The sequence below is a fragment of the Anomaloglossus baeobatrachus genome, chromosome 1 (assembly GCF_048569485.1).
Source record: "Anomaloglossus baeobatrachus isolate aAnoBae1 chromosome 1, aAnoBae1.hap1, whole genome shotgun sequence".
Lineage (NCBI taxonomy): Eukaryota > Metazoa > Chordata > Amphibia > Anura > Aromobatidae > Anomaloglossus > Anomaloglossus baeobatrachus.
Genome location: NC_134353.1, coordinates 776,788,601 through 777,365,316, shown reverse-complemented (window position 1 = coordinate 777,365,316; position 576,716 = coordinate 776,788,601). Strand labels below are relative to the sequence as shown.

Genomic DNA, 576,716 nt, shown 5'->3' with positions numbered 1-576,716 from the left:
CTGTTGTAGAGATTTCATTTCAAATCCAATGTGGTGACATGCAGAGCCCAACTCGCGAAAATTGTGTCACTGTCCAAATATTTCTGGACCTAACTGTATATATGCCATCCATTATAAACCGTTAAATATTAACTTTTAGACCTAACAGCAAAATATTGTATAGATTCTTTAATAGATTTTTATACCGGCCAAACTGATCTGACTAATAAAGTCATAGACTATGTTACGCTAGCGAGTGTGGACCCACTGTGCCACAGATTGTGCTTACCCTGGAGGGATGGGACTAAGGGGCACTTTGCACACTACAACATCGCAAGCCGATGCTTGCGATGCCGAGAGCGATAGTCCCCGCCCCCGTCAGCAGATATCATGGTGATAGCTGGTGTAGCGAATTTTATCGCTACGCCAGCTTCACATGCACTCACCTGCCCTGCGACGTTGCTCTGGCCGGCGACCCGCCTCCTTATTAAGGGGGCGGGTCGTGCGGCATCATAGCGATGTCACACGGCAGGCGACCAATAGAAGCGGAGGGGCGGAGATGAGCGGGACGTAAACACCCGCCCACCTCATTCCTTCCGCATAGCTGGTGTGAGCCGCAGGACGCATGTAGGATATGTTCCTCGCTCCAGCGGCTTCACACACAGCGATGTGTAATTCCGCTGGAACGAGGAACAACATTGTAACATCGGTCATTTCCAAAATATGGAAATGACCGACGCCACACCGATGATACGATTACGACGATTTTGCGCTCGTTAATCGTATCAAAAAGGCTTTACACTACGATATCGCCTGCGATGCCGGATGTGCGTCACTTTCAATTTGACCCCACCGACATCGCACCTGCGATGTCGAAGTGTGCAAAGTGCCCCTAAGTGCCTACTAGATTTTTACTGGTGCCTCTTGTGGTATGTATGGGCTGGGCTGCCAGTGGACACCAGGTACCACTCCAAGGCAGTGCTTAGTACTGCATCAGCTGACCCAAAGGCCTGGGATGCAGGCACGGAGGGCAGGCAGGACAGAGCGATCAGTGGAGGCTGACTGAGCAGAGTACATTAAGGAGATAGGTTGGATGGCCAGGTACAGGATGCAGGCAGGACGGGTATCAGTCCTGGAAACAAACTGGTCAAGTTTACGTACTTAGACATGCAGGACAGGTTCAGGAACTGGAAATAGGCAGGAGAGAATTGGGCAGACAACAGACTGGTGTGGTGTACTGACAAGATCAAGCTCACCAAGACCCTAATTGTTCAGGCAATACCCTACAGGTTTAGGTGCCTTAAATACCCTGTGCCTCCCAGTCATAGGGTGGGGAACACTTCAGAGTAGATAAGAAAATGTGCTTCTGAAACAGTAATTGGATTATCACAAAGTGTGAATGTTTCAAAACGTGAGGACATGATTATATTTGAATAAATGTTGATCTTTTTTTTTGTTCAAGAATAAATGTGGATTGTCATTCATGGAAAGATGCAAGACATCCCCTCCCTGAAAATAATCTCTTTCTTTTGGAGCAAAAAAATATAAGGCCCTGTCTTATTTTCAGTGAAACATGGGTACTTCCTAGTTGATGTGTGTGTACTGCCCCCGTGCCAGCGGCTGAACCGCTCGGATCCGGAGCCAAGGTGGTTCGAGGGGTCTCCGGATCTGGGGGTCCGCGCGGACACTCGAATTAAAAGAGAGGGGGGGAAAGTATGTACAGGCGATTTGGAAAGTTTGTGACGCCACCCACGGTGTGTGGTAAGATGGTGTACCACCGTTGCTGTTGGTGGGGGAGCCCGGTGGTGGTGGTATAGCAGCAAGGTGTTTAACCGCTCCGTGGGTAGGGGGTTTATGCCCCAGGGCCCATTGGGATGTTGGTGATGGGGGTGCCATTGGGTAGAGGAAGAGGGGCTTTTCAGTGTACTAACTTAGTCCAGGAATAATATCACCGACAGCTTGTGTGACCCCCTTGCAAAACCAGGTAGTCACACAATAGGCCCCCACATAACACCTTCCCTCACCTAGGTTACATACAGCCGACCTAAAACCCTAGTCACCCCCCTCAGGGCAAGACAGGCACACCACTGTGCGGGACCAGGCGATTAGGGAACGCCCACCTAGGGGTCTAGACAGCCCGGGGCGGGAAAGCAAACAAATTCAGTTGTAGTTCATGTTGAACGGTGCCAGGGTCGGAGCCCTGGTACCTTGGCTACGTGGCAGACGTTAGTCTTGGTCAGCAGGAGATGGGAAGACGGCTCGGCAGATCCAAGGAGGACCAAGACAGGGTTGGAGCCCGCCGGTACCGACACCGGAGATCAGAACGGAAACCGTGCACAGAGGGGTTACTTGGACCCTGAAGCCAGGACCGAAACCAACGGCCTAGCTAATCAACCGATTGAGGGCAGGATTATAGGTCCTGTCCCAACCAAAGTCCCAAAAGCAGACAACCACCCACAGAGAGGGATAGGGCGACTGCCAGGGCCCATAGATCCCACGGGTCAGCGGGCACGGCTCCTCAGGCACACAAAAAGCCGGGAGCTGACTCCCGTGTTCCATACTGGGAAGTCCAAACACACAACCACAACTAGTGCAGAGGAAGAGGCGGCGACCACCAGCCCGGGTGGGGGACCAGAGTACAACCGGCCATGGTGGCCGGCCATCAGCACCTTGGTTTACCAAAAGACTTGTGTGATTCTTCTATTTGTGAGTAACCAAACATCCCCTGGTCCATCCGGTTGTGCAAGCTCCTGCCATCACCATACCCTCCACAGAGACACTGGGCCCCGGGGCAACCATCCCTACCCACAGAGGGGTTAACATCCGGCTGCCATTACATCTCCTCCGGGTGTCCCACAACAGCAGCGGTGGTGTCCCACTTCACCACACACCGCGGGTGGCGTCATGAACCGAATACGGTCAAGGCCGTAAGACTACGTCCCCCTTTTCATTCGGCGTGTCCGAGTGACCCCCGGGTCCGGAGGATCCCTCAAGCCACGCAGCGGGTCCGGATCTGAGCAGCGCCGGCTGCTGGCATGGGGGCAGCACACTTTTAAACCAGAATTCTGAGCACCACTGCAGCTTTGAGGGATCCTTGCTCTTGGTGTTGCTGTTAGCCTGTGGCCTTTTCCGTGGTACCTTCTCACTAGTTGGACCCTCAAGCTTGAAACTTTTTGGGTCCCGCTCACCCGTATGGCTAACAGAGTGAGGTTGCTCTCAGGGTTCACGTGTAGGATTTCTTTGGACTGTATTTGGGAAAGTCCTATCCCATCGGTGCGCTAGTACCCTGATTTTGGAGCAGGTTGGGGTTGAATCTTGAAGTCTTCACCCGCGTCGGGTAAATTACCAGGACGCGTGAAGCTACTTTCCGGCCTAGGGTCCACGTACCCCATCGTGCCCTGGCCCCATCCCGGTGATGGCTCAAGGCCACCAGCTGCGTTCCTCGGCAGTCCGTGCCCCTTGACACGATTCCCTGCGATCGGGGTTCCAGCTCCTAACAGGCCCAGACCAACGTCTGCCACCTAGTAGTCTCCAGGAGCCCTGCTCCGGACCAGTGACCTCTCTGTCCCAGAGAGTCACTTTTCACCTCCTTCTCCTTCAACTCCTGTTTCACTTCTCTCACTTTCCCCTACAAACCCCCCATCAGGGCGGCCCTATTCCCTTCAGGTCCCCCAATGGTGTGCCTGGTGGGTTCGGTGTAAAGTGTTTCTAGGATTTTGATTGGCTAAGCTGTTAGCAACACCAAAGGACCAGGATCCGTAACCAAGGAGGAGTGGATACTGTGCAGAAGGGCAATTTGCACAATACCCTGTGAAGACCTGATAGGCCAGGGCGTCACATGTGCATAACCTATTTTCTAATAGTACAGCCTACATGCTACAATAAATTGGTCTGCTGGCAAAAGGGAAAACAAATTTCACACCTAAGATGAACACAGATAAGAAATGCCACAACCACGAACATCACCACACTGTTGAGCCTCCTACACAACAGCAGTTTTACCATGATTTGCTCCAGAACTAACTAACCAAGACAAGCTTATTTGCCACTGAGGATGTTTTAGCTACACATTGCCTGCACTGTGTATCACAGAGACCAATAACCTCCCCCTCTGATGACATCACCTCCTCAGCACCCCTTTCCAGTTCCCAGCTTTTTGCTACCACAGAACTATCATCACTATTGTGATTCCGGCTTGTACAGTTGTCTCTGAGCAGGAAATGTCCTGAACTCGATGCCCCCTATCAGATCCACATATTGAGATTTGCCCTAGCTCATAGTGCTACTACCACTGCCAGTGCCTTTAACACCATAACTCACAGAGTGAGTAACATACAACAGCATTAAAATAGGACTTTCCATCTCCTCCGACCCCATGTCTTCTGACTACAAAGTCTGACTGTTCATCATTTCTAATAAATCAATGTTAAAAAGCTTTTTAGGTGTAGAATAAATTTTAGTCCCCATTGTGCTGTGGTTTAAATAATTAGGGGAATGGAAATCCTACTATTTACAATACCAAGTTTTATGGCAGGTGTAGGAGGTGGACTTGTGACGTCCCAAGTAGTCACACACAACACCACACCCCCTCCCGATTAGGTGACATCAGTCAAACTAAAAACCTTGTCACCACCCTCCAGGTTTGATGTCCACACCAGGGGGGCGGAGCCAGGCAGTTGGCTCCGCCCACCGAGGAGTTCACAGGCCTGGAGGCGGGGAAAACCAAAACACAAGTTCAAGTTGTAAGAGAGTAGTTTGGACAGTGAAAGAGTGAGGTTGAGTCCAAGGGCAGACCTGCGCCCAGGCCTGCCATAGACTACTCCGGTGGCTGGGTCGGAGCCCAGTCACCTTTGGCAAGGAGGCAGACGGTGGTGGCCGCCTGCAGGAGCTGGGATTACAGCTGGTGGAACCGTAGGGACCGGGGTCGGGCGGTGGCCCACCGGTACCGAACCGGGGAATCGATTGAAAACCGGAGCACCAGGAGGGGTACACAGACCCAGACGAAGCCCCGAATCGACAGGGCCGAGTCAAATCAACTGATTGCAGACTGGACTTTAGGACCTATCCCACACAAGTCCCGTTAGAAGACAACAGTCCAACCATACAGGGTAAAGCCACCGCCAAGGCATAGAGATCCAAAGGACCAGCGTCTGCGGGCAAACGGGCTCCTACGGCATATACAAGTTGGGGAGCGGACTACCGGTGTCTAGGCATAGGAGTCAAACATTTACACACAGAGGTGCAGGAGAAAGGCGGAAACCACCAACCTATACCGGGAGAAGCTGCAGCCGGCTGCGGGCCCCGTTCATCACTCCGTTTAGTTTACCAGAGACTCCAGTGTCTTGTGTCAGAGTGAGTATACCAGTGCCTTCGGGCCGCGCACCGCGCCGCACTGCACCAGCGTCCAGCACGCATCACCCGCTCCCCTGCCTCAGCACCTCCCTCAGGCCCCCGGGACCATCGCTCCCCCACCCACAGAGGGGTCAACACCAAGCTGCGCAACACCATACCCGGGAGGCCTAGTTAACGGCAGCGGTGGTGTCCATCCATTCACCACAACCCATTGGTGGCGTCACGAACTTACAATCCAAACCAAACAACTGCGGCCCCAGCCGTGGAACTCCTCACCCCAAGTCCCCGCGTGTAACGCCAACTCCCTTGCAGAGCGACGTGAGCCCCAGGTCCGTGAGAGGCTCGAGCCACCACCCGCAGTACGAGCACGGATCTGAGCGGCTCGGCGGTCGCAGCCGAGCACGCGGGGTGGTACACATTGACTCTTCTGGCGTCACAAACAGGATAGAACCGTTCACTTACCTGTGGAAGTGCGCCTTGAAATTATTACCAGCAGCGTCCCGCTGAAAAATTGGAGAATCCGCCATCTTGGGCGTGACAAGTTCCCGCCCGAGTCGTCTTCTCTGAACAGAAAGGGCTCAAAAGCAAAGCCCCGCCCCCGAGAGCGGACCGGAGCAAAAAGAAAAGAGAGTGCTCGGAAAAAGACCAAGGGGGTACGGAAAGAAGAAGTCCGTGCCTACCGGAGACGGCGAAGGGGCGTCAGCCGCAGGAGTGGCGGCGCCCGAATACAGAAATGCGATAGCCCCCGCTCCGGTCGCACGAGTGGAGGAGGCCGACGGTCCAGCGGTCGCCCAGGTAATGCCGATCTCTCTGCCCTACGTGCCCGGCACTGCCTGGTTACCCCAGTACGGTGGGAAGCCTGATACGTTACAGGCATTCCGAAAAAAGATATGCTTGGTTCTCGATCTGTATGCCATGACCGGCAGACAGCATGCGGTGGTAGTGCTGGGGCAGCTGACCGGTGCGGCCGAGCAGGAGATGGAGACCTGGGCCGACGCTGACCGGGCCTCAGTAACCACCATCTTTGAAAAGCTCCAGACCGCCTTTGAGACCCGCACCGAAGCCGAGCTACGGATGCAGTTCTACCACTGTCGGCAGCGACCCGCAGACAGTATCAGAGACTATGCCCTGGCCTGCAGACAGCCCTCCGAGCCCTGAAGCGGATGGATACCATCAACGAGGCCGACAGCAATAAGATGTTAGTGGAACAGATTCTGCGGGGACTGGGGTCCGCTGAAGATCGCAAGCAGCAGCGGTTGTGGGCCCCAGGGCACCCCAAGCTGGACTTTGCGGTACTGAAAGAACGGGCCATAAAGGCCGTGCAACCCCTTGACATTGGTGTCCCTGACACGGCCCCTTGGCCGGCCAAATCGGCTTCCGTCTCGGTGGCGCCCACGCTCCTGGCCCTGCCGGCCCCTTCAGCACCCGCCGGGGCAAGAGATGAGCTGGCCGAAAAAGTACAGCACATGAACGAGGACCTCACCCGGGTGATCGCCGCACTCAATCTCCTGCCGAGAGTCAAGCCTCCGAAAATGATCCAGCTCGCCGACAGCCCAGAGGACGTCCCTTGGATGCAGCGAAGGAAGAACACCGATTTGCGGTACGGGCCGCCTGTGTGCTACAGGTGCAACAAGCCTGGCCATTACTCTAGGCAATACCCATTAAACAAGCGACCCCTGAGGCTAAGGACCAATCCTCAGGAGTAGACCCTCGTGGCCCAGCTGATTGGTGAGACCGGTTTGTTGGAGGCCACCCCATCATCTCCCTGGCAGTGGATGGAGTCCCAACTATGACCCTGTTGGACACCGGATCGCAGTTAACCACTATGCCTTATTCATTGTACCAGCGATATTGGGCCGATAGTGAACTCGCCCCTCCCGATGATAGTATGACCGTTATTGTAGCCAATGGGCTTCCTATGACCCAAGTGGGACTCAGGGAGGTGACCCTGACCGTGGGATGGACCCAGCTGAAATGCCAAGGGATGATTGTGGTGCTGAATGAGTCCAGTGACCGTAATCCGAAAGTGGTCCTAAGGACCAATGTGATTGAGCACTGTATATACAAATCAGAGTGAAGAGGGGGTTAATGCCGCGCATCAGCCAAAATGAAGATGTAGCACGTTGATGTTATAAACGTATTCTTTTATTCCATCGGTTTATGCATTTCGAGGATATACCTCTTCTTCAGGACCAGTGCATCAACATAGTAACCCCCTCTTCACTCTGATTTGTATGCACATCCACGTGCGGCTGCAGCAGACGCCATCATCCTATGCTTTATCAGTGGTTGTGACTATCACAACCTTTTCAGGTGAGTGTATTTTTCCTGATCTACCTCACTGATCTGTTGGTATTACACTATCAGCGCTCCTTATTTCTCAGTTTATTGAGCACTGTATGGGAGAGGTTTTGAGCTTGTTGCAGCAACTGTCTGCCACTGCAGGAGGAGGTCGGCAGAGGGCCCTACAGCGTGAAATCCAGGCCCTCCTGCACCGGCAAAAAGTGAACCTGGCGGGGGGAGAGATTGGTGGAGTGTGGGTTATGGACGCGGCCCCTTTGGTGGTCCTGCCAAGGAGCAAAATGAAATGATGATTTGGTGTAGGGCAGCAGTAGGCCCCCAGGGACGGGATTACCCGGCGTTGGTGGAACCCTTGCCTTCGGAGCACTGGCCCACAGTAATGGTAGCCAGAGGGGTGATTGACGTCGAGAAGGGGAGAGCGCCTGTGAGAGTGTTGAACTGCGGGGAGGAAGAGGTTGGGCTACCCCGCTACGCCACCATAGCTAAGCTGTTTACCATAGACCCCCACGCCATTCATGAGACCACCCCCACTAACCCTACACACAATTTGAGCAGTGACACCCCATCTACGCCACTAGAGGAGTTGTGTCGGGAGTTACATGTCGGCACTGAGTCTACCCCGATACACCCCAAAGACGGGGTATACAGGGTAGTACAGGTATATGAGCAGGTTTTCAGCAAGCACCCGCTAGACTTCGGGAGGATTAAGGGGGTTCAACATCATATTCCCACAGGCACACATTCACCCATTAAAGAAAGGTATAGGCCGATACCACCAGCACATTATCAATGCGCCAAAGACCTGTTGAGAAACATGAAGGAGGCACGGGTCATCTGGGATAGTTGTAGTCCCTGGGCAGCTCCATTGGTGCTGGTGAAGAAGAAAGATGGTACCATGAGAACGTGTGTGGATTAACGGAAGATTAATCAGATAACGCACAAAGATGCCTACCCTCTCCCCCGCATTGAAGAGTCGCTGGCTGCACAAAAAACTGCTAATTATTTCTCTACCCTTGACCTTACCAGTGGATACTGGCAGGTGGCAGTTGCACCAGAAGACTGCGAGAAGACTGCATTTGCTACCCCCATGGGACTCTGCGAGTTCAACAGTATGCCGTTCGGACTGTGCAATGCCCCGGGGACCTTCCAACGGCTCATGGAGTGTTCCTTGGGGCATCTCAACTTCGAGACTGTGCTATTGTATCTGGATGATGTGATTGTGTATTCCAAGACGTATGAGGCCCACCTGGAGCACCTGGTGTTTGCAGCCCTCTCCAAGTACGGGATGAAACTGATGCCCTCTAAGTGCCATCTGCTGAAACCCAAAGTGCAATACCTCGGACATGTGGTGAGTGCAGAAGGTGTAGCCCCGGATCCGGAGAAGATTGTTGCCATCCAGAGCCGGCCATGACCGGCCACAGTGAGGGAGGTGAGGCAGTTCCTGGGCCTGGTGGGCTACTACCGCCATTTCATCAAGGGGTACATGAAAATGGCCGCGCCCATGCAAGATCTCCCCGTGGGACAGACCAAGAATGGGAGGACCCCCGGCCCCCCATTTGTTTGGGGCAAGAAACATGAGGAATCTTTCCACCAGTTGAAGTCAGCCCTGATGGGAGAAGAAATCCTAGCCTATCCAGACTACGGCGTTCCGTTTGTCCTCTACACCGACGCCAGCAATGTGGGCCTGGGTGCGGTCCTGGCCTAGGCACAGGATGGGAAGGAAAAGGTGATCGCCTACGCTAGCAGAAAACTCCAGCCGACGGAAAGGAACCCCGAAAATTACAGCTCCTTCCAGCTTGAGTTTTTAGCCCTTGTGTGGGCAATAACCAAAAGGTTCAAGCATTACCTCGCGCCGGCGAAGTTTACTGCCTACACGGACAACAATCCATTGAAACACCTAGATACAGCCAAGCTGGGCACCCTGGAGCAGTGGTGGATGGCTCGACTGTCCAACTACAATTTCACTATCAAGTACAGGGCCGGCCGCAAGAACACCAATGCGGATGCACTGTCTCGGATGCTGCACCTATCCGATGAAGGGGTGGAGGACGACGACCTTGAAGAAATTGAGCTACCCACATTCCATCGGCCAGGAGATGAGAAGCCCTGCGTTAACCAACAGCAGGTGAACCTTGACCCGCTGCCGGGCCAGGGGTGGCAGGAAGCTCAGGATCAGGAACCTGTGGTCCAGCTGGTCAAAGCCATGATTGCACAGGGCTCCTCCAGGATAAATCCCGCGGCCCCCTCAGAAGCTCAACGGCTGTGGAAGGAGAGAAACCGGCTGTACTTACATCAGGGGAAGCTGTATAGGGAGATGATCAATCCGAAGACTCACGAGAAGGTCCGCCAGGTAGTGGTCCCTCAAGCCAGTGTGCCCAGGGTCCTGAAGGCCTACCATGATGGTGCAGGGCACTTTGGTTGGAAAAAGCTGGAGATGTTGCTGAGAGAGCGGTTTTACTGGAGTGGGATGCTGTGGAGGCCTGCACACTGAGAAGGCAGGATGAAGCCAGCCAGAAGGCCCCCCTGCAGCCGATTGTCACTCACCAGCCATTGGAGTATGTTGCCCTGGACAACGTCAAGCTCACGCCCAGCCGAAGCGGGTATACCTATGCCCTTACCATTTTAGACCACTACTCCAGGTTCATGGTGGTTGTCCCTGTTAAAGATTTGACGGGCCGTACTGCAGCTCGAGCCTTCCAGGCCTACTTCTCCCGACCACACGGCTACCCGGAGAGGGTGCTCACAGACCAGGGCTCGGCCTTTGAAGCGGAGGTGTTCCAAGAGTTCTGCCACTTGTAAGAAGTGTAAGAAGATTCGGACTACGCCATACCATGCCCAGACTAACGGGATGTGTGAGAAAATGAATCACCTAGTCCTGAACCTCCTCAAGACACTGCCGTTGGAGGAAAGGAACTTGTGGCCGTAGAAGTTGCCTGACCTAGTGGACATGTACAATAACATCCCCTGCAGTTCCACCAAGTGCACGCCCACATATCTAATAAGGGCCCAACTGGGGCGGCTGCCCGTGGACCTAGAAATGGATATAGAAGCACCCAAAGTCCTCCCCTCCACTAACAACTGGGAAACCAAGCGGCAGATGCAGTACCGACAGATCCAGGAGTATGTGGAAAGAAATCTGCGCCAGAGCCGAGAAAAGCAAGAGTAGCACTTCAACAAGCGGGCTCCGGCTGCCCCCTTTGAACCTGGGGATGTGGTACTGAAGCGCAAGAGGAGGACGCATAAGCTCGATGATCAATGGCAAAGGACCCCATATGTCATACAGCCCACTGGATGGGAGAACGAGAAGACCTATCTGATCAGTCGCAACCAGGGGAAAACCACGGCTACTGTTTCGAGGGAGCACCTGGTGGATGAGGCTCCGGTCCTTGTGCCGAGCAGGGAAAAGAAGAAAGAGGTGATTCATACCGTAATGGGCGACTTCCCAGCGGACTGGCCTATGCAGAATGGCGCGGTAATTGTTCCCGTGATAATGTTCTCAAAACCCATGGAAGAGAGAGACAGAAACGCCCACCAGTGAGCCACCTGACCAAGCGCCCAGGGATGCACCTATACTGCGCCCCCGTAGGTCTTTATACCTGCCGTACCTGACACACGGGAAGAGGGACTGGTTGTCCCCTCTGTCCCATTGCCTCACACTGACAACATTGGGCCCAGAAAGTCCACACGCCCTAACCTAGGTAGGCCCCCGCTTAGGTACAGGGAGACTGCCATTTAGGGGTGCCATATGTTGATTGTGTAAATAGCTGAATGAATGAGCACTCATCACCTGAGGCTTTCATCTGATTTACCAAAAAGTTAAAGGCAGCGGAACCCGGCTGCCAAAGTGACACAGTCCCCGTTGGGACCCTACTGCCCGTCCCCGTTGGGACATTGTTTTGCCCCGTTTTACTTAAAGACAAGGCCAAGAACTGGCAGGCCATTAAAAAACTATTGGGCATGTAAATAACCCTTCCCTTTACCGGCCGTTCGGTTTCGCCGTCTCCAGAGAGGCAGACTGGAGGATGGGCCTGCGGGAAGCTGTTGGCCGAGCACTGCCACCACAACAACCGGTGGCCATCCTCTGAGTCAGGGGTCCACTGGACGTGGGGCCTATGAAAGGACTGTGAAACCTGCACCCGTCCCGTTAAACACACCTGGGCCGTTCCTGGACTGGGAAAAAGGGGTGCTGCCCACTTCTTAGGGGCAGCATCAAGGCTAGGTTGTTTGGGTGGGTGACTGGAGGACCCGGTTCTTGTATTAATAAAAAAATGTTTGACGGTCGTAACGTTCAAGTGTGTGCCTCCCGTAAGGGAAGATCCAAAAAAGTAAAAGTGTTGAAAAGTTTGTACAAATGTTTGTATACTTGTATTATGTTCCCTTTTTTCTAATTTTCAGAAACAAAAAAAAAAATAATGAACCGGTGATGGACGGGCAGCCCGCGGATGGTCTGCATTAAACCAAGGGGAAAAAAAAACAACAAAAAGCAGCACCAAATGTGCACTACAGCACTAAACATTCCAAACTGTACTTATTTTAAAAATTTTGAGATTTTTGGCAAAAAATTGCAATTTCTTGAGCTGCTTCGCCACGTCACGGCAAATCTCATTTGAAGCAGTCCTACACTAAAATATTTTTATAAAATGTGCCATACGGCCTCACATATGAATAGTAGAACTGCTCTTAGCAGCACTCACCTGGTCTATTTCAATCCCGTACCCATGACTGAGTCATGGCTGTGGGCGGGACAGGTCCAAGCAAATGCTGCATGAAGTAAATAGCCTGTGGACAAAGCCTGATGACTTAATGTGAACAGTCACCAACCGCCAAAATCTAGACAGATGGAATACATCCCAAATTGGGGTGCAAAGCAAGGTGGAGGTCAACCACCGACCAATTCAATGAAGAAAAAACAAAAAGCAGCACCAAATGTGCACTACAGCACTAAACATTCCAAACTGTACTTATTTTAAAAATTTTGAGATTTTTGGCAAAAAATTGCAATTTCTTGAGCTGCTTCGCCACGTCACGGCAAATCTCATTTGAAGCAGTCCTACACTAAAATATTTTTATAAAATGTGCCATACGGCCTCACATATGAATAGTAGAACTGCTCTTAGCAGCACTCACCTGGTCTATTTCAATCCCGTACCCATGACTGAGTCATGGCTGTGGGAGGGACAGGTCCAAGCAAATGCTGCATGAAGTAAATAGCCTGTGGACAAAGCCTGATGACTTAATGTGAACAGTCACCAACCGCCAAAATCTAGACAGATGGAATACATCCCAAATTGGGGTGCAAAGCAAGGTGGAGGTCAACCACCGACCAATTCAATGAAGAAAAAACAAAAAGCAGCACCAAATGTGCACTACAGCACTAAACATTCCAAACTGTACTTATTTTAAAAAATTTTGAGATTTTTGGCAAAAAATTGCAATTTCTTGAGCTGCTTCGCCACGTCACGGCAAATCTCATTTGAAGCAGTCCTACACTAAAATATTTTTATAAAATGTGCCATACGGCCTCACATATGAATAGTAGAACTGCTCTTAGCAGCACTCACCTGGTCTATTTCAATCCCGTACCCATGACTGAGTCATGGCTGTGGGCGGGACAGGTCCAAGCAAATGCTGCATGAAGTAAATAGCCTGTGGACAAAGCCTGATGACTTAATGTGAACAGTCACCAACCGCCAAAATCTAGACAGAATGAATACATCCCAAATTGGGGTGCAAAGCAAGGTGGAGGTCAACCACCGACCAATTCAATGAAGAAAAAACAAAAAGCAGCACCAAATGTGCACTACAGCACTAAACATTCCAAACTGTACTTATTGTAAAAAAATTTTGAGATTTTTGGCAAAAAATTGCAATTTCTTGAGTTGCTTCGCCACGTCTCGGCAAATCTCATTTGAAGCAGTCCTACACTAAAATATTTTTATAAAATGTGCCATACGGCCTCACATATGAATAGTAGAACTGCTCTTAGCAGCACTCACCTGGTCTATTTCAATCCCGTACCCATGACTGAGTCATGGCTGTGGGCGGGACAGGTCCAAGCAAATGCTGCATGAAGTAAATAGCCTGTGGACAAAGCCTGATGACTTAATGTGAACAGTCACCAACCGCCAAAATCTAGACAGATGGAATACATCCCAAATTGGGGTGCAAAGCAAGGTGGAGGTCAACCACCGACCAATTCAATGAAGAAAAAACAAAAAGCAGCACCAAATGTGCACTACAGCACTAAACATTCCAAACTGTACTTATTTTAAAAATTTTGAGATTTTTGGCAAAAAATTGCAATTTCTTGAGCTGCTTCGCCACGCCATGGCACATTTTATAAAAATATTTTAGTGTAGGACTGCTTCAAATGAGATTTGCCGTGACGTGGCGAAGCAGCTCAAGAAATTGCAATTTTTTGCCAAAAATCTCAAAAATTTTTAAAATAAGTACAGTTTGGAATGTTTAGTGCTGTAGTGCACATTTGGTGCTGCTTTTTGTTTTTTCTTCATTGAATTGGTCGGTGGTTGACCTCCACCTTGCTTTGCACCCCAATTTGGGATGTATTCCATCTGTCTAGATTTTGGCGGTTGGTGACTGTTCACATTAAGTCATCAGGCTTTGTCCACAGGCTATTTACTTCATGCAGCATTTGCTTGGACCTGTCCCGCCCACAGCCATGACTCAGTCATGGGTACGGGATTGAAATAGACCAGGTGAGTGCTGCTAAGAGCAGTTCTACTATTCATATGTGAGGCTGTATGGCACATTTTATAAAAATATTTTAGTGTAGGACTGCTTCAAATGAGATTTGCCGTGACGTGGCGAAGCAGCTCAAGAAATTGCAATTTTTTGCCAAAAATCTCAAAAATTTTTAAAATAAGTACAGTTTGGAATGTTTAGTGCTGTAGTGCACATTTGGTGCTGCTTTTTGTTTTTTCTTCATTGAATTGGTCGGTGGTTGACCTCCACCTTGCTTTGCACCCCAATTTGGGATGTATTCCATCTGTCTAGATTTTGGCGGTTGGTGACTGTTCACATTAAGTCATCAGGCTTTGTCCACAGGCTATTTACTTCATGCAGCATTTGCTTGGACCTGTCCCGCCCACAGCCATGACTCAGTCATGGGTACGGGATTGAAATAGACCAGGTGAGTGCTGCTAAGAGCAGTTCTACTTATTCATATGTGAGGCCGTATGGCACATTTTCTAAAAATATTTTAGTGTAGGACTGCTTCAAATGAGATTTGCCGTGACGTGGCGAAGCAGCTCAAGAAATTGCAATTTTTTGCCAAAAATCTCAAAAATTTTTAAAATAAGTACAGTTTGGAATGTTTAGTGCTGTAGTGCACATTTGGTGCTGCTTTTTGTTTTTTCTTCATTGAATTGGTCGGTGGTTGACCTCCACCTTGCTTTGCACCCCAATTTGGGATGTATTCCATCTGTCTAGATTTTGGCGGTTGGTGACTGTTCACATTAAGTCATCAGGCTTTGTCCACAGGCTATTTAGTTCATGCAGCATTTGCTTGGACCTGTCCCGCCCACAGCCATGACTCAGTCATGGGTACGGGATTGAAATAGACCAGGTGAGTGCTGCTAAGAGCAGTTCTACTATTCATATGTGAGGCCGTATGGCACATTTTATAAAAATATTTTAGTGTAGGACTGCTTCAAATGAGATTTGCCGTGATGTGGCGAAGCAGCTCAAGAAATTGCAATTTTTTGCCAAAAATCTCAAAATTTTTTTAAAATAAGTACAGTTTGGAATGTTTAGTGCTGTAGTGCACATTTGGTGCTGCTTTTTGTTTTTTCTTCATTGAATTGGTCGGTGGTTGACCTCCACCTTGCTTTGCACCCCAATTTGGGATGTATTCCATCTGTCTAGATTTTGGCGGTTGGTGACTGTTCACATTAAGTCATCAGGCTTTGTCCACAGGCTATTTACTTCATGCAGCATTTGCTTGGACCTGTCCCGCCCACAGCCATGACTCAGTCATGGGTACGGGATTGAAATAGACCAGGTGAGTGCTGCTAAGAGCAGTTCTACTATTCATATGTGAGGCCGTATGGCACATTTTATAAAAATATTTTAGTGTAGGACTGCTTCAAATGAGATTTGCCGTGACGTGGCGAAGCAGCTCAAGAAATTGCAATTTTTTGCCAAAAATCTCAAAAATTTTTAAAATAAGTACAGTTTGGAATGTTTAGTGCTGTAGTGCACATTTGGTGCTGCTTTTTGTTTTTTCTTCATTGAATTGGTCGGTGGTTGACCTCCACCTTGCTTTGCACCCCAATTTGGGATGTATTCCATCTGTCTAGATTTTGGCGGTTGGTGACTGTTCACATTAAGTCATCAGGCTTTGTCCACAGGCTATTTACTTCATGCAGCATTTGCTTGGACCTGTCCCGCCCACAGCCATGACTCAGTCATGGGTACGGGATTGAAATAGACCAGGTGAGTGCTGCTAAGAGCAGTTCTACTATTCATATGTGAGGCCGTATGGCACATTTTATAAAAATATTTTAGTGTATGACTGCTTCAAATGAGATTTGCCGTGACGTGGCGAAGCAGCTCAAGAAATTGCAATTTTTTGCCAAAAATCTCAAAAATTTTTAAAATAAGTACAGTTTGGAATGTTTAGTGCTGTAGTGCACATTTGGTGCTGCTTTTTGTTTTTTCTTCATTGAATTGGTCGGTGGTTGACCTCCACCTTGCTTTGCACCCCAATTTGGGATGTATTCCATCTGTCTAGATTTTGGCGGTTGGTGACTGTTCACATTAAGTCATCAGGCTTTGTCCACAGGCTATTTACTTCATGCAGCATTTGCTTGGACCTGTCCCGCCCACAGCCATGACTCAGTCATGGGTACGGGATTGAAATAGACCAGGTGAGTGCTGCTAAGAGCAGTTCTACTATTCATATGTGAGGCCGTATGGCACATTTTATAAAAATATTTTAGTGTAGGACTGCTTCAAATGAGATTTGCCGTGACGTGGCGAAGCAGCTCAAGAAATTGCAATTTTTTGCCAAAAATCTCAAAAATTTTTAAAATAAGTACAGTTTGGAATGTTTAGTGCTGTAGTGCACATTTGGTGCTGCTTTTTGTTTTTTCTTCATTGAATTGGTCGGTGGTTGACCTCCACCTTGCTTTGCACCCCAATTTGGGATGTATTCCATCTGTCTAGATTTTGGCGGTTGGTGACTGTTCACATTAAGTCATCAGGCTTTGTCCACAGGCTATTTACTTCATGCAGCATTTGCTTGGACCTGTCCCGCCCACAGCCATGACTCAGTCATGGGTACGGGATTGAAATAGACCAGGTGAGTGCTGCTAAGAGCAGTTCTACTATTCATATGTGAGGCCGTATGGCACATTTTATAAAAATATTTTAGTGTAGGACTGCTTCAAATGAGATTTGCCGTGACGTGGCGAAGCAGCTCAAGAAATTGCAATTTTTTGCCAAAAATCTCAAAAATTTTTAAAATAAGTACAGTTTGGAATGTTTAGTGCTGTAGTGCACATTTGGTGCTGCTTTTTGTTTTTTCTTCATTGAATTGGTCGGTGGTTGACCTACACCTTGCTTTGCACCCCAATTTGGGATGTATTCCATCTGTCTAGATTTTGGCGGTTGGTGACTGTTCACATTAAGTCATCAGGCTTTGTCCACAGGCTATTTACTTCATGCAGCATTTGCTTGGACCTGTCCCGCCCACAGCCATGACTCAGTCATGGATACGGGATTGAAATAAACCAGGTGAGTGCTGCTAAGAGCAGTTCTACTATTCATATGTGAGGCCGTATGGCACATTTTATAAAAATATTTTAGTGTAGGACTGCTTCAAATGAGATTTGCCGTGACGTGGCGAAGCAGCTCAAGAAATTGCAATTTTTTGCCAAAAATCTCAAAAATTTTTTAAAATAAGTACAGTTTGGAATATTTAGTGCTTTAGTGCACATTTGGTGCTGCTTTTTGTTTTTTCTTCATTAAACCAAGGGGGAATGTGATGCCCTGGACTAGTCAGGTCGTCCCAGGGAGTCACACACAACACCACACCCCCTCCCGATTAGGTGACATCAGTCAAACTAAAAACCTTGTCAGCACCCTCCAGGTTTGATGTCCACACCAGGGGGGCGGAGCCAGGCAGGTGGCTCCGCCCACCGAGGAGTTCACAGGTCTGGAGGCGGGGAAAACCAAGACACAAGTTCAAGTTGTAAGAGAGTAGTTTGGACAGTGAAAGAGGGAGGTTGAGTCCAAGGGCAGACCTGCGCCCAGGCCTGCCATAGGCTACTCCGGTGGCTGGGTCGGAGCCCAGTCACCTTTGGCAAGGAGGCAGACGGTGGTGGCCGCCTGCAGGAGCTGGGATTACAGCCGGTGGAACCGTAGGGACCGGGTCGGGCAGTGGCCTGCCGGTACCGAACCGGGGAATCGATTGAAAACCGGAGCACCAGGAGGGGTACACAGACCCAGACGAAGCCCCGAACCGACAGGGACAAGTCAAATCAACTGATTGCGGACTGGACTTTAGGACCTATCCCACACAAGTCTCGTTAGAAGACAACAGCCCAACCATACAGGGTAAAGCCACCGCCAAGGCATAGAAACCCAAAGGGCCAGCGTCTGCGGGCAAACGGGCTCCTACGGCATATACAAGTCAGGGAGCGGACTACCGGTGTCTAGGCATAGGAGTCAAACATTTACACACAGAGGTGCAGGAGAAAGGCGGAAACCACCAACCTATACCGGGAGAAGTTGCAGCCAGCTGCAGGCCCCGTTCATTACCCTCGTTTGGTTTACCAGAGACTCCAGTGTCTTGTGTCAGAGTGAGTACACCAGTGCCTTCGGGCCGCGCACCGCGCCCCACTGCACCAGCGTCCAGCACGCATCACCCACTCCCCCGCCTCAGCATCTCCCTCAGGCCCCCGGGACCATCGCTCCCCTACCCACGGAGGAGTCAACACCAAGCTGCACAACACCGTACCCGGGAGGCCTAGTTAACAGCAGCAGTGGTGTCCATCCATTCACCACAACCCGTGGGTGGCGTCACGAACTTACAATCCAAACCAAACAGCCGCGGCCCCAGCCGTGGAACTCCTCACCCCAAGTCCCTGCGTGTAACGCCAACTCCCTTGCAAAGCGACGTGACCCCCGGGTCCGTGAGAGGCTCGAGCCACCACCCGCAGTACGAGCACGGATCCGAGCAGCTCGGCGGTCGCAGCCAAGCCCACGGGGTGGTACAGACTTAGCTGAACAGTAATCAAGCTGATGATGGCTCTCTCAGAGGTTACATTATCCTTTTGTGACTGAGAGAAATGATATAACATATATTCTCTTATACCCTCTCCTTCCTCCCCACTAATAAGCATGCTAGAGGAGAGAAGGGCAAAGTGTCACTAAGACCCGCAACACACATCCGTGTAATTTGTACGTGTGTGGTACGTATTTGCACGTACCGGAGACACGTACACACGGAGACCCATGTTAATCAATGGTAGATGGCACACACACGTAAAATCGCACGGAACGTGTGTCCGTGAGGTAAGTACATGTGTGCGCTTTTCTACACGGACAACATGTCCGTTTTTGGCCGGCACCACGCAGGCACGGACCCGCTTTAGTCTATGGGTCCATGCCTGCACGTACCGCACACGGAGAATGTCCGTGTTCAGCACGTTTCGTGCGTGTGCGTTTTTACACTAGCGATCTTATTTTTTTTTTTAATTAAAGTCAGTATACATACCTTTTTTTCTGCTGTTTTCAGTCATACTTACATTGGCGCTCGGTTTTTTTCTTCCCCCGGCTCATACCGCTCCCCGATCACCAGCGCGGCGAGGAACAGCTGTGCACAGAATGCGTGGCAACAATTACTTTGAATATGCCGGCCGCTCATTAATCAATCTCGTATTCCCTGCTTTCCCCACCCACAGACGCCTGTGATTGGCTGCAGTCAGACATGCCCCCCACGCTGAGTGACAGCTGTCTCACTGCACCCAATCACAGCAGCCGGTGGGCGGGTCTATACTGTGCAGTAAAATAAATAAATAAATAATTAAAAAAAAACGGCGTGCGGTCCCCCCCCATTTTAATACCAGCCAGATAAAGCCATACGGCTGAAGGCTGGTATTCTCAGGTTGGGGAGCCCCACGTTATGGGGAGCCCCCCAGCCTAACAATATCAGTCAGCAGCCGCCCAGAATTGCCGCATACATTATATGCGACAGTTCTGGGACTGTACCCGGCTCTTCCCGATTTGCCCTGCTGCATTGGCAAATCGGGGTAATAAGGAGTTATTGGCAGCCCATAGCTGCCAATAAGTCCTAGATTAATCATGCCAGGCATCTCCCCGAGATACCTTCCATGATTAATCTGTAAATTACAGTAAATAAACACACACACCCGAACAATCCTTTATTAGAAATAAAAAACACAAACATATACCCTGGTTCACCACTTTAATAAGCCCGAAAAAGCCCTCCATGTCCGGCGTAATTCAGGATACTCCAGCGTCGCTTCCAGCTCTGCTGCATGGAGGTGACCGGAGCTGCAGAAGACACCGCCGCTCCTGTCACCTCCACGCAGCTAATGAAGGGAATAGCACGATTAGCTGTATTCAGCGTTGGCCGCGAGTAACCTCAGTGACAGCTCAGCTGATCGCGCTATTGCCTTCATTAGCTGCGTGGAGCTGACAGGAGCGGCGGCGTCTTCTCCAGCTCCGGTCACCTCCATGCTGCAGAGCTGGAAGTGACGCTGGACCATACTGGAGTACGCCGGACATGGAGGGCTTTTTGGGGCTTATTAAAGTGGTGAACCAGGGTATATGTTTGTGTTTTTTATTTCTAATAAAGGATTTTTTCGGGTGTGTGTGTTTATTTCCTGTAATTTACAGATTAATCATGGACGGTATCTCGGGGAGACGCCTGACATGATTAATCCAGGACTTATTGGCAGCTATGGGCTGCCAATAACTCCTTATTACCCCGATTTGCCAACGCACCAGGGCAAATCGGGAAGAGCCGGGTACAGTCCCAGAACTGTCGCATCTAATGTATGCGGCAATTCTGGGTGGCTGCTGACTGATATTGTTAGGCTGGGGGGCTCCCCATAACGTGGGGCTCCCCATCCTGAGAATACCAGCCTTCACCCATATGGCTTTATCTGGCTGGTATTAAAATGGGGGGGGGGCCGCACGCCGGTTTTTTTAATTATTTATTTATTTATTTTACTGCACAGTATAGACACGCCCACCGGCTGCTGTCATTGGGTGCAGTGACACAGCTGTCACTCAGCGTGGGGGGCGTGTCTGACTGCAACCAATCATAGGCGTCTGTGGGTGGGGAAAGCAGGGAATACGAGATTGATTAATGAGCGGCCGGCATATTCAAAGTAATTGTTGCCGCGTATTCTGTGCACAGCTGTTCCTCGCCACGCTGGTGATCGGGGAGTGGTAAGTATGAGAGAGGGCTACTTACTTCTGTCACTCGGGGGATTAGCGGTCACTGGTGAATCCTTCACAGGTGACCGCTAATCAGTACGCGGCACACAGACAGAGCCGCGGCATGACAATGAAGTCGGGGGAAGTTCACCCGAGTTCATTCTCATCGCGCAACTCTGTCTGCTGTCAGCCGACGTGTATCAACGACATTGTGCAACACACAAACGGACATTCCACACGGACATTCCACGTACACATACATGGGCATTTTACACACAAACACGGACATTTTACACGTACACACGGCTCGCATACGCCATCACACGGATGCCATACGTACCGGAGAAACGCCCAAAAAAAACGGAACCCGGACCCGAAAAACGGACCGTGTCACACGGACTTTTTTTTGCGGAAGTGTGTTTTAGGCCTCAGGTTTAGTATTACTACTGCCGGGATGGTTGCTGCAAGCAATGTGAGCAAACGTCTCTCACCTTTTTCCCATGGTAGAGCTTTTTTTCTCTCTCATATTTCCAGGTCCATTCCCAATGCAACATTTTGATTTAACATATATTATACAAATGTAATGTTTATATCATTAACAAAAAAAATATAGTACACTGATCCAACCCTGGAAAAACATACAACTAACCAGAAATGTTAGGCAATGCTTGCATAATATTGCTGTGGAGTATATGTGTCTCCAATCGGACAATCTAAACAGGTGTGCCAAAACAGACCTGCACAGTTTAATATCTAAATTTAGTGTAATCATTTGTTTGCAGATTTTTGGTTAAAGCAGACTAATTCCCCAAGCCAAAAAAGGACAACATAAAAACAAATGACAAAAGGTAAAAGTACAGCCCAAAAATTCTGCAACATTCCAAAGTATAGTTGTGTTTATATAGCTGCCAAACTGAAATAAAAAATAGGTTTGCAAAAGGTAATCATTTGTGTGTAATGTCATAAATGAAAAAAAAAACTTGAACCAAGAATGTTGGTTGGTAGATATATACAGTACAAGGAAAGGAGCCTTCAGCAACAGATAGAAATATTTATATGGCGCACATACTGATTAAATTGAGCTAGTAAAGCACATAAAAAAACTGAAACTTTTTTATATGTGTTATAGACAGTATATATACACTGTATATATATATATATATATATATATATATATCACTATTACGATGTATACGAGCCACTTCCACTGCCGTGTTTGTCGCGCCAGAACTGATAGACCTTGTGATGAGATGACTTGTTGACTCCGATATTTTGCCTGGATGTCAACCTCTTGTATTGTTCCAACTGTCATGGTACTCCCATGATGTTGTTTAGCAATTTTCTTGGCCAAGAGAGCGCTATAGATATATAGCGGCGCTATATATATATGTTTAAAATCTCCCCCTTAACAAAAAATTCTGCAACTCCCAAAACTAGCTGTGTTGCGAAGTAGTTGAATGCGTGGAAAGGAAGTTTCGGCAACAGCTGGATATGTTGTAGTATGTACGCGTGTTTAACTGAACTTTAATTACACCTTTTTCTTGTATTTTTTCATATATATTTTTCAATTAAATTCCCCAGATTCCAAGCACTATTTTAACAATATTTTTTTAAGCCAAGTCATTTGTAGTTATTTAGAGAAACAGCCAGCACTGGAGTATTACTGTGAAGCATATGATTGTTAAATTTGACTAGTTTTAAACAGTTCCAAAACCTTATCCTTATTCTGTACTTCTTTTTTTACTTATCCTCCAATTGACCAAAATTTCAATTTTGAAATGCTATGTTGCTAGGTTCACAACCATAAACGAACACATCGTAAAAGGATTGTTGTGGGTTGTATGGATGTTGAATTGAACTATTCAGAAAGGTATTCCAGAATTAAATTGAAAAATTAACATGTGAGAAGAAAAGCTAAGTAGGTTATTGTCCCAAAAGCAAGCATCTGCAGGAGTCCACTGTTTGGAGGATTGTACAGGTCTTATATTGGACTACACTGAGGTGCAAAAAGGTAACAATGTTTTTAACTTTTGACTTTCAGGTTCCATATCTCCTCTACAGCTTCGAACCTGAGACTAACTTCATTTTATAGAAAATTGCCTTGGCTATCTCATACATAAATTTGGCTTACAACTATTTTGCATATAACAAGTTATGCAAATTCTTGTTATGTCCCTGCATTGCTACTATTTTGCTCTTAAATATCTAAATTTTAATTTAATTATTTGGTTAGTATTTTGTAAATCCACCTTTAGCTTTCAACACTGCCTGAATTCTTCTGGGCATGCTCTCAATCAGATTTAAGCATGTCTCGAGTGAAATGTAACCTGAGGTCTCTTCTACACATTCCAATGTTGGTGCATACAGGTCGACTCACTTGGGTGTGCATACAGCTTTTTCTTCAAATCTAACAACAAATGTTCAATTGGGTTGAGGTCTGGAGACTGTAGAGGCAAATCAGCACATCTACTTCAATGTCATGTAATCATTTGTTCGCAAATGTCGACGTAGCCTTCAGATTGTTGTCAAACACTATGTCATCCTTTTCATATTCATAGTATTTGAGTGTATGTGTGGTGCCCCTGAGGCTTCAGGCGCAAGAAGGTACTGCACCTCTGTTAGGGTGTAGTACTTCAGATACAGAGCAGAGCGGATGTGCCGCGAGCAGCTCTGTGGGCCAGGGCGTTCAACACAATTGCTAGGGAGAAGCAGGCGACTGCTTCCACAGGAGTGGCACTGTCGGAATACAGAATCCTAGGGCAGATATACTTCACGTTATCTTCCAACTCTGCAAGGGTTGCGGGGAATGGCTAGAACAGTCACCGGACCCGTTCCAACGAGTCTGCAGCCAAATAGCATATAGAATCCGGGGTTGAAGACCGGCCCCACAACGGAACCATGCTATCAGCATACAGAATGGGACACTTTACTGACACCGGGATCCCCAAGTGATTCACGCCACGGGGGTCCAATGCCTATTGCATCAAAGGAGGAAAGGGCTTACAGGCTGACACACACACTGGACTTGACCTGTCATGGATCCAGTACTGGCTGGAGCCCATCGTCGCATAGATCGTTACTCTGGGGCAGCGCTTCAACTACCAGTGAGTAAAAAGACCTAGAACTGCAGCCCCTGTCTCTGCCTCTCCTTTACAGTTGCCCCGCTAATACCACCCCCGCCATCCTCAAGGGCCCCGCTGTGCCTGTGGGGAGCGATACCATCCTGGCTGCACCCGACATCCTACCCGGTGAGCGGTGAGCAGCGGCGGCCCATTCCTGGCTGCATACCACAGGTGGTGTCACGATCTTAAAAAGACTTTTCTAACCTCTATCTACCACCTTTATCCTCCCAACCTCTCTCCAACCGTCCTTTTCCTGTATGCCTCGGGGTAACGGAACCGGGCCAGGCCACCCCGTGACAACGCAGAGGATCTTTACCCCCGGCCCGGCAACAAGTAGGTAAAAACAGCTGCCCCGTGGGGCGCTACATTTTTCATCACAAACAAGATAATTGTGCCCGCAACAACCGGGTACTGTGCGCCTTATGAAAATGAGACTGGTTATTTAACATTTGTACTTAGCTGTTATTGCAGAATACAAGTTGGCAGGAAAATTCCCGCTCTTTAGGGGCTGGCGGGCAGGAGTGGCGCATGTGTTAAGCTCAGCCGCGGATGTCAACAGACTACAGAAACAAAACTAGAGATGACCAAAAGAGAGAGTCTACCCTGGTGTTCCAAGGAGGTGGTTGCACCCTGACTTCATGCGCTGAGGTGTTTTCAGGATAGCAGAACCCGGTCGCCAAGGGCGCAAACCAGTTCACCTATGCATGTGGACACTGGAGGACCTGGAGGAGGAGGTGCTGCACCTGACCCAACAGATGAGGCAGCAGCAGCTGGACGCCATCAAGGATTGGGAAGCTTCCATGATGGGCTCGATGGCGGTGATGTGTGTCCATGCTCGACCAAGACCACTACATCTGGAGTATGAGCAATGCGGAGAGGTGAAAACTGACCTGGTTGTCCCTGCCGAGCGCGACACCATCCAGGAACCACCGACCTGTCTGCCTGCTCCAGCCCTTGATCGGGAGGTCTGGGACCCGACCCTGGAACCAGCCACCGATGACCAGGCAGCTGAATACCCGGCCGCTGACACCCTGGTAGCCAAAGACCCTGCTGCTTCCAACCCAGCAGCCAACGTCCAGGCCGATGCCGAAAAGGTAGCAGAGGACCCAGTGGCCGATATCCCGGTAACCAAAAACCCCACTGCTTCCAACCCGGCAGCCAATGCCCAGGCAGACGACGACCAGAGTGGGGAATACCAAATTGCTGACCCTGACCAGGATCCAGCTGCCGCTCACCAGGTAGCCACAGAACAGGCTGCCGTCAACCAGATCGCCTGCAATGTTTCTCTAGCACCGGTAGCAAGATAACTTGTTGCCTCTGAATGGGGAGCTTGTGGAGAACTGTGAGCTGAGGCTAACACCAGACAACCAGAGGACACCCACCCGAGACTGGTGCGGGAGAAGTCCTACAACACCTCCTTTTCAAATGCAATGGGAGAGTCCATGTTTGTGGACCCTGACACGGAGGATTACTGTTGGGCCACCCTTGTCCAGCTAGCCGCTGAAAAAAGTAAGCGACGGGCTTGGCTGGCAGAGGTTGAATGGAGGAATCTGGCCAACAAGGAGCCCCTCTGATGGGCCTGTCCATCGTTCTGGGGAGAGATCTGTGATGCCCTGTCCTATCAGGTCGTCACAGGGTATTATGCAATCTGCCCTTCTCCACAGTATTTACTCCTCCTTGGTTACGGGTCCTAGTCCTTTGGTGTTGCTAACAGCTTAGCCAATCAAAATCCTAGGAACACTTTACACTGTCCCGACCAGACACACCATTGGGAGGCCTGAAGGGAATAGGGCCGCCCATATGGGGGGTTGGAAAGGGAAAAGTGGAAAAGTGACAGTAGAGCAGTAGAGCAGAGGAAGGAGAAGGAGGCAGAGGTGACTCTCAGAGAGAGAGAGGACACCGGCCTGGAGCAGGACTCCTGTAGTTACTAGGGGCAGACGTTGGTCTGGGCCTGGTAGGAGCTGGAACCCCGGTCGCAGGAGATTGTGTCAAGGGGCACGGACTGCCGAGGAGGGCAGCCGGTGGCATTGAGCTATCACTGGGCAGGGGCCAGGGCACGACAGGGTACGTGGACCCTAGGCCGGAAAATAGCTTCACACGTTCCGGTAATTTACCCGACGGGGGTGAAGACAACAAGATTTATGCCCAACCCGCTCCAAAATCGGGGTACTTGCGCACCGATGGGATAGGACTTTCCCAATACAGTCCAAAGAAATCCTACGCGTGAACCCTGAGAGCAATCTTGCTCCGTTAGCCATACGGGTGAGCGGGACCCAAAGAGTTTTATACCTGAGGGTCCAAATAGAGACAAAGGTGCCAAGGAAAGGGCCACAGGCTAACAGCAACACCAAGGGCACGGACCCAATCGTGCTCCCTACAAGCTGCAGTGGTGCTTAGAACTCTGGTGTACAAGCTGTCGGTGTTGTTATTCCTGGACTGAGTGAGTACACTGGAAACCCCCTTTCCTATCCCCCATGGCACCCCAAGCACCAACCATCCAACGGGTCCGGGACACAAACCCCCTGCCCATGGAGGGGTTAAACATCCGGCTGCAGCATCATTGTCACCGGGCTCCCCAACAGTAGCGGTGGTCCCTCACATTACCACGCACCGTGGGTGGCGTCACAAACTTTCTAACTCCCTTGTACATATCCTCCTCTTCTTTTAATTCGAGTGTCCGCGTGGACTCCCCCGGATCCGGAGACCCCTCGAGCCACCGTGGCTCTGGATCCGAGTCACTGGCACAGGGGCGGTACAGATCCATAAAGGTACTGTTGCAAAGTTTGACCTGAATAAGGGGTGAGGATTCATCACTGAACTGGGACTGGGCAGTGAGGTGTTTGTCTCCCGGCAGGATGTAGAAGCCCATCTCCCCAGAGGTCATCCTGGCAGAGACCTGTACCCCGAAGATGGAGTCATTTACACTCATCAAAAAGGAGAGCGGCGCTGGTATACCCTGGATGTGGGGCTGTGCTATCCGGAGGCGGCAGCTGCAGTAACAATACCCATCCCAATTGCAAAACCAGTACCTGTTGTCCCCCAAGAGCCTTGCAAAGAGGGGTATTGTCACAAATCCATCCAAACCCCAAGGGAGAATTACTTGAAACCGGCCGGTCAGGAATTCCCATACTCCCTGTAGATAATGTTTGAAGTGTTCCCTGTTTAAAATGATGGACAACCGGGCCACTGGACATTGTGCGGTCGAAACTGAACCTGTAAATAATTGCACCTGTTGTGCACCCTTCCAGAATTATTGCAACATTTTTGGTCCTTCAGGACATCTGCTAAAAGTGGTGCACCAACCGGTGGCACACTGGACTCCAGCGTCATGCGTTAATGACCGGCTTTTCCTTAATGAGGGTGTGATAATGCTCTGTTGAAAAATGTAAATAATGCCGAACCCGTGTACAAAATGTAAATAACGTGTAATAATGCTCTGCTAACTAATGTAAATACCGTAATGTTGATACCATGTACAGAATGTTTCTACCATGTGTGAATAGTCAGCCCTTTTGCTGTGCTCTAATTGTGGGGAGATAAAAGGGAATGTGCGGGCGCAGATCTCTGTGTAGATGTTAAGGTGCAATAGCAAAAAAGTATTTTAAGTATTGCTCACCTTTCTCAGGTCTTTAAGAAACTAAATAGAAACCTCAGGGGTTCTTGTGTAGATCTGGTCTGCAGCTTTGCTTTGGCGTATCAGACATTACACAGGGTGGGTCTGTCAAAGGTAATCAATCCCATGAAGAGAAATCCCAATTTGTTAGCCTGGCGCTCCCAGAATTATTTCAGAATCCATATTCTTTCAGAGTTTTATTAAATGTAAAAAGGTAAAAAACCTTATACATCTGTAGGTTCACATAAAAACTGCTTTTATGTGGACCTACAACTGTATAAGGTTTTTTACCTTTTTAAATTTAATAAAACTCTGAAAGAATAAGGATTCTACCATGTGTGAATGTGATAATGATACTAGCTAGAAACCGTACGGCGTTAACTGTTTTCAACGTTCAAGATGCTGTGCCTCCCATAAAGGGAAGAAATAATGTTTTGGTTTAAATGCATAACAAAAATGCGGTGATCACTGTAAAATGTTGCAACCCCGGAGTGCTGCCATTTGCCACCGGGAAATGTGGGCCCCGGAGGCTTCAGGCGCCACATGGTACTGCACCTCCATTAGGGTGTAGTACTTATCCTGGGTCCAAGAAAGGTCAGTACCTGTTTCCACTTACACTACATGCAGTAACATTGGGTTGCCCTCCCCAATGGGGACTGGGCCAGGGTCGGATCACAGTAGGAAGTCACTACAGCGGTGGATTTACAGGACGCCACCGCACCAGGGGCTCCCCAATTCACTGGAACCGGGGACTCAGGGTCAGGTAGAAGCAACAACCAGGGGGAGTCAGGAGCACACAGTGGAAAGAGCAGGTTTACCTAGTGAGAGTAGTGAACCAGCTGGTGGCAGCAGCTGGGGGCAACAGCTCAGAACATATGCAGTAATTCACATATTGCTAGGATACTCACAATATTCACGCTCATTATTAAGACCATCATTGATCCTGGTCAATTATCCAATACCTTTAGCTGTGAAACAACTCCATAACATCAGACGTCTTACACCAAACTAGACAGTTCCTTGAATTTCACCATCCATTAGCCACTTTTCCCTTGTTTCCTCCATGCCCATTTGCACCCATCAGAGCCTAGTCAATTGACTTTTTTCATATTGCTCTATATTACCCATTTTTAATGTATTGTTCACTTTTTGTATGTTTGGCAAACTCAAGCCAACATTTTTTATGATGAGATTGAAGTCATGGTGCCCTTTTTTCGCACAACCAATCCAGACTTGTGTAACATGGTGCTGGCATGGACATCTATGATCTCACTAATACAATGCATACGAGCCACCTCCACTGCCGTGTTTGTCGCGCCAGAATAGATTGACCTTGTGATGAGATGACTTGTTGACTCCGATATTTTGTCTGGACGTCCACCTCTTGTCTTTTGAATAGATAGACAAACTAAATTTTGTATTGTTCCAACTGTCATGGTACTCCCATGATGTTGTTTGGCAATTTTCTTGGTCAAGAGAGCGCTATAGATGATATGGATGCAGCTGTTTTTCTTTTCTTGGGAAATCTTCTTCATTGCTGCTCCTCGAATTCAACCAGTTACCTTTTAGTTGGAATCAACCTAATAACACACTGAGCTATTAAGGAATCTAAAAACATATTGGGTTGGAATTTGTAGTATACAGGAAGAAAATGTTTTTTCAAACACCAGGAGCAAAACAGTAACAGTGAAGTGGTATAACAACAACATAACTAATCATATGCTAAATAGTTGAACTCAAACATATGTATGAGATAGCCAATATTATTGTCTTATAAAATTATGGTAGGATCACATTCAAAGCTGTAGTGGATGGCAAGATATGGAGCCTGAAAGTAAAAAGTTCAAGATATTTTTACTCTTTTGCTCGTCAGTGTATATACAATTCAAGGATTAGCACTTTAATTGTAAGATATTAATATAGCACAAGAAGTAACAGAAGTAAAACAGATTATTTCACAGTGAGAAATCAGTGACACATAAATACATAAATACACATTACAGTCACAGTATTACTGACATGTTATTATTCTTATCACTAATTAAGGATCCGTCGGCGCTACCGTAGTTTTGAGTTTCCTCTGGAAGGGAAATGTCAGTTGTACTCTATTCATTACTGTCATCTACTTTTCTTAATAATACTAAACTGTGCACAGGCCCTAGCAGGATCTGAGACTCTGCTTGCTAGGCTACAAGTCCAAAGAAGTCAGGGCTCTGGACCTTGACCGGCATAGTCTGTGGCTTAACCATGAATTCAGAGCTCCCGTCCTTGGCTGGCATATTCTGGCCTTCTTCAGCTACTTGTATTGACACAGATCATTGTCTTCCATTAGCTTTGATTACGGGCTTCTACTGGCACTGACCACAGGTTTCTACTAGCATTGATCACAGGTTTCTACTGGTGCTGATCAGGATCTTCTACTTAGCTTAGGTCACCAATTTTCCTCTCAGCTTGGGTCATGGATCTTTCTCTCACTTTAGGTTATTGATCTACCTCTCAGCTTAGGTCACAGGTCTTCCTCTTAGCTCAGGCTTTCTCTGGGATCTTATCACTCTAGGAACCTTTTTTGGCAATGGGACTATAAGCCCGCTTTACTGCCACATGACCTTCCTGGATCCACTCTCCTCTTGACCCGGCCAGGCCTTCTATAATTAATTACGCCACAGCTGCCACATTACCCAGTGTTCCTTCTCTTACCTTCCCCAGGAGAACACGCACGTTGCTCTTTGGTTCCACTTTCTCATAATCCTGGCAATTGTTTTAGTTTTACCGTTTTTAGCCGGCAGATAGCGACATTTACTTGCAGACATTTCTGCATCCCCTTACATGTTCAAAATGATTTTTTCAGGATTCCATCTTGAATATGCATGGACACGCATCACAAAAACGACCAAAAAATGAAGCCAATGAACATCAATGTAATAACTAAAATTGCTGTGTAAATGGTCATTCTTTGATTTGCTTCAGGGTTTTCATACCATGAATCAGTTAAAAAAAAAAAGTAGCATATTCATTTTTCTAGCAGCTTCCCGATGTTGTATTTAAAAGATGCCAGTGGCAGAGCCACCATAAAAATTAGGGCAAAATCACCAGTGAAGCCACTTCAGGAAAAAGACCACCAGCTGTTTGACGGATGCTCCAGTGCCTTTGTGTGCACATACTTACTGAAGTATGGAGTTTTCTGAAGATTCTTTTGAAATGGATCTGATCCAAAACATGCCTGAAAAAAATCAATAAAAAAATTACTTGCAATTTATATTTTCAGTCTTTTCAGCATTTTTTCTGTGCTTCAATTGGAAAAAAAAAAAAATTGCCAATTCTTTGAAGCTCCAAATGCAACATGGTCAGATAATACAAATGAAAAAAAATACTTCTGGAAAAGAACTCAAAAAACACAAAAAAAAACATTTAAAAAGTTTTTCAAAACCAGATTAGGAAATTTATATCTCCACCAAAAACAAAAAAGGAGCATTTGGAAACACTTTTTCCACTAAAAAAATCATAATTGTTGACCCCCTCAAAAAAATATGTGCCCCTACCCTTTTCATTTCATGTGTTAGTTGTTTATATAGTATTGCTGATTGGAGTAGACTGCATCTACTGTATACATTACAGTGAAAATCTTGACTAAATGTTAATCAAGGCTCTCCACAGATAACCATTGCAAGTACATCTAAGGCTGATGTCATGACAGTCCTTATATTCTGTATGCATGTGGATTAAAATAATTGAATTGATTTGATTCAGATATGGTGAAAATGAGGAAAAAATTTGCTAATAATAATTGCCTTGCTTTCCAATAACACCTTTAGGCAGACACTGAGCACGTACAGTTATTTGCTAGAATTAATATGTGCCTTACACTCCATTACGGTTGTGCAGATAATGAACATTAATTTTCTTTCCTGGAAAGAAGTGGGCAAATCCAGGATGTCATGCAGAAACTGAGAATGTAATGACAACACAATTGGCATTTAAGTAAGACGCATGTTGTAATTATTTTAATGATGGCAATAATTACATATACACATACGTATTGATTTTAGCTATTGATTTATATATCATACACTGAAGGTGCTGAAACAATTTGCACGATTATTGCTGATTTTTATTCTATGTTTAACTTTAATAGAAGATATACTCAATTTAAGTAACAAATAGTTTTTGTAAAAGCTAGAGTAATTATTCTTTGTAACAAGTCTGCATTAGTTAGTATTATGCTGCTATAGTATTAGATATAAATAAAAAAAGACTCGGCACTCAAATCGCGATGTTGCGGTGAACAAATCTATTTAATGGTTGCTCAACAAATGAGTGTAAAACGTAACGTTTTTCAACCATACACTTAATGCTGGAACCCGGGAGCAAAGAGGACGGACGCTGGTGATATGGCAACGTATTGCAGTGAGGAAGTGCGCCCTTGGCTTGAAAAAGGTCCTGTGGACCAAAACGTTACGTTTTACACTCATCTGTTGATCCACCATTAAATAGATTTGTTCACCGCAACATCGCGATTTGAGTGCCGGGTCTTTTTTTATTTGCATAAAAGGATTGGGACCCTACCTGATCACCACCTAATAAATAAAAAGGAGTGCCGTATTTCCCTTGCTAATAGTATTAGATATATTTATGAATGTAGACAGAATGATACTAATAGAAATTTTGTGTAAAGCCTGCTTTACATGTTACAATTCTGCATACGATATAGTAAGCGATCGTAACCGCCCCCATCGTATGTACGGCACATTGAATTTTGTTGAATGTGCCGCACAAACGATTAACCCCCGTCACACGTACTTACCCGTCCATACGACCTCGATGTGGGCGGCGAACGTCCACTTCCTGGAGTGGGAGGGATGTTCGGCGTCACATCGACGTCACGCGGCAGCCGGCCAATAGAAGCGGAGGGGCGGAGATGAGCGGGACGTAAACATCCCGCCCACCTCCTTCCTTCCGCATTGCTGGCCGGGAGCCGCAGGACGCAGGTAAGATCTGTTCATCGTTCCCGGGGTGTCACACACTGCGATGTGTGCTACCCCGGGTACGATGAACAACCTGACGTTCAATTTATGAGGAATGAACGACGTGCGTGCGATGAACGTTTTACCGTTCAATCGCACGTAGCTATTACACACTACAATGTACCTTACGATGCCGGATGTGCGTCACTTACGACTTGACCCCGCCGACACATCGTAATATATATTGTAGTGTGTAAAGCGGGCTTAAGTCCATGAATTCACTTATTTACTACATAGAAACTAATGTTTTGGATTTATGTTATTAAACAGGTTGTCCACAGTATAGGTGAACAGAGGCGGACATACTATTGGGGCAACCTGTGCACAGGGGTGCCACCTCTACCTGCAAAGCAAGCTTTTGGACTGCAAAGGGCCCATATATTGTTCTTGCACAGGGACCCTCTTCTGTGTGTGTCCACTCATGCTATGCATGTCATGGGTATGTCACGGGTGACAGACAGTCATATGGTTTCTGGTCTGAGAAGGTCACAGCGTCTGGCTGCACAAAATGCGCCCTGACTTCCCATTGTTTATGTTCTCAGTATTCACTAGCATAGGTAGCTTTTCTGCTGGATTCATCCCTTCCCCTTTTGGACCCAGCAGCACCTCGCCTTCCAAAAAGCTGCTGTACATCACTCAGCATTCACTCTGTGCTTATATACTCCTTCCCTCCTTTGGATTGATGCTGGTTATATTCTTCAGTTTATCCAAACCCTGGGTGCAGGCAGATTGCTTGTACTTCTCTGTGGTAATGTGGCACAAAGCTTTGCTGAACTTCACCGGTGTCATCTGTGCATAAGTAGTTCATGCATTTTCCCTCCGTGTGTCCTCCCTGTATCATCTATAGTGTTTAGTGGGGTTGACGAAGAGCTCATCCCATCCATTCCATTCCCTATTTAGGGCCCAGCACTAGAGATACCTAAGGTGAGGAATCCAGATCAGCACATAGGTGTGAAACCTATCTAGGGTGGTGAGGGATCCCAGGGACCTGCAGTAGGTTTGGTCAGGCGTCACCAACTTCCCTTTCCCTAGACACAGAGTTTCCCTTCCCTTTCGACGTGTCATTGGAACTTCCCTACTACCTAGTGTACAGCATCCTCTATGTTCACTTCACTTCATGTTGGGGTTGCTGAAGAAGGGGCCTCATTATGGGTGGTGGTCTTGGAAAGTGTCTAATATTTCCCCAACATCCCCCAACAGCAGCCCACAGTCTAGCTAAGTGGGCAGGGAAGATCCAGTGGCAGCATGCCTTTTGGCCTTGTCACTTCGACATTGACTGCACTTCCAATTATGTTTTTTTATGAAATGCCACAATATTACCAAAATGAAGGAGCTGGTCCCTAAATCATGCTGTCTGTACTGCAAGTGGTCTCTAATTCATACTGCCGTGGTTTGAGTAGCATGACCCAATTGACAATTTTTGTTTCCCTTTAACCCCTTCATGACCAATAATGTTCATATATGTCATTGGTCGTGTATGGCCCTTTAATGCTGGCTCGAAGCGCATCGTTACCTGCACATGTTTGCTGATCTTATCAGTACACATATGCAGCTAACAAGTGTGGTTGGATTGGAGATCCCCCAGAGCCTGTTAACTCCTTAGGTTGCACTGTTAAACTTTGATAGCACGATCTAACACTCTCTGGCAGGAATCGTGCTCTTTCCCTCTGCCAACGGCAGCCTCGTGAAGCAATCAAGGGATGCCAATGGGTTGTCTTGACAGTGTGGGGTCAGCTGATGTCCCTTGTCGTGGTCATAACTCCCTTCTGCCAGCATTCACCGGAGATCAGCATTTCTGCTGATCAAAGGGATGCTGAAGCATCGCTCTGGTCAACAGTAGCAATCGACAAAACAACCTAGGACGGCACCACTATTACATAATGAGGGTAACGAAAGCCTGCTCCAACCCAAAAGTAACAAGGAGAAAAAACTGGAATGTGGAATTTATGGGCACAGCTAAAGTAATTATACACTGGAAATCCAAGCTAGTAAAGAGGACACGAACAACCTCAGGATTGTATGCAAAAGTGAAACAATCTGTTTTAATGATCATGCAGAAGATTATTAAAAACACATAAAAAATGGGAAGGAAAAGATCCCCATGTACAAGAATAGCACACACCACTGGAACCTCAGACGTAAAATGAATATGCAGAGCAGGCTCTGCATATTCATAAATAAACAATGAGGAGTCATATAAAAAAGTTACATAGCAAAGCCACACATAATGAAACCAACAGTTAATGGTACAGAGCAAGTAAACCCTGAATACAATATCAAAGTATATGATCAGTAGCAGCGGTTATGTGGGTGCACCTGCCCCACGCGTTATGCCACCATGTGTGGCTTCATCAGGGGAGTATATCAAACAGTAGCAATCGGACAGTACAGGCACAAAGTGTCCTAAGGGGACTAGTAAAATCAATTAAAAGTGTAATAAAAAGGGTTTTAAAAAAATGAAAGAAAAAAAATAAAAAAACTGAAAGTCAAATCACTTCCTTTTTTCTGATTGAAAATAAAACATTAAAATAAAAAATTATGCATATTTATATACACAGATATATATATATATATATACATATATATATATATATATATATATATATACTGTATATATATTTGGTATCGCCACATTCAGAAATTCCCAAGCTATCAAAAAAATCTATTAATCTGATCAATAAAGGGGTAGCAAGAAAAAAATCACAACGCCAAAAGTAATTTTTTTTTGGTTGCCGCAAAATTACATTAAAGTGCAATAACAGGCAATCAAAACATTGTAGGTACCAAAATATAGTATAATTAAAAATGTCAGTTCAAGATCAAGACACAACAAAAAGCACTCACACAGCCCCAGATCCCGAAAAATTAGAACGCTATGGGTCTCGCAAAAAGGCAAAAAAAGCATAATTCTTTTTTTTTTTTTATTACAAAAGTCTGAATTTTTTTCACCCCTTAGATAAAGTAAAATTATATATGTTTTTTATCTATGGACTGGTACTAACCTGGGGAATCATAATGCCAGGTCAGTTTTTCCATATAGTAAACATGGTAACTAAAACAAACAAAAAACGATCATGGAATTGCACTTTTTTTGCCACATCACCGCACTTGGAATTTATTTCCAATCTTCCAGAACAATATGGGACAGAATGATTGCTGTCACTCAAAAGTACAACTTGTCCTGCAAAACATAAGTTTTCATATAGCTATATGGATGGAAAAATAAAAAAGTTGTGGCTCTTGGAAGAAGGGGCGTAAAAAACAAAAATAGAAAATTGCCCAGGCGTGGGGTTAAAGGGAGCCAAGCATTAGGATTTTCGTATATAAGGTAAAGCCAGTGCAGTACTGGCACTACCAGGCACTGTCTATACATACCATTAGTGGGCAGCTCGATGTTTAGGCTTTGAAATCCAAGTTTGTGAAGTTTAAAAATTCATCATCTTTTGACTTGGGGCGGCTTTGCACACTACGACATCGCAGGTGCGATGTCGGTGGGGTCAAATCGAAAGTGACGCACATCCGGCGTCACTTGCGATGTCGTAGTGTGTAAATCCTAGATGATACGATGAACGAGCGCAAAAGCGTCGTTATCGTATCATCGCTGCAGCCTCCGACATTTCCATAATGCCGGTGCAGCGACAGGTGCGATGTTGTTCCTCGCTCCTGTGGCAGCGCACATCGCTGTGTATGAAGCCGCAGGAGCGAGGAACTTCACCTTACCTGCCGCCGGCTGCAATGAGAAGGACGGAGGTGGGCGGGATGTTTACATCCTGCTAATCTCCGCCCCTCCACTTCAATTGGCCGCCTGCCGTGTGACGTCGCTGTGACGCCGCACGACCCGCCCCCTTAGGAAGGAGGCGGGTCGCCGGCCACAGGGACGTCGCACGGCAGGTAAGTGCATGTGAAACTGCCGTAGCAATAATAATCGCTACGCCAGCTTTCACTAGATATTGCACGTGCGACGGGGGCGGGACTATCACTGCAGCATCGGTAACACCGATGTAATTGTTACCGATGTCGCAGCGTGAAAAGCCCGCCTTACAGTTGCACCTCTGCAGATAATATCCGGGCGGGTTATGCACATGGATTCCCGCCCCCCTCGCCGCCTGTTTCTCTCTCTCTCTGGCTCTATGCAAATTTTTCTATTCAGTAACATGGCGTCGAAGTTGGCACCTGCGCATAGCGCTTATCTCCAGCGTCATGTTTCTGAAACCCACATTACCTAGTCTTGTGCCTGAGAGGGCGGTGCATGCGGCCTCGCTTCTTCAGATCTCGCTGTGACCGCGACAGCGTGCGCGGTCACAACAGGACTGGAGAACAGATGATCTTACCGATTAGCTGCAGCAGACGATTTCGTAGCAGATGTCTGCTGCAGCTAATCGGCGGGCTTCAGAAACATGGCGCCGGAGATAAACTCCGACGCCACGTTACTGAATAGAAAAATTTGCATAGAGCCAGAGAGAGGGAGGAACAGGCGGCGGGGAGGCGGGAGTATCTGTGTAAAACCACCCGGATATTATCAGCAGAGGTCCAACTGTCAGTCAAAAAGATGATGAAGTTTTAAACTTCACAAACTTGGATTTCAAAGCCTAAACACCCGAGCTGCCCACTAATGGTATGTACAGCCTGTGCCTGATAGTGCCAGTACTGCACTGGCTTTACCTTATATACGAAAATCCTGATGTTTGGTTCCCTTTAATCTGTCAGCAGTTTTTAGCATGGAAGTTATAGCTCTTGGAAGAAGGGGAGGAAAAAAGAAAAACGGAAAAGGGGGGTAAAAGGGTTAAAGAATTGATCATTTATATTGAAGAATCCACAATAAATGTATTTATTTATATTTCATTATTGTTATTACTACATGTTTTTATTGATTAAGGCTTCTTTTGTTAATTGCTGTCATCACTTACCATAGTGTATATGTGTACCTATAAATTTGCCTGTGCGTCTGTGTATCTGTGTCTGTGTTTATGCTGGGATTTCTCCCTAGACTGATAAAGCGGTTTCTGTATGTCTCATTAAGTAATGCCCTGAAGACTACTACAGTATAGACATTGTATTGCTTTTCACACATCTGAAAGTCACCAGTTCATATATAAAACAGAGTGGTGCAGATTTTTCTTCTTTTATTGGTTATTAAATCTAAATGATGTATCTAAAGTCAGTAGTGCTGAATGGATATTTTCTTTTTATGATGGCTATAAAACCTCAAGGAAGGCATCTAAGAGCCAGTACCACTGAATGAATTTGCAGTCACTGTGAATCGATATGAAGAACCTTAGCCTTTGATCTACAATATTTTTTTTTCGTCTGGGAAGAATCTTGCTCGAATTTGTTTCTTGCCGAGGCATAGCGGATGAAAACCTCGTATTAATTAGAAGCATTTATTTTGCTTGCATGAACTATTCATGTCAGTGAGAGCCCATCGCCGTGCTGTCATTATTTTTAAAAGGGCTAGACATTAGTACAGAAAGCATTCCTCTTGTCATACCGGTGACTACAAGCCGCGCTTCTCGACGCTAAAGAGAACTGGTGCCACCAAGCATACAGCTCAATAAGTGAATAATGGATATACCCAATCTTGTACATTACAGTGCAAAAGATAAAAGCTGCCTTTGTTCAGCTACAAATCATCATTAGAACAATGGAAGAAGATGCCGTCCTGAACAGCAGCAGCTTGACTGCCTCCTAATAAAACAAGTGGAAAGCTGAGATTTGATGCACCAAATATGTAACTGATTAGATTTCAATTACAAAAGCTCTTCTAAAGCAGGGAATATGTAATTGGCAATGTTCCTGCCAACTAGAAGTGCTTATGTCAAATACAGCTGTAACTTGGCTTGTCTTGTTAGGTAAACAAAATGTGTCTTGACTGTCATTGCCATAAAATATTAATGCACTGGAAGTCTCTAAACCTTACTAAGCATAAGGCCTATTATCACACTTAAGAGCAACGCAATCTAATAAATCGCTAGCAGTATAAAAACTAAGTCAGCTGGCAGAGACAGTAATCTCCCTGAGGGATAGTAAGTGCCTAATCTTCAGATACAGCAGCTGCAGCGACAGAAATAATGTTTCTGCTGCTCCGTGCAAATACATTTTTACTAAATTCAGTCATTTAAGCGCTAATGGAATGATTAAGAAAATCTATATTATGTCAGATATTTAAAGCGAGTTGTAAAATTCCCGTGAACATACACAACCATGTTTCTAGTGGAATATATACGTTTCCAAAGTGGCAAGATGTGTAGTATGACGTGGATGCTGTATTCAGTCATCAGAGAAGATTTACCATGAATAAAAATCTGTTAATAGATACATACAGTATATCACAGAAATGAGTACACCCCTACCATTTTTGTAAATTGTTTATTATATCTTTTCATGGGACAGCACGGAAGATATGACACTTTGATACAATGTAAAGGAGTCAGTGTTTAGCTTGTATAACCGTGTAAATTTGGTGTGCCCTCTAAATAACTCAACACACAGCCATTAATGTCTAAACTGCTGGAGAAAAAGTGAGCAGACCCCTAAGGCAAAATTACCAAATTGTGCCCAAAGTGTCATATACAGTACAGATGAAAAGTTTGGACTCGCCTTCTCATCTCTAGAACAACTGTTAAGAGGAGACTTTGTGCAGCAGGCCTTCATGGTAAAATAGCTACTAGGAAACCACTGCTAAGTACAGCCAACAAGCAGAAGAGACTTGTTTGGACTAAAGAACACAAGGAATGGACATTGGTCCAGTGGAAATCTGTGCTTTGGTCTGATGAGTCCAAATTTGAGATCTTTGGATCCCTCTACCGTGTCTTTGTAGAAAAGGTGAACGGATGGACTCTACATGGCTGGTTCCCACCGTGAAGCATGGAGGAGAAGGTGTAATGGTGTGGGGTTGCTTTGCTCGTGACACTGTTGGGGATTTATTCAAAATTGAAGGCATACAGAACCAGCATGCCTACCACAGCATCTTGCACTGGTGTGCTATTCCATCCGGTTTGCGTTTAGTTGGACCATCATTTATTTTCCAACAGGACAATGACCCCAAACACACCTCCAGGCTGTGTAAGAGCTATTTGACTAAGAAAGAGAGTGATGGGGTGCTACGCCAGATGATCTGGTCTCCACAGTCACCAGATCTGAACCCAATCGAGATGGTTTGGGGTGAGCTGGACCGCAGAGTGAAGGCAAAAGGGCCAACAAGTGCTAAACATCTCTGGGAACTCCTTCAAGACTGTTGGAAAACCATTTACGGTGACTACCTCTTGAAGCTGATCAAGAGAATGCCAAGAGTGTGCAAAATAGTAATGAAGGCAAAAGGTGGCTACTTCGAAGAACCTAAAATATGGAATTTAAAGGAGGATGCTCTTCCACTCCTCCATGAAGACATCCCCACAGCTGGTGGATGTTAGAGACCTTGTGCTCCTCCACCTTCCATTTGAGGAGGCCCCATAGATACTCAATAGGGTTTAGGTTTGGAGACATGCTTGGCCAGTCCAGCACCTTTAGCATCAGTTTCTTTAGCAAGTCAGTGGTTGTCTCGGACGTTGTTTGGGGTTGTTATCATGTTGCAATACTGCCCTGCAGCCCTGTTTCTGAAGGGAAGGGATCAAAATCTGCTTCAGTATGTCATATGTAATTTAACACACCTGCTCCCCATTCATCTGAAATCTTGTATCCCTAATGAGTCACATGACACCGGGGAGGGTAAATGACCAATTGGGCACAATTTGGAAATTTTCCATTAGGGGTGTACTCACTTTAATTAACCAATGGTTTTGACATTAATCGCTGTGTGTAGCATTAGGGCACACAAAATTTACATTCTTATACAAACTGTACACTGACTACTTTACATTGTATAAAAAGTGTCATATCTTCAGTGTTGAAAATATATAACAAAATATTTACAAAAATGTGAGGAATGTATCCAATATACACACTGCTGCTGTGTAAGGCCTGGGTGTTCACACAGGACATTTTTGCGGCATTTTTTTTCTGACCCAAAACTAGACCAAAACCTGATCTTGTAGCAAGATGTCTCCTGGAAATCATCTTCAGTTTTGGTGCAGTTTTTGTGGCGTTTTTACAGTGTTTTTCTGTGATGTCAAGACCAGTAGGGCTTCAAAAGTACCCAAGTGCCGTAATTGACCTGGATCAGGCACTCCCGTAGTAAATAAAAAGGTAGAAAGAAGAAAAAAAAAGTAAAGCAAGTGCGCTATACTTACCAGTCTCCAGTAGATGCTAGAGTGTATGGGCTCCTTCCAGGTATGACATCATTCAACAGGCCCCTATCACACAGGGGGGCGAAGCATGATTGTAGTGGAAGGGAGAAAACATAACCAAGCTCACTAACCAAGCCGTTCACGCCGACTAACCCAGCTGGTCACGCCCACTAACCTGGAAGGAGCCCATACATTCTAGGCTCAACCGTACCTGCTCCCGTGGCCCCTCCTGCTTTTGATGCCATTTATTAGCCTCATGCATATTCACTGCTTGCCCCCCCACTGGAGTTTGTGATTGGTTGCACTCAGATGCACCCCCAGCCTGAGTGACAGCATCTGACTGCAACAAATCACAGACCTGGTTTGTGGGTCTATCATACAGCAAAAAATAAATTAATCAAATGAAAATTACATAGGGTCCCCCCATGTTTTGATACCCAGCACAGATAAAGCATACAGCTAGAGACTGCAGCCCCCAGCTGTGTGCTTATCTTGACTGTGTATTAAAATAAGAGGGACCCCATGCTGTTTTTTAATTATTTGTGTGTATGCATGTGTGTGGTCCCGCCAATTTTGGTAGCCAGCCAAGATATAGCCGACAGCTGGGTGCTTGTATTCTCAGGCTAGAGTGACACAACCTAAAAATATCAGCCTGCAGCTGCCCAGGATTGTTGCATCCATTAGATGTGAAAATCCCAGCACTTTACCCGGCTCTTCCTGAATTGCCCTGGTGCGGTGCTAATCGGAGTAACATCAGGGGTTAATCGCAGCTCACAGCTGCTACTAAGCCCTAGATTTGTAATGTCAGGCGTCTATGAGACATCGCCCCATTACCAATCTATAATAAGTAAAAAGAAATAAACACAAATACCGAAAAATCCTTTAATTGAAATAAAATACAAAAATCACGAAATAAAATACAAAAAACACTCTCTTTCACCACTTTATTAACTCCACAATCACTCTCCTGCAGGTCCAACATAATCCACATGAGGTCCCACAGCAAATCATCTCTGCTACATCTGATGATCACAGAGAGTGCCATAGAACAGGACTGCTCGCTGTGAGCTCTAGGGAGATAATGAATGAATCGCACGATCAGCGGTCACTTCCCACAGGTGATTTCCAGTCACAGCTGGCTATACCTATGACCATAAATAGCATGAGGTCACTGTTGAATGAGTATTTCATTCATTCTCTCCTCACTAGACCCGCAGACCAGATCTGTGATTGGTTGCAGTCAGATGCTGGGGGTGCGTCTGACTGCAACCAATTACAGATGAAAGCAGTGAATATGTAATGAGCGGGGAAGTGCAGGATCCGCGGGAGTGTACAGCCGTGCCGGTGATTCGATAAATATAGCGTGCCTGCTCCAATCCCTCTATCTGTACCACCATTTTTAAGTGCCTGCCTGATACCCTGGATCAATTTTTTTTTTTATTAACCAGGTTAGACCCACTGATCCAAGGTATCTGCAAGTCCATTTGTTACTAGGTTGAAAAACTGTGGCAAAAGTTCTGAAAAGAATTGACATGTTCATTCTTTTCATAACGCAGCAAAACCGGAGGTGGTTCATAAAACCGTTAGAAAAATCATCGTGTTTTGTGTGTGTGCATGAGAAATCTCAAAGACTTTGCTGGGACTGTAAAAAGCAGCGTTTTATTAGTATGGATTTGCATAAAACCAAGGCAAATCTGTAGCTACAAAAACGCCCAGTGTGAACATAGCCTGTAGTTGTCTTTGCTAGTGCTGCTTCTGAAGATGAGCAATATGGAGATAACAGAGCAAAAATCCCTTGTGTCAGAAACAACTGAAAGTAAAGATGGAGCCTGTATAGAGGAAAATTGGTGAAAAATGCAGGATGCAGGACATATAATAGGATAGTGTTATTCCTAATATATGCACGGAACAATTTATTCTGACTAGTCAACTAACACATTTACAGCTTATCTGTGGGTGTTCATTGGCTGAGGGTCTTACACAATATTTTTCTGTACGTTCTTTTAATTGGAGATATTTGAGAGGATGAATGTGCTAATCATGGAGGCAGGAATTTCTGGAATTCTTTTCAGCAGTCCGTTCAAGAACACTAGAGTCAGCCTCGCCCAAGCCCAAGATAGATGTTTACAGCAGAATTGATGTTTGCAGAATGTGATTGAATTTAGCTGTACAGTAAATAGAGATAAGTATACGCTGGCCTAAGGGTACCTTCACACTTAGCGATGCAGCAGCGATCCGACCAGCGATCTGACCTGGTCAGGATCGCTGCTGCATCGCTACATGGTCGCTGGTGAGCTGTCAAACAGGCAGATCTCACCAGCGACCAGTGAACAGCCCCCAGCCAGCAGCGACGTTCAAGCGACGCTGCGCTTGCACGGAGCTGCCGTCTGGCAGCTGCGGAGACTGGTAACTAAGGTAAACATCGGGTATGGTTACCCGATGTTTACATTAGTTACCAGTGTGAGCAGGGAGCAGGGAGCCGTGCACACTGAGCGCTGGCTCCTTGCTCTCCTAGCTGCTGTACACATCGGGTTAATTAACCCGATGTGTACAGCAGCTACATGTGCAGAGAGCCGGAGCCGGCAGCACAGGCAGCGTGAGAGCTGCAGAGGCTGGTAACTAAGGTAAATATCGGGTAACCACCTTGGTTACCCGATGTTTATCTTGGATACAGCTTACCTCAGCTGTCAGACGCCGGCTCCTGCTCCCTGCTCGCTTCATTTGTCGCTCTCTTGCTGTCACACACAGCGATCTGTGTGTCACAGCAGGAGAGCGGCTTTGAAGAAAACGAACCAGGGCTGTGTGTAACGAGCAGCGATCTCGCAGCAGGGGCCAGATCGCTGCTCAGTGTCACACACAGCGAGATCGCTAATGAGGTCATTGCTGCGTCACAAAAAGCGTGACTCAGCAGCGATCTCGGCAGCGAGCTCGCTGTGTGTGAAGCACCCCTTACCATGGTATGAAGCAAATATGGTGAGGGATAGCAGGATCTATTAGATATACCAGATAATACATTTCTTATAATTGTCTTGAAGCAATGTCCATTTTATTTTTATATACTGTGTGTTGAACAATTATTTTTTGCAACCATAAATAGGACTAAGTGAAAACCCAATTAGCCTATTCACACTGACTTTCAGGTACTTGACCTTTATCAGCTATTCAATCCAACTCTATAAAATTGACCTGGAAAGTGTGACTTTTCCTCTGTCATCTTACATTGTTATTTCTGTACCACAGTATAGATTTATTGCTAAATTTAGGGTTATTAAAAGTTCCAGATGATTTGAAAAAAACAGAAGGGAAATAATAGTATTAGTATTAGAATCTAATACATGAAGTGGAAGTAAACAATACCTATGTCAAAACTGTTCCATATGTCTGTATCATTTTCAGAATTAGTTTTTTGTTTCCCTTTCTTAAAGGGGTTTTCGCAGACTTTTATATTGCTTGCACCCAGATGGAACGATCCTTTGAATTTCATGACTTCTCTAATTCTACCACATATAAAACCCTACATTACATCAACTGTCGATCTACAGGAATAGTCTATTGGGCATAGTGCCTGTCATAGTTCCACCTTCCCGTCCAGATGGCTAGGGGGCGGAGCCTTCTCTCGGGCCTCACTTCTGGAGCTTGGATGCTTTAAATTATGTCATCTCTGGTGAACCAGAGCCTGGTACAAACTTAGCTCTGCTTTGCCTGTGATTGTTGGTCCCTGTAAGTGTTTCCTGATCTGTCCTTCCCCTGTGCTCTGTCTGTGTTTCATCCCACCTCCTTCCTTCCCACAATAGCCCCAGTTGTTCCCCCTTCTCCTACATCCCCACTCGGTTGCTTCCTCTGGTACTGACCACGGCCTGACCTCAACCCCGCTTTTGCTCGTTCCTCCAGTCTTCTTTCTCACCGTACTGTGTATGTATACCGCCCCGTGCTCGGCAGCCAAGCCGCTCGGATCCGGACCTTCAGTGGGTGGCTCGAGGCTCTCCGGATCCGGGGGTCTCGCGGTCACTTCAACTGAAAAGGGGTTGTGGTTTGGGGACGTGGTGTACGACCGGAGCCGTGTTAAGTTCATGACGCCACCCACAGGATGTGGTGAAGGAGGACACCACCGCTGCAGTTTCGGGGCACCCAGGGGAGATGTTTGGCAGCAAGTTGTTAACCCCTCTGTAGGCAGGGATGGTGGCCCCGGGACCCGTTGGGGAAGAGATGTTTGGCGGTGCAGGGAGATGGGCGACCGGAGGGTGCTGTTGTACTCACTATAGTAAACACACGAGTCTCTGGTAAACCAAGGTGATGGTGGTCGGTTCCCGCAGCCGGCCGCAGTCTGGTCCCCCACCCGGCTGGTGGTCTCTGTCTTTCTCCTGCACCTGTGTTGGATGGTGGACTGCCTGTGCTTGCAACTCTAGGAGTCCGCTCCCGGCTTGTAGTTGCCTAAGGAGCCCTTTGCCCGCAGACGCTGGCCCGTGGGATATCTGAGCCGTGGCAGTGGCTGCTTATCCCCCTCGTTGGGCTGTTGCCTTCAGTTGGGACTTTGGGTGGGACAGGACCTCTAGTCCTGGCCGCAATCAGTTAATTAGCTAGCCCCCAGTAGCTTCTGGACCTAGCTTCAGGGTCTGAGTACCCCCTTTGTGCTCCGGTTTCCGAGTAGGTTACCCGGGTAAGTACCGGTGGGCCTCTACCCTGTCCCGGTCCACCTCGGTTTCACTGAGCCGTCTTCCCGGCTCCTGCAGACGGAGACTGCCATCTGCCTCCTAGCCAAAGGTACCAGGGATCCTACCCTGGCACCTGCTCAAATTTTTTCTCCTCTGCCGGAGCTGCACACAGTTCCAGCCCACACACATCTCCAACTTGAACTCTGAAACTGTTCTGTTTACTTTCCCACCTCAGCAGTAGCGTAGCTGGCGGGGGGGCAGAGGGTGCGGCTGCCCCGGGCCCAGTGCTCAGAGGGGGCCCACCTGGAGCTGCGATACCATTAACTATATCAGCGTGCACAGCGCGCTCCGATATAGTTAACCTCTGCGGCAGTGCGGAGGGGACACAATCTCCCTGCACTGCTGCTAATAACGCTCACGCAGGACACAGAGTCCCAACATGGTGACGTCATCACTCAGCGCCGGGAAGGGGCTGCTATTGTAGACGGCCGGCCACCTGCTGCATAATGTCATTATAACACACATGGCCGCGCACAGTGAATTGCGCGCGTCCGCATGATACAGGAGACACGGCCGCTCGCAGTGAGTGCACAGTGCGCGGCCATGTGTGTTATAATGACATCATGCAGCGCGCGCTGCCTCCATCCAGCCGAGGAGTATCAGAAAAGGGTTGCGTCTACATCCCAGTGCCCAGGAGCTGCCTGGGTAGCGGGCGTGACCGAATCTGTTAGTGGGCGTGGCCATGTTTCCTCCTTCTCCTTCTCTTTATGTGTATACGGCTGTACGCAGGTGTGTGTATGTGTATACGGCTGTACGCAGGGGTCTGTATGTGTATAAGGCTGTACGCAGGTGTGTGTATGTGTAAACGGCTGTATGCAGGGGTCTGTATGTGTATACAGCTGTACGCAGGTGTGTGTATGTGTATACGGCTGTACGCAGGTGTGTGTATGTGTATACGGCTGTACGCAGGGGTCTGTATGTGTATACGGCTGTACGCAGGGGTCTGTATGTGTATACGGCTGTACGCAGGTGTGTGTATGTGTATACGGCTGTACGCAGGTGTGTGTATGTGTATACGGCTGTACACAGGTGTGTGTATGTGTATACGGCTGTACGCAGGTGTCTGTATGTGTATACGGCTGTACGCAGGGGTGTGTATGTGTATACGGCTGTACGCAGGTGTGTATATGTGTATACGGCTGTACGCAGGTGTGTGTATGTGTATACGGCTGTACGCAGGTGTGTGTATGTGTATACCGCTGTACGCAGGTGTGTGTATGTGTATACGGCTGTACGCAGGTGTGTGTATGTGTATACAGCTGTACGCAGGGTTCTGTATGTGTATACGGCTGTACGCAGGGGTCTGTATGTGTATACGGCTGTACGCAAGTTTGTGTATGTGTAAACGGCTGTATGCAGGGGTCTGTATGTGTATACGGCTGTACGCAGGTGTGTGTATGTGTATACGGCTGTACGCAGGTGTGTGTATGTGTATACGGCTGTACGCAGGGGTCTGTATGTGTATACGGCTGTACGCAGGTGTCTGTATGTGTATACGGCTGTACGCAGGTGTGTGTATGTGTATACGGCTGTACACAGGTGTGTGTGTATGTGTATATGGCTGTACGCAGGGGTGTGTATGTGTATACGGCTGTACACAGGTGTGTGTATGTGTATACGGCTGTACGCAGGTTTGTGTATGTGTATACGGCTGTACGCAGGTGTCTGTATGTGTATACGGCTGTACGCAGGTGTCTGTATGTGTATACGGCTGTACGCAGGGGTGTGTATGTGTATACTGCTATACGCAAGTGTGTGTATGTGTATACGGCTGTACGCAGGAGTGTGTATGTGTATACGGCTGTACGCAGGTGTGTGTATGTGTATACGGCTGTACGCAGGTGTGTGTATGTGTATACAGCTGTACGCAGGTGTGTGTATGTGTATACGGCTGTACGCAGGTGTGTGTATGTGTATACAGCTGTACGCAGGGTTCTGTATGTGTATACGGCTGTACGCAGGTGTGTGTATGTGTATACCGCTGTACGCAGGTGTGTGTATGTGTATACGGCTGTACGCAGGTGTGTGTATGTGTATACAGCTGTACGCAGGGTTCTGTATGTGTATACGGCTGTACGCAGGGGTCTGTATGTGTATACGGCTGTACGCAGGTTTGTGTATGTGTAAACGGCTGTATGCAGGGGTCTGTATGTGTATACGGCTGTACGCAGGTGTGTGTATGTGTATACGGCTGTACGCAGGTGTGTGTATGTGTATACGGCTGTACGCAGGGGTCTGTATGTGTATACGGCTGTACGCAGGAGTGTGTATGTGTATACGGCTGTACGCAGGTGTGTGTATGTGTATACGGCTGTACGCAGGTGTGTGTATGTGTATACGGCTGTACGCAGGAGTGTGTATGTGTATACGGCTGTACACAGGTGTGTGTATGTGTATACGGCTGTACGCAGGTGTGTGTATGTGTATACGGCTTTACGCAGGTGTGTGTATGTGTATACGGCTGTACGCAGGTGTGTGTATGTGTATACAGCTGTACGCAGGGTTCTGTATGTGTATACGGCTGTACGCAGGGGTCTGTATGTGTATACGGCTGTACGCATGGGTCTGTATGTGTATACGGCTGTACGCAGGTGTGTGTATGTGTATATGGCTGTACGCAGGTGTGTGTATGTGTATACGGCTGTACGCAGGTGTGTGTATTTGTATACGGCTGTACGCAGGGGTCTGTATGTGTATACGGCTGTACGCAGGGGTCTATGTGTATACGGCTGTACGCAGGTGTGTGTATGTGTATACGGCTGTACGTAGATGTGTGTATGTGTATACGGCTGTACGCAGGGGTCTGTATGTATACGGCTGTACGCAGGGGTCTGTAAGTGTATACAGCTGTACGCAGGTGTGTGTATGTGTATATGGCTGTACGCAGGTGTGTGTATGTGAATACGGCTGTACGCAGGTGTCTGTGTATACGGCTGTATGCAGGTGTGTGCATGTGTATACGGCTGTACGCAGGTGTGTGTATGTGTATACGGCTGTATGCAGGTGTGTATGTGTATACGGCTGTACACAGGTGTGTGTATGTTTATACGGCTGTTCGCAGGGGTCTGTATGTGTGTACGGCTGTATGCAGGTGTGTGTATGTTTATACGGCTATATGCAGGTGTGTGTATGTGTATACGGCTGTACGCAGGTGTCTGTATGTGTATACGGCTGTACGCAGGGGTCTGTATGTGTATACGGCTGTACGCAGGTGTGTGTCTGTGTACAGCTGTACACAGGTGTGTGTATGTGTATATGGCTGTACGCAGGTGTGTGTATCTGTATACGGCTGTACACAGGTGTGTGTATGTGTATACGGCTGTACGCAGGGGTCTGTATGTGTATATGGCTGTACGCAGGGGTCTGTATGTGTATACGGCTGTACGCAGGTGTGTGTATGTGTATACGGCTGTACACAGGTGTGTATGTGTATACGGCTGTACGCAGGTGTGTGTATGTGTATACGGCTGTACGCAGGGGTCTGTATGTGTATACGGCTGTACGCAGGTGTGTGTATGTGTATACGGCTGTACACAGGTGTGTGTATGTGTATACGGCTGTACGCAGGGGTCTGTATGTGTATATGGCTGTACGCAGGGGTCTGTATGTGTATACGGCTGTACGCAGGGGTCTGTATGTGTATACGGCTGTACGCAGGTATCTGTATGTGTATACGGCTGTACGCAGGTGTGTGTATGTGTATACAGCTGTATGCAGGGGTGTGTATGTGTATATGGCTGTACGCAGGTGTGTGTATGTGTATACGGCTGTACGCAGGGGTGTGTATGTCTATACGGCCGTACGCAGGTGTCTGTAAGGAGCTATAGGCCTATCATACTGTGTATAGGGGAGGTATAAGGGCTTCATACTGTGTGTAGAGGAGCTGTACATGGGAGGGACTGTAGCGCCTGGTCCCACCAGACCCCGTGGGGGGCGCGCTCCCTTACATGTTCCCAGTCCCAGCATGGCTCCCACTAGCACTCCCAGTCATAGCCCTAGGCAGCGACGGCCTTCCTCTTACCGGTCCCATGGCTCTGTAGGCGCTGCTCCTGCTCCGGGTCCTGATGGACGTCCTGCTCCCAGGCATGCTGCAGCCTCTTCCTGTCTCCCTTCCTTACACAGAGCTGCAGTAAGTGACTCTAGGCTGCATGCGAGGCCACGCCTGCTTTCTTAAAGCGGTATGCCCCGTTTTCTGGAAGTGACCTCAGAGGTCACCTGGTACCTAATGGGTATTTAGGTTCACCTCCCCAAGCAGCAGGTGCCCGAGCAACGCTTCCATTAGAGCCTTGCCAGTGTCCAGACCCCTTGTGCTGGTATCTGTTTTCTGTGCATTGATACCTGGTTCTAATCCCTTGTCTCACCATAGTGCCATCCGTACCATTCCGGCTGTGGACGTCACCGCTCATACCGACAGTGGACGTTACCGTGCCCTACCTACCGTGGACATTATCTGTGCCGTACCTGCTGTGGACGTCACCGCTCATACCGACAGTGGACGTCACCATGCCCTACCTGCCGTGGACATTATCCGTGCCGTACCTGCTGCGGACGTCACCTGCTGTGAACATCTCCGGTGCAGTTTCCGTGTCCTGCCGGCTGTGGACGTCACAACCTTGCTACACCTGGCCCTACAGAGACTCCTACTACCGGTTCCTGGCTGCCGAGCATTTAGGCCTTCTGGGGAGGTGCCGCACAGTCCCTGTATAGGGGTTCGCTGCTGGTCGCCTTCTCAGGGGAGTCCGGTGCACGGTCCAGTGGGTCCACCTCCGGACGCTCGCCGCTCCTCGGTGAGCGTAACAGCGACATTATTAAATGTTAAGTGGACACTTAGGAACCATTATTGTTATAGGGGCACTCATGGTATTGTGACTGTGAAAGGCACATTGGGGGCTCTATTAATTTCTAGGAACAATATGTGGGCACTTTTCTAGGGCACTTACACAGATCATTAATATTTTCTAGGGGGAAATGTTACAATTTAGAGGGCACAAATTAAGCATTTTACCATGTAAAGGGCACCATGGTGGCATTAATATGTGGGAGGCACAGTGGTGGCATTAATATGTCGAGGCACAATGATGGCATTAATATGTGGGGGGCACAGTGGTGGCATTAATATGTGGGGGGCACAGTGGTGGCGTTAATATGTGGGGGGCACAGTGGTGGCATTAATATGTGGAGGCATAGTGGTGGCATTAATATGTGGGGGGCACAGTGGTGGCATTAATATGTGGGGGGCACAGTGGTGGCATTATTATGTGGAGGCACAGTGGTGGCATTATTATGTGGAAGCACAGTGGTGGCATTACCATGTAAAGGGCACAGTGGTGGCATTATTATGTGGAGGCACAGTGGTGACATTATTATGTGAGGGCACAGTGGTGGCATTACTATGTGGGAGGTACAGTGGTGGCATTACTATGTGGGGGGCACAGTGGTGGCATTATTATGTAAGGGTCACAGTGGTGGCATTAATATGTGGAGGCACAGTGGTGGCATTATGTGAGGGCACAGTGGTGGCATTATTATGTGGAGGCACAGTGGTGGCATTATTACCATGTGGGGGCAGAGTGGGGGCACTATTATGAGGGGACACAGTGGTGGCATTATTATGTGGAGGCACAGTGGTGGCATTATTATGAGGGGACACAGTGGTGGCATTATGTGGGGTCACAGTGGGGGCACTATTATGAGGGGACACAGTGGTGGCATTATGTGAGGGCACAGTGGTGGCATTATTATGTGGAGGCACAGTGGTGGCATTATTATGAGGGGACACAGTGGTGGCATTATGTGGGGTCACAGTGGGGGCACTATTATGAGGGGACACAGTGGTGGCATTATGTGAGGGCACAGTGGTGGCATTATTATGTGGAGGCACAGTGGTGGCATTATTACCATGTGGAGGCACAGTGGTGGCATTATGTGGAGGCACAGAGGTGGCATTATTACCATGTGGGGGCACAGTGGTGGCATTACTATGTGGGGGCACAGTGGTGGCATTATTATGTGGAGGCACAGTGGTGACATTATTATGTGGGAGCACAGTGGTGGCATTATTATGTGGGAGCACAGTGGTGGCATTATTATGTGGGGGCACAGTGGTGGCATTACTAAGTGGGGGGCACAGTGGTGGTATTATTATGTGGAGGCACAGTGGTGGCATTATGTGGGGTAACAGTGGGGACATTATCATGTGGGGGCACAGTGGTGGCATTATGTGAGGGCACAGTGGTGGCATTACTATGTGAGGGCACAGTGGTGGCATTACTATGTGAGGGTACAGTGGTGGCATTATTATGTGGGAGGCACAGTGGTGGCATTATTATTTGGGAGGCACAGTGGTGTCATTATTACCATGTGGGGGCACAGTGGGGGCATTATTATGTGGGGGCACAGTAGGGGCATTATGTGGAGGCACAGTGGTGGCATTATGTGGAGGCACAGAGGTGGCATTATTACCATGTGGGGGCACAGTGGTGGCATTATTATGTGGAGGCACAGTGGTGACATTATTATGTGGGAGCACAGTGGTGGCATTATTATGTGGGGGCACAGTGGTGGCATTACTAAGTGGGGGCACAGTGGTGGTATTATTATGTGGAGGCATAGTGGTGGCATTATGTGGGGTCACAGTGGGGACATTATTATGTGGGGGCACAGTGGTGGCGTTATGTGAGGGCACAGTGGTGGCATTACTATGTGAGGGCACAGTGGTGGCATTACTATGTAAGGGCACAGTGGTGGCATTATTATGTGGGAGGCACAGTGGTGGCATTATTATGTGGGAGGCACAGTTTTGGCATTATTACCATGTGGGGGCACAGTGGGGGCATTATGTGGGGGGCACAGTGGTGGCATTAATATGTGGGGGGCACAGTGGTGGCATTATTATGTGGAGGCACAGTGGTGGCATTATTATGTGGAAGCACAGTGGTGGCATTACCATGTAAAGGGCACAGTGGTGGCATTATTATGTGGAGGCACAGTGGTGACATTATTATGTGAGGGCACAGTGGTGGCATTACTATGTGGGAGGTACAGTGGTGGCATTACTATGTGGGGGGCACAGTGGTGGCATTATTATGTAAGGGTCACAGTGGTGGCATTAATATGTGGAGGCACAGTGGTGGCATTATGTGAGGGCACAGTGGTGGCATTATTATGTGGAGGCACAGTGGTGGCATTATTACCATGTGGGGGCAGAGTGGGGGCACTATTATGAGGGGACACAGTGGTGGCATTATTATGTGGAGGCACAGTGGTGGCATTATTATGAGGGGACACAGTGGTGGCATTATGTGGGGTCACAGTGGGGGCACTATTATGAGGGGACACAGTGGTGGCATTATGTGAGGGCACAGTGGTGGCATTATTATGTGGAGGCACAGTGGTGGCATTATTACCATGTGGAGGCACAGTGGTGGCATTATGTGGAGGCACAGAGGTGGCATTATTACCATGTGGGGGCACAGTGGTGGCATTACTATGTGGGGGCACAGTGGTGGCATTATTATGTGGAGGCACAGTGGTGACATTATTATGTGGGAGCACAGTGGTGGCATTATTATGTGGGAGCACAGTGGTGGCATTATTATGTGGGGGCACAGTGGTGGCATTACTAAGTGGGGGGCACAGTGGTGGTATTATTATGTGGAGGCACAGTGGTGGCATTATGTGGGGTAACAGTGGGGACATTATCATGTGGGGGCACAGTGGTGGCATTATGTGAGGGCACAGTGGTGGCATTACTATGTGAGGGCACAGTGGTGGCATTACTATGTGAGGGTACAGTGGTGGCATTATTATGTGGGAGGCACAGTGGTGGCATTATTATTTGGGAGGCACAGTGGTGTCATTATTACCATGTGGGGGCACAGTGGGGGCATTATTATGTGGGGGCACAGTAGGGGCATTATGTGGAGGCACAGTGGTGGCATTATGTGGAGGCACAGAGGTGGCATTATTACCATGTGGGGGCACAGTGGTGGCATTATTATGTGGAGGCACAGTGGTGACATTATTATGTGGGAGCACAGTGGTGGCATTATTATGTGGGGGCACAGTGGTGGCATTACTAAGTGGGGGCACAGTGGTGGTATTATTATGTGGAGGCATAGTGGTGGCATTATGTGGGGTCACAGTGGGGACATTATTATGTGGGGGCACAGTGGTGGCATTATGTGAGGGCACAGTGGTGGCATTACTATGTGAGGGCACAGTGGTGGCATTACTATGTAAGGGCACAGTGGTGGCATTATTATGTGGGAGGCACAGTGGTGGCATTATTATGTGGGAGGCACAGTTTTGGCATTATTACCATGTGGGGGCACAGTGGGGGCATTATGTGGGGGCACTGGGGGCATTATTATGTGGGGGCACAATGGTGGCATTACTATGTGGGGGGCACAGTGGTGGCATTATGTGGAGGCACAGTGGTGGCATTACTATGTGAGGGCACAGTGGTGGCATTATTATGTGGGAGGCACAGTGGTGGCATTATTATTTGGGAGGCACAGTGGTGGCATTATTACCATGTGGGGGCACAGTGAGGGCATTATTATGTGGGGGCACAGTAGGGGCATTATTATGTGGGGGCACAATGGTGGCATTACTATGTGGGGGCACAGTGGTGGCATTATGTGGAGGCACAGTGGTGGCATTATCATGTCGAAGCACAGTGGTGGCATTACTATGTGTGGCAGTAAGAGGAGCAGTAGGTGCCGTAATAGGGACACATACAACAGCAGTGGCTCAGTATTGGGTGACGGCAGGATGAGGAGTTTGTGCAGGCTGGGATTAGATGGGTTACGGTGCCGGAAGTGTGAGGAGTCAAATGTGTCTTTGTTGTAATTTCTGTAGATGACTTGTGGCTGGAAGAAGTCGTCATGTTGGTCTGGACCAGATGGAAAAGACGGAAAAGGTGATCAACTCCATCCGAAAGAACGTCAGCTGTAAGTCACCATCTATAACTGCACTGTGATCTCTTGTATGTGCTGCAGCACTGATATCTATCTCTATATAGTTACTATACAGTGGTAATATCAGTGTCATCTGCCGAGGTTCCACTATACCCATGATTAGTCTGCGCCACCGTAGTTATCATGGTTACCTGGTAAGGGGCCCACTCAGATGTTTTGCCCCCCCTGATCTGAAACCCTAGCTACGCCACTGCGCCTCAGGCTGTCTGAACTCCTCGGTGGGCATCTTCCGACTGCCTGGTTCCGCCCCCTGGTGTGTCCATCAAGCCCTGAGGGGGGTGACTAGGGCTTAAGTGTTTGGCGGTATGTTACCTATGAGGGACAGGTGTAATGCAGGGCCCTATCTATGACTACCTGTTCTGGCCAGGGCGTCACATATGACCTGGCCTGCCTGACCATCTCCCACACGCCCCGTGGCCTCTGTATTCTGACTGACTCTGCAGGGCAGTGCTCCAGCACACACTGTGTGTCCACCTCCATGCTGATTCAGCTCTGCTTAGTGTCTTTTCCTGCAGGGCTCCAGCTCCCCCTGGTGGTAGCCTGACAGTGCCCATGTGGCTTTTTATACGTGGGGTTAACACCGCAGGAATTTAGAATTAGAATTATAGAACATGTTCGAAACATAAAAAATGCTGCTAAGGTGAAATAAATTACAGATATTGCAATACTAAAAAACATTCCAAAACACTTTAAAGATGTACACAATTGTAATTGGAGATTGCTGAAATTCAGAGGCATAGATAAGGTCCATTTGGGTGCAAGAGGGGGTGATCTAAAGAACATTTTGCCTCAGAAAGAGGTTCGTTGGATAACAATTTTGGACACAACAAAACCTAAGGGGTTGAATGATATAATCAGTTTTAAACCATTTCTAAAATACAGATAGTTCACAACATGGGGGATGACACATATTCTGTATATATTGCTACTGTTTTAAATTTGTGGTCTTAACAATATATGTATTTATCACAGGACCTTGAAGCTGACTTCCTTTATCCTCTTTTGTCACAAATTTGATAATGGTTCGCAATCTAATTACTGGGCTCCATTCAAAAAGCTCAAGAATGTGTAATGAACAAACCATTGATGGAGAAAATTTGAGGAATTATCATTATCTTAAATTGTTTTATATGTATTCTGTGCAATTTACTATCTAAGTTTTATGTGTGTGGGATTTGTGTAAGGCATGAATTCATAATATAATAGTTTCCCTTATGTTTTCCTTTATTAAGTATAGTGGACTAGGCTGCACTGTACGTGCGCACGCCTGCCAGTCTGCTTCCTCCTTCTCTGCTGTGCTCGGCGTCCAATGGAAGATCAATATCATGCACATGTGCGGTGGAGATTTCCGGGACACCGGCCGCGACGGCAAACGCGGCAGTGGGTGGCGGATGTGCACCGAGAGGTATAGCAGCTATATAGACAGCGCAGGACTTATACAAACATATTCTGTATATGATATAACTGGCTAAGCAGCAGTGGATCAATATATGATATTAATCCTAGCCACCTGAACATATACTATTTGGTTGAATAATATGTGGGGGACAGTCTATAATTATCTATGTGCAATAATAAGAGAGTGCGCAATATAATTGTGTTATATATCTAAACTAATGTTTTTAGCACTATAACAAAGCACTTTATGTGATATGTAACTATATATTCATAGACAGTTTATCCCTATATATATTTTTATTGATCTTTTGACTGTTATGAGATGTATGATGTATGAATTACAATCCAATTTGTATGAATCAGCTCACCGTATAAAAGCTCAATCCCGATTCCGTCCTGGAGCACGGACAGGCACTGCCACAGCCCAATGAAATACAGAAAAAAGAGGATGTCCAGCTCTTCAGGCAAAGAATCACGTCTTTATTTCATCATGCAGACACAGAGAATGACATGACCAGCACAACGATTTCCTAAACATTTGATTGTTTTTAAAAAATACGCAATCAGCACTGTGCTTTCCCCAAATTTTTTTTCTATGAATAAAGCATTTATTCTTAGTAACTAATTGGATCCACTTGGATATTATTTGACTCTTTATATGAGAAGCTATAGGTCATCTGTATGTAAATATTGTTGATTGTGACTATAGTATATATTATAATTGAGTATTATGGATCTGGTGATTCTAATCCCAAGAATTTTATATTGATGGCGAGGATAGGATAGGTCATCATATCTGATTGGTGATGGTACAACACACCACAAATATAGAAGGATCATAAAACATAGCTAACAGAAATTCCCTTCTAAAAACTTTACTTTTATTAATCACATTTAAAATATATTTCATGTGTAACACAAACATTTTATCAGACAGATTGAACAAATATGTACAAAAAATTGAACTTTCTAAATCATAGATAAAGGGAGAAATAATTGCTTACACACTATGATTATTCCTCCCTCCTGTGTACCACCTGGCAGCGGAGGTCAGCATCCTAAGTTTTTGACATGGCGCTGCCGCTCACTGTTTACTCTCCCTAGCCTCCCCTGACTCACCCTACAAGATATAGTGTAAGAAAAGTGCTCATGCCTAAACTAAAGTGCATACAGTGCTCAACAAAAAAGGGCAGACATCATTTAGATGCTTGATATACAGAAACCATGGCTCAACACGTTTCCCCTTCCGTTCATCAGGAGGCCAATACAGTCTTTGTATCAATCAGATGACATGATGATAGGATAGTTATAATGGCATGGTGACTGTACCACACCCAGCATCTCCATTGATCAGCTGTTTCTGGTGCCAGCAATGGTCATATGTGCTCAATTGTAAAGAACTGCACAGTTCCATTGACTGCAGAGAATCTGAGGCGGGAGACTAGACATACATGCCCTATTGATTTGGATATTTGATAAAACTGTGCTGTGCAACTCCATAACTGAGAAAATCTTGCTACCATTGACTGTAGGAACAGCTCAACAGTGGGAGGTGATGGGTATTGCACCTCCCAATCACTCAGTTTTGATCAGAAATAAATCAGTCCTGCGAAGACTCATTAAATACCATAATCTCTAAGGCGGGCTTTGCATACTACGACATCGCAGGTTCGATGTCGGTGGGGTCCAATCGAAAGTGACGCACATCCGGCGTCGCAGTCGATATCGTAGTGTGAAAATCCTTTCTAATATGATTAATGAGAGCAAAAGCGTCGTTATCGTATCATCAGTGTAGGGTCCGACATTTCCATAATGCCGGTGCAGAGACAGGTACGATGTTGTTGCTCGTTCCTGCAGCAGCACACATCGCTGTGTGTGAAGCCGCAAGAGCGAGGAACATCTCCTACCTGTGTCCCGGCTGTAATGAGGAAGGACGGAGGTGGGCGGGATGTTTACATCCTGCTCATCTCCGCCCCTCCGCTGCTATTGGCCGCCTACCGTGTGACGTCGCTATGACACTGCACGACCCGCCCCCTTAGGAAGGAGGCGGGTTGCCGGCCACAGCAACGTCGCAGGGCAGGTGAGTGCATGTGAAGCTGCCGTAGCGATAATATTCGCTACGGCAGCAATCACTGGATATCACACCTGCGACGGGGGCGGGTACTATCGCGCTCGGCATCGCAAGCATCGGCTTGCAATGTCGCAGCGTGCAAAGTACCCCTAAGACTAGCTTGCCTTCGATTCTCTACTCAAGTTCCACTAGAGATAATCGATGCCCTCCATAAAGTCTACAATGTGGGAATGTTTCCTTGTATCATGAAGTATGGCCTCTTACTGTTTTGATATGAAGTTACAATATAGATACAATAGCAAGATAAAAAAAATAGAGACATTGCAGAGCACATTACGCAAAATACACAACTAAGTGGTTCAACGTTTGTACACTCCCTGACAAAAGTTCTGTCGCTTATCTATGTTATGTAAATACAAGCTAATAGCCTGACTTTAAATTCATCCATTTTTTTATAAATTATTCTTTTGAAAGCTGAAAACCTCCCAAATTTGGTTTAGGTTATGAAAATAAAGTTGCTGCAAAGCTGATATATTGATCATTTAATAAACACAGAAAGGTCAGATTTTGGCAAGACAAAAGTTTTGTCACCTTATCATATAATGCACCCAATCCTAGTTTACTTCCTCACCTGTGCTCACTAAATGATCGCTTAATTAGTGGGTGTGTATAAAAAGAAACCCAGCCCCCCAGACCTTCACTTGAACTGCAACCTGACCTCTGACAACATGCCAAAAATCCACCCTGCGACCAAAGCCTTGATTATCAAGAGGCTGAAGACCAGATCCACTGCAGAAGTGGCTGGCACCTTTAATGAGTCTCATCATCAAGTACAAAAAATTATAAAAAAGATTTGAAGAGACTGGAGATGTTTTTGACAAGCCCAGGTCCGGAAGACCCCGCAAGACAACTGCTCAGGAGGAACGTTTGTTGGTTAGAAAATCCAAAGCCAGCCCCTCTTCCACTGCAGCAGAGCTCCAACAAGCCTGGTCACCTCAAGTCCCTGTGTCAACTAGAACAGTTTGTAGGATTCTGTCTCGAAATGGTCTTCATGGTCAAATCAGTGCCCAGAAGGCAGCACTAAACAAAAGGCAATTAAAAAACCGTGTGGCATTTGCCAAGTCCCACAGCCTGCTAAACAGATGGATGCTGGAAAAGTGACAGAAGGTGGATTTCTCTGATGAATCTTCAGTTGCATTACACCACAGCCACTGCAAATACTGCAGGAGACATACTGGAGCCCGTATCGATCCAAAAAACAGTTAAGTTTGGTGATGGAAAGATCATGGTCTGGGGTTACATTCAGCATGGGGGTGTGCAAAACATTTACAAGGTGGAAGGCAATATCAATAGCCTAAAATATCAAGAAGTATTAGCTACTTCTTACATTCCCAATCATAAAAGGGGTCAAATTCTGCAGCAGGATGGTGCTCCAACTCATACATCCATCTCTAAGTTCCTCCTGGCAAAGAAGATCAAGGTGCTCAAGCACTGGCCAGCATAGTCACCAGACATGAACATCATTGAGCATGTTTGAGGTAGGATGAAAGAAGAAGCTTGGAAGACAAAACCAAAGAATCAAGATGAACTCTGGGAGGCATGTAAGACTGCATTCTTTGCTATTCCTGATGACTTCATCAATAAATTGTATGAATCATTGTTGAACCGCATGGATGCAGTCCTTTAAGCTTATGGAAGTCACACAAAATATTAAATATGGCTCTAATAGCACCACAACTTCATTCACCAATGTTATGCAACATATCTTTGTATTAGAAGTTAATTATTTGTTTGAATTTCACATTACTTTCTGTGGGCGACAAAACCTTTGTCTTGCCAAAATCTGTGTTCATTAAATGATCAATATTTCAGCTTTGCAGCAACTTTATTTTCATAACCTAAACCAAATTTGGGAGGGTTTCAGCTTTCCCAAGAGTAATTTATCAAACCAATGAATGAATTTAAAGTCAGGTTATAATCTTTTATTTACATAACATGGATAAGCGATTGAACTTCTGTCAGGGAGTGTATTCTTGGCAACCAGCTGATTCACCTCATGGGCATTTTGATACCAGACTCTTTGAGTGGTTGGCAGGGATACTAACCACAATACAAAGTAAAGAGAATCAAAAGAGTGCATGTCCAAGAGGTGCAGCTTGGTAAAATATACGAGTCCTTTAAATTAAAATTGTCAGGTCTTCCAAAACCCAAAAAAGAATAATAGTGATCAGTTTGCTTTTCAAAACACTTTTTACAGTGAGAGATGTAAGCCAAATTCCTTAACATTCATGGAACAATGGTAAAATTGAAAGCAGATGTTCCGTCAATTAGCTTTCGTGCAGTGCGAAATTGTGAAGTACAGTATTATTTGGTTACATCATAGAGGTCAAATGATATCCAACACCACATTACAAACTAAGCAAAAATAAAAGGATATGTTTTATTAGAGTGATGATATATGGAACAGGCATAAGAGGAAACATAGACTATGATTTTGTAAGCGTTATTTAATTTTACCACTGTTGATTAAAAACAGGTTCATTTCCATAGAGAATCGTTTCTATGCATAATCCTGTCATGCGTGTTATCAGTAATAGTACTTTCTCAGTTGGCAGTAATTATTTATGGAACATTGTGCAGCAATGTAACTGTGCTCAGGGTAGAAAGTGATAAAATCATTTTACTGTTGCCTAAATTATTGCAGCAGCAAAATTATTTTAGCTTCTCCAACTTCTCGAGGATCCATGGTTGTCCATTTTGAGACAGACCTATCAAAGCTGCTAATGGAGGGAAACCATGAGAAGCATTAAGATAATATAGCAAGAAGAGTTTTCATAGTGGAAACAGCAAACCTTTTTTTAGGGCTCATTCAGATACGATTTTTCTTGTACAAGAAAAGAAAACTGGATTGATTTTCATCAGTGTAATGGGTCAGATTTTCATCAGTATTTGGTCAGTGTGTTGGATTTTACTATCACAGTTTTGACACTTATTTCCATAGGGGAAGTCTTCTCAAGCATCTCCTATCAAACATGAACCAACAGCACACGGATGACACGCTGATAATATCCCTGTGCTGTCCAATATTTTCACGGACCTATAGACATGTATTGGCAAGTTTAATCCATAACTCAGCTCAAAATGGGAAATGTCCACATGTTTTAGTGAAGACAGCTTGGTTTGTAAAAATACACAGTCATGTGAATAGCCCCATAGATTATAGAAGTTCTATCATGAGAATTATAGATAGAACTTGTAGATGAAAAATCGACGCCTGAATGAGTTCTTAAAGTGTTAAAGAGGTACTCTAAAGCGGGCTTTACACACAACGACAATGCTAACGAGATGTCGTTGGGGGCACGGAATTCGTGACACAAATCCGGCCTCGTTAGCAACGTTGTTGCGTGTGAAACGCAGACACAACCTGTTAATGATCAAAATTACTTACCAAATTGTTGATCATTGTCCAGTCGTTCCTATCCCGATTATCATTGCTGCTGCAGGACGCAGGTTGTTCGTCGTTCCTGCGGCAGCACACATCGCTATGTGTGACACCGCAGGAACGAGGAACATCACCGTCCCTGCGGCCGCCCGCAATGAGGAAGGAAAGAGGTGGGCGGGATGTTCAGCCCGCTCATCTCCGCCCCTCCGATTCTAGTGGGCGGCCACTTAGTGACTTCGCTGTGACGCCGAACGAACTGCCCCCTTAGAAAGGAGGCGGTTCGCCGGCCACAGTGACGTTGCTAGGTAGGTAAGTATGTGTGACTGTTCCTAGCGATGTTGTGCTCCACGGGCAGTGATTTGTCCGTGACGCACAACCGACGGGGCGGGTGGTTTCACCAGCGACATCGCTAGCAATGTCGCTGTGTGTAAAGCCCGCTTTACTCTGAGTGGACAGCACTAAAAAGAGTATCTCTAGTTCTGGAGTGTCTAGTGTCTATACTTTACATGGATATTGATTGACTAATAATAAAGTTACCAATACCATTACTGTCAGTTTCCTGAACAGACCAGAAAATTAATGCTGATGGAGCCAAGTGTGGGAAATCCTGTATTCCGCCTTCTAAAGAGCTTGTGTTAAATCTAAGAAATCTAATTTTAATAATTAATATTTTGAGTCTGTATTGGGGGGTTGAACACACTCATTTCAGAATCTTTACAGAAGACACATGCAGGCTGAAAGAGAAGCAAGACACCCAATGGAGCACATGTATTAGGCCTTCACTATGGCTTAATTCATTCAGGAACCAAGCAAAGATGGATTATGAAACAAACAAACTTTACTGATTTATTAAGAAAAATGGCCTATTATTTACTATAACCCTCAAACAAGCCATCACGTAAGATAAAGGAAAATACTTTTTCTTTTCTGTAACTAACCACCATACAATGAACTCTTTTATTTTTGTCAATCAATTTTATTCTATATAACACACATCTGTTTATTTTTAAGTTTTGAAGTCTATCTTTCTTGCACCTCATCACGTACTTACTTAAAAATATAAGTAAGACATTTTTTTTTAACAGCTTGTGCCCAATTGACCATGCTTTTAGTGTCAGTTTATTGATTTGGATAGTCAACTAATACAACATATTTCTGTTTCTCCGAAAGGTAGTGTGCTTTGTTGAAGAGGTCTTCCCATCTCATTAATTGATGGAGTTTTCTTGGATATGACTTGCTTTTATAATCAGTGGAGTTCACCCCTTATCCTGAGAATCAATTGTCCATAGCATGAGCAGACACAGACTGAAAAAGGGCTAATGTGCAAGAACAATATATGGGCCCTTTTCAGCCCAAGAGCTCATAAAAATGCACAATTTTACCTGCTCTTGATTTATAAATGGGCCATGTTAACTCTTGGGCCCCTGTGCTGCACAGATTCCACCAATGATATGTCTACCCGTGGTCCATAGCTCCTGTGTAGTGCTGTATCCCTTTTAGTATATTTCAAAAGAAAAAGATAAAAGAACTTATCAGCCAATCAATGTTCAAATACTGGTAGGGAGGAGAAAGATTGCACAGAAATGTGCTCCAGCTGGTGAACTGAGGAAGACAAAAGGGCATCCAGCAATCCAAAGAAATAAAAAAAACTATTATTTTCACATATAAAAACCATTATGAACAAGAAAACTTTTTTTGTGATAAAAAAACATATCAGATATCTCATATTTCAGTGTGTATCTTGTACAACAGTCTTACTGGGTATGTGGCGGCAAGGTGGCTCAGAAGTTAGAACTGCAGCAGTAAGGTCCTTGGTTCAAATTCCATTGGGGACAACATCTGCAAGAAGTTTGTATATTCTCACAGTGCTTGCGTGGGTTTCCTTCTGGTTCTCCGGTTTCCTCCCACACTCCAAAAAACATACTGATAGGGAATTTAGACTGTGAGCCCAATGGAGACAGTATTGCCAATGTATGTAAAGTGCTGTGGAATTAATAGTGCTATATTAGTGAATAAATATTATTATTATGACAATGTGCAGGGCAGTTCAATTGGCCCTGATTTTTGTGTATGCATTCTTGTGTTTTTCCCAGAACAGTTAGTTGTATGTTTGTGGACCACTATAGAGATGAGTGACTTGTTTGAAATTCTGACCTATGACTAACATCCTCTATGATCCAAACTGCCTACTCCTGTCTCCAAGACTTCTCTCATTCTGTGCCAGTTTTCTGAAATGCACTACCTTGGACAATGTGGTTAATTCCCTGTATCCACAGTTGTAAGCCCTTAAAACACATCTCTTTAGACTGGCTTATAACCTGAATTCAATTTAACTATTTCCTTTCATCCCTTCCCAAGTTTTTCTTACAATCTAGTCCCTCCATTTGTTTCCTCACCATCCATGCACTTAGTAGCACTTTGTATTTGTACAGATACTGACTAGTGACTGGTTCATACAGTGTTATTTATTTTATTGATGACTTGACCATAAATGACAAGCAGTTTTTTACATTTTATGTCACCCCTATTTCCATCATATAAATTTATTGGGAATCATAATGCTTGAAATATTCTACTTACTCATAAAACACATGTATATAATTCTTAGCATTTATAAGGGGGGAGAAAGAGAAAGAGAAGGAGAGGGAAAGAGTAAAGGGTGCTTTACACGCTGCGATATCGGTAACACTATATCGTCGGGGTCACATCGGTAGTGACGCACATCCGGCACCGTTACCGACATCGCAGCGTGTAACACAAATGAGCGATAATCAACAAGCACAAAAACGTGAAAAATCGTTGCTCGTTGACAAGGCGCTCATTTCCTTAATATCGTTGCTTTTGTCGGTATGATGTTGTTCGTCGTTCCTGCGGCAGCACACATCGCTATGTGTGACACCGCAGGAACGACAAACATCTCCTTACCTGCCTCCACTGGCAATGCGGAACGTAGGAGGTGGGCGGGATGTTACGTCTCGCTCATCTCCACCCTTCCACTTCTATTGGCCGGCTGCTTGGTAACGTTGCGGTGATGTCGCTGTGATGCTGAACGCACCTCCCCCTTGAGGGAGGGATTGTTTGGCGGTCACAGCGACGTCACTGCACAGGTATGTGCATGTGACGCTGCCGTACCAATAATGTTCGCTACAGCAGCGATCACCGCATATTGTTACAACGACGGGGACGGGTGCAATCGCATACAACATCGCTAGCAATCGCTAATGATGTCGCAGTGTGTAAAGCACCCTTATAAGAGAGAGATGGAGAAAGAGTAAGACCATTAGCTCGCTATATGATGCTTCAGCAATATGGGAAAAGGTGACTAGCATACAGTATTTGTTGTACAATCCTCACATGAAACCATGACACTCAGGAAAATTTGACTCTAAAGGCCCTGTCACACACAGAGATAAATCTGCGGCAGATCTGTGGTTGAAGTGAAATTGTGGACAATCAGTGCCAGGGTTGTGGCTGTGTACAAATAGAACAATATGTGCATGATTTCACTGCAACCACAGATCTGCCAAAGATTTATCTGTGTGTGTGACAGGGCCTTAAGCCGATTCTGCGTAAATCAATCATCTCATCTCTATCTCTAGTCCGCTAGCCTGGAGAGAAACAATGAGGAAGACCACTGTTCTCTCTAAGCTGTGTGGTCTAGAAATGATAGAGTTAATAAATATCATACTCTGCAGACAGGTACAGTACTGTGCAAAAGTTTTAGGCAGATGTGGAATTAATGCTGAAAAGTAAGATTGCTTTAAAAAATAGGAGTGTTAATAGTTTACGTTTATCCATGAAACTGAAAACTGAATGAACAAAAGAGAAATATAAATCAAATTAATATTTGGTGTGATAATTATCCTTTGCATTAAAAACAGCATCAATTCTACTAGGCACACTTGCACACACTTTTTGAAGGCACGCGCAAGGAAGGTTGTTCCAAATATCTTGGAGAACTAACCCCATATCTTACTTGAATGTAGGCTTGTGCAAATCTTTGTGTCTCTTCATGTAATACCAGTCAGACTCAATGATTTTCAGATTAGGCTGTGATGAGGCCATATTGTCACGCTAGATACGGGGCAGTAGGAAGCAAATGGCCAAAGGGAAGAGAAGGGAAAGCCTGCATTTAGGGAAGAGGGAGATGGTGACCCTTGATCAAACCTACCGCTGGCCCCTGTGGTCCCTCACCACCCTAAATAGGTTGTGCACCTATGCACCTAGCCAGATACCTGACCCCAGGATGATCCTAGAGCTGAGCCCTAGATAGGGAATGAATGGGATAAGCTCTTTGTCAACCTCACTAAACACTAAAAAAGACACAGAGAACACACTCATGGGAAAGCGGATGAACAACTTATCTCCAGATGCCTCAGGAAGAAGTTCAGCAAAGAGCAGCAACAATCCTACAGATGAGTGCAAGCTGCCTTCTTGCATCCAGAGCTTGGGAAAGACCTGAATATCAGCAGCACAAGTCCAAGGAAAATGAGAGTATTTATCCCAGAGAGAAATACAGATGATTAGCAGCTGAAGGGCAGAGGAGATTCGTAGGGTCCTAGAGGGAAAGAAATGAAAACGCAGCAGAGGAGATACCTAGTACACTGAATACTAACAGCAGGAATCATAGAAAGTCTGGGAGCATTTTGTGCAGGCAACCGCTGTGACCTTCTATTGCTGGACACCACAGGACCCTCTGTCACCTGTGACACACCCATGACACATATCATCACTTCCAGGACCTCTTTTTAACGCTAAAGTTAGTTCTTAAAAGGAATCTGTCACAAGGTTTTGCTATCCCATCTGATACCAGTATAACGTAAATACAGAGACCCTGATTCCAGTGATTTATTACTTGCTGAGCTGCTTGCTGCAGTTTTGAGAAAAATCACTGTTTAATCTGCTTCAGAGCTAGCAGTTCTCTGAATAGTGAGATCTATAAAACCCCACTATATCACTTATTGGCCATTTTCTGCCAATGTACAGTGTACATGGAAAGCTCATGAATATGCATGACTACCTGCCAGCAGGTTTACTAGTCCTCTAATGATAATCTCCTGCTGTTGAAATGGTGATTTTATCAAAACTACAGCAAGCAGCCCAGTAAGTGACACATCAATTACTTCAATGCTACTCTCAGATTAGGTGGCAAAAAATTGGTGACAGATTCCATATAGTAATAATGACTTTATGTTTCGGGTTGTTTTTCTGCTGCAGAATAAAACCTTTTAATAGTTTTCTATTTTGGTGTTTATTTTGTCTTGGCAATTTTTTTTACATTTTTAAGTACCAAAACTGCATATAACCATTGTGTATGATTTAGTTCTTTTACTATATGATGTAGTTAAATGGTAGTATTAAAAAAAATGTAAACCATCAATCCATCTTGCAATTTAATTTTGTAATGAACATATTTTCTTTCTTCTTTCCTTCTCTCTCTACTTTGAGCCAATTACCATTTGTCAGATTTAATAAAGAACTAATGCAACCACTGCAAATTAACATAAGATAAACTGATACATTAATTTACATTTCATTTTCTTCTACATGCCCTCAATATTCTGAACTTTTCATCTTCACCTGCTCATCTACTCCTTTACCTTTTCACCTTTAACATGTTGCTTCTAGCATTTTCTTTTCATAGTTGTACTACAGTATCGGTCCTTAACTTTATCAACACTAACTGAAGGTCCATATTATGATAGCCATGGCCTTAACATAAATAAAACGAATGCCCCAATTGAAAAGCACCTGATTCAGTAAGTGGCAAGTGCTTCTTAAAAAACAGCTCTCATCAAAATTTGTATCCTCTTAATATATTGCAAGTATCATATTATATAGCACTATGTACTTATAATTGCTCATTTTGCCCTTTAACTCAGTTAATTCTTCTCTTTTTCATTAAGTCAATTACATCACATGATTAAAAGCAGACCAGCTGAATTCTTCTAAGCTCTATCTACAAACAGGAAGTCTCTTTTCCATGCATAAGTCATGAGTCATCAAAGAAGGAGGAGTAAAGCAGCTGTGTCAGGAGTTTAAGAGGGCATGAGTAAAAAAAGTAAAAAAAGTGAAGAAAGTGAAAAAAGTGACTTCTTGTTTATACATGAAGCTTAGAAAGATTCAGTTTGTCTGTTTTTAATAACATGATGTAACAGACCTAATGGAAAAGAGTAGAATTAACTGGATAGAAGGGCAAAATAAGCAATTGTTAGTATATGGTTTAAATTGAAGGCTTTAATTAATTAGATGCATCTGAAAAGTGGCATATGCCTCCATGCACCTTACCACATATCTTATTTGAAAAAGATTTCCAGCATAAGGCATGTCACAACTCGACTTAAATTAGACAAGCTGTTGTGTAATGTTACCGTTCCACCCCAACTCCGCCCATTTTTGGCATGAAAAATTGTATAACTTATCAAAGTGTTTTATGACAAATTTCTGGCTAAAGAACTTTGATGAGTAATAGTGAAATTCTTTTTTGTTTTTTAACCTCTTCACCCATTTTGTGATTTCGGAATTTTCGTTTTTGTTTTTTCCTCTCCTTCTTCCAAGAGCCCAAACTGTTTATTTTTTCAGATGTATAGCTGTATTAGGGTTAGTTTTTTTTGCAGGACAAGTTGTACTTTGAAATGATACTATTAATTTAGCCACTTAGTGTACTGGAAAATGGGAAAAAAATAAGTGCTCCGAAATTGCAAAAAGAATGCTAATTTTTTTTATTTTTTTATTTACTATGTTCAATAAATGGTAAAAGTGACCAGGCAATATGATTTCTCATGTACAAGTAAGCAAATACCAAACAGGTCTAGTTTTTTTTTCCATAACTTTTGACGCCACTTTCCAAAACCCGTAACATTCTCATTTTTCGGGATCTGAAGCTGTGTGAGAGTTTATTATTTGTGCACTAAGCTGACATTTTTTCTGATGCCATTTTGAGGTACATGAAGTTTTTATCCCCTTTTATTGCATTTTATTGCAGCATTACGGTGACCAAAAGATTTTTTTTTTCTCGTTACGCTGTTAACCAATCAGAATAATTCATTTTAGATTTTGAGAGATCGGACATTTCTGAATGCATTGATACAAAATACATGTACCCTACAGTTCAAAAGTTTAGGTTCACTTAGATATTTCCTTATTTTTTAAAGAAAAGCAAATTTTTTTCAATGAAGCTAACATTAAATTAAACAGAAATACACTCTACACAGTGTTAATGTGGTAAATGACTATTCTAGCTGCAAACGTCTGGTTTTGAAGGCAGTATCTACGTCGGTGTATAGAGGCCCAGTTTCAACAACCTCCACTCCAGTGTTCTAAGGATACATTATGTTTGCTAACTGTGGTAGAAGGCTAATGGATGTTTAGAAATCCCTGGAAAACCCTTGTGCAAGTATGTTAGCACAGCTGTAAACAGTTTTGCTGATTAGAGAACCTATAAAACTAACCTTCCTTTGAGCTTTTTGAGAATCTGAAGCATTACATTTGTTGGTGCCATTAATCTAACAAAATGGCTAGAAAAAGAGAACTTTCATGTGAAACTCGACAATCTATTCTTGTTATTAGAAATGAAGGATATTCCATGCAAGAAAGTGCCAAGAAACTGAAGATTTCCTACAACGATGTGTACTACTCCCTTCAGAGGAGAGCACAAACAGGCTCTAACCAGAGTAGAAAGAGAAGTGGGAGGCCCCAAAGCACAACTGAGCAATAAGACAAGTACATTAGAGTATTTATATATCAATTGTCCTTGTTAAACAACACACACTTCAAGCTATGCAGATACCAACAAACCCAACCACTTAAAATTTGGTTAGATATGAAGTGAAAGCGTATACAATTATTTAAAAAATAGAAAACTTTATTGATAACATTAATTTTCAATAATCAATTAAAAACAGGGAAAAACCCACCGAGCAGAACACATGATCCCAGGGTAACATCCAATACGATTAATTCTCAATCAGAAATATTCATAGAGAAATATTATAGTATAAGATTAACCCATAAGGCAATTTTTGAAAAAATCAGATTAACCCCCATTCATTGAAAACACAATATCGCAATCAATAGCCAATACGACTTCCTGTTACACTATTGATGTCAAAACCACCATAAATTACTTATTAGGTCTCTATATAGCAGGTAAGGTCAATTCATTCATCACTGGTTTCAACATCAACAGGGCAACAATGTTAGCCACTAATTTGAATTGAATGATATTTACCGTATGGAAAATCTCGGATCACCTGGCCATGTGTTCCACCACCCCTGATGCTGTTTCGCCTCCCTTCTTCAAAAGGTTGTAATCCATACGGTAAATATCATTCAATTCAAATGACTCTCATTTGGTCGCAAATTAAGCTGCAGTGCTGGGTGAGCTACTTGTCCCTGCAGGTAATCTTATTATATATTATAAATGAATGAGTAATCAATCAGCTATTAGCAGGGGTGCCCTGGATGGGATATGAGCTCAACTTCTGCTGCGGGTTTTACATGATTCAAACTAAATGTGTGGCTAACATTGTTGCCCTGTTGATGTTGAAACCAGTGATGTCTGAATTGACCTTACCTGCTATATAGAGACCTAATAAGTACTTTATGGTGTTTTTGACATCAATAGTGTAACAGGAAGTCATATTGGCTATTGATTGGAATATTGTGTTTTCAATGAATGGGGGTTAATCTGATTTTTTCAAAAATTGCCTTATGGGTTAATCTTATACTATAATATTTCTCTATGAATATTTCTGATTGAGAATTAATCATATTGGATGTTACCCTGGGATCATGTGTTCTGATTGGTGGGTTTTTCCCTGTTTTTAATTGATTATTGGAAATTAATGTTATCAATAAAGTTTTCTATTTTTTAAATAATTGTATACACTTTCACTTCGTATCTAACCAAATTTTAAGTGGTTGGTTTTGTTGGTAAGTACATTAGAGTCTCTAGTTGAGAAATCGATGTCTCACAGGTCCTTAACAGGCAGCTTCATTAAATAATACCCGCAAAACACCAGTTTCAGCTTCTACAGTAAAGAGGTGACTCTGGGATGCTGGCTTTCAGGGCAGAGTGGCAAAGAAAAAGCCATATCTGAGACTGGCTAATAAAAGGAAAAGATTAATATGGGCAAAAGAACACAGACATTGGACAGAGGAAGATTGGAAAAAAGTGTTATGGACAGACAAATCGAAGTTTGAGGTGTTTGGATCACACATACGAACATTTGTGAGGAGCAGAACAGTTAAAAAGATGCTGGAAGAGTGCCTAACGCCATCTGTCAAGCATGATGGAGGTAATGTGATGGTCTGGAGTTACTTTGGTGCTGGTAAAGTGGGAGATTTGTACAAGGCAAAAGTGATTTTGAATAAGGAAGACTATCACTCCATTTTGGAACGCCATGCCATACCCAGTGGACAGCGCTTGATTGAAGCCAATTTCATCCTACAACAGGACAATGACCCAAAGCACACCTCTAAATTATGCATGAACTATTTAGGGAAGAAGATGGCAGCTGGTATTCTATCTGTAATTGAGTGGCCAGCCCAGTCACCAGCTCTCAACCCTATTGAGCTGTTGTGGAAGCAGCTTGACCGTATGGTACACAAAAAGTGACCATCAAGCCAATCCAACTTGTGGGAGGGGCTTCTGGAAGCATGTGGTGAAATAACTCCAGATTACCTCAGCAAATTACCAGCTAGAATGCCAAAGGACTGCAAAGCTGTAATTGCTGCAACTTTTGAACTGTAGTGTATGGGTATTTTTTTGTTTTATTTTTAATAAGGTAAAGGTGGGTGATTGTGTTGAGGTTTTTTATATTTGTAAAAACTTCTTTTTTTACTTTTTATTGTATTTGATAGTTTCATTAGGAGATTTCAAGCTGTGATTCGCCAATTGCTTGTGCTATAGAGGGCAGTGCTTTAGATCTCAAATATGGCACTTCTTAACTTTGCACTGTGCCTCAAAAGTAGTTTTTGACATTATATGGTCTAATGGCGTACTCTGGAGAAATTGCAAAACAAATTGTATGGCCCACTATGTTCTGTAACTGTTGTGAAAATGAAAGTTTTGGTGTTAAAACAACATTTTATGGTAAAAAATGTATTTTTTTCATTTTCATGGCCTAACATTAAAAAAATCCTTGAAGCACCTAAGGGTTCAAGGTGCTCACCAACTATCTAGATTAAAATACCATAGCAATCCATTAGGCACAAAACATAATCTCAAATAGAGAGTCTTTGAGGGGTCCAGTGTCCAAAATGGGGTCACTTATGGGGTAGCATCACTATTTAGGTGGCACAACAGGTGCTCTCCAAATGTTACATTGTGTCCGCTAATGATTACAGCCAATTTTGCAGTCAAATGGTGCTCCTTTACTTCCTAGCCCTGTGATATACAGAGCAGTGCTTCAGATCTCAAATATTGAGCTTCTTCACTTTGCACTGTGCCCAAATAGTTGATTTCCACCATATATGAGGTATTAGCATACTCAGGAGAAATTGCACAATAAATTGTATTGTGCATTTTTTCCTGTTACCCATGTGAAAAAAGCTATGTGGTTGAAGTAACAAGTTTCTGGTAATTTTCATGGCTCAATGTTATAAAATTCTGTCATCACCTGGGGGTTCAAGGTTTCAAGATGCTCACTAAACATCTAGATAAATTCCTTGAGGGGTCTAATTTCCAAAATGGGGTCCTTTGTGAAAGAGCTTCATTGTTTAAGCACCTCAGGGGCTCGCCAAACAGGACCCGATAATGAATTTTTGCATTAAAAAAATTCAAATGGCCCTCCTTCCCTTCTGCGCCCTGCTGTGCACCCAAACACTAGATTTCCATCACATATAAGGTATCAGCGTACTCAGGAGAAATTGCACAATACATTGTATGGTGCACTTTTTCCTGTTACCCATGAGGAAAAAAAAAGCTATGTGGCTGAAATAATAACTTTGTGGTAAAAGTGTATTTGTTTATTTTCATGGCTCACGTTATAAAAATCTGTAAAGCACTTGGGAGTTCAAGCCATTTTGTACAAAAAGGAAATGAAGGCAAGAAAACAAACTGGTTGTCAAAATTGCAGGAGGGCTCTAACCCCTGTGGCACTTGTTCTTTTTGTGGCTACCTAATTAGATTGAGAGAATTTACTAATCCTTTGGACAATCGAAGATATGTTATAAGAGATAAAATCAATTGTAAATCAAAAGGGGTCATTTATGCAGCAATGTGCCCGTGCCAAAAATTGTATGTGGGTAAGTCAATTCAAGAACTCCGAAGGAGGATCTCCAAACATATCAGTACTATCAATACCAAAGCTGACACACCACTCTCGAGACACATGAGATGCCATCATAGTGAGAATCCCCTAAATGTGAAATTTTGGGGTATAAGACAGGTACGCTTAGATGCGAGGAAAGGAAATCTGGACAAGTTGCTATTGAAAGAAGAGGCAAGGTGAATCTTTAGACTGGACTGTATGAGCCCTAATGGTCTAAATGAAGGCTTCACATATACAGCATTTATCTAATTTACTGTGGAGTAGTTTTTTCTGCTCATTGATAATTAGGTTATCTCCTTGCAATATAGTATAACATAAAAATAATGAGTTTTTTGGACGGATTGTCTTGAAAAGGACCTAATAAATACACACATTGAATTAATACTTAACCCCTTCAGGCCCCGGGCACTTTCCGTTTTTGCGTTTTTGTTTTTTGCTCCCCTTCTTCCGAGAGGCGTAACTTTTTTATTTTTCCAACAATCTTGCCATATGAGGGCTTGTTTTTTGCGGGACAAGTTGTACTTTTAAATGAAACCATAAGTTTTACCATATAGTGTACTGGAAAACGGCAAAAAAATTCCAAGTGCGGAAAAATTGCAAAAAAAGTGTGATCATACAATAGTTTTTGGGATATTTTATTCACTGTGTTCACTATATGGTAAAACTGAGGTATCTATGTGATGCCTCAGGTTGGTGCGAGTTTGTAGACACCAAACATGTGTAGGTTTACTTGTATCTAAGGGGTTAAAAAAAATTCACAAGCTTGTCCAAAAAACGTGGCGCATGTTTTGCGCCATTTTCCAAAACCCGTAGCGTTCTCATTTTTCATTATCTGAGGCTCAGTGATGGCTTATTTTTTGCATCTCGACCTGACGTTTTTAACGGTATCATTTTTGCGCAGATGCTACGTTTTGATCGCCTGTTATTGCATTTTGCGCAAAATTTGCGGCGACCAAAAAACGTAATTTTGGCGTTTGGAATTTTTTTGCCACTACGCCGTTTACTGATCAGATTCATTGATTTTATATTTTGATAAAGCGGGCATTTCTGAACATGGCGATACCAAATATGTGTGTATTTTTTATTTTTTTTAACCCTTTAATTTTCAATGGGGTGAAAGGGGGGTGATTTGAACTTTTAGGTTTTTTTATTTTTTTTTTATTTTTTTAAAACTTTTTTTTTTACTTTCTTTTTTTTATTTTACTAGTCTCCCTAGGGGACTATAGCGATCAGCAATCCGATCGCTTTGCATTATCTGCAGATCTCAGCTACAGAGCTGAGAACTGCAGATTTGCTGCTTCACTTTCAATGCCGGCTGTATTCCGGCACTGAGAGGAAGTGAGTCATGTTAGCTACAGGCGTCATCACATGACCCTGTGCTACCATGGCAACCGCCGAAAGTCACGTGATCATGGGTCGTTAAGGGGTTAAAGAAGTTGTCCGACATAAACGCCAAAAAAAAAATAAGTTAATCTGTGCTGTATTGTCATATAAAACACCCCTACATTATTTTTTTTGTTTTCTAACTTTTGTTTCTCTTGATTTTTCACTTTATTCTCTGCAGCTCTTTGTTTACATTCAGCACAACCTAACATGACATGTTTGACTGCCAAACCCACAGTCACAGCTGGCACCGCCCGGCCTCAGTGTCCAGCCACACCCTCTGCACACATATTCCCTGTCAGTATTCTCTGCCCCAGCACCTGATAGATAAATGAGTACTATGTAATGAAAATTATATATAGCCCCTAATGTGAGTCTATAGGACACACACACACACACACACACACACACCTAGTTATATAATATATTATACATAATCCCCCCTCATGCACTCTCTTCTCTCCCACTGCACTGTCTCCTCTGCCCCCCAGCACTCGCCTGTCTCTCACCCCCATGAAGTCTCGTCTCTGTCCCCCTGCTGTGTCACCCATGAACTCTCTTCTCTGCCCCCCCACTCTGTTAGCCGTGCATGCTCTTCTCTGCCCCCTCCCCCCCTCTCGCTCTCTCTTCTCACCCATGCAGCATGCTGTCTCTTCTCCGTGCTGTGATGATTGCAGTGTCCTATACAGAGCTCAGAGCTGTTGTTCGCTGGTGTCAGGTGACATCCCTGCTTCTGACTGTATTCAGAAACGAGGAGCATGGGAGGCTGCATTCATCACAGAGACAGCGCAAGGGGGAGGGGGGTCACAGTTGCCCGGGCACCATACAACATAATGAACTGAGGACACTGTTGGGCAAACAGCGCTCATGGTGTCCTAGACAGAGAGGGTAACCCTGTGTTTGTCCAGCACATACAGTGCAGAGATAGCAGCGCACAGGAAGGGGGGTGGGGACTCACGCACTGTACAGCCCAGCAGGGCGGCAACATGCAGTGGCAGATTTGCATGTCAACATGGTCCTGCCCATGTTGACATGAAATGACCGGAAGTAGCAAAATCACAGCAGGAACAGTCACATGACCCCTCTGAGCCGGGGGAGAGGGGCTGAAAGCAGGGCAGGTAAGTGCTCACTATGTACTTACCTGCCCCAATGTAGCCCAATAGTGTAAATAATAAAAAAAGCAAAATAAGCCGGATAACCCCTTTAATAATTCATTGAGGTATCCCATAATGTAAAATGGATGTTGATAATGAACTGATCCAATACTATGATAGTAGTGAACCTTAGAAGTTCCTAATCTACATTTTATCTAAAGGATATGTTTACAATATTCTATATGAGTGTTTTGACTTCTTTTATGTGATTACATCTTTTATTGAGAACGGGGCTATTGTATTGTTTTATTAACACCCATTTAAGTCACAAGAAACTGAATAAAAAGGGGAACATAATATTGCAATAAGTTTGCTCATATGTGGGAAGTGCTTCAGAGTAGAGTTGAGTGCGGTTCGCGGTTCGTGGTTCTCCAGTTCGCGGCTCGAGTGATTTTGGGGGCTGTTCTAGATCGAACTAGAACTCAAGCTTTTTTGCAAAAGCTCGATAGTTCTAGATACGTTCGAGAACGGTTCTAGCAGCAAAAAAAACAGCTAATTCCTAGCTGGCTTTCCGCTGTAATAGTGTAAGTCACTCTGTGACTCACACTATTATGACATTTCAGTGTATAGTGTGCGGGAACAGCGCATTCAGATCACTACTGTTTGGATAATCGCCATTTTTTTTTTTTTTTCCTTGTCTTCCTTCCCTAAGCGCGCGCGTGTAGTGGGGAGGGCCAGCATGTCAGCCAATCCCAGACACACACACAGCTAAGTGGACTTTTAGCCAGAGAAGCAACGGCATGTGTGATAGGATATCCATGTCACGTGTCCCTGCATTATAAAAACGAGTATCTGCCCGTCCGGATGCCATTATCTCTTCTGCATCCTTGGTGTCAGACATCACTGGCGCAGCTCCTATCGCCGATACAGCTGTATACGCTCCATACACAGCGCTGGACAGCATAGGGATAGCACTTTCTATCAGTCCTTTTAAGGGCTCATACCGGCAGGGTCAGAGCCATAGGTGACAGGTCCTGAAAACAGAGTTTAACAGCTACAAAAGATGACAGCGTCTGTGTAGCTAAGGTCAGGGATTTCCTCGCTGCATTTCCCCATTAGGAGGGATAGAAAGGCAGGCTTCCATTCCTCTACCCAGAGACCCACAACCCTGCCACTGTACCCTCCTGCCCTTTGCACACTCTAACTCATTGTTACTAAGCCATTATACTAGCAAACACTGAGTGAACTTGATGGCATCCTAAACGTGGCTATTGGACTTCTGTATAGTCCCAGTAGTGCACAGATATTTGCAGCACGTCTGCCTGCATTGCACACTCAAACTCATTGTAGCTAAGCCATTATACTAGCAAACACTGAGTGAACTTAGTGGCATCCTAAACCTGGCTATTGGACTTCTGTATAGTCCCAGTAGTGCAAAGATATTTGCAGCACGTCTGCCTGCATTGCACACTCAAACTCATTATAACTAAGCCATTATACTAGCAAACACTGAGTGAACTTAGTGGCATCCTAAACGTGGCTATTGGACTTCTGTATAGTCCCAGTAGTGCACAGATATTTGCAGCATGTCTGCCTGCATTGCACACTCAAACTCATTATAACTAAGCCATTATACTAGCAAACACTGAGTGAACTTAGTGGCATCCTAAACGTGGCTGTTGGACTTCTGTATAGTCCCACTAGTGCAAAGATATTTGCAGCACCTCTGCCTGCATTGCACACTCAAACTCATTGTTACTTACTAAGACATTATAAAACCAAAAATTGAGTAAACTTAGTGGCATACAAGAAGTGGCTGTTGTACTCCATTAGTACCCCACTGGTGCAAATCTATGTGCAGCACCTGTGCAGGACACCCTCCTGCTCTGTTTTTAATAAGCTATAATGATAGCAAAAAATACTGCCATTTAGTGGCATCATAGAACTGGATGTTGTATTCCATTATTGTCCCACTGGTGCCAGGCTATTTCTAGCACCTGTGCTGGACACCCTCCTGCTCTGTTTTTAATAAGCTATAATGATAGCAAAAAATACTGCCATTTAGTGGCATCATAGAACTGGATGTTGTATTCCATTATTGTCCCACTGGTGCCAAGCTATTTCTAGCACCTGTGCAGGACACCCTCCTGCTCTGTTTTTAATAAGCTATAATGATAGCAAAAAATACTGCTATTTAGTGGCATCATAGAACTGGATGTTGTATTCCATTATTGTCCCACTGGTGCCAAGCTATTTTTAGCACCTGTGCAGGACACCCTCCTGCTCTGTTTTTAATAAGCTATAATGATAGCAAAAAATACTGCCATTTAGTGGCATCATAGAACTGGATGTTGTATTCCATTATTGTCCCACTGGTGCCAAGCTATTTCTAGCACCTGTGCAGGACACCCTCCTGCTCTGTTTTTAATAAGCTATAATGATAGCAAAAAATACTGCTATTTAGTGGCATCATAGAACTGGATGTTGTATTCCATTATTGTCCCACTGGTGCCAAGCTATTTTTAGCACCTGTGCAGGACACCCTCCTGCTCTGTTTTTAATAAGCTATAATGATAGCAAAAAATACTGCCATTTAGTGGCATCATAGAACTGGATGTTGTATTCCATTATTGTCCCACTGGTGCTAAGCTATTTCTAGCACCTGTGCAGGACACCCTCCTGCTCTGTTTTTAATAAGCTATAATGATAGCAAAAAATACTGCTATTTAGTGGCATCATAGAACTGGATGTTGTATTCCATTATTGTCCCACTGGTGCCAAGCTATTTCTAGCACCTGTGCTGGACACCCTCCTGCTCTGTTTTTAATAAGCTATAATGATAGCAAAAAATAATGCCATTTAGTGGCATCATAGAACTGGATGCTGTATTCCATTATTGTCCCACTGGTGCCAAGCTATTTCTAGCACCTGTGCAGGACACCCTCCTGCTCTGTTTTTAATAAGCTATAATGATAGCAAAAAATACTGCCATTTAGTGGCATCATAGAACTGGATGTTGTATTCCATTATTGTCCCACTGGTGCCAAGCTATTTCTAGCACCTGTGCAGGACACCCTCCTGCTCTGTTTTTAATAAGCTATAATGATAGCAAAAAATACTGCCATTTAGTGGCATCATAGAACTGGATGTTGTATTCCATTATTGTCCCACTGGTGCCAGGCTATTTCTAGCACCTGTGCTGGACACCCTCCTGCTCTGTTTTTAATAAGCTATAATGATAGCAAAAAATACTGCCATTTAGTGGCATCATAGAACTGGATGTTGTATTCCATTATTGTCCCACTGGTGCCAAGCTATTTCTAGCACCTGTGCAGGACACCCTCCTGCTCTGTTTTTAATAAGCTATAATGATAGCAAAAAATACTGCTATTTAGTGGCATCATAGAACTGGATGTTGTATTCCATTATTGTCCCACTGGTGCCAAGCTATTTTTAGCACCTGTGCAGGACACCCTCCTGCTCTGTTTTTAATAAGCTATAATGATAGCAAAAAATACTGCCATTTAGTGGCATCATAGAACTGGATGTTGTATTCCATTATTGTCCCACTGGTGCCAAGCTATTTCTAGCACCTGTGCAGGACACCCTCCTGCTCTGTTTTTAATAAGCTATAATGATAGCAAAAAATACTGCTATTTAGTGGCATCATAGAACTGGATGTTGTATTCCATTATTGTCCCACTGGTGCCAAGCTATTTTTAGCACCTGTGCAGGACACCCTCCTGCTCTGTTTTTAATAAGCTATAATGATAGCAAAAAATACTGCCATTTAGTGGCATCATAGAACTGGATGTTGTATTCCATTATTGTCCCACTGGTGCCAAGCTATTTCTAGCACCTGTGGAGGACACCCTCCTGCTCTGTTTTTAATAAGCTATAATGATAGCAAAAAATACTGCTATTTAGTGGCATCATAGAACTGGATGTTGTATTCCATTATTGTCCCAGTGGTGCCAAGCTATTTCTAGCACCTGTGCTGGACACCCTCCTGCTCTGTTTTTAATAAGCTATAATGATAGCAAAAAATAATGCCATTTAGTGGCATCATAGAACTGGATGTTGTATTCCATTATTGTCCCACTGGTGCCAAGCTATTTCTAGCACCTGTGCAGGACACCCTCCTGCTCTGTTTTTAATAAGCTATAATGATAGCAAAAAATACTGCCATTTAGTGGCATCATAGAACTGGATGTTGTATTCCATTATTGTCCCACTGGTGCCAAGCTATTTCTAGCACCTGTGCAGGACACCCTCCTGCTCTGTTTTTAATAAGCTATAATGATAGCAAAAAATACTGCCATTTAGTGGCATCATAGAACTGGATGTTGTATTCCATTATTGTCCCACTGGTGCCAAGCTATTTCTAGCACCTGTGCAGGACACCCTCCTGCTCTGTTTTTAATAAGCTATAATGATAGCAAAAAATACTGCCATTTAGTGGCATCATAGAACTGGATGTTGTATTTCATTATTGTCCCAATGGTGCCAAGCTATTTCTAGCACCTGTGCAGGACACCCTCATGCACATTTTGCTACGCTAATGTTATAGCAAACTCAGGGAATTCATTGCTGCATTTGATAATTCGGAGGGATAGAAAGTCTTCCTTTAGCTTTTCCTTCTGTTCATAGACAGCATCTCCAAGTCCACACCCGAAGAGCAATTTCTCCTCCACGTGTAAGTGTGGTGAGGCAGCTAGTGCGCATGCGTGTGCCGATTTACCCCAGCTGCAGCCTAACTACAGTGTTTCGTCTAGTGAGTATGCTCAGCCTGACTGTGCCATTCCTGACGCCAAGTCTTCATTTCGGGATACAGCGCATGCTCCCACACTTAGTGTGAAAAGCCTCTTTGCACAGGTACTTGCATTCCGTGCCGGGTTTAAGTCATGTTTTGTGCCGAGACACCATGCTAAAGCTGATAGTCTTTTTTCAGAGACTCTATTTCATGCAACTGACCATGCTCAGGCACTTACTGCATCAGAAACTAGGTCCGGTAATGAACTCTTTGGCCCTGCCCCTGATGTGGGGGGGCCCATATAGACCACAGGGCATCAGGTGTCCTGACGATGTGGCCAGGCCACTCCCAAATGCCTTGCAGAGGCCCGCCCCTATGACTTGTCACCTCATTATTGATGGTCAGACGATGACTGGTGTGGTGTTTGTGTCGTGGCAGCCATGAGGTCATTATTGAAGTTGCGGTTCCAAATAGGACGCTAGTTATGCCACTCATGACGTGTCACTCTGCTTTTGTCTCCAGGAGGTGCATTGTGGTCCACCCTGGTTTGGGGCGGACCCAGGTTATAAAATGGGCTGGAGCCAACAAGGAGGTGCGCAGTCTTCTATTATGCTCCGAAAGAGCACACTGTGAAGATGTAATTTACCCTCTCACTGTATATGCTGTACAGATTCCTATTTCAAGCTGGGTTCATTGTCTTATTTGAACTACTTCTGTGTACATTTCTATTGTTGTAGGTAATCACCCCCCTAAAATGCAAGGTTATATCCTCTTGAGGCACTTCCATCCCTGGGAGTAGGGGGAGGTGGGCCTAGAGTCCAACTAGTGTAAACTCTGCTTACCTGGGAGATTCAGGCAGAGTGAGCTGAAACTTGAAGGGAGCAGGAGCTCCAGCCTGTGTGGCTGTGGACACGGACGGAGCTAGGCCTGTGTGGCGGCCCGTGGGATTGTGTGGAACTCTTTGGACTACTGTAAGGACGATTGCTTTGTAATCCGGTCCGAGGATTGTCGGGAAGGGCCCCCGAATCTGTTTTACGTGGACTTATCGTGTGCTGTTCTTGCATTCCTGTTAATAAACCTGTTGGATCGTCCCTCGGCCTCGTCGATCCTTTGCTCTGTTGTACACCCCCGTCACAAACTGGTTGGCAGCGGCGGGATCAGAGCAGAAGAAATGGAGGACAATGTCATGATGTATTTTACCTTCTCACTGTATTTGCTGTAATACTATGTCTTGGGATGTAAGTAACCATACCTTCCCCCCCATCTCCTGTGTCTCTGGGCCCATAATGCAATTATCTCTTGTCCACAGAGCCAGGGGAACTTCTCATTGTTTCGTAAGCAGTGGATAACGCCAACTACACAAACCTGTAGACATCTCGGAGCCAACCTTCTAGAATCTTCTAGTGGGCCCAACCATTGCATAGACCCCTACCCTTGAGGGGCGGGCCCACAAGCTTAGACAATTCACTCCTGTTTCTAAATGCAGTTGGGAGTTGAGTTTTTGAAGAGGAAGGGAGCGAGATCTGAATCTGCGGACAGACCTCGCCGTCCAGTGGATTGTGTGGGATTTCTGGGACTCTGAAAAGGACTATTACGTTGTGATCTGGCGCTTTGGATTATCGGGAGGTGCCCCCGAATCTGTTTTATTTGGACTTGTCGTGTGCTGTTCCTGTATTCCTGTTAGTAAACCTGTTGGATCATCCTCGGCCTGTTGTCTCTCTTTGCTCTGATGTACACCCCGTCACAAACTGGTGGCAGCGGCGGGATCAGAGCAGAAGAAATGGAGGACAACAGCCAATCGACGTCTGAAACCAGAACCTCAGGATACAGGAACTGGACTGTGGCGAGTCTACAAACAAAGGCCCGTGAATTAGGTGTCGGCTACAAAGGACTCTCTAAGGAGCAACTAATTGAGGCATTGGAACACGCTTGCCTGCAAGATGGCACCGAGGAACAATTTCCACAGCAAGGGGAGCAAAGACGGGAGCCGGAGGTGAATACCCAAAAAAGTCAATGGGTTGTGTGGTACAAGGAAAAGATGGCACTGCTTGGAGATGAGGCCACCATAGAAGATAAGAGGGAGGCCATGCGTGGAGCTGAAGAGAAGGAGCGCAGGATGGAGGAGATGGCATTGCTGGATAAGCAGCTCGCTGTGGAAGCCGCGAGAGGTTCCAGACAGACTGTAACCCCAGCACCCATCATGAGGGAACTTCCCAGAGTGTCCCGCAAAGACTTCAAGCAGTTTAATGAGGCTGCTGGTGACATTGAGGGCTTCTTCCAGGACTTTGAGCATCAGTGTCGATTAATGGAAGTCCCAGAAAGGGAGCGCGTCCGGCATCTGGTTGGGCTCTTAGAGGGTGGAGCTGCTGCAGCCTATAGAGCTATGGATCCTCGGTGGAACTGTGAGTATGCGGATATTAAACAGACTATTCTAGAACATTATGCTGTAACGCCAGACACTTACAGGACTCAGTTCCGTACTCTAGCATGTGATGAGGAAGTGTCCTTCAAGATGTATGCCCACAAACTCAAACATCTGTGGCATCGTTGGTTGGAGGCAGAGGAGGCCTTAACCTTGGAGACCGTCCTCCAGGTCCTCCTAAAAGAGCAGTTTTACTTCAAGTGCCCCGCTGAGATCCGGGAATGGGTGCGTGAAAGGAGACCAGCCACTGTGGAGGAAGCTGCAGCTCTAGCTGATGAGGCTCTCACCATCAAGCCTCAGTGGAAAAAACTACTACCCAGTGAGAAAAAAAACACCAACCCCCCAACGCTGGTGGCCCCTGGTCCTTCTGGCCCCAATGTTCACCATCACCCTAGACCGTCAACTCATGGGGACCTTCGTGTGACTGTGCCTCGCATTACTCTTGCTCCACCTTTGGGAATACGACGCGGAGGAAGAATCCCAGAGCGCAGATGTTATGGATGTGGGCAGCCTGGGCACATGCAATTCCAATGCCCAGGTGTTCGTAGACAGAACAGCTACAGACCGCCTTTGCCTGTTCATTACCTACAGACACCTTCACCAGGAGAAGAGCTGGATTCTGTGCCTGATGACTTGCCAAGTGACTCAGATATCCTGGCTCCCCTACTCGGAGTCTATGGGGTGCGAGCTCCAGCCACCTGTTCTTCTGATCTTCAGGACAAACATCTACAGGAGGTCGTGCTGGATGGCCAAAAAGTTGTTGGCTTCCGTGACACTGGGGCTTTCCTCACCATAGCCGATCCCCGAGTAATTCAACCACAAGCAATTCAAAAGGGACCAGGAATTGCCATTGAACTGGCAGGAGGTACCCAGAGATATATTCCAAGAGCGAGTGTGACCCTGGATTATGGCTTTGGGGCAAAACAATGTGTGGTCGGTGTGATGAGCGGCCTCCCTGCAGACGTTCTTCTAGGAAATGATGTGGGGAATCTTCATTGCCACTTTGTCGGTGCGGTAACCAGAAGTCAAGCCAAGAGAGCAGCCCATGTGGACGTGTACAACCCATCCATGGAAATGAGGCCACCAGAACTGCCATTACAGCCGTACTGTGGCCAAGTCTCTTACCGACCTGACCAAGAAAACAATGCCCCGGCTGGTGATCTGGACTCCAGCCTGTGATGAGGCTTTTAACCGGCTGAAGGACGCTCTGGTCTGCGATCCTGTCCTGGCTCCTCCAGACTACAAGCGGAGATTTATTGTGCAAACGGACGCCTCTGCTTATGGACTGGGAGCTGTCCTCAGCCAGGTGAATGCAGCTGGGGACGAACACCCCATTGCCTACCTCAGCAGGAAACTGCTGGACCGAGAAGTGGCCTATGCAACTGTTGAAAAAGAATGTCTGGCTGTAGTGTGGGCCCTTAAGAAACTACGGCCGTATCTGTATGGACGGGAATTCACTGTGGTTACTGATCACAATCCCCTCACCTGGCTGAACAGAGTCTCTGGGGACAATGGACGATTACTGCGATGGAGCCTGGCTCTGCAGCCCTATAACTTTACCATACAATATAGAAGGGGCAGCCAACACCAAAATGCAGATGGACTGTCCAGGCAAGAGGAGCCTTGAGTCCTGTCAGCCATGCCTGCGTGTACTTAACCAGCGACTTGTAGAGGTCCCTAGTACGTACACAAGTTGGGAGGGGAAGGAATTGTCATGATGTATTTTACCTTCTCACTGTATTTGCTGTAATACTATGTCTTGGGATGTAAGTAACCATACCTTCCCCCCCATCTCCTGTGTCTCTGGGCCCATAATGCAATTATCTCTTGTCCACAGAGCCAGGGGAACTTCTCATTGTTTCGTAAGCAGTGGATAACGCCAACTACACAAACCTGTAGACATCTCGGAGCCAACCTTCTAGAATCTTCTAGTGGGCCCAACCATTGCATAGACCCCTACCCTTGAGGGGCGGGCCCACAAGCTTAGACAATTCACTCCTGTTTCTAAATGCAGTTGGGAGTTGAGTTTTTGAAGAGGAAGGGAGCGAGATCTGAATCTGCGGACAGACCTCGCCGTCCAGTGGATTGTGTGGGATTTCTGGGACTCTGAAAAGGACTATTACGTTGTGATCTGGCACTTTGGATTATCGGGAGGTGCCCCCGAATCTGTTTTATTTGGACTTGTCGTGTGCTGTTCCTGTATTCCTGTTAGTAAACCTGTTGGATCATCCTCGGCCTGTTGTCTCTCTTTGCTCTGATGTACACCCCGTCACAGACAACAGCCAATCGACGTCTGAAACCAGAACCTCAGGATACAGGAACTGGACTGTGGCGAGTCTACAAACAAAGGCCCGTGAATTAGGTGTCGGCTACAAAGGACTCTCTAAGGAGCAACTAATTGAGGCATTGGAACACGCTTGCCTGCAAGATGGCACCGAGGAACAATTTCCACAGCAAGGGGAGCAAAGACGGGAGCCGGAGGTGAATACCCAAAAAAGTCAATGGGTTGTGTGGTACAAGGAAAAGATGGCACTGCTTGGAGATGAGGCCACCATAGAAGATAAGAGGGAGGCCATGCGTGGAGCTGAAGAGAAGGAGCGCAGGATGGAGGAGATGGCATTGCTGGATAAGCAGCTCGCTGTGGAAGCCGCGAGAGGTTCCAGAAAGACTGTAACCCCAGCACCCATCATGAGGGAACTTCCCAGAGTGTCCCGCAAAGACTTCAAGCAGTTTAATGAGGCTGCTGGTGACATTGAGGGCTTCTTCCAGGACTTTGAGCATCAGTGTCGATTAATGGAAGTCCCAGAAAGGGAGCGCGTCCGGCATCTGGTTGGGCTCTTAGAGGGTGGAGCTGCTGCAGCCTATAGAGCTATGGACCATCGGTGGAACTGTGAGTATGCGGATATTAAACAGACTATTCTAGAACATTATGCTGTAACGCCAGACACTTACAGGACTCAGTTCCGTACTCTAGCATGTGATGAGGAAGTGTCCTTCAAGATGTATGCCCACAAACTCAAACATCTGTGGCATCGTTGGTTGGAGGCAGAGGAGGCCTTAACCTTGGAGACCGTCCTCCAGGTCCTCCTAAAAGAGCAGTTTTACTTCAAGTGCCCCGCTGAGATCCGGGAATGGGTGCGTGAGAGAAAACCAGCGACAGTGGAGGAAGCTGCTGCTCTAGCTGATGAGGTGCTCACCATCAAGCCTCAGTGGAGGGTTCTGTTGGAGGATGGAGAGACGCCTAACAGCTCCACAACACCGGATGCCCCCAGTTATTCTGTCCCCATTGTTCCCCGTTCCTCTAAGCCACCACATGTTGATACCCGTGTTAATGTGCCTCCAGTTGCTTCTACTGCACTTTCTGGAATACGCCGGGGAGAGGAAGTAACAGAGCGCAGGTGTTATGTTTGTAGGCATCCCGGGCATTTGCAGGCCTCATGCCCAGCCAGGCCATGGAGGAATCATCCTCAAACCCCTACAGCACCTTCAGGTGGGAGCCGGCCTCCAAGTTCCCCTACCCCTTACCCAAGAGGACGCCTTGGATGGAGGGAGACCCAGCTCAGATGCTATCAATGTGGACAGCCAGGGCATCGGCAAGTCTCCTGCCCAGCTGTTCAAATGAGGACTGATCCTGCGCCCAATCGGATTGTTAATTATTTACAGCCCAGCGCCATGGAGGAAGATGTGGCACCGCTATGTGAGGACTGGCCTAGTGACTCAGCCCATGTTGCACCACCAGGAGTTTACGGGGTGCGACCTGCAGTTATGACGACTTCTGCTCATCGAGGTAAGCACTTGCAGGAGGTTGTGCTGGATGGACAGAGACTTGTTGGATTTTGTGACTCGGGTGCTTTCCTCACACTGGCTGATCCCCGAGTGGTTCGGCCTGAGGCAATCCATAGAGGACCTGGGATTGTCATTGAACTGGCTGGTGGACAATGGAGGACTATTCCCATAGCCACTGTGGATCTGAGCTTTGGTTTTGGGGTCAGGCGATGTGTGGTTGGGGTGATGGGTGGTCTGCCTGCAGCTGTTCTCCTGGGCAATGATGTGGGAGAGCTACGATGCCAATTCGTGGCTGCATGAAGCCACATGTAAGTAACGCTCTGCCTGTGTGTACTTAACCAGTGACCTGTAGAGGTCCCTAGTACGTACACAAGTTGGGAGGGGGAGGGATTGTGAAGATGTAATTTACCCTCTCACTGTATATGCTGTACAGATTCCTATTTCAAGCTGGGTTCATTGTCTTATTTGAACTACTTCTGTGTACATTTCTATTGTTGTAGGTAATCACCCCCCTAAAATGCAAGGTTATATCCTCTTGAGGCACTTCCATCCCTGGGAGTAGGGGGAGGTGGGCCTAGAGTCCAACTAGTGTAAACTCTGCTTACCTGGGAGATTCAGGCAGAGTGAGCTGAAACTTGAAGGGAGCAGGAGCTCCAGCCTGTGTGGCTGTGGACACGGACGGAGCTAGGCCTGTGTGGCGGCCCGTGGGATTGTGTGGAACTCTTTGGACTACTGTAAGGACGATTGCTTTGTAATCCGGTCCGAGGATTGTCGGGAAGGGCCCCCGAATCTGTTTTACGTGGACTTATCGTGTGCTGTTCTTGCATTCCTGTTAATAAACCTGTTGGATCGTCCCTCGGCCTCGTCCATCCTTTGCTCTGTTGTACACCCCCGTCACACACACCTCCATGTGTTGAACCCATTGCGGCTTTAGGCCAGAGGTAGGCAGGGATAGGGCGTCGATGCAGGCCGCCACCACAGTTGGTAACACAGAACGGTTAAGACCAGCTCCTGTACTACAAGTCCTGCTTGTGCAGCCCAGTGGCATTAACAGGCCTGCTGCTGCTGATGCGCCTGCTATCTACAGGTGTGGCCCCAATGCACACGGTCAGCGTACTGAATGGCCCCTGTGATGTTAACAGGGACTTCCTGGGCTGGGTGGGCATGTGGACCCTGTGACGCTAACAGGGCTCCCAGTCTCCAGATCCAAGTGGCGTCTAACTCGGTTCAGGCAACTATTAGTTTCATAGCCATGCAGATCTGTATCCTCCACCTAACCTTCCATTTGCCGACCTCTCCTTTTCCATCTGTAAGCACGGTGACTATTGACTGCTGATGGGGATATATACCTTTCTCTTTCTTTTCTTATTAATTTTCGTTATATAGCGGTAACATATTATATACCACCTTATCCAAATCTGCCAGTCCCACCGTAACAGATGGTGTTTCTTCATCAAATGTTACTTTTGCTTAACCACCAAACCCACGGACAAAAACTTTTTTCCCCTTTCCAACACACCTGTTCCCCTTTCCAGCATTTGCCCTTTTTCAACTCATTTGGTATATGACCAAATGTGCAACTCTGCAGGGACACCGTACTCAATGCCATCACAGCCCAGCAGCCAGCCCTCGGTCCCTCAGATGTGGACAAGTAAAAGCCCATTTCCTCCTATCCATGACAAAGCATTGAGATTCACTCTGTGCAGCACTGGTGTTTACTGGAAAAGCAGATCTAAGAATCCGTACCACCTTCTGCAGATACTCCTGTATACGTGCGTCCCTTTCTATGGCTGGAATTATTTCGCCAAATTTTGTCTTATACCGGGGATCTAACAGTGTGGCAACCCAGTAGTTAGCATTACTTCGAATTTGTACAATCCGAGGGTCATGTTGTAGGTAGTGCAGCAAGAAGGCGCTCATGTGTCTTGTGCATCCAGGAGGACCAAGTCCTTGGTTTGTTGGTGGCAGAGAGGTGAGAATCGTGCCTCCTTCCTCTGCCCTCTCTCCCCAACCTCGCACAACCGAAATGTGAGCAAGCTCTCACTCATCTGCTGAGTCTTCCATGCCTATCGCAAGTTCGTCCTCCATTTCTTCATGGGCTCCTGCACCTTCCTCAACAATTTTTGCTGATACTATGCGCCCTTGTTAATCCCTATCCCCCACCATGACTGCCGCCTAGGTGCCGCTCAACGTATGGACCTTGTACATCTTATTATCCCTTCTGCATATGACTCCTCCTGTACTTCCTCCCCTTCCTCTTGGACCAACACCTGACTCCGAATAATGCTTACAGTGTGCTCCATCTTGTAGATGACCAGAATTGTCACGCTGAGAATGGCATCGCTAGTGCTAAACATCTTCGTCGACATTTGTAAACTGTATAGAAGGGTGCATAGGTCCTTGATCTGACACCACTCCAGCAGCATGATCTGCACCACCTCTGGGTCAAGTTAGCCCAGGGTATACATCATACCGTATTTCAGCAGGGCTCTGCGGTGCTGCCACAGACGCTGCAACATGTGCAGATTCCAATTCCTGCGTGTCGGCACATCGCATTTCCGGCGTTTAACCACCAGACCCTAAGACTTCAGGAGCGATGAAAGTTGTTGAGCTGCTGGGTGCGAAGGATGAAAGTGAGCACATAGCAGCGTGCCCGCTGCACAAGGCCATGAAGGCCGGGATGGTATTTTAAAAATTGCTGGAGAATCAGATTCAACACGTGAGCCATACAAGGCACGTGTATCACATTGCACTGACGAAGGGCCGCAGACAGGTTTGCATCATTGCCGCACACGGCTGTTAAGTCACCAACGTAGTCCACTCAATCAATTTGTACTCCGGTCGCCAGGTGACAACGTGTTCCTTTCGTGCATAGTGCTGATGATGGGAAAGGAGTCGATGCCTGCGGCGCAGGTGGACGCAGGTTATGCTCACCAACTGGGTTGCGTTACCTTGACAGATACAGAACCACAGGCTGAATGTAGGTGGTGGGTATCTCACAGATGAAGTACCATCATTCAGCTACAACCAATGGGAAGACACCACACCCTTTTTTAGGCCCCTCCTGTCTGCAGACCACTGCCAGACAAAGCTATGAACCTCTTGTTACTGTTACCACCAGTTCAGTTTTAGGAGTTTGTGTGCTTGTTACCTGACTACTTTTCCTGCTTGCTGTTTATGTACCTCGTTGGCCGATCCACATTTCACCTCTGCTTGTTTTCTGATTAAGTCCTGGCCATCCCATTCTGTTCCTCTTCCTCAATTAATGTTTTTGACCCTGCATGACTACTATTCTCTGGAACTGCAGCCTTTCACAGGTATTGATCAACTTGGGCCCTGTGTAATTCCAAATCACTGTATAGGGGTTAAAGGGTTTCAGGGTTCTGGGTGTCCAGCTTGGTGAGTGGCTTGCCTCTAGCCTATCCTTTACAGCCCATCTGAGTGTGTCGATCCAGGCAGGCGTTACATCGTGCCCTCTGCAGAAGGCCATGTAGGCCGGGATAGAGTTTTAAAAATTGCTGGACAACCAGGTTCAACACGTGAGCCATACAAGGCACGTGTGCCACATTGCCCTGAAGAAGGGTCGCAGACTGGTTTGCATCATTGTCGCACCCGACCTTCCCTGGCTGCTGGTTGAGTGGAGACAACCATTGATGAAACTCGGTCTCACTCTCCAGAGCTAACCGTCCACAATTCCTCAGCGGTGTCTCACATTTCCCCTACATTTCAAAGTAAACATTTGACCGCCTGATGGCCTTGAGCTCTGCTGCCAGCATAGTAAGGAGGTGTGTGGGATTCCTTGGGCGCAGTTACAGCGCGTGTGGCCTGACCACACAGGGTTTGGGCCGAGGTGGAGGAACCACACGAGGTTGAGGAGGCAGAAGCAGTGGAGGAACTTGTACATACAGATGAAGGATTGACACACAAGTCGTGTGGACGGCAAGACTTGTACAGCAAACCCTTCTCCATCTCTCACCATAGTTACCCAGTGCCCAGTCAGCAACATGTAACTCTCCTGTCCATGCTTACTGGTCCAAGTATCTGTGGTGAAATGCACCCTGTCACACACAGAGCTTCTCAAGGAATCGGTGAGGTTGTGTGCGACCTGCTGTGGTAGCGCGGGCACGCCTTTCTTGGAGAAGGAGTGACGACTGGCCATCAGCTCTTGGGGCACTGCAATGGGCATAAGGTCTCGAAAATCCTCGATCTCAAAAGAGTGTAAAGGCAGCCTTTCTGTTGCCAACAAGTTGCAGATGATGAAACTCAACCTCTTAGGCATGTCATGCCCTTCGAAAATCATGTAAAACACAGCGAGGGGACTCCAACCACAGTCTCCCTCGTTGCCACTAATGGGCCACACACACCCCACTTGACTGGCATCAGTTGACCCCCCTTTTGAAAAAGAAAAAGATGCTTTGCATGAAGCACTCTCAAAAATACGCGTGCCTTTCCCATCCCCTGGCTGACCCAGGGGAAGAAAAGTCCTCTGAGAGCCATGACTTGTTCATCTTGGTTCTTTTAGAAACACAGCGAGGGGACTCCAACCAGAGCCTCCCTCATTGCCACTAATTGGGCCACACACACCCCACTTGACTGGCATCAGTTGACCCCCCTTTTGAAAAAGAAAAAGATGCTTTGCATGAAGCACTCTCAAAAATACGCGTGCCTTTCCCGTCCCCTGGCTGACCCAGGGGAAGAAAAGTCCTCTGAGAGCCATGACTTGTTCATTTGGTTCTTTTAGAAACACAGCGAAGGGACTCCAACCACAGTCTCCCTCGTTGCCACTAATTGGGCCACACACACCCCACTTGACTGGCATCAGTTGACCCCCCTTTTGAAAAAGAAAAAGATGCTTTGCATGAAGCACTCTCAAAAATACGCGTGCCTTTCGCCTCTCCTGGCTGACCCAGGGGAAGAAAAGTCCTCTGAGAGCCATGACTTGTTCATCTTGGTTCTTTTAGAAACACAGCGAGGGGACTCCAACCACAGTCTCCCTCATTGCCACTAATTGGGCCACACACACCCCACTTGACTGGCATCAGTTGACCCCCCTTTTGAAAAAGAAAAAGATGCTTTGCATGAAGCACTCTCAAAAATACGCGTGCCTTTCCCGTCCCCTGGCTGACCCAGGGGAAGAAAAGTCCTCTGAGAGCCATGACTTGTTCATCTTGGTTCTTTTAGAAACACAGCGAGGGGACTCCAACCACAGTCTTCCTTGTTGCCACTAATTGGGCCACACACATCCCACTTGACTGGCATCACTTGACCCCCCTATTCAAAATGAAAAAGATGCTTTGCATGAAGCACTCTCAAAAATACGCGTGCCTTTCGCCTCCCCTGGCTGACCCAGGGGAAGAAAAGTCCTCTGAGAGCCATGTCCACATTGTCAGTGGACAGACACGTGTGCTTATCTGCCAGCAGACCCCCAGCAGCACTGAAGACAGGTTCCGAGAGAACGCTGGCTGCAGGACACGACAAGATCCCCAAGGCGTACGTGGCGAGCTCAGGCAATTTATCCAGATTGGAAGCCTAAAATGAGCAGGGCTCAAGTTTCACAGTAATGGCATCGATGTTTCCTTGCATATACTCATATATCTGTGTCTCCTCCTCTTTTTCCTTGTCCAGCTGTTTTGTTTTCGCATGAGTATATGTCCTTGTCACTTTCCCATGTGTTTGTGTTGTGTTGTGAGTTGTTTATCACCTTTTGGACACCTTTGAGGGTGTTTTCTAGGTGTTTTTATGTGTTTGTGATTGCCTGCCATGCAGTTCGAGTTCGACGAACCGAACTCGAACGGGAGCTCCGTTCGGCGAACCGACCTCGAGCCGAAACGCGACCGGTTCGCTCATCTCTACTTCAGAGGCATCTATTTAAATGCATATATGATAAGTAAGATAGTGGCCAATTTGTCTAAATCTATAGTTATACGCTACATAATGTGAGGATCTGGATGAAAACTAAGTACTAACGCATGCGCATTATCCAAGTACCCTTTTCACTCTAAGTGCTGGGGCAGGCGCAGAAGGATTGATGTGGACGCAGGCGTGTTTGGAGAAAACGTTGCTCTTATCTCTTCTAAGTCCCTGAGCATGCGCTATAGGAAGATTTATCTAGGTGAGATGTTTCCCCTCTGACGCATGCGCAATGTAGGTGATGACTCATATACTTTTTTTCTTCTAAGTACGGGAGCAAGCACAGAACAAGTGACCCTACGCAAAATGTGATGACATCAAAGAATATGACCTGGATGTAATTCACAGTACGACAATAGGAAGAGCCTCACTGGTCAGATGTAATGGATCCAGATTGGATCACGGATTCTGAGAGGGAAATGTGGAGAAGTGAGTCTGCCCAATAAATAGAGAGATACGAGAAGGATGGATATAAGAATGAATGGTAGATTTAGGAGGAGGAGGGTTTTATATACTCCCCCCATAATGATTGGTTACATTTGTTTGGGAACGCTTCTGTGAAGTATGTATTGAGAACTTCGAGTGGTCAATAGAAATATGAGGTCACAACCTAGACTTTAAAAGGTCTGTTCATACATAGTAATTCAGTATTAGCCTCAGCCCCCTGATGACACCAGTGTGGTGAAACATGTTGGGGAGGCTACTGACTGTTTTTTAAATAGCGAACACTGTGATCATCTACTATAAGTACAATATATAAGTTAACCATAAAATAAGGATTGGTGAGTCCAATAGAACATACTTTAGTGTTCAGATGACTGCTCACACAAAGTAAGGTAGATCACAGTGCTTAGCGTTTTTAACGTTGTCTGTCCCTTTATCTTAATAATTTAATTAAAAGTTATATATTATTTGATTAGTCTTTAGTTTAGGGATCTAATTGCCTTATGGCAAATTGTAAATATACATCTGTTAATCCCTATGCTGACTGATAGAACAAGCTTTCAGTAGTTAGTTTCCAAAATGGGGTCACTTGTGGAGGAGCTCCACTGTTTAGGTACAACAGGGAAACTCCAAACGCGACATGGTGTCCGCTAATGATTCCATCCAATTTTGCAGTTAAATGGCGCTCTTTCCCTTCCGAGCCCTACCATGCTCCCAAACAGGTGATTTCAACATATGAGATATTAGTGTACTCAGGAGAAATTGCACAAAAAATTGTGTGGTGCTTTTTTTCCTTTTTTTCCTTTTATCCTTGTGAAAAAAAAGCTATCTTATATTTATATATATATATATATATATATATATATATATATATATTTTTTAATTTATTTTCATGGCTCAATGTTATAAAATTCTGTGAAGCACCTGGAGGTTCAAGGTGCTCACCAACCATCTAGATAAATGCGTTAAAGGGTCTAGTTTCCAATATGAGGTCAATTGTGGGGCAGTTTCACTGTTTAGGGACATCAAACTACGACATGGCGTCCGTAATGATTCCAGCTAATATTGTGTTCAAATTCAAATGGTGCTCCTTCCCTTCCAAGCCCTGCCGTGCACACAAGCTAAAGATTTACCCCACATGTAAGTATCAGTGTACTCAGGAGAAATTGTACAATAAACTGTACCATGCATTTTCTTTTATTACTCTTGTAAAAATGCAAAATTTTACGCTAAAGTAACATTTTTGTGGGAAAAAGTAAAAACTTCATTTTTTCCTTCTCCATTGCTTTAATTCCTGTGCAGTATCTAAAGGGTTGATACATTTCTTGGATGTGGTATTGAGCAGTGTCACATTTTTAGAACAGTGTCACGTTTGGGTATTTTCTGTCACCTAGGCCTCTCAATGTCACTTCAAATGTGATGTGGTCCCAAAAAATGGTTTTGTTGGAAAAATGAGAAATTGCTGATGAACTTTGAATGCTTTTATTATTATTATTATTATTATTATTATTATTTCAATTATTCAAATTATTTAAATTCCCAGCAAAAAAATTATGTTTAAAAAATTGTGCTGTTGTGCTAATGTAAAGTAGACATGTGGGAAATTTTATTTAGTAACTATATTGTATAACATAACTCTCGGACTTAAGAGCATAGAAATTCAAAGTTTGAAAATTGCAAAATTTTCACCAAATTTACGATTTAATAGCAAATAAACGCAAAAAATATCGTCCTAAGTTTACCACTAACATGAAATACAATATGTCACGAATAAACAGTCTCAGAATCACTGGGATCCTTTTAAGAATTCCAGAGTTAAAACCTCATAAAGTGACACTCGTCAGAATGGAACAAAAAATGGCCTGGTCATTAAGGTGTTTTCAGGCTGTGGGGTGAATGGGTTAAAGATATTCCAGTACAAAAATTATATTTATGATTGGAAGGACAGAAGTATATAAAGTATATTAGAGATAATTTGGTATTGTGTTTTTGTTTTTTTGTTTTTCCTTTTTTATTTTTATAAGAAGTCCACAAAGAAAATTGGAATAAGTAATTTTTTTTTTATTTTTCGTAACTTAATATTCCAATATTTCATGCAAATTCATAGAGAATTGCATTAATATTCCAGAATCCGCAAGACATGTATTAGCATTTACTAAATATTGTTCAGTTTAATAAAAAATACTTTTTAGATGATTACAGTAATTAAATTGAAAGCTGTTCCTATAATTATTCACTGGTCTGCTTTTGTAACAAACATATTGTTCAGACTATACAGAGCACAACCAGGGAGCGCTGTGATTCATATGTGAACACAATGGAAACTGCAGAGATATTTAATCTTACAACACCACTGGGAAGGAAACATATTGAAAAATGTGTAGGCATACATATTGTTAGTCTGCTCACAGGAACATAAATCTCAAAAAGCAAAAAGCAGGCAATTTTAAGCTGTGCATAATACTTTTAAAAATAGCAGAATGCATCGCATCATCAACGTTTAAAGCTTAGAGGTTAATTATTCATAACATATGAGGTACATCATTAATACACAATTAGCACAATTTTATTTCATTAAAAAGCTAACTAGATGTGTCTATTTATTATGGAACGGACTGCAGTTTCCTTCCTATTCTCACAGTAGCACATAATATGGATTTTTCACCTCCTGCAGGCAAAAAAATGGGAATGTAATTCAAGAAATTCTCCAATCTGCCCATCGATCATTTTCTTTAGTGAACCCTTGTAAGGTAATTATTAAGACTGGGCTTGAAATTGTAGAATCGAGATATAGAAATTCCTAATATTGAAAATATTTTAGCTAGGTTACAATATACGGTATATAATTTAATTTTTCTGAATCCTTGCTTACTTTAGGTGAAATTTAGTGTGGATTGCATTTTCTCACACAGGGACCCCCAGCCTCAGAATAAGGGGATGTCATTCTATGCAGGTACTGATCATTGGTTTGGATATGCTTGTTGTTATGAGGTTTTTTTTCTTTTTCCTTAAAAAGCAAGGAAGTTGATAAGTTATTGACTGTACAGTAAAAAGGTAGAGAGAGGGGAGCCAGCACGATATGAGAGTGGCATGCATCATATAAAAAGTGCAAATTCACAGATTTATTCCAACTATACTATAATACAAAATGAGACTTTTAGCAAATAATTGATCAATTCTTTGAGCCACTCCTGCCACGTCATGGCAATTCTCAATAGGGGGGTCCTACTCTATATCATAAATTTCATGTGCCATGCGGCCTCCTAGATAAATTAAAAGCAGAACCATATTGGAGCACACATACCTGTAACCCATATATAACCGCTTCCATGTTGCAAAAAGAGGCAACTGCGGATAAAAGGCAGCCCAAGTCCCAGCATATGCAGCAGACGCCACATATACTACGACAATGTCAGAACTGACCTTCACAGTGCCAGACCAGCAACTATAAACAAAGACGGACCAGATCCAAGTATGGTGCTTAATTAGCAATGCCTGTTGAAAAGTGTGAGGCGGCTGAATGTGAACAGACACCCACAGGAGGAATATATTGCAAACCACGGTCAGGCATGCATAGCATGGTGGTAGTCAGCAACCAGACCAATGTAGCATAACTACAACCAAACAGAGAAAGGGGAACCAGCATGATCTGAAAGTGGCATGCATCATATAAAAAGTGCAAATTCACAGATTTATGTCAACTGTACTATAATACAAAATTAGATTTTTAGCAAATAATTGATCAATTTTTTGAGCCACCCCTGCCATGTCAGGCAAATCTCAATAGGGGGGTCCTACTCTATATTATGAATTTCATGTGCCATGCGGCCTCCTAGATAAATTAAAAGCAGAACCATATTGAAGCACACATACCTGTAACCTATATATAACTGCTTCCATGTTGCAAAAAGAGGCAACTGCGCATAAAAGGCATCCCAGGTCCCAGCATATGCAGCAGACGCCACACATACTAGGACAAAGTTAGAACTGACCTTCACAGTGCCAGACCAGCAACTATAAATAAGGTATGTGTGCTCCAATATGGTTCTGCTTTTAATTTATTTAGGAGCCGCATGACACATGAAATACATAATATAGAGTAGGACCCCCTATTGAGATTTAATGTGACGTGGCAGGGGTGGCTCAAAAAAATTGATCAATTTTTTGCTAAAAATCTCATTTTGTATTATAGTACAGTTGGAATAAATCTGTGAATTTTCACTTTTTATATGATGCATGCCACTTTCAAATCATGCTGGCTCCCCTTTCACAGTAAAAATGTAGTAGTATTTATACAATGTAAACACTTTTTACCTTTTCTGCCATCATTATTGCCATAAAAGTAGTAAGCTCTTGTAAGCAGGACCCTCACTCCTCTTGTTTGAGTATATGAACTATGTGTTAGGCTCCCTTCACACGGGTATAAATATGTACGCGTAGAACCGGTACCAGTGTCATCAATGTTTTCTGTCAGGGTGCCATGATTGTGTCATCCATGTTTCTCTGTATGGCTAAAGAAAAATATATTACAAAGCTTCTATGCTTTGATTGTTAAACATGGATGTCACATGGATTGAACATGAACGCCATCCATTTGCTGTACGTACTTTTCTTGGACCCATAAACTTGTATTGGCTCTTGTCATCCACGCTGCCAGAAAAAAAGGACGTGTCTCCATGTGGTTCCCAAGTATACACAGTCTGTGTGAAAACACACGGATATGTGAGTAGCCCCATAGGTTATGATGGGTACATGTGGTATACATGAAAACACAAGGATGTCACACGTACTGGAATCATGGACATGTAAAGGGGGCCTTACTGTAAAATGCCTGATGTTGTTTGTTCTCAGTTCTTTCTGAATTGTGAAGTGCAGTGGAATATGTTGGAACTATTTAAAAAAATATATATTATTACAATCTTATAATAGGCTTGAGAATCATTATTTTTTTAATTTGTTTTTTATCAGTTGTATTGTTAGCCCATGAAGAATTTTTTTTTATAAATCTGTGTATATTAACCCTTTCCCGACCTTGGGAGTACTGGTATGTCCTATTTGGCAGCGACTTCTCGACCTTGAACATAATAGTATATCCTGGAGAGTGTGAGTGCACAGGAGCTGTCTGATCGGTGCCCCCACAACATCATCGCAAAGACCTGATCATTACCATGGCAACCTGGGGTCGTCATCACCCCCTCTGGGTCAGCCAGCTAAGGCAAGCCTTTTAGATCATGCCAGGAACTGTAGTACATTACTGCCAAATTAATAAATGAAAAACTTTCTCAGGGTATTCTGTCATTTTCCTAGAATAAGGAATTTTATTTGTAACTGTTTACAAAGCTCAATAGATTACTTTGTATCCTAAAGTAACACAGACGATGAATCTATCTATTAACATGGTAATAAAATATGATGGAAGGTTTTTTCCACATATGAGATTTTTAGGTGAAGCATATAGTGTATATATGAATTAATTTGCTCATCAATCTTGTGAAATGTAAACACTGCAACTCCCCTCGAGATTCATTACCATACAGTGAATGCCTCAAATAGTGTCATTTATGGCTATATTATTTTATCGTTTTGTCAAAGGAAGCATATCCTCCTACTCTTTAATTTACTTTGTATAAAGAAATAAAGCTATATTTACTGAGTATGTGTACTTTTTTATCTGGCATGCAGTTACGTTTCCTGCAGACAAGCAGATGTCCAGCATGTACCTACAATGTGAGAATTCTCGTCTTATGTTGAGCGCCTATTAATTCTACTCAATACAAGACAGCAGTCTACAAAGATATCTGTAGGTAAGAACCATCTGCTGCCAAAAAAAGGGCAACGCGCATAACAGATGTGTAGAAATAGAAGATCAGTAGTTTTTAGATGACTTCCCTTTAAAAGGAAGCTGTTTTCTAAAAAACGCTACTAACCTGTAGATATGGGGTTAATCTGCAGGTTAATAGCTTTCTAACACCATGCAGCTGCTGCACCAAGAGCCCCACTACCAAGAGGAAATTAACTTTGTTCCTCCCGACAGCCTCAGGTCTTCAGTTATAGAGGTGCAGCTGGCATGATTTCAGTCACTGCTTGGTACGCTGCAACCATGCCCTTGCACTGACTGACAGCCGGCTCAGCATTATATCAGCACAGAGCTGTTTTAAGTCACTGCCAAGGGCATTGTTGCAGCTGCCGCTTACTATGCGTGGCGAATGAAACCGCACTGACCACGCCCCTATGACTGAAAGACTGAGGCTGCTGGAAGGGATAAAGTTAATTTCCCCCCAGCCTGTTAGTATAGCAGCCACACAGTGTCAGCATGATAATAAATTTCAGATTAACTCTATAGCTGCAGGTTAATATCAGGTTAATAGCGTATTTTACATGATAGTTTCCCCCTTATAAACGAAGTTATAAAAAACATATAATATATATTATATATATACATATATATATATATTTATATATATATATATATATATATATATATATATATATATATATATATATATATGCTTTCTAGGTAGTTAGGTAGCTAAAAAAAAAAGGTGTAAAGCATATGCATTACATTTCTAGCTGCTAACAAGCAGCTCTCAATCTAGCAAACTCAGAAAATGTGATATTCTAGCTCTCAAAGCGTCACATGAAAAAGATTCTCACAATGAAGCTTCTAAATTTACTTTCATTATAATGTAGCCATTTTCCTTCTTCATTAGATGGTAAAAATGTAAATTTACCTCTAGTATGTGTTGTTTTTTTTAATTATTCCATTCACTGTTTATCCAAAAAAAGAAAAACACATGGAACCTCTCACCATTGAAGGGTTGCCCGGATAACCTCCTTCTGAGGATCCAAGAACTAAGCAGGGACTCATGGTAGCCAATGCACGTAGAATAGCAGAAAATGGGAGAGAGTCCAACTGAAGATCCTCCAGATAGGGTGAAAACTAAAATTTATTAAACCATTAAAAATTGGCAATATAAATAGGCAATCTTCTATCCAATGGCATTAGTCTCATATATATATTTGTTTTTTTTTTTTAAAGTTGCCAATGTGGCACCCCTGACCTGGTCAGGCACCACTGAGTACTGCACCCATGCTGGGTGAGTGCAAACAGGTAATCCCAAAGGCTGAGTAGGGTGTGTACACACAGACACATAGTGACCAGGTCTCACACACACCTTAGAGGGGACCCCTGGACAGACCCAGGAGGGGGCGTGCCTCCACATTTCAGTTTGGAATGTAGGGGAGGAGCTGGAAGCTAGGTTGCAGTGGCAGTCAGGAGGAGGAGCAAGCCAGTCTGAGGGCAGAGTGTACAGAAGTTGCTGAAAGAAGCAGACATACAGCCACGCTAGTCAGACCCTGCAAGTGTAGTGGCTGTTGGTGGGGGAGAACGGCCACCAGACGTTAGACAGAAAGCCTCTGAGGAAGCCAGTTGGTCTGGAGGACACTGAGGGAATCAGCTGGTCGTCTACGGAGACTTCTGGAGGGCTAGGCACGAACAGGGAACAAGTCCCTAGAGCCAGCCATCCATTTAGGTGTCTGCTAAATCCTGCAGGTGGTGGGACTAGAGGTTCCACACCAACCAACACAGAGCCCAAGCATCAGCAGCAACGAGAGGGCCCATAAGGAGGATTGAGCCTGAAGCTATCCACCTTGGTCCACGCTGCCAGCAAATGGGCCAGAAAGGGAAGAAAAGGCAGCTGCGACTTCCCTGGATGAATCCCATGGTACTTTAAGTCAGGGGTTGTCCGAAACAAGAAGTGCTAGGAAGGCGAGTCAACAGTCACCCCTAAACCAGCCTGAAGGATACCTGGTTCTCTCTGGTCTATCTCAGTATCGCCCGGGTTACCTCACAAAGCCAGCTGAGCGTGAGTAAACAAGTTGAAAGACATTTCTGGACTGAGACTGAGTTCTTCTGTGACCTGTTGTTCCACACACACACATACACCCAAGCCCCTGCGGCCGGCCTCACATTCAGGAGGCCATACCACCAGACTGCAGACACTATCAGCCTCAGACGCTCGTTAAACTGCAGTGGCGGTCCCCCATCACCCTGACCGCAAAACCGAGAGTGGCGTCAAGACTCCTATGAAAGTGAACCTGACATACCTGTTGCCAGAAGGATCCCTACAGAGAAGTCCCCGCAGTGTCCCACTGCAGTGCTGTGGTGGGTGACTCACCATATCTCAAAATTCCATAATCAGTAAGTTACTCTAAAGTTTGACAATTGTGAATGTTTGAGTATTGCATATTGGTCACTCTTCTGCCTTTAACTAAAAGCAATTTGTGCACCTTTCACATTTCCCATGATGACAAAGATAAAACAATGAGGAAGGCACACCCTGGTGTGATATTGTATCTGCAGTATGGGTATAATACTATGGCTATTTTCAAACGTTCAGTATGTGGTCAGTATTTGTAACCTAAAACCAGGAGTGAGTGATAAATAGATAAGTGGTGCCCGTGTTTCTGTTATATTTTTCCTCTTTTTGTCCCACTCCTGGTTTTGGCTACAAATACTGAGATAAAATAGTGATCAAACACTGAACGTCTGCACGGAGCCTATAGGTGTATGCAGTGTGTTGTGCTGTGAGAAACACTAAGGAAAGACTGACGAAGGCACCTCTCTGCCAATACGCGCGTTGAGGAGACACGCTGTCGGACCCAGGCTGATCAAATACAGTAAGTCCCTTATCACTTTAATACTTTAGCTTACTTTTACACTGTGTGAGGGCAATAGGTGTATAAGCAAACAGCATTTTGTACACATAATTCCCCATTTACCACATGCCATGCAGGATGTGCACAGGTCACGCATTCTCCTGGATAGGTGTTGAGGCACAATGTTTATGGTTGTATATACACTGTAATCACATATGTTAATACAATAAACAGTGCGTCTCACCATCCAGTGATAATAATTTATTTGAATTGTCTATATACTATCTGTATGCTATTTTCTTTACACATAGATACAGTGCCTTGCAAAAGTATTCGGCCCCCTTGAATTTTTCAAACTTTTCCAACATTTCAGGCTTCAAACATAAAGATAAAAAATTTATTGTTATGGTGAAGAATCAACAACAAGTGGGACACAATTCTGAAGTTGAATGAAATTTATTGCTTATTTTAAACTTTTTTAAAAAATAAATAACTGAAAATTGGGGCGTGCAATATTATTTGTCCCCTTTACTTTCAGTGCAGCAAACTCACTCCAGAAGTTCATTGAGGATCTCTGAATGATCCAAAGTTGTCCTAAATGACTGATGATGATAAATATAATCCACCTGTGTGTAATGAAGTCTCCGTATAAATGCACCTGCTTTATGATAGTCTCAGTATTCTGTTTAAAGCGCAGATAGCATCATGAGGACCAAGGAACACAACAGGCAGGTCTGTGAAACTTTTGTGGAGACATTTAAAGCCGGATTTGGTTACAAAACGATTTCCAAAACTTTAAACATCCCAAGGAGCACTGTGCAAGCGATCATATTGAAATGGAAGTAGTATCATACCACTGCAAATCTACCAAGACCCAGCCGTCCATCCAAACTTACATCTCAAACAAGGAGAAGATTGATCAGAGATGAGGCCCATGATCACTCTGGATGAACTGCAGAGATATACAGCTGAGGTGGGAGAGTCTGTCCATAGGACAATAATCAGTCGTACACTGCACAAATCTGGCCTTTATGGAAGAGTGGTAAGGAGAAAGCCATTTCTCAAAGATATCCATAAAAACTGTTGTTTAAAGTCTTCCACAAGCCACCTGGAGACACACTAAAAGTGCAAGAAGGTGCTCTAGTCAGATTAAACCAAACTAACTATATGGGCACAATGCAAACGATATGTTAGGCGTAAAAGCAACATAGCTCACCACCCTGAACACACCATCCCCACTGTCAAATATGGTGGTGGCAGCATCATGGTTTGGGCCTGCTTTTCTTCAGCAGGAACAGGGAAGATGGTTAAAATTGATGGGAAGATGGATGGAGCTAAATACAGGACCATTCTTGAAGAAAACCTGTTGGAGTCTGCAAAATACCTGAGACTGGGACGGAGATTTATCTTCCAACAAGACAATGATCCCAAACATAAAGCAAAATCTACAATGGAATGATTCACAAATAAACGTATCCAGGTGTTAGAATGGCAAAGACAAAGTCCAGACCTGAATACAATCGAGAATCTGTGGAAAGAGCTGAAAACTGCTGTTCACAAATGCCCTCCATCTAACCTTACTCAGCTCCAGCTGTTTGCAAAGGAAGAATGCGCAAGAATTTCAGTCTCTCGATGTGCAAAACTGATAGAGACATACCCCAAGCGACTTGCAGCTGTAATCGCAGCGAAAGATGGAACTACAAAGTATTAACTTAAAGGGGTCGAATAATATTGCACGCCCCAATTTTCAGTTATTTATTTTTTAAAAAAGTTTAAAATAAGCAATACATTTTGTTCAACTTCACAATCGTGTCCCACTTATTCTTGATTGTTGATTGTTCTTGTATCACCATAACATTAAAATTTTTATCTTTATGTTTGTAGCCTGAAATGTGGGAAAAGGTTGAAAAATTCAAGGGGCCGAATACTTTCGCAAGGCACTGTATTGTAGCTGTAACTTACTAGAATAACCTGTGTGCCGCCCCCGTGTCAGCAGCCGGGCTGCTCGGATCCGGATCAGTGGTGGCTCGAGGGACGTCCGGACCCGGAGGGGGCCGCGCGGCCACTCGAATTGAAGGGGGCTATGTACAGGGGATGGTTTGTAAAGTTCGTGACGCAACACGTGCTGTGTGGTATGGGTAGAGTATCACCGCTGCGGCTGGGAGTACCTGGTGGCGATGGTGTGGGGAGCCACGTGTTTAACCCCTCCACGGGTAGGGGGGATGCCCCGGGGCTCGGTGATGGTGTCGGGGAGATGCTGTCGGGCCGGAAAGGGTTAATTGTGTACTCACTCTGTCCAATAACGCTGATGCTGACAACCGTGGTAAACCAAATTTCTTGATGCCACTGCAGCAGGGAGGGAGCACGCCTGGATCCTGTGCCCGTTGGTGTTGCTTGTTAGCCTGTGACCTTGACCTTGGCACCTCTTTCTACAGTTGGTCCCTTTCAGCTTGAAACTAAAATGGGTCCCGCTCACCCGTATGGCTAACGGAGTGAGCTTGCTCTCAGGTTTCATGCTTGGGATTTTCCGGACTAGACAGTGGCAAAGTTCTATCCCCCTCGTTGCGCTAGTACCCCGATTTTGGAGCGGGTGGAGAATGGATCTTGAAGGCTCCGTCCTCGTCGGGCCACCGGTTGTCCTCCTCTACAGTCCGTGCCCCTTGTCACAATCCCCTGCGATCGGGGTCCAGCTCCTACCATGCCCAGACCAACTCTGCCACCTAGTATATGAGGAGCCCAGCTCCTGACCTCTCCACTTGAGAGTCACTGTACAACTGACTTGTGACCTCTCCTCTTGAGAGTCACTCCTTAACTAACTGTCTCCTAACACTCCTGATCTCCCCTTAACCAACCCCCCCAAGTGGCCATCCATATTCCCTTCAGGCTGTCTACTGGCGTGTCTGGTGAGTGTGGTGCAGAGTGTTCCTAGAGTTTTGATTAGCTTGTTCTTAGCAACACCAAAGGTCAGGGACCCATAACCAAAGAGGAGGTGGATATCATGCAGAAGGGCAGATTGCACAATACCCTGTGACGACCTGATAGGCCAGAGCGTCACATTCCCCCTTGGTTAAACGTAGATAGTCCCTGAGCTACAGGACAACAGGGGTTTATTATTTTTTTCAAAACTGTAGGAAAAGGTAGAAAAAGGGTTAACATTTTTATTAACATTTTCATCCCACGCAGGGGAGGCACTTTTCTGAAAGGTTGCTAAACCTTTTAAAGAGTTCATCTCCTCAACGATGGGAAGCCACCAGTTTCAATGGTATGGGGAGATAAGGTATGCACACCAGTGACTATGTAAGGGGAATACATGAAATAGCAGAAACTGCTGTGTGAATACTGACTTGAAAAATCCAATAGCTATATGTAAGAGTGAAAATGTGAAAAATGGAATCTGCATTACTGCCATGAACATATGAATCAAGAGAAATTTAGCTACTGAATTGATCAATGCAATAGAGCCCCAACACTACGCCAAAGTATTTCTCTACGTTGGGGTCCCTAGCTTGTGTGTGTCCTCTCATGCAGTTAAAAAACTTACCGTGTATGGGAAGCTGAGACCCAGGCTATTTATGCGTATGATATGGATTGGCAATAGGTGTGGTTGGGGAGGGTTCACAAACGAAAAACTACTAACAATAAGGAATAAGGAATAAGGAATAAGGAACTGCATGAGAGGACACACACAAGCTAGGGACCCCAACGTAGAGAAATACTTTGGCGTAGTGTTGGGGCTCTATTGCATTGATCAATTCAGTAGCTAAATTTCTCTTGATTCATATGTTCATGGCAGTAATGCAGATTCCATTTTTCACATTTTCACTCTTACATATAGCTATTGGATTTTTCAAGTCAGTATTCACACAGCAGTTTCTGCTATTTCATGTATTCCCCTTACATAGTCACTGGTGTGCATACCTTATCTCCCCAGAGTGATGTTTTTTTTAGGTTTTTGCACCCAGTTCAGACTTAGAATGGTGTTCCAAACGTTATTCCTTATTACCAGTTTCAATGGTGGCAGAGACTCAACCTGCTCCGTTGCAGCCTTTACCCATGACAATCCAGTCCCAATGTCCCGGATCCCGTTAACCCGCCACCCAAACAACCTGAACCCCCTGTAATCCTATGGTGAGTCCGTGACCAGGTTAAGGTCCCGGGTGTTGTTTTAGAAGACTCTGGTAGACACAGGAGATGCAACTATATACAATACATGAGTTTGTGTTGGTCCCGCCAGTCCTGTGACCGTGGTCCATATTTACTTATATAAAATGCAAAGGAGTCCATGTAGCGGGTGTACACATTTTGGCAATTTTCTAGCAAATCTGGTTACTTCACTCTGTTCATTAAAAACTGGTTAATTAAGCACTTATTTACTAACATTTCTATATGGAAAATAACAAACAACGTCTGCCACCTAGTATATGAGCTCCTGACCTCTCCTCTTGAGAGTCACTCTACAACTGACTTGTGACCTCTCGTCTTGAGAGTCACTCCTCAACTGTCTCCTAACACTCCTGACCTCCACTTAACCAACCCCCCAAGTGGCCAGCCCTATTCCCATCAGGCTGTCTACTAGCGTGTCTGGTGGGTGTGGTGCAGAGTGTTCCAAGGGTTCGGATTAGCTTGTTCTTAGCAACACCAAAGGTCAGGGACCCGTAACCAAGGAGGAGGTGGATATCATTCAGAAGGGCAGATTGCACAATACCCTGTTACGACCTGATAGGCCAGGGCGTCACACCTGTATGCCCCCATGCACTTTCTGTGGTCCGACAATTGGGCGTGTTGTTTTTGTGTGTTTTCACTTCAAATATCTGATGCTATATTTTTGAATTAATAAAAAATCTTCTAGTTCTGAAACTCTGGGCTGTTTTCTCGTTTTTTTGTCTTTTTGGGTTTCCATTTTTGTTCATGAATAGCTCCTAGACAGTAAAAGTGATAAAGGGCACCAGATGAAAATCTCATCCATCTCACCATTATAGACATTTTTAAAAGAAAATCAAATTGTAGGGAAATTATTATACAATCATAAAGGTGAAAGAGTGTTGATCAATGTTTTTTTTTTTATGAATCCATGTCGCACATAATGCACTGACTTACAAATCACACAGAAACACCAAACAAACGCCATTTAACATTTCATAGATTATCTAGATTTTGCTGATGTGTAAGTGCTCAGTCGTTGTGTTGCTTGTTACATGCCCTAGCATGTAGAGCAAATGAGACTGAATGTATGCAGTTTAACAGGATTGATATTTGTCTGGGGGTTTTTATAAATTCTAAAAAGATAACTATTATTTAACATTAAAATGTTCAAAAATCCACAAATTACTATGTAGAGCAAGCTAGTTATATGTAATTGCAGAAATTGAAAAACATGACAGACTGAGCACAGGTTAGAATTCTGTTTTAGATTATTTCTTTCAGCAAATACTGCTGTGATTCTCCCTGGATTTATGAATTATTCATCTATGTTAATGGAGTGAGCTTTGCAAAGCTGAATATGTTCAATGGCTTATGCTATAAAAACATTAATTAGTTCAATTTTCATTTTGTCTCCTTTATGTATAGTAAGTGTTGCCATCTCATCTGTATCAGCCTGGAATTTTTAATGCATTAATTTAGTGAGACTAGTGTATGCATATTCTGCATTATAAATTATATTCTCCAGACAATGTTATTCCTTACATTTGATGCATAGAATAAAAACCTTTATCTATGTATTAATCATTTCTGAATTTTCTTATGTTGACAATACACAGTGGGCCCTGCTAGTTAGCATTTGTTCAAAAGAAATAGGAATAATGTATAGTAGTATCATTAACATAGTTTAACATTTAACTTGCACACTAAAGTAACATTTTCAAGCAGATGCATTCCCACTAATGAGAATTCTTCTTCCCATGGGACCCATGCCTAGCAAAAGCTGTGCCCAAGTGGTTCCTGAATACATCCGATATATTACAAATCATAGTGTTCTAGGCTTTAAATGCTTGGACAAGTAAAAGTATATCATTATAAGACTGTACACTTGTTGTAAAATGCTAAACAGTGTTAAAAAATGCAAAATGATCATAGTGACTGATACATTGGGTAAATTGTATACGGTCCAGTTTGTCTTTTTTATTTTGCTTGGTTATGCCAGAATTTAGACACATTGGCCCCAATTCAAAGAGATTATATCATAATTCTGGTGTAAAGTACTTTGAAAAGTCAAACAATTTATGGACAAAATTTTATGCCTTTTGGTATTTTACTATACCAATTTTTACCAGCTATGACAAAATGAGCATGGGGGGCGCGACAGGGAATTACAATACCTGTTCATCTAATTAATAAATTGAGTAAGAATTGTGGTGAAGCTAACAGGATGCACGCCACATTTCAGAGATACCTGATTCATTAACAACAGCTATAGGTGAATCAATTTGCTAACCCAGGTAATTGGTCCAGGTAACTGATCATAGGCAGAGGACAGGAGCTGCATGAATTTCTTTACTCTCTGGGATTGCAGAGTAAGCTTATGATTTTTTGAAGTGGCGAATCATTACCTGTGCGTCTCATGCCACACAGATGGCCTCATGCCAGGCCGGGAAATTAAACACCATGACGAGGAACACAGAAAGTTCACAATATTCAATATTCCCGATATTCGTGCAGCTTCTGTCCACAGCCAGAGAGCACTGACTTGGAGTGGGAGCCAGGGTTGAATCAAGCAATCCACTCATCTCTACTGTTAATGAATCGGGCACCTCTTACTCCAGCACGTCCTTACATCAAGACTGGTATGAACACCTGACTTGATGAATCAGGGTCAATGAGAAACATGCCTCCTTTCCCATGAAGCCATGACAATTTCCCACAATGCTATGCCTCTTTGGAGAGCAAGTTGGAAAAGTGTCCGAAGCACATTCTAAAAGCATGTAAAGCCATGTAAGGTTTTCCCTCAAATATATATACACACACATATATATATATATATGAACAACAACAAGGCAGAGTCCAGCAATAACGTGAGCAATCCAGGATGCTGTTTTTTTTCCTTCTTTTTATTCATAAATTCATTAAAATATAATGGTCCAAGCAATTCAGAACAGCATTATCGCAGCAAAATAGCGCAGATAGGACTACGCGTTTCAGCGGTAAAATCCGCCTTCTTCACGGTCCAGAATCTGATCTGCTTTCCAAACATAGAACCTTATATACATCTCACTCCCATCAGGGTAATTACAAACATGTGTGAGAGATTTAAAAACATAAGCTAGAAAAGCAAATCAAACATGTAAGCGATCCGCATATTAATCAATATACAGCATGCATAAGAGTTAAGTTAAGCCATGTAAGGTTTTCCCTCAAATATATATACACATATATATATATATATATATATATATATATATATATATATATATATATAGTCAATCTCCCTAGTGTTCTAGAAATTATAAGGCAAATACAGAATATTATAGAATAATAAAATTACACTTGATGTTAACCAATGTACAGTTAAATTACACTTCTAATAAATAGCTATTATCCAAGATGGATGGTTTGAATCTGGATACTGTGTATGATGCAATATTTGATTATACCATTAAAACAAGTGTAAATCTTGTACATATTGCAGAAAAAAAACAATTTATCATAATTCTTCATTCAATCTCCTCAGTTTTATTAATCCTATATTGCCTGATATTACAATTAAGACAGTGAAATATATAAAGAAATCCTCTCTATGTCTCAGGAGATCAGACATGTCCCCCATGTCCTCCTAACTATCTTTCTGCGAGACAACTGTCTGCAACAGATGCTTTTCTGCTGTGCTCGAAAGTATTGCAGTATACATTCCCTGACAGAAGTTCTTATAACTTGACTTTAAATTCATCCATTGATTTTATAAATTACTCTTTTGAAAGCTGAAACCCTCCCAAATTTGGTTTAGGGAGGGTTTCAGTCTCTTCATCTCCAGCCTCTTCAAATCTTTTTTTAATTCTTTGTACTTGACGCTGAGACACATTAAAGGTGTCAGCCACCTCTGCAGTGGATCTGGTCTTCATCCTCTTGTTAATAAAGTCTTTGGTCGCAGGGTGGATTTTTGGCATGTTGTCAGAGGTCAAGTTGCAGTTGAACTGAAGGTCTGGGGTGCTGGGTTTCTTTTTATACACCCACTAATTAAGCGATCATTTAGTGAGCACAGGTGAGGATGTAAACTAGGATTGAGTGCATTATATGATAAGGCGACAAAACTTGTCTTGCTAAAATCTGACCTTTCTGTGTTCATTAAATGATCAATATTTCAGCTTTGCAGCAACTTTATTTTTATAACCTAAACCAAATTTGGGAGGGTGGAGGGTTCAGCATTCAAAAGAGTAATTTATAAAACCAATGGATGAATTTAAAGTCAGGTTATAAGTTTTTATTTACATAACATGGATAAGCGACAGAACTTCTGTCATGGAGTGTATAGTCCTAATATTGGTCTCCCAGCCACAGACCACTCTTAACAGAAGTACTGTACCAACATTGCCCTTATGGGAGCCAACAGAAAGTCCCCTTAAAGCCATGTCAATCTGCAATCTTGTTGAAGTGTTTGGGCAGGATATTGGGGCTTTAATTCCTCAGTCAGTGTTTGACAGTGGCATTTAACAGGTTAAAATCAGTGAGCAGGGCTAACTACTGTCAATGCTGTTGGACGTAGACACTGCCTGTATAACACAATCACCATCTACCTGGTGTAGAGTGGATTCAGCACACGCACCTGCTCTATGATATAATGGTAGTCATGAAGTTTAAGAGGGATACTGCCATCCTAAATCCTTATGGCATAAATTGTCTGGGTCTCATCTTTGCAACCTCTTGAAGGTGAGGTAGCACTGATGATAACCATGCACATGCTGCTCCCTCTACATTCACAGTTACTATGATCCACGTTCAGTGCACCCCAGCTTTTGATTGAAGTGCGATTCACTAAGGGGAAACCTGCATTTATCAAATGTTTCACATCCTGTGAATTTCTCATAACTTTACTTTTCTACTTTCCTGATATTAACAACTCTGAAAACAGCTCAGATTACACCAAATTCATCAAAATAGTGAAAGAAAGCAACCTGCTTCACAATCTTATTTATTATAACACAATATTAGCTGTTAGAGCAGGATCTCGTCTTCTGTGCCATATTTTTTGCTATTAAAAAAAGTCCGTGGAGCCTCTGTTAGGAGTCTCAATACAGAAACCAGCCAGATATCCCTCCGGGAATGACCCAGCCAAGGGGTGGCTCTTTTAAGGAGACCACCATATTAAGTGGCCCTTTTAGTCAATTTCCCACTTTTTGACAAGTTTAAAGATATGACAAGGGAAATACCAAGGCCAGGTATCCATCCACAGACAGCTGTTTCAGGGTATTGCCCCTCATCAGTGTGGAATAGGATTCTGGCCAGGTGGGAGCAATGCCTAGTAGACCAACTAGACAAAACTATCACTGATCTCGGGGAGACCAGCCAGAGAAAACACTGCCTGCAGCCAGCGAGGGCACTCAAGACAGTGAAATCCTAGGTACATTTCCCCCTGGGAAATATGCAAATAAAAAAAGTCTGTGGAGCCTCTGTTAGGAGTCTCAACACAGAAATCAGCCAGATATCCCTCCGGGAAGGACCCAGCCAAGGGGTGGCTCTTTTTAGGAGACCACCATAACCACCATATTAAGTGGCCCTTTTAGTCAATATCCCACTTTTTGACAAGTTTAAAGCTATGACAAGGGAAATACCAAGGTCAGGTATCCATCCACAGACAGCTGTTTTGGGGTATTGCCCCTCATCAGTGTGGAGTAGGATTCTGGCCAGGTGGGAGCAATGCCTAGTAGACCAACAAGACAAAACAATCACTGATCTCGGGGAGACCAGCCATAGAAAACACTGCCTGCAGCCAGCGAGGGCGCTCAAGACAGTGAAATCCTAGGTACATTGCTATGTAAGAATCTCATCATTCAGCTTCTTCTTTCAAAGATAGATTGTAAGATTCTCACTCTCAAAGTATATTATTCCATTTCTCTCCTTTTATATTTTAATAGATTACATGCTCCTCTGTTCAGTGCTTGAATTTTACCCTCCTCTAGTATTTTATTTGCTTGTAATATTTGTCTCCTATAAGATTTTTGGAGTTTTGTATGTTCTCCCTGTGTTTGTATGGGTTTTCTATGGGTACTTCGGTTTCCTTCCACACTTAAAAGACATTCTAGGTGACACTGCTGATCACGTTTGTAAAGTGCTGTGGAATTAATAGCTCTGTATAAATGAGGGAAATAATAAAATAAAAATAAATCAGAATAGACTTCAAGTTTTCCAGCGTACAACTCTTGCTTACTTCTGTTTGATGGCAATATGTTACAGAACTGTAAGATATTTATTTTGCTGCATTTTTTTGCCAGAAGATGCCAATTTGGAGCATAAATATGATGTATAAATTTCAGCACCAAATCTGCTTCTCTTTGCAAAACAAAACTTTGGTTTTCTGCCAGGAGATGCAGGTCTGCAAACTCAGTTAACCTGAGGTGAGGTCACTGACCTCAATCAGGTCACCTGAGGTCAGAGGTGGGGTACCTTGGGAACCTCCAGGTGTGATTACAGATAAACTGAGTTACATCACAGCTCACAACTGCAGCTCAGTCACTCTGCCTGAAGCCACAGCATGTGGACATGTTCTGGTCCTGCATGCTGGGACTTCAGTATGTAGCAAAGTTGGAATAGTCGTGGCACCTCATGTAGATTACATTGGAACTGAGTTTGTGATTAATAAATTGGAGAAGGTGATGTTTTTTTGTATTTTATTTCAAACAAAGGATTTTTTTTGGTGTTTGCATTTATTTCTTGTTTATTTCTTTTCATTTACAGATTAGTAATTGGGTGGGTCTCATATCCGCCTCCCATTACTAATCTAAGGCTTGGTGGCAGCTGTGAGCTGTTATTATCCCCTTATATTACCCCAGTTGCCATCGTACCAGAGCAATCGGGGTGAGCTGAATAAAGTGTCAGGATAGTCGCATTTAATGGATGTGACAATTCTGGGCAGCTGCTGGATGCTATTTTTAGGCTGGGGGGCCCAATAAGCTTTTGTCTCCCCAGACTGAGAATACCAGCCTCCAGCTGTTGGCTTTATCATGGCTGGTATCAAATTTGGGAGGGACCGCATGCTGTTTTTAAAAATTATTTATTTAAATATTTTGAAAAAAAATCCTGCATTAGTCTTTCTTATTTTGATACACAGCCAAGAAAAGCACACGACTGTGAGCTGCAGCATGTAGCTGTATACTTTATCTGTGCATGGTATCACAATATGCGGGACCCTACGCCAAATGTTTTATATATTTATTTATTTTTACACCACTATAAAGATGCAGATAGCATGTGTGATTCCAAGCAGTCCCACACGCTGTCACACAGAGTGGGGGCATGGTCTGACAATACCCGATCAGGGATGCCGTGGACTGCTGGTGGGTGGAAGAAGCAGTAAATAGGATAATGAGCGACCCCAGAAGTAATATTACAGTTGCACAGGAGACTCGGTAAGTATAACTTTCATGATGGTAACATAGTAACTGGGAATAGGGGCTCATAAACTGGCCCTAAGACTAGGGAGCCCTAACTGTCCCTTATCTCAGAGGTACTTCTAAAGGTGAAAAGGTCTGGGCTGTCAGTATAACCATGACTCCTGAAGAGCCCTAGATCTAATACTCAACCCCAAACCAGGAGAGGGCCGGGTCTGGAGTGGTAAATCCCACACAGAAAGATCGACTAGGGGAAAGCAAAACTCAAACTCCCAGCAATCACTCACAGAGGTAAAGACAAAACATGCTCAGGAGCAAATAAGAAAAGGGGAGGAAAAAAATCAACCAACAAGAGTATTTCCACAACACACCAGAGTAGGATACAGCAGTTCACCAGAAGCTGGATCACCATGCACATAGACTGGAATCGCATAAACCTATTATCGGCATGGAGGAGCAGATTCCACCATCTTTTAAAGGGTGGAGGAGGCCTTGATAGGTCTCCAGAAACCCATGACCCTAGCAGCAATTCACAGGTCAAGAGAAATTAACTCCTGCTAAACTGCTAGACTGGTCACTAGTAAGCACACCTCAGGTCGACGCACAGCTCTAACTTAGCAACTCTAATGCACCAGATGGCATGTCAAATTCTGCAGTGTGAACAAGGTCAGAAGGTGCTGTTGTCGCGGGCGGAGGAGGGGACGCTGCGCTCTCCCACTGCTCGGGTCCGGCTGCCGCTGCTGCTGCGGCCTGCTGCTGCTCGGTGGCTCGAGCGATGAGCCGGATCCCGGGGACTCGAGTGGCGCTCCTCGCCCGTGAGTGAAAAGGGGATTGGTTTTTGGGATTGTTTATTGTCCGTGACGCCACCCACGGTTGTGGTGATGGTGTGGACACCACCGCTGCTCTGTATGGGGATCCCGGGAGCGGTGACAGGGAGCAGCTGAGTTGTTAGTTCTCCCCTCCGTGGGTAGGGGTTGGTTGTCCCGGGGCCCAGTGATGGGGTGGAGGATGAGGGATGGCAGGCCAATGCATGGCCTGGTGGGGTGCAGGGACGCGGGGGCAGCGCTGTGCCTCACGGCACTGTGGTACTCACTCAGCCTGAGATGGGGACACAGTTCTCGGTAAAACACACGGCTGGAAAGACGGTTCCCATGGACGGCTGCTGTTGCTTTTCCCCGGTAGTTGACGGTGACGGTCCCTTTTCCTGCACCTAAGTCTATGTTGGTAGCGATGGGTTCCCACCGGTAACCCGCTCCCCGGCTTGGATATGGGCCGGAGGAGCCCCTCTTTGCCCGCAGGCGCTGACCCTGAGAAACTGGTGCCTTGGCGGTGGCGGTGTCTTTCTCTAACGGTTGGACTGTTGCCTTCAATCGGGACTTGGTTGTTGGGAGACCCAGAGGTCCCCTTCACTGACGGATTTGGCAAATTCACGGCGACTCCTAGCCTTGCCAGGATCCGAAAGGCCCCTGCCAATGGTGCTGGCTTCTCTTCGTATACCGCTCCGGTACCGCCGGGCCACCACCCGTCCATGGTCCTTTCGGCAACCTCCGATCAGCCTCCCCTGCAGACAGTCACCGCCGTCTGCCAACCTTGCTGTTCTCAGTCCGGGGCACACACCCGGACCAACTTCAGGCCCTCAACTGTCACTTTCTCTTCCACTCTTACTCCTCTCACCTGCTCCTTTACCACTTCACTTCAACTTCACTAACTTAACTCTTCACTCCTTCACTTCCCTAGCTTAACTCATCTCTCACTACAACTCAACTGCCTGGTTTTCCCGCTTCCATGGCTGTGAACTCCTCGGTGGGCGGAGCCAACCGCCTGGCCCACCCCCTGGTGTGGACATCAGCCCCTGGAGGAAGGCAACAAGGATTTCTGTGTAGCTTTGGTGTACCTATCCGGGGTGTAGGGTGTGGTGGTGTCATGACCTGTGACCCCTGGCTTGCCCAGGGCGTCACATTCCCCCTTAGCAAAATGCAGACTGTCCGCGGGCTGCCCGTCAAACACCGGTTTTATTTTTCTGCAAAAAGATAAAAACATAAACAAGTATAATAACTTCATCCCACAGCGGGAGGCACTTTTCTTAAACGTTACGGTAACATTTTAACGGTTGCTGCTGCCGCTCTCTCCCACCCAAGTAACCTGGCCCTGTTGCTGCCTCTAAGAAACAGGCAGCACCCCTTGACGCCAGTCCTGAACCAGATACCCGAGCGGGATCTGTCCTTCCCCTCCAGAGGGTAGCCACCGGTTCCTGTGGTGGCTGGGCCCCAGCCTGCTCCACTGCGGGCCCTCCCTCCAACCTGCCTCTCCGGAGGCGGTAACGGTAGCTGCAACAAACATATTTTATTTACATGCCACTAATGTTTGTGGTTGCCCTGCAAGTTCTCGGGCCTGTTCATAGAGAGTTCCCTATGCAACTTTTTGAAGGATCCCCACGGGAACAACAATGCCGGCAACGGCCGGTTCCAAATCACGGTAATCAGGTAAATCTTCGGTTTAATCACTTATCATCTTTGGCAAAACTTTTCAAACTTTCAAACACACACAGTTGTGGTCCCAACAGGGACGGTGCAACGGTGCTCCACTGCCATCACTCTGATTCTTCAGCTGAGGCGGATCCATCCTCCGCCACCAGCATATTAAAAATGAACTGACATGCCTGCTGTGACATGGGCGCCCGGTATCCATTCCCACCATTACTCGCGGTGTAATAAACTACCGGTTCCCCCACATAGCGGAGACGCTCACTTGCCTCCTCACCTGCAGGGGTTAGTTCAGCACCAGAGCCGGAGTCGCTGGAGTCACCATCACTTGCATCTGCGTCAGGCAAGTTGCCACCAGCTGCCGCAGCCTCCTGGCCTCCAGCATCCAGTATATCAGATCCTTCTGCAGTAGCACGGGGCAGCAGGTCAGGTGAGTTTACACTGAGGCGCTCCATAAGTAACGGCAAGGTTGATGCATAGGTCGAGACTAGGCCGGGCCCCTCAGCCGCAGCGGCCGGTCCGGGAAGGACATAGGGACTAGAGATGAGCGGCTCGAGGTCGGTTCGCCGAACGGAGCTCCCGTTCGAGTTCGGTTCGTCGAACATTCGACGAACCGAACTCGAACTGCATAGGAAACAATGGCAGGCAATCACAAACACATAAAAACACCTAGAAAACACCCTCAAAGGTGTCCAAAAGGTGACAAACAACTCTCAACACAACACAAACACATGGGAAAGTGACAAGGACAAATTATCATGCGAAAACAAAACAGCGTTACGAGGAAAAAGAGAACGAGACACAGATATAGGCATGGCATGCCCTTCTAAAATCATGTAAAACACCGCAAGGTGACTCAATGCGGAGTCTCCGTTTTTTCCAAAAATTGGACCACACAGACACCCCTTCAGTGGCAGCACTTGTGCCCCAGTTGTACACTTTACAGCTAGATTTGCATCAAGCACATTCAAAAATACGCCATACTTAACCGTCCCCAGGATGACACCGGGGTAGGTAGCAAACTCTTTCCTGATCCCAGCTCTGTTCATCTTGGATCATTTTTAAAAAACACAGCAAGCAAGGGTTACTCCAAGCGGAGTCTCCCTTTTTTTCCAAAAATTGTGCCCCACACACACCCACCCATTCAGTGGCAGCACTTCTGCCCTAGTTGTACACTTCACAGCTAGATTTGCATCAAGCACATTCAAAAATACGCCATACTTAACCGTCCCCAGGATGACACCGGGGTAGGTAGCAAACTCTTTCCTGATCCCAGCTCTGTTCATCTTGGATCATTTTTAAAAAACACAGCAAGCAAGGGTTACTCCAAGCGGAGTCTCCCTTTTTTTCCAAAAATTGTGCCCCACACACACCCACCCATTCAGTGGAAGCACTTGTGCCCTAGTTGTACACTTCACAGCTAAATTTGCATTAAGCACATTCAAAAATACGCCATACTTAACTGTCCCCAGGATGACACCGGGGTAGGTAGCAAACTCTTTCCTGATCCCAGCTCTGTTCATCTTGGATCATTTTTAAAAAACACAGCAAGCAAGGGTTACTCCAAGCAGAGTCTCCCTTTTTTTCCAAAAATTGTGCCCCACACACACCCACCCATTCAGTGGCAGCACTTGTGCCCTAGTTGTACACTTCACAGCTAGATTTGCATCAAGCACATTCAAAAATACGCCATACTTAACCGTCCCCAGGATGACACCGGGGTAGGTAGCAAACTCTTTCCTGATCCCAGCTCTGTTCATCTTGGATCATTTTTAAAAAACACAGCAAGCAAGGGTTACTCCAAGCGGAGTCTCCCTTTTTTTCCAAAAATTGTGCCCCACACACACCCACCCATTCAGTGGCAGCACTTGTGCCCTAGTTGTACACTTCACAGCTAGATTTGCATCAAGCACATTCAAAAATACGCCATACTTAACCGTCCCCAGGATGACACCGGGGTAGGTAGCAAAGTCTTTCCTTACCCCAGCTCTGTTCATCTTGGATCATTTTTAAAAAACACAGCAAGCAAGGGTTACTCCAAGCGGAGTCTCCCTTTTTTTCCAAAAATTGTGCCCCACACACACCCACCCATTCAATGGCAGCACTTGTGCCCTAGTTGTACACTTCACAGGTAGATTTGCATCAAGCACATTCAAAAATACGCCATACTTAACCGTCCCCAGGATGACACCGGGGTAGGTAGCAAAGTCTTTCCTTACCCCAGCTCTGTTCATCTTGTATCATTTTTAAAAAACACAGCAAGCAAGGGTTACTCCAAACGGAGTCTCCCTTTTTTTCCAAAAATTGTGCCCCACACACACCCACCCATTCAGTGGCAGCACTTGTGCCCTAGTTGTACACTTCACAGCTAGATCTGCATCAAGCACATTCAAAAATACGCCATACTTAACCGTCCCCAGGATGACACCGGGGTAGGTAGCAAAGTCTTTCCTTATCCCAGCTCTGTTCATCTTGGATCATTTTTAAAAAACACAGCAAGCAAGGGTTACTCCAAGCGGAGTCTCCCTTTTTTTCCAAAAATTGTGCCCCACACACACCCACCCATTCAGTGGAAGCACTTGTGCCCTAGTTGTACACTTCACAGCTAGATTTGCATCAAGCACATTCAAAAATACGCCATACTTAACCGTTCCCAGGATGACACCGGGGTAGGTAGCAAACTCTTTCCTGATCCCAGCTCTGTTCATCTTGGATCATTTTTAAAAAACACAGCAAGCAAGGGTTACTCCAAGCGGAGTCTCCCATTTTTTCCAAAAATTGTGCCCCACACACACCCACCCATTCAGTGGCAGCACTTGTGCCCTAGTTGTACACTTCACAGCTAGATTTGCATCAAGCACATTCAAAAATACGCCATACTTAACCGTCCCCAGGATGACACCGGGGTAGGTAGCAAAGTCTTTCCTTATCCCAGCTCTGTTCATCTTGGATCATTTTTAAAAAACACAGCAAGCAAGGGTTACTCCAAGCGGAGTCTCCCTTTTTTTCCAAAAATTGTGCCCCACACACACCCACCCATTCAGTGGCAGCACTTGTGCCCTAGTTGTACACTTCACAGCTAGATTTGCATCAAGCACATTCAAAAATACGCCATACTTAACCGTCCCCAGGATGACACCGGGGTAGGTAGCAAACTCTTTCCTGATCCCAGCTCTGTTCATCTTGGATCATTTTTAAAAAACACAGCAAGCAAGGGTTACTCCAAGCGGAGTCTCCCTTTTTTTCCAAAAATTGTGCCCCACACACACCCACCCATTCAGTGGCAGCACTTGTGCCCTAGTTGTACACTTCACAGCTAGATTTGCATCAAGCACATTCAAAAATACGCCATACTTAACCGTCCCCAGGATGACACCGTGGTAGGTAGCAAAGTCTTTCCTTACCCCAGCTCTGTTCATCTTGGATCATTTTTAAAAAACACAGCAAGCAAGGGTTACTCCAAGCGGAGTCTCCCATTTTTTCCAAAAATTGTGCCCCACACACACCCACCCATTCAGTGGCAGCACTTGTGCCCTAGTTGTACACTTCACAGCTAGATTTGCATCAAGCACATTCAAAAATACGCCATACTTAACCGTCCCCAGGATGACACCGGGGTATGTAGCAAAGTCTTTCCTTATCCCAGCTCTGTTCATCTTGGATCATTTTTAAAAAACACAGCAAGCAAGGGTTACTCCAAGCGGAGTCTCCCTTTTTTTCCAAAAATTGTGCCCCACACACACCCACCCATTCAGTGGCAGCACTTGTGCCCTAGTTGTACACTTCACAGCTAGATTTGCATCAAGCACATTCAAAAATACGCCATACTTAACCGTCCCCAGGATGACACCGGGGTAGGTAGCAAACTCTTTCCTGATCCCAGCTCTGTTCATCTTGGATCATTTTTAAAAAACACAGCAAGCAAGGGTTACTCCAAGCGGAGTATCCCTTTTTTTCCAAAAATTGTGCCCCACACACACCCACCCATTCAGTGGCAGCACTTGTGCCCTAGTTGTACACTTCACAGCTAGATTTGCATCAAGCACATTCAAAAATACGCCATACTTAACCGTCCCCAGGATGACACCGGGGTAGGTAGCAAAGTCTTTCCCTACCCCAGCTCTGTTCATCTTGGATCATTTTTAAAAAACACAGCAAGCAAGGGTTACTCCAAGCGGAGTCTCCCTTTTTTTCCAAAAATTGTGCCCCACACACACTTACCCATTCAGTGGCAGCACTTGTGCCCTAGTTGTACACTTCACAGGTAGATTTGCATCAAGCACATTCAAAAATACACCATACTTAACCGTCCCCAGGATGACACCGGGGTAGGTAGCAAACTCTTTCCTGATCCCAGCTCTGTTCATCTTGGATCATTTTTAAAAAACACAGCAAGCAAGGGTTACTCCAAGCGGAGTCTCCCTTTTTTTCCAAAAATTGTGCCCCACACACACCCACCCATTCAGTGGCAGCACTTGTGCCCTAGTTGTACACTTCACAGCTAGATTTGCATCAAGCACATTCAAAAATACGCCATACTTAACCATCCCCAGGATGACACCGGGGTAGGTAGCAAACTCTTTCCTGATCCCAGCTCTGTTCATCTTGGATCATTTTTAAAAAACACAGCAAGCAAGGGTTATTCCAAACGGAGTCTCCCTTTTTTTCCAAAAATTGTGCCCCACACACACCCACCCATTCAGTGGCAGCACTTGTGCCCTAGTTGTACACTTCACAGCTAGATTTGCATCAAGCACATTCAAAAATACGCCATACTTAACCATCCCCAGGATGACACCGGGGTAGGTAGCAAACTCTTTCCTGATCCCAGCTCTGTTCATCTTGGATCATTTTTAAAAAACACAGCAAGCAAGGGTTACTCCAAGCGGAGTCTCCCTTTTTTTTCCAAATATTGTGCCCCACACACACCCACCCATTCAGTGGCAGCACTTGTGCCCTAGTTGTACACTTCACAGCTAGATTTGCATCAAGCACATTCAAAAATACGCCATACTTAACCGTCCCCAGGATGACACCGGGGTAGGTAGCAAAGTCTTTCCTCACCCCAGCTCTGTTCATTTTGGATCATTTTTAAAAAACACAGCAAGCAAGGGTTACTCCAAGTGGAGTCTCCCTTTTTTTCCAAAAATTGTGCCCCACACACACCCACCCATTCAGTGGCAGCACTTGTGCCCTAGTTGTACACTTCACAGCTAGATTTGCATCAAGCACATTCCAAATCCACAAGCATTTACTCTCCCCAAGATGACACAGGGGTAGTAAATTCCTGGTGGATCCATGACTTGTTAATTTTGATGAACGTTATTCTGTCCACATTGTCACTGGACAGACGCGTGCGCTTATCTGTCAGCACACACCAAGCAGCACTGAAGACACGTTCAGAGACAACGCTGGCAGCTGGACACGACAAAATCTCCAAGGCGTAACTGGAGAGCTCTGGCCATTTTTCTAGATTTGAAGCCCAAAATGAGCAAGGCTCCATTTGCAAAGTCATGGCATCGATGTTCATTTGGAGATACTCCTGTATCATCCTCTCCAGCCGTTGACTATGTGTCAGACTTGTTGTCTCTGGTGGCCTTGCAAAGGAGGGTCTAAAAAAATTATGAAAAGATTCCATAAAATTGCTGTTACCAGCACCAGATACAGTCCTACTGGTACGGGTAGACTGTTGAAGATGACGAGACCGTCCCATGTTTGTCAAGTTACAACTGGGATATTCACTCCCTGCACCTGCACGGTTGTTTGGTGGAAAAGCTGAGCTAAGATCGAGTAACAGCTTCTGCTGATACTCCGGCATACGTGCGTCCCTTTCTATGGCTGGAATTATGTCACAAAATTTGAACTTGTACCGGGGATCTAATAGTGTGGCAAGCCAGTAGTCATCATCACTTCTAATTTTGACAATACGAGGGTCATGTTGGAGGTAGTGCAACAAGAAGGCACTCATGTGTCTTGCGCAGCCATGCGGACCAAGTCCACGCTGTGTTTGTGGCATAGAGGTGCTACCCGTTCTTTCTTCCTCTGACATCTCCCCCCAAACTCTTTCAACTGAAATTTGACTAAGGTCTCCCTCATCCGCTGAGTCTTCCATGTCCATGGACAGTTCGTCCTCCATTTCTTCATGTTCTCCTGCACCTTCCTCAACATTTCGCCTGCTACTAAGCGACCTTGTTGATCCCTGTCCCCCATGGTCCCATGCCTGCCGCGTTGGTGATGAGGAACGTCTGAACCTTGGGGATGTTGTTGTCCCTTGCGCATATGAATCCTCCTGTAGTTCCTCCCCTTCCTGTTGTCCCACCCCCTGACTCCGAATAGTGTTTAGCGCATTGTCAGCGCTAAACATATTCGTCGCCATGTCGAAACTGTGCAGAAGGGTGCATAGGTCCTTGATCTGAGACCACTCCATCAGGGTGATCTGCCCCACCTCTGCATCTCGTTGGCCCAGGCAATACTTCATGGCGTATTGCACTAGGGCTCGGCGGTGCTGCCACAGTCGCTGTAACATGTGGAGAGTTGAATTCCAGCGTGTCGCCACATCGCATTTCAGGCAATGAACCGGCAGGCCGAAAGACTTCTGGAGCGATGCAAGTCGCTCTGCTGCGGCGCTTGAACGGCGGAAGTGAGCAGACAGTTTTCGTGCCCTGTTCAGAAGGCCATCTAGGCCGGGATAGTGTGTTAAAAATTGCTGGACGACAAGGTTCAACACGTGAGCCATACAAGGTACGTGGGTCACCTTGCCCAGGCGAAGGGCCGCACCCAGGTTTGCAGCATTGTCGCACACGGCCTTACCAGGCTGCAGGTTGAGTGGAGACAACCATTTATTAAACTCGGACCGCAGAGCTGACCACAACTCCTCATCTGTGTGACTCCTATTACCAAGACATGTCAAGCTAAAGACCGCCTGATGCCGTTGCGCTCTGCTGCCAGCATAGTAATGAGGGGTGCGTGATTCCTTCTGCGCAGTGAGAACGCTGGTGGCCTGACCAGGCAGGCTTGGGGCGGAGGTGGAGGACACAGATGAGGTGGAGGAGGCAGAAGCAGTGGCGGAACTTGGACAGACAGAGGATTGACACACAAGTCGTGGGGACGGCAAGACTTGTGCAGCAGACCCTTCACCATCTATCACCATAGTTACCCAGTGCCCAGTCAGCGACATGTAACGTCCCTGTCCATGCTCACTGGTCCAAGTATCGGTGGTGAAATGCACCCATTCACACACAGAGTTTCTCAAGGAAGCGGTGATGTTGTGTGCGACATGCTGGTGTAGCGCCGGCACACCTTTCTTAGAGAAGTAGTGGCGACTAGGCATCTGGTACTGGGGCACAGCGACAGACATAAGGTCTCTAAAATCCTGTGTGTCCACTAGGCGGAAAGGCAGCATTTCGGTAGCCAAGAGCTTACAGAGGGATAGAGTCAACCTCTTAGTTTTGTCATGGGTCGCAGGAAATGGCCTTTTATTTGACCACATCTGAGGGACAGAGCTCTGGCAGCTGTGTGTAGACGGTGTTGAGTAGGGTGTCCCTGGAAAAATGCAGGTTTGTGAGGAAAGTGCAGGCGGAGACATGATGTTGCCTTCATCCAACGTTGGTGCTATCGATGTCTGAGAGAGCTGTACACACTCACTTGTTTCCCCTTCCAAACCAACTGACGACCTACCAAGCAAACTGCCTGTTGCGGTTAAAGTGGTGGAAGTTGTGCGTGGAAAACCAGGTGTGACAGCTGTCCCCACAGTCCTAAAAGATGAAGAGCGCGCGGATGCACTGGAAGGGGCAGGCCGTGGATGGTTCGCTCCGCTAGTCCGCATTTCAGCACGGTGAACTTCCCACTGGGACCTATGATATTTATTCATGTGACGATTCATGGAAGAAGTTGTCAAACTGCTGAGGTTTTGACCTCTACTAACAGAATCACGACAAATTTTACACATCACATAATTTGGGCGATCTTTTTCTATGTCAAAAAAGGACCAGGCTAGGCAAGGCTTAGAGGGCATGCGACCTGCTGAGCCCCCCCGACTAGTGCTCAGAGGCAGAGTGGTGGCTGATGATGCAGTTGTAGACGTGCTACCAGTGCTCCGACTCTGTCCAGGAAGGAGCAAGGTAACTTCGTCGTCAGTTGCATCCTCCTCCACCGCCTCTGTTGACCTCCTCGAGTGCCTGACAGGGGGTTGACAGTAGGTGGGATCTAGAACTTTATCATCAATTGTTGTGTTTACACTCCCCTCCCCCTCAGACCGAGCCTCCTCTTGCCCTGACCGAATATTTAAGTTGTCATCCCAATCTGGTATCTGCGTCTCATCATCATCAGTATGTTCCTCATTGTCTATAACCACAGGTGTTACAGTTTGTGACAAAGGGTCAACATTATGCTCAGAAACTTGGTCCTCACGGCCTGAATCAGAGTCACAAAGGTTCTGGGCATTACTGCAGACCATTTCCTGGTCTGTACTCACTGTAGCTTGGGAGCAGACCTCTGATTCCCAGGCTATAGTGTGACTGAACAGCTCTGCAGACTCAGCCATCTCAGTTCCACCATACTGTGCAGGGCTGATGGAGACTTCAGAGCTGGGAGAAAGCAAGTTTGATTGGGATGACAACTCAGAGGACTGGTGTTTTTTGGATGCGGTACTTGAGGTGGCTGAGAGGGCACTTGTTGGACCACTTGAGATCCATTTAAGCATTTTCCTTTTTTGGCTATCATCTACCTTTGTTCCTGTTGTTTGTGTCCGTAAAAAAGGGAGCACATCGGATTGTCCACGGTAAGTAGTAGACATCTTACTTTTGCTGGTAGATGGTCTATCTTCAGCAGATGATAATGGAGCTTTGCCACCTTCCCCACGGACAAACCCTTTTTTTTCCTTTTCCACCACGCCTCTTCCCCTTTCCACCAGCATCTGTCATTTTGCCACTCATGTTGATTGCGACAAGATTGTGCACTGAAAATGTGGTAGTAAAAATTGAGAGGTGGTGTATATTGCAGCGGTGGTCTAGCTTTATTAACAGCAGAATAATAAAGAATAAATATCCCTGACAATGCAACTACGGCCCTTAAACTGGCAGCATAAATTGCTAGTATAATGGCTTAGTTATAATGAGTTTGAGTGAGCAATGCAGGTAGACGTGCTGCAAATATCTTTGCACTACTGGGACTATACAGAAGTCCAATAGCCACGTTTAGGATGCCACTAAGTTCACTGAGTGTTTGCAAGTATAATGGCTTAGTTATAATAAGTTTGAGTGTGCAATGCAGCCAGACGTGCTGCAAATATCTTTGCACTACTGGGACTATACAGAAGTCCAATAGCCACGTTTAGGATGCCACTAAGTTCACTGAGTGTTTGCTAGTATAATGGCTTAGTTATAATGAGTTTGAGTGTGCAATGCAGGCAGACGTGCTGCAAATATCTTTGCACTACTGGGACTATACAGAAGTCCAATAGCCACGTTTAGGATGCCACTAAGTTCACTGAGTGTTTGCTAGTATAATGGCTTAGTTATAATGAGTTTGAGTGTGCAATGCAGCCAGACGGGCTGCAAATATCTTTGCACTACTGGGACTATACAGAAGTCCAATAGCCACGTTTAGGATGCCACTAAGTTCACTGAGTGTTTGCTAGTATAATGGCTTAGTTATAATGAGTTTGAGTGTGCAATGCATCCAGACGTGCTGCAAATATCTTTGCACTACTGGGACTATACAGAAGTCCAATAGCCACGTTTAGGATGCCACTAAGTTCACTGAGTGTTTGCTAGTATAATGGCTTAGTTATAATGAGTTTGAGTGTGCAATGCAGGCAGACGTGCTGCAAATATCTTTGCACTACTGGGACTATACAGAAGTCCAATAGCCACATTTAGGATGCCACTAAGTTCAATGAGTGTTTGCTAGTATAATGGCTTAGTTATAGTGAGTTTGAGTGTGCGATGCAGCCAGACGTGCTGCAAATATCTTTGCACTACTGTGACTATACAGAAGTCCAATAGCCACGTTTAGGATGCCACTAAGTTCACTCAGTGTTTGCTAGTATAATGGCTTAGATATAATGAGTTTGAGTGTGCAATGCAGGCAGACGAGCTGCAAATATCTTTGCACTACTGGGACTATATAGAACTCCATTAGCCACGTTTAGAATGCCACTAAGTTCACTCAGTGTTTGCTAGTATAATGGCTTAGTTATAATGAGTTTGAGTGTGCAATGCAGGCAGACGAGCTGCAAATATCTTTGCACTACTGGGACTATACAGAAGTCCAATAGCCATGTTTAGGATGCCACTAAGTTCACTGGGTGTTTGCTAGTATAATGGCTTAGTTATAATGAGTTTGAGTGTGCAATGCAGCCAGACGTGCTGCAAATATCTTTGCACTACTGGGACTATACAGAAGTCCAATAGCCACGTTTAGGATGCCACTAAGTTCACTGAGTGTTTGCTAGTATAATGGCTTAGTTATAATGAGTTTGAGTGTGCAATGCAGCCAGACGTGCTGCAAATATCTTTGCACTACTGGGACTATACAGAAGTCCAATAGCCACGTTTTGGATGCCACTAAGTTCACTGAGTGTTTGCTAGTATAATGGCTTAGTAACAATGAGTTGGATTGTGCAAAGGGCAGGAGGGTACAGTGGCAGGGTTGTGGGTCTCTGGGTAGAGGAAAGGAAGCCTGCCTTTCTATCCCTCCTAATGGGGAAATGCAGCGAGGAAATCCCTGACCTTAGCTACACAGACGCTGTCATCTTGTGTAGCTGTTAAACTCTGTTTTCAGGACCTGTCACCTATGGCTCTGACCCTGCCGGTATGAGCCCTTAAAAGGACTGATAGAAAGTGCTATCCCTATGCTGTCCAGCGCTGTGTATGGAGCGTATACAGCTGTATCGGCGATAGGAGCTGCGCCAGTGATGTCTGACACCAAGGACGCAGAAGAGATAATGGCGTCCGGACGGGCAGATACTCGTTTTTATAATGCAGGGACATGTGACATGGACATCCTAAAAACAATCCGACATCCGAAAAAAAAAAAATGGCGATCGCCATTATCCAAACAGCCGTGATCTGAATGCGCTGTTCCCGCACACTATATACTGAAATGTCATAATAGTGTGAGTCACAGAGTGACTTACACTATTACAGCGGAAAGCCAGCTAGGAATTAGCTGGGTTTTTTGCTGCTAGAAACATTCTCGAACGTATCTAGAACTATCGAGCTTTTGCAAAAAAGCTCGAGTTCTAGTTCGATCTAGAACAGCCCCCAAAATTACTCGAGCCGCGAACTGGAGAACCACGAACCGCGAACCGCGCTCAACTCTAATAGGGACGTGGGTCACCAGTCGACTCTGTTACATCTGTTCCCCTCCCGTACATCGGGGTAGTTGCAATCAGCATCTCCACCTCGTTGGTCCACTGCTCCATCATCCGGAAGATCTGATCCTGCTGACGTTGGTGGAACGCAATCACCCGGGCCTTCATCCATGCTACAGTCCCGGGCTCGGGGTCTGGCGCAATCACCGCCGGGACTTCTGGCACATTTCTATTAAGGGACCGCGGTCCTAGCGGTTCCCCCGGGAACGATTCGGGGACGTCCTGAGTGTCTGCAGCCGGTTGGTCTGCCGGGGCGGATTGGCAGGGTATCGCTACCGGTTGGGCAGGTAGCGGGCCTAGTGGCGGAGCGGCAGCAGCAAACACAGATAGCGGGGCGAGAGGCAGGGTGAGCGGAGGCAGGCCGGGCTCCTCAGCTTCACTGGCCGATCCCTCGGGAACACAAGAGCGTGGGTCTCTTACCCGTTCCTCCAAATCCCCTTCCACCTCGCGTCTCTGCATAGCAGCCACCACATCCGCCATGTCGGTCTCCCACTCCTCCAGGAGGAGTTGCATATGGGCCTGCAGACGGCTGCTTAGCTGGACGGTCCGGACTTCCACCCACGCTGCGGGGCCAGGCGCGGGGACCACGGTGTTGTTGGTTGGACTCAGCATCTTTAGAAGCGGCCTCTTCCAGGTACCAGTCAATGGCCGCAGGGTCCTAGCGTCCCTGCTTCTATAGCCGCGGCTACATGCGACCAGTCGCCATTTCGTCCCACTTAGCCTCTTTCCGGCCCCTCCTCTATCGGGGCGGGGTTTTGGCCTTCACGCCTCCGCTACTCGAGAAGACGCTCGAGCGGGAACTCTTCGCGCCAAAGATGGCGGCTTCTGAAATTTTCTGGCCGGACACCTCCGGCGGTAACAAGGCGCACCTCTACCCAACGGCAGAGCGGTAAGATCCTGTTCGTGACGCCAAGTTGTCGCGGGCGGAGGAGGGGACGCTGCGCTCTCCCACTGCTCGGGTCCGGCTGCCGCTGCTGCTGCGGCCTGCTGCTGCTCGGTGGCTCGAGCGATGAGCCGGATCCCAGGGACTCGAGCCGCGCTCCTCGCCCGTGAGTGAAAAGGGGATTGGTTTTTGGGATTGTTTATTGTCCGTGACGCCACCCACGGTTGTGGTGATGGTGTGGACACCACCGCTGCTCTGTATGGGGATCCCGGGAGCGGTGACAGGGAGCAGCTGAGTTGTTAGTTCTCCCCTCCGTGGGTAGGGGTTGGTTGTCCCGGGGCCCAGTGATGGGGTGGAGGATGAGGGATTGCGGGCCGGTGCAGGGCCTGGTGGGGTGCAGGGACGTGGGGGCAGTGCTGTGCCTCACGGCACTGTGGTACTCACTCAGCCTGAGATGGGGACACAGTTCTCGGTAAAACACACGGCTGGAAAGACGGTTCCCACGGACGGCTGCTGTTGCTTTTCCCCGGTAGTTGACGGTGATGGTCCCTTTTCCTGCACCTAAGTCTATGTTGGTAGCGATGGGTTCCCACCGGTAACCCGCTCCCCGGCTTGGATATGGGCCGGAGGAGCCCCTCTTTGCCCGCAGGCGCTGGCCCTGAGAAACTGGTGCCTTGGCGGTGGCGGTGTCTCTCTCTAACGGTTGGACTGTTGCCTTCAATCGGGACTTGGTTGTTGGGAGACCCAGAGGTCCCCTTCACTGACGGATTTGGCAAATTCACGGCGACTCCTAGCCTTGCCGGGATCCGAAAGGCCCCTGCCAATGGTGCTGGCTTCTCTTCGTATACCGCTCCGGTACCGCCGGGCCACCACCCGTCCACGGTCCTTTCGGCAACCTCCGATCAGCCTCCCCTGCAGACAGTCACCGCCGTCTGCCAACCTTGCTGTTCTCAGTCCGGGGCACACACCCGGACCAACTTCAGGCCCTCAACTGTCACTTTCTCTTCCACTCTTACTCCTCTCACCTGCTCCTTTACCACTTCACTTCAACTTCACTAACTTAACTCTTCACTCCTTCACTTCCCTAGCTTAACTCATCTCTCACTACAACTCAACTGCCTGGTTTTCCCGCCTCCAGGGCTGTGAACTCCTCGGTGGGCGGAGCCAACTGCCTGGCCCACCCCCTGGTGTGGACATCAGCCCCTGGAGGAAGGCAACAAGGATTTCTGTGTAGCTTTGGTGTACCTATCCGGGGTGTAGGGTGTGGTGGTGTCATGACCTGTGACCCCTGGCTTGCCCAGGGCGTCACACTGTGACACCTGGTAAGTTTAGAGCTGAACGCCATGTGACAATAATACTCCTGCCGTATCCCTTATTTCCTTTCTTTTTTCTTTATTATCCGGGTGGCCAAATTCGGATATTTACACGGAGTTCCCTGAGAACTCCATATTTGGGGTCGGTGCATGGATACTAGGTATCCGGTATGGATCTCGAATTTTACAGTCTGGGTTTGCCCATTACTGTTCTCATATCATATCTGACAACTTTAATTTGTATTTTACTACCGTAGTCTAACAAATAAAAATGATACTAAACTTAATAAATGTATATCTTTTACAAGATGACCATTCTGTATATATTAGCTAAAATCTTGTACTGCAGCAGTAAAGCTTCTGAATAAGGTAATTCAGCTTCTGACTATTACAGATTGAGCCTGAGGCTATAAATGAGTGGTTTCATAAAAGTAGCTCTGACAGGTGTATACAGAAAAACCTTGAGGTAAGCATGCAGTACACAGATTATTTAGTGTCCTCTCATTTTAATACTTGCTATTCCCGCTGATTCAATTCATTTTCCTATTACATAAATATTACATGAAAAAAAACATGGATAATAAATAATTCCTCTTCATCTTTTCAGTGGTCTTAATGTTTGGTGTTAAACAGAGTTTGACATTTAATATTATTCAGTGCCCAGTTCCTAATGATACCTAAAATTATTATCCTACTGTAGTTTCTTCAACAACAATCATTTCACATCATAACTCACTAGTTCCTCTGACATGTAATGAATGAAACACAAGGACTGTTCCAGAACAATACAGATGACATATGCAACAACATATATTCTGCCTACAATGTAAACAACACCTGATGTCAGAAAATAAAGTGTCTAACAAGTCAACCAAAGGAAACTGATGTTTCTCCATCATCTCAGCAAATTAACAGATTTCTGTTATTAAAAAACAGGAATAATCTATAAAAATTGATGTTGACCATCCTAGCAAAATTAGTGATTATCATGTCCCAATATAAACACCTTAGGATTAGAGTTGAGCGCGGTTCGTGGTTCGTGGTTCTCCAGTTCGCGGCTCGAGTGATTTTGGGGCATGTTCTAGATCGAACTAGAACTCGAGCTTTTTGCAAAAGCTCGGTAGTTCTAGAAACGTTCGAGAACGGTTCTAGCAGCCAAAAAACAGCTAAATCATAGCTTGGTTTCTGCTGTAATAGTGTAAGTCACTCTGTGAATCAAACTATTATCACATTTCAGTGTATAGTGTGCGTGAACAGCGCCTTCAGATCACTGCTGTTTCTATAATGGCGATCGCCATTTTTTTTTTTTTTTTTTCTTGTCTTCCTTCCCTAAGCGCGCGCGTCTTGTGGGGCGGGCCAGCATGTCAGCCAATCCCAGACACACACACAGCTAAGTGGACTTTGAGCCAGAGAAGCAACGGCATGTGTGATAGGATCTGCATGTCACATGTCCCTGCATTATAAAACCGGACATTTTCTTCACGGACGCCATTATCTGCCTTCTGCGTCTTTGGTGTCAGACATCACTGTCGCAGCTCCGTCTTCCTGAGTCCTATAGCCGATACAGCTGTATGCGCTGCATACACAGCGTTAGACAGCTTAGGGAGAGCACTTTATAGCAGTCCTTTTAAGGGCTCCAACCGGCAGGGTCAGAGAGCCATAGGTGACAGGTCCTGCAAACAGCAACAGCGTCTGTGTAGCCCAGGTCAGGGATTTCCTACCTGCATTTCACCATTAGGAGGGAATAGAAAGGCAGGCTTCCATTCCTCTACCCAGAGCACCACAATCCTGCCACTGTACCCTCTTGTCCTCTGCACACTCCAACTGATAACTAAGCCATTATACTAGCAAACACTCAGTGTACCTAGTGGCATCCTATACGTGGCTATTGGACTTTGCTATAGTCCCACTAGTGCAAAGACATTTGCAGAGCGCGTCTGCCTGCATTGCACACTACAACTCATTCTAACCAAGCCATTATACTAGCAAACACTCAGTGTACCTAGTGGCATCCTATACGTGGCTATTGGACTTTGCTATAGTCCCACTAGTGCAAAGACATTTGCAGAGCGCGTCTGCCTGCATTGCACACTACAACTCATTCTAACCAAGCCATTATACTAGCAAACACTCAGTGTACCTAGTGGCATCCTATACGTGGCTATTGGACTTTGCTATAGTCCCACTAGTGCAAAGACATTTGCAGAGCGCGTCTGCCTGCATTGCACACTCCAACTCATTAAAACCAAGCCATTATACTAGCAAACACTCAGTGTACCTAGTGGCATCCTATACGTGGCTATTGGACTTTGCTATAGTCCCACTAGTGCAAAGACATTTGCATAGCGCGTCTGCCGGCATTGCACACTCAAACTCATTTTAACTAAGCCATTATACTAGCAAACACTCAGTGTACCTAGTGGCATCCTATACGTGGCTATTGGACTTTGCTATAGTCCCACTAGTGCAAAGACATTAGCAGAGCACATCTGCCTGCATTGCACACTACAACTCATTCTAACCAAGCCATTATACTAGCAAACACTCAGTGTACCTAGTGGCATCCTATACGTGGCTATTGGACTTTGCTATAGTCCCACTAGTGCAAAGACATTTGCATAGCGCGTCTGCCTGCATTGCACACTCAAACTCATTTTAACTAAGCCATTATACTAGCAAACACTCAGTGTACCTAGTGGCATCCTATACGTGGCTATTGGACTTTGCTATAGTCCCACTAGTGCAAAGACATTAGCAGAGCACATCTGCCTGCATTGCACACTACAACTCATTCTAACCAAGCCATTATACTAGCAAACACTCAGTGTACCTAGTGGCATCCTATACGTGGCTATTGGACTTTGCTATAGTCCCACTAGTGCAAAGACATTTGCAGAGCGCGTCTGCCTGCATTGCACACTCCAACTCATTAAAACCAAGCCATTATATTAGCAAACACTCAGTGTACCTAGTGGCATCCTATACGTGGCTATTGGACTTTGCTATAGTCCCACTAGTGCAAAGACATTTGCATAGCGCGTCTGCCTGCATTGCACACTCAAACTCATTTTAACTAAGCCATTATACTAGCAAACACTCAGTGTACCTAGTGGCATCCTATACGTGGCTATTGGACTTTGCTATAGTCCCACTAGTGCAAAGATATTAGCAGAGCACATCTGCCTGCATTGCACACTCCAACTTTTTTAAACTAAGCAATTTTACTAGCAAACACTCAGTGTACCTAGTGGCATCCTAAGCGTGGCTATTGGACTTTGCTATAGTCCCACTAGTGCAAAGACATTTGCAGAGCACGTCTGCCTGCATTGCACACTACAACTCATTGTTACTAAGCCATTATACTAGCAAACACTCAGTGTACCTAGTTGTATCCTAAACGTGGCTATTGTACTTTTGTCAATTCACAGTATTGGAACGTTATTTGCAGCACGTCTGCCTGCATTGCACACTCAAACTTTTTTAAACTCAGCCATTTATAGTAGCAAACACTCAGTGTACCTAGTTGTATCCTAAACGTGGCTATTGTACTTTTGTCTATTCACAGTATTGGAACGTTATTTGCAGCACGTCTGCCTGCATTGCACACTCTAACTTTTTTAAACTCAGCCATTATACTAGCAAACACTCACTGTACCTAGTTGTATCCTAAACGTGGCTATTGTACTTTTGTCAATTCACAGTATTGGAACGTTATTTGCAGCACGTCTGCCTGCATTGCACACTCAAACTTTTTTAAACTCAGCCATTATACTAGCAAACACTCACTGTACCTAGTTGTATCCTAAACGTGGCTATTGTACTTTTGTCAATTCACAGTATTGGAACGTTATTTGCAGCACGTCTGCCTGCATTGCACACTCAAACTTTTTTAAACTCAGCCATTATACTAGCAAACACTCACTGTACCTAGTTGTATCCTAAACGTGGCTATTGTACTTTTGTCAATTCACAGTATTGGAACGTTATTTGCAGCACGTCTGCCTGCATTGCACACTCAAACTTTTTTAAACTCAGCCATTATACTAGCAAACACTCACTGTACCTAGTTGTATCCTAAACGTGGCTATTGTACTTTTGTCAATTCACAGTATTGGAACGTTATTTGCAGCACGTCTGCCTGCATTGCACAGTCAAACTTTTTTAAACTCAGCCATTATACTAGCAAACACTCACTGTACCTAGTTGTATCCTAAACGTGGCTATTGTACTTTTGTCTATTCACACTACTGCAAATCTATGTGCAGCACCTCTGCATGACAACCTCGTGCTCTGTTTTTAATAAGCTATAATGATAGCACAAAATACTGCCATTTTGTGGCATCATAGAACTGGCTGTTGTATTCCATTAGTGCCCCACTGGTGACAAGCTATTTCTAGCACCTCTACATCACACCCTCATGCACATTTAGCTACGCTAATGTTATAGCAAACTCATGGAATTCATTGCTGCATTTCATAATTCGGAGGGATAGAAAGTCAGGCTTCCTTTAGCTTTTCCTTCTGTTCATAGACAGCATCTCCAAGACAAATTTCCCCTCCACGTCTAAGTGTGGAGAGGCAGCTAGTGCGCATGCGTGTGCCGATGTACCCCAGCTGCAGCATAATTACAGTGTTTCGCCTAGTGAGTATGCTCAGCCTGACTGTGCCATTCCTGACGCTAAGTCTTCATTTCGGGATACAGCGCATGCTCCCACACTAAGTGTGAAAAGCCTCTTTGCACAGGTGCTTGCATTCTGTGCCGGGTCTAAGTCCTGTTTTGTGCCTAGACACCATGCTAAAGCTGATAGTCTTTTTTCAGAGACTGTATTTCATGCTACTGAGCATGCTCAGGCACTTCCTGCATCAGAGACTAGGTCCGGTAATGAACTCTTTGGCCCTGGCCCTGATGTGGGGGTCCCATATAGACCACAGGGCATCAGGTGTCCTCCCAAATGGCTTGCAGAGGCCCACACCTATGACTTGTCACCGCATTATTGATGGTCAGACGATGACTGGTGAGGTGTTTGGGTCATGGCAGCCATGAGGTCATCATTGAAGTTGCGTTTCCAAATAGGACGCTAGTTATGCCACTCATGACGTGTCACTCTGCTTTTGTCTCCAGGAGGTGCATTGTGGTTCACCCTGGTTTGGGGCGGACCCAGGTTATAAAAGGGGCTGGAGCCAACAAGGAGGTGCGCAGTCTTCTATTATGCTCCGAAAGAGCACACCTCCATGTGTTGAACCCATTGCGGCTTTAGGCCAGAGGTAGGCAGGGATAGGGTGGTGGATGCAGGCCACCACCACAGTTGGTAACGCAGAACGGTTAAGACCAGCTCCTGTCCTAACAGTCCTGCTTGTGCAGCCCAGTGGCATTAACAGGCCTGCTGCTGCTGATGCGCCTGCTGTCCACAGGTGTGGCCCCTACGCACACGGTCAGCGTACTCAATGGCCCCTGTGTTGTTAACAGGGAGTTCCTGGGCTGGGTGGGCATGTGGACCCTGTGACGCTAACAGGGCTCACAGTCTCCAGATCCGAATGGCGTCTAACTCGGTTCAGGCTACTATTAGTTTCATAGCCACACAGCTCTGTATCCTCCACCAAACCTTCAAGTTGCCAACCTCTCCTTTTCCAACTGGGAGCACGGTGGACACTGACTGCTGAAGGTGATATATACCTTTCTCTTTCTTTTCTTATTAATTTTTGTTATATAGCGGTCACAGATTATATACCACTTTATCCAAATCTGCCAGTCCCACTGTAACAGATGTTGTTTCTTCAGCAAATGTTACAGTTGTTTAACCACCAAATTCACGGACCAAAATTTTTTTCCCCTTTCCAACACACCTGTTCCCCTTTCCAACAGCATCTGTCCTTTTTCAACTCATTTTGGGATATGACCAAAAGTGCAACTGTGCAGGGACACCGTACTCAACGCCATCTCAGCACAGCAGCCATCCCTCGGTCCCTCCGATGTGGACAAGTAAAAGACCATTTCCTCCTATCCATGACAAAGTGTTGAGATTCACTCTGTGCAGCACTGGTGTTTAGTGGAAAAGTAGATCTAAGATTGCGTACCACATTCTGCAGATACTCCTGTATACGTGCGTCTATTTCTATGGCAGGAATTAGTTCGCCAAATTTTGTCTTGTACCGGGGATCTAACAGTGTGGCAACCCAGTATTCAGGATTACTTCAAATTCATACAATCCGAGGGTCATGTAGGTAGTGCAGCAAGAAGGCGCTCATGTGTCTTGTGCATCCAGGAGGACCAAGTCCTTGGTGTGTTGGTGGCAGAGAGGTGAGAATCGTGCATCCTTCCTCTGCCCTCTACCCAAAACCTCGCACAACCGAAATGTGAGCAAGCTCTCACTCATCTGCTGAGTCTTCCATGCCCATCGCCAGTTCGTCCTCCATTTCTTCATGGGCTCCTGCACTTTCATCAACACTTTTTGCTGATACTATGCGCCCTTGTTAATCCCTCTCCCTCACCATGACTGCCGCATAGGTGCCGCTGACCATCTGGACCTCGTAGATCTTGTTATCCCTTCCGCATATGACTCCTCCTGTACTTCCTCCCCTTCCTCTTGTCCCAACACCTGACTCCGAATAATAATTACAGTGTGCTCCATCATGTAGATGACCAGAATTGTCACGCTGAGAATGACATTGCCAGTGCTAAACATCTTCGTCGACATTTCAAAACTGTGTAGCAGGGTGCATAGGTCCTTGATCTGACACCACTCCAGCAGCGTGATCTGCACCACCTCTGGATCAACTTATCCCAGGCTATATGTCTTACCGTATTTCAGCAGGGCTCTGCGGTGCTGCCACACACGCTGCAACATGTGCAGATTCCAATTCCTGCGTGTCGGAACATCGCATTTCCGGCGTTTAACTGCCAGACCCTAAGACTTCCGGAGTGATGAAAGTTGTTGAGCTGCTGTGTGCGCACGATGGAAGTGAGCACATAGCGAGCGTGCCCGCTGCACAAGGCCATGTAGGCCGTGATGGTGTTTTAAAAATTGCTGGAGAATTCGGATCAACACGTGAGCCATAAAAGGCACGTGTGTCACATTGCCCTGAGGATGGCCCGCAGCCAGGTTTGCATCATTGCCGCACACGGCTGTTAAGTCACCAACGGAGTCCGCTCCGTCAATTTGTACTCCGGTCGCCAGGTGACAACGTGTTCCTTTCATGAATAGTGCTGATGATGGGAGAGTAGTCGATGCCAGCGGCGCAGGTGGACGCAGGTTATGCTCACCCACTGGGCTGCATTACCTTGACAGATGCAGAATCTCTGGCTGAATGTAGCTGGTGGGTATCTCACAGATGAAATACCATCATTCAGCTACAACCAATGGGAAGACACCACACCCTTTTTTATGCCCATCCTGTCTGCAGACCACTGCCAGACATAGCTATGAACCTCTGGTTAATTTTACCCCCAGTTCAGTTTTATGATTTTGTGTGCTTGTTACCTGACTACTTTTCCTGCTTGCTGTTTATGTACCTTGTTGGCCGATACGCATTTCACCTCTGCTTGTTTTCTGATTAAGTCCTGGCCGTCCCATTCTGTTCCTGTTCCTCAATTAATGTTTTGACCCTGCCTGACTACTATTCTCTGTAATAGCGGTGTGACTCACATTTCCCATACATTTCAAAGTAAAACTTTGACCGCCTGATGGCATTGAGCTCTGCTGCCAGCATAGTAAGGAGGTGTGTGGTAGTCCTTGTGCGCAGTTGCAAGGAAGGGTGGCCTGACCACACAGGGTTTGCGCAAAGGTAGAGGACCCACACGAGGTTGAAGAGGCAGAAGCAGTGTATTAACTTCTACATACAGAACAAGGATTGAAACAACTCGTGGGGACGGCAAGACTTGTACAGCAGACCCTTCTCCATCTCTCACCATAGTTTGCCAGTGCCCAGTCAGTGACATGTAATGACCCTGTCTATGCTTACTGGTCCAAGTATCTGTGTTGAAATGCACCCTGTCGCACACAGATTTTCTCAAGGAAGTGGTGATGTTGTGTGCGACATGCCGGTGTAGCGCGGGCATGCTTTTCTTGGAGAAGCAGTGGTGATTGGGCATCTGGTACTGGGGCACAGCGACAGACATAAGGTCTGTAAAATCCTGTGTGTCCACTACGCGTAAAGGCAGCATTTCGGTAGCCAACAGCTTACAGAGGGATAGAGTCAACCACTTAGCTTTGTCATGGGTCGCAGTAAGTGGCCTTTTATTTGACCACATCTGAGGGACAGAGATCTGGCTGCTGTCTGTAGACGGTGTTGAGTAGGGTGTCCCTGGAAAAATGCAGGTTTGTGAGAAAAGTGCAGGCGGAGACATGATGTTGGCTTCATCTTGCCTTCAGATCTGTTCATCTTGTACCATTTTTAAAAAACACAGCAAGCAAGGGTTACTCCAAGCGGAGTCTCCCTTTTTTTCCAAAAATTGGGCCCCACACAGACACCTTATCAGTGGCAGCACTTGTGCCCTAGTTGCAAACAGGATGTTTTGATTTGCATCAAGCACATTCCAAATCCACAAGCATTTACTCTCCCCAGGATGACACAGGGGTAGTAAATTCCTTCTGGATCCATGACTTGTTCATTTTGATGAACGTCAGTCTGTCCACATTGTCACTGGACAGACGCGTGCGCTTATCTGTCAGCACACACCCAGCAGCACTGAAGACACGTTCAGAGACAACGCTGGCAGCTGGACACGACAAAATCTTCGAGGCGTAACTGGAGAGCTCTTGACATTTTTCTAGATTTGAAGCACAAAAGGAGCAAGGCTCCATTTGCAAAGTCATTGCATCGATGTTCATTTGGAGATACTCCTGTATCATCCTCTCCATCCGTTGACTATGTGTCAGACTTGTTGTCTCTGGTGGCCTTGCAAAGGAGGGTCTAAAAAAATTATGAAAAGATTCCATAAAATTGCTGTTACCAGCACCAGATACGGTCCTACTGGTACGGGTAGACTGTTGAAGATGACGAGGCCGTCCCATGTTTGTCAAGTTACAACTGGGAGAATCACTCCCTTCACCTGCACGGTTGTTTGGTGGAAAAGCCGAGCTAAGATCGAGTAACAGCTTCTGCTGATACTCCTGCATACGTGCGTCCCTTTCTATGGGTGGAATTATGTCACAAAATTTGGACTTGTCCCGGGGATCTAATAGTGTGGCAAGCCAGTAGTCATCATCACTTCTAATTTTGACAATACGAGGGTCATGTTGGAGGTAGTGCAACAAGAAGGCACTCATGTGTCTTGCGCAGCCATGCGCACCAAGTCCACGCTGTGTTTGTGGCATAGAGGTGCTAACCGTTCTTTCTTCCTCTGTCATCTCCCCCCAACCTCTTTCAACTGAAATTTGACCAAGGTCCCCCTCATCTGCTGAGTCTTCCATGTCCATGGACAGTTCGTCCTCCATATCTTCATGTCCTCCTGCACCTTCCTCAACATCTCACCTGCTACCATGCGCCCTTGTTGATCCCTGTCCCCCATGGTCCCATGCCTGCCGCGTTGGTGATGATGAACGTCTGGACCTTGGTGATGTTGTTGTGTCTTGCGCATATGAATCCTCCTGTAGTTCCTCCCCTTCCTGTTGTCCCACCCCCTGACTACGAATAGTGTTTAGCGTGTGCTCCAGCATGTAAATGACTGTAATCGTCATGCTGATAATGGCATTGTCAGCGCTAAACATATTCGTCGCCATGTCGAAACTGTGCAGAAGGGTGCATAGGTCCTTGATCTGAGATCACTCCATCAGGGTGATCTGCCCCACTTCTGCATCTCGTTGGCCCAGGCTATACATCATGACGTATTGCACCAGGGCTCGCCGGTGCTGCCACAGTCGCTGTAACATGTGGAGAGTTGAATTCCAGCGTGTCGCCACATCGCATTTCAGGCGATGAACCGGCAGGCCGAAAGACTTCTGGAGCGATGCAAGTCGCTCAGGTGCGGCGGTTGAACGGCGGAAGTGAGCACTGCAGACAGTTTCCGTGCCCTGGTCAGAAGGCCATCTAGGCCGGGATAGTGTGTTAAAAATTGCTGGACAACAAGGTTAAACACGTGAGCCATACAAGGCACGTGTGTCACCTTGCCCAGGCGAAGGGCCGCACCCAGGTTTGCAGCATTGTCGCACACGGCCTTACCAGGCTGCAGGTTGAGTGGAGACAACCATTTATCAAAATCAGTCTCCAGAGCTGCCCACAACTCAGTCGCTGTGTGACTCCTATTTCAAAGACATGTCAAGCTAAAGACCGCCTGATGCCGTTGCGCTCTGCTACCAGCATAGTAATGAGGGGTGCGTGATTCCTTCTGCGCAGTGAGAACGCTGGTGGCCTGACCAGGCAGGCTTGGGGCGGAGGTGGAGGACCCAGATGAGGTGGAGGATGCAGAAGCAGTGGCGGAACTTGGACAGACAGAGGATTGACACACAAGTCGTGGGGACGGCAAGACTTGTGCAGCAGACCCTTCACCATCTATCACCATAGTTACCCAGTGGCCAGTCAGCGACATGTAACGTCCCTGTCCATGCTTACTGGTCCAAGTATCGGTGGTGAAATGCACCCGTTCACACACAGAGTTTCTCAAGGAAGCGGTGATGTTGTGTGCGACATGCTGGTGTAGCGCGGGCACACCTTTCTTAGAGAAGTAGTGGCGACTAGGCATCTGGTACTGGGGCACAGCGACAGACATAAGGTCTCTAAAATCCTGTGTGTCCACTAGGCGGAAAGGCAGCATTTCTGTAGTCAACAGCTTACAGAGGGATAGAGTCAACCTCTTCGCTTTGTCATGGGTCGCAGGAAGTGGCCTTTTATTTGACCACATCTGAGGGACAGAGATCTGGCTGCTGTGTGTAGACGGTGTTGAGTCGGGTGTCCCTGGAAAAATGCAGCTTTGTGAGGAAAGTGCAGGCGGAGACATGATGTTGCCTTCATCCAAAGTTGGTGCTATCGATGTCTGAGAGAGCTGTACACACTCACTTGTTTCCCCTTCCAAACCAACTGACGACCTACCAAGCAAACTGCCTGTTGCGGTTACAGTGGTGGAAGTTGTGGGTGGAAAAACAGGTGTGACAGCTGTCCCCACAGTCCTAGAAGATGACGAGCGCGCGGATGCACTGGAAGGGGCAGGCGGTGGATGGTTCGCTCCGCTAGGCCGCATTGCAGCACGGTGAGCTTCCCATCGGGCCATATGATATTTATTCATGTGACGATTCATGGAAGAAGTTGTCAAACTGCTGAGGTTTTGACCTCTACTAAGAGAACCATGACAAATTTTACAGATCACATAATTTGGGCGATCTTTTTCTATGTCAAAAAAGGACCTGGCTAGGCAAGGCTTAGAGGCCATGCGACCTGTTGATCCACCCCGAATAATGCTCAGAGGCAGAGTGGTGGCTGAGGATGCAGTTGTAGACGTGCTACCAGTGCTCCGACTGTGTCCAGGAAGGCGCCAGGTTACTTCGACGTCGGTTGCATCCTCCTCCACCGCCTCTGTTGACCTCCTCGAGTGTCTGACTGTGGGTTGACAGTAGGTGTGATCTAGAACTTAATCATCAATTGTTGTGTTTGCACTCCCCTACCCCTCAGACCGAGTTTCTTCTTGCCCTGACCGAATATTTAAGTTGTCATCCCAATCGGGTATCTGCGTCTCATCTTCATCAGTATGTTCCTCATTGCCTATAACCACAGTTGTTGGAAAGGCAGCATTTTGGTAGCCAACAGTTTGCATATGATGAAAGTCAACCTCCAAGCCATTTCATGCCCTTCTAAAAGCATGTAAAACACAGCGAGGGGACTCCAACCACAGTCTCCCTCGTTGCCACTAACTGGGCCACACACACCCCACTTGACTGGCATCGGTTGAGCCCCCTTTTGAAAAAGAAAAAGATGCTTTGCATGAAGCACTCTCAAAAATACGCGTGCCTTTCCCGTCCCCTGGCTGACCCAGGGGAAGAAAAGTCCTCTGAGAGCCATGACTTGTTCATCTTGGTTCTTTTAGAGACACAGCGAGGGGACTCCAACCACAGTCTCCCTCGTTGCCACTAACTGGGCCACACACACCCCACTTGACTGGCATCGGTTGAGCCCCCTTTTGAAAAAGAAAAAGATGCTTTGCATGAAGCACTCTCAAAAATACGCGTGCCTTTCCCGTCCCCTGGCTGACCCAGGGGAAGAAAAGTCCTCTGAGAGCCATGACTTGTTCATCTTGGTTCTTTTAGAGACACAGCGAGGGGACTCCAACCACAGTCTCCCTCGTTGCCACTAACTGGGCCACACACACCCCACTTGACTGGCATCGGTTGACCCCCCCTTTTGACAAAGAAAAAGATGCTTTGCATGAAGCACTCTCAAAAATACGCGTGCCTTTCCCGTCCCCTGGCTGACCCAGGGGAAGAAAAGTCCTCTGAGAGCCATGACTTGTTCATCTTGGTTCTTTTAGAGACACAGCGAGGGGACTCCAACCACAGTCTCCCTCGTTGCCACTAACTGGGCCACACACACCCCACTTGACTGGCATCGGTTGACCCCCCCTTTTGACAAAGAAAAAGATGCTTTGCATGAAGCACTCTCAAAAATACGCGTGCCTTTCCCGTCCCCTGGCTGACCCAGGGGAAGAAAAGTCCTCTGAGAGCCATGACTTGTTCATCTTGGTTCTTTTAGAGACACAGCGAGGGGACTCCAACCACAGTCTCCCTCGTTGCCACTAACTGGGCCACACACACCCCACTTGACTGGCATCGGTTGAGCCCCCTTTTGAAAAAGAAAAAGATGCTTTGCATGAAGCACTCTCAAAAATACGCGTGCCTTTCCCGTCCCCTGGCTGACCCAGGGGAAGAAAAGTCCTCTGAGAGCCATGACTTGTTCATCTTGGTTCTTTTAGAGACACAGCGAGGGGACTCCAACCACAGTCTCCCTCGTTGCCACTAACTGGGCCACACACACCCCACTTGACTGGCATCGGTTGAGCCCCCTTTTGAAAAAGAAAAAGATGCTTTGCATGAAGCACTCTCAAAAATACGCGTGCCTTTCCCGTCCCCTGGCTGACCCAGGGGAAGAAAAGTCCTCTGAGAGCCATGACTTGTTCATCTTGGTTCTTTTAGAGACACAGCGAGGGGACTCCAACCACAGTCTCCCTCGTTGCCACTAACTGGGCCACACACACCCCACTTGACTGGCATCGGTTGAGCCCCCCTTTTGACAAAGAAAAAGATGCTTTGCATGAAGCACTCTCAAAAATACGCGTGCCTTTCGCCTCCCCTGGCTGACCCAGGGGAAGAAAAGTCCTCTGAGAGCCAGGTCCACATTGTCAGTGGACAGACACGTGTGCTTATCTGCCAGCAGACCCCCAGCAGCACTGAAGACAGGTTCCGAGAGAACGCTGGCTGCAGGACACGACAAGATCCTCAAGGCGTACGTGGCGAGCTCAGGCAATTTATCCAGATTGGAAGCCTAAAATGAGCAGGGCTCAAGTTGCACAATAATGGAATCGATGTTTCTTTGCATATACTCATATATCTGTGTGTCTCCCTCTTTTTCCTTGTCCAGCTGTTTTGTTTTCACATGAGTATATGTCCTTGTCACTTTCCCATGTGTTTGTGTTATGTTGTGAGTTGTTTGTCACCTTTTGGACACCTTTCAGGGTGTTTTCTAGGTGTTTTACTGTGTTTGTGATTGCCTGCCATTGTTTCCTATGGGCTCGAGTTCGGTTCGTCGAACGTTCGACGAGCCGAACTCGAGCCAGACCCCCCGTTCGGCGAACCGCCTCGAGCCGAACCGGGACCGGTTCGCTCATCTCTACTTAGGATCCTTAAGATAGGTCATCAGTAAAGATGGGCAAACCCACAGATGTTCGGGTCCAGGACTAGACTTGAACTTGAACCCAGACCCCAAACGTTTTATAAGTCTAACACACCCAAACTTAAATATTATAAAATGGTGTTATTAAGGGCTGGAGGCTGCAAAAGGAAGAAGGACAATTATATTTACTGAGTGTCCCACACTAGTGACACACTGACCCAGACAGCTACTATGAGGACAAGCAATCACAGATGCTGGATTGCTGGCAGCCTGACTGCAACCAATCACAGATGCTGCCAAAGAGGGTGGGTGGAGGAAGCAGTGCATATTCATAAGGTTTCATGAGTGAACCCAGAAGCAGTGTGACAACTGCACAGAGAATCGCTAAGTATAATTGTCCTGCTTTAGTCGCCAATTTTACTTTTTTCATTTTCACCTGAGAGCCAAACTCAAACAGTAACATGGATTTTCCTGAGAAGTCCGTTTTCGACGGCTGTGCATGAACACTAGATGTCTGGTGCGAACCCTGAACTTTACAGTTCGGTTTTGCCATTCAATAGTCATCAATGTTAGTGATGATTCTGAGAGTTGGCAAGCCACCGATCTGGTTGATTAAAAGAAGTGGAGCACACCATAAGTGGCAAGGATACATACATTATATTGTAGCAGTAAACAGTACACATAGTCAGTGTGTTTTCAATCAACTGGACCCTCCAATTTGATATTTTTGACCTACAGTAGGGAAATAGAAAATCTATTGGGAGTCCCCCAGGTAGCATAGAAAAACAAATCTTCCTCCTCATCCTCCTCATCATCACTCAATGTTGCCTAAGAATATTGGCTGAGCTGGGTAGTATCACCCTTTGGGAAATCTGACTCCCTAGCCATATGCTGGGCACTCAAAGCTTACTCTTTGAGATTATGCAGTGATTGTTTCAACAGACACAGCAGCGGAATGGTTAAGCTGATAATAGCTTGATCACCACTCACGAGCTTGGTGCAGTACTCAAAGTTCTCAAGAACCTCACAAATGTTAATGATCCACACCCACTCAACAGTTGTTATGTGTGGTGGCTGACTCTCAGTTTGACAGGCATTTTGAAGCTGATATTCAGTTACTGCTCTCTGCTGCTCAGTAATCCTTGCTGACATATAGAATGTAGAGTTCCACCGCATGGGCAGGTCACACATGATGAGTCGGTGACTTGGCAAATTAAAGCACTTTCACAGGGCTGTAAGACCTGCAAAAGTGGTAAAGGAATGGTGGAAATGGGCACTAATACGGCGCACTTTCTTAAGTAGGTATGGCAAGTCAGGGTATATTTTCATAAATTTCTGAACACCTAGGTTCAGTACGGGAGCCATGCATGGCACATGTACCAGCTTGCTGACTTTTAAAGCCGCCACCAGGTTACGCCCATGGTCGCAAACGACAAGGTCGGGTTGCAGGTGCAGCGGGCAGAGCCACTGATCGATCTGCTCCTTTATACCTTGCCACTGCTCTGCTGAAGTGTGTATTTTGTGACCTAAACAGATCAGCTTCAGCAGAGCGCCTTGCCGCTTTGCTGATGCGCTGATGCACAGCTCCCAGCTTGGCAATGATGGGGAGAGTAATTCAGCAGAGGATGAGGAGCAAGAGGAGGAGGGAAGAAAGGAAGTGGCATTTGATGAGGCGGAAACACCGGTAGAAGTTGGTCATTCTTGGCGAGGGTAGGATGTGTGATATTACAGTTTGAGAGTTTTCCCCAGCCTTCATAAGGTTTACCCAGTGTGTCATGATGGATATATATCATCCCAGTCCACAACAGCTCGTCCACATGTCTGTTGTTAGGTGGATCTTCCCGATTATGGCATTGGTCAGAGCACGGTTGAGATTGTTTAACATGTGCTCGTGTAACGCGGGGATGGCACAAATGGACAAAATAGTCATGGCTAGGAACACTGTATTGTGGGGAAGCCACAGTCAAGAGATCACAGAAACATTGTGTTCTCACATGCGTAAATGTCAACATTTCCACGGCTAGCAATTTGGCAATGTGCAAGTTTAGGTTTTGTGCCTGTGGGTGTGTGGCTGGGTATTTACTCTTCCTTTCCAAGAGCTCAGGCACGGACAATTGGACACTTCCCTGGGATAAGGAAGTGGATGTGGTTGATGTTTGCTGTGTTTGTGCAATTGCACCTTGTGGGCAGGATGCATGAATGCCTTCTTCCTGGACAGCAGATTGTGAAGGACGTAGCACAGGTAACATGACAGTAGTTTGACCTGCAAATACAAATTTGGTACCCTGGTGTTCTGCCCACCTACTGAGGTGCTTGGCTGCCATGTGGTTCTGCATACTGGTGGTGCTCAGGTTACCTTTGCCCTGGTATGGTATGGCAAATGCAACAGATAACAATGTTTTTCTCTGAAGGACTTTCAGAAAAAAAAATTCCAGAACAGTTGACCCAGTTCTCACTCTGGGCAAACCACTATCCCTTGGTGCCTGTGTTGGTGCTATATATCCATCTTCATCTGTGTTGCTGTGCTGTCTATGCATGTCAACCGTCCAGGTCGTATCAGTGGACTCATCATGGACCACCTCATCTTCTATCTCATCCCCCTTCACAGTTGAGATTGTAGGTTGACCTGGCGGCAACTGTGTCTCATCATCATCAGCCTCTACCTCAGGAGACAGTAAATTATGTTCCTCAAAGTGGCTTTCTTCTGGCCATAGGTCCTCAAATACTTGCGCATCAACGCACGCCACCTTCTCACATCTCTCTTCAATGCTGCATGGCGAGAGGCCAGAACAAACCAAAGGATATGTATAAAACAGATCTTCAGAGTGGCCAAGCTAGGGGTCATATGTCTCCTGTGACTGATGATGGGGGGAGGAAGGAGGTCCAGGTTGAGGACTAGATGGGCTAGCCTTCTGTGTACCCACAGTAGAATGTGTGGTCATGGAAGACTGATTGCTGCTTGACAAATGCGAAGAGGCCTTGTCTGCCATCCAAGACAGAATCTGCTCTTGCTCTTCTGGCTTCCACACATGTTTACATTCCAGAACAGGAAATTTGGCATGCAACATAGTGGATGCATCAAGCTTCTTCTGACCTGACACAAACTCAGTGCCTTGTTGCCCACCACTTACAACACCACACACATGTCCACGTCCCTGTCCCTTAAGAACTGCCTTTTTTTGTCATTTTGGGATTTGCTGACATATTTTCAGATATTGACAGCCCAAGCCAAGCAAATTTTGACCCCAAATAAATTGTGGAGAAAGTACAAGTGAGTACTTTGTACCAGGCAGCACTGATTGCTAGAGTACTGCTTTGTAATTATTTGCAAAAGTCACTAGCAAAGTATGAATGTGGCTGATGTGGACGGACGGCACAAGTGAGGCTGTGAACCCCTAACTATTGTGGAAACAGGAACGGTGCTTTACTGTATCAGGCAGCAGTAAATGGTATAGTCCTGCTTTGTATTTGCAAAAGCCACTAGCAGTGTATGAATGTGGCTTCCTGTGGATGGACGGCTCCAGTCAGGCTGTGAAACCCTAACTATTGTGGAAACAGGAATGGTGCTTTACTGTATCAGGCAGCACTGATTGCTAGAGTCCTGCTTTGTAATTATTCGCAAAAGCCACTAGCAGCATATGAATGTGGGTGATCTGGATGTCACAAGTCAGGCTATGAACCCCTAAATATTGTGAAAACAGGTCCCGATTCCCTACCTAATCCACAATCTATTCCCTCCCTGCTGTGACTTTGTTCAGTGTTATTAGCTCTTAAAAGAGCTATTGTATTCTGGTTTCTGGGTGGTAAGATGGAGGTAGTGACACACAACTTACTTTAAACACTCTCCCTACTCGGAAATCTGTCCCTCTGAACACTACAATGACCTACTCTGCAGGCAGCCCTGAAAAGGGCTTTTTGTGTTATTAAGAGGCCTACACTCTCCCTAGCAGCTTCTCGCTCTATCCCTACACTGATACAAAGCAGGCTCTAGACGCAGTGTGCGCCAAATGGTAGCAGAAGGTCCTTTTATAGACCCTATGATGCTGAGCTGCCAGCCAATCACAGTAACGCCACAACCAAGATGGCTGCAGCATTACTGTGATTGGTTAAGAAGACCAGCATGTTTATTGGCTGCAGATCAGGCGCCAAAACGGTTGGGCAGGACATTCGAATATAGCGAGGCGAATACACCATTACTCGCTATATAATGAATATCCCGAGTATCATCCTATTCTACGAATAGTAAATAGCAATGAATACATTCGCTCATCACTGTCAGCAATGTAAAAATAAATTAGATTGTTCTAGCTTCAAATTCAAGTTACTACCAATAATTCCTAAAAATTCCCCACTGCACAATGAACCACCTTTGAATATGACTATCTTGAACGAAAATGTCAGAAGATTATTGATAAATTCCTTTCTTCATTGGAAAAAAAAACAGGTAATTTAATAATGATCATCCAGGAAAAGAAATGTATATTACTAACCTCCAAATCTTAAAGCCATGTTGACTAGTCAAGCTGTTATGCTTCTGTTTGACTATTTCTATTGCCGGGTTATATACACTATGTGCAGTGGGGATTAACCCTATACACTGCACCTGGTCCCCTATTACTTCCTTATGGATTCGGTTTGCTCCTTCATCGCACTAGTACAGGTTTTGTCATTGGAGGTTGATGAAATTAGGGACCATCAACAGCATGCACGTTCAACCATTACTAGTGATCAAGGCCATAAGTGTATTCTGTTGGAACCTATGGTAAAGACGTTGGATTACTTCGAAGTGAGATCTCTGTTTATTCTGCTTCAATTAAGTTATACTTCCAGTTACATACGATATCCATTGGATCCAGGAGTCAGCAAGTAGTATTATTTTGTCTTTGCCTCATGATGATCCACAGGCTTGGGCTTTTTCCTTGCCTGAGGATTCTACAAAGTTGGCCTCTGTAGAGACATCTCTCGTTACTCTAGGTCTCATTTATAAAGATCTTTCTCCTTCACTAGTGAAGACAGTTTAACCTATGCAAATTGGTGCTTGTAGGGATCCCAGAGAAAGTATGGATAGTGGAGCACCAACTTGTTTTTGTTATATTGTGATCGTTGGGGTCTCATTAAGGCTCAATGAATTCCAAGAAATTTCAAAAAAAAGGAGAAAAAACACTTCTGAAGAAACGCGCACAACTGGACAGCGACATATTTTTCTTATCCAAATGCAAAAAGGAGAAAAAACACTTCTGAAGAAATTTCAAGGAAAATTAAAAAAAGCCTTAGGTATGTGAATGCTGATTCCAAGAGTTGGTGATTATCTCTGGTACAAACATTAGTTTCTTTTCAGGTGTCCTTAGAGACTAAAACATGTGTTTTTTTTTACTCCTGCATTTGTGGATTCAGGTTCTGATCTGAATCTTATTGATCATTACTTTACTATTAACTGTGGTTACAATGTGTTTTCCCTTGCTCATATCGTTCAAGTTTCAGTGATTGATAAATCTCCTCTCTCCAGAAGCTGCATGATGGTCAAGAATATATTTAAAAAGATTTTTCTAGTTGTTTATCCAGACCCTTGGCTTTTGTAAGGTCTCACCTTCCAGATTTCATTCAGGATATTGACTAAGTATTTTTTGAGGAAGGAAGACACTGGTTGGAGGGAGCTAGAGATAAGGTCACAGTCTTTATCTAAAAAACTACTATATATTGTAGCTGCTAAATGTCTAAACACTAAACAGGTCCAGTGAGCTCTTTTCTTTGCTTGGTTTGATTTACCAGCAACCTATCACCCCGGACCAAAGAATTTTAAAGCTGACACTTTGTCTCTCAGTTTTGTTCCAGAGTTGAGGGATGAAAACTTCTAAACATTTTTAGTAAGAGGGTGGTGGTGGGTGCTCTGGGGATTGATATCAGACAGCGCATTTAGGATGCACAGGATAGTGTGCCAGACGGTTTGCATGTAAATAACATGTATGCTCCACCATATTTACACACAGATCTTCTCCAGCAGGTGCAGGATTCCATTTTGGCTAAGGATTAAAATTCTTCTGCCACTTGGAGAACTTCCGAGGTCTTTTTGGTGGCAAAATGCTTGTAAAGATGTGGATGAATATGTTTGGAAATGCAGGGCCTGTGCTAGGGCTAAAGCTTCTCTTCAGGCCCCAGCGATGACTCTGGGCTCTATATTGCTACTGTGCTCCAGGATCTGGTGGTGGCCAGAGGGACATAAAATCCCCCTGTCTGGAAGATTCTGGTGGCGCACCTTGAAATATACACCACCTTAGGGCTCTGCAACCTGAACTGTGCCGGTCCCGAGGGAGCTACTAAGCTCTCCCCTCAGTGACTGTATTTACTCCTCTGTCCCACAGCTTCCACCGCTAAGCTCCTGCTTCTTCCACTTGGGCCGGTCCTAACAGAGGAAGCTCTAAAGCACTCTCCTCAGTGACCGTGTTCTTCTGTGTCCCAGACTATTCTGAGGTAAAAGTCCATGTGTTTTCTAACTTCCCTCATGCTGCCCCCACCTTCCTGATGACTCACTAGTGCTGTGGAAGTCCCGTTGCTATGGTGACCACCTCCAGCTCAGTTCCAATGGGTGGCTACTAAGCTGTGTGTTGTGTAAGTGATGAACACCAATGATTAACCTCTTCCTTACCCTGGATGAGTACTGCACCTTAAGTGAGATGCAATACCCTGTAGCGACTGAAGCCTCAGTGGTGCTACAGTAACAGGGACATTTAATGGAGAATTTCTGGTATTTCTAAATATGTCAGCTGGGATGAGGTTTTCATGTGTAAATAAATAATGTAGAGAATAAAATGTTTTCTCAATAGTTTTTTCCCTCATACTTTTCTACCTAAATTATTTTTGAAGAGACAAATGCTACCATTTTTGATTCTCTAATTGTTTTCATAATTGAAAAATATTTTGGGATTATTTTTACACTTTTTGGCAGTGTCTCAATTTCTCAGTCTCAATCTTGGCTGCCCTTGCTTTTTACACACTGTATTTATCTCTATATAATTGTAAATGCCTTATCACTATCCAATCATCTTGTTTTAGTTTTCTTTTTTCCACTATATGAGTAATAGTTTTGCCATCACAGTAAAGGAAAGCAGCAAAGTAGATCTACTGAGCTGCTACAAGGAAAGGATATTGATGCCGCACAACAGAGTTGTGCCAACACTATAGGCAGTAAGTAGTTTATGTGAAAGGTATTTTAGTGGTTAGCTACCTAAAGTGGATGCTCTGGATGGTCAGACTTATATGGTTGGTCATAGCGTCAAGACACCATCTAATAAAGCTCTAAAGCAGAGAGAAAAGAAAAGAATTCCCCTATTCCTAAAAAAAATAAACGGGAGTGAATGCTTGGCAAAATGTACAAAAAACAAGAGTGAACTAATTTGGAGATCTCTAATATTATATATATATATATCTAATTTTATACATAAACAGACATAAAATATATATCAACAGTTGAAAGCTAGCCATTTTTCCATTTAAAAAAAATTACTGATTTAGAAATTGATGGCAACAACAAATCTCAAAAAAAGTTAATGGCAGAAAGACATTTCAAAAAAGTTTAGATGATATTAACAAAAGCCTACAAAAGTAAAAAGCTTGAGGGTCAATTTTAACTAAGTCATATGACTGTAGAAAAAGTATAAAAAGAGGCAGAGTCTCTCAGAAGCAAAGATGGTGAGAGGTTCATCTGTGAAAAAACTACTTATAAAAATTATAAAACAATTTTAAAATAAAAATTGGAAAGACTTTGAACACTCCACCATGTACAATACATAATAGTACAAAATAATTCAGAGATTATGGAGAAATCTGTGTGCACAAGGGAGAAGGCCAAAAGTCAATATTGGATGGTTGTGATCTAATGTAAATCACTGCATGGGCTCATGAATACTTTCAGAAATCAATGACTATTCACTATGTAATCCGCAAATGCAAGTTAAAGCTCTACAGTATCATGCAAAGAATTCATAAATGGTAAAATGGGCATCCTGGCTAGGTGTGTGCTTTAGTAATTACCTGGGCAATACGCCTCTGCAGACTACATGGTGCAATTGGACTGGGCAGGTCAGGACCAGATGGTACAAAGATGAACGAGGACGACCAAAGCCCAAAAATACATTTTTCTTCACTAAACATTTCTTCGGTATAAACTATATACATCAGAATAGGTACGATGCTTCACATGTGTTTCACGTGTGTTAAGCAGACATGGGCACTTCTCAGTTACATGTAATGATGCTTCATTTTCCTTGCACGTCACACTCTAGCACCTCACAACAATCAAGACAACAATTATGGGAGACCTTGTATTCCCCTGTGAGGGCCACACGGATTGAGGTGCATCGATACAGCCACTCACAGTTAATTTCAGTTGTCAAATGACTAATGAGGTTTTGGGGTACATCGACAGGACTCCTACCTACAACCTTAGAAGTCAACTGCTCTCAATAGGAGAATGTACAGTATGTCCCAATATGACGACCATAATTTCTTTTCAATATGGGCATTTGAGCTTTATTTCACCTTAAACAAGTGTTATTAATGTCCTGCTGATAGAATTCCTTCTCGCTCAATGCCCCTTTACATGGGCCCTCTACTTCCCCATGGGTTTAGTTCTATACTGTTTAATCAGCATTCCTGGCCTGTGTTCTGGTCTATTGAATATTCCAACCTATTGAATATCAAATATCTCATTACAGTTCCTTGATCTTTAGAATGTATTTTCTGATGTGTTGCTCTCCCTCTTCTTTGCACAACACTCTTTTACATGTAGGGCTGCAAACCATTAGACCTTAAGTCTATCTCTTCTGAATGCTCAGGTCTGTCTGCCTAGTTACCAGGAAGTTAATTCCTGTATACCGATGTAGCTCATTACATCCTAAACTAATCTCAACCCTGTGTGTGCATGACCATGTACAAGTAATTTACCAAGCACATAAAACCACATTTCAAACAGTGTTCATTACATAACTTCACATTTTCTTCAAGGGGGTGAGGGCAGCACATCCACTTTCCTACAGGTTGATATTGACTTTTAGATGCCAAAAGGAGAGGGGGAAAAGGAACTATACCAGTAACTGATGATGGACAATGAAGTGCCAGCAACGCGCGGACAACATGTGAAAGCTTCACGAATGTGGTGGTGCATCCTTCTATTGATGTAAATATCCCAGTATGATCCAAATAGAGAAGGTAAGAAGGGCATTCACCAGACTGTGGGTGATGTTTCTTCTTTATTGGATACAACATATAACTTGCGATAAGGGTGTGTGGGGAGGTGTGGGCATAAAGCGGCCGTTGGCCATTTTGCACCTTGTTGCGCTTCAATTGGTGCTAGCAGCAGCCCTGAACTTAACGTTTGCAGGTTATTCCAGCTTTCAACCCTAAAGAATGTCAAAACAAATTTTCTGATTCAAAAGGGTTCTTTATTACATGAGAGTCCAAAAACAAAGAAAGTCCAAACAGAAACGTTTCGACCAATAAGGTCTTCATCAAAGGACTATCTGTGAGCAGCAGGAACTGGAGAGATAAAGATCAAAGGTGCAACGCAGTGAATCCCAAAGGGACTCGTATCCACAATATGTTATAATATTCAATAGGACCTGAATCAGGTGTGTCACCGTGTGTAGTCCTATATGAGGACTTATGGATCTTATGGATCTTCTGAATGAACAAGCTCCCTTTGAGGTAGGCAGAGATTTCATATGACTAACAGATCCAGTTTGCCCCTCTTTGTTTTTGGTTCTGGCAGTTAAGATCTTTTTTGAACTAGCCAAGAAGGATTTCATATCCCTCTGCTTTCATCCCATTGGGTTCCCCAATTTGATGTTGGCAGAAAAGAGAGCCATCAACACCCTTAAGAGTAACACCTCGTTCGTCATAAAAGAAGCAGATAAGGGGGGAAATGTGGTCTTATGGTCTACAGAGATGTATGTGGAGGAGGCCCATAGACAATTGGATAACATCAGATTTTATAATAAGCTACCATCAGATCCAGGGCATCTGTTCTCGAAGAAACTTAAGAATCTGCTGCACTCGGCATTTAACTTGGGGATTATAACAGCTAAAGAGAGGCAATTTATTTTGGGTAGAGCACCAGGTGGTTCCAACCCTTTATATTTTACCTAAGATATACAGGATTTGCGGAAACACCCATTGTTGGTAATATTGGCAGTCTCTGCAAAAAGGCATGTACATATTCTGACTTTTTCTTATAGCCGTTGGTCATCAAAATACCTTCATATGTACGAGATTCGGCACATTTTATACAAATATGCCAATACATTGATGTGACATCACAAGATCTGCTGGTTATATGCGATGTGGAGTCGCTCTACTCGAACATTGGGCATCTAGATGGTATGCATGCCCCAACCTTTTTTGTGGACAATCAGATATCTTCTGACTGTATATGCACGATTCCTTTTTGGTGGATCTCCTTGATTTTGTTCTCAAACACAATTATTTTTTGTTTGACGGGTCCTTTTTTCGCCAAGTTTCAGGAGTGGCCATGGGGGCGAAATGCGTACTGGCTTTTACAAATCGATTTTTGGGATGGTGGGAGGCCACCATTGTCTTTCCATCTCCAGGGTTCAAAAAATCTGTGAAGAAATGGCATTGATATATCGATGACATCTTTTTTCTATGGTCAGGTACGGCATTGGAATGTCGAGAATTTATTGAACAACTAAATGTGAATGAGATCAATATTTTTCTCACATATGACCTTTCTTCCACCAGAGTCACCTTTTTAGACTTGGAAATCAACAGAGATGGATTAAGATTAAGCACCAATCTATCGTAAACCAACTGCAACCAATTCTCTCCTGTCATTCCAAAGTTTCCATCCACTACATACTCATAAAGGAGTGCCCACGAGTCAATTTCTCAGGATTAGACGAAATTGTACGACAGATGACCATTTTAGGATACAGGCAGGCGCCCTAACCAAAAAATTGAAGGAACGTGGATACCCCAAGCGGATGATCTCCCATGCCTACCAACATGCTAGATGTTGCCCCCTTAGAATCTTTATTGGTTCCAGTTTCACGTGTTCAGGATAACTAATTGAGATTTATCACAGATTTCAATGACCAATGGAAACAGGTGAGAGGGGTCTTGCAGATACACTGGGGGATTTTGACCTCGGATAGTCATACCACACAACAGATTGACAGGTGCCCCTCTATAACAGCTAGAAGGGCTCCAAACCTGGGTGATTTACTCACAAGGAGTCATTTCAGAAGACCCACCTGCAAATTAAAACGAGGCATTACATTACATGGTTCATTTCCATGCGGAGACTGTAACATTTGTCCCCATATGATCCCCATGGACTTCTTTATTAATCCTCTTGATTCCCCTAAGCACCAGTTAAGAATGATCCTATATTAACTGCAAAACCCAGAATGTCATCTATCTTTATCTGTCCTTGCAATAAGGCATATATTGGGCAGACATCACAAGAATTGCGCAAAAGGATGCGGAAGCATTTTTCCACCATTAATCTAGCATCCTCTGACTTACAAAAGGGTAAGACCCTTATTCTGTTAGCATCACATTTCTTGACAACCAATAATATCCAAATCTGTGGACTTCAGAGGATTATGGGATCAGAGAGAAACAATTTTCATCAAAAGTCACTTTTGCAGCATGAATCACGTTGGATTTTTACATTACAGTCTGCCGCCCCATTAGGGCTAAATGAAGAGCTCAATTTCATCGTTTTTTTGGGTTGATGCAATGTAGGTTACAGTTTGGGTATCCCCTTCTATATGCATGATACCTGATTATTCTTGTTCTTATCTCCCCAGGGGTTCCACTTGAGAAGACAACAACAAAAACACCCCCCCCCCTTTCTTTGAAATTTCCCAGTGAATACAATCCAGCATATGCGAGAAGGATATTCGGCATCACAAGTCTATATTGGAGTCCTTCTATACTTCTTCATGGCCTACTTGTACTTATCCACTTTAGAAAAATCTGGCTGGCATCTTTTAGACCTTTGTCCCTCCCAATACATTGCTGGATTGTTTGTTGTTTTCTGCAAAAAGATTTTTCTTGCTTGATTGAAATATCACTGTTACTGTTTTTCTATGTTACTCTTAACATTTTTGTGGACTATAAATGTCTAGATCACTGATGATCCCATATGGACGTTTTGGGATGGACATATATGTATTTATGTATTCTATGTGGATAGGATGGGATGGCTTGGACATTTACTTACATATATATATATATATATATATATATATATATATAAAACTATATATACAGTTAGGTCCAGAAATATTTGGACAGTGACACAAGTTTTGTTATTTTAGCTGCTTACAAAAACATGTTCAGAAAAACAATTATATATATAATATGGGCTGAAAGTGCACACTCCCAGCTGCAATATGAGAGTTTTCACATCCAAATCGGAGAAAGGGTTTAGGAATCATAGCTCTGTAATGCATAGCCTCCTCTTTTTCAAGGGACCAAAAGTAATTGACAAGGGACTCTAAGGGCTGCAATTAACTCTGAAGGCGTCCACCTCGTTAACCTGTAATCAATGAAGTAGTTAAAAGGTCTGGGGTTGATTACAGGTGTGTGGTTTTGCATTTGGAAGCTGTTGCTGTGACCAGACAACATGCGGTCTAAGGAACTCTCAATTGAGGTGAAGCAGAACATCCTGAGGCTGAAAAAAAAGAAAAAATCCATCAGAGAGATAGCAGACATGCTTGGAGTAGCAAAATCAACAGTCGGGTACATTCTGAGAAAAAAGGAATTGACTGGTGAGCTTGGGAACTCAAAAAGGCCTGGGCGTCCACGGATAACAACAGTGGTGGATGATCTCCGCATACTTTCTTTGGTGAAGAAGAACCCGTTCACAACATCAACTGAAGTCCAGAACACTCTCAGTGAAGTAGGTGTATCTGTCTCTAAGTCAACAGTAAAGAGAAGACTCCATGAAAGTAAATACAAAGGGTTCACATCTAGATGCAAACCATTCATCAATTCCAAAAATAGACAGGCCAGAGTTAAATTTGCTGAAAAACACCTCATGAAGCCAGCTCAGTTCTGGAAAAGTATTCTATGGACAGATGAGACCAAGATCAACCTGTACCAGAATAATGGGAAGAAAAAAGTTTGGAGAAGAAAGGGAATGGCACATGATCCAAGGCACACCACATCCTCTGTAAAACATGGTGGAGGCAACGTGATGGCATGGGCATGCATGGCTTTCAATGGCACTGGTTCACTTGTGTTTATTGATGACATAACAGCAGACAAGAGTAGCCGGATGAATTCTGAAGTGTACCGGGATATACTTTCAGCCCAGATTCAGCCAAATGCCGCAAAGCTGATCGGACGGCGCTTCATAGTACAGATGGACAATGACCCCAAGCATACAGCCAAAGCTACCCAGGAGTTCATGAGTGCAAAAAAGTGGAACATTCTGCAATGGCCAAGTCAATCACCAGATCTTAACCCAATTGAGCATGCATTTCACTTGCTCAAATCCAGACTTAAGACGGAAAGACCCACAAACAAGCAAGACCTGAAGGCTGCGGCTGTAAAGGCCTGGCAAAGCATTAAGAAGGAGGAAACCCAGCGTTTGGTGATGTCCATGGGTTCCAGACTTAAGGCAGTGATTGCCTCCAAAGGATTCGCAACAAAATATTGCAAATAAAAATATTTTGTTTGGGTTTGGTTTATTTGTCCAATTACTTTTGACCTCCTAAAATGCGGAGTGTTTGTAAAGAAATGTGTACAATTCCTACAATTTCTATCAGATATTTTTGTTCAAACCTTCAAATTAAACGTTACAATCTGCACTTGAATTCTGTTGTAGAGGTTTCATTTCAAATCCAATGTGGTGGCATGCAGAGCCCAACTCGCGAAAATTGTGTCACTGTCCAAATATTTCTGGACCTAACTGTATATACATGTGTATATGTGTACAATATGTATGTAGGGGTGTCCTTTATATGTATTTCTGTATTTTCGATCCTTGCTTGAGTAAAAATATTGAACGCTTGGTTCACTGTCCATTATTTGTATTGCTTGTGTGTGCATTGTATTGTCTGTAGGTAATTATCCCCTGTAGTGTTCCTGTCCCTAAGTCTGGGGGAGGGGGCCTGGGATCCACCTACTGTAAACTCTCTGCTTACCTGGGGGATTTGTAAGTCTGGCTAAGCAGGAGAAGGGAGAAAGAAGAAGACTCATCCTCTAAGTAGAGGCTGACACCCCAGAGAGACTGAGACACCCTGATTTGCCTGGAAAAGGACTGCTGGAGGATTGTGACTCATCCCCGGGACATTTATGCCATTATTGGAATATTTTACCCTCTGTGTGGTGGATTATTTGATGGACATTCTGGATTGCATGGAATAAATATGCTTTAGATTGCTCACTCATCTCTCGCTCTGTTGATTGTGTGATATGGGAGAAGGACCCTGTCACAACATGTACCACTCATATATGCATATTAGTCGTTGGATATTATCTTCGGTTTTGTATACCTTGAATAGACCTAGAACATATTAGGATATTAATAATGCTATGGATTTCATTTGCCGGAATTATTGTCAGTCATATGCTGGTGATTACCAACATTTTTACACTATACGGATTTATCGTTTATATGCCTTCTTTTGGCATTGGTCTTGTCCTTAGGTCACACCAACATAATATTAGGGTCTATCAGCTATATGCATGCATATACATATTTTGCCTCTAAACTTAAATGTTTCTATACTGTACATATAGTGGACTAAGCTATCATTATTATGCATATGTATATATTTGCCCTGCCGTTTTTCCAATCACTATAGGCATATTGTTATGCATACTTAGGATATATGTATTATTGAATTTATCTTGCTCTATTGTATTAATCCAGGCCAGTAGATTGCATAATCATTTATCTTTTTACGTAATTGGATTGGTTTTTGTTTCCTATGGGTTATTGAATATTGCTTATTGCGAAAAGGTGGCCACCAGTGTGCATGCATAAATTTAACCCTTCTCTCTATGTATCTATAGGTAACTGGAGCCTTTGGTTATAGATTGAGTATACATACATATCTTAATTTACAGCTGTGTATGTCTTGACATCATACAGATAATGAATTGGTCGCCGCTATTGTGCAAATGCCTGTTTTGTTTCATCTTGTATACCACTTTAATGTGTCAGGCTGATTGTCATCAATACGCATGCGCAGGTCCTGGATGCATTTAAACGTTTTTTACTTTGTTCAATAACTGGTATTATCTTATCGGTAGGGCTATAGATATACAATATGATTAGGTGTATCCCTATCTGTACCGCCTCATGTAAACGCGGCCAAAGCGTTTGGTTACTATGGTTACGAAATACAAGTCATGTGATTTCCTCACTTCCTCCCTTCTGCATGTCTTCAATGCGCATGCGCAGGTCCTGGATGTATTTAAACACTTTTTACTTTGTTCAACAACCCATATTATATCACTAGACATTGGCATATTATCGGTAGGGTTATGGACATACAGTATTATTAGGTCTATCCGTATCTGGACTGCCTTATGTGAACGTGGCCAAAGCGTATGGTTACTATGATTCCGAAATACAAGTCATATGATTTCCTCACTTCCTCCCTTCTGCATGACGGCATGAGGATCATGGTGGGCCCGCCTTCCTCCTCATATGTGGAGCTGCACATCCACTTTATACTAATTTATGGTAATGACATTAGCTTTATTTATTGTCCTCTTGTTGTTATGTGTTACTTGCTCCTGATGAAGCCGCAATAGGAGGCAACATGCGTCGGGCAGGCTGCTTGACTGTCTCTCCTATATTGGGTCCCCATTATTTCCTCCCCCTCTGTCTTGCAGCGCTTTGCCAGGGTCCGGACATGGTATTGTAGTATTTAGGGATCCATATCTCTTCTGCACATTATTTACTTCAGATCCCTCCTACAAATTGAGGCTGATGGTTCCCTCTAAATATTATATATTGTGATTTTGCTGCGCCACCTTTTAGGGTTATTTTGTATCCTTATTGTGATTATTTACCATAAAACTATATTTATAATAATTTTTCTTGCCAAAAATTCACAGTACCACTTTCTATAGAGGTTATTTTGTGTACGTTTAGGGGTTGTTGGAGATTTTTTTTTCCCAGGGTCTGAAGATGGTATTGTAGTACTCAGGGATACATATTTTCTCTGTACATTATCACTTTAGATCCCTCACATAATGTAGGGTTGATGATTATCTCTAAGTGTTATACACTGGGATATTGTTGTGCCCCTTTAGGGGTTACTTTGTATCCATATTGCGATTTTTGCCATACACTATATTTATAATACATGTAGTAATTTTTCTTGTCAAATATTCACTGTACCGCTGTGCTATAGAGGGTAATTTGTGTACGTCTAGGGGTTATTGGAATTTACTGGACATCTATCTGTTACATTTAATTATTAGTGATGAGCGAGTACTAAAAAGCTCGGGTGCTCGAAGCTCGGGCCGAGCCTCCCAAGATACTCGTGTACTCGGCCCGAGCAACGAGCCCAATGTTATCCTATGGGAGACCCGAGTATTTTTGTGAAATGACCCCCCGGCAGCATGGAGAAACCCTAAAAATGTCACAAAAGTCTCAGAAGAGTGCTCAAATGACATGGCAACAGCATGGGGAAGACCCCTTGAAGCATTTATCACTCAAAAGTCACAGCTGTGAACAATTTTGTCCGCGTTTCACGCCATTTTTACGGACTCACCAGAAAACCTTCCAAAATGACCCCAAAATGATTTTTCATGGCAGAAATGTTAAGGGCACATACCCTATAGTGAGATAGAGCTGGTGTATGTTACTTTTTGAGATTAATACATGAAAGATTTTACGTGAAAACATTGTGTGGCACTCCGATGTCCCTGAGAAGAGACGTACATGAAGGCCTCTTGAGTCTAATGTGCCCATTTTGAGGAAGTGAGTCTTTGTAGTATTTTCCTTTGCCAGGGCAGTCCAAAATTGTGAGGTTCACCAATGCCCCTGCATACAGACGTGCATGATGGCCTGTAAACCTGAAGTGCCCATTGTAAGGAAGTGGGTCTATTTCAGTATAGCCCTTTGCCAGGGCAGCCACAAATTGGGAGGCTCCACATTGTCCCTGGATAGAGACGTGCATGATGGCCTGTAAACCTGAAGTGCCCATTGTAAGGAAGTGGGTCTATTGTAGTATAGCCCTTAGGCAGGGCAGCCAAAAATTGGGAGGCTCCACGTTGTCCCTGGATAGAGACGTGCATGAGGGCCTGTAAACCTGAAGTGCCCATTGTAAGGAAGTGGGTCTATTGTAGTATAGCCCTTAGGCAGGGCAGCCAAAAATTGGGAGGCTCCACGTTGTCCCTGGATAGAGACGTGCATGAGGGCCTGTAAACCTGAAGTGCCCATTGTAAGGAAGTGGGTGTATTATAGTATAGCCCTTAGGCAGGGAAGCCAAAAATTGGGAGGCTCCACGTTGTCCCTGGATAGAGACGTGCATGAGGGCCTGTAAACCTGAAGTGCCCATTGTAAGGAAGTGGGTCTATTGTAGTATAGCCCTTAGGCAGGGCAGCCAAAAATTGGGAGGCTCCATGTTGTCCCTGGATAGAGACCTGTTAGGTTCTTAGTGCCTCCGTGCTTGCATTTAAAAACCGCACGTGTGTGCCTGTTGGTGGCAGCTTTCCGCTGCATTTGTGTGAGTTTTGCAAAAACTTGGATATAACGCACAAGTCTAGTGAATACACATCAGCACAGCATTGCAAAATGCGCAAGGGCGTTGTCAACGAACAAGGAAGTGGACGTGATGGTGGTGCAGGCAGAGACCGAGGTTGTGTGCAAGCTCTAATTTCGCCACAACAAAGGGCCACATCTAGTCGCTCGCACGTCCTGTCCCAAATTCTTGGGGACCGCAGCAGTACACCGCTCTTGAACCAAGACCAGTGTCAACAGGTTGTTAGTTGGATAGCGGATAATGCTTCCAGTCAGATTGGCACCACCACAAACACTCTGTCTTCCACACGGTCAAGTGTCAGTAGCCGTGATACTGCACCGCACATTTCAGAACCTGATCCTCCTTCCTACCACCAGGCCGAGTACACGTCCACGGACATTACTGATCCCACACTTGGACACTCGGAAGAGCTGTTTGTTCACGTTTCCATTCACAAATTCTGGCCTCTCGCCAGCTCCTGTTGAAGTGGGCCATGACGAGATTGTATGTACAGATGCCCAAATATTTGAGCAGCCACGTTCTCACGAAGTTGGCAACGTGTCTCAACAAGGGGTGGACGATGATGAGACACAATTGTCAGGAAGTCAGGAGGAGGAGCAGGGTGCGGAAGAGGAAGACGACGTGGTGGATGATCCAGTAACTGACCCAACCTGGCAGGAGGATATGCAGTGCGAGGACAGCAGTGCACAGGGGGAGGGAGGCGTAGCATCACAACAGGCAGTAAGAAGCAGAGTGGTGGCCCCAGGCAGACGTCAGGCAACTGTTCCCCGGAACAACACGACACAAGGTGCCTGTACAAATGTTAGGTCTTCCCGAGTCTGGCTGTAATACTATTGTATGTATTGAGGATTTCGATTGCGTTAGGGCAATGACAACCAGAGACGAGTTCTTGGTGCAAGACATTTATAATATGCAACCAGCAAATATGTACATAAACGGAACAAAAACACAGTAGAACATAAATACAGGAAATACCTTCCAGGGACTGAGCGAAAGTGAATTCCCGGGACCGCGCACCGGACTCCCCCAGGGAGACCACCAAGAGCGAACCCCTATACAGGGACTGTCTGGCAATCACCCCAGAAGCCCTAAATGCGCAGCAGCCGGGACACAAAAGGGCAATAGGTAAGTCGAAAAATGTCCGTACGTGATGTGAGTCCAGAGTGGTATTAAACGGAAGGAACCGGGCAGAAGTGCCGACCAAAGACGGCAAACGGAGTCCAGGCACAGCTAGATGATACCAGATGAAGTCCAGAGTCGGTGTCGGTTGTTTTCCAAGAGGATCCGAATAACAATCAGGAACCAAAAGCAGCAGGGCAGGAGCACACAGGAAGCAGTATACTCAGGCACTGGACTAAGCTTTAGGGGCGGCTTTTAAACAGATGGACAGGAAGTAGGGCAACAGAACAGAAAACTCCATGTTAACAAAGGGCAAGCTCTTTCAAAAGAAAACTGGAAAACCCGGAACTCTGACACTGGCAGTTTTTTAAGTTGGCTCCAGATGATTCTAAAAAGGCCATTTGCAACACCTGCCATGCCAGCATCAGCAGGGGTACCAAAACTAGCAGCCTGACCACCACCAGCATGATCAGGCACATGTCAGCCAAGCACCCGACTTTGTGGGAAGTACAACAGAGTCGAGGAGCAGTGCTTGCTGATGTCACTGCTACGTCTTCGCTGGTTGTGCATGCGAGCCAATCCCCTGTCCATGCTGCCTGCGAACAAGCCTCCTCCACTCCTGCACCTGCAGTTGCCTACGCAGAAAGAACACCATCATCAAGCACGTCCTTGTCCCAGCGCAACGTTCAGTTATCCATTCAGCAAACCTTTGAACGCAGGCGCAAATACACTGCCAACACCCCACATGCCACAGTTCTAAATGCTAACATTTCGCGACTGCTTGCGCTGGAAATGTTGCCTTTTAGGCTGGTTGAGACAGAAGCATTCCGCGACCTGATGGTGGCAGCTGTCCCACGTTACTCGGTCCACAGCCGCCACTATTTCTCCCGGTGTGCCGTCCCCGCATTGCATAACTAACCACGTGTCACAAAACATCACACGTGCCGTGAACAACGCTGTTTCAGCCAAAGTTCACCTAACCACAGACACGTGGACAAGTGCATGTGGGCAAGGCCGCTACATCTCGTTGACGTCACACTGGGTTAATATTGTGCAAGCTGGGACCCAGTCTGAGCGAGGGACGGAACACGTCCTTCACACACCAAGTTTTGCAGGCCCTACCTCAGTCAGGGTTTCACACACACTCTACAGCTCCGGAATGTCATGCTCCTCAGCCTCCTCCTCCTCCTGCGCATCCTGATCCACTTTACCCTCCACACCAGTCCCAAGCTGGAAGTGTCGCGGGCGGAGGAGGGGACGGTGCGCTCTCCCACTGCTCGGGTCCGGCTGACGCAGCTCTACGGCTGCTGCTGCTCGTTGGCTCGAGCGATGGCCGGATCCCGGGGACTCGAGCGGCGCTACTCGCCCGTGAGTGAAAAGGGGTGGTTTGGGTTTTGGGGATATTGTCCGTGACGCCACCCACGGTTGTGGTGATTGTGTGGACACCACCGCTGCTCTGGACGGGGATCCCGGGAGCCTGTGACAGGGAGCAGCTTTGTTGTTATTTCTCCCCTCCGTGGGTAGGGGGGTTGGTTGTCCCAGGGCCTGGTGATGGGGTAGAGATGGATGACAGGCGGGTTGCGGGGCCTGATGAAGTGCAGGGTCGCAGGTGCAGCGCTGTGCCGCACGGCACGGAGGTACTCACTCAGCCCAATGATGATGACACAGTTCACGGTAAAACAAGTGGCTGGATGGACGGGTCACTCGGACGGCTGCGGTTGTTCCTCCCTGCAGGTTAGTGATGACTGTCTCTCCCTGCACCTAAGTTAAGTGTTGGTAGTGATGGTTTCCCAACGGTAACCCGCTCCCTGACCTGGATATGGGCCGGAGGAGCCCCTTTTGCCCACAGGCGATGGCACTGGGAGACGGTTGCCCTTGGCGGTGGCTGTGTCTCCCCTTCATGGTTGTACGGTTGCCTTCTATCTGGACTTGGCTGTTTGGAAACCCTGAGGTCCCCTTCACTAACGGATTTGGCAAATTCACGGCGACACCAAGCCTTGCCGGGATCCGAAAGTCCTCTGCCAATGGTGCTGGCTTCTCTTTGTATACCGGTCCGGTACGGCCGGGTCACCACCCGTCCACGGTCCTTACGGCAGACTCCAATCGGCCTCCACTGCAGACGGTCACCACATCCTGCCAACCTTGCTGTCCTGTCCGGGCCACACACCCGGACCAACTTCAGGCTCTTTGCTGTCACTTTTCTCCTCTCTACTACTTTCCTCCTTCCACTTCCTTAGCTTAACTCTCACTGCCTGTGTTTTCCCTCCTCCTCGGTAGGTGGAGACCAACCGCCTGGCTCCACACCCTGGTGTGGACAACAGCCCCTGGGGAAGGCAACAAGGATTTTGTGTTTTGACTATGATATGCCTGCAGGGAGTGTGGGGTGTTTAAGTGTTGTGCTCTGTGGCCCCTGGCTTGTCCAGGGCGACACAGAAGCACTGCAGCACTGCCTCGGCGAAGCGGCAACAGGCAGTGCTGAAGCTAATCTGCATAGGTGACAAACCCCACAATGCAGAAGAGGTGTGGCAGCTCTGAAACAGCAGGCAGATCACTGGCTCACAACTCTGAACCTAAAGCCAGGAAAGGTCGTGTGTGACAATGGCCGGAACCTGGTGGCGGCTTTGAGGCGAGGCCAGCTGACACATGTTCCATGCGTGGCCCATGTGCTCAACCTCGTGGTTCAGCGGTTTCTAAAGTCATACTCAGAGCTGTCTGATCTGCTGGTAAAAGTTCGCCGCCTGTCTGCACATTTTCGAAAGTCACCTACTGCTTCAGCCGGCCTTGCCGGCTTAAGACGCCGTTTGCATCTTCCGGCACACAGACTGGTGTGTGATGTCCCCACGCGTTGGAATTCAACTCTGCACAAGTTGGTCAGGATATGTGAGCAGAAGAGGGCAGTTGTTGAGTACCTGCATCACCTAAGCCGTCGGGAAATGGGTCAAACTCCACACATAACACCTGAGGAGTGGAGATGGATGTCCGACCTATGCACCATCCGCCAAAACTTTGAGGACTCCACCAAGATGGTGAGCGGCGATGACGACATTATTAGCGTCACCATACCGCTTCTCTGCCTTCTAAAATGGTCTCTGCTCAAAAAACAACCATGATGCATTGCAGGCGGAGCGCGATGAGTTTGAGCAAGAAACAGTAGTGGGTGTGGGTGATGATAACACACAGCCCAGCCTCGTCTCATCACAACGTGCAGTGGAGGACTATGACGAGGAGGAGGATGAAGACATGGAGCAACTCTCTGGCCAAATTGAGGATATGACATGCAGTCATATCCTCGGTTCAGCGTGGCTGGCCAGAGGACAGGGTAGATGATGAGGAGGAGGAGGAGGAGGACAGCATGTTCAGTCATCGTGTTGGTCAGGATACTGAAGTGATGGCTGTTAAGAGTCTGGCACACATGGCTGACTTTATGGTAAGCTGCCTGTCTCGTGACCCTCGCGTTAAGAACATCTTGGCCGACAATCATTACTGGTTGGTAACACTGTTAGACCCACGCTAAAAGGAGAACTTTATGTCTCTTATTCCCGAGGCGGAGAGGTCAGGCAAAATGCAGCAGTTCCAGAAGGCCATAGTCACGGAAGTAGGCAAAGCATTCCCCTCACAAAACGCTAGCAGCATAGGTCATGAATCAGTGGACAACCGAGGCGTACAGCCGAGAGAGGCACAAGTCCAATCCGCCAGAGGTAGGGGAACAGTCTTTAAGATGTGGGACAGTTTTCTCAGCCCCTCACGTACCACAGCCCCTGAGGTGCGGGGTAGTGCCACAAGAAATCCTAAGTTTGCCCAGATGCTGAAGGAGTACCTTGCAGATCGAACAACTGTACTCCGACATTCCTCTGTGCCTTACAATTATTGGGTATCCAAGCTGGACACGTGGCATGAATTGGCTCTCTACGCCTTGGAAGGCCTGGCCTGCCCTGCTGCTAGCGTTTTGTCAGAGCGTGTTTTTAGTGCCGCAGGTGGAATCATTACAGATAAACGCACCCGCCTGTCAACTGAAAATGCTGACAGGCTGACTCTGATCAAGATGAACAAGGGTTGGATTGGGCCAGACTTCACCACACCACCAGCAAATGAGAGCGGAATTTAAAGTTTGCCATGTACCTCCACTCACCCATGGGTACACACTTCTGGACTTTGGATAATCGCTGGACTGCTCCTCCTTCTCCTCATGCGCCACCATGATGATGACCGTTACAAATTGCAATACTTAGGCCTTTGTTTCAGGTATACCCCCAGTGGTAAATTTTTTCGCCCATTCTTTGCAGAATGGACATTACAACGACAGGAGACCCGCTCCTTTGCAATGGGAACAATGTTTTGAGGCCCTCATGCACGTCTCTACCCAGGGACAATGTGGAGCCTCCCAATTTTTGGCTGCCCTGCCTAAGGGCTATACTACAATAGACCCACTTACTTACAATGGGCACTTCATGTTTACAGGCCATCATGCACGTCTCTATCCAGGGACAATATGGAGCCTGACGCTGCCACCGACTGCCACACACGTGCTGTTTTTAAATGCAAGCACGGACGCAATAAGAACCTAACTGGTTTTTAGGAGCGTCAATTACTGAGAAGTCTGACACTATCAGACACTGCTGACTGACGTGTATTATACACTAGACTTGTGCGTTATATAATAGTTTGTGCAAAACGCGCACCTGTACCCTGCCACCGACTGCCACACACGTGCTGTTTTTAAATGCAAGCACGGACGCAATAAGAACCTAACTGGTTTTTAGGAGCGACAATTACTGAGAAGTCTGACACTATCAGACACTGCTGACTGACGGGTATTATACACTAGACTTGTGCGTTATATAATAGTTTGTGCAAAACGCGCACCTGTACCCTGCCACCGACTGCCACACACGTGCTGTTTTTAAATGCAAGCACGGACGCAATAAGAACCTAACTGGTTTTTAGGAGCGACAATTACTGAGAAGTCTGACACTATCAGACACTGCTGACTGACGTGTATTATACACTAGACTTGTGCGTTATATAATAGTTTGTGCAAAACGCGCACCTGTACCCTGCCACCGACTGCCACACACGTGCTGTTTTTAAATGCAAGCACGGACGCAATAAGAACCTAACTGGTTTTTAGGAGCGACAATTACTGAGAAGTCTGACACTATCAGACACTGCTGACTGACGTGTATTATACACTAGACTTGTGCGTTATATAATAGTTTGTGCAAAACGCGCACCTGTACCCTGCCACCGACTGCCACACACGTGCTGTTTTTAAATGCAAGCACGGACGCAATAAGAACCTAACTGGTTTTTAGGAGCGACAATTACTGAGAAGTCTGACACTATCAGACACTGCTGACTGACGTGTATTATACACTAGACTTGTGCGTTATATAATAGTTTGTGCAAAACGCGCACCTGTACCCTGCCACCGACTGCCACACACGTGCTGTTTTTAAATGCAAGCACGGACGCAATAAGAACCTAACTGGTTTTTAGGAGCGACAATTACTGAGAAGTCTGACACTATCAGACACTGCTGACTGACGTGTATTATACACTAGACTTGTGCGTTATATAATAGTTTGTGCAAAACGCGCACCTGTACCCTGCCACCGACTGCCACACACGTGCTGTTTTTAAATGCAAGCACGGACGCAATAAGAACCTAACTGGTTTTTAGGAGCGACAATTACTGAGAAGTCTGACACTATCAGACACTGCTGACTGACGTGTATTATACACTAGACTTGTGCGTTATATAATAGTTTGTGCAAAACGCGCACCTGTACCCTGCCACCGACTGCCACACACGTGCTGTTTTTAAATGCAAGCACGGACGCAATAAGAACCTAACTGGTTTTTAGGAGCGACAATTACTGAGAAGTCTGACACTATCAGACACTGCTGACTGACGTGTATTATACACTAGACTTGTGCATTATATAATAGTTTGTGCAAAACGCGCACCTGTACGCTGCCACCGACTGCCACACACGTGCTGTTTTTAAATGCAAGCACGGACGCAATAAGAACCTAACTGGTTTTTAGGAGCGACAATTACTGAGAAGTCTGACACTATCAGACACTGCTGACTGACGTGTATTATACACTAGACTTGTGCGTTATATAATAGTTTGTGCAAAACGCGCACCTGTACCCTGCCACCGACTGCCACACACGTGCTGTTTTTAAATGCAAGCACGGACGCAATAAGAACCTAACTGGTTTTTAGGAGCGACAATTACTGAGAAGTCTGACACTATCAGACACTGCTGACTGACGTGTATTATACACTAGACTTGTGCGTTATATAATAGTTTGTGCAAAACGCGCACCTGTACGCTGCCACCGACTGCCACACACGTGCTGTTTTTAAATGCAAGCACGGACGCAATAAGAACCTAACTGGTTTTTAGGAGCGACAATTACTGAGAAGTCTGACACTATCAGACACTGCTGACTGACGTGTATTATACACTAGACTTGTGCGTTATATAATAGTTTGTGCAAAACGCGCACCTGTACCCTGCCACCGACTGCCACACACGTGCTGTTTTTAAATGCAACCACGGACGCAATAAGAACCTAACTGGTTTTTAGGAGCGACAATTACTGAGAAGTCTGACACTATCTGGACTGTTTTACACTGTGTACACCAGCCCCAGATATGATGAAGGCTGGTATACGGTCACCACTACCCTGCCTGCCTGCCTGTATACTGCTACAATAGTCCTGACAAGGACTCTTCTGGTCACTAGCCTGTATTCCGACCTGGCTATACCCTGCCTGTATATAGCAACAATAGTCCTGAGAAGGACTCTGCTACTGTACTCCGACCTGGCTATACCCTGCCTGCCTGTATACAACTAGAATAGTCCTGAGAAGGACTTCTGGTCACACTGTTTGCAGCCCTGCTCTGGAACTAACTATAAAGGGCCGCAAAGCTTTCCCTGAATCAGCGACACTCTCCCTGCACTGACTGTCTGGATAGCTGTGAGCAGAGCACAGCGCGCCGGCCGATATAAAGGCTCGGTCACGCTGTGCAGGCCGGCCAATCACTGCAATTCCACAACTAACAGGGCTGTGGCATTGCAGTGGTCTGCCAGCCAATCCCTGCATGAGGGCTGGCTCTCAAAAGAGCGCCAACATGCAGAAATGAAGACCACGAGTACAGCACGAGTATCGCGAGATTACTCGGTCCCCGCCGAGCAGCCCGAGTACAGCGATACTCGTGCGAGTACCGAGTAGTGACAAGCATGCTCGCTCATCACTATTAATTATATCTTTTTCTTGGGGACTAAGTATTTCAAATAATATTGTACTCACCACAGAATCATGTATACTTCATGGGACAGATGGCTGCTTTGTTTTTAAATTATTTTATTCGTTTACCTGTGTTTTGTATGTTTTGGACATAAAATGTATACTTTTTTATATATATTGGTGTGCACGGAATTTCCTCTTCTCTTTTCAGTTGGTGCTAGCTCTGAATGACGGGATTCCACTTCCTTTTCGGCCTGATCACCTGATCCCGTCAACCAATCACTGACCAAACAAAAATGAACAAATTAAAACAATAAGACACATATAAAGAGATCTTAGGTCTATCTATTCTGAATGCTCTGCTTTGTCTGCCTAAATACTAGGACGTTGTTCTCTGTATACCCATATAGCTCCTTACATCCTGAACTAATCTCATAATCTCAAATGTTAACCTTGTATGTGACTGATTTAAACCATATTTTAAACAGTGTTTCTCATTACACATCATCACATTATCTTCAAGGTGGTGTAGGTGTAGCGCCCCTGACGCCATCAGGGAGCTACAAAGTACTGCAAATGTGGCGCCCCTGACCCGGTCAGGCACCACTGAGTACTGCACCCATGCTGGGACAGTACTTCCAGGTATTCCTAAGGGCCAGAATGAAGTGTGTACGCACAGACACATAGCAACCAGGTCTCCCACACCTTTAGAGGGGACCCTTGGGTAGTCTCCAGAGAGGGCTAGCTTTCAAATCTTTTCAAGGGGTGTAGTGGAGGGGCTGGGAGCTAAAGTGCAGAGGTTGTCAAGAAAGGAGTGGAGCGAGCCTGTCTGCTAGTGGTCAGCGGCGGTCCCGAGGCGCATATGCGCGCGGACACTAGTCAGACCCTGCACGAGGGTAGTAGCCGTTAGCGGGGGAGAACGGTCACTTGGTGAGACAGAGTACGGTGTTGCTGGTGACTAGGCACATATGGGGAACAGGTCTATAGAGCATACTCCAGTTTAACTATCTGCTAAACCTGTCGGTGAGGAGAACTACAAGTACCTCACCAACTTCTCAGAGTCCAAGCCTCAGCAGCAACGCAGGGACCCATAAGGAGACAGAGCCTGAAGCCATCTCACTTGGTCTACACTGCCGGAAAACGGGCCAAACACAGGGGAGAAAAGGCAGTTGCGACTCCCTGGATAGACCACATGGTACTTCAAGTCAGGGGTTATCCGAATAAAGAAGTGCTAGGAAGGCGAGCTAACAGGTTACCCTCAGACTGGACCGAAGGAACCCTGTGTGACGGGGTGTACATCAGAGCAAAGAGAGACAACAGGCCGAGGATGATCCAACAGGTTTACTAACAGGAATACAGGAACAGCACACGACAAGTCCAAATAAAACAGATTCGGGGGCACCTCCCGATAATCCAAAGTGCCAGATCACGACGTAATAGTCCTTTTCAGAGTCCCAGAAATCCCACACAATCCACTGGACGGCGAGGTCTGTCCGCAGATTCAGATCTCGCTCCCTTCCTCTTCAAAAACTCAACTCCCAACTGCATTTAGAAACAGGAGTGAATTGTTTGAGCTCGTGGGCCCGCCCCTCAAGGGTAGGGGTCTATGCAATGGTTGGGCCCACTAGAAGATTCTAGAAGGTTGGCTCCGAGAGGTCTACAGGTTTGTGTAGTTGGCGTTATCCACTGCTTACGAAACAATGAGAAGTTCCCCTGGCTGTGTGGACAGGAGATAATTGCATTATGGGCCCAGAGACACAGGAGATGGGGGGAAGGTATGGTTACTTACATCCCAAGACATTTCAAAGTGTTCAGTAAGTACAACCAAAGGAAAGTGACATCACATCCTGACATAGTATTACAGCAAATACAGTGAGAAGGTAAAATACATCATGACAATTCCTTCCCCTCCCAACTTGTGTACGTACTAGGGACCTCTACAGGTCGCTGGTTAAGTACACGCAGGCATGGCTGACAGGACTCAAGGCTCCTCTTGCCTGGACAGTCCATCTGCATTTTGGTGTTGGCTGCCCCTTCTATATTGTATGGTAAAGTTATAGGGTTGCAGAGCCAGGCTCCATCGCAGTAAGCGTCCATTGTCCCCAGAGACTCTGTTCAGCCAGGTGAGGGGATTGTGATCAGTAACCACAGTGAATTCCCGTCCATACAGATACGGCCGTAGTTTCTTAAGGGCCCACACTACAGCCAGACATTCCTTCTCAACAGTTGCATAGGCCACTTCTCGGTCCAGCAGTTTCCGGCTGAGATAGGCGATGGGGTGCTCGTCCCCAGCTGCATTCACCTGGCTGAAGACAGCTCCCAGTCCATAAGCAGAGGCATCCGTTTGCACAATGAATCCCCTCTTGTAGTCTGGAGCAGCCAGGACAGGATCGCAGATCAAAGCATCCTTCAGCCGGTTAAAAGCCTCATCACAGGCTGGAGTCCAGATCACCAGCCGGGGCATTGTTTGCTTGGTCAGGTCGGTAAGAGGCTTGGCCACAGTACTGAAATGAGAAACAAATTTTCGGTAATAACTGGCAGTGCCCAGAAAAGCCATAACTTGTTTCTTAGTTTGGGGTACAGGCCAGTCTCTAATAGCCTGGATTTTGGCAGGCTCAGGTCGGAGCTTCCCTCCTCCCACTCTATGTCCTAGGTACTGGACTTCCCCCATCCCCAATTGGCATTTATCGGGTCGAATAGTTAGGCCGGCTGCAAGAATCAGGTCCAAAATAATGGCTACTTGATTCAGATGTTCTTCCCATGTGTGGCTGAAGACGGCGATATCATCCAAGTAGGCACAAGCAAAGTCATCACATCCCCGGAGGATCTGATCCACCATTCTCTGGAAGGTGGCCGGGGCATTTTTCATTCCAAAAGGCATGCTTAGAAATTCATACAGACCAAAGGGGGTTATAAAAGCGGACCGTTCTCTCCCTTCATCCGTTAGAGGGATCTGCCAGTATCCCTTACTGAGATCCAAGGTAGTGACATATCGGGACCCAGCCAGTCGGTCTAGAAGTTCGTCAATACGAGGCATTGGGTAAGGATCGCTGACGGTATGGTCGTTTAGTCGCCGATAGTCCACACAAAATCGAGTACTCCCATCCTTCTTGGGTACTAACACCACAGGGGAGGCCCAAGGGCTATGGGAGGCCTGGATTACCCCAAGCTGTAACATCTCCTCCAGTTCGTGCTGCATGGTGTTTCGAACTGATTCAGGTACCCGGTAAGGAGCCAGTTGTATGGGACGGATGCCCTGAGTGTCCACATGATGTTGGGTGACGGTGGTTCGACCTGGTTGGGATGAGAAAGCAGCCCGTCTCTGTTGAAGCACTTCCAGCATCTGGATTTTCTGTAAGGAGTCCAGGTAATCTCCCAGGGGAACCTGTTCCACAGTGGATGGGGCTCTCGCTGCTTCCACGAGATCAGGTAGAGAGTCCTCATCCTCTTGACCATCTTCTGAAGCCAACCGACAGCTTGCTATCATTGGAATGTTCCGGTCATGGTACTCCTTAATCATATTCACATGGACAGTCTTTTGCCTTAGCCCCTGATCATCTAAAGCAAGAAGGTAATTGGTATCATTCAGTTTTCTGAGAACCCGGAAGGGACCCTCCCATGTGGTCTGCAGTTTATTCTGCCGATGGGGAACAATCATTAAGACTTGTTGTCCTTCTACAAACTCCCGATAGCGTGCGTTACGGTCATACCATGTCTTCTGTCTGGTTTGAGCCATACGCAAATGACTCTGTGCAAAACTAGCAAGTTGGGCCAAGGTTTCTCGCAGCTTTAGGACATAAGGGACAACAGGGGTTCCTGTATCTTCAACTTGCCCCTCCCAGTATTCCTTGAGCAGGGTTAAGGGTCCTCGGACCTTTCTTCCATAGAGTAGTTCAAAGGGGGAGAACCCAGTGGACTCCTGGGGAACTTCCCGATAGGCAAACAAGAGATGGGGTAGGTACTTCTCCCAGTCTGAATCTCGGTCCGTGAAGGCCCTCAGCATATTCTTCAGAGTGCCGTTGAATCGTTCACAAAGTCCATTTGTTTGGGGATGATACGGGGTCGTTCGGATCGCTCGTACTCCACAGGTGCGCCACAGACACTGGACCAACTCTGACATAAACTGGGAGCCTTGGTCCGACAAGATCTCACTGGGGAATCCTACTCTGGTAAAAATAATAACCAAGGCCTCGGCCACCTTGGCTGCAGAGATACTTGACAAGGCCACGGCTTCTGGATATCGGGTGGCGTAGTCCACAACAGTGAGAATGTACTGCTTTCCAGATTTACTTGGTTTAGCCAGAGGTCCAATGATATCAACAGCTACTCTTTGAAAGGGTTCTTCTATTATAGGGAGCGGTTGCAGGGGTGCCTTTGGGTGATCTCCGGGTCGCCCTCTACGCTGACATATGTCACAAGTTCGGCAGAAATGCGCCACTGCTTGGGAAATCCCCGGCCAATAAAAAGTTTGAGTCAATCGTCTCTCGGTGCGGGTTTTGCCTTGATGGCCAGCCGTAGGAATGTCATGAGCCAGGTGTAATAGGGGAATTCTGTACTTCTGAGGAACAATCAGCTGTTTGCTATAAGTCCAGGGCTTATCTAGGGAGTCGGCATTGGCAACCCGATACAGAAGTCCATTTTCTCTGATAATTCTTTCTCCGTTTTCCCCTAGCTGCCCTATTTCAGCCCGAGTTCTAAAACTAGCAAGGGTGGGGTCAGTCTCTACTTCTTGTCTAAACTGAACTTTATCCCAAGTAACATTCATATTATCCCCACAAGAAGAATCACTCACCGGCTGTAATGGCAGTTCTGGTGGCCTCAGTTCCATGGATGGGTCGTACACGTCCACATGGGCTGCTCTCTTGGCTTGACTTCTGGTTACCGCACCGACAAAGTGGCAATGAAGATTCCCCACATCATTTCCTAGAAGAACGTCTGCAGGGAGGCCGCTCATCACACCGACCACACATTGTTTTGCCCCAAAGCCATAATCCAGGGTCACACTCGCTCTTGGAATATATCTCTGGGTACCTCCTGCCAGTTCAATGGCAATTCCTGGTCCCTTTTGAATTGCTTGTGGTTGAATTACTCGGGGATCGGCTATGGTGAGGAAAGCCCCAGTGTCACGGAAGCCAACAACTTTTTGGCCATCCAGCACGACCTCCTGTAGATGTTTGTCCTGAAGATCAGAAGAACAGGTGGCTGGAGCTCGCACCCCATAGACTCCGGGTAGGGGAGCCAGGATATCTGAGTCACTTGGCAAGTCATCAGGCACAGAATCCAGCTCTTCTCCTGGTGAAGGTGTCTGTAGGTAATGAACAGGCAAAGGCGGTCTGTAGCTGTTCTGTCTACGAACACCTGGACATTGGAATTGCATGTGCCCAGGCTGCCCACATCCATAACATCTGCGCTCTGGGATTCTTCCTCCACGTCGTATTCCCAAAGGTGGAGCATGAGTAATGCGAGGCACAGTCACACGAAGGTCCCCATGAGTTGACGGTCTAGGGTGATGGTGAACATTGGGGCCAGAAGGACCAGGGGCCACCAGCGTTGGGGGGTTGGTGTTTTTTTTCTCACTGGGTAGTAGTTTTTTCCACTGAGGCTTGATGGTGAGAGCCTCATCAGCTAGAGCTGCAGCTTCCTCCACAGTGGCTGGTCTCCTTTCACGCACCCATTCCCGGATCTCAGCGGGGCACTTGAAGTAAAACTGCTCTTTTAGGAGGACCTGGAGGACGGTCTCCAAGGTTAAGGCCTCCTCTGCCTCCAACCAACGATGCCACAGATGTTTGAGTTTGTGGGCATACATCTTGAAGGACACTTCCTCATCACATGCTAGAGTACGGAACTGAGTCCTGTAAGTGTCTGGCGATACAGCATAATGTTCTAGAATAGTCTGTTTAATATCCGCATACTCACAGTTCCACCGAGGGTCCATAGCTCTATAGGCTGCAGCAGCTCCACCCTCTAGAGCCCAACCAGATGCCGGACGCGCTCCCTTTCTGGGACTTCCATTAATCGACACTGATGCTCAAAGTCCTGGAAGAAGCCCTCAATGTCACCAGCAGCCTCATTAAACTGCTTGAAGTCTTTGCGGGACACTCTGGGAAGTTCCCTCATGATGGGTGCTGGGGTTACAGTCTGTCTGGAACCTCTCGCGGCTTCCACAGCGAGCTGCTTATCCAGCAATGCCATCTCCTCCATCATGCGCTCCTTCTCTTCAGCTCCACGCATGGCCTCCCTCTTATCTTCTATGGTGGCCTCATCTCCAAGCAGTGCCATCTTTTCCTTGTACCACACAACCCATTGACTTTTTTGGGTATTCACCTCCGGCTCCCGTCTTTGCTCCCCTTGCTGTGGAAATTGTTCCTCGGTGCCATCTTGCAGGCAAGCGTGTTCCAATGCCTCAATTAGTTGCTCCTTAGAGAGTCCTTTGTAGCCGACACCTAATTCACGGGCCTTTGTTTGTAGACTCGCCACAGTCCAGTTCCTGTATCCTGAGGTTCTGGTTTCAGACGTCGATTGGCTGTTGTCCTCCATTTCTTCTGCTCTGATCCCGCCGCTGCCACCAGTTTGTGACGGGGTGTACATCAGAGCAAAGAGAGACAACAGGCCGAGGATGATCCAACAGGTTTACTAACAGGAATACAGGAACAGCACACGACAAGTCCAAATAAAACAGATTCGGGGGCACCTCCCGATAATCCAAAGTGCCAGATCACGACGTAATAGTCCTTTTCAGAGTCCCAGAAATCCCACACAATCCACTGGACGGCGAGGTCTGTCCGCAGATTCAGATCTCGCTCCCTTCCTCTTCACACATGATGCTGGGATTTATATTCTCTTATCATTACCCTTGGGCTTCCTGATGATCCGATGACGGGCGGGGAAACGCGTTGAGGCCATGTAAACAGCATCAAACTGAGGGAAGTACATTTTTGTCCCCATTATATATTGATAGACATGCTGTAAGCCGATTGAGGCAGCAGATGTCCTTTGTTTGTGTTCTGTACCTAGAAGTTTGTCTATTGAGGTATTAATCCCTTAATTGGACTCTAAATGGAGTATTATACTACATGTTGATAACTGAGATTATCGGGCACAGGCACTATCCTTGTATTGGCAGGGTCAACTAGGGAGAGTGAGGGTCAGCCGTCGAGGAACGGGGGCGCCCAGTAACGTTAGGGCGTCATACCCTCCGTTGGTAGGCAGAGCCAGATATAGTGATATATTAGGGGCACTTTAGCTCAAATAAGCTTGGGACTGCCTTGTTCATTATATCTGCCTCTGTAATGTTATTATTGCTGTACCCGTTTTTACAGTAGCTCCCCTGGTTCCCTGCTCTGTGCCTGCAAAATTGTTATTGGAGATATTTATCCTCTTACTGAGTTTAATATGGAGTATTGCACCATATGTTATTGAAAGTTTTGGGTACAGAAACTATCATCATATTGGTAGGGTTTTAGTAGGGAGAGTGAGGGTCAGCCGTCGAGGAACGGGGGCGTCCAGCTAAGTTAGGGCGTCACACCCTCCGTTGTTAGGCAGGGCCAGATATAGTGACATATTAGGGTCACAATAGCATAAATAAATTCTGGTCATTTTATTGCCTATGAAACCTGAGGGTATATGGCTGTACCTGATCCATAGTAGCTCCCTTTTTATTGGTTGAGTTTTTGGGATTTTTTCACCTGGGCGATTTTTTTTATATGAAATAATAAAATTTTTTAAAGGGAATTGTATTGCACACTGGTTAAACATACTTCCTCTTCAAAAACTCAACTCCCAACTGCATTTAGAAACAGGAGTGAATTGTTTGAGCTCGTGGGCCCGCCCCTCAAGGGTAGGGGTCTATGCAATGGTTGGGCCCACTAGAAGATTCTAGAAGGTTGGCTCCGAGAGGTCTACAGGTTTGTGTAGTTGGCGTTATCCACTGCTTACGAAACAATGAGAAGTTCCCCTGGCTGTGTGGACAGGAGATAATTGCATTATGGGCCCAGAGACACAGGAGATGGGGGGAAGGTATGGTTACTTACATCCCAAGACATTTCAAAGTGTTCAGTAAGTACAACCAAAGGAAAGTGACATCACATCCTGACATAGTATTACAGCAAATACAGTGAGAAAGTAAAATACATCATGACACCCTGGTCTTACCTGGTTGATCGCAGCAACGCCCGGGTCAGCTCACAACAACATCTGAGTGAGTAAAAAGCAGTTGAAAGACTTTTGGACTAAGCCTGAGTTATTCCTGGACCTGCTACGCTGCTCAGTCGAGCCCCTGGGGCCTGCTTCACTCACGGGAGGCTGCATCACCTGGCTGCAGGCCCCATCACCCCCAGACGCTCATAAAACCTGCAGCGGCGGACATTCACATCACTGTCCGCAAGCCGTGAGTGGCGTCACGACATATAAAAATCAAAATTGGGGGGCGTGTCCAGGATGCTGAGCTGAGTGGACGTGGGGAAGAGGAGCTCCTGTTGACCCTCAGCTAAATCAGCACTTATCATAAGCACAAACCTACTCACCGGCTCTCAGGATGGGACCACGGAGGATTAAACCATCGCAGCAGGCATCGGTGGCCCCCCCGCTGCACACCACGGCGCTGGATACTTTCTTGGGCCTGGAACAGGGTCCAGGGGAGGCCCGGACGCCATCTTTCCAGGAGCATGGAGGGGAAATGGAGGCATCGGCCCGGCCTGCTAAGCAGCAAGAGAAGGAGGAGTGGGTGAGCGGGGACACAGGGGAAAGTGGAGGAGTCTCTGCAGCAGATCCAACAGGGGATGCCTTGGCTCAGCAGCCCTGCACTGCATCGGATCCTCAGGCACAGCAGCAGCAGGCTCAGGAGCACATAGTGGCGGTGGGAGATAAGGTGGAGGTCGGGGGGCAGCCCTCCCCACTGCCGGGAGAAGGGACTGCAGCCACAGCTGGTAATATCAGGGAACAGAGCAGCCTGCTTCCCCCCTCTGGGCCTTGGTGTGGAGATCAGCTTCCCCAGCACCAGACTAAAACTCCAGTGTCTATTACTGCAGGTGCTCACCTTAAAGGGCCAGACACCTTCTATAAGGACATGCATGATTTCATAAGTAAACTTCCTTCTAAAGAGGACTTTCAATGCCTCATACATGAGGTTAAAGCAACTTGCAGGTCAGAAATAGCTGAAGTGAGGAGAGATTTGCAGCATTTGTCTAGCAGAATTGAATCCCTGGAGGAAGAGCATGACATCACCAGATCCCATGTATCAGAATTACACAAACTGGCAACATCGCAACAAAAAATAATGGAGGATATGCAGTCTCACATAGAGGATCTCGACAACAGAGGACGCCGTTGCAATGTCCGTGTGAGGGGGGTCCCAGAGTCAGATGGGCCCGAGGACACAAACTCCATACTACAATCCATCTTTAATGAAGTGTTGGACGCTCCCCCTTCTAACATCATCAAGCTGGACAGGGCACACAGGGCTTTACAGCCGAAGAATTTATCCACCCAACCCCGGGACATCATTTGTTGCATTCACGACTTCTCCACCAAAGAACTGATCATGGCTAAGGCTAGAATGAGGCGCACGGCACCTGTGTTCAATGGCAAGGAAATCCAGCTTTTCCCGGATCTTTCTCGCATCACACTCCAGAAAAGGCGGCACCTCAAACCCCTCCTCACGAGCCTGAAGGAGCACCAGGTTCCATACCGCTGGGGTTACCCGTTTGCACTAACAGCGCGCAGAGGGGGTAAATCGGCGACCCTTCGCACTCCAGCAGATACCACTCTGTTCTGTGAAGCACTGGACATTCCAGCGGTCTGTATCCCAGATTGGGACTTGCAAAGGTTGGAAGGGCCGCCCCCTCCCGTGTGGTCCAAGGTGAGGGGTGGAGGGCGTGGGGCTTTGGGGGGGAGAGGAGGTAGGGGTCGCGGGTCGCCCCCCTCCCCGGCTCACCGTTGAGGACACTTCTTAACCTGGTTGGTGCCTATTTCTTATACCCTCTGAGTTCCAGTGGCTGAGCATGCTTTGTGATACTGTGACTCTCTCTACAGCAAGCCTCTGACTGTCCATTGTGTCATCTGCGGCCCTCTGGGTCTGTTGAGCTGCATAAGGGGGGGGGGGCTGTAGCCACAATGATGCCGTGGGTGGTAGGGGGGTTGGCGGGAGCCCGGTCCCCTTACTTGGAGTTAGTGGTTGAGGTTTTTTGTTTTGTTTTTTTTTTCCCTTGTTTCCTTTTGGCACGGGCCCGTGCCCACTGGACTGACCCCCGTGGGAGGGCTACTGGGGAGTGAGGTGGGTGGCTCTCTTAGCTCAGACGGGTTGGGGAACCTCCCTCTAGGTCTCTCCCTTCCGGGTTGACCCCCCGGGAATCTATGCCTAAGGTTTATGCATTTTGGTTAATGTTCTTAATTCATGTTCATTTCTATGTTTGTCCTTGTCTTCCCCCCTCCCCGATGTTTTTTCCTTATGTGTCCTTTCCGGTACCACCCCTTCTAGAGTCCCTGGGAGCTGCGGCCCTTTGTCGTATGGACCATCTCCTCTGGCCGGCTTCACAGGGGAAGTCATGCCCCCGACGGTATAGGTGTGCCATTAGCTTTTTCTTACTTCTAAGTTTTAGATATGACCCGCATTATCTCTCTTAACGTAAAAGGTCTGAATTCACCCCGTAAGAGGAAATTGCTGCTACAGGAACTGAAAACATCAGGTGCAGACATAGCCTTTATCCAAGAAACACATTTTGTGGAATCAAACACTTTCAAATTTGCGTCCCACCGCTTTCCCATCCATTACTCGGCTTACTCGGGCTCCAAGAGAGGGGGAGTTGCTATTTTAATATCCTCCAGTTGTCCTCTACAAATTACGGGTTCTCACTGCGATCCAGAGGGTAGATATGTGATTCTGGAGGGCCAACTGGGGGGATCCCCGCACATACTGGCCAACATTTATGCACCTAATGAAGGGCAGATACGCTTTCTTCAGAAAATACTCGATCTGATAGGCGGACTGGCACCGGCCTCTACGGTGTTGGGGGGAGACTTTAACATCCCTTTTTCGGAGGTGGCCGACAGACTCTCTGTGGGTGGACACCCTCCATCGGGTGCTTTGAAAAATTTGTCCCGGGACTTTCGTAGGCTCATTAGATCAGGGGCTTTATACGACGCTTGGAGGGTGGACCACCCGGGAGAGAAGGCCTTTTCCTTCTACTCGCATCCGCATCAGACGCACACCAGAATAGACTATTTTTTCATTGACTCACAGCTGCTGGGGCGTCTTGAGAGGGTGGAAATGGGATCCATTACGTGGTCAGACCATTCCCCACTCATAATGGACTTCAAGAAAGATGGTCCTCGACCTAGGACTCAGCATTGGCGCCTTAATGAATCTCTGATCAAAAATCCCGACACTAGGGCCTTTTTAAATAAGCAACTGGTCGAATTCTTTCAGTTGAACACGGGCACGGTCACGTCGCCGGCAACACTCTGGGAAGCTCACAAGGCAGTGATGAGGGGACTATGCATTAGAGAGGGCGCCAGGGCTAAAAAGAATGCCACAAGCCAGCGGGACTCTATAACGGCCCATCTTAAGCTACAGGAGGGGAGACTGGCGGCTGCCCCATCACTGACTATTCTTAGGAGAGTCATCAGCCTTAGGGAAAAGTTGAGAGACTTGGCAATTGGCAGAGCAGAAAAATTGCTAACCTTTTCCAAACAAAGATACTATGAAAGGAGTAATAAGGCTCATACCTTACTCGCCAGGCAGCTTAAGGAGCGCGCTACATCCTCATGCCCTCAGGCTCTGCGCGACGAAAAGGGCACTATCCACTATCACCCCGCTTCAATAGCTGACATTTTTTTCAATTACTACAACAAGCTTTATAACCTTCCGGTTCCCCCGGGCATGGCTTCGCGCGGGGCTGGGGCACTTGGGGACTATTTTTCGGCCCTTGAGCTCCCTTCACTGCCTTGCGGAGCAGCCGCGGCTTTGAATAAAGAGATTACTACAGAGGAACTGGAGCAAGTTCTGGAAGCCCTGCCTGGCGGGAAGTCACCGGGCCCGGACGGCTTTACTTATTTTTATTACAAGGTGTTTGCGGCGGAGCTCCTCCCACACATGGCCGCCTTGTTTAACTCTTTCCTTCAGGGTGACCCTATCCCTCCATCCATGCTACACTCCCATTTAATCCTCCTGCCCAAGCCACCCAGGGACCCATTGGACTGTGCTAATTATAGACCAATAGCCCTTTTGAACTCCGATTTGAAGATGTTCACCAAGCTCTTGGCGGCCAGGCTTAATCGATGGTTGCCCCAACTCGTGTATAAAGACCAGGTGGGTTTTGTCCCTTGCCGTCAGGGGGGGGACAACACCAGGAAGGTCATAGACCTGGTGGATGTGGCAAATCGGACGAAGCAACAGGCGTTGGTGTTGAGTCTAGATGCAGAGAAGGCTTTTGACCGCCTTGCGTGGCCTTTTCTCTTCAAGACAATGGAGGTCTTTGGGATCTCGGGTGGCTTTATGCGGGCCTTGAAGTCCCTGTATAGCGCTCCTACGGCCTCTATCAAACTCCCCCTCCACATCTCTAAGCCTTTTCTCATCTCCAATGGCACCAGGCAGGGGTGCCCCCTGTCCCCCCTCCTTTTTGCACTATGCATAGAGCCCCTCGCGGCCTCGGTCAGGAGCAACCCAGACATCTCGGGGGTCCTGGTCAGGAATAAACCGTTTAAAATCTCACTTTTTGCCGACGATGTGCTCATTACACTTACTAACATCCATGTGTCCCTTCCAATTTTAATGTGCACCTTGGGTAGGTACGGGAGCCTTTCGGGGTATAAGATCAACTCTAGCAAAACGGAGGCAATGCCCTTGAATCTCGACCCGGTGGCCCTGGATTACCTGCGTTTGAATTTTAAGTTTCGTTGGAAGACAGATGCGGTCAAGTACCTGGGGGTTAACCTCACATCTACTTATGATTCCCTCTATAACCTTAACTTCCCCCCCCTTTTCCGAGAGCTGAGAACTCTTTTGAGCAAGTGGTTGCCCCTCCCTCTTTCGTGGATGGGGCGCATTGCGGCGGTTAAAATGAGCTTGCTCCAAAAATTATTATATTTCTTTGAAACCCTCCCAGTTAAGGTACCAATAAAGGAGCTGAAGTCCCTTCAGGCGGCTATCCTTAGATTTATTTGGTGTAACAAACGTCATAGGGTGGCCAGGGAGGTGTTGATGGCTCGGAGAAACAGGGGGGGGCTTTCTGTCCCGGACATCCTAAAATACTATTGGGCGGCCCATCTTAGGAGGATCCCCTGTTGGGTGTCCCTTTGGGCATACAACAGGTGGACTGAGATTGAAAAACTTTGGCTGGCGCCTATACATCCAAACGCGCTCCTGTGGCCCCCGGCCCGGTGTGATTCGCCCCCCCCTCTTCTTGGACCGATGCAGTTCACTAGGGACCTCTGGGCATTTTGCATTAGAAGATTTCCTTTGGCATCCCCCTGCTCCCCTCTGGTGTCCTTCATATACCAACCCTTGCTCCCAAGCAGTCTGGAGTCGGACATGGTGCACCCCTGGCTCAAGGCAGGTCTATTCAGATTTGCAGACATTATAGATGGAAGTACAATGCAGATCCATTCCTTTGAGTACCTTAGAGATAAATTCTCTCTCTCTAATCGAGAGTTTTTCCAATATCTGCAGATCAGAGACTTGGCTGGCTCCTTGTTTGGCAGGGCAGGGGCCTCGATTCCCACAGATTTTGAGAAAATTTGCAGAAGGGGCACTGATACTAAGGGGCTGATTTCGGAAATTTACATTTTGCTTTCTGATTCACGGGAGGGGCCCGAGGGGTCTTTTCCATACATGCGGAAATGGGAGTCTCTATTGGGAAGGCGGATACTTCCTCAGGAATGGGCAGCAATCTGGGGAAACGCCGCCAAGACGTCAATATGCACACTATATAAGGAAAATATCTATAAAATTTTGCTATTTTGGTACCACACTCCAGATTTCCTTCATGGCATAGACCCCTCCATACCGGCTTGTTGCTGGAGATGCGGGGGAGGCAGGGGCACCATTCTGCACATATTCTGGTCCTGTCCAGGGATAGTCCCCTTCTGGGAGCGGGTTAGAGGGTTGATCCATAAAGTACTATATATAGAGGTTGATCTTGATCCCCTGATCTATGTTCTGGGTCTTGGGAATGGGGGATTGGGAAAAACGGCTTCTAAGCTTTTGTCCCACATCCTTACGGCGGCCAGATGCTTAATTGCAAAGAATTGGAGGCAGCCAGGGACACCCTCACTCCAGAGCCTCAAGTATAGATTACTGGACGTTAGACGCATGGAACATCTCACGGCACTATTGCATGACACAGTTGACCGCTTCCAGGCCGTGTGGGCACCATGGGACTACTTTGCGGGACAGGAGGATCTGTGAGACTGAGGCCTATGGGTCCTATGGAAGGAGCATGGACTCTTGAAACCCTTCCCTCTTCCCTCCTATTTCTCCTCTCCCCTCCTAACCCTCCTCACCTGTCCTGTCATTGTTTGTCTAGGTTCGATAAGAATTGTGAATTTTATGTTTTATTTTATGTATGAAAAACGTAAATTGAAAATCTCAATAAAAATTCAAAGTTTAAAAAAAAAAAAAAAAAAAAAATCAAAATTGACTTTACCTGTTGCCATATCGAATAAGTCCTGTGGCATCCCTGAAAAGGATCGTCACCCCTGGGGCATCACACATCCCCACCAGGATGCAGGGCCTACCCCCAGGAACCCAGAAGACCAGTGCCGGTAACAACAAAAACATTCCCGTTAATCCCTCTTTTTCCCCAAATTCCCCAATAGACTGGTACCAGGCTAGGGTTGGACCAATGGATGGCTACTTAGAAGTGGAGCCGAACCAGTCCACTAGACGACCAGGTGGGAGGGGCAGACAGTGGACAGTGAGACAGTCAGTCTGAGGAGTCGGTGACAGAGAGAGGAAGTGAGCGGATGCACCAACAGGAGTATGACATTGACCTGAGGGCCCAGGCGGTTGGTTGCCGGTGGAGTACGGTGGAGTACTCCTGAAACCACAGCACCGACGGTGTACAGAACCCTAGGTCAGGCAAACGCTCCAAGCAGACCTGATAAAATCTGCACAGTGAGGGGACCATCAAGGACCTCACTGACCTTGAAGTTTGGGACTTAATAGCAACGGGAGAACCGGGAAACAGGATTAGAGACTCTGACCCCACAGGGTTCACGCTACCATCATACGGACTACCGTTAAGAGACTACCAGGAGGGTATTCCCTGGCACACCAAGCCATGGGGACCCCCCAACCAAAGACAGGTGCAGGGGAAAAAAGCCACCGGGTCACTAAACTGGCACTGGGACTAAGGGGACCTACAGTCAGGTCAAGCCTTCCTTGGGTGACCAGTTTACATCTTGCGGTGAGTAAAGGAACCAGTTACACTGCAACCACTTGTGTGGCCTACCTTCTTTCAACACACATCTACATGACCTATCCTCTGGGGCCTAGCCCTACTTGCGGAGGGCCTAACATCCAGGCTGATACCAACACCAGCCCCAGTAGTGAGAACTGTGCAGCAGCGGCTCCATCTACATAGTTTAATCCCCCCTGTACATATACCCCTTTTAAAAAGCACCCAGGGCACGGAACCGGGCAATGGTCACCAAGTGACATTTCCCCAGTTACACACCGCCCGGGACTGAGTACCCCATAACCGTGGGCGACACACAGGTAGCATTTCTACTTCCTTTCAGGTTGATATTGACTTTTAGGATTGCTACAAATAATAGATGGCACTAAGCTTCCAGTTCTCTCTGAAAAGACTATTTGCATGGGTATGTCTATGTTTTTATCGCACAATGCTGTTTAGATAATATTCAGTCAAAATAATTGATGCCACAAAAGGACCCTGATTAAACCTAATTATAAGATAATAAGGCTCTCTGGGAGTCATTGTGATCCACTGTGCGATGGACAGCGACCGGAGCTGCGTAAGCTGCTCTATGCAATAACTTGTCACTTTGTTTTTGGTAATGTGTAAGCCCACACGAGGTATTGAAGATCATGTTTTCAAGCTAAATCAGAGATTTGGGGTTGTAAATCAGTTCCGTAAGGTAGACAAGTGGTGTTATTTCCCACATAAACCTGCAGCATTCTGCTTGTTAGTTTCCTTGTCAAAGTAAAGTATATCACATTACAAATCAGCACATTTTGAGTATGACATTCATAGAAGATAAATAATTTCAGAATGATCTGGCCAGCTGGTTTCTTATTGAAGTTGACAAGAAAGCAACATAGGCCCTCACCAGAGAAATCACAATTATATAACACCTGTCACTTCATAATATTTCATGATCAAAGATCATCCAGATGTAGCATAATTGTAATTTGAGAAGCATAAATGCTGTTTATATGATATCATTCCCCTGTAACTATTGCTGATACCTCCAAATGTTCTGCCTGTTTGCAGCTAGTCAGAATGAAGCATTGCGTGTCATTAAATACAGAGTAAATATGCTTAGCCTGACTGTGAATGATCAGCATGAAATGGAAGACTACAAGGTATAGAACAGAGAAGGGGAGAGGGAAGTTTTGAACACATTCAACCATTTATAGCAAATGAAAAGCTGTGATGATTTTCATTCAGCTTCTATCTAGATCTGATTTCTTACTGATACATTCACATTTATGATCTTTTAGCCTTGGAACTACTTGTTGTTGAGCATTGATGCATATTTGTGTGATTATTTCTTTTCACCTTGACACGCGTAAAAGCAAGAAAAAACAAAAACACAGAACCCAAGTCACAGATAGGACCTCACTGAATTTACCCTGTGCGGCTATGTGCACAGCAGACTGCTTCTCATGCGCCTCTTATTTGCCGACCTAGTAGCTTTGCGCTTCAAAAACAGGAGATGGAGGGGATACAAAGTCTAGTGTGTATCTGCAGAGTTACTAGAGTTCCATGTGCGCCGGTGAAAATTATAGACCTAGATCCCCACCAGATGTATGGGTCCTTATAGTGTTCCAGATGCTATGAAGACATGCGTGTTCTCTCCTCCATGTAATATCTTCTATCCTGTAATAATGTGCCCGATCCTTGCCCCTTCCTGAAATACTGTCCTCCATCCTGTACACCTTCCTTTCATATTTCCCCATCCTGTAATAATAACTCCGATCCAGGGTTCTTCCTTAAATAATGTCCCTAATCCTTGGACCCTTCCTGTAACAATATTCCCATCCTGGGCCCCTTTTATTTCCAATTTCCCACATTATGGGGCCCTTCCTAGTATAATGTACCACATATGAGGCTCCACCTAGGTATAATATCCTCCATCCTTAGCTCCTTCCAGGTATAATGACCTATATGCTAGACCCCTTCCAGCAAAAATGTCCCCTATCCTAAGCCCCTTCCGGTAATAATGTCCCCCATCTTGGGCCCCTTCTGAACCCATTCCTGGTATGATGTCTCCCTTTCCTGGTATAATCACCACCCTCCTGGTCCCCTTACTGGTAAAATATCTCACATTCTAGGCCTCTTCCAGTTTTAATGCCCCTATTCTAAGCCCCTTCCGGTAATAATGTACCCCATCTTGGGCCCCTTCTTGATATAATGCCTCCCTTTCATAGTATAATGTCCTCCATTCTGAGCCTATTCCTGGTATAATGTCTCCCTTTCCTGGTATAATCACCACCCTCCTGGGCCCCTTACTGGTAAAATATCTCACATTCTAGGCCTCTTCCAGTTTTAATGCCCCTATCCTGGGCCCCTTCCAAAACTAATGTCCACCATCTTGGGCCCCTTCCTGATACTGTATAATAAAAATGTATGTAAAATACTGACCAAATACTCAACTTGTGAACATGGTCTTATTATTGTTTTATAGTTAAAGATTACCTATCACCAGTGGCCAGTTTTTACTGTTATTTTATTTTTTCCTACTCCCATGAGTATTTTATTGGTTTTTTTTTTTTTAAATCCGCCATATTGTTCCAAAGATATACTGTAGACCTTTTTATTTAGTTAAAATGTACATGGTCCTTACCACGGAGCACTTGCTCATAGGATATTAATGTAAAGTAACCTAAAGACATGTCCCCAGAGCATCTTGTAAATTATACCCCCTTGTAAAGACTAAAAATTAGCCCATATCCCTGGAACCATAAAGTGGAAGTTATAAAAACATATTCAGGAAAAAACAACAGGAAAAAAATCAGAGCAAAGACTTGTGACTGTCGACCTGATGACAGGTTCTCTTTAAATAGCAATAGAAGTCTTCTTTTTTAGTTCATCTCAGCCTAGAATTAATGCAGGAATATTTTTTGTACAATTTCATGTACAGTAAGTTGCTGTGTATGGTTTGGCGTGTTTCTTGCTGTTTCTCTCACATGCTTGTTCCCTGATGTACAGTTCCTGAGGTGAATGTCATATGTATAGCTGCGGTGACAACGCTCCAGTCTCCCTCCAGCATAGATCTTCGCTGGCACTTTGAGTGAGCGAGCTTTCAAATAAATTTATGCTTGATGTTTTCCTATACATTTTTGTATGGCTAACAGTGGAGAATTACATCAGTCTTGGCTGGCAGTCATTTCAACATGACACTTGTCAGAATTGTGAGGTCTGGAAGTATGAAATATAAAACACTCATTAAATCCACAGAGAATCAAAATTTGAAGAGAAGGTGCAGGATTTGTAATAATAAAACCTGGCAGCAGTTTAATGCTTGTCTAGCTGTGGAGTGCACCATTCAGTTCCTACCAATATGCAGGTTTCTAATATCTGTATTATGTTCAGTTAATATCTATTTATCATTTTCTCCACTGATACTTTTATAGAGGGTATAAAAATGTAGTGTACCATTTTTACTATTTTTTATCATTTGTCAAAAGTCCTCAAAACCACTTCAAAAACACTTGGAAAAATCTATCTATTACTGTCTATGGAAAAATTTACTTTGCTGTTCATACTAATTTAAAAGTACTCTGTCACGTACACACTACTCAGCATGTGACGTGGGGTGCAACTGCAAGGGTTAATTTATCTCTTCTCACTCAAAATGGTTGCCAACCTGCTATTCCAATTTTACTGGACAACTGGACCAAAAGTCACGGACAGTCCTAATTTTTTACCGACATTTCCCAAGCTCCCTAATAAAGCCCCGCCTATTGATAAAACCATACCCCCTGTAATGTCCAAAATAATACAGAGTAAGAGCACACACATACAAATATAAATATATATATATATACAGTTAGGTCCAGAAATATTTGGACAGTGACACAAGTTTTGTTATTTTAGCTGTTTACAAAAACATGTTCAGAAATACAATTATATATATAATATGGGCTGAAAGTGCACACTCCCAGCTGCAATATGAGAGTTTTCACATCCAAATCGGAGAAAGGGTTTAGGAATCATAGCTCTGTAATGCATAGCCTCCTCTTTTTAAAGGGACCAAAAGTAATTGGACAAGGGACTCTAAGGGCTGCAATTAACTCTGAAGGCGTCTCCCTCGTTAACCTGTAATCAATGAAAATGGCTGTAAAGGCCTGGCAAATCATTAAGAAGGAGGAAACCCAGCGTTTGGTGATGTCCATGGGTTCCAGACTTAAGGCAGTGATTGCCTCCAAAGGATTCGCAACAAAATATTGAAAATAAAAATATTTTGTTTGGGTTTGGTTTATTTGTCCAAATACTTTTGACCTCCTAAAATGTGGAGTGTTTGTAAAGAAATGTGTACAATTCCTACAATTTCTATCAGATATTTTTGTTCAAACCTTCAAATTAAACGTTACAATTTGCACTTGAATTCTGTTGTAGAGGTTTCATTTCAAATCCAATGTGGTGGCATGCAGAGCCCAACTCGCGAAAATTGTGTCACTGTCCAAATATTTCTGGACCTAACTGTATATATAATTGCCTTATTCTGTCTGTCTGTCTGTCTTTCTCCAAAATTGTGTCACCGTGACAGTGTCACCGTGACAGTGTTGTTAGCGTGACAACTGTCGGATTGGCCGCTGGGCTTGGCCTGGCCCCGCCCCCCACGGATTGGCCGCTCGCCTCGGCCTGGCCCCGCCCCCCGCATGGATTAGCCGCTCGCCCCGGCCCTCCGCACGCATCGCCCGCTCCAGCGTACACCAGCTCCCGGTACACATGTGCAGGTAGCCGGCATACGCTGCGGTCAATAATGAAGTGTCATGCAGCGGTGAAAGAGTTAAAGACACTGCAAAACACTTCATTATAGGCAGCGGGCACCCCCAGAAGAGAGAAGACAGAAGAAAGAAGACCCCGCAGTCATACTCACCAGACGCTGACCGGGAGAAGCCGAGCGCATCAAGGTCCTGCAGCGGCGGAACACACACACAAGCACACACATAAGAACAGACACACACACATCAGATCACACTCACTCTCACACACACACATCAGATTGCATCCACACACTCACAACATCCAGTGATATCGCTTACTTCTCGGCGGCGATACTGTGCGTGCAGTGACCTTCCAGGACCTGCTGGAGGATCACATGGCCGGAAGCATGTGGTATCTCCGGATGTTGTGAGTGTGTGAGCGCGTATGTGCGATATCGTCAGTGTCTGTGTGCGTGTATGCGATCGGATGTGTGCGTGTATGCGATCGGATGTGTGCGTGTATGCGATCGGATGTGTGCGTGTATGCGATCGGACGTGTGCGTGTGTTCTGATGTGTGTGTGTATGCGATCGGATCTGTGAGTGTCGGCAGAAGGCAGAGGAGCACGGTGTGCAGCACAGCTGCTGGGCCGCCCACCGGAGGGCACAGGGAGAAGTGGGGTGTGAGTGTATGCGATCAGATGTGTGCGTGTATACTGTCTGATGTGTGTCTGTGGAGCACGATGGGGAGTGCGCAGCATAGGGGATGGAGCACGATGGGGGGTGCGCAGCATGGGGGATGGAGCACGATGGGGGGTGCGCAGCATGGGCATGGAGCACGATGGGGGGTGCACAGCATGGGGGATGGAGCACGATGGGGGGTGCGCAGCATGGGGGGTGCGCAGCATGGGGGATGGAGCACGATGGGGGTGCGCAGCATGGGGATGGAGCATGATGGGGGGTGCGCAGCATGGGGGATGGAGCACGATGGGGGGTGCGCAGCATGGGGGATGGAGCACGATGGGGAGTGTGCAGCATGGGGGATGGAGCACGATGGGGAGTGCGCAGCATGGGAGAAGGAGAACGATGGGGAGTGCGCAGCATGGGGGATGGAGCATGATGGGGGGTGCGCAGCATGGGGGAATGGAGCACGATGGGGGGTGTGCAGCATGGGGGATGGAGCACGATGGGGGGTGCGCAGCATGGGGGATTGAGCACGATGGGGAGTGCGCAGCATGGTGGATGGAGCACGATGGGGGTGCACACCTCCCCCCAAAACACACACACAGCGCCACACGCTCACCGCACAACACACCACACACACACTGGGAACCACAAACACCGCCCTACACAGACACCCACACATAGACAACGCCGCACACACACAACACCCAACACACAAACACCGCGGCATACACAAATATACGCACATACCGTGCAACACACACACTGCACAAAACACACCTCCCCCAAAACACACAAACGCACTCCACACCCACACAAACCGCGCAACACACACAGCACCACACACACAGAACGCTGCAGACACACAGCGCTCCACAAACAACGCAACACACACAACAACACCGCTCTCACACCCCCCCACACCCAGACAACACCCAGAACATTTTCAGTGCCCTACACAAACACTGGCAACTACACACAACAACATCGAAATATATAACAAAAATCATATAATAACTACACAATACATTTTAGAATACCCGATGCGTTCGGGCCACCTTCTAGTATATATATATATATATATATATATATACACATATATATATATATGTCGCGAGCGGAGGGGTTGGAAATGTTGCTCGCTTGGGAATCGCTGGCGCTCGGGTCCGGTGCTTCTGCTCCTCGGTGGCTCGAGCACGGGACCGGACCCGGGGCTCGAGCAGCGCCTCCTCGCCCACGAGTGAAAAGGGGGAAGGTTAGTTGTGGCATGTCGGTTGTGACGCCACCCACGGGTTGTGGTGATGGTGGGCACCACCACTGCTGGTGACAGGGGATCCCTGGAGCGATGGCGGAGAGCAGCTAAGGTGTTGACCCCTCCGTGGGTAGAGGCTTTTGGTCCCGGGGCCCCGGTTGGGGAGCAGGAAGGGAGGTATAGGTGCAGGTGCCAATGCGGGGAGGCAGCGTGGGCGCGGGTGCAACGTTGCGGTGCAGCGCAGTGCCGGATGGCACTGTTGTACTCACTCAGACACAGGAGGACAGAGCCTCTGGTAAACCAAACGGCTTGATGGACGGGGCCCGCAGCCGGCTGCGCTGTTCTCACTCTCCCTGGACGGGTTGATGGTGGCTGTCATTTCCTGCACCTGTATGTGTGTTTGACTCCTATGGCTTCCCACGGGTAGTCCGCTTCCCGGCGTGTATGTGTCGGGAGAGCCCGTTTTGCCCTTGGCGCTGGCCCTTGGATCTCTGGCCCTTGGCGGTGGCTCTTATCCGGACGGGTTGGGCTGTTGCCTTCTGACGGGACTTGGTTGGGAATGAACCCCTGAGGTCCAGACCGCAATCAGAGAATTTGACCTTTACAGCGACTCCTAGCCTAGTCGGGGTCAGAGTACCCTGCCTTGGTGCTTGGCTTCAATCTGCTCCCCGGTTCGGTACCGGCGGGCCACCACCCGACCCCGGTCCTACGATTTCGCTGACCTCCACCAACTCCTGCAGATGGCCACCACCATCTGCCGACCTTGCTGATTGTGCCTGGGCTCCGACCCAGACACACACAGTCTTTGCTCCTCTCCCTTCCACCTCTCCACTCCAACTTCAACTAACTGGCTTTTTCCCGCCTCCAGGCCTGTGAACTCCTCGGTGGGCAGGGTCAACCGCCTGGCTCTGCCCCACCTGGTGTGGACATCAAGCCTGGAGGGAGGCAACAAGGGTTTTGTTTGACTGGTGTCACCTAACCAGGGGAGGGTGTGTGTGTGTGGTGTTAGTGTACTGTGAGACCCCTGGTGGTCCAGGGCGTCACACTCCCCCTTGGTAAAACGCAGACCGTTCGCGGGCTGCCCATCCATCACCGATTTTATTTTCTGTAAAAGATAAATAACAGGGAAAAAAACAAACAAAAACGGTATGCATTTCTTTCAAATCTTCCCTCGGGAGGCATGTCACTTAAACGTTGCAAACATTAATAAAAACACTTTTAATAACAACGGACGGGTCCCAGTTCTTCCGCTTTCCCACCCAAACAACCTAAACCTTGATGCTGCCCCTAAGAAGCGGGCAGCACCCCTTTTCCCCAGTCCGGAAAACAGAACCTGGTTCAGGTTGCCCAAGCGGGAACGGGAACGGTGTCTCGCACCCGGCTGTCATTCAGGGGGCCCCACGTTCAGGGGGACCCCTGACCCCGGAGGATGGTCACCGGTCCTGGTGGTGACCGGACCCCAGCCTGCTCTGCTGCGGGTCCCTCCTCCAACTGCCTCTCCGGAGGCGGTTAACGGAACTCCAGCCCGGAATTATTTACAAGCCCACAAGTTTGTGGGTGGCCTGCTAGTTCTCGGCCGTGTCCATGAGTAGTTTCTCATGTGGGCATGGGCTTTTATGGAAAACACGTATAACTTAGGGTCCCAACGGGGACAACAGTTCTGCTGCAACGGGGTTCCGCTGCCAATCACTTGAGGTCGCCTTCCTCATATTCCTCCAGCTCCACATCCGGACGGTACGGTGGGGGAGGGCACTGGGGCCGCCTAGGGACACTGCGGCTTTCTCTTTCCTCCACATCAAGGGCGAAGCAGCCCCTCTCCCCGCAGTGTCGGGTGTACGTCACTAGGTCACCCGGTTGGAGGTCACGGCCAGGGTGGCCCATTGGGAGATGGGAATTCACGTCTCTGTGAGCCACAAAGATTTCGGCCTCCAGGCCCAGCTTATAAATGAATCCATACCCTCATTGGGGATCGAACCGCCTGACCTGGCCCTCATAGATCGGGCCCCGCACCCGGTAGGTGGCGTTCCGGAGATTGTCTTTTTCCCGGATTGTGTGGGCCAGCACTTCGGATCTCTGCTGCTCCCTGGCGGCAATCTCGCAGCCCAGCTGGCTTGGCTGCCTATCCCAAAATGGAGCACCTGCGTACCCCTGCTGCGCGCGGGTCGGACCCCGCCGGATCTCCCCAGTACCGGCTACGACCAATACCCTTGCTGGAAAGTCCTGCCGTGACGCGGCCTGGGATGCTGCCTTACAGCGGCGACCCGGCACTGCCTCAGCCGAGGCGTGGGTTTCAGGGATTGCAGGCCTCATCTGCTGGGCCCTCCTGCTGGTGGCCTCCACTACTTCGGTGGCCGGGCGGACTGCCGGAGCTGGGACTTGCTTGGGCGTGGTTACTTCCGGGACCGGCGGCTTCACCTCACGGATGGACACCTCCCGAGGGACCTTCCTTGGTAATGGGATCGGTGCGGGTTGCTCATATGGTCGTCCGCGGGCTGTGCTTACAGGCTTTTCTTCTGGGGCGGGCAAGTTGGACTCCACTGCCGGTGTTGGGGGCAGCGGACCGATTGGCGGGGCAGCGACAACCAATATGGGTGGCTGGGGAGGCAGCAGGGTAAACGGGCACAGACCAGGCCCCTCAGCCGCAGCGACCGGTCCCTCCGGGACACAGGGGCGTGGGTCGCTTACCCGCTCCTCCAGCACTGCCTCCGCCTCGCATTTCCGCACAGCTGCCGCCACCTCCTCCATTTCGGCCGCCCATCGCTCCATTAGGAACCGGACTTGAGCCTGCAGGCGGCAACAAATCTGCGCTGTCCGGGCCTCCACCCACGCCGCTGTTCCTGGCGCGGGCTCCGGGATCTCAGGATTGCCGGACGGGACGGACATCTTGCGCAGATGCTTCCAGGAACCGGATGATAGAGTCCTGGCGTCCCTGCCCTTTATCTCTTCGGTTACATGAGGCAGGCCTTCACCCGCCCCCCTTGGTTCTCTCTCGCACCTCCTTCCTCTGGGTGCGGGGCTTCACTTTTCGCGCCTTCCCTGCTCAGGGAAGACGTCTCGAGCGGGAACTTTTCGCGCCGAAGATGGCGGACTTTCACATTTTTTGGCCGGACACCGCCGGCGGGGACTGCAAGGCGCACTTCTTCTGGTAAGTAGATGGGTAGGATCCTGTTCGTGATGCCAAGTTGTCGCGGGCGGAGGGGATGGGAACGCCGGCCGCCTGGGAATCGCTGGCACTCGGGTCCGGTGCTTCTGCTCCTCGGTGGCTCGAGCACAGGGCCGGACCCGGGGCTCGAGCAGCGCCTCCTCGCCCAAGAGTGAAAAAGGGGAAGGTTAGTGGTGGGATGTCGGTTGTGACGCCACCCACGGGTTGTGGTGATGGTGGGCACCACCACTGCTGGTGACAGGGGATCCCTGGAGCGATGGCGGAGAGCAGCTAAGGTGTTGACCCCTCCGAGGGTAGGGGTTGTTGGTCCCGGGGCCCCGGTTGGGGAGCAGGGAGGGAGGTATAGGTGCAGGTGCCAATGCAGGGAGGCAGCGTGGGCGCGGGTGCAACGTTGCAGTACAGCGCAGTACCGGATGGCACTGTTGTACTCACTCAGACACAGGAGGACAGAGTCTCTGGTAAACCAAACAGCTGGATGGACAGGCCCGGAGCCGGCTGTGCTGTTCTCACTCTCCCCGGACAGGTTGATGGTGGCTGTCATTTCCTGCACCTGTATGTGTGTTTGACTCCTATGGCTTCCCACGGGTAGTCCGCTCCCCGGTGTGTACGTGTCGGAAGAGCCCGTTTTGCCCTTGGCGCTGGCCCTTGGATCTCTGGCCCTTGGCGGTGGCTCTTATCCGGACGGGTTGGGCTGTTGCCTTCTGACGGGACTTGGTTGGGAATGAACCCCTGAGGTCCAGACCGCAATCAGAGAATTTGACCTTTACGGCGGCTCCTAGCCTAGTCGGGGTCTGAGTACCCTGCCTTGGTGCTTGGCTTCAATCTGCTCCCCGGTTCGGTACCGGTGTACCACCACCCGACCCCGGTCCTACGGTTCCGCTGACCTCGACCAACTCCTGCAGACGGCCACCACCATCTGCCAACCTTGCTGATTGTGCCTGGGCTCCGACCCAGACACACACAGTCTTTGCTCCTCTCACTTCCACCTCTCCACTCCAACTTCAACTAACTGGCTTTTTCCCGCCTCCGGGCCTGTGAACTCCTCGGTGGTCGGGGTCAACCGCCTGGCTCCGCCCCACCTGGTGTGGACATCAAGCCTGGAGGAAGGCAACAAGGGTCTTGTTTGACTGGTGTCACCTAACCAGGGGAGGGTGTGTGTGTGTGGTGTTAGTGTACTGTGACCCCTGGGGGTCCAAGGAATCACATATATATACCCTAACAATGTCAGCAGGCAGCCGCCCGGAATTAATAATGGGGTTAATCATGACAAGGGCATTCCCGAGACACCTTCCATGATTAACCTGTAAGTAATAATAATAATAATACGTTTTATTTCTCTAGCGCCAACATATTCCGCAGCGCTTTACAATTAAGAGGGGACATGTACAGACAATATGAGACAATACAAAATAACAAAATTAAGATACCAGGAGGAGTGAGGGCCTTGCTCGTAAGCTTACATTCTATGAGGAAATAGGGGAGACACAAAAGGTGAATGGGGAGTGAAAGTAAAAGTGAAAGTAAGTGAAAGTAAAGAAACACACATGAAACGAAAAATCCTTTATTTGGAATAAAAGACAAAAAACACCTCATTTACCTCTTTATTTATCCCCAAACAACAATCCATGTCCGAAGTAATCCACACAACGCTTTCAGATCTGCTACATGAAGATGACAGGGAGCTCCGTAGAACACAAGCGCTCTGTGTCCTCTCCACGCAGCACCTGAAGTGAGCCGCGCTGTCAACGGAGACTTCACTCTGCAATGCAGAGGTCAACACTACCAAATCTTCCTATATTTCTCATTAGAGGCAGTGGCTCAATGGTTAGAGCTACTGCCTAGGGAGCATTAGTTCACAAGTCCCGGCCGCCCCAGTAAAGAACTTAATTTATTTTTAATTTTACATTATAATTATTTATTTATAATTATAATTTAATTTAATTATGCACTGAGGGGAGGAGCCGGACATCAGCTGTGAGCCGCGGGCCTCTAAAATCGGAGCAGTTCACGGAATGAGGCTGCATTGCTCTCTCCTCTCTCTCTTCTCTCTTTCTCTCTCTCTTTCTCTTTCTCTCTCTCTTTCTCTCTCTCTCTTTCTCTCTCTCTCTCTCTTTCAAATTCAAACTCAAATTCAATTATGCTTTATTGGCAGGACCAAAATACAATTAGTATTGCCAAAGCAACAGAAATACAGTAAGTGTGGTGGGAGGGGATCAGGGTTATGGGGAGTTGGGGGCACAATTTGGGCTCTGAAAGTCCTTTTAGGGGCCTTATGTTCCCCTCAGCTTATGACATGTGTTGACATATTGGGCGGCGATCTCCACCATTGATTCCTCTTCCCCCAGTAGGATGCGAAGTTTCATCTCCTTATCCATGGATGGAAAGTCCGGGGTATGAGTGGTAAGTTTCTGGAAGTAGGAGGCCCTCACTGCTGAGTATTTGTTACAGTGCAGCAGAAAATGCACCTCGTCCTCCAGAGCCCCCTGCTGGCAGTGCTGGCACAGTCTGTTCACCCGCGGCTTGTATGTCTGTCAGTGCCACCCTGTTTCCACCTCTAGGCTGTGGGCCCTCAGTCTGTACAGGCTCAGGGTCGGCCTGTCTTTGGGGTGGCGTAGCCTCTTCAGATATGGGGCCAGATTGTAGTCCCTCCGCAGTGACCGGTAGATAGTGAGTTTCTGGGAGTTCTCTAATTCACTCTTCCAGTCCTCTATGTATTGCATCTTGCAGCTCCCTATGATCTCTTTTATTTGGGCTTTTGTCAGGGTGTGTTGCTGACTTTGCCTGGACTGGCTGCTGGGGTTTCTGGCTTGCTCTGGGCTCTGGCTCAGCAGGGCTTTATGATGGTAGGAGCTGGGGTTGCTGTTTTGTATGTGTGCCTGGTGTGATAGCGCCCTCTTGTGTATGCTGAGCCAAAAGGGGAATCGGCCCAGCTCTGCAGGACAGGCTATGTTTGAGGTGCTGTGATGGACTTGGAGGAGATATTTACAGAACTCCATGTGGAAGATTTCAGTTGGGCTGGAATCCCACTTTGTGTGGTCTGGGTAGGTCGCTGGGCCCCATACCTCACTGCCATACAGCAGTATAGGGGTGATAACGCTGTCAAATATCTTGAGCCAGATTCTCACAGGTGGTTTGAGGTGATACAGTTGTTTTCTGATGGCGTAGAAGGTTCTGCACGCTTTTCCTTTCAGGGCTTCTGCTGCTTGCTTGAGGCTCCCATTATTGCTTAACTCCAGACCAAGGTAGGTATAGTTGCTGCTCTTCTCCAGAGTGGAGCCATTCAATGTAAAGTTGGGAGTGGGTATTTTATTCTGGTTCCTCTTCTGAAACACCATGACTTTGGTCTTCTTTTGGTTGATGGGAAGCGCTCTCTCTTTCTCTCTCTTTCTTTCTCTCTCTCTCTCCTCTCTCTCTTCTCTCTCTCTTCTCTCACTCTCCTTTCTCTCTCCTCCTCTCTCCTCTCTCTCTTCTCTCTCTCTTCTCTCTCTCCTCTCTCTCTTCTCTCTCTCTCCTCTCTCTCTCTTCTCTCTTCTTCTCTCTCTTCTCTCTCTTCTCTCTCTCTTCTCTCTATCCCTCTCTTCTCTCTCTTCTCTCTCTCCTCTCTTCTCTCTCTCTATCTCTTCCCTCGTCTCTTTTCGCTCTCTTTTCTCTCTCCCTCTCTCTCCCTCTATCTCCCTCTCTCTTCTCTCTTTTCTCTCTTCCTCTCTCTCTTTTCTTTTATCTCTCTTTTCTCTCTCTTTTCTCTCTCTCAGACCTGGCGATGATCAGCTGATGCTGTCACCTAACAGAATCAGCTGACACTATAAGTTGAGCGGTGAGGCCAGCTTTTTACCGCCCGGCCGGCTAAACTATCAGCTGCTGCTGTCGGACAGAAGTCTGCACAGAAGTGTGTAGTTTGTTGGGTTTTTTTGCACTGCTCCATCAGCTGATTGTATAAAAGCCGTTTATACAATCAGCTGATGTGTCATGTGATTCAGGCCCTTGAACCTGACACATCATCTGACCGCTTTGCCTTCCAGAAAACCGATCAGATGATATGATATTGGATCTGGATTGGACGGCGCGGGACCCTTGACCCAGGATTACTGCGGAGGGGGGACTGAAATTCGCAGCAGGGGTGCCCAGAAAGCTTGGGCACCCTGCGCTGCGGATTCCAATCCCCAGCTGCCTAGTTGTACCTGGCTGGACACAAAAATTGGGCGAAGGCCACGTCATTTTTTTTGTTTTAATTATTTCATGAAATTCATTAAATAATTAAAAAAAAAGGGTTTCCCTATATTTTTGGTTCCCAGCCGGGTACAAATAGGTAGCTGGAGGTTGGGGGCAGCCCATAGCTGCCTGCTGTACCTGGCTAGCATGCAAAAACATGGCGAAGCCCACGTAATTTTTTTGGGGGGAAAAAAACTCCTGCATACAGTCCTGGATGGAGTATGCTGAGCTGAGCCCGGAAACCAACGGCAAGGTAAATCTCAATATTACGGGTACCTAACTAAAATGCCACTATCTAGGTTAAAAACATCCATGTCTGGGCAGCTAGACTAAAACAATTTAACTTGAAATGACACTATCTGGACTAACCTCCACCTCTGGGCAGCTAGGACTCCTGGTATAAGGATCATGAACACAGCCTGGTTTATAGGGCGGAGTGCTCAGTCAGAAAGAAACTCACTACAAATATTTAAAAAAAACTGACCCGCACACCCTACAAGTGTGTATAGGTGCCAGCTGAAACCAGGCTGTGTTCATGATGTGTGCAACATATATTCTGAGCACTGACAGTCTGAGCCCCACTACTTTAACCTCTACAGCTATGATGGCAGTGCTCATACATCCATTTTGAAAACACAACCTCTGGATATGATGCTGAGCACATGCACTCAACTTCGTTCGTCAACCATGGCAAGGCCTGTTCTAAGTGGAACTTGCCTTGTTAAACCGCTGTATGGTCATGGCAGCCCTGCTTCAGCTCAGTGCCAAGGTGTTGGCAATCTTCCTAAACTCTATGTACTCTTTATGTAGGGCAACAATTCTTTGTTTCAAATGCTCACAAAATTATTTGTCATGACTTGCCATATTGAACTTCCAGTGACCAGTATGAAGGACTGTGTTAGTGATAGCACCAAATTGAACACACCTATTCAACATTCACACCTGAAATCTTGTAACACTAATTAGTCTTGCTACATTGGGAAAGGAAAATGGTTAATTGGGCACAATTTGGCCATTTTCACTTAGGGTGTATTCACTTTTATTGCCAATAGTTTAGACATTAATGGCTTTTTCTTGAGTTATTTACAGGACACACCAAATTTACACTGTTATACAAGCTGTACACTGATTATTTTATATTGTATCAAAGTGTCATATCTTCAGTGTTGTCCAGTGAAAAGACATAGTAAGATATTTACAAAAATGTGAGGGGTGTATCACTTTTGTGATAAACTGTACAATATAAAGGAGCTAGGCTATATGAATATAAAATATAGTGTACCCAAGCTGCCAGCTGCTGACATAGAATTTAGGGGACCCAGGGCAGGCCGCTGGCTGCATGTATATATTATATAGATGATACAGGATGCAGGTCACCTTGCCATTGGCACTTAGGCTCACATAAAACTGGCCATTTCTGCGTGCTAACGATCTCAATTTTTATGTTTTTTGTAGCAGTAAATGCATGTCTATATTCCCATATTCATTGTCACACATATCTTAGCACTACAGAGTATAACTGTCTCCTTTTTGTTACTTTGTTTCATGTTCAGATTGCACCTGTTCACATTAGAAAGGAAGAATGTGCCATCAGTCTTTTTCTTAGGCCTCTGCCACACACATGTGAAAATCACGCACGTGCCGCGAGACACGTATTTTCCTTGCGTGTTGAGTTAGGTAAGTACGTGTCTCCGGTACGTGAGGGCCACATGTGTTCTCTGTGTGCTATCCGCGATAACACACGGAGAACTGGTAATTTGCATACTTACGTGGTCCTTGCTGCTCTCCGTGGTGCTGATCTTCGGTCTCCAGCACTGCAGGCTCCCCGCTGCTGCCGGCCGCAGTGAAGTGAATATTAAATGAGCATAATGAGCGGTGGTCAGAAGGAAGTGACAGCAGCGGCACAGACAGGAGGGCAGGAGAAGGTGAGTAAAGATTTGTTATTTTTTTCTCTGACACGTGAGTTTTCTCCGGCGTGTGTCACACGGGACCGAATCCACACTACATCCGTGTGGTACGGGTGCGGGCCATGTGCCACCCGTGATGTCGTAGAAAAGCGGACATGTCAGCGTGAGAAACTCACGGACACACGTAAGTACGAAACGGACACAAGTAAGTACGAAACGGACACACGTAAGTACGGAACGGACACACGTTCCATTCAAAAATACTTACGTGTGTCCAATACATTAGGAAAACATTGGTCCACATGTGTACATGTCTCCGGTACGTGAAAAAAACTGAAAAACACGTACCAGAGGCACGAACGTGTGACAGAGGCCTTAGATTGAAGGGTAATGCCTTCTGCTTCAGCATTCCTGCTCTTCAGCCTTAGGCGATTTTAATTCTCCATTTTCAGAATCCTGTCAACCCATAAAATGTAGGTTTTGTTTTAACCCAAACAGAGTCATTAGTTTGATAGGGACCCAACAAAAAGAGGTTGCATTGCCGTTGGCTGTTGGGCTCACATAAAACTGGCCAATTGTGTGTGCTAAGTATCTCAATTTTTACATGTTTTTTGTAGCAGTAATGTACGTCTATATTCCCATATTTATTGTTCCACATGTCTTAGCGCTATAGAGTGCAACTGTCTTCTTTTTGTTACTGTGTTACATGTTCATATTAGAAAGGTAGGATGTGCCATCAGTCTTTTTCTTAGCATACACATAGGGTTCACTACAAGATGCAAATCATTAATCAGCCTTAGAAATAAAAAAAAACAATTACGCTTTGACAAAAAAAGATCTAATGAAGTCAGCCCAGTTTTGGAAAAACATTTTTGGACAGATGAAATGAAGCTCAACATGTATTAGAACGATGCAAACAAAAAATTATGGAGAAGGCTTGGAATGGCTCATGATCCAAAGTGCACCACATCCTCTGTAAAACATGGTGGAGCAGTGTGATGGCATGGGCATGCATGGATTCCAATGGCACTGGATCACTAGTGTTTGTTGATTATGTAACTGAAGAGAGAAGCATCAGGATTAATTCTGCAGTGCACAGGGTTATAGTTTCTGCTCAGATTCAACCATATGCAGAAAGGTTGTGCTTCACAGTACCAATGGACAATGACCCAAAACATACTGCAAAAGCAACCCTGTAGTTTATTTCAGGCAAAGAACTGGAATATTCTGCAATGGTCCAGTCAAACACCAAATTTCACCCCCATTGAGCACACATTTCACATTCTTAAGACAAAACTTAAGGCAGAAAGAGACACAAACAAGCAACAACTGAAGTCAGCAGCAGCAAAGGCCTGACAAAACAAGACAAAGGAGGAAACGTATTGCTTAGTGATGTCCATGGCTTACAGACTTCAGACAGTCATTGCCTGCAAAGGATTTTCTAAAAAGTATTAAAAATTATCATTTCATTTATGCTTAAATTAATTTTCCAACTACTTTTGAGCCCCTGAAATGAAGAGGCTTTGTAGAAAAATTGTTGCAATTCCTAAACGTTTCCCAAAATATTTTTGTTGAACCCCTTCACTTAAACGTGAAAGTCTACAGTTCAATAGAATCTGTTAAATAAAAAATAGTGGAATTCAGAGCCCAAATCACAAAGATTCAGTCACTGCCCAAATATTTCAGAAACTAACTGGATAAAAAAATTCTAATTTTTATGTGGGAGGGAGTGGATAACTAATGCCATGGGGTTTGGACCCCTGATCTGCTAAGACCCTAACCACCCTCCTGGGTCACTGTCATATGAACTCACCTTGGTCCTGCTTCATATGATGAACTTTGGTGAAGTTAAACAGCGACCACTGACCAGGAAATGAGTGTAGGTCCGAAGAGATTTAAAAACATCTTAATAAAAAAACAACTTCAGGACTGAGTAATTATGAACATTATTTCTCCATTCTACTATTACATGGCTTAGGTAGGAATAAACAGATATCCAATTAGAAAACAGTTCAAGGACTTCCAATTTTATAACTGTTCTGCTGCCACTAGAAACAAGTAGAGCAACTAAAAAGAAACGCAGAATGTAACAATCACAAGAAAATTCTGTCTTTCTTTGGCAGATTTAGCTTTGTGGACTACAGCCAAACTTCAGATTGTTCTGCCAGCACAAACAGGCAAGTATTAAAAAGGAATACTAATTAGGAAAATTGACTACCTCATGCTCACATTGTCCTTGGACAATTGCTTTTGGGGGCTGAATGGTATTATCACATATAACAAAAGGCAATTTTATACTGATGAATACAACACTGTTAGGTAAAGGGAGCTCAACTATGAATTCAAATGTAAAAATGCCATTAAGTAAAAGAAGAGAAACTGCAGAGAAAATCACATGCTGCTTTAACAAGCTTATATTATGTTGATGAGTTAGGAAAAGAAGAATTTCTTTCTTAACCAGTCCAAAGTCTGTTAATACCTGGCTGCACAATGGAATGGAAACCTACAGTTTATACAACACACATATTTTGCGTTTGGATTTCATTCAGGGGTATACATATACAACTAATATGGTAACATTGGATATTAGATAATAAATTCAGATAAGGTAATGTGACAAAATATATAATTTAGGGTCCTTGAAACTTTTTTGTTCAAACATTTGTGTAGTACTGTGATGCTAGCCACTACTTACAGGAAGTATGGATGGAAGAGTAGTCAGGAAAGCCAGGGGCTGGTAACGGAAGAACATGTATCAGCACAAGGAGTAAACAGGGGTGTAGTCAGCTCAATAACTGAGGGTCAGAGTTCCAGGAGAGCACGTAATAAATTCAGGGAGTAAGCCGAGACGTGGTCAGGTAACGGTCCAAAGTCAAAAGGTAGGAGGTAACAACAGGAACAGGGAACAGGCAGAGAGGAGTCAAATAACAATCTGGGATCAGAGCACTAGCAGAGACACAAACCAACAGCACAACTGCAGAACTAGAGAATACAACTGGCAATGTTCTGGGAGAGCATGCTCAGTAAAGAAACCTGAGCAATTACCAGGAATGGGAAAGACCTGAGAGATCAGCACCAAAATGGACTCCTGTGCTGTCAGTCAAGCTGCTAGCTCAGTAACTCAGGAAAGCGCAGCAGAGCATCTCCAAAGGCAAGATGCTCTGCACAGAGTTATAGTGTCACTGCCAGGTCTGTAATCCAGGAAAATGCAGCAGAACATCTTCAAGTCTGCCAGGTACTCTGTACAGACGAATTGTGACAGCACCTTAGTGGAGTTTTTCACCACTTTGACGTTGATGACAAATTCATAAGATAAGTCATCAATATCAGATTGGTGAAGTCAGGCACCCAGCACCCCCAGCACCCCCATCATTAAGCTGTTTTCAGCTTCAAGTTTCAAATGTATCAAGCACAGCACTACAGGTCTGTCTCACTGTTTAGTTGCCGCTGTCTGGTACTGCAGATCAGCTCCTATTCAAACAATGCTAAAATACTACAGAGACAATCAAACATTTTGTAGAATATACACAATAGTAAAGTCTAGGGGAGAGGACTTTCTCCTGGGGGAGGGTGACAAGTTGTATTTCTCCCTGAGAAAATGTCATGTACAAAAGCCTCTTCAATGAAAAAGAGAACGAAACGTCTAGTGCTGTTGGAGGCAATAATCTAATAAGTCAATAATGATTCTTTCTTTAAATAACTTTAAAACATGGCATATAATATAAAGCCAAATTAAAATCGCTTCTACAAGGGAAAAAACTACAGAAGATTATTTGTATGCCTAGAAGAATAAATAATGTTATATACAAGTCCAGAATAATATACCATGACTGTAATGTAGTCAACTGGAGAGTTTTGTGAGATGTTTTACGTTCTACACACAACACTTCGAGTCATATATTTTTATTATAACATTTTACCACCAGCAGATAGAAGGCTTGAAAGATGACAGGAAGCTTAAAGATTTTGGTTTCTGCAACGTTAAAGAGTCAGTAAGAAGAATTGTATGTACTTGCACCCATCTAATTTGCAGGTTAACACCATAAACATGTTCAGCAGTCTAATTGGAAATGAAGCTGCAGGGGAAAAAAAAGTTATATTCTCCCTGCAGTCACTCTTCTAATCAGCAGAGTGGTGTTGGGGCTATGAAGACTGCTTAGTACATGGTGACCACCACAGTAAGAGCACCATAATTTTGCGCACTGATTTTTGACTGACATTGTGCACTGCAGTGTGTGTCAATGAGCAAGTGGATTGATTACATCATACTCACATTTTTTATCTGAAAACACTGGGGAAGATTTGTCAATAGTTTCATAGAGTGAAAATTTAGGAAAATTGTGCCAACTGTATTAAAAGTTCATATAAAGCAGCTGTTTAGGTCCAAGCAGCAGTTTCCATGAGCTGCTCAAGCACATGTAGAGAAAATAATATTCATGCCTGCATTTTTAGCTTTTTTCCTTTGGTTTATAGATAAAATCTAAATACAAAGTGCTATTGTAATATTATTGCAATACATTTTTGTATACTGATTCTTTATCCATGGTAAAATGAACCCAAAAGTTTTGAGACTATGAAAAATTTTTGCTTTCACAAATATTTTTGCTTCAGCTTTTATAGTGGCATTAACACCCCCAACCTGTTTTCACCGTCATGACCAGGCCAGTTTTTTTCAATCTGACCAGTGTCACTTTATGATGTTATAACTCTTGAAGGCTTCAATGGATCCCAGTGATTCAAAGATAGTTTTTTATATGACATATTAGACTTCATATTAGTGGTAAATTCAGGACAATATTTTTTGCTATTTGTGAAAAAATTGGAAATTTGGAGAAAATGTTGAAACTTTCACAACTTTCAAACTTTGAATTTTTATGCACTTAAACCAGAAAGACATGTCACATAAAATAGTTCATAAATAACATTTCCCACATGTCTATTTTACATCAGCAAAATTATGGAAACATTATTTTTTTTGTTAGGAAGTTAGAACGGTTCAAAGTTTATCAGCAATTTCTCCTTTTTCAAACAAAATTTACAAAACTATTTTTTTAAGGGACCACATCACATTTGAAGTGACTTTAAAAGGCCTAGGTGACAGATAATACCCAAAAGTGATATTCTAAAAACTGCACCTCTCAAAGTACACAAAATCACACCTAAGAGGTCTATTAACCCTTTAGGTGCTTCAAGCAACTTATGCATTGTGGAAGGAAAAAATTAAAATTTTAATTTTTCCCAAAAAAATGTTACTATCAAATCTTTAAATTTTAAAAAGGTAACAGAACACAATGCATTATACAATTGTTTATGCAATTTCTTCTGAGTACGCTTATACCCCATATGTGGTGGAAATCTACTGTTTGGGCGCTAGGAAGGGCTCGGAAAGGAAGGAGTGCCATTAAAAAGTTAGAGCGCAAAATTGTCTGGAATAGGTAGCGCACGCTATGTTGCTTTTGGAGAGCCTTTGAGGTGCCTAAACGTTGGAGCTCCCCCACAAATGACCCTACTTTGGAACTAGACCCCTCAAGGAATTTATCTAGATGTTTGGTGAGCACCTTGAATTCCAAGGTGCGTCACAGAATTTCATAACATTAAGCCTTGAAAATAAAAAATAAATTTTACCACAAAAATGTTATTTTAACCCCATATCTTTCATTTTTACAGGAATAACAGGAGAAAATGCACCATAAAATTTGTTCTGCAATTTCTCCGAAGTACGCCAATACCCCTTATGTGGTGGAAATCAACTGTTTGGGTGTATGGCAGGGCTCAGAAAGGAAGGAGCGCCATTTGACTTTTTGAACACAAAATTGGCTGGGATCATTAGCAGACGCCATGTCGTGTTTGGAGAGTCCCTGATGTAACTAAACAGTAGAGCTCCCCCACAAGTGACAGCATTTTGCAAACTAGACCCCTGATGGAATTTATCTAGATGTTTGCTGAGCACTTTTAACCCCCAGGTGCTTCTCAGAACTTTATAATGTTGAGTCATGAAAATGAAAAAATATACTTTTACAGCAAAACTTTTGCTATAACCCTAAATATTTTTTTACATGGGAACCAGGAGAAAGTGTACCATACAATTTCTTGTACAATTTCTACTGAGTACGTTGAAACCCCATATGTGGCGTAAATCAACTGTTTGGGTGCATGGCAGGGCTTGGAAGGAAAGGAGCGCTATTTGACTTTTTGAGCACAATATTGTCTGGAATCATTAGCAAACACCATGTTACGTTTGTGCCTAAACAGTGGAGCTCCCTCACAAGTGATGCCATTTTGGAAAGTAGACTCCTCAAGCAATTTATCTAGAGGTCTGGTGAGCACCTTGAACCCTCAGATGCTTCACAGAATTTCATAACGCTAAACCATGAACATAATAAAAATAAATTTTACCACAAAATGTTGCTTTAACCCCAAATGTTTCAAATTCACAAGGATAACAGGAGAAAATTCATAGTACAATATATTGTGAAATTTTTCCTAAGTACATCAATCTATATATATAATTGCCTTATTCTGTCTGTCTGTCTGTCTGTCTGTCTGTCTTGCTCCAAAATTCTGTCCTTACCGCGACAAGCGTCTCATTGGCCGCTCGCCTCGCCTCGCCTCCGCCCCCCTGCACGGATTGGCCGCTCGCCCAGGCTCCGCCCCCCCACACGGATTGGCCTCTCGCCCCGGCCCCCAGCACGCATTGGCAACTTGGCCACGCCCCGCCCCCATCACACATTGCACGCTCGCTCTGGCCCCGCCCCCCGCACGCATTCCCCGAACCGACACGGAGCCCCGACTCCCAGGTGAGTGCTGTACCCCCGGGAGCCCACATCAGCGTACGCCGGCAACCCAGCCGACACATACCCTCGCATTGCTGGGGTTGCCGGCGTACGCTGGTGTGGGTTCCCGTGCGAGCGGGGGGCGGGGTACGCTGGTAACAATGGTACACAACGAGTAATACTGTGTAGCATGGTTACCAGCGTACACCGGCTCCCAGGTGAGCGCATCAAGGTCCTGCAGCGGCGGAACACACACACATGCACACATAACAACAGACACACACATCAGATCACACTCACTCTCACACACACCTCACACACACATCAGATCGCATCCACGTCCTGCAGCGGCGGAACACACACACACGCACACACATAACAACAGACACACACACACACATCAGATCACACTTACTCTCATACACACCTCACACACACATCAGATCGTATCCACACACTCACAACTTCCAGCGATATCGCTTGCTTCTCGGCGGCGATACTGTGCGTGCAGTGACCTTCCAGGACCTGCCAGAAGATCACATGGCCAGAAGCATGTGGTATCTCTGGATGTTGTGAGTGTGAGCGCGTATGTGCAATATCGTCAATGTGTGTGCGGGTATGCGATCGGGTGTGTGCGTGTATGGGGATGGAGCATGATGGGGAATGCGCAGCATGGGGGATGGAGCACGTTGGGGAGTGCGCAGCATGGGGGATGGAGCACGTTTGGGAGTGCGCAGCATGGGGGATGGAGCACATTTCGGAGTGCGCAGCATGGGGAATGGAGCACGATGGGGAATGTGCAGCATGGGGGATGGAGCACGATGGGGAGTGCGCAGCATGGGGGATGGAGCACAATGGGGAGTGCGCAGCATGGGGATGGAGCACGTTTGGGAGTGCGCAGCATGGGGGATGGAGCACGATGGGGAATGCGCAGCATGGGGGATGGAGCACGATGGGAAGTACGTAGCATGGGGGATGGAGCACAATGGGGAGTGCGCAGCATGGGGGATGGAGCACGATGGGGAATGCGCAGCATGGGGGATGGAGCACAATGGGGAGTGCGCAGCATGGGGGATGGAGCATGTTTGGGAGTGCGCAGCATGGGGGATGGAGCACGTTTGGGAGTGCGCAGCATGGGGGATGGAGCACGATGGGGAATGCGCAGCATGGGGGATGGAGCACGATGGGGAGTGTGCAGCATGGGGGATGGATCACAATGGGGAGTGCGCAGCATGGGGATGGTGCACGTTTGGGAGTGCGCAGCATGGGGGATGGAGCATGATGTGCGCAGCATGGGGGATGGAGCACAATGGGGAGTGCGCAGCATGGGGGATGGAGCACAATGGGGAGTGCGCAGCATGGGGGATGGAGCACGATGGGGGGTGCGCAGCATGGGGGATGGAGCACGATGGGCGGTGCGCAGCATGGGGGATGGAGCACGATGGGGGGTGCGCAGCATGGGGGATGGAGCACGATGGGGGGTGCACACCTCCCCACAAAACACACACACACACCACCACACACGCACTGCACAACACACCACACACACACTGGGAACCACAAACACCGCCCTACACAGACACACACACACAGACAACGCCGCACACACACAACACACAACACATAAACACCGCGGCATACACAAATATACGCACATACCGCACAACACACACATTGCACAAAACACTCCTCCCACCAAAACACACACACACACCCCACACCCACACAAACCGCGCAACACACACACACACAACGCTACAGACACACAGCGCTCCACAAACAACGCAACACACACAACGCAACACACAAACAACACCGCTCTCACCCCCCGCCACACCCAGACAACACCCAAAACATGTACAGCGCCCTACACAAACACTTGGTAACTACACACAACAACATCTATATATATATATATATATATAACAAAAATCATACATTAACTGCACAATACGTAAATTCTAGAATACCCGATGCGTAGAATCGGGCCACCTTCTAGTACACTATATGTGGTAAACTACTTTTGAGGCACAGTGCAAAGTGAAGAAGGAAAAGGAGTGTCATATTTGAATTCAGATTTAGTTGGCATAATTTCTGAGTGATATATCACATTGGCAAAGCCCCTGAGGTGCCTAAACAGTAGCATACCCCTACAAGTGATCCCATTTTGGATACTAGACACCTCAAGGAATTTATTAAGATGTTACTTTAACCTCAACTTTTCCAAACTCACAAGGGTAACAGGAGAAAATGCACCATACAATGTGTTGTTCAATTTTTCCTCAATACATCAATACCCTATCATGTGGGTGAAAACTACTTTTAAAGCATGGTGCAAAGTGAAGAAAGGAAGTTGCATTGTCCCCCCACAAGTGACCCCATTTTGGAAACTAGACAACACGTGTCTGGCTGCTCATCTAGAGTTCCCACTCTCAATGACTGTACACTACTTTTTGGGATAACTCACACACATTAACTACAGTCCATGGTATTGAGCAACCTGCACTTCCTATTTAATCTCTGATCAGTGATCAGTCCCTATCTCACTATCTAAGGCCCCCTTCACACTTCCGTGAAAAACACGCACGTGTGTTACGGGCCGTTTTTCGGGTCCGTATCCCGTTTTTGTGTCCGTTTTTATGGTCCGTGTGGCATCTGTGTGAATTGCGTATGCTAGCCGTGTTTGTGTGTAGAACGTCCGTAGGTGCGTGTGGAATTAACGTGTATGTGTACGTGGAATGTCCGTGTGGAATGTCCGTGTGTGTGATGCACAATGTCGTTTATAAATGTCGGCTGACAGCCGATAGAGTTGCGCGATGAGAATGAACTCGGGTGAACTTCACCCGACTTCATCCTCATACCGCGGCTCTGTCTGTGTCGAGTACTGATTAGCGGTCACCTGTGAAGGATTCACCGGTGACCGCTAATCCCCCGAGTGACTGAAGTTTCCCCCCCTCTCTCATACTCACCGATCCCCGATCCACGGCGCGGCGCTGCACGGCATTCACACTGCTGCGGCGGCTTTTACTATTTTGAAAAAGCCGGCCACTCATTAAACAATCTCGTATTCCCTGCTTTCCCCGCCCACCGGCGCCTATGATTGGTTGCAGTGAGACACGCCCCCACGCTGAGTGACAGGTGTCTCACTGCACCCAATCACAGCAGCCGGTGGGCGTGTCTATACTGTGCAGTAAAATAAATAAATAATTAAAAAAACTGGCGTGCGGTCCCCCCCAATTTTAATGACAGCCAGGTAAAGCCATACGGCTGAAGGCTGGTATTCTCAGGATGGGGAGCTCCACGTTATGGGGAGCCCACCACCCTAACATTATCAGTCAGCAGCCGCCCAGAATTGCCGCATACATTAGATGCGACAGTTCTGGGACTGTACCCGGCTCTTCCCGATTTGCCCTGGTGCTTTGGCAAATCCGGGTAATAAGGAGTTAATGGCAGCCCATAGCTGCCAATAAGTCCTAGATTAATCATGTCAGGCGTCTCCCCGAGATACCTTCCATGATTAATCTGTAAATTACAGTAAATAAACACACACACACCCGAAAAAATCATTTATTAGAAATAAAAAACACAAACATATACACTGGTTCAACAATTTAATCAGCCCGAAAAAGCCCTCCATGTCCGGCGGAATCCAGGATGGTCCAGCGTCGCATCCAGCTCTGCTGCATGGAGGTGACAGGAGCTGTAGCACACACCTCCACTCCTGTCAGCTCCACGCGGCAAATGAAGAGTGCCGCACGATCGGCTGAGCTGTCACTGAGCTTACCCGCTGTCAACACTGGATCCAGTGTTGACAGCGGGTAACCTCAGTGACAGCTCAGCCGATCGCGCGGCTCTCTTCATTTGCTGCGTGGAGCTGACAGGAGCGGTAGTGTCTTCTGCAGCTCCGGTCACCTTCATGTAGCAGAGCTGGAAGCGACGCTGGCCCATCCTGGATTCCGCCGGACATGGAGGTCTTTTTCGGGCTGATTAAATTGTTGAATCAGGGTATATGTTTGTGTTTTTTATTTCTAATAAATGATTTTTTCGGGTGTGTGTGTGTTTATTTACTGTAATTTACAGATTAATCATGAAAGGAATCTCGGGGAGACGCCTGACATGATTAATCTAGGATTTAGTGGCAGCTATGGGCTGCCATTAACTCCTTATTACCCCGATTTGCCAAAGTACCAGGGCAAATCGGGAAGAGCCGGGTACTGTCCCAGAACTGTCGCATCTAATGTATGCAGCAATTCTGGGCGGCTGCTGACTGATATTGTTAGGCTGGGGGGCTCCCCATAATGTGGAGCTCCCCATCCTGAGAATACCAGCCTTCAGCCGTATGGCTTTATCTGGCTGGTATTGAAATTGGGGGGGGATCGCACGCCGTTTTTTTAAATTATTTATTTATTTATTTTACTGCACAGTATAGACATGCCCACCGGCTGCTGTGATTGGGTGCAGTGAGACAGCTGTCACTCAGCGTGGGGGCGTGTCTCACTGCAACCAATCATAGGCGCCGGTGGGTGGGGAAAGCAGAGAATACGAGATTGTTTAATGAGCGGCCGGCTTTTTCAAAATAGTTAAAGCCGCCGCAGCAGTGTGAATGCCGTGCAGCGCCGCAACGGTGATCGGGGAACGGTAAGTATGAGAGAGGGGGGGAAACTGACCGACAGACTGTGAGAGAGGGACAGACAGACAGAGAGACCGACAGAGAGACAGAGAGACCGACCGACGGACTCAGGGAGATTGCCGACATACACAGAAATAGAAAGAATGGCCGACATCACTAGAAATAAAAACAACAAACGGACACGGACTATAGGTAGATGCATACGTGTTTACTAACGTGTGTGCACATACCCATAGACTTTCATTGTGTCCATGTGTGCGTGCTCCGTGCAGATAACGGACATGCATCCGTGCAAAACACAAACACATACGGATCACGGACACGCACACACGGACATAATGAAATAACGCACGTGTGACCACAATCATAGATTAACATTGGTGCATGTTTGTCCGTGTCTCCGGTATATACGGAAATGGAACAAACACGCACGTGTTTCACGGACGTGTGAAGGGGGCCTAAGATGGAGTCAGCCTGTTCCCTGTGACTGGCTCCTCCCCTTTTGGGCTGTTTACAGAGCTTAACTGTTTCCTTTCCTACAGTAATCCTGTTACTAAGCAGATTCGAATATATTCATGTTTGAGCATTACCTAGAACTGCCACACTTATACTCCATGCATAAACACATTACATACGCAATACAGTGACAAGCAAAGTGGTAACAATGTTTTGAACTTTTGAATTTCAGGCTCCATATCTTTAAATCCACTAAAGCTTTGAACATGAGACTGACCTCATGATATAGATAATGATCTTGTCTATCTCATGCATAAATTTGACTTGCAACTATTTAGTGTATAATTAGTTATGCAGATGCATGTCATGTCACTAAATTGTTACAGTTTTGCTCTTTAAAATCTAAATTTTAATTTGTATTATTTTGTTAGTATTTTGTAAATCCACATTTGGCTTTCAACAGTGCCTGAATCCTTCTGGGCATGTTCTCTATCAAAATAAAGCATGTCTTGCCCAAAATCTGATTCTAGTTTTCATCTACACTTTCCCATTGTTGGTGCATACTGGTTGACTCACGGGTATATGTACAGCTTTTTCTTCAACATTACTTTTTTGCAACCTTAAGCTGATGCTTCTTATGATAATATTGAAGTTGAGGATTCTTCAACATTTTTGGAGCCACCATTCCAGACTTGTATGTTAGGTGCTTGCATGGACATCTGTGATCTCACTATTAGGAGGCATATGAGCTACCTCCTGTTACGAATCAGCGCCACCATAGTCGCAAGCAGCCTGCTGCGGTTCCAGTAGCGCCCAGGCACCGGCTGCCTTTTTTGGCCGTGCCTCGGGTCGTCCAGCTGGCTGCTTCCTCCTCCACGTCTAAGTGTGGAGAGGCGGCTAGTGCGCATGCACGTGCTGATTTACCAAAGCCAGAGCCTAAGTCCAGTGTTTCGCCTAGTGAGCATGCTCAGCCTGATAGTGCCATTTATGAGGCTAAGTCCTCGGTTCAGGCTACTGAGCATGCTCCTACACTTTGTGCGAAAAGTCTCTTTGCACAGGTAGTTGGACATCGTGCTGTCTAAGTCCTGTGTTGTGCCTACTGAGCATGCTCAGGCAGATAGTCTGATTTCTGAGACTGTTGTTCAGGCTGCTGAGCATGCTCAGGCACTTAGTGCATCAGAGGCTAGGTCCATGAAGGACCTCACTGGGTATGTCCGTGAAGTGGCAGGCCCTGATAGGCCGACACGCATCAGGTGTCCTGATGATGTGGCCACTCCGGACTGGCTCGCAGAGGCCCGCACCTATGACTTGGCACCTCATCATTGGTCATCAGACAATGACTGGTGTTACGGGGGGCTGTCTGATAACCTAAAGGAGTATCAGACAGTCAGGGTCCACCGTGCAAAGACTCTGCTGCAGACTATGGCAGAGTGCAATACCTCTGTTAACTCACAGAAGGATATAATAAGTAAGTAAAGCAATTCCTCCCTTACTTGGAGGGTGTGTGGAATGATCTCTGTTAATAATTACAGAGACAAAGGCAATGTGTGCGAAATGGCACCTACCTAGGTCCGCTCTTCTAGTGGTGCAAAAGAGACGAACAGCAGCGTAAGCCGCACAAAGCTCCTACCTCTGTTTGCTCCCCTAGTGTGCGAGGATACGAACAACTGCCAGACGCAGTATAAGGAACGTTACCCTAGCAGCAACGTCCACCTACGAGTCGAACCACAAGGCCCAGCCAGACCATGTGCCTCAGGCACCTGCCTATGTCCGCTCCCCTAAGAGTTAAGGATACGGACAGCAGCCGAAGCTGTAAGGTATAAGAACGCTACCCTGCCGGTAGCGCTCACCTAGCATAGACAGAGGAATGCCTAGAGGAACGCGCACAGAGCGTCTACTCTTATGCATGAACCAAGAGGACTGAGCGCCATGCGGCGTGTGTCAGGGTCTTATATAGACTCTGTGCCTCATCCAAGATGGAGGACACCAGAGCCAATCCACTGCCAGAACGACAGGAGTGACGTCATGCTGGCCTATCACCGAGCAAGGCATCACAAGCACATGACCAGCGACCAATCGGCATAGAAGGTGTCAGAGACATGTGACCTCGTGTCAGCGATGATGTCACCCGCACATGTGCAATGGCTCCAAGATAGGACTTAGTCTCCGGCGCTCGCACATGTGCAGAAGCAAGAAATCTGGACTTAGTCTCCAGCGCTCGCACATGTGCAGTAGCAAGAAATCTGGACTTAGTCTCCAGCGCTCGCACATGTGCAGTAGTAAGAAATCTGGACTTAGTCTCCAGTGCTCGCAGCAACCGTAACAGTACCTCCCCCTCAAGGGCCCCCCTCCCGGCGACACAGGTAATCGGCAACTAAGTCGGGAGCATGGACAGCCTCCTCAGGCTCCCAAGAGCAATGTTCCGGGCCGTAACCCTCCCAATCTATCAAGAAGAACCTGCGCCCTCTAACCATCTTAGAACCAACTATGGCTCGTACCTCATAGCTAGAGCGAGAGGAATCAGAGGCAGGAGAGTGCACTTCACGAGCGTGAGGTAAAATAGCCGGCTTTAGCAGTGAGACATGGAATTTGTCATGAATCTTAAGATGGACGGGTAACTTCAATTGGTAGACTACAGGATTTACCTGTCGAAGAACCTCATAAGGACCCAGGAAGCGAGGAGCAAATTTGACAGAGCTCACTCTAAGTCTCACGTGTTTTGCAGAGAGCCACACAAAGTCCCCTGGAGAAAAGACAGGAGCCGGGCGACGAAACCGATCGGACACCGTCTTCATACGGTCCTTAGCTGCTTGGATCGACTCTTGAGTCCGATCCCAAACCTCTCTGGCATTAGTTGCCCAGTCGGCCACAAGAGGAGGAGGTGCAGCAGCGGGAAACGGTACCGGTACCCTAGGGTGTTGCCCATTATTGAGTACGAACGGTGTCTGCCCAGTGGCCTCAGCCAGCGAATTGTTAAGGGCAAATTCTGCCCAGGGTAGGAGGGAGGACCAGTTATCGTGGTTCTCAGCAACAAAGTGTCGAAGGTATATAATCATAGATTGATTGGTACGCTCAACCAAACCATTGGTCTCCGGATGGTATGCCGAAGAGAGATTCAACTCAATTTGCAGAAGGCTACAAAGATCTCGCCAGAAACGGGAAGTAAATTGCGGGCCTCTATCACAAATGATACGATCTGGCATCCCATGAAGCCTAAAGACATGCTTGAGGAATAGTTTGGCTAGTACCCTGGAAGATGGGATTCTTGATAACGGTACGAGATGAACCATCCGGGAGAAATGGTCCGTAATGACCCACACAAATCTATGTCCCTGTGAACATGGAAAATCACCCACAAAGTCCATGCCTACCACCTCCCATGGTCTATCTGGCACTGGTAAAGGATGCAAGAGTCCAGCCGGTCTCTGCCGTAATGGACGGTTGCGAGCACACGAGTAGCAGGAACCGACATATCTCTTGACGTGGCTGGCTAAGTGTGGCCACCAATACCACCTCTCCAGTAACTCTCGTGTCCGCCTAATACCAAAATGCCCACCCACCTTTGAGGTGTGGGCCCATGACAGTATATCATTCTGTCGATCAGGCAGAACAAAGGTCTTGCCCGGTGGGATTTGGTCTAACGTCACAGGGGAGAGCGTATGAAAAACCCTGGAGGGAAGGATAAGACGAGGTTCGTCAATCTCCTCCTGGGTAGAAAGCATAGAGCGAGACAGGGCGTCTGCCTTGTTATTCTTACTCCCAGACAGATAGTTGATGGAGAAGTGAAAGCGGGAGAAAAACAAGGACCAGCGGGCTTGGCGAGGATTCAGACGCTGAGTGGTTTGTAAGTACGTCAGATTCTTATGGTCTGTATAGACCTGGAAAGGATGTTTCACTCCTTCCAGCAAGTGATGCCACTCCTCCAAGGCTAATCTCAAGGCGAGCAGTTCCCTATCCCCAATGGTATAGTTTCTCTCTGCTGGTGAAAAGGTTTTCGCAAAGAAGAAACACGGCCTTTTTCTACCTGCACCGTTCTTTTGATACAAGACCGCACCAGCACCCACTGAAGAGGCATCAACCTCTAAGAGGAAGGGCTTACTCTCATCGGGTCTTTGAAGAACGGGAGCAGTTGAAAAGTGTCTTTTTACTGCCTCAAAAGCCTGAGATGTCTCAGTAGACCAGGCTTTGGGATTAGCACCTTTCTTAGTCAAGGCCACCAAAGGGGCCACCAAAGTAGAAAAATGGGGTATGAACTGCCTGTAATAATTTATGAATCCTAAGAAGCGTTGCACCGCCTTCAAGGAATGAGGTTCGGACCATTGCAGGACAGCAGAGAGCTTCGCAGGATCCATAGCCAGGCCCTCTTGTGAGATAATGTAACCCAAAGGCAATGAGGACTGCTCGAATACACATTTCTCGAGTTTAGCAAACAATGAGTGCTCCCTTAAACGGGAAAGGACACGAACGACATCCTGACGATGAGTCTCCAGATCAGGAGAAAAAATCAGGATGTCGTCCAGATACACCACTACTGAGGATAACAGTAAATCCCTGAACACATCGTTTACGAAGTCCTGAAATACTGCGGGTGCATTACATAACCCAAAAGGCATGACGAGGTATTCATAGTCACCGTCTCGGGCGTTAAAAGCGGTCTTCCATTCGTCACCCTTTCGAATTCGTACCAAGTTATACGCACCCCGCAGATCCAACTTTGTAAAAACTTGAGCTCCTCTCAATCTGTCAAAGAGCTCCGAAATTAAAGGTAATGGGTATTTGTTCTTTATTGTGATTGCGTTGAGACCCCTGTAATCTATGCAGGGACGCAAATCACCCTCTTTCTTCCGAACAAAGAAAAACCCAGCTCCCGCGGGAGAGACAGACTTACGAATGAACCCCTTCTCTAAACTCTCTCTTATATAGGTCGACATGGCCTCCGACTCAGGTATCGACAGGGGGTAAACCCTGCCTTTAGGTGGAACCGAACCTGGGATAAGGTCTATGGCACAGTCATACGGCCTATGGGGTGGAAGAACCTCAGCACCCTGTTTGGAGAACACGTCAGCGAAATCCAGATAGGGTGTAGGTATGGGAGAGAGATCAGTAGATGGAACCGCAATGACCTTAGGTGGTAAGGGAAGACATCGGGACTGACATTTCGAACCCCAACTAATAATGCTGTCAGACTCCCAGTCAATGTGAGGAGCATGAGTCCGAAGCCATGGGAGACCCAGAAGGATGTCGTCTATACCCTCAGGCAAAACAAGAAAAGAAATCTCCTCTATGTGACCCTGAGACAGGGAAAGGCGCAAGGGAACTGTCCTCAATGTAATGGAGTCAGACAACATAGTTCCATTAACAACACGGACAGGAATAGGCGCCTCTAACATGATAGAGGGAATATTGTGTCCCTTTACAAATCCTGAGGACACAAAAGTCCCGTCAGCTCCGGAATCCACAAAAGCCATAATAGGCCATGTATTCTCAGATATTGAGAGCTGACCTGGGATACAACACTTAGAGGGTGCAGAAGACGTCTCTAGTAACCCCCCTCTAATGGTTACTAGGCCAGGGAGTTTCCCTGACGACTAGGACACTTGTTGGCATAGTGCCCAGCCTGACGACATACGTAACATATAGGAGGACCAGACTTGCGTAGTCTGGAAGACGTATGACCTAACTCCATAGGAGTGGGAGATGTTTCAGATGCTGAGGAAGATGGTAGTGGACCCTCAACAACTGGAATAGCCCGATGCTTAGGGCGTGAGGAAGAGACCTCGAGTCTACGTTCCTTATGGCGTACATCGATCCTCGTTGCTACTGTGATCAAGTCCTCCAGAGAAGCAGGGACCTCACGAGTAGCAAGAGCATCCTTGACATAGCCTGCCAACTCTCTCCAGAAGATAGGAATCAACACCTTCTCTGGCCAATCTAGTTCTGCCACCAAAGTTCTAAAAGCAATGGCATAAGAACTAGTGGATAACGAACCCTGAGATAGATCTAACAGTCTCAGGGCCGCATCATGGGTAACCTGCGGACCCATGAATACCGCCTTAAGAGCATCAAGAAAGTCTTGATGTCTCAGAGTAACCACATCAGAGCGCTCCCATAGGGGAGTCGCCCATTCTAAGGCTTTGTCCTGAAGTAAGGAGATGATAAAGCCTACTCTGGACCTCTCCGTAGAGAAGCGAGAAGAGTTGACCTCTAGGTGTATCTGACACTGACTAATGAAACCACGACATGATCTGGCATCGCCAGAATATCTGTTTGGCAGAGCAAGTCGAGGATCATGTGCAGATGTCACCATGGTCTGAGGTTTATCCTCTATACTCTTGAGCCGTGACTCAAGTACTTGTATGTAACGGTGTAACTGCTGATATTCTGCCATAACTGCCAGACCCTTGGCTCAGTCCTAATGTTACGGGGGGCTGTCTGATAACCTAAAGGAGTATCAGACAGTCAGGGTCCACCGTGCAAAGACTCTGCTGCAGACTATGGCAGAGTGCAATACCTCTGTTAACTCACAGAAGGATATAATAAGTAAGTAAAGCAATTCCTCCCTTACTTGGAGGGTGAGTGGAATGATCTCTGTTAATAATCACAGAGACAAAGGCAATGTGTGCGAAATGGCACCTACCTAGGTCCGCTCTTCTAGTGGTGCAAAAGAGACGAACAGCAGCGTAAGCCGCACAAAGCTCCTACCTGCGTTCGCTCCACTAGTGTGCGAGGACACGAACCACTAGATATGGCACCTGCCTAGGTCCACTCTTCTAGTGGTGCAAAAGAGACGAACATCAGCGTAAGCCGCACAAAGCTCCTACCTCTGTTCGCTCCCCTAGTGTGCGAGGATACGAACAACTGCCAGACGCAGTATAAGGAACGTTACCCTAGCGGCAACGTCCACCTACGAGTCGAACCACAAGGCCCAGCCAGACCATGTGCCTCAGGCACCTGCCTATGTCCGCTCCCCTAAGAGGTAAGGATACGGACAGCAGCCGAAGCTGTAAGGTATAAGAACGCTACCCTGCCGGTAGCGCTCACCTAGCATAGACAGAAGAATGCCTAGAGGAACGCGCACAGAGCGTCTACTCTTATGCATGAACCAAGAGGACTGAGCGCCATGCGGCATGTGTCAGGGTCTTATATAGACTCTGTGCCTCATCCAAGATGGAGGACACCAGAGCCAATCCGCTGCCAGAACGACAGGAGTGACGTCATGCTGGCCTATCACCGAGCAAGGCATCACAAGCACATGACCAGCGACCAATCGGCATAGAAGGTGTCAGAGACATGTGACCTCGTGTCAGCGATGATGTCACCCGCACATGTGCAATGGCTCCAAGATAGGACTTAGTCTCCGGCGCTCGCACATGTGCAGTAGCAAGAAATCTGGACTTAGTCTCCAGCACTCGCACATGTGCAGTAGCAAGAAATCTGGACTTAGTCTCCAGCGCTCGCACATGTGCAGTAGTAAGAAATCTGGACTTAGTCTCCAGTGCTCGCAGCAACCGTAACAACTGGTGAGGTGTTTGGGGTGTGGTTGCCATGAGGTTATCAGTGACGTGGCGGTTTGGATAGGCCGCTGGTGATGTCACTGATGACATGGCAGTCTGCTATAGGCTTCTGGATGTGCCATTGTGGTCTACCCTGGGTTTAGGGTGGATCCATGTTATAAAAGGGGCTGGAGACAACATGGAGGTGCGCAGTCTTCTTATATGCTTGTTGTGAGCACACCCCCATGTATAGAGCCCATTGTGGCTACAGCCTGTTAGATTGGAAGCAGTAAGGTAGTGATAGGCGTCTGGTGCCAGCCACATCAAGACTAGAGTTGAGTGATGTTCTAGGCTCGAGGTTTGCCAATTTCATGTTCGAGTGATTTTGGGGGGTGTTCGAGTTTCAGCTCGAACTCGAGCTTTTTGCTAAAAGCTCGACATTTCGAGTTACGTTCGAGAACGGTTTGATCAACAAAAAGCCTAGCTAGTTACTAGCTGGCTTTTCACTGTAATAGTGTGAGTCACTGTGAATCACGCTATTACCAAATTTCAGCGTATAGTGTGCAGGGGTGAAGTGGTTTAGATCTGTGCTGCTGCTGAGTGCTGAAACAATGCCGATCGTCATTTTTTTTTCTTTCTCCCTAACTGCGCGTGCAGTGGGGCAGGCCAGGATGTCAGCCAATTACAAACACACACAGCTAAGTGGATTTTTGCCAGACAAGCAAGGGCATGTGTCATAGACTGTGCATGTCACATGTCCTTGCCTTATAAGATACGGCCATTTTCCCCTTCGCCGCCATTATCTGTCTTCTGCGTCTGGGTGGCAGTCACCGCTCACGCTGCTGCTGCTGCTCCTGCTGTGTGCGTTATAGAGATACAGTGCAATCTACACAGCGCTTTAGGGATTAGGGACTGCTGGTTATTTCAGCCCTTTTCAGGGCTGATTTACAGGCGTTCATAGCCATAGCTGCTAGGCAGGTCCGTGCTAACGCTGTGTAGGGCTTTAGATAATAGCGTCTGCCTACTTCCGCTCAGGAAATTCCTTGCTGCATTTTTTCATTAGCAGGGATAGAAAGTGAGTCTTCCTTTGCTGTTCACTGACCCACAGCACCCGGGCATTGTACCCACCTGCCCATTGTTGCCACGCTATTTTATTTGCCCAAAGAGCTGACACTTTTTGTGCCATCCTAAAAGTGTCTGGAATACTAAGTTAGTGATCCTTTGCTGTTCACTGAACCACAGCACCCTTGCATTCTACCCACCTGCCCATTTTTACCACGCTATTTTATTTGCCCAAAGAGCTGACACTTTTTGTGCCATCCTAAAAGTGTCTGGGATACTACCTTAGTGTTCCTTTGCTGCCAAGCAAGGTACACCACATGTGCATTCTACACTCCTCTCCATTACTGCTACACACTTTTTAACTGCAGGTAGTCCATCCAATCTGTGACGAAGGTGCAGGCGTGGATATAAAGTTGCCTTCATCCAAAGGTGTTTCTCTCGATGTCTGACAGAGCTCAACACAACCAGCTGTTTCCACTTCTAAAACAACTGACGACCTGCCAATCACACTCCCTGTTGCGGGTAAAGGGTTGGAAGGTCAGCATGAAAAAACATGTGTGACTGCTGTCCCCACAGTTACAGAGGATGAAGAGCACGCAGATGCACTTGATAGGCAGACGGTGCTTGCACAGCCCTGCTAGACCACATTGTAGCACAGTGAACTTCCCATTGCGACTTATGCTTCATTTAAAGTCGTGTACAGGGTGGGCTCCCCAGTATACATCAAAACCACGCAACAGGAAAAGGACTCTAGGCAGTTGGGTTGATAAATGATTCTTTAACTTTCCCAAAACAAACAATAAGAAGCATGCATAAAACTGAAAGAATAGAACAATTTATTCACAATTCCAAAAGCCTACACCCCTATGCTGAAACACTCGTAATGGCGATTTATACACCCTGCTCCCCAAATTTGGACTAACCAAGGGACTGTGTAAACAGTTGCCTACTACCTAGTAATCCCTCTGCATTGCAGGAGTAATTGTGTGTGTGTGTGTGTTAACACAACTTCCCAGTGGAGCATCACAAGAGCTTACAACTTATCTACCTAAACATAGACAAAACCCATTACCCCCCCCTGAATACCCTTGTTAGCTGAAGCCTCACAGATACGGAAGATGATAACAGTATGAATGCAAACCACACAGCTCAGCAACACAGTCCTGGAAATCTTGTAAAGCAACAGTCAATGCAAACATGTGTCGCTGTCCCTCTATGATTTTAACTGTAAGTGACAATTTGACAGTGCAGAGGCAGCAAATCTTATTGTCTATATAGTCGGCCTAACCAGATCAGATATGTGTTTTGCTAATAAAACAAAGTGTTGCGTGCATGCATTACAGTATGGGTCCACCCTACCGTACCCGGGTACTGTGGTGTCCAGTTGCCATAAATACAGACTTTACGATCCTCTCACGGTAAACAGTATAGACAGCACCGGAAGAATGTTGGTCTCTGGCACAGGATGCTGCTCACAGGCGTTACGGTCCTCCTCACACAACTCCAACACGACTCCACTCACAATTGACCGAAGTGTTTCCACGGTGGCTCCTTGCTGTAACGCACACCTTTAGCTTTTCCTTATGTTCATAGACAGAATCTCCTCTGCTCTCCAAGTACACTGCCGAAGACCGTTTTGCTATTGGTATAGTGACCAAACAGACAAACGCAGATGCAAAAAACAGCAGCCCCTTGTGTGTAGTCTGCAACAATGCATACAAACGGAAAATAAGCATGTTGCATTGACATTGGATAAAGCTGATCAATACACCTTCACGCTATCAACTGATATCCATGTGGCACTTCATGGACGAAGTACTGAAAGTAGTGAGTTTTGGGCCTCTACTTAGAGATTGGTGACAAATCTTACAGATTACATGACTTGGGGGATCCTTTGACTTTTGTCTAAAAAGCCCCAGGCTAGGCAAGGCTTAGAGCCCATGTGACCTGCAGAGCCACCACGACTTCTGCTCAGAGGCAGAGTTGTGGCTGAGGATTTAGTTGTTGACGTGCTTCCAGTACTTTGTCTCTGTCCAGGAAAACGCAACGTAACCTCGTCGTCAGTCGCATCCTCCTCCACCTCCTCTGCTGACCTCATCGACTGGGTGACTTTGGTTTGACAGTAAGTGGGGTCTCCAACCTCATCATCACCCGGTGTGTTTTCATTCCTCTCGTCCTGAGTCCTCCGAGACAACCTCTTCCTGTCCTGACCAAATAGTAAAGTTGTCGTTCCATTCAAGTATCTGAGTCTCCTCAGCATGTTCCTCATTTTCTCCACCAGGAGGATTTACAGTTTGGGAATGAGGGTGTACATTATGCTCAGCACCTTCTTCATCGGGGCCTGGATCCGACTCACAATACTTCTGGGCATCAGTGCAGATCATTTACTTGTCTGGACTCACTGCAGCTTTGGAGCAGATGTCGGATTCCCAGGCTATAGTGGGAATGAACAGCTCTGCAGACTCAACCATATCTGTTACCCCATACTCAGCAGGGCTGGTGGAAACTTGAGAGCTGTTAGGAAGCAAGTGCGATTAGGTTGATACCACAGAGGAATGGAGTATTTCGGATATTGAACTTGAGATGGAGGAGAGGCCACTTTATGGAGCACTTGAGATCCATTGAAGCAGCTGCTGTTTTGGTGCCTCATCTACATTTGGTAGAGATGGTCGTGTCTGTGAAAAAAGGGATCATATCAGATTATCCACAGGAAGAAGTACACCTGTTATTTTGGCTGGTAGTTGGTGTTATGAATTGGTGCCGCCGTAGAAGCAAGCAGCCTGCTGCAGTTCCAGTTGCGCCCAGGTATCAGCTGCCATTTTTGGCTGTGCCTCTGGTCGTCCAGCTGGCTGCTTTCTCCTCCACGTCTAAGTGTTGAGAGGCGGCTAGTGCGCATGTGTGTGCCGATTTACCCCAGCCACAGCCTAAGTCCAGTGTTTTGCCTAGTGTGTATGCTCAGCCTAACTGTGCGATTCCTGAGGCTCAGTCCTCAGTTCGGACTACAGCGCATGCTCCTACACTTAGTGCGAAAAGCATCTTTGCACAGGTACTTAGACTCTGTGCCGTGTCTAAGTCCTGTGTTGTGCCTAGAGAGCATGCTGAAGCTGATAGTCTTTTTTCTGAGACTGTTGTTCAGGCTACTGAGCATGCTCAGGCACTTAGTGCATCAGAGGCTAGGTCTGGTAATGAACTCTTTGGCCCTGTCTGTGACGTGGCAGGCCCAGATAGATCAGGTGTCCTGATGATGTGGCCAGGCCACTCCGGACTGGCTTGCAGAGGCCCACCCCTATGACTTGTCACCTCATTATTGTTGGTCAGACGATGACTGGTGAGGTGTTTGGGTTGTGGCTGCCATGAGGCTATCATTAAAGTGGCGGTTCCGAATAGGCCGCTGGTTATGCCACTGATGATGTGTCACTCTGCTTTTGTCTCCAGGAGGTGCATTGTGGTCCACCCTGGGTTGGGGAGGACCCAGGTTATAAAAGGGGCTGGAGCCAACAAGGAGGTGCGCAGTCTTCTATTATGCTCAGAAAGAGCACACCTCCATGTGTTGAACCCATAGTGGCTTTAGGCCAGAGGTAGGCAGGGATAGGGCGTCGGTGCAGGCCGCCACCACAGTTGGTAACGCAGAACGGTTAAGACCAGCTCCTGTCCTACCAGTCCTGCTAGAGCAGCCCAGTGGCATTAACTGGGCTACTGCTGCTGCTGATGCTCCTGGTGTCCACAGGTGTGGCCCCTATGCACACGGACAGCATACCCAATGGTCCCTATGTTGTTAACAGGGAGTTCCTGGGCTGGGTGGGTGTGTGGACCCTGTGACGCTAACAGGGTTCCCAGTCTCCAGATTCAAGTGTCGTCTAACTTGGTTCAGGCTACTATTAGCCACCCAGCTCTGTATCCTCCGCCTAACCTTCGTGTTGCCAGCATCTCCTTTTCCATCTGTGAGCACGGTGTACCCCGACTGGCGATTGGGATATATACCAACTTATCCTAATCTGCCAGTCCCCCCGTAACAGATGGTGTTTCTTCAGCAGATGTTACTGTTGCTTAACCACCAAACCCACGGACACAAACTTTTTTCTACTATCCAACACACCTGTTCCCCTTTCCACCAGCATATGGCCTTTTGCCACTCATTTTGTATATTTACAAATTTGCAACTCTGCAGGGACACCATAGTCAACGCTGTCTCAGCACAGCAGCCAGCCCTCGGTCCCTCAGATGTGGACAAGCAAAAGACCATTCCCTACTAGCCATGACAAAGCATTGTGATTCATTCTGTGCAGCACTGGTGATTAGTGGAAAAGTAGAGCTAAGATTGCGTACCTGCTTCTGCTGATACTCCTGCATACATGGTTCCCTTTGTATGGCAGGATTTATTTTGCCAAATTTTGTCTTGTACCGGGGATCTAACAGTGGTGCAACCCACTAGTCAGCATTACTTCGAATTAGGACAATCAGAAGGGTCATGTTGTAGGTAGTGCAGCAAGAAGGCGCTCATGTATCTTGCGCATCAAGGAGGAACAAGTCCTTGCTGTGTTGGTGGTGGAGAGGTGAGAATCATGCCTCCTACCTCTGCCCTCTCCCCCCAACCTCGCACAACCGAAATGTGAGCAAGCTCTCCCTCATCTGCTCAGTCTTCCATGCCCATCAACAGTTCGTCCTCCATTTCTTACTGGGCTCCTACACCTTCCTCAACAGTTAGGCTGATACTATGCGCCCTTGTTAATCCATCTCCCCCACCATCCCATGCCTGCCGCCTTGGTGCTGCTGACCGTCTGGATCTTGTAGATCTTGTTATCCCTTGTGCATATGACTCCTCCTGTACTTCCTCACATTCCTCTTGTCCCACCACCTGACTATGAATGCTGTTTAGAGTGTGCTCCAGCATGTAGATGACCGGAATTGTCATGCCAATGATGGCAACGTCAGCGCTAAACATCTTCGTCACCATTTTTAAACTTCGAAGAAGGGTACATAGGTCCTTGATCTGAGATCACTCCAGCAGCGTGATCTGCCCCACATCTGGATCTCTTTAGCCCAGGTTATACGTCATAACGTATTGCAGCAGGGCTCGCCGGTGCTGCCACAGACGCTGCAACATGTGTAGATTCAAATTCCAGCGTGTTGGCACATCGCATTTCAGGCAGTGAACCACCAGACCGAAAGACTTCTGGAGCGATGCAAGTTGTTTAGCTGCTGGGTGTGAGCGGTGGAAGTGAGCACATAGCGAGTGTGCCTGAAAAATTGCTGGACAAACAGGTTCAACACGTGAGCCATACAAGGCACGTGTGTCACATTGTCCTGACAAAGGACCACAACCAAGTTTGCATCATTGTCGCACACGGCTGTGAAGTCACCACCGGAGTCCGCTCCATCAATTTGTACTTCGGTCGCCAGGTGACACCGTGTTCCTTTCGTAGATAGTGCTGATGATGGGAGAGGAGTCGATGCCAGCGGCGCCGTGGCCGCAGGTTCTGCTCAACCACTGGGCTGGGTTACCTTGAGATATGCAGAACCACTGGCTGACTATAGGTGGTGGGTGTCTCACAGCTAAAGTACCATCATTCCGCTACAACCAATGGGAAGACACCACACCCTTTCTGAACTTCGGGTTCCTGTTCCGCCCAGTTCTGTTTTGTGATTTTGTGTGCTGACTACGGCTTGTTTCCTGACTACGTCTCCTGCCTGCTGTTTATGTACCTCGTTGCCCGATCCGCATTTGACCTCTACTTGTTTTCTGATTAAGTCCTGGCCGTCCCATTCTGTTCATGTTCCTCAATTCATGGTTTGACCCTGCCTAACTACTACTCTCTTGGACTGGAGCCTTCCACAGGTATTGATCACCTTGGGCCCTGTGTAATTCCAAATCCTTGTATAGGGGTTAAAGGGTTTCAGGGTTCTGGGGGTCCTGCTTGGTGAGTGGCTTCCCTCTAGCCTATCCTTTATAGCCTGTCTGAGTGTGTGGATCCAGGCAGGCATTACACCGTGCCCTCTGCAGAAGGCCATGTAGGCCGGGATATTGGTTTAAAAATTGGTGGATAACCAGGTTCAACACGTGAGCCATACAAGGCACATGTGTGACATTGTCACGACGAAGGGCCTCACCCAGGTTTGCATCATTGTCACACTTGGCCTTCCCTGGCTGCTGGTTGAGTGGAGACAACCATTGATGAAACTCGGTCTCACTCTCCAGAGCTTACCGTCCACAACAACTCCTCAGCGGTGTGACTCACATTTCCCAGACATTTCAAAGTAAAGAGTCGACCACCTGATGCCGTTGAGCTCTGCTGCCAGCATAGTAAGGAGGTATGCGGGATTCCTTGTGCACAGTTACAACACCGGTGGCCTTACAATACAGGTTTTGAGTGGAGGTTGAGGACCTAGACGAGGTTGAAGAGGCAGAAGCAGTGGAGGAACTTCTACATACAGAGGAAGGATTGACACACAACTCGTGTGGACGGAAAGACTTGTACAGAAGAACCTTCTCCATCTCTCACCATAGATACCCAGTGCCCAGTCAGCGACATGTAACACTCCTGTCCATGCTTACTGGACCCTGTCACACAGATACTTTCTCAAGGAAGCGGTGATGTTGTGTGCAACATGCTGGTGTAGCACGTGCACGCCTTTCTTGGAGAAGGAGTGGCGACTGGACATCGGCTCTTGGGGCACTGCGATGGGCATAAGGTCTCGAAAATCCTCTGTTCAAAAGGTTGGAAAGGCAGCATTTCTGTAGGCAACAGTTTGCAGATGCGGAAAGTCAACCTCTAAGCCATGTCATCCCCTTTGAAAATCATGTAAACTACAGCAAAATGACTCCAACCACAGTCTCCCTCGTTTCCAAAAATTGGGCCACACACACACCACTTTACTGGCATCAGTTGTCCCCCAGTTGCAATCTTAAACAGATGCTTTGCATAAAGCACTCTCAAAAATACATCAGACTTTCGCCTCCCCTGGATGACACAGGGGAAGAAAAGTCCTCTATGATCCATGACTTGTTCATCTTGGTTCTTTTTTCAAAAGCAAGGGGACTCCATCCACAGTCTCCCTCGTTTCCAAAAATTGGGCCACACACACACCACTTGACTGGCATCAGTTGTCCCCAGTTGAAATCTTGAAAAGATGCTTTGCATAAAGCACTCTCAAAAATACACCAGACTTTTGCCTCCCCTGGATGACACAGGGGTAGAAAAGTCCTCTGTAATCCATGACTTCCTCATCTTGATGAACGTTTGTCTGTCCACATTGTAAGTGGCGAGCTCAGGCAATTTATCCAGATTGGAAGCCTAAACTGAGCAAGGTTCAAGTTGCACAGTAATGGCATCGATGTTCCCTTGCAAATACTCATATATCTGTGTCTCCTCCTCTTTTTCCTCATCCAGCTGTTTTGTTTTCGCATGAGTATATGTCCTTGTCACTTTCCCATGTGTTTGTGGTGTGTTGTTTGTCACCTTTTGGACACCTTTGAAGGTGTTTTCTACGTGTTTTCATGTGATTGTGTTTGCCTGCCATTGATTTCAATGGGGTTCGAGAGGTTCGTCGAACGGTTCATTGAACCGAATTCGAACGCGGCCTCCATTCGACGAACCGAACCGAACTCAAGCCTTTAGAGGCTCGCTCATTTCTAATCAAGACACCCCTGGCTGGGCACGATAGGGTCAGGCGCCACGCTTCCCTGCTACTGTCCAGTCCTGCTAGTGCAGCCCAGTGGAGTTAACTGGGCTGCGGCTGCTGCACCACCTGTCCTATTTGAATCGGCTTCCCAGTCAATGCTACCAGTGTGACCACCTGGCCTGACGTGTCCTATACACTTGTGGCCAGTTGAGAGCCTCGGTGTCCAGAAACGCTAATCGGGAGACCACTCGGCCTGACGTGTCCTACACACATGGCCAACAGGGCACTTCGCGGCAGTCTTCCGATCAATGCTACCTGGGCACCACCCGGCCTGACGTGTTCCATGCACACATGGTCGGTGTAGCACAACAGGCATACCAAAACGCTAACTGGGTTGTCGTCCGGTCTGACATGTCCCTACACATGTGACCGGTTCCCAGGTCTCCTTTGCAGTTAACAGGGGTGCCTCACGGTTAGGGGTGTAGCCTACACCCCTGTACCTTATGGTTCTGTATTCTCCGCCTAACCTTCGGGTTGCCAGCAGCTCCTTTTCCATCTGGGAGCACGGTGGACCCCGACTAGAGATTGGAAATATACCAGCTTATCCTAATCACCCAGTCCCCCGTAACACCTCCACTGTTGTGTTTAACACGCAAGAATTTATAGCCCTTGTGATGAACCAAATTGTTGACTCCGAAATTTTGCATGAACATTCACCTATTAGCTTTGAATGAATGGATGGACTTGATTCCTTATTCTTCCAACTGTCATAGCACTCACATGATGTAGTTTGGCAATTTTCTTGTCTGAGAGACTCCTATCGATGAGCTGGATAATACAATTTCTTTTTCTTGGAAAATCTTCTTCATGGCTGATCCTGGATTCGAACCAGTGACTGTCGCTTGAAAATCAACCTAGTAACACACTGAGCTATTAGGGAATGTGAGAACAGGTTGTAATTTATAGTATACAGGGGAAAAAATTGAAACACCAAGAGCAAAGCAGTAACAATACAGTGACATGACAAGAGTCTGCAAAACTAATAATATACTAATTAGATGCAAGTCACATGTATGTAGGAGATAGCCAAGATGATTGTCTGTAAAATGAAGGCAGTGTCACGCTCAAAGTTGTCGTAAATGGTGAGTTATGGAGCCTGAAAATAAAAAGTTCAAAACAATGTTACCCTTTTGCTTGTCACTGTATATACATAGACACAGTTCACGTTACTATAATACAATGCGGTTGGTGTCTACAGGGCAGGAGCACTAAAGCGGGCTTTACACGCTACGAGATCGCTACAGCAATCTCGTTGGGGTCACGGATTTTGTGACGCACATCCGGCCGCTGTAGCGATCTCGGTGTGTGTGACTCCTAGTAGCGATTTTGGATCATTGCAAAAATGTCCAAAATCGCTCCCTGTTGACATGGGGGTCCATTCTCAAATATCGCTGCTGTCGCGTGGGCGAAGTTGTTCCTCATCCCTGCGGCAGCACACATCGCTACGTGTGACACCGCAGGAACGAGGAACCTCTCCTTTCCTGCCACACGCCAGCAATGAGGAAGGAAGGAGGTGGGTGGGATGTTCGTCCCGCTCATCTCCGCCCTTTCGCTTTGATTGGCCGACCGCTTAGTGACGTCGTGGTGACGTCGCTGTGATGCCAAACATCCCTCCCCCTTGAGGGAGGGATTGTTCGGCAGTCACAGCGACGACGACGACCAGGTAAGTGCGTGTGACGATGCCGTAGCATTAATGTTCGCTGCGGCAGCGATCACCAAATATCGGCATAACGATAGGGGCGGGTGCTATCACGCTCGCCATCGCTAGCATCGGCTAGAGATGTTGCAGCGTGTAAAGCCCACTTAAGGCTTAGTCCACCCCCTTACATATACAATATATCAGGAAATTTTCAAATAGTTGAACCACAGAGAAATCTCTTTGAGTATTGAAATTGAAACAATTAGTAGGCAAAGGGAATGAAAGATAATATGGTATAGCCATCCCTTTGAAATATAATTAATATACTGCAAAGTTATATTACATTATATATCCCCTTACCAGAAATATCATATTCAACATGGCCTCTTTCTTATTTTTAGTATCTAGTATTTAATGTTCTTAGATTCGACATGAGAACATTTGTCAACCACTACATAGGAAATATAAGCAAGTTCCACCTTTGGCATTGTTCTCTATGTAATAATTTATGCCAGAGAGACAAGCATAATATCACTGTGAAATTGTAGTAGCAATATTTCTAATAGATATTTTTTATCAACATAGTTCACCCTGGTCAGTGATACTTTTATATGTAGTGGATTTCATTATATCACATAGATGACTTCTCTGATATTCTAACCAGAAGCAACACACTGGGGAAGTATTTATGGCTTTCTTACCGAATGGAAAGGGGTGTTTGGGGACGGTAGACATATTTATCTCCGATTACCCGTGGAAAAAATATTACAAAACATGTTAAACACAAATTATAACTGGGTATAGCCTTTATTAATTGTGGATGGCTCCTGTAATCATTGCCAAAATATGCCGCCAATTGCATACCAAGAAAAACAGCAAGATCTGCATAAAAATTGAAGCAGCAGGGGTCTTGGGTGAGTTAACTTAAAACAATATATACATACAGTATATATATATATATATATATATATATATATATATATATATATATATATACACAGACCAAAAGGCTGGTGACTCAGATAAACTTATCCTCCGCAGTAGAGGTGACTCTTGGTCTTCCTTTCCCGGGGCGGTCCTCATGTGAGCCAGATTCTTTGTAGCGTTTGATGGTTCTTGGCACTGCACTTGGGGACACTTTCAAAGTTTTCCTAATTTTTCTGACCTTCATTTCTTAAAGTAATGATCGCCACTTGTTTTTCTTTACTTAGCTGCTTTTTTCTTGCCATGATACAAATTCTAACAGTCTATTCAGTAGGATTATCTGCTGTGTAGCCACCAGACTTCTGCACAACACAACTGATGGTCCCAACCCCATTTATAAGGCAACAAAATCCCACTTATTAAACATGACAGGGCACACGTGTGAAGTGAAAACCATTTCCTCTGACTACCTCTTGAAGCTGATCAAGAGCATGCCAAGAGTGTGCAAAGCAGTAATCAAAGCAAAAGGTGGCTACTTTGAAGAACCTAGAATATAAGACATATTTTAAGTTATTTCACACTTTGTTAAGTATTTAATTCTGCATGTGTTAATTCATTGTTTTGATGCCTTCAATGTGAATCTACAATTTTCAGAGTCATGAAAATAAAGAAAACTCTTTGAATGAGAAGGTGTGTCCAAACTTTTGGTCTGTACTGTATATATATATATATAAACAAAAAAACAATTTTTAGCTAAAGCTTTACCTATTTCATAATATAAATGTTTTGTATGAAAATGGAGAGCTGCAATAGCAGATCTTTTTTGGCTTTGGAAGTAAGTACATTCAGTTATTTACTGAGCATTATATAGATAATCATAGTGAAATTATCTTACTGAGAGAAGTGGTAAAGTGACTTTATCTTTAAACTTGCTATTTTTGCTAAAAATTGGCCTTCAGTTATGCATATATTTCTAAATATTAAGTCTAAAAAATGAAATATTCACACTGTGAACTGTGTTATATTACTCAAATACTGTTGACAGGTTATGTGATTTAAATGCAGCCTGGTTTAATCTCTGAAATAAGTGTGACTTGAATAAGAGTGATAGTTATTTTGAGTTGTCATTAAAATGCTACACCAGGGGGTTGATTTGCATGTAGACTGATTACATTTAGTATCTTCTCATGTATCTCTGCTGAATCAATGTCACTTCATCAACACTTTGAAATTGCCTCTCCTGTTTCTATTAGAATAACCTCTTCTTTTGCATAGAGATGTATAAGCAATCAAATACCCATGAAATAGGACGAACAACATACCCTCTTTTGCCAACTCTCATTTGCATGTAATAAATTTGCATTTCTGGCAGGAAAATGTCACTTTAGAATTAAAAAATATTTTAACACATGATTTGACCTTCACATTCATAAAAGGAGAATACTACTAATTTACCATATTCTTTGATAGAAAATATCTAATTTGAAGCTATAATACAGTGTTCAAAAATTGTTAGTTTATATTAGCTCAAAATGTGAAGAAAATATTGTCACATTTGGAATTTGAAGAAAATGTTAATAAATAATTATGCATACAAAGGAAGAAAGGTCTGGCCTAACAAAGGACTGAACAAAGCTTATGTACTGCCTAACGTCCAACCTAGCAATACCACAGATGACAGCCAGGTATACACTATTAGTCCATGCACTGGCAGACACAGACAGAAGAGGGCCCCTGTGCAAAAACAGCAAATGGGCCCTTTGCAGTCCAAAAGCTCATTATTATAAATTTTATTATTATTATTATTGCACCATTTATTCCATGGCACTTTACATGTGAAAACGGGTATACATAATAAAACAAGTACAATATTCATGAACAGTACAACACACCGACTGGTACAGGAGAAGTGTTACGCTCACTGAGGAGCGGCGAGCGTCCGGAGGTGGACCCACTGGACCGTGCACCGGACTCCCCCGAGAAGGCAACCAGCAGCGAACCCCTATACAGGGACTGTGAGGCGCCTCCCCAGAAGGCCTAAATGCACGGCAGCCAGGAACCGGTAGTAGGAGTCTCTGTAGGGCCAGGTGTAGCAAGGTTGTGACGTCCACAGCCGGCAGAACACGGAAACGGCACCGGAGATGTTCACAGCAGGTGACGTCCACAGCAGGTACGGTACAGATAATGTCCACGGCAAGTAGAACCCGGTGACGTCCACTGTATGTATGAGCGGTGACGTCCACTGCGGGTATGGCCGGTGACGTCCACTGCGGGTATGTATAGATAGTGTCCGTGGCAGGTATGGCACGGTGACGTCCACGGTAGGTATAAGTGGTGACGTCCCCAGCCGGAATGGTATAGATGGCACTACGGTGAGACAAAGGATTAGAACCGGGTATCAAATGCACGGATATCAAATAATAGCACAAATGGCTCTGGACACTGGCAATGCACTAATAGAGGCGTTGCTCGGGCGCCTGCTGCCAGGGGAGGTGAACTTAAATACCATATGGCAACAGGTGACCTCTGAGGTCACTTCCAGGTAATTGGGCGCTACCACTTTAAGAAAGGGGGTGTGGCCTCGCGCGCAGCCTAGAATCAGACACTGCAGAACTGTGTGTGCTCTGCAGACAGGAAGAGGCTGAAGAAGCCCCAGGAGCATGATGTCTGACCCGGGAGTGAGCAGGAGCAGAGTCATGAGACCGGTAAGAGGAAGGCCGTCGCTGCCTGGGGCTATGACTGGGAGTGCAAGTGGGAGCCCAAAACAACCTGACCCCCTGGAAACCTATCCGCAGGTCCATGACCAGGTTAAGGTCCCAGGTGTTGTCTTTTAGACGACTCTGGTTGGCACAGGAGGTGCAACTATTTTACAAAACACAAGTTCGTGTTGGTCACGCCAGTCCTGTGACCGTGGTCCATGTTTACTTATATATAAAACTTAAATGAAGTCCATATACCGGTTGTACACTTTTCAACAATTTGCTTGCAAATCTGGTAACTTTTACTCTTTTCATTAAAACTGGTTGATTAAGCACTTATTTACTAACATTTTCTATATGTAAAATAATAAACTATGAAAAATAACAAACGAAAGTACCGATACCTAACAATTCTAAACAATTCTATGGCATCGCAACTACTGGTACTGTAATATTTTTTAACACTTTTCTCTGTACCTCCGCGGAGGTTGACCAAAGTTTGCACGAGTTGACCTCCTTAACTCTGGGCTCTCACTTCTCTCTATGGAGGTGTCTACACTTTCTACGGGTCCCTCGCTCTCTATGTTAGGTGTAACTGGCAGAACCCTATGTGTACGTGGTAAAGAGACTGGTGATACTCTAGGTGCTGGAGTGGGTGCAGTGTCAGTAAGCCTTTCCTGCGCTGGTTCTTCCAAAGGTTGTGGGAATGTTAACACAGGGACTATTACTGCTCCATTCTGCCTCGGCCAATTTTCTGGAAAATCACCTAGAATGGTATGAATCCTCATCTTCTTTCTCTCCACCACTGAAGGCTGGGGCTGAGGTTCTTCTGCCCTTCTTAAAGGTTCTGGGCACTTCTTCAGGTGGTCTCTAGACACCGTAGCGGTAGTTCTCCCATCATCCTTGCTGATCAAACAGGTCTTCTGATTATCGAAATTGGATGGCTGTATCACATACGGCTCTTTTTCCCACTGGTCGTCCAACTTATGTTGCTTCCATTTCCTTTTCAATACAATTTAACCAGGGGTGAAGGGGGATGCCTTAGCCTGTCTATTAAAATTCCTCTCTTGCCGCTCCCGGGTCTGATCTAAACTTTCTTCAACGTACTTCTGGATCTGTTTGTACTGGGCTTGGAGACGTGAGTCCCAATCTTCTCTGGATGCGTGAGTTTCAGGTAACTCCACTTCCATCTCCAGGTCTACCGGGAGTCTTCCCGGGTAAGCCCTCATCAGGTATGCTGGGGTACATTTGGTTGACCCTACCAGGATAATATTATAAATGTCGACCAAATCTGGCAGCTTTTCGGGCCACTGAGTCCATTCTTCAAGAGGAAGGGTTTTCAGCAAATTAATCACCAGATGGTTCATTTTCTCACACATTCCGTTTGTCTGTGCATGATAAGGGGTGGTGCGGATCTTCATGCAGTCATATAGGCTGCAGAACTCCTGAAAGATCTCTGCTTCAAATGCAGGACCCTGGTCTGTCAAAACTCAGTTGGGATACCTATGCGGCCTACAGAAATGGGTCTGGAACGACCTTGCTGCAGTACTGACGGTCAAATCCTTAACTGGTACCACCACCAGAAAACGCGAGTAGTGATAAACCATCGTGAGCGCATACGTGTACCCACTTCTGCTGGGGGACAATTTAACATGGTCCAGAGCCACAATCTCTAGAAGTTTTTTAGTGACAATCGGTTGGAGAGGCGCATGCTGACTGGTGCCATCGTGTCTCCTCAAGGCACAGGGGCCGCAATTTCTACACCTGGCCTCTATGGAGTCTCTCATTCCTATCCAGTACAAGTGGCTTCTCAACAACATCTCTAGCTTCTTCCATCCAAAATGTCCAGCTCCATCATGGAATGCTTCCAGCACCACTGGGACATAAGACTTAAGCCTGCTTTACACCTTACGATCCAGCATACGATATCGTATGCGATGGTAACCGCCCTAATTGTATGTGCGGCACATTCAATTTGTTGAATGTGCCGCACATACGAGTAACCCCCCGTCACATGTACTTACCCATCCATACGACCTCGATGTGGGTGGCGAACGTCCACTTCCTGGAGTGGGAGGGACGTTTGGCATCACAGCGACGTCACGCGGCAGCCGGCCAATAGAAGCGGAGGGGCGGAGATGAGCGGGACGTAAACATCCCGCCCACCTCCTTCCTTCCGCATTACCGGCCGGGAGCCGCAGGACGCAGGTAAGATCTGTTCATCATTCCCGGGGTGTCACACACTGCGATGTGTGCTACCCCGGGTACGATGAACAATCTGACATTCAATTCATGAGGAATGCACGACGTGCGTGCGATGAACGTTTTACCGTTGAATCGCAATCGAACGTAGCTGTTACACACTGCAATGTACCTTACGATGCCGGATGTGCGTCACTTACGACGTGACCCCGCCGACACATTGTAAGATACATTGCAGCGTGTAAAGCGGGCTTTAGGGACCACGATCTGGCAGATTCTCTCGTGGGTTTTGGGGTTGGTCAAACTCCTGCACAGTTTACCTTGATGCAGATAGAGTCGACTCCGATCTTGCCACAACTTCTTGGTCTCTTCTGGTGCACCTGGTCCAAGACGGACATCAGGTCTCGCCAGCAGCACCTTGACTAAATTGATCGCTGGGTCCCGATCCTGGGCTTCTTGCCAGCCATGGTGAGGCAATAGATTACATGTGAGTGTTTTTTCACCCCATGTATAATAAAATTTATATTATTCGCACTAATCAAGGTCCATGCCAAGTTGTTATTTATCATCCTGAACCCTGGTGCCTTTTTGTATCAATTGTTGTTCCAATGTTTTGTTAGATACTTGGCACAGTGGTTTTCATATTATTCATTGGTGGTGCTGAGGCTCTCTTTTGGAGGTTGTCATTTTGGCAGGGTTGCTGAGTGTTTGCACACCATTATTGCATTATTAATGTATATTTTGGTATTGTATATATGATAATTGGATAAAATTATAATGGCTTTGGACCTTGATGCTAGAGAGGCAGGATGGAAGGATAAATCCATGGCTATTTTTCAGGTTAAGGATACACCAGGTACTATGTCTCAGAATAGTGACTTTCAAGTAGTTGCTAATAATTTAACCAATTTACATAAGAAATATACTCGGGTGTGGTGGAATGTCAACAGTTTGGAGGAGTATTTGCGGTTATCAATCATTCCCAGGGGACTCAGAGTCCAAATATTTCCGGCCTGGGAGGCGGATGAGAAATTTAAAACTACTTGGGAATCAGGATTGGTTCAATGTTCACAGATTCTGATGAAGTTACTCATAGAGCAGGATAGGCTTGTCCTTGGACAAATCAAGGAAGATATTAATAATTGCAATAGGGAAATTAATGGTTTTGATCAGGATACTTTAGTGAAACCATTTTTGATTAAATTGGAAAATACCATAGAGATTTATGAAAAAAAATATTATCTCAGGGAAGAAATCTAAATTTAATAGAGATAAACAGGATTTTGAGACCCAGGCGGCCTACAGGTGGTCTCACTCTGGTAACAAACGTTTCAAACCCGGCTCCACACAAGATAAAAACAAGGAGACAAGCATGTCTGCATCGAGGGATTTTTTATCTACAGACGTCAGCGATCAAGACAGCGGACAAGACGTGGAGGGCGCAAGTGGAAGAGACATCAGGACCCTGAGAAACAGAACCTTCCCTATGACAACATCCTATTTCCGGAAAAGGAACAAACAGAAGAGAGTACGATAGGACCAAGTGCTGAATTGACTGATGACCTGCAAATAATCAACTTAACGGATTATCAACTTTCTCCCATTGAGAGGTCAGTCCTTGAGAAGGGTTTCACCTTTTCACCTACAAATAGATTGGACAAATTTGTGTTCATTAAAGATGTCTACTTGTTTTGTAGAAATTTAACGTTCAAATTATTGTACCATCAACCTGATTTGGCTAGCCAACTGCCAGATAATGAACAACAAGTTTTTAGAGATCTGCTTGATCTATTGAAAGAAAGTGAAAACCCTTCAGGTAGGAGACCCTTCGACAGACGTTTGCCTTCACAAGCTACACCCTCCCTGGCTTTATCTCCTGCAATTCAATCTTTTTTCAGAGTGATGGTATATGACGTTCAGAATTTGATGTCCAATACACGACAAAGTACCAATATCTCGAAAGAACAGAGAGAAGCAATACGACAACTTGGGGAACATAAGGAGTTCATTATAAGGGAAGCTGATAAAGGAGGTAACATTGTCCTTTGGCCCATTTGCCAGTACCTTGCAGAAGCTAAGAGACAGTTATCTAATCCTTGTGTTTATGTTGCTCTTCCATCAGATCCAACATGTGTTTTCAAGAAGAAGGTTGACCGCATCATTGAAACAGCTTTTACGTGTGGTATCATTGATAAAGGTGAGAGGAATTTTTTGACTACTTTTAAGCCCATTACCCCCACCTTATATCTGATACCAAAAGTGCATAAATCTTTGGTTTCCCCTCCGGGAAGGCCGATAGTTGCTGGGATTGGGAGTCTGAATGAACGTATATGTGAATATATTGATTACTTTTTACAACCTATGGTTCACAGACTCCAATCCTACACTAGAGATACTATGCACTTATTACAAAAGCTTGATGATCTGACTTTGCCACCTAACTCCACACTAATTACATTAGATGTGGAAGCATTATATACCAGCATCCCACATGTTTTGGGCTGCAATGCGGTGAAATTTTTTCTTGGGGACAGTGAAGGTTCTTGCGAACCTCATAACAATTTTTTGTTGGATCTACTGTTTTTTGCTTTGAGCCACAATTTCTTTGTATTTGACCGTACGTTCTATAAGCAGTTATCAGGTACTGCGATGGGTGCATACTGTGCCCCATCTTATGCAAATTTATTTTTGGGGTGGTGGGAGGTACATCAGGTCTATCCTTGTAGCAAGTTCTCACAATTCGTGAGTGGTTGGTACAGATATATAGATGATATCCTGTTGATTTGGTCAGGACCCATTGATGTGGGGATACAGTTTATTGAGGAGCTTAATATCAATATGTACAATATAGCACTGACCCACTCAATGGGCAAGACAGTTGACTTTTTGGATGTCAAAATTTCTTTGGAGAATAACAGGGTATCAACCACGCTGTTTCGGAAATCTACAGCAACCAATAACTTGCTACACTATTCCAGCTTTCATCCCAATCACCTAAAGAAGGGAATACCGTACGCACAATTTATTAGAACAAAAAGAAATTGCAGTATTGAACACGATTTTTGTTCACAGGCGGAGATACTGGCGAAGAGGTTGAATAGGAGAGGATATCCCAAACAGGTCATCAGTCAGGCTTTTGCACGGTCTATGGATACAGAAAGGACAAGCTTACTAACTCCAAAATCCAGAAAAGTGGACAATGTGGTACGCTTGGTGACCACATATAACGATCAATGGCGTGAGCTTTATAAAATACTCAACAAAAACTGGAACATTCTCCACACAGAGACTAAACTGAGAGATATCATCTCTGCAACTCCAAAACTCACAGAGAGAAGAGCACGTAATTTGAGAGACTGTTTGAGTCACAGCCACTTTGTGCGACCTACCACCAGTCTGAATACAGGGTTTTCGCTAAAAGGTTCATTTGCATGTGGTAACTGTTCAATATGTTCTTTTACACCAGCATTGTACGAATTTGTACATCCAGTTACTCAGAAGGCATATCCATTACGTGACTATATCAACTGCCAATCTAAGAATGTGGTATATGCTTTGGTGTGTCCCTGCCCATTGATTTATGTGGGTCAAACTACACAGGAATTGCGCAAATGGATACAACAGCACCTATCTAATATATCCCTGGTTAATACTCATCTTAAACAAGGTAAACAAATTTCAACTGTGGCTATGCATTACCACAAAGTTCATAATTGTAAAATCAGAAATACATGTGTTGTAGGTTTAGAACAGATTCGGATGTCCATTAGAGGTGGTGATGTTGTACCGGCTCTCCTGCGTAGCGAATCCAGATGGATATATGAGTTGAACAGTGTGCATCCGGGCGGCATTAATGAGGATTTATTGTTCACAGGGTTTTATAAAAAATGATAAATAACAAACTAATCTGTGATATCAGCGCTGATAAATAATGCTTGGTGTACTTTGGACACATTAGCATTATTTGATTTTATGTGCAAATATGTAATAACATTGTACTTAAGTCGCTCATAAAATTCATGTACAGTAATATTAAGTTCCACATATTTGGATTAAAATGCATTTAGGGTATGTGTTATTGAGGATTGATGGTATTTTGCAATTTGGAACTATTGTTTGCTTATATAAGTATCTGGGGGACGTTTCAAAAATGATGGACCATTTGGGTGCATCCCTGAATGCTGTACTAACAAGTTACTAACTTTGTGGAACCTTTGTTCATGGCATTTGTATCCGGGGGACTGTCTAAAAGTGATGCACCACATGTGAGCACACTTCTAATGCTGCATTTCCGGTTATACATATCGTTATTTCCGGTTGGTGAAACGCTTGTTTGCGTTCCACCATAGCATTGCACAGGCGGCCATGTGACAAGGAGGAGGAGTGGCCATTACCAGGGGATTCCTTCCTGGCCGCACGTGTAATGGAGGAGCTCCATGTGATCCAGAATTCCCTTTTATGGACAAAACAGGGGCCGTTTCTAGCCTGGTAGGACACCTGTGCTCTATGTTATACTTATTACTCCTGTGATCTGATAGGGCGAATGTTATATGGGGTTGATATATATATAGCCCCAGGAACACTGGAGGGTGATATTCTCCTGATGAAGCCAGCTTGACTGGCGCAACGCGTCGGGTCCTGTACTGAGCTTCCTGCACCTTGCATTGCTGCCTGGGTAATCCTGTATAGTCGTTATTTAGACTTAAATCTGGCTATTTCAGCTGTGATTTATATTACTTGGTGGTAGTCTTCGGGCTTTTCAAAACCAGTAGGTGCAATGCAGGCACACTTGATTGTATATGGGATGCATATATAGAGTACTTAGAGTTCCCTAGGGGACAGAGTCCATTCTTCATCTTGGATTGTATATGTTTTCCCTGAATTATTGAACATGTGCCAGGTTTGAACCATGCAGGAAACAGTATTTTGTATGTCTGTTTTTAAATGATTTTAAATGTGAGTGTTTTTTCACCCCATGTATAATAAAATTTATATTATTCGCACTAATCAAGGTCCATGCCAAGTTGTTATTTATCATCCTGAACCCTGGTGCCTTTTTGTATCAATTGTTGTTGCAATAGATTACAGGTCATCTCCTGTTGTCGGGCACTGGATCTGAATTGTTCCTCCAATGAAGGCTGGTGGAACGCAGGTAGCTCAACTTCTTATAGGTCCTCTTCGTTTCCGCCATTATCGGACAAGTGAAGCATCCGGGATAGGGCATCTGCGTTAGTATTCTTATGGCCAGCCCGCTACTTAATAACGAAATCATAGTTGGCCAGTCGTGCGACCCATTGTTGCTCCAAAGCTCAAAACTTTGCCGTATCCAGGTGAGTCAGTGTATTGTTATCGGTATACACCGTGAACTTGGCAGCAGCAAGGTAATGCTTGAACCATTCCGTTACTGCCCAGACAAGCAGCAGAAATTCCAATTTAATGGAGCTATTATTTTCTGGATTTCTTTCCGTCGGTCTTATCTTCCGGCTGGCATAGGCAATTACCTTTTCTTTGCCCTTCTGTACTTGGGACAAAACGGCCCCCAGCCCCACATTACTGGCATCAGTATACAGCACAAAGGGGAGGCCATAGTCGGGATAAGCCAAGATTTTATCCCCGGTTAGGACAGACTTCATCATCTTAAAAGAATCTTCTTTTTCCGTGCCCCATTTGAACAGGGGCCCCGAGGATTTTCCGTGTGTAGTCTGACCCACCAGGAGGTCCTGCAAGGGGGCTGCCATTTGGGTATACCCCTAATGAACCTTCGGTAGTACTCCATCAGGCCTAGAAACTGCCGCACTTCTCTGACCGTAGTGGGCCGTGGCCAGTTCTGAATGGCTGTGATCTTTTCGGGATCTGGTGCCACACCTTCGCACACACCACATGCCCCAAGTACTGCACCTTCAGTTTAAACAAGTGGCACTTGGACGGCTTGAGCTTCATTCCATACTTGGACAGAGTGTGAAACACCTCAGCCAGATGCTCCAAGTGTGCTTTGTAGGTTTTGGAGTAAATTATGATGTCGTCCAAATACAGCAGGATAGTTTCAAAGTTACAATGGCCTACACAGCACTCCATCAACCTCTGGAACGTCCCGGGTGCGTTGCACAGCCCGAATGTCATATTATTAAACTCACATAGACCCATTGGGGTCACGAAGGCATCCTTCTCCCGATCTTCTTTGGCACTGCAACCTGCCAGTACCCGCTGGTAAAGTCAAGAGTAGAAAAGTAAGTTGCAGACTTTAGAGCAGCTAACGACTCCTCAATGTGGGGCAGAGGGTAGGCATCCTTATGGGTAATCTTATTAATCTGGCGGTAATCTACGCACATCCCCATGGTTCCATCTTTCTTCTTTGCCAGCACCAGTGGGGTGGCCGAGGGGCTGCAGCTATCGTGGATCACTCCTGCTTCTTTCATGCTTCTGAGCATGTGCTTGGCACACTGATAATGGGCAGGTGGTATGGGCCTATACCTTTCCTTGATAGGTGGGTGCGTGCCAGTGGGTATGTGGTGTTTTACCCCCTTGATTCACCCAAAATCCAGTGGGTGCTTGCTAAAGACCTGTTCATATTCCCTGATCACCCTGTAAATCCCTTGTTTATGATGTGCAGGTGTAGAGTCGGTGCCCACATGTAGTTCCTGACACCACTTTTCTACTGGGCCCTGGGGATCAGCACTAGGATGCTGACTCTGCTCGCCTGGAGACCCTGTTGCATGAATGTCGTCTGCATTTACTGTAAACAGCTTGGTTATGGTGGCATATCGGGGAACGTGACTTCCCCACAGTTCAGCACTCGCACGGGCACTCTCCCCTTCTGGGCATCAACTACCCACTTTGGCCGTGAACACAGTGGGCCAATGTTCTGAGTATAGGGGTTCTACCACTGCCTGCTAACTCTGTCCCCTGGAGCCTATAGCTGCCCTGCACCATATAAGCATCTCACTTCGTGGGGGCACTACTAGGGAGGCTGCGTCCATTACCCGTACACCACCTATCTCACCTCCAGAGAGATTTACCTATTGCCGCTGCAGGAGAGCTCGGATATCACGTTGAAGGACCCTCTGTCGCCCTGCTCCTGCAGTCTGTTACGGGACTGCCCACTGATAGGAGATAGTATTCTATCTAGCAGTCAGGGCCCACCATGCAGAATAATCTTCTGCTGGCGAGAGCAAGGAAAAGTACAGTACCACCTCAGCGGTACTGTCACTGTTGGTCTACAGTGGCACTAGAACCTAAGGCGGTACTCACTGTTAAGTCACAGCGAAACCTTACGGAGAAATGCTAACTGAAATACAAGGATGGACCTGTAGCTCCTGCCCAATTGCAGGAACTACAAAAACGTAATCGGATGGGTACCCCAACCGCGGTCCACAGACTAACACCAGTGTAAGTTCAGACAGTACTTTCCGCATTGCCTAGGCTCAGTGAAGCCCCTGCCTGAAGTCCTTGTGCTAACGACACCTAAGGAGTCAGGGAGCTCTCTATGCTAGCCGCACAGATGGGTCAGAGACACTGAGGGCGGTGCGTGTGATGTCCCTGCCTAACCCGGCTCCACTAAGGTGGATGGAGGTGAGCACTAGCGTAAACTAGTAGACGCTGAGACCCTGCCTAACCTGTTCCACTAAGGTGCCAGGAAACGGGTAATGGTGTTATGCTAGTGAGTACAGAGTCCCTGCCTAACCCGATCCACTAAAGTGCAAGGAAGCAGGTAATATTGGACATCACACATGAGGAGTCTACCCCGTGCATGCACCAAGAACGTCTGAGCACCGAGAAGCGTGTCGCAGGGTCCTATATAGACAAAGCACCTCCCACAAGATGGAGGCGCTCCTGGCTCAATCCACCAATCACCAGCGAGTTCGTCATCAATGACGTCAGCCACGACCAATCAGGAAGCGACACGTCATAGTCATGTGATCTCGGATCACGACCAATCGACGATTGCCACGTGGCGAGCATGCTCAGAAGGAGCAAAAGGGAACTTAGAACAAAAAGCCTGCTTGCAAGTTCGCACATGCTCAGAAGCTCCACAACAGGACTTAGCCTCAGCCGCAAGAGTCTCACCGACGACCCGTAACACAGTCTCAGACAGCTGTTGAAGCAAAATCAACACTTCACCCATGCAATCCTCTATGACATTTGTTCCTAAAATGATATTTGGGTTCCGATCACTAGGGTCATTTTGTACTACTATTAGGCATTGTCTGACTAATTCTACTTGGCCCACCTTTATGGTCACCTCCTTGAACCCAATTTGAGTCACAGGTAACTCGGAAACAGCAAAGATGGTCAAACTGTCGTCTGGGGGCATCAAGTCATCATCAAGCCAAAACTTCTTATAGAGTACATAGGGGATAGTTGTTACCTGGGAGCCGGTATCAAGAAGTGCAGAGGTAGGGATCCAATCCAGAGTGATGGAGACGATGGGCCGTCCCCCCATGTACCGCTCTCTCCTGTCTGCTGGGCCTTGGCAATTTATTCCTGGGGATTGGCCCTTGGCCCCAGGAGCTGCCCATTTAAAGCACAGCTTCGTGCGTAGTGGCCGATCTTGTTACACTTAAAACAAACAGGTGGATCATACCAGTCACCGCCTCGTCCTCTGTATGCTAAAGTCCACTTTCTCATCCAGGGTTCGTCCTCTGGGCAATCCGCCAGTTGGATCTCTCTCGACGGCGTGGTCTTTGACTTCAGCTGCATGGCTTCCAGAATCCGGGTGACGTCCTTAGTTAGTTGTTGCACTTGCGTAGATAAATCGGGTACTCCGCTCCCAGTTGCTGTTAAGGGAGCCGTTGCAGGCAGTGACAGGGCAGAGGGCTTCACTTGCGCTGGGGAGGCATCAGCCTGACAAGCCGGGAGTGGGGAGTCAGGAGCCTCTGGGGGCTGTAGGGCCTTGATTGCCTGCTCTTTTAGAGTAGCAAAGTCCAAAGCACGATATTCCATGGCCCACAGCCGGAGCTGCTTGCAGTCCTCCACCGACCCGAGGCCTTGTAGGAACCGCTCTACCAGCATCTTGTTCCCCTCCGGCTCTCCAATATCATTGGTCAGTCTCAGGGTCTGCAGCGCTGCTTGCAATTTCAAGGCATAATCTCGGATGCTATCCTGGGGCCATTGCTTGCAGCTGTAGAATCTCATTCTCAGCTCCGCTTCAGTGCGGGTTTCAAAGGCAGCTCCTAGTCTCCTGAAAATGGCGGTCACTGATGTTCGATCTGCTTCAGTCCATGTCTCCACTTCCAGCTCGGCAGCACCGGTCAGTTGCCCCAGTACCACCAATGTCCGCTGTTGCCAAATCAAGGCATACATATCCAGAACGTTACAGATTTTCCTCTTAAATCCCTGCAGCGCATCTGGTCTGCCGTCATACTGTGGAAGCCAGGCAGCGCTTGGCACATAGGGCAGTGTTACGGGCATGATGGGGACAGCCGTTTCAGGTCCCGGCGCCGCCGCTCTTGCGGCCGAAGCGGTGCCCGCTGCTCCGTCGTTACCCTGGTCGGGCAAAGGGAGCGCCACCACATTTCCATCATCCGGAGCCGACATCTCTGCGTGCCCCCTTGGTCTTTTCGCAGCACTCTCTCGCTAACCATAGCCCTCTGGGAACTTCCGGTTCCGGCCTCACAAGGAAGATGAAGGGCGGGGCTTAGGCTTCGCGCGCTTTTCCAAAGAAGACAGCATTTGGCACAAAAAGATGGCGGACAATGGCGGAATTGGTGGGAAAAGGACTCTGGACCTGCAGTCTTCGGCATTCAAGGCGCACGTCACCCAGGTAAGTGAGTCCTGCTCATATCCTGTTCGTGACGCCAGGTTTTTCAAGGTGTACCGCCCCCGTGACAGCGGCCGAGCTGCTCGGATCCGAAGCCGCGGTGTCTCAAGGGGTCTCCGGACCCGGGGGTTCGCGCAGACACTCGAATTTAAAAGGGGGGCGGTATATATGTACAAGGGATGTGTAAGTTCATGACGTCACTCACGGTGCGTGGTAATGTAGGAGACCACCACTGCTGTTGGGGAGCCCGGTGGTGATGGTGTAGCAGCAGGATATTTAACCCCTCCATGGGTAGGGGGTTTGTGCCCTGGGGCCCGTTTGGTGTTGGTGAGTGGGGTGCCATTGGGTAGAGGAAAAGTGTCTTTTTAGCATACTCACTCAGTCCAAGAATAAGAACTCCGACAGCTTGTAAACCAGAATTCTGAGCACCACTGCAGCATGGAGGGAGCATGTGTGGATCCGTGCCCTTGGTGTTGCTGTTAGCCTCTGGCCTTTTTGCGTGGCACCTTCTCACTAGTTGGACCCTCAAGCTTGAAACTTTTTGGGTCCCGCTCACCCGTATGGCTAACGGAGTCAGCTTACTCTTAGGGTTCACGCGTAGGATTTCTTTGGACTGTAATTAGGAAAGTCCTATCCCATCGGTGCGCTAGTACCCTGATTTTGGAGCAGGTTGGGGATGAATCTTGAAGTCTTCACCCCCGTCGGGTAAATTACCGGGACGCGTGAAGATACTTTCTGGCCTAGGGTCTATGTACCCTGTCGTGCCCTGGCCCCTGCCCGGTGATGGCCCAAGGCCGCCAGCTGCCCTCATTGGCAGTCCATGCCCCTTGGCGCGATCCCCTGCGACTGGGGTTCCAGCTCCTACCAGGCCCAGACCAACGTCTGCCACCTAGTAAACTTCAGGAGCCCTGCTCTGGAAGAGTGACCTCTCCCTCTCAGAGAGTCACCTTCCACCTCCTACTCCTGCCCCACAATGGTGCGTCTAGTGAATTCAGTGCAAAGTGTTTATTGGATTTTGACTGGCTAAGCTGTTAGCAACACCAATGGACCAGGATCCGTAACCAAGGAGGAGTGGATACTGTGCAGAAGGGCAGATTGCACAATACCCTGTGACGACCTGATAGGCCAGGGCGTCACAGGGAATGCACTTGAGAAATTTTGTATGCGATTGTGGGAAGAGGAAATAAGATGGGAAGTGAGGAAATCTTGTGAGGATCACATGTTTCATGCAGGTAAGTACCAGCAAAATGGGTCACAGATGTATGGAGGAGACATGTTGTGGATGGCTTTGTATGTCATGGTTAGTGTTTTGAACTGCAGTTTTTGGGCAATGGAAAGCCAGTGAAGGGACTGGGGGAAGCAAGAAGTCATGGAATAGTGGGTGGACAGGTTTAGGATAGATTGGAGGAGTGCAAGAGTGATAGAACGGAAGCCTCAGTGCAGGAGGTTGCAGTAGTCAAATCAGGAGATTATGAGGGCATGCACTAATGTTTTTGCAGAGTCTTGGTTAAGGAATGTACCGACGCGGGAAATATTTTAGAATTGGTGTCAGCAGGAGGTGCAAAGGGCTTGGGTATGTTGCTTGAAGGAGAGGGCAGAGTCAAGGGTTACCCCAAGACAGTGAGTTTGCAGAACTGCCTTTGACTGTAATGGAAAGGTCTGTTTAGGGGGTTGAGTGAGATGGGGGGGGGATGATGAATTCTGTTTTGTGCACGTTAAGTTTTAGAAAGCAAGAGAAATAAATTAATGACATAGAGCTGGGGTGGTGCATCTTCAACCAATTGGTGATTCTCAGAGTGAAATATTACATAATTTTGAATAAAAATTATGCTTAACAGTAGCAGGAGAAAATATAAGACAAAATTTGTTGCACAATTTCTCTTGAGCATGGCAATTCCGCATATTTGATCAGAAACTACTTTTAAGACACATTCCAAAGCTCAGAATGGAAGGAGCGCCAATGCAAACTGCAGATTTGGCTGGAATGGTTTGTGGGTGCAATGTCACATTGGCAGAGCATCTGAGGTGTTAGAATGGCAGAGCCCTCCATACCTGACCCCAATTTACACTACAGCTTTTAACTAAATCATGGTGGTGCTCTGTGCATATTGACGCAAAATGTTTCACAAAATATTATACTATTAGACGATGAAGAAAATCTAATGACATTTTTACCACTAAAATGATTTAGCCCCAGATTTTACATTTTCACAAGAGTAAAATGGTAAAAATTACCAGATAATTGTTACACAATTTCTTGTGAATGTGACAATACCCCATATTTGACTGTACAATACCGTTTGTCCACACAGCGAGACTCGAGAGGGAAATAACACTATTTGACTTTTGGAGCGCAGAATTTCCCAGAATAGTTTGCAGAGGCAGAGCCCTTGAGTGTCAGAAGAGCAAAAACCTACCTCAAGTAACCCCAATTTGGAAATTACATTCCTTTGGGAATTCATCTATGGGTATAGTGATTATTTTTACTTCATGGGTGTTTTCCAGGAACAAGCAGCAAAGGATGTTGCAGAGTTAAAAAGGAAATCTGACATTTTGTCATGTTGTGACTGTAGGAAATCAGGGGACAGGGGCTCTTATGCTTAATCTCATGCTAGGGATCCCTATGCTATCTCTAACTTCACGATTACCCCTAATAGTGGAGATGCCTGAGTCCAAAGCCTAGCCAAGCTTCTAACCATATCTAATCTGATTCCCCCCTCCGACCAGGGAAGGAAAGGGCAGGAGAGATGTATACACAGATAAAGACAGGGGAAAACCAAAACTCTCACACTCTGCCAGCACACAGGAACTAACAATGAGAGACTCAGGAGAAAAGTAAGAGTAGGAAGATAACGACAAAAAGACAACAAGGGTTAATGCCACAACTGCACAAAGCATCAAATACTACAACAACCAGTTAGTCTGGATCACAACGCCTCACCAGATCATCTAATATAAACTATAACTGGCACATATGAAATTGTCCAGCCAGCATATATAGGAGGGGAGCAGAGTGATTGGCTCCCCCAACATGCAGAGATGACTCACAAGCAGACCAGCAGAGATTAACTCTTGCTAGCCTGCCTATGAACTACTGAACAATCTGTTAAATTGGATATGGAAATTTTGCTGGATTTCTTTTGGGGGGTGATGAGCCATAGTGCATTTCCAGAGCCTTTGTACTACTAGTAATGTGAAAACCCCTTATATTTCTGTTAACAGATGATAAACTTGAGTAGGAATTTATCTTTTTATGGGTTGAGTAGATGTTTTTATTGGTGGCATTTTCGGGCCCAGAACATTTATCTCCCATTCACATTTATCCTATACTTTACGCTAAGAACTTACATCAGGGTTTCCATATGAATGTACAAATATGTGATTCACATGAATCCCCTGATTAATTAATTCACTAATGAGGCAGCAGAGATGCTATAGACTTTGTGTGGCTTCTGTTTAGTGATATCTGACTTTTACGATGTGTACAAAAACATGGGCACGACCTGATCACTGGCCCAATAGAGGCAAGAGTGTTTCCATCTGCCTCAGCATAGTGAATGTTCTATCGGGGGTTCCGTCTGAATCACATATTTCAGAGATTTACGTGGAAACTTTGATATAAGAGCTTAGCGTAAAGTGCAGGATAAATGTTTGCCGAGCCTTACTAGTAGTCCTTATGGAAGCAGAGATGGGATAACGGCGCATGGCTGTTATAGATTCCAGACACAGAGGTTAGTATGAGTGATTTTTATTGTCGACAAGTTTCTGAGAGCAATTTCTCCTTCTTCTGGACAAAATCACATATCACCTGGTGATATGTGATACCCTTCTAAAGAAAGAGAAATTGCTCTCAGAAACAGACGTGCGGCATTGTCCCATCTCTGTTTCCATAAGGACTACTGCTACCCTCAGATATGCTGCAGCAGCCGTCTATGCCTTTTCAGTAGTTGTGGCTTCTCACAACTACCCCAGGTGACCTTGTTTGTCTTTCCACGGACCCTATCTGCGCTAGTTTTTCTTTCCAGTATTTGATTTTTGACGAGCCTTACTGTGATCTTTGGGAGGTAGAATATTCAATTAATTTTTACCTTGTTCACTGTGCTATATAAGGGATTAGTCAGCTCTATTTTTAGGGCAGTGAAATTACAGCGATACCAGATTTATGTAGATTTTTTTATGTTTGGCTACTAGCAAACACTAAAAACGCTCTTTTATTTTTTTTATAAAAAAATAGGTTTTGCATCATCATTTTTTGAAAGCTATTCTTCTATATTGCTGCTGTCATCTCAGGGCTTGTTTTTTGTGGGATGATAGATGTTTTTCATGGTATCAATTTAGGGCACATAATATTTATATTTATAAAATTTAATTCCATTTCTAGTCCGATTTTTTGGGATGCAGAATGCACAAAAATCCGCATTTCAGAAACAGGTTTTTATTTGGGGGGGTTATGCCGTTCCTCATGCAGTAAAAGTATTAGGACAGCTTTATTCTTGGGTCAGTATGATTAAAATGATACCATGCGGCTTGATTCATACTTCCTTCTCAAAGTTTAATCTGCCCAATTTCTTCTTAATTCCCAATTACCAACCCAGTAAGGTAATCTTCTCTGATGAGTCTAATTTTCAGCTTTGCCCAACACCTGGTCATCTAATTGTTAGACGGAGACCTGGAGAGCCGTACAAGCCACAGTGTCTTGCACCCACTATGAAATTTGGAGGAGGATCGGTGATAATCTGGGGATGCATCAGCAAGGCTGGAATTGGGCAGATTAAACTTTGCGAAAGGATGTATGTATGAAGCCGCATACAAACGTATCCTGGAAAAAGTTACTTATTTGTGCTCAGCCAATGTTGCCCAACTCTGAGGACTGTTTTTTCCAGCAGAACAATGCACCATGCCACACAGCTAGGTCAATCAATGTGTGGATGAAGAACCACCACATCAAAACCCTGCCATGGCCAGCCCAATCTCCAGATTTGAACCCCATTGAAAACCTCTGGAATGTAATCAAGAGGAAGATGGATAGTCACAAGCCATCAAACAAAGAAGAACTGCTTACATTTTTGAACCAGGAGTGGCATAAGGTCACCCAAAAGCAGTGTGACAGATAGGTGGAAAGCATGCCAAGACGCATGAAAGCTGTGATTAAAAATCATGGTTGTTCCACAAAATATTGATTGCTGAACTCTTCCTGATTTATAACATTAGTATTGTTGTTTCTCAATTGTTATGAACTTGTTTTCTTTGCATTATTTGAGGTCTGAGTGCAATGCATTTTTTGGTTATTTTGACCATTTCTCATTTTCAGAAAATAAATACAAAATGTATTGCTTATTAATTCGGAGGCATGTTGTCAGTAGTTTATAGAATAAAAAAAAAATTACATTTTACTTAAAAATATAGCTATAAAGAGAAAAATCAGAAAAACTGAAAATTTTGCAGTGGTCTCTAATTTTTGCCAGAGCTGTATATTGCAATACATGAGATCTGTCAGATTACACTAACAAAATGCCTGATAGACCCTCCCTATCACTGGGTCTAACAGGTCACCATACCTGGCACAGAAGGAGGCCATTTCTTGACCTCTGGGTGCCATGACAACTATTGGCTCAAAGTGACTTTGTCTCAGGGTGCCGATGGGGATGAGAGAGTGAGCCCCCTCTCTCCTGCAACCTTCTAAATGCCACAATCATTTTTATCACGGCGTCTAGAGGATTAATAAGCCAGCGGCAGCATGCGCGCCGGCCCTGGCTTTTACCGCAGGAGCGCAGCTATCAGAAAAGTCAGGTTCTGGCAGTGATCGTCGTGCTTATATTTCAGCACTTCCCGCAGATCACATGTTGTAATCGGTAAAATATATCTTTTGTACCGTTTTCAGTTAGCCATTAAAAGGTATCAACCACTGAGGACTTCAGTTCTTTTAAACAATTTTTTATGTTGTAATCGGTCAGTCAGATTGATTGACCAATCAAAAAAATCAGAGAGAGGGCACCACTGTAATTGGTCCCTGCATTGCTTCCCATTCAGTTCAGCTGTCTATTTTCGCACAGTGACAGTTTAAATCCGTGACGGATATAGCACATCATAACATGGGAACTGACACCTGCTCATGGCATGCTATGTCTGTCATTCAGCATTAAGGGGTTAAAAGAATGTTTCCATCAGTGTCAAAAAATGTTGAAAATTTTCTCCTTTAGATTTGACCTTCTGTGTCAACTAACAAGTGTACAAATGAGGTCAAAAGACCATAACATGGAATAATATTAGTGTATTTACACAGTATGCTTTTGGTTTGTATTTCTAGAAATTTGTATGTGCTTGTATAATTGGAAAGGTTTCCACAAAATGTATTTTAATTTAGCAATAAATACTGTGGTCTTGTTAATTGATAGGATACTGTTCGACTAAAAAAATTGCTCTTAATACTGAGTGGTGTGTTTATTAAGAATGTTGAAACATACCTGACCTTGCTTTTTAAGTTTGAGATATACTGTATATACAGTATATAATACAGATTTTTTTTTCTTTGGCAAATCCAGACAATTTAAAGCAGTTCTCCGAAAAATGTAATAAAATAAATAAAAAAAAATCTACACATTTAAATATTAAACATTTTTCTAAATACCTTTATTTATCAAAATGTATGCTATATCTACTGCACTATGTAAGCATTTCTAAGATGGCAACTGCCTTAATAGCGTACAGCTTGTCTTAGATTTCAGTGGACATATAAGTCACATGATGGGCTAAGTGAAGAATGAGACAGGGGCACTAAAACTGTCAGGCTGACTGGGATGAATGTTTATTCTCAGGCATTTAAAGACAGGTCAGTTGCACACATCCATATTTTGCAGTCTGAAAACGGACTACAATGTATGTATCTGCCGCGAGTTTAGAGAACAGAAGTCAACTGTTTCATAGGCACATACTGTATAAGCTTGTTGAGTTTGGGTCATGAAACCCATGGCCCATATAAAAATTGCACTCTGTAACTCAGACCATGAATATTGGACACAGTGAAACAGAAGTACCGTACTTTTTGGATTACAAGACACACTTTTCCTCCCAAAAATTTGAGAGGAAAATGAGGAGTGAGTCTTAAAATCCAAATATAGCTAACTGGGAGGTGGAAAATTGGTGGGGGGCTGCCTGTGCGGCTCTCTGTGCAGGCGGCCGGGTACCTTTCTGTGCGAGCGGCAAGGTGCCTGTCGGTGTGTGTGCAGGCATCTGCCTCTTTGTGCCGGCGGCTGCCTGCCATTCTGTGGGGGTGACTGTCTGGCTGTGTGGACTGCGGTGGTTGTGTTGTCAGCGAAAGCTGCGGTGGCTGTGCGGTGGGTGTCCCAGATGGTCTGTCGGCGGTCCGGGCTTCAAATGATGGTGCCTGGAGTCAGCGCATACGCAGATGGAGCTCTTGGATGAGAGCTCCATCTGTGCACACCCCGCTTTGGGTGCCATTTTTTTGAAGCCTGGACCGCTGCCTGAGCATCAGGGACACTAGCACTTGGCTGCTTAACCACACAACCACCGCAGCTTCCGTTGCCAGTACAGACCCGCCACAGCCGCCAGCACTGACCCGCCGCCATTGCCAGCACTGACCCGCCGCCATTGCCAGCACAGACCCATCGCCGCTGCCAGCACAGAATCATCGCCGCTGCCAGCAGAGCCTCTGCCTCCTGTGACCCCGCTCCACCACTGCTGCCACCCCCTCCGGTAAGACGGATCCTATTTTTTTTTTTTACCTTTTTTATTTTTAAATTTGGGGTGCTTATTATAATCTGGTGCGCTTTATAAAACAAAGAATATGCTACTCTTGCTGGGCAAGTAACAAAGGTGTGTGAAACTGGCCTAAGTGGGAGAGGAGAGATACTTTGTAGTTTGTACCGAGCATACACTGGTTCTACAACAAAAGACCAATCAATAGGAACAGTTCCCATAGAAATAATTCTGTATTAAATTTAAGGTACTGAAGGTACTGTATCCCTTTGACTAATATATTGTGCTATATATTGTGACTGGTATGTAGTATTCTCCCAATGGGAGATACAAAGATGCACAAAGCCTTTTTTTATAGCTTTTCATTTTACTGGTAAAACGTCTTTACAAATGTATGCATGATTAGCCTTGAGTTGAAAATGAAGTCTAATCTTAATTATCTTTCTGTTTCTTGATTTTAATTAGCTTTCTGAGAGCTTTTCTGAGAAAGAAAAAAGCTGAATACACATTTCATGAAACTGTGAAATGTGTATTTTTCCTGATATATCCTCATAGTAAAAAAAAAAGCTTCACACTTCTAATTGCGCTAGAAATGTGTTGATATATGAAAATGTGAAAGGAAAGCTGTCAAAAATAAGATAACCCACTGTTATACTGTACATCCAGTACATCTAGTATGAAAAACCCTATTTGTATGCAGATAATACACTGTCTTCTCTGCATTAACTTCTTAATATTTAATTATGTTTAAAGTAATCTAAAAATGGAAATGAAAATCTCACAGTATAACAACCAATTGCTAGGAAATGTATAATTTATGTATTGTTTAAAGCTAAGGTTAAATATAATTGGAACAAAAGTACTTAGTGAAAAGACTTATTTTACTGTAAACATATAAACAGCAGATCTCTTTAGAAAGTCTTGAGATGAGTGGATGGTTTGATATTTGAATTCATCGGGTTAGCTTCATTTTCCCCCAAAAATATATTACATTATGTACATTTCTTAGAAGCCTCTCGTTGCCCATAAAATATATGTATAACACTAAGATCTCCTACATGTTATCCACAGCATATTACACACTGCAGTTCCAGACCCCTTAAGGACGAAGCCAGTTTTGTACTTAATGCCCAGTCCATTTTTTGCAATTCTGACCGGTGTCCCTTTATGAGGTTATAACTCTGGAACGCTTCAACGGATCCCGGTGATTCTGACATTGTTTTTTCGTGACATATTGTACTTCATGATAGTTATAAATTTAGAACGATGTTTTTTGCTTTTATTTGTGAAAAAATCGGAAATTTGATGAAAATTTTGAAAATTTTGCAATTTTCAAAATTTTAATTTTTTTGCCCTTAACCCAGAGAGTTATGTCACACAAAATAGTTAATAAATAACATTTCCCACTTGTCTACTTTACATTAGCACAATTTCTGAAACAAAATTTTTTGGGGTTAGGTAGTTAGAAGGGGTCAAAGTTCATCAGCAATTTCCCATTTTTTCAACAAAATTCACAAAACCATTTTTTTAGAACCCACATCACATTTGAAGTGACTTTGAGAGGCCTGGGTGAAAGAAAATACCCAAAAGTGACACCATTCTAAAAACTGCGCCTCTCAAAGTACTCAAAACCACATCCAAGAAGTTTATTAACCCTGCAGGTGCTTCACAGGAACTAAAGCAAAGTGGAATGAAAAAAAGCAAAAAATAAAATTTTACCTAAAATGTTGCTCTACCCCAAATTTATTCACTTTTAGAAGAAATAACACAAAAAAAAGAACCCCAAAACTTGTTACCCACTTTCTTATGAACGTGCCAATACCCCACATGTGGTCAGAAACCTTTGTTTGGACAAATGGGAGGGCTCGGAACAGAAGGAGCAATATTTGAATTTTGGAAAGCAAATTTGGCTTAAATAGAGTGCGGGCACCATGTTGCATTTACATGTCCGCTAAGGTACCTAAACAGAAGAAACCCCTCACAAGTGATGCCATTTTGGAAACTAGACCTCTCAAGGCTTCTATCTAGGGGTATAGTGAGCATTTTGGACCCACAGGTACTTCACAGATTTTGATAACGTTACATTATCACATTGAAAATTTTCATTTTTTCCTCAAAAATGTTGCTTTAGCACCATTTTTTTCACTTTTTCAAGAGATAATTCCAAAAATTTGACCCCAATGTTTGTTACCCACTTTTTTATGAGCGCGGTAATACATCACTTGTGGTCTGAAACCTTGGTTTGGAGAAATGGGAGGGCTTGGAACGAAAGGAGCAATATTTGAATTTTGGAAAGGAAATTTGGCTGAAAAAGATTGTGGGCACGATGTCGCATTTGGAGGACCCCTAAGGTACGTAAACAGCAAAAAAAACCACAAGTGACCCCATATTGGAAACTAGGCCCCTCAAGGAATTTATTTAGATTTTTGATGAGTACCCTGAAGCCCCAGGTGCTTCACAGAAGTTTATAACTACACCGATTAGAACCAACAGGAGTACAATGGTGTGTACACAGGACTATCACCAAATGAAGTCTCAACACTCCAAATAATTACTGATAAGGCTATTATATAATCATAGAACCGAAAAGAATATAGCCAAAAACCACAAATGTAATAAAATCATTAATTTTATTGTCACAATATCATAAAAACATCAAAAAAGGTTTAAAATGATGATAAAGAGGGAGGCTGACACACGAATAATAAATATCAGAAAAATTCATAAACTACACATAGTGTGATGCATGGAAAACACAAGATGGCACTATAACTCAGGATATGGAGCAGGTGCAGGCAAAGCAGAACATCACCATAAATAATATATATGGCACCTATAATAGAAACTATAAATATAAGGTGCAAATAATGCCAAAATGGTCTATATTAGAGTGCATAAAAAGACATGGCGATGTAAATGCGCCAGCATCTCACCATACCCACGGAAGACCGTCATAATACATATGGGCTCTATCTGAGGTAAAATACCAAGGTCAGAAACAAATTGAGAGCCCAAAAACATGAAAAGTAATACCTGTAGCCATCAGTGTATACAATTGTGCCAGCCAGCCGACCCAACACGTGTTTCGGAGATCCTTCGTCAGGGGGTGTGTGAGAAGTTTATAACGTTGAGCCATGAAAATAAAAAAATAAAATTTTACCACAAAATTGTTACTTAAACCAGGTAGCTTTTTTTTCACAAGGGTAACAGGAAAAAAATCACCATGAAATTTATTGCGCAATGTCTCCTGAGTTTGGTGATATCTTGTATGTGGTGGAAATCAACTGTTTGGGCACACGGCAGGTTTCAGAAGAGAAGGAGTGCCATTTGACTGCAAAATTGGCTGGAATCCATAGCGGACGCCATGTTGCAGTAGGAGAGCCCCTGAGGTGCCTAAACAGTGGAGGTCCCCCACAAGTGACCCCATTCTGGAAAATAGACCCCACAAGGAATTTATCTAGATGTTTGGTGAGTACCCTGAACCTCCAGGAGATTCACAGAAGTTTATAATGTTGAGCTGTGAAAATAAAAAAAATATATTTTTACCACAAAATTGTTACTTCAACCACATAGCTTTTTTTTAACAAGAGTACACGGAAAAAATCAGCATAAAATTTATTGTGCAATTTCTCCTGAGTATGCTGATACCTTATGTGTGGTGAAAATCAACAGTTTAAGTGCACAGCAGGTCTCGGAAGGGAAAAAGTGCCATTTGACTGAACAATTGGCTGGAATAATTAGCGGACGTTATGTTGCATTTGGAAAGCCCCTAAGGTGCCTAAACAGTGGAGATCTCCCACAAGTGACGCCATTCTGGAAACAAGACACCTCAAGGCTTTTATCTAGGTGTATATTGAGCATTTTAAATCCATGAATATTTCACAGAATTTGATAAGCTTAGGTTGCCATATTGAAATTTTCATTTTTTTCACAAAAATGTTGATTAAGCATCACATTTCTCACTTTTTCAAGAGGCAACAACAAAACGTGGACCCCACAGGTTATCTAATTTCTTGTGAGCGCAGGGCTACCCCACATGTGGCCAAAAACCTCTGTTTGGATAAATGGGAGGGCTTGGAATGGAAGGAGCACCATTTGAATTTTGGAAAAGTTGAAATAAATTGCGCGCACCATGTCACATTAGCAGGGCCCCTTGGGTACCTATACATCAGAAACCCCCACAAGTGACCCCATTTTGGACACTGGACCCCTCAAGGATATTATCCAGGAGTATAGTGAGCATTTTGAATCCACAGGTACTTCACAAAAATGTTGCTGTAGCAACAAATTTCTCACTGTTAGGCTATGTGACCATGATCCAGAGACACGGCGTCAAGTACACAGTGTCAGCCTTCCTGCAGAGATGTGAGTGTTGTCCACGGGAGAACGCAGCTGCCCATGACCACGATTTGGGTTCAGGCTGCTGTGGAGCTCTATGCTACCTGCAGAGAACACTCTTGTCTCCGCAGCATAAATTGACATGCTGAGGCTCGGGAAGCTGCACCACAGGTCAGTTTATTCTGCGGAGAAGAGAAGCACATTGGGCACGGGATTTCTAAAAATCCTTCCACTGTGCCTCTACTGCACAACGCAGCGTTATGGACGCAGGGAAAACACTCTGCGCCCAAAACGCTGCAAACCCTGATTGTGGGCACACAGCCTAAAATGCTACAATGGATAGATGTCAAACACATATAACATCCCACCCCCCTGCATATTCTACACTGGCGCCCTTCAGTGACTTTCATGTTGCACTAAAGGTTGCCTTGCCTTGTATTTAGCCAAAAAAAAAAATAAAATAAATGACGTGGGGTCCCCCCTATTTTTGATAGCCAGCTAGGGTAAAGCAGACAGCTGTAGCCTGCAAACCACAGCTGACAGCTTCACCTTGGCTGGTGATCAATTTGGAGGGCTCCCCAAGCTGTTTTTTTTTTTAAATTATTTATAAATAAATAATTTAAAAAAAAAAAACCTGGGGTCCCCCCAAATTAGATCACCAGCCAAGGTGAAGCTGACAGCTGGGATCTGGTATTCTCAGGGTGGGAAGAGCTATGGTTATTGGACTCTTCCCAGCCTAAAAATAGCAGGCCGCAGCCGCCCCAGAAGTGGCGCATCCATTAGATGCGCCAATCCTGGCACTTCGTCCCAACTCATCCCGCGCCCTCGTGCGGTGGCAAACGGGGTAATAAATGGGGTTGATACCAGATGTGTAATGTCACCTGGCATCAAGCCCAGCAATTAGTGTGTCATGGCGTCTATCAGATACCAGACATAACTAATTGACAGTAATAAAAAAAATTGACAACACAAAAAAAATTTCTTTGAAAAAACACTCCCCAAAACTTTCCCTCATTCACCAATTTATAGAAAAGAAAAAAATCCATCCGCTGTAATCCATTTGGACGTCCCGCAGCGATTCTGGACCTTCTAGAATATGGGGGGCACATTCAGGGAACGTATCCCCCATTTTCTAGGAGTGCAGACCCTCCATTTGAGGAGAGTGGGTGCAAAGAATCTGCACCCACTCTCCCCGGGTCAGAGCTGCAGAGTGCAAGCAGCAGCAGCAGCAGCCAGCTCTGTGAAAGCAAAGCAGGAAGCTGAGCTCAGCTGCTCTGCACATGTGACCGCACTGACCGGCGTCTGCTGTGAAGGAGGGGGAATCGCGGTGGATGAAGGCTGGAAAAGGTACGCGGGACACCGGGGAACACTGGGGGGGGGGTAGGGGGTGACCTGGCAGGGCCTGGGGAGCAGGTTTCTGTCGCATGTGTTATGGCACATACGACAGAAACCAAAGGAAAAGAGTGATTGCGGGCGGCGCGCTGCTGTGCTCGCCGGTGCACGCGGCCATCTTGGATTTTTGGGAGGGGGTTGGGGGTCGGGGGGTGCACTTTGGCGACACCGGGGGTCCGGAGAAGACCGGGAAAGAGATTTATCTCCCATCTGACATGTTTGATCATGCCAGATGGGAGATAAATCATTTTTTACCGGCAATGTCATTTACTATAACTTGATGATCGGTATACGGTGTATACCGGTCATCACGTGACTGGGGACCGAAAAAAACGGCCCGAATCATGATCTCCAGGGTCTCAGCTACCCCCGGCAGCTGAGACCCCGGAAATTTTCTGACGCTGGGGGGCGCTATACACTTATTTCTGACCGCCGTTTTAAAACGGCAGAAAGGAATAAGTACCTGATTCTGCCGCCGTTTTAAAACGTAACGCGGTCGTAATGGGGTTACTTGTATAAACAGTCCAAAAATTATCCCTTGTGGGCAAATTCCTGCCTTGCTCATGTTTATACACAGGCAGAGGAAACAAAATATCCTAAATTTGGGAGCTGTTCCATGTTAGTCAAAATGTAGATCCGGCCCTTGTAAGGAACCAGCTTGAAGTAGTTCATATAAAATATCCAAATTTATTTAGAAAAGTTACATTTAAAAATACAGGACACTTTTGACTACCCCCTTGTAGGACTAGATGGTCAGTGGGGACAACGCGTTTCTGCCAATCTCTTGGCCTTAATCCTGTACCGTACATGATTAAGGCCAAGAGATTGGCAGAAACGCGTTGTTCCCACTGACCAGCTAGTCCTCCAAGGGGGTAGTCATGACTGTCCGGTATTTTTACACTGTGTGCAGAATTATTAGGCAAATGAGTATTTTGATCACATGATAATTTTTATACATGTTGTCCTACTCCAAGCTGTATAGGCTTGAGATGCAACTACCAATTAAGTAAATCAGGTGATGTGCATCTCTGTAATGAGGAGGGGTGTGGTGTAATGACATCAACACCCTATATAAGGTGTGCTTAATTATTAGGCAACTTCCTTTCCTTTGGCAAAATGGGTCAGAAGAGAGATTTGACGGGCTCTGAAAAGTCCAAAATTGTGAGATGTCTTGCAGAGGGAAGGAGCAGTCTTGAAATTGCCAAACTTTTGAAGCATGATCATCGAACAATCAAGAGTTTCATGACAAATAGCCAACAGAAGCATGCTGGGCAAAAAAGGGGCAAAATAACTGATCATGAATTGAGGAAAATCAAGCGTGAAGCTGCCAAGATGCCATTTGCCACCAGTTTGGCCATATTTCAGAGATACAACGTTACTGGATTATCAAAAAGCACAAGGTGTGCCATACTCAGGGACATGGCCAGGGTAACGAAGGCTGAAAAACGACCACCTTTGAACAAGAAACATATGATAAAACGTCAAGACTGGGCCAAGAAATATCTTAAAACTGATTTTTCAAAGGTTTTATAGACTGATAAAATGAGAGTGACTCTTGATGGGCTAGATGGATGGACTAGAGGCTGGATCAGTAAAGGGCAGAGAGCTCCACTCTGACTCAGATGACAGCAAGGTGGAGGTGGGGTACTGGTATGGGCTGGCATCATCAAAGATGAACTTGTGGGACCTTTTCGGGTTGAGGATGGAGTGACGCTCAACTCCCACACCTACTGCCAGTTTATGGAAGACAACTTCTTCAAGCAGTGGTACAGGAAGAAGTCAGTATCGTTCAAGAAAAACATGATTTTCATGCAGGACAATGCTCCATCACATGCATCTGTGACGGGGTGTACAGCAGAGCAAGGAGAGACAACAGGCCGAGGAACGATCCAACAGGTTTATTCACAAGAACACTGGAACAGCACACGATAAGTCCACGTACAACAGATTCGGGGGCCCTTCCCGACAATCCTCGGACCGGATAACAGAGCAATCGTCCTTACAGTAGTCCAAAGAGTTCCACACAATCCCACGGGCCGCCACACAGGCCTAGCTCCGTCCGTGTCCACAGCCACACAGGCTGGAGCTCCTGCTCCCTTCAAGTTTCAGCTCACTCTGACTGAATCTCCCAGGTAAGCAGAGTTTACACTAGTTGGACTCTAGGCCCACCTCCCCCTACTCCCAGGGATGGAAGTGCCTCAAGAGGATATAACCTTGCATTTTAGGGGGTGATTACCTACAACAATAGAAATGTACACAGAAGTAGTTCAAATAAGACAATGAACCCAGCTTGAATAGGAATCTGTACAGCAAGATACACCTCCCCCAAGGAAATACATGAATTTCCTGTAGAAGAGTCCTGTAAGTGTCTGGGGTCACAGCATAATGTTCTAGAATAGTCTGTTTAATATCCGCATACTCACAGTTCCACCGAGGGTCCATGGCTCTATAGGCTTCAGCAGCTCCCCCCTCTAGGAGCCCAACCAGATGCCGGACGCGCTCCCTTTCTGGGACTTCCATTAATCGACACTGATGCTCAAAGTCCTGGAAGAAGCCCTCAATGTCACCAGCAGCCTCATTAAACTGCTTGAAGTCTTTGCGGGACACTCTGGGAAGTTCCCTCATGATGGGTGCTGGGGTTACAGTCTGTCTGGAACCTCTCGCGGCTTCCACAGCGAGCTGCTTATCCAGCAATGCCATCTCCTCCATCCTGCGCTCCTTCTCTTCAGCTCCACGCATGGCCTCCCTCTTATCTTCTATGGTGGCCTCATCTCCAAGCAGTGCCATCTTTTCCTTGTACCACACAACCCATTGACTTTTTTGGGTATTCACCTCCGGCTGCCGTCTTTCTTCCGTTTGCTGTGAGGATCCTTCCTCCACGTCATTTTACGAACAGACTCCTTCTAGCGCCTCAATCAGCTGCTCCTTGGAGAGTCCTTTGAAACGAACTCCTACTTCACGGGCCTTTGATTGCAGGCTCCCCAAAGTCCAGGTCTTGTACTCTGCAGTGCTGGTTCCTGATGTTGAGCCATTGTCCTCCATTCCTTCTGCTCTGATCCCAGCGCTGCCAACCAGTTTGTGACGGGGTGTACAGCAGAGCAAGGAGAGACAACAGGCCGAGTTCTAGGCCCACCTCCCCCTACTCCCAGGGATGGAAGTGCCTCAAGAGGATATAACCTTGCATTTTAGGGGGTGATTACCTACAACAATAGAAATGTACACAGAAGTAGTTCAAATAAGACAATGAACCCAGCTTGAATAGGAATCTGTACAGCAAGATACACCTCCCCCAAGGAAATACATGAATTACAACTAATACAACCAGGAAAATATACATATCATGACATAGTATCACAGCATATACAGTGAGAGGGTAAATTACATCTTCACAGCATCCAACTACTCCACAGCATGGCTAGCCAGTAAAGGTCTAAAAGATGAAAAAATAATGACATGGCCCCCTTGTTCACCTGATCTGAACCCCATAGAGAACATGTGGTCCCTCATAAAATGTGAGATCTACAGAGAGGGAAAACAGTACACCTCTTGGAACAGTGTCTGGGAGGCTGTGGTGGCTGCTGCACACAATGTTGATCGTAAACAGATCAAGCAAAAGACAGAATCTATGGATGGTAGGCTGTGGAGTGTCATCATAAAGAAAGTTGACTATATTGGTCATTATTTTTGGGGGGATTTGTTTTTGCATGTCAGAAATGTTTATTTCTAAATTTTGTGCAGTTATATTGGTTTACCTGGTGAAAATAAACAAGTGAGATGGAAATATATTTGGTTTTTATTAAGTTGCCTAAGAATTTTGCACAGTAATAGTTACCTGCACAGATATCCTCCTAAGATAGCCAAATCTAAAAAAAAACCACTCCAACTTCCAAAAATATTAAGCTTTGATATTTATGAGTCTTTTGGGTTGATTGAGAACATAGTTGTTGATCAATAATAAAAAAAATCCTCTAAAATACAACTTGCCTAATAATTCTGCACATGGTGTATATGTACCTTTTCTAAATAAATTTGGATTTTTTTATATGACTTACTTTATATGACTTACTTGTTGCTGGTTCTTTGCAAGTGCCGGATCATCATTTTTGCTTGTCTTCATATGTTTGCCCAAACGGAGTCCAGGCTGCTACCAGGATATCAGACAATCAGAGGAGGTGAGCTGACAACATTGCTTTCTGTTGTGTTTCATGTTAGTGTAACGTCAAGAGAGGTTATGTTGCATCAAAGGTATAGTCAATTTATTATAAAATGCAGTTGTCAGGCAATCAGGAGCTGTATCTCTGCCATGGGTCTGCAGTGGTGGTGGCAGCCGCAAAAGCTGCATGGTTGAGAAGTAGGATGAGACAGGCAAAACGATGTCTGACACTATTGGGCCAGCAATAATGGGCCAGGCACCAGCAGCATGGTCTTGCACTATAAAACACAGTGGACAAGCAGCCAGGAAATGTTTGGCTGGCATGTATGTGCAGTGGCAGAGGTGAGAATCCCCATGATTAAGAACTAGGATGGGGCAACCAAGATGTGTGGCAGTTTAGAGCTAGCAAAGCTAGCCCCGACATCAGTAGTTCTATAGAATAAATGATAATCTGAACAGTTAGTAGATACCTGACTACGTATGGTCCATCTGTACAGGCAGCAGCAGAATGATGTAGAAGAAGTCAATGGACAGTCAATTAGGTGAGCAGGTGATAGGGCCATTTTAATAATTGGCATCAGACATATGGGAATGGAAATTGGTTCTCATGCATGCCTGATTCAGTTTGACAATTTTCAGGTTTTCCACACCTGTGGTAGATTTAGAGGAAAAAGATTTAAGGATATGGAAACAAGTCATATTCATAAGTATGTGGCAACTCCCAATTCAATTACCACATAATTAGAATAACACTTGGAGTTTTCGAATGCCCTTATATCTTTTAAACTGATGCTGCTCTGTATGCTGCTTCTGTATAAAAAACTGCAATTTTATTGAATACTCTTTACATCAAAAAACTTCTGGACAGTCATACAAAAATTGCACAAAATATTATTTAAATATAGTAGAAAAAAGAAATGACCAAAGACAAAAAGTGAGGACAGGGATAAATGCCCCAACAAAAGACATCCAAAGGGTGACCTGTATAGGGAAGTGGGGCCCCGGGTGCATTAGGCACCAACAGTCTTCCCAGAGGAGGGTCAGAAGAATACTTCCGGTGACATCAGAAGATCCGGGCCTCCCCGTGTGGACATACCACAGGCAAGGATATAGATCGGAGCCACGCATGCCCGGGAGTGACCATATTGGATGAGGGCAAGGAGTATGGGCACATGGAATATTAGGTATTTAATGATAAAGATGCAACTTGTTCTTTTCTTTCAGGTTAAGAGGGAATCTTATTGCTCTATATAATGCCTGTTATCTTATACACAGATATATTCCAGGCAAAAAAGTATAATTTGCAATAAAGTTGCACAATATATTAAGAAGACAGGCATTTTAGAAAAGGGTAAAAATATTGGCAAGAAACAGATACAACATGAAATGTGCATACATGTAAAATTTAATAAACATTCAAAAGAGATGGCTAGCATCAAGGGTCATATTCTCTCATACATGTACATCACAGTTGATATTTCATAAAGTCATCATCAATTTATACATAATACATTCATATATACAGTGCACAAAGCCAGAGAGGAGGAGACAATCCCACATTGATCATTGAATCATAGAATCATAGAATATTAGAGTTGGAATGGACCTCCTGGGTCATCTAGTTCAACCCCCTGCGTTGCATTATCTCGATTCCCATATAGCACTTTAAGGAATGTAATTCATTCCAATGCTTCCAGGTTAACATCCCAGATAGCATCTTATATATACTGTATGTTTTCATATCCAGTCCAAAAAGGTTTCATATAAAATAAAAACACATAGAATTTTATTTATTTATTTATTTATTTATTTTTAAACTAAAAACACATAAAAACTGGAAAAAGCTTTTTAAATATGTACAAGGAGTTTAGTGAAAGATAGGATGTATAAAAAAAAACAAAGACCACCAGGGGCTCATAAAAATGGAAAAAAGATAAGTTTTTTGTTCAGCCCCTCCGGGGACATAGTACCCAGAACCACAATCCAGCGGCATGCCAACTGTGCCAAGGCCCATTTTTTATGACCTCCCCTGCAGCCCAGATGTATCTGATTTATTCCCAATATACTCAGTCCCAAGGGATCACAATTTTTGGTAGATAATCTAGTTCGCTTGGCTGTGACAAAGCTACCAGCTGTGTTGAAAACCCTCTCTAACATTATTGGATATGACTGTATGCCTATTGAAACTGGAACAGCTCTTGCCACTGGCCTAATCTATTGACTCAACACTCCATGAGAAAAGGGTGCCTACCTTAAAAAGAACACAGTTTAGGTAAGACTGAACATGGCTTTTCAGCTGATGCATCTGTTTGCTGATGAGCATCCGATTGTGGCACATAAAACATTTTGTATATAATGTCACATACTGCATGCTGTAGCTGTTGGTGCTACCTTGGCTAATTGTTGTAGCACTAACACGGGCAAAGTTGGGGAAGCAATGTATTTGAGAGGTCCCAAGAGGGGAACACTAGTCAGTCATGAGGGCAGTGGATGTGGATGTCCATTCAGTGAAAGCTTTACAGAGTAGGTAATACTGTTGAGGTGAGATTACAAAGGATCTCTTAAGGTCTGACTGCCGTGTTCAAATTATAATGTCATGAGTGCACTTTGAGAAGTAAATAACAGACACCGTATCAGTTATGAACCTTCTCCATGACAGACGCTGACTGGCTGATCTTCATTCTTAGACAAAGCCTTTATAGGACCAGGAAGTAAAGGGTGTAAACAAATGTATAGTCCAATAAAGTATCGCAGGTCGGGGCTCAAGACGTATAGAAATTTGCATAGCCTCTGCTGGATTGGTCAGTCCAAACTTTAGGAATTCTCCTTTGTTCATCCTCTTGGGTGTAGACAGGATGTGGCAGCCATCTTTAAAATTACATGTGCTTAGATATTATATTAAGGAAAATCATTGAATATGCAATATACATATATACGTGTTAGTAAGAAACAAAAGCATTCATAAATATGTGTGTTAGTTTACATCTACTAAACTATATATTTTAGTCTATGAAATAGCTGAACTAAGTATTTCTGGTTCCTCAATTCTTATCCTCAACAGTCCCCCCTAAAGACTTATTTCTGCCATTTCTGAATTCTAAGGGTACTGTGTTCCCTTAGGAAGAGAGGTAGAAAGATCTGTTGGGAAAACCTGCCTAACTGAACATCAAGGCATGGGTGGAGAAGGGAAAGGTTTTTCTTCACTGGTTTGAGTCCAAGGACTCCTAGGTGAGTCCTCACCCTTTGTAGTTGGACTTTCCCATGTCTCAAGGTTCTCTAAGTCCTCTCTTCTAACTGTTTTGGCAATGATGGTCTGAGACTGTACAGGTTTTTTGAAAAGGATAAATATGAGCAGGACGCTCAGTGCAGCTCTGGTGGGTCGACCCTTCTGCAAAGCGAGGTGTTAATCCATAGATGTTTCTGCGGTTGGATCGGCTCATCTAGTGCTGACTCATGGCTCTTCCTCACTTGTCCTTTAGGATCAATCAGTCTCCTGACTGGAGACCATATGCTACTAGCTCTGATTAAAATTCTGGAATTAGAAAATACACCTGTTTATCACACTGTCAATTATATAAAAATATACATGCCTGTGCTAAACTAAAAAAATATCTTACATAAAGACCTGTTTATTACGAAAAGAAAACAAAATATACATTTTGTTCACGAGTTGCCAGTTTCCACTTTTCTATAAAAATATACACTTTTTTGTAAAAACATCTTTTTTACATACCACCATCATGTGCTTCTCAGCAATAATGTCGTTTTCAGCACTGGAATGCCTCTGACCAAACCTGGAGAGAAATCTACACAACATGCACAGACTTGCATACAACGTGCTCATGATATACATCAGTTTACAGTCTCCAAAAATGGGTAGAGCAGGTGCCGGGTGTTTCTGCGGATTCTTTACAGGGTTTTTTTCACTTTGTTTTAGGCACATGTCTTACAAGACTGGGTGAGTCTGTCCACCTGAGTACTGAACCCTGGTGTCACCAAAGCACACACTGATATCCGTCTTACACAGATTTTAGTCCATATTTTACCTGGGCCATCATTAAGAAGAGATCTCATGGCAGAGAAAGCTTACCACCCTTTATCCACAGACCTTCCTCAGTCAGCTGGCTCCCTGCATGTTACACTCCATTCCCTGTTGAATCCCTTGTTCCTGTAGGGATTTAAGAACACAAGGAGTGGCAGGTGTCACTAACGATGTGACAGGTGCCACCGAGGTATGGTCCGTATTGGTGAAAGACTCTCAACTCTAGGCCCGTTCATTACTTCTTTGTCGGCTACACCTGTGCGAACATCTCCTCTGGCTCCATCACCGTCATCTCAGGTCTAGACTTTATCTTCAGCATACCTAGTTCATTTGAAAACAGGAAAAATCTACAACCTACAAACACATTTAACCATCTTACCCACTTCTGCTCCACCCATCTAGAGAGGGAATTAATACGTCACTGCCTCCTGTATAGATAGGAGGGGAGGGAGTAGTACAAATTTAGACTAACTCATGTTGTGTAAACTGTAGCATATCCAGTGCACAATCGACCAGCATCTTGTTCCATCTATAAAAACAAAAAACTAAAATATGCATTAGATCATTCTTATAACTTTAACTGTGACCATGATACAGTTAGTGGTCATCTATACTTCACATGACTGAAAATACTAAATAAATAAACATATAGGACAAGATTTTCCCATTTCAATTAACAGATATGCTTCAGAGTAATCCAGTAAATATGACTTGCGGGGGAAGGGTCAGCCCCAGAACTTGTATAATATATCTGCTGCGCCCTCTACTGCTGGAAAAATATAATCGATGACGATGACTTCTCCCCGCTTTTTTTTTCTTTTTTTGTTTTTGTGTACCAATCTGGCAAAAATTCATCACGGTTCGTATATACTGTATCTATAATAGAAAAGAAAACCTTTGATAGTAGAAATAACTGAGACATGGTTAGATGACAGCTGTGATTGGGCGGCTAACCTGCAAAAATATAAATTGTTTAGAAGAGATCATAAAAACAGGAAAGGGGGTGGAGTCTGTCTGTATATAAACTCCAATTTAAAGCCCAGACTAAGAAAAAATATACAAGAGGGAAATAAAGAGGTGAAGTCTCTATAGATGGAGATATAAAAAGGGAAACTAATAAAATCCTCATAGGGGTTTGTTATAAGCCACCAAATATAACAGAAACTACTGAAAATGTATTATGGAAACAAATAAACAAAACAGCAAATCACAATGAGGTGATTAATATGGGGGACTTCAACTACACCGATATAGACTGGAAAACTGAAACCTGCGTATCTCAGAAAGGAAACCGGCTTCTGTCAGTAACCAAGGATAATTATCTGTATAAGTAAAATGAGAAAGCCTGGGTTTGGGGAAAATGTGTGTAAATGGGTAGGTAGCTGGCTTAGTGGTAGAAAACAAAGAGTTGTTATTAATGGTGCATTCTCAGATTGGGCCAAGGTTACTAGTGGGGTGTCACAGGGTTCTGTATTGGGCCCCCTCCTTTTAAATATATTTATTAAGGACCTAGTGGATGGCTTACAGAGTAAAATATCAGTATTTGCAGAGTCACAAAATTAAAATATATATATATTGTTCGAATAAATCGCCATAAAAAACAAAACAACACAAACTAATTTGCATATCTTAAGAAATTGTCATGATTGACTCCTGGCTCAGCTGGAGCTGAGCCTTTTTTTTAGTTTCACTTCTGATGCAAGTCACGTTAGGGGTTAATCCTTTTTGCCTCGTTCTGGAGGTCAGGCTGCTTTATTAGGGCACTGTTTCTCTTGGACTTCACCAGTGATACTTCTGGCTCTGCTGTGTTCTGCTCTTGAGTGACCTGTTGTCTGCCCTGCCCCCTCCTGACCTCCGTGTTCACCTGACCTGTTAACCTCCTCTGTTGTCTGTTTCCATCAGTGTCTCTCCCGCTGTTTCCCTGTTCGTTCCTTATCTGTTTACCTTTATTCTGTCTTGTCTTCCCACTCCCCCTCGCTTTTAGGCTCTGATTTCCCGGCTACTGACTATTTGCTTCCCTCTGACTACGTTTAGACTTTGCCCTTGTGTACTTACAAGACCTCATGTTGTGACACGGCTTTCTGACGATTCTACTGCCATCTGGTGGGCTTAACTAGTATTACCTCTGCTAGGGAATTCCCTGCTCATACGTTTCCTCCACTTTTACGCCCCCTAGTGGTTTACCAGCTAACTACCTTCTCAGATAGTTTCAGGAATCCTCTCAGTCCCACATTACTGCACTGTACTGCTATTGTACATCTTAGAGTACAGCGTGACAGAAATATAATTTTCCATACAAAGTTAATTTAATCATTCAGGTATGAGCAGGAAACTAAAATGTGAAATCCTGAACTTAAAGGGTTAAACAGAACTCCCTTCTCTAGTTGGGAGGGGCAACACTCCATTCTCTCTTTTGTTAAACTCCGGACAGCCTTTTTATCTTCTCGCTCTGCTCTTCAGATGCATTGTTTAATGCTCTTAAAAAATGGATATAATACCTTCTGACATCATTGGGGTAAGTCTTTTAAGATTTTTAGATTAGCTAACACGGTAGAAAGATATGTATTTACCTACCTCTATTCTATTTTATGATATAATGCTGCAGGACTTCTGAAATACCAATTGTTTTATGTAGACAGTTACCTCTTTCTATTTACCAATTCTTTAAAAGTTTCACTTATTTATCTCTGACTGACATTTATTGGATAGCTGAGTAAGCAAATATACTATTTAAATGTTTTACGTATATACTAGAAAACACCTCTAACCTCTCCCCCCCTAAAAAAGAAAAAAAAGTTTAAAGGGGATGGGTTGAGAACTGTGGACAAAGAACCACCGAGAGGGGCCGGGCCAAGCTGGGTGTATACGGGGAGTGTCTACATTATTGTGCATTTATGCGCTCTGCTATAGGCTACTATTCTATAAACGCCTACATTTATGCATGATTCTTATACAGGAGAAGGGATTCAAAATAACAAATTATATACTTGTAAACTCTCAATTTTCACTAGGCTAAAAGAATCCCCCAAAAATCTCCTAATTTTCAAAACGTGCTCTTACGATAGAAAGCCTAGCACAATTACATGTACATTTAACACTTGGTCAGTTTTTTTTTTCTTTCTGCTATTTCTCCGGAGCTGTCTAGCTCCCCCTTTCCAGATGTGCGGGCACTGTGCATTCCAGCTGGCAAAGGGGGCTGTGCTGTCTGTGTCTTCCCCATCTTTCCTTTGTTAGAAGGATCCTGTTAGGAGTATCTTTGAAACTGAACTAAGGAGTGATAACTTCACAATCTCATCATAGATTCTTTACACTACCCATGTCCATCGTAACCCACCAATTTATACAACCTCTTGCAATTCTCAGCTGCTGTAGGAAAAAAACCATTTCTTCTTGAACAAAGTATATATAGTTCTCTAATTGGATTGGCCAACTCCAATTGAATCCTTTTCCCACCTCCCCTGCTGTGTAATAAGGACACACTTACGACCTCCAACGTATGAATACAATATACCATTCCTCATACGTCCCTATTTCCGGCTTCTTACACAGCAGTGCATGAGTTAATACTCAGGGGAATATGCTGATTCAAACACTATCCTCCACCTGAACCCCTCCCCCTCCTTGCCATGTAAAGAGGACACAGTTCCCGTGTTCAACATATGGATACTATTTACCGTTCTCCATGTGTTCCTATTTCTCCGGCTAAAAACACGGCAATAGATGTGATACAAACACAGGGGGAAACGCCGGTTCCCTTGTCTCTGTTCCCAAATTCCTAACAGACTGTCACGCCTGCAAGCAGCACCCTCTGTCTCCCTCCTTCGGATCCTTCTAGCAGCCTCGTAACAACATCCAGCAGTACAAGCAGTCAGATCCTCATTAATGACCTACACCCAGCACCTAGGGGTCTGGGTCCTTCCTGTGTTCTAGACTACCGGCGAAAAATAGGCACACACGCTGTAGGTCTGCAGCGTCTATCTTCCTCCCAGATCATAGACCAAACTTTTCTCCAAAAAATCCTCTGACCCACAGGCAAACCAGCAGATACAATGTATATGAAGCTCACCTGTGGTTTTTATGGAGAGTGATCAGCTCTCATTGTCAGGGAAACCTCGGGTACTGGGAAATGGCCACCTGGATCCGAGAGAGACATTCAGGCAATAGTTCTTACGGTAGCCCCACGATTTTGGAACGCCAACTGTTGAGGATGAGACTCAAGCGGTCTCTCGGGATCTGACTGCTGTTCCAAATTATAATGTCATGAGTGCACTTTGAGAAGTAAATAACAGACACCGTATCAGTTATGAACCTTCTCCATGACAGACGCTGACTGACTGATCTTTATTCTTAGACAAAGCCTTTATAGGACCAGGAAGTAAAGGGTGTAAACAAAAGTATAGTCTAATCAAGTATCGCAGGTCGGGGAAATTTGCATAGCCTCTGCTGGATTGGTCAGTCAAAACTTTAGGAATTCTCCTTTGTTCATCATCTTGGATGTAGACAGGATGTAGCAGCCATCTTTAAAATTACATGTGCTTACATATTGTATTAAGGAAAATCATTGAATATGCAATATACATATATACGTGTTAGTAAGAAACAAAAGCATTCATAAATATGTGTGTTAGTTTACATCTACTAAACTATATATTTTAGTCTATGAAATAGCTGAACTAAGTATTTCTGGTTCCTCAATTCTTATCCTCAACAATACAACTTATCCTAGTAAAAAGCCAATTTTGGAAACCAGCATAAGTTTCCCAATGTTGCTATTATACGGAAGAAAACAAGGCCTCTACACCCTTGCTTGAGTTGGAAGAAGTTCATGGGAACATACAACAATAAAATAAACATTACAATTGCCTTTAGGTTGAGAAGTCTGGGCTAATCCACGCATTGTTCATTTTGATAACAGTCAGCCTGTCAGCATTTTCAGTTGCCAGTCGGATGCACCAATCGGTTATTATGCCTTCTGCGGCCATAAATATTCGCTCAGACAAAATACTAGCGGCTGGGCACACCAGCACCTCCAAAGCCTAGAGGGACAATTCAAGCTTTGTGTCCATCTTAGATATCCAATAGTTGCACGGTTTAGAGGAATCATGGAGGATGTTGGTACAGTCGGCTAGGTAATCCTTCACCTGTGTTCCCCTGCCTCTGTTGGTTCTGCTGTTTGTCTCTTTCCTCTTTGCTACTTTTTTGTCCAAAGAATTCTAACCGCTGCTGCCAGCATTGTCAAATGGGATTTTTTTTTACCAATTCTTCAACTATAGCCTTCTGGTATTGCACAATTTTAGTAGCCCTCTTCACCACAGGAGGAAGAAATGAAAAGTTCTCCCTATAGTGTGGGTTGAGAAGAGTGCAGAACCAGTAATCGGTGTAGGCCAAAATGCGTATAACTTGAGGGTCATGGGAAAGGAAGCAGGACATTAAACTTGTCATGTGTGCCAGATTAACAGGCCTGATTTCCCTTTCCCCACCGCAGGAACAACAATCCATCACCTCCTCTACAGGCCATCCATACTGAACAAATTAGAAGCTGGTGTTGGCAGTAACCTCTGTAGCACAGGCAACCTTATCTCCTGTTTCTCCTCCTCCTCAACCTCCAACTCCTCATTATCACCCAATCCATGGTGAGAAGATGTGGTGAGGCTGGGTAGTATTACCCTGTGTACTTTCTTCCTCCATCTCCATGCAAAACTTCCACTTTAATTGTGAACAGCAAATGATTGAGTACACACAGAAGCGGAATGGTTACGCTGATTATGGCATCATCGCCACTCACATTCTTGGCTGATTCCTCAAAGTTTTGGAGAACCACACAGATGTCAGACATCCATGGTCACCGTCGGTTCATATGTGTGGAGGTTGACTGGAATACTGAGGGGCATGTTGTAGCTAGTAGTCAAATATGGATCTCTGCTGCTCACAAAGCCTTGCCAACATATGTAATGTTGAATTCCTGTATGTGGGCATTTCGCAAACCAGCACTGCTAGACAGGCGTCAGCTGTAGCTGATTTGAGGAAACGGGCACTAACAAGATGTACCTTGACAAGAAGCACAGGCAAATCTAGGTAAATTTCAGAAAGCGCTAAACCACGAAGTTGAGCACCTGGGCCAGACATGATACATGTGTCACTTTTTCAAGCTTCAGAGCCACTACCAGCTTACAGCCACTATCATACATGACCATGCCCGGTTGCAGGTTCAGTAGACACAGCCACAGATCTGTATGGCTTGCTAAATTGCATAGTTTTTTTTACATAGTTACTTAGGTTGAAAAAAGACCTAAGTCCATCTAGTTCAACCTTCCTCCACCAGTTCTACATTTGGTCACTAAGTCATTTATAACCAACAATGTTTTGTGTACTGAGGAAATCATCCAGCCCTTTTTTAAAAGCTGTTTTAGTATCTGCCATTACTACCTCTTGTGGTAGGGCATTCCACAGTCTGACTGCTCTAACTGTAAAGAACCCTTTCCTATTTAGCTGTCGGAATCGCTTTTCTTCCACTCGCAGTGAGTGCCCCCTGGTCCTTAGTATTGTCTTTAGATAAGTCATGAGCCAGTCCTTTATATTTACCACACATGTATTTATACATATAAATGAGATCTCCTCTGAGACGTCTTTTTTCTAAGCTAAACATATCTAACTTTTTCAACCTGTCATCACATGGGAGGCCTTCCATTCCTTTTAGTAGTCTAGTTGCCCGCCTTTGAACTGACTTTAACTTCTGAATGTCCTTTTTAAAATGTGGAGCCCAAAACTGGATTCCATATTCCAGATGTGGCCTTACAAGTGATTTATAGAGGGGTAACAATACGTTGGGATCACAGGATCTAATCTCTCTTTTTATACACCCTAAAATCTTGTTTGCTTTAGCAGCTGCTGCTTGACATTGAGTGCTGCTGCTCAGCTTATTTGTAATGAGAATACCCAAGTCCTTCTCCTGTTCTGTAGTCCCAAGTTTACTTCCATTTAATGTATACGCAGTTATAGGATTACTTCGTCCTAGGTGCATTACTTTACATTTATCAACATCAAATCTCATTTGCCAAGTGTCTGCCCATTCTGACATCTTATCCAGATCTTTTTGTAATATTGTACTATCAAGGTCATTTTTTAATATCCTACATAGTTTGGTGTCATCAGCAAAGACTGACACTTTACTATCAATCCCATCCACAAGGTCATTAATAAAGAGATTAAAAAGAATCGGTCCTAGCACAGATCCCTGCAGCACCCCACTGCTGACTATAGCCCATTTAGAGAATGTACTATTTATGACTACTCTTTGTTTCCTATCTTTTAGCCAATTCCTTACCCAGTTGCATATAGTTTCCCCTAGTCCTTGCTTCTAGAGCTTTAGTATAAGGCTATTATGTGGTACAGTATCAAATGCCTTTGCAAAGTCCAAATAAATCACATCAGCTGCATTACCAATATCCAGGTTTGCACTTACCCCCTCATAGAACCCCAACAGGTTGGTTAGACACGACTTAGCTTTCATGAATCCATGCTGTCTGTCAGTTATTATATTATTATTTGTTATATATTTTTGCATGTCATCCCTCAGGAACTCAGCAACAGTGTGCTGTTCTCAACTAAAGATACCAAGTAGTCTGGAAATATGGCCATTTAGTGTTTGGACCTGTGGGTGGGTGGCTGGGTATTTCCGCTTGCGTTCCAAGTTCTAAGGTAGAGACAGGTGAATGCCAGCCTTCGACAAGGAAGTGGACATGGTTGCAAATGAGCAATGACATGTGCAGGGCTGGGGCCATCTGCACCTGCGTCCTGTACATGGGATTTCCCAGCGTATAACACAGGGAAAGTGGCAGTGGTGTCACTGATTGTGGACCTAGGCATTCGGCCCACCTAGTCAGGTGCTTGGATGACATGTGTCTCAGCATGCTGGTGGTGATTAGGCTAGTAGTGGTCTGGCTCCTATTGGACTTCGTACGGCACAGATTGAAAATCACCATTTTCTTGTCTTCTACACTGTATGTAAAAAAGTGCCAGACTGGGGAACACCTATCCCTTGGCCTGGGATCTGGCCACATATGGGTGCTCTGGGGAACAGTTAGCTGCCTTCTCCCTCTGTCCCCCATTGCCTCTTGCTGCCTGTTGCGGTGCTGCAGACTCCTTACCCTCTGCGCTGCTGTACTTACCCTACAAGTCATCTTCCCAGGTTAGGTTAGTGACTTCACCATCCATCACCTCATCTTCCACTTCTGCACTCTGTTTGACCTGACTTATAAACTTAATATGACTTGTTGGCAACTGTGTCTCATTATAATCCACCTTTAAAGTTAGTAATTTCCATTCCCGACAGTCGGCTTCTTCTGACCGAGGCTGATCAAATATGTGGGCATCATCGCATGTGATGTCCTCATGTGCCTCTTGAAACATGCACATTGAATGGCCAGAAGAATACATGAATGTAAAGGTAAAGAGCTCATCAGAGTGTCCAAGTGTGGGGTTACTTTTCTCCTGGGACTTGCTATGGTGGGAGGAAAGAGGATTAGGATGAGGATTAGTGGTCCAGACCCTTGGCTGGTGGTATCCCGCACCCTCCTGCCAAGTGGGACAATAAGCTAGGTCTAGATGATGCATGCATTTGGCTTTGTCTAGCAGAAGGTCCAGTTTGCCTCGGCCCACAGGCACAGCCTCTGAGTGCATCACCATCAATGGGAAGTCCACTGCCGTGTCGCTCACTGCATGCTGTGCATATTTTAAATTATGAACACAGCAAAAAGCAGTATAACTAGAGAACAAAATGTATTTAAATTAGCCCTGAAAGTAACTGTTTCTTGCATGTGGCAGCACCAAGGACTGTAACACAATGAACCCTGCCTAAATGCCGTTTGTAAATCATACGTTATCCCTACTACATAAACTAACCCTACAATAAAAGCTAAGAGCGGTATTAGTATAAAATATAATCTATTTCAATGTTAATGTAATGTTGTACCAGCAGGTAATGTGATCATGTAAGAGGCTGGTCGCAACCCCAGAGACAGAAGATGCCCACCTGAAGACATCACATAGTTGTGAAGCATTTATTGAATGTGTTGTATGGCATTATTAATGTATTGTTACAATAATGTGTAGTTTTATGGGGCCACCACTAGATGTCACCCAAGAGTAGGACACTGACACTAGGAACAGGCATAGGTATGCAGTTGGAAGCTAAATCTGCCTAGTAACAGACAGTTGGTATTTTGAAATCAGCCTATAGGGGAGAAGCTAGTGCATAGGTGGAGAGACTGTTTCTGTGGAAATGTCAGTTAGGGGCCCAGCCTGGGTCGGTCAGGCCTCAGGCCTGTGGAGCAGCAAAGTCGCTGGCTATGTGGAACTTGTAACAAAGAATGGAGAAAAAGTTACAGTGGTGTGCAGATAGAGACGGTTAAAGTTAGTTAAGTTTGGGACACAAGATAGAGCAGGAGCAAGGGGATGAGAAAGAATCCAGAATGAAGGAAAGTTGGACAACTCTGACGATGGAGTAAAGAAGGAGACACAGGAGAGAGGGAGCTGCCAAGAGTGACACAATTTGGACCACACTACTGAGCCCTGAGGCTGGCACAGGATCCTGCAGCTGGAGGCTTGAGAAAGGCTGAGGAAAGATTGTGGCTTGCTGGGGAGAAGTGCGGCAAATAGGGGTAAGCCTTACGGGCACCTTTTTGGGATTGTAGTGTGGAGTAGTGTCTGAGGGCACTGTATCCAGTAGTTCATTTCGGTGGCGGCCCTGAACTACCTGTGTGAGATCATGGTGACCTGTCTCAAAGCCTGTAACAATACGCATCTACCAGAGGTCAGAAAGACAGAAGGATGGAGATAATGTACGGCAGTAAGATGTTCTTTAATAAAGAAAACCTGTTTAAGTTGTCTAGTTATCTTGGACGATTTCTTGTTGCTATGGACGATGCCGGTGATCAGGAGAAGACCACTGTGCTGGAGAATCCAGGTATTTCCCTGTGGGATGATTCCCAGTTCTCCATATTCCCCTTACTGCTTGCTGCATGTGCTCCATGTGGGGTGTGCTTGGTGCCCTCTGGGTACGGGACCACGACTACTGCTGAGGCGCCTCCTGCCCACCGTTACAATCCTACCCTTTCTCCAGGAGAATCTTTCCCTACATTATGTCAAGCTAAGAGCGGTATTTTTAGAGAATAGAATCGATTTTATTTATGTAGCAGCAGCAGCAAGGTCTATAAGACTACATGCCTATAATGCATTATACCTTCTCCAACAGTTACCCTACACTAAATGCAGATAAGAGCAATATTATTAAAGAATAGAATAGATTTTTTTACGTAGCAGCAGCAAGTTCTGTCAGGCTAGAATCCCTGCCTACATGCCTTTAATACATAATCTTTTCTCCAGCAGCTTGCACTATAGTAAATGCTGATAACAGCAATATTATTATAGAATATAATATATTTTTTATGTAGGAGCAGCAAGTAGAGTGAGTACCTAACTATTCGTACTCGCTATACTCATAACGAATACTGTCTAATACTCGCGTATTCGTTCCGAATAACATGTGCAATGCAAGTCAATGGGGAAAAACTCGCAATGTAACGAGTAACCCGAATTCCACACTATTCGCTACTTGAAAGAAAAGTGTGGCATTCTGGTTACTCGTTGCATTGCGAGTATTAGACAGTATTCGTTAGGCCTAAGACACACGGCATGAAAATCGGAGCAAGTGGAATGCGATAAAACATCACATTCCACACGGACCAATATTACCCTTTTTGTCAGCACCTATGAATGATTATTTTCTCAGCCCTAATCAGTCCGAGAAAACAATCACAGCATGCTGTGACTGTAATGTGTTCCTGGTTTCTCTCGCACCCATTCTAGTCTATGGTGCAAGAGAAAAATCGCACTGCACACACAGTACACCGGTGTACTGTGAGTGCAGAGCGAGAATGGCAATAGCCGGCTACGGAGAACAGAGGGAGATAAATCCCTTCCTCCCCTCCTCAGCGCCAACCCTCCCCCCTCAGTGCTGGCCCGCCCCCCGTAGCTGAGGTCCGATCGCATGATCGGACCTCAGTCGCAGTGACACTCGCATGACACTCGGCTCCTGCTGTGCTGCTAGCGTGAGCCGAGTGTCATGCAAGGATCACATTAGTCCCCGTGTGGCCCCGGCCTTATGAGCATAGCGAGTATGTACGAGTATAGTTAGGTACTCGCTCAACACTAGCAGCAAGGTCTGTAAGTCTAGAATCTCTGCCTCCAATACACTATCTCTTCTCCAGCAGCTTGCCCTACACTAAATGCAGATTACAGAGGTATTATTAGAGAATAGAATAGATTTTTTTCCATATCAGAATTAAGATCTGAAAGGCTAGAATTTTTGCCTACATGCCTCTAATATACTCTTTCTTCTCCAGCAGTTTGCTCTACCCAAATGCAGATAAGAGTGGTGTTATGAGAGAATAAAATATATTTTTTTTACTTCCAGGACTTGAAGGTCTGTAAGGCTAAAATCCCTGCCTATTTCCCTTTAATACATTTTCTATACTCCAGCAGCTTGCTGCACACTAAATGCAGAGAACACAGCAGTATTTTTAGAAGACAGAATAGATTTTTATGTAGCAGCAAGGTCTCTACAGCTAGAATCCCTACATGCTTCTAATACAGTAGGGAGGTAACTCATTGGTGCAAGTTGCTGCTCTTCTTCCATACCTTCTTGAATTCTAATGAGTGTTTTATGCCAAGATAAATATGAGGGAAATAACATCATTGATTCCACATGTGTCTGTAATGACAAATTTTGTCGCCTATTCAAATGGCTTAAGTAGATTACACACATACCTCATCAGTTGCCAATGTCAGAACTTGAAGTAACTCATATTTGAATTAGCCTGCTGCATGATGTATAAATTCACAAAAAAGGACCGACATAAAATCATATGGAAACCAGGGTAAGTTAAGAACAATAATCCTCAATCAAAACAAGTGAAAACACTTAATACAATCTCATAGATAAAAAAAGACATAGTATGGCAGATATAAGTTAATATTTTAAAATTAGGGGAATACCAATCATAGGGATATACTGTATATTAAATTGTAAATAGTAAAGTATAGTAGTAAATCAACAGGATCATATGCCGTTATCAATCACTGCATATATATATATATATATATATATATATACATATATATACAGTGCCTACAAGTAGTATTCAACCCCCTGCAGATTTAGCAGGTTTGATAAGATGCAAATAAGTTAGAGCCTGCAAACTTCAAGCAAGAGCAGGATTTATTAACAGATGCATAAATCTTACAAACCAACAAGTTATGTTGCTCAGTTAAATTTTAATGAATTTTCAACATAAAAGTGTGGGTCAATTATTATTCAACCCCTAGGTTTAATATTTTGTGGAATAACCCTTGTTTGCAATTACAGCTAATAATCGTCTTTTATAAGACCTGATCAGGCCGGCACAGGTCTCTGGAGTTATCTTGGCCCACTCCTCCATGCAGATCTTCTCCAAGTTATCTAGGTTCTTTGGGTGTCTCATGTGGACTTTAATCTTCATAGTTTCATAGTTTTTAAGGTTGAAGGGAGACTCTAAGTCCATCTAGTTCAACCCGTAGCCTAACATGTTGATCCAGAGGAAGGCAAAAAAAACCCAATGTGTCAAACAGCTCCAATGGGGAAAAAAATTCCTTCCTGACTCCACATACGGCAATCAGACTAGTTCCCTGGATCAACACCCTGTCATAAAATCTAATATACATAACTGGTAATATTATATTTTTCAAGAAAGGCGTCCAGGCTCTGCTTAAATGTTAGTAGTGAATCACTCATTACAACACCATGCGGAAGAGAGTTCCATAGTCTCACTGCTCGTACAGTAAAGAATCCTCGTCTGTGGTTATGATTAAACCTTCTTTCCTCAAGACGTAGCGGATGCTCCCGTGTTTCAGTCGCAGGCCTAGGTGTAAAGAGATCTTTGGAAAGGTCTCTGTACTGTCCCCTCATATGTTTATACATTGTGATTAGATCCCCCCTAAGCCTTTGTTTTTCCAAACTAAATAACCCCAAGTTTAATAACCTGTCTTGGTGTTGCAGCCCACCCATTCCTCTAATAATCTAGGTCGCTCTTCTATCTACCTGTAAGATTATGCTATTTATAACCTTCTATACTTTTGCTATCAAGAAAAGCATCCATTCCTCTCTTAAATTCATTCAGTGAGTTGGCCATCACCACTTACTCAGGAAGAGAGTTCCAGAGCCTCACTGCTCTTACCGTGAAGAACCCTCTTCTATGCTGATGTAGGAATTTTCTTTCCTACAATCGAAGAGAATGCCCCCTTCTTCTTGTCATAGTCCTTGGTACAAACAGATCATGGGAGAGATCTCTATATGGCCCTCTGATATATTTGTACATATTTATTAGGTCTCCCCTAAGTCTTCTCTTTTCTAGAGTAAATAGACCAAATTTTGATAACCTTTCCGTGTATTGTAATGCACCCATTCCATTTATTATTTTAGTAGCCCGCCTCTGAACCCTTTCAAGTTCAGTAATGTCTTTCTTGAGCACCGGTGCCCAAAATTGCACACAATACTCCAAGTGTGGTCTGACGAGTGATTTGTACAGCTCCTTCCACAAGTTTTCAATTGGGTTAAGGTCAGGAGACTGACTAGGCCACTGCAACACCTTGATTTTTTTCCCTCTTGAACCAGGCCTTGGTTTTCTTGGCTGTGTGCTTTGGGTCGTTGTCTTGTTCGAAGATGAAATGACGACCCATCTTAAGATCCTTGATGGAGGAGCGGAGGTTCTTGACCAAAATCTCCACGTAGGCCGTGCTATCCATCTTCCCATGGATGCGGACCAGAGGGCCAGGCTCCTTGGCTGAGAAACAGCCCCACAGCATGATGCTGCCACCACCATGCTTGACTGTAGGGATGGTATTCTTGGGGTCATATGCAGTGCCATCCAGTCTCCAAACGTCACGTGTGTGGTTGGCACCAAAGATCTCGATCTTGGTCTCATCAGACCAGAGAACCTTGAACCAGTCTGTCTCAGAGTCCTCCAAGGGATCATGAGCAAACTGTAGATGAGCCTTGACATGATGCTTTGATAGTAAAGGTACCTTACGGGCTCGTCTGGAACGGAGACCATTGCGGTGGAGTACGTTACCTATGGTATTGACTGAAACCAATGTCCCCAATGCCATGAGATCTTCCCGGAGCTCCTTCCTTGTTGTCCTTGGGTTAGCCTTGACTCTTCGGACAAGCCTGGCCTCGGCACGGGTGGAAACTGTCAAAGGCTGTCCAGGCCGTGGAAGGCTAACAGTAGTTCCATAAGCCTTCCACTTCCGGATGATGCTCCCAACAGTGGAGACAGGTAGGCCCAACTCCTTGGAAAGGATTTTGTACCCCTTGCCAGCCTTGTGACCCTCCACGATCTTGTCTCTGATGGCCTTGGAATCCTCCTTTGTCTTTCCCATGTTGACCAAGTATGAGTGCTGTTCACAAGTTTGGGGAGGGTCTTAATTAGTCAGAGAAGGCTGGAAAAAGAGATAATTAATCCAAACATGTGAAGCTCATTGTTCTTTGTGCCTGAAATACTTCTTAATACTTTAGGGGAACCAAACAGAATTCTTGTGGTTTGAGGGGTTGAATAATAAATGACCCTCGGAATAAACTTTTCACAATTTAAAAAAAAGAAATAACATTCTTTTTTGCTGCAGTGCATTTCACACTTCCAGGCTGGTCTACAGTCCAAATGTCACAATGCCAAGTTAATTCCGAATGTGATGTCCGCACGTTGCTTTTTACCTGATTTTTACCTGCTTTTTTGCTGCTTTTTCCACTGCAGTGTTTAATGCCAAAATGGTTGTGTTCTGCTTTTCAAGCAAAGTCTATGGGAATTTGGGTTTCTTGTCTGCACTATGCAGTTCAAACTGCAGCCTTTTTGTTGCAGAACTTTGGTCAAAAACTCAGCTTTGCAGTGCAAAACCCAAATGGCAAAAACAATTGACATGTCAATTGTTTTTGCCATTTGGGTTTTACACTGCAAAGCTGAGTTTTTGACCAAAGTTCTGCAACAAAAAGGCTGCAGTTTGAACTGTATAGTGCGGACAAGAAACCCAAATTCCCATAGACTTTGCTTGAAAAGCAGAACACAACCATTTTGGCATTAAACGCTGCAGTTGAAAAAGCAGCAAAAAAGCAGGTAAAAAGCAGGTAAAAAGCAACGTGCGGACATAGCCTCAACCTGCTAAATCTGCAGGGGGTTGAATACTACTTGTAGGCACTGTATAGATATATATATATATATATATATATATACAGTGTATATATATATATACAGTTAGGTCCAGAAATATTTGGACAGTGACACAATTTTCGCGAGTTGGGCTCTGCATGCCACCACATTGGATTTGAAATGAAACCTCTACAACAGAATTCAAGTGCAGATTGTAACATTTAATTTGAAGGTTTCAACAAAAATATCTGATAGAAATTGTAGGAATTGTACACATTTCTTTACAAACACTCCACATTTTAGGAGGTCAAAAGTAATTGGACAAATAAACCAAACCCAAACAAAATATTTTTATTTGCAATATTTTGTTGCGAATCCTTTGGAGGCAATCACTGCCTTAAGTCTGGAACCCATGGACATCACCAAACGCTGGGTTTCCTCCTTCTTAATGCTTTGCCAGGCCTTTACAGCCGCAGCCTTCAGGTCTTGCTTGTTTGTGGGTCTTTCCGTCTTAAGTCTGGATTTGAGCAAGTGAAATGCATGCTCAATTGGGTTAAGATCTGGTGATTGACTTGGCTATTGCAGAATGTTCCACTTTTTTGCACTCATGAACTCCTGGGTAGCTTTGGCTGTATGCTTGGGGTCATTGTCCATCTGTACTATGAAGCGCCGTCCGATCAACTTTGCGGCATTTGGCTGAATCTGGGCTGAAAGTATATCCCGGTACACTTCAGAATTCATCCGGCTACTCTTGTCTGCTGTTATGTCATCAATAAACACAAGTGACCCAGTGCCATTGAAAGCCATGCATGCCCATGCCATCACGTTGCCTCCACCATGTTTTACAGAGGATGTGGTGTGCCTTGGATCATGTGCCGTTCCCTTTCTTCTCCAAACTTTTTTCTTCCCATCATTCTGGTACAGGTTGATCTTTGTCTCATCTGTCCATAGAATACTTTTCCAGAACTGAGCTGGCTTCATGAGGTGTTTTTCAGCAAATTTAACTCTGGCCTGTCTATTTTTGGAATTGATGAATGGTTTGCATCTAGATGTGAACCCTTTGTATTTACTTTCATGGAGTCTTCTCTTTACTGTTGACTTAGAGACAGATACACCTACTTCACTGAGAGTGTTCTGGACTTCAGTTGATGTTGTGAACGGGTTCTTCTTCACCAAAGAAAGTATGCGGTGATCATCCACCACTGTTGTCATCCATGGACGCCCAGGCCTTTTTGAGTTCCCAAGCTCACCAGTCAATTCCTTTTTTCTCAGAATGTACCCGACTGTTAATTTTGCTACTCCAAGCATGTCTGCTATCTCTCTGATGGATTTTTTCTTTTTTTTTCAGCCTCAGGATGTCCTGCTTCACCTCAATTGAGAGTTCCTTAGACCGCATGTTGTCTGGTCACAGCAACAGCTTCCAAATGCAAAACCACACACCTGTAATCAACCCCAGACCTTTTAACTACTTCATTGATTACAGGTTAATGAGGGAGATGCCTTCAGAGTTAATTGCAGCCCTTAGAGTCCCTTGTCCAATTACTTTTGGTCCCTTGAAAAAGAGGAGGCTATGCATTACAGAGCTATGACTCCTAAACCCTTTCTCCGATTTGGATGTGAAAACTCTCATATTGCAGCTGGGAGTGTGCACTTTCAGCCCATATTATATATATAATTGTATTTCTGAACATGTTTTTGTAAACAGCTAAAATAACAAAACTTGTGTCACTGTCCAAATATTTCTGGAACTAACTGTGTATATATATATACCCATTGTCTGTAGTAATCAGCATTGGTAAAATGCATGTTTAAATCAACTGCAATGTATGTTAGTGTTTAAGTGCTACTAAAAGTAGTTTAAATGCAGTGTTCACTATAGAAGTAACAAAAGACAAACATAGAATTTTCAGGTAGAGGTGTAAACTATATGTTCAACAATGGTCTTCAGAAGTCCTGTGGAATGACGCAGCCTTCAGGGGAGGGGTCAATTCCACAGGGGCCTTTTGGATGCTCTTAAGGATGCTCTGGCTTTGCATACTCCACCTTCTTCATTGGAAGAGACCATGATTCAAGCTATCTGTATGGATCAAAAAATTCTGTAGAGACATGATGTACGACAGAAGCTTTTGTTCATTCCTCCCGGGTCACTTTACTTACCTGAGGTGCAACCTATTGAGGTAGGTGTCATGCTAGGTATGGGGAAGTACCAAGCAAATGGCAAAAGGAAAAGGGGAGATGGTAACCCCTTACAAAACCTACCGCTGGACCCTGGTTTCCCTCACCACCCAAGATAGGTTCCACACCTTTGCACCAAGCCGGATACCTGACCCTAGGCTGACTCTGATCTGCGCCCTAAATAAGGAGTGGGTGGGATGAGCTCTTCGTCAACCCCACTAGGCACTAAAGGACACACACGGATAAGAAACAAAGGAAAACAACCAACAACTCAACTAGATGACACAGTAAGAAGTTAAAAAAAAGAGCAGCAATGATCCTTCTGATGAATGCAAGCTGCCTGTTTGCATGCAGAGCTTGTCACCAGCACAAGTCTATGGAAAATGAGAGTATTTAAACCGAAGAGGAAATACAGATAATTAGCAGCTGAAAGGAAGAGGCGCTTCCCTGGGTCCTAAAGGGAAAAGGATGAAAACCCAGCAGAGGAGATACCTAGTACACTGAATTCTGACAGCAGGAATATTAGAAAGTCAGGGAACATTTTGCACAGCCAAATGCTGTGACCTTCTATTGCCGGACACCACAGGACTGTCTGACACCCGTGACACACCTATTACAGTAGGAGCAGCGAGCTCATGGGTGATTAAGAGGAGACAACATTGCAATTTTAGACTTTGCCTCTATTGTGGTTGTGCTGGACATTTTCTTAAGGACTGCTTGGCTTGCCCTCCAGCAAACAAGCAGTCGATAAATGCCTTAATCTGGGTCATTATCAATGAGATCACCCAGACTTCCAGGGATCTTTTTACTCCTCAGATAAAGTACAGCTGAATGAGGGTCAACTTTTCCAAAATCGGTCATTATCAGCATACACTTTCATTGACTGTGGGTCTGCATCTAATTTCATTGATTCAGAACTAGTTCCAAAACTAGGATTAGGGACTGTTAGGTTGGAAGGACCCATTGAAACTGTTGCCATTGAGAGGACACCGTTTCTCCAGAACCATGTCCAGCTGGTAACAGTGGAATTCACTCTCACTCTCCTATTATGTATTGGATAAAATAACTGAGGGGTTTGTGCAGGGAATCCCATGGCTGCATATTCTTACTCATGTCATTGATTGGTGTCAGAGGAATATTGTCAAGTGGGGTTCTCATGACATAAGAAATGTCTTAATTCTGTACAGGTTTTCTCCATTAGTCTGGAGGGTCAGCTGGGTTACCTGAAAAACATCAGAGACGTTTTCTCGGAAAAAGAAGCAGAGATATGACCTCCCCATGGTCCTTATGACTGTGCTATCAATCTCATCCCTAATTCCAAATTACCAAAAGCTCACCTGTATAATTATTTTGGTCCTGAGCAGACCGTCATGGTAAATATATAAAGCCAGCAAATAGATAGAAAAACAACGGCACATACCAATGAAGATCCAGATATTAAAGTTCTTTATTTCATCCATGGACCCGTAGAAGTGCTTTTGGGCACGAAACAGCCGTCGTCCTGACGGGACCCGCACCCATCTCTCCTCCCGTTTTTTACCTGCACCATTGGATGAAATAAAGAACGTTAATATCTGGCTCTTCCTTGGTATGTGCCGTTGTTTTTTTTATCTATTTGCTAGCTTTATGAGAAAACTCCTCTGTTCAACGAGCACCCACAGCCAGTCTACCTCCTTGAACGACTTGAACTAACCTACTCCTTGCTGACACCAGTGTGAGACACAGCGCGGTGGTGCAGAACCACTTCTTTCTATTGTTTGTGGAAAATACATAAGCTAAAGTTTACATAAGGGTCATATTCATCCTTCTTCCTTGCCTGAAGCTGTTGGATTCTTCTTCATTAAAAAGAAAACTGGAGGTCTCTGTCCTTGCCTCGATTTCCGTGAATTATAATAACTTACAGTTAAAAATACCTACCCACTTTGACTTATCCATGACTTGTATAATCAGCTTATGGGGGTTAAATGACTTTACAAATTTGACTATATAGCAGCTTACAATTTGGTACATATCAGGGAGGATGATGAGTTGAAGACAGCATTTTTAATGTCTGAGGCCCTATTTAAAAATGTTGTCATGCCTTTTGGACTAACCAAGTATTTCAAAACCTTATGAATGATATATTTTCTGATTGTATTGAAAGGTTTATTGTATTTTATCTAGACGATAGTCTAATTTTTTTCTTCTGTTCTGTATTCACATTATGAACATGTTCATTTGGTTTTACAAATGTCTGAGTCGGCCTCCAAAGAGCCAGTGCATAATGGTGGCCATTGAACAACATAGCAAAAGAACTGCATAAGGAATACAATAATATAATATAAAAAGCAAACCTTTATTGTAGCAACAAGAATAAAAACACTAAAAACATGACACACACAATGACACAGCAAGATACCCCCTGCACCGCCCGCAATTTACAAGATGTAGACAAAAACAGTTGTGCAATAATCATACATAAAGAAAGCACATACATTTGAAAAGTGTACAAAAAGCGATGATCAGCATAAGTACAATCAATTGTCCATATGTACCATAGTAAAAGACCAACTAACTGACACCCGCAACAGGATAATATCCTGTGCCCATATAGCACCTGAATGGTTTACAGCAACACCATAGGGATCACCATAAGGATCAACATATCCTAATACGGAGCATCAGACGTGAGCAACAGTTATATCCGTAAGTTCTTTTGCTATGTTGTTCTCAGGTTTTTGCTGCATGGGTGAGCACCCAATTATCTACAGATACTTTGGTGGTGCACCCGCCTTTGTCTTTTTTTTAAGGCTGGCCATCGATCACAGTTGTCTCGCCCTCCTCAGCAAAATAAAAAAAAGGGCAGAACTTGTGGACAAGGTGCAGCATCAGCTCGTCTCAAAAAGCATTGTCCAAACCTTAAAAAAAAAATCACTTTCAATGGAGCAATTTATGATAATGATGATTACAGCTCTCCACAGTTATTCAGTACAGATAGTCGACAACCACTCATGGTGTGATGAGCCCAGCCCTTTGCCAGCAGTGTGTAGCAGCTCCACTCATTCCTGTTGGTTATAGCACTGTATGTGCACTAAAACATCTCCTCTTAGCCTTGAATTTGGCATCCACAGTAGAGATGAGCGAACCGGTCGCGGTTCGGCTCGAGGTTGGTTCGCCGAATGGACCTCCCGTTCGAGTTCGGTTCGTCGAACGTTCGACGAACCGAACTCGAACTGCATAGGAAACAATGGCAGGCAATCACAAACACAGAAAAACACCTAGAAAACACCCTCAAAGGTGTCCTAAAGGTGACAAACAACTCAAACACATTGGAAAGTGACAAGGACATATACTCATGCGAAAACAAAACAGCTGGACAAGGAAAAAGAGGAGGACACACAGATATAGGCATGGCACGCCCTTCTAAAATCATGTAAAACACCGCAAGGTGACTCCAAGCGGAGTCTCCATTTTTTCCAAAAATTGGGCCACACACACACCCACCCCTTCAGTGGCAGCAGTTGTGCCCCAGTTGTACACTTCACAGCTACATTTGCATCAAGCACATTCAAAAATACGCCATTCTTATCCATCCCCAGGATGACACCGGGGTAGGTAGCAAAGTCTTTGCTGACCCATGACTTGTTCATCTTGGCTTCTTTTAAAAACAATGTAAGCAAGGGTTACTCCAAGCGGAGTCTCCCTTTTTTCCAAAAATTGGGCCACACAGACACCCACCCCATCAGTGGCAGCACTTGGGCCCTAGTTGCAAACAGGATGTTTTGATTTGCATCAAGCACATTCAAAAATACGCCATTCTTATCCGTCCCCAGGATGACACCGGGGTAAGTAGCAAAGTCTTTCCTGATCCCAGCTCTGTTCATCTTGGCTTCTTTTAAAAACACATCAAGCAAGGGTTACTCCAAGCGGAGTCTCCCTTTTTTTCCAAAAATTGGGCCACACAGACACCCACCCCATCAGTGGCAGCACTTGGGCCCTAGTTGCAAACAGGATGTTTTGATTTGCATCAAGCACATTCAAAAATACGCCATTCTTATCCGTCCCCAGGATGACACCGGGGTAGGTAGCAAAGTCTTTGCTGATCCCAGCTCTGTTCATCTTGGCTTCTTTTAAAAACACATCAAGCAAGGGTTACTCCAAGCGGAGTCTCCCTTTTTTTCCAAAAATTGGGCCACACAGACACCCACCCCATCAGTGGCAGCACTTGGGCCCTAGTTGCAAACAGGATATTTTGATTTGCATCAAGCACATTCAAAAATACGCCATTCTTATCCGTCCCCAGGATGACACCGGGGTAGGTAGCAAAGTCTTTCCTGATCCCAGCTCTGTTCATCTTGGCTTCTTTTAAAAACACATCAAGCAAGGGTTACTCCAAGCGGAGTCTCCCTTTTTTTCCAAAAATTGGGCCACACAGACACCCACCCCATCAGTGGCAGCACTTGGGCCCTAGTTGAAAACAGGATGTTTTGATTTGCATCAAGCACATTCAAAAATACGCCATTCTTATCCGTCCCCAGGATGACACCGGGGTAGGTAGCAAAGTCTTTCCTGATCCCAGCTCTGTTCATCTTGGCTTCTTTTAAAAACACATCAAGCAAGGGTTACTCCAAGCGGAGTCTCCCTTTTTTCCAAAAATTGGGCCACACAGACACCCACCCCATCAGTGGCAGCACTTGGGCCCTAGTTGCAAACAGGATGTTTTGATTTGCATCAAGCACATTCAAAAATACGCCATTCTTATCCGTCCCCAGGATGACACCGGGGTAGGTAGCAAAGTCTTTCCTGATCCCAGCTCTGTTCATCTTGGCTTCTTTTAAAAACACAGCAAGCAAGGGTTACTCCAAGCGGAGTCTCCCTTTTTTTCCAAAAATTGGGCCACACAGACACCCACCCCATCAGTGGCAGCACTTGGGCCCTAGTTGAAAACAGGATGTTTTGATTTGCATCAAGCACATTCAAAAATACGCCATTCTTATCCGTCCCCAGGATGACACCGGGGTAGGTAGCAAAGTATTTCCTGATCCCAGCTCTGTTCATCTTGGCTTCTTTTAAAAACACATCAAGCAAGGGTTACTCCAAGCGGAGTCTCCCTTTTTTTCCAAAAATTGGGCCCCACACACCCACCCATTCAGTGGCAGCAGTTGTGCCCCAGTTGTACACTTCACAGCTAGATTTGCATCAAGCACATTCCAAAATACGCCATTCTTATCCGTCCCCAGGATGACACCGGGGTAGGTAGATAAAGTCTTTCCTGATCCCAGCTCTGTTCATCTTGGCTTCTTTTAAAAACACATCAAGCAAGGGTTACTCCAAGCGGAGTCTCCCTTTTTTTCCAAAAATTGGGCCCCACACACCCACCCATTCAGTGGCAGCAGTTGTGCCCCAGTTGTACACTTCACAGCTAGATTTGCATCAAGCACATTCCAAAATACGCCATTCTTATCCGTCCCCAGGATGACACCGGGGTAGGTAGATAAAGTCTTTCCTGATCCCAGCTATGTTCATCTTGGCTTCTTTTAAAAACACATCAAGCAAGGGTTACTCCAAGCGGAGTCTCCCTTTTTTTCCAAAAATTGGGCCCCACACACCCACCCATTCAGTGGCAGCAGTTGTGCCCCAGTTGTACACTTCACAGCTAGATTTGCATCAAGCACATTCCAAAATACGCCATTCTTATCCATCCCCAGGATGACACCGGGGTAGGTAGCAAAGTCTTTGCTGACCCATGACTTGTTCATCTTGGCTTCTTTTAAAAACAATGTAAGCAAGGGTTACTCCAAGCGGAGTCTCCCTTTTTTCCAAAAATTGGGCCACACAGACACCCACCCCATCAGTGGCAGCACTTGGGCCCTAGTTGCAAACAGGATGTTTTGATTTGCATCAAGCACATTCAAAAATACGCCATTCTTATCCGTCCCCAGGATGACACCGGGGTAGGTAGCAAAGTCTTTCCTGATCCCAGCTCTGTTCATCTTGGCTTCTTTTAAAAACACAGCAAGCAAGGGTTACTCCAAGCGGAGTCTCCCTTTTTTTCCAAAAATTGGGCCACACAGACACCCACCCCATCAGTGGCAGCACTTGGGCCCTAGTTGAAAACAGGATGTTTTGATTTGCATCAAGCACATTCAAAAATACGCCATTCTTATCCGTCCCCAGGATGACACCGGGGTAGGTAGCAAAGTATTTCCTGATCCCAGCTCTGTTCATCTTGGCTTCTTTTAAAAACACATCAAGCAAGGGTTACTCCAAGCGGAGTCTCCCTTTTTTTCCAAAAATTGGGCCCCACACACCCACCCATTCAGTGGCAGCAGTTGTGCCCCAGTTGTACACTTCACAGCTAGATTTGCATCAAGCACATTCCAAAATACGCCATTCTTATCCGTCCCCAGGATGACACCGGGGTAGGTAGATAAAGTCTTTCCTGATCCCAGCTCTGTTCATCTTGGCTTCTTTTAAAAACACAGCAAGCAAGGGTTACTCCAAGCGGAGTCTCCCTTTTTTTCCAAAAATTGGGCCACACAGACACCCACCCCATCAGTGGCAGCACTTGGGCCCTAGTTGCAAACAGGATGTTTTGATTTGCATCAAGCACATTCAAAAATACGCCATTCTTATCCGTCCCCAGGATGACACCGGGGTAGGTAGCAAAGTATTTCCTGATCCCAGCTCTGTTCATCTTGGCTTCTTTTAAAAACACATCAAGCAAGGGTTACTCCAAGCGGAGTCTCCCTTTTTTTCCAAAAATTGGGCCCCACACACCCACCCATTCAGTGGCAGCAGTTGTGCCCCAGTTGTACACTTCACAGCTAGATTTGCATCAAGCACATTCCAAAATACGCCATTCTTATCCGTCCCCAGGATGACACCGGGGTAGGTAGATAAAGTCTTTCCTGATCCCAGCTCTGTTCATCTTGGCTTCTTTTAAAAACACAGCAAGCAAGGGTTACTCCAAGCGGAGTCTCCCTTTTTTTCCAAAAATTGGGCCACACAGACACCCACCCCATCAGTGGCAGCACTTGGGCCCTAGTTGCAAACAGGATGTTTTGATTTGCATCAAGCACATTCAAAAATACGCCATTCTTATCCGTCCCCAGGATGACACCGGGGTAGGTAGATAAAGTCTTTCCTGATCCCAGCTCTGTTCATCTTGGCTTCTTTTAAAAACACAGCAAGCAAGGGTTACTCCAAGCGGAGTCTCCCTTTTTTTCCAAAAATTGGGCCACACAGACACCCACCCCATCAGTGGCAGCACTTGGGCCCTAGTTGCAAACAGGATGTTTTGATTTGCATCAAGCACATTCAAAAATACGCCATTCTTATCCGTCCCCAGGATGACACCGGGGTAGGTAGCAAAGTATTTCCTGATCCCAGCTCTGTTCATCTTGGCTTCTTTTAAAAACAATGTAAGCAAGGGTTACTCCAAGCGGAGTCTCCCTTTTTTCCAAAAATTGGGCCACACAGACACCCACTCCATCAGTGGCAGCACTTGGGCCCTAGTTGCAAACAGGATGTTTTGATTTGCATCAAGCACATTCCAAATCCACAAGCATTTACTCTCCCCAGGATGACACAGGGGTAGTAAATTCCTTCTGGATCCATGACTTGTTCATTTTGATGAACGTCAGTCTGTCCACATTGTCACTGGACAGACGCGTGCGCTTATCTGTCAGCACACACCCAGCAGCACTGAATACACGTTCAGAGACAACGCTGGCAGCTGGACACGACAAAATCTCCAAGGCGTAACTGGAGAGCTCTGGCCATTTTTCTATGTTTGAAGCCCAAAAGGAGCAAGGCTCCAGTTGCACAGTCATGGCATCGATGTTCATTTGGAGATACTCCTGTATCATCCTCTCCAGCCGTTGAGTATGTGTCAGACTTGTTGTCTCTGGTGGCCTTGCAAAAGAGGGTCTAAAAAAATTATGAAAAGATTCCATAAAATTGCTGTTACCGGCACCAGATACGGTCCTACTGGTACGGGTAGACTGGTGAAGATGACGAGACCGTCCCATGTTTGTCAAGTTACAACTGGGAGATTCCCTCCCTGCACCTGCACGGTTGTTTGGTGGAAAAGCCGAGCTAAGATCGAGTAACAGCTTCTGCTGATACTCCTGCATACGTGCGTCCCTTTCTATGGCTGGAATTATGTCACAAAATTTGGACTTGTACCGGGGATCTAATAGTGTGGCAATCCAGTAGTCATCATCACTTCTAATTTTGACAATACGACTGTCATGTTGGAGGTAGTGCAACAAGAAGGCACTCATGTGTCTTGCGCAGCCATGCGGACCAAGTCCACGCTGTGTTTGTGGCATAGAGGTGCTACCCGTTCTTTCTTCCTCTGACATCTCCCCCCAACCTTTTTCAACTGAAATTTGACCAAGGTCTCCCTCATCCGCTGAGTCTTCCATGTCCATGGACAGTTCGTCCTCCATTTCTTCATGTTCTCCTGCACCTTGCTCAACATTTCGCCTGCTACTATGCGCCCTTGTCGATCCCTGTTCCCCATGGTCCCATGCCTGCTGCGTTGGTGATGATGAACGTCTGGACCTTGGTGATGTTGTTGTCCCTTGCGCATATGAATCCTCCTGTAGTTCCTCCCCTTCATGTTGTCCCACCCCCTGACTCCGAATAGTGTTTAGCGTGTGCTCCAGCATGTAAATGACTGGAATCGTCATGCTGATAATGGCATTGTCAGAGCTAAACATATTCGTCGCCATGTCGAAACTGTGCAGAAGGGTGCATAGGTCCTTGATCTGAGACCACTCCATCAGGGTGATCTGCCCCACCTCTGCATCTCGTTGGCCCAGGCTATACGTCATGACGTATTGCACCAGGGCTCTGCGGTGCTGCCACAGTCGCTGTAACATGTGGAGAGTTGAATTCCAGCGTGTCGCCACATCGCATTTCAGGCGATGAACCGGCAGGCCGAAAGACTTCTGGAGCGATGCAAGTCGCTCAGCTGCGGCGCTTGAACGCCGGAAGTGAGCAGACAGTTTTCGTGCCCTGTTCAGAAGGCCATCTAGGCCGGGATAGTGTGTTAAAAATTGCTGCACGACAAGGTTCAACACGTGAGCCATACAAGGTACGTGTGTCACCTTGCCCAGGCGAAGGGCCGCACCCAGGTTTGCAGCATTGTCGCACACGGCCTTACCAGGCTGCAGGTTGAGTGGAGACAACCATTTATTAAACTCGGACCGCAGAGCTGACCACAACTCCTCAGCTGTGTGACTCTTATTACCAAGACATGTCAAGCTAAAGACCGCCTGATGCCGTTGCGCTCGGCTGCCAGCATAGTAATGAGGCGTGCGTGATTCCTTCTGCGCAGTGAGAACGCTGGTGGCCTGACCAGGCAGGCTTGGGGCGGAGGTGGAGGACCCAGATGAGGTGGAGGATGCAGAAGCTGTGGCGGAACTTGGACAGACAGAGGATTGACACACAAGTCGTGGGGACGGCAAGACTTGTGCAGCAGACCCTTCACCATCTATCACCATAGTTACCCAGTGCCCAGTCAGCGACATGTAACGTCCCTGTCCATGCTTACTGGTCCAAGTATCGGTGGTGAAATGCACCCGTTGACACACAGAGTTTCTCAAGGAAGCGGTGATGTTGTGTGCGACATGCTGGTGTAGCGCGGGCACACCTTTCTTAGAGAAGTAGTGGCGACTAGGCATCTGGTACTGGGGCACAGCGACAGACATAAGCTCTCTAAAATCATGTGTGTCCACTAGGCGGAAAGGCAGCATTTCGGTAGCCAACAGCTTACAGAGGGATAGAGTCAACCTCTTAGCTTTGTCATGGGTCGGAGGAAGTGGCCTTTTATTTGACCACATCTGAGGGACAGAGATCTGGCTGCTGTGTGTAGACGGTGTTGAGTAGGGTGTCCCTGGAAAAATGCAGGTTTGTGAGGAAAGTTCAGGCGGAGACATGATGTTGCCTTCATCCAACGTTGGTGCTATCGATGTCTGAGAGAGCTGTACACACTCACTTGTTTCCCCTTCCAAACCAACTGACGACCTTACAAGCAAACTGCCTGTTGCGGTTACAGTGGTGGAAGTTTTGCGTGGAAAAACAGGTGTGACAGCTGTCCCCACAGTCCTAGAAGATGAAGAGCGCGCGGATGCACTGGAAGGGGCGGGCGGTGGATGGTTCGCTCCGCTAGCCGGCATTGCAGCACGGTGAGCTTCCCACCGGGACTTATGATATTTATTCATGTGACGATTCATGGAAGAAGTTGTCAAACTGCTGAGGTTTTGACCTCTACTAACAGAATCATGACAAATGTTACATATCACATGAGTTGGGCGATCTTTTTCGATGTGAAAAAAGGCCCAGGCTAGGCAAGGCTTAGAGGCCATGCGACCTGTTGATCCACCCCGAATAATGCTCATAGGCAGAGTGGTGGCTGAGGATGCAGTTGTAGACGTGCTACCAGTGCTCCGACTCTGTCCAGGAAGGCGCAAGGTAACTTCGTCGTCGGTTGCATCCTCCTCCACCGCCTCTGTTGACCTCCTCGAGTGCCTGACTGGGGGTTGACAGTAGGTGGGATCTAGAACGTCATCATCAATTGTTGTGTTTGCACTCCCCTCCCCCTCAGACCGAGCCTCTTCTTGCCCTGACCGAATATTTAAGTTGTCATCCCAATCGGGTATCTGAGTCTCATCTTCATCAGTATGTTCCTCATTGTCTATAACCACAGGTGTTACAGTTTGTGACAAAGGGTCAACATTATGCTCAGAAACTTGGTCCTCACGGCCTGAATCTGAGTCACAAAGGTTCTGGGCATCACTGCAGACCATTTCCTGTTCTGTACTCACTGTAGCTTGGGAGCAGACCTCTGATTCCCAGGCTATAGTGTGACTGAACAGCTCTGCAGACTCAGCCATCTCAGTTCCACCATACTGTGCAGGGCTGATGGAGACTTCAGAGCTGGGAGAAATCAAGTGTGATTGGGATGACAACTCAGAGGAATGGTGTTTTTTGGATGCGGTACTTGAAGTGGCTGAGAGGGCACTTGTTGGACCACTTGAGATCCATTCAAGCATTTTCCTTTTTTGCCCATCATCTACCTTTGTTCCTCTTGTTCGTGTCCGTAATAAAGGGAGCACATCGGATTGTCCACAATAAGTAGTAGACATCTTACTTTTGCTAGTAGATGGTCTATCTTCAGCAGATGATAATGGAGCTTTGCCACCTTCCCCACTGACAAAACCTTTTTTGCCTTTTCCACCACGCCTCTTCCCCTTTCCACCAGCATCTGTCATTTTGCCACTCATGTTGATTGCGACAAGATTGTGGACTGAAAATGTGGTAGTAAAAATTGAGAGGTGGTGAAGATTGCAGTGGTGGTCTAGCTTTATTAACAGCAGAATAATAAAGAATAAATATCCCTGACAATGTAACTTAGTTATAATGAGTTGGAGTGTGCAACGCAGGCAGACGTGCTGCAAATGTCTTTGCACTAGTGGGACTATAGCAAAGTCCAATAGCCACGTATAGGATGCCACTAGGTACACTGAGTGTGTGCTAGTATAATGGCTTAGTTATAATTAGTTGGAGTGTGCAACGCAGGCAGATGCGCTCTGCAAATGTCTTGGCACTAGTGGGACTATAGCAAAGTCCAATAGCCACGTATAGGATGCCACTAGGTACACTGAGTGTGTGCTAGTATAATGGCTTAGTTATAATTAGTTGGAGTGTGCAACGCAGGCAGATGCGCTCTGCAAATGTCTTGGCACTAGTGGGACTATAGCAAAGTCCAATAGCCACGTATAGGATGCCACTAGGTACACTGAGTGTGTGCTAGTATAATGGCTTAGTTATAATTAGTTGGAGTGTGCAATGCAGGCAGATGCGCTCTGCAAATGTCTTGGCACTAGTGGGACTATAGCAAAGTCCAATAGCCACGTATAGGATGCCACTAGGTACACTGAGTGTGTGCTAGTATAATGGCTTAGTTATAATTAGTTGGAGTGTGCAACGCAGGCAGACGTGCTGCAAATGTCTTGGCACTAGTGGGACTATAGCAAAGTCCAATAGCCACGTATAGGATGCCACTAGGTACACTGAGTGTTTACTAGTATAATGGCTTAGTTATAATTAGTTGGAGTGTGCAACGCAGGCAGACGTGCTGCAAATGTCTTTGCACTAGTGGGACTATAGCAAAGTCCAATAGCCACGTATAGGATGCCACTAGGTACACTGAGTGTGTGCTAGTATAATGGCTTAGTTATAATTAGTTGGAGTGTGCAACGCAGGCAGATGCGCTCTGCAAATGTCTTGGCACTAGTGGGACTATAGCAAAGTCCAATAGCCACGTATAGGATGCCACTAGGTACACTGAGTGTGTGCTAGTATAATGGCTTAGTTATAATTAGTTGGAGTGTGCAACGCAGGCAGACGTGCTGCAAATGTCTTGGCACTAGTGGGACTATAGCAAAGTCCAATAGCCACGTATAGGATGCCACTAGGTACACTGAGTGTTTGCTAGTATAATGGCTTAGTTATAATTAGTTGGAGTGTGCAACGCAGGCAGACGTGCTGCAAATGTCTTTGCACTAGTGGGACTATAGCAAAGTCCAATAGCCACGTATAGGATGCCACTAGGTACACTGAGTGTGTGCTAGTATAATGGCTTAGTTATAATTAGTTGGAGTGTGCAACGCAGGCAGATGCGCTCTGCAAATGTCTTGGCACTAGTGGGACTATAGCAAAGTCCAATAGCCACGTATAGGATGCCACTAGGTACACTGAGTGTGTGCTAGTATAATGGCTTAGTTATAATTAGTTGGAGTGTGCAACGCAGGTAGACGTGCTGCAAATGTCTTGGCACTAGTGGGACTATAGCAAAGTCCAATAGCCACGTATAGGATGCCACTAGGTACACTGAGTGTTTGCTAGTATAATGGCTTAGTTATAATTAGTTGGAGTGTGCAACGCAGGCAGACGTGCTGCAAATGTCTTGGCACTAGTGGGACTATAGCAAAGTCCAATAGCCACGTATAGGATGCCACTAGGTACACTGAGTGTGTGCTAGTATAATGGCTTAGTTATAATTAGTTGGAGTGTGCAACGCAGGCAGATGCGCTCTGCAAATGTCTTGGCACTAGTGGGACTATAGCAAAGTCCAATAGCCACGTATAGGATGCCACTAGGTACACTGAGTGTGTGCTAGTATAATGGCTTAGTTATAATTAGTTGGAGTGTGCAACGCAGGCAGATGCGCTCTGCAAATGTCTTGGCACTAGTGGGACTAAAGCAAAGTCCAATAGCCACGTATAGGATGCCACTAGGTACACTGAGTGTGTGCTAGTATAATGGCTTAGTTATAATTAGTTGGAGTGTGCAACGCAGGCAGACGTGCTGCAAATGTCTTGGCACTAGTGGGACTATAGCAAAGTCCAATAGCCACGTATAGGATGCCACTAGGTACACTGAGTGTGTGCTAGTATAATGGCTTAGTTATAATTAGTTGGAGTGTGCAACGCAGGCAGACGTGCTGCAAATGTCTTGGCACTAGTGGGACTATAGCAAAGTCCAATAGCCACGTATAGGATGCCACTAGGTACACTGAGTGTGTGCTAGTATAATGGCTTAGTTATAATTAGTTGGAGTGTGCAACGCAGGCAGATGCGCTCTGCAAATGTCTTGGCACTAGTGGGACTATAGCAAAGTCCAATAGCCACGTATAGGATGCCACTAGGTACACTGAGTGTGTGCTAGTATAATGGCTTAGTTATAATTAGTTGGAGTGTGCAACGCAGGCAGATGCGCTCTGCAAATGTCTTGGCACTAGTGGGACTATAGCAAAGTCCAATAGCCACGTATAGGATGCCACTAGGTACACTGAGTGTTTGCTAGTATAATGGCTTAGTTATAATTAGTTGGAGTGTGCAACGCAGGCAGACGTGCTGCAAATGTCTTTGCACTAGTGGGACTATAGCAAAGTCCAATAGCCACGTATAGGATGCCACTAGGTACACTGAGTGTGTGCTAGTATAATGGCTTAGTTATAATTAGTTGGAGTGTGCAACGCAGGCAGATGCGCTCTGCAAATGTCTTGGCACTAGTGGGACTATAGCAAAGTCCAATAGCCACGTATAGTATGCCACTAGGTACACTGAGTGTGTGCTAGTATAATGGCTTAGTTATAATTAGTTGGAGTGTGCAACGCAGGCAGATGCGCTCTGCAAATGTCTTGGCACTAGTGGGACTATAGCAAAGTCCAATAGCCACGTATAGGATGCCACTAGGTACACTGAGTGTGTGCTAGTATAATGGCTTAGTTATAATTAGTTGGAGTGTGCAACGCAGGCAGACGTGCTGCAAATGTCTTGGCACTAGTGGGACTATAGCAAAGTCCAATAGCCACGTATAGGATGCCACTAGGTACACTGAGTGTTTGCTAGTATAATGGCTTAGTTATAATTAGTTGGAGTGTGCAACGCAGGCAGACGTGCTGCAAATGTCTTTGCACTAGTGGGACTATAGCAAAGTCCAATAGCCACGTATAGGATGCCACTAGGTACACTGAGTGTGTGCTAGTATAATGGCTTAGTTATAATTAGTTGGAGTGTGCAACGCAGGCAGATGCGCTCTGCAAATGTCTTGGCACTAGTGGGACTATAGCAAAGTCCAATAGCCACGTATAGGATGCCACTAGGTACACTGAGTGTGTGCTAGTATAATGGCTTAGTTATAATTAGTTGGAGTGTGCAACGCAGGCAGACGTGCTGCAAATGTCTTGGCACTAGTGGGACTATAGCAAAGTCCAATAGCCACGTATAGGATGCCACTAGGTACACTGAGTGTGTGCTAGTATAATGGCTTAGTTATAATTAGTTGGAGTGTGCAACGCAGGCAGATGCGCTCTGCAAATGTCTTGGCACTAGTGGGACTATAGCAAAGTCCAATAGCCACGTATAGGATGCCACTAGGTACACTGAGTGTGTGCTAGTATAATGGCTTAGTTATAATTAGTTGGAGTGTGCAACGCAGGCAGATGCGCTCTGCAAATGTCTTGGCACTAGTGGGACTAAAGCAAAGTCCAATAGCCACGTATAGGATGCCACTAGGTACACTGAGTGTGTGCTAGTATAATGGCTTAGTTATAATTAGTTGGAGTGTGCAACGCAGGCAGACGTGCTGCAAATGTCTTGGCACTAGTGGGACTATAGCAAAGTCCAATAGCCACGTATAGGATGCCACTAGGTACACTGAGTGTGTGCTAGTATAATGGCTTAGTTATAATTAGTTGGAGTGTGCAACGCAGGCAGACGTGCTGCAAATGTCTTGGCACTAGTGGGACTATAGCAAAGTCCAATAGCCACGTATAGGATGCCACTAGGTACACTGAGTGTGTGCTAGTATAATGGCTTAGTTATAATTAGTTGGAGTGTGCAACGCAGGCAGATGCGCTCTGCAAATGTCTTGGCACTAGTGGGACTATAGCAAAGTCCAATAGCCACGTATAGGATGCCACTAGGTACACTGAGTGTGTGCTAGTATAATGGCTTAGTTATAATTAGTTGGAGTGTGCAACGCAGGCAGATGCGCTCTGCAAATGTCTTGGCACTAGTGGGACTATAGCAAAGTCCAATAGCCACGTATAGGATGCCACTAGGTCCACTGAGTGTTTGCTAGTATAATGGCTTAGTTATAATTAGTTGGAGTGTGCAACGCAGGCAGACGTGCTGCAAATGTCTTTGCACTAGTGGGACTATAGCAAAGTCCAATAGCCACGTATAGGATGCCACTAGGTACACTGAGTGTGTGCTAGTATAATGGCTTAGTTATAATTAGTTGGAGTGTGCAACGCAGGCAGATGCGCTCTGCAAATGTCTTGGCACTAGTGGGACTATAGCAAAGTCCAATAGCCACGTATAGGATGCCACTAGGTACACTGAGTGTGTGCTAGTATAATGGCTTAGTTATAATTAGTTGGAGTGTGCAACGCAGGCAGATGCGCTCTGCAAATGTCTTGGCACTAGTGGGACTATAGCAAAGTCCAATAGCCACGTATAGGATGCCACTAGGTACACTGAGTGTGTGCTAGTATAATGGCTTAGTTATAATTAGTTGGAGTGTGCAACGCAGGCAGACGTGCTGCAAATGTCTTGGCACTAGTGGGACTATAGCAAAGTCCAATAGCCACGTATAGGATGCCACTAGGTACACTGAGTGTTTGCTAGTATAATGGCTTAGTTATAATTAGTTGGAGTGTGCAACGCAGGCAGACGTGCTGCAAATGTCTTTGCACTAGTGGGACTATAGCAAAGTCCAATAGCCACGTATAGGATGCCACTAGGTACACTGAGTGTGTGCTAGTATAATGGCTTAGTTATAATTAGTTGGAGTGTGCAACGCAGGCAGATGCGCTCTGCAAATGTCTTGGCACTAGTGGGACTATAGCAAAGTCCAATAGCCACGTATAGGATGCCACTAGGTACACTGAGTGTGTGCTAGTATAATGGCTTAGTTATAATTAGTTGGAGTGTGCAACGCAGGCAGACGTGCTGCAAATGTCTTGGCACTAGTGGGACTATAGCAAAGTCCAATAGCCACGTATAGGATGCCACTAGGTACACTGAGTGTGTGCTAGTATAATGGCTTAGTTATAATTAGTTGGAGTGTGCAACGCAGGCAGACGTGCTGCAAATGTCTTGGCACTAGTGGGACTATAGCAAAGTCCAATAGCCACGTATAGGATGCCACTAGGTACACTGAGTGTGTGCTAGTATAATGGCTTAGTTATAATTAGTTGGAGTGTGCAACGCAGGCAGACGTGGTGCAAATGTCTTGGCACTAGTGGGACTATAGCAAAGTCCAATAGCCACGTATAGGATGCCACTAGGTACACTGAGTGTTTGCTAGTAAAATTGCTTAGTTTAAAAAAGTTGTAGTGTGCAATGCAGGCAGACGTGCTCTGCAAATGTCTTTGCACTAGTGGGACTATAGCAAAGTCCAATAGCCACGTATAGGATGCCACTAGGTACACTGAGTGTTTGCTAGTAAAATTGCTTAGTTTAAAAAAGTTGTAGTGTGCAATGCAGGCAGACGTGCTCTGCAAATGTCTTTGCACTAGTGGGACTATAGCAAAGTCCAATAGCCACGTATAGGATGCCACTAGGTACACTGAATGTTTGCTAGTATAATGGCTTACTTAGAATGAGTTGGAGTGTGCAGAGGACAAGAGGGTACAGTGGCAGGATTGTGGTGCTCTGGGTAGAGGAATGGAAGCCTGCCTTTCTATTCCCTCCTAATGGTGAAATGCAGGGAGGAAATCCCTGACCTGGGCTACACAGACGCTGTTGCTGTTTGCAGGACCTGTCACTTATGGCTCTCTGACCCTGCCGCTTTGAGCCCTTAAAAGGACTGCTAGAATGTGCTCTCCCTAAGCTGTCTAACGCTGTGTATGCAGCGCATACAGCTGTATTGGCTATAGGACTCAGGAGGACGGAGCTGCGACACTGATGTCTGACACCAAAGACGCAGAAGGCAGATAATGGCGTTCGTGAAGAAAATGTCCGGTTTTATAATGCAGGGACATGTGACATGCAGATCCTATCACACATGCCGTTGCTTCTCTGGCTCAAAGTCCACTTAGGTGTGTGTGTGTCTGTGATTGGCTGACATGCTGGCCCGCCCCACAAGACGCGCGCGCTTAGGGAAGGAAGACAAGAAAAAAAAAAAAAAAAATGGCGATCGCCATTATAGAAACAGCAGTGATCTGAAGGCGCTGTTCACGCACACTATACACTGAAATGTGATAATAGTTTGATTCACAGAGTGACTTACACTATTACAGCAGAAACCAAGCTAGGATTTTGCTGTTTTTTGGCTGCTAGAACCGTTCTCGAACGTTTCTAGAACTATCGAGCTTTTGCAAAAAGCTCGAGTTCTAGTTCGATCTAGAACATGCCCCAAAATCACTCGAGCCGCGAACTGGAGAACCACGAACCACGAACCGCGCTCAACTCTAATCCACAGCCCCTCAGGCTTACAGGAAAAGTACCTCAGCTCTCTTATCTGACAAGTGAGGATAGTATCAAGATATCATAAGAAGGGACAGTGATGAGAACCCGTGGCATCTATTTTTTATTTATTTTTTTTACACAACCCTGGAGCTATTCAAAAGGGATTGTGAGTTGACAAACACTTTTCTTACATCTACCAAATATCCTACTGGAGATCTCTGTAACGTGCCTGGGGTGGTAGCCATGGACGAGTTCTGCTTCATTATCACCCTGGTATGCTACAGAAAATTGGGGATTTTGTGTGTGTGTGTGTGTGGTCTACTGTTGCTGCTATGGACATCTTGAGATTCAGGCCGATTGGGCTCTTTATGGTTTTCTTGGCAAAGGACTAAAGGCCGCTTTACATGCTGCGATATCGTTACCGATATCGCTAGCGTGCGTACCTGTCCCCATCGGTTGTGCGACACAGGCAAATCGCTGCCCGTGATGCACAACATTGCTCAGAACTGTCACACACACTTACCTGCCTAGCGACGTCGCTGTGACTGGCGAACCGCCTTCTTTCTAAGAGGACTGTTCATTCGGCATCACAACGACGTCACTAAGCGGCCGCCCAGTAGAAGCGGAGGGGCGGAGATGAGCGGGATGAACATTCCGCCCACCTCCTTCCTTCCTCATTGTGGGCGGGAAGCAGGTAAGGAGGTAAGGAGAGGTTCCTCGTTCCTGCGGTGTCACACGTAGCGAGGTGTGCTGCTGCAGGAACGACGAACAACCTCGTTACTGCAGCAGCAACAATAATCAAGATTAGGGGGGATGTCATCGATTAGCGATTTTGAACGTTTTTGCAACAATTCAAAATCGCTAATAGGTGTCACACGCAACGACATCGCTAACGCGGCCGGATGTGCGTCACAAATTCCGTGACCCCAATGAGATCGCTTTAGCGATGTCGTAGCGTGTAGAGCGGCCTTAAGGCATCACATGAGCATTAGAAGGCTACAGCCTTCACTTTTTGTCTGATCAAAAAAACAAGACTCTGAGTACAGAAGAGTAGTGCATGCCTGGGAGGTGAGTATTTTGTTTTCAACCACCCTTGTGCCTTTCAAAAAGGGTTCAGTGGAAAAACCCTTTAAGAAGACCACAATAGAGAAAAAGCAACATTTTCAAAGCTTTGTAACATTACACTGGTCAACTCAAAAAATTCATCAGCAAAGGTAATATGTCTGTTTTATGGAGTTTGATGTGCTGATTCCAAAAATATGCTTAGTTTTGCTCTGTCACGTAAAGTTTCTGAAATATGGGTATTTTTGCTATTATGTAATTTCTGCATTTTCAATGTATGATAGGCCCCTCATGTGATATACTCAAGTTGTTCAAATGGTCTTTGTGACTGGTTGAATATGAGGAAAATGACTATGCCATTTGCTGTTCCCATGATTTGGAGAGAACCCAAAAATCATAGTGATGATTGCTACTTTTGTTTTGTCAAACTGAATCGCTTTTCTACAAAGAACAAACATAAGATTAATTACCCTGAACTTGAATCTGCGATTAAGCCAGTTCCACATGATGGTACCTTGCCAGTTCTTGTACCCCCATTGTCTGGATTGGATGAAAATGAAGTAGAATATGAAGACTATGGAGCTGAAGCTGCTAGCAAAGAAATGGAGACCTCAAATCAAGATGAGTATGTACTTGATGGAGCAGCCGAGAAGCCAAAATGCTTTACTCAACATGAATTAAATAATCTCATCAGAGACCTTTCATTGTCAAAAGATAAAACTGAACTTCTTGCATCTAGGTTGAAACATGAGAATCTTCTTCATGATGATGTCAGTGTGTTATTACCGAAATAGAAGTAACACTTTATCACAATTTTTCACAGTTGATGGACCAATGGTGTACTGTACCAATGTGAATGGCCTCTTTGAAGAACTGAATCAAGAGTATTTTGTAGCAGATTGGTGATTGTTTATTGACTCATCCCAAAGAAGTATGAAAGCAGTGTTGCTTTACAATGAAAATATGAAACCATCAATCCCTATTGTTCACTCATGTCATCTAAAGGAAAGTTATGAAAATCTGTCAGTTGTTTTGGATACTATACAATATAAGCATTATCAATGGAATATCTGTGGAGATTTGTAAATTATTAATCTGCTAATGGAAATGCAAGGAGATTTCACAAAATATTGTTGCTTCTTGTGTTTATGGGACAGTAGAAATATAGTAGAGCATTATGTTCATCGTGATCGGGGACAGAGAAACATCTATGCTTCCGATAGAGACAATGTTTAGAATAATCCTTTAGTTGCTCCAACAAAAATCTTTCTTCCTCCACTACATATAAAGTTGAAATTGAAGAAAAACTTTGTGAAAGCCATGGCAAAGACAAATTCACAAGGGTTCCAGTACATTTCACAAAAATTCTCCAGCATTTCACCAGCAAAATTGAGAAAAGGGGTATTTCTTGGTCCTCAGATTATGAGAGATGATGTGTTTGGAGAAACTCTAAATGATAAGGAATTGAGCTCAACTGGATATGTGAAAACCTCTTAGGAAAAAATAAATCTCCAGAATATGTTAAAGGTGGTGAGGAACTATTAAATTCATACCAGTATCTTGGATGTCACATGCACTTTTTGCATTCACATTTAGATTTCTTCCTGTAAAATCTTGGGGATGTAAGCGATGAACAAGGCGAGCGGTTTCACCAGAACATTAAAGTAATGGAACACTGATACCAGGGTTTTTGGAATTACTCCATTACTGTTGGATGTTATATAAGGACAACCCTGAAAAATCATATCAACCACTGTCTAATGTCAAGCACTTTTCATTTCTGCTCATATTTTGTTTTCTATTTTGCATGTGAAATTATTTTGGTTCAATAAAAACTGTATTGGGAGGTGAAGCATTGTTTTCTGATATGTAGATTACTGTTTTCTTAATGTCGCCTTTATATTTCCTATACCTTATAATAAGGATGCAGCTCCATGGAAACTATACGTGCTACGGGAAAACTTTATACATGTTTTAAATCAGGACAAAAAGATGATTCAGTAAAGTACAAAGTCACCATGATGATTGCAAAAAATATTATTTTGTAGACTTGTGTTATCAAACGACTGTGACATTATCTCTGTATGGTACAGGTGTGAAATGTTAGCTGTCATATCAATATCACTCCAAAGATCATTTAAAAGGTGTCACAATATCCCAGAAGAATATTTAAAGAGTAACCATCGTTTTCATTTTTATTTCATAAATCAGTAGTACTTGAAAATAAGCAACTTTGTAATATATCTTGTCAGAGAAATCTGCTTCTTTCTCTACTAGAATCGATCAGTCATTATCAAAATTCTCAATTCTGAGGTAAATTCTGTATTCAGTGTAGACTTTCCCATTACTGAGATAGGAAATAACAGTTGTTACTACCCCTAGGTAATCAATGGTTGGCAAATTCAGCTCTCCATCCACATGTAGCCAGCCACAAAGTGTGCATTCCGGTAAAAGCGAGTGCGGGGTTGTTGTTTTTTTTTTTACACACTACATCTGGAAACATTTTAAACCCTAGTTAGAGCCATTTCGAAACTGCAAATGGGGTGCTGGCTTACATCATTCAGTGAAGCAAGCCTGTGCTTTGTGTTCACTGTTTTATGAATGACACATCAGAGCATTCTCGATACTTGGCCAAGAACCGCGAGTGCTTGAGCACCCGATGCTTAATTGAGCACTGAGCATTGTCGAGCATGCTTGTGTGGCGCCCCTGACTGTCAGGTGCCACAGAGTACTACATCCAACCCCAGATTCCTGGAAGACCAGTGCTGGTAAACACCACAACACACACCCAAAACCACGCCTTTTTCCCAAAACTGGGTAACAGGCTAGAGATGGACCTGACGAGTGGTCACCTATAGGCTGGGAAGCATCCAATCCACTAGTCAGAAACCTGGGAAGAGGAGGGGCTAGTCAGTGAAGTGGACAGATGATGGACATCTTGTCAGATAGAAAGTAACCAGACACCAAGTCAGTCAGAAGTTGACGTGCTGACGGGAAAGTGTGCAGTGACCTACTGAGTAAAAAGGAGTACGGTTGCCAGGGAGAGTACGGTGAAGTACCTACTGGACCGAGCACCGACGGGGTACAGAACCTTAGTTCAGGAGGACGCTTTAGGCTCACCTGATAACAATTTGCCCAGTGAGGGGACCATCAAGGACCTTACCAACGTTAGTGTCCGGGGCACAGCAGCAGAGATGGAACCTGGGAACGGGGACAGAGGTCCAACCCAAAAGAGGTTCAAGCTGCCTGCCGTACGGGCCAAGATGGAGACAACAGGAGGGGACCCAAAAAATGCTCCAAACCACGGGGACCCACCGACTACTACTGGAGGGTGCATGGAGGCGAAGCTCACCAGTTCACTATACCGGCACTGGAACAAAAGGAATACTGGATTGGTAAAGACCAGCACAAACCAGGTGTCAGCAACTCCAAAGCAGTGAGTAAAGCACAAGTTAACCTACAGCACCTGTGTCATCTGGGTTCTTCCTACACGTCCGTACCCATATACTACAACCACCATCATCCTCCCCTGGGGCCTAGCTCTACTTGCGGAAAGCCATTACACCTAAGTTGCCTAATACCATCAGCCCCAGCAGTGAGAGACTTTGCAGAGGCGGCTTTCCCTATATAGCCGCATACCGCAAGTGGCGTCACGAAAAACTCTTTCTTTTATTTTTCTCCTATACAAATTCCCCTTTTTAAGTGACTCCCAGGATCACGGAACTGGGCAACGGCCACACAGTGAACTATTCCAGTATACAGTTAGGTCCAGAAATATTTGGACAGTGACACAATTTTCGCCAGTTGGGCTCTGCATGCCACTACATTGGATTTGAAATGAAACCTCTACAACAGAATTCAAGTGCAGATTGTAACGTTTAATTTGAAGGTTTGAACAAAAATATCTGATAGAAATTGTAGGAATTGTACACATTTCTTTACAAACACTCCACATTTTAGGAGGTCAAAAGTAATTGGACAAATAAACCAAACCCAAACAAAATATTTTTATTTTCAATATTTTGTTGCGAATCCTTTGGAGGCAATCACTGTCTTAAGTCTGGAACCCATGGACATCACCAAACGCTGGGTTTCCTCCTTCTTAATGCTTTGCTAGGCCTTTACAGCCGCAGCCTTCAGGTCTTGCTTGTTTGTGGGTCTTTCCGTCTTAAGTCTGGATTTGAGCAAGTGAAATGCATGCTCAATTGGGTTAAGATCTGGTGATTGACTTGGCCATTGCAGAATGTTCCACTTTTTTGCACTCATGAACTCCTGGGTAGCTTTGGCTGTATGCTTGGGGTCATTGTCCATCTGTACTATGAAGCGCCGTCCGATCAACTTTGCAGCATTTGGCTGAATCTGGGCTGAAAGTATATCCCGGTACACTTCAGAATTCATCCGGCTACTCTTGTCTGCTGTTATGTCATCAATAAACACAAGTGACCCAGTGCCATTGAAAGCCATGCATGCCCATGCCATCACGTTGCCTCCACCATGTTTTACAGAGGATGTGGTGTGCCTTGGATCATGTGCCATTCCCTTTCTTCTCCAAACTTTTTTCTTCCCATCATTCTGGTACACGTTGATCTTTGTCTCATCTGTCCATAGAATACTTTTCCAGAATTGAGCTGGCTTCATGAGGTGTTTTTCAGCAAATTTAACTCTGGCCTGTCTATTTTTGGAATTGATGAATGGTTTGCATCTAGATGTGAACCCTTTGTATTTATTTTCATGGAGTCTTCTCTTTACAGTTGACTTAGAGACAGATACACCTACTTCACTGAGAGTGTTCTGGACTTCAGTTAATGTTGTGAACGGGTTCTTCTTCACCAAAGAAAGTATGCGGCGATCATCCACCACTGTTGTCATCCGTGGACGCCCAGGCCTTTTTGAGTTCCCAAGCTCACCAGTCAATTCCTTTTTTCTCAGAATGTACCCGACTGTTGATTTTGCTACTCCAAGCATGTCTGCTATCTCTCTGATGGATTTTTTCTTTTTTTTCAGCCTCAGAATGTTCTTCCTCACCTCAATTGAGAGTTCCTTAGACCGCATGTTGTCTGGTCACAGCAACAGCTTCCGAATGCAAAACCACACACGTGTAATCAACCCCAGACCTTTTAACTACTTCATTGATTACAGGTTAACGAGGGAGACGCCATCAGAGTTAATTGCAGCCCTTAGAGTCCCTTGTCCAATTACTTTTGGTCCCTTGAAAAAGAGGAGGCTATGCATTACAGAGCTATGATTCCTAAACCCTTTCTCTGATTTGGATGTGAAAACTCTCATATTGCAGCTGGGAGTGTGCACTTTCAGCCCATATTATATATATAATTGTATTTCTGAACATGTTTTTGTAAACAGCTAAAATAACAAAACTTGTGTCACTGTCCAAATATTTCTGGACCTAACTGTATATACTGCCCGGAACCAAGTACCCCAAAGCCCTGGGGTGCGTCACTTGCCCATCATTACTATCTATCAATAGCTTTCTATCATCTGTATCTATATCTTTTTATGATTTTTTTCCTTTGAGATGTGTGCGTGAAAATTGGATGAAATATGGATGGTTCGTTGTTTATTCGCACCCATAGACTTGCATTGGCAAGTTTTGTCCGATATAAGCGGCCATTCATAGCATGCTGTGATTTTTTCCTTAGCCCAATTACAGATAAGGAAACACTCGACAGTGCGCATGACCAGAAGTGACGGAAATTCTGATCCTGCGCACTGCCGGACATTCTGACGTTCTACCATCAATTGGGAGACTCGGGAGATTAAAGGCTGCTTTACACGGTACGACCGATTGTGCAATTTCACAATCGATCGTACCCGCCCCCGTCCTTTTTGCGTCACGGGCAAATCGCTGCCCGTGTCGCACAAAGTCAGTAACCCCCGTCACACATACTTACCTCTCGTGCGACCTCGCTGTGGGTGGCGAACATCCACTTCCTGGAGTGGGAGGGACGTTCGGCGTCACAGCGACGTCACACGGCTGCCGGCCAATGGAAGCGGAGGGGCGGAGATGAGTGGGACGTAAATATCCCGCCCACCTCCTTCCTTCACATAGCCGGCGGCGGCCGCGTGATGCAGGTGAGCTGTTGTTCATCGTTCCCGGGGTGTCACACGGAGCGGCGTAGGCTACCCCGGAAACGATGAACTACTAAATTAAACGATATTATGGAACCTAGCGAGCAGTACACGACTCACGATTTGTGAGCGATACTGCGTCGCTAGGAGGTGTCACACAGGCCGGCATCGCCAGCGATGCCGGATGTGCGTCACAAAAACCGTGACCCCGACGATCTATCGCACAATAGATTGTCTGGTGTAAAGCAGCCTTAAGTCCTGGGGGATTTATTGTTCCAACAGTTGCTTATCCAAGTCCTTGGCATCTGTGAGATCTCATCATTCTGGCATCATGCAGGATTTTGAGGATGTGTTATCTGAGACTGAGTGTGAAGTTCTTCCTCCTCCACATAGATAATATGATTGCACAATTAATTTCATAGCAGGTCCCAAAATGCCTAGGTCTTATTTGTTTAATCTCTCTCCCAGAAATAGATGCATTAAAGCCATATGCAGCCACCCACCTCTCCAGTAGCCTTGGGATTTTTCTTTGTTAAGAAAAATTATGTAGGTTTGTGTCCATGCTTGCATTTTAGAGAGATTAATACCATCACAGTTCACAATTCATATCCATTACCACTTATACCTGACCTGTTTAATCAACTAGCTGGGGCCAAATAGTTTTCAGAAATTGATCTTTCAGCAAGGTGATAAGTGGAAAACCAAGTTAAATACACCCGAAGGTCACTTTGAAAATTTGGTGATGCCATTTAGGTTGAATGCTCCGGCAATTTTTCAGAACTTCATTAATTAATTCTTTTGCCCTCTGATAGGTATATTTGTTGTAATTTATTTGGATGACATATTGATTTACTCACATTCTCCTGTGGAGCATCATAAGCATGTTCTACAGCTTCTTCAAATTCTTTGTTACAATTTTTTATTTGCCAAACTGGAGAAATGTCAATTTGAAGTTCGACGGGTACATTTTTGGGGTCATTTGGTTTCGTCACAGATGGACCACGTTACAGTACAAGCTATCTTGGATTGGGTACAACCAACTAACCTTAAAGCTTTGCAAAGAATCTTAGATTTTTCTAATTATTATCAATAGTAAAGCCTTTCTTCAGCGCTCTATTGGGAGACCCAGACGATTGGGGTATAGCTACTGCCCTCCGGAGGCCACACAAAGCACTACACCAAAAGTGCAAGGCCCCTCCCCTTCTGGCTATACCCCCCCGTGGTATCACGGGTACTCCAGTTTTAGCTTTGTGTGCGAAGGAGGTCAGACATCCACGCATAGCTCCACAGATTTTAGTCAGCAGTAGCTGCTGACTATTTCGGATGGAAGAAAAGAGGGCCCATATAGGGCCCCCAGCATGCTCCCTTCTCACCCCTGGATGGTGTTGTAAGGTTGAGGTACCTATTGCTGGTACAGGGCTGGAGCCTCACATGCTGTTTTCCTTCCACATCCCCTTGGGGGCTCTGTGGAAGTGGGATCCTGCCGGCCTCAAAGCTCTGACGCCGGGCTCCATCCACAGACCCATAGCACCTGGTGGATGCCGAGCAGGAGTACCATCAGGGACCGGGCCCTGCATCATACAGGTACTCTGTGTCCCCGGCAGGCACAGACGCACTCCGGGCTGGCTGGGCGTTGTAGTGCGCCGGGGACCGTACACTGAGCTGGTGTTCCTACAGTTATCTGGGGGACTTTGTGTTCTGGGAACGCAGCGCCGACCCTCACTGGACCGGCGGCGCTGCTGTGACTTGTGGTGCGCCGGGGATACGCCGACCGCGCTTTTACGGCGGGGGCGTTTATAACTCTAGTCCCCGGCTTTTGGGCCTAGGACGCCGGCAGCTCCGATCGTTCCCGCCCCCACCCTGTCAATCAGGGTAGGGGAGAGACGCTGTTTCACGGCAGCGACGAGGGCTGGAGCCTGATTTACATGCTCCAGCCCTCTCACTAGGCACAGAGGGAAGCAGGCTTCCCGCTCTTGGTTAGGAACGCCCAGGGCCCGCCCCCCTTCCTCTCTCAGGACGCCGGCAGTCATTACATGCATGTCTGGCTGGAGGAAGGACGCAAGGCTCTGGGAGACCTAGACTGAGGGGCTTTGGGAGACCACACACCCGCTCTTAAGCGGGCGGTAAGCGGCTTTTCAGCTGGCCCCTCTAGTGCCTTACTGTGTATTAGTGTACTGTGTCACTGGACATAGATATTTATTGATTTCTTGCACTGTGAGGTCGCTTCCTGGCTGAATACCCCAGATCGCTCTGAGGAGGCAGCAACATGTCATCCACAAGACGCAAGGCTGCCAAGGCTAGGGCTGTGTGCACTGCGTGTGCTGCATGTGGGGCTGCTCTGCCAGCAGGCTCCAATGACCCCCATTGTGTGCAATGCTCAGATCCGGTGCTGCTTCGCCAGCCGGAGTCCGGAGAGGTAGTGACCCAGGCTGAGACGCTTGTAAGTCCTGCCCCGGTGTCAGGGACAGACTTTGCAGTTTTTGCGGATAATATGTCTGTGGCTATGGCAAAAATCCTGGAAACTTTGCAATCCATGCCTGGGGCTCAGTCTATGGACACGGCGAGGTCTATGTCCTCTAATCCTCCGCAGTTGGATTTAATCCAGACTGCAAGGGGGTCCCCGGCTTCTCAGGATGAGTATAATGACTCAGATGATTGCCCCAGCCACCCCAAGCGGGCTCGCTGGGAAAGACCCTCAACGTCATCACACTGCTCAGGGTCTCAGCGCAATCAGTCTCCATGTGATGTGTCTGAAGAGAGTGATCAGGAGTCTAATCCTGGAACCCCTCTCAATCTGGATACCCCGGATGGGGACGCCATGGTAAACGATCTTATCTCAGCCATCAATAGGCTGTTAGATATTTCTCCCCCAGCCCCTTCAGCAGAAGAGGCAGCGGCAGAGCAGGAGAAGTTTCGTTTCCTCTATCCCAAGCGTAAATTAAGTGCTCTGTTGGATCACTCTGACTTCAGAGAATCAATCCAGAAACACGACGCTCATCCAGAAAAGCGTTTCTCTAAACGTTCTAAGGATACACATTATCCTTTCCCACCTGATGTGGTCAAGCGCTGGACCCAGTGTCCAAAGGTGGACCCCCCGATTTCCAAGCTTGCAGCTAGATCCATAGTTGCAGTGGAGGATGGCGCTTCACTTAAGAATGCCAATGACAGACAGATGGACCTTTGGTTAAAATCTGTCTATGAAGCTATCGGCGCGTCGTTTGCTCCGGCATTCGCAGCCGTATGGGCACTCCAAGCTATTTCAGCTGGTTTAGCAAAAGTGGATGCTATCATACATCCAGCGGTGCCGCAAGTGGCGCACCTTACCTCGCAGATGTCTGCGTTTGCCTCTTACGCTATCAATGCGGTCCTTGAATCTACCAGCCGCACCTCAATGGCGTCTGCCAATTCGGTAGTTTTGCGCAGGGCATTGTGGTTAAAGGACTGGAAAGCAGATGCTGGTTCCAAAAAATGTTTAACCAGCTTGCCTTTATCTAGAGATAGACTGTTTGGCGAGCCATTGGCTGACATCATTAAACAGTCCAAGGGTAAGGACTCCTCTTTACCCCAGCCCAGATCAAGCAAACCTCAGCAGAGAAAGTGGCAGCAGAAGTTTCAGTCCTTTCGAGGTTCGGGCAAAACACAATTCTCCTCGTCCAAAGGGACTCAGAGGACGCAAAGAAACTCAGATTCCTGGCGGGCTCACTCACGCCCCAAGAAAGCAAATGGAGGAACCGCTTCCAAAGCGGCTACCTCATGACTTCCAGTCCCCTCCCTCCGCATCTCCGGTCGGGGGCAGGCTCTCCCGCTTTTACGACACTTGGATGTCACAGGTCAAAGACCGGTGGGTGACAGACATTTTGTCTCGCGGGTACAGAATCGAGTTCAGTTCTCGTCCTCCAGCTCGGTTCTTCAGAACCTCCCCACATCCAGACCGTGTAGATGTCCTGCGGCAGGCGGTGGACTCCCTAAGAGCGGAAGGAGTAGTGGTTCCTGTACCGTCTCAGGAACAAGGGAGAGGGTTTTACTCCAATCTCTTTGTGGTGCCAAAAAAGGACGGCTCGTTCCGTCCTGTTCTGGACCTAAAACTGCTCAACAAACATGTGCACGCCAGACGGTTCCGGATGGAAACCCTCCGTTCTGTCATTGCCTCAATGTCTCAAGGAGACTTCCTTGCCTCAATAAACATCAAAGATGCTTATCTCCACGTGCCAATTGCTACAGAACATCAACGTTTTCTACGTTTTGTGATAGGAGACGACCATCTTCAGTTCGTAGCTCTGCCATTCGGTCTGGCGACAGCCCCCCGGGTCTTCACCAAGGTCATGGCGGCGGTGGTAGCAGTCTTGCACTCTCAGGGACACTCGGTGATCCCTTACCTAGACGATCTACTTGTCAAGGCACCCTCTCAAGAGGCATGCCAACTCAGTCTACATGCTACGCTGGAGACTCTCCAGACTTTTGGATGGATCATCAACTTTCCAAAGTCAAATCTGTCACCGACACAGTCACTAACGTATCTTGGCATGGAGTTCCATACTCGAGCAGCGAGAGTGAAGCTTCCGCTAAACAAGCAGCGGTCCTTACAGACAGGGGTGCAATCTCTCCTTCAGGGCCAGTCGCACCCCTTGCGGCGCCTCATGCACTTCCTAGGGAAGATGGTGGCAGCCATGGAAGCAGTTCCCTTTGCGCAGTTTCATCTGCGTCCACTTCAATGGGACATTCTCCGCCAATGGGACGGGAAGACAACTTCCCTAGACAGGAAAGTCCAAAGTCAAATCTGTCACCGACACAGTCACTAACGTATCTTGGCATGGAGTTCCATACTCGAGCAGCGAGAGTGAAGCTTCCGCTAAACAAGCAGCGGTCCTTACAGACAGGGGTGCAATCTCTCCTTCAGGGCCAGTCGCACCCCTTGCGGCGCCTCATGCACTTCCTAGGGAAGATGGTGGCAGCCATGGAAGCAGTTCCCTTTGCGCAGTTTCATCTGCGTCCACTTCAATGGGACATTCTCCGCCAATGGGACGGGAAGACAACTTCCCTAGACAGGAAAGTCTCTCTTTCCCAGACGGCCAAGGACTCTCTACAATGGTGGCTCCTTCCCACCTCATTGTCTCAGGGAAGATCCTTCCTGCCCCCATCCTGGGCAGTGGTCACGACAGATGCGAGTCTGTCGGGGTGGGGAGCAGTGTTTCTACACCACAGGGCTCAGGGGACGTGGACTCCGCAAGAGTCCACCCTTCAGATCAATGTTCTGGAAATCAGGGCAGTGTATCTTGCCCTACTAGCCTTTCAACAGTGGCTGGAAGGAAAGCAGATCCGAATCCAGTCGGACAACTCCACAGCGGTGGCATACATCAACCACCAAGGAGGGACGCGCAGCCGGCAAGCCTTTCAGGAAGTCCGGCGCATTCTGAATTGGGTGGAGGACACAGCATCCACCATCTCCGCGGTTCACATCCCAGGCGTAGAAAACTGGGAAGCAGACTTCCTCAGTCGCCAGGGTATGGACGCAGGGGAATGGTCCCTTCACCCGGACGTGTTTCAAGAAATCTGTCGCCGCTGGGGGGTGCCGGACGTCGACCTAATGGCGTCTCGGCACAACAACAAGGTCCCGGCATTCATGGCGCGGTCGCGCGATCAAAGAGCTCTGGCGACAGACGCCTTGGTGCAAGATTGGTCGCAGTTCCGCCTCCCATATGTATTCCCGCCTCTGGCACTCTTGCCCAGAGTATTACGCAAGATCAGATCCGATTGCAGCCGCATCATACTCGTCGCCCCAGACTGGCCGAGGAGATCGTGGTATCCGGATCTGTGGCATCTCACGGTCGGCCGACCGTGGTCACTTCCAGACCGTCCAGACCTGCTGTCTCAAGGGCCGTTTTTCCATCAGAATTCTGCGGCCCTGAACCTGACTGTGTGGCCATTGAGTCCTGGATCCTATCGTCAACAGGCTTATCCCAGGGAGTGGTAACCACAATGAGACAAGCTAGGAAGTCAACTTCTGCTAAGATCTACCACAGAACGTGGAAGATTTTCTTAACCTGGTGCTCTGCTCAGGGAGTGTCTCCCTGGCCATTTGCATTGCCCACTTTTCTGTCTTTCCTGCAATCAGGGTTGGAAAAGGGCTTGTCGCTCAGCTCCCTTAAAGGGCAAGTCTCGGCACTATCCGTGTTTTTTCAGAAGCGTCTAGCACGTCTTCCTAAGGTGCGCACGTTCCTGCAGGGGGTCTGTCATATTGTGCCCCCGTACAAGCGGCCGTTGGATCCATGGGATCTGAACAGAGTACTAGTTGCTCTCCAGAAGCCGCCTTTCGAGCCTCTCAAAGAAGTTTCTTTTGCTCGCCTGTCACAGAAAGTGGCGTTTCTTGTTGCGATCACATCGCTTCGGCGAGTGTCTGAGCTGGCAGCTCTGTCATCCAAGGCTCCCTTCTTGGTGTTCCACCAGGACAAAGTAGTGCTGCGCCCCATTCCGGAGTTTCTCCCTAAGGTCGTATCCTCGTTTCATCTTAATCAGGATATATCCTTGCCTTCCTTTTATCCTCATCCGGTTCACCGGTATGAAAAGGACTTGCGTTTGCTAGATCTGGTGAGAGCTCTCAGGATCTACATTTCCCGCACGGCGCCCATGCGCCGTTCCGATGCACTTTTTGTCCTTGTCGCCGGTCCGCGCAAGGGGTTGCAGGCTTCTAAAGCTACCTTGGCTCGATGGATCAAAGAACCAATTATAGAGGCCTACCGTTCTGCTGGGCTTCCGGTTCCTTCAGGGCTAAAAGCCCACTCAACCAGAGCCGTGGGTGCGTCCTGGGCATTACGGCACCAGGCTTCGGCTCAACAGGTGTGTCAGGCAGCTACCTGGTCGAGTCTGCACACTTTCACCAAGCATTATCAGGTGCATACCTATGCTTCGGCGGATGCCAGCTTAGGTAGAAGAGTCCTGCAGGCGGCAGTGACATCCCCGTAGGGGAGGGCTGTTTTGCAGCTCTAACATGAGGTATTTCGTTACCCACCCAGGGACAGCTTTTGGACGTCCCAATCGTCTGGGTCTCCCAATAGAGCGCTGAAGAAGAAGGGAATTTTGTTACTTACCGTAAATTCCTTTTCTTCTAGCTCTTATTGGGAGACCCAGCACCCGCCCTGTTGTCCTTCGGGATTGTTTTTGCTGTTTGCGGGTACACATGTTGTTCATGTTGAACGGTTTTTCAGTTCTCCGATGTTAATCGGAGTTAATTTGTTTAAACCAGTTGTTGGCTTCCTCCTTCTTGCTTTGGCACTAAAACTGGAGTACCCGTGATACCACGGGGGGGTATAGCCAGAAGGGGAGGGGCCTTGCACTTTTGGTGTAGTGCTTTGTGTGGCCTCCGGAGGGCAGTAGCTATACCCCAATCGTCTGGGTCTCCCAATAAGAGCTAGAAGAAAAGGAATTTACGGTAAGTAACAAAATTCCCTTCTTTACCTTGTAAAGCGTCTTACCGATATGACCAAAAAAAGGATTTGTTTTTCCTCCTGGTCTAAAGAGCCTGTTGAGGCCTTTGTTGCTCTCAAGACTCTCTTTTCTAATGCTGGCGTCACACGGTATGATATATCAGGCGATATGTCGTCGGGGTCACGTCGTTAGTGAAGCACATCCGGCATCGTGTGACATATCGTACCGTGTGACACCTCCGAACGACTGTGAACGAGCAATAATCTTATAACCTTATCGTTGCTCGTTGACACGTCGTTCATTTTTAAAATGTCAGTCCTCCATCTCTGCGCCGGTTTTTCATCGTTCCCGTGGCAGCACACGTCGTTCCCTGTGACACCTCGTGAACGATGAACTGCAGCTTACCTGCGTCCAGCCGGCAATGAGGAAGGAAGAAGGTGGATGGGATGTTATGTCCCGCTCATCTCCGCCCCTCCGCTTCTATTGGGCGGCCGCTGTGTGACGTCGCTGTGACACCGAACGTCCCTCCCCCTTCAGGAAGAGGATGTTCGCCGCCCACAGCGAGGTCGTCTGGGAGGTAAGTGTGTACCGCCCTGTGCTCGGCAGCCGAGCCGCTCGGATCCGGACCTTCAGTGGGTGGCTCGAGGGTCTCCGGACCCGAGGATCCTGCGGTCACGTCGAACAAAAAGGGGTTGGTGGTTTGGGGACGTAGGTGTACGGCCAGAGCCGTGGTTAAGTTTGTGACGCCACCCATGGGATGTGCTGAAGGTGGACACCACCGCTGCAGTTACGGGGCAGCCGGGGGAGATGTTGTGCAGCAAGTTGTTAACCCCTCCGAGGGCAGGGATGGTGGCCCCGGGACCCGTTAAGGGTTGTTTGGCGGTGCAAAGAGATGTGCGGCCAGAGGGCACTGATGTACTCACTAATAATAAATACACAAGTCTCTGGTAAACCAAGGGGATGGTGGTCGGTGCCGGGAGCCGGATGCAGTCTGGTCCCCCACCCGGTTGGTGGTCTCCGTCTTTCTCCTGCACCTGTTTGTGATGGTGGACAACCTGCGCCTGCAACGTCAGGAGTCCACTCCCGGCTTGTGGTTGCCTGAGGAGCCCTTTTGCCCACAGATGCTGGCCCGTGGGATTTCTGAGCCGTGGCGGTGGCGTTCTATCCCCCTCGTTGGGCTGTTGTCTTCAGTCGGGACTTTGGGTGGGACAGGACCTCTAGTACTGGCCGCAATCAGTTAATTAGCTAGCCCCTAGTAGCTTCTGGACCTAGCTTCAGGGTCTGAGTACCCACCTTTGTGCTCCAGCTTCCGAGTCGGTTCCCCCGGTCGGTACCAGCGGGCCACTACCCTGTCCCGGTCCACCACGGTTCCACCGTGCCGTCTTCCCGGGGACCACCATCTGCCTCCTATCCAGCGGTACCAGGGCTCCTACCCTGGCACCGGTTCAGTTTTGGGGTCTGTCCTCTGCTGGAGCTGCACAAAGCTCCAACCCACACACCTCTCCACTTGACCTCTAGACTTGACTTTCTGAACTAGACTAAACTTTCCCGCCCCAAGCTGTCTGAGACTCCTCGGTGGGCATCTTCCAACCGCCTGGTTCCGCTCCCTGGTGTGTCCATCAAGCTCTGAGTGGGGTGACTAGGGTTTTATATGTTTGGCTGCTGTCACCTGTTAGGGAATGGTGTAGTGCGGGGCCGTATCTTTGACTACCTGGCCCAGCCAGGGCGTCACAAGTGCGTGTGACGGGGGTTAACGACTTTGTGCGCCATGGGCAACTAATTGCCCGTGACGCACAAATGACGGGGGCAGGTACGATCGCTCATGCGATCGCACGATAGATCGTACCGTGTGACGCTGGCATTAGGCTCTGGTCTTCAGTCAACCCGAGGTTGATTTGCCTTTCTTACTGAAGGTAGACATCTCTTCTGTGGGGATCGGTGCAGTTCTCTCAAAAAAGAAAAATTGTTATATTCATCCTTGTGCTTTTATTTCTTAAAAGTTCTCACAAGCTGAGATTTTATGGCAGTTGAGAGCATTTGAGGAGTGGAGACATTTGTTACAGGAGGCTGAACATAAGGTGACAATGTTTACAGACCATAAATATTTGCTGAATGTTTGCTGGGAGCTTTAGTTTATACAAGGACCAGGCAGGTCATCTGCAGTAGTTTTGAGTTAGACCTTAGTTTACTTTATTTTCTACATGTGAATTACAGTGCGCATAACAACAAAACTCCTGCTTACTTTACATCCAAACTCCATGTTATATAAGCATTAGCAACATAAACTTATATGTTATTGTTAACGTCTCCTTATTACAGGCTGATAAAACCGATATTACTCAAAATTGGTGCTTAGAGCACACTTGGTGAAAGTTTTGTATGAACATTACAATCTTGATGACAGAAAATCCCATTAGCAAGTTATGTAAATGGTTTACATGATGACTATAGTTGTTAGTGGATCTAACATCCCATGGAGCCAAGTCTGACAGAACTGCTCACCATCCTGTCACAGTGGTCAGCAGGAAAATGATAAATGAAGCAACTAGCAGAACATTACCCTGGTGAAAAGGAAATGGCTAAACAATGACCAATAACCTTTCTCTATGCATCAATGTAAACTGCATTTAATCCACAAATGAATGAAAATTGAAGTCATACACTAATTCATATAGTTATGTGTCACAATAGCTTTATCAATTCAATCTTTTTCGTAAAAGCACCAGTTACTAATCCATCGTGAATAAAAATCCCAATAGGTCAAGTCTTGAGGATTTCCCATACAGAAGGCACATGTTCTACTGATTTTGTGAAACTAATTAAATCACCAGTGCAATATGGAAACGATCCTCAACACAAGACCAGTGGGAAATCATTGATATCTGGATTAGAAAACACTGTTCAAGATGAAAAGGTATATTATAAGGTGCTATGGAAATTTAAATTTATGAAGACAAAGAACCAAGTAGATAAACTTCACTTTACTGTCATCCTCAGCTTCCCCCCAAGTGCAGTAGCAAGTACAACCCCGCTGGAACCTTACACACCAAGACATTCTCACATTCTCTGACTCTCTTCCACCACTGTTGACCATATTTTCCCTCCACGGCAGAGACACAATTTTCTGCAATGCCACTCTCACATCAGCTATTGATTTTGTTTCCCCTTTCGTGCAAGAGAGTGTGATGAATCAATAGACAACTCTGGAATACCAAAAGCTTCGGCAAGTGTCCAGGAGGGCAGAGCAATGCTAGAAAAAAAGCACTCACAGAAAGACTTTGCCATATTCAAACAAGCAACTTTCACATTCAAGTCGACCCTCACCTATGCTAAATGGAATTACTTCACAACTCTCATATCATCTTTATCCTAAAAACCCAAACAGTTATTCAATAATGATAATTCCCTCCTTCGTCCACCAATGCCCCCTCCAACCTCCCTCATTTCTGCTGAAGACAAGATCGACAAAATAAGGCAAGTTCAACCACCATAACACCTCTGAATAACAGATTAATGCCCTTCCCTCATCACCTTCCTCCCCACCATCAGTGAAGGAAAGCTTACTCATTTACACTCCAAATCGCACCTCACCCGTGTGCACTTGATTCCATCCCATCCCACCTCCTCCTCAACCTCACCACCGCCAACCCTAACCCATCTCTTTCAAAACATTTTTGCATCTTTTTCCTGTCATACATGGCTCCTAGCTTTTAAGCTATTTTCATTCTCTCTTAATTTTTTTTTACCAATTTCTTGTTGATATCGCTGGAAAAATAAACAAAATACATTTCTAATTTTCACATTTTTATAATAACAATGGATTAGGAAAAGTAGGTGAAAAACAAGACAAGAAATAGGACCCAATCATTATTCTATTTGTACCTAACTCTTGTTTGCTGCTAAGATACCTTTCCCTGTCTATTTGGAGTATGACAACACAGTCAATCTAGGTTTTACTCATAACGTTTGACAGTCCAGTTCCTAGGGACACACTAACTAATAACCACAATCTTTCAGAGGTTATAGACAACACATCTATAGAAACCAGAGTTTAAGTTTTGGTAGTCGCACTATAGACAGTTACCATGGGACTCCAACATCATTCATTAATTAGGATATCAGCATATTAGGATAATTTGTCAAAGCCTCTAATTACCAATAGAATTGATCAATCTTTGGCAGAATCAGGCAGCAAATGCATAGAAATGCAAAGTGATTGCAGGGAGTACCATAAGATTTGGTTTATATCACTAAATGCCTATTTTTGTGAATAGATATTTTCAGCTGGCAGACATAACCAGAAAAGGGCCCCTGTGCAAAACAATAAAAGGGTTTTTTTGCAGTCCAATAGCTCCTACACTGTCCCTCACGCTAGGTGACCCTAGGCTATCTGTCACGCTCCCCGGGTCCCGTGCCCCGCTCTCCGGTCCCCGTGGCCCGCTCCCGGTTCCCGTGCCCCGCTCTCCGGGCCCCGACGGCATCCCCTGCTCACCGCTACGGTCCCTGCTTCCCCTCCCTCGCCTGCGCCCTCCATGTGTCCTGCTTCCCGCTCCCGGCGCTCCTCTGCGACGCAGGACACACTGCCGGGCACTCCTACTTCTTCTGCACCGCTTCTTGCTCTGGCTTCTGGCACACGGGCCTCGCGCATGCGCATTAGGGCGCGCAATCATTGACTCTCTCTTAAAGGGCGTCTAGAAACAGGATATTGCATAGACAGGTACAGGGTATAAGAGGATTCTCTTCCCTGGTGGGCAGGGCCTGTTCTACGTGTTTAGTAAGCTAGGAGTTCAGGTCCCCATATTGCTTTGTCCAGTATTAACCCCTGTCTGTCTCGCAGAGCCTGTCCTGCCACGCCAGCCGGTCCTGACCACGTCCGCTCCAGTACTCCTGACGGTGACTGTCGGCTGATGTTCCACCACCTCTTCAGTTCCGCCAGTCTCCGGTCCCTGGCTCCGTTTGGTGACCTGTCATCTCGCTCAGCGGGTTCCGGATTCCGCTTGACCTTACAACCCGGCCTCGGACCCTGAGCCTCGTCACCCGGACTACCGTCTAGAACTCTGTGTTCCCAGGGACATCTACTTTCCAGCTCTCTATACGGACTGTCTTGCTACCAGTAGTACTTTGGCTGCCGTGCATCAAGGCCCATCTGGCGGGGTGACCGGCCTGGCTGCCTCACCAAGGGAATCTGGTGTACGGTCCAGTGTTTCCACCACCCGGACGCAACACTATCCCTGACCTCAGGATTACCTTTGAAGTTGGAGACACCGGAGTCCCGTGCCTTACTGTTCTCCTGACCAGATCTAATCTGTTACCCCCCCAGGAAAGGAAGTGGCAGGAGTGTGATGGTAACTCGGATTAAGACAGACAGGGGAAAACACAAACTTATACACTCTACAAACTCACAGGCATAAACAGTAAGAGATTATGGAGAAAAGCAAGACCAGGAAGGCAGCAAGAAAACGACAAGGGTTAACACCACAAAAGCTTACAGTTATAATGAACAACAAATATCAGTAAGTCTGGATCACAACACTTCACCAGACCAGTATAGAGAAGCTATAGCTGTCATTAACAGAATAGTCCAGCCAGCATATATAGGAGGAGGAGGAACGTGACTGGCTTCTCACAGCATGTGATCAAAGGAGAAAAACAAGCAGCCCAGCAGAAATTAACTCTCGCTAGTCTGCCTAAGTCTGTGGGTCAATGCCAGCATCTCTCTGCACTGATCACAGACATCAGAGAAGTTAACAGGCAGGTTGCCAGAATTTGTAGTTTCCACAGATCCTGACACAGCCATGACAATTGATGATGACTGAAAAAATCTTCTTGTGACAATAATGCACAATTTCTTTGAAGGTGGACATAGGCCCCCTTACCCCTTGGCCTCCTGTGTGGCTGCACAGGTTGCACTGATAGTATATACACCCCGAAGGTATTCATACAGTTTTACGCACCTGATTATACATGCAATGTAATGTCTTATTTGGTACTCATCTGCCAAATGGACATGCACACAAAGTAACAGAGCCAGTCACACTGGCAATTTGCAGAGATGATTGACCTGTTTTTCAATAAAGAACCCAGTCTACACAGTCACTGAAATTTTAGTTCGACACTAAAAATTCACTTAACTTAGCACTTAAAACTACATTGACCACTAAAAATAATGCTTCCCTACCCCTGTAAAATTCTAAAAATCTGACTGTACTTACACAACCTGATCACACTCCTTTACTTTATTCCCTTTTATAAGAATTCAGCAGGCATTATCTGAAATTTAAGCTATACCGTAAAATATTCATATTACTGCTTAATCCAACATAATATTAATGATATTCACTTCTGTAGATAATTATGGAAGTGACTGAATTATCTGAATAATATAAAATATACTGAGATACATTTGCATTAAAATATAAAACCTAAATGTAAATCTAGCTTGGTAGCTATTTTCTCTAAGAATGCATTTAGCATTTCATGGCTTAACATCTCCACCTGCTGCAAGTGAGCCCAAATTTCACACAATGGTTTATATATACTTAGCTATTTAGTTATTTTCTCCTTTTTTTGTTTGGTTTAGTTTTTGTTTGTTTTTTTTTATATATATATAGAAAGGAATGAGGCAGCTGCAAGCTTTTATAGAGCAATTACAATTAAATTTATGTTACAAAAAGCCCAAAATGTGAAACCTTAATTCCTTCTATCCATTTCCAGCTCCACTTCTAAGACTTAAATAGAACTAAGGGGTACTTTGCACACTACGACATCGCAGCTGCGATGTCGGTGGGGTCAAATTAAAAGTGATGCACTTCCGGCATCGCATGCGACATCGTAGTGTGTAAAGGCTCGATGATACGATTAACGAGCGCAAAAGCGTCGTAATCGTATCATCGCTGCAGCGTCGGCGTAATCCATAATTACGCTGACGCGACGGTCCGATGTTGTTTCTCGCTCCTGCGGCAGCACACATCGCTGTGTGTGAAGCCGCAGGAGCGAGGAACATCTCCTACCGGCGTCACCGCGGCTTCCGTAGAATATGCGGAAGGAAGGAGATGGGCGGGATGTTTACATCCCACTCATCTCCGCCCCTCCGCTCCGATTGGCCGCCTGGCGTGTGACGTCGCTATGACGCCGCACGACCCGCCCCCTTAACAAGGAGGTGGATCGCCGGCCAGAGCGACGGTCACAGGACAGGTGAGTCCATGTGAAGCTGCCGTAGCGATAATGTTCGCTACGGCAGCTATCACAAGGATATCGCTGCTGCGACGGGGGCGGGTACTATCGCGCTCGGCATCTCAGCATCGGCCTGCGATGTTGCAGCCTGCAAAGTACCCGTAAGACTTAAATAGAACATAAGACTTAAATAGAACACCTATTACAAAAGTGCAAAGGAGTGGATTTACAAGCGTACATTTGGCCATACACATGACAAATTCAGCTAATTTGGCAATTAATGGTCCGATTTAGAAATATTTGTAGATAAAAGTGATACTTAGAATATTTTATAATTTTGGTCTCAACAATCAAAACAAAAAAAGGTGGCGTGAAAAAGTGATTTATAGGGTCAAATTGCTTAAAAAATTTTGCTTAAATATATATATATATATATATATATTAAAATTGGAATTTAATGCCAACTTATCAGTACAGCATATGACCCTAAAATAGGTTTACTAAAACCATAATAATAGTTTTGAGAAAGGAAATGCTGTAATTAGCAAATTGGTAGAAATGTGGCTCCTGGCACCCCTAACAATTTAGTTGTTTTGATGAGGCCTCTGCATTCATGAAAATGCTACAGCAATTTTAGCCTATGTTCTCACAATGAGTATTTGGTGAGTTTTTGATATTGCAACATTTCTGAACCAATTAGGTAAATTAGGATACTTTTTCATTGGGTTTTTATGAGCATTTTTTTACATACTTTTTTATTGCATTTTTAACACTGTGGTTTTTGTCTTTTTTTATGTCATGCTTCAAATAAATACTTAATGTATAATGCTTCTTGTAATTTAGCTTGGACAACATTTTAGAGATATATTCAGATGTGTGGATTACATGTGTTTTTGGTGCTTTTCCTCATTGGAAATGCACTTAAAATGCATATACATTTTTTACCCACAGAACTTCAAGATCAAATGCAATTCTATGGGGAACATCTGCAGAAATGCAGCGTACTCACAAAACAAATTGACATGCCGTGGATTTGAAACACGCACTGTAGGTCAGTTTATGTTGAGTAAAGATTAAGCACTGTGTGCATAAGATTTCTAGAGATCCCATCCATGTTACTGGAGCTGTGCTATATTTTGTCAAAAACTCACCAAAAACATATCGTGGGCATGCAGCCTTAATGTTTACTTGCATATAATTAGTAGCAGCAGCTAAAGGTAGCAACATTTGTCATATTGTAATGACTGGAACAACACTGCGGCCTTTAATTACTTTAGAAGATCTGAAAAGATGGTCCTTGCCCATTAGACTTAAGAACAATTTGATCATTACAAAGGGAATATTTTGGATTCACATAAACAATACAGTTGAAACCAGAAGTTTACATACACTATATAAAAAGCCTGCATGTATTTCTCACTTTCTGACATGACATTAGAATAAACCTTTCCCATTTTAGGTCAATTAGGATTACCAAAATTATTTATATTTGCCATATGCCAGAATAATGAGAGATTAAAAATATTTTAAGGCGTTTTTACAACTTTTTACAAAGTCAAACGTTTCCAAACACTAAGGGGTACTTTACACACTGCGACATCACATCCGGAATATCTTCGGGGTCACGTCGTTAGTGACCCACATCCGGCGCCAGTAACGACATCGCAATGTGTAAATCCTAGATGCGTCAATAAACAATCGCAAAAGCGTTGAAAATCGGTGATCTGTGTAGCGTCGGACATTTCCATAATGTCGGGTCGACTGCAGGTACGATGTTGTTTGTCGTTCCTGCAGGTCCACACATCGCTGTGTGTAAACCTGCAGGATCGACAAACATCTCTTTACCTGCATCCCGCCGGCAATGCGGAAGGGAGAAGATGGGCGGGATGTTATGTCCCGCTCATCTTCGCTCCTCCGCTTCTATTGGCCGGCCGATTAGTGACGTCGCTGTGACGCCGAACGCACCTCCCCCTTGAAGGAGGGATATTTCGGCAGTCACAGTGACGTCGCCGAGCAGGTATGTGCGTGTGAAGCTGCCGTAGCGATAATGTTCGCTTCGGCAGCAATCACCACATATCGCATGTGCGATGGGGGCGGGAACTATCGCGCTCGGCATCGCTAGCCGATGCTAGCAATGTCGCAACGTGCAAAGTACCCCTTAGAGTACTATGCTTTTAACAATGCAGGACAGCCCATATGATGATATCATGTCTTTGGAAGCTTCTAAAAAGTTTATTTGTAAGATCTCAGTTAATTAGAGACACACCTGTGGATATATTGTAATGTACACCTGAAACACACGGCTTCTTTGTGTAGCATCATGGGAAAGTCAAAAGAAATCAGCCAAGATCTCAGGAAGAGAGTTGTAGACTTGCACAATTCTGGTTCATCCTTGAGTACAATTTTCAGATACCTGAAGGTGCCTTGTTCATCTTGACAAACAATTATATGCAAGTATAAACAAGATGGGAAAGTCCAACCATCATACCTCTCAGGAAGTAGACTGGTTCTGTGTACCAGAGATGAATATGCTATGCTCAGACATGTGCATATCAACCCAAGAAGAAAAGCAAAAAACCTTGTCAAGCTGCTGGCGGCAGCTGGTAAGATTGTGTCATTATCCACAGTGAAACGAGAATTATTTCAACATGAGCTGAAAATGCCAGATTCATGTTTGTAAATGCACACAGAAACAAAGAGATTAACTTTTGGAGACATGTCCTGTAGTCTGACAAAACTAAAATTGAACTGTTTGGCCATAATGACCATCGGAGGAAAACGGGAGAAGCTTTGAAGCCTAAGAACACCATCCCAACTGTGAAATACGGGGATGGCAGCATCATGAAGTGGGGTTGTTTTGCTGCAGGAGTAACTGGTGCACTTCACAAAATAGACGACATCATGAGGAAAGAAGATTATGTGGCAATACTGAAGCAACATCTTAATACGGAAATGGGTCTTCCAAAAAGACAATGACACTAGGCCTATTACCAAACTGGTTACAAAGTGGCTTAAGGATAACAATGTTTTGGAGTGGCCATCACAAAGTCCTGATCTTAATCCTATTGAAAATTTATGGGCAAAGCTGAAAAGGCAGGTGTGAGCAAGGAGTCCTACAAGCATGGCTCAGTTACACGAGTTCTGTCAGGAGGATTGGGCCCAAATTCCTACCAACTTTTGTGAGAAGCTTGTAGAAGGATATTAAAAAAAAGGGGACCCAAGTTATACAGTCTAAGGGCAATGGTACCAAATACTAATTAAATGTATGTAAACTTTTGACTTAAAGTAATAAAAATGCCTTAAAACATTCTCTCTCTCATTATTCTGGCATTTGGCAAATATAAATAATTGTGGTTCCTAATTGACCTAAAATGTGAACGTTTTATTCTGATTTCATGTCAGACAGTGAGAAAAACCTGCAGATGTGTCTTTTTACATAGTGTATGTAAACTTCTGGTTTCCACTGTATATTTCAAAAATTAACCTGATAAAAGGTAGCAACTTTGATAAAATATAATCTTTGATAAATTATTTCTATTTTAAGTTTTGTTTATTATTTATCCTCTGCTTTTATTTGTTACAGGTCACCCTTATTGGCTCACATTTATGACGCATATATCACCTATCTTACATTTGTCATCTTCCTGCACTTTTTTTCTATTATCTTATTTGATTTCAATATGAAACATTTTGGCTAAAATTTATCAAGACCAGTGTTTTCACGCTAGTCTTGATAAGGAGTACGACTCGTGATTTATTAAGAAGTGCATGTCTCTTGATGAATCATGAGCGTCATAAAAGACGTGAGCGCCTCTGTGCGCTTCATCACAAATTTTACTCCAGTTGATACTGATATAGGATTTGTGCATGAGGTACTCCAAAGCTTGTCATGAAGTGGATGTCCGGATGGTCCCCCATTCTACCCTGGCTCTGCCCACTTTGGCACAGCTGGCTGAAATTCTCATGGAAACTCCAAAAGTCACATAATTTTTTTGTAACTTTGTGTTGCACAAAAATTTGATGATTTTGCAAGTGTTTTATGACAGATTTATGACATATTCACTTTGATCAATTGGGGACCTAAGATTTCATCTTAAATTTCTCATGGTTTTTGCTATATCTGTGACTTGAACCTACAACTATGCTATCTAGTATGAAATGTCTAACATATGGCACATAATGATAAACTTTCTCTAGCTATCTAAAGATGTATTGGAAAGGGTTAATTTCATGGTACACTTTGATTCTACTCCTTAATTAATATTCTTAGTTTATCTTTGACTTAGCCTTTGGGAAGGAAGGTACTTTCAGGTACCAGAACACTCATATCTATGTAGTTAGGCACATGTACAGTACACAAATACTACACAAACACTTAATTTCATTCTAGAAAGGTCTATGCTCATCTCAGTTTTCTGCCCAAGAACATAAAGGAGGCTATGAAGGGGACATCAAAATTAGGATGAGACAAAGAATGTGTGGGTCCAATTGAAACTGCAGGATGCAAAGATTACTCTTGTGTCCATCTCAGCCTCCGTTGTAAAGAATTGAGGACTCCTCCAGGTATGGAGGCTGAGTAAAATACCTCTCTGTTGGTATTATTTTGTCTGGTCAGCTGCTGATTGATATATATATATATATATATATATATATATATATATATATATAGATATATATACTGTATACACGTGTGTATATATATATATATATATATATATATATACATGTTGCAAGTACGACCCTCAGTATGTGAAGGCTTATACTTTACATGAGTTCTTCTGGAATCCATGGGAAATCTTACACAGGGCGACCATTATTCTTCTGTACAGTAAAGGGAGGGCAGGATCTTCAGGCACAGTTATCACACAATTTAAATATGAAGGTAACTATTGGGATTTTATTCAACTTCTTTCCAATACATGACATTACTTCTCTTCATACAATAACTCATCAACAACTCTATACAAAGCGTTTCTCCTCCCAGATCAGTCCTCTTCAAAGTGTGTCTAGCACTGTGCAGTCTGCACTTGCCTCATACAATAAAGATGTGGTAGGAAGAAAATAGTCCATGCTGTCCCTCTACTCCTCTCTTCAGATAATGCAGAATCTTGTCTGTCCTGAGCCTCCTTATTTATATTGACAGTTTCTCAAGAAAAACACTGATCTAACCCATTGGTCTGTTCCCTCAAATCTCTCTCAGGCCTGAAACACACATCCGTGAAACACGTGCGTGTTTGGTCCATTTCCGTGTATACTGGAGACAGGGCCAAACGTGCACCAATGTTATTGTATGATAAAAGCTCCACATGCGTTTTTGATGCATGTCCGTTTGTCCGTGTCCGTGATCCGTACCTGTGTGCGTTTTGCACGGAAGCATGTCCGTTTTCTGCACGCAACAAGCAGCACGGACCCAATGAAAGTCAATGGGTCTGTGCGCACGTCCGAGTGACACGGACGCATCTCTGTTTGCTCCCTGTACGTTTTGTGCTTTTTTCATGTGATGTCGGTCTTTTTTCTTTTTCTGTTTCGTTCTCTCCCTCAGTCCGTCGGTCGGTCGGTCGGTCTCTCTCTATGTCTGTCGGTCGGTCTCTCTGTCTTATCTGTCCCTCTAGCTGTCTCTCTCATACTTACCGTTCCCCGATCTCCGGCGCGGCGCTGCACGGCTGTTATAAAAACTCTGGCGGCTTTTACTATTTTGAAAAAGCCGGCCGCCCATTAATCAATCTCGTATTCCCTGCTTTACCCGCCCACCGGCGCCTGTGATTGGTTGCAGTCACACACGCCCACCACGCTGAGTGACAGCTGTGTCACTGCACCCAATCACAGCAGCCGGTGGGCGTGTCTATACTGTGCAGTAAAATAAATATATTTTTTTGGGTGTGTCTGTGTTTTTTAACTGTCACTTACAGATTAATCATGGAAGGTATCTCGGGGAGATGCCTGACATGATTAATCTAGGACTTATTGGCAGCCAATAACTCCTTATTACCCCGATTTGCCAATGCACCAGGGCAAATCGGGAAGAGCCGGGTACAGCCCCAGAACTGCCGCATATAATGTATGCGGCAATTCTGGGCGGCTGCTGACTGATATTGTTAGGCTGGGGGGCTCCCCATAACGTGGAGCTCCCCATCCTGAGAATACCAGCCTTCAGCCGTATGGCTTTATCTGGCTGGTATTAAAATGGGGGGGGGACCGCACGCCGTTTTTTTTAATTATTTATTTATTTCTATACTCCATAGTGACACGCCCACCGGCTGCTGTGATTGGGTGCAGTGAGACACCTGTCACTCAGCGTGGGGGCGTGTCTCACTGCAACCAATCATAGGCGCCGGTGGGGGGAGAAAGCAGGGAATACAAGATTGTTTAATGAGCGGCCGGCTTTTTCAAATTAGAAAAAGCCGCCGGAGCAGTGTGAACGCCGTGCAGCGCCGATGATCGGGGATCGGTGAGTATGAGAGAGGGGGGGACACTTCAGTCACTCGGGGGATTAGCGATCACCGGTGAATCCTTCACAGGTGACCGCTAATCAGTACACGGCACAGACAGAGCCGCAGCATGACAATGAAGTCGGGTGAAGTTCACCCGAGTTCATTCTCATCCTGCTACTCTGTCTTCCGACATGTAGTAACGACATTTTGCATCACACACGTATATTTCACACGGACAACACACACACATGTCAGATATTTCACTCACGCACACACAGACATTCCACACGCACATATGGCTAGCATACGGGATACACACGCAGGCCACACATACCATAAAAACGGACCTAAAAAACAGAAAACGGACCCGAAAAACGGCCCGTTTTACACGTGCGTGGTTTTCAAGGACGTCTGTTTTAGGCCTTACTGATGTTTTTTTCCTGGTTGTCATGGACACCACTCCCCTTTCCCAGCATTCTCTGGAGCTCCACAACTACTTCCTGTCTCCTTTTCACATTATTAATCCCGCTAGTTGCTAGCTGATTCTATATCACAATACAGCTTCTATGGGTCACACTCTTCCCTCCTAATTTAATGTCATCCCGACATTCGTATTCTTTCTCGATGGTCTAGCCCATCCTAGGAGTTATTGTCCCTTATCTGTGTATATGGAAAAAGGTGCTAAAAATCATATAACATCGTATGTTCAATATTAACCACAATCTGATCCCAACTAACTCTTGTGTGAGGTTGCACCCCGCAACCTGGGGAGGTTCCACTCACTTGCAGTGGTGCAGGGTAGCTTAGGCATACACAGGCAACACAGTCTTTCTCAAAAATGCAGCAGTTTAGTAGTAACCAATATAAACTGCACTTCGAAACACAATGAAGCCTCTCCTGGCTTAAAGGAAAATATAATATCCACATACCGTGGGCTTCCAGTCCAATTAAATGTCCATAGTGGATTCTCCACACTCTGGCTCCAGCCAGCGAACACAAGTCACTGTGGTTGCAACCTGCAGCCTCCAGCCCTCTCCAGCCAGGCTGCAGTATTTTCCCCAGTCCTCACCTGGACTGATTTCCAGGAGTCTCTCTTCAGTCTTCACACAGACTGAGATCTCCAGCACACATCCTCAATGTGCAGCACTCTCAGGCTTCTCTCTGTTTCTAAAACTAACAGTCTCTTAAACCCAACCGGATACACCCACAGGTGGAGGTATGTGATTCTCCAGCTCTGTCAATCACACTGGTCACAGTTTAAAGGGAACCTAACCCTTAATTACAACCCAAGTTCTGTGGAACTGCAGGTCCCACAGTCACACCTTCAGTTCAATATCGCAGGGGGATCCTTCTCCACTGCGACCATCCACAACATTGGTGGTCACTACCTCACATATCCCCCCCTTTGTTCAAACTTGTAGGGTTGAACATTTGATAACCCACAGGGGCCCTGAGACAGGGCATTAGTGTTACCTTGCCCTACAAGTCGAGAGGGCCCTCTCTGATAAATTTGAGCTTTAGCTCCTCACATAAAGTCGGTCATTGTCACCAGACTCGTCTCAGTCAACCCCCTTGTCAGATACGCCCCCCGGTCAGACCTATCTCTCCATGACTGTCTCCAACGGCTAGTGTAGTAGCGAAAGTCTCTTCCAGTCAAAACTACTGTCTGTTCTGACTCCGAGCTATCTAATCCACTAGAAGGGCTACTGTCTGGGCACCTCAGCACTGAGCGGATAGACGATCTGCTATATCTAGACCATCTGCATTCTCTTTTTGCAGATTTACTATGGCTTGTTCTGCGATGGCGTCTTCGGTTGTCATCGCTCTGTTGGTGTGTTCTCTCAAGACCATCCTTCGCTGTAGATACATCACTCCCTTCATCCATTCCTTTGGAGTTGAGAGTAGAGGACTTGGACCATTCAGAGTCTATGCTATAGCCAAAAGTGTAGTTAGGTCTTCCATGACCTTGGTTCCTTTCATTATAGGACCTACTTTCTGTGCCAAGTGCCAACTGAAGCAACACCTTTATCAGGTGGGCAACCCTTCTCCTGGCCCCAGCCTGAAAGCGGTCTCCACCTCATACCCACTTGATGGAGTTGTTCTGCAATATTCTGCCTTTTTAGGTTCAACTGCCTTAGTTCTTCCAGGTAACCCAGGCGGTACTCTAAGAGGACTCGTACATTTTCAACACACTCCTTTGTTCCCACAATGACACATGGAACCATACCGACTTCACAGAGTATCTTGGCTTTATTATGAATATCAATTCTTACTCTCGTCACACCGGACTTGTCAACCATCTCCTGCATGACTCTTCCATTTCTTCCAATCAGCTTCTTAACCAGTTCTCTGGGCACTTGTGTGACCTCCTCCACAAACTCCAACAACCTTCGAGCTATCTTGACTGCTTCTGCAGTTTTCCCATAGATTCGGAAAGTTCCACTGGTTTTTTCCACTTCAATAGCTGTAATACCTGGAACCTTCCTGGCTTGCTGAATGTTACTTCTCAGCGCTCTTATTGCAAGCCCAATTAATGGTTTCTTCACAACCACCACTTCCTGAAATGCTGTGGTGAGCTGCTTCATATGCGCCAATCGTCTAGTGTCTTCTTCCATCTTTGTAGAGATGAGCCACTTTGAGCGAAGACACTGTAGGTGCATGCCACTCAGGATAGCCACCCGCTTCTTTGTGACATCACTTACAGAGCACACCACCAACCGACAAGACTCTGGGGCAAAGTACACTTTATAGGCTCCTACGGCCGTCTTGAATTTTTCATGTACCGCCTCACTGGCACAGGCTTTTCTCAAGTCTGCAGGGACTTCTACCATGCACGTAAAGACTGGCCGAATTTCTTTACCTGTAAGGCCATCGGACCGTTCCTTGGGTCTTCCACATCCATCCTCTTTTCTTATCTCAGGCTCCACCTTTGGAGTTGCATTCTCCTCAGGATTTTCCATAGCCTCAGAGCCTTTGAATTTTTCCTCATCTTTGACCTCCAGATTCTCAATCTTCTGAACCAAGTCCATCTTTATGGCCTCCATCTTGGTCTTACCAGTAAGTTCAGTTAAGCTCTCAGCTGCTGATGGGACTTCTGGACTAGATTTCCCTACTTTAAGGGTTCTCTCAACTTCTGCAGCTTCAGCCATCTCTTGGGACTCTGCAGCATCTCCCTCAATTTCCTCTTGATTCTCTGCAACTTCAGAGGCTTTCTTGCACTCCATACCTTCAACCTCAAATTCTCTGGAGTCTACAACAGCTTTTATGCCGTTGGCACTATTATTCACCCCAGCACTGGATGGATCACTGGTCTGCTCACCGTGACCTTTGTGGATTTTTCCTCCACCAACAGCCTCCAGGATTTCTTCTCCTATAGTGTTCTCACTCAACAGACCATCAGCTTCACACCAGGAAATCATAGGGGACATCACCACTACGGTTTTGTTCAGCTCCTTTTCTGCATTTTCACCCTGCTGATTTCTGTTGTTACAATGTGTCAGTTCTAGTTCAGACTCATCTTTCTTTTCCATGATTTTGCTGTCCAACACTACATTAGTGGTTGCTATTGGCAACGTGCCTTTCTCAACCTTCTCTGCACACTCAGATTCTGGAAGGGAATCCACACTTTGGGCAGAAATACATGACACTGTCTCTACCTGGACCATATTTTCAGAGATTGTAGCTTGCTCCGCCTCTCTACGCCTGTTGCGCCTTCGGCGACGGGAGGAGGTTTTCCCCTCTTTGCTCATCAGTACGTCACTGTACTTGTTTGTCACTTTAGTAGAGTCAGTGTCTTTACTGGAGTCGTCACTCGCCCTGGTGTCCTGAACTAACGTGTTCCCACCTAACCAGGTGTTGGCTCCCTTTTCTGGAGCTCCCCCATCACTAACGGTCATATTGTCATTTATTTTCTTACCCATCATGTCACTAAGTTGGGCATGTCCACCTTTTTCTTTGCTCCTCCCTAACTTAGGACAGTCAACTTTAGGGGGTGCTATCTTCACCTTACCACACATAACCACCCCACAAGGACTCTTTTTAACCTCCTGCTGCGGTGGAGCTTCCTTTGGTCTGTTCCGGCTCTTACACAAGCACCTGGACACTTCCCCCGGCTTCCACAAGTCCACAAATAATTTAGAGTCCGAACCTATAATAATTGGGTGCTGTAAATCTGAAACTACACCAACATCATGAGAACCAATGTCCCTGTCTGTCTTAATGACCACGCTGGACATTGGGTATTCTTTATCATTATTGTGGGTGCAGTTGGCGTGGAACTTCTTTCCAGGAATCAGGTAGACATTAGTTGTGGCCCTCACCAGGGTCACCAAACTCCGTGAGTCTACAAGTCCAGTTACGGATTCTCCATCCTTTTCCATGGTACTCAGACGTGGCCTATCGTCAGATGGGTGATCTACACTGCAGACAGGACACCTGCAGCATGAACACCCTTGTGCTTGATTACTGTCCATCTGCGCCACTGCGCCTTTGTCTATGGGATGCTCCCCCCCTTTTGGGCAACCACCCCTTCATGGGATTCCACCCCCTTTTGGGCAACCCAGTCCCGAGAGGGTACATTCCATGGCCTTTCCATGGAAAACGCATGTCCCAAACCACACAGTACCTCGGTGCCCCAGGTATCCTTCTGAGCACCCTGTGTGTGCACTGGCCCCACCAGGGACTGTACCCACTTGTCCAGCGCCACCAGATTCAGATGCCCTGCCAGCGACTCCTGTCGCCGCTGCAGCTCATGCTGCTTTACCTCCTGGCAGCCGGTCTCCTGCAGTCGCTGCTCACCGATCCGCACCAGGTACTTTAACAGTAGCTCATCCACACAATCCAACTTGAGTGCGCCGTCAACTTTCGTGGACCCGCCGATCCACTGCAAACCACTTCGAAAATTGTTTTCGTGGACCCGCCAATCTACCGGCAACACTTCCTTGCAGTGTGTAGACAGCAGAAAAAAAAAAACCTTCGTGGACCCGGCTGATCCACAGGTACAACACCTCTGCAGTTGCTAGACGTGCTGCCTGGATTGCTGCCCGCAGTCTAGCACCATATGTGAGGTTGCACCCCGCAACCTGGGGGGGTTCCACTCACTTGCAGCAGTGCAGGGTAGCTTAGGTATACACAGGCAACACAGTCTTTCTCAAAAATGCAGCAGTTTATTAGTAACCAACATAAACTGCACTTCCAAAACACAATGAAGCCTCTCCTGGCATAAAGGAAAATATAACATCCACATACCGTGGCTTCCAGTCCAATTAAATGTCCATAGTGGATTCTCCACACTCTGGCTCCAGCCAGCGAACACAAGTCACTGTGGTTGCAACCTGCAGCCTCCAGCCCTCTCCAGCCAGGCTGCAGTATTTTCCCCAGTCCTCACCTGGACTGATTTCCAGGAGTCTCTCTTCAGTCTTCACACAGACTGAGATCTCCAGCACACATCCTCCATGTGTCCATGTGCAGCACTCTCAGGCTTCTCTCTGTTTCTAAAACTAACAGTCTCTTAAACCCAACCGGATTCACCCACAGGTGGAGGTATGTGATTCTCCAGCTCTGTCAATCACACTGGTCACAGTTTAAAGGGAACCTAACCCTTAATTACAACCCAAGTTCTGTGGAACTACAGGTCCCACAGTCACACCTTCAGTTCAATATCGCAGGGGGATCCTTCTCCACTGTGACCATCCACAACATTGGTGGTCGCTACCTCACACTTGCTTGTAGATCTCCTGCAAAACATAAAACAACTTAATCAACATCTCTTCAGCTGGAGCTTTCCGTCCGTCTTCAACCAGCTAAGGCTAGCTAGTCACCTACAGGATTCCCCGTACGGGCCACCAATGTTGCAAGTACGACCCTCAGTATGTCAAGGCTTATACTTTACATGAGTTCTTCTGGAATCCTAGGGAAATCTTACACAGAGCGACCATTATTCTTCTGTACAGTAAAGGGAGGGCAGGATCTTCAGGCACAGTTATCACACAATTTAAATATGAAGGTAACTATTGGGATTTTATTCAACTTCTTTCCAATACATGACATTACTTCTCTTCATACGATAACTCATCAACAACTCTATACAAAGCGTTTCTCCTCACAGATCAGTCCTCTTCAAAGTGTGTCTAGAACTGTGCAGTCTGCACTTGCCTCATACAATAAAGGTGTGGTAGGAAGAAAATAGTCCGTGCTGTCCCTCTACTCCTCTCTTCAGATAATACAGAATCTTGTCTATCCTGAGCCTCCTTATTTATATCGACAGTTTCTCAAGAAAAACACTGATCTAACCCACTGGTCTGTTCCCTCAAATCTCTCTCACAGATGTTTTTTTCCTGGTTGTCATGGACACCACTCCCTTTTCCCAGCATTCTCTAGAGCTCCACAACTACTTCCTGTCTCCTTTTCACATTATTAATCCCGCTAGTTGCTACCTGACTCTACATCACAATACAGCTTCTATGGGTCACATACAGTTAGGTCCAGAAATATTTGGACAGTGACACAATTTTCGCGAGTTGGGCTCTGCATGCCACCACATTGGATTTGAAATGAAACCTCTACAACAGAATTCAAGTGCAGATTGTAACGTTTAATTTGAAGGTTTGAACAAAAATATCTGATAGAAATTGTAGGAATTGTACACATTTCTTTACAAACACTCCACATTTTAGGAGGTCAAAAATAATTGGACAAATAAACCAAACCCAAACAAAATATTTTTATTTTCAATATTTTGTTGCGAATCCTTTGGAGGCAATCACTGCCTTAAGTCTGGAACCCATGGACATCACCAAACGCTGGGTTTCCTCCTTCTTAATGCTTTGCCAGGCCTTTACAGCCGCAGCCTTCAGGTCTTGCTTGTTTGTGGGTCTTTCCGTCTTAAGTCTGGATTTGAGCAAGTGAAATGCATGCTCAATTGGGTTAAGATCTGGTGATTGACTTGGCCATTGCAGAATGTTCCACTTTTTTGCACTCATGAACTCCTGGGTAGCTTTGGCTGTATGCTTGGGGTCATTGTCCATCTGTACTATGAAGCGCCGTCCGATCAACTTTGCGGCATTTGGCTGAATCTGGGCTGAAAGTATATCCCGGTACACTTCAGAATTCATCCGGCTACTCTTGTCTGCTGTTATGTCATCAATAAACACAAGTGACCCAGTGCCATTGAAAGCCATGCATGCCCATGCCATCACGTTGCCTCCACCATGTTTTACAGAGGATGTGGTGTGCCTTGGATCATGTGCCGTTCCCTTTCTTCTCCAAACTTTTTTCTTCCCGTCATTCTGGTACAGGTTGATCTTTGTCTCATCTGTCCATAGAATACTTTTCCAGAACTGAGCTGGCTTCATTAGGTGTTTTTCAGCAAATTTAACTCTGGCCTGTCTATTTTTGGAATTGATGAATGGTTTGCATCTAGATGTGAACCCTTTGTATTTACTTTCATGGAGTCTTCTCTTTACTGTTGACTTAGAGACAGATACACCTACTTCACTGAGAGTGTTCTGGACTTCAGTTGATGTTGTGAACGGGTTCTTCTTCACCAAAGAAAGTATGCGGCAATCATCCACCACTGTTGTCATCCGTGGACGCCCAGGCCTTTTTGAGTTCCCAAGCTCACCAGTCAATTCCTTTTTTCTCAGAATGTACCCGACGGTTGATTTTGCTACTCCAAGCATGCCTGCTATCTCTCTGATGGATTTTTTCTTTTTTTTCAGCCTCAGGATGTTCTGCTTCACCTCAATTGAGAGTTCCTTAGACCGCATGTTGTCTGGTCACAGCAACAGCTTCCAAATGCAAAACCACACACCTGTAATCAATCCCAGACCTTTTAACTACTTCATTGATTACAGGTTAACGAGGGAGATGCCTTCAGAGTTAATTGCAGCCCTTAGAGTCCCTTGTCCAATTACTTTTGGTCCCTTGAAAAAGAGGAGGCTATGCATTATAGAGCTATGATTCCTAAACCCTTTCTCCGATTTGGATGTGAAAACTCTCATATTGCAGCTGGGAGTGTGCACTTTCAGCCCATATTATATATATAATTGTATTTCTGAACATGTTTTTGTAAACAGCTAAAATAACAAAACTTGTGTCACTGTCCGAATATTTCTGGCCCTGACTGTAGATTTATATAGATATATATATATAGATATATCTTTTGATATCTTGATATCTTGAGTTTTGTATTATCTTGCAAGTATTTTTCATTTTTATTTCTGTAAACTTTATTGTTACACTTACTCATTGTGTTCAAATCCATTTAGTCTTGTATCTTCTAATCTAATATATAAAGCTGATTGTATGTATGTATATGTGTATGTCCGCTAAAGGAATCAGTACCGTCGCATTTACAATCACGAAAAATACCCATGTGACCAGAAGGGACGGGGCCACAGCCAACAAAGCTGATACCAGAAAGCAACATTTTTATGTTTGCTGAGGCCCCGCCCCTTCTGGTCACAAGGGTATGACCTTGCACGGGGTCTGATAGTGAAAAGTTAAATGAATTGTATAATACTTATGCTAATTCTAACAGGGAGAGGGGATAAGTATGAATACCCCTAAGATATTATCTACTCCTCAGCTGCTGTCACTCAAGAAGCTGATGATTTTATAAACTTTACTTTCATGGATTTCAAAACCTAAACATCTGAGCTGACCACTAAAGGTATGTAGATAATCAGCCTGATAGAGCCAGTATAGCATTGCATTTAGGTTATATACAAAAATTCTGGTGATTCGTTCCCTTTAAGTCCTTTTAAGGTGGCAGCCCTCCATCTGAGTATTCAGTGCCATATCCATGCTGACTACCATGTGCTTGTTCTCCCAAAGCATGTCCCATTACAAAGCCAGTTCTGATATTACTAGGCTCTGCTACAACTTGGTGCTTTATACCAATTTGGTTCTACTTTTCCACAGTGCTGTCCACAACTTCAGCACTGCTACAAACAAGTTGTTTGGCTGCCATCTTAGACCTGTTCCTGGGTACTGTCCAGTCCACACACTTGACTCTACTATTCCAAAGTAACTGTCAGTCACCTCAGGTGTGCTGTTCCTTGGTACTGTACACATATTCCGATTTCTTCCTTTTTGCTTCATCAAATTTCTGTATATGGCTTTCTCCATATGCTAACTATGGCACGAGATTTCTCGTGTATTATGGTATTGTTTGTTCATATGATTTTCTGTGTATTTTCACAGGTCCTTTTCATACCAAGCATGGATTATCGAACCAGGGATATTTCCTGGAAACTTGTTTGTAGTAGAGCCTTTGATAGTAACCTACCTGATGTTAATGGTATTGAACATAGGGGACGTGTCGAGCTGCAGAACAATGTCAAACGCCTGTTGCACAGGCGTACGAAGGTGTGGTGAAACAGGGCGTTCCTCGAGGGATACATTTCTAGGCAAATGGTCCCTCGAGGACTAAGGATACAGGTATTCCCTTCGTTTCCCATAGAGGACACGACTTTCATTAGTAAATGGGAAGAAGTCTGTTCCACCAGCTCCCTCAAACTTATGGAGTTATTGGTTGGTTTGAATCCAAAACCTTGGAGGAAGTGGAGAGAGAGTTGGACACTACATATTCTGATTTGAAGGCGGCCTCTTCGGCTGAGGAGATTGCGACCTTTGATTCAGCAATGGCGGCTAGTTCCGAGGAATGGGAAAAATCTATCAGAGAGACCCATTCAAAAAAGATTACACGTGACATGACGGATTATCAGCAGCTCAAGGTCTACAGGTGGCGGAAGCCAATGCCACGGTTTATGCGTGGCAGATCGGTGTCGGTGTCCTCGGTCTCATCTGCGGGTGGTGTGTCTGATCAGTCTCTTTCTCCTGTGACCACACGGCTTGGGAGTAGAAGAAAAGGGGAGCAACAACAACAACAACTACAAAAAATGACCGGTAATCAGAATAAGAGACCCCCAGGGGTGGGTAAACCGGCCAGTACCCCAAAGGTAATTAATCTATCCCAACATAATTTTTCAGCTTTAGACAATGAGATTCTAGCTAGGGGCCTCACCTTTTCACCCAGCTCACGTTTTGATCCATTTACAGCCGTGAAGGATTTACATATCTTTGGTTGAGCACTGATGTTGAAGAAATGGTTCCATGACGATGACCTACAAAAGGCTTTTCCTACAGAGACTGAACAATCTGCTCTACGAATTTTGGAGGAGTTGTCTGAGGAACATAATTCCGGTGCTCTAGGTAAGATTCCTTCACGGCTGCGGATCAAGTCAAAAAAATTCCCCCCCTTGTCGGCCTGTCCTAATGTAGATCTGTTCGTGCGGCTCGTCTCTGATGAATTTTCTAAATTCCCTAAAAACATCCGTAATGATAATCTTACAAGGGAGGAGAGGAGCTGCATTGACAGGATCAGGAGTTTGGAGGACATTGTGATAAAACCGGCCGACAAGGGCGGGAGCATTGTGGTGTGGCCGTGCACACTTTACGAAAGAGAGGCATATAGACAACTTAGGGTTGGTGAGTGCTATCAACGCCTCACTTTTAACCCCCTTAGCAAGTTTACAAAAGAATTACATTGTCTATTGACTGATGCCTTAGATTGTGGTACCATAGAGAGGAGCTTGTTCGATGCATTACGTGTGGGGGAGCCGACGATACCGACACTGTATCTGCTACCTAAGGTACATAAAGATGTGAACATGCCACCTGGTAGACCTATTGTGTCGGGTGTGGGCAACTTTCTTGAACGTGTCTGTATTTACATTGATTCCTTATTGAAACTCTTAGTTGAGTCTCTTCCCACATACACAAGAGATACAAGCAATTTTTTGCAAAAAATTTATTCCATACATGTGGGGGAGGGCTCCCTGTTGGTCTCTTGCGATGTCGAATCGCTCTATACGAGCATTCGACATCGCGACAGACTACGGGCTGTTTCATATTTTCTCTCTATGACCAGCATGTCCGGGACCGAGAGGGACTTTGTCATGAACCTATTGAGTTTTGCCTTGACTCATAATTTTTTCTTTTTTGGGGGGTCCCTCTACCTGCAGCTCCAGGGCACAGCAATGGGGGCGGCTTTTGCGCCCTCATATGCTAATTTGTTTCTGGGGCTGTGGGAGAGGGACCTTCTCCTGTCAGATTGGCTGTCATCGGTGGACCGCATCCCCCTTTGGACGCGGTACATCGACGACATCTTTTTTATCTGGCAGGGGACTATCCCCGAACTTAATTTATTTATTTTATAATTTGAATAATAACGAAATTAATATACGGTTGGCTCATAGGTTCAGTGACACGTCCCTCGAATTCCTGGATGTCCTGGTCATAAGAGATACATCAGGTTTCTTACAAACTTATCTATATCGTAAGGACACTTCTGTAAATTCAGTTTTACATGCCACTTCTGCCCACCCCGCACATGTTGTACGAGCAGTCCCCGTGGGACAATTTCTTTGCCTACGGCGGATCTGCTCTTCGGACTCTTCTTTTGAGTCCAAAGCTTTGGATCTCAAACAGAGATTCCGTGATCGTGGGTACAGCAATAGGTCTATCAAAAAGGCATACAATAGAGCGAGGAATTCCCCACGTGTTGATCTGTTATTTGGTGATCATGGGACTAAAAACATGAATATTGTTAGAATGATCACCGGGTACCATTCACATTGGGAACGGATGCTGGAAGTCATGTCTCGGTACTGGTCTATACTTACTGTTGATCCCATTCTTCGGAGCTATTTGTCCGATAGACCATCGGTTGCGGCCCGCAAGGCCAGGAATTTGAAGGACATATTGACCTCCAGTCATTACAACAAAAAGGACAAAAATGTTCTCCCATTTGTGTCCTCCTCTGCTACATCGAGGTTAAGATGTGGCTGTTCACCTTGTGGGGCATGCGTTGCATGCCCTAACATTGAAACAGCGACAGAGTTTACTTCTTCTGATGGGAAAGTTTTTCCCATCAGAAAGAAGATTAATTGCCTCTGCAAGGCCGTGGTGTACTATGCTGTTTGTCCATGTCCTCCCGTCTATGTCGGCCTGACTACGCGGGCTCTGAAGGTCATGCTCAATGAAGACATTGAGAGCCTTAAGACAATACCAAGGCATTTCAGGAAACATCACCATTGTGACCACACTGCACTAAAGGTATGGGGCATTGATCAATTTATAACTGGGATTCGAGGCGGCAATGTTACCCGTCTCCTCACACAGCGTGAGACGGAATGGATATGGACCTTGAAGACTTTACAAGCCCATGGGTTGAATGAGTGTTTAAGCTTTGTATCCTTCCTATAGGTTCCCCAGACAATGTCCCATCCCGTCTCATGGTTTATAAATACGCTATTTATTAATCTGCAGTTCTGTATATGATCCCCTTGTTCTTGATCTGTTTGGTCCTTTTTTAACTTCTTGTAAATATCTTTTCATTTTTTAGTAACATCCATTTCCTTATGCCTTTCCTGATCTATCATCGCGTCCATATAAGAACTTTGGAATAATTGGTGATCCATTGGATTATTGTAAGGACGAATGGGACTTTACCTCCTGACACTCGCTACGCTTCACTGTACGAATATTGACTGCTACATGTATATTTTTCACATAGCTATTGGATGGTTCATATGGTTAGTAGTGTCGAGTGGACGTCATTCATTGTGATAGGAATACCCTTTTTCCCCCTTTGGTAACCATTTCCCTCTCGGTACCAGTGTGCGCGTGCATACGCCTTTGTTGCGTTGTGTCGCCGTGTGCGTGTCCTTTTTAGCTCCTTCCGCGGTGATCTGATCACCGTGGTCGGTGCTGGACGCGCTCGTGGCGACGTGGTGCTTCCCGGGCGTCCGCCCGCGCGCCATGAAAGGTTAACCGAGATCGAACGATGGTCCCCTTATTTTATTGTAAACAAAGAGAACACACAGGAAAAAAGGTTGCATGATTGTTATCATATATATACAAGGAAGACTCCTATATAGTGCAACCATAGGCTACATATCCATACTGGACAAATCGCATAAAGATTAGGAAGAAAAGAACAAGAAGAACGATCAAGCGTCCATAAGGTGAAAAAAGATTTTTTATTGATCAGTGTAAAGGTGGACACACAGATAAAAATACCATTAAAACACCAAAAAAGGAACAACCGGCAGTAAGAATATTCACAGGATTTAGTGAATGCCAGACTTGAATAAGCACCAGAAGGTCACAATGGTAAGAAGTGCATAATTATGCCTATAAATTCATAAAGTGCATAGCCACATATGTTTATTAATAATACTGCATTATATACCCATATCAAATCATTAATGCTGTCCAAACCGTATATATTGCATAATGCGCAATCAAATCAGTCATGGGTATGATGCTGCACTATAGAGCTACATTACATCAGTGCAATCAATTATAATGCTGCACTGTAAGACTTATGTCACAGACATCAGTATAATTGATGTAATGCTGCTCCACAGGGCAATCTCATAGGACTATGCCACAAAGCTATATTTGAATGTATATTGCACTATAAGACTATACCACAGACATTGGTGCAGTCAAGAGAGGCAGAGTTCACATGAAATTATATCAAAATACACATGCAATCCGCTGCATAGGAGGCAGAGGTTCACCGTAAAGTGAGGATAGGGTGATAAGCCCCATAAAGTGATTTCACCTATAATAACCGCGGACATGGCATTGATTATAGAAGCGGCGATGAAGCTTACCACATGTGCAGCAGTATAGGATGTGACCTGGCCGGAAGATCCGCCTACCCGACGGCCGTTTCGGCTACCGCCTTCGTCAGGGGGGGTGGAGCTATGCTGTCAGGCCAGTTCTAATAAAGGGGGCACGCACCAATCCCAATCTGCCATCACTTACGTGACGCATGCGTTGCCGCGGCAACCCGCGACGCCAGCCGAACACCGCGTCAAGAGCCGGTGACGTCAGATCACATCATGTGATCCGACGAAACCCGCCCCTATAGACACAATAGTTCGGGAGACGCCGCGTGCAGAGAGACACGCATGCGTACAAGTGATGTACATGGAGATGGATGATAATGCCGTAGTAAAATACTGATGAAAGACTCTCATAAATTCTCAATCTATACATGGCATAACACCATATATCATAAGTTGCAGCCTAGATTTGCTTACAAAACTTAGGAAAGCGATTCAAGGTATATAAACAACAACATATTATTTTGAAAAAACCTATATACATACACATCAGAAACTATGAGGCCCTAATATTATTGAAGATATACATAACGCGATAATGGATAGAAATGTGGTTACAAAGGAAGAAACTCGTATGCCTATAAACACATGTACTACTTATGTACAACCACAGATTTCACATTTGTAAGTATACACGGTCATAATGACAAGTAGATACTGTGAGGGGAGGGCAGGGAGGGAAAAGGGGGGCGGAAAAGAAAGGGGAAGGTGGGGGGGAAGGGGGGGGGAAAGGGGGGGGGGGAAAGGGGGGTAGGGGAAAAGGGGGGGGGAGGAAAAGGGGAACGGGAGGTGCTGATGTGATCAAGAAATCTCAATTCTATATATATATATATATATATATGTACACACTCTTTTACATATACATATCATAGGAAGGGTAGGAGAAGGAAGGGGCTGCATGGGCATATATGCTAATGATACATAGTGCCATTTATATAGTATGTAATTGTACTCAAATTGGATTAAGCCACAGATGGGCAAAAGTATATTACTAATAGTATCAATTGATATAGTATATAGCTATCTAATAACTGCCCATACAATCCCTAAATTCACCGCAGCCCGAATCCATGACGTCAGCACAGGAGGATAATAATTGTACAAATGGATCACAAAAAATTCTTAATATAATAAGGAAAAATAAGCAATTAGAATATCAAAAGAAGGCCAAGAATAATCCAGTCGCGAAGAAAGGCCGATAGTCGATGTGTAGTTCTTAGAACCTCGTTTTCTTTGGAATCCATGGTGCGGCTGTGTCGGAGAGTCACAATCAGGAAGTAATGCCCATAGTAATAGTCAACGAGCCTACGAAAAGCAGCATAGAAAGGGGTGCAATTAAAACAGGATAAAACCAAAAACTAAAAGTAAGAGCTAAAATTTATGGAAGAGACCACATAAGGAACAGTATATAAGCATACACGAAGGAGGGTGGGACTATAGGAATGGGGCAAAACTGATATTCTCATTTAAACCCGATGGATGTAAAGTGGAGAGTATCCAAATCCATCGGGTTTCCATTTGTGCCAACCGTTTACTTATTGGCCCACCTCTAATGGAGATGTCAATACAATCAATGCCTTTGACTTTAAGCAAGGAAGCGTCACAATTGTGATACTCATAGAAATGTTTCGGTAGTGTCTTTAACGAAGATATGTCAGTTTGACCAGATGCTGCTGTTATACCTAGTACATGTTCACGCACACGTGTCTTAAATTGGCGAGTGGTCAGCCCAATGTAAATTTTAGGGCACGGGCACATGGCATGATAAATAACAGCTTTTGTGTTGCATGTTATAAATTTTTTATCTGATAGTTTTTACGTCCTGATGAATCTGTAAATGACTTGCTGTTCTCAATGTTGGGACATGCGACACATCTGCCACATGGTACACATCCCTGTCTAGGAGCAATTCTATCAGTATTGATGAGGGTTTGTTGTGAGTCAGCTTGATGATGGCTGTGAATCAAAGTGTCGTATAGATTCCTCGCCCTTCGAAAGGTGACTTTGGGGCGAGATGGAAGGATTTTGTTTAGAATTGGATCAGCCTGCAAGATAGGCCAAGCTTCTTGTAAACATCTAATCATAGATCTTGATTGGGCATGAAAATTTGTGATAAAACGGATAGTGTCTGAGTTAGATTTTTCAGTATGTTTATAAAGCGTAGATGCCCGGGTAGTGTATTTAGCCCTATGGTAAGCACGTTTTATCACCCTATTGCTATAGCCTCTCTCTTTGAAGCGTAGCTTCATATCAATGGCTTGTTTTTCAAAATCAACTTCAGTCGAACACACTCTCCTCAACCGTAAAAATTGCCCAATAGGAATGGCATGAATCATATGTCTAGGATGAGCAGAAGATGCATGTAAAAGTGCATTTGTGGAAGTAGGTTTTCTATATAGATCGGTCTGGATATGATTAGTGCTGTCTTTCTTCAGGGTAACATCCAAGAATTCAACTTGGGTATAAGACCACTGATATGTGATTTTGATGTTATAGTTGTTTTCGTTTAAACGGGACATAAATTGATGAAGGTTGTCAATAGGTCCCTGCCAGATCAGGAAGATGTCGTCGATGTACCGTGCCCAAAAAAGGACACGATCCATCGACGACTCCTGATCCGACAGGAAGAGGTCTCTCTCCCACAGCCCCAGGAACAAGTTGGCATAGGAGGGCGCAAAAGATGCGCCCATCGCAGTTCCCTGGAGCTGCAGGAAAAACGACCCCTTAAAGGTGAAAAAGTTGTGGGTGAGAGAAAACTGTAAAAGTTCCATAAGGAAATTGATTAGTGGTTTTGATAAATTGGACATATTAAGAAAAAACTTTGCAGCAGAGAGCCCATCATGATGTCTGATGCTGGTATATAATGATTCAATATCACCAGTAACTAGAATCATATCGTCGCCAACACAGAGACCATCAACCTTCCTTAGAAGGTCTCCAGTATCTTTCAAGAAAGAAGGTAGGCATTCTACAAGTGGTTGAAGATGGTAATCAATCCACTTGTTGATATTCTCTAAGTAATTGCCGCAGCCTGATATGATCGGCCTTCCTGGTGGGTTTTGCATATTTTTATGTACCTTCGGTAGAAGGTAAAGGGTGGCAATAGGTGGTTCCAATACTTGTAATGCTGTGCCTAATTCTTTGGTGATAATATTGTCATCAATGGCCATCCCAATAATATCTGATAATTGTTGTTTAAAGGATAACAAGGGGTTGAAAGTCATTTTTTTATAGCAAATGTGATCACATAATTGGCGAAAAGCCTCCTTTTCATATAATGGGATCGGCCAGATGACAATATTACCACCTTTGTCGGCGCGTTTGATAGTTATGTCTGGTATCTGTTGGATTTCTCTTAATCTTCTCCGTTCATGACCAGTAAGGTTATCATGGGAAATCTCATGAGATATTTTATTAAATTGTTGTGAAACAACCTGAACAAATAGGTCAACATTAGTACATGAATTTAAAGGAGGGAACTTTTTGGATTTAGGTCTAATACATGGTGGAATTACACTCCCCTGTCCCCCCCGAGTGCTCCACCCGACAATTCTTCCAGTATTTTTAGAGGCAGATTGTTCCTCCGTAGAGGGAAAAAGAGAGTGCAATGTCTCATCATGAAAATGTTTCTTGAAAATAATGGATCTGGCAAATATGTGCAAATCTTTTATGGCACTAAATTCGTCAAAAGGAGCTGTAGGGGAAAAGGTTAAGCCTTTGTTTAACAAAGCCAAATCCACAGATGTAAATTCATGTGTACTTAAGTTAATTACCTTATTAATTGTTTTCTTAATGCCATGAGTTTGGCGTTTATATGGCCGATAAGTGGGATTATGATTCTTCCGAATCCCTGATCTGGTGATCATGGGGGGGGGCAATATCAGATTGATCACTGAGCGAGGTGACCGATGAATGTGAGGTAAGTTCATTAATGTGTCCGGAGTTGCCCGCCGGTTTCCTCCAGAAATAAACCAAATTCTGTGCGAAGTCTTTTTTGTCACGAGTGAGTTTGGATAGTTGGACCTCATGGATCCTTTTTACGATAGTATCCAGTTTTTTCTCAATCTGAGTTTCATATGTCAAAATTTTGTCCTCAGGACATAATGTCCGAAATAGTGTCTGTTTCTCATCCAAAGACTGATCCAATTTGGTAAGAGAATCAGAATTCAAACCAATCAGCAATTTCCTCAGTGTAAATGAGCATATGTTACACGCTTCTTCCCATTTAGAAGTAAAATCATCATCATCCACAATGAAGCTCGGGGTAACCCGAATACGAAGCCCTCGTGGAATGAGATGATGTGATATATATTTTTCCAAAAACATACGGTTCCACCATAGTCTGGTACGTTTAATAAGCATGTGTTGGATTTCAGACCAAAGATCCTCCAAATTATGGTCTCCTCCTGTCGAAATCGAGACTGTAGGCCCACCAAATGCCTGATCAATTTGTTGGAGCCAAGCAGATTCTTTGGCTCTGTAGTCCATAATGCCTGTGCAAAGATCTGTGCCAAACACAGTTGATTGCTGTAAATTGTAAACAAAGAGAACACACAGGAAAAAAGGTTGCATGATTGTTATCATATATATACAAGGAAGACTCCTATATAGTGCAACCATAGGCTACATATCCATACTGGACAAATCGCATAAAGATTAGGAAGAAAAGAACAAGAAGAACGATCAAGCGTCCATAAGGTGAAAAAAGATTTTTTATTGATCAGTGTAAAGGTGGACACACAGATAAAAAATACCATTAAAACACCAAAAAGGAACAACCGGCAGAAAGAATATTCACAGGATTTAGTGAATGCCAGACTTGAATAAGCACCAGAAGGTCACAATGGTAAGAAGTGCATAATTATGCCTATAAATTCATAAAGTGCATAGCCACATATGTTTATTAATAATACTGCATTATATACCCATATCAAATCATTAATGCTGTCCAAACCGTATATATTGCATAATGCGCAATCAAATCAGTCATGGGTATGATGCTGCACTATAGAGCTACATTACATCAGTGCAATCAATTATAATGCTGCACTGTAAGACTTATGTCACAGACATCAGTATAATTGATGTAATGCTGCTCCACAGGGCAATCTCATAGGACTATGCCACAAAGCTATATTTGAATGTATATTGCACTATAAGACTATACCACAGACATTGGTGCAGTCAAGAGAGGCAGAGATCACATGAAATTATATCAAAATACACATGCAATCCGCTGCATAGGAGGCAGAGGTTCACCGTAAAGTGAGGATAGGGTGATAAGCCCCATAAAGTGATTTCACCTATAATAACCGCGGACATGGCATTGATTATAGAAGCGGCGATGAAGCTTACCACATGTGCAGCAGTATAGGATGTGACCTGGCCGAAAGATCCGCCTACCCGACGGCCGTTTCGGCTACCGCCTTCGTCAGGGGGGGTGGAGCTATGCTGTCAGGCCAGTTCTAACAAAGGGGGCACGCACCAATCCCAATCTGCCATCACTTACGTGACGCATGCGTTGCCGCGGCAACCCGCGACGCCAGCCGAACACCGCGTCAAGAGCCGGTGACGTCAGATCACATCATGTGATCCGACGAAACCCGCCCCTATAGACACAATAGTTCGGGAGACGCCGCGTGCAGAGAGACACGCATGCGTACAAGTGATGTACATGGAGATGGATGATAATGCCGTAGTAAAATACTGATGAAAGACTCTCATAAATTCTCAATCTATACATGGCATAACACCATATATCATAAGTTGCAGCCTAGATTTGCTTACAAAACTTAGGAAAGCGATTCAAGGTATATAAACAACAACATATTCCTGGGGCTGTGGGAGAGAGACCTCTTCCTGTCGGATCAGGAGTCGTCGATGGATCGTGTCCTTTTTGGGCACGGTACATCGACGACATCTTCCTGATCTGGCAGGGACCTATTGACAACCTTCATCAATTTATGTCCCGTTTAAACGAAAACAACTATAACATCAAAATCACATATCAGTGGTCTTATACCCAAGTTGAATTCTTGGATGTTACCCTGAAGAAAGACAGCACTAATCATATCCAGACCGATCTATATAGAAAACCTACTTCCACAAATGCACTTTTACATGCATCTTCTGCTCATCCTAGACATATGATTCATGCCATTCCTATTGGGCAATTTTTACGGTTGAGGAGAGTGTGTTCGACTGAAGTTGATTTTTGAAAAACAAGCCATTGATATGAAGCTACGCTTCAAAGAGAGAGGCTATAGCAATAGGGTGATAAAACGTGCTTACCATAGGGCTAAATACACTACCCGGGCATCTACGCTTTATAAACATACTGAAAAATCTAACTCAGACACTATCCGTTTTATCACAAATTTTTCATGCCCAATCAAGATCTATGATTAGATGTTTACAAGAAGCTTGGCCTATCTTGCAGGCTGATCCAATTCTAAACAAAATCCTTCCATCTCGCCCCAAAGTCACCTTTCGAAGGGCGAGGAATCTATACGACACTTTGATTCACAGCCATCATCAAGCTGACTCACAACAAACCCTCATCAATACTGATAGAATTGCTCCTAGACAGGATGTGTACCATGTGGCAGATGTGTCGCATGTCCCAACATTGAGAACAGCAAGTCATTTACAGATTCATCAGGACGTAAAAACTATCAGATAAAAAAGTTTATAACATGCAACACAAAAGCTGTTATTTATCATGCCATGTGCCCGTGCCCTAAAATTTACATTGGGCTGACCACTCGCCAATTTAAGACACGTGTGCGTGAACATGTACTAGGTATAACAGCAGCATCTGGTCAAACTGACATATCTTCGTTAAAGACACTACCGAAACATTTCTATGAGTATCACAATTTGTGACGCTTCCTTGCCTTAAAGTCAAAGGCATTGATTGTATTGACATCTCCATTAGAGGTGGGCCAATAAGTAAACGGTTGGCACAAATGGAAACCCGATGGATTTGGATACTCTCCACTTTACATCCATCGGGTTTAAATGAGAATATCAGTTTTGCCCCATTCCTATAGTCCCACCCTCCTTCGTGTATGCTTATATACTGTTCCTTATGTGGTCTCTTCCATAAATTTTAGCTCTTACTTTTAGTTTTTGGTTTTATCCTGTTTTAATTGCACCCCTTTCTATGCTGCTTTTCGTAGGCTCGTTGACTATTACTATGGGCATTACTTCCTGATTGTGACTCTCCGACACAGCCGCACCATGGATTCCAAAGAAAACGAGGTTCTAAGAACTACACATCGACTATCGGCCTTTCTTCGCGACTGGATTATTCTTGGCCTTCTTTTGATATTCTAATTGCTTATTTTTCCTTATTATATTAAGAATTTTTTGTGATCCATTTGTACAATTATTATCCTCCTGTGCTGACGTCATGGATTCGGGCTGCGGTGAATTTAGGGATTGTATGGGCAGTTATTAGATAGCTATATACTATATCAATTGATACTATTAGTAATATACTTTTGCCCATCTGTGGCTTAATCCAATTTGAGTACAATTACATACTATATAAATGGCACTATGTATCATTAGCATATATGCCCATGCAGCCCCTTCCTTCTCCTACCCTTCCTATGATATGTATATGTAAAAGAGTGTGTACATATATATATATATATATATATAGAATTGAGATTTCTTGATCACATCAGCACCTCCCGTTCCCCTTTTCCTCCCCCCCCTTTTCCCCTACCCCCCTTTCCCCCCCCCTCCCTTCCCCCCCCACCTTCCCCTTTCTTTTCCGCCCCCCTTTTCCCTCCCTGCCCTCCCCTCACAGTATCTACTTGTCATTATGACCATGTATACTTACAAATGTGAAATCTGTGGTTGTACATAAGTAGTACATGTGTTTATAGGCATACGAGTTTCTTCCTTTGTAACCACATTTCTATCCATTATCGCGTTATGTATATCTTCAATAATATTAGGGCCTCATAGTTTCTGATGTGTATGTATATAGGTTTTTTCAAAATAATATGTTGTTGTTTATATACCTTGAATCGCTTTCCTAAGTTTTGTAAGCAAATCTAGGCTGCAACTTATGATATATGGTGTTATGCCATGTATAGATTGAGAATTTATGAGAGTCTTTCATCAGTATTTTACTACGGCATTATCATCCATCTCCATGTACATCACTTGTACGCATGCGTGTCTCCTGCACGCGGCGTCTCCCGAACTATTGTGTCTATAGGGGCGGGTTTCGTCGGATCACATGATGTGATCTGACGTCACCGGCTCTTGACGCGGTGTTCGGCTGGCGTCGCGGGTTGCCGCGGCAACGCATGCGTCACGTAAGTGATGGCAGATTGGGATTGGTGCGTGCCCCCTTTATTAGAACTGGCCTGACAGCATAGCTCCACCCCCCCTGACGAAGGCGGTAGCCGAAACGGCCGTCGGGTAGGCGGATCTTCCGGCCAGGTCACATCCTATACTGCTGCACATGTGGTAAGCTTCATCGCCGCTTCTATAATCAATGCCATGTCCGCGGTTATTATAGGTGAAATCACTTTATGGGGCTTATCACCCTATCCTCACTTTACGGTGAACCTCTGCCTCCTATGCAGCGGATTGCATGTGTATTTTGATATAATTTCATGTGATCTCTGCCTCTCTTGACTGCACCAATGTCTGTGGTATAGTCTTATAGTGCAATATACATTCAAATATAGCTTTGTGGCATAGTCCTATGAGATTGCCCTGTGGAGCAGCATTACATCAATTATACTGATGTCTGTGACATAAGTCTTACAGTGCAGCATTATAATTGATTGCACTGATGTAATGTAGCTCTATAGTGCAGCATCATACCCATGACTGATTTGATTGCGCATTATGCAATATATACGGTTTGGACAGCATTAATGATTTGATATGGGTATATAATGCAGTATTATTAATAAACATATGTGGCTATGCACTTTATGAATTTATAGGCATAATTATGCACTTCTTACCATTGTGACCTTCTGGTGCTTATTCAAGTCTGGCATTCACTAAATCCTGTGAATATTCTTACTGCCGGTTGTTCCTTTTTTGGTGTTTTAATGGTATTTTTATCTGTGTGTCCACCTTTACACTGATCAATAAAAAATCTTTTTTCACCTTATGGACGCTTGATCGTTCTTCTTGTTCTTTTTTTCCCCTTATTTTATGTATATCTAATGTATACAATGATATGCTATGGCTTAGTGCCATCATCGGTATAATATATACTGATCTTACAAATATACTATGATCAGATATGTACATATAATGGGACCTATTGCTTCATATTATATGTCTGTCCCTGTCTGTGAATTATATGTGCGACTCTGCCATTTGAATGTTACCTCCCCTGTGCACTCACATTGGATGAGGATAGGGGGAGGCGCGGCCTTTGCCGAGTTGTGTATCTGGTTGCTATGGCGCTCAGTTTGGGGACTTCTGTAGGCCGATCAAACGGCATATAAACATTCCCTTGCATGACGCGGTGGGCACACCTCCTATTTGATGACGCAACGCCCATACTTGTGTACTTCCGGTTTTGCGTCATCCATGGGGGTGGAGCCTAACTCGTCATCCTCGGCCACCTATCAATGTGGGCCGTACAGCATGCACACACCCCTTGCATGACGCAGTGGGCACGCCTTCTAGTTGATGATGCGATGCCCACTGTTGTTTACTTCCGGTATCGCGTCACTCATGGGAGTGGAGCTTGATTCGCCACCTAGGGTTATTTACTAATGTGGATTGGGTGACGTATACAAGCCCCTCTGTGTGACGCGATGGACACGCCTTCTGGTTGATGACGCGATGCCCATATTTGTACACTTCCGGTATCGCGTCATTCATGGGGGCGGAGCCGGATTCGGCTTTCTGGACTGTTCACCAATGGCAGACGCTGTTGCAATGCACTTTGGTGGGACAGTGTATAATGAGACGCTCTGATTGGCCTGGACTGACATAGTCTTGGATTGGATGTGTTTTATTTATAAGGACGCTCTTTTAACTCTGAGACCACCCCCGGAAGAAGGATTACAACACCGAAACCTATAGGTCGGGGTTTCTCACCTTCACACCATATCTCAGGTACGTTAGCTTAGTGTGATCGGATAGCCTGTGCTACCAGTTATACTTGCACTTGCAAGAGTCTTGGTGGGATTATATTTCAATGGTGGCACAGGATATCTCTAGCAGTCAGTGGATTTGGCATTTATGCTGATTGATTACTATGGATTATCCATTTCATTGGTCTTTTGGTTCTCTGACTGCTCTGAATACTTATATATGTACCAGTGTGGTGTGTGGGTGCTATTTGGTGGTATTGATCGCCTGTCTCTACAATTTTTAATCACTTTTTTGTCTTTTGTATTTTCTACTTAATAAAATGTATATCCTGTTTCAACTATAAAGTCTTTGTACAGATTTCTTCCTTTTTGCTTTATCAAATTTCTGTATATGGCTTTCTCCATATGCTAACTATGGCACGAGATTTCTCGTGTATTATGGCATTGTTTGTACATATTCAGTTCTGCCATTTCAAGATAGCTGTTTGCTAAGTCAGGCCTGCTGTTCCTGTGGGCTGTTTGTGAACAGGTTATGTTACTCCAAGGTGTATGTCTGCCAACTTTGCTGTTCTTCCTAAGTGCTGCACACACATTCATCTACTGCATCAGGGTAGCTGTCTGCCTATAAGATTCAGCTATTCAAAGGTGACTGTTCACATATCTAGCTCCACTATCCCATGCTGCTCCAAGAGTCAAATTACTGTTATATCTCTGCTCTTTCATGTGTAATCTTCCCTATCCAACTTTGCTGCATCATTGGCTCTAGTCCATGCTGACAACCCAGACCAATGGCTTTGTGAATCCAACTCATTAGGTGACCATATAATATTGTGTTGGGAAATTTTAGGTGGGAAGATTTCAGCATTGACAATCAAGATCTGAGTTATAAAGCAGTACAGATAAGGAAGTAGACACTATTAGATTTTTGGGTGCGCAGATAGGGTCCAACCCTTTAGTAATGCTACGAAAGGGAAATTCAGCACTCCAATGTATGGATGAACGTAAAGGTTTTTTTAATCATAAGGTCCAAAAATGTTGCATAACAACATGACACTTTGGTCTACATGACCTTTGTTAAACCAGCACAGTGAATGACAATGGTGTTAAAGAAGAAAACAAATCAAATATATACACATAGTGTATATACAGGTATATGACACATTTAGTAATCTAATACACTGTAGCTCCCAGAGAAGGGGGTACTCGGTCCTGGGCGGTAACAGACGGGGATGTCACTCTGGTGGCCGTTGCCCTAGTCCCGTGCTCTGGGCCCCTTTTGTAAATGGTGTGTATTTACAGGGGAGATAAGAGTTTTTGTCACGTGACGCCACTTGCGGGTTGCGGTTAAGGATGGGGAACCGCCGCTGCTCAATGTAGGTACTCCCAGGGATGGTGGTAGTGGCAGCTGAGATGGTAGGCCCTCCCCAGGTAGGGTTGTGCCTGGAAGATGTACTGGGGAAATAATGTAGACCACACCAGGTTGTCTTTAACAGTTTCTACTCACTGTGGACCCAGGGGTTGCTGGTTCAGGTGCCAGGAGGACCAGTGCCAATGTAGTGACCCAGGTTGCTCTGTCCCCGGCACTCTGTGTAGATTGAGTCCCCGTAGCATGGAGCATTTGGGAACCCCGACTGTCCCTTTTGGGGTACAGTCTCCTTCTCCGTACGGCGGGCAGTGTGGACCCTGTGGGTAAGTGTCCGAATCCTGATCCTGGTTTACTGCTGATGCCCCCGGATTATTCGGCTCGATGAAGTCCGTGAAGGTATCCTCACCGTGCAGGTATTTGCCAAACAGTCTAAAAGTTCCACTTGACCTAGGGCCCTGTGCCCCGTGCGTGCTCCGGTCCCAGCGGTATCTCGGTACCCATCCCGGCGACCTCTTTCCTGTGCCCCGGGGTCACCATTACACGGACCCAGCACAGGCACGTACGCACACCTCTCCTGTGTGTTCCCGACTCTCCTCTCACTACTGACTGACTGCTGACCCCTCCCACCAGGCTGGCTACACCTAGGGACTCGTTCCCATGGCGACCATCCCCTTACATGGTTAGCCCTCTATGCCCAGTGTGGAAAAGAGAAATAGGATTTTAGATGTGTGTTGGTGGAATCGGCACTGGTACTCCAGGTCCCACGGGGTAGGTCCTGCATTCCTAAGAGGATGCAGTTCCCTGTAGTGCCCTGAAGGGCTCAGGGGTGCTACAACACAATAAGCTGTCAAGTATTATCAAAGGCAAGAAATATGTTCGAAAGCAGTACAACCTCTAAAAAGATAATATGTTGAGACTTTTCAGGAGAGTAGTTACAGCACATATTTTCACCTGTATTTCTATTTTCTGTTGGTAAGTTTCTTTCCTTAAATATTCCCCATAGCCACTGAAGTCTATTTTCACCTGTATTTTTATTTTCTGCTGGTATATTTCTCTGCTGCAATATTCCCCATATCTCTCTGAATTGAATATCCTTTTAACTCTTTGATCCCAGTTCATACCTGTCTATATCTCCTCCATCTTAAGTGTCTGCCTCTCTTGCTGTGAATCAGTCCAATTGATCATATCAGCTTCCACCTACTAATTCACCCCCTGCTGTGATTCTGTGACCTGTCTTCCTGTGATTCCTCCCTCCTGCTCACACCTGAGACTTCTTCTGTGCATTTAGAGATGTATAAGGGTGGAAACACATCTATGCGAGTAAAATCGGTCCGACTGGGCTGAAAAAAACTCGGCTGATTTTAGTTCACGTTAGGTGCGAGTGCAACGCAAGTGCGATGCTATTTCTGAATAAATTAATGATTTTACTAGCGTGTGTAATGCGTGTGTAATGCGTGTGTAATGCGTATTTTTTACTATGTCATCTGCCATTCAGCGCTGCTACATGGCCGCTGACAGCAGACACAGACAGCCATGTAGCAGAGCTGAATGGCAGATGACAGCAGACACAGACAGAGCCGCACAATCAGAATGAACTCGGGTTAACTTCCCCCGACTTCATTGTCATGCTGCGGCTCTGTCTGTGCCGCGTCCTGATTAGCGGTCACCAGTGAAGGGCTCACCGGTGACCACTAATCCCCTGAGTGACTGAAGTTAGCAGACCTCTCTCATACTCACCGATCCCCGGCACCGCGCTGCACGGCGTTTACACTGCTCCGGCGGCTTTTACTATTTTGAAAAAGCCGGCCGCTCATTAAACAATCTCGAATTCCCTGCTTTCCCCGCCCACAGGCGCCTATGATTGGTTGCAGTGAGACATGCCCCCACGCTGAGTGACAGGTGTCTCACTGCACCCAATCACAGCAGCCGGTGGGCAGGTCTATACTGTGCAGTGAAATAAATAAATAAATAATTTAAAAAAATGGCGTGCGGTCCCCCCCTATTTTAATACCAGCCAGATAAAGCCATACGGCTGAAGGCTGGTATTCTCAGGATGGGGAGCTCCACGTTATGGGGAGCCCCCCAGCCTAACAATATCAGCCAGCAGCCGCCCAGAATTGCCACATACATTATATGCGACAGTTCTGGGACTGTACCCGGCTCTTCCCGATTTGCCCTGGTGCGTTGGCAAATCGGGGTAATAAGGAGTTAATGGCAGCCCATAGCTGCCACTTAATCCTAGATTAATCATGTCAGGCGTCTATGAGACACCCTCCATGATTAATCTGTAAATTACAGTAAATAAACACACACACATGAAAAAATCCTTTATTAGAAATAAAAAACACAAACACATTCCCTCATCACCAATTTAATAAGCCCCAAAAAGCCCTCCATATCCGGCGTAATCCACGGACCTCCAGCGTCGCTTCCAGCATGAAGGTGACAGGAGCTGCAGAAGACACCGCCGCTCCGGTCACCTCCAAGCAGCAACTGAGGTGAGTAGCGCGATCGGCTGAGCTGTCACTGAGGTTACCCGCTGTCACTGTTGGAGGATCCAGCGGTGGCCGCGATTAACCTCAGTGAAAAATTCTCCCCATGATTCCTCACAATTGACTTAGTATTATGCATGAATTTACAAAGACCACATCGGCTAGACCCCCATCTATAAGAACCAGAAACACTGAGCCAGGATTTGCTATGTTTTTTAGTGGTGCAAACCCCTTTTTGATTGACGTGACCGCAGGACCCCCGGGTCCGGAGACCCTTGAGCCACCCACTGAAGGTCTGGATCCGAGCGACTCGGCTGCCGAGCACGGGGCGGTACACAACATCATTCTCTGTGGCCTCCCTGCTAACACTCTCGCACCTCTCCAGTCCATCCTTAACTCTGCTGCCTGACTTATTCACCTTCCTCCTCAGTACCACCCCACTTTTCCCCACGGCAAAAGTTTCTATTGGCTCCCAATTCTCCACCGTATCCAATTCAAACTACTAACACTGACCTACAAAGCAGTCTATAATCTGTCTCCTCTGTATATCTCCGAACTAGTCTCCTGCTACACTCCAACACATAACATCCGGACCTCCCAAGATCTCCTTCTCTCCTCCTCTCTCACTCCCTCCTCATGCAACCACCTCCAATACTTCTCCCGAGCATCCTGTCTTCTAGAATTCGCTGCTTCAACACGTCAGATTATCTGTTACCCTTGCAAGCTTCAAACGGAACTTGAAAACTCATCTGTTCAGAAACGCCTATAATCTCCAATGACCCCACTGCGTCACCACCACCACATCTACTGCCTCACCACCGAGCTGGAACTGCCGCCCGACCAACACCCCACCTACTGTCTCCTCCCCAATGTTCTATAGAATGTAATGTAACCCCGCAAAGGCAGGGTCCTGTTCCCTCTGTACCAGTATGTCTATTGTAACTTGTATATGTATTCTGTATGTAACCCCTTCTCATGTACAGTACCATGGAATCAATGGTGCTCTATAAATAAATATTGATAATAATAATAATACCATCTATATGCTGATTACACTCAGATCTACCTCTCTTTCCCAGATGTCACATCTCTGCTGTCCAGAATCCTGAAGTGTCTATCGGCCATATCCACCTTCTTCTCCGCTCGCTTCCTAAAGCTCAATGTGGCCAAAACTGAACTAATCATATTTCTCCATCTCACCTATGTTCCCTACCAGATCTATCTATTACAATAAATAACATCACGCTCTTCCCAGTACCTTAAGTCCGCTGCCTCGTAGTGACCCTCAACTCTAACTTGTCCTTCGTACCATACATAAATCCCTCACCACCTCCTGCCATCTTCAACTAAAAAATATTTCCAAAATCTATCCTTTCCTCAATTCTCAATCTATGAAAATGCAAATGCATTTCTTCATACTCTCCCACCTTGATTACTGCAACATCCTTCTCTGTGGCCTCCCTGCTAATACTCTTGCACCTCTCCAGTCCATCCTTAACTCTGCTGCCTGACTGATTCACCTTACTCCTCACTACCACCCCACTTATCCCCTCAGCAAAAGCCTCCATTGGCTCCCAATTCTCCACAGTATCCAATTCAAATTACTAACGCTGACCTACAAAGCAGTCTATAATCTGTCTCCTCTGTATATCTCCGAACTAGTCTCCTGCTACACTCCAACACATAACCTCCGGTCCTCCCAAGATCTCCTTCTCTCCTCCACTCTCACCCTCCTCATGCAACCGCCTCCAATACTTCTCCTGAGCATCCCGTCTTCTAAAATTTGCTGCTTCAACACGTCAGATTATCTGCTACCCTTGCAAGCTTCAAACGGAACTTGAAAACTCATCTGTTCAGAAACGCCTATAATCTCCAATGACCCCACTGCGTTACCACCACCACATCTACTGCCTCACCACCGTGCCGGAACTGCCGCCCGACCAACACCCCACCTACTGTCTCCTCCCCAATATTCTATAGTTGTAACTTGTATATGTATTCTGTATGTAACCCCTTCTCATATACAGTACCATGGAATCAATGGTGCTCTATAAATAAATATTGATAGTAATACCATCTATATGCTGATGACACTCAGATCTACCTCTCTGGCCCAGATGTCACATCTCTGCTGTCCAGAATCCCGAAGTGTCTATCGGCCATATCCACCTTCTTCTCCTCTCTAGAGATGAGCGAACCGGTCCCGGTTCGGCTCGAGGCGGTTCGCCGAACGGGGGGTCTGGCTCGAGTTCGGCTCGTCGAACGTTCGACGAACCGAACTCGAGCCCATAGGAAACAATGGCAGGCAATCACAAACACAGTAAAACACCTAGAAAACACCCTGAAAGGTGTCCAAAAGGTGACAAACAACTCACAACATAACACAAACACATGGGAAAGTGACAAGGACATATACTCATGTGAAAACAAAACAGCTGGACAAGGAAAAAGAGGGAGACACACAGATATATGAGTATATGCAAAGAAACATCGATTCCATTATTGTGCAACTTGAGCCCTGCTCATTTTAGGCTTCCAATCTGGATAAATTGCCTGAGCTCGCCACGTACGCCTTGAGGATCTTGTCGTGTCCTGCAGCCAGCGTTCTCTCGGAACCTGTCTTCAGTGCTGCTGGGGGTCTGCTGGCAGATAAGCACACGTGTCTGTCCACTGACAATGTGGACCTGGCTCTCAGAGGACTTTTCTTCCCCTGGGTCAGCCAGGGGAGGCGAAAGGCACGCGTATTTTTGAGAGTGCTTCATGCAAAGCATCTTTTTCTTTGTCAAAAGGGGGGCTCAACCGATGCCAGTCAAGTGGGGTGTGTGTGGCCCAGTTAGTGGCAACGAGGGAGACTGTGGTTGGAGTCCCCTCGCTGTGTCTCTAAAAGAACCAAGATGAACAAGTCATGGCTCTCAGAGGACTTTTCTTCCCCTGGGTCAGCCAGGGGACGGGAAAGGCACGCGTATTTTTGAGAGTGCTTCATGCAAAGCATCTTTTTCTTTTTCAAAAGGGGGCTCAACCGATGCCAGTCAAGTGGGGTGTGTGTGGCCCAGTTAGTGGCAACGAGGGAGACTGTGGTTGGAGTCCCCTCGCTGTGTCTCTAAAAGAACCAAGATGAACAAGTCATGGCTCTCAGAGGACTTTTCTTCCCCTGGGTCAGCCAGGGGACGGGAAAGGCACGCGTATTTTTGAGAGTGCTTCATGCAAAGCATCTTTTTCTTTGTCAAAAGGGGGGGTCAACCGATGCCAGTCAAGTGGGGTGTGTGTGGCCCAGTTAGTGGCAACGAGGGAGACTGTGGTTGGAGTCCCCTCGCTGTGTCTCTAAAAGAACCAAGATGAACAAGTCATGGCTCTCAGAGGACTTTTCTTCCCCTGGGTCAGCCAGGGGACGGGAAAGGCACGCGTATTTTTGAGAGTGCTTCATGCAAAGCATCTTTTTCTTTGTCAAAAGGGGGGGTCAACCGATGCCAGTCAAGTGGGGTGTGTGTGGCCCAGTTAGTGGCAACGAGGGAGACTGTGGTTGGAGTCCCCTCGCTGTGTCTCTAAAAGAACCAAGATGAACAAGTCATGGCTCTCAGAGGACTTTTCTTCCCCTGGGTCAGCCAGGGGACGGGAAAGGCACGCGTATTTTTGAGAGTGCTTCATGCAAAGCATCTTTTTCTTTTTCAAAAGGGGGCTCAACCGATGCCAGTCAAGTGGGGTGTGTGTGGCCCAGTTAGTGGCAACGAGGGAGACTGTGGTTGGAGTCCCCTCGCTGTGTCTCTAAAAGAACCAAGATGAACAAGTCATGGCTCTCAGAGGACTTTTCTTCCCCTGGGTCAGCCAGGGGACGGGAAAGGCACGCGTATTTTTGAGAGTGCTTCATGAAAAGCATCTTTTTCTTTGTCAAAAGGGGGGGTCAACCGATGCCAGTCAAGTGGGGTGTGTGTGGCCCAGTTAGTGGCAACGAGGGAGACTGTGGTTGGAGTCCCCTCGCTGTGTCTCTAAAAGAACCAAGATGAACAAGTCATGGCTCTCAGAGGACTTTTCTTCCCCTGGGTCAGCCAGGGGACGGGAAAGGCACGCGTATTTTTGAGAGTGCTTCATGCAAAGCATCTTTTTCTTTGTCAAAAGGGGGGCTCAACCGATGCCAGTCAAGTGGGGTGTGTGTGGCCCAGTTAGTGGCAACGAGGGAGACTGTGGTTGGAGTCCCCTCGCTGTGTCTCTAAAAGAACCAAGATGAACAAGTCATGGCTCTCAGAGGACTTTTCTTCCCCTGGGTCAGCCAGGGGACGGGAAAGGCACGCGTATTTTTGAGAGTGCTTCATGCAAAGCATCTTTTTCTTTTTCAAAAGGGGGCTCAACCGATGCCAGTCAAGTGGGGTGTGTGTGGCCCAGTTAGTGGCAACGAGGGAGACTGTGGTTGGAGTCCCCTCGCTGTGTCTCTAAAAGAACCAAGATGAACAAGTCATGGCTCTCAGAGGACTTTTCTTCCCCTGGGTCAGCCAGGGGACGGGAAAGGCACGCGTATTTTTGAGAGTGCTTCATGCAAAGCATCTTTTTCTTTGTCAAAAGGGGGGGTCAACCGATGCCAGTCAAGTGGGGTGTGTGTGGCCCAGTTAGTGGCAACGAGGGAGACTGTGGTTGGAGTCCCCTCGCTGTGTCTCTAAAAGAACCAAGATGAACAAGTCATGGCTCTCAGAGGACTTTTCTTCCCCTGGGTCAGCCAGGGGACGGGAAAGGCACGCGTATTTTTGAGAGTGCTTCATGCAAAGCATCTTTTTCTTTGTCAAAAGGGGGGGTCAACCGATGCCAGTCAAGTGGGGTGTGTGTGGCCCAGTTAGTGGCAACGAGGGAGACTGTGGTTGGAGTCCCCTCGCTGTGTCTCTAAAAGAACCAAGATGAACAAGTCATGGCTCTCAGAGGACTTTTCTTCCCCTGGGTCAGCCAGGGGACGGGAAAGGCACGCGTATTTTTGAGAGTGCTTCATGCAAAGCATCTTTTTCTTTTTCAAAAGGGGGCTCAACCGATGCCAGTCAAGTGGGGTGTGTGTGGCCCAGTTAGTGGCAACGAGGGAGACTGTGGTTGGAGTCCCCTCGCTGTGTCTCTAAAAGAACCAAGATGAACAAGTCATGGCTCTCAGAGGACTTTTCTTCCCCTGGGTCAGCCAGGGGACGGGAAAGGCACGCGTATTTTTGAGAGTGCTTCATGAAAAGCATCTTTTTCTTTGTCAAAAGGGGGGGTCAACCGATGCCAGTCAAGTGGGGTGTGTGTGGCCCAGTTAGTGGCAACGAGGGAGACTGTGGTTGGAGTCCCCTCGCTGTGTCTCTAAAAGAACCAAGATGAACAAGTCATGGCTCTCAGAGGACTTTTCTTCCCCTGGGTCAGCCAGGGGACGGGAAAGGCACGCGTATTTTTGAGAGTGCTTCATGCAAAGCATCTTTTTCTTTTTCAAAAGGGGGCTCAACCGATGCCAGTCAAGTGGGGTGTGTGTGGCACAGTTAGTGGCAACGAGGGAGACTGTGGTTGGAGTCCCCTCGCTGTGTCTCTAAAAGAACCAAGATGAACAAGTCATGGCTCTCAGAGGACTTTTCTTCCCCTGGGTCAGCCAGGGGACGGGAAAGGCACGCGTATTTTTGAGAGTGCTTCATGAAAAGCATCTTTTTCTTTGTCAAAAGGGGGGGTCAACCGATGCCAGTCAAGTGGGGTGTGTGTGGCCCAGTTAGTGGCAACGAGGGAGACTGTGGTTGGAGTCCCCTCGCTGTGTCTCTAAAAGAACCAAAATGAACAAGTCATGGCTCTCAGAGGACTTTTCTTCCCCTGGGTCAGCCAGGGGACGGGAAAGGCACGCGTATTTTTGAGAGTGCTTCATGCAAAGCATCTTTTTCTTTGTCAAAAGGGGGGCTCAACCGATGCCAGTCAAGTGGGGTGTGTGTGGCCCAGTTAGTGGCAACGAGGGAGACTGTGGTTGGAGTCCCCTCGCTGTGTCTCTAAAAGAACCAAGATGAACAAGTCATGGCTCTCAGAGGACTTTTCTTCCCCTGGGTCAGCCAGGGGACGGGAAAGGCACGCGTATTTTTGAGAGTGCTTCATGCAAAGCATCTTTTTCTTTTTCAAAAGGGGGCTCAACCGATGCCAGTCAAGTGGGGTGTGTGTGGCCCAGTTAGTGGCAACGAGGGAGACTGTGGTTGGAGTCCCCTCGCTGTGTCTCTAAAAGAACCAAGATGAACAAGTCATGGCTCTCAGAGGACTTTTCTTCCCCTGGGTCAGCCAGGGGACGGGAAAGGCACGCGTATTTTTGAGAGTGCTTCATGCAAAGCATCTTTTTCTTTGTCAAAAGGGGGGGTCAACCGATGCCAGTCAAGTGGGGTGTGTGTGGCCCAGTTAGTGGCAACGAGGGAGACTGTGGTTGGAGTCCCCTCGCTGTGTCTCTAAAAGAACCAAGATGAACAAGTCATGGCTCTCAGAGGACTTTTCTTCCCCTGGGTCAGCCAGGGGACGGGAAAGGCACGCGTATTTTTGAGAGTGCTTCATGCAAAGCATCTTTTTCTTTTTCAAAAGGGGGCTCAACCGATGCCAGTCAAGTGGGGTGTGTGTGGCCCAGTTAGTGGCAACGAGGGAGACTGTGGTTGGAGTCCCCTCGCTGTGTCTCTAAAAGAACCAAGATGAACAAGTCATGGCTCTCAGAGGACTTTTCTTCCCCTGGGTCAGCCAGGGGACGGGAAAGGCACGCGTATTTTTGAGAGTGCTTCATGCAAAGCATCTTTTTCTTTTTCAAAAGGGGGCTCAACCGATGCCAGTCAAGTGGGGTGTGTGTGGCCCAGTTAGTGGCAACGAGGGAGACTGTGGTTGGAGTCCCCTCGCTGTGTCTCTAAAAGAACCAAGATGAACAAGTCATGGCTCTCAGAGGACTTTTCTTCCCCTGGGTCAGCCAGGGGACGGGAAAGGCACGCGTATTTTTGAGAGTGCTTCATGCAAAGCATCTTTTTCTTTTTCAAAAGGGGGCTCAACCGATGCCAGTCAAGTGGGGTGTGTGTGGCCCAGTTAGTGGCAACGAGGGAGACTGTGGTTGGAGTCCCCTCGCTGTGTCTCTAAAAGAACCAAGATGAACAAGTCATGGCTCTCAGAGGACTTTTCTTCCCCTGGGTCAGCCAGGGGACGGGAAAGGCACGCGTATTTTTGAGAGTGCTTCATGCAAAGCATCTTTTTCTTTGTCAAAAGGGGGGGTCAACCGATGCCAGTCAAGTGGGGTGTGTGTGGCCCAGTTAGTGGCAACGAGGGAGACTGTGGTTGGAGTCCCCTCGCTGTGTCTCTAAAAGAACCAAGATGAACAAGTCATGGCTCTCAGAGGACTTTTCTTCCCCTGGGTCAGCCAGGGGACGGGAAAGGCACGCGTATTTTTGAGAGTGCTTCATGCAAAGCATCTTTTTCTTTTTCAAAAGGGGGCTCAACCGATGCCAGTCAAGTGGGGTGTGTGTGGCCCAGTTAGTGGCAACGAGGGAGACTGTGGTTGGAGTCCCCTCGCTGTGTCTCTAAAAGAACCAAGATGAACAAGTCATGGCTCTCAGAGGACTTTTCTTCCCCTGGGTCAGCCAGGGGACGGGAAAGGCACGCGTATTTTTGAGAGTGCTTCATGCAAAGCATCTTTTTCTTTTTCAAAAGGGGGCTCAACCGATGCCAGTCAAGTGGGGTGTGTGTGGCCCAGTTAGTGGCAACGAGGGAGACTGTGGTTGGAGTCCCCTCGCTGTGTCTCTAAAAGAACCAAGATGAACAAGTCATGGCTCTCAGAGGACTTTTCTTCCCCTGGGTCAGCCAGGGGACGGGAAAGGCACGCGTATTTTTGAGAGTGCTTCATGCAAAGCATCTTTTTCTTTGTCAAAAGGGGGGGTCAACCGATGCCAGTCAAGTGGGGTGTGTGTGGCCCAGTTAGTGGCAACGAGGGAGACTGTGGTTGGAGTCCCCTCGCTGTGTCTCTAAAAGAACCAAGATGAACAAGTCATGGCTCTCAGAGGACTTTTCTTCCCCTGGGTCAGCCAGGGGACGGGAAAGGCACGCGTATTTTTGAGAGTGCTTCATGCAAAGCATCTTTTTCTTTTTCAAAAGGGGGCTCAACCGATGCCAGTCAAGTGGGGTGTGTGTGGCCCAGTTAGTGGCAACGAGGGAGACTGTGGTTGGAGTCCCCTCGCTGTGTCTCTAAAAGAACCAAGATGAACAAGTCATGGCTCTCAGAGGACTTTTCTTCCCCTGGGTCAGCCAGGGGACGGGAAAGGCACGCGTATTTTTGAGAGTGCTTCATGCAAAGCATCTTTTTCTTTTTCAAAAGGGGGCTCAACCGATGCCAGTCAAGTGGGGTGTGTGTGGCCCAGTTAGTGGCAACGAGGGAGACTGTGGTTGGAGTCCCCTCGCTGTGTTTTACATGCTTTTAGAAGGGCATGAAATGGCTTGGAGGTTGACTTTCATCATATGCAAACTGTTGGCTACCAAAATGCTGCCTTTCCAACAACTGTGGTTATAGGCAATGAGGAACATACTGATGAAGATGAGACGCAGATACCCGATTGGGATGACAACTTAAATATTCGGTCAGGGCAAGAAGAAACTCGGTCTGAGGGGTAGGGGAGTGCAAACACAACAATTGATGATTAAGTTCTAGATCACACCTACTGTCAACCCACAGTCAGACACTCGAGGAGGTCAACAGAGGCGGTGGAGGAGGATGCAACCGACGTCGAAGTAACCTGGCGCCTTCCTGGACACAGTCGGAGCACTGGTAGCACGTCTACAACTGCATCCTCAGCCACCACTCTGCCTCTGAGCATTATTCGGGGTGGATCAACAGGTCGCATGGCCTCTAAGCCTTGCCTAGCCAGGTCCTTTTTTGACATAGAAAAAGATCGCCCAAATTATGTGATCTGTAAAATTTGTCATGGTTCTCTTAGTAGAGGTCAAAACCTCAGCAGTTTGACAACTTCTTCCATGAATCGTCACATGAATAAATATCATATGGCCCGATGGGAAGCTCACCGTGCTGCAATGCGGCCTAGCGGAGCGAACCATCCACCGCCTGCCCCTTCCAGTGCATCCGCGCGCTCGTCATCTTCTAGGACTGTGGGGACAGCTGTCACACCTGTTTTTCCACCCACAACTTCCACCACTGTAACCGCAACAGGCAGTTTGCTTGGTAGGTCATCAGTTGGTTTGGAAGGGGAAACAAGTGAGTGTGTACAGCTCTCTCAGACATCGATAGCACCAACTTTGGATGAAGGCAACATCATGTCTCCGCCTGCACTTTCCTCACAAAGCTGCATTTTTCCAGGGACACCCGACTCAACACCGTCTACACACAGCAGCCAGATCTCTGTCCCTCAGATGTGGTCAAATAAAAGGCCACTTCCTGCGACCCATGACAAAGCGAAGAGGTTGACTCTATCCCTCTGTAAGCTGTTGACTACAGAAATGCTGCCTTTCCGCCTAGTGGACACACAGGATTTTAGAGACCTTATGTCTGTCGCTGTGCCCCAGTACCAGATGCCTAGTCGCCACTACTTCTCTAAGAAAGGTGTGCCCGCGCTACACCAGCATGTCGCACACAACATCACCGCTTCCTTGAGAAACTCTGTGTGTGAACGGGTGCATTTCACCACCGATACTTGGACCAGTAAGCATGGACAGGGACGTTACATGTCGCTGACTGGCCACTGGGTAACTATGGTGATAGATGGTGAAGGGTCTGCTGCACAAGTCTTGCCGTCCCCACGACTTGTGTGTCAATCCTCTGTCTGTCCAAGTTCCGCCACTGCTTCTGCATCCTCCACCTCATCTGGGTCCTCCACCTCCGCCCCAAGCCTGCCTGGTCAGGCCACCAGCGTTCTCACTGCGCAGAAGGAATCACGCACCCCTCATTACTATGCTGGTAGCAGAGCGCAACGGCATCAGGCGGTCTTTAGCTTGACATGTCTTTGAAATAGGAGTCACACAGCGACTGAGTTGTGGGCAGCTCTGGAGACTGATTTTGATAAATGGTTGTCTCCACTCAACCTGCAGCCTGGTAAGGCCGTGTGCGACAATGCTGCAAACCTGGGTGCGGCCCTTCGCCTGGGCAAGGTGACACACGTGCCTTGTATGGCTCACGTGTTTAACCTTGTTGTCCAGCAATTTTTAACACACTATCCCGGCCTAGATGGCCTTCTGACCAGGGCACGGAAACTGTCTGCAGTGCTCACTTCCGCCGTTCAACCGCCGCACCTGAGCGACTTGCATCGCTCCAGAAGTCTTTCGGCCTGCCGGTTCATCGCCTGAAATGCGATGTGGCGACACGCTGGAATTCAACTCTCCACATGTTACAGCGACTGTGGCAGCACCGGCGAGCCCTGGTGCAATACGTCATGATGTATAGCCTGGGCCAACGAGATGCAGAAGTGGGGCAGATCACCCTGATGGAGTGATCTCAGATCAAGGACCTATGCACCCTTCTGCACAGTTTCGACATGGCGACGAATATGTTTAGCGCTGACAATGCCATTATCAGCATGACGATTACAGTCATTTACATGCTGGAGCACACGCTAAACACTATTCGTAGTCAGGGGGTGGGACAACAGGAAGGGGAGGAACTACAGGAGGATTCATATGCGCAAGACACAACAACATCACCAAGGTCCAGACGTTCATCATCACCAACGCGGCAGGCATGGGACCATGGGGGACAGGGATCAACAAGGGCGCATGGTAGCAGGTGAGATGTTGAGGAAGGTGCAGGAGGACATGAAGATATGGAGGACGAACTGTCCATGGACATGGAAGACTCAGCAGATGAGGGGGACCTTGGTCAAATTTCAGTTGAAAGAGGTTGGGGGGAGATGACAGAGGAAGAAAGAACGGTTAGCACCTCTATGCCACAAACACAGCGTGGACTTGGTGCGCATGGCTGCGCAAGACACATGAGTGCCTTCTTGTTGCACTACCTCCAACATGACCCTCGTATTGTCAAAATTAGAAGTGATGATGACTACTGGCTTGCCACACTATTAGATCCCCGGGACAAGTCCAAATTTTGTGACATAATTCCACCCATAGAAAGGGACGCACGTATGCAGGAGTATCAGCAGAAGCTGTTACTCGATCTTAGCTCGGCTTTTCCACCAAACAACCGTGCAGGTGAAGGGAGTGATTCTCCCAGTTGTAACTTGACAAACATGGGACGGCCTCGTCATCTTCAACAGTCTACCCGTACCAGTAGGACCGTATCTGGTGCTGGTAACAGCAATTTTATGGAATCTTTTCATAATTTTTTTAGACCCTCCTTTGCAAGGCCACCAGAGACAACAAGTCTGACACATAGTCAACGGATGGAGAGGATGATACAGGAGTATCTCCAAATGAACATCGATGCAATGACTTTGCAAATGGAGCCTTGCTCCTTTTGTGCTTCAAATCTAGAAAAATGTCAAGAGCTCTCCAGTTACGCCTCGAAGATTTTGTCGTGTCCAGCTGCCAGCGTTGTCTCTGAACGTGTCTTCAGTGCTGCTGGGTGTGTGCTGACAGATAAGCGCACGCGTCTGTCCAGTGACAATGTGGACAGACTGACGTTCATCAAAATGAACAAGTCATGGATCCAGAAGGAATTTACTACCCCTGTGTCATCCTGGGGAGAGTAAATGCTTGTGGATTTGGAATGTGCTTGATGCAAATCAAAACATCCTGTTTGCAACTAGGGCACAAGTGCTGCCACTGATAAGGTGTCTGTGTGGGGCCCAATTTTTGGAAAAAAAGGGAGACTCCGCTTGGAGTAACCCTTGCTTGCTGTGTTTTTTAAAAATGATACAAGATGAACAGATCTGAAGGCAAGATGAAGCCAACATCATGTCTCCGCCTGCACTTTTCTCACAAACCTGCATTTTTCCAGGGACACCCTACTCAACACCGTCTACAGACAGCAGCCAGATCTCTGTCCCTCAGATGTGGTCAAATAAAAGGCCACTTACTGCGACCCATGACAAAGCTAAGTGGTTGACTCTATCCCTCTGTAAGCTGTTGGCTACCGAAATGCTGCCTTTACGCGTAGTGGACACACAGGATTTTACAGACCTTATGTCTGTCGCTGTGCCCCAGTACCAGATGCCCAATCACCACTGCTTCTCCAAGAAAAGCATGCCCGCGCTACACCGGCATGTCGCACACAACATCACCACTTCCTTGAGAAAATCTGTGTGCGACAGGGTGCATTTCAACACAGATACTTGGACCAGTAAGCATAGACAGGGTCATTACATGTCACTGACTGGGCACTGGCAAACTATGGTGAGAGATGGAGAAGGGTCTGCTGTACAAGTCTTGCCGTCCCCACGAGTTGTTTCAATCCTTGTTCTGTATGTAGAAGTTAATACACTGCTTCTGCCTCTTCAACCTCGTGTGGGTCCTCTACCTTTGCGCAAACCCTGTGTGGTCAGGCCACCCTTCCTTGCAACTGCGCACAAGGACTACCACACACCTCCTTACTATGCTGGCAGCAGAGCTCAATGCCATCAGGCGGTCAAAGTTTTACTTTGAAATGTATGGGAAATGTGAGTCACACCGCTATTACAGAGAATAGTAGTCAGGCAGGGTCAAAACATTAATTGAGGAACAGGAACAGAATGGGACGGCCAGGACTTAATCAGAAAACAAGCAGAGGTGAAATGCGTATCGGCCAACAAGGTACATAAACAGCAAGCAGGAAAAGTAGTCAGGTAACAAGCACACAAAATCATAAAACTGAACTGGGGGTAAAATTAACCAGAGGTTCATAGCTATGTCTGGCAGTGGTCTGCAGACAGGATGGGCATAAAAAAGGGTGTGGTGTCTTCCCATTGGTTGTAGCTGAATGATGGTATTTCATCTGTGAGATACCCACCAGCTACATTCAGCCAGAGATTCTGCATCTGTCAAGGTAATGCAGCCCAGTGGGTGAGCATAACCTGCGTCCACCTGCGCCGCTGGCATCGACTACTCTCCCATCATCAGCACTATTCATGAAAGGAACACGTTGTCACCTGGCGACCGGAGTACAAATTGACGGAGCGGACTCCGTTGGTGACTTAACAGCCGTGTGCGGCAATGATGCAAACCTGGCTGCGGGCCATCCTCAGGGCAATGTGACACACGTGCCTTTTATGGCTCACGTGTTGATCCGAATTCTCCAGCAATTTTTAAAACACCATCACGGCCTACATGGCCTTGTGCAGCGGGCACGCTCGCTATGTGCTCACTTCCATCGTGCGCACACAGCAGCTCAACAACTTTCATCACTCCGGAAGTCTTAGGGTCTGGCAGTTAAACGCCGGAAATGCGATGTTCCGACACGCAGGAATTGGAATCTGCACATGTTGCAGCGTGTGTGGCAGCACCGCAGAGCCCTGCTGAAATACGGTAAGACATATAGCCTGGGATAAGTTGATCCAGAGGTGGTGCAGATCACGCTGCTGGAGTGGTGTCAGATCAAGGACCTATGCACCCTGCTACACAGTTTTGAAATGTCGACGAAGATGTTTAGCACTGGCAATGTCATTCTCAGCGTGACAATTCTGGTCATCTACATGATGGAGCACACTGTAATTATTATTCGGAGTCAGGTGTTGGGACAAGAGGAAGGGGAGGAAGTACAGGAGGAGTCATATGCGGAAGGGATAACAAGATCTACGAGGTCCAGATGGTCAGCGGCACCTATGCGGCAGTCATGGTGAGGGAGAGGGATTAACAAGGGCGCATAGTATCAGCAAAAAGTGTTGATGAAAGTGCAGGAGCCCATGAAGAAATGGAGGACGAACTGGCGATGGGCATGGAAGACTCAGCAGATGAGTGAGAGCTTGCTCACATTTCGGTTGTGCGAGGTTGTGGGTAGAGGGCAGAGGAAGGATGCACGATTCTCACCTCTCTGCCACCAACACACCAAGGACTTGGTCCTCCTGGATGCACAAGACACATGAGCGCCTTCTTGCTGCACTACCTACATGACCCTCGGATTGTATGAATTTGAAGTAATCCTGAATACTGGGTTGCCACACTGTTAGATCCCCGGTACAAGACAAAATTTGGCGAACTAATTCCTGCCATAGAAATAGACGCACGTATACAGGAGTATCTGCAGAATGTGGTACGCAATCTTAGATCTACTTTTCCACTAAACACCAGTGCTGCACAGAGTGAATCTCAACACTTTGTCATGGATAGGAGGAAATGGTCTTTTACTTGTCCACATCGGAGGGACCGAGGGATGGCTGCTGTGCTGAGATGGCGTTGAGTACGGTGTCCCTGCACAGTTGCACTTTTGGTCATATCCCAAAATGAGTTGAAAAAGGACAGATGCTGTTGGAAAGGGGAACAGGTGTGTTGGAAAGGGGAAAAAAATTTTGGTCCGTGGATTTGGTGGTTAAACAACTGTAACATTTGCTGAAGAAACAACATCTGTTACAGTGGGACTGGCAGATTTGGATAAAGTGGTATATAATCTGTGACCGCTATATAACAAAAATTAATAAGAAAAGAAAGAGAAAGGTATATATCACCTTCAGCAGTCAGTGTCCACCGTGCTCCCAGTTGGAAAAGGAGAGGTTGGCAACTTGAAGGTTTGGTGGAGGATACAGAGCTGTGTGGCTATGAAACTAATAGTAGCCTGAACCGAGTTAGACGCCATTCGGATCTGGAGACTGTGAGCCCTGTTAGCGTCACAGGGTCCACATGCCCACCCAGCCCAGGAACTCCCTGTTAACAACACAGGGGCCATTGAGTACGCTGACCGTGTGCGTAGGGGCCACACCTGTGGACAGCAGGCGCATCAGCAGCAGCAGGCCTGTTAATGCCACTGGGCTGCACAAGCAGGACTGTTAGGACAGGAGCTGGTCTTAACCGTTCTGCGTTACCAACTGTGGTGGTGGCCTGCATCCACCACCCTATCCCTGCCTACCTCTGGCCTAAAGCCGCAATGGGTTCAACACATGGAGGTGTGCTCTTTCGGAGCATAATAGAAGACTGCGCACCTCCTTGTTGGCTCCAGCCCCTTTTATAACCTGGGTCCGCCCCAAACCAGGGTGAACCACAATGCACCTCCTGGAGACAAAAGCAGAGTGACACGTCATGAGTGGCATAACTAGCGTCCTATTTGGAAACGCAACTTCAATGATGACCTCATGGCTGCCATGACCCAAACACCTCACCAGTCATCGTCTGACCATCAATAATGCGGTGACAAGTCATAGGTGTGGGCCTCTGCAAGCCATTTGGGAGGACACCTGATGCCCTGTGGTCTATATGGGACCCCCACATCAGGGCCAGGGCCAAAGAGTTCATTACCGGACCTAGTCTCTGATGCAGGAAGTGCCTGAGCATGCTCAGTAGCATGAAATACAGTCTCTGAAAAAAGACTATCAGCTTTAGCATGGTGTCTAGGCACAAAACAGGACTTAGACCCGGCACAGAATGCAAGCACCTGTGCAAAGAGGCTTTTCACACTTAGTGTGGGAGCATGCGCTGTATCCCGAAATGAAGACTTAGCGTCAGGAATGGCACAGTCAGGCTGAGCATACTCACTAGGCGAAACACTGTAATTATGCTGCAGCTGGGGTACATCGGCACACGCATGCGCACTAGCTGCCTCTCCACACTTAGACGTGGAGGGGAAATTTGTCTTGGAGATGCTGTCTATGAACAGAAGGAAAAGCTAAAGGAAGCCTGACTTTCTATCCCTCCGAATTATGAAATGCAGCAATGAATTCCATGAGTTTGCTATAACATTAGCGTAGCTAAATGTGCATGAGGGTGTGATGTAGAGGTGCTAGAAATAGCTTGTCACCAGTGGGGCACTAATGGAATACAACAGCCAGTTCTATGATGCCACAAAATGGCAGTATTTTGTGCTATCATTATAGCTTATTAAAAACAGAGCACGAGGTTGTCATGCAGAGGTGCTGCACATAGATTTGCAGTAGTGTGAATAGACAAAAGTACAATAGCCACGTTTAGGATACAACTAGGTACAGTGAGTGTTTGCTAGTATAATGGCTGAGTTTAAAAAAGTTTGAGTGTGCAATGCAGGCAGATGTCCTGCAAATATCGTTCCAATACTGTGAATTGACAAAAGTACAATAGCCACGTTTAGGATACAACTAGGTACAGTGAGTGTTTGCTAGTATAATGGCTGAGTTTAAAAAAGTTTGAGTGTGCAATGCAGGCAGACGTGCTGCAAATAACGTTCCAATACTGTGAATAGACAAAAGTACAATAGCCACGTTTAGGATACAACTAGGTACACTGAGTGTTTGCTACTATAAATGGCTGAGTTTAAAAAAGTTTGAGTGTGCAATGCAGGCAGACGTGCTGCAAATAACGTTCCAATACTGTGAATTGACAAAAGTACAATAGCCACGTTTAGGATACAACTAGGTACAGTGAGTGTTTGCTAGTATAATGGCTGAGTTTAAAAAAGTTTGAGTGTGCAATGCAGGCAGACGTGCTGCAAATAACGTTCCAATACTGTGAATTGACAAAAGTACAATAGCCACGTTTAGGATACAACTAGGTACAGTGAGTGTTTGCTAGTATAATGGCTGAGTTTAAAAAAGTTTGAGTGTGCAATGCAGGCAGACGTGCTGCAAATAACGTTCCAATACTGTGAATTGACAAAAGTACAATAGCCACGTTTAGGATACAACTAGGTACAGTGAGTGTTTGCTAGTATAATGGCTGAGTTTAAAAAAGTTTGAGTGTGCAATGCAGGCAGACGTGCTGCAAATAACGTTCCAATACTGTGAATTGACAAAAGTACAATAGCCACGTTTAGGATACAACTAGGTACAGTGAGTGTTTGCTAGTATAATGGCTGAGTTTAAAAAAGTTTGAGTGTGCAATGCAGGCAGACGTGCTGCAAATAACGTTCCAATACTGTGAATTGACAAAAGTACAATAGCCACGTTTAGGATACAACTAGGTACAGTGAGTGTTTGCTAGTATAATGGCTGAGTTTAAAAAAGTTAGAGTGTGCAATGCAGGCAGACGTGCTGCAAATATCGTTCCAATACTGTGAATAGACAAAAGTAAAATAGCCACGTTTAGGATACAACTAGGTACACTGAGTGTTTGCTAGTATAATGGCTGAGTTTAAAAAAGTTAGAGTGTGCAATGCAGGCAGACGTGCTGCAAATAACGTTCCAATACTGTGAATAGACAAAAGTACAATAGCCACGTTTAGGATGCCACTAGGTACACTGAGTGTTTGCTACTATAAATGGCTGAGTTTAAAAAAGTTTGAGTGTGCAATGCAGGCAGACGTGCTGCAAATAACGTTCCAATACTGTGAATTGACAAAAGTACAATAGCCACGTTTAGGATACAACTAGGTACACTGAGTGTTTGCTACTATAAATGGCTGAGTTTAAAAAAGTTTGAGTGTGCAATGCAGGCAGACGTGCTGCAAATAACGTTCCAATACTGTGAATTGACAAAAGTACAATAGCCACGTTTAGGATACAACTAGGTACACTGAGTGTTTGCTAGTATAATGGCTGAGTTTAAAAAAGTTAGAGTGTGCAATGCAGGCAGACGTGCTGCAAATATCGTTCCAATACTGTGAATAGACAAAAGTACAATAGCCACGTTTAGGATACAACTAGGTACACTGAGTGTTTGCTACTATAAATGGCTGAGTTTAAAAAAGTTAGAGTGTGCAATGCAGGCAGACGTGCTGCAAATATCGTTCCAATACTGTGAATAGACAAAAGTACAATAGCCACGTTTAGGATACAACTAGGTACACTGAGTGTTTGCTAGTATAATGGCTTAGTAACAATGAGTTGTAGTGTGCAATGCAGGCAGACGTGCTCTGCAAATGTCTTTGCACTAGTGGGACTATAGCAAAGTCCAATAGCCACGTTTAGGATGCCACTAGGTACACTGAGTGTTTGCTAGTAAAATTGCTTAGTTTAAAAAAGTTGGAGTGTGCAATGCAGGCAGATGTGCTCTGCTAATATCTTTGCACTAGTGGGACTATAGCAAAGTCCAATAGCCACGTATAGGATGCCACTAGGTACACTGAGTGTTTGCTAGTATAATGGCTTAGTTAAAATGAGTTTGAGTGTGCAATGCAGGCAGACGCGCTATGCAAATGTCTTTGCACTAGTGGGACTATAGCAAAGTCCAATAGCCACGTATAGGATGCCACTAGGTACACTGAGTGTTTGCTAGTATAATGGCCTGGTTTTAATGAGTTGGAGTGTGCAATGCAGGCAGACGCGCTCTGCAAATGTCTTTGCACTAGTGGGACTATAGCAAAGTCCAATAGCCACGTATAGGATGCCACTAGGTACACTGAGTGTTTGCTAGTATAATGGCTTGGTTAGAATGAGTTGTAGTGTGCAATGCAGGCAGATGTGCTCTGCTAATGTCTTTGCACTAGTGGGACTATAGCAAAGTCCAATAGCCACGTATAGGATGCCACTAGGTACACTGAGTGTTTGCTAGTATAATGGCTGAGTTTAAAAAAGTTAGAGTGTGCAATGCAGGCAGACGTGCTGCAAATATCGTTCCAATACTGTGAATAGACAAAAGTACAATAGCCACGTTTAGGATACAACTAGGTACACTGAGTGTTTGCTACTATAAATGGCTGAGTTTAAAAAAGTTTGAGTGTGCAATGCAGGCAGACGTGCTGCAAATAACGTTCCAATACTGTGAATTGACAAAAGTACAATAGCCACGTTTAGGATACAACTAGGTACACTGAGTGTTTGCTACTATAAATGGCTGAGTTTAAAAAAGTTAGAGTGTGCAATGCAGGCAGACGTGCTGCAAATATCGTTCCAATACTGTGAATAGACAAAAGTACAATAGCCACGTTTAGGATACAACTAGGTACACTGAGTGTTTGCTAGTATAATGGCTTAGTAACAATGAGTTGTAGTGTGCAATGCAGGCAGACGTGCTCTGCAAATGTCTTTGCACTAGTGGGACTATAGCAAAGTCCAATAGCCACGTTTAGGATGCCACTAGGTACACTGAGTGTTTGCTAGTAAAATTGCTTAGTTTAAAAAAGTTGGAGTGTGCAATGCAGGCAGATGTGCTCTGCTAATATCTTTGCACTAGTGGGACTATAGCAAAGTCCAATAGCCACGTATAGGATGCCACTAGGTACACTGAGTGTTTGCTAGTATAATGGCTTAGTTAAAATGAGTTTGAGTGTGCAATGCAGGCAGACGCGCTATGCAAATGTCTTTGCACTAGTGGGACTATAGCAAAGTCCAATAGCCACGTATAGGATGCCACTAGGTACACTGAGTGTTTGCTAGTATAATGGCTTGGTTTTAATGAGTTGGAGTGTGCAATGCAGGCAGACGCGCTCTGCAAATGTCTTTGCACTAGTGGGACTATAGCAAAGTCCAATAGCCACGTATAGGATGCCACTAGGTACACTGAGTGTTTGCTAGTATAATGGCTTGGTTAGAATGAGTTGTAGTGTGCAATGCAGGCAGATGTGCTCTGCTAATGTCTTTGCACTAGTGGGACTATAGCAAAGTCCAATAGCCACGTATAGGATGCCACTAGGTACACTGAGTGTTTGCTAGTATAATGGCTTAGTTAAAATGAGTTTGAGTGTGCAATGCAGGCAGACGCGCTATGCAAATGTCTTTGCACTAGTGGGACTATAGCAAAGTCCAATAGCCACGTATAGGATGCCACTAGGTACACTGAGTGTTTGCTAGTATAATGGCTTGGTTAGAATGAGTTGTAGTGTGCAATGCAGGCAGATGTGCTCTGCTAATGTCTTTGCACTAGTGGGACTATAGCAAAGTCCAATAGCCACGTATAGGATGCCACTAGGTACACTGAGTGTTTGCTAGTATAATGGCTTAGTTAAAATGAGTTTGAGTGTGCAATGCCGGCAGACGCGCTATGCAAATGTCTTTGCACTAGTGGGACTATAGCAAAGTCCAATAGCCACGTATAGGATGCCACTAGGTACACTGAGTGTTTGCTAGTATAATGGCTTGGTTTTAATGAGTTGGAGTGTGCAATGCAGGCAGACGCGCTCTGCAAATGTCTTTGCACTAGTGGGACTATAGCAAAGTCCAATAGCCACGTATAGGATGCCACTAGGTACACTGAGTGTTTGCTAGTATAATGGCTTGGTTAGAATGAGTTGTAGTGTGCAATGCAGGCAGACGCGCTCTGCAAATGTCTTTGCACTAGTGGGACTATAGCAAAGTCCAATAGCCACGTATAGGATGCCACTAGGTACACTGAGTGTTTGCTAGTATAATGGCTTGGTTAGAATGAGTTGTAGTGTGCAATGCAGGCAGACGCGCTCTGCAAATGTCTTTGCACTAGTGGGACTATAGCAAAGTCCAATAGCCACGTATAGGATGCCACTAGGTACACTGAGTGTTTGCTAGTATAATGGCTTAGTTATCAGTTGGAGTGTGCAGAGGACAAGAGGGTACAGTGGCAGGATTGTGGTGCTCTGGGTAGAGGAATGGAAGCCTGCCTTTCTATTCCCTCCTAATGGTGAAATGCAGGTAGGAAATCCCTGACCTGGGCTACACATACGCTGTTGCTGTTTGCAGGACCTGTCACCTATGGCTCTCTGACCCTGCCGGTTGGAGCCCTTAAAAGGACTGCTATAAAGTGCTCTCCCTAAGCTGTCTAACGCTGTGTATGCAGCGCATACAGCTGTATCGGCTATAGGACTCAGGAAGACGGAGCTGCGACAGTGATGTCTGACACCAAAGACGCAGAAGGCAGATAATGGCGTCCGTGAAGAAAATGTCCGGTTTTATAATGCAGGGACATGTGACATGCAGATCCTATCACACATGCCGTTGCTTCTCTGGCTCAAAGTCCACTTAGCTGTGTGTGTGTCTGGGATTGGCTGACATGCTGGCCCGCCCCACAAGACGCGCACGCTTAGGGAAGGAAGACAAGAAAAAAAAAAAAAAAAAATGGCGATCGCCATTATAGAAACAGCAGTGATCTGAAGGCGCTGTTCACGCACACTATACACTGAAATGTGATAATAGTTTGATTCACAGAGTGACTTACACTATTACAGCAGAAACCAAGCTATGATTTAGCTGTTTTTTGGCTGCTAGAACCGTTCTCGAACGTTTCTAGAACTACCGAGCTTTTGCAAAAAGCTCGAGTTCTAGTTCGATCTAGAACATGCCCCAAAATCACTCGAGCCGCGAACTGGAGAACCACGAACCACGAACCGCGCTCAACTCTACTCCTCTCGCTTCCTAAAGCTCAATGTGGCCCAAACTGAACTAATCATATTTCTCCATCTCACCTATGTTCCCTACTTGATCTATCTATTACAATAAATAACATCACGCTCTTCCCAGTACCTTAAGTCCGCTGCCTCGTAGTGACCCTCGACTCTAACTTGTCCTTCGTATCATATATAAATCCTTCACCACCTCCTGCCATCTTCAACTAAAAAATATTTCCAAAATCCATCCTTTCCTCAATTCTAAATCTCTGAAAATGCAAATGCATTCCCTCATACTCTCCCACCTTGATTACTGCAACATCCTTCTCTGTGGCTTCCCTGCTAACACCCTCGCACCTCTCCAGTCCATCCTTAACTCTGCTGCCTGACTGATTCACCTTACTGCTCACTACCACCCCACTTATCCCCTTGGCAAAACCCTCCATTGGCTCCCAATTCTCCACAGTATCCAATTCAAACTACTAACACTGACATATAAAGCTATCCGTAATCTGTCTCCTCCATGTATCTCCGAGCTAATCTCACGCTACAGTCCAACAGAAAATCTCTGGTCCTCCCAAGATCTCCTTCTCTCCTCCTCACTCATTCGCTCCTCATCCAACCACCTCCAAGACTTTTCCCGAGCATCCCGTCTTCTGGAATTCGTTGCCTCAACACATTAAATTATCTGCTACACTTACAAGCTTCAAACAGAACTTGAAAACTCATCTGTTCAGAAATGCCTATAGTCTCAAATGACTCCACTACCTTACCACTGCTGGAGCTGCCACCTCACAACCACAGGAGCTGCTGCCTCACCATCGCCCCACCTACTGTCTCCCCCCCATTATCTTACAGAATGTAAGCCTGCAAGGGCAGGGTCCTCTTCTCTCTGCACCAGTCTGTCTATTGTAACTTATATATGTATTTTGTATGTAACCCCTTCTCATGTACAGCACCATGGAATCAATGGTGCTCTATAAATAAATATAATAATATAATAATCATGATATATAATATAATATGTAATAATATATAAAGCCCAGCTGTTGGCATATCTAATGAATCCACAGGATAATGCATGAAACGTAAAAACAAATTGGAGGCAATATATGGTAGGTGACATCTTATAAAAGATATGGAATGGACAGGTATAGATCTTGGATCCTAAATGCCATACAAAAGGTAAAAGTAAGGGAACTGAACTATATTTAATAGAAATATATTATCTATCATTTCAGTTTGCAGTAGAGAAAGATCCTATAAAAAGATAATATCCGGAAGCGGTGAAGAGAAAGATAAGACAGGAAAGTGACTCACCCAAAATGCTTGTGATTGATAGTAAATATAGAGAAGGTCAGTGGCGCAGTGGAGCAAATGACTAGTCGTCACAATGGGAGGCAAGGCGCTCGAAGATAGCAGTTAAGCGCCCTTCTTTTAAGAGGGAGCAGCGCCATCACTTCTCTTCTTGGTGATGCAGTGGACGTGACATGCAGAAGGTTGGCGCTGGATGGCAATATGGCCAGCGGAAGTGACGTTCATTGGGGGTGATGTCATGCACAGAGGATTTATGCAGGGAGTCATCATGGAAATATAGAGATACTAATGAAAGCAGAAAGCAAGAAGAAGGGAAAAAGAAGGATGAATAGAGAAGAAAGCCATTGATAAGAAAATTAGTATATATTAGTAAAATAAATGGAAATAAACGTAAATATGTTTACCATTATAAGACGCTTCAGAAAATTGCTGGCGAGGTTTTCCCTAAAGCTTAGTTTTTGAGGTGCTTTTGCATTTATCCTTTTTTTACTTTATATATAAACTTAACAGAAGTTTCCTGAAAAATGATTGAGTCACTTCTCTTAGCCGCTTCACAGCTTTCGGAACTTGTAGTGGCTAAATGTGCAGTTTTACACTATTGGGATTCTGGGGTGTAAGAAAGCCAGTCAGTATCTGGTGTGACCACCCATTGCCAGTCTGCAAACATCCCTGTACAGTGAAAATCTGGATTAATCAGAGAAGAGATCACCTCTCCAATATGCCAGAGCTCATTGAATGTGAGCATTTACCCACTCAAGTTGGTTACGATGATGATGAACTGCAGTCAGGTGGAGACCCTATGAGAACGATGAGCATGTATATAAGCTTCCTTGAAATGGTTTCTGACATTTTGAGTAGAAATTCTCTAAAATACCTTTGGAGGCGCTAATGGTACAGGAATTCAATTCACCAACAGCTATGATGCTTTCAGCATTCTCACTCAAAACCTGTGACATCTGTGGCATTGTCCTATGTGATAAACTGCAAATTTTAGAATGGCCTTTTATTGTGGAAACCTAAGGCACACCTGTGCAATAATCATGCTGCCTAATCAGCATCTTCACATTCCACACCAGTGAGGTGGATGGATTATCTTAACAAAGGAGACTTGCTCAATAACATTGATTTAGACAAATTTGTGAACAATATTTGAAAGAAAAAATCCTTCTCTGCACATAGAAAAAAATCTTAGATCTTTGAGTTCAGCTCATGAGAAATGAGAGCAAAAACAAAAGTGTTGCATTTATATTTTTGTTCAGTGTATTTGCTACTTAGCATTGATATATCACATATAATCCCAGTAAAATACATTTAAGTTTGTGGGTGCAATGGAAAAAACATTTTGAAAGTTTCACAGGGCATGAATACTTTTTCAAGACACTGTATGCACAGCAAGTAGTTTTTACATTGCTGTGAATATTATTTTTTAGCATTTTATAAGCTCTTTTTCAGCAGATTTCAGACGCCTTCACAATCAAAAAATATTTGGGAGCTTTTGTTGTTGTAAGAACATTGTAACCCGAGAATGTCATCATCTGCATCATATGTGCAAACAGAGATATCAGTTAGAGGTTATTAGACATTTACTTACTAACAAATAACATCGTAATATAAGACAGGAGAGTAAAATATTTCTAGCCATTGTGCAAAGCTTGCTGTAGGGTGCCAGGTAGACAAATACAGTAAGTCGTTGATCTAGGGTGGCAACTTTATTTGTGTTAAGGAACACATAATACTGAGCTGTACGCATAAGAATGTCACAGATTAATAGAAATTGGGCAAGTTCCAATTACATTACATCTCTTTTTACATCATGGAAGGCATTGTATTCCTCAGTAACTGTCTTCGTAACTGAATATTTAACAGTGCTCCTAGCATTGCATAAGTCATTATTCATTTTAAGGGCTGGGGGGACTGGTTCTGGAAGACAGGCAGTGTATGGGATTCTCAATGTGCAATGGAAAAAAACCAAAAAGTAATAAAATTAGGTCTCTCACAAAAGAGAATGTTGCTATTACCGCATACTGAACCCAGATGCCACATACTGGACCCAGATGCCACATACTGGACCCAGAGGCTACATACTGGACCCAGAGGCCACATATTGGACCAAGATGCCACATACTGGACCAATGTGGCGCCCTGGACAAGCCAGGACGTCACAAGCACTACACCAACACACCCCACACTCCCGGTCAGGCACACCTAAGTCAAACAAAAACCCTTGTTGCCTCCCTCCAGGGGCTGATATTCACACCAGGGGCTGGACCAGGCGGTTGGTCCCGCCCACCGAGGAGTTCACAGTCCTGGAGGCAGGAAAAGGAGTTCAGATTAGTTTGGAGAGGAGTGGAGTTGGAAAATGAAAGGAGAGGAAGGAGAGTGGTAAAGGAGCAGACAGAAAGTGGTCCGGGTGTGTGGCCCGGACGGAACAGCAAGGTTGGCAGACGGTGGTGACCGTCTGCAGGAGAGGCCTATTGGAGCTAGCCGTAATGACCGTGGACGGGCGGTGGCCCGGCGGTACCGGACCGGTACGCAAAGAGAAGCCAGCACCATCCGGCAGGGGCTTTCTGACCCCGACAAGGCTAGGAGTCGCCGTGCAATTTGTCAAATCCATTAGCAAAGGGAACCTCCTGGATTTCCCAGCAGCCAAGTCCCGACAGAAGGCAACAGTCCAACCGTTAGAGGGAAGCACAGTCACCGCCAAGGCTGAAGTTCCCAGGGCCAGAGCCTGCGGGCAAAAGGGGCTCCTTCAGCAACCTTCAAGCTGGGGAGCTGGTTACCGTTGGGAACCCATTGGAACCATCTACACTACACAGGTGCAGGGAAAGGCAGTCACCATCAACCTGCCGGAAGGAGAAACACTGCAGCCGTCTGTGGGACCCGTCCATCCAGCCGTTTGTTTTACTGGAGACTTTGTGTACATCATTGGGCTGAGTGAGTCCCACCATGCCGTGCGGCACAGCGCTGCCCCCGCGACCCTGCACCTCACCAGGCCCCGTAACCCGCCTGCCATCCATCCCTACCCCATCAACGGGCCCCGGGACAACCTCCCCCCTACCCATGGAGGGGAGAACTAACATCCAGGCTGCTCCCTGTCATCGCTCCCGGGATCCCCGTCCAGAGCAGCGGTGGTGTCACTAATCTCACCACAACCGTGGGTTGCGTCACGGACAATATCAAATTTCCACAATCAATTCCCCCTTTTCACTCACGAGGAACGCTGCTCGAGTCCCCGGGATCCGGCCCACCGCTCAAGCCACCACCGAGCCACAGCAGCAGCCGGACCCGAGCAGTGGGAGAGCGCAGCGTCCCCTCCTCCACCCGCGACAACTTGGCATCACGAACAGGATCTTACCACTCTGCCGTTTGGTAGAGGTGCGCCTTGTGACCGCCGGAGGTGTCCGGCCGAAAAATCTGAGAAGCCGCCATCTTGGGCGCGAAAAATTCCCGCTCGAGCGTCTCCTCGAGCAGAGGAGGCGCGAAGGCCAAAAACCCCGCCCCTGTAGAGGAGGTACCGGAAAGATACTAAGGGGGACGGAAACAAGATGTCTGCGCCCGACAAAGCCGCTGGAGGAGCGGCGGTTGCAGTCGCGGGGGCACCCGTAGATGGGAATGGGCCCGCCCAAAACCCGGCCGCGCTGGCGGGGGGCGCCGCGGCCCCAGCTCTTGCTCAGGTGATGCCGTTCTTCTTGCCCTATGTGCCCGGAGCTGCCTGGCTACCGCAGTACGATGGGAAACCTGATGCCTTGCAGGTTTTCCGGAAGAAGCTTAGTCCGCTACTGGAACTGTACCCCCTGACTGATAAGCAACGTGCAGCGCTAGTGCTGGGGCAGCTAACCGGCGCAGCTGAGCAAGAGGCGGAGACTGGTCCTCTGTAGCCACCATCTTTGAGAAGCTGCAGACTGCCTTTGAGACCCGTACCAAGGCAGAGTTGCGGATGCAGTTCTACCAATGCCGGCAACGGCCCACAGATAGCATTCGGGACTATGCCTTGCACCTGCAAACCGCACTCCACACACTGAAGCGGGTGGACACCATCAACAGTGCGGACAGTAACAAAATGTTAAGTGAGCAGTTTGTGCAGGGGATGAGGTCCTCGGAGGACCGCAAGCAACTTCGGCTGTGGGCCCTAGAACACCCTGATGTAGACTTTGCCGTGTTAAAGGAACGGGTCATCAAAGCTCTGCAACCCCCCGCATCTGAAGCTCCTGAGCCAGCCCCATGGCCGGTTGAGACTGCTCCCGTCGTGGTGGCCCCTACCCCACCAGCACCTCCAGCACCTGCAGCCCCAAGCGGAACGATGGAAGAACTCGCTGCTCAGGTTCGACGCATGGATGGGGACCTCGCTAAGATCCTCGCCGCACTCCAGCCTCCGACCAGATCCCAGGCCCCGGTGAAGATGCAGCTCGCCGACAGCCCTGAGGACGTCCCCTGGATGCAGCGGAGAAGGGCCAATAACTCACGGTATGGACCCCCAATCTGTTACAGGTGCAGCAAATCCGACCACTACTCCCGACGGTGTCCGTTAAACGAGCAACCCCCGGGGCCACGGGCCAATCCTCAGGAGTAGAACCCCATGGCCCCCCAGACTGGCGGGACCGGTACATCGGGGCCCGGCCCATCATCCCCGTGGCCGTGGACGGCATACCGGTGATGGCTCTCCTGGACACTGGATCACAGGTAACCACTATACCATACACACTGTATCAACGGTATTGGGGAAAAGGCGAACTGGCTCCCCCAGATGCCAGTATGACACTGATTGCTGCTGATGGACTCCCATTGACCCAAGAGGGGTACAAACAAGTGGCCATGACTGTGGAACGAGCTGAACTGCAACACCAGGGTATGATTGTGATAATGAATGAACCCAGTGATCATAACCCGAAGGTAGTTACTCACTGTATGAGTGACGTGCTGACCCTACTGCAGCAGCTGGCCGCCACGGCGGCGGGAAGCCGACAGAGGGCTGTGCAGCGTGAGATCCAAACCCTGATGTACCGCCAACATGTGAACTCGACAGGAGGAGAGATTGGTGGGGTGAGAGTGATGGATGTTTCCCCTTTGATTGTACCTCCCAGGAGCGAGATGATGATTTGGTGTAGGGCAGCGTTAGGGCCCCAGGGGCGTGACTACCCCGCCATGATAGAGCCCATGCCCTCTGAAAACTGGCCCACAGTAATGGCCGCCCGAGGGGTGGTCGACGTAAAGAAGGGGAGAGTGCCCGTGAGGGTGCTGAACTGCGGGGAGGAAGAAGTCAGGCTTCCCCGGTACGCTACCCTTGCCAAGTTGCTCACTCTGGATCCCCACACCATCCGCGAGGCCGTTCCCCCAACCTCACCACCTACTGCCAGCGCTCACTCATCCCAAGGGGAGTTAGACGAGTGGTGCCGACAGCTACACGTAGGCACTGACGATACCCCTACACATCACAAAGAAGGGGTATACCGGGTGGTACGGGAGTATGAGCGAGTTTTTAGTAAATATCCCCTAGACTTTGGGCAGATTAAAGGGGTCCAACACCATATCCCCACCGGTGAGCACCCCCCTATCAAAGAGAGGTACAGGCCTATTCCCCCTGCACACTACCAATGTGCCAAGGACATGTTGAGGAACATGAAGGAGGCAGGGGTTATTAGGGACAGCTGTAGTCCCTGGGCCGCCCCGTTGGTACTGGTTAAGAAGAAGGATGGCACCATGCGGATGTGTGTGGATTACCGAAAAATTAACCAGATAACCCATAAGGACGATTACCCTCTGCCCCGCATTGAGGAATTCCTGGCTGCGCTGAGAACCGCTAACTACTTTTCCACCCTTGACCTCACCAGTGGGTACTGGCAAGTGGCTGTGGTGCCAGAAGACCGAGAGAAGACTGCATTTGCCACCCCTATGGGACTCTGCGAGTTTAATAGCATGCCGTTCGGGCTGTGCAATCCCCCTGGAACCTTCCAACGGCTGATGGAATGCTGTCTGGGGCATCTAAATTTTGAGACCGTCTTGCTGTACCTGGATGATGTGATTGTGTACTCTCAGACCTATGAAGCCCACCTGGAGCACCTAGCCGAGGTGTTCGCATCCCTTGCTAAATATGGGATGAAGTTGAAGCCCTCAAAGTGTCATCTGCTGAAACCCAGAGTGCAGTACCTAATAACCCGCTGACCCACCTGGACACAGCCAAGCTGGGCGCATTGGAACAGCGGTGGGTGGCCAGGCTAGCCAACTACGATTTCACCATCAAGTACAGGGCCGGCCGTGCCAACGTTAATGCCGATGCACTCTCTCAGATTCCCCACCTGTCGGAAGAAGGGCCTGAGGATGACGACCTCGAAGAGATTGAGTTGCCCGCATTTCATCGGCCGCCAACTGAGAAGGTGCATGTCCATCAACAACGGGTAAACCTGGACCCGCTGCCCAGCCAGGAGTGGCGAGAAGCTCAGGACCAGGCACCCGCTGTCCGCCTAGTCAAGATCCTGGTGGAACAAGGCGCTGCTGGGATAGACCCTGCCGCCCCAGCCGAAGCCCAGCGCCTGTGGCGAGAACGACCCGGCTGTATCTACACCAGGGGAAGTTATACCGTGAGCTGATTAACCCAAAGACCCATGAGAAGATCAGCCAGTTGGTGATTCCCCAAGCTAATGTGCCTACCATCCTGCAAGCATACCATGATGGTGCTGGACACTTTGGATGGAAGAAACTAGAGATGCTGTTGAGAGAGCGGTTTTATTGGAGTGGAATGCGGGAATCTGTAGAGGCCTGGTGCCGAGAATGTGGCCCTTGCACGCTGAGGAGGAAAGATGAGGCCAGCCAGAAGGTTCCCCTACACCCGATCGTTACACATCAACCGCTGGAGCTGGTTGCCCTGGACCATGTAAACCTCACCTCCAGCTGAAGTGGGTACACCTACGTTCTAACCATTGTGGACCACTATTCAAGGTTCATGGTGGTTGTCCCAGTCAAAGACCTAACCGGCCGTACCGCCGCTAGAGCGTTCCAGGCTTATTTCTGCCGACCACATGGATACCCTGAGAAGGTGCTTACTGACCAAGGCCCGGCCTTTGAAACGGAGGTATTCCAAGAATTTTGTCAGCTGTACGGCTGCAAGAAAATCCGGACCACGCCTTCCCATGCCCAAACCAACGGCATGTGTGCAAAGATGAACCACCTGGTCCTGGGCCTCCTTAAGACGTTGCCGCTAGAAGAGCGGAACCTGTGGCCGGAGAAGCTACCTGACCTGGTCGATATGTACAACAATATCCCTGCCAGCTCAACGAAATGCACCCCAGCATACCTGATGAGGGCTCGCCCCGGCCGGCTACCAGTGGATCTGGACATGGGATTGGAAGCCCCGGAAGCACTCCCTTCGACAGCTGAATGGGACACTCGGCGGAGGGTGCAGTACCGACAAATCCAGGAGTATGTTGAAAAGAACTTGAGTCGGAGTCGGGAACAACAGGAGCAGCGCTTCAACCAGAAGGCATCTGCTGGTCCTTTTCAGTCTGGAGATGTAGTGCTGAAGCGAAAAAGGAGGACCCACAAGCTGGATGACCAATGGGAGCAAACCCCGTATGTCATACAGCCCACAGGATGGGAGAATGGGAAGGCCTACCAGATCAGTCATGACCAGGGGGGAACTTTGGCTACGGTTTCCCGGGACCATCTAAAGAAGTGCCTACCAGCATTGAGGGTAGCGGCTGAAGCTCCGGTTCCTAGACCGGCGGAGAAGGCAAAAGAGGTAATCCACACCATGATGGGTGATTTTCCAGCAGACTGGCCTACACAGAACGGCGCGGTGATTCTTCCAGTGATACTGTTCCCACAACCCGTGGATGAGGAAGTGATGGAAGTAGCCAACCATGAGCCAGTGCCCAGGGATGAACCTGTACCCAGCTCCCCTATGCCTCCGCCTACCCCACACGATAGCAGGGAAGAGGAACTGATGGTTCCCTCTGCCCCACTACCTGCCACCATTGACACTGGACCTCGGAGGTCCACTCGTCCCAACCTAGGTAGACCCCCACTTAGGTACAGGGAAACTACTCTTTAGAGGGGGAACTGTGTGTGTTGAAAGTACCGTTTTAAAAAGATTGTGAATGATAAGTGAATGATTACCGAAGTTACCTGATTTGAAACCCTGATTTGAACCGGTCGTTGCCGGCAACTGTTGCCCCGTGGGGACTGTTTGCAAGTTTATGCGTAGAAACTGCTACGGACAAGCCCGAGAACTGGCAGGGCAACCACAAACTTGTGGTGTGTAAATAAAAATGTTTTATGGCTTTACCGTAACCGCCTCCGAAGAGGCTGATTTGGAGGATGGGCCTGGAGGAAAGTGATGGCCCAGGCCCGCCACTACCGTTTCCGGTGGCGATCCTCCGGGGGTTTCAGGGGTTCCCCATGGACGTGGGTCCCCTGAAAAGGAAAGAACCCACTCGTGTAACTTGTGCTGGACTGGGGTCAAGGGGTGCTGCCCATTTGCTTAGGGGCAGCATCAGGGCCAGGTTGCTTGGGTGGGAGAGAGCGGAAGCCGTTACCGTTAGCAACGTTAAGAAATGTGCCTCCCGATGTGGGAAGAAGTTAATATACTTGTAATATGTTTACCATTTATCTTTTCCAGTTGTGAAAATAAAACCGGTGATGGACGCGCAGCCCGCGGACGGTCTGCATTTTACTAAGGGGGAATGTGGCGCCCTGGACAAGCCAGGATGTCACAAGCACTACACCAACACACCCCACACTCCCAGTCAGGCACACTTAAGTCAAACAAAAACCCTTGTTGCCTCCCTCCAGGGGCTGATGTTCACACCAGGGGGTGGGCCAGGTGGTTGGTCCCGCCCACCAAGGAGTTCACAGTCCTGGAGCCAGGAAAAGGAGTTCAGATTAGTTTGGAGAGGAGTGGAGTTGGGAAGTGAAAGGAGAGGAAGGAGAGTGGTAAAGGAGCAGACAGAAAGTGGTCCGGGTGTGTGGCCCGGACGGAACAGCAAGGTTGGCAGACGGTGGTGACCGTCTGCAGGAGAGGCCTATTGGAGCTAGCTGTAAGGACCATGGACGGGCGGTAGCCCGGCGGTACCGGACCGGTACGCAAAGAGAAGCCAGCACCATCCGGCAGGGGCTTACGGACCCCGACAAGGCTAGGAGTCGCCGTGCAATTCCCAAGTCCCGACAGAAGACAACAGTCCAACCGTTAGAGGGAAACACAGTCACCGCCAAGGCTAAAGTTCCCAGGGCCAGAGCCTGCGGGCAAAAGGGGCTCCTTCAGCAACCTTCAAGCTGGGGAGCGGGTTACCGGTGGGAACCCATTGGAACCATCTACACTACACAGGTGCAGGGAAAGGCAGTCACCATCAACCTGCCGGGAGGAGAAACACCGCAGCCGTCTGTGGGACCCGTCCATCCAGTCGTTTGTTTTACCGGAGACTTTGTGTACATCATTGGCTGAGTGAGTCCCACCGTGCCGTGCGGCACAGAGCTGCCCTCGCGACCCTGCACCTCACCAGGCCCCGTAACCCGCCGGCCATCCATCCCTACCCCATCAACGGGCCCCGGGACAAGCAACCCTCTACCCACGGAGGGGAGGATTAATATCCAGGCTGCTCCCTGTCATCGCTCCTGGGATCCCCGTCCAGAGCAGCGGTGGTGTCACCAATCTCACCACAACCATGGGTGGCGTCACGGACAATATCTAATCCCCACAATCAAAGCCCTTTTTCACTCACGGGCGAGGAACGCCGCTCGAGTCCCCGGGATCCGGTCCACTGCTCGAGCCACCACCGAGCAGCAGCAGCAGCCGGACCCGAGCAGTGGGAGAGCGCAGCGTCCCCTCCTCCGCCCGCGACACCAGGATGCCACATACTGGACCCAGATGCCACATACCAGACCCAGATGCCACATACTGGACCCAGAAGCCACATACTGGACCCAGATGCCATATATTGGAAGCAGATGACACTGTAAATGAGCTCACAAAGTGCGTCTGTACAGCCCCTGGGCGAGCAGCCGGGCGGCTGCCGCCGCACGGATCCGGATCCGCGGTGTCTCTAGGGGTCTCCGGAACCGGGGGTCACGCGGATTAAAAGTAAAAGGGGCTATAAGTACAGGGGGATTTTGGAAAGTTCGTGACGCCACCCATGGTGCGTGGTAATCACCGCTGCCGTTGGGGAGACCGGTGACAATGGTGTGGCAGCCTGATGTTTAACCCCTCCGTGGGTAGGGGGTTCGTGTCCCGGGGCCCGTTGGTGTAGGATGGAGTTGTTGGGTGCCGTTGGGGAGATAGGTGCAGGGGTTTGCAAAGTACTCACTCAGTCCCAGAATAATCACACCGACAGCTTGTAAACCAAAGTTCTGAGCACCACTGTAGTCCACGGGAAGTACGCCTGGATCCGTGCCCCTGGTGTTGTTGTTGGTCTGTGGCCCTATTCCTGGCACCTTTAGTCTCAATTGGACCCGTTGGTATGAAACTCTCCGGGTCCCGCTCACCCGTATGGCTAACGGAGTGAGCTTGCTCTCAGGGTTCATGCATAGGATTTCTTTGGACTATAGTGGGAAAATCCTATCCCATCGGTGCGCTAGTACCCCGATTTTGGAGCGGGTTGGGGATGACACTTGAAGTCTTCACCCCCGTCGGGTAAATTACTGGAACGCGTGAATCTACTTTCCGGCCTGGGGTCTACGTACCCCATTATGCCCTAGCCCCTGCCCGTTGATAGCTCAAGGCTGCTGGCTGCCCTCCTCGGCAGTCCGTGCCCCTTGACACTACCCCCCGCGACCGGGTTCCAGCTCCTACCAGGCCCAGACCACTGTCTGCCACCTAGTATCCAGAAGCTCTCCACTCTCTGACTCCACTGAACTCTACTCAACTCTACTGAATTGACACTGTCCTCACTTTTCCCTCACCAACCCCCAACTGGGCGGCCCTATTCCCTTCAAGCCTCCCAATGGTGTGTCTGGTAGGTTCAAGTGGGAAGTGTTCCTAGGATTTTGATTGACAAGCTGTTAACAACACCAAAGGACTTGGATCCGTTAACCAAGGAGGGTGGATACTGTGCAGAAGGGCAGATTGCACAATACCCTGTGATGACCTGATAGGCCAGGGCGTCACACATCAATGGGTGACATCATGCTCCAAGTTCAGCTTCAGGTGGGGTTGTTTCCCTCAGGAACTTCTGAGCCTTGTGAACGGGATACATTATTATTACGGTACGTCAAAACTAGAGAACAGAGGATACTCATGTAAATCTTATATAATACAGTTTTTTAGCTTTTGTTTTAGAATTTTTAGTTTCAGAATGTTCTCCTGTGATAAAGAATATATTTTAAATACATATTTTTTTGCATTTAGTATGTGAAATACAGTAAATGTAAACATAAAAAAATATATTAAAGTATTTTTTAGACAATCAGAAAATGCTCTATTCATTAGAAAAATCATAAGGATTATAATATATTAACATACTTACCTTTAAAATATCCTGACTTGGCTTCTCAGATCCAACCTTTATTGGGATGATCTACCAATCATAGATGTAAAGCCACATGAACATAGTGGCCATAATTGGGCTTTATGTCACTTTGGTCACTGCATTTATATGACATCATTATTAGTGTTGAGCGAGTATGCTTGTCACTACTCGGTACTCGCACGAGTATCACTGTACTCGGGCTACTCGGCGGAGACCGAGTAATCTCGCGATACTCGTGCTGTACTCGTGGTCTTCATCCCTGCATGTTGGCGCTCTTTTGAGAGCCATCCCTCATGCAGGGATCGGCTGGCAGACCACTGCAATGCCACAGCCCTGTTAGTTGTGGAATTGCAGTGATTGGCCGGCCTGCACAGCGTGACCGAGCCTTTATACCGGCGGGCGCGCTGTGCTCTGCACACAGCCATCCAGACAGTCAGTGCAGGGAGAGTGTTGCTGCTTCAGGGAAAGGTTTGCGGCCCTTTATAGTTATTTTCGTAGCAGGGCTGCAAACAGTGTGACCAGAAGTCCTTCTCAGGACTATTGTAGTTGTATACAGGCAGGCAGGGTATAGCCAGGTCGGAGAACAGGAGCAGAGTCCTTCTCAGGACAATTGTTGCTGTATACAGGCAGGGCAGGCAGGGTATAGCCAGGTCGGAATACAGGCTAGTGACCAGAAGAGTCCTTCTCAGGACTATTGTAGCTGTATACAGGCAGGCAGGCAGGGTATATAGCCATTCCTAGTGGTGACCGTATACCAGCCTTCATCACCATATCTGGGGCTGGTGTACACAGTCTAAAACAGTCCTGATAGTGTCAGACTTCTCAGTAATTGTCGCTCCTAAAAACCTGTTAGGTTCTTAGTGCGTCCGTGCTTGCATTTAAAAAACGCACATGTGTGGCTGTCGGTGGCAGCGTCAGGCTCCACATTGTCCATGGATAGAGACGTGCATGAGGGCCTGTAAACCTGAAGTGCCCATTGTAAGGAAGTGGGTCTATTGTAGTATAGCCCTTTGGCAGGGCAGCCAAAAATTTGGAGGCTCCACATTGTCCCTGGATAGAGATGTGCATGAGGGCCTCAAAACATTGTTCCCATTGCAAAGGAGCGGGTCTCCTGTCGTTATAATGCCCATTCTGAAAGAATGGGCGAAAAAATTTACCACTGGGGGTATACCTGAAACAACGGCCTAACTATTGTAACGGTCATCATGGTGGCGCATGAGGAGAAGGAGGAGCAGTCCAGCGATTATCCAAAGTCCAGAAGTGTGTACCCATGGGTGAGTGAAGGTACATGGCAAATTCCCGTTACAAACTTTAAATTCCGCTGTCATTTGCTGGTGGTGTGGTGAAGTCTGGCCCAATCCAACCCTTGTTCATCTTGATCAGAATCAGCCTGTCAGCATTTTCAGTTGACAGGCGGGTGCGTTTATCTGTAATGATTCCACCTGCGGCACTAAAAACACGCTCTGACAAAACGCTAGCGGCAGGGCAGGCCAGGACTTCCAAGGCGTAGAGAGCCAATTCATGCCACGTGTCCAGCTTGGATACCCAATAATTGTAAGGCACAGAGGAATGTCGGAGTACAGTTGTTCGATCTGCAAGGTACTCCTTGAGCATCTGGGCAGACTTAGGATTTCTTGTGGCACTACCCCGCACCTCAGGGGCTGTGGTACGTGTGGAGCTGAGAAAACTGTCCCACATCTTAAAGACTGTTCCCCTACCTCTGGCAGATTGGACTTGTGCCCCTCTCGGCTGTACGCCTTGGTTGTCCACTGATTCCTGACCTATGCCGCTAGTGTTTTGTGAGGGGAATGCTTTGCCTACTTCCGTGACTATGGCCTTCCGGAACTGCTGCATTTTGCCTGACCTCTCCGCCTCGGGAATAAGAGACATAAAGTTCTCCTTTTAGCGTGGGTCTAACAGTGTTACCAACCAGTAATGATTGTCGGCCAAGATGTTCTTAACACGAGGGTCACGAGACAGGCAGCTTACCATAAAGTCAGCCATGTGCGCCAGACTCTTAACAGCCATCACTTCAGTATCCTGACCAACACGATGACTGAACATGCTGTCCTCCTCCTCCTCATCATCATCTACCCTGTCCTCCGGCCAGCCACGCTGAACCGAGGATATGACTGGTGTGCATGTCATATCCTCAATTTGGCCGGAGAGTTGCTCCATGTCTTCATCCTCCTCCTCGTCATAGTCCTCCACTGCATGTTGTGATGAGACGAGGCTGGGCTGTGTGTTATCACCCACACCCACTACTGTTCCTTGCTCCAACTCATCGCGCTCCGCCTGCAATGCATCATGTTTGTTTTTGAGCAGGGACCATTTTAGAAGGCAGAGAAGCGGTATGGTGATAATGTCGTCATCGCCGCTCACCATCTTGGTGGAGTCCTCAAAGTTTTGGCGGATGGTACATAGGTCGGACATCCATCTCCACTCCTCAGGTGTTATGTGTGGAGTTTAACCCATTTCCCGATGGCTTACGTGATGCAGGTACTCAACAACTGCCATCTTCTGCTCACATATCTTGACCAACATGTGCAGAGTTGAATTCCAACGCGTGGGGACATCACACACCAGTCTGTGAGCCGGAAGATGCAAATGGCGCTGAAAGCCGGCAAGGCCGGCTGAAGCAGTAGGTGACTTTCGAAAATGTGCAGACAGGTTGCAAACTTTTACCAGCAGATCAGACAGCTCTGGGTATGACTGTAGAAACCGCTGAACCACGAGGTTGAGCACATGGGCAACGCATGGAACATGTGTCAGCTGGCCTCGCCTCAAAACCGCCACCAGGTTCCGGCCATTGTCACACACGACCTTTCCTGGCTTTAGGTTCAGAGGTGTTAGCCAGTGATCTGCCCGCTGTTTCAGAGCTGTCCACACCTCTTGTGCATTGTGGGGTTTGTCACCTATGCAGATTAGCTTCAGCACAGCCTGTTGCCGCTTCGCCGAGGCAGTGCTGCAGTGCTTCTGTGTCGCCCTAGACAAGCCAGGGGCCACAGAGCACAACACTTACACACCCCACACTCCCTGCAGGCACATCATAGTCAAAACACAAAATCCTTGTTGCCTTCCCCAGGGGCTGTTGTCCACACCAGGGGGTGGAACAGGCGGTTGGTCTCCACCCACCAAGGAGTTCACAGTCCTGGAGAAGTGAAAACACAGGCAGTGAGAGTTAAGCTAAGGAAGTGGAAGGAGGAAAGTAGTAGAGAGGAGAAAAGTGACAGCAAAGAGCCTGAAGTTGGTCCGGGTGTGTGGCCCGGACAGGACAGCAAGGTTGGCAGGCGGTGGTGACCGTCTTCAGTGGAGGCCGATTGGAGTCTGCCGTAAGGACCGTGGACGGGTGGTGACCCGGCGGTACCGGACCGGTATACAAAGAGAAGCCAGCACCATTGGCAGGGGCCTTTCGGATCCCGGCAAGGCTTGGAGTCGCCGTGAATTTGCCAAATCCGTTAGTGAAGGGGACCTCCGGGATTCCAAACAGCCAAGTCCCGATAGAAGGCAACCGTCCATCCGTGAAGGGGAGACACCGCCACCACCAAGGGCACCCGTCTTCCAGGGCCAGCGCCTGCGGGCAAAAGGGGCTCCTCCGGCCCATATCCAGGTCGGGGAGCGGGTTACCGGTGGGAACCCATCGCTACCAACACTGAACTTAGGTGCAGGGAGAGACAGTCATCACTAACCTGCAGGGAGGAACAACCGCAGCCGTCCGAGGGACCCGTCCATCCAGCCGCTTGTTTTACCGTGAACTGTGTCATCATCATTGGGCTGAGTGAGTACCTCCGTGCCGTGCGGCACAGCGCTGCCCCTGCGACCCTGCACCTCATCAGGCCCCGCAACCCGCCTGTCATCCATCTCTACCCCATCACCGGGCCCCGGGACAACCAACCTCCCTACCCACGGAGGGGAGAAATAACAACAAAGCTGCTCCCTGTCACCGCTCCCGGGATGCCCGTCCAGAGCAGCGGTGGTGTCCACACAATCACCACAACTGTGGGTGGCGTCACTGACAATATCCCCAAAACCCAAACCACCCCTTTTCACTCACGGGCGAGGAGCGCCGCTCGAGTCCCCGGGATCCGGCCATCGCTCGAGCCACCGAGCAGCAGCAGCCGTAGAGCAGCGGCAGCCGGACCCGAGCAGTGGGAGAGCGCAGCGTCCCCTCCTCCGCCCGCGACACTTCCAGCTTGGGACTGGTGTGGAGGGTAAAGTGGATGAGGATGCGCAGGAGGAGGAGGAGGCTGAGGAGCATGACATTCCGGAGCTGTACAGTGTGGGTGAAACCCTGACTGAGGTAGGGCCTGCAAAACTTGGTGTGGGAAGGACGTGTTCCGTCCCTCGCTCAGACTGGGTCCCAGCTTCCACAATATTAACCCAGTGTGCCGTCAACGAGATGTAGCGGCCTTGCCCACAAGCACTTGTCCACGTGTCTGTGGTTAGGTGGACTTTGGCTGAAACAGCATTGTTCAGGGCACGTGTGATGTTTTGTGACACGTGGTTATGCAATGCGTGGACGGCACACCGGGAGAAATAGTGGCGGCTGGGGACTGAGTAACGTGGGACAGCTGCCGCCATCAGGTCGCGGAATGCTTCTGTCTCCACCAGCCTAAAAGGCAACATTTCCAGCGCAAGCAGTCGCGAAATGTTAGCATTTAGAAGTGTGGCATGTAGGGCGTTGGCAGTGTATTTGCGCCTGCGTTCAAAGGTTTGCTGAATGGATAACTGAACGCTGCGCTGGGACAGGGACGTGCTTGATGATGGTGTTATTTCTGCGTGGGCAACTGCAGGTGCAGGGCCGGAAGAGGCTTGTTCGCGGGCAGCATGGACAGGGGATTGGCTCGCATGCACAACAAGCGAAGACGTAGCAGTGACATCAGCAAGCACTGCTCCTCGACTCTGTTGTACATCACACAAAGTCGGGTGCTTGGCTGACATGTGCCTGATCATGCTGGTGGTGGTCAGGCTGCTAGTTTTGGCACCCCTGCTGATGCTGGCATGGCAGGTGTTGCAAATGGCCTTTTTAGAATCATCTGGAGCCAAATTAAAAAACTGCCAGACTCGGGAAGACCTAACATTTGTACAGGCACCTTGTGTCATGTTGTTGTTCCGGGGAACGGTTGCCTGACGTCTGCCTGGGGCCACCACCCTGCTTCTTACTGCCTGTTGGGATGCTACGCCTCCCTCCCCCTGTGCACTGCTGTCCTCGCTCTGCATATCCTCCTGCCAGATTGGGTCAGTTACTGGATCATCCACCACGTCGTCTTCCTCTTCCGCACCCTGCTCCTCCTCCTGACTTCCTGAAAATTGTGTCTCATCATCGTCCACCCCTTGTTGAGACACGTTGCCAACTTCGTGAGAACGTGGCTGCTCAAATATTTGGGCATCTGTACATACAATCTCGTCATGGCCCACTTCAACAGGAGCTGGCGAGAGGCCAGAATGTGTGAATGGAAACGTGAACAGCTCTTCTGAGTGTCCAAGTGTGGGATCAGTAATGTCCGTGGACGTGTACTCGGCCTGGTGGTAGGAAGGAGGATCAGGTTCTGAAATGTGCGGTGCAGTATCACGGCTACTGACACTTGACCGTGTGGAAGACAGAGTGTTTGTGGTGGTGCCAATCTGACTGGAAGCATTATCCGCTATCCAACTAACAACCTGTTGACACTGGTCTTGGTTCAAGAGCGGTGTACTGCTGCGGTCCCCAAGAATTTGGGACAGGACGTGCGAGCGAGTAGATGTGGCCCTTTGTTGTGGCGAAATTAGAGCTTGCACACGACCTCGGTCTCTGCCTGCACCACCATCACGTCCACTTCCTTGTTCGTTGCCAACGCCCTTGCGCATTTTGCAATCCTGTGCTGATGTGTATTCACTAGACTTGTGCGTTATATCCAAGTTTGTGCAAAACGCACAGAAGTGCACCTGAACGCTGCCACCAACAGGCACACACGTGCGGTTTTTATATGCAAGCACGGACGCACTAAGAACCTAACAGGTCTCTATCCAGGGACAATGTGGAGCCTCCCAATTTTTGGCTGCCCTGCCAAAGGGCTATACTACAATAGACCCACTTCCTTACAATGGGCACTTCAGGTTTACAGGCCATCATGCACGTCTCTATCCAGGGACAACGTGGAGCCTCCCAATTTTTGGCTGCCCTGCCTAAGGGCTATACTACAATAGACCTACTTCCTTACAATGGGCACTTCAGGTTTACAGGCCCTCATGCACATCTCTATCCAGGGACAATGTGGAGCCTCCCAATTTTTGGCTGCCCTGCCAAAGGGCTATACTACAAAAGATCCACTTCCTTACAATGGGCACTTCAGGTTTACAGGCCCTCATGCACGTCTCTATCCAGTGACAATGTGGAGCCTCCCAATTTTTGGCTGTCCTGCCAAAGGGCTATACTACAATAGACCCACTTCCTTACAATGGGCACTTCAGGTTTACAGGCCATCATGCACGTCTCTATCCAGGGACAACGTGGAGCCTCCCAATTTTTGGCTGCCCTGCCTAAGGGCTATACTACAATAGACCCACTTCCTTACAATGGGCATTTTAGGTTTACAGGCCCTCATGCACATCTCTATCCAGGGACAATGTGGAGCCTCCCAATTTTTGGCTGTCCTGCCAAAGGGCTATACTACAATAGACCCACTTCCTTACAATGGGCACTTCAGGTTTACAGGCCCTCATGCACGTCTCTATCAAGGGACAACGTGGAGCCTCCCAATTTTTGGCTGCCCTGCCAAAGGGCTATACTACAATAGACCCACTTCCTTACAATGGGCACTTCAGGTTTACAGGCCATCATGCACGTCTCTATCCAGGGACAATGTGGAGCCTCCCAATTTTTGGCTGCCCTGCCTAAGGGCTATACTACAATAGACCCACTTCCTTACAATGGGCACTTCAGGTTTACAGGTCCTCATGCACGTCTCTATCCAGGGACAATGTGGAGCCTCCCAATTTTTGGCTGCCCTGCCAAAGGGCTATACTACAATAGACCCACTTCCTTACAATGGGCACTTCAGGTTTACAGGCCATCATGCACGTCTCTATCCAGGGACAACGTGGAGCCTCCCAATTTTTGGCTGCCCTGCCTAAGGGCTATACTACAATAGACCCACTTCCTTACAATGGGCACTTCAGGTTCACAGGTCCTCATGCACGTCTCTATCCAGGGACAATGTGGAGCCTCCCAATTTTTGGCTGCCCTGCCAAAGGGCTATACTACAATAGACCCACTTCCTTACAATGGGCACTTCAGGTTTACAGGCCATCATGCACGTCTCTATCCAGGGACAATGTGGAGCCTCCCAATTTTTGGCTGTCCTGCCAAAGGGCTATACTACAATAGACCCACTTCCTTACAATGGGCACTTCAGGTTTACAGGCCATCATGCACGTCTCTATCCAGGGACAACGTGGAGCCTCCCAATTTTTGGCTGCCCTGCCTAAGGGCTATACTACAATAGACCTACTTCCTTACAATGGGCACTTCAGGTTTACAGGCCCTCATGCACGTCTCTATCCAGGGACAATGTGGAGCCTCCCAATTTTTGGCTGCCCTGCCAAAGGGCTATACTACAAAAGACCCACTTCCTTACAATGGGCACTTCAGGTTTACAGGCCCTCATGCACGTCTCTATCCAGGGACAATGTGGAGCCTCCCAATTTTTGGCTGTCCTGCCAAAGGGCTATACTACAATAGACCCACTTCCTTACAATGGGCACTTCAGGTTTACAGGCCATCATGCACGTCTCTATCCAGGGACAACGTGGAGCCTCCCAATTTTTGACTGCCCTGCCTAAGGGCTATACTACAATAGACCCACTTCCTTACAATGGGCACTTCAGGTTTACAGGCCCTCATACACGTCTCTATCCAGGGACAATGTGGAGCCTCCCAATTTTTGGCTGTCCTGCCAAAGGGCTATACTACAATAGACCCACTTCCTTACAATGGGCACTTCAGGTTTACAGGCCATCATGCACGTCTCTATCCAGGGACAACGTGGAGCCTCCCAATTTTTGGCTGCCCTGCCTAAGGGCTATACTACAATAGACCCACTTCCTTACAATGGGCAATTCAAGTTTACATGCCCTCATGCACGTCTCTATCCAGGGACAATGTGGAGCCTCCAAATTTTTGGCTGCCCTGCCAAAGGGCTATAATACAAAAGACCCACTTCCTTACAATGGGCACTTCAGGTTTACAGGCCCTCATGCACGTCTGTATGCAGGGGCATTGGTGAACCTCACAATTTTGGACTGCCCTGGCAAAGGAAAATACTACAAAGACTCACTACCTCAAAATGGGCACATTAGACTCAAGAGGCCTTCATGTACGTCTCTTCTTAGGGACATTGGAGTGCCACACAATGTTTTCACGTAAAATCTTTCATGTAATCTCCAAAAGTAACATACACCAGCTCTAGCTCACTATTGGGTATGTGCCCTTAACATTTCCGCCATGAAAATTCATTTTGGTGTCATTTTTGAAGGTTTTCTGGTGAGTCCGTAAAAATGGCGTAAAACGCGGACAAAATTGTTTACAGCTGTGACTTTTGAGTGATAAATGCTTCAAGGGGTCTTCCCCATGCTGTTGCCATGTCATTTAAGCACTCTTCTGAGACTTTTGTGACATTTTTAGGGTTTCTACATGCTGCCGGGGGTCATTTCAGAAAAATACTCGGGTCTCCCATAGGATAACATTGGGCTCGGTGCTCGGGCCGAGTGCACGAGTATCTTGGGATGCTCGGCCCGAGCCTCGAGCACCCGAGCTTTTTAGTACTCGCTCATCACTAATCATTATGTAATTCTGAACATGAGTTTTCTGCAGATATCTAGAATCCCTGTCTAAGGCCCTGTGCGCACTTACCGTTTTTGCCGCAGATTTCCTGCGGTTTTGCTGCATGTTTCGCTGCATGTTATGTTCATAACATCTCTGCAGTGATCCACCAGCAAATCCTATGGGAAAAAAAATGCTGTGCGCACTATGCGGATTTTGACAGCTGCATGTTTTGCTGCAAGATTCCTGAAGCAAAAACAATTGCATGTCACTTCTTTTCCACACGTCGCTGCGGCATGTCACTCCATTGACTGCAATGTAATCAGGAAATCCCACAGGGAATAACGCAGGCAGCAAATTCTGTGCGGTTCATTGCGTTCTCCTACATTATTCCCTGCGGTATTTCGCGGTTTCGGGACATAATGTTCATCACTGCCTGCGTTTTTCAGGGAAGGGATGCCATTATGACAGGAAGAGGAAGCGGAGCAGAGAGTAAACACACACATCACACACACAGACATAGAACACACACATCACACTCACACACACAGACACAGACATATAGATTACACATAGAAATCAAACGGACATATAAAACAAAAACACGTGGGCTCCGCCGTATTTTTCCTGTGCAGCCGAGGTAAACATACAGTGGCGGCCTGGTATTTTCAGACTGGGGAGGGCGAGGGCCAGGGTTAATGCCCCCCCCTCGCAGCTGAGAATATCAGCCCGCAGCTGTCCCGGGACTGTCGCATCTATTATGCGACAGTCCCGGAGTGTCCCCGACTCTTCCAGATTGCCGTAATGCGGTGGCAATCCAGGTAATAACGAGTTAATGGCAGTGCATCGCTGCCACTAAGTCCAGGCTTTAATCATGCAGCGTCTATGAGACAGCTTTCATGATTAACCCGTAAGTAAAGTGAATAAACACACACACCGAAAAATCCTTTATTTTAGATAAAACACAAAAAAGCCCCCCTCTTTCACCCCTTAATTAAGGGCTCCCGAAATACACAGCTCCGGCGTAATCCACCGAGGTCCCGCGGTGCTTGCATCCAGCCGCGTCTGACACAGAACTCAATGCAGCCTCGTAACGAGCCTGCAGAGGTAACCACAGGTCATTTCTCACGGCCGGTAATGTGAACACACTACCGTTCGGGAGAAATGCAGTGTGTCGATTGTTGATTGTCCTGTCCTTTATCTATTCTTCTATCTATCTATCTACAGTATCTATCTATCTATCTATTTATCTATCTATTCTTCTATCTATTTATCTATCTATCTATCTCAGAAGGAAATTACTTTTTTTTTTCTTTTTTTCAATGTGCTTTATTGCATTGAATGCATTAAAACACATGTACCAACCCGCGGCAAAACCGCGGTAAAAATACCGCAGCAAAACCGCGGTAATACTGCGGCAATACAGCGGTAAAACCGCAGCAAACCGCATGTGTTTTTTGGCTGCGGTTTGCTGCGGTTTTTTACCGCGGGTGCGGTAATCTTTCAGACCCTGCAGAATTTTCTTAAGAAAATTCCATTTTCCAGTGCGCACAGGGCCTAACAGTCCCTTCATATACTAGCACACATTAACAGATCTTTAGAAAATGTATTTTTAAAGACCATTTATGAGATGCTAGTTATGGTTTTGACTAGTCGCAGGGGCATTAGTTCCCCAACTAATCAGCCCACTAAGCATGTTATCACGCCCCTGTGAGTGTGATAACATGCTTTACAACAGCCAGGGTCATCAGCAGCCGAATATAAAGCCACTCATGTGCATGGCTTTGTACCCCTCAGCAATGAGCTTTTCTAAAGCCGGGTGTATCTGTCTCGACTTCAGAGAGGCTCATTGTGCATGATTGGAAGTCATCCACACTTCCAGTCATACGCACTATGCCTTTCTGAACATAGGACACTTACACTCAGATTTAGAGTAGTATGCATAACCAGAAGCGCGGACAACTTCCGATCATGCACAGTGAACCTCTCTGAAGGTGTGATGCATAGATAGCTGGCAGCAGATTTTGATCAAGAATGTGCCTATACGTTTATTCTTTTTTCAATTACATAAAATTTGCCAGTGCCATATGCTGAAAAAAAGCCTTACACCATGATGTTCCCACCTCCAGACTTCACTGTTGTTATGCTGTTTTAAGGGTGATATGCAGTGCCTTTGGGCCTCCAAACATGGTGTGCATTATGGCATCCAAAGTGTTCAACTTTGGTCTCATCTGACCAGACTATAATCTTCCAGTATTTCACAGGCTTGTCTAAATGTTAAGAAAACTTTAAACGCGCTTGAACATGCTTTTTGTTCATCAATGGAGTCATATGTGTTGAACATGCATACAGGCCAAGGAGGTTGAGTGCATTTCTTATTGCTTTCATTTAAACAATTGTACCTACTGATTCCAAGTCTTTGTGTAGCTCTCCACGGGTGGTTCTGAGCTCTTGGACAACTCTCCTTATGATTCTTTTCACTCCTCTATGTGATATGTTGTGCAAAGCACCTGGTCGTGGCCGAGTTATGGTGCAATTATGTTCTTTCCACATCCGGATTAAGGCCCCCAACAGTGCTCACTGGAACCTTCAATGGTTTAGAAATTATTCTGTAACCAATGCCATCAGTATGTTTTGCAACAATATGGTTGTGAAGGTCTTGAAACAGCTCACTACTTTCATTCATCATTAAATGTGTCTTCTGTGACGCCTTTTCAAGGGCTATAAGTTGATCTATCTGATATTATTTTTCACTGCTGTCATGACTTTCCATGGCTTTTTGCACCTCTCTCTTTATGTGTTCAATACTTTTTCTCTGTGTAATTTCTCATTATTACACATAACTTAATTTATGGACATATATGGTTTGATTTCTTTGCCTGTGTAGAGTGGCTGGTATGTTACCGACATCAGGTGAGAAATGTATCCCAATAGCACCTTTAGAAATACACAGTTGTGCTCAAAAGTGTACATACCCCAGCAGATTTTTTGCTCTCTTCGCCTTTTTTCAGAGAATATGAATGATAACACAATTTTTTTCCACTCATAGTTAGTGGTTGGGTGAAGCTATTTACTGTCAAACTACTGTGCTTTCTCTTTTTAAATCATAGTGACAACCAAAAACATCCAAATGACCCTGATCAAAAGTTCACATACCCCACTTCTTATTACTGTGTATTGCCCCCTCTAACATTAATGACAGCTTGAAGTCTTCTGTCGTAGTTGTGGATGAAGCTCTTTATTTTCTCAGATGGTAAAGCTGCCTATTTTTCTTGGCAAAAAGCCTCTAGTTCCTGTAAATTCCTGGGCTTTCTTGCATGAACTGCACGTTTGAATTCTCCCCAGAGTGGTTCAATGATATTGAGGTCAGAAGACTGAGATGGCCACTCCAGAACCTTCACTTTGTTCTGCTGTAGCCAATGACAGGTCGACTTGGTCTTGTGTTTTGGATTGTTGTCATGTTGACACATCCAAGTACATCCCATGCACAGCTTCCAGGCTGATTTGCCTCCAGTATTTGCTGATAACTTGCTGCATTCATCTTTCCTTCAACTTTGACCAAGTTTCATGTGCCTTTGTAGCTCACACATCCCTACATCATCAGCAATTCACCTCCACCGCTCCTTCACTGTATCTTTTGCTGGCTCCTCCTCCTTTCCTCTTCCCCTTATGGTTGGGGTTCCTCAGGGTTCAGTCTTAGACCCACTTCTCTTCTCCCTATATATTACTTCTATTGGACAAACCATCAGCAAATTTGGTTTCCAGTACCATCTCTATGCTGATGACACCCAACTGTACACATCGTTTCCTGACATCACTCATGCATTATTACACAGCACTAGCGATTGTCTGTTGCTGTCTCTAACATCATATTCTCCCTCTATCTAAAACTGAATCTATCAAAAACTGAACTTCTCATGTTTCCTCCCTCTCCTAACCTTTCCAAACTCAATATTACCATTTCTCTGTGTTGTTCTACCATTACTCCCTAGCAGCACGCCTACTGTCTTGGAATTATATTTGACTCCAATTTCTCCTTCACTCCCCACATTTATTCACTCGGTCGCTCATGTCACCTCCACATCAAAAACATCTCTAGAATTTGACCTTTTCTTACCGTTGACTCTGCAAAAACTCTTACTGTTGCTCTTATTCATTCTCGCCTGGATTACTGTAATTTTCTACTAATTAGTCTTCCTGTTACTAAACTCTCCCCTCTCAAATCCATCCTGAATGCCACAGCCAGGATCATTTTCCTCTTCAACCGCTTCACTGATGCCTCTACTTTGTGCCACTCATTGCACTGGTTGTCCATCCACTACAAAGTCCAATATAAACCTATTTCTCTCACCCATAAAGCGCTCCACAGTTCTGCACCGCCCTACATCTCCTCCCTCATCTCTGTCTATCACCCCACCCGTGCCCTCCAGTCTGCTAATGACCTAAGACTGACATCCTCAATAATTTGAACCTCCCACTCCAGTCTTCAAGATTTCTTACGAGCTGCGCCAATGCTCTGGAACACACTACCAAGAACAATGCAGTTAATGCCCAACATCCACACCTTCAAGCAGGCCCTAAAAATGCATTCTTTAGACTAGCCTATCACTTCACCTCCCTCATCTAACTATTCCCATTCTGCCCTTCACAAAATTTACTTCCAATTCTTGTCCCCTGTATCTTCTGGTTGCATTCCTCTCGATTTACTCTTTCATACGCTGTGCTTTTTCACCTCTCCAAATGTAATGTTTATGGTTGTGGCCAAAAAGTTCAATTTTAGACTCATCACTCCAAATTACCTTGTTCCAGAGGTTTGGAGACCAGATACTTTGTAGCATTTGCACAGAAATGGCTTTCTTCTGGCTACTCGACTATGCAGCCCATTTTTCATCAAGTGCCACCTAATTGTGTATCTTGAAAGAGCCACACCGCTAGTTTTCAGTGAGTCCTGTATTTCAGCTGATGTTGTTTGTGGGTTTTTCTTTGCAGCCCACATAAATTTTCCTGGCAGTTGTGGTCAAAATGTTTGTTGGTCTACCTGATCGTGGTTTGTTTTTTACAGAGCCCCTGATTTTCCATTTGTTAATCAAAGTTTAAACACTGCTGACTGGCATTATCAATTCCTTGGATATCTTATTGTATCCCTTTCCTGTTTCATACGGTTCAACTATTTTTTCCTGAAGATCCATTGACAATTATTTTGCTTTCCCCATGACTCACATTCCAGAAACATCAGTGGATTGATAAAGGATGCAATGCAAGAGTCTGTCTGGATCCCAGAAACTCACTCAGCTTTTATACACACACACACTGATTACAAGCAAACAGGTCACAGGTGAGGATGTTACCTTTATTAGCCATTCAAACCCATTTGTGTCAACTTCTCTGCATGTTATTAGGCCACAATCACTAGGGTATGTGAACTTTTGATCAAGGTCATTTGGATGTTTTTGGTTATCATTATGAATTAAAAAGAGAAAATACAGCAGTTTAACAATATATGGCTTCACCCAACAGACCATGAGTGAAAAAAAAAGGTTTTGTGTTATGCAAATTCTTTGAAAAAAGGCCAAAAAATCTGCCAGAGTATGTAAACTTTTGAGCACACTGTATATATACTTAGAAAATGAGTTCATTACTAATTAGACCTGGTGTGCATTTACACAAGTTTACATAATAAAGCATTTTAGGGGGTGCTTCTTAAATTGTATGCTTGGGGGGCCTATATAACTTACTGATTAACTTTATTTTCATTATTTTTGGAGGACACCAAAGCTTAGGGGTAGGGGTAGGGGTAGTGTAGTGGTTAAATGTAAGTAGTATAGTCACCTTGCCATTCACTTGTTTCACTATCATAGCTGCCCATCTGGTTCTTTGCTGGCTCCCTCTGACTCCGTTCTTTTCAGGTCTTTTGTGATGGGGCTTCCTGTAGTGTCTAGGTTTCAGATGACACACATGATAACATCCCAATCTTATGAGATCAAAGGACCTCTTCCCTGACCACCTTTTTGCTAGATTAGCAAGAAGCAAATCACAAAAAAATAAAAAAAACTGTTTTGGGGATATCCATATTTTTTTGCAAAATTTGAATCTAATTTGATTTTTTAAACAAATTACTTATTTTTTAGTCAGTATGACTCCAGCTAAAGAAATTATGTATATTGTTTCTTGTTTTGTTTTGTTTTTTTAATTTTAGTAATTTAGAAAGTAAAAAATATGTTTTAAGCTTTATTCACAAGACAGGATTTGTACATTACATGAGTGTATGTAAGCTGTCACCAGGAGTCCAAAATATTCAAGAGATATAAATATTTCCATTCTATCTTTTCTGATGAGGGGTGAACATTATCTACTTTGTACACTACTGGTCATTTTTATAAATACATTTAAACAATGCAAACTTAGACTGAACAAGCTATAAATCACCATATTTCTCACATTGGCTTATATTGTTTGATAAATATTTAGACTTTCCAAAGATTCCACCAACTGTTAGTTAGTTTCTATTGTTTTTTTATTTAGCTAACATTAGTTGGCTCAGATTTGTGCCAGAACTTTATTCCAAAATTTTGATGCATTTAGTTGGTGCACAATGATACATCAGAGTGACTGCAGACTTGTGGTTTTAGACTGGACATCCCCTTTAAGCCATGTCTCTTTTCAGTTCACTTTTCAGCCATTCTGTCGGACATGGGGTAGAAAGTGTTAAAACACATTACAAATACAATTAAAATAATTAAAATCTGATTTTTATTTGTCTCAGAAATATAAATGTCTGAGAGCTTCATGATCCAAATAGTACATAGCAGTCTATGAGCAGTGATTGTCAAAAGTCTTTGCCAGGAAAACATATTACTCATTGTTATTAGGAACATTTCTCCTAACACACGGCAAGTGAGTAGGAAGAATTCTGAACAGATGATCCACAGACTATTGACTGTGGTTAGGCAACAAGAGATCTTTTCCAAAGATGTTCAGACCCACATATACAGAACTCACTTTACACTCAATGGTAATCCTCATTATGCAATACATAAAGTAAACACTAGATGGCAGCATTGATCTTTGCTATGCTATGCTCATAGCAATCTCAGAATCCTTTGTCAATAGGACACAAGGAGGACATGATATTGCTAGTTGCCCATGCCTATATACAATATAATCATTTATAATAGTAATTTTATTCACATAGATTCAACATATTTTGCAGTTCCAGAAAAAGACTATACAATGTGATAGTTTGTGCCAGGGGAGGTTATTATTTTTTAATTAGGATTATGTAACCAGTATCTAAGGATCTTTCCATCTAAGGCACAGTGGCTCAGTGGTTAGCACTGCAGCCTTGCAGCGCTGGGGTCCTGGGTTCAATTCCCACTAAGGACACCATCTGCATTGAGTTTGTATGTTCTCCCCATGTTTGTACAGGTTTCCTCCGGGTACTCCGGTTTCCTCCCACACCCCAAAAATATACAGATAGGGAATTTAGATTGTGAGCCCCAATGGGGACAGTGTTGCCAATGCATGTAAAGTGCTGTGGAATTAACAGCGCTATATAAATGAATAAATTATTATTATTATTATTATTTAAGTGGATCAGTTTACTGAAGTTGGTTTTGTGTTGGTTGGCTATAAAAATGTGCGAAGCCCAATAACATAATAAATAAGTTAGGTTGTTTCAACATTTTATCCTGTGTTAGCTTTAAAACTTAACCAGAGGCTCAAGAAGGAAAAACTGCTTCTATTCAAAAGTCATAGAAATAAATGGCCCCAATATAGTGGAATACATACTGCTCGATTCTGCATAAATTACTAGTTAGAAAGCAAAAATAACATGGCGTGTTCTCAAAATGACACAAGATCCATTCAGTAATAACAGTAGAATATCATAAATAAATAAATAAATACATCACGCCAACTATGGATAAAAATGGCCATGGTTTATTATGAGCTAATAATCCAAATAAATAAATAATTAAATAAATCTATTTCAATTATAAATCTTTTTCCTGTGCGGTGTGTGCCCCCTTCCCTCTGTACGGTGTGTGCCCCCTCCCCCAGTGCTGTGTGTGCCCCCAGTGTCTCCTGAGTGGTGTGTGGCCTCAGAGTCTCCTATGTGATGTATAAATAGCAGTCCCAGTGTGTGGCACCAGTGTCTCACGTGATGTATATATGTCCCCACCCATTCCTGTGATGTATTTGCCCCCAGCATCTCCCATGTGATGGATATACAGCAGTTCTGGTGTCTCCTATGTGATGTATATGATTTACAAAACTTATTATCACAAAAGGTTGACTGCACTCCAGACCGCGACAAACATGGAAAAGCATGTGATCAAGAACACTAATGTGTACGAAACGCGTCTTGTGATTTACGCTTTTATGGAGATGTTTTATCCCACTTTTTTTTCCCATAAAGAAGAATTTTTTAATTTTATTTGGTGCTGGATCATCACCTTTTTTTGTCCTTACAAACTCACGTGGATACTGGGCACAGATTTCCGTGCACCTGCTCATTGGAACCCGCTGGGCCCTTCTGGACTTTTGAAGTGGTGAGCTGATGCACAATACTATTTTTAACTTAAGGATGTGAAATGCAGACTCCGGGCAGAATCCTACTAGAGGAGCGTGGCCTCACTCAATGCAAGAATATTGAGTGAGGATGTGCCCATGTTGAGAATTTAGACAGGACAACCCCCGTAAGTCCCAGTCTCCAGTCTTATACTCACCTTCACCATTTTTCTTCACCTGTTAGTAAGTGTGCGTGTGTATGTGTCTATATGGAGGATGAATATTTATACTTGTGTGTAATGTGTGTAGAGCAGTGTGAGGGAGACCCTCATTCAGTAAAGGCGATACACATTTTGTGGGATGGGGTCCTCCCAGTGATCCATAACTGATTAAGGGCTCCCTCCACCACCAACCATATCATCCCTCACTGATTGAGGACCCCATCACTCACATTGACAACTATACACACATTAAACATGAGTTCTAACACACAGTGCATACATGTGCACAATAAACACATATACCCAATATGTATGCACAATAAAAACTTTCTCTCCATTTGAGTTGCTAAGTGCAGCAAAAAAAGACTCCAAGTGTAGCTACAGCGTGCAGACCCCCCCCCCCCCTCCCATTGTCTGCCTTAGGAAGACAGTAGTGTGTGGGGGGATTATGTTCTAAAGTAGCACAGGGAGTTTAATTAACCCCTTCCCACCCAGCCCGTTTTCACCTTCATAACAAGGCCAATTTTTTTTCAATTCTGACCATTGTCACTTTATGATGTAATAACTCGGGAATGCTTCAACGGATCACAGTGATTCTCAAATCCTTATTTATGACATATTATGTATTTCATGATAATGGTACATTTAGGACTTTTTTTGCACTTATTTGTGATAATATTAGGAATTTGGCCAAAATTTAGAAAATTTTGCAATTTTCAAACTTTTAATTTTTATGCCCTTAAACCACAGAGCTATGTCACACAAAATAGTTAATAAATAACATTTTCCACATGTCTACGTTACAGCAGCATAATTATTGATGCATAATTTTTTTGGTTAGGAAGCTAGAAGGGTTCAAAGTTTATCAGCAATTTCTCACTTTATTTACAAATTTGGGACCACATTAAAATTTTTGAATGCAAAATTGTCTGGAATCATTAGCAGACACCATGTCGCATTTGGAGAGCAACTGATGTAGCTAAACAGTGGACCTTCCCCACAAGTGACCGAATTTTAGAAACTAGACCCTTCAAATAATTTATCTAGATGTTTAGTGAGCACCTTGAACCTCGACGTACTTAAAAGAATTTTATAACGTTGAGCCGTGAAAATAAAAAATACATTTTTACTGCAAAAGTGTTGCTTTAACCCCAAATATTTCATTTTAACAAGGGTAAGAGAAGAAAATGCCCCATAAAATGAGTTGTTTACTTTCTCCTGAGTACCTCTTGCTTGTTGTTTACTTCTCCCGATACTTCATATGTGGTGGAAATCTACTATTTGGGCACACGGCAGGGATTTGAAGGGAAAGAGCACCATTTGACTTTTTGAACACAATATTGTCTGGATTCGTTAACGGACGCCATGTTACGTTTGGAGAGACCCTAATGTGTCCAAACAGTCATTCACAAATGACCCCATTTTAAAAACTAGACCCCTCAAGGAATTTATCTAGATGTTTGTTGAGCACCTTGAACTCCCAGGTGTTTCACAGAATTTTATAACATGGAGCTGTGAAAATAAAAAAATACATATTTAACCACAAAAATGTTGCTATCACCCCAAATTTTTCAAATTCACTAGTGTAAAATGAGAAAATGGACCATACAATTTGTTGTTCAATGTACAAACTGAAGAAGGGAAGGAGTGCCATATATGAGTTCCGATTTAGTTAGAATGGTTTGCGATTGCCATAACCAGCAGAAACCCCCACAAGTGACCTTATTTTACAAACTGCATCCTTCAATTAAGTCATCTAGGTGTGAAATGAGTATATTGACGCTACAGTTGTGTCCCAAAATTTTATACTATTGGCCGGTGAGCAAAAAATAATTACATTTTTACCACTAAAATGTTTTAACCCTGGATTTCCAATTTTCACAAAGGGAATACCGTATTTTTCGGATTATAAGACGCACTTTTCCTCCCAAAAATTTGGCAGGAAAATGAGGGCTGTGTCTTAAAATCCAAATATAGTATACCAGGAGGTGGAGAATGGGCGCTGTGCTGGCTGCGGTGGATTCTGTGTGGAGCAGGGCGGTGCGGCGGATAAGATGCTCTGTCGGCGGTGCGGGGCTGTGCTGGCTGTGGTGGGTGAGATGCTCTGTCGGAGGTGCAAGGCTGTGCTTGCTGCGGTGGGCGCTGTGTGGAGAATGGCAGTGCGAGGGTGAGATGCTCTGTCGGCGGTGCGATCTTTAAACAATGCCACCAGGAGTAAGCGCATGCGTAGATGGAACTCTCGGATTGTCATTGAGCTGAAAGCTTAATCTGCTCATGCACCGATTCCAGTGGCATTATTTGAAGATTGCACCGCCGACAAAGCATCTCACCGCCACACAGCCAGCACAACCCCCACCGCAGCCAGCGTGGCCGGCCATACAGCAGCCAGCATGATTGGCCACACAGCAGCCATCGCAGCCGGCCACACTGCAGCCAGCATGTTTGGTCACACAGCAGCCAGCGCAGCCGGCCACACTGCAGCCAGCATTGTGCTAATCCAGCACCTACCCCCCTGCCTCCTGTGACACCCGCTCCACCATTGTAGTTGCCCCCCTACACTAAAACACCACTGGAGTATAAGATGGACCCCATTTTTTTTAGCTTTATTATCTCTATATTTGGGGTGTGTCTTAAAATCCGGTGCGTCTTATAAAACAAAAAATATGGTAGGTACAAAAGGCCCCATAATATGTTACACAATTTCTTCTGAAGTTCGTAATACCCCACATCTGACTATACAGTACTGTCAGGGCTCAGGAGGGAAGGAGCGACATTTGAGTTTTGGAGCAGAGATTTTCCTAGAATATTTTGCTGATTCCATTTGCAGAGCCTCTAAGTTCTGGAACAGCAGAAACTCCCTCAAGTGACCACATTTTGGAAATTACACCCCTTCAGGAGTTCATCTACAGGTGTAGTGACGATTTAGTCTCTGGAAAACAACAATGGAGTCAAAATTAATGAATGATGCAGAATTAAAAATTTCAAATAAGTCCTTATAGTGCCCAGTACATTGTAGTGCCCGTAGATTGTGCCCAGCTCAAACTTCTGGAAACCTGCACCCCTTTAAATTAAGCCAATTCTCCTTACTACAATAACGGCAAACATGTCAATGTTAACTATGGTTTAAACACATTGTGGTGCTCAGAAGGGAGGGCTGACATTTGTGTATTTTTCCAAAATAAATATTGCATTAGTATTCCTGAGGTGTATCAGATAGTATATCACAGTAAATTATTATCCAGAATGCACATATGGATTATCCAATCCAAGAGAAATTAACCCCTTCATTAAGGTACATAAAATATATAATTATCCTCTGGAGGCAATTGATAGTTAAATAGTCCAGTATGTATCCTCAATTACAGTGCCCAAAGAACTGCAGAGACTACCATGACACAACACGAAAATAAAAAGCTGTTGTCCACAAAACATATTACATGTTATCCATGTTCACATTCAACATATCTAGAAGAGTTGGCAAAATACCTCCCCTATGGGAGAATGTCCTATAAGGATAACAAAGAGCAATGTTTACAGTGTGCTTAGGGGGCAACAGACCACATTACCTGTCCACTGTATTTCCCATATACTCGCAGCCAGCATCGGTAGTGCAGTATTCAAGGCAGGGAATCCCCAACCAAGAAGTTCAAATATATATGGGCAATTCAGCAAAGTTATTACCTGCAATATACTCGTCCTATGACCATCATGTGACTTTTGTTATGTTCACGCCCTAACTCAAAAGCCGCACCTCCACAATAGTATCCTATGGTCTTGCTATCAGAGTGGTATGCGCATGCACGGTGACACGTGTCACGTGACCGCTCATATGATCACTCGCAGGTCCTTTTATAAGGTCACGGAAGGCCAGTTAAGGTATTACATGCCTCTGGGAAGAAGCAGGCAACCCGCCCACGAAACGGCGGTCAGGCTCCTCACGCTGGTGCATGTGCCCTTGTCTTTACCTGAGTAAACCTATATTTACACTGAGTAAGGTTATGTGGCAGCCCTGAGGCTTCAGTCGCCACAGAGTATTGCACCCACATTTGGGTGTAATGCTAAACCCGGTTCCTGAGGAGGTTAGTCCCGGTTTCACCACATTACACACACAAATACACATCAGGTTGCCCTGTTCCCACTGGGCACTGGGCTAGGGTCGGGTAATAAAGGGGTCGCCGACAGAGAGGTATTTACAGAATGCCCTCAACAGGGGCCCCAGTCCCACTAGCCTAGAACCTGGGAGGGGGGAGGAGCAGCCAGCAGGGGGAGTCAGGAGCTAACACAACAATGAGGGAGTTCTCCAGCATGAGAGCAATGGAGCAGACAAGCCTCACAGATGCTCCAGTGGGAAGGAGAAAGAGTTCACACGGTTGCCGTGGGGAGAGTGAACCTGCTCCCCTCAGAACCGCCACCACACAGGGCAGCAGGACCCTAGGAAAGATCATACTTTACGTTGGTTTTCCAGAATCTGCCTGCACAGGGAAAGTTTCAAGCTTCCCTGACCACACAGTGCCCGACAGCGCAGTGCTGTATAGGATCCGGGGTCTCGCTCCAAGCCGGACCCCACATCGGAACCGGGGCACCTGCATATAGGGACAAGAGTACCTCTCGTGAAACCCAGGGTCCCCTCATAGCTTCAAGCCAGGGGATCCACAGACAGGCATTACAAGGAGAAACCCACCGAAAACCAAACTGGACTGATCTCTAAAGGGATTCGGGTTCGACGGAGCCCACCATAGCAAGTGACTGATATTACCTGGGTGAGTGGCATTGTACAAAAGTGAGTAAACAACCTGGAACCGCAGCCATAGACTCTGACTTTTTATTACCCATACTGCCGCTCCCCGCCACCATTACTACTCCACTCATCATCCTCCCCAGGTCCTGCTCTGCCTGTGGAGAACGATACCATCCCTGGTTGCTACTACCATCTGTCCCGGAGGATAGCGACAGCAGCAATGGCCCATTCCCTGGCCGCATACCACAGTTGGCGTCACGACAAACACCTCACGACTACCCCCATCATCTCTCCCCTGACATCTTCTGTACGCAACAGAGCCTGGCTAGGCCGCCCGTGAAGATGACAGTCGACGGCCTGGCGACGAGTAGGTTAAACGCACCTGCCCCGTAGGGCGCTACAGTCACTTCTTCACTTTGACACTTTATTACAGTGAGTCCATGTTTACATTGTGTTGCACCTCAGTATATAAGTAGATGTGAATTGATGTAGTTACATGGGTGATTCCCATTTTTTTCAATGCATTGGCACTTTATTAGCATACTGCACGTTATGTCTGTTTATTTTGTATACAAACATGTTATTACTATTAGTCCATGTTTACATTATATTTCACATAACAGTGTATCACTCTGTATACTAATAACTGCGAATTGATGTTTTCATGGGGGTAATCTCTGGTGTGAGACCAATGCATTGACACTTTACAGTTACATTGCACTGTAGGTCCTTACACTGTTGTATTAATAATTATATTTTCATAGGTTTAGCAAGGGCATTGTGTCCATTTTCTGTCCTATCTTTTCTGTATTGCCTTCTATATTTTTCTATATTTTTCTATAATTGTTAAATAAAGATTTATTATATTTACACGAAAAATCTCCAATGGCAATTAGTTTGTATTCTACTTAGGAGAGCGTATTATACCAGGGTGTTTATGATGTAACTGCGAATTGTGGCATGGTTACTCGAGGGATGTTTATCTAACAACCATGATTTTTCTGAAATATATGTATCATTATGAAGCCCAATTTTTATTTTATTTTTAATCTTCTTAATTCTCTCACCTCAGCACATCAGACTCTCCACTACCGTGGAAAGCTTCAAGAGGAACCTCAAGACCCACCTCTTCCAACAAGCCTACAACCTACAATAGCCCTCAGTCCAGTAGACCACTGCGCAACCAGCTCTGTCCTCACCTATTGTACCATCACCCATTCCCTGTAGACTGTGAGCCCTCGTGGGCAGGGTCCTCTCTCCTCCTATACCAGTCTGTCTTGTACTGTTAATGATTGTTGTACGTATACCCTCTCTCACTTGTAAAGCGCCATGGAATAAATGGCGCTATAATAATAAATAATAATAATAATTCTCTTGATGACTTGTTTTCTATGTTGAATATCTTACATTTCCTAGTGTATATAACTTGTCCTCCCAGCACAAAAGGGTCATCAGCTCCGTACATATTTCTAGCTCATAAAAGTGGTTATAGGTTTTGGAGCCCATTCCACCATAGAAATAATAGCTAAGCTGAATAACTTTTCTAGCTACTCACAACTCTACTACACCCTGTAGAGAAGAGTAAGATATTGTTTCATCTGAATATCATTGTGATTTGCATAATTTGTAATATAATTTATGTATTTAGTGGTTTTAACATTTTTTATGTTAGTTTTAGACTGTCAAACTTGTATCTTTGCAATGTTAAGTCTGATGCCCTGGGCTGCCATCGAACAAAATATTTCTATATTCTAGAAAGTATTAAACAGCATCTACAGGTAGGCTGTCATCTGAAGTACAGATAGGCTGTCGCCAGATGTAAAGGTAGCCTGTCTCCAGAAGTATAGGTAGGCTGTCACCGGAAGTACAGGTAGGCTATCACAAGAAGTACAGGTAGGCTGTCATCTGAAGATGAGGTAGGCTGTCAACTGAAGTACAGGTAGGCTATCACAAGAATTACAGGTAGGCTGTCAGAAGACGTACATGTAAGCTGTCAACTGAAGTTCAGGTATACTGTCCCCTGAAGTACAGGTAGGCTGTCAACTGACGTTCAGGTAGGCTGTCACAAGAAGTACAGGTAGGCTGTCAACTGAAGTTCCTGTAGGCTGTCACAAGAAGTTCAGGTAGGCTGTCACAAGAAGTACAGGTAGGCTATCACAAGAAGTATAGGTAGGCAGTCCCCTGAAGTACAGGTAGGCTGTCAACTGAAGTACAGGTAGAATGTCACAAGACGTACATGTAAGCTGTCAACTGAAGTTCAGGTATACTGTCCCCTGAAGTACAGGTAGGCTGTCAACTGACGTTCAGGTAGGCTGTCACAAGAAGTACAGGCAGGCTGTCAACTGAAGTTCAGGTAGGCTGTCACAAGAAGTACAGGTAGGCTATCACAAGAAGTACAGGTAGGCTGTCACAAGAAGTACAAGTAGGCTGTCACAAGAAGTATATGTAGGCTGTCAACTGAAGTTCAGGTAGACTGTCCCCTGAAGTACAGGTAGGCTGTCAACTGAATTACAGGTAGGCTGTCAGAAGATGTACATGTAAGCTGTCAACTGAAGTTCAGGTATACTGTCCCCTGAAGTACAGGTAGGCTGTCAACTGACGTTCAGGTAGGCTGTCACAAGAAGTACAGGTATGCTGTCAACTGAAGTTCATGTAGGCTGTCACAAGAAGTACAGGTAGGCTGTCACAAGAAGTACAAGTAGGCTGTCAACTGACGTTCAGGTAGGCTGTCACAAGAAGTACAGGTAGGCTATCACAAGTAGTACAGGTAGGCTGTCACAAGAAGTACAGGTAGGCAGTCCCCTGAAGTACAGGTAGGCTGTCAACTGAATTACAGGTAGGCTGTCAGAAGACGTACATGTAAGCTGTCAACTGAAGTTCAGGTATACTGTCCCCTGAAGTACAGGTAGGCTGTCAACTGACGTTTAGGTAGGCTGTCACAAGAAGTACAGGTAGGCTGTCAACTGAAGTTCATGTAGGCTGTCACAAGAAGTACAGGTAGGCTGTCACAAGAAGTACAGGTAGGCTGTCAACTGACGTTCAGGTAGGCTGTCAACTGACGTTCAGGTAGGCTGTCACAAGAAGTACAGGTAGGCTGTCAACTGAAGTTCATGTAGCTTGTCACAAGAAGTACAGGTAGGCTGTCACAAGAAGTATAGGTAGGCTGTCAACTGAAGTTCAGATAGACTGCCCCCTGAAGTACAGGTAGGCTGTCAACTGAAGTACAGGTAGGCTGTCACAAGAAGTACAGGTAGGCTATCACAAGAAGTACAGGTAGGCTGTCAACTTAAGTACAGGTAGGCTATCACAAGAAGTACAGGTAAGACAAAACAATCACTGATCTTGGGGAGACCAGCCAGAGAAAACACTGCCAGCAGCCAACAAGGGCACTCAAGACAGTGAAATCCTAGGTGCATTGCCCCCTGGGAAATATGCAAATCAAAACAGTCCATGGAGCCTCTGTTAGGAGTCTCAACACAGAAACTAGCCAGATATCCCTCCGGGAAGGACCTAGCCAAGCAGTGGCTCTTTTTAGGAAACCACCATAACCACCATATTCAGTGGCCCTTTTAGTCAAATATCCAACTTTTTGACAAGTTTAAAGATATGACAAGGGAATTACCAAGGCCAGGTATCCATCCACAGACAGCTGTTTTGGGGTATTACCCCTCATCAGTGTGGAGTAGGATTCTGGCCAGGTGGGAGCAATTCCTAGTAAACTACTAAATTACTAGGCATTGCTCCCACCTGGCCAGAATCCTGCTCCACACTGATGAGGGGCAATACCTGAAGTACAGGTAAGCTGTCACCTGGAGTACGGATAGGCTGTCACAAGAAGTACAGGTAGGCTGTCACAAGAAGTGCAGTTAGGCTGGCCTACAGATAAGCCATCATAAGAAGTATAGGTAGGCTATCACAAGACGTACATGTAAGCTGTCAACTGAAGTTCAGGTAGGCTGTCAACTGAAGTTCAGATAGGCTGTCACAAGAAGTATAGGTAGGCTGTCAACTGAAGTTCAGGTAGGCTGTCACAAGACGTACAGGTGGGCTATCACAAGAAGTTCAGGTAGGCTGTCACAAGAAGTATACATAAGCAAGGATGGTTGACCTTAGGGAGATCAACATCCAACACCGCGGAGACACCATCACGTGTTTCTCAATGCAGTGATTCTAGAGCAATGCTCCTGGGAAATATTCAAAACAAGAAAGCCTGCAGAGACACCATCACATGTTTCTCAACGCTGGCAAGAAACTAGCCAGGTCTTCCACCGGGTAGGAACAACCCCGGGAAGGGCAGTCTCCAGTAAAGGAGACCACCTATGCCAAACATGGTATCCATCCACAGACAGCTGTTTCGGGGTTTTTGCCCCTCATCAGTGTGGAGTAGGAAACTGGCTAGTGGGAGCAATGCCTAGTAGCAGACTACATAAGCAAGGATGGTTGACCTTAGGGAGATCAACATCCATGTTTTCTTGTTTTGAATATTTCCCAAGGGGCATTGCTCTAGAATCACTGCGTTGAGAAACACGTGATGGTGTCTCCGCGGTGTTGGATGTTGATCTCCCTAAGGTCAACCATCGTTGCAAATGTAGTCTTCTACTAAGCATTGCTCCCACTAGCCAGTTTCCTACTCCACACTGATAAGGGGCAAATACCCCGAAACAGCTGTCTGTGGATGGATACCATGTTTGGCATAGGGGGTCTCCTTGACTGGAGACTGCCCTTCCCGTGGTTCTTACTTCCCGGTGAAAGACCTGGCTAGTTTCTTGCCAGCGTTGAGAAACATGTGATGGTGTCTCCACAGGCTTTCTTGTTTTGAATATTTCCCAGGGGGCATTGCTCTAGAATCACTGCATTGAGAAACACGTGATGGTGTCTCCACGGTGTTGGATGTGGATCTGCCTAAGGTCAACCATCCTTGTTTATGTAGTCTTCTACTAGGCATTGCTCCCACTAGCCAGTTTCCTACTCCACACTGATGAGGGGCAAATACCCCGAAACAGCTGTCTGTGGATGGATACCATGTTTGGCATAGGTGGTGTCCTTGACTGGAGACTGCCGTTCCCGTGGTTGTTCCTTCCCAGTGAAAGACCTGGCTAGTTTCTTGCCAGCGTTTAGAAACATGTGATGGTGTCTCCACAGGCTTTCTTGTTTTGAATATTTCCCAGGGGGCATTGCTCTAGAATCACTGCATTGAGAAACACGTCATGGTGTCTCCACGGTGTTCGATGTTGATCTCCCTAAGGTCAACCATCCTTGCTTATTTAGTCTTCTACTAGGCATTGCTCCCACTAGCCAGTTTCCTACTCCACACTGATGAGGGGCAAATACCCCGAAACAGCTGTCTGTGGATGGATACCATGTTTGGCATAGGTGGTCTCCTTGACTGGAGACTGCCCTTCCTGTGGTTGTTCCTTCCCGGTGAAAGATCTGGCTAATTTCTTGCCAGCGCTGACAAACATGTGATGGTGTCTCCGCAGGCTTTCTTGTCACAAGAAGTATAGGTAGGCTGTCAACTGAAGTTTAGGTAGACTGTCCCTGAAGTACAGGTAGGCTGTCAACTGAAGTACAGGTAGGCTATCACAAGAAGTAAAGGTAGGCTGTCAACTGACAGTCAGGTAGGCTGTCACAACATTGTAGTGTAACAATATTATGCTTAAATTTAGCAAGAAGTGGGTATACATAACTTTTAGACATGTTTTAGTTCTTGTTTTCTATACATTTGCTAGCCCATGCACTCTTTACTTATTTGCTTTACCACACACAAATTAAATATTTCTAGAGTTGAACAAAAAAGATCTGCAGGGCCCTAGTCCAGATGCCACTGTAAGGGGTGTGCCTGAGTGCGCGGTAGTCATTGCCAGATGTAATTCTCAGTAGCGGGCCCTGGCACTCTTACATAAATTAGGGTTGCGGGTCTGTCTCATAGAAATCAGGTGGCACTCCATTGTAGTAGATAACAGCACTTCTTTACTTGACATCAACTTGTTAACAGGTATTTACATGGTATGTTATACTTCAGGGTAATCCTTCACTTCCTCCTAGACTGCTGCACTCATTGAACACTACAGTAGCCAGATATTTCAGTCCTAGGCCCGTGAAATGCTCTGGGATATTCTTTCTACCCCTGCCGCAGCTACATGTTCATCTTCTCTCTTAGAGACCGGTCTCCCAACTGCCGTTTTTCCACACTCCATGAGCCTTCATCTGCCCCAACCATTACCAGGACACGAGCTCTTTCTGCATGGGTATGCAACTTCACCACGAGTACTACCTACCTAGCCATCCCTATCTAACCTATCAGAACACTTACCCTATCCTCTCACTAGCCCCTACTATAGAACCTAATTCTATTCTCAGGTACAAATGCCCTGGAACTACTGTTCCAGTAAGGGTTACCTATGCAAGAACCCTACATATCAGTAACTTACCAAGTATTTCACCTAACTAACATGACTAACACTGCTACTGCTACATCTACCTACCGTCTATACCGTATTGCTATCTATATATATATATATATATATATATATATATATATATATACAGTACAGACCAAATGTTTGGACACACCTTCTCATCTCTAGAACAACTGTTAAGAGGAGACTTTGTGCAGCAGGCCTTCATGGTAAAATAGCTGCTAGGAAACCACTGCTAAGGACAGGCAACATGCAGAAGAGACTTGTTTGGGCTAAAGAACACAAGGATTGGACATTAGACCAGTGGAAATCTGTGCTTTGGTCTGAGGAGTCCAAATTTGAGATCTTTGGATCCAACCACCGTGTCTTTGTAGAAAAGGTGAACGGATGAACTCTACATGGCTGGTTCCCACCATGAAGCATGGAGGAGGAAGTGTGATGGTGTGGGGGTGCATTGCTGGTGACACTATTGGAGATTTTTTCAAAATTGAAGGCATACAGAACCAGCATGCCTACCATAGCATCTTGTAGCTGCATGCTATTACCTCCGGTTTGCGTTTAGTTGGACCACCATTTATTTTTCAACAGGAAAATGACCCCAAACACACCTCCAGGCTGTGTAAGGGCTATTTGACTAAGAAGGAGAGTGATGGGGTGCTACGCCAGATGACCTGGTCTCCACAGTCACCAGACCTGTACCCAATCGAGATGGTTTGGGGTGAGCTGGACCGCAGAGTGAAGGCAAAAGGGCCAACAAGTGCAAAGCATCTCTGGGAACTCCTTCAAGACTGTTGGAAAACCATTTCCGGTGACTACCTCTTGAAGCTCATCAAGAGAATGCCAAGAGTGTGCAAAGCAGTAATCAAAGCAAAAGGTGGCTACTTTGAAGAACCTAGAATATAAGACATATTTTCAGTTGTTTCACACTTTTTTAAGTATTTCAATCCACATGTTTTAATTCATAGTTTTGATGCCTTCAAAGTGAATCTAGAATTTTCAGAGTCCTGAAAATAAATAAACTCTTTGAATGAGAAGGTGTGTCCAAACTTTTGGTCTGTAATATATATATATATATATATATATATATATTTATATATATATATACATAAAACATATTTTCAGTCAACATTATATAACAACAAGATGCTCAATATCTCCAAGGGAAGGAGCTCGACCACCCCCTTACACTCTTTCTTCCTTTGAACATGGCCGCCTTTGACCATGTGAGCCTGTAAAACACCAAACATTGCGCAAGAAGTATACATCAATTAACAGCTTCTATTCTTCTCTCTTCAGGTCCATCTGACCTCGGTTCCACTTGGTTGGCACTCCGGTAAAGAAAGTCCCAGTTTAATAACATGGGTCCTCTTTTTAACAGGAGCTCAAAGTTCACAGGGGCTCATACATATAAGTCCGTTCCCTGGGCATGATTCTTCCTATGTTGCAAATATTTGACCCAGCAGTCCCTTTGTGTCACCCGTTATCCCTCCTCCCACCTTTGTGAGCACCAGACCCTGAAGAGCAGAGTCCATTGGGCAAAAAGGCAGAGTCCACAGAACAGGGCCTTGTCCTGCAATCAAACAAAAGGGTGCTTAATGTGCACAAACTTGGAGGGAGGAAATCAAAACAAACAATGTCGGCCACATTTGATCAACCTTGGGGATTGTCCACTGAGATGGGCCTCCTGACCTGCTCACTGGTTTCCAACTTGGTGCAAGGTAGCACAACAAGGAGTGCTGCAGCGTAAATCCTTTTTGCCACCACTTGGTTCACCTCCTGGTGGCCATTTTTTCCAAGACACCGAGACCTCATCAGATAAGGGACCTGAGCAAATACCCCTTTCTCTCGAACTTTACTCCATGTTGCTCCATCTCACTCTCTTCCTGCACTAAAAATAGCACTGACCTTCTCTGTAGTGAGATCAGCTTTGTGACTCCACTCACCTGGCCAGGGCGGGACCTCCTCCGGGGCATCTGTCCTTTTTTTTCATCGTCACTATTTGTTCTTCAGATTTTTGTGGCAGGAGGGACTTTGTCCTTTGTTGCACCGATGGGAGGTGGCCATTATTCACCGAAAGGCGTCTCTTCATTTCCAGGCTTGATGTGTACCACCCAAGACCTTGCACCTCTCTCAGGTAACGTCCCACATGATCTTCTGTTTTCTTCTAGCAAACTGCGCAACAGCGTGCCATTTTTAACTGAAAAAGGATTTCTGCCATCACATTAGCCTTCTTTCTGCCAGTTGTTAAGTTTCTTCCCCACCTCTGAACTAGTTGAACCAAGCTGGGGTCGATCCTGCCACCTACGGCAAAATGTAAAGGGTGTGCCTGAGGACGCAGTAGTTGTTGCCGGGTGTACTCCTCAGTAGTATGCCCTAGCACTGTTACATAAATTAGGGCTGCGGGCTTGTCATATACAAATCAAGTGACACTCAATTGTAGTAGATAACGGCACTTCTTTACTTGACATCAACTTGTTAACAGGTATTTACATGATATGTTACACTTTAGGGTAATCCGTCACATCCTCCTAGATTGCTGCACTTATTCAACACTACAGTAGCCAAATCTTTCAGTCCTAGGCCTGTGAAACCCTATTATTTTTTCCACACCTGCTGCAGCTATATGTCTAGCCTCTCTCAGAGACCGATCTCACAAATGCTGTTTTTCCACTCTCCACGAGCCATTACCAGGGCAATAGCTAGTTCGCATGGGTGTGCAACTTCCCCACGAGTACTACCTACCTAGCCTTCCCTATCTAACCTATCATAAAGCTTTCTCTATCCTCTCACTAGCCCCTAGTAGAGAAGCTATTTCTACTCTCAGGAATTAATGCCCTTGAACTACTTTAACAGTCTGGGCTACCTATCCAACTATTTCACTAATTACCATGACTTAGGGGTACTTTGCACGTTGCGACATCGCTAGCATCGGCTAGCAATGCCGAGCACGATAGTACCTTCCCCCGTCGCACATGCAATATCTTGTGATAGCTGCCGTAGCAAACATTATCGCTACGGCAGCTTCACACGCACTTACCTACCCTGCGACGTCGCTGTGGCCGGCGACCCACCTCCTTCCTAAGGGGGCGGGTCGTGCGGCGTCTCAGCGACGTCACACAGCAGGCGGCCAATAGAAGCGGAGGGGCGGAGATGAGCGGGACGTAAACATCCCGCCCACCTCCTTCCTTCCGCATAACTGGTGGAGGCAGGTAAGGAGATGTTCCTCGCTCCTGCAGCTTCACACACAGCGATGTGTGCTGCCGCAGGAATGAAGAACAACATCGCATCTCCTATTGGTGTGACATTATGAAAATGACCGACGCTACACATATCACCGATTTTCGACGCTTTTGAGATTGTTTATCGGTGCATCTAGGCTTTACACGTTGCGACGTCGTTATCGGCGCCGGATTTGCGTCACTTTCGATTTGACCCCGACGATATCGCAGTAGCGATGTCGCAGCGTGCAAAGTACCCCTAAGGCCTAAAACACACTTCCGCAAAAAAAACGTACGTGTCTCACGGTCCGTCTTTCGTGTCCGTGTTCCGTTTTTTAGGGGCGTTTCTCCGGTACGTATGGCATCCGTGTGATGGCGTATGCGAGCCATGCGTGCGTGTGGAATGTCCGTATTGAGATAAAATATGTACATGTGCAGTCCGTGTGCCGTCCGTTTTTTCAGATCCGTATTTTCACACAAATAACCTTGTTAACCCATCATAATGTGCTCCTGGTGTGTTACATTGGTCAATTAACTACCCAATTTGGTTAGTTTGCATAAAAAACCTTTAAAAACATGGCTTCTGAGCTCATTCTCACATTATACACACTCCAAAATGTCTCTCTCCAATGAAGCAATCATGTATTTGCTCTGGTTGATATCTAGGAGATTTGGGGTTTGGCGACATATGATTGAAGAAGAGCCACCACTGGAGAGAAGGATGTGGATTCACCCCCTTGTGAAGCTCAGGAAAACACATGGGCATTTTAATATTCTCTATGCCGAAATGCGGAAATCTCCACCAAAATTCCAAGTCTACTGCCATCTCACTTGAATTCATTTGACAACATCCTTGGCCTTGTGTACCATCGTTTGAAGCATAAGGACACCTGTATGCGCCTCAGCATCTCCCCTGAGGAACGACTGTTGGTGAGTTTACGGTAGGTGTTGTCATGTATACTCATACTTTATCTGTTATTTTGAAATACATGTTAAATCTCAAAGGCATCATTTTGTAGAAATTATGTAATTTTAAATGTAGGTATTTGTTTTGCAGAAAATTAACCCCTTCACCCCCGGCCACTAAAACACCCTAATGACCGGGCCATTTTTTGCAATTCTGACCAGTGTCACTTTGACAGGTTATAACTCAGGAACGCTTCAACGGATCCTGGCGATTCTGACACTGTTTTTTCATGACATATTGTACTTCATGTCAGTGGTAAATTTAGGCCGATACTTTTTGCGTTTATTTGTGAAAATTTAGGAAATTGTGCGAAAATTTGGAAAATTTCGCAATTTTCAAACTTTGAAAATTTATGCCCATAAATCTGAGAGATATGTCACACAAAATAGTTAATAAATAAAATTTCCCACATGTCTACTTTACATCAGCGCAATTTTCGAAAGAAATTTTTTTTTCGTTAGGAAGTTAGAAGGGGTCAAAGTTCATCAGCAATTTCAAATTTTTCCAACAAAATTTACAAAATATTTTTTTTAGGGACCACATCACATTTGAAGTGACTTTGAGAGGCCGAGGTGACAGAAAATACCCAAAAGTGACCCCATTCTAAAAACTGCACCCCTCACACTGCTCAAAACCACATCCAAGAAGTTTATTAACCCTTTAGGTGCGTCACAGGAACCAAAGCAATGTGGAAGGAAAAAATGAAAATTTTACTTTTTAACACAAAAATGTTACTTTAGCCATAAAATTTTAATTTTTACAAGGGAGAAAAGAGAAAGTGAACCCTACAATTTATTGTGCATTTTCTCCTGAGTACGCTGATACCCCATATGGGGTAAAAATCAGTTGTTTGGGTGCACGGCAGAGGTCGAAAGGCAAGGAGCGCCATTTGAATTTTTGAACACAAAATTAGCTGCACTCATTAGCGGACGCCATGTCGGGTTTGAAGACCCCCTGAGGTGCCTAAACAATGGAGCTCCCCCAGAAGTGACCCCATTTTGGAAACTAGAGCCCTCAAATATTTTTTCTAGATGTTTGATGAGCACTTTGAACACCTGGGGGCTTCACAGAAGTTTATAACGTTGAGCCGTGAAAAGAAAAAATTTTTTTTTACCACAAAACTGTTGCTTCAACTAGGTAGCTTTTTTTTTCACAAGGGTATCGGGGAAAAAATGCAACATAAAATGTATTGTCCATTTTCTCCTGAGTACGCAGATACCTCATATGTGGTGGAAATCAAATGTTTGGACACACGGCAGTGCTCGGAAGGCAAGGAGCGCCATCTGAATTTTTGAACGCAAAATTAGCTGCACTAATTAGCGGACGCCATGTCGGGTTTGAAGACCCCCTGAGGTGCCTAAACAATGGAGCTCACCCACAAGTGACCCCATTTTGGAAACTAGAGCCCTCAAATATTTTTTCTAGATGTTTGGTGAGCACTTTGAACACCTGGGGGCTTCACAGAAGTTTATAACGTTGAGCCGTGAAAAGAAAAAAAAAATTTTTTACCACAAAACTGTTGCTTCAACTAGGTAGCTTTTTTTTCACAAGGGTATCGGGAAAAAATGCAACATAAAATGTATTGTCCATTTTCTCCTGAGTACGCAGATACCTCATATGTGGTGGAAATCAAATGTTTGGACACACGGCAGTGCTCGGAAGGCAAGGAGCGCCATTTGAATTTTTGAACGCAAAATTAGCTGCACTAATTAGCGGACGCCATGTCGGGTTTGAAGACCCCCTGAGGTGCCTAAACAATGGAGCTCACCCACAAGTGACCCCATTTTGGAAACTAGAGCCCTCAAATATTTTTTCTAGATGTTTGGTGAGCACTTTGAACACCTGGGGGCTTCACAGAAGTTTATAATGTTGAGCCGTGAAAAGAAAAAAAATTTTTTTTACCACAAAACTGTTGCTTCAACTTGGTAGCTTTTTTTTCACAAGGGTATCGGGAAAAAATGCAACATAAAATGTAGTGTCCATTTTCTCCTGAGTACGCAGATACCTCATATGTGGTGGAAATCAAATGTTTGGACACACGGCAGTGCTCGGAAGGCAAGGAGCGCCATTTGAATGCAAAATTAGCTGCACTCATTAGCGGACGCCATGTCAGGTTTGAAGACCCCCTGAGGTGCCTAAACAATGGAGCTCCCCCACAAGTGACCCCATTTTGGAAACTAGAGCCCTCAAATAATTTTTCTAGATGTTTGGTGAGCACTTTGAACACCTGGGGGCTTCACAGAAGTTTATAACGAGCCGTGAAAAGAAAAAAACATTTTTTACCACAAAACTGTTGCTTCAACTAGGTAGCTTTTTTTTTCACAAGGGTATCAGGAAAAAATGCACCATAAAACGTATTGTCCATTTTCTCCTGAGTACGCAGATACCTCACATGTGGTGGAAAGTAATTGTTGGGCGCATGGCGGGGCTCAGAAGAGAAGGGTATCATTTGACAGCAAAATTGATTGGAATCATTAGCGGACGCCATGTCACGTTTTTAGACCCCCCCTCATGGTGCCTAAACAGTGGAGCTCCCCCACAAATTACCCCATTTTGGAACTAGACCCCTCAAGGAATTTATCTAGATGTTTAGTGAGCCCCTTGTACCCCCAGGGGTTCCACTGAAAGTTGATAACGTTGAACCGTGAAAATTATTTATTTTTTTTTTAATTTTTTTTTTAAATTTTTGCAGCAACAAGGTAGTTTTTTTTTTTCTCTTTTTACAACGGTATCAGGAAAAAATGCACCATAAAACGTATTGTGCAATTTTTCCCGAGTACGCAGATACCTCACATGTGGTGGAAATCAATTGTTTGGGCGCATGGCGGGGCTCAGAAGACAAGGAACGCCATTTGACTTTTCAAACGCACAGACGCGGTGCACTGATCGGCCGCTGCAGGAGGCACGGTTGGATGAGATACAAAAAGCGCTGGGGATACGGAAAAAAAAAAAAAAAGTCACGCCAAAAATTGAGCAGGGATGTTGATCCGCGCTCAGCGGGACGCACGGACAGATGCGATACTTTTTTTTCCGTATCCCCGACGCTTTTTGTATTGCATCAGTCCGTGCGTCCCGCTGAGCGCTGATCAGGGATGCACATAACGGATCGGCATCCCTGCTCAATTTTTGGCGTGACTTTTTTTTCCGTATCCCGGATGCTTTTTGTCACGCCAAAAATTGAGCAGGGATGCCGATCCGTTATGTGCATCCCTGATCAGCGCTCGGCGGGACGCATGGACTGATGCGATACAAAAAGCGTCGGGAATACGGGAAAATAAGTCCCGCCGAAAACTGACCACGGATGCAGATACGTTATCTGCATCCCTGATCAGCGCTCGGCGGGACGCACGGACGCATGAGGTGTAAAAATAGAAAGGGGATAGAGGAAAAAAAGAAAAAAAAAAGTTATACTCACAGTACCCAGAGGATTAGCAGGAGGAACAGCTTTACAGCAGCAGCCAGCAGGCAGGAAGTTGGACAGCTCAGCAGAAGACCCAGGAAGAAGGACCCAGCGATGGAGGCAGATGTGATCGGCCGGTGAACACAGGTAAGAGGACGTCGGGGGGACAGCAGAGGGGGACGGGGACAGCAGAGGGGGACGGGGACAGCAGAAGGGGACAGCAGAGGGGGAGGTAGAGAGCAGAGGGGGAGGGGGAGAGCAGAATAGAGATCACGGGGGAGGCCGGCAGATTGGGATGTCGGGGGGCAGACCGGGATGTCTGGGGGCAGATCGGGATGTCTGGGGGCAGATCGGGATGTCTGGGGGCAGATCGGGATGTCTGGGGGCAGATCGGGATGTTGGGGGGGGCAGATCGGGATGTCGGAGGGCAGATCGGGATGTGGGGGGGCAGATCGGGATGTCGGGGGGGCAGATCGGGATGGCGGGGGGCAGATCGCAGGGGGCACGGGCAGGGGCCATTACGGGAGCGCGCAGGAGCAAATCACAAGAGCACGCAGGGGCTGCAAGAGAGCAGGGGAGGAGGGATACCGGTGGAGCTGCAGAATAGAGATGGCGGGGGGCAGATCGGGATGTCGGGGGGGCAGATCGGGATGTCGGGGGGGGGCAGATCGCAGGGGGCACGCGCAGGGGCTGCAAGGTGAACACAATACTCACCGCTCCTGCTCCTGCGACGTGACGTGACAGCAGCGGCAGCAGCAGCGGTGGCGTGGTACCACTAGTACCAGCCAGTGCTGCACGCTGCAGACATGTTGGGGGAGGGTCCCCAGTCCAGCACAGGCCTGGGGAGGGCGGCCACCGGCAGATCAGACCGCCCCACTGCACACTGATTGGAGCGATTGCGCGTCATAGCACGATCGCTCCAATCAGTGCTGCAGGGGGGGGCCACGGTGTCTGCTTGCTTCCAGCCAATGATCGGAGCTGCTGTAGCCCCGGTCCTAGCTGGGTTTTACAAGATCACACTATTTTTGGCATTTTTTTTTGCCGAAAACAGCGTGATCAATGTGATTGGCGGTTCCGATTTGAACAGCCAATCACATCGATCGCCTATGGGGGGTGGCGATGCCACCCCCCCTGGGGTCAAGCAAAGGTCCCCTGCTGTAAGAAACAGCAGGGGACATCATTTGAAAGCCGTTGCTATGGCCACGGCAATCAAATGAAGTTTAGGCAGTAAAATTACGTCCCTGGTCGTTAAGTCACGTTAAAATAGGACGTAATTTTACTGCCCGCAGTCGTGAAGGGGTTAATATAGATCACATAACCTCTTTGTAATCTTAAAATATGATCTGAGTGCTCACATCTACCATTCTATCTCTACCAAAATTAAAGAAACAAGAGTCATAAATCAAACAATCTTGTTTATTAAACAGAAAAGTAATTATTTTACCAATATGGAAAGTAAATATCAACACATATGTTTTTCCAACAAAAGCAATAAAATAATAGTCATACACAGTATCTCACCAGTCATTGGATGACACAAATATTTGTTTTGAAAAACAACTTTCATGAATAGTCAAAGTAATGTCATGTTTTTTTTCTATTTCAGTTACCTTGCAACTGGGCAATCCATCAGCAGTCTACATTTCGAATTCTTATTGGGAAGGTCTACAATTGGCAAGATTATCCTGCATACCTGCACTGTGCTATGGGAGACCCTTAGGCATCATGTCATGCAGCTGCCTTCAACACAGGAATGGATGCACATTTCAGAAGAATTTTTGGAGAAAACAGCTTTCCCTAATTGTATTGGCGCCATTGACGGAAAGCACATTAGCGTGAAGAAACCACCTAACTCTGCATCAAGATATTTTAATTATCATAAGTTTTTTTCTGTAGTTATTTTGGCCATGGTAGATACAAACTACTGCTTTTTATTTGCTGATATTGGGGCCTATGGCAGTGCCTCAGATGCACGCATTTTCAGAAGCTCACCTTTAGCAAGACGATTAATGTCTGATAGTTTAAGTTTGCCTGCACCAAGACCATTGCCTGGTAATAATGGCCCTTTTGTCATGGTTGCAGATCAGGGGTTTGCATTGTCAAGGCATTTGATGCGTCCATATCCCAGAAGGGGGCTGGACAGATCAAAAGCCCTATTTAATAGCAAATTGGCCAGAGCACGTTGCAATGTTGAACGTGCCTTTGGTATTTTGGCCTCAAGATGGCGCAGTTATCAAACCACCATCCAACTCCAACCAACCACCGTCAAGGCTGTCATTAAAGCTACAGTAGTGTTACATAATTACTGTAGATTACATGAAAGCAATGACGAAGACATTGAGGAGTTGCCAGCTTTAAATGCACCATTTGTAGAGAATGGTAGTGTTAGAACCAATGTGTCCACTTCTGGTCTACAAGTGAGGAATCAGTTTAAAGATTATTTTAGTTTAAATCACCATAGTCATGTATAAATTTGACATTGTTATAGTTTTTTATCACTTGGTTACATAAGCACAAACACATATGTAATACAAAAGAGAAAATGACCATACATAGGTATAATTTGTGGGGGGTTTTTGTTGATTGGTTGTGTTTGTGGTCCCAATAAGCTATTGTGATTTAACTTTATTGCTATAAAATCAGGAATTTTTGTTTTGCAAGTAACAGTACTACTGAATGTACATGACTAATAAAAATATGGCAAATTGGATTTGAAAAAATTAGTCCAGATTTTTTATTGAACCTATGTATGTCTGTTATCTTTTGCAAAACACCCTGTATTCTATTATTTTTTTTACAGAATTTTGTCAGGGACATTAGCCCATACAAAACACCATACTTTATTATGCAATAATGTCACACAAACATAATTTGTTTGACACTATTGGAATACAAGTATGGGACCAGACCATATGCAGATACAGCATAGTGGCTGGATTTTTAATAATAAAGGTGTCTGAATGTTAGTGTAGTAGTTTATGTGCATGCATTTTTCCCTAAACCCAGTTTTTTCTAATGGATGGTCCAAACAACATGTCCAGAGCAAGGCAACATTCTAACAGGCAGGTAATGTTTTTGAAGTGATAGAGTAATTTCTATTGAATCTTTGGAAAGGAAAACACAAATATGACCCCATGCATATAGAGTAAGTAATGTGTTACATTTTGAAATGTTTTCCGACCAGCAATACCCTAGAAAACATACCAAAATGTAAAATAATACATACAATATCACATTATGATTCAACTAAATCCTCTAGGCTAGTGATGCTTTCCTGTGTAGTCTCCATTGCATTGACACCTACAGAATATGTTTGCTGCACAACACTAGATGTTGTAGTGAGTGACTGATCAGTGTTTCAACTAGTAACAGTTGTTGTACTTGGAACAAATAATGAAGCAGTTGTTTGAGCAGAATGAAGACCAAGTGTAGGTGGTACATATTGATGTGTTGGAAGAGGCTGAGTATGTGTGTATGTGAAGTTAGTTGGGTAAGTCTGATGTTGAAAGTACTGTTGTTGTAGATTATTAGGAACATGGTAGGATGTTGGTTGTTGAAACATTTGAGGTAGTCTATGAACATTACTAACAATACTAGGATAGTTAAAAGAGGTTTGCATTGGTGTCTGTTGGGGTACTTGTGGGACAAATGATGGCTGTTGAGATGGCCTTTGTGTCATTAATGTACCTGTTTGGTGTGGGACAATTGTTGGCCTAATTTGTACATCACTTCCCATAGAAGAAGATGGACACTGTATATGTGTTTGTTAAACTACAGGATTTAGTTGAAAATTAGAGTAATGTTCATCAGTTTGGGTTTCCACAGTTTGTTGGGTTGTGTTTGTGTGTGGACCACGTGGATTAGCTCTCCATTGCTCTATCACTTGAAAACAATATATGGGTTCTGGCTCACGTTGGGCAGCAGATATTAGTGTTATTAATGACGCCCTCAATATTTCCTGCCTATCAGCATGAACCAATGCAAGAGAGGGAGAAAGGGAGCGGCAAAATCTCTCTCCATCACTCTCTGGTATCAGTGAATTCATCATGTGTATTATTCTGGTATCAATGATATCTGTCAGGGAACGTAAATCTTCATAACGCCTATGTCTGCGACCACGTATAGATTGGGCTACTGTGCGCATGCTTTTAGTTGTTATTCTTGGCTGTGTGCCTGCATGTTGCTGTGGACTACTCTCTGCAAGAACTGGTGAAGGGCCACTTTGTTGCCCTGTATACTGGCCTGGAATTACATTAGTGGATGGACTTGTTCCCAAACCCAAATCAGAGGACATTTCTTTTGCGTCTGGCTGGCTGTTGTTGGGGATTGTTGGTGGTTGATATGAGGTAGGCTCCATCTCGGAAGCAGAGGTCGCTGTTAATACTGCTGACTGGGCTTCCTCACTATCTTCTAGATTATCCTCTGTACTTTGAAGAAAGAAAAAAATAAAACAATTAATGTGTGCATTTCAAAAAAAACCGCCATGTGATGTAATGGTTTAAACTTACTTTGGTACTTCCATAATGGGCATGAGGAAGCTGAGTCTTTCATAATGGACATATTTTTTCTTTTTGGCTGCGGCAGCTGTGGTTGCCACTGGGTTATATTCTCTTCTGAACTGATCACGTGCTGAGCGCCATCGCCGTTTAACAAGATCCACTGTTTAAAAACAAAAAATTGTATAATAAGGTCACAAATTATAACAATTGAACAATAAAAAAATAAAACATTATTCTTGTATTGCAGCAATTTAAATAAATTGGAACACACATCCATGTGTATGAAAACAAAAACACATAACACTCATATAGTGACATAATAACACAATAAGCATGACAAAGTAAACAAGATCTCCAGTAAAAAGATTAAACCACTGTATAATCATTTATCTCCTTTTTTACTTACAAAAATAAAAAAAAAACCTTCAGTAAGCCATGAGAAACAAAATGTCTATAAACCCATGAAGTGCCATATGTTCCTCAAAGATTTTCCATTATACACTACACATTACTGTTACCATTCCAGACATGGTGACACCAAGAGACATGCATAATAAACCAAACATAAAAATACAAATCAAAATGTATAGACATTTCACCGCACATTTACAATAGAAAAAGCACAAAATTGAAAACAAAAATATATTTCAAACATGTGTAATTGTTGCTTGACCACCCTGAAATGCCTTTTGTACGTGCATAACATGCTTTGCAGGCCACATATACATATCCTCACTGTAAAAATAAATCAATAGCGCAATCTAAGAGCACCCGATGTATTAATGTTAGATTAGTGTAGTTAGAAGCTGCTCACCTGCTTTGGTTGTGCGCCCTCGCACAACCTCGGTGATGAGCGTGTAATTCCTCTGGTTTTGAGGGGCTGTGGTAACTGGTGTTATCCGATCCTTTTGGCTGGATGGAGCTGGAGGTTTACCGCTGATGGCTCCTGGTTCACCGACTCCTTTGATCCTGGAGCTTTCAGGTCGGCTCTCCGTCCTCCCGCTGGATTATTCAAAGTGAACTGATAGATTCTGTGATCCTCAGCAGCTCTTTGCCAGATTCCCCTTCAAGAGTAGGCAATGAAGATAATAGTGATGAAACCGGTCTTTGAGCGCTAATGATGGATCAGATTCTAAATGTTCTTTTGAAGATTAGGCTTTATTGTTAAAAAGATAAAGCTCTTGTTATCACTTCACAACGCGTTTCAGCAAGATCCCCTTGCTTTCCTCAGGTGTAACAAGAGCTAATACACATAAAATTTATAGGTGAACAACCCCTTGAGTGGGGCTTATGGGTGTGACATACATACAGATAATTAAACCCATAATTGTTAAAAAGGATTTTTTTGAATAATTTGTTTTAGAAAGATTATTTTTAAATTATTTTTAAAATTATTTTTAAAAGGGAAGTCGGATAAATTTGTAATACATTTCTTAATAAAATCTCTAAACATGATAAAATGAATAAAACCATAAAACAATTATGTCTATTGGAAAACACGGTTTACACAAGCTTCTTATAAATATATATATAAAAAAATATAATAAAAAATATAAAAAATATATATATATATATGTATTATAATAAAAAATTTTTATATTCAACCCTATTTTGCCCTTTACTCTATGCACACACAATACATATGTATATATGCACATATACGCTCACGATTCTATGTGCCCCCCTATATGCATGCATACACATACATCTACCCATACACGCCAACCCTTAACTAGCTTTTTCTTTAAGTATATCCTCCTATTGTTTTATTTTCTAAATTATATAGTCATTATGAATGTGATCATTGTTTGGCAACATTATCTAACATTATATTGTGGCCTTCCGGAGCTAATGTACCCAATTTAAAGATCCAATAGCTCTCCTTTTTAATGAGCTTATTCAATGCCCTTGGATCTTTATTATCAATAGAATCTATTATTGTAAGTTTCATTTTTGGGTCCCTATTGTGTACATTGTTATAATGTCTTGATACACTGTGTAAAAGGTATCCATTTTTTATATTGTGCCGATGCTTGTTCAACCTTGCATGTAATTCTTGAATAGTTCTTCCTACGTATTGGATACCGCAGGGGCACTCCAATAAGTAGACTACATATGTGGAGTGGCAATCATATCTTTGTTTTATTGTAAAGGTTTCCCCTGTTGTTTTTGACATATAGGTTTTTTCTCCCTTAGTGATTACCTTGCAGCATAGACATTTCGGTGTATAGCATGGGAAGCATCCCCATTGATTTGGGTTGCTCATCCCAACAGCTATGGATTTTTGAATCATATTACTTGGTGCAATTAAATTGCCCAGGTTCCTATTTTTCTTATATATAATAATAGGTCTATCTGGTATATGATCTATTAATATAGGGTCACTTTTTAATATGAACCAATATTTTTTAATTAGCTTTTCAATATAGGTTCTTGGTTGACAAAATGTGGTAACAAGACTCCATTTGGGCAGTTTGGTTCACCACCAGGACGTCCAATTATTTCAGGGGTTAATTCAATAACCAGTAACCTATCCCACTATGTGGATTTATTTCTCCAAGATTATGTGATTAAGTTAGAATCCTATTCAAGAGACTCAACCCAATTAATTAGGGAAGTATTAGCCCTACCCCCATTGGGGAACAGTGTACTCCTCATAATGGACGTATGTTCACTATATAATAACATTACACACACCAGGGGTCTATCAGCCATTGAAAAGGCATTACTAAATGATATGGAAATCTCAGCAGACCAAAGGAATTTCCTTCTAAAAGCAATAAAATTTATTTTAGAGAACAATGTATTCACCTTTGAGGGTGCCTATTACCAACAGATCAGGGGATGTGCGATGGGGACGCGATTCGCACCAAGCTACGCCAATCTATTCATGGGTGCATTCGAGTCCGTCTACATCATGAATTCCATTTTTAAAAAACATATAGCACATTACCGTCGTTTCATTGATGACCTCTTCATTATATGGAAAGGCCCAATAGAAGAAATCACAGAATTTATAGAGGACATCAACAGAAACGAATGGGGCCTAACGCTTACAGCCACATATTCCACTAAGACTATCCAATTCCTAGACTTACAGATAAATTTAAATGAAAATGGAATAATTACTACATCCACACATTTCAAACCAGTAGATGTAAATAGTTATCTAAAATACAATAGTGGACACCTACCGAGATGGGTCAAAAATATACCATATGGGCAGTATAGAAGAATCAGAAAAAACTGTACGATAGACATAGACTATATGAATGAATGTAAAATACTGAAACAAAGATTTTTGGAAAAAGGATACCCCAAAAAATTAATACAGGATGCGTACAAAAAAACAAATCCTCTGACTCAGAAAATATGTGTACAACCCAAGCTAGTGAATGACAGAAATAAGGAAGAAAAAACCAAACTGCCCAAATGGAGTCTTGTTACCACATTTTGTCAACCAAGAACCTATATTGAAAAGCTAATTAAAAAATATTGGTTCATATTAAAAAGTGACCCTATATTAATAGATCATATACCAGATAGACCTATTATTATATATAAGAAAAATAGGAACCTGGGCAATTTAATTGCACCAAGTAATATGATTCAAAAATCCATAGCTGTTGGGATGAGCAACCCAAATCAATGGGGATGCTTCCCATGCTATACACCGAAATGTCTATGCTGCAAGGTAATCACTAAGGGAGAAAAAACCTATATGTCAAAAACAACAGGGGAAACCTTTACAATAAAACAAAGATATGATTGCCACTCCACATATGTAGTCTACTTATTGGAGTGCCCCTGCGGTATCCAATACGTAGGAAGAACTATTCAAGAATTACATGCAAGGTTGAACAAGCATCGGCACAATATAAAAAATGGATACCTTTTACACAGTGTATCAAGACATTATAACAATGTACACAATAGGGACCCAAAAATGAAACTTACAATAATAGATTCTATTGATAATAAAGATCCAAGGGCATTGAATAAGCTCATTAAAAAGGAGAGCTATTGGATCTTTAAATTGGGTACATTAGCTCCGGAAGGCCACAATATAATGTTAGATAATGTTGCCAAACAATGATCACATTCATAATGACTATATAATTTAGAAAATAAAACAATAGGAGGATATACTTAAAGAAAAAGCTAGTTAAGGGTTGGCGTGTATGGGTAGATGTATGTGTATGCATGCATATAGGGGGGCACATAGAATCGTGAGCGTATATGTGCATATATACATATGTATTGTGTGTGCATAGAGTAAAGGGCAAAATAGGGTTGAATATAAAAAATTTTTATTATAATACATATATATATATATTTTTTATATTTTTTATTATATTTTTTTATATATATATTTATAAGAAGCTTGTGTAAACCGTGTTTTCCAATAGACATAATTGTTTTATGGTTTTATTCATTTTATCATGTTTAGAGATTTTATTAAGAAATGTATTACAAATTTATCCGACTTCCCTTTTAAAAATAATTTTAAAAATAATTTAAAAATAATCTTTCTAAAACAAATTATTCAAAAAAATCCTTTTTAACAATTATGGGTTTAATTATCTGTATGTATGTCACACCCATAAGCCCCACTCAAGGGGTTGTTCACCTATAAATTTTATGTGTATTAGCTCTTGTTACACCTGAGGAAAGCAAGGGGATCTTGCTGAAACGCGTTGTGAAGTGATAACAAGAGCTTTATCTTTTTAACAATAAAGCCTAATCTTCAAAAGAACATTTAGAATCTGATCCATCATTAGCGCTCAAAGACCGGTTTCATCACTATTATCTACATTACATATACATATGCTGACATTACTAGAAAACTGCAATGAATAGTTCAAAAGGCCAAAAAGCTACACTATCCTGTTTGTGAGTCTCCAGTGTAGCTCAAAATGAGTCAGGCCCTTTAATACATGCCAAAAAAACTATACAAATATGTTTCTAATCTGCCTACAGAATGTGCACATGTAGGTAAAGACAGAAGCAAGGCAAATATCTGTACTCACCATATCTATTTTTCCTTCCAGGGGTACATTGAGACCATCCATTCCTAGGGTAGACTAGCTCTGCCACAGACATCCATGCTCGTTTCACCATTAACCTGTCATGGTAGCCATCAACACGTGTGTCCCACAGCTTTGGATGCCTCTCTACTTCTCCAATCAGCCTCTCTGTATCGATTCTTGGCGCCATGCTCAGTACCTGTGTTGTTCTCTGTGCTCAAAGTTCCCCTGCAGTGAGAGGACAGGTGCCCAGCTGCTGTCTGGCGTGCAAATGAGACAGGAAATGTATGTTTGGCGCCAGAATTAATGGCCATCAATTGACCTGTTAGATTAGTAACAAGTGTTTCAGATTTTGTGATGAAAAACGGACACGGACGAATCGTGCTGAACACGGACATACTCCGTGTGCGATCTGTGCAGGCACGGACCCATAGACTACAGCGGGTCCGTGCCTGCGTACTGCCAGCCAAAAACGGACATGTCGTCTGTGTAGAAAAGCGCACACACGTACTTACCACACGGACACACGTTCCGTGTGATTTTACGTGTGTGTGCCATCTACCTTTGAATAACATGGTTCTCCGTGTCTCCGTGTCTCCGATACGTGCAAATACGTACCACACACGTACAAAAAAAATGGATGTGTGTTGCGGGTGAAAGACATATTTTCAAGCAACATTACATAACAACAATATTGTCATCATCTCTGAGGGAAGGAGCTTGATCACCCCCTTACACCCCAACAGTAGCGTGAGTCAAGCCCTGCAAACCTCCTCCTACCTGCCAGAATCCCAGACATTTCTCTTGCAGAGTTCTAGTCTGGCAGCTATAGACTGCAATCTCTAAATGGCTCTCACTCGGGTTGACACAACTTTTTCAAATGTAGTGTGTAAAAAAAAAACAAAACAAAACGCTCTTCCCCCAAAAATGCTCTGTTTATGGCTGGCTGTATGTGGTCGGAGAGCCAAACTGCCCAATAATTGATTTCCATTATAATCGTTACTCGAGTTCAGCCCTTCCAGAGCATCTGACCTGCTGGGCTCGAGTCCTGAGAATCCAAGCATTTTAGTGCTCACCCAACTGTAATGGTCAGGACTGGAAAACGGTGTGGAAGTAAATGATTCCATATAATCTAGTGAATTAAAAAATAATGCAGCTCATCTGTCTAGTTTATTTTGGACCCAACAATGCAGTAGTTTTAACTGTTTATGACAATCGATATATGGTGAGAATTCAGTGAATCTGCACTATATATTTATCATGAAAAATACAAAGGAAAAAGATTCCCACAGTAACTAATATGATCACCGCTTTAGTTACAGCCTTCCTAAAACTGTATTATTACAGTATTATTGACCCATATGAAATACACTTATTTTTGTGAGCACTACTTTTTATAAATTTGGACATTTGTACTTTCTTTTGTTTCTTTAAATGTTATTTGTTTGCAGTTTTGATGGGCAAAACTATAGAATTATTTTTGGGGGAGTTTTGTAACATAAGGAGGTGGGAAACAGACCAGCCTGAGAATTTATATTTATCCGCTGAAGTTTTTTTATGTATTAATGAAAAAAAGACAGTTATATTTGGTAAAGAATGAAACTGATGGACTTAAAGTGAACCTGTCAGGTGCAATATGCACCCAGAACCTAACAGTCTGAGCATCTTGTAGCATAGATAAAGGGATCTTTAGGCTATTTGCACACTAGAAAAAGGATTTTTCTCAAGAAATTTCTTAAGAAATTTCTTGAGAGTGAAGGATCAGCGCACCTGCGTTAAAAAAACGCACCAATAATGCAGAAAAAAATGAATGCATTTTTACCGCGTTTTGGTGCGTTTTTGGTGCGTTTTTTTGCAGGTTGGTCACTGCGTTTTTTAATGCTTTAACAGCAATAAATAATATAGATAATAGATAGATAATCGATAGATATATAGATAAACAGATAGATAGATAATGAATAGATAGATAGATAAATAGATAGATAATGGATAGACAGATAGATAGATAATGGATAGATAGAAAGATGGATAGATGAATAGATAGATAGATAGATAGATAGATAGCTAATAGATGAGAAAGACCTATATAATGTCCTACCCCCATGCATATTCTAAGCTGGCACCCTTTAGTGACTTTTATGTGGCACTAAAGGGTGCTTAGCCTTGTATTTAGCCAAAAAATAAATAAATAATTAAAAAAAAAATGACGTGGGGTACCCCCTATCTTTTGTAGCCAGCTAGGGTAAAGCAGACGGCTGCAGCCTGGAGACCACAGCTGGCAGCTTCACCTTGTCTGGTAATCCAAAACAGAGGGCACCCCATTTTGTTATTTTAAATTAAATAAATAATTTAAAGCAAAAAACGTGGGATCCCCCCCAAATTTGATCACCAGCCAAGGTAAAGCGGACAGCTGTGGTCTGGTATTCTCAGACTAGGGAGGTCCACCGTTATTGGCCCTCCCCAGCCTAAAAATAGCAGGCCACAGCTGCCCCAGAAATGGCGCATCCATTGGATGCGCCAATCTTGGCGCTTCGCCCCAACTCATCCCATTGCCCTGGTGCAGTGGCAAACGGGGTAATATATGGGGTTGATGCCAGATGTGTAATGTCACCTGGCATCAAGCCCTGGGGTTAGTGATGTCACGCGTCTATCAGATACCTGACATCACGAACCCAGTCAGTAATAAAAAAAATAGACAACAAAAAAAGTTTTATTTGAAAAAACACTGCCCAAAACATTCCCTCTTTCACCAATTTATTTAAAAGAACAATCAAATCCGGGTCCAGCGTAATCCAATAAGGGGGTCCCACAACGATCCATACCATAGTCACTGTCCCAGTCAATGAAGAACAGAATGTTCCCCATTGGCTGGGAGAGTAGTGCAGTTGTGGCGCCCCTGACCTGGTCAGGCACCACTGAGTACTGCACCCATGCTGGGGACAGTACAATACAGGTAATCCAGATGGCTGACAGGGGTGTGGAACACAGGCGCATAGTGATCAGGTCTCACGCATGTACCTAAGAGAGGACCCCTGGGGATCCCAGGAGGGGGCAGAGCCTACGCCTTCACTGGAATAGTGGAGGGGGCGAGAGCCTCCATCTCCTCTCAAGGGGTGTGGTGGAGAGTCTGGTTGCTAGGTGGCGTAGGCAGACACAAGTGGGGAAGGAAAGAGAGATAGGAGGAGTTAGTTGGAGCTGGGAGCTCGGACTGAGGAGATGTCAGCAGAAAGAGCAGAGATGGAAAAACCCACCAGTGAGTCGGTTAGAGCAGAACTCCAGAGGGCTCAGTGAGGAGCAGACCTGTGGGGCTGATGCTGTCTAACAGCGCCCGCGCAGTGACTACAGACGGGGGAGAACGGTCAACTAGAAGTGCTGCCTGAAAGCCAGCTTCAGCTAGAGAGTGCACGGAGTGGGAAGTAAGGAGACTTCTAGAGAGCACCAGGCCCAACCGGGCGGCAGATCCCGAAGCGAGGATAGATTCACCTTTCCCTGCTAAACCTGCCGGTGTGGGGCTCTTACAGCCCACACCACAACAACCAAAAGCCGCAGCCACGTAACCGCAAGTAGGGCCCATAGGTCACAGGAGGCAAGAGGCTGGAGTGGCCTGGCCCGGGGAACAAGCACACGGCAAAACAAGAAGGGGAGAGAGGCTTGGAGCATCTTCCCTGGGTGACCCCCATAGGGACTCAAAGTCGGGGTCACCCCAAACCACCAAGGGCTAAGGAAGGCGAGTTTGTAGTCACCCTCATACAGTCAGCCGGAAGGATACCTGGTTCCCACCTGGTTCATCCCAGCTACGCCCGGGTTACTCACCCTGCCACCTGAAGTGAGTAAAAACCCTGAAAGACACTCTGCCTGCGTGTGGTCATTCTGCGACTTGTGGTACTACAGCTTTACAAAGGGCCCTGGGGCTTGCCTCACTCTCAGGAGGCTACTACACCCGACTGCACCCACCATCAGCCCCAGGTGCCTCCTAATCTGCAGTGGCGGTCCCCTCTGACCGCAAATCTGAGAGTGGCGTCACGATCAAAACTGAAGATTCCCTACCTGTGACCAGCACCAGCTACGTGGAGTCCCTGAAGGTATGCACCGATACAACACCGGCGGGGCTTCACATCTGGCGCTGCGAACAGGATAAGGACTAGACCTGTCCAGACAGGTGACCATGTGCCTGGGCGGTCCGCTTGGAAAATTGGAAGCGCCGCCATATTGCCACCATGAAAAGCGCGCTGAAAAACAACAGCAGCCCGCGCTGGAAGAAGTTACCGCCCACGAAGAGGTGTGGCTACCCAGAGATCCCCTGCAGAGTTCTGACCTTGCCAGCTATGAGAGTGGAAGCGTCGAGAGACGGCGGGAAGGAAAGGAAGCCACAAGCCTGCTGCTGGGAGAGGAGCTGCTGAAAGAGGCAGAGCAGCAACTGGACAGCTTGTTACAGGAGGCAGCGAAGAGTCCACTGCTGGGAGACCGTGCAGAAGACGGCGCAGAAGAAATGGCGTCTGACCGCAGGAACCCAGAACCAGGCTCCGCTGCCTGGTGGTACCGAGAGCTGGCCCAGTTTTGCAACCGGCTGGAGACCCGGGTCGTGGAGCAGATTCGGGAGGAACGGATGGAACTGCAGGAGCTGACCGCGGCGGTTCGGGCCTATGAAGGGAGAGCTGCATGCCGGGTGCCAGGCGGGACGGCGACGACGCAGACCCCAGTGCTACCAACAACGGGTGAGTCGAATGATGCCCCGGCCCGCGCAAGTGCCCCGACCCCTGCTGCCACGTCCGCGGTCCCTGAAGAGGCGTCCGGTGCGGCGACGCTGAAGCAGGCCGCAGCCACGCCAGGTGCGGCCCGCCAAGCCCCGGCCGCCGCAGCGATGCCCTGCTCGGCCCGCCAAGACCAGGCCGCCGCCATGCCAGGCGCGGCCCGCCAAGACCAGGCCGCCGCCATGATAGGCGCGGCCCGCCAAGACCAGGCCGCCGCCATGCCAGGCGCGGCCCGCCAAGGAAAGACTACCTCAGCATTTACCCCGGCCTGTAAGGCCAGAGCTGACACTGCTCCCCAGTCCCCGGAGGTCTCTGATAGGAAGCCCACGCTGGAGGAAGAATACTGGCAGATGAGGGCTGACATGGAGGCCAAGTTTCCCCAGTGGTTGGTGGATCTGTACCTGCGCCCCCCATGCACCCCTGAGGAGATTCAGGTAACCCCTGCAGCTACACCAGAGAGTCCCCCGCCTGGGCCAGCAAGAGAAAGTCCATCCCCAGTCCTGCCATCAGAGGAGTGCCAGGAAGAACTAAGGGGGAGAGGAGGCCAGGAGGCAGAAGGGTTAACTCCAACGCCAGCCGCAGCAGACTCCTACTCAGAGCCGGAAATGCTGCCATACTCCCGCTGGGATGAGGAGGACCTGACCCCCTCTGCAGAAGAAGAGCTGCCTAAGAGCTTCACCTGGGAGCCCACAGGCATGGACCCAGCCCGCAAGACACGGCGCAGAAGAACACAGTTTGCTCCAGCACCACAGTCTCCTGAACAGAGAGCAGTCACCGCCAGAGACCTAAAGGAGAAGCGTATGTTAAGAGAGTCCAAAGCCCAGGCCAGAGGACCCCTGTGTTATGGCATAGTGGAAGACTTTAATCTGAGAAGTGGCTATGGATTTATCGTAGCACCAGGAATAAAAGAAGGGATATTTGTAAACCGCAGAGATGTGAACGCTCATCTGCCAAGAGGACACCCTTGCAGAAATCTGAAAATGGGAGATTCGGTACAGTTTACCATGCACCAAGGTGAAAGAGGACTGTATGCTCTGGACGTAACGCTATGTCCCAACAAACCTTACAGCCATCCCCTGCAACAAGAAAGACAAGAAAGACAAGACAGAGATAAAGAACCGGATGTAGAAACAGACGAAGACCAAGAAAGGAAAGATAAAGAACCTACAGATGAAACAACCACAGACAAAGATCCTACAGATGAAACAACCACGGACGACGACGGAGAGCAAGAAAGTCACAGGTGCCGGTGCCCTACATGCCCACGCCCTAGTGAAAAAGAGGAGTAGAGTAGAAAGAAAGTAAAGAAATCCAGCAAGTTACCAGTTGAAGTTTTGACAAGTTTTGTTTGCAACGTTTAAGAAATGCGCCCACAAAAACTATTGTGAGAAAACCATAAACCTTAAGGCTATGAACTTGCTATAGCCACAAACTCTCGCAGTGTAAATAGTTACACCAGTGGCACCACCACCAGGGCCAGCCTGTTTAGGGGCTTGGCTCGTCTGCAACCAGGGGGGGCCCGTCCGTAGAAAAGGGCCTTGGCTCACCTGCGACCAGAGAGCACGCCTGTTTATGGGGCCTTGGCTCACCACCACAAAGAGGGTACCTGGTCAGCACCAACTGTGGAGGCCGCCTCTGAATCCTGCCAGAAGAGGTTGACGGCGCGGATCCACTAGGCCAGGTATACCCTGAAACCACCAGCCCATGAAAGCCGCCTCTACATCCTGCCAGAAGTGGCTGAAGTCGCGGCCAACGGGAGAGGAAGATTGGAGGAAAGGTCTGGGGAAACGGATGGCCCAGACCTGGTTACCAAAAAGAAACCGGTGACCTGCCTCCTGAGAGGGTTTTGGGTGGGTTAACGGACTTGTGGGTGGAGGGTGGTGATGTACGATAACTGGTGCTTTTAAATGTTTTACATGTTTTAATGTTTTATGCATTTTAAAATGTTGTCTTGCAGCCCGAGGACGTGCTGGTGATAACTAAGGGGGAATGTGGCGCCCCTGACCTGGTCAGGCACCACTGAGTACTGCACCCATGCTGGGGACAGTACAATACAGGTAATCCAGATGGCTGACAGGGGTGTGGAACACAGGCGCATAGTGATCAGGTCTCACGCATGTACCTAAGAGAGGACCCCTGGGGATCCCAGGAGGGGGCAGAGCCTACGCCTTCACTGGAATAGTGGAGGGGGCGAGAGCCTCCATCTCCTCTCAAGGGGTGTGGTGGAGAGTCTGGTTGCTAGGTGGCGTAGGCAGACACAAGTGGGGAAGGAAAGAGAGATAGGAGGAGTTAGTTGGAGCTGGGAGCTCGGACTGAGGAGATGTCAGCAGAAAGAGCAGAGATGGAAAAACCCACCAGTGAGTCGGTTAGAGCAGAACTCCAGAGGGCTCAGTGAGGAGCAGACCTGTGGGGCTGATGCTGTCTAACAGCGCCCGCGCAGTGACTACAGACGGGGGAGAACGGTCAACTAGAAGTGCTGCCTGAAAGCCAGCTTCAGCTAGAGAGTGCACGGAGTGGGAAGTAAGGAGACTTCTAGAGAGCACCAGGCCCAACCGGGCGGCAGATCCCGAAGCGAGGATAGATTCACCTTTCCCTGCTAAACCTGCCGGTGTGGGGCTCTTACAGCCCACACCACAACAACCAAAAGCCGCAGCCACGTAACCGCAAGTAGGGCCCATAGGTCACAGGAGGCAAGAGGCTGGAGTGGCCTGGCCCGGGGAACAAGCACACGGCAAAACAAGAAGGGGAGAGAGGCTTGGAGCATCTTCCCTGGGTGACCCCCATAGGGACTCAAAGTCGGGGTCACCCCAAACCACCAAGGGCTAAGGAAGGCGAGTTTGTAGTCACCCTCATACAGTCAGCCGGAAGGATACCTGGTTCCCACCTGGTTCATCCCAGCTACGCCCGGGTTACTCACCCTGCCACCTGAAGTGAGTAAAAACCCTGAAAGACACTCTGCCTGCGTGTGGTCATTCTGCGACTTGTGGTACTACAGCTTTACAAAGGGCCCTGGGGCTTGCCTCACTCTCAGGAGGCTACTACACCCGACTGCACCCACCATCAGCCCCAGGTGCCTCCTAATCTGCAGTGGCGGTCCCCTCTGACCGCAAATCTGAGAGTGGCGTCACGATCAAAACTGAAGATTCCCTACCTGTGACCAGCACCAGCTACGTGGAGTCCCTGAAGGTATGCACCGATACAACACCGGCGGGGCTTCACACAGTGACCTGAGCGAACATCAATAGGTCAGCCCAGGTCACTGCAGGGGATGATGAATGCTGCTGTCAGGAGGTTAGATGAGATCATTACCTGCTGTGACGATCTCCTGCACTCCTGTCGTCAGCGCTGTCACTGACTTCTATGCCCGCCGCGTTCTAAGCAGTATCGTGGGAGCCCATGACATCACCGCTAGTGACAGTCTCGGGCCGCCCACGAGACGTGATGTGAAAACGCGGCAGGCATAGAAAGCAGTGACAGCGCTGACGTCAGGAGAGCAGGAGATCGTCACAGCAGGTAATGATCTTATCTAACCTCCTGACAGCAGCACTCATCATCCCCACGGTTGCCCGCACTGCAGTGTGCGAAGCTGCTGATACTGCAGTGTGGGCAGACACTGGCACACTGCAGTGCGGGCAGCGCGGGGCTGGAGCAGGACACAGACTGCACGGGCACACGACGGAGGTCACACGGAAGTGCTTACGTGCGGCTTCCGGGGATTTTTCGGGCCCATTGACTTGTAATGATTCAAGGTCCTTTAAGTGACATGCTCATTCCTTTTCTTAAGAAAATCTACCGAAAGAATTTGTGCGCACAGCTAATTTTTTTTTCCATAGGTTTTGCTGGGGAATGTCTGCAGAAAGTTTACAACCATTTTCTCAAGAAATTTCTGCAGCAAAAACGCAAAAAAAACGCAGGTAAAAACGCAGTGTGTGAACATAGCCTTAAGAAAAGTATTTCTAAAGATCTTTTATTATATGCTAATGAGGCTAGAGACTAGTCGTGAGGGCGTTACTTCTCTTGGCTAGTTAGCCCCCTTAACATGTTACTGCGCCACTGTGGGTGTGCTAACATGCTAATAAATGCACAGCATCAGAGGATGGTCGCGCTCACCTATATGCTACCATTGTGTCCAAATCCTGGATTTCGGCTTAGTGCGTATGATCCCTTGACTTTCGGTCATGCACACTGCATGGGTTTGAAGTCAGGGACTCATACACCCGGCTTCATAGTGCGCATGACCGCTGAATGTACAAGTCCTGTCTTCAAACACATGTAGTGCAATGACCGAATGTATGGGGATCATGTGCACTGAGCTGAAATCAGGACTGGGACGTGAAGGCAGCAGAGAGGTGGGCACGACCATCCTCTGACGCTGCACATTCATTAGCATGCTAGCACGCACACAGGGGCATACTAACATGCTAAGGGAGCAAACTAGCCAGGGGAAGTAATGCCTTCACGACTAGTCGCTAGCCTCATTAGCATATCTTATGGGATCTTTAGAAATACTTTTTCTAAAGATCTCTTTATCTATGCTTCTATAGCCTGGGAAGGTTAGGCAGGGATTAGTAATATGCACCCAAAACTGCTCATGGCTCTGGGTGCATATTGCACCTGACAGGTTCCCTTTAATCTTTACCTGTTGTATTTATTCAACACTGATAAATATAGTGTGATTATTGATATCCTGGCAGTAGATACTTTATTATAGGGGATGATGTCATTATAGTATGAGCCACACTCTGATAATCACTTACACTCATTGAGTCTATGATGTCAACATTGCACAAATGGTAAAAAACTATTGAATAAACGCCCTCTTTGAAATCTGGGGAATATAGAAAGTGTAAAATCAATAGCCATACAATGTGGATTAGCCTATCTAGTGACTTTACACAAACAGAAGCAATGATTTACTATTGCCCAATCTCATCCTGTAAAAAATATCAACCTATTAAACAATGCAGTACTCTGACAGATGGGAGTGCAGGTCGTCCTTGGGCAACATGTGTGGTTTTCAACAACGTTGACCTCAAATAATATCTGCATAATTCGTAAATCTTACAGGTTACTTATTAACAGGCAGAGAAACTGGAGTGACATGTATTCACGCCAGCTGCGTACAGCATTTCCGGGGCTGTAAAGGCTACTGTTTCACGACATACCTAGCTGGGACACATTGACAGCTTTCTACCTTATTAGCTGATTGTTTTGTGGAAAGCAAGAGGAACATGAAGAAATCGTCATTAGAAGATTCAGTTTTCTTAGATAACAGTCCAATAAATGAGTCTCCTCTGAATTCCCCAGACAGCCCTGGATCAGTCTTCTTAAGGTAAGTCATGTTTTATTAATCAGAAGCATGTAATGTAAAGATAGGAAACTGCAATATCAATGGTCTATGTAATATACAGCAGCATAACTCAATGCTTGTGATAACTGGAAAGTATAAGAAAACTACTGAATCCAGTACGTAATCTTCAGTATCAGAATAAATAGGGCTTTTCTCTGTAATGAAGTCCTTGTTTTTCACAGTGCATTGTTACTTTAGTCGAATAAGTCAGTTGAGGTTTTCTAAAGAGTGGCTTGTGGTAATCTTTTATTCATTATTCTAAAAATAGCTGTGGTGACATGTTAGCTTTGTAGCGAGTGCAATGACCTATTAGCAGAATGAAGAGAATCACATAAAACTATATGGAGAATTTAAAGGCAACCTGTCACCAGTTTTTAACCCTATGAACAAATGCCGCCATCTTTAACTGTTCCTTTGCTGCATTTCACAAATGTGTCTATCAGCTCCTGACGCCCCCTGTTCACCCCAAAAAACACCATTTGATATTGTCGCGGGCGGAGGGGACGCGCTCACCACGCTCGGGTCCGGAGCTTCTGCTGCTGCTGCTCGGTGGCTCAAGCGGTGGGACGGACCCGAGGACTCGAGCAGCGCTCCTCGCCCGTGAGTGAAAAGGGGTGGTTTTGGTTAGGGAGATTGTTCGTGACGCCACCCACGGGACGTGGTGATGATTGCACCACCGCTGCTGGTGACGGGGATCCCGGGAAAGATGATGGGGTGCAGCTGGGATGTTGTCCCCTCCGTGGGTAGGGGGTTTGGTGATCCCGGGGCCCGGTGGTGTAACGGGGAGGCTGGATGGCTGGGGTGCAGGGACTGTGCGGCGTGGTGCCAGACAGCACTGGTGTACTCACTCAGACAATCACTGACAAAGTCTCTGGTAAACCAAAACGGCCGGATGGACGGGTCCCGCAGCCGGCTGCAGTGTTGATGTTGTGCTCTCCCCGGACGGCTGATGGTGGCTGTCTTTCCCTGCATTTTTTAGAAATGTTCTGACTCCTGTGGTTGCCCACCAGTAGTCCGCTCCCCGGCGTATAGGTGCCATAGGAGCCCGTTTTGCCCGCAGGCGCTGGCCCTTGGATCTCTAGCCTGTGGCGGTGGCTGTATATCCTCACGGTGTGAGTGGTTGCCTTCAATCGGGACTTGGTTGTTAGGGAACCCCGGGGGTTCCTGTCACATTCGGATTTGACTATTGATGGCGGCTCCAAACCTGGTCGGGGTCCGATGGCCCTGCCTGTGTGCTTAGCTTCACTCCATTCCCCGGTCCGGTACCGGCGGGCCGACGCCCGACCCGGTCCTTACGGCTCCACGGAGTTCCACCAACTCCTGCAGATGGCCACCACCGTCTGCCAACCTTGCTGTCTGTGCCTGGGCTCTGACCCAGACACCTCAGGTGTTCACTCCTCTCACTTTCACCTCCAAAACTGATCTCACTCCTTTCCCGCCTCCAGGCCTGTGAACTCCTTGGTGGGTGGGGCCAACAGCCTGGCTCCGCCCCACCTGGTGTGGACATCAGACCCTGGAGGGAGGCAACAAGGGTTTTTGTCTGACTGTTGTAACTGCCTAGGGTGGGGGTGTGTATGTTGGTATGTATGTGACTACCTGGCTAGTCCAGGGCGTCACAATATGCCCCCATGCTGTATGTAAAGTAAGGTGGTCTGGCCCGATGGGCATCCTTGCCGAGGTGTCTGTGCCTCCTTTCTGCTGCTAATCGTGTCCTCCTGCTTTGATAGATGTGTTTGACATGTTCTGTGGCATCCACATAGTAAACCGAAATCTCGCGTCTGTGCAGTAGCCTCACAGGCCCATGCAGGTGCACCCTACTCTACCCTACTGCGGGTAGAGCATAAAACCTCATTGCATAAGCACTGACCAACGTCACAGCAATGTCACTCTGATTTCGGCCAATACACAATGAGGTTCTATGCTCTGCCCACAGCAGGGCAGAGCAAAGTGTGAATTTGCGGGCCTGCTAGGCCATTGCACAGACGCAAAATCTCGGTTCACTATGTGTATGATGAAGGATGCATCATCCACCTCAATCAAAGCAGGAAGATGTGATTAGCAGCACAGAGGAGGGACAGACGCCGCAGCGAGGATGCCCATTGGACTCCCATCGGACTGGTCCACCCTAATTTACATACAGCGCGAGAGTATATGAAATGTTGGTATAAAGGGGGGCTCAGGCGCTGATAGAAACGTTTGTAGAATGCAGCAAGTAAACAGTTAAAAGTGGTGGTATTTGATCATAGGGTCCAATTATGCTGTTCACCATTAGAAATTCAGTCACAGGCACTTTGGCTGGACTTGTGGAGAAAGTATGGAGGACTCTATGTAATCAGTAATTTTTTATTGTGTAAAAAGAGAGGCATCGCCAGCCACTTTACGCACATGAGGAGGTTGGAACACAGCTTATTGGCATGGAATTCAAATTTCTAATACTTTTTGTTTCAATTATTTTACCATGTTGATCAATTCTGCTTGGGGAAATTGAATAGGAACATTAATGGTCAAGGCAGAAATTACCTATAGTAAAAGTAAGCCAGTTACAGACCCTCCTACTCCTCCAAACCGTCCACTAACTATAAGACTAAGCAGAAGGGACCTATGGAGATTGCTAGTGGATCCAAAGAGGTGGAAATCAATACCAATGACCACCCAACTAAAGGTTTGGGGGTCGGCCCTAAAGTTTATAATGACAATCGGTCTGATAACACACTGATGGGTACGATTAACTTTGTTCCTACAGTAAATAACACCTTGCCCTATAAAACTAAAGAATCAGAAACACATGCCCCTATTGACATGAAAACCCCACTAACAACACACAACAAATAACAACATATGCATAACTCTATATTGCGAGTTTTCCCTTAGTTTACAGACTGATGTGAGATGAGTTGTCCTTTCTTACAGCTTGTTTTGTTAATTTGGACACCACAAATGACACCATTATTCTTACATCAGAACCTCATCATGGGGCTAACAAGTTGGTTTAAAATGGTTTGCCATTACCAGATGTGCATTACAGTTCCCTGTAGAGCAGAAGTGATTGGCAGTGAGCATTCTCTCAATGTTAATTCTCACCATAAACTTATAGATCAAACAAATTCCAATACCCGGATGGTAGTCCCCTAAAAGAACAAAATTACCATATTTTTCATTTTATAAGACGCACCGGATTATAAGACGCACCGCAAATATAGAGATAGAAAAGGTAAAAAAAAAAAATATGGGGTCCATCTTAAGCTGCGGTGGTGTCTTATCATAGTGGGACAACAGCAGTGGTGGAGCAGGGTCACAGTAGGCAGAGGGGGTGCTAGAGTAGGGCAATGCTGGTTGCTGTGTGGCAGGCTGTGCTGGCCGCTGTGTGTCCAGCTGTGTTGGCCGCTGTGTGGCCAGCTGCTGTGTGGCTGGCCGTGCTGGCTGCTATGTGGCCAGCCGTGGTGGCTGTGGCAGGGACTGTGCTGGCTGTGTGGAGCAGGGCAGTGTGGGGGTGAGATGCTCTGTCAGCGGTGCGATCTTTAAATATTGCCGCCCAGAAGTGGAGCCCTTACAGATTCAGTTCTCGGCTCAATGACAATCCGAGAGCTCCATCTATACACGCACTGACTCCTGGCAGCATTATCTGAAGATCGCACCGCCAACAGCGCATCTCACCCCTTGCTCCACACAGCGCCCACTGCAGCCAGAACAGCACTGCACCGCCAACAGAGCATCTCACCCACCACAGCTAGCACAGCCCCGCACCACCGACTGAGCATCTCACCCACCGCAGCCAGCACAGCCCTGCCTGAACCACTGACAAAAACATCCGTCATTTTCCTCCCAAATTTTTGGGAGGAAAAGTGCGTCTTATAATTCGAAAAATACGGTACTTGTTTTTTTCCAGTGGTTCAGCGGGAATCTACGCACAAATGTCTAAAAAGAAAATTATATTCCGGGGGTCAAGGGGAAGGGGCCACAAGAAATGAGGAAGAAGATTTACAGTTCCTCTTGGGTAAATCTCTCAAGAAGACCAGAAAAATTAGACTATTCAATCTTTTAGCAAAATTATTTATTTTTGTTGGTCTACTAGGCATTGCTCCCACCCAGCCAGAATCCTACTCCACACTGATGAGGTGCAATACCCCGAAACAGCTGTCTGTGGATAAATACCTGGCCTTGGTATTTCCCTTGTCATATCTTTAAACTTGTCAAAAAATGGGATATTGACTAAAAGGGCCACTTAATATGGTGGTTATGGTGGTCACCTAAAAAGAGTCACCCCTTGGCTGGGCCCTTCCCGGAGGGATATCTGGCTGGTTTCTGTGTTGAGACTCCTAACAGAGGCTCCACGAACCTTTTTGATCTGCATATTTCCCAGGGGGCAATGTACCTAGGATTTCACTGTCTTGAGCGCCCTCGCTGGCTGCAGGCAGTGTTTTCTCTGGCTGGTCTCCCCGAGATCAGTGATTGTTTTGTTTTTTTGGTCTACTAGGCATTGCTCCCACCCAGCCAGAATCCTACTCCACACTGATAAAGGGGCAATACCCCGAAACAGCTGTCTGTGGATGGATACCTGGCCTTGGTATTTCCCTTGTCATATCTTTAAACTTTTCAAAAAGTTGGATATTGACTAAAAGGGCCACATAATATGGTGGTTATGGTGGTCTCCTAAAAAGAGTCACCCCTTGGCTGGGCTCTTCCCGGAGGGATATCTGGCTAGTTTCTGTGTTGAGACTCCTAACAGAGGCTCCACGGACCTTTTTGATTTGCATATTTCCCAGGGGGCAATGTACCTAGGATTTCACTGTCTTGAGCGCCCTCGCTGGCTGCCGGCAGTGTTTTCTCTGGCTGGTCTCCCCGAGATCAGTGATTGTTTTGTTTTGTTGGTCTACTAGGCATTGCTCCCACCCAGCCAGAATCCTACTCCACACTGATGAGGGGCAATACCCCGAAACAGCTGTCTGTGGATGGATACCTGGCCTTGGTATTTCCCTTGTCATATCTTTAAACTTGTCAAAAAGTTGGATATTGACTAAAAGGGCCACTTAATATGGTGGTCATGGTGGTCTCCTAAAACGAGTCACCCCCTTGGCTGGGCCCTTCCCGGAGGGATATCTGGCTAGTTTCTGTGTTGAGACTCCTAACAGAGGCTCCACGGACCTTTTTGATTTGCATATTTCCCAGGGGGCAATGTACCTAGGATTTCACTGTCTTGAGCACCCTCGCTGGCTGCCGGCAGTGTTTTCTCTGGCTGGTCTCCCCGAGATCAGTGATTGTTTTGTTTTGTTGGTCTACTAGGCATTGCTCCCACCCAGCCAGAATCCTACTCCACACTGATGAGGGGCAATACCCCGAAACAGCTGTCTGTGGATGGCTACCTGGCCTTGGTATTTCCCTTGTTATATCTTTAAACTTGTCAAAAAGTTGGATATTGACTAAAAGGGCCACTTAATATGGTGGTTATGGTGGTCTCCTAAAAAGAGTCACCCCTTGGCTGGGCCCTTCCCGGAGGGATATCTGGCTGGTTTCTGTGTTGAGACTCCTAACAGAGGCTCCACTGACCTTTTTGATAAGCAAAATTATTTGTGAAAGCAAAAGGGAATTGCTCAATAAGGGTCTATTTTTTTGGAGGTAAATAATTTCATAACAAAGCTGACTCTCAGCAGACATTTTTAACTTATTGAAAAGCAAAAAGTTAAAAAGGACATTAAAATGCCATCTACCCCCAAAATGTGGGAAATGAAAGTGGGGCCATCAGCACTTACAAACATGTAGAAGTCAAGGGGCCCTCATCCTTTTATCCTGTCCATTATAGGGAAGGAAGCCATTTGAACACGTTTTACCATCTGATCCTAAAAGACATGAAAGCCTCCTCCAATTAACCCATTACTTACCAAATTAGAAATTTTCATTTTTTATTTATTAAATGACAGATATTTAATGAAAAAAAAATTAAAAATTAAAATGAAATTTTAGCAAAATTAATGAATGTAATGTATAAATTAGATGAATTAATTAATGATTAATTAATTTAATTTAAGGAATTTTAAGCAAAAGATTAGGCGTCCCAAAAAAAAGACATTGGTAGATAATAGGTTAAAATATGAAAACTAGGGACAATTTGACGTTCCAATAAAAAATGGCCATTAAATCTCTGCAACAAAACCCTAATCTTGATATAAGGAATGCCAACAAAGGTAAGGGAATAGTTTTGTTAGACAAGTCTGCCTATGTTCAGGAGACAAACAGAATTTTAAGTGCTTGAAACTATTATGGAAAATTATCTGCTGACCCATTGGCCACTTATTTTATCGATTATTGTACATTAATTAGGGAAGTCTCCAATCTTAGTATTTTAAACAAGAAAGAAAAATCATTTTTGTCCTTCAAACCGTACCAGGTACCTTACCTTTATTACATTCCAAAAATACACAAATGCCTATCTAACCCCCGGAAGGTCTATTATATTGGGGACTCAGTCAATTGCATAATTTTCTCCAGAAATATGTTATTGAGTTACCCTAATTCCTTAGGGATTCATCACAACTAGGGATGATCCAATGCCACAAATATTCGCCTTTGCGAATATTCGCCGAATAGGTCGCCGCTATTCGACTATTCGCGAATATTCAATGCGCAATGTAAGTCTATGGGAAACCCAAATAACAATTATTCGGGCTTCTCATAGACTTACATTGCGCATCGAATATTCGCATAGCGGCAACCTATTCGTCGGATATTTGCAAAGGCGAATATTTTGGTATCCGATCATCCCTAATCACAACTCATTTTGGAGTTGAGTGAGTTGAAGATTCCCACAAATTCTGCACTCTGGATGTCAGTTCACACTACTCCAATATTAACCACTGCATGAGGTTGGAAGAAGGGGATCATTATTTGAGTCTAGACCTCACCATCTTGGATCACCAGAGAAAATTTCTTTTGGGTGCAATTGAGCTTATAATTCAACACATTTTCACATTCGAGGGTGCTACCTATCAGCAGTTGAGGGTCTGTGCAATGGGCAACAGATTCGCACCCAGTTATGCCAACTTGTTCATGGGGATGTTTGAGTTGGTGCACATCACTTAGTCCTTCCTGCTGATGAATCGTATTTGCTTTTATAGACACTTTATAGACGACCTGTTTTTTATGTGGACCGGCACCCAGGAAGAAGCCAATGAATCTGTCCATACTTTCAACATTAATCAGCGGGTTACAGTTCCCTTCTATCTCCTCCACAGACTCCATTAATATTATGGATGTGGTCATTTCCCCAAAAACTGACGGTACTATTTAAACTTAAACTCACCTTAAACATGTAGATGTCAACAGACACTGAATGGATATTTACCAGGTTAGGTGAAAAATATACCATACGGACAATTTTGGAGAAATAGAAAATTAGGTAGAAAATAGAATTCTTCATCAGACACCGATTTTTGGAATGAGGCAAAAATCCTTAGAAGGAGATTTGTGGAGAAAGGCTACCAAAAAGTGTAGTTGGCGATGCATTCAATAAAACAAAGGCATTCAAACAAAAAGATTGTTTAAATTAGATTGCCAATAAATCCAATACCAAGCCCCATGAAGAGGCTATTAGATTGAAATTCAGCATCATTATCACCTTTAACAAACATTACACCAAAGTTAAGGAAATAATGATAAAATACTGGTTTATCCTTAGGGGAACCTCATTTTATTTGTGGAGTTACCCAAACATCCCTTTTGGTATTCATGCAAAATAACAATCTCAAACATCATATCACCAATTCAAATTAAGATAGGTATAGGAATATAGGTATAGGAATAGTGATGGTACCTTTTTTTACATCATTGTGTTGCAGATGGGTCAGGCAAAAAAACAACTCAGTTCCACGGTGACAGGGGAGATTTTTTTGTTAAAAAGTTTTTTTAATTGCCACAGTTCATTTGTCATTTATGTACTTCTATGTTTGTACAAATTACAATATGTGGGACAAACCACCATGCCGGTCCACGTGAGAATGAACAAACACAGGTCTAACATCATAAACATCATAAATGATGTACTGAACCATACCCTTCATAGACATTTTACTTATGCACATGAAAAAACCCTGCTGGTCTAGAATTAACAATAATCGAACAAATGCCTGATAATTGTACTAACAAATGTAAAAAGTTTTTAATAGGGAGACTTTTGGATTTTTAAGTCATCATCATTAGTCCCTGAAGGACTAAATGAGTGCATTGATCATAACTGCTAGTGTAGATAATATCTATTTCAATGTAAATATTATTATGACATGCAAATTGTGTTTTTTTATGGATTCTGATTTTTAATATTGACTAGTAAATTTTTTGTGTGTTGTGTATGTAGAGAGCTGCCACGCCTCAGGCCCTTGGGATACTCGGTTCCGGGTGGTGGATAATGGGGATCACCGTCACAGGTGGCCGTGCCTGGTTTCGTGACCTGGGGGCGCTCGGTAACAGGGTTATTTTGTATGTCACTCATGATGCCACTGGCGGGTTGCGGTAATAAGATGACCGCCGCTGCTGTGGTTTTAGGGACAGATGGTATAGCAGCAAGTGTGTTCGCACTCTCCGCCAGTAGGGGCTTAAGTCCCATGTAGGTGTGCTGTGCCTTCTGGTGCGCCAGTAATAGACACGACACAGTTCTTGCAGATTAACTGGTATTTACTCACTGGATGTTGCAAGTGCAGTTAGTGCTGGTCAACTGACTTTCCTTTGTCCCGGTGCTGACTTGAGATCCACTTGAGCCCTCCATGCACATGCAGAGCTGATGGTCACCTTGCCTGAAGCTGTTGGTGATCTGCGGCGCTCCGCTCCTTTGTTTTTCCGGGCCCAGTATGGCGGGCCTCGTGGTTCCTTGTGGGGTAGGCTACGTCTCGGTGCCCTCACCCGGGTCCTATATATGAGGCTGTGTCCCTGAGCCTATGAGTGGTGTGGTACCCTGGAAGTCACCACACACGGCTGGATCAGCAGACCGCCTGGAGCTGTCGTCTACTCTGGGGTCCAGTACCCCATCGAGTGTAGTACCTGGGATCTTCTGTCTACCCTCAGGCTACTACCTCCTAGTCGCCCTTTGGGGTCTCCTCACAATCCTTACACCTTTCTCACTCACTGACTCATTTCAACTGTCACGCCTTTAACCGTCGTTTTTCCTCTGACTACTCTGCCTAGCAACCCCTGTCACTTCCCACTAGCCACGCCCCTTCCCCATGCTAACAGCTAAGGGATTAGGTCTCACAACCGCCCACTGTTAACCCTCTACATGCTGCGCGCAGTTCTCAGGGAATGTACCCCTTCCTGTGTGTGAGGTGTGGGTTGTCAGCAGAGGGCGTTCCAGAAAGCCTTAGGATCCTGCAGACCACTAGGGTAGCATACCCCAGGGTGCTGCATGTATATATATATGTATTTGCTTCTTGTTAGTATCTGCCTCTTCGCCTTATAGGATTAACGAGTGCAATAATTCACCAGAGGGTTAACATCTCTTGAATGCCTATAAGTAGAATGACCATGGGGTCTTTTGTTTATACCTGAATAAGAGAGTGGTCCGCTCTAGAAACACTTTGTATCACGTTTTTTCTTAAATATTTTTATCAATAAATTTTGATTCTTACCTTCTTCTTATTGGACTACGCCTCCCTGTCAACATTTTTTGCCACCATTCCTTGACCCTTGCCTATTGTCGATGAGTGCTGCAAATCTTTTTGTTGCTTTTATACAATGTGGTGTCTGCAATAGCACAACATTACCAGGTGAGTCTCTCCTATATTTGGCTCATTGCTGATGGTCTCTATGGTCTCACACAAGGAGTGCCTACCCCTGTGTGTTTTTCAACCCTCTCTTATAATCCGGATGAACCTGGCTGTGGCTGTGAGAGGGGAGGCAGGAAAAGTCGCTAGGGTGAACACGTGTGCCTGTTGATAAAGAAAATGAATATTCATTGCTCTCAACACCAATAATCCTGCACACCTCTCAGCACTGAGGTTGAAACTGAGATGTGGGTGGTATTATGATCTTGGATAGCAATGAGCATTAATTCTCTTTAATACTCAGCACACGTAATCACCCTACCGCCTATCCGCTTCCTGCACTGGACTGGATTCATATACATACATACAGGATAAATAAAGTACAAGTTATACTAAATCTTTTTTAACAAGCCTATATATCATTCTGCTCGGCTTCTCCTTCAGTATATCATGCTGTCCGCAGATTTGACTATATGTGCAATGTGACACATTTCCTTTAAAGGAGTTTTTCACTACTAATGTGACCCCATTCATTTGTCCTAACTAGTCCTAACACTTTTCTAATATACTACTGCTATTTACCCTGCTTCTGTAAGCTGATCCCACTGCAGCTTCAATATTCTTATGTTGGTATTCTGGATTTGATCCTTTCAGTCTGGAGACAGGAATGGGACAGACTGAGCAAAACAGGTCACTGGTGGGGGTGGGGCCTCCTCTCTGTGAGTGACAGCAGTCTGGCTAGATCACAATTTACTATACTCTTAAGGTCCAGTCACACTAAGCAACTTAACAGGGATCCCAACAACGATAGGGATCGCTGGTAAGTTGCTAGGAGGTTGCTGGTGAGATGTCACACTGCGACGCTCCAGCGATCCCACCAGCAACCTGACCTGGCAGGGATCGCTGGAGCGTGGCTACACGAGTTGCTGGTGAGCTCACCAGCAACCAGTGACCAGCCCCCAGCGCCGCGTGGAAGATGCTGCGCTTAGTAACTAAGGTAAATATCGGGTAACCAACCCGATATTTACCTTGGTTACCAGCGCACGCAGCTACACGTGCAGAGAGCAGGGAGCAGCGCACACTGAGCGCTGGCTCCCTGCTCTCCTAGTTACAGCACACATTGGGTTAATTACCCGATGTGTGCTGCAGCTAAATGTGCACAGAGCAGGGAGCAGCGCACACTGCTTAGCGCTGGCTCCCTGCTCTCCTAGCTACAGCACACATCGGGTTAATTAACCCGATGTGTCCTGCAGCTACATGTGCACAGAGCAGGAGCCGGCACTGAGAGTGAAAGTGGCGGAGGCTGGTAACAAAGGTAAATATCGGCATAAACAAATAAATCCGCAACCGTGGATTAACAAATGCGGTTATCAAATGACCGCTACAGCACGTCCTTAATATACAATTTGATACCAGAAAAGAGGAAGGACTTAACGTGCAAAGAAACACAGTCATCATAAGTAATTTGAAACCACAACCTCAGTTACTGCATATAAAAATTAATTTTATTACAAACAGAGTAAAAACAGGTTGGATTTTCATGATGTATATAATACTTGAATATATATATATATAAATACAAGATTTCAGTGCAAAACGAGGACAGAAAGAAAGCAGCACAATCCCTATGCGTATAGGATGTAAACAGGCAATAAATAAGCTAACCCATGAAAGGTAAAGATGGAAAATGAATATACTAGTGAAGCTATGGGATTAGCAAGGCAGGGAGGATTGATTGATTAAAATGCAAGTAACCAGTAGTTTACAATGCACTCAATTACATGAAATCTCCATTCAATGTAAAGTGGCTCTATTACGGGCTCTATTAAGGGATTTCCCCGGAGCATTTCAAAGAGATAATCAATCAATCAAACTTACCCATATGTTTAAATTGCACTGATAAGATGCCGACTCATATGCCCCTACGCGTCTCGCCTTAGCTTCATGAGGGGGAGGTACAAGGAAGAGGTGCACCTAAGCTAAGGCGAGACGCGTAGGGGCATATGAGTCGGCATCTTATCAGTGCAATTTAAACATATGGGTAAGTTTGATTGATTGATTATCTCTTTGAAATGCTCCGGGGAAATGCCTTAATAGAGCCCGTAATAGAGCCACTTTACATTGAATGGAGATTTCATGTAATTGAGTGCATTGTAAACTACTGGTTACTTGCATTTTAATCAATCAATCCTCCCTGCCTTGCTAATCCCATAGCTTCACTAGTATATTCATTTTCCATCTTTACCTTTCATGGGTTAGCTTATTTATTGCCTGTTTACATCCTATACGCATAGGGATTGTGCTGCTTTCTTTCTGTCCTCGTTTTGCACTGAAATCTTGTATTTATATATATATATATATTCAAGTATTATATACATCATGAAAATCCAACCTGTTTTTACTCTGTTTGTAATAAAATTAATTTTTATATGCAGTAACTGAGGTTGTGGTTTCAAATTACTTATGATGACTGTGTTTCTTTGCACGTTAAGTCCTTCCTCTTTTCTGGTATCAAAGGTAAATATCGGGTAACCAAGGACAGGGCTTCTTGGTTACCCGATGTTTACTGTGGTTACCAGCCTCCACAGAAGCCGGCTCCTGCTGCCTGCACATTTAGTTGTTGCTGTCTCGCTGTCACACACAGCGATCTGTGCTTCACAGCGGGACAGCAACAACTAAAAAATGGCCCAGGACATTCAGCAACAACCAACGACCTCACAGCAGGGGCCAGGTTGTTGCTGGATGTCACACACAGCAACATCGCTAGCAACGTCACAAAAGTTGTTCGTTAGCAGCGATGTTGCTAGCGATGTTGCTTAGTGTGACGGGGCCTTTAGCCTGCTTTACAGTGTGGTGTTTTCATGTGACAAGTGCTGCATTGTGCCATTCATTAGATAGCATATCACAGGGTGATTGGCACATTGCAACACTTGTCACATGAAAGCACTACACTGTAAAGCAGGGTGAGAGGAGAGAGAAGTCTGATCTGGGTATGTAACTGGTCCACACCAGTGACATAGCATGCTCAGTTTGCCTGATTCCGATCTCCAGACCGAAAGCATCAAAGCCAAAATGCCAACATAGGAATATAGGAGCCGCAGAGAGATCAGTTTACAGGAGCAGGGTAAGTAGCAGAAGAATATTAAGAAAGAGTTATTTAGGAATAGCTAGGACAAATGAAAGGGGGTCACAGTAGTAGTGGAAAACTTCTTTAAGTCTTAAAGATGTACTTTTCTCATCACAAATTAATCAACATTAAAAAAAATTTAATCTCCCTTCTATTCATGAAATTATTCATGAAAACGTGGAATAATATACATAGCTGACAATACAAAAAGATTCAAATTCCATTGACTGTCCTTGAATATCTCATCAACACCGCGGAACCAGAAAACTGGTGTCTGAGATATTTAACCTGATTTTAGGTCAGTTTTTGTCACTGATTCTAAATCGTCCCTTATTTTCCTGCCATCTGCTCTAGTTAATGAAAAATTACCTATGTATGTGCATACGACCGATAACACTATAGGAATAATGTCTCCTAAACCATATTATTTTTGCCTTCTTGGTTATTAAAACAAATTCATACATGTAGAATTAAACTTGTTCATTGACTAGGATACATTGCAAAAACGGTGCTTTAAAGATTTCTTGCAGTACGTTATGACAGGGCATTCACGTTGAATACATTCACACATTTAAAAAAGTAGAAGTAGAACTGTTTAAAGCAGCACTTACCTGATGCTTGTTTTGGATCTTTAGATCTACACACACTAGCCACTGATGATCATGGCATGATGTTTTCTGTAGGACCCAAGCAATTGTGTTTTGCTTTTTAGTAGAGATGAGTGAACCTGAACTGTAAAGTTCGGTGTTCGTATCAAACACCAGGTGTCCGGGTCTCTGACTTGACCACAGACATTGAAAAAACTTTGTGTCTGAGTTCAGGTGCTATTTATATGCAAACCACTAGATCGAGCTTTGGGGTGCTTGGGTATGCTTGGTGATCGGCCCAGTGAGAGACGGTTGAAGACTCAGAATGGCTCCCACTGGGGGGTAAAAACAATGTTTTCAGATGCTGTGTGTCAAAAAACAAACTCCCTCTCCCAGAAATGCTCTGTTTATGTCTGGTTTTATGTCGTTGCAAAGCCAAACTGTCCAATCATTGACTTCCATTATACTGTTACTCGAGTCAAGCCAATTAGTTCTTGACTTATATGGGGTTCATGTTACTGGATCAAGTTCAGGTCAAGTCCAAGTCCCAAACTGAACTTTTAACTAAAGTCCGACAGAACCCGGCAAACCTGATTTTCCATGGGTCTCGTCATCTCTACTCTACAGTCATCTTAGTTAAGAGACCTATTGGGATCGATTCATATTTCTTTCCATTGTGTAAAAGCACACATTTTAGGCTCCACTTAGAATTGTCTATGAACAACTGCCATTCACTTGGTTGATATTGTAATATGCCCATTTTCATCAGCAAGCCTTAGACCTTAATCTATATCTATAATTGCCTTATTCTGTCTGTCTGTCTGTCTGTCTGTCTTGCTCCAAAATTGTGTCCTTACGGTGACACAAAGCGGATTGGCCGCTGGCCTCGCCATGGCCCCACCCCCTCGCACGGATTGGTCGCTCGCCCTGGCTCCCCCCCACACGGATTGGCCGGCCGCTCGCACAGGCTCCGCCCCCCACACGGATTAGCCTCTCGCCCCGGCACCCTGCACGTATTGGCAACTCGGCCACGCCCCGCCCCCCTCACGCAATGCACGCTCGCTCTGGCCCCGCCCCCCACACGCATCCCCCGAACTGACACAGAGACACCGACTCCCAGGTGAGTACTGTACCCCCGGGAGCCCACACCAGCATACGCCACCAACCCAGCGGACACAAACCCTCGCATTGCTGGGGTTTGCCGCCATATGCTGGTGTGGGCTCCCGTGCGAGTGGGGGACGGGATGCGCTGGTAACCATGGTAGCATAGTTACCAGCGCATCAAGGTCCTGCAGCGGCGGAACATCCACACGCACACACATAACAACAGACACACACACACATCAGATCACACTCACTCACACACACCTCACACACACATCAGATCGCATCCACACACTCACAGCATCCGGCGATATCGCTTGCTTCTCGGCCGCGATACTGTGCTGCAGTGAGCTTCCAGGACCTGACGGAGGATCACATGGCCAGAAGCATGTGGTATCTCCGGATGTTGTGAGTGTGAGCACGTATGTGCAATATCGTCAGTGTGTGAGTGTATGTGATCGGGTGTGTGTGAGTGTATGCGATCAGGTGTGTGTGAGTGTATGCGATCGCGTGTGTGTGAGTGTATGCGATCGGGTGTGTGTGAGTGTATGCGATCGGGTGTGTGTGAGTGTATGCGATCGGGTGTGTGTGAGTGTATGCGATCGGGTGGGTGTGTGTGTGTGTGAGTGTATGCGATCGGATCTGTGAGTGTCGGCAGAGAAGCACGGCATGCTGGAGGAGGCTGGGAGGAGAGAGGCTGATCCTGGGGAAGGCTGGGAGGGGGAGGCTGATGCTGGGGGAGGCTGATGTTGGGGGAGGCTGGGAGGGTGTACGCTGATGCTGGGGGAGGCTGATGCTGGGGGAGGCTGGGAGGAGAGAGGCTGATGCTGGGGGAGGCTGATGCTGGGGGTGGCTGGGATGAGAGAGGCTGATGCTGGGGGAGGCTGATGCTGGGGGAGGCTGGAAGGAGAGAGGCTGATGCTGGGGGAGGCTGATGTTGGGGGAGGCTGGGAGGGTGTAGGCTGATGCTGGGGGAGGCTGATGCTGGGGGAGGCTGGGAGGAGAGAGGCTGATGCTGGGGGAGGCTGATGCTGGGGGTGGCTGGGATGAGAGAGGCTGATGCTGGGGGAGGCTGATGCTGGGGGAGGCTGGAAGGAGAGAGGCTGATGCTGGGGGAGGCTGAGGCTGGGAGGGAGAGGCTGATGCTGGGGGAGGCTGGGAGGAGAGAGGCTGATGCTGGGGGAGGCTGATGCTGGGGGAGGCTGGAAGGAGAGAGGCTGATGCTGGGGGAGGCTGATGCTGGGGGAGGCTGGGAGGGGGAGGCTGATGCTAGGGGAGGCTGGGAGGAGAGAGGCTGATGCTGGAGGAGGCTGGGAGGAGAGAGGCTGATGCTGGGGGAGCCTGGGAGGAGAGAGGCTGATGCTGGGGGAGGCTGGGAAGCGGAGGCTGATGCTGGGGGAGGCTGGAAGGCGGAGGCTGATGCTGGGGGAGGCTGATGCTGGGGGAGGCTGGAAGGAGAGAGGCTGATGCTGGGGGAGGCTGATGCTGGGGGGGGCTGGGAGGGGGAGGCTGATGCTGGGGGAGGCTGGGAGGAGGGAGGCTGGGAGGAGAAAGGCTGATGCTGGGTGAGGCTGATGCTGTGGGAGGCTGGAAGGAGAGAGGCTGATGCTGGGGGAGGCTGATGCTGGGGGAGGCTGGGAGGGGGAGGCTGGGAGGAGAGAGGCTGATGCTGGGGGAGGCTGGGAGGAGGGAGGCTGGGAGGGGGAAGGCTGAGAGAAGAGAGGCTGATGCTGGGGGAGGCTGAGGCTGGGAGGAGAGAGGCTGATGCTGGGGACAGAGAGGCTGATGCTGGGAGGAGAGAGGCTGATGCTGGGAGGAGAGAGGCTGATGCTGGGGGCAGAGAGGCTGATGCTGGTGCAGCATGGGGGATGGAGCACGATGGGGGGTGCGCAGCATGGGGGATGGAGCACGTTTGGGAGTGCGCAGCATGGCGGATGGAGCACGTTTGGGACTGCGCAGCATGGCGGATGGACCACATTTGGGAGTGCGCAGCATGGTGAATGGAGCATGTTTGGGAGTGCGCAGCATGGCGGATGGAGCACGTTTGGGAGTGCGCAGCGTGGCGAATGGAGCATGTTTGGGAGTGCGCAGCATGGCGGATGGAGCACGTTTGGGAGTGCGCAGCATGGCGGATGGAGCATGTTTGGGAGTGCGCAGCATGGCGGATGGAGCACGTTTGGGAGTGCGCAGCATGGCAGATGGACCATGTTTGGGAGTGCGCAGCATGGCGGATGGAGCACATTTGGGAGTGCGCAGCATGGCGGATGGAGCACGATGGGGGTTGCGCAGCATGGGGGATGGAGCACGATGGGAGGTGCACACCTCCCCCCAACACACACACACACACAACACACCACACACACACTGGGAACCACAAACACCGCCCTACACAGACACCCACACACACAGACAACGCTGCACACACATAACACCCAACACACAAACACCGCGGCATACATAAATATACGCACATACCACGCAACACACACACATTGCACAAAACATACCTCCCCCCAAAACACACCACACCCACACAAACCGCGCAACACACACACAACGCTACAGACACACAGCGCTCCACAAACAATGCAACACACGCAACACACATACAACACCGCTCTCACCCCCGCCACACCCAGACAACACCCAGAACATGTACAGCGCCCTACACAAACACTTGCTAACTACACACAACAACATCTATCTATCTATATATATATATATATATATATATATATATATATATATATATATAACAAAAATCATACATTAACTACACAATACGTAAATTCTAGAATACCCGATGCGTAGAATCGGGCCACCTTCTAGTACTTATATAAATGTGCAAACCATTTAATAAGTATTCAAGTATTTGTCACATACTTTACAAACTGTCTTTGATTCTATAATTAATACCCCTGTCGATGACAACTGTACATTTTTTAAAAATGTAGAGCTGTTGCAGAAAATGAATGACATATTCTGATTCAGGGGACTGAATATACCTAAAATCAAGCCTGAGGCGTCCCAAAATTTTTTTTTTAATTTGTTCTCCTATGTAATGTTACATTAATTCTGTAAGAGTTCATTAGTAAACATCACTTTGGGTAGAAAACTGGAGGAAACGGATGTGATTTATAGATTCAGTATATCAAGATTCATAAAGATCACGTTATATTGTAGTCAGCAAAATTGATGGAGAGTGGTATAATCAATTAATTTATAGAGATGATGGACTCAAGCCTAATACCTAAGGCACTAAAAAAATGTTTTCATTTGTTCCCCACTGTAATCTGTCTCCTTCCTTTTGGTGTTCTCATGAAATTAAGTAGAAAAGATTTATTTAAAAAACAAAATGATTTATTGCTGCTCAGAACTTACTGAAAAATACATTTTATCCAAAGCAGATTTCTATAAATTATACATAAAAATAAATTAAAAACATGAATCAGATTAAAATATTTCTAAGAACGGCTTCTTTTCACTGTCCTTCAATTTATATGCTCTTAAGCCTGCTTTACACACTTCAATAGATCTTTCAATCCGTCGTCGGGGTCAAGTTGTAAGTGACGCACATCCGGCATCGTTCGTGATGTATTTGCGTGTGAAACCTACATGCGATCGATATTGAACGAAAATACGGTGATCGCATACACGTCGTTTATTCCTCATACATTGGACGTTTGGTAGTACGAAACTAGTGAATTGTAACGTGTGACATCCCTCATACGATTTTGTTGGCTGATGCTATGTGCGCAGGTGTGCGCTCTGCACCGCAGCTTAAAAAAGGTCTGCTTCAGAGCGCAGCTGAAAAGCTGCGTTCTGAAGCGCCTCACAATGTCTGTCATGCACTAATCTCTGTCAGTCCGTCACTATCTCTGTCCCTCACTCTCTGTCCATGTCAGTCTATCCCCCTCTCTCATATACTCACCGAACCCCGATCCCCGGCGCTGCACGGCATTCACACTGCTCCGGCGGTTTTTACTGTTTTGAAAAAGCCGGCCGCCCATTAAACAATCTCGTATTCCCTGCTTTCCCCGCCCACCGGCGCCTATGATTGGTTACAGTGAGACACGCCCCCCACGCTGAGTGACAGGTGTCACACTGCACCCAATCACAGCAGCCGGTGGGCGTGTCTATACTGTGTAGTGAAATAAATAATTAAATAATTAAAAAAAACGGCGTGCGGTCCCCCCCAATTTTAAAACCAGCCAGATAAAGCCATACGGCTGAAGGATGGTATTCTCAGGATGGGGAGCTCCACGTTATGGGGAGCCCCCCACCCTAACAATATCAGCCAACAGCCGCCCAGAATTGCCGCATACATTATATGCGACAGTTCTGGGACTGTACCCGGCTCTTCCCGATTTGCCCTGGTGCGTTGGCAAATCGGGGTAATAAGGAGTTATTGGCAGCCCATAGCTGCCAATAAGTCCTAGATTAATCATGTCAGGCGTCTATGAGACACCCTCCATGATTAATCTGTAAATTACAGTAAATAAACACACACACGCCCGAAAAATCCTTTATTGGAAATAAAAAACACACACACATTCCCTGGTTCACCACTTTAATCAGCCCCAAAAAGCCCTCCTTGTCCGGCGTAATCCAGGATGATCCAGCGTCGCATCCAGCGCTGCTGCATGGAGGTGACCGGAGCTGCAGCACACACAGCCGCTACGGTCACCTCCACACAGCAAATGAAGACAGCCGGCGATCAGCTGAGCTGTCACTGAGGTTACCCGCGGCCACCGCTGCATCCACCGCTGTATCCAGTGACAGCGGGTAACCTCAGTGACAGCTCAGCTGATCGCCGGCTGTCTTCATTAGCTGCGTGGAGGTGACCGGAGCGGCTGTGTGTGCTGCAGCTCCGGTCACCTCCATGCAGCAGCGCTGGATGCGACGCTGGATCATCCTGGATTACGCCGGACAAGGAGGGCTTTTTGGGGCTGATTAAAGTGGTGAACCAGGGAATGTGTGTGTGTTTTTTATTTCCAATAAAGGATTTTTTCGGGTGTGTGTGTTTATTTACTGTAATTTACAGATTAATCATGGAGGGTGTCTCATAGACGCCTGACATGATTAATCTAGGACTTATTGGCAGCTATGGGCTGCCAATAACTCCTTATTACCCCGATTTGCCAACGCACCAGGGCAAATCGGGAAGAGCCGGGTACAGTCCCAGAACTGTCGCATATAATGTATGCGGCAATTCTGGGCGGCTGTTGGCTGATATTGTTAGGGTGGGGGGCTTCCCATAACGTGGAGCTCCCCATCCTGAGAATACCAGCCTTCAGCCGTATGGCTTTATCTGGCTGGTTTTAAAATTGGGGGGGACCGCACGCCGTTTTTTTTAATTATTTAATTATTTATTTCACTACACAGTATAGACACGCCCACCGGCTGCTGTGATTGGGTGCAGTGTGACACCTGTCACTCAGCGTGGGGGGCGTGTCTCACTGTAACCAATCATAGGCGCCGGTGGGCGGGGAAAGCAGGGAATACGAGATTGTTTAATGGGCGGCCGGCTTTTTCAAAACAGTAAAAGCCACCGGAGCAGTGTGAACGCCGTGCAGCGCAGCGCCGGGGATCGGGGATCGGTGAGTATATGAGAGAGGGCTGCTAACTTCAGTCACTCAGGGGATTAGCGGTCACCGGTGAGTCTTCACTGGTGACCGCTAATCAGGACGTGACACAGACAGAGCCGCAGCATGACAATGAAGTCGGGTGAGGTTCACCCGAGTTCATTCTGACAGTGCGGCTCTGTCTGTGTCTGCTGTCATCTGCCATTCAGCTCTGCTACATGGCTGTCTGTGTCTGCTGTCAGCGGCCATGTAGCAGAGCTGAATGGCAGATGACATAGTAAAAACGCATCCCTACACATTACACACGCTTGTCAAGACAATAAATAAAAAAAAAAAAGGTGCCCAATGCATACGTCACAGAACACATGATCTAAAGGATCGCACACAAAATTGACCAATTTAACATAGGCTACTAACGCACGTGTGACAGCAAATGAACGACCTACGTACAATCTCATTAGATCGCATATGCGACCTGGGCGTGTCACATCGCATACGAGATCGCAGACCTAATTGTAAGGTGTAAAGCTGGCTTTACATTTGCCATTGATGCTATAGAAAAACATAAAAAGAAATCAGTACTTTTTATTTTATGTATCCTAACTTCAGCATATTGTGAAGCGCTCCTCTGGTTCAGTGGATTCTCTAAGCCGTTCTTTAGGGTGAGCTGTACAGATTGGGCAATGAAGCAATGAAACAGGAATTTCCAGATTGTATGTGGATCAGGAAGCACTAGGACAGTGAAATATGTAGGATGCCTTACAGACAAGCAGAGCAGGAAGTAACAGGTGAAGAAGACCCAGATGGTTTCAAGATACATATGTAAAACAGGAGCTGACTAGACCTTGCAGCATTTGGAACTTGCAGCAGGCAAATGGTTAATCACAAAGTGATGAACTGACAATCCAATTCTAGCTTGCAAAGATGAGGTTAAAAAAAGGAGAAATAACTGAATAGACAAGCTGATAACTTGCTTGCAGAGCTAATCTTAGTTGTAGATATATATGCAAGCACAAACCATAAGCAAGTAAATGGCTAACGTCAGGATTTGTAGTGTTGTATGGGCAAGTTTGCTTACAAATAAGTGGTTGAAACATAAATAGCAGAAATATATTGGCAATCTGGAAACTTGCTTCAAGAGCCACACTACCTCATTCAAAGAGACTGAGGTGAGAAAAGTAACAAGAAGTTGTTAATCTAGAAACTTGATTGCTGAAGATGAGCTAAGCAGACAGTGGAGACACTCTTGACAAATGCATGGTGACTGAAAGTAATGCTTTCCCGATAATTAGATAATAAATGACTATCTGAGACAGGCGTCAAAGACCTTTAGTGATGATATCAGAGATGTTTGCATGGTTGCAACAGGAACCTGGCACAGAAGAGTACACAAAGGACCCGCCACAGGAGAAGCAAGCAAGACAAGACTGGTGAATAAAATATATTCAACCAACAAATTCATGACCTTAAACGAGAACATGACTTGAATAAATCTTTCATTAACACTCAATAAGTTAATGCATATGCCATTTATCTAAAAAGCACTAAATGTACTAATCACCATGAAGCAATTTTTAAAATGCTATTTAGATGGTAAAAAACGGTCACAAATTAGATAAAATATTCCAACTCTTCAAATTAATCAATGAATGTTGGAGAGATTGTGAAGATGTTTTACATTACCCTACTTTGTTTTTTTAGGAATGTTTTTTCCTTACTATACTATAAGATTCTTTACAGGTCTATATTATACAAACTTTTCAGAATCCATTCCCAGTAATCTCTGAATTAGCACTGTTATGACTGGCTATAGATAATACCCCTCATCAATCGTAAATAATAATTTGCTGCCGCATATCTATCACTATCATTATCTCCATAGATTAAAAATGGAAATCACCTTTAATACCTTCAGTCTGAGATAAGAGGGAAGGAAACCTCTAATTATACATACAAAGCTATGATAGCACAAAACCAACATAAATGGTTACAATTAGATAGCCTGGTAATGTTGGAGACTCTCATCACATGTAATTAAATTCATTGTTTCATAGTTTTTAAGGTTGAAAGGAGACTCTAAAGCTGGTGTCACACATAACGACGACGACAACGACGTCGCTGCAACGTCACCATATTCTGTGACGTTGCAGCGACCATAGATGATCGTTAGTAAGCTGTCAAACATGCTAAATAAAGCAGCGACGAAGCAGAGATCATAGCGACGTCGACGGTCGTTGTGTGGTTTCAGACATGTCTTTGCACGACGAGTCAGAGGTGTGGTTTTAACCCCTAGATAAGGTTTGCGTTATCTCTTTTCACGCCCTTCTGTTCCTATTGGTGATCGCTACAGCGCTTTGCGTTGTCTTTCTTCACGCCCCTCTGTTCCGATTGGTCATCACTACAGCGTCGCCTGATTGGGTGACCGTATCAAACAAAAGACGACGCAGTAGCGCTTCCATTCACTCTACCTGAGCTTTTTCAGAACGCAGTTTGTTGCAGTGATTTTTTCAATTTGTTGATTTCGTCTTGGATTTTTAATATTCTCCTGACTTAAAGGTAAGTAATTTTTTTGGGCAGTATTATACCAATATTCTAGTACATCGTGACATTAATATAGCAACTGTATTCTTGTATATTGTGGCAGTATTATAGTTATATTTAGTTATATTTATCTATGTACATAGGGGGAAGTATTATAGCTTTTCTATTCCTGACGTTATATATTCAATACCGCTGTACATATAGTTATGTTCTTGTACATAGGGGCAGTATTATAGTAGTTATATTCTTGTGCATAGGGGCAGTATTATAGTAGTTAAATTCTTGTATATAGGGGGCAGTATGATAGTAGTTATATTCTTGTACATAGGGGGCCGTATTATAGTAGTTATATTATTGGACATAGGAGCAGTATTAAAGTAGTTGTACATAGGTGGCAGTATTATAGCAGCTATATTCTTGTGCTTAGTTTATAACAATGTAGTAATACATTAATTTCCTTTTTTTTCAGATGTCTTCCAACAAACAAGAATTCATAAGGGAGGTGATTGAGATGTATCAATCCCTGCCTTGTTTGTGGAAGATAAAGTCTGTCGATTACAGCAATCGATACAAGAAAAAGCAGGCCTATGAGCAGCTTATTGAATTGTTCCAGAGGCATAACCCTACGGAGACCATTACGACAGAGATTGTGCGAAAGAAAATCCAGGGTCTTCGCACCGTTTATAAAAAGGAACTAAATAAGGTGGAAAAGGCCAGCAAATCTGGTGCCGGAACGGAGGAACTTTACGTTCCAAAGCTTTGGTACTACGATTTGCTGGCCTTCATAAGAGACCAAGAGGTACCACGGACAATAACATCGCTGTCCTTTGGTCCCGGAACACAGCCTGAGGTCCGGTCTGACACCACAGTTGGAGATGTAAGTACCTTTGTGAAACTTTTGATGTACATGGCATTATTTAATTGAAAATAGTTACTACGGTTTTCTATGATTACTGTTGCAGATTTCAAAATGTATCCCTTCCAGTTCAGATAAGTATACTCCTTTACTAGTTTCTCCACACTCTATTTTCATACCATGTAATGACATTTCATATCTTGTAGTACTAGTCTGCCCCTCCCATTAGTTTCCAGTGCATGTGTATCCCTGTGCCTGCTGCTCATGATATCTGATTTTAACATCATTTTTATTGTTCCGCAGGATCGTTGTGAAGCTGGGCCAATAGTGACAGGTGGTGATGATGAAATTGCCGGGACTTCCGAGGAGACCGCAGAAGCTCCATTACCGCGGCGGATCTCCTCAACCCGTAAGAGGCAGCCGAACAACTCATCTTCAACAGACCTTATGGATATGGCGAAGAAAATCCTGGAGCAGCACAGCAGACCATCCATTTGCGGATTTGCCCAGCTTACGGATGAAAGACTCCGTAAGCTGGATGACAAACAAAGAGTTCATGTCGAAAGGGTCATGCTGGAGGCCCTCAACAAGGCGGCAGAGGGGAAACTGACAGACTCCTCAAAAGTGTGTGACGTAGAACATCGACAACAGTCTTCATGGGATCAAGTGCCATGGATGAGGATGGAGCCTCCACCACACCTCCAGCATGACCCCCCCGCACAGTATCCCATGTTCCCCCCAACGAACCAATTTTTCAGCCCAATAGAGGCAACATTTAAATGACTCAAATAAGCAATACCAAAATTTATAGTTTTTGTTTTTTGTTATAATATTTATGCTGTTTTTGTTGTTGTTTAAGCAATGTTAGGGAATTGTAATAAAAAATGTCTTTGATTTCAAACTTTTGTACAGCTTTCATGAATTCTGCATAACATTATTCACGGGGTAAAGGGTTGGGTGGAGGTCAAGGTCGCCATCATGGCACAACTCTACAGATGCACGATGCACATATATAATTTGTGTGTGTGGGTGTTTTTTTTTATTTTTTTTAAATAAGAATGTTTTTGTGGGTTCTTTGTTTTAAAGCTGTGGTGGGGAACATAGTGCTCTCCCTGCTGCCTTCTAGTGCTGTCACTGTCAGTGCTGTTTGTGTTATGCCACCTACAGCTCTTTGTGCTGCCACCTATTGCTGTGTTGCCCAGGGATTGGGGGGGAAATGAGATCCTGGCCAAGGGGTTACTTCTGCAGGTATCCCGGTGTCGTGACCCGGTCTGTAATGTCAAGCTCCCAAAAAAGAGGGGGATTAGGTAGGGGGAATTGTCTGTCACGCCACCCGTGGGTTGCGTTGATAAGGTGGTGGCACCGCCACTGCCTCTGGGGACCGTGCCCGGGACTGATGGTGTGGGGCAGCTAGGTGGGATACCCTCCACGGGTAGGGGGATTTATAGTCCCACGGACCAATTGGGAGAGGTAGTTTGTAGAGTGACGGGTACAGTCCTCGCCTTGTACCGGGTGGTGCAGGAGTACTCACAGTATAAACCAATAACTAACCCCAGTCCAGTAATTAACCAAGTTGCTGGTAACAGGTGCCAACGGCCCGCTGCTGTGAAGACGGGTCCCACACCCGTGTGTGTAATTCAGGTGATCTTTTCCTGCCCGAGGTATGTGTCTTCTTTTCACACTGGTCCGTACTGGGTCCCGACAGCTGGCACCCCTCTCCTGGTCCACTTCGGGTCCCACAAGAGGCTGGCCCATTCCTGAGGCCGTGAGTACCACTCACCCCAGCCCCACACAGGGGCTGCTTATGTGACGCCCTGGACTAGCCAGGTGGTCTCAGAGGTAACATCACACACACACACACACCCTCCCCTGGACAGTCAAGATCATTGAAAAAAAAAAAAAAAACCATTGTTGCCACTCTACAGTCTTGATGTCCTCCTGTTTTCGTGGGGAGGGGGTGAGTGGGGTCTGATTGGCTGGTGTGTGTTTGTGTGTGGGAACCTCCCCAAGGGAGGGTTAAATCAGCATCAATAACATGTATGCAGACCTCTGTAACACCCAGGTTTTGCCAGGGCGGCACAGTGCTCTTTGTGCTGCCAACTACTGCTCAGGGTGATGTATATGCCCCATACTCTTAAGGGATGTATATGACGCAGCCTCTCCTGGGATGTATATGCCTCAGTGTTTCCTGTGATGTATATGCCCTAGCTTCTCCTGTGTTGTGTATGCCCCCAGCCTCTCCAGACCAAGACATACATGGAAATGTAGTGGTGAGAATCAAAATGATCAATCTCACCGAACATCACAGTCTCTCCAGCCACCACTCTGGGGCTGATTTTATTAATTATTTTAACAAATATAGCCTGGTCGTGTTCAAGTTGATAATTTGGTGTGGCCCCCGTTGGTTGGTAGAAAATTCCAAATGGTCCCCGGCAGTAAATAGGTTCCCAAACCCTGTTTGAAAGTTTTGTCCAAAAATGTAAGCAACAGCGAAAATAAACTAGAAAGATTTATGTGACATACAAAACAAAAAAAACATTTAAATCACAAACATTCAGTGGCCCTGCTGTTGGGCTGCCAAAATCTGTTCCAGCAGCTCCCCATGACGCCGGACGGCTTCTGACAAACGGCGTTGTGAATCCAACACGTCCTGTAGTGTGGGGATTTCTGTGGAGGGAATGGGAAAAGTTAACCATCCTTGTTCCAACATCGAACTGTCAGGTATATGTTTTTGGTTGACCACTTACGGTTCTGGGGTTCATCACCTTCTTCTTCTTCTGAGGCGCTGATGGCCCAACCAGATCCTGTGGCTAGGGAACACAAATCAAATATTAGTACACGACAGCCCACCATCATTTAAACATCCATGTATCCTTTACAACTTGTAGGGACACCATGTTATGTGCATAAATTACAGGAAGGGTAGCCTGCACAAAACTCACCAACTGATGCGGGGGAGAAGGCATCGTTAGAAGGAGAAGTATGGGGAGACTGGGTAGAAGGTGGTGATGGGGTTGAAGGAAGAGATGGGGTTGCAGCAGGTGATGGGGTTGGAGAAGGAGAGGGTGTCCCAGCAGGCGGAGGTGGTGGATCGGAAGCAGGAGATTTTGGAGCCGGCGGGGATGATGGCTCCGCAGCAGGAGATGCTGGAGCTGGCGGAGATGGTGGATCCACAGCCGGAGAGGGTGGAGATGGTGGAGCTGCCTGTGCAGCTGGAGGTGGTCCTAGGTATAGGAGAAATCTTTTATTGAGCGCATAACTCCAGGCCACCATGGTTTACGCCTACTTTACACCATACAATTCTGCATACGATATCGTATGTGATGTGACACGCCCCCATCTTATGTGCGACAACTGAAATTTGTTGACCGTGTCGCACCTATGCTTTGTTCCTGTCACAAGTACTTACCCTTCTATACGACCATCCATACGTAAGAAGCGGGACGCAGGTAAGTTGCAGTTCATCATTCCCGGGGTGTCACACACTGCGATGTGTGCTGTCTCGGGAACATTGAGCAACCAGACGTTCAATTTTTAGTAATTGAACGACGTGTATGCGATGACCGGTTATTCGTTTAATCGTAATCGCATGTAGGTTTTACAGACTACAATATCTCTAACGATGCCGGATGTGCATCACTTACAACGTGACCCCGCCGACACATCGGTAGATATATTGTAGCATGTAAAGCCCGTGTATAGCCTGCTTTTTTACGTATGTTTGACAAACCTTTTTCTAGGGGCACCAGACACATGGGGACCACTTGCCTCAAAGCAGCAAACATGCTGCATTCATTGGAAAAACAAGGCACAAAAATCAATCACTTAAATTCTTCTATTTTATTCTGTAAATAGTATAACATATGGCTTGTACTCAAGGCTTCTAATGTCACTCTGATATGCACCGAGATAACAATGATAATCAGAGATTCAAATGCAAAGATAAAATAAACCCATTATACCCCAGGAGCATTGAAGTTTTGAGGTATCTGAAATTTACCTATGATCAAGTTAGATAATTAGCTCTTTTTCGCCACCTTGACCCTCTGATATGCACACTAGATATCTAGGTATAATGTAATTATTTTCTTTAGATATGCACTGAGATAACACTGATAATCAGGTCAATGGACAATACTCCAAACGCGATTACACAGCATGGTTTATTGCGAAATGGTTTTTGTAAAGACTGGCACAGTGTTGATCAAATCCTAATATATGCAAAGAGTAAATAATCCCATTACCCCAGGAGCATTGAAGTTTTTAGTTATCTGAAATTTACCTATGATCAAGTTTGCATACCATACCTTTTACAAAGGATAATTAGCTCATTTTCGCCACCTTGTCCCTCTGATATGCACACTAGATATCTCGGTATAATGTGATTATTTTCTTTGCAATATATTGCATTTGAACTACACTGTGCTTTCCAAACAACCTTGTTCTAATCGCGTTTGGAGCATTGTCCAGTCATCTGACTATCCTTCTTATCTCGTTGCATATCTGAGTGAGCAAGTTTATAGTAGTTATATTCTTGTGCATAGGGGCAATATTATAGTACTTATATTCTTGTACATAGGGGGCAGTATTAAAGTATTTATATTCTTGTGCATAGGGGCAATATTATAGTAGTTATATTCTTGTGCATAGGGGCAATATTATAGTACTTATATTCTTGTACATAGGGGGCAGTATTATAGTAGTTATATTCTTGTGCATAGGGGGCAGTATTAAAGTATTTATATTCTTGTACATAGGGGGCAGTATTAAAGTATTTATATTCTTGTGCATAGGGGCAGTATTATAGTAGTTATATTCTTGTGCATAGGGGCAGTATTATAGTATTTTTATTCTTGTGCATAGGTTGCAGTATTATAGTAGTTATAATCTTGTACATCGGGGCAGGTGGGACACCACCGCTGTTGTTGTTGGGCACCCAGGGGAGAGGTAGTGGCAGCTGGATGTTAACCCCTCCGCGGGTAGGGAGGGTGGTCCCGGGGCCCAATGACTTTTTGCTGGGTATAGCAATGGCATAAAGTGTTAGTGGTATCATTTTGATTTACAAATCTATTATGGGAAGGAGAATAGAGCGGACATGCAATTATACTCGATGGGGTATCGGTACAGAGGACCTAAATGGTTGTTGGTCCAAATGGCAGTCAATGTAATAAAAGTCATCAACCATAATAGTTTATATAACATTTTATTGAACAAATGCAAACATTATAAAATTCAGAAAGATTAAAATAAAATGGACAACAAAAATATATTATTAAAAAAACAGTATAGACAGCAAAATGCTCAGTAGGCCTCTATAACATCTGTTGCTGCCAACTTACAGCACCAGGACCGTTAAAATATTGGCAGTAGTTTTCTCGGCAGGCCTTCGCATCATCCTTGTTTCTGCCATGTATGACCGGTTGAAGGCCTGCGCTGGCTGGAGCGTTAGCACGCCACTCACCAAGAACCACTTCCCCATTTGTTGGTTCCACAGAGTCCACGAAACCAGGCGGACTGTACGCATTTACATCTTGACGACGAAGGAAGTTGTGCAGCGTGCAACAGGCCAAAACAACAGAGTCTATTGATTGTAGCTTTAGGTTAATCGGAGTGTGGAAAAGTCTGAAGCGGTTGGCCATGATCCCGAAGGCATTTTCTACTACCCGACGTGCCCTTGACAAGCGGTAATTGAAAATGCGTCTTTCCTGCGTAAGAGCGTTTTGTGGAAACGGTTTTAGAAGATTGGCATGAAGTGGGAAGGCTTCATCGCCGACAAAAACAAAATTAAGGTTTCCTGTGGTCTCAGAGTTGGGTGGCAAGTGCAGGGCACCGTTCTGCAAATGCTCACCAAATGCTGTGTGCTCCAAAACACCACCATCAGAAACCCTGCCGTTCATGCCAACATCGACATTTATGAATTCATAGTTTGCATTAACAAGGGCCATCATTATGAGGCTGAAATAGCCCTTGTAATTGTAAAAATAGGATCCGCTGTTCCGTGGTTGCGTGATGCGCACATGTTTTCCATCCAAAGCCCCACCACAGTTTGGGAACTGCCAGAGCTGCTCAAAATCCTTGGCAATTTTATTCCATGCCTCCACTGTTTTAGGAAATTGATTATCACTGCGTAGACTGCGAACAATTGCATTACATGTCTCAGGAATTATTACGCTGAGCAGGGAGCTTGAAACAGCAGCAGAAAAATGCAAGTCTTGGAGGGAGCGTCCTGTGGCCAGGAATCGCAGTGTGACTGCCAATCTTTCATCTGTGGGGACGGCAGCACGCATCTTTGTATCCTTTCGTTGAATGAGTGGCGTAACTCTTTCCAGTAACATTTTGAAGGATTCCTCTGACATCCGCAGATAGTTGCGGAAATCATGAGGATCCTTCTCCTGCAGCTCTCTGATAAGTTGCATGTGTGAGAATTCGGACCTCCTCTGCAGCCACTCTCTGGTCCACATGCGCCGCTTTCGCTTTGAACGCCTCTCTAGCATCCGTGCCTCATCTTGTCGCCGAGCTTCCTCCACCAGCATTGCAGCAACTACAACAGCACACTGCATATCATCCATGATGTGAAACTGCAAAAATAAAACGAAATAAGAGAATTTTCAACAATATGTATGTATATTCCTATATACCGGAATATAAAAAATATAATACTTCCAGCTATGTAAATAAATTAATATAACAACTATAATACTGCCCCCTATATACAAGAATATAAGTACTATAATACTGCCCTCTATATACAAGAATATAACTACTATAATACTGCCCCCTATATACAAGAATATAACTACTATAATACTGCTCCTATGTACAAAATTATAACTACTATAATACTGCCCCCTATATGCAACAATATAACAACTATAAAACTGCCCACTATATACAAGAATGTAAGTACTATAATACTGCCCCCTATATACAAGAATAAAAGTACTATAATACTGCCCCCTATATGCAACAATATAACAACTATAAAACTGCCCACTATATACAAGAATGTAAGTACTATAATACTCCCCCCTATATACAAGAATAAAAGTACTATAATACTGCCCCCTATATGCAACAATATAACAACTATAAAACTGCCCACTATATACAAGAATGTAAGTACTATAATACTCCCCCCTATATACAAGAATAAAAGTACTATAATACTGCCCCCTATATGCAACAATATAACAACTATAAAACTGCCCACTATATACAAGAATATAACTACTATAATACTGACCCAGAATACAACTATAATATTGCCCACTATATCCAAGAATATAACTACTGCTCCCTGTGTATAAGAATATAAATATTATAATATTGGTTCCCTAAGTACAAGAATTCAAGTAGTACAATACTGTTCCCGTATACAAAAGTACTATCCTATATAAAACAATTTCAAAGCATACCTACCTTTTCAATCACAAGGTCTGATAAGAGGTCTGATGAAAGATCCAGAAAACACGACACACTAGCGACGCCAAACAGAGAATGTACTTCGTAGAACAAAAAATAGAACTTAAAGAATGAAATCACAGTGACGCCTTCGGCAAGGTACCCAATCGGAACGCTGTTGTAACCACCAATCGGAGACGTAGGGGCGTTGCAAAATAGAGCGCAAAAACACGCCCTTATCCTGCCTTCAGCCCTACGTCACTGTTTTCAGCGTCGTAGCGATGGTCGCTGCTGTGGTGTCAAATACAAGAATGCAGCGCTTATCAGCATGCGCAGCGGGATAACAGCGATCAAAAAATGACCTGGAACATTCAGGAGCGAGCAGCGATTTCGCAGCAGGGGTCTGATCGTTGTTATGTGTCACACTTAGCGACGTCGCTGTTGAGGTCGCTGCAACGTCACAGAATATGGTGACGTTGCAGCGACGTCGTTGTCGTCGTCGTTATGTGTGACACCAGCTTAAGTCCATCTAGTTCAACCCGTAGCCTAACATGTTGATCCAGATGAAGGCAAAAAAAAACCCCAATGTGTCAAACAAGCTCCAATGGGGAAAAAAATTCCTTCCTGACTCCACATACGGCAATCAGACTAGTTCCCTGGATCAACACCCTGTCATAAAATCTAATATACATAACTGGTAATATTAAATTTTTCAAGAAAGGCGTCCAGGCTCTGCTTAAATGTTAGTAGTGAATCACTCATTACAACATCATGCGGCAGAGAGCTCCATAGTCTCACTGCTCGTACAGTAAAGAATCCTCGTCTGTGATTATGATTAAACCTTCTTTCCTCAAGACGTAGCGGATACCCCCGTGTTCCAGTCGCAGGCCTAGGTGTAAAGAGATCTTTGGAAAGGTCTCTGTACTGTCCCCTCATATGTTTATACATTGTGATTAGATTCCCCCTAAGCCTTTGTTTTTCCAAACTAAATAACCCCAAGTTTAATAACCTGTCTTGGTATTGCAGCCCCCCCATTCCTCTAATAATCTTGGTCGCTCTTCTATCTACCTGTAAGATTATGCTATTTATAACCTTCTATACTTTTGCTATCAAGAAAAGCATCCATTCCTCTCTTAAATTCATTCAGTGAGTTGGCCATAACCACTTACTCAGGAAGAGAGTTCCAGAGCCTCACTGCTCTTACCGTGAAGAACCCTCTTCTATGCTGATGTAGGAATTTTCTTTCCTCCAATCGAAGAGAATGCCCCCTTGTTCTTGTCATAGTGCTTGGTACAAACAGATCATGGGAGAGATCTATATATGGCCCTCTGATATATTTGTACATGTTTATTAGGTCTCCCCTAAGTCTTCTCTTTTCTAGAGTAAATAGACCTAATTTTGATAACCTTTCCGTGTATTGTAATGCACCCACTCCATTTATTATTTAGTAGCCCGCCTCTGAACCCTTTCAAGTTCAGCAATATCTTTCTTGAGCACCGGCGCCCAAAATTGCACACAATACTCCAAGTGTGGTCTGACGAGTGATTTGTACAGAGGGAGAATGATGTTTTCATCTCGTGCCCCCAGACCTCTTCTAATGCATCCCATCACCCTATTTGCTTTGGTGGCTGCTGCCTGACACTGGGCCCTCCAATTTAGCTTCTTATTGACTAAGATGCCTAAGTCTTTTTCCATGTCTGATTTCTCCAGCAGTTTCCCATTTAGTAAGTAATTGTAGCATCTGTTTCTCCTTCCATGTGCATAACCTTACACTTATCTGTGTTAAACCTCATTTGCCATTTTTCAGCCCAATTCTCCAATTTACTCAAATCCATCTGTAGTTGCAAACTGTCTTCCTTTGTGTTAACTTCCTTTCATAGTTTTGTATCATCTGCAAATACTGATATTTTACTCTGTAAACCATCCACCAGATGAAAGAAAGAAAGAAATTAAACACAAAATTTATGGCGCACTTTTTTGGCGTATAAGCTGCAGCCACCACCACCGGGCTCTTATATACAGCATTCTAACATGCTGTATATAAGAGCCCAGGCCACTGTGAGAACATAAAAGACACTTTATAATACTTACCTAATGGTCGCGCAGTTGGCCATATGGGCGTCTCCGTTCTCCGGTGCTGACGCCTCCTCTTTCGGCAATCTTCGTCCTCTTTCTAAAGCCTGTGTGCATGATGCGTCTACATTATACACACTAGCCGGTCTTGTGCAGGCGCACTACAATACTTTGATCTTCCCTGCTCAGTGCAGATCAAAGTGCGCCTGCTTAGGACCTGAATGCCAACGAGTGTGTATGACGTCGGATGCGTCATGCACCATGGCTAGAGGAGAACAAAGATGGCCAAAAGAGGCGGCGCTGGCACCAGACAACGGAGACGCCCATATGGCTAACCGCGTGACCATTAGGTAAGTATTATAAAGTGTTTTTTATGTTATACCCCCGGCCTGGGCTCTTATATACAGCATGTTAGAATGCTGTATATAAGAGCCCGGTGGTGGTGGCCGCAGCTTATAGGCCAAAAAAGCGGTGACAGGTTCCCTTTCACCCTTTTTGTCAAGTTTGTTTATTATTTGTTTATATACCATAATGAATTAGGCAGCCTAATGTACCTGAGAAAGTAAGTAGCCAGTAGACCTGACTGCATCAAATTTCAATCAAAATTCATGAAATTTGCAGTTTGAACAATTTGTAATCTGATTCACTAGAATCGTAAATAAATGACTGCGGCTTTTTAAACACTACAAAAGGTTGCATCAGCCACAAGAAGGCTGACGTGACCTCAAGCCTGCTTTACACGTTGCAATTTCACATACCATATCGTATGCAATTTGCAACGCCCCCATCATATGTGCGGCATGTTTAATTTGTTGAACGTGCCGCACATACGAGTAACCCCCATCACACGTACTTACCCGTCCATACGACCTCGATGTGGGCGGCAAACGTCCACTTCCTGGAGTCGGAGGGACGTTCGGCGTCACATCGACGTCACGCGGCAGCCGGACAATAAAAGCGGAGGGGCGGGGCTGAGCGGGACATAAACATCCCGCCCACCTCTTTCCTTCCGCATTGTGGGCCGGGAGCCGCAGGACGTAGGTAAGATCTGTTCATCGTTCCCGGGGTGTCACACACTGCAATGTGAGCTACCCCGGGTACGATGAACAATCTGACGTACAATTCTAGAGAAAAGTACGATGTTTATGCGATGAACGTTTTAACGTTTTAATGTTCAATCGCAATCGCACGTACCTGTCACACACTGCAATGTAACTTACAATGCCGGATGTGTGTCACTTACGACGTGACCCCGCCGACACATTGTAAGATACATTGCATTATGTAAAGCGGGCTTTAGGCACAACCATGTGGACTTACCCATAATGCATTGCAGCTATCACATAACATGATATAATGCAGAAAATCAGGAGGGGTTATAATAACCTATATAACAGTCTAGGCAAAGAATTCAGCAACCATTTTAGTAAATGTTAGCAACAGAGATAAGACAAGAAAGCCCAAAAATATTGGATATGTATAGAAAAAAAAGTACTCCAATCAGATTTTGTACAACTGCAGCAGTGAAGAAGATGGGTAGTCTGTGAAAAATAAAGATAGACGAAAAACAGGATAATTGTAGTGTACTCCGCGCTGCTGTACAAAGAAACACTCCAAAAAATAAAGGCAATATGGATGGTTTATTCTACGCGTTTCAAAGAGATATCCCCTCTTCTATGTCAGCAAAAATCCACCGATAAAAATAACAGAGATCGTGATACATTGATATAGGGGAAAAAAGGATCCTGCCCAACAGGCTCATGATAGGCGCAGTTCATCTCAATTTTCTGTAATATTAGCATTTTTCTTTATTTCACCACAGCAGGGCTATATCTGATTGCAGTGATGTCTGTAAGTTTTCTATAGACTGCAGAGCACATTTTGCTTTATAACTCACCGCATTTATTGGGTGAGTTATTATTTTTTTGTTTTTCTTTTTTACAAATGGGAGTGTGTTCTATTACACTCCCTTAGTTTTTTTAGTATTATTCATCTCATCTCTATATAATTTAAAAAAAAGTGATTAGGTCAATGGTTTTGGCTTTTTTTGTTTTTGTTTTTAATTTTCGTCAATAAATTTTTGTCATTCTTGCAATGTGTAGGTTGGTTCCTCTGCAATGCCACGTAGGTAACACATGTGATCCCTTGAACTTTGACCTTATCATGTGCTTGTTGGGTAGGTTCTTTTTTCCCCTATGTCAATGTATCACTATCTCTGTTATGTTTATCGGTGGATTTTCCGGAGGAAGAAGAGGGGATATCTCTCCGAAACGCGTAGAGTAAACAAGCCACATTAGTTTTATTTTCTGGAGTGTTTCTTTGTACAGCAGCGCGGAGTATACCACAATTATCCCGGTTTTTGTCTTGTTTCTGCCTTTGGCACGTGGGATCGGCTGCAGCTGTTATATGTCTCCATATTAGTTGCGAGTCTCACAACCATGCCAAGTGAGCGGTTTCCTTATTAAGTAAGACCCTATTGCGCTCCTTATATCCACAGCTTGTTTCCTAAAAATAAGGATATTCAATAAAGGAGGGAGAGAAATAGGAGAGGTCTCAGCAGCAGTGTCAGATATTGTGATAGATTAGTGATATAATGTAACTGGCATCTGTCCTGCTGCATTACAATTACCATTGCACTTTTTTTCACTTTTAATGTCCTAGAAAGCAGAAGCATGTGACAGCACAATAGCTTTAATAAAAGAAATACATCTGAAATCAGTTTTAGTCAGAGATGGTGCACTTGAGTTTTTATATTTCTTGTACAATCTTTTTTATGAATTTGGGAATAATTGTTTTGTTTTTTTGTTTGTTTTTTTTTTGTTTTTTTTAAATACAAACCAAAATTCCCTAAAGTCTAGACAATTAACAGCAATGGTCTACTTCACAAACAATTATATCCTATTGCAGATGCTTGATTTTTGACAAATACCAAACTAGATACTCAAATCGCCCTATAAAAAGGATGGCATAGCTGGGGGGGGCGAATATCATCCCCATGGCACAGCCCCTCAACTACCGGTAGGTTTCACCCTCAAAGGATAAAACATTGTGCATCAAAATAAAATCAATACCCCTAATAATAAATTCTCTATGAGAATCAGGGAGAGAGGAATCCTGGCACAGAAAAAGTTCCACTGCGTCCAATCCTAATTTATGATCAATGTTGGAGGACAGCCCATTAACCAATGTAAAAAATAACAAACAAGCAGGTATAAGAGGATAAATTAATTTCCTGGAGTTTTATAATGAAAAGAGAGGAATCACAGATATGTGAGTCCAGGTTCATGACAAATGGTTGGAGGAACAGACCAACATAGTGAGATAGATGTGCTGTCATGGAATTATCCCCAGAGATGATGGGGCATCCCGGGGGGATGCCTGAGGCTCCTATGGACTTTCGGTAGAAAATAAAAAAAGGCGGATTGAAACTGTTTTATACAAAGAAAATCTGTTTCCCTCTTGTTTAGTATGTTCTTTTCTATAGCTGTTTTAATCAATCTGTTGTATTCCTTGAAATATTGTAGGGAGGGATCCTGCTTTAACTTCATGCAATATTGTCTGTCACCCAAAATGCAGGTTCTCTCCATAATGTATCCAGTTTTAAACAAAACAACCACTCTTCCACATTTGTCTGAATTTCGCACTACTATTTGGCATTCGGCTGTAGGTTTTTAAGTGCTAAACGTAAAGCTGGAATAAGATTGTCCCCCCCCTCTCTTATGGACAGTGGAGTGAATCTCTTTCAGGAGAAGATGGGGAAAGTATCTAGGTAACTCCTATGTTGTAATGAGTAAAAATTGGAAGCCCCTTTAACCTCAACTTGTTGAAATATATTCATTCCATTGTTTTCCAAATCTGTATTAATAGTGGTTGTGTTCGGCATGTGACCTACCAATTGATCTCTGTATGAGAAAATGTTGGCTAAGTGTTAGTTTCCTCACAAAGTTGTTGAAATCTAGGAATAGTTCAAAGGTATTCAAACATACAAAGGGGCAAAAGGATAATCCATTATTTAGTTTTAGGACCTCATCATCAGTTAGAGTGTAATTAGATAAATTGAATATCTCTACTGTCTATTTTTCTTCGGCTTGTGGAAACTCTGTTGGCGAACACCCAGGACTGCCCCATTGTTTGAGCACCCCTTGCTTTCCTTGGGGTTTGATTTTATCTTTTTGGTTCTGGGATGTGAAGGTATGTGGTCGGATCTCTTCAGAAAATAATCTCTGATTTTCCCCCCACCTTTGCAACTGCTTGGCCATCCCGTATTATGAGTGAGGCTTAACCCTAAAAAAGAAACTTACAGGTAGGTAGCACTATGGGGTGCCTGTGTGGATGGAAAGGCAAGTTCCGCTACACTTGTGCAGATCTCTCCAGTTGGTGACGTGTATCCAAATGTATGGTGAAAATAGATGAAATGATCAAATCCCCTTCCTGGGGAGTAGATTCCACATGATTCCCCACAGTGTGAGGTTGGTTACTAGCATTGGGACCCTGTGAATTGAGGGAATTAGGGTTATTGGAGGGATGAATGGCTGTGACCTGAGTTGTTGTAGGGTTGGTGGAAATCCCCCTTCACCCCAAACCTGTATGGAGAGTAGTATAGATAGTATAGCTATATGAAATATTGGACTGATCAACAGGACCTATGTTAGAATTTATGGGGTTTTGGGTGCAATTATGGTTACCCAGCGACTGGTGTCTGGGGGGGGTGATTCTGCTATGCCCATCTGTGATTTTGTTCCCTTTTGTAAGGGTAAAATTCCCTGTGTTTATTTAGAAATTAAAAAAAAAGTTTGGTGGGTGTTATCCAATTTATTATTATATGGTCCCTTAGCATTTAGCTGGCATTTAAAAGATACCATAGGCACGTACCCTTAAAGTGATTTCTGCTCGCAAATCTCGTAGTTTTTGAAAATATAAAAAAAATCTCTAACTGAATATAGCCTTAGATATTTGAGGATCTTTTGCTTCTTCCTTTGCAGTACATCAGGAAAAACACAACTAATCCTTGTTTCCTGTAGAAATTAATGCCAGAAAAGTCTTTATCGCGGCATCCATGAGAGTTTACACAGACATACTTTCAAGAAAATTCAAACTCTCCAGAACAATCAAATCATGAAGATTATCTCGTACAGTTGATTATATACTTCATAGGACCAGATCTGAGTGAAATTAGCCAGGGCCATAAAATTACCAGAGGCTGGTGAACTCTGACTTTTAGACACTGACACAACCACCAAGTTTTCCCAGGTGAAGGGCCTTGTTAGCGGTATAGCCATTAATTTTACAGTGACTTGGACGTTGGCATATTTCTCTCAGTACTGTTAGGTATAGAGACCAGGCCACTTCCAAGGGAAATCACATGAAGACTGGAGTCACACTTGCATGTCACTCCCACGAGGATTGTATCCCAGACCAGCCAGTGGCTCTCCTGACAGGAGTGTGTCAGCTTCATGTATTTCTATGCAGCTGCATGCTCCTGTCAGGAGAGCCAGGAGGGCCGGTCAGGTAGATGTGATGCGATCTTCACACGAGTCACCTGCATGTGTGACTCCAGCTGAAAAATAAGCAAGTGATTATTTGAACCACTTCAGAGTTTCTGAAACCTGAAGTGGTTAAAAGAACTGACATAAGACTGGACATAATTTTCTGGGGCGCTTTTCAGGAGGATCCTGGATGGAACCCACCTGAAAAAGATGTTGTGTGCAAATACCTTTAGAGGAAGCCACTCCTTGAAAGCTTCTGTCTTTCGATTTTTTTTAAAAAGTTTTTCCATTTCCTGCAGTAGTTTGGAACAGTTTTTCAAGTGTTTTTGCAGAATTTTTTTTTCCTGTAGTGTTTGTTTTCAGCCTTTTGCTTGGACAGTGCTTATTGTATAGTGTTTTCAGTCAGGAGTTGATTCAATGAACTTTACTTCCTTTTCTCCAACCAGGCATTTTTGAAATCTGACATGTTTAGGGTATGTGCATATGAAGGTTTTTTTAAGTAAAGTCTTTCGTGGAAACCACCTGAAAAACATGTGAGAAAAAGCCTAAAAATAATGAAAATAGGAAAAGGAAGTAGTATTTACTTACAAATGAATAGGAAGATTCTTTTGTTAGAGCATTGTGTGGCGTTTTTAGAAACGGAGTCACTGAAAAGATGTCAGAAAAAGATGCAGTAAGGACATATTCTAAAGTCTATGTAATAATGTATGCAGTTTGTATTGTAAAATCTGCTGACACATCTACTGTATTGCTAGAGTACAGATAGAAATAAGAGGTCATGCTAGAGAACATTTGCAGTAAATCTATGATATGAAAGAAAATGTGCTTTGAAACTAGCCCTACTGGTATAGTCACATGGTTAGTTGCATAGCTCTTTAGTCTTTATCGTGACATTTTTGCCAGATGCATAACCTGTGAGCAGTCATACCTTCCAGGTGCAGATCTATTAATACTACAACTGTTTGACAATGACACACCTTGATTGAACACAGGTAATTTTCATATGACACCTGAAGTCACTTCAAAACCTAATTGCTTTTAGACAGTGCCAAGTTGATCATATGGTAAAAAAGCATAAATAGTCTTTAACCCCATCTCAACATAACATACAGTATAATTTTATTATGTCGGGTCCCCATGTATGGAGCAGGCTCAAGAGCTGATTCCTCACCATGCCAGGCAGATGCCAACTATGTTATATAGCTGTCATCTGAATATAGGTTCAGGAACTGGAGCGTGTGCTGATCACTGAAAATTAATCACTTAAATGCCACTGTCAATCTCTTACAATAGCATTTATATTACATCAGTGCCAGAGAGCGTGATCACCAGTAGAGATGAGCGGACCCGTTGAAGTTCGGGTTTGCCAGGTTCAGCTGGACTTTAGATAAAATTTAGTTTCAGACCCTGACTTAACCTGAACCTGATACTGGTGCCCGAATCCCATTGAAAGTCATTGGGTAGTTCAACAGTTTGGCCACATACAGCCAGCCATAAACAGAGCACTCCTGGTGGAGGGAGGGTTTTGTATTTTTGGGGGGCACACTACATTTGAAAACATTGTTTTTTACCACCAGTGAGAGCACTTCAGAGACTTCAAGCGGCTCACATTAGTCTGAGCACCATGTGTACCCGAGCACCCAGATGGTTGAGTGAGGAGAAAGCATACAAAGAGCACCTGAACTCCAAATGACACTTTACAGTTTGGGTTTGTTTATCTATAATCACCACTTCCTCTGAACTTCATAGGAGAACATCTTGGGATCAATAAAAACAAGTTTTAACATGTCCCAATGAAAGTAAATATGTAATTGTTATGGGTCTCGGAACATGGTGACAGAAAAAAAAAGTTTTCTTATGAAACCCCGAATCTTATTTCACTGTGTAAATAAAAACATGTTTTGTATCAGCATAGTCATACTGACTATAAGAATCATGTTGCCAGTAATTTTTACATCACAATGAACTCGATAATGAGAAAGCCTAAAAAAAATTGCGTTTTACAATTTGTTCCTCCCATTTTCTAGCATATTATTATTATTGTTATTACTATTATTATCATTGTTATGCTTTGCTTATATAGTGCCAACATATTCCGCAGGGTTTTGCAGAGATTATCATTTAGCCCCTTCACGACCAATGACGTTCTGGTACCCCATCGGTCGTGTCACAGTAATCACCACTGGCTGCTACGGTGAGCCGGCAGTGTTCCCTGCTCATGTCTGCTGATTTGAACATCAGATATGTGTGGCTAACAGGCACAGGTGGATGCATGATCCATCCGCGCCTGCTTGCCACTTAGATTGCGCTGTCAAAATGTGGTGCTGTCAAAATCACGTCATTCCTAACCTCCATGATACGATCACGGGGAGCAGATGGTTGCCATGGTAGCGACGAGTCATGTGAAGACCCCTGTCACTATCATGACGGACTTCCTGTAAGAAAGTGCAGCAGCTTTTAAAGGGACAGTGCATTTTTGCTGATGAGAGCTCTTCAGCTCTAATCAACAGAAATGCACGAGCAATCAGACTACTGATCCATAAAGTCCCCTAGGGGGACTAGTAAAATAAATAAAAAATGTAAAAAAAAGTTTAAAAAATGACAATATAAAAAAACCTAAAGGTTCAAATCAACCCCATTCGCCCCATTAAAAATAAAACAGTTAAAAACATAAAAATTATACACATATTTGATATCACCATCTTCAAAAGTGCCCGATCAATCAAACTATAAAATCAATTATTCTGATCAGTACATGTTGTGTCAAGAAAAAAAATCCAAATGCCTAAATTACATTTTTTGGTCGCCACAATTTATTTTTAAAATGTAGCATCTGAACAAAAATGGAATAATTAAAATGGTCAGCTCAAGATGCAAAAAAAAAGCCATCACTGAGCCCCAGATTCCAAAAAAATGAGAACGCTACGGATCTCAGAAAATGGCACCAAAATCACTACTCTTTTTTTTTTTCCCCTTAGATAAAAGTAAAAGTACACGTTTGGTACCTACGAACTAGTACCGACCTGATGCATCATAGCGACAGATCAGTTTCACCATATAGTGAACTCTGTGAATAAAATACCCCAATAACAATGTGCAATTGCATATTTTTTAGAACTTCAACCCATTTGGAATTTGTTTTACCATTTTCCAGTACACTTTATGGTAAAACTAATGCTTTTATTCAAAACCACAACTTGTCTCACAAAAAACAAGCCCTCATATGGCAAGATTGACGTAAAAATTATTATTTATTAATATTTATTTATAGAGCACCATTAATTCCATGGTGCTGTACATGGGAAGGGGTTACATACAGTATACATATCCAAGTTACAATAGACAGACTGGTACAGAGGGAAGAGGATCCTGCCCTTGCGAGCTTACATTCTATAGGATTTTGGGGAGGAGACAGTAAGTGGGGTGTTGGTTAGGCGGGCTCTGCGTGGTGGCGAGGCGGCGGCAGTTCCACACAGTGGTGAGGTGGCGGCAGCTCCGCACGGTGGTGAGGCAGTAGCTGTGGTGGTGGTGAAGCAGTGGGGTCATTGAAGAATATAGGCATTCCTGAACAGATGAGTTTTCAAGTTCCGTTTGAAGCTTACAAGTGTAGCAGATAATCTGATGTGGTAAGGCAGCAAATTCCAGAAGACAGGGGATGCTCGGGGGAAGTCTTGGAGGCGGTTGCATGAGGAGCAAAGGAGAGAGGAGGAGAGAAGGAGATCTTGGGAGGACCAGAGGTTACATTTTGGAGTGAAACGGGAGATTAGTTCAGAGATATATGGAGGAGACAGATTATGGATGGCTTTGTAGGTCAATGTTAGTAGTTTGAATTGGATACAGTGGAAGATTGGGAGCCAATAGAGGGATTTGCAGAGGGGAGAAGCAGGGTGGTATTGAGGAGAGCAGTGGATCAGTCGTGCAGCAGAATTAAGGATGGACTGGAGAGGGGCAGGAGGCCACAGAGTAGGATGTTGCAGTACGGCTCTCGGAAGAAGGGGAGCAAAAAAATGAAAAATGGAAAATCGCCCGGGGGTGAAGGGGTTAATGGTAAACCGAATTATGCTATTCAAAACTGCAGCCAATCCTGCAAAACCTAAAGAAAGTTATGGCTGTTGGAAGAAGGGGAGGAAAAAAAATGGAAGTGCAAAATCTGTAAATCAATACTCGGGAAGAAGTTAATATTAGTTTAGCAAAAGCTATGATAAAGTTAGGAATTTATTATATCCCCACGATCTTCACCCGTTTGTATGTGTAACCAAATAATATTATTCTTAATAATAATATAAATTCTTAATATTTCCTGCAATGAAATACATGCAATTTAGTATCCATATCCCAAGCAAATATGGCACTTAGAAAGTAAAACTAATTTAGTTTAAAAAGGCTATAATTCTACTTTTTTTATATATAGTTAAGGCACTTTTATGACACAAAGGTGAATTAAATTACAACAGAAATATACGTCAGTCCGAGTGCATGCCTTAGATGAATTTGGTACATTTTACTTTAGCGCACTCATCATCAAGTCTATAGAGCAAAATGCCAGTCTTGATTAATTATAGCCTTGGTGTTTTCTTTTATCTGCAAACTCAACAAATCAGTAGGTATGTTAGGAATGTTAAGAATTGTACAGCAGGCGTACTATACAATAAAACGTTACATTTAGAATTGGAGAAAATGAAAACTGCATTTCTCTTTAAATGAAAAACATAAAAAAAGAAATCCTTCGGCTGTACTTGTACATTTTTAGTAATTATATTTATGTGAACTGGGTGGCAGCTAACAACTACTATTATAGCTTCTGTGGATTGTCCCCCAGTTTTTCTAGATTCTAGAAAATCAGATTATTCTCATCTAAATTGGATGATTGCTTATTATTTTGGAATAAGTATTTCCATTACACTTTACATAATCTATTTCTTTTCCATTTCATTGCGAATAGGTGATTGGATTTCAGTTTCCGGCCTTGCACAAGTGTGTTATGTGAGGTTGGAAACAGTCTAGTCGGGAGACTGCTTATCGCATACTTGCATTCTTGTGACCGCCGTTCCTGATGTTGGCATCAGAGAATCCTCTTAGCACGCAGTGACGGCAGACTTTTCATTTTCGACCTGACAACCCCTTTAAACTGGGCTATAAAACTCCAGTATATGCATATATATCTATTTGTACAGAGATATAAGACATAAACATTGTTTTACGCAATGATATTAGCTGAATAATAGCTCTATTATTGCTTATTTGTCACACGACTTATTTCTCAATGATAAACAAAAAGGAATCTAATAGGCACTTAAAACAAGTTTTTCAATTATTACTCCATAGCATACAATTAACAAACACCCATATTGTCCACATGAAAAAGAAGAGCCTCCCTTAAACATCATACCTAATCACACTTCCTTCTATTGCATAAATAAATACAAGCAGACATCTCCTATATTTAGATATTAGTCTTTCATAGGATGGAGTTGATTTCACTAATTGTTCTCAGCAGGGCTACCAAGGATCAAGTCAAGACTATAGCCACATCAACTGACTGTTAAAAAATTCCTTGTGGTTTTCATTTTTTTTCTCACTAATTTTTTTCCTTCCCCCTCCTTATAATAACTTTGCTCCAGCCAACATAGCAAAGTGAGGACTTGTAGGATGAGTTGTAGTTTTGAATGACACTATTGATTTTACAATCTACTGGATTACATTTTCCAATAGAGGTTCAGTGAAATGTAATATTCTCAATTATCACTACAAATATAAAAAATCGATTATTTTTTGAGTTTTGTATTTACATTGCGCAGATAAAATCATCTGACAACATGACTATCCAGGTTAGTGCAAACTTGTAAAGTTGTTTTTTTATTATTATTTTATTTAAGTGGTGAATAAAATTCTGAAGTTCCTAAAAAAAAGAAAATATATTTTGTGTGCTTCACAATTTTCTGAGACTTGAAATATTTTCGTTTTTTTTTTTGTTAAAAAGAGCATTTCATCAGATTTTTCACGTGGAACTGAACACATGTAATAGCAGTTGTAGATCATACTAAAACATATTTTATGTCTTTGCTCCTTTTTTAAATTTCATCTCTCTGTTGCAGAGATATTAACAAAATATTTAGTATCTAATGAGTTAATTGTTGTTACGTACAAGCGTACAAGAAAAAGGGAGTATTATCACTGTATTTCTTTTCCCTTGATGATGTTGCTGCAATTCTAAGCAGGCGGCAACACTCAAAGGAAAAATGAAGACACCCCACCATAGCTTTAAGCAGATTTCTCAGTTTTTAAGATATAATGTCATGAGCACATCAGATAATGAGTGTCATTACTGACACCTTTACACTTTCATCTTATGGCAGTTCATGTTGGGGGAGAGGCAGCACAGCAGAGTTTAGCTGTGCCACATTACAAACCCTTCTAACAGCTCTCCTCTCACAGCACTGTCATCTCTCTTGTACTGCCCCTTCCCCCACACTGCTTGCCTGGAGATGAGCCAAAGATGTCAGTAATCACACATATGTCTGTTATGCTCAACTTGGCTGATCTCCCTGCAGACCCATTGTATTATAATGTGATAGTCTAATAACTGCACTTTATTATTTTAAACTAATTAAAATGCTTCTAATATTGGTACTAGTGGTGACTGGTGCTGTCTGTGACAGGTACAATCATTATGACGGATGTGGAACACCTACACAGGTTTCCAAGCCAGAATGTTTCCTGGCATATAATAAGAACATGTGGGAAGTTGATTTCTCAGTTCAAGTCCTCCAGCCTTACAGTGCCATGTGGAAAACAAAAGTATGGTACAAAAAGCTGCCATGTATATCATATAGTGGACACTGTATAACGCTTACATCTTACATGCTATCGCAATGTGCAGGCCAGATAGGCACATTTCTTCAGTTTCATGAAATAATGATCAAGGCCCTAATATTTGAAAGCCATGAAGGAGTGGGCCCCAGTACATCTAAAACTGAAGGTGCCCATATTATACCAGGTCAACATTTCCCCAGTGAGATCCCTCAAACTGTAAAGAGAAGATTATGTTACAAAAGAGGAAAAATAAAGCAACACTTGCCTCGAAAAACTTGGCCTATGCATAAAAGACTGTTTTAATTAGTACCACACATCCATGGATTACCAAATTTATGTCTGATTTACTCTAATTTATTGCATCACTTGATGTACTCTGCACAATTTACATATGTCACATTATAAATTCTAAAAGCAGGACAACTCTCAAAAAAGCATATTTTAATACACATCTCTATCAATTCCAAAATAAGGTCACATGTGGAGGGTTTCTCCTGTTTTGACACCTCAAGGGTTTTGCAAATGCGACATTGTGCCCAAAAACCATTCCATTACAGTCGGCACTCCAAAACATTGCTCCTTACTTTCAGAGCTTGCAGTATGCCCAAACAGTAGGTTTTCCATACATACAGAGTATCATTGTATTTAGGAGAAATTGCCCAAAATATTTTAGTGTCTATTTTTTAAATCCTTGGGAAAATAAAAAATTGGGAGCTAAAGAAACATTTTTGGGGAAAAATTTAAAGAGAACCAACCAGCAGGATTTTGCTTTTGCTATATGAGATAAGGCAGTTCCATACTGGCACTAAGATGCTGAATGCAAACACACCTGTTATAGAAAGTTGTGATGATTAGTTGATTAAATAGCTTTAATCAAAGTTCCTGTTGATAAATTTTATGAATGCGGTTTTGGGCACTATGAGAGGCTCCGTATTTAAAATAGTGTCACTTTTGTGTACTTACAGTCATATAAGCCTGTCAAAGCCCCATCAAATGTGATGTGCTCCCTAAAAACTAGGTTTTGTAAATTTTGTTGGAAAAAATAAAAAATTGGGGATAAACTTTGAACCCTTCTAACTTCCTAACAAAAAAATTGTTACAAAAATAGTACTGATGTAAAGTAGACATGTGGTATATGTTATTCATTAACTATTTTTTGTGTATTACTAATTGGTTTAAGGCCATAAAAATTAAGAGTATGAACAAAATGTTCACTTTTTTCACATTTTCGATATTTTCATAAGTAACTGCAAATTATGTTGATCAAAAATCAAAGGAGGAAACAGACCAGCAAAGATTAACTCTTGCTAGCTTGCATGTGAATCAGCACACAGCAGGTTGACCTCCAACTCTGCCTGTGTTGATCCCAGACACCAGAGAAACCATCGGGCGGAGTGTCAGAATCTGCAATCTGAACAGCGCCCAACGCTGCCATGACAGTAGGCAAAGTTTGTGCAAAAGTCCATATGACATCTACTTTACATCAGTACAATTTTTGAATCATTTTGTTTGTTAGGAAGTTAGAAGGGTTCAAAGTTTATCAGCAATTTCTCATTTTTCCAACAAAACCATTTTTTTTAAGGAGCAAATCACATTTGAAGTGACTTTAAGAAGCCTAAGTGACAGAAAATATCCAAAAGTGTAACCAATCCGCAAACTGCACACCTCAAAGTACTGAAAATCACACCCAAGAAGTTTATTAACACTTTAGGTGCTTCTCAGGAACTAAAGCAATGTGAAAGGATAAAATGAAAATCTTTCTTTTCCCCCACATTTAGCCCCAAATTTGGGGATAACAAGAGAAACTGCATTGTACAATTTGTTGTGCAATTTCTCCTTAGTGAACCAATACACCATATGTGGTGAAAATCTACTGTTTGGGAGCACAGTAGGACTTGGAAGGGAAGGAGCGCCATTTGAATTTTAGAGCGCAAGAATCTGTCTGGAATAGATAGCAGATGTCATGTCGCGTTTGGAGAGCCCTTGAGGTGCCGAAACTGTAGAGCTCTCGAAGAAGTGAACCATTTTGGAAACTAGTCCTTTGAAGGAATTTATCTAGATTGTTTGTGAGCACCTTCAACCCCCAGGGGTTTCACAGGAGTTTATAACGTTGAGCCGTGAAAATAAAAAAAATACATTTTTACTACAAAATTGTTACTTCAACTAGATATCTTTTTCACAATTTTATTAGGTTAAACTACACAAAAAAAAATTATTGAGCAATTTCTCATGAGTACGCTGATATTGCTTATATAGAGGAAATTAACTGTTTGAGCGCACCGCACAGCAGGGTTCGAAATGGAAGGAGCGCCATTTGAATATTTGAAAGCAAGATTATCTGGAATCATTAGCCGATGCCATGTTGTGTTTGGAGACCCTCCTGAAGTGCCTAAACAATAGAGCTCCCCCACAAGTGACCCCCATTTTGGAAACTAGACTTCTCAAGGAATTTATGTTGAGATGTTTGGTGAGCACCTTGAACCCCCTAGGGGCTTCACAGAGATTTATAAGATTGAGCCATGAAAATCAAAAAAATACATTTTTACCACAAAATTGTTACTTCAACCAGATCACAAGTTTATCAGGATAAAATGCACCATAAAATGTGTTGTTCAATTTCTCTTGACTATGCTGATACCTCATATGTGGTGGAAATCAACTGTTTGGGTGCGTGACAGGGCACGGAAGGAAAGGAGTGCCATTGGAGCTCCCCACAAGTGACCCCAATTTAGAAACTAACTCCTCAATTAATATATCTATAGGGTTGGTGAGCAACTGGAATGCTCAGGGCCTTCTCAGAATTTTATAACATTGAGCCGCAAAGATAAAAAAATACATTTTTAACCTCAAAAATGTTTCGTTAACCCCAAATTTGTCAAATTCACTAGGGTAACAGGAGATAATGAACCATATAGTTTGTTGTGCAATTTCTCCTGAGTACACCAGTACACCATAGGTGGTCAAAAACTACTTTGAGGCACAATACAAAGTGAAGAAGGGAAGAATTGGCCTATTGGAGTATAGATTTAGTTGGAATGGGTTGCGGGTGCCATGTCTCATTGCAGAGCCCCTGAGGTGCCAGAACAGCAGAAACACCCCACAAGTGAACCAATTTTATAAACTGCACCCCTCAATGAATTGATCCAGAAGTATAGTGAGCATATTCACACTAAAGGTGTTCCAGTTCGTGATTCTAGAAACCTGCACCCCGTACATTTAGGCAGGCTCCCCTCACTACAATAATGCCAAACATGTGGACGCTAACTGTGTTTTAGGCATATTGTGAGGCTCAGAAGAGAGGGCAGCATTTGCTGGAGTTCTTTTTTGAGAAGGGAAGCTATAGTGTTTTTCCAAAGCCTTTGTGATACCAGTAATGTGGAAGCCACCTATACTGTACTTCCATTAACTGATGATGGACCTGAGTTCCTATAGACTAAAATTTTGTTTAATTGCTTCAGAATTTTCCATATTTTTTTTTTACACTCTAACTGCAGAGTGCCAAAACATAACATTGTGCCCAAGGTGAGTGTCGATTGGCATACTTGCAGTTATGTGCAGACTAGTATCACCCAGCTTCTCTTGCTTCTCTTAACAGAAGAAAATTATGAGAAATGGAGAAGTGAAGACTGCACATGACATGAACTCTCACCTGCATGGGAAATACACTGGGGATCATAACTGTGTGTGTAGCCCCTTTAAGACATTTTCAGTATTGACCTTTTCTTTGTCCCTCAGCTGGTAAAGGAAAAATGGTTCCCAAACAAATGAACTATTGAACCCTATCTAGAAGTAGGGAAGAATTTTTTAAAGATGATATTGATGACATATTTGATTAAAATTTCCATGTTTGCTTATTTTTGTTATGCACTGACTGTAGGAGATCCCACTGGATGGCAATATTTTCTACACTCACTCCCTTGCAGCAGGCATCATTGTTTGGATGAGGAAGAATCTTATTTAATTGAGATTAATGAAGAAACTCTTCCCCTTTACCCCTCTGCAATAGTTCTACCTCTCCATTTTACCCTTAGATGTCTGTTCTTCTTGAATACAGCATGTAAATCCATGAAAAAAAAGCTTCTTTTTCTAGGACCTTACCTCTGAGAGTCCTTTAACATTATCAGAGGCCTTCTCTGAACTACTGCAACTTTCTACTAAATTGGTCTCCCTCTTAGGCTATGTGCCCATGCTGCGGAAAATTGGTGGAAATTTTCCGCGATTTTGTTCTCGGAAATTCCGCGGATTTTTCAAAAATCCGCAGTACGAGTCCCCAGCCATTTCTATGGCATTTGGGTAGTGCTGTGTCCATGCTGCATTTTTTTTTCCGCAGCGGAAATAATGCGGATGTCCCTGTGGAAAAATCTGCAGCATGTGAATTAGTACCTGCCTTGATTGAAGACACCGGAGTCACTTCCTCCGGTGCAGAGCAGCGCAGTAGAGCCAGGAGCAGGAAGCAGGAGGTGGGCGGGGCCTGCACGAGCTCCGGTCATGTGACAGCAAGAGCTAGTTCAGGCCCACCCACCTTCTCCAGCAATGTGCAGCCAGACACAGCCGGAAAGTGAAGTGCTGCATGATGGAGATAAGTATGAACTCACCGATCACTCCAGCACTTGTTCTGCATTGAGGATGCAGTGCCGAAGCCATGGTACTGTATCCTCAATGCAGAATGACTGCAGCATATCCACAGGACATTCCGCAATACAACCGCAGCATATAAACAGACAAAGTTGTGCTGCAGTTTTTTTGGAGCTCCTGCGGAGGACATATCCGTAGGACACTTCCCCGTGGGCACATAGCCTTAGACCTGTTTCAGACATCAGTGATTCTGGTACGTATGTGCTCATAGTCTGTTTTGCCAACCTTCTATAAATTCCAGCACAGTCTGTAAAAATAAGGCACTTTTTTGCCCTGTTTTTAAAAAATTGATGGTGTCCATGATTTTTTTTTTTCAAGCTAAAGAAGCTTCTACAGATTATTTTGACTGTAATTATCATCATTTTACAGTTTCCAGTGAATGTAGTTAAAGTCTTTACATCAGAATTATGAGCTGTAGATATACAGTCATATGAAAATGTTTGGGCACCCCTATTAATGTTTTTTCTTTATAACAATTTGGGTTTTTGCAACAGCTATTTCAGTTTCATATATCTAATAACTGATGGACTGAGTAATATTTCTGGATTGAAATGAGGTTTATTGTACAAACAGAAAATGTGCAATCCGCATTTAAACAAAATTTGACTGGTGCAAAAGTATGGGCACATACCTCATAAAAGTGGACAAACGTCATAAAAGTGATGTTAATATTTTGTAGATCCTCCTTTTGCAAAAATCACAGCCTCTAGTCGCTTTCTGTAGCTTTTAATGAGTTCCTGGATCCTGGATGAAGGTATTTTTGACCATTCCTGTTTACAAAACAATTCCAGTTCAGTTAAGTTTGATGGTCGCCGAGCATGGACAGCACGCTTCAAATCATCCCACAGATTTTCAATCATATTCAGGTGTGGGGACTGGGATAGCCATTCCAGAACATTGTAATTGTTTCTCTGCATGAATGCCTGAGTAGATTTGGAGCGGTGTTTTGGATCATTGTCTTGCTGAAATATCCATCCCCTGCGTAACTTCAACTTCGTCATTGATTCTTGCACATTATTGTCAAGAATCTGCTGATACTGAGTTGAATCCATGCAACCCTCAACTTTAACAAGATTCCTGGTGCTGGCATTTGCCACACAGCCCCAAAGCATGATGGAACCTCCACCAAATTTTACTGTGGGTAGTAAGTGCTTTTCTTGGAATGCCGTGTTTTTTTGCCTCCATGTATAACACCTTTTTGTATGACCAAACAAGTCAATCTTTGTTTCATCAGTCCACAGGACCTTCTTCCAAAATGCAACTGGCTTGTCCAAATGTGCTTTTGCATACCTCAGGCGACTCTGTTTGTGGCGTGCTTGCAGAAACGTCTTGTTTCACATCACTCTCCCATACAGCTTCTCCTTGTGCAACGTGCGCTGTATTGTTGACCGATGCACACCATCTGCAGCAAGATGATGCTGCAGGTCTTTGGAGGTGGTCTGTGGATTGTCCTTGACTGTTCTCACCATTCTTCTCTGCCTTTCTGATATTTTTCATGGCCTGCCACTTCTGGGCTTAACAAGAACTGTACCTGTGATCTTCCATTTCCTTCTGTTCCTCACAGTGGAAACTGACAGTTTAAATCTCTGAGACAATTTTTTGTATCCTTCCCCTGAACAACTATGTTGAATAATCTTTGTTTTCAGATCATTTGAGAGTTGTTTTGAGGAGCCCATGATGCCACTCTTCATAGGAGATTCAAATAGGAGAACAACTTGCAAGTGGCCACCTTAAATACCTTTTCTCATGGTTGGATACACCTGCTTATGAAGTTCAAAGCTCAATGAGGTTACAAAACCAATTTAGTGCTTTAGTAAGTCAGTAAAAAGTAGTTAGGAGTGTTCAAATCAAGAAATTGATATAGGTGCCCATACTTTTACACCAGTCAAATTTAGTTTAAATGCAGATTGTACATTTTCTGTTAGTACAATAAACCTCATTTAAATCCAGAAATATTACTCAGTCCATCAGTTATTAGATATATGAAACTGAAATAGCTGTTGCAAAAACCCAAATTGTTATAAAGAAAAAAGGTTAACATTAATAGGGGTGCCCAAACTTTTTCATATGACTGTATATCCGTTAGAATCATAATGATTTATTTTGGTTTTCCTATGTGTCTGTAAAAAAATATTGGCTATGTGTGATTTTTTGATAACCTGTCCAAAAAAAGTAAAGCGTCAAGTTAGCAGCCCTGTTGGTAATGTCTTAATTGTCTGGACATATCTTTGATTAATTGTAAAGTGCTAGGGAATGCGTTGGCGCTATATACAGTACATTAAATTATTATTGTGCTGTTACGATATAGCTTAATGAGCTCTAGATAGAAAATAAATTGTCTATGGAAGGGCAGAGAGCACAATTTGTTTTTTGAAACTGTGTTTCTGACCACTATTTCAACCATAGAACCTGGCAAATAGAGGTAGAAAGAAACACATTAGGAGGTGACACTTGGATATAATCTGCTGTGGCATCCAACAGGAAGCTTATGGCTAATTTAATTGGAGGGAGAAATTATAGGGTGTTTTATTTTGAGGTTGAAATTCAAATTGATTCAAACAAACATTAAAAATACAAACCACAAAGGTAGCATTAACTTTGAGTTTCAATAGAAACAAGTCGGCTTCCTAGATGGTTTTAGGAGGTGCTCTGCTTTCCAGTCCATTGGATGCCTTAAAGGGGTTTTCTCAATAACAAAATTAATTTCAAAGTTAATTTTAATCAATAGATCTTGGAATGATAATAAGTTCCACAATTGGATTTGTTTAAAAAATATTCCTGTGCTAAGATGATCTTATATATGTGTACCTGCTATGTACTGTGTAATGGCCGTGTCTGACCATACAGGGGCATAGTCTGATCATACCACAGATCTTGGGCCAGGTAGGATACAAAAAGGTATACAGATAGCACAGCATGGGATCACAGCTGTTTCTTTTTGTAAGGAAAAAGAAATTTCTGCCTGTTTTTAACCAATGTTTTACCTCACAGAAAGAATTATGTCATCCCATGCTGTAATGGCCTTATTCTCTTTTGCTTCCACGTAGAACACTCCGCACTGTCACCATCATAGAGGTAATGCTTTGTTTCATTCTATATTAATCAGCTATTAAAAGTTAACATGCACATCTATTCCACTCTCCAAGACACTGCAAAATTTTATCCGGAATTATTCTAGATTTTTTTTTCTTCATTTATACTAAGAGTAGCTTTAATAAACTCTTAAATATCAGGATTGAACATAAATTTCCTGTAGTAATTGTCATTAGAACCACCTTCAATCCTTTCTCCTTCCTCCACATCCAAGGGTAAATGATTATAGAATCAGGAGCAGATGATCATAATAATATTACATATTTCTAACTGACATTCACAAGCTACCACATAATGAGAGGGATAAGACCGACAAAGTAGAATGGAATTCTTCCCTAGTAAGGATCTAGTATCCTCTTGGGGATTACTGCCTAGCCATCAGTGCAATAAAAGTTTTACATAGAAGCTTAACATAGGAAGCAGGAATATGTTTTAAACAAATTTCACATCATTTGTTTTTTTGCTAATCCGAATTAGTAGAGTCCTTGTCCACTTTAAAATAACAAGGGATAGCCAACCAGTTATATGGACAAAGATATCCCAGTTTCTCCAAGCAGGATAAACATTAGACCTTGGCTTTGGCTGGATCCGTGGGTTCCACTTTCAGGTTGGTTGCAAAGTTTGTTGCAGCAACCAAAGACCATGTTGCACGAATGTCAAAAAGAAAAATGTTTTCAAAAATGTTTGCAAGAGATGTCTCCCAGTATCTCTGAGGTTGCCTGTCTAGTGATAAACATCAAAAACACTGGAGGCTGCATGTAATGGGGAGAGGGATTTTAACCCCTTCATATCTGAGAAGGTACCGGTACATCCTAAATCATGTCGGGGTGATCACCACTAGTTGCTGTGGTGAGCCGGCAGCAATCCCTGCACATGTCTGATGATTTGAACAGCAGACATGTGCGGCTAACAGGCGCAGGTGGTCCGCGATCCCCCCCGCTCCTGTTTACCCCTTATATTGCGCTGTGAAAACGTGGCAGCACAATTTAAATGGCCGCGGCAAGGAAACTGCCTTTCCCCACCACCATCGGAGGCCCCGTGACACGATCCCGGGGAGCCAATGGTTGCCAAGGTAGCGACGGGTCATGTGATGACACCTGACGTTATCATGATGTTGCTCCTGTTACAGCCGACAAAGCAGCGGCTCTAACAGGAATGCTGCATTTCTGCTGATCAGAGCTATGCAGCTCTGATCAACAGAAATAAATCAGCGATTAGACTGCTGAGCCTTATAGTCCCCTAGGGGGACTAGTAAAATAACAAAAAAAGTAAAAAAAAAAGTTTTAAAAAACAAAAAACCTAAAAGTTCAATTCACCTCCCATTTGCCCCATTGAAAATTACACGGTTAAAAAAAATATACACATATTTGGTATTGTCGTGTTCAGAAATGCCCTGTCTATCACAATATAAAATCAAATAATCTGATCGGTAAACGGCGTAGTGACAAAAAAAATTCCAAACACCAAAATTACATTTTTTTGGTTGTTGCAAATTTGGCACAAAATGCAATAACAGGCATAAAAAATGTAGCAGCTGCTCAAAAATGGTACCATTAAAAACGTCAGCTTGAAACACAAAAAATAAGTCATCACCATATCCCAAAAGTAAACTTGTACTTGTTTGGTATCTACGAACTCGTACTGACTTGAGGCATCACACCTACACATCAGTTTTACCATATAGTATACACAGTGAATGAAATACCCAAAAACAATTGTGCAATCGCACTTTTTTTTCAATTTTTCTGCATTTGGAATTGTTTTGCCGTATTCCAGTACACTATATGGTAAAACACATGGTTTCATTTAAAAGTACAACTCATCCTGCAAAAAACAAGACCTCATATGGCAAAATTGACGGAAAAATAAATACATTACAGCTCTTGGAAGAAGAAAAGCAAAAAATAAAAACCGGAAAATCGCCTGGGGGGTGAAGGGGTGAAACTTGTTTTTTTTTTGTTTTTGTTTTTTTCCGCTGTCCAATCAAGAGAAGGGGATTACATGTATGCTGTCATGGTATTGGTTGGGAAAAAAGTTATAACTATCAGAATATGACAATGCAAAAAAATAATTAAATATTTTGTAAAAAGAAAAAAAATGTTTAGTGTGCAAAAGTAACAAGACATAAAAAAGCTATATAACTTTGATATTAACTGGAAGAACAAAGTTGTGTTTTTCACTTTTAAAGCATTTGTCCACTGCTTGTGAAATCTTTTCTCATTCATTATGTTTTGGCACCATTACAGTGAAAAAGCTCATTCTCACCTTTTTTGCCAGCAAGGTACTGGCATTCCTAAGGTGTCATCACATGAGTCCCGCACCCAATCATCGCTGTCTTCCCTCTTCACGCCTTTGGACGTATGTGTAATTAACAGAAACTGAGTGACCAGCAGCTCAATTCCTCTAAATCTCTTCTCCCTTAGTCACGTCAGCAGCACTACTGAGACATTCTTTGCCATACAAGCTGATACGATAGGCGGAACGTTTAATTAACACTTGATCTCTATATTATGGGCCTTAAAGTCCACCACTTTGCGCATTTAAACCTTTATGAGCAGGTGCACTAAGAATATTATAGGAAGTGAGACTTGTGCTGCTGACAGGACAAAATCATAACTTTCCTTACAAACCTTACAGGAGCACAACAGATTGGAAAGTAGACCGTAAGGGTATGTGCGCACGTTGCGGAAAAGACCTCACCCTCTAAAACTGTAAACACTGCATTTGTAAAAAAAATGCATCCAAACCGCATGCATTTTGACTGCAGTTTTCATGCGTTTTGCATGCATTTTGGATGCATTTTTTGCAGTGCGGTCCCACAGCAATTGAGCTCTGCTACATGCCCGCTGACAGCAGAGTCACGTGATCAGAATGAACTCGATGAACTTCACCTGACTTCATTGTCATACCGCGGCTCTGTCTGTATGTCGCGTCCTGATTAGTGGTCACCCGTGAAGGACTCACCGCTGACCGCATATCCCGAGTGACTGAAGTGAGCTGTGTGAACCTTCGCTGCCATCACTCAGGTTACCCGCAGCCACAGCTGGAGTCCTCCACCCGAGACCGCAACTCACCTGTGACGTCATCGCTGATCGCGCAGCTGACTTCAGTCACTCGGGCGACTTGCTGTCACAGTTGGAGGATCCAGCTGTGACCGCGGGTAACCTGACTGACGTCATCGCTGATCATGCTGCTCACTTCGGTTGCTGCGTGGAGCTGAAAGAGAGCGGTCATGGTCTGTGACCGCTCCTGTCAGCTTCATGTAGCAGAGCTGAGAGCGTCGTGGGACGTCGTGTGGATTACGCCAGACCTGGATGGGTATTTGGGAATTAATAAAGTGGTGAAAGAGGTTTTTTTTTTAGTCTTTCATTCCAAATAAAGGATTTTTTCGGATGTACAGTACAGACCAAAAGTTTGGACACACCTTCTCATCTCTAGAACAACGATTAAGAGGAGACTTTGTGCAGCAGGCCTTCATGGTAAAATAGCTGCTAGGAAACCACTGCTAAGGACAGGCAACAAGCAGAAAAGACTTGTTTGGGCTAAAGAACACAAGGAATGGACATTAGACCAGTGGAAATCTGTGCTTTGGTCTGATGAGTCCAAATTTGAGATCTTTGGATCCAACCACCGTGTCTTTGTAGAAAAAGGTGAACGGATGGACTCTACACGCCTGGTTCCCACCGTGAAGCATGGAGGAGGAGGTGTCATGGTGTGGGGGTGCTTTGCTGGTGACACTGTTGGGGATTTATTCAAAATTGAAGGCATACTAAACCAGCATGGCTACCACAGCATCTTGCAGCGGCATGCTATTCCATCTGGTTTGCGTTTAGTTGGACCATCATTTATTTTTCAACAGGACAATGACCCCAAACACATCTCCAGGCTGTGTAAGGGCTATTTGACTAAAAAGGAGAGTGATGGGGTGCTACACCAGATGACCTGGCCTCCACAGTCACCAGACCTGAACCCAATCGAGATGGTTTAGGGTGAGCTGGACCACAGAGTGAAGGCAAAAGGGCCAACAAGTGCTAAGCATCTCTGGGGACTCCTTCAAGACTGTTGGAAAACCATTTCCGGTGACTACCTCTTCAAGCTCATCAAAAGAATGCCAAGAGTGTGCAAAGCAGTAATCAAAGCAAAAGGTGGCTACTTTGAAGAACCTAGAATATAAGTCATATTTTCAGTTGTTTCACACTTTTTTAAGTATTTCATTCCACATGTTTTACTTCATAGTTTTGATGCCTTCAATGTGAATCTACAATTTTCAGAATCCTGAATATAAAGAAAAGTCTGAATGAGAAGGTGTGTTCAAACTTTTGGTCTGTACTGTATGTGTTTATTTTCTTTAACTTACAGGTTAATCATGGAAGGTATCTCGGGGAGACGCCTGCCATGATTAACCTAGGACTTAGTGGCAGCTATGGGTTGCTGCCATTAACTCCTTATTACCCCGATTGCCACCACACCAGGGCAATTCGGGATGAGCCGGGTAGAGTCCCGAGACTGTCGCATCCTGAGAATACCAGCCTTCAGCCTTGTGGCTTTATCCTGGCTGGTATCAAAATTGGGGGAGACCGTAGAGTTGGTTTTTTTTAATTATTTATTTATTTATTTTACTGCACGATATAGAACCGCCCACCGGCGGCTGTGATTGCTTGCAGTGAGACAGCTGTCACTCAGCGTGGGGGCGTGTCTGACTGCAACCAATCATAGGCGCCGGTGGGAGGAGAAAGCAGGGAATACGAGATGGAATAATGAGCGGCCGGTATTTTCAAAAGAGGAAAAGCCGCCAGAGCTTTGTGACAGCCGTGCAGCGCCGCGCTGGTGATCGGTGAGCATGAGAGAGGGGGAGAGACCGACCAACAGACAGAGAGAGGGACAGACAGAGAGAGAGAGACCGACAGACAGAGAGAGAGACAGACAGAGCGACCAACTGACAGAGAAAGAGACCGACCGACAGACAGAGGGAGATTGACCGATATCGACAGACAGAGATTGCTGACTGACAGCAACAGAGAGATACTGAAAAGACCTGCGTTTTGCTTGTCAAAAAAGCATACGGAACGCAACAAAAATGCAGTCCAAGTACATTTTGGTTGCGTTTTGACCCACATCATTGATTTCAATGGGTGGAGAACGCAGCTACAACGCACAAAAGAAGTGACATGCTGCTTTTTTTTCCATAGCGATTTTTGGCATCCAAAACGCTGCGTTTTGCACATTGAATTATCAGACTTCTCATAGACTTTGCTGGGGAAGCAAAACACGTGCAATTTGTAACTGAAACGCTGCAGTTCAAAACGCAGCGTTAACACGGGAAAAACCGCAACGTGCACACATCTCAATCTAAATCTCAAGGGACGTACTCAATTCACAGATTTCAAAATTGAAGGCAATCTTTTCTGTAGATCTCTACATGGAGTCCTACATAAAGAATGTTATTAGTGATGGCTAAGAAACCACCTTACATATTTGCTCCACTGACACAAGGAGCTTGATGCAATACATAAGATTGACAGTCTAGGTCTCAAGAATCCTACTGATTTGTTCAAACGTGAATTTACAAACAGCTTTATTTTAATGCAATGGAGGAGGTTTCTCCCTTTTTTACAGAAATGTATTTTTTTCCACGCTACTGGTTCTAGAAAGAAAGGTGCATAGGTGCAGCCATTGCTGTATCTGCAGACCTCCACCGAGAATGATATTCAACTAAAATGAAAGCAATAATGGTTCGGATTATAACAGAGAATTCTGTGTAATTCTTGTGATTTAAAGATCATTAAGGACGTGAAAAAGAAAAGAAATAGGCAAGTCAGCCTGCACTGCATCTGTTCTAATCTGTTCTATTGAGCTCAATGGGATTGAAAAATACACTAACTATGCACTGCTCAAGACACTTACATAGTGTTTGGGTATTACTTAAAATGTTCTCTTGACCTATCAGCTCACAAAGAGTAACCCCATCTGTTGTGCTGCTCCATAGGGCTTAAAGGAAATCTGTCCCCAGGTTTTCCCCAATATAAACTAAAGTCACCACCTTTACCACTTTTTTTTACAGAAGTCAAGGAACCTGTGTATAAGCCCCCAACTCCCTCTGTATATCCCAAAACACTTTTTATAATCCCCTAATATGCTCGGGTCCGATGGGTCTTGCTCGGCGCCTGCTCTCTCCCCGCATTCACCGTCCTCCTGTCTTGCTTCAAGTGGATGACATGTCCTAGTTCATCCACATGGTACTGCGAAGACATACTTCGCTCTGGCCTGCATATACTCTAATGCGCATGCACCGGCTTTGCTTTGTCATCTTCTGGCTTTGTCCTCTAATTGTTGTATACCAGTGGAAAAATAGAGGGTTTTCAAACTTAGCAGTAGCTCAAGAGACACCGGAAAAGCCACAAGGCTCCAAAAAAACCAAATCCACGCTCCCAAAGCCAATTATCCCCTCTTCTGTAGCCAGATGAGTGCCCAAGCTACAGTTAATGTTGATATGTATGGCATTGCTGCAGAGAGAAGAGCATGCTTAAAGAGTTTGCATTTAAAGTGGTTCTCTAGTCTTTCTCTAGACATTGTATTAAGTGTAATTTAATAAATCATTGGTGCATATGAAAATAAGAAAATGAGTAGTATATCGCTGAGAAATCTGCTTATTTACATCTTGGATTGATCTTTCATTTTTAGTACATGGGTAAAATCATTGGTCAGTGAAGGCAAATTTTTGCAATACTGAGATAGGAGATGGCGGTTGGTGCTTTTAAAATGCTATAGATAGGGGAGGAGGAGAAGAGAGGAGTCATAAGAAGACATAGACATTCTGCTGTAAATTCTCCTGAAATGACAGGTATAGTTCGCTATAGAACTTTATGAGCAGTTGAGCAGTAACTATCATCTCCTATATCAGTAATGGGAAGGTCTATATTTACTGAAGATGCATTTTACCCATGAATTGAGAATGTTAAGAAATAAATGATCATTTCCGGAGGAGTAAAACAATTTTTTCTGATTACATGCCGTATATTACAGTTAGTTAATTTCACATGTGCTATTGATTAATGAAAAAAAGATAACTTTATGCTTTATCTGTTATACAGTGCCTACAAGTAGTCTTCAACCCCCTGCAGATTTAGCAGGTTTGATAAGATGCAAATAAGTTAGAGCCTGCAAACTTCAAACAAGAGCAGGATTTATTAACAGATGCATAAATCTTACAAACCAGCAAGTTATGTTGCTCAGTTAAATTTTAATAAATTTTCAACATAAAAGTGTGGGTCAATTATTATTCAACCCCTAGGTTTAATATTTTGTGGGATAACCCTTGTTTGCAATTACAGCTAATAATCGTCTTTTATAAGACCTGATCAGGCCGGCACAGGTCTCTGGAGTTATCTTGGCCCACTCCTCCATGCAGATCTTCTCCAAGTTATCTAGGTTCTTTGGGTGTCTCATGTGGACATTATTCTTGAGCTCCTTCCACAAGTTTTCAATTGGGTTAAGGTCAGGAGACTGACTAGGCCACTGCAACACCTTGATTTTTTCCCTCTTGAACCAGGCCTTGGTTTTCTTGGCTGTGTGCTTTGGGTCGTTGTCTTGTTGGAAGATGAAATGATGACCCATCTTAAGATCCTTGATGGAGGAGCGGAGGTTCTTGGCCAAAATCTCCAGGTAGGCCGTCCTATCCATCTTCCCATGGATGCGGACCAGATGGCCAGGCCCCTTGGCTGAGAAACAGGCCCACAGCATGATGCTGCCACCACCATGCTTGACTGTAGGGATGGTATTCTTGGGGTCGTATGCAGTGCCATCCAGTCTCCAAACGTCACGTGTGTGGTTGGCACCAAAGATCTCGATCTTGGTATCATCAGACCAGAGAACTTTGAACCAGTCTGTCTCAGAGTCCTCCAAGTGATCATGAGCAAACTGTAGACGAGCCTTGACATGACGCTTTGAAAGTAAAGGTACCTTACGGGCTCGTCTGGAACGGAGACCATTGCGGTGGAGTACGTTACTTATGGTATTGACTGAAACCAATGTCCCCACTGCCATGAGATCTTCCCGGAGCTCCTTCCTTGTTGTCCTTGGGTTAGCCTTGACTCTTCGGACAAGCCTGGCCTCGGCACGGGTGGAAACTTTCAAAGGCTGTCCAGGCCGTGGAAGGCTAACAGTAGTTCCATAAGCCTTCCACTTCCGGATGATGCTCCCAACAGTGGAGACAGGTAGGCCCAACTACTTGGAAAGGGTTTTGTACCCCTTGCCAACCTTGTGACCCTCCACGATCTTGTCTCTGATGGCCTTGGAATGCTCCTTTGTCTTTCCCATGTTGACCAAGTATGAGTGCTGTTCACAAGTTTGGGGAGGGTCTTAATTAGTCAGAAAAGGCTGGAAAAAGAGATAATTAATCCAAACGTGTGAAGCTCATTGTTCTTTGTGCCTGAAATACTTCTTAATACTTTAGGGGAACCAAACAGAATTCTGATGGTTTGAGGGGTTGAATAATAATTGACCCTCTGAATAAACTTTTCACAATTTAAAAAAAAAAAAGAAATAACATTCTTTTTTGCTGCAGTGCATTTCACACTTCCAGGCTGATCTACAGTCCAAATGTCACAATGCCAAGTTAATTCCGAATGTGTAAACCTGCTAAATCTGCAGGGGGTTGAATACTACTTGTAGGCACTGTATCAGCCATCAATATGAGATGGGGAGGGTGACACTAAAGGCCGCTTTACACGCTGCGATATCGGTACCGATATTGCTAGCGTGGGTACCCGCCCACATCTGTTGTGCGACACGGGCAAATCGCTGCCCGTGCCGCACAACATCGCCCAGACCCGTCACACTACTTACCTGCCCGGCGACGTCGCTGTGACCGGCGAACCGCCTCCTTTCTAAGGGGGCGGTTCGTTCAGCGTCACAGCTATGTCACAGCTGCGTCACTGAACCGCCGCCCAATAGAAGCGGAGGGGCGGAGATGAGCGGGTCGTAACATCTCGCCCACCTCCTTCCTTCCGCCTAGCGGCCGGGAGGCAGGTAAGGAGAGGTTCCTCGTTCCTGCGGTGTCAAACGGAGCGATGTGTGCTGCCGCAGGAATGAGGAACAACTTCGTTACTGCTGCAGTAACGATTTTATTAGTCATGGTACATCAATAAAAAAAAACATTTTGAGCTAAATCTATTATTGTAACAAAACTAATCGATGAAAACCTATGAAACAGGATTTTCTGCTGTTCTAGCGCCCCAGGGGCTCTGCAATAGGCCTTTGTGAAAATGAAACATTTAGGCCTAAAGCACAATGGGAAAAAAATAATTTTTAGTTTCTACATCCAAGCATTATAAAATTCTGTAAAAACGTGTGTGTCAAGCTGCCACCAGGGGGAGCCGGAACTTTGCAGCAGAAGACACTACACGGAGCAACAAGAACCAGCAAATAGATACACAATGTGGGCTCGTACACTGCCTCACAGCACAGCTGGGGAGCAGAGCTGTGGGACGTGCGAGGAATGGTCAGGCAGGCCGGGTCTAGCACAGTACGGGCAGAAGAAGGACCGGAGGAAAGAGCAGAAGCGGAGTCGAGGTCAGGCCGAGATCAGTACCAGAGGAAGCAACCGAGTGGGGATGTAGGAGAGGGGACAGAGGAATGGGGGGACGACTAGGGGATGGAACACAGACAGGGCATGGGGGCACAGGCACAGACGGATCAGAATAACACTTACAGGACCAACAATCACAAGCAAAGCAGCGCTAAGCTTATAGCCGGTGCTGGTTCACTGGAGATGTCAGTTTTTAAAGCATCTAAGATCCGGAAGTGAGGCCCGGAAGAAGGCTCCGCCCCCTAGTCATGTGGATGGGGAGGCGGAACCATGACAGTGTGGGTTCAAAATGCTCCCCACACCACTATATGAATTTCTTCAGTAGTGTAGTTGCCAATTGTACTGGGTTTCTGCTTTGAACCACAGGGGCTCTGCAGATACAACATGGAAACCACAACCTATTCCAGTCAAAATTACACTCCAAAAGTCAAATAACATACCTTAATTTCCAAGCCATGCTGTGTGCCCAAATAGTAGATTCCAACCATACGTAGGGTATCGACACTTTTGGACTACATTGGGCAACAAACTATTTGCGTGCATTTTCTCTCATTGCCCCTTGTGAAACTTTAACAAAAAAATAGGCTAGAGCAACATTTTAGTTGAAGCTTTTTGTTTTTCATTCCCCATTTGTCACACAGAGTTTTTGAAGTAAACTCGCCGGTGGTCAGGCCGCATCTGACACTGTGCACATTACAGACTTTGACACTCCACTACATTGTTTCTCTGGTGTTTCTGAGCCTTACAGGCAAGCTCGGGCATCGACCAACTGTATGCTCATTTTTAGTCAGGCTATCAAGAGTTAACCTCTGCTAACCTGTTGTTTACATCTGGGGTCACATGTTGTAGGAAGCCTATCACATCTGCTCCTCTCAGACTAAGGGAGCGGGTGTGCTTAAACCCAACGCTGACTATCGTCTAATGCTGTGTTGGTCTGTGTTCTGTTGTGTTCCAGTCGTGTTGTTGATTGTGTTGCTTTGCGCTTGGTGTTGTGGAGAAATCTGTTGTCTTGTTTCCTCCATGCTCTTATTTTCATCCTATGCGCTTTTTGTCTTATTATAGTAAATTTTCTGTTGAATTCGGGTCAGGTGATTGGCTGAAACCAATTGAGAGTTTCTTGGCTATGTGTTTGAGACCATTTTCTTGCTGATATGTCCACCCTTGTTTCATCTTCATCATACTGATAGATGGCAGCAGATATTTATCAAGAATATCTTGGTATATTTGTCCATTCATCCTTCCTTCAATTATATGAAGTTTACCAGTGCCGTATGCTGAAAAACACACCAACACCATGATGGTTTTGGGGGTGCCTTTTGGCCATCAAACATGGTGTGCATTATGGCATCCAAAGAATTACATTTTGGTCTCATATTCTCCCAGTCTTTTAGAGGCTTTTATAAATGTTGTTGAGCAAACTTTAAACGCACGTGGACATACTTTTTGTTCAGCAATGGAGTCTTGCGTGGTGAGTGTGCATACAGGCCATGGAAGTTGAGTGCATTACTTATTGCTTTCTTTGAAACAATTGTACCTGCTGATTCCAGGTCTTTATGTAGCTCTTCAAAGGTACTTGGACTATAGACTGACCGGCTCACTGAACTTATAGTAGTGTAGGGTCTTGCTGGGGACCTCATTTCCCAATTGGAGCCCTTGGCAATTGCCCAGTTTGTTCAACCTTAATGCCGGCCCTGATAGATCCTCAAATCATTTACTATTTGTTAAAAATACTTATCGATACTATTCACATTTATGTAATGCTGTAATGTCCTATTGTACAGCATATACAAGGCACTTCTGCACAGATTTTCTTATCTATGCGCATATTGATCTTAGCAGTAGGTGTAAAGGAATATGTTTGAAGAACAAAGTTGACCTAAGCTTAGCTTTATTTTTACACAGTTGTACATGTTCTTAAAGACAAAGTAGTAACAGAAAAAAATAATAATCAATCATACAAGCAATGTGTACTAAGCAAAATTGAGGTGTTTTTGTGGGGAGGAGGGCTTAATAGCATAGGCATGCCTCAACTGGTCTTTTTCTATGCATAATGTAGTGTATAGTGTTGACCGACCTTTTGTAAAATAACCCGTAATGGGCCTCTCCGTTCTCATGTATCAAATCACTAGAAAGATACAGTCAGATGCCAAACAAAACAACATTTCAATGCATTATTGTAATTCCAAATGGATAAAAGATCGCATACAGAGATCCAAAAAAGCAATAAACTTCCCCCCATGTTATATGGAATCCTTCTCAGCATGGTGCAACATCAATGGCACTAGAAATTCAAATCTTTAATGCTGTGACGCTTCTAGATGAGAGTAGGGGTGAGCATCCACACACCTTTGTGCTGTTTTGGAGGTGGTGAATATCGTATAAAATGTTGTCCAAACTGATTCCTTAACATGTGTAGCTATGTGAAGCAGGTATAGACTGGCCCATCAGGAAATCGAGGACTCCCTTGGTGGACCTCGCTGCAGGATGACACTGACAAGGGATGGAGGCTCCTCCCCTATTAGTCTAGCACAGCTAGTCACTGCTCTGCAAATCTGCATGCATAGCGGCGCACTCCCTCCATCTCCTGCTGTGCTGATCGTCAGTGTTGGAGTCTTACACCTGTGCAGGAGAAGTGCTACTGACTGTAACACCTTTCCTGCACGGGTGTCCACCTGATCCCTACACAGGACGGCACAGCAGGAGAAGTTAAAATGACCAATATAATTCTCCACATCAGTCTGAGTACAGCAATATCAAACATACGTTGTTTTTTTTTTGTTTTTACCATTTCATTGGTTTCAATAAACATCATAACTTTTGATAAAATGGGCACACAAACCTTTTTTTCATAGACTTCTAAATTTTTGAATTTTTTTTGTTGCTGGAGCTGTTTGAGGGCTTGTATTGCGTGCGCTGATTTTATTGGAACCATTATAAGGTACATATTCTTTCATCGCTTTTTATTGTATTTTTGTGGGTGGTTCCTTGACCAAAAAGCACATTTTGTCATGTCTCTTTTTTCGCCTTTAGGGTGCGACCGCACTTTGCTTTTTACCTGCTTTTTACCTGCTTTTTGCTGCTTTTTCAACTGCAGCGTTTAATGCCAAAATGGATGTGTTCTGCTTTTGAAGCAAAGTCTATGGGAATTTGGGTTTCTTGTCCGCACTATGCAGTTCAAACTGCAGCCTTTTTGTGGCAGAACTTTGGGCAAAAACTCAGCTTTGCAGTGCAAAACCCAAATGGCAAAAACAACTGTCATGTCAATTGTTTTTGCCATTTGGGTTTTGCACTGCAAAGCTGAGTTTTGGTCCAAAGTTCTGCAACAAAAAGGCTGCAGTTTGAACTGCATAGTGGGCACAAGAAACCCAAATTCCCATAGACTTTGCTTGAAAAGCAGAACACATCCATTTTGGCATTAAACGCTGCACTTGAAAAAGCAGCAAAAAAGCAGGTAAAAAGCAGGTAAAAAGCAACGTGGACACATAGCCTTAGAATATTTCTCTGTCAGGTTAAAGGAGACCTGTCATCATGAAAATGCAATCAAGTCTGCAGGTATCATGTTAGAAAAACGGAGTAGCTGAGTAGACTGATACATCGTTTTGAAAAAAAAGATTAAGTATAACTTGTGTTTGAAGCTAGGAGCCCATGATTAATACTTGGCGAGTTTTTGATGGTGCAGATTTTCTGCAGCATTTCTGCAACCAATAGGCAAATTAAGTTACTTGTGTTTTCATTGAGTTTTTGAGCACAGGTTTTTGCTTGGATTTTTATTTTGGTGGGTTTTGTATCTTTTCATTATGTCATGTTGTAAATAAAGATTTGTTTTTAATACATCCCTGTGAAAACAAGGCAGCTGCTGCAGCATCTAGAAGTCTTCATGTGCACATAGCCTTTGGTTATGTTCCCACCATGAGTTTTTGGTGAGTTTTTGATTTTGCGCATTTTCGCAGCACAAAAAAGCATTTTACAGTTCCAGCTAAGTGGATGGTATTTTTAGAAATCTCTTGCCCACCGTGCTTTTAATTACGCTGCATAAACTGGCTCGTGGTGCATTTTTTAAAATCTGCCACAAGCAAAAGAGCTTGAGGAAATGCATATGTTTTCCTGAGGTGGATTTGCATTTGGCTTCTTATGGCGTTCTTGAGGTGGCTTTGCCACCGGCAGCTATCACGCTACTAAGAATAGAGGGTGGACGAATTCCTGGCAAAAGACGTTCGATGAATGAGCATGTCACTTCTTTAAACCATTTCAAGGATTCCAAACCTTAAACATTTAAAAGAAGTGACATAAGACAGAATATATGTACAGTAATGTCATGTTGACATTTCTGTGCATTATATTCATTTTGTTGGGGCACTTGTTCACCTGATTCCAGGCCTGAATACGATGAATTGTGCACCCTCAATCATTTCAACCTTCACTCTTTTTGAGATTTTTGGTTCAGTGGAAGATCTTATTAGAGGCTAATATCTAACTCGGTATATACACATATACAAAGATAGCTGTCAATCACTGATGGTGTAGCGCCCCTAAGACCCTCAGGGCACTACAGGTAACTGCATCCTCTTGGGGATGCAGGACCTACCCCCTGAGACCTGCAGTACCAGTGCCTTTTGCCACCAAAACACAATCTAAATCCTAGTTCTCCTCTCCACACTGGGCATAGAGGGTTAACCACGTAAGGGGATGGTCACCATGGGAATGAGTCCCTGGGTATAGCCAGCCTGGTGGGAGGGGTCAGAGAGTCATAGAGGAGTCTAGAGTCAGGAGCACACAGTAGAGGTGTGCGGACGTGCCTGAGCTGGGTCCGTGTAACAGTGACCCCGGGCGCACAGGAGAGAGGTTGCGAAGACAGGTACGGAGATACTCCTGGGACTGGAGCATGCAAGAGGCACAGGGCTCTAGGTCTAGCGCAAGTTTTAGACTGTTTGGCAAATACCTGCCCAGTGAGGACACCTTCACGGACTTCACCGAACCAAATAATCCGGGGCATCAGCAGTAAACTAGGATCAGGGTTCGGATACTTACCTCCCCGCAGGGTTCGCACTACCCACCGTACGGTGAAGGAGACTGTACCCAAAAGGGACAGTCGGGGTCCCCAATCACTCCATGCTATGGGGACTCAATTTACAGAGAGTGACGGGGACAGAGCAACCTAGGTCACTACCTTGGCACTGGGACCTGAACCAGCAACCCCTGGGTCCACAGTGAGTAGAGACTGTTAAAGACAACTTGGTGTGGTCTCTGTTATTGCCCCTCTACATCTCCCAGGCACAGCCCTACCTGCAGGGGGCCTACCATTATCATCATTAACCGCAACCCGCAGGTGGCATCACATGACAAAGACACTTATCTCCCCTGTAAATACCCTCATTAACAAAAGGGGTCCAGAGCACGGAACCGGGCAATGGCCACCAGAGTGACATTCCCATTTGTTACCGCCCGGGACCGAGTACCCCCTTCTCTGGGCGCTACAATGGGACCGCCCAGTGGACCAAAAATGCCAGAAAGAGCAGAGGTTTAAATAATTAAAACACAGGTTAAAATGAATTGTTTCTCACAATACTATATATCAATCTACTCAACACCCTCTGATTTATACCATGGTGATTGAAATACATCCTCATGTTGATAGGTTCCCTTTAAATAATGTTATATTTTGTTGAAGCAGACTTTTATGGATGAAGCAATACAACATATGCATAATTCTTTTCAATGTTTAAATTTATTTATTTATCTTTTATTGGGTAAAATGGGAGACAATTTTATACAGTACAGACCAAACGTGTGGACACACCTCCTCATTCAAAGAGTTTTCTTTATTTTTATGACTCCAAAAATTTGTAGATTCACATTGAAGGCATCAAAACTATGAATTAAAACATGTGGAATGAAATACTTAAAAAAATGTGAAACCACTGAAAATATGTCTTATATTCTAGGTTCTTCAAAGTAGCCACCTTTTGCTTTGATTACTGCTTTGCACACTCTTGGCATTCTCTTGATGAGCTTCAAGAGGTAGTCACCGGAAATGGTTTTCCAACAGTCTTGAAGGAGTTCCCAGAGATGCTTAGCACTTGTTGGCCCTTTTGCCTTCACTCTGCGGTCCAGCTCACCCCAAACCATCTCGATTGGGTTCAGGTCTGGTGACTGTGGAGACCAGGTCATCTGGCGTAGCACCCCATCATTCTCCTTCTTAGTCAAATAGCCTTACACACTCTGGAGGTGTGTTTGGGGTCATTGTCCTGATGAAAAATAAATGATGGTCCAACTAAAAGCAAACTGGATGGAATAGCATGCCGCTGCAAGATGCTGTGGTAGCCATGCTGGTTCTGTATGCCTTCAATTTTGAATAAATCCCCAACAGTGTCAGCAGCAAAGCACCCCCACAAAATCACCTTCTCCTCCATGCTTCACGGTGGGAACCAGGCATGTAGAGTTCATCCGTTCACCTTTTCTACAAAGACACGGTGGTTGGATCCAAAGATCTCAAATTTGGACTAATCAGACCAAAGCACAGATTTCCACTGGTCTAATGTCCATTCCTTGTGTTCTTTAGCCCAAACAAGTCTCTTCTGCTTGTTGCCTGTCCTTAGCAGTGGTTTCTTAGCAGCTATTTTATCATGAAGGCCTGCTGCACAAAGTCTCCTATTAACAGTTCTTCTAGAGATGAGAATGTGTGTCCAAACTTTTAGTCTGTACTGTATATATATATATCTATATATATAGATAGATAGATATATATATATTTATTTTTTTATAGAACTTTATTGTTTACAATTTACTACAAATCTAGGAAAGGTAAACCTGCAATCGTTCGGTTGCTTGTTCTGTGTGCTGCATTACTGCTATATTGCAGTTCAGCCTTCTATGAATTCCACACATAGGTTGGGTTACACAAATGGCAGTGATGGGGGTCTTTGACAGGTCTCTACTCCCATGGCAACCCAATGACACCCGTGATCATATAGTCATATAGAACAGACACTGGACAGGATTGCAAAACATAACGGCAGTGATCGGAGCTCAGTTTGGATTGCTGCTGGTACAGGCAGATGCTGGCTGTGTAACACAGCCAACATCTGCCTTTTGTGGAGCTGGCTCAACGCCTGAGCTCACTCCATATACCCATACCCTCTACATTATATAAAGGTATGCTAGGGAGTGTCAAAGGATTAAAAGACTTGTCAACTCCATATTATTATAGTAAACGGGTTCATAATGATCTTTAAAAAAAAATTAGAACAAACACTATTGGATTGTGGCTTCTCCTTTACACCACTGGCAATGTCACCTTATATCCTCCAACCATGTGCAGATACTGTGCCCACCAACAATGACAAAGGACTCTGCCCACCAGCAGCGACAAATGACTCTACATATCAACGGCGACAAGAAATATCATCAGATTTCATCCTTTCAAGTGAATGTGTCAGTGAAAAATAACATACACTCACATGCCATCCCTGTGTTGTCCAAGTGTTGTCCATTATTTATTGTTTTATTGTTTTTAGTAAGGGTAGATTGGAAAATGTATTTTGTTTATTGCATAGGACTAAGGGCTCATTAAGGCTTTCGTTTTTCATGTACGAGTTACTGAATATCTGTGATTTCCATGGATAAAACTTGTATCTAGTATAGTCTGTGGACCTACTTAGATGTCCGTGTAATTCTGCAGATAGACTGGTCCACATCAAACCTTGCGACATGTCCGATTTTGATTTGCATCATGGATCAAACTTGCCAATGCAAATATATGGGTCAGTGAAAAATTTGTACAGTAGTAAAATGCCATCCATGTGCTTTCTGTTTTTCACTGACTGCTAGGAGAGTCTTGAGAAACTGATTGGAAAAACTGATATATGCTTATGAAAAATCACTGACATCTTAATGAGTTCCTGATGCCTCTTCTGATTAGCAGGTCTGGTGCCATGTCATGACTGTAGAGTAACATAATGAGTATGAGGTCATGAGCCTACTAATCAGAAGAGGATCACGGATGCTGGCAGGTACTAGGAGGTTCATGAGGCTCTGCTCCGGCAGCCATAGACAACCGATGTGGTCACTAGACTGGAGTTCTTCAAATCTTTTTTCTCAACTCTACATAATATAATATGTAACACAAAAAGGAGAAAGACAAAATATATTTTAAAACTCTTAAAAGAAACTTGTTAGCACCTTCCTACATATGGATATAGTAGTGTGGCTGTACGGGCACTTGCTTCTACCAGAATCCTTAGTGGTTTACATCAGTTAATGGGTCAAAGTCAAAATTGCCATAATCTAGGAAACTGAAATGGTTAATGTCAGGATATCCTGGTGCTCTAGGGCAGTGGGAGCTTTATGTCAGAATTCAAGGGCCGTGAAGGGGGTCTGTTTTAGGATCCATGGTGTTCAAGGCCAGTGAAGGGTTATTTCAGACAGCAATAATACTTTTGCCCTAGCTATGATTGCTGTGAGAAACATTTCTCAACATCTCTAAATCCTGGAAAACACGTGTGACCTGTATCTCTGTATTATACTTGTTGGAAAGACCGCACCTGTCCAGTGTTTCCTACATAAAGCTTTGTAATAATTCAGAGACAGATAAGGTGAGCTTTATTCACAACAATAAATAGCATGTGTGCCATGTTTGCATGTGATGGAAAACAGTATGTATGCATACTGCAGCTCAAAGTACAATGGAAAGTGCTGTAATACTACCATATAGACTAGCAAAAATGTATCAGAACAGTCCTAAAAGAAGCATTATGTCACTAAGGGCGAGGCAACAAATCTACTATTTATCAAATTTTACCCCAACTATGGAGGAAAAAAAGGCAAATTGCTTCATACTAAAGGGTGCTTTAAACACTGCGATATCGGTAATGATATATCGTCGGGGTCATGTCGGTAGTGACGCACATTCGGCGCCGTTACCGACATCGCAGCGTGTGACACCAATGAGCGACGATCAACGAGCACAAAAACGTGAAAAATTGTTGCTCGTTGACACGTCGCTCATTTCCTTAATATTGTTGCTGCTGGTACGATGTTGTTCGTCGCTCCTGCGGCAGCACACATCGCTGTGTGTGACACCGCAGGAGCGACGAACATCTCCTTACCTGCCTCCACTGGAAACGAGGAAGGAAGGAGGTGGGTGAGATGTTACGTCCCGCTCATCTCCGCCCCTCCGCTTCTAATGGACGCCTGCCGTGTGACGTCGCTGTGACACCGTCCCCTTAGAAAGGAGGCGGATCGCCGGCCAGAGCGACGTCACAGGTCAGGTAAGTCCGTGTGACAGGGGTAAGCGAGGTTGTGCGCCACAGGCAGCGATTTGCCCATGCCGCACAACCGACGGAGGCAGGTACGCTCGCCAGCGATATCGGTACCGATATCGTAGCGTGTAAAGTACCCTTAAATCATTTTTCCAACAAAAAGTGTCATCCTCACCAAAACATCCAATCAGCTTGTTTCTTTTAACGTTAAATGTTCTTAGAATTAAAAAAAAAATAGTTGAATCTTATTTGTTGCTATTGATACTTTTATTTATGCTCTATATAGTTTTAAAGCAAAGCTCAATTACAGAGGATCTGTAGTCAGGTCAAAAGTGGACAGTTTTTGTTCCTATTTTATCTCTGCTGCTTCCCAGAGTATTCTTTTTTTGTTAATTTAAAATCCACCATGTGATTACAAAGATATGGGTCTTTTTATTTAATGGTGAATGTTATGGTCTTTACAAGATGTGTTCTTAGGCTGCTCTATATTATTACCCCGTGAGTACCTCCCCCTTGGTAAAGAGTCTTTAATAAAAACCATTAAAACACTCATGAAAAAGACTCATATAGCACAGAAAATAAATAATTGATACACTGACGATTTTGCAAATTTTCCCACATACAAAAAATGGAGTGGTCTGTAATTTTTACCATAGGTACACTTCAATTATGACAGACAGAATAATAAAAAAAATACAGAAAATCACATTGTATGATTTTCAAATAATTAATTTGCATTTTAGTGCGTGATAAAGTATTTGATCACCTAGCAACTAGCAACACTTCTGGCTCTCACAGACCTGTTATTTTTTCTTTAAGAAGCCTTCCTACTCTGCACTCATTACCTGTAATAATTGCACCTGTTTAAACTTGTTACCTGTCCACACTCAATCAATCCAAGACCAAACAGCTGTCTAAGGTCACCAGGAACAAAATTGTAGACCTGCACAAGGCTGGGATGGGCTACAGGACAATAGGCAAGCAGCTTGGTGAGAAGGCAACAACTGTTGGCACAATTATTAGAACATGGAAGAAACATAAGATGAGGATGATTGTTAATCTTACTCATTTTTGAGCTCCATGCAAGATCTCGCCTCGGAGGTAAGGATGATTCTGAAAAAGGTCACGAATCAGCGCAGAACTACACGGGAAGACCTGGTCAATGACCTGGAGAGAGTTGGGACCACAGTCTCAAAGATTACTATTAGTAATACACTATGCTGTCATGAACTAAAATCCTGCAGGGCACGCAAGGTCCCACTGCTCACGCCAGCACATGTCCAGGCCCGATTGAATTTTGCCAAACACCATCTGGATGATCCAGAGGAGACATGGGAGAAGGTCATGTGGTCAGATGAAAATAAAAGAAAATGGAATGCGCTCCATAGCTAACAAGTGAATAAAAATGGTCGAGTAAAATACCCAGTCAGCTATTCACATTGTGCTTAACCAGCACAATGCTGAATAAAAACCTGATAGTGTCCACCTCCTTAACGCTCAGAGATGTAGTAGGTTTTCCTCACCTCTATTCAGTAATACTTAAGACCTTCAGCCCCCAGTTCTGTACCTCTCCGTGTGTGAAAAACGGATCGTTCTCCCACTCAGGGCGCATATCAAAATCAGGGACATCAACGGAGGGGCAGAGTAGGATAAGAGGAGTCTCACTGATCTTGTTTATCACCTAAACAAAGAAGCAGTCTCAGCTCCTCATTTGCTGTCTGCAAGTCACTGACAACCTTCCACCCAGCAATTGCAGGACAGCTGGCACACCTGACCGATGGTGCAAGACCCCATGATCCACCCAATACTGGGAGCTGAATGAATACAAAATTTCAGAAAAAAAAATGGGCTTCCAAGTCTTGCACTGTAGGTCAGGAGTAAACCAGAAAAACTGATAAAAAATAAAAGTTATTTATTAGAACACTAGAAAACATATAGCAGCACTACGCGTTATGGGAGCGGTCCACCTCCTCCCTTAGATGCAACTGAGGCAGAAGCACTGACCTCCTGCTTGAGTGTGCACAAAGAGCTGAATTCAATAGAACGTCTATGGCACTTATTTATCAAAGCAATTTTACCAGAATTCTGGCTAGTATTACTTAGAAAAGTTGCAAAAGTTTGACAGATCTAGGAGTTGAACAAAAAAGTTAAAACTTTTAGTGTATTCACGCGAGTTTCTTCCATCTACACCAAAATGGTCAGGGCTTAGTAGAGCTGGGCCAAGACAGGTCATGATGCCACAGCTAGTCTAATTCATTATGAGCTATGGCGCTTACATACAGAGATTGTTGTAAGATTCCTGACACAATGTTCTTCAGATGCTCCTGATCCAAGAAGAAGCATGCAACTCTTAATGAATCAGGAGTGTCTGACTGTATCACTCCCCCTTATCAAGACCAACCAAAAATGTATCAGGGCCAATGATGAATCATGTACTATAGGTCCAAACTTTACTTTGTGCATGTGTTTAGGCCCAGATGTCTTCTATCTCATGAGCTGGGCACATCTGAAAAGTCTTTTAGGAGATTGGTGGGGGTCTGAGGATCTGGACCCCAAGCAATCTTCAAAAAATGTAATGGCATTAAAAAATATAGAAAAAAAATAATCATTTTCCCTTTAAAAGGGCATTTGTCACCAAGTTTATTGTTCAGAATCTGAGGCCCACAAACCTGATTCCAAGGAGGTGTTAATTAGTGGACTTCTTACTGCAGTTTTCATAAAATAACCGTTTTTTTATATGTTGCATCTCTGCTAGTCCTCTCAATACTGAGCTCTGTATAACCCCGCCTGCACCATTGACTGACAGCTTTCTGCTTACACTATGTATACAGAGAATGCTGACAAGAAATCGTGGTGAATATATTCAGAGCTCACAAATATCAAGGACTAGATGAGAGAGGACTAGAAGGGCTGCAGCATATAAATAATGCTTTACCAAACATACAACAAAAATCACAGTATGTGACCCAGCATTATAATCATCTGTTCTACATTAGGCTGCCCTTACATGGAGCAGCATAAAACTGGTGATAGAATCCATTTAAATTATATCCTCAAACAGTGTGCACCATTGTGAAGATAACAATTGAGTATCAGTCAGAAAATTGTACATTTTTGCTGCAAATAATTAAATAATACTGTACTGTTGCTTAGGAAGAATACGAATCCTTAATAAATGTCCAACTGAAATATTATGACCACATGTAGGTAATTTATAAAACCAGGAAACAGCATAATAAAAAAATAGTAATTCCATAGTAATTTCTGGAAAACACCTCTCGGGTCAAAATGCTTACTTTACATAAATGACTTGAGGGATGGTGTCTTGGGGATTTCCATTGTACTAGTACTCCATGAGCTCTATAAATGCAAAAGGAGACAAAAAAAAGTATTGCAGCAACATGGCACCACTTCACTTCTAAATCCTGCCATATGCCCAAACAGTAGTGTAAGACCATAAACAGAGTATGGTGGTATTTGGGAGAAATCATTTCAAAGTACTATTCTTTTTTTAAGCCTTATTATTTTATTATTTTCATGACCCACTGCTATAAAAATATATGAAACACCTATTGAGTCAAAATGTTTACAGCACACCAAAATAAATTCTTACAGCAGTTTCCAAAATTGGGTCAGGTTCATGTAAGTTTATTTTGGCACCTGATTTGGTACCTCAATGTCTCTAAACACCTATAAAAAACACTAAGTTATACATATAGAGGATATTCCGCTACAAACACCTACAAAGAATGAATAGCCACTCCGAAAATACCTACAAATTCAATAACACTAGATGTATATAATGGGATACAATAGCAAAACAGTAGTTCAATACAGATGTGAAATGTAAACATAACACATATACAGCAAGGAGAGACTCCAGGACTCCAATGTTCATTATGCCTTAGCTTTCTTAAGGACTGGATGTTCTCCACCCGATGCTCTCTGCCTATACTCACATGCAGGGAGAGACGTGTCACTCCAGGGCAGCGGGGTGGGAAGATGTGCCGGGAGCAGGCATGTCCTACTAATCTCCAGCACGACTCAATCCATGTCAGCTTTTAAAGTATGTTTTGTTGTGAAAGGCTGCAGCATACAGAATTAAACATACCTGGCTGAGATCATACAGCTAGCGCCTGATACATGATGACCATAGATTAGGCAGCATGTATTAGCTTTCACATTGATATCCACATAGAAACAAATTGTATCTCTTTTTCTAACAGACTCTGTTCTCTTTGCCTCTCTAATAGTGATGGTCAAACCCGAACTGTAAAGTTCGGCATCCGTACCGAACACATAGTATACATGCACACGGTCCCGAACACAAGTTTTCCTGGGAAAAAAATGTTACAGTTCGGGTCCAGTTCGGGTCCATGGTAGGTGAAAAAAGCACATTATTAAAAAACATTATAATTACACTTACGAATCCCGCAACGAGTGCTGCAGACCCACTCAGCCGCAGTTTCCCGCCACTTCTGCTTCCAGGTCCGATCATTAACTTCCGGAGGTATTCACTGCACTTCTTGTCACTCGGCAGTCTTCAGCTTTTTTCGACAGTGTTCGCGGTGATGTCAGGATTCACCCAAGTCCATGGCTTAGTCCATGGACTTGATTGAACTTTCATTGTCACTGACAGTGTCAGCCTGCTTCTCGCTCCGTAGAGATGTTTGTCTGTACAAAGCGATGAAGCAGAGCTGACATTGCTCTACCTGATGGCGGTGGCACACTGGATAATAAAGGGGTTAGAGCCAGCTTTCTATTATCAGCTGGTACTAAGCCCGAAATTCATGGTGTCATGCCACCATGAATTTCTTGTAAACAGTTAAAAAAAAAACACAACGCAAAAATTTTATTAGAAATAAAACAAAAAAAATTTAGAGACTCCATCTTTATTATAAAAAAATCCTTTGTCCAACGTAGTCCACAGGGAGAGCAATGTCAACTCTGCTTCATAACTCAGTACAGACAAGTGTCTATACAGAGCAAGAAGCAGGCTGAGGGTATGGTTCCACTTGCAAATGACTCCTGGGAATCTCACATCGGTATCAACCGGCATGGCCTGACTCTCTCTGGACATGAGCGTGCAGCTGCATGGAAATACATGCAGCCGACCCGCTCCTGTCAGGAGAGTGTGCGGCCATGCCGGGTGATGCAATGCGAGACTCGCGCGAGTCATACGCAAGTGGAATCATATGACTTGCACCAGTCTCGCTTTGCATCATCCGGCATTGCCGCACACTTTCCTGACAGGAGCGGGTCGGCTGCATGTATTTCCATGCAGATTCAAGCTCGTGTCCAGAGAGAGTCAGGCCATGCCAGTTGATACCGATGTGAGATTTACAGGAGTCATTTGCAAGTGGAACCATACCCTCAGCCTGCTTCTTGCTCTGTATAGACACTTGTCTCTACTGAGTTATGATGCAGAGCTGACATTGCTCTCCCTGAGGAGACAGGAGCTGGTCAGCTGCATGTATTTCCATGCAGCTGTATGCTGGTGTCCGGAGAGCATCAGGCTGTGCCGGGTGATACCGAAGGAGTCATACTCAAATGACTCAGCCTCAGCCTCTTTCTTGCTCTGGATATACGCTTGCCTGTATAGAGCGATGAAGCAGAGCTGAGATTGATCTCCCTGTGGACTATGTTGGACTAAGGATTTTTTTATAATAAAAATGTAGTCTCTAATTTTTTTTTTTTATTTCTAACAAAAAAAATGTATGTGTTGTGTTGGGTTTTTTTTACTGTTTACTAGAAATTCATGGTGGCCATGTCTAATTTGTCATGACGCCATGAATTTTGGGCATAGTACCAGCTGATAATACAAAGCTGGCCCTCAGCCCTTTATTACCCAGCATGCCACCACCATCAGGACTGCTGGACAAGCCGGGTAAAGCGCCAGAAAATAGCACTTCTATGAATTTTTTGGTGTGCCTGGGGGTTGCAATTCACAGTGGGAGGCCCAGACAGCTTGGGCCACCCTACGCTGAGGATTCCAGCCCCCCGCTGCCTGGTTTTACCTGGCTGGCCATCAAAATATGGCAGGAGCCCACGCAATTTTTTTTCTAAATATTTTTTTAAATAATTAAAAAAAATATTGTAGTTCTCTGAATTTTGATTGCCAGCCAAGGTAAGCCTGGCAACGGGGGGGTGGCAGCCTGTAGCCGTCTGCTTTATCTGCACTGAGAATTAAAAATACCACGGAGCGCTACGTCATTTTTTTAATTATTTATTTTTACACTACTATGTGTGTGAGGGACCCAAAGCCAATCACAGATGCTGTCACAGAGTGGACATCTGTAATTGGATGCTGGAGTAACCTGAAACCAGCCCATACATTCTAGCATCTAGAATGTATGGGCAGATTCCAGGGTACTCCAACAGCCAATCACGGATGCCCATTCTGCGTGGCAGCGTTTGTGATTGGCTGTTGGGTCCCTCACACATATAGTAGTGAAAAAATTAATAATTTTAAAAAATGACGCAGTGCTCCACCATTGTATTTTTGATTCTCAGAACAGATAAAGCAGATGGCTACGGACTGCCACCCCCATCTGCCTGGCTTTAGCATGGCTGGCAATTAAAATACAGGGAAGCCCATTCATTTTTTTTAATTATTTAAAAAAATAATTGAAAAAAAAAATGTGTGGACTCCTGCCGTATTTTGATCGCCAGTCAGGTAAAACCAGGCAGCTGGGGGCTGGAATTCTCAGCGTTGTAAGGACCAAGTGTTCTGGGCCCCCCATGCAAAAAACGCTGCCCACAGTCGCCCCTGGAAATAGTGCATTGTTTCTTAGCACTATTTCCAGGCACTTTACCCGGCTCGTCCAGTGGCCCTGATGGTAGTGGCATGCTGGGTAATAAAGGGGTTAATACCAGCTTTGTATTCTAAGCTGGTACTAAGCCCAAAATTCATGGTGTCACGCCAAATAAGACATGGCCGCCATGAATTTCTAGTAAACAGTAAAAAAATACACAACACGTACATTTTTTTTTATTAGAAATAAAACAAAAAAATAAGACTCCATCTTTATTATAAAAAAATCCTTAGTCCAACATAGTCCACAGGGAGAGTAATTTCAGCTCTGCTTCATCGCTCCATAGAGATTAGCGTCTCTACAGAGCGAGAGGCAGGCTGACAGTGATAGTCAAAGTTCAATCGAGTTCATGGCTAAGCCATGGACTCGGGTGAACCCTGCCATCACCCATGAACATGGCTGAAAAAAGCCGAAGACTGGTGAGTGATGAGCAGTGCAGTGAATACCACCAGAAATTAATGATCGGACCCGGAAGCAGAAGCAGCTGGGACACAGCGGCTGAGCTGGCCTGCAGAATGCGTCGCAATACCAGTAAGTATAATGACAATGTTTATTATTAACTATATTCTTTATTTTACAGCCCCCCACCCCATCCCATATCTGTAAAGTCCAAGCTCAGGGTTCGGACGCACGTTTGCTTTATCTCCGGCTCCGAACTCAAACTTTACAAAAAGTTCGGGCAAGGCTCCCGATCCCGAACATCGGGGGGGTTCGGTCATCATTACTCTCTAACCTTGCTGAAATACTTATGCTTATTTCATACCAGGGTGGATTTGATTTAAATCTAACTGATTTAAATCACGATTTAAATCACTAGTCAGTAAGGCTTGATTTAAATCAGTGATTTAAATCAAAGTTTCTACCTAAACTAGTTCTTGCTACTTTAACATGCAAGTAGATGAAGATTTTTAGAATCACTTTTTATATTACTTTTTTATCCCCAGTTTAATGGGTTAATCATTCATATTTGGACACCACTGTTCTGTTGTACTTAGGAAGGAGAAAAATAATCCTGACCTTAATAACAATTTAAATAGATTTATTCAACTGAAACAATAAAAACATTACAGCATAAGTTATTTGCTTAAACAAACATCCATGTTTGTTAACTAATTTGGCTAAACAAAATATATATATATTTTAAGAAACTTAGACTGTCAGCCCAGCCGACACATGAAAAACTTAAATACTACTGTCCCTGCTGTCCTCTGTAGCTCACTTGTCGTCATCTTCATCATCATCTTCTTCTTTGTTCCTATTCATAATCTGGAAAAGAAAAACAAGCTTTCCTGCTTTATTGGGTCCCAACCGATTTCTCAATTTAGAATGAATGAGTCCAAAGGAAGAGAATATTCTTTCAACGCCTGCAGAAGAAGCTACTGCTGTTAAAAGTGAAATCATTACTTGAACAGTCTCTAAATCCAAGCGCTTAAGTGACTTCCACCAGTTTACTGGTGTGACCTTCCTTAAAATATCTTCAGCAAACATATATTTCTTGAATGGTTCCCCCTTAGCTCTGAAGTTTATTATACTTGGCATTAAAGATGGATGATTGCTGGATACCCATGTCATAGCTAACTCCTCTTCCTCAGCACTTAGGTTTTGACCCTGATATTGGATATTGACAATATTTGCCAAAAAATGAGCTGGAGTCAGTGCTTGTCCCATTTGTTTGTTTACTGCTTGTAATTTAATTCTGTCCATGTGTAGTTCTGTTTTTAAGTGTTCACTCAGTTCCTTCCAAATTTCAACAGCATCCGCAATAAAACAGCTATTTTTCTGTATTTTGTTTAAAGCTTGAGAGATGGGTTTCAGGAAGTTCAGCATATGTTCAACATTTCTCTTAAGCCCAATGTTGAGGATTTTGGCCGTGACAGCGCCATCTATTTTATCTCGATTTTCTTCACAAAGTGTCATCAGAATAGGCCAGTTTTTGATATACTGCTCAAAACAGTCCACCACAGAGTTCCATCTAACATCTTGTGGGAGCGTTAGCTTGGTTCCACCCATCCTTTTCAGAGCTGCTGCAGCAAAATGATTATTACGGAAGTATTTAGCAATTTCAACAACATTAGCCTTTATTTCTGGAACACTTAAGTCTTTGGCTAAGAGGTGCAGCAAATGAGCATTGCAACCATATTTTATTAGCAGCTTTGTATTCCCTCCCTGCTCTTCTAAATCTCTTCTCATCTTGGATACGTTTGCAGCATTGTCAGTGACCAAACTGCGTACTAGACATTTGAATTTTTGTTCACATGTCGTTATAGCTTTTACTGCCACTTCTTGTAAGTATTCTGCTGTGTGTGCATTTCCTGACGTATCAGTTGTTTGTGCAAGGAAGACTTTACCTTCTTCTGTTGTTATACAAGCACATACAATAGGATCATTGTGGACATTAGTCCACCCATCAATACTTAGGTTAACATTTTTACCCTCCAGAGCTGTTGCACATTGCTCCATTTCTCTGTCATACACTTGATCCAGCAGTTTCCCTGCAACATCAGCTCTGCTGGGTGGACTGTATCCTGGTCTCAGTGACTGAACCATATTAATGAAATGTGGGTTCTCAGTCAGACGGAAAGAAGAGTTTGTTGCATAAATAAACTGGGCAATTTTTTCATCAATCAACTCTTTTTCTAATCTGCTAGTTCTTATCACAAACCTATCTATGGTGGTTCCAGGAGGTAAAGGTTTTTTCTTTCTTTTGGGTGATGGTGATATGTGGCTGTGGGTGTCTGATGATGATGCTGCAGCTAATGAAGCACTATCCTGGATGGATAACTCTGAAACTGTAGAACAGGATGATGGTGATCTTGGAGGTGGATAGTTTCCAGAATCCATGAATTCCCCTAAACAAAAAAAGTCAATGCTGTTATTTTATTGTTTATTATACAATTTCTGCTTATTGTACACAACACATCACTGCCCCTGCCCCAAAAGGAATATTTGTTTTTCTTCATAACTGTACCAAATGACAGTAACATGCAGTAATAATAAGAAATATAATTTTTCTCACACATGACAGTTCAGTCTTTAGAAATAGGATTCAATAAAAATGTTTACCAACCTGAAGATCCTGCCTGTTCAGAAGTGTTTCTTTGGTCATCTTCATCACCGCACTTCTCATGATGTTGCCTCATTCGCGCCACCAGGCCTTGCATCTCTTTGTTGCATCGTTTGCATTTTGCACGCATGCCTGCCTTACCGATAGGCGAAGGAGCTTCATTAAAATATTCCCAAACTGGGTCTCTTTTACGGCCTGCTGCCGTTATAAGGAAATAATGTAATAAACCTCAGATCGTACACACAAACAGATCCAGACTTGTCTGTCTGTGGCTATGCTGCAGTATTGTGCTCAAAGTTTCACTTTCATTTTATTGTCTGCTTGCCCTTCCTCCTCCTCACACTTAGATTCACATTCTTCTTGTGTTGTGCAGATCTATTCCACTCCAAACAATCAGAAACATATTGTCTAACTTCTTGGACTTGGCACTGAAGGGGTTGATTCTGTATTCATAGGTTTGTAGAACAATAGGATTAAGGTCTTTTTCTCAACTCTGTTCATGTTGTAATATTTGTGCCGTGAAGAAGAGGCTGGGACCTCTGCGGAGTCAAATTCAGTTTTGAGAACTGCGCAAGTAAAGCGAGCATCTGTGATAATATAGGAGAGAAACTGCCCACTAATCCTACAGAATAGGTTAGTACTTAAAAGGATATTGTCATGTTCTAGTCATAATGCAAGCTGGACATTTTTCATGTTACCCTGTAATCGCCGGCCTGTTCTAATGCTCACAAGCCAAGATATAGGCTCAGCTGCTAAGGCTTCCCTCTGCCTTCTGTCTAGGTGCCCTGAGTTATGTCCTGTAAACTGTCACAGCGACCCAGACAAAACCTCTGGAAGAGCATTGCATTGTGAATGTTACACATATACAGCCTTTATTCTACTGAGTTAAACTCAACTCAGCTTTATCTCATGATGGAAGAACCTTTGGATGGTAAAATATTTTCCTCAAAAAGCAGTTTATTGAAAAAAATCCGATTTAAATCAAAAAAATCCGATTTAAATCAAAAAAATCCGATTTTTTTTTATTTTTTTAAAAAAAACATTGATTTTTATCCACCCTGTTTCATACATTCCCAATTGCATACTCATATGTCTATGTGCATAGACACAGTGATTAAATATACAGATATACTTACCGTATTTTTCGGACTATAAGACGCACCGGACTATAAGACGCACCCTTGTTTTAGAGGAGGAAAAAATACAAAAAAAATAAAATTAAAGTAAAAGAATGTGGTCATGACACACTGTTATTTTACTGCTGACAGTGTTACTGAGGTAATAATATCCCCAAATTTTGTCCTCATATCCCCCATTCTGGGTACCTTCCAGGTATATATGGCCCCCATCGTGGAATATGTATGTTCCTCATCATTATATGTGTGATCCTCCAATCTGGTGTGTGTGTGTGTGTGTGTGTGTGTGCGTGTATATATAGAGTTATATACTGTGTGTGTGTGTGTATAGAGTTATATAGTGTGTGTGTGTGTGTGCAGTAATGCCTTTATATACTATATTATTTATTGCCTTACTTTTACTGATGTGCTGCTCACCAGTCCTGGCATTACAAACAGTCTCCCATATCTCAAGGACCTGCAGTGATGTAATGAAGAGGCAGGGCACTGTGCTGCTCTGTCCCATCCCTCTGCATTACATCACTGTAGGTCCTTGTCAGCTACGGGAGACTGTTTCTAGTGCAGAGGCAGGAGCAAAGTGAAAGTAATTTGAGCCCTCAGCACAGAGACTGCGGCTGTGCTGTGAAGGTATGCCATGCTCTGGCCCGGACACTGCAGTGATCTGCACTTCCCCCGGGCCAGATATGACTTCAGCGGCACCCTGCTCCTGCCTCCTAAACAGCGGACACACAGTCTCCCCAGCCTCTGCAGGAAGCCGGTGGCTGGAGCTCCCACGTGTGTCCGCTGTTTACATTAAACAAGTATTCATTAGCTGCTCCTCACACCCGCTGACTGCAGAGAGAGGTGGGCGGGGAGCAGCTAATGAATATTCACTTACTTTAAGCAGCAGGTACACGTGGTTTCTCCAGCACCGGCTTCCTGTAGCTGCGACCCTCCCTGCCTCCTGTGATCCCACTGCATAGCGCTGACTCCCCACAGCTCCCTACCCCGCTGCTTCAGACCATAAGACGCACCCCACACTTTCCTCCCAAATTTGGAGGAAAAAAAGTGCGTCTTATGGTCCGAAAAATACGGTACATACATAGACTCGCTAGATACCTCTTTATTCTCACAATTACATACATACATCTATATACTAGAGATGAGAGGATACGCAAGGGATCGAATTTGAGTCAAACTTCCTGAAATTATCATGCAAATTCAAACATTTTGGGATTCAATTCGTGGTTCGCAAAAAAAAAAAAAAAAACACTTGCTGGCACCTCTTCTCACACTGCTGAAGCATCAGAGAGTGGACTAATGGCATCCTGTACTAACGCATAGGTCTGCCCCTAATGCCCTGCACCTATGATCTTACAGATTCTCATAATTTATACAGTGGTGGTCAGTTGCTGGGTAGAGATGAGCAAACCCGATGTTCGGTACGTGTGCCAAACAGAGACTTCGGAGTTCGAGTACTTTACATATGAAAATCACTGGCACGAGCATTACTGTGCTTGAGTATGCTCGTTGATCAGCCCAGTGCGCGCCGCTTGCAGTGTTTGAACGGCTCACACTGAGAGTAACAATAGCATGATCGGATGTAGTATGCATCCAAAAAAGAAAAATTGATTGGAGCTGCTTATCAACCAACCGGACTATTCTGCATTAAGTCAATGAGGGGAGGAGGGGGGCAGGGAAAAATGGAATCCAGCACCAAAAATTATTTTATATAAAAAGCAAAAATTTATTGAGACATATAAGTTAAAAATATGAAAACCGCAAAAGGGGGGAAAGGGGTATCATAATATCCTTACGCGTTTCGGACAGGAGGTTAAAAACATGTCCACTCCTTATTCGTTGAGACCATATATCCTGGTAAGCTGAAAATACTTTTTTCTGCTCACTATTCTGCATTGCAACCTTTCATGAATTTTTCTTTGCCGCCCAAGTGGAAGGAGATTAGCTATAGTGCCATGAGTTGTAAACGTCTTGACTATGTTGCACCCTGTGGACAAAGGAACATCAACATCTCTACAGATGGACTTGTAATCTTGAGATTCTCATGTCCTCAGGCAGTTCTCTTCTCTTTCTGTTCTTTTTGCTTCATGTGGCACACACAGACACACAATGCAAAGATTGAGTCAACGTCTCCCTTTTTTATCTAGTTTCAGTATGTGGTTTTCATATTGCCCACACCTGTTACTTGCCACAGGTGAGCTTGAACGAGTATCACATGCTTGAAACAATGCTGATTACCCACAATTTTGGAAAGGTGCCATCAATTTGGTCGTGCCCATTTTGGTGTTTTAGTGTGACATTTTGTCCAATTTTTTTTTCGTTCTATGATTTTTTTTGTGTTGTTCTAATATATTAAAAAGGAAGTAAACAGATGTATAGTAAATCATAATGCAATAATTTTCTGGGGGAAATACCTCACAATTTCAAGGGTACAAACACTTTCAGCCATGACTTCTAGGATATACTGTACATACATATATAAACAGTGTCTGTTTTTCCACATTCGAAAAAGTATGCAAAAATCAGACAATTCTCATATAAAATACATTTAATTGTATACATGTAACAAAAGACATAAAAATATACTTTGTGTTACGTATCTACAGGTGCATAATAACCTGTAGAATTTATTTGATGGGGTATATCTTATGAAAGATAACCAGTAAAATATGTAAACAAAAAATCTAAACAAACCCAATATTTATATATAATGGCTGTGTGGCATTACACTGTAATTTATATGTACACAAAAACAGTGCTAGAAAATAAAACAAATTGTTTTTTATAAGATAACACCCCAAATTAGTGAAAATAAATGGTTATTTAGGCCAATTCAGACCTGGTCAGAAATATTCATTCATTTTGTTACTATTCCTGGAAGGAAAATACAATCTTTTTCTCTGTTATGTGTGCAAGTCAGTAAGGCAGTGAGGAATGTGAAACATTCAAAAGTTTTGAACCAGTTACGTTCCTGTGGAGGGGGAAGTGGCTGCATTAACCAGTACCAGATGAGGGCCTCCTTTGAGCTTGACGATGGGAATCCTTTTCTATGCTTGGCCCTGATGTGAAACCACTCACAGGAAAGGGTGAGCAGTGCACTATGTTACTTTTGCACAGTTGATCTGCCCATGCCCAGCAATTCTGGACGATAACTACAGCTAGCGTATACGTTGGTCTGAAATTACATAAGATGCAAAATGGTATTTGCAATGTTGATACTGTCCAGAAACAAAAAAAAGTATTGACTTCCAGCAAAACAAGCTGATGGCTCAAACGAGATAATTATCCAAATGATAACTAAGAATAGATTAAGTGAAAGGCCCAAAACAAATTCTGAATACACATGCAAAGAATAGGTAAATATCCTTCACATGTTAAATGTGAAAATTCCAACTCCTACACAGAAACAACAAAATATCATATTTCGGCATATGTTTACTTATGTTTTGTTTGATCAATTTCTTTGGGCACAAAATACAGTTTCAGCTATTTTTAGTTAAATACAATCTAGTTTATTCTCCTACTGGGTGTGTGGTAAGATAAGACATGACATCCACCCAGTGACTGCCTGCATTAGCCATAACATGGCTGTGTCATATCTCCCCTACGTACACCAGCGCTGACATCACTGCTCACTCCCTCATCCATGCAGGATTGCACCTAACACAATAGGATAATGAACATTAACATAGCATTGCTGTACATAACTCAATAATAAAGCCTAATGCTACCTTATAATAATACTTTACTGGTGATATAAAGTAACATAAAATAATATAATGTAGAACACCAACAAAGAAAAGAGAAGTATGCAGCACAAGGACTCCAATACTAGTAAAATATTAATTCTTCATTTTAAAGGGGTTGTCCACTACTTTGACAGTGATGGCCTATCCTTAGGATAGGTCATCAATGTCTGATCGACCGGGGTCTGACACATCCCAATCAGCTGCTCTTGGTCCCTTTGGCGGCGGCAGGCAGCCGGAAATGCTCAGTTCCGCAGCTGTTCTGTCTTCTGATAGTTGCCACTGCTGGGTGTGGCACATCCGCCTTCTATTGATTAGATTGGGAGGTGGATGTGCAGTAACCGGCTGCTGTAACAATCACAAGATGGAGCAGCGCCGGAACTGAGCATTTCTGACCGCCTGCTGCCGCTGCCGGGACCAGGAACAGCTGATCGGTGGGGGTGGGGTGTCGGATTCCGGACAATCAGACATTGATGATCTATCCTAAGGACAGGTCATCAATGTCAAAGTAGTGGACAACCCCTTTAAGAGCACATATAGACATCCAGCACATACCAGACATATGTTTTGGACTAGATCCTTACTTAGGTTGACTTAGAATAGGTTATTAATATAAGGTCTATTGGGTTTGACACTCAGAAGCCCCCCGCCCCCAGACTGATCTGGGGAGGCCGGATGTGAGCAGTACAAAACAGAAGAGTACAGCTTCATCAAATGTATAGTAGCAATAGCAGAGAACTGCAAATTCACTCCCTATTCCTTCTAATAGGGGTGCATGTATATCACCTCGCCCAGTTACTATACAGTTGATGAACCTGTATAATTCCACTCGGAAACTGATCATATCCAGCTGCTGCCAGCACCAGGGTGCCAAGTGTTTCACTCCCATCGATATCATATTGATGACCTATCCTAAGGATATTCCATCTATATAACATTCTGGACAACCCCTTTAATAGCATTGTATAGGTGTGTTTAATTCTAATTTTAGGGCATCAATTGTGCACCCTGCATTGTATTGTACAGTTAATCAAGTGAACTACATGGGGTGTACAATTGATGCAATTCTTAATAGGACAACTTTTGTTATCGTTTGTAGATTGAAAATCATTTGTACTCTTAACATTTCTGCATGTCTTGCAGGGATTGTGACGAACAACCAATAAAACCTGTAGTAATCAACCAGGATTTATTTTGTTTATAGTTATTGAGGAACAAGCTATGTAGCAGAATTGAGCCAACTGTGTTTTTATTGAAACCCTTTTGCTTTATTATTGTAATCCCATGTCTGATCACTCATCTCTGATGTAATAACTATGTTTAGTTTTTAATTATATTTTTTACCTGTATGAACTAGTGACCATAAATTGAGAAAATCAGATACTCATTTTTGAATTCTGTATTTTCCATGTTTGTTTCATTTTACAACATTTTGCCTATAAGTATCACTGCATTGTTAACTTCTGAAAGAGTAAAAAATAAAAGAAATAAGCAGCTCTGCTCCGAAGCCGAATAGATGAAAACGTTTACGGTATTTAATCAGTGCGCATTACAACTGCAGTGGTGAGGACGGGTGAAGGCTCTCCCAGGACTACGGCCGTTTCACGCTAGCGTGCACTTCTACGGGTCCGATCAAGCACCTAGCTGTGTAGTCTGCTTCTTCAAATATTTGTGTCAAACTTCATTTAAACATGAGTGATTTTTCACGTATGCAAAAACATGGCAGGAGTGTCATCAGTGTTTTGCATCATAGTTCCATTAGTCTTTGGTCTTTGTGTCAGTACATAGACTACAAAGCATTTCCTATTCTTTGCAATGTTAATCACAGAGCGTGCATGGACTGCACACTGATGCCATCTCTCTGCTGTATGTAATTTTCATGAACCCATAGACTTGTATTGGTACATTTCATCCGTGATGCTCGTAAAAATACTTGCCATGCCTCTATGACGTAACAATAAATATGAGCTGATCAGCCCCATAGGCTATAATGGATACATTTTCTATACATGAAGACTATGGATAGAACACACGTGTGAATAACAGACATATGAATGAGGCCTAAGAAAGGGTCACTCCAAAAAGCAAACTGAATTCTAACGTGATATTATAATAAGGTTTTAATGGCTGAGCAGCTGCATACAAGCCTTACATGCCCAAGCACATTTTTCAAGTATTGGATAAAGTGGTGTAAAGTGCACCTACATGGATTTAGAAATGGCTGCCGTAAAAGCTCTACTATATAGTTGTCGAAATACTTTTAACCATATAATATATAATGTATACAGACAAAAAGGAAAAAGGAGTTTTGATGTCAATTTAAAATTCCTACTGCAGTGGTCAAATCCCACCAAGGACAACATGTGCAAGGAGTTCGTATGTTCTCCCCGTGTTTGCGTGGGTTTCCTCTGGGCACTCCAGTTTCCTCCCGCACTCTAAAGACATACAGAGAGGGAATCTAGATTATGAGCCCCAATGGGGACAGTGTTCCTGATGTATGTAAAGTGCTGTGGAATATGTTAGTGCTATATAAAAATAAAGATTTTTTTTTATTTTTTTTTTTAGTGCTTCCATAGCAGCATGATTCACTATGAGGAATTCAGAACTCTCTATTGTTAACCTGTTTCTCTTTTTGGGCTGTGTCCCAGGGTGCCCATTCCCACCATTCATTTTTCATGTGTCGCTTTTATCTCTTATATTATTCATTCATATTTGTATTGATACTATTGACTCTTTTATCATTGTCTAAATAGATTTGTAATTTTATATTGACCATCAAAATTAATTTTTCCTTTTTGTCTGTATGCCCTATGGAGTGGTGCCATGTATAGCCAGTAGTGGTGGAGACTGTTCACACCCAGTTTTGAATTTTAATATGCGCCTTTGGGAAATTTTGTTTCTAATATATAATGTAATTGCAACTTAAGGCCGCTTTACATGCTGCGACATCGCTCAAGCGATCTCGTTGGGGGTCACGGAATTTGTGATGCACCTCCGGTCGCTTTAGCAATGTCTTTGCGTGTGACACCTATGAGCGATTTTGAATCGTCGCAAAAATGGTCAAAATCGCTCATCGGTGACATCTCCCCCTATTCTCGAATATCGCTGCTGCTCGGTATACGAAGTAGTTCGTCACTCCTGCGGCAGCACACATCACTATGTGTGACACCACATGAACGAGGAACCTCACCTTACCTGCGGCCGGCCGCAATGAGGAAGAAAGGAGGTGGGCGGGATGTTACGTCCCGCTCATCTCCGCCCCTCCGCTTCTATTGGGCGGAGGTTCGGTGACGCTGCTGTGACGTCGCTGTGACGCTGAACGGACTGCCCCCTTAGAAAGGAGGTGGTTCGCCGGTCACAGCAACGTCACAGAGCAGGTATGTGCATGTGCCGCTGCCGTATCGATAATGTTCGCTACGGCAGCGATCACACGATATCGCATGTACGATGGGGGCGGGTGCTTTCGCGCTCGACATCGCTAGCAATTGCTAGCGATGTCGTAGCGTGTAAAGCGGCCTTTAGGCAACCAGGTGGTATCTTCACTGCAGTCAACGGTAACCATAAAAACCTAAAAGGGATAGATCATCCTAGTCAGTTAAGAACATAGCATATCGCATCATTCTTTAATTTGTGTAAGGTCTAGTGTATAGGCAACATTAGCAACATACTTTTTTTTTTTTTTCCAATTTCCTCTGGCACCAAGAATTGGGCATGTTAAAATCCAACATGCCTGATCCTACTTTCCCCAATTTTTGTTGTTGACAGAGAGCCAAGAGAACCCCTTACACCGTGTGCAGAATTATTAGACAAGTTGTATTTTAGAGGATTTTTTTTATTATTGATCAACAACAATGTTCTTAATCAACCCAAAAGACTCATAAATATCGAAGCTTAATATTTTTGGAAGTTGGAGTGGTTTTTTTTAGATTTGGCTATCTTAGGAGGATATCTGTTTGTGCAGGTAACTATTACTGTGCAGAATTATTAGTCAACTTAATAAAAACCAAATATATTTCCATCTCACTTGTTTATTTTCATCAGGTAAACCAATATCACTGCACAAAATTTAGAAATAAACATTTCTGATATGCAAAAACAAAACCTCAAAAAATTAGTGACCAATATAGCCACCTTTCCTTTTGATGGCACTCAACAGCCTACCATCCATAGATTCTGTCAGTTGCTTGATCTGTTTACGATCAACATTGAGTGCAGCAGCCACCACAGCCTCCCAGACACTGTTCCGAGAGGTGTACTGTTTTCCTTCCCTGTATATCTCACATTTTATGAGGGACCACAGGTTCTCTATGGGCTTCAGATCAGGTGAACAAGGGGGCCATGTCATTATTTTTTCATCTTTTAGACCTTTACAGTCCAGCCACGCTGTGCAGTAGTTGGATGCATGTGATGGAGCACGGTCCTGCATAGAAATCATGTTTTTCTTGAACAATCCCTGTACTACTGCTTGAAGAAGTTGTCTTCCAGAAACTGGCAGTAGGTTTGAGAGTTGAGCTTCACTCCATCCTCAACTCAAAAAGGTCCCACAAGTTCATCTTTGATTATACTAGCCCATGTACCGCCCCGCGGCCTCGGCTGCGACCGCCGAGTCGCTCGGATCTGTGCTCGTACTGCGGGCGGTGGCTCGAGCCTCTCACGGACCCGGGGGTCTAGTCGCTCTGCAAGGGGGGGTTGGCGCTACGCGCGGGGGGATGAGGGTGTTCGGTTTTGGGATGATTGTTCGTGACGCCACCCACGGGTTGTGGTGATGGTGGACACCACCACTGCGGTGCAGGTACGGGGACACCCGGGAGCAGTGTAGTGGCACAGCTAGGTGTTGACCCCTCCGTGAGTAGGGGGATGTTGGTCCCGGGGCCCGGTTGTGCGAGGGTCGGGGTGCAGGGTGCAGGGTTGCGGTGCAGCGCAGTGCGGTGCCAGATGGCACTGGTGTACTCACGATTAAACCACATGGAGTCACTGGTAAACCAAACGGAGGGATGGACGGGGCCCGCAGCCGGCTGCAGTTTCCTAGTCGGGTTGGCAATGTCCGCCTTTCTCCTGCACCTGTGTTTGTAGTGTGACCATTGTGCCTGGGCACTGGTAGTCCACTCCCCGGCGTGTATGTGTCGTAGGAGCCCCTTTTGCCTGCAGTCGCTGGCCCTTGGATCTCTGGCCTCTGGCGGTGGCTACTATCCGGACAGGTTGGGCTGTTGCCTTCAATCGGGACTTTGGTGGGAATGAACCCCTGAGGTCCAGACCGCAATCAGTTAATTCGACTATGGTGGTGGCGTATAGCCTAGTTCGGGGTCTGAGTACCCTGCCTAGTGCTCCGGTATCCTATTGGCTCCCCGGTTCGGTTCCGGCGGGCCACTACCCTGTCCCGCTCCCTCATGGTTCCACCGGTCGTATTCCCAGTCTCCTGCAGGCGGCCACTGCCGTCTGCCTGCATGACTGATCTGGGGTCCTAGGTTCCAACCCAGGCCCCGCGCAGAACCGTACTCCACTGCTCTCCACTGTACTGAACTGAACTCTTTGTGCACTGCACTGTGCTCCTGCCTCAGGCCAGCAGACTCCTCGGGGGGGTGTATCTTTCCACCTGACTCCGCCCACCTGGTGTGCCTGTCTGACTCTGAGGGAGGCAATCAGGTCTTTGTGGTTGACTGGTGGTACCTTTCTAGTGTGGCGGTGTGAGGTGAGTGTAATAACCTGTGACCCCTGGTGTCCAGGGCGTCACACCCATACCAGTACCCCACCTCCACCTTGCTGGCGTCTGAATCGGAGTGGAGCTCTCTGCCCTTTACTGATCCAGCCTCTGGCCCATCCATCTGGCCCATCAAGGGTCACTCTCATTTCATCAGTCCATAAAACCTTTGAAAAATTAGTCTAAAGGCCGCTTTACATGCTGCGATATCATGACCGATATCGCCAGCGTGCGTACCCGCCCCCATCGGTTGTGTGACATGGGCAAATCTTTGTCCGTGTTGCACAACATCGCCCGAACCCGTCACACTACTTACCTTCCCTGCGACGTCGCTGTGACCGGCGATCCGCCTCCTTTCTAAGAGGGCGGTTCGTTCAGCATCACAGCGACGTCACAGCAGCGTCACTGAACCGCCGCCCAATAGAAGCGGAGGGGCGGAGATGAGCGGGACGAACATCCCGACCACCTCCTTCCTTCCGCATTGTGGCCGGGATGCAGGTAAGAAGAGGTTCCTCGTTCCTGCGGTGTCACACGGAGCGACGTGTGCTGCCGCAGGAACGAGGAACAACTTTGTTACTGCTGCACTAATGATATTTGAGAATGGACCCCCATGTCACCGATGAGCGATTTTGCACGTTTTTGCGACGATGCAAAATCGCTCATAGGTGTCACACGCAATGGCATCGCTACAGCGGCCGGATGTGCGTCACAAATTCCGTGACCCCAACGAGATCGCTGTAGCGATCTCGTAGCGTGTAAAGCCTGCTTTAAGATATTTCTTGGCCCAGTCTTGACGTTTTATCTTATGTTTCTTGTTCAAAGGTGGTCGTCTTTCAGTCTTCCTTACCTTGGCCATGTCCCAGAGTATGGCACACCTTGTGCTTTTTGATACTCCAGTAACGTTGCAACTCTGAAATACGGCCAAACACCTTAATTTGTCCACGTTCTAAAAATAATTTCCAATTAAAGACAACTTTACTTTCGCACAATAGAGTGTAATAATATATCACAACCTAGGTTTTTTTGCTATAAATATACCCGTCACATATGAATTCTAACACATATAGCATTCACAGATTTGATAGATGTGTTCAGCTCTCCTCGTACATCGCTCCACAGGTGATTGCCAGATTCATAGAAGGTGCTCCGAAAAAGAAATCCAGGTTGAAAACAGAGAATCATGAACAAAGTTCCCAAGAAAACAAGGGGTGAATATTCAAGCACTTAATTTAAAACAAATGATTATACACATACCGTATATATATATATATATATATATATATATATAATATATATATATATACTAGAAGGTGGCCCGATTCTAACGCATCGGGTATTCTAGAAATTACGTATTGTGTAGTTAATGTATGATTTTTGTTATATATATAGATGTTGTTGTGTGTAGTTGCCAAGTGTTTGTGTAGGGCGCTGTAAATGTTCTGGGTGTTGTCTGGGTGGGTGTGTGTGAGAGCGGTGTTGTTTGTGTGTTGCGTTGTGTGTGTTGCGTTGTTTGTGGAGCGCTGTGTGTCTGCAGTGTTGTCTGTGTGTGGTGCTGTGTGTGTTGCGCGGTTTGTGTGGGTGTGGGGTGCGTGTGTGTGCTTTGGGGGAGGTATGTTTTGTGCAATGTGTACGTGTTGCGCGGTATGTGCGTATATTTGTGTATGCCGCGGTGTTTGTGTGTTGGGTGTTCTGTGTGTGCGGCGTTGTCTGTGTGTGGGTGTGTGTAGGGCGGTGTTTGTGGTTTCCAGTGTGTGTGTGGTGTGTTGTGCGGTGCGCGTGTGGCGGTGTGTGTGTTTTGGGGGGAGGTGTGCACCCCCATCGTGCTCCATCCCCCATGCTGCGCACCCCTCATCGTGCTCCATCCCCCATGCTGTGCACCCCCCATCGTGCTCCATCCCCCATGCTGTGCAGCCCCCATCGTGCTCCATCCCCCATGCTGCGCACCCCCCATAGTGCTCCATCCCCCATGCTGCGCACTCCCCATCATGCTCCATCCCCCATGCTGCGCACCCCCCATCGTGCTCCATCCCCCATGCTGCGCACCCCCCATCGTGCTCCATCCCCCATGCTGCGCACTCCCCATCGTGCTCCACAGTCACACATCAGACAGTATACACGCACACATCTGATCGCATACACTCACACCCCACTTCTCCCTGTGCCCTCCGGTGGGCGGTCCCAGCAGCTGTGCTGCACGCCGTGCTCCTCTGCCTTCTGCCGACACTCACACATCCGATCGCATACACGCACACATCCGATCGCATACACGCACACATCCGATCGCATACACGCACACACACACTGACGATATCGCACATACGCGCTCACACACTCACAACATCCGGAGATACCACATGCTTCTGGCCATGTGATCCTCCGGCAGGTCCTGGAAGGTCACTGCACGCACAGTATCGCCGCCGAGAAGTAAGCGATATCACTGGATGTTGTGAGTGTGTGGATGCGATCTGATGTGTGTGAGAGTGAGTGAGTGTGATCTGATGTGTGTGTGTCTGTTCTTATGTGTGTGTGTGTGTGTGCGTGTGTGTTCCGCCGTTGCAGGACCTTGATGCGCTCACCTGCTCCCGGTCGGCGTCTGGTGAGTATGATCGGGGGTCTTCTTTCTTCTGTCTTCTCTCTTCTGGGGGTGCCCGCTGCCTATAATGAAGTGTCTTGCAGTGTCTTTAACTCTTTCACTGCTGCATGACACTTCATTATTGACCGCACCGGTGTACGCTGGTAACCACGATACGAAGCGCTTCCTATAGTTACCCGATGTTTATCATGGTTACCAGCGTACACCGGCTCCGTCACGATCCCAGCATCGCAAGGTTATGTCTGGGCTGGGGGAGTCGGGGCTTCGTTTGAATTCGGGGGAAGGGGCGTGGCCGAGCGGTTGATGCGTGCGGAGGGTCGGGGCGAGCGGCCAATCCATGCGGGGGGCGGGGCCAGGCCGAGGCGAGCGGCCAATCCGTGGGGGTGGGCGGGGCCAGGCCGAGCCCGGTGGCCAATCCGAAAGTTGTCACTTTAACGACACAATTTTGGAGCAAGACAGACAGACAGATAGACAGAATAAGGCAATTATATATATAGATATAGATATATATATATATATATATATATATATCTTTATTCAATTCATCATCAGTTAAAAATAAAATCCATGCGATTTAAAAACAGGACATCCTGTTTCCAACCGATATGTCTGAACGGTTCTTGTCATGGTTAAGAACCATTCAGACATGTTTTTTAGAAACATATAAGAAATTATCTTGCCAAAATGTCCTATTTTTAATGTGTGTGGATTTTTTTTAATTGATAATGAATTGAATTGAATACCACTATATATTTTTTAACTATTTTTAGGAAATTGAGTGCTTACTTTATGCAAATTTTAACAATAAAAAGTTCCTAAAATGAAAGTATTCAAAACGTACTTTGGATATTGGTGGAGCAAAGATTTATAAAACAATTGGATGTATATGGCTTCTCCATTTGCTTTTGTTAAATGACAACTTTCAATGTTACTTCAACAGACAGAACATACTGAGAGGAGTAGTTCAAGAGCACCAGGAACAGGACAGTACATTCAGTGCAATATAGTTAAATACTGCATCCATTACCTTAAACCCAGCTATAAAATCAAAGTAAACTGTAGCAGAACATTTACAGTATGAACCTTTAGACAGATATAGCTTTTATGCTGTTACCATGAGCTACAAAGTTCAAACAGAAAATAATGTCCTAGATCACGAGCAGGATGGCATAAGTTCGTGTCATAAGACATGTAACATATGTTAAGCCTACACAAGGATCATTGTGCAAATACAATATGGTAACAATTTCCTTTACTAAATAGATGTGCATGTATATGTCCAGCTATTAAAAAAAAAAAATTGTTATAAAAAATATAGTAATTAATTTCTGTATGTATATATACAGTATATACTATATATATATATATATATATATATATATATATATATATACAGATTATTATTATTTATTTTAAGAGCACAATTGATTCCATTGTGCTGTAAATACATAAAAGGGGTTTATATACTCAATACAAATTACAATGAGCAAACTAAAAATTACAGACTGTAATAAAGGGGGAGAGGGCCCTACCCTACTCAGGCTTTAGTAGGGCTGGGACTATTGTTACCTGTGGGCCACTTCCGGCCCTCTGACTGTTCCAGTCCAGCTCATGGACCGAGAGAGCCGAAGGGCTAAAAACAGTGGGCCAAGATCCTTGGTGTGTCTTCCTCCATCGCCCGTCTCCTGCCATTGCTGCCCAATATCCTGCGCTATCTATATCCTCAGGATGCAGACAGTGGTGAATACATTGGTGAAGGAGAGGCCACTGTCTCCATCTTCTACAAATCAGTGTGAGACACAACAGACTCAATGACATCACAACATTGCATGTACTGTTTGGACCATCAGTGCACCAGAAGCCAGAGCAGAGCACCGGGAGAACAAGAGCAAGATGAGTATGTGGTGTGGTTTTTTTTCATGTGTATGGGATGTTTGCATGTATGTTGCAGACTGTGTAGGGGCTCAAAATATATATAAGGCTATGTGGGGGTTCATAAAGTATATATGAGGCTATGTGGGGGCTTATGCTGTGTATAGAAGGCTATTTGGGGGCTCATGCTATATTTAGGAGGCTATGTGGGGCTCAAAGTATACGGGAGGCTCATAGTGGGTACATAGGAGGTTACAGTGGGTACGGAAAGTATTCAGACCCCTTTAAATTTTTCACTCTTTGTTTCATTGCAGCCATTGGTAAATTTAAAAAAGTTCATTTTTTTCTCATTAATGTACACTCTGCACCCCATCTTCACAGAAAAAAATAGAAATGTGGAAATGTTTGCAAATTTATTAAACAAGAAAAACTGAAATATCACATGGTCATAAGTATTCAGACCCTTTGCTCAGTATTGAGTAGAAGCACCCTTTTGAGCTAGTACAGAAATGAGTCTTCATGGGAATGATGGAAAAAGCTTTTCACATCTGGATTTGGGGATCCTCTGCCATTCTACCTTGCACATCCTCTTCAGTTTCGTCAGGTTGTATGGTGAATGTTGGTGGACAGCCATTTTTAGGTCTCTCCAGAGATGCTCATTTGGGTTTAGGTCAGGGCTCTGGCTGGGCCAGTCCAGAATGGTCACAGAGTTGTTCTGATGCCACTCCTTTCTTATTTTAGCTGTGTGCTTAGGATCATTGTCTTGTTGGAAGGTGAACCTATGGCCAAGTCTGAAGTCCAGAGCACTCTGGAAGAGGTTTTCTTCCAGGATATCTCTGTACTTGGCCGCATTCATCTTTCCTTCAATTGTAACCAGTCGTCCTGCAGCTAGAAAACACCCTAATAGCATGATGCTGCCTCCACCATGTTTCACTGTTGGGATTGTATTGGGCAGGTGATGAGCAGTGCCTGGTTCTCTCCACATATACCTCTTAGGGGTGCTTTACACGCTTCGACATTGCTAGCATTTGCTAGCAATGTCGAGCGCGATAGCACCCGCCCACGTCGCACGGTCGATATATGGTGATCACTGCCATAGCGAACATTATAGCTACAGCAGCGTCACACACACATACCTGCTCTGCGACGTCGCTGTGACTGGTGAACTGCCTCCTTTCTAAGGGGCAGTTTGTTCAGCGTCACAACGACATCATAGCAGCGTCACTGAACATGCTGCCCACCTCCTTCCTTCCTCCTTTTCCGGTGGACGGAGGTAAGGATATGTTTGTCGTTCCAGCAGCATCACACATAGCGATGCGTGCTGCCGCAGGAACAACAAACAACATTGTTATTGCAGCAGCAACGATAATTGGGAATAGGGGGTGATGTCACCGATGAGCAATTTTGAACATTTTTGCGACGATTCAAAATCGCTCATAGGTGTCACACACAACAACATCGCTAAAGCGGCCGGATGTGCGTCACAAATTCCATGACCCCAACAACATCACTTTAGCGATCTCGTAGCGTGTAAAGCCACCCTTAGAATTATCACAAAAAAGTTCTATCTTTGTCTGATCAGACCAGAGAATCTTATTTCTCATAGTCTGCGAGGTATTCATGTGGTTTTTTCCAAACTCTATCTGGGCTTTCACATATCTTGCACTGAGGAGAGGCTTCTGTTGGGCTACTCTGCCATAAAGGCCCGACTGATGGAGGGCTGCAGTGATAATTGACTTTGTGGAACTTTCTCCCATCTCCCTATTGCATCTCTGGAGCTCAGCCACAGTGATATTGGGGTTCTTCTTTACCTCTCTCACCAAGGCTCTTCTCCCATGATTGCTCAGTTTGGCTGGACGGCCAGGTCTACGAGGAGTTGTGGTGGTCCCAAAATTCTTCCATTTAAGAATTATGGAGGCCACTGTGCTCTTAGGAACCCTGAGTACTGCAGAAGTTATTTTGTAACCTTGGCCAGAGCTTTGAATTGCCACAATTCTGTCTGAGCTCCTTGGGCAGTTCCTTTGACCTCATGATTCTCCTTTGGTCTGACATGCACTGTGAGCTGTGAGGTCTTATATAGACAGGTGTGTGCCTTTCCAAATCAAGTCCAATCAGTTTAATTAAACACAGCTGGACTCCAATGAAGGAGTAGAACCATCTCAAGGAGGAACACAAGTAAATGGACAGCATGTGACTTAAATATGAGTGTCTGAGCAAAGGGTCTGAATACTGACCATGTGATATTTCAGTTTTTCTTGTTTAATTTGCAAACAAATTCTACATTTCTGGTTATTTTCTGTCAAGATAGGGTGCAGAGTGTACATTAATGAGAAAAAAATGAACTTTTTTGAATTCACCAAATGACTGCAATGAAACAAAGAGTGAAAAATTTAAAGGGGTCTGAATACTTTCTGTACCCTCTGTATATGGGGGCTCGTGCTGTATTTAGGAAGCTATGAGGGGGCTCATGCTGTATTTAAAAGGCTATTTCAGGACTCATGCTGTATTTAGGAGGCTATGTGGGGCTCATAGAGTATATGGGAGGCTAAAAGTATATACGACGCTATGCTGTATTTAGAAGGCTATATGGGTGCTCATACTGTACATATGATTCTAAGTGAGGTTCATAATATACTGCGGCAAGCAAAAAGGTAACAATGCTTTGAACTTTTGACTTTCAGGCTCTAAGGGTACTTTCACACCTCCGGTTTTTCTTCTGCGGCACAATCCGGCACTTTGCAGGAAAATCGCAACCGGTTTTTTTTGCTGCCGGTTGCGATTTTCCTGCATAGACTTTAATTAGTGCCGCATTGTGCCGCATGGCCTTGCGTTCCATCCGGTTTTTGCCGCATGCGGCAGATTTAGCCGATGCGGCGGCCGGATGGAACGTTGCCTGGCACGTTTTTTCGTGCGGCAAAAAAAACCGCATCGCGCCGCATTCGGCCGATGCGGCGCATCTCTCAATGCATGCCTATGGCGGCCGGATGCGGCGCGATGCGGCAAATACCGCATTTGGCCGCCGCATGCGGTTTTTGCCACTGCGCATGCTCAGTAGCATGCCGCAAGCGGCAAAAACCGGGCGGGCCGCATGGGAAAACTTATGCAAAGGATGCGGTGTTTTCACCGCATCCGTTGCATAGCTTGCACAGCCGGATTGAGCCGCAGGGCTCAAGCCGGATGTGTGAAAGTAGCCTAAATCTCACCATCCACTACAGCTTTGAGCGTGAGACTACCATTATTTTATAGACAATTATCATAATTTGCAACTAGTTAGCATATGATTAGCTATGCAGATTCCTATCATGTCACTGCATTGTTACTGTTTTGCTCCATGTGGTAGAAAATCTTTTTCTTGTTAGTATTTTGTAAATCCTCCTTTGGCTTTCAACACTGCCTGAATATTTTTGGAAATGCTCTCAATCAAGCATATCTTGACCAGGTCTCTTCTACATGTTCCCAATATTGTTGCATACTGGTCAACTCACTTGGGTATGTATACAGCTTTTTCTTCAACTTTACCCACAAGTGTTAGGGTACCGTCTCACTAAACGACGTACCAGCAATTCCGACCACGATATGACCTGGTCAGGATCGCTGGTGAGTCGCTACTTGGTCGCTGGTGAGCTCTCAATCAGGCAGATCTCACCAGCGACCAGTGACCAGCCACCAGCCAGCAGCAACTCGTGGAAACGATGCTGCGCTTGGTAACCAAGGTAAATATTGGGTAACTAAGTAAAATGCTTTGCATGGTTACCCGATATTTACCCTGGTTACCAGCGCACACCGCTTAGCACTGGCTCCCTGCACTCGTATCCAGGGTACACATCGGGTTACTAAGCAAAGCGCTTTGCTTAGTTACCCGATGTGTACTCTGGCTACGTGTGCAGGGAGCAGGGAGTCAGCACTGGCAGCCTGAGAGCGGCGTACGCTAGTAACCAAGGTAAATATCGGGTAACCAAGCAAAGTGCTTCGCTTGGTTACCCGATGTGTACCTTGGTTACCAGCGTCCGCAGCTTCCAGACGCCGGCTCCCTGCTCCCTGCATATTCAGATTGTTGCTCTCTCGCTGTCAAACACAGCGATGTGTGCTTCACAGCGGGAGAGCAATAAGCAAAAAATGAACCAGCACTGTGTGTAACGATCAGCGATTTCACAGCAGGGGCCAGGTCGCTGCTTCGTGTCACAAACAGCGAGATCGGTGATGAGGTCACTGATGCGTCACAAAAACCGTGACTCAGCAGCGATCTCGCTAGCGATCTCGCTATGTGAAAAGTACCCCTTAGATTGAATTGAGGTCTGGGGACTGTCATTGAACTATTTCTTCGCCGATCTTGATGGCTGGAACACTATGTAGCCCTTTTCATACCCATAGGACTCTAGTGTACAAGGACTAGAGTGTACGACATGTACAAAAAAACTCGTCTTGTAGGATACTCATATATGCTCAAAATTGAGACCACCATTTTTCCTGGTCAAGTATCCAATGACTTTGGCTGCGAAACAACCTCATGTTGTCATACTTCCTCAAACAATTTCTCAATTCGTTAGCCCCTTTTTCCCATGTTTCATGCAGTAACATGACAAGAATCTGGATAACTAATTATATGCTAAATAGTTGCAAGTAAATTTTATGCATTACATAGCCAAGATGATTGCCTATAAAATGAAGATCGTCTATCAATAAAAGCTATAGTGCATGGTGAGATATAGAGACTGAAAGTCCAAAGTTCCAAACATTGTTACACGTTGCTTATCACTGCTGCTTGAGGGCTCAGAAATGTATATAGGAGGCTATGTGGGGGCTCACAATGTATATAGGAGGCTATGTGGGGTCTCACACTGTATATATGAGGCTAAATTGGGCTCATAATACAGAGGAGTATCTAGGGGGGGTGGCTGGCAAGGGCACATGCCCTAGACGCAGCCATCAGGGGGGTACCATCGAAGTGCCTGATGTGGTCGTCCGAGGTGTCTCCGCGGTGGCTGCATTTTGTCACCAACTGGAACTTGAAGCCAGCTATTCTCTGATCCAGCTGTTTATCCGACAGCAGGATCACTGAAAGTGCAGCGCATAGCCTCCTTCTAGTCAATTGTACTTGCGTTTTTCAAAAGCTAGTACAATTGGAGCCCTGACCGATGACATTTCCGAGTCAGGACACATCAGCAGTGTGATCAGGTCAGCTCATCATTCGGCGGCCCTGCAGAGACACAGTGTTTGTGCTAAGTGCTCCAGTGGACTTGAAGACACAGAAGATTTAGTGTAATTAGGGCCAGGGAGTAAGATTTGAAGGATGGATGCAGCACAATATGGGGAGATGGAGAAATTTAACAACACAGTATGATAAGCAAGGGGAAATGAAGTAGGATTTGTATGAGGAAACAGGATGAGTGGGGGATGATTGCAGACAAAGTATGGGGAAGATTTGAGGGATGGATACGGGCACAATATGGAAAGATTGAGAAATTGAAGGTCACAATATGAGAAGCAAGGGGAAACTGAAGTAGGATATCTATAAGGAAGCAGTATGAGTGAGGGATGAGTGCAGACATAGTATGGAGAGCAGGAAGGGGTAAATTTGATAGGATTATGAGGAGCAAGGGGGGAATGAATGTGGATACAGTATGAGGAGTGAGAGGGGGATGTATGCAGACAGTATGGAGAGCGATGGGGGAATGTATGTGGACACAGTATGAGGAGTGAGGGTGGAATTAATGTGGATACAGTATGAGGCATGAGCGGGGAATGTATGCAGACACAGTATGAGGAGTGAGGAGGAAATGTATGCAAACACAGCATGAGCAGTGAAGGGGAATGTATGCAGACACAGTATGGGGAGTGAGTGGAGAATTAATGTGGATACAGTATGAGGAATGAAGGCTATGGGTGTAGATATAGTATGAAGAGTGAGGGGGGAATGTATGAGTGCACACTATGAGGAGCAAGGGAGGAGTGTATATAGACATAGTATGGGGAGTGAAGGGGGAATGTATGCAGACACAGTATGAGAAGTGAGAAGGGAACGTATACAGACTCAGTATGAGGACCAAAAGGTGAATGTATGTGGGCATAGTATGCAGAGCGAGGGGGGAATAATGTGGATACAATATGAAGAGTGAGGGGGATGGGTGCGGAGATAGTGAGACGACAGTATGTGATGGTGGTTTTGATGTTGAATTTAGGTACTGCTGGTGGTTCTTTTTATGTATTTCTGTTCTGGTGGTGGTTCTGGAGATGTCTTTCTGTACTGATAGGGGTTCTAGCTATGTATTTATGTACCTATGGTTGTTCTGGTGATGTATTCCTGTACTGATATAGGTTTTAGTTATGTATTATTTCTGTACCTATGCTGGATCTGGTGATGTGTTCCTGTGCTGTTATTACAAGTGGATCTCAATAAATTAGAATATCATCAAAAAGTTAATTTATTTCAGTAATTCAAAACAAAAAGTGAAATGCATATATTAATGTTGATGATTATGGCTTACAGCCAATGAAAACTTGGAAGTCATTATCTCAGCTTCGACCTTGGCAGTGATGGGGAGGGTAATTCAGCAGAGGATGAGGAGCAGGAGGAAGAGGAGAGACAGGAAGTGGCATATGATGAGGTGGAAACGCTGGTAGAAGATGGGCCTGCTATTCTTGGCGTGGGTAGGATATGTGATGCTACAGTTTGCGAGTTTGTCCCAGACTCAACAAGGTTCACCCAGTGTGCTGTAACAGATATGTATTGTCCCTGTCCACAACAGCTTGACCACATGTCTGTTGTTAGGTGGACCTTACCGGTTATGGCGTTAATCAGAACACGGTTGAGATTGTTTAACACATGCTTGTGTAACGCGGGGACGGCACAACGGGCAAAATAGGGGTGGCTGGGAACACTGTATTGTGGGGCAGCCACAGCCAAGAGATCACAGAAAAACGTTGTTCCCACAAGCATAACGGCAACATCTCCATGGCGAGTTTAGGTTTTGTGCCTCTGGGTGTGTGGCTGGGTATTTACGCTTCCTTTCCAAGATCTCAGGCATGGACAATTGGACGCGTCCCTGGGATAAGGCAGTGGATGTGATTGATGTTTGCTGTGTCTGTGCAATTGCACCTTGTGGGCAAGATGTATGAACGCCTGCTTCTTGGACAGCAGATTGTGAAGGACGTAGCACAGGCAACATGGCAGTGGTTTGACCTGGAGATACAAATTTGTTACCCTGGTGTTCTGCCCACATACTGGGGTGCTTGGTTGATATGTGGTTCCACAAAAGGTGCTCAGGTTGTCTTTGCCCTGGCCTCTGCTCAACTTGATATGTCAGATGCTACAGATTACAATGTTTTTCTCTGAAGGACTTTCAGAAAAACAATTCCAGACAGCGGCTGAACGCCCCTTGCCATGACTTGGGCCACAGTGGGGGTGCTCTTGAGAACAGTTCCCCCAGTTCTCACTCTGGGCAAACCACTATCCCTTGGTGTCTGTGTTGGTGCTACATATCCATCTGTCTCTGTGTTGCTGTGTTGGCTATGCATGTCAACGGTCTAGGTCAGATCAATGGACTCATCATCAACTACCTTGTCTTCCATCTCATCCTCCTTCCCACTTGAGATTGTAGGCTGACCTGATGGTAACTGCGTCTCATCATCAGCCTCTACCACTGGAGACAGTAAATTATGTTCCTTAAAGTGGCTATTTTCTGGACGTAGGTCATCAAATACTTGCGCATCAATGCACGCCTCCTCCTCATGTCCATATTCAATGCTGCATGGCAAGAGGCCAGAACCAACAAAAGGATACGTTCAAAACAGATCCTCAGAGTGGCCAAACTTGGAGTCATAGGTCTCCTGGGACTGATGCTGAGGACCAGGTTGAGGACTGGATGAGCCAGCCTTCTGTGTATCCACAGTTGACTGTGTGGTCGTGGAAGATTGGTTGCTGAATCTGCTCTTGCTCTTCTAGCTTCCACATACGTTTACATTCCAGACCAGGAAATCTGGCAAAGAACATGGTGGATGCATCAAGCTTCTTCTGACCTGACACAGTCTCAGTGTCTTCTCACCCACCACTGACAACACCACATCCACCCCAAAAATACTGTGGAGAAAGTACAAATGAGTACTTTGTACCAGGCAGCACTTATTTGCTAGAGTTTTTCTTTGTAATTATTTTAAAAGCCACTAGCAAGGTATGAATGTGGCTGATGTGGACAGACGGCACAAGTCAGGCTGTGAAACCTTAACTATTGTGGAAACAGGAATGGTGCTTTACTGTATCAGGCAGCACTAATTGCTTGAGTCCTCCATTGTAATTATTTGCAAAAGCCACTAGCAATGTATGAATGTGGGTGATCTGGATGCCACAAGTCAGGCGGTGAACCACTAAATACTGTGGAAACAGGTCCCGACTCCCTACCTAATCCACAATCTATTCCCTCCCTGCTGTGACTTTGCTCAGTGCTATCAGCTCTTAAAAGAGCTATTGTATTCTGGTTTCTGGACCATTGAGGTATTGACACACACCGCTTTAAACACTGTCCCTGCTCAGAAATGTTTCCCTCAAAACGCTACACTGACCTATGCTGCAGGCAGCCCTGAAAAGGGCTTTTTATGTTATTAAGAGGCCTACATCTCCGTAGCAGCTGCTTGCTCTATCCCTACGCTGTTACATCACTGCATCCGAAAGCAATGTGCGCAAAATGGCGGCAGAAGGTCTTTTATAGACCCTATGACGCTGAGCGGGCAGCCAATCACAGTAATACCACAACCAAGATGGAAATCAGGTGCCAAAACGGCTGGGTGGGACATCTGAATATAGCGAGGTGAATACACCATTACTCGCAATATCATGACTAGCCCAAGTACCGTACTATTCTGAAAATAGCGAATAGTAACGAATACATTCGCTCTTCACCAGTTCTACTCAAATGTGTACATCAAGTCATGTTTCTGTTTTCTGAAAAGAAGATCAGAAATTGATGTACACAATAAAAGCAGAGGCTTAGGTTATGTGAATATATCTATTTATTTCTTAATTATAGGTCCATGAAATGTTACGCCCTGGGAGACATAAAAAAAAAACAACTGTATATTGCCCTTACTTCTTAGACTGACATGTTTATGTTGTTGCTGTGACATAATTTATGAATAAAAGTGATATGCTCTTGATGTTTATAATACACAATACTGTTGAAATTCTGTTAGATGGTCTATGTCTGTTCCACCTTTTGAACACTCGTTGGTTATTTGTCCTGTAGAGAGAATAAATTCATCTATCTAATAAGTAGTATTTCATGTTTTATTTACTACTGTGTCCCAGTAAAGTGTATAGTTAACATTCTTTCTTGTTAGGCTATAACAAGTTTGTGTTCCAAAGCCAGAACATGAAAAGGAGGGAAGTACAGTGGAATCTTGGTTTACGAGAACAATCCGTTCTGGGAGTGTGCTTGTAAACCAAGTTACTCGTCTAGCAAAGCAAAATTTCCTATAGGACATAATGGAAGCTCAGACAATTCGTTCCACAACTTGTGCAATGTCCCATCCTGGACCCCTATTGCGCCATTCCACACACGCACAAACACGCACAAAAACACACACACATATATTAAGCTCACCTTACCCTCCGTTCCCTCGGCGGCCTACTGGTTCTTGTAGTCTGCATGTATGTGTATCCGGTGACCATCGCGACGAAGCAAGAGCTTCCGTTGTCAGCGTCAACGTCATATGCAGGAGCCACTTGCCTCTGATTGGCCAGCGTGCTGACATCAAAGGCATGAGCCGCTTGCCTCTGATTGGTAAGCACGCTGCCCTTGAGAAGCGCTGACAGCGGAAGTTCCTCCATCGTCGCAATGGTTACCCGAAAAACATACTGTACCTGCGGACTACAAAAAGCAGGAGGCCGCCGTAAGGTGAGCATAATATGTGTATGTGCGTGTGTGTTTGTATGTGTTTTTGCGTGTTTGTGCGGACTGCAAGAGCGGGTCAGAGCGCGGTGAAAGTACGGAACCGGAAGTGTGTGCGGTGAGTATTTGCTCATACAGCAAAGATTGCTCGTAAACAGAGTTTCAAATTTACAGCAAGCTTTGCTCATATAGCAAAATACTCGCAAACCGGGTTACTCGTAAACCGAGGTTCCACTGTAGTAGTTCTGTGTCAGCAAGCACCCATACCGATGCTGAGTGACCCCTATAAGCTCTCTGAGTTGTACTCTAGAGATCAGTAATGCTTTATTCTTGTGTCAGAGATGCCAATTCCCTTCTGTGAGACAGAAGATTGTGCCCAGGTGTTAAGTGGAAGTGAGATCGGTATCCAGGTCTACACTTTTCTAGCAGTGCCGGCAGAAGAAAGCCTGGAATCACACCCTCCCCTGTTTGCTTCATATCTAAACTGCTGTCCTGACAATTGAGAGATACAACCTGGCCACTATATCCACCTTGCTCCTTATTTCAAGTTCTAGTGTGTGCAACACTAAGCACAATACCACTCCTGTCACATATTCATCAAGCAGTATATAAGTAAGCATGAGGTGGCATTGTACTTCTGGTTTCTGAATTTCTTATTGCTGCCACACCTCTGAGGTGCAAAGACACCACACCAATTGCTACACGCTACCCCATTTACACAAACACTAACCTTAGTAACACACCTAAGTAAAACTACATTTATGTAAAGAGGTGTGTGTACAGTTTTCTATATACCAAAGCAGTAAATGATTGATCTCTAGTACATTGTAAACATATACTCTAGGTTGGGATTGATAAGTAAGTAAGACAAGAAAATGAAAAGGTTTGTGGTTGTTAATATTATGTCATAGAATCTTAGAATAGTGGAGTTGGAAGGGACCTCAAGGGCAATCGGGTCCAACTACCTGCAAGTATAGGTTTTCCTATGTCAATAACTGACTACGCATTACATAAATCTGTATTTTACATTTTATTGGGGGGTTTTACATAAGACATAGGGTTCCGTTACACATAGCGATGTACCAGTGATCCCACCAGCGATCCAACCTGGCAGGGATCGCTGGTACGTCGCTACTTGGTCGCTGTTGAGCTGTTAATCAGACAGATCTCCACAGCAACCAGCCATCAGCCACTAGCGACCCGTGTAACGACGGCTCCCTGCAGACTCAGAATCGGCACTCGTTGGTCTCCGCCGTCAAACATGCCGATGTGTGCTGCCCAGCGGGAGACAAACGAGCAAAAAATGGTCCTGATCGTTTTGTCACGATCAGCAACCTTGCAGCAGGGGCCCGCTCACTGCTGCTTGTCACACACAGTGATATCGCTGGTGAGGTCACTGATACGCCACAAAACCTGTGACGTTTCAGCGATCTCGCTAGCGATCTATGAGTGATGGGGCCTATAGACTTTATGAACTGGAAGGATAATAGCAGTGAGTGGAGAGGTTATCAGGATTTTAATTAATACGTTTTCTCAAAATAGGTGTAGATTGCAGAGGAGTCATATTCTGATATGTGATATAAATGTCTAAGATGGAAATAACTAAGCAGAAAAATACGCTGCTGCTAGAAAAGTCACCCATTGAAATACAGTCATTGCCGAAAGTGTTGGCACCATTAAAATTGTTCCAGAAAATTAAGCATTTCTCCCAGAAAATTATTGCAACTACACATATTTTGTTATGCCTATGTTTATTTTCCTTGTGTGTACACAAAAAAACAAAAAAATGAATGACAAATTCAACATAATTTCACACAAAACCCCCAAAATGGGCAAAATTGTTGTCACTTTTCTAAAATTTGGGTAAACAACTTTGCTTATAGCATTTGATGAACGTTCAAACTCACCTCTGACAAGTAAGTGATCAATTTGAAAATCACACATGAAATCAGATATAAGGGGAGATGTTAACTTAATCTTTGTATTGCATGCATGTGTGTGCCTCCCTAAGCATGGACAACAGAAAGAGAAGAAAACTGTCTGAGAACTTGAGAACCATAATTGTTGAAACATATCAACAATCTTAAGGCTACAAGTCCATCTCCAGAGATCTTGATCTTCCTTTGTCTATGGTGTGTGCAAAATCAAGAAGATTAAAACCCATGGCACTGTAGCTGATCTTCTTGGATGTACACTGCAGAAAAAATTGATGAAAGGTTGCAATGCAGGAGAGTCTAGATGGTGGATAAGTAGCTCCAATCAAGTTCTAAAGAAATTCAAGCTGTCCTGATGGCTCAGAGTGCACCAGTGTCAGCACAAACTATCTGTCGACATTTGAATGAAATTAAACACTATGGCAGGAGACCCAGGAGGACCCTACTGCTGACACATTAAAATCTAGTCTGCAGTTTGCCAAAATGTATGTAAGTAAGCCAAAATCCTTCTGAGAAAGCATTTTCTGGACAGATGACACCAAGATAGAATTTTTGGTAAAGCACATCATTCTACTGTTCACTGAAAACTGAGGTATACAAAGAATAGAACACAGTAAGTACAGTCAAATATGGTGAAGGCTCAAAGATGTTTTGAGGTTGTTTTGCTACCTCTGGCACCGGGTACCTTGACTTTGTGCAAGGCATCATGAAATCTGAAGATTACCAAAGGATTTTGGGTCACAATGTAGTGCCTAGTGTCAGAAAGCTGGGTTTGTGTCCTAGGTCATGGGTCTTCTAGTAGGACAATGACGCCAGACATACTTGAAGAAGCACCCCCAAATGGATGGAAACAAAGCATTGGAGAGTTCTGAAGTGGTCAGCAATTAATCCAGATCTAAATCTTATTAAATACCTGTGGAAAGATCTTAAAATTGCTGTTGGGAAAAGGCAGCCGTCAAATATGAGAGACCTTGAGCAGTTTGCAAAAGAAGAGTGGCCCAAAATACCAGTTGAGAGGTGTAAGACGCTTGTTGATAGTTATAGGAAGCGATTGATTGCAGTTATTTATTCCAAAAGCTGTGCAGGCAACTATTAAGTTGAGGGTTACAATGTCAATACTTTTGTCTGGCCCATTTTGGGGGTTTTGTGTGAAATGTCCAATTTGCATTTTTTTTTGTGTTGTTCCAACACTGAAAAAAAGAAATAAACGTGTATAACAAAACATGTAATTACAATAATTTTCTTGAAGACATACTTCATTTTCTGGAACAATTTTCAAGGGTGCCATCACTATCAGGGGTCTCAAACTCAGCTGGGTATATGGGCAGCACAAGAAAAAATAATTTATTTGGAGGCCGCATTCTTTGTAGGACAAAGTGACATTTTTAGTAATACCATATATTTTTTTCTATACACCATATGATCACTGTTTCAAATTTTTTCCTCGTCCTTTTTTAAAAAAAAAAAAATGGCATTCATCATATGGGTTATGGTATGGTTTTATAGCTTGAATTGTTGCGGATATGGCGATAACATGCATTTTCTGTTTATTTTCGTTGCTATATAAAAAAGCACTTTTAATGGTAAAAAAAAATCCATGCTTTACTTATAATTTATTTTTGTTTTTTGTTGTTTTTTTTTGCATTGTATCCCCTTTTTGTAAGTAATATTGTTTTACAATTGGCACCACATAATTTTAGCCAAGATATTGTGGCTATTTTCCCATGGGGTCCTCATATTGTAGAAATGTACCCCTTCCTTGTCCCCATCCTGTAGTAATGTGCCTACCCTGGTCCCCTTCTTGTAGTAATGTGCCCTATCCTGGTCCCCTTTTATAGTAATGCATCCATTCTAGTTCCCTGTAAGAATGTTCCCATCCTTGTCCCCATCCTGTAGTAATGTGCCCCATCCTTGGCCTCCTCCTGGAGTATTATGCCCATTCTAGTCCCTTTCTTGTAGTAAGGTGCCCTATCTTGGGTCCCTTCTTGTAGTAATGTGCCCTATCTTGGTCCCCTTCTTGTAATAATGTGCCCTATCCTGGTCCCCGTCTTGTAGTAATGTGACCTATCCTGGTCTCCTTGTAGTAATGTGCCCTATACTGGTCCCTTTCTTGTAGTAATGTGCCCTATCCTGGCCCACTCCTTGTAGTAATGTGCCCTATCCTGGTCCCCATCCTGTAGTAATTTGTCCATCCTTGTCCCCTGTAAGAATGTTCCCATCCTTGTTCCCCTCCTGTAGTAATGTGGCCCATCCTTGTCCCCTTCTGGTAGTAATGTACCCCATCCTTGTTCCAATCCTGTAGTAATGTGCCCATCCTGGTCTCCTTGTAGCAATGATCCCATCCTGCAGTAATGTACCCATTCTGGTCTCCTTGTAGTAATGTCCCCATTCTTTAGTATTGTGCCATCCTGGTGCCCTTCTTGTAATAATGTGCCCCATCCTTGTTTCCATACTGTTGTAATGTGCCCATACTTGTCCCCATCCTGTAGTATTGTGCCCATTCTGGTCTCCTTGTAGTATTGTGTCCATTCTGGTCTCTTTTTAGTAATGTGCTCATCCTGTAGTATTGTCCCCATCCTGGTTTCCTTGTAGCAATGTCCCCATTCTGCAGTATTGTGCCCATCCTAGTCTCCTTGTAGTAATGTGCCCATTCTGTAGTATTGTGACCATCCTGGTCTCCTTGTAGTATTGTGCCCATCCAGTAGTATTGTGCCCATCCTGGTCTCCTTGTAGTATTGTGCCCATCTAGTAGTATTGTGCCCATCCTGGTCTTCTTTTAGTATTGTGCCCATCCTGTAGTATTGTGCGCATCCTGGTCTCCTTATATTGTGCCCAAGTGACGCCCTGGCCTATCAGATCATCACAGGGTATTGTGCAATCTGCCCTTCTGCACAGTATCCACCCTTATTGGTTAATGGATCCCAGTCCTTTGGTGTTGTTAACAGCTTGTCCAATCAAAATCCTAGGAACACTTCCCACTTGAACCTACCAGACACACCATTGGGGAGCCTGAAGGGAATAGGGCCGCCCACATGGGGGGTTGGTGAGGAGAAAGTTAGGACAGTGACAGAGGAGAGTTAAGAGTTGAGAGTGAAGGAGGGAGGAGGTGAAGTGGCTCTCGTGAGGAGAGGCCACAGAGGAGAGCTCCTGTATACTAGGTGGCAGACATTGGTCTGGGCCTGGTAGGAGCTGGAACCCGGTCGCAGGGGACAATGTCAAGGGGCACGGACTGTCGATGAGGGCAGCCAGCGGCCTTGAGCTATCACCGGGCAGGGGCCAGGGCACGACAGGGTACATGGACCCCAGGCCGGAAAGTAGCTTCACGCGTTCCGGTAATTTACCCGACGGGGGTGAAGACTTCAAGTGTCATCCCCAACCTGCTCCAAAATCAGGGTACTAGCGCACCGATGGGATAGGACTTTCCTAATTACAGTCCAAAGAAATCCTACGTGTGAACCCTGAGAGCAAGCTCACTCCGTTAGCCATACGGGTGAGCGGGACCCGGAGAGTTTCATGCCAATGGGTCCAATCGAGACTAAGGTGCAAGGGATAGGGCCACAGACCAACAACAACACCAAGGGCACGGATCCAGGCATGCTCCCCGCAGACTACAGTGGTGCTCAGAACTTTGGTTTACAAGCTGTCGGTGGGGTTATTCTGGGACTGAGTTAGCACATTGGAAACCCCTGTACCTATCCCCCAACGGCACCCAGACACCATCCATCATCACCGGGCCCTGGGACACAAACCCCCTACCCACGGAGGGGTTAAACATTAGGCTGCCACACCATCGTCACCGAGCCCCCAAACGGCAATGGTGGACCCTCACATTACCACGCACCGTGGGTGGCGTCTCTAACTTTCCAAAATCCCCCTGTACATATCTCCCCCCCTTCTTTTAATCGAGTGGCCGCACGACTCCCGGGTCTAGAGACCCCTCGAGCCACCACGGATCCGGATCCAAGCGACGGCAGCAACCCGGCTGCTCGCACGGGAGTGGTACACCCATCTTGTAGTATTGTGCCCATCCTGGTCTCCTTGTAGTAATGTCCCATCCTGAAGTAATTTCCCCTTACATGTCGTTCTTTATATACACATTAAGAAAAGATTCTTCTCACCTGTCCTCCGCTCCCTTGGTGTCCTCTTCCCTGCTTCTTCTTGCAGTCCGGTCCGTGAACGCCGTGACGATCGTGGCTGATGTCCACAATAGTCAGCGCCTTAATTAATTTGAATGAACTGCTGGGGCCATGCAGAGCACTCTGCAGCCCAAAACCAATGGGTCCAGCGCTTGACGTCATATCACTACATCAGCTGCTGACCTGCTGTGATTGGCAAGTGGATGTCTTAGGTATAGCTGCAGAGAGCTCTGTGCGGCGCCTGCAGTTCATTCAAATGAAATAAATCACTGACTACTGTGGCTCCCGGCACAGAGTCCACGGGCATGCGGGCCGTAAAAAGAAGCCCTAGGGGCCACATGTGGTTTGCGTGTTTTTGACCTCTGCTGTAAATAGTCCTGTAAAGGACTAGTTGCAGAGAAAAAAAACGGATTGCACACGGACAGCACACGGGTGATAAGTGAGAAAAAATCATCATACTTTTCTGGATGAAAATGGTACCGATTTTTAATACGCTTGTGGGACCTCAGCCTTAGGCCCCTTTCACACGTCAGTGATTCTGGTACGTTTGTGCTTTTTTTTAAACGTACCAGAATCACTGACATACGCAGACCCATTATAATGAATGGGTCTGCTCACACGTCAGTGATTTTTCACTGCACGTGTCTCCGTGCAGCGTACCCGCGTGTGCGTGATTGCTGCACGGAGACATGTCCATTTTTTTCTGGCATCACTGATGTTTCACGGACCACGCAGTGGTGTGGTCCATGAAACACGTGCCAGAAAAAAACGTGCATTTAAAATAATAAACATTTTAACTCACCCGGCTTCAGCCGCGCTCTCTGCAGCCCGTCCTCCCTGCTGCTTCTAAGCCGGCTGATTACTGTCGCGCATCTTAATGATGCACGACACAGCCGACCCGGAAGCAGCTGCTGCAGGGGTCAGCGCCGGCCGGATGCTGCATTGCGGGAGGATTCAGCACCACGGAGAGCGGGAGCGGGCGCAGGTGAGTTGATTTCTAAGTGCAATCACGGGCCACGGAGAACGGAGCCCGGATTGCACTTAGACAACCCACACGCAGGGACATGTGCGTGTTTTACACGCCAGTGAAAAACGTCACTGTTTTTCACTGACGTGTGAAACGGGCCTTACAGGGAGATTTTTGCAGGCATAGCCAACTGTCAGCGGCATCAGGATCTGTTGCAACTACAGATCCTGGCACTCTGCCTGATACCTTCTCTGATGTCTGTGATCAGCACAGAGAGATGCAGGTATTGAACTAGAGACTTAGGCAAGCTAGCAAGAGTTAATCTCTGCTGGGCTACTTGTTACTCTCTTTAATCACATGTTGCGGGGGGCCAGTCACATTCACTCCCCTCCTAAATATACTGGCTGGACTATTCCGTTGATGCCAGCTATAACTTACCTATACTGGTTTGGTGAGGTGTGATCCAGACATACTGGTGGTTGTTGTGCATATTTGGTGTAAGCGGTTGTAGTGTTAACCCTTGTTGTCTTTTTGTTGCTGCCTTTCTGCTCTTGTTTTTCTCTTTAGTCTCTTACAGTTTATTCCTGTGAGTTTGCAGTGTGACTGAGTTTTGGTTTTCCCATGTCTGTCTTAATCTGTTTCCATCACAGTCCTGCCCTTTCCTTTCCTGGGGGGATAACAGATTAGATCTATTCAGGAGAAGAGTAAGGCATAGGACTCTGGCATTTACACCTTCAGGGATAATCCGGAGGTCAGGGATAACCTAGGGTCCGCTAGCATGAGGGACAGTATAGTAACCCCCTGTCCCTCGCTATACAGCGGTCATATTATGACATATAGCCATAGTGAAAATTACAGCACATTTTCAAATACTGCATCATATGCAACATACTGTATGACAATTATATGGAAAGAAAAAAAAGAGAGACAAGCACCCATGGTATGGTATAAGAGTGGGTAAGCGGTGAGGTACTTCTCACCTGATGGAGTTATGATTGTCACAACTCGAATAAAAGCCATTGTTTGAGTCTGCCCACAGGTAAAAGATCCCCTTCTTCTACACACAATAAATAATGGAATGGAGGATAGGCGATTGAATGAGCACGTTCTGTAGTTTATATTTGAAAAGGGCCTCTATTCGAGCCTGAAACAAGTAATAATACTACTTTTAAAAATACTTCCATCTGTATCGGAGTGTGGAATGTCTTATCTGCAGCACTGCGGACATTCAAACGCCTATGCTCCATTTCATTATCAATACAGTCATATGAAAAAGTTTGGGCACCCCTATTAATGTTAACCTTTTTTCTTTATAACAATTTGGGTTTTTGCAACAGCTATTTCACTTTCATATATCTAATAACTGATGGACTGAGTAATATTTCTGAATTGAAATGAGGTTTATTGTACTAACAGAAAATGTGCAATCTGCATTTAAACTAAATTTGACAGGTGCATAAGTATGGGCACCTCAACATAAAAGTGACATTAATATTTTGTAGATCCTCCTTTTGAAAAAATAACAGCCTCTAGTCGCTTCTTCCTGTAGCATTTAATGAGTTCCTGGATCCTGGATGAAGGTATTTTTGACCATTCCTGTTTACAAAACAATTCCAGTTCAGTAAAGTTTGATGGTCGCCGAGCATGGACAGCATGATTCAAATCATCTCACAGATGTTCAATGATATTCAGGTCTGGGGACTGGGATGGCTATTCCAGAACATTGTAATTGTTCCTCTGCATGAATGCCTGAGTAGATTTGGAGCGGTGTTTTGGATCATTGTCTTGCTGAAATATCTATCCCCTGCGTAACTTCAACTTCGTCACTGATTCTTGCACATTATTGTCAAGAATCTGCTGATACTGAGTTGAATCCATGTGACCCTCAACTTTAACAAGATTCCCGATGCCGGCATTGGCCACACAGCCCCAAAGCATGATGGAACCCCCACCAAATTTTACTGAGGGTAGCAAGTGCTTTTCTTGGAATGGCGTGGTTTTTTGCCTCCATGCATAACGCCTTTTTGTATGACCAAACAACTCAATCTTTGTTTCATCAGTCCACAGGACCTTCTTCCAAAATGTAACTGGCTTGTCCAAATGTGCTTTTGCATACCTCAGGCGACTCTGTTTGTGGCGTGGTTGCAGAAACGGCTTCTTTCGCATCACTCTCCCATACAGCTTCTCTTTGTGCAACGTGCGCTGTATTGTTGACCGACGCACATTGACACCATCTGCAGCAAGATGATGCTGCAGGTCTTTGGAGGTGGTCTGTGGATTGTCCTTGACTGTTCTCACCATTCTTCTTCTCTGCCTTTCTGATATTTTTCTTGGCCTGCCACTTCTGGGCTTAACAAGAACTGTACCTGTGTTCTTCCATTTCTTTACTATGTTCCTCACAGTGGAAACTGACAGTTTAAATCTCTGAGACAACTTTTTGTATCCTTCCCCTGAACAACTATGTTGAATAATCTTTGTTTTCAGATCATTTGAGAGTTGTTTTGAGGAGCCCATGATGCCACTCTTCATAGGAGATTCAAATAGGAGAACTACTTGTAAGTGGCCACCTTAGATAACTTTTCTCATGATTGGATACACCTGCCTATGAAGTTCAAAGCTCAATGAGGTTACAAAACCAATTTAGTGCTTCAGTAAGTCAGTAAAAAGTAGTTAGGAGTGTTCAAATCAAGAAATTGATAAGAGTGCCCATACTTATGCACCTGTCAAATTTAGTTTAAATGCAGATTGCACATTTTCTGTTAGTACAATAAACCTCATTTCAATCCAGAAATATTACTGAGTCCATCAGTTATTAGATATATGAAACTGAAATAGCTGTTGCCAAAACCCAAATTGTTATAAAGAAAAAAGTTTAACATTAATAGGGGTGCCCAAACTTTTTCATATGACTGTAAATTATATGCTCTATAACTTGAAGTGTCCAAAATTTTTGCTACAATTGATCTGAAATGTTTAATTAGCACTATCTTGAGCAACAACAAAAGAGAAATACAATAGTGCCCAAAGCTGTGGAGTATGAGCTCTATTTTACCTGTGCTTATTATTAAGTTAATTAACTCTCTGGGCCTTTCAAAATCATATTTAAATTTTTAGTTTACTAGTTAGTAATATTTTAGTTACTGTGATATCTTAGGTTACAATATTAATTCTTTACAAGGCAACATATCTGTGCATAAAATAACAATGCAAATACTTCTGAAATACAAAGCTCACTGATTGACTGCGCTTATTGTAAGGCCGGAGTCACACTTGTGAGAGACTCGTGCAAGTCTCGCATCACATCACCCGACATGACCTGCAGCTCTCCGGACAGGAGCATCTCAGCTGCATAGAAATATATGCAGCTTACCCGCTCCTGTCAGGAGAGTGTGTGGCCATGCCGGGTGATGCGATGTGAGACTTGCGCGAGTCTCTCGCAAGTGTGACTCAAGCCTTAAGGTGATACTCTGATTCACCCTGCTTCTCAAAGCCAACAGTCTTGTATGAATCACTGTACACACAGAGCAGTTTTACAGAGCACATTACACAGCAAGCAGTTTTCATAGAGACTTGTACACATGCAGAGGTACTGTGTATATATAGTGATAGGTTTGAAAAATGATGCATATTGAGGCTTCTGTAACAAAAAAGCATGTTTTAGTCCAGGGTGAGAGTCATCCTGGTTTAAAATGATATCCTTTCTCTTAAAAAAATGGGTATTTCTAGCTTATTACCCAAGCAATTTTCATAGATGAATTAGTCTGATATATTTTAATAAATGTGCATGCAGCTTGAAATAATATTACAATATTTTACATTAGATGTGTGAAATTGTAAATACTTGCGAATGAGCTTATGGTCGTGATCACTGGTCAAGGCCATCAAAGCTTTTTCATCTCTGCATTATATACTGTTTTACAGATCTAGGTGTCATTATCAGTTTATGGCATAATTTGAATATTTACTTTACGCTGATAGCTGTCACATGTCTGCGGTTTTATTACCCAAGTTATCTGTCATCCTAAGCGCTAAGCTTGTGTTTGTCAGAGTCCTTCCCTCTTTGCTCACTTCTGACAATGGAATTGCTTTTGAAACTATTCAGGGAAATCTGGTCATCTGCTAGAGTTGAAAGATTGGGAGAGATAAAATAGTTAATGCCCAAACTCAGGAGCAAGACAAGTATACTTTCTTTTCTATATATCTAGCAACTGATATATCACACAAATTATAAAACTTTGTAATACATCTTATTGGTGAAAATAACATCTTCTGTAGTTCCCCTTTCTATCTGCATGCTTACCGTAAAGGTGGCTTTACACACTGCAACATCGCAAACGACATCGCTGTAACGTCACTGGTTTTGTGACGTAATAGCAACCTCCCCAGCGACATTGCAGTGTGTGAAACACATCAGCGACCTGGCCCCTGCTGTGAAGTTGCTGATCGCTACAAATCGTTCAGGACCATTCTTTGGTCCTTTGTTTCCCGCTGTGCAGCATGCATCGCTAGAAAGTCTCAGTGTGTAAAGGGGACTTAAATGTGCAGGCAGCAGGAGTCGGCTTCTGCGGACACTGGTAACCATGGTAAACATCGGGTAATCAAGAAGCCCTGTCCTTGATTACCCGATATTTACCTTCGTTACCAGCCTCCGCCGCTCTCACTGTCAGTGCCGGCTCCTGCTCCTTGCACGTGTAGCAGAGTACACATCGGGTAATTAACCCGATGTGTACTGTAGCTAGGAGAGCAGGGAGCCAGCGCTAAGCAGTGTGCGCGGCTCCTGCTCTGTGCACATGTAGCTGCGGCACACATCGGGTAATTAACCCGATGTGTATTGTAGCTAGGAGAGCAGGGAGCCAGCGCTAAGCAGTGTGTGCTGCTCCCTGCTCTCTGCACGTGTAGCTGCGTGCGCTGGTAACCAAGGTAAATATCGGGTTGGTTACCCGATATTTACCTTAGTTACCAAGCGCAGCATCGCTTCAGTGCGTCGCTGCTGGCTGGGGGCTGGTCACTGGTTGCTGGTGACAGCTCACCAGCAACCTGTGTAGCGATGCTCCAGCGATCCCTGCCAGGTCAGGTTGCTGGTGGGATCGCTGGAGCGTCTGACTGTGTGACCTCTCACCAGCAACCTCCTAGCAACTTACCAGCGATCCCTATCAGGTTGTATCGTTGTTGGGATCACTGGTAAGTTGTTTAGTGTAAAGGAGCCTTAAATGTTTAGTAATCTTCCAACTATAAAAAAGAAATCTTTCAAAAGTAAAATAGAAAATGTGTTGGATGGCGATTTACTTACAGCAACCTTCCTTTCAGCCGACCATACACAATCCCTGGAGCCATCCTCATTGATTTTGGCAGAACTGGATGGTAACTAAATGTTTATGGAACTTTAAAAGTGTGCCCTAAGGCTACATGCGCACGCTGCGTTTTTTGTTGTGTTTTTGCTGCGTTTCTTGGTGCAGTTTTGTTGTCAGAACTTTCTGACATCTGACTTCCCAGCAAAGTCTATGAGAAGTCAGATTTACAATGTGCACCTTGCAGTTTGTCAGCTTTTTTTGGTCAAAAGTTTGTGGCAAAAAAAGATGCAGCATGTTCATTCTTCTAGCTTTTTTGTCAACATTTGTCACAAAAAAGCATCAAAAACGCCCCAAAATCGCAACTACATTACAAGCGTTTTTTGGGGTTTTTTACATTTCCAGGCTCTCTGACAACGTGCCGTTTTGGGTGCAGTTTGGGTGCAGTTTTGGTTGCAATTTTGGTTGCAGTTTGTGAGCACAAAAAGCTGCAGCGTGCGCATGTAGCCTTAAATCAGACGTTGCAGGGAAGGATAGGTTATGTTTTACCCAATATCCTTTGTTATAAGGCTACATGCGCGCCTGCATTTTTTGCCACATTTTTGTCGCGTTTTTTGGTGCAGTTTTGTTGTCAGCAAGTTTTGACTTTTGACTTCCCAGCACTATGAGAATTCAGATTTGCTATACGCATGTTGCAGTTTTTTTCTCTGCAGTTTGTCAAAACTGTGTGACAAAAAAGGAAGAAGCATGTTCATTCTTCTTGCATTTTTGTCCCATTTTGTAACCCAATGAAATCAATGAGGCGATGAAAAACGCATGGAAAAACGCATGGTAACAAAATTGTTGCATTTTGCATGCGCTGTACTTGCGTTTTTGTCACAAAAAACTCAGATCACCCACATTGTTCCATTGTTCTCTCTCTCTCTCTTTCTCCCACCTACGGCTCACTTCAGTCACTCAAGTGATTTCCTGTCACAGGTGGAGGACTTCAGCTGTGTCTGCGACTAACCTGAGTGACATCATCGCTGACTGCGTGGCTCACTTCAGTTGCTACGTGGAGCTCAGAGCGGGCAGTCATGTTCTTTGGCGCTTGCTGTGAGCATCAGAAGAAGCAGTGCTGGAAACATTGTGGGACCTGGGACCTCGTGTGGATTTTTTTGGACCTGCGGGGCTGTTTTGGGGGTTAATAAACTGGTGAAAGAGGCTACTTTTTTTCTTTTATTTCAAATAAAGGATTTTTGGGGTGCTTGTGTTTATTTACTTTCACTTACAGATTAATGATGGGTGATATTTTATAGATGCCTGCCATCACTAATCTAGAGCTTAGTAGCAGCTGTGGGCTGTTATTAACTTCTTATTATCCTGATTACCACCACAAAAGGGCAACGAGAAGAGCCATGTCCAGTGCCAGAATTAGCACATCTTATGGATGAGGGCTGCTATTGTTTGGCTGGAAAGGGCAGAATAACCATGGCCTTTCCCACCCTAATAATATCAGACCCAAGTTGTTTGCTGTACCTTGGCTGGTTTTAGAAAAATGGCGGTCCCCATGTCATTTTTTAAAATAAGAAAAAAATACTTAAAAAAAAATTAAATTTAATAACCCTAACCCCTCTATTTTTTATAACCAGCCAAGGTAAAACAGACAGCTGAGGGTTGAAGTCTGCAGCTGCTGCTGTTGCTGTGCTGGATATGAAAAATCGAGGGGACTCCACATAATTCCCCCCCCCCCACAAAAAAGTTAAAAACCGGCTAGCCAAGCTGGCTATTTCGCTATCCAGCTATACCAATACCAATGAAATACTGATAACATACTGATGTAATGTAGATCACATACAGATGCATAATATATAGTATAACATGTTATAATAATATACAGTGGAACCTTGGATTATGAGCATAATTCATTCTGGGAGTGTGCTCTGAAACCAAGTTATTCTTATAGCAAAGCAAATTTTCCCATAGGAAATACTTGAAATACAGACAATTTGTTCCACAACTCAAAAATATTTACTGTATTTATACAAACTTATTACAGTAATACAAAATTATTACAGTACACTAATACAAAATACGTACAGTACAGTAAAAAACATAAAACAAATTAAACTGCATGTTAGCTTACAAAAGAATTGTTGGTGTACGGGAGGTACTATAGAGAGAAAAAAATGATGTATAAATATGACAAATCTTTATTCTACTACAGTACACAAAAAACACACCTCAAATCTATTCTCCCCAATATAAGGGCAGAACTAAGCCAAATGTGGGGTAGGAATACAGCCTAGGCAATTAGATTATAGTACAAGCAATATGCTGTACTAGTTAGCAGAAAGAAAGTACAAAACTGTATCCCCAAAGGCAAATTGATAGACATGCTATATAGCATATACTGTACTCCACAATGCTATACTCTAGGCAGTATACAGTACATATATACAGAAAGCCAAGGACTTCTGAACAGCGTAGACAGCAGATACAGGTACGCATATCACCGCTGGTGATACGGTATTGAGTAGCATGTTAGCACGCGCCCTTGCAGTCGTGCTATCATGCTAATTGGGTGGACTAGTCGGGGGAAATAACGCCCTTTCAACTAGTCACTGGCCTCATTAGCATATGGTAAAAGATCTTTAGAAATACTTTTTATAAAGATCTCTTTATGTATGCTACTAGATACAGGAATGGTTAGGTAGGGATTAGTAATATGCACCCAGAACTGCTCGTGGTTGTGAGTGCATATTGCACCTAACAGGTTCCCTTTAAAGGGGTGCTCCACTGCAATGCATAGTGGCCACATTGATTTAAAGCTGAGACAGAAGGTTTTTTCCAACTACCTTCAGTTCCCAATTCTGCCTATGAGCAGCGCCATCGTTGTCTGCTCAGTCCCCATCACGTGACCTGGGCTGCAGCTGCCTCTGATGACCGGTAATGCCACATCAACTTCCGGAATTGGAAGTTGACCCTGTATCACCGAGGCAGAACCCAGTCTCCCTGAATGACTGGGCTGTGGGGGAAGTTTCATCGCATGTCACAGCCCAGCATCTCACGCACTCTCACCTTCACTGTTTTCATTAACAGAGCTCTGCAAGCACGCACAATGCTGGGTTGTGACGTGCAATGGAACTCCACCCACAGCCCAGTCACTCAGGGAGACTGGGTCCTGCCTCAGTGATGTCGGGTCAACTTCCAATTCTAAAAGTTAGCATGACATCACAGAATATCAGTGGTCGCTGCAGCCTGGGTCACGTGATGGGGACTGAAGGACAGCGATAGCTCCGCTCACAGGCAGAATTGGCAACAGAAGGTATTTGGAAAAAGCCTTCTGTCTCAGCTTTAAATTGATGTGTCCACTATGCATTGTAGTGAACCACCTCTTTAATGTTTGATTGCACACCCTTTGGAATAAATAACTGCAATCAATCACTTCCTATAGCCATCAACAAGCGTCTAACACCTCTCACCTGGAATTTTGGACCACTCTTGTTTTGCAAACTGCTCCACGTTTCTCATATGGGATTTAGATCCGGGCACATTGCTGCCACTTCATAACTCTCCAGCACTTTGCTTCCATCTCTGTCTGGGTTCTTCTTCAATTACAGTCCAATTGTTTGTATCAGCTCATCGTGTGAAAGCTCAATTCCGATTTCGTCCTGGAGCACGGACAGGCACTGCCACAGCCCGATATAATGTAGAAAAGAGAGAAAGATGTCCAGCTCTTCAGGCAAAGAAATCACGTCTTTATTTCATCATGCAGACACAAAGAATGACATGACAAGCACTACGCGTTTCAGGTGAAACACTCACCCTTAATCATGATTAAGGGTGAGTGTTTCACCTGAAACGCGTAGTGCTGGTCATGTCATTCTTTGTGTCTGCATGAGGAAATAAAGACGTGATTTCTTTGCCTGAAGAGCAGGACATCTTTCTCTCTTTTCTACTTCAAATTACAGTGCCGACCAAAAGTTTGGACACCTTCTCATTCAAAACGTTTTCTTTATTTTATGACTCTGAAAATTGTAGATTCACATTGCAGGCATTAAAACTATAAATTAACACATGTGGAATGAAATACTTAACAAAAAAGTATGAAACAACTGAAAATATGTCTTATATTCTAGGTTCTTCAGAGTAGCCACCTTTTGCTTTGATTACTGCTTTGCACACTCTTGGCATTCTCTTGATGAGCTTCAAGAGGTAGTCACCGGAAATGGACTTCCAACAGTTTTGAAGGAGTTCCCAGAGATTCTTAGCACTTGTTGGCCCTTTTGCCTTCCCTCTGCGGTCCACTTCACCCCAAACCATCTCGATTGGGTTCAGGTCTGGTGACTGTGGAGTCCAGGTCATCTGGCGTAGCACCCCATCACTCTCCTTCTTAGTCAAATAACCCTTACACAGCCTGGAGGTGTGTCTGGGGTTATTGTCCTGTTGAAAAATAAATGATGGTCCAACTAAACATAAACCAAATAGCATGCCGCTGCAAGATGCTGTGGTAGCCATGCTGGTTCAGTATGCCTTCAATTTTGAATAAATCCCCAACAGTGCTGCCAGCAAAGCACCCCCACACCATCACTCCTCCTCCATGCTTCACGGTGGGAATCAGGCATGTAGAGTCCATCCGTTCACCTTTTCTGCGTCGCACAAAAACACGGTGGTTGGATCCAAAGATCTCAAATTTGGACTAATCAGATCAAAGCACAGATTTCCACTGGTCTAATGTCCATTCCTTGTGTTCTTTAGCCAAAACAAGTCTCTTCTGCTTGTTGCCTGTCCTTAGCAGTGGTTTCCTAGCAGCTATTTTACCATGAAGGCCTGCTGCACAAAGTCTCCTCTTAACAGTTGTTCTAGAGATGTGTCTGCTGCTAGAACTGTGTGGCATTGACCTGGTCTCTAATCTGAGCTGCTGTTAACCTGCGATTTCTGAGGCTTGTGACTCAGATAAACTTATCCTCTGCAGCAGAAGTGACTCTTGTCTTCCTTTCCTGGGGCGGTACTCAAGTGAGCCACTTTCTTTGTAGCATTTGATGGTTTTTGCCACTGCACTTTGGGACACTTTCAAAGTTTTCAGAAATTTTTCGGACTGACTGACCTTCATTTCTTAAAGTAATGATGGCCACTCGTTTTTCTTTACTCAGCTGATTTTTTCTTGCCATAATACAAATTCTAACAGTCTATTCAGTAGGACTATCAGCTGTGTATGCACCAGACTTCTGCACAACACAAATGATGATACCAATCTCATTTATAAGGCAAGAAATCCCACTTATTAAACTGACAGGGCACACCTGTGAAGTGAAAACCATTTCCAGTGACTACCTCTTGAAGCTCATAAAGAGAATGCCAAGAATGTGCAAAGCAGTAATCAAAGCAAAAGGTGGCTACTTTGAAGAACCCAGAATATAAGACATATTTTCAGTTGTTTCACACTTTTTTGTTAAGTATTTCATTCCACATGTGTTAATTCATGCCTTCAATGTGAATCTACAATTCTCAGAGTCATTAAAATAAAGAAAACTCTTTGAATGAGAAAGTGTGTCCAAACGTTTGGTCTGTACTGTATGTTTGAGGACATTGTCCTGCTGGAAGACCCATGACCTAGAACATAAACCCAGCTTTCTGACACTGGGCACTACATTACAACTCAAATTCTTTGATAATCTTCAGATTTCATGATACCTTGCACACAGTCAAGGCATCCAGTGCCAGAGGCAGGAAAATAACCCTAATATATATTTGACACGCCCTATATTTGACTGTAGGTGCTGTGTTCTTTTCTTTGTAGGCCTTATTAAGTTTTTGGTAGACAGTAGCATGATTGCTTTATAAAAAAGCTCTCTCTTGGTCTCATCTGTTCAAAACATGTTTTCTTGGAGGGATTTTGGCTTACTCATGTACATTTTGGCAAACTGCAGTCTAGCTTTTTTATGCCTCTGTGTCAGTAGTGGGGTCCTCCTGGGTCTCCTGCCATAGCTTTTCATTTCATTCAAATGTCGACGGATAGTTTGCACTGACACTGATGTACCCTGAGCCTGCAGGACTGCATGAATTTCTTTGGAACTTTATTGGGGCTGGTTACCCACCATCTGGACTATGCTGCTTTGCAACCTTTCATCAAATTTTCTCTGCCATCCACATCCATGGAGATTAGCTACAGTGCCATGGGTTGTAAGCTTCTTGAATATGTTGTGCATCGTGGACAAATTAACATCAAGATCTCAGGAGATGAACTTGTAACCTTGAGATTGTTGAAATCTTTCAACAATTTTGGTTCTAAACTCCTCAAACAGTTCTCTTCTCTTTCTGTTCTCTATGCTTAAGGAGGCACACAAACACACAATGCAAAGATTAGGGGGTGCTTTACACGCTGCGACATCGCTAGCATTTGCTAGCGATGTTGAGCACGATTGCACCCGCCCCCGTCGCACGGCTGATATGTGGTGATCGCTGCTGTAGAGAACATTATCGGTACGGCAGTGTCACGCGCACATACCTGCTCTGCGACGTCGCTGTGACCGGCGAACCGCCTCCTTTCTAAGGGGGAGGTTCGTTCAGCATCACAGCAGCGTCACTGAGCCGCCGTCCAATAGAAAAGGAGGGGAGGAGATGAGCGGCCGGAACATGCCGCCCACCTCTTTCCTTCCTCTTTTTCCGGTGGACGGAGGTAAGGAGATGTTTGTCGTTCCAGCGGCGTCACACATAGCGATATGTGCTGCTGCACGAATGACAAACAACATCGTACCTGCAGCAGCACCGTTATTATGGAAATTATGGAAATGATCGTCGCTCATTTGTGTTACACGCTGTGATGTCGCTACCGGCGCCGGATGTACGTCACTAACGATGTGACCCCGCGATGTCGCAGCGTGTAAAGTACCCCTTAGTCAACTTCTCTTTATGAAGTTTTATGTTACATTATGTCCATTTGCCTTTTTTATCTGTTGTTTTGTGTTACTCCAATACACACAAAGGAAATAAACAAGTGCATGACAAAATGTGTAGTTAGGGTAAGAACGTACTTTGCTTTTTCCCTGCTTTTTACCTGCTTTTTGCTGCTTTTTCAACTGCAGCGTTTAATGCCAAAATGGATGTGTTCTGCTTTTCAAGCAAAGTCTATGGGAATTTGGTTTTCTAAACCGCACTATGCAGTTCAAACTGCAGCCTTTTTGTGGCAGAACTTTGGTCAAAAACTCAGCTTTGCAGTTCTAAACGCAAATGGCAAAAACAATTGACATGTCAATTGTTTTTGCCATTTCGGTTTTGCACTACAAAGCTGAGTTTTTGCCCAAATTTCTGCCACAAAAAGGCTGCAGTTTGAACTGCATAGTGCGGTTTAGAAAACCAAATTCCCATAGACTTTGCTTGAAAAGCAGAACACATCCATTTTGGCATTAAACGCTGCAGTTGAAAAAGCAGGTAAAAAGCAGGGAAAACGCAAAGTGCGTTCTTACCCTTAGGCTATGTGCGCACTTTCCGTCGTCCTACATGCAGTTGTAAACGCACGTTTTAGCCTTAATTGATTTAGCCAAAGTTGCCTTTGTCAGAAATTTAGCGCAGAAAACGCATGCTTATTTACCGCGTTTTAGATGCGTTTTTAGCGCTTTTTCCATGCGTTTCCACATGCGTTTTCACAGATGCGTTTTGAACATCAAGGCACTGCTAAATAAAGATTAAATAGTCAGAATGAAAAAAGAGAAAAAAAAGGGACAAATCTATATTAATGGGAAAAATAATGGAAAAAGATATATTTAATAAAATTATAGCGTTAATATACATTTTAACGGTAAAATAGCAATAAATGCATATTATTCTTAGATTTAGTTGTCGGATTATGTGTGTGTGTAAAGGGACATATCAAATCATTATTTTGATGTTCAAAAAGCATGCGTTTTGGTAGTCCAAAACGCATGTTTTCTGCAATGAAAAAGCAGGTAAAACGCAGGAATTTTGATATTTCTTGCTTTTTGCTACTTCTCATTGACTTCAATGTTAACAAAACGCACCACAAATAGCAAAAACAATTGACAGGGTCCTTTTCTGAACGCATGGTTTTTGACCAAACTTATGCAAATTATGAGATGCGTTTGGAAACGCAAAGTGCGGACAAGAAATCATGAATTCTCATTGTCTTTAATGGAAAACCAAAACGCATGCATTTGGGCACAAAAACGCTGCAGTTCAAAACTGATCCTAAACGCACCTGAAACGCAGGCGAAAACTGAAAGTGCGCACATAGCCTTACACTAATTTTGTGGAAGAAATACACTGATAAGAGACTATCTTCATTTTATAAACAATCATCTCATACATAAATTTGGCTTGCAACTATTTAGGATATAATTAGTTATGCAGATCATTTTCATGTATTTGCATTGTTACGGTCTTGCTTCTAAAAATCTAAAAAAATGTATTATTTTGTTAGTATTTTTTAAATCCAACTTTGGCTTTCAACACTGCCTGGATCCTTCTGGGTATGCTTTCAATCAGACAAAAAAAACCCCAGGATAATTGTGGTGTACTCCACGCTGCAGGAACAAAGAATCACTCCAAGTAATAAAGCAATGTGCGTGGTTTATTCTATGCGTTTCGAAGAGATATCCCCCTCTTCTTCCTCAGGAAAATCCACCAATAAATATTTAGAGAAGCCAGACTGTGGAATGCCCTACCACAAGAGGTAGTAATGGCAGATACTCGTATAACAGCTTTTGAAAAAGGGCTGGATGATTTCCTCAGTACACACAACATTGTTGGTTATAAATGACTTAATGACAAAATGTATAATTGGTGGAGGAAGGTTGAACTAGATGGACCTAGGTCTTTTTTCAACCTATGTAACTATGTAACTACTCTCGATCATTCAATCCAAGTGTCTGCAATTGATCATTTTCAACAACTCCAAGTCATGTTATTTCTAAGGTTCAGAATGGAAGCGTTACAAACAGAATCCATTTCATTAATGGTTTTTCCTTCTTTACCAGCTATTGTGTTGAGTTTGCCCTGGTTAGTGAAACACAATTCTAACCAATTAGGAGACTCGTGAGATTCAGTCTTGGGGAAATTTTAGTTTTTCCAGTTGCTTTTCCAAATTTATTGCATCTATAAGATATCTCCTTCCAGGTTTCAAGGAGGATGTTGAGCATGTATTTTCTTAGACTGAATGTGAAGTGCTTCTTTCACATAGGCCATATGATTGTTTTATTGGGTTCACACCAAGGTCCAAATTGCCTAAAGAGGGCTTTACACGCTACGATATTTCTAGCAATTGCTAGCGATATCGTACGTAAAAGCACCCGCCCCCGTCGTGCATGCGTTATCGTGTGATCACTGCCGCAGCGAACATTATCGCTACGGCAGCGTCACACACACTTACCTGGTCGGCGGCGTCACTGTGACTGCCGAACAATCCCTCCCTCAAGGGGG

The 576,716-nt window shown here is 45.2% G+C and overlaps 1 long non-coding RNA gene across 1 annotated transcript; it reads right to left on the bottom strand.

Moving 5' to 3' along the window:
* Nucleotides 1–474,422: 474,422 nt before the first annotated feature.
* Nucleotides 474,423–474,904, bottom strand: LOC142300098 (uncharacterized). The gene is made up of 3 exons (XR_012752661.1): nt 474,768–474,904; nt 474,573–474,635; nt 474,423–474,492 (listed from the first exon to the last, which is right to left on the bottom strand). It is a non-coding gene; the product is annotated as an uncharacterized LOC142300098 (long non-coding RNA).
* Between the last annotated feature and the right edge of the window lie 101,812 nt (nt 474,905–576,716).